The 576,716-nt window shown below is 40.4% G+C and overlaps 4 protein-coding genes across 12 annotated transcripts in view; 2 read left to right on the forward strand and 2 right to left on the reverse strand.

Moving 5' to 3' along the window:
* kcnh2b (potassium voltage-gated channel, subfamily H (eag-related), member 2b) overlaps positions 1 to 106,816 on the reverse strand; it is a 723,936-nt gene extending 617,120 nt beyond the window's left edge. Inside the window, exons 1-2 of the mRNA XM_061965721.2 lie at positions 106,239 to 106,816; positions 40,710 to 40,940 (exon numbers count right to left, since the gene is read on the reverse strand). Coding sequence (XP_061821705.1) covers positions 40,710 to 40,940; positions 106,239 to 106,314 — 307 coding nt within the window. The 5' untranslated portion in view covers positions 106,315 to 106,816. The remainder of the gene's footprint in view (positions 1 to 40,709; positions 40,941 to 106,238) is intronic.
* A 24,901-nt stretch (positions 106,817 to 131,717) lies between these two features.
* Positions 131,718 to 434,233, reverse strand: sspo (SCO-spondin). The gene is made up of 112 exons (XM_061964637.2): positions 434,143 to 434,233; positions 433,874 to 434,032; positions 433,710 to 433,795; positions 433,508 to 433,633; positions 428,238 to 428,394; positions 426,149 to 426,401; positions 425,938 to 426,079; positions 417,040 to 417,175; positions 415,857 to 416,029; positions 410,563 to 410,781; positions 410,338 to 410,503; positions 391,748 to 392,009; positions 386,802 to 387,006; positions 384,149 to 384,243; positions 383,812 to 384,068; positions 379,987 to 380,121; positions 379,711 to 379,913; positions 378,432 to 378,559; positions 375,960 to 376,069; positions 375,722 to 375,871; positions 372,686 to 372,779; positions 372,381 to 372,590; positions 361,308 to 361,513; positions 361,126 to 361,240; positions 357,772 to 357,893; positions 357,518 to 357,688; positions 350,023 to 350,256; positions 349,814 to 349,936; positions 349,630 to 349,727; positions 349,031 to 349,262; positions 347,841 to 347,993; positions 329,192 to 329,329; positions 328,822 to 329,004; positions 328,608 to 328,758; positions 327,986 to 328,145; positions 325,885 to 325,933; positions 325,511 to 325,615; positions 325,295 to 325,422; positions 324,837 to 324,957; positions 321,224 to 321,351; positions 320,999 to 321,140; positions 318,414 to 318,578; positions 317,185 to 317,365; positions 316,951 to 317,026; positions 311,243 to 311,264; positions 310,993 to 311,113; positions 310,664 to 310,877; positions 310,458 to 310,599; positions 310,235 to 310,387; positions 309,906 to 310,082; positions 301,674 to 301,751; positions 301,440 to 301,595; positions 293,509 to 293,664; positions 293,263 to 293,427; positions 292,998 to 293,189; positions 292,784 to 292,906; positions 282,869 to 282,998; positions 279,177 to 279,302; positions 278,936 to 279,027; positions 278,043 to 278,228; positions 277,791 to 277,961; positions 274,259 to 274,514; positions 274,130 to 274,176; positions 272,502 to 272,672; positions 272,290 to 272,424; positions 267,055 to 267,191; positions 266,859 to 266,953; positions 266,693 to 266,742; positions 266,439 to 266,609; positions 255,861 to 256,031; positions 255,687 to 255,766; positions 251,526 to 251,695; positions 251,405 to 251,451; positions 237,081 to 237,281; positions 236,798 to 236,968; positions 231,319 to 231,519; positions 231,154 to 231,238; positions 230,809 to 231,029; positions 228,829 to 228,981; positions 228,104 to 228,270; positions 227,876 to 228,021; positions 227,598 to 227,818; positions 227,494 to 227,526; positions 227,202 to 227,366; positions 224,371 to 224,583; positions 221,788 to 221,955; positions 221,522 to 221,656; positions 219,074 to 219,311; positions 217,528 to 217,680; positions 217,384 to 217,430; positions 217,071 to 217,241; positions 215,614 to 215,790; positions 213,384 to 213,542; positions 213,186 to 213,310; positions 209,899 to 210,038; positions 209,752 to 209,798; positions 202,648 to 202,893; positions 202,145 to 202,306; positions 197,179 to 197,295; positions 192,934 to 193,072; positions 192,572 to 192,768; positions 192,328 to 192,498; positions 191,963 to 192,090; positions 188,639 to 188,793; positions 187,375 to 187,421; positions 185,612 to 185,776; positions 182,048 to 182,259; positions 175,272 to 175,367; positions 148,446 to 148,506; positions 146,213 to 146,343; positions 140,905 to 141,055; positions 131,718 to 132,725 (listed from the first exon to the last, which is right to left on the reverse strand). Exons 1-112 carry the CDS (start codon positions 434,231 to 434,233, stop codon positions 132,703 to 132,705), a joined length of 16,410 nt encoding a protein of 5,469 aa, XP_061820621.2. The 3' UTR covers positions 131,718 to 132,702.
* A 25,691-nt stretch (positions 434,234 to 459,924) lies between these two features.
* aoc1 (amine oxidase copper containing 1) lies at positions 459,925 to 511,728 on the forward strand. 4 transcript variants are annotated; one of them, XM_061965720.1, is made up of 7 exons: positions 459,959 to 459,970; positions 460,248 to 460,306; positions 496,590 to 496,657; positions 498,048 to 499,583; positions 502,618 to 502,906; positions 502,986 to 503,118; positions 510,932 to 511,728. In XM_061965720.1, exons 4-7 carry the CDS (start codon positions 498,050 to 498,052, stop codon positions 511,199 to 511,201), a joined length of 2,226 nt encoding a protein of 741 aa, XP_061821704.1. In that variant the 5' UTR covers positions 459,959 to 459,970; positions 460,248 to 460,306; positions 496,590 to 496,657; positions 498,048 to 498,049; the 3' UTR covers positions 511,202 to 511,728. The 4 variants fall into 4 exon arrangements, with proteins under 4 accessions (XP_061821703.1, XP_061821704.1, XP_061821701.2 ...); XM_061965717.2 differs by lacking the exons at positions 459,959 to 459,970; positions 496,590 to 496,657 and adding exons at positions 460,095 to 460,169; positions 470,609 to 470,945; XM_061965719.1 differs by lacking the exon at positions 496,590 to 496,657 and having other exon boundaries at positions 459,925 to 459,970.
* Positions 511,729 to 543,898: 32,170 nt separating this feature from the next.
* slc12a7b (solute carrier family 12 member 7b) overlaps positions 543,899 to 576,716 on the forward strand; it is a 155,593-nt gene continuing 122,775 nt past the window's right edge. For 2 of the 6 annotated variants that reach the window (XM_061965711.2, XM_061965712.2), the window contains exon 1: positions 547,371 to 548,210. In XM_061965711.2, the coding sequence (XP_061821695.1) occupies positions 547,802 to 548,210 (409 nt within the window). In that variant the 5' untranslated portion in view covers positions 547,371 to 547,801. Of the gene's footprint in view, positions 544,223 to 547,367; positions 548,211 to 576,716 lie in introns of those variants that run through there. The other 4 variants (XM_061965710.2, XM_061965709.2, XM_072913471.1 and 1 more) reach the window with 4 other exon arrangements.

Genomic DNA, 576,716 nt, shown 5'->3' on the forward strand with positions numbered 1-576,716 from the left:
AGATATATATCGTGTATCGTGACATGGCCTAAAAATATTGCGATATTAAAAAAAGGCCATATCGCCCAGCCCTAGCTGGAATGGAAAGGGGCGCCGGAAGTTGGTAGACCCGTCAGCAATCCTGTTCTGCCTCCCTGTAATGTTTGTCTGCTCTTGAATGGGATTGTGCTGAAAATATTTCAAATTACTAAATAATTTCCCCTCGGGGATTATTAAAGTATTTCTGATTCTGATGTAAAAGTTGGATTTACAATATTTATGTAAAACATAAAGATTTACAATATTTATGTTTCAGTTTTTGTACGATTCAGTCTTGTGGCCTGACCTTTTGGAAATAATTGTTAATGGCAACGGAGGTACAACTGTATTATTTATGAAACTGTTGAAGGTCATCATGCGCCACCTCATCGCAGGGCCAACACAGATAGACAACATTCACAGTCTTACTAAACATTACAGGTTTTCCTGAGATACAAATGAAATTGTTATTTGGGATCAGTAGCTCAGCAGTAAAAATCTTCCTTTAAAATGTATAATCTTGTACGTTGTTTCCCCTGAGATGCAGTGTAGAGCAGACCTGGGCAAATTAAGGCCCGGGGGCCCGTTAAGCTTTTCAATCTGGCCCGCCGTACATTCCCAAATAATTTTTTTTAGATCATTAAGGTCGAAACTGTAACCACCATTATGATGTGCAGTGATGTTTTCAAATTACCGTAAGTCTTGAACTATACAAAGTATTTCAATGGTTGGAATCTGCGCTTTTGCATTATATATTAGTTACTACGGTTATCTAAGACAGTGGTTCTCAACCTTTTTTCAGTGATGTACCCCCTGTGAACATTTTTTTAATTCAAGTACCCCCTAATCAGAGCATAGCATTTTGGGTTGAAAAAAAGAGATAAAGAAGTAAAATGCAGTACTATGTCATCAGTTTCTGATTTATTAAATTGTATAACAGTGCAAAATATTGCTCATTTGTAGTGTTCTTTCTTGAACTATTTGGAAAAAAAGATATAAAAACAACTAATAACTTGTTGAAAAATAAACAATTGATTCAATTATAAACATGTCCACAAAAAATCTAGCTGTCAACACTGAATATTGCATTGTTGCATTGTAATGAATGGAATAGCCTTACTTGATTTGATGTTCAGGTTATCAACTTACATTCATATTTTGTTGAAGTATTATTAAATAAATATATTTATAAAGGATTTTTGAGTTGTTGCTATTTTTAGAATATTTTAAAAAAATCTCACGTACCCCTTGGCATACCTTCAAGTACCCCCAGGGGTACGCGAACCCCCATTTGAGAACCACTGATCTAAGCCACAGCAGCTCAGATGAGGCACCAAGTGGGTGGGGAGCGTTTCCACAGAGTGTTTCCAGAGTGGCCAGCCTGAAATGCGGGTGTCAGGGACAGACGCGGAAAGAGATTTTTACAACAAAGTTCTAAAGCTTAGTGATATATCAGATTGTAGGTGGGTTTTTTTACCCTTTGTGTTCGTATTTCACTGTTTGTTGCATTTTTGTTGCATTTTGCTTGATTGTAAAATATGTCAATCGAGAGGGGTGTGACATTCATACGGTATATTGTCAATATTCAGTGTTTTATCGTTCATAGTTAATATTGTAAATCCCACATCCTTTATTTTCATGTACATTCTGGGTGTCTCATTCAGCAAAAAATTAAAAATTCCATTCCGTTTTTTTCAGGCGGTCTGTCATAAAGTTTTTAGCATTCAATCAGACATTATTGTGAGGTTTTGGATTAATGTTCCTAAAAATAGATATACCGGCCCCCGGACACATTTTTCCTCTAAATTTGCCCCCATGAGTCAAAATAGTTGCCCAGGCCTGGTGTAGAGGGTCAAGATGGGATGACGTAACTGGACTCCACTGTTTGAAGCGGTGCTCTAAATCCCTCATTATTCACCATGGAACAAGGATGGAAATCTTTTGCGTACAACGGTGTGGTCAGATTTCCCTCGCCCGGACGCGGGTCACCGGGGCCCCCCTCCGGAGCCAGGCCCGGAGTTGGGGCACGATGGCGAGCGCCTGGTGGCCGGGCCTGTCCCCATGGGGCCCGGCCGGGCACAGCCCGAAGAGGCAACGTGGGTCCCCCCTCCAATGGGCTCACCACCCATAGCAGGGGCCATAGAGGTCGGGTGCAATGTGAGCTGGGCGGTAGCCGAAGGCAGGGCACTTGGCGGTCCGATCCTCAGCTACAGAAGCTAGCTCTTGGGACGTGGAACGTCACCTCGCTGGGTGGGAAGGAGCCTGAGCTAGTGCGCGAGGTAGAGAAGTTCCGGTTGGATATAGTCGGACTCACCTCGACGCACAGCAAGGGCTCTGGAACCAGTTCTCTCGAGAGGGGCTGGACTCTCTTCCACTCTGGCGTTGCCAGCAGTGAGAGGCGACGGGCTGGGGTGGCAATTCTTGTTGCCCCCCGGCTCAGAGCCTGCATGTTGGAGTTCAACCCGGTGGACGAGAGGGTAGCTTCCCTCCGCTTTCGGGTGGGGGGACGCTTACGCGCCAAACGGCAGCTCAGAGTACCCACCCTTTTTGGATTCACTCAAGGGAGTACTTGAGAGTGCTCCCCCGGGTGATTCCCTCGTTTTACTGGGGGACTTCAACGCTCATATTGGCAACGACAGTGAAACCTGGAGAGGCGTGATTGGGAAGAATGGCCGCCCGGATCTGAACCCAAGTGGTGTTTTGTTATTGGACTTTTGTGCCCGTCACGGATTGTCCATAACGAACACCATGTTCAAGCATAAGGGTGTCCATATGTGCACTTGGCACCAGGACACCCTAGGCCGCAGTTCTATGATCGACTTTGTAGTTGTGTCATCGGATTTGCGGCCTCATGTTTTGGACACTCGGGTGAAGAGAGGGGCGGAGCTTTCTACCGATCACCACCTGGTGGTGAGTTGGCTGCGATGGTGGGGGAAGATGCCGGACAGACTTGGCAGGCCCAAACGCATTGTGAGGGTTTGCTGGGAACGTCTGGCAGAGTCTCCTGTCAGAGAGAGTTTCAATTCCCACCTCCGGAAGAACTTTGAACATGTCACGAGGGAGGTGCTGGACATTGAGTCCGAGTGGACCATGTTCCGCACCTCTATTGTCGAGGCGGCTGATTGGAGCTGTGGCCGCAAGGTAGTTGGTGCCTGTCGTGGCGGTAATCCTAGAACCCGTTGGTGGACACCGGCGGTGAGGGATGCCGTCAAGCTGAAGAAGGAGTCCTATCGGGTTCTTTTGGCTCATGGGACTCCTGAGGCAGCGGACAGGTACCGACAGGCCAAGCGGTGTGCGGCTTCAGCAGTCGCGGAGGCAAAAACTCGGACATGGGAGGAGTTCGGGGAAGCCATGGAAAACGACTTCCGGACGGCTTCGAAGCGATTCTGGACCACCATCCGCCGCCTCAGGAAGGGGAAGCAGTGCACTACCAACACCGTGTATGGTGCGGATGGTGTTCTGCTGACCTCGACTGCGGAAGTTGTGGATCGGTGGAGGGAATACTTCGAAGACCTCCTCAATCCCACCAACACGTCTTCCTATGAGGAAGCAGTGCCTGGGGGGTCTGTGGTGGGCTCTCCTATTTCTGGGGCTGAGGTTGCTGAGGTAGTTAAAAAGCTCCTCGGTGGCAAGGCCCCGGGGGTGGATGAGATCCGCCCGGAGTTCCTTAAGGCTCTGGATGCTGTAGGGCTGTCTTGGTTGACAAGACTCTGCAGCATCGCGTGGACATCGGGGGCAGTACCTCTGGATTGGCAGACCGGGGTGGTGGTTCCTCTCTTTAAAAAGGGGAACCGGAGGGTGTGTTCTAACTATCGTGGGATCACACTCCTCAGCCTTCCCGGTAAGGTCTATTCAGGTGTACTGGAGAGGAGGCTACGCCGGATAGTCGAACCTCGGATTCAGGAGGAACAGTGTGGTTTTCGTCCTGGTCGTGGAACTGTGGACCAGCTCTATACTCTCGGCAGGGTCCTTGAGGGTGCATGGGAGTTTGCCCAACCAGTCTACATGTGCTTTGTGGACTTGGAGAAGGCATTCGACCGTGTCCCTCGGGAAGTCCTGTGGGGAGTGCTCAGAGAGTACGGGGTTTCGGACTGTCTGATTGTGGCGGTCCGCTCCCTGTATGATCAGTGTCAGAGCTTGGTTCGCATTGCCGGCAGTAAGTCGGACACGTTTCCGGTGAGGGTTGGACTCCGCCAAGGCTGCCCTTTGTCACCGATTCTGTTCATAACTTTTATGGACAGAATTTCTAGGCGCAGTCAAGGCGTTGAGGGGATCCGGTTTGGTGGCTGCAGGATTAGGTCTCTGCTTTTTGCAGATGATTTGGTCCTGATGGCTTCATCTGGCCAGGATCTTCAGCTCTCACTGGATCGGTTCGCAGCTGAGTGTGAAGCGACTGGGATGAGAATCAGCACCTCCAAGTCCGAGTCCATGGTTCTCGCCCGGAAAAGGGTGGAGTGCCATCTCCGGGTTGGGGAGGAGATCTTGCCCCAAGTGGAGGAGTTCAAGTACCTCGGAGTCTTGTTCACGAGTGAGGGAAGAGTGGATCGTGAGATCGACAGGCGGATCGGTGCGGCGTCTTCAGTAATGCGGACGCTGTATCGATCCGTTGTGGTGAAGAAGGAGCTGAGCCGGAAGGCAAAGCTCTCAATTTACCGGTCGATCTACGTTCCCATCCTCACCTATGGTCATGAGCTTTGGGTTATGACCGAAAGGACAAGATCACGGGTACAAGCGGCCGAAATGAGTTTCCTCCGCCGGGTGGCGGGGCTCTCCCTTAGAGATAGGGTGAGAAGCTCTGTCATCCGGGGGGAGCTCAAAGTAAAGCCGCTGCTCCTCCACATCGAGAGGAGCCAGATGAGGTGGTTCGGGCATCTGGTCAGGATGCCACCCGAACGCCTCCCTAAGGAGGTGTTTAGGGCATGTCCGACCGGTAGGAGGCCACGAGGAAGACCCAGGACACGTTGGGAAGACTATGTCTCCCGGCTGGCCTGGGAACGCCTCGGGATCCCCCGGGAGGAGCTGGACGAAGTGGCTGGGGAGAGGGAAGTCTGGGCTTCCCTGCTTAGGCTGCTGCCCCCGCGACCCGACCTCGGATAAGCGGAAGAAGATGGATGGATGGATGGATGGTGTGGTCTTTGTTATTTTCTTTACCTTTTCGGCTAAGGGTGGAATTTTTCAAATTGCTTCCTCGTTTGTTTGCTGATCGGAACTAGTAGCTCGCCGCTTCCACCGGGTATAATCTAGACAGAAGCCTTGTTGTCATGTCTGCTGTGTTGCTGAAATATTTTATCAACTTGCAAATACCGTGGCTCTTGTCTAGATCTTTTCCGCCATTGACGTAAAAGCTGAAGTGTTTCAACACACCAGCTTTTAGGGTGACAGAGAGAGCTGCGGGCAGTCATGTTTGTTTACGCTGTAAATATAGGGGACCGTGTACCGCACTTCTTTGTTCCGCATTTTAGAACTGTCTGCATTACTTATTTACAATGCTAAATCATTGATCTTTGGACGTTAACCAATCGATTTAACAAACGCCCAGGTCCAAATCGCGATGCATCTAAAAAATGATTATTTCCCCCACCTATATTACAAAGTCATTAGCACATACACTATACAGGTAAAAGCCAGTAAATTAGAATATTTTGAAAAACTTGATTTATTTCAGTAATTGCATTCAAAAGGTGTAACTAGTACATTATATTTATTCATTGCACACAGACTGATGCATTCAAATGTTTATTTCATTTAATTTTGATGATTTGAAGTGGCAACAAATGAAAATCCAAAATTCCGTGTGTCACAAAATTAGAATATTACTTAAGGCTAATACAAAAAAGGGATTTTTAGAAATGTTGGCCAACTGAAAAGTATGAAAATGAAAAATATGAGCATGTACAATACTCAATACTTGGTTGGAGCTCCTTTTGCCTCAATTACTGCGTTAATGCGGCGTGGCATGGAGTCGATGAGTTTCTGGCACTGCTCAGGTGTTATGAGAGCCCAGGTTGCTCTGATAGTGGCCTTCAACTCTTCTGCGTTTTTGGGTCTGGCATTCTGCATCTTCCTTTTCACAATACCCCACAGATTTTCTATGGGGCTAAGGTCAGGGGAGTTGGCGGGCCAATTTAGAACAGAAATACTATGGTCCGTAAACCAGGCACGGGTAGATTTTGCGCTGTGTGCAGGCGCCAAGTCCTGTTGGAACTTGAAATCTCCAGCTCCATAGAGCAGGTCAGCAGCAGGAAGCATGAAGTGCTCTAAAACTTGCTGGTAGACGGCTGCGTTGACCCTGGATCTCAGGAAACAGAGTGGACCGACACCAGCAGATGACATGGCACCCCAAACCATCACCCAACCATGCAAATTTTGCATTTCCTTTGGAAATCGAGGTCCCAGAGTCTGGAAGAAGACAGGAGAGGCACAGGATCCACGTTGCCTGAAGTCTAGTGTAAAGTTTCCACCATCAGTGATGGTTTGGGGTGCCATGTCATCTGCTGGTGTCGGTCCACTCTGTTTCCTGAGATCCAGGGTCAACGCAGCCGTCTACCAGCAAGTTTTAGAGCACTTCATGCTTCCTGCTGCTGACCTGCTCTATGGAGATGGAGATTTCAAGTTCCAACAGGACTTGGCGCCTGCACACAGCGCAAAATCTACCCGTGCCTGGTTTACGGACCATGGTATTTCTGTTCTAAATTGGCCCGCCAACTCCCCTGACCTTAGCCCCATAGAAAATCTGTGGGGTATTGTGAAAAGGAAGATGCAGAATGCCAGACCCAAAAACGCAGAAGAGTTGAAGGCCACTATCAGAGCAACCTGGGCTCTCATAACACCTGAGCAGTGCCAGAAACTCATCGACTCCATGCCACGCCGCATTAACGCAGTAATTGAGGCAAAAGGAGCTCCAACCAAGTATTGAGTATTGTACATGCTCATATTTTTCATTTTATACTTTTCAGTTGGCCAACATTTCTAAAAATCCCTTTTTTGTATTAGCCTTAAGTAATATTCTAATTTTGTGACACACGGAATTTTGGATTTTCATTTGTTGCCACTTCAAATCATCAAAATTAAATGAAATAAACATTTGAATGCATCAGTCTGTGTGCAATGAATAAATATAATGTACAAGTTACACCTTTTGAATGCAATTACTGAAATAAATCAAGTTTTTCAAAATATTCTAATTTACTGGCTTTTACTTGTATTGTAGGGGTGTAACGGTACATGTATTTGTATTGAACCGTTTCGGTACGGGTTTCGGTTCGGTTCGGAGGTGTACCAAACGAGTTTCCACACGAACATATTAAGTAGCCGCCTCCGCTTCCATCTGCCTCTGTCAGTACTCTACACAGCACCCAGCATTGTCCCACCCACACAACCATCTGATTGGTTACAAACAGAGCAGTAACAGCCAATCAGCAGTGCGTATTCAGAGCGCATGTAGTCAGTGCTTAGCGTTTAGCAGGTAAGCATCAGGCAGCGGACTCTCCCCAAATTATAATAAACACCTCCCAGTCAACTACTAGTAACATCACTATGAGCCCGTTGACCTTCTAGAAATATAAAAGGCAGCTCAGCTCGCTCGCAGTCCTGGCTTGAGGTGAAGGCTAATTCGCTTTTAGCGAAACGTTAGCTCATTTTGCGGTGTGTGTGTGTGTGTCTGTGTGTGTGTGTGTGTGTGTGTGTGTGTGTGTATGTGTGTGTGTGTGTGTGTGTGTGTGTGTGTGTGTGTTACAGACAACAAAGCCCTGTCTGTTATTTCACTTGACCTTTTTTTGTGTTGATTGAGCTGTGTTGAAGCAGCAAAAAAGGACATTATGTTAAATGAAGAGTTTCTGTCTCTGATAGTTGATATAATAATGTAACGGCATCATTACGCCTACATTAACTCCATGGTGTTCAGGGATGAATAGTCTCTCCTATTGCTATTGTACTATTTTTTCAGCTATAGTTACATTAATCATTCGTAATGCAGCAGCCTAGTTTTGAATGGCAGGGTCCCTGCTATCACATGTTGATAAAAAATATAACATTTACATAATAAAAATCAACTACAGGCTTCCCAAATGCCTGTAGTTGGGCAGAATTATTATAGTGTTCCCAATGTTAAAAGGATAAAGCCCTTGTTTAAAAATTTGGTAAATAAATAACCAAAAAATGTATATTTTGTTGTTTTCTTACTGTACCGAAAATGAACCGAACCGTGACCTCTAAACCGAGGTACGTACCGAACCGAAATTTTTGTGTACCGTTACACCACTACTATATTGCCAAAGGTATTTGCTCACCGATCCAAATGATCAGAATCAGGTGTCCCAATCACTTGACCACAGGTGTATGAAATCAAAATCAAACACTTTGGCATGGATACTGTTTCTACAAACATTTGTGAAAGAATGGGCCGCTCTCAGGAGCTCAGTGATTTCCAGCGTGGAACTGTCATAGGATGCCACCTGTGCAACAAATCCAGTCGTGAAATTTCCTCGTTCCTAAATATTCCAAAGTCTGTCGGCTTTATTATAAGAAAATGGAAGAGTTTGGGAACAACAGCAATTCAGCCACGCAGTGGTAGGCCACGTAAACTAACAGAGGGGTCAGCGAATGCTGAAGCGCATAGTGCAAAGAGGTCGTCGACTTTCTGCACAGTCAGTTGCTACAGAGCTCCAAACTTCATGTGACCTTCCAATTAGCCCACGTACAGTACGCAGAGAGCTTCATGGAATGGGTTTCCATGGCCGAGCAGCTGCATCTAAGTTTTACATCACCAAGTCCAATGCAAAGCGTTGGATGCAGTGGTGTAAAGCACGTCGCCACCGGACTCTAGGGCAGTGGAGACGCGTTCTCTGGAGTGATGAATCACGCTTTTCCTTGTGGCATTGTGCCGAGTGTGAAATTTGGTGGAAGAGGAATTATGGTGTGGGGTTGTTTTTCAGGAGTTGGGCTTGGCCCCTTCGTTCCAGTGAAAGGAACTTTGAATGCTCCAGGATACCAAAACATTTTGGACAATTCCATGCTCCCAACCTTGTGGGAACAGTTTGGAGCGGGCCTCTTCCTCTTCCAACATGACTGTGCACCAGTGCACAAAGCAAGGTCCACAAAGACATGGATGACAGAGTCTGGTGTGGATGAACTTGACTGGCCTGCACCGAGTCCTGACCTGAACCTGATAGAACACCTTTGGGATGAATTAAAACGGAGACTGAGAGCCAGGACTTCTCGACCAACATCAGTGTGTGACCTCACCAATGCGCTTTTGGAAGAATGGTCAACAATTCCTATGAACACACTCCGCAACCTTGTGGACAGCCTTCCCAGAAGAGTTGAAGCTGTAATAGCTGCAAAAGGTGGACTGACATCATATTGAACCCTCTGGGTTAGGAATGGGATGGCACTTCAAGTACATATGTGAGTCAAGGCAGGTGGCCAAATACTTTTGGCAATATAGTGTACAAACCCCATTTTCATATGAGTTGGGAAATTGTGTTAGATGTAAATATAAACGGAATACAATGATTTGCAAATCCTTTTCAACCCATATTCAATTGAATGCACTACAAAGACAAGATATTTGATGTTCAAACTCATAAACTTTTTTTGTTTTGCAAATAATAATTAACTTAGAATTTTATGGCTGCAACACGTGCCAAAGTAGTTGGGAAAGGGCATGTTCACCACTGTGTTACATCACCTTTTCTTTTAACAACACTCAATAAACGATTGGGCACTGAGGAAACAAATTGTTGAAGCTTTCAAAGTGGAATTCTTTCCCATTCTTGTTTTATGTAGAGCTTCAGTCGTTCAACAGTCCAGGGTCTCCGCTGTCGTATTTTACGCTTCATAATGCGCCACACATTTTCGATGGGAGACAGGTCTGGACTGCAGGCGGACCAGGAAAGTACCCGCACTCTTTTTTTACGAAGCCACGCTGTTGTAACACGTGCTGAATGTGGCTTGGCATTGTCTTGCTGGAATAAGCAGGGGCGTCCATGAAAAAGACGGCGCTTAGATGGCAGCATATGCCGTCTGAGGGATCGAAGGTCATGGTCATTCAATGTTGGTTTACGGCCATGCCGCTTACGTGGAGTGATTTCTCCAGATTCTCTGAAACTTTTGATGATATTATGGACCGTAGATGTTGAAATCCCTAAATTTCTTGCAATTGCACTTTGAGAAACGTTGTTCTTAAACTGTTTGACTATTTGCTCACACAGTTGTGGACAAAGGGGTGTACCTTGCCCCATCCTTTCTTGTGAAAGACTGAGCATTTTTTGGGAAGCTGTTTTTATACCCAATCATGGCACCCACCTGTTCCCAATTAGCCTGCACACCTGTGGGATGTTCCAAATAAGTATTTGATGAGCATTCCTCAACTTTATCAGTATGTATTGCCACCTTTCCCAACTTCTTTGTCACATGTTGCTGGCATCAAATTCTAAAGTTAATGAATATTTGCAAAAAAAAAATTATTTTTATCAGTTTGAACATCAAATATGTTGTCTTTTTAGCATATTCAACTGAATATGGGTTGAAACTGATTTGCAAGTCATTGTATTCCGTTTATATTTACATCTAACGCAATTTCCCAACTCATATGGAAACGGGGTTTGTATATTGGCATTCATCATCTACCTGTCAAATCTGCAGGTTTCAAAGTTTACAGAAGTTTTTACTTACCATGTGTGCATTAAATATAAGACATTGTGTGTCAATAACAAAATGTTGATTGTGAAATGTTGAATGCACTAAGTTTATAATGAAAACAAAGTCAAGACCATCAGGATTCCCATCAGGATTCTGTCTGGAAAACAAATACAATGGGACCTTGTGACCTGTGCCGGATTACGTCATTGATTGAAGAGTTTTAGCAACTAATGGAGTTAGAGGTTAAAACAACAGTCTAGTAAAAAAGTTTTAATTGGTGGTGTAGAACTGTAGTAAATAGAGACCCCAATCACATCTTATAAAAAGTTTGGGCTGACCTTTCATCAGAAAGTGTAATGCTGCTAATCATTTCAACTGGTTACACTGCATGTTATTATGTTCCCTTCTAGAGATGGGAACATAATAACCCGTCTGTGCTGCAACAACAAAATCTCTTAATGTTTGTTTTGAAAAGGGACCCAAACAATCTAATGGAAGTTGACGCGTGGGAGCTGGAAGCATTAGTGGTGATTGTGTGCTAGGAGCTCTTAGCTGGAGGTGGGATGATACATGACAGTCAAGGGACGAAACCTCCGGAGAGGCTACGGGTCTGAGTAAGTACTCTGCTTGGTTACCGCTGCTAGGAAAACAAGATCCGCCCATTCACACAATTTGTCAGGGCTTTATCGGTTCACACTCAAAGACTAGATGGGACAGCTCTAGTCTGAGGGGATGGTGTGGGACGACAGCAGATGGTCGGTGAACACAAACTGATGAAACCAAACTCTTCTAAAAACCTGAACAGGCCACTTGTGATGGATCCAATGATCTGATGAAGGAAAATCTTCATAGACTATTTGAACATTGACACCTGCTGGTCTTCATGTGGCACTTTGCCAGACGGTGTTTCAGCCCACATTTGTAAATATGCAAACTAACAATAAAGATGAACACTTTATACTGAAACCGTGCTGATCATTAGGCTGTTACAAAAATAATAAATATGGTCCTTTGTGTAACGTCCTGGTCGCATCGTGATGCGGATGTGGTTCTCCCTAGGATGCAGACGGCTTCGGACACAGCTTGCAGGTAGGAAAATGATTTATTTAATAAATAAATTATACTGGAACAAAGAAAAGGGTGCTCATAGCACATAAGGTAAAACTAAGGAAGACTAGCGTGGGAGCTAGCGAGTAACAGAACCTAGCGTGGAAGCTAACAGGTACAGAGCCAGAACAAAAGTCGTCAACTGTTGCAAAAAGCAAACTAGGAAGCCAGACCGAGTGAGGCCAGGACAAAGACTAAATAGCCCTCTGATTAGCGCCCGGGCAACAGGTGCGCGTCTCGGACACTAACCAGAGGCAGGTGTGTATAATCTGCCGTCATGGCAACAGAAACAAACGAAACTCAAGGTGCTGAAAACACATGTGACTCAAACATAAACAAACTATGATCCGGGCAGCGGATCGTAACACTTTGTCCATTTTAAAGCAAGGACGGGCAAAGTGCTGACAAAATAGAATAATGACGAAAAATAAAATTTTTTGTAAACGAAGGACAGTCAAAATGGCAATAACAACAAAACTGTCACGAGGAGAGTCTCAGCTCACCGCGGGGTCGTTCCTCCCAGATGCAGAACGGACAACTCCGGACGAAAGCGTGAAGGTAGGATATGATTTATTCCTCATAAATCATCCAACTTACAAAATAACAGGCAAACAACAAAAGGCAAGCATGCCTAACACACGGGAAGCTAAGGTAACCACTTAGCACTGGAATCATGAACCCGTAGCCAAGAAACAAGAAATCAACCTACGTGACTGTTGCATACAGCAAACAATGAAGCCAGACTGAGCGTGGGGAGAAAGGTGAATAAATAGCTCTCTGACTAGTGGTCGACTGCAGGTGAGCGTGCCGACCACTAACCTGAGGCAGGTGAACCCAATTAATACCCATAGAAACCAAAACAAACCCAGAGGTGCACAAAACAGGAACTCAGGGAGTCCAAAAATAACAGAACATAACTAAACAAAACATGATCCGGGCCACGGATCATGACAAAAACCACGTTATATCTTTGTAACTTCCTAAAAAAAATAGCATTTGGTGATAATGATGATGATGTTTCGTTTATGTGGTGGACTTAGGCTAAAATGATGCTTAAATCTATTGTTCACGTAACTTCAACACTCTGTCTTGAGTTAGCTAGCGAACAAACAAATTATCTTACCAGAGTCCCAATAGCCAAAATCACAGACATACTGCCATAAAAAGCATTGTCCGCTTTGCAAATTGAGAAAGTTATGTGTTTTTTTATATGTTTATGGTGAAATGTTCCATACTTTCTCTGTTTTCACCCGTAGTTTTATTACCAGTGGCCACCTTCCTATTACTGCTGGTCACCAGTCGCGATGACTCGCACGTTTATTTTTATCTGAAAAAACATGGGCAATAACGTCACCGACTATTTTCGCCCAATAACACGTTTATTAGAATGTGGACGAATCGTTGCACCCCGACTGTTCACAGAGATTGGTATTGTCAAGTATTAATATATTCTGGAAGTGTATGGAAATGAACATTAAACCCGCCTGAGAAGCATCGTGCACAGCAATCGCCATTAGTTTTTGTCGATTTCTTTTTTCAGAGTTACACATTTTGGGAAAAAAAATGTCTACTGCAGAGGACACAGACTCAGGAAAACATATATTTAAGCCTGTATGTATAATACGATGTACCCATATTGTGTTTTTCGAAAATCATTGAATATTTGTCATAATAGTTGTACTGAAATTAAGTGTCATATGGATTGATTAACTGGTCTTTATACATACGTTATACTCATTACACTCTAAACATTACATTTTTATGATGAATAAAAAGTAAAAGTATATTTATTAGCAACAGGGAGGTGCACAGGAAGCCGACTAACAAGTAGAATGATCCACCACAGAAGGAGGGACCCAGGTGGAACCGAATAGAACTAATCAATGAGAATCAGAATCAGAACAGTTGCGGGTGGCGACTGTGGCAGACCCACTGGAGTTGCGGGTAGCGACTGCGGCAGACCCACTGGATACAAGATTGCAGAGGTGGGACCAAGTCATTGTTTTGCAAGTCACAAGTAAGTCTCAAGTCTTTGCCCTCAAGTCCGAGTCAAGTCCCGAGTCAAGACAGGCAAGCCCCGAGTCAAGTCCAAAGTCAAGACTGGAAAGTCTCAAGTCAAGTCCTAAGTCCTGCATTTTGAGTTTCGAGTCCTTTCAAGTCCTTTTAACCACAGACTAATATATTAACACAGATTGTGTATGCTTTTCAAACGCTGTATTTATTTATTAAAACAAGTGCATTTTAAATTGCAGGAAAGAAAATTGTGCTGACATTGCACTTCATAATAGCACTATTAACCAGTCATTTTAAACATTAACTCATTCCTATACAGAACAAACACATTGAAAAATAAAGTGCAAATGTACTTATTTGTACAAAAGTGTTAACATTGAAAAAACATGACATATACGTGAACATAACAAAAAAGTTGTACTTTTTATATGTCAGGGCCCTATGCTGCATTGCATTTGCAAAAGACCAAATTAGCCAAGAGTCTGTCAGTCATTTGTGCACGATGGGGGCGTAGTATGATGCCACCATGGCTGAAAACTCGCTCCACTGGAGCACTGGAGGCAGGCACTGCCAAGACTCTCATGGCCACTCGGAACAGTGAAGGAAGAGTCTTCATGTTCAATGCCCAGAACAAAAGGGGGAGAGAGGTTTTTTGGGTTGGTGCATTACTTGTAAGTGTATCTTGTGTTTTTTATGTTGATTTAATTTAAAAAAATTTAAAAAATTAAAAAAATTATTTCTTGTGCGGCCCGATACCAATCGATCCACGGACCAGTACCGGGCCGCGGCCCGGTGGTTGGGGACCACTGAGGTAAACAACCAACAGTATGTCAGAAAGCTAGCTAAAACGGTACACATATTCATAATATAGTATACATTTTAACTGACCTTTATTTTACTATTTTTGTCTTTTTTAGGTGGCTAAAATACACGGTGCTGCTGACCGCCGTCTAACGTTACGTGTGATATATTGACTAACGTAACCCTGCTTAAAAAAAATCACTGAACAAAAAGTATGAATAAGGTAGTGAACTGCAACAGATTCCCGTGTTTGCAATAACGTTATAACGTTAGCAGTGAGTTTACAGCCTCACTGATTTAACTACACAGCAAATAAAAGTCACGTTACTTAGCCAATAAACGTTATCTTACATTCAAAACTTACCGTTCTTTGTGCAACTTCAAATGCCGGACGAAGTTGGAAGTTGTTGCCTCTCCATCAGTAATTTTCGAACCGTATGTGTTGCATACTGCAAACCGTTTTGTGTTGACCACCTCGTAATTTGTATACCCAAACGAAATTATTTTAGGTATCATTTTTTGTTCACTGGCGTGTGGTTTGGACATGTCTTCTTCGTTGGTTGTCCTGCAATTTGATTGGATGAATGCTGTGTGATGAAAACAAAGTAGATCTAATTTGATTGGCTGTTGTACTGAGACCACACCAGCTGACACACGCAACGCTGATAGACAAGTACACAATGAAAAATACGGAGCGCTCTCGAATAACTTTTTCATCTTTGGGTTTTGGGGAAAGTAGCAAGTCATGTCAAGTCATGTCAATTCAAAAGGCTCAAGTCCAAGTGAAGTCACAAGTCATTGATGTTAAAGTCTAAGTCGAGTTGCAAGTCTTTTTACATTTTGTCAAGTCGAGTCTAAAGTCATCAAATTCATGACTCGAGTCTGACTCGAGTCCAAGTCATGTGACTCGAGTCCACACCTCTGCAAGATTGGCAGCTGCGGCAGACCCACTGGAGACGAGGATGGCGGCGACTGTGGCATATCCACTGGAGAGGATGGCGGCGACTGCGGCAGACCCACTGGAGAGGATGGCGGCGACTGTGGCAGACCCACTGGAGAGATTGGCTGCGTCTGCAGACCCACTGGAGAGGGTGGTGGCGGTGGCGGTGGCGGTGAATTCACTGGAGCAGAAGGAAGTACTGGTAGAGACGTCGTTGAGGTCATCCCAGCAGAGACACATGGTAGCATCGTGGACGACCTTACTGAAGCAGGAAAGCTTGCTGGTAGTGACGTCGCTGAAGAGGTCATTCAAGCAGACGGGCATGGTAGAGACGGCGTGGCGAAGTTGGTAGAGTGGCTGTGCCAGCAATCGGAGGGTTGCTGGTTACTGGGGTTCAATCCCCACCTTCTACCATCCTAGTCACGTCCGTTGTGTCCTTGGGCAAGACACTTCACCCCTTGCTCCTGATGGCTGCTGGTTAGCGCCTTGCATGGCAGCTCCCGCCATCAGTGTGTGAATGTGTGTGTGAATGGGTGAATGTGGAAATACTGTCAAAGCGCTTTGAGTACCTTGAAGGTAGAAAAGCGCTATACAAGTATAACCCATTTATCATTTAATTTATTTAGAGGCTTTGTGGATAACCTCACTGGAACAAGAAGTTGCTGTGCCTCCTCAGATGCACAGATACTCACAACCCCCTCCTCAAGGGACGGATCCCAGACGTCCCCAGAGAGGCCAACAGACGACAGGGATGGGTGGGAGGGAGTTTGAGGAGAAGCTGAAGAACGGTTCAATGTGGCCATCAGTTACAAAATCCTGTCAATCCGCTAGGCCATAGAAATCTCTGGCTCACTGGCTTGATCATTTGTGTCATGGTTTGGTGAGCGATGCGTGTAGCGTGACCCCAAGAATGCAGAAATAGCAGACGGCGTGCAGGTAAAAGTACATTTATTGGCAACAAGGAGTTGCACAGGAAGCCGACTAACAAGTATAATGATCCAACACAGAAGGACAGACTCAGGTGGAACTAAATAGAACTAATTAATGAGAATCAGGTGCGCTGGCAGGACATGGAACAGAAAGTAAAGGTGCTTCAAAACAGAGAGACCAAACAGGTAATACTGACAAAACAAGAGGACCAGGACAGGAATTGATTCAAAAACACAGGAAATAGAAACTAGAAATAAGAGCACTGGACAGGAATTAAAACACCAAACACAGGAAAACACAAACATGACAAAACTGTCAGGCTGCTTTTAAATCAGAACACTATGGAAGTCAACCAGTAAACGTCCAGATTGTTTGCCTATCATGATGTTGATTTCTTGTCTGCGGTAATAAAAATGTCACACTTGGTTATACAGCCTCGCAAAAGCAATTTCCTGCTCAATTCGGCTTGAATGGAAACGCAATGTGCAGGAAATCCCCACCCTATGGAACACTCCAGACTAATTCCAATGTTGCCATATTATTACACAACATTTTTCACCACAATAACGACCCTTGTTCCAAAAGTACAGAAAGCAGTTCCATATGTTATAGTTTAGGATGGCAATTTACAACTGTTTTAATAGTCCACTAATCATCAATTATCCTAATGATTATTGGAATAATAATTACGATGCGTACACCAATCTAGTGGCTCTTAAACTTTTTAAATCCAGCTTGAGATAATAAAGGCAAAAAACTTCATTCAGAAATGTTTATTTATTAACTGTGCAGATCATTAGGCAGCTAAAAAATAAAGATTATTATAAAAGTGTGCCTATTCAAAAGCCAGGAGAAATTAGTAGCAATCATAACTAACAACATGTCATGTCTTTTGATCATGTTTTGTTTTAGTTATGTCCTGTTTGGGTTTTGGACACTTAGTTCCTGTTTTCACTCCATTGTTTTGTCACCATAGCAACCATTAGTTTCACCTGGTTCACATTTTCACTCACGCACCTGGTGCCAATCATGTCATTGTTATTTAAGCCTGTCAGTTTCTGTTGGTCGTCCTGGCGACATTACTTCTGTTCACTCTGCTCATGCCATTGTCATGCTGCCATAGTTTCATGCTGTTTGTTCTGGTCACAGTAAGTGTTATTTGTTCATGTCCATAGTTTTGCCTTTGTGCTAGTTTTTGTTTCAATAGCCAAGTTTGTACTTCCGCCTCGTGCGCGCTTTTTGTTCCTTTTTTATAGTAAAATTTAATCATGTCTCTACCTTCACGCCATGTCCACTCCAACTATTCTTGCATCTCGGGAAAACAAACACCCCATAGTCCACGTCGTGACACAACAAAAAACCAAAGCAAAAGAAAACTGCATTTTGTGACATTTTAAAAAGGTACACACAGTAAATAAACAAAGTTTAGCTGGCCGACTTTGGCTAAAATGATAGTTAAATGTATATTTCACAGAACTCCTAGTTAGCTAGCTAAGTTGTTAGTTAGCTAGCTAACAAGCTAATAACTATTTTACTAAAGAGAGTCAGAGACTGCATTGTTAAATTGCTTAAAATTCTGCCACATCACAGCCGCACTGCCATGAAAAACAATTTCCGCTTTGCAAATTAAGCAAATAATTCATTATTTTGACATTTTAGGGTGAAATGTTTTCATAATTTCCTTGACTCCACTTGTGGTGTTTTTGCAGTGGCAGCGGGCATTTTTTTTTTTTCTGGTTGAGCATGTTTGTTTCTGTCCAAAAAACACAAGCGATGACGTCACTGTTACCAACAAATTAGTTTGTTAATGACAATTTAGAGTTTAGATCTTTGCTGACAACGTCGATCAATGGTTAGATCCCTATTACAGCGAGGGACGTATGATAAATTTGGTCGACCGATAAAACACAAAATATGATAGTTTTTTTTCTGTGGACAATGCCGTCCATAAGATATTTTCCTGGATTCTGGCGTGCATGTGCGGAAAAGCAATCAGTACCTCATCAAAAATGTGGTTTTATCACAGGGTTGTATTGTATTTGTATATGTTTATCATGTTTGGCAACCTTACCTTTTTAGTTTGGTATTAAATGCTATGCCACTACTCTTCAGGGCGCAGCTTACGGTCTTCAGGCCAGGGTCTTCTAAAGATCCCAAAAACGTGTTTTAAATCCCGTGGATACCTGGCATTCTAGGCTATAGCTCCCAGACTCTGGAACAATTTGCACCAGTCCCTCCGTGATCTTGACTGTGTTGAAACTTTTAAAAAAAACATTTGAAAACATCTCTTTTTAGTAAAGCTTTTAGCTAATGCACCTTTTAACTCTCAATTTTAATCCATTTTGTATCCTTTTTATGATGTTGCCCCTGTTGTTTTAATCGAATTGTTGTCTTACTTCACCTATGTTTTGTACAGCGCTTTGTGATTTATCTGTGAAAAGCGCTTTATAAATAAAATGTAGTTACTTACTAAATTAATATGCAAACTTAAATCATTGCAATCGCAGATGACGTGTGAAAACAGATACAAGTCCTGGCCCTCGGTTAAATTTTTTTTTGCCCAATGTGGCCCTAGAGTCAATAACTTTGGACACCGCTATCATAGACAGCACAACTCGATGTTTGTTGTGTTTTTATTACTTTGTCGTTTTGAGGTGATGTTAGTATTAACTCACATTTCATTACTGTCACTGTACTGTTATTTATGTCCTGTCTTCAAGTGATAGAAAGGAATAGACAAGTTTAAGTCGCTCGTCACGACTTGTTGGCGACGTGTTTTGTAGATTACTGTTTGGTCGATGTCTGACTTTTTAAATCCAAACAAAAGAGTACAGCTTCCTCTTGTTGGCACTAATTCCTTTTCAGGATTTGTTGGTTTAGTTTCTATTGTGATTTCCGTCCCTGCGACAATTTTGACGTCCATGTTCCTGCCGGCTCTCACCTACTGTGCACGGATGTATCAGTGTTGTACACTTGTTTTAAGTGACGGAAAAATGCAACTGCAAAGTAGTCATGTTGCTGCACTTACATTAGTCGCAGTCCAGATGTTAAAAATACCATATAAACAACTGAAAATTATATTGTACGATGGGCATTTTCATACATCTACAGCGAGAGTATATACCAGCCTCTCTTTTATCAGCTTTGTTGATGCAGCTGTGTTTTGTCTCGTCTTTCACTTTCCCAGACTGTGCTTAGTCTTCAGTACTTATCTAAGTCATGACACTGCCTCCTCCATGAAAGCGCCTCTAACATTTGCTATGTTCAACATTGTGAACACACAGGAGCTTTGCATTAATGAGATATTCTGGAGGAAAAAATGTATATGCATTATATATTGTTATTCTAATACTGCATAATGAAATATCGTTAATCTAAGGCTGAGTTGACTTGAAACTGTTTAATGTTGCACTTTTTGTATGTAGAAAAAAAGTTTTGTCATTTTATTTAATCTGAGCAACAACTTGAGGCAGTTTAATGTTGATTAACGTGGGCCCCGACTTAAACAAGTTGAAAAACCTATTGGGGTGTTACCATTTAGTGGTCAATTGTACGGAATATGTACTGTACTGTGCAATCTACTAATAAAAGTCTCAATCAATCAATCAAAAAAGCACTTTATATGTAGAAAAGTTTAGTTAAAGGCCTACTGAAACCCACTACTACCGACCACGCAGTCTGGTAGTTTATATATCAATGATGAAATCTTAACATTGCAACACATGCCAATACGGCCGGGTGAGCTTACTAAAGTGCAATTTTAAATTTTGCGCGCAATATCCTGCTGAAAACTTCTCGGTATGATGACGTCAGCGCGTGACGTCACGGATTGTGGAGGACATTTTGGGACAGCATGGTGGCCAGCTATTAAGTCGTCTGTTTTCATCGCAAAATTCCACAGTATTCTGGACATCTGTGTTGGTGAATCTTTTGCAATTTGTTCAATGAACAATGGAGACAGCAAAGAAGAAAGCTGTAGGTGGGAAGCGGTGTATTGCGGCCGACTGCAGCAACACAAACACAGCCGGTGTTTCATTGTTTACATTCCCGGAAGATGACAGTCAAGCTTTACCATTGGCCTGTGGAGAACTGGGACAACAGAGACTCTTACCAGGAGGACTTTGAGTTGGATGCGCAGACGCGGTACCGTGAGTACGCATGCAGCTGCGGCTTCCAAACATTTAATCGCTTGCCCGTACGTGCGTGTCGCTATGTGCATGTCACGTACGTAACTTTGGGGACTTTGGGGAAATATATGTGCTGTATGAACTTTGGGGAGGTGAACGGTACTTTGGGCTGTGGGATTGAGTGTGTTGTGCAGGTGTTTGAGTTGTATTGGCGGGTTATATGGACGGGAGGGGGGAGGTGTTTGTTATGCGGTATTAATTTGTGGCATATTAAATATAAGCCTGGTTGTGTGGTGACTAATTGTGTTTATTTACTGTTTTAGTCATTCCCAGCTGAATATCAGGTCCCACCCGACTCTCACAGCATCTTCCCTATCTGAATCGCTCCCACTGCCCTCTAGTCCTTCACTCTCACTTTCCTCATCCACGAATCTTTCATCCTCGCTCAAATTAATGGGGAAATCGTCGCTTTCTCGGTCCGAATCGCTCTCGCTGCTGGTGGCCGTGATTGTAAACAATGTGCAGATGTGAGTAGCTCCACAACCTGTGACGTCACGCTACTCGTCTGCTACTACCGGTACAGGCAAGGCTTTTTTTATCAGCGATCAAAAGTTGCGAACTTTATCGTCGATGTTCTCTACTAAATCCTTTCAGCAAAAATATGGCAATATCGCGAAATGATCAAGTATGACACATAGAATGGACCTGCTATTCCCGTTTAAATAAGAAAATCGCATTTCAGTAGGCCTTTAAGAAACCATTCTGAGCCTTATCTTATTTAGTTTTTATTTTATATATGTTGACCACATTAACCCTGGCAATAGACCCTGTGTGTATATGTATGTTATGCCATTCTTTACAAATTTGGTAAATAAATATAAAAATTTATATTTTGTTGCTTTCTTACTGTGCCGAAAATGAACCGAACCGTGACCTCTAAACCGAGGTACGTACCGAATCGAAATTTTTGTGTACCGTTACTCCCCTATTCATTATAGTAGTTAATATTTATATTTTTCTTAAACAGTCTGTCTCTGTCTTACAGTAAACCTACCAAATGATATTGGACAGTGTGTAAAAAACTAAACTGTACAAAACTTCAGGTAATCCAGCAGATCGCCTTCAAACACGCAAAAAGATGCCTCATTCATAAAGCACAAATTGAGAACACAATGCCCCCATCCTTTTGTCCCATTTGACCCTGCACAACCTACCAAATAGACCATAGGAGCAGTGCCCTCAGATTCTTTTTAGTATGCGTTTTCACCTGGAGCAGAACAGAAGCATATGCAAACTTCCATAGAGGGAACATAAACCCACGGATGACCACATTGTTCACACACACACGCACACACACACACACGGATGCACTCGTCCGAGCTCATTCATCTCGTGCCAAGCTACAGCGCAAGCTTTCATGATGATGGATCTACCTTCTGGCTCTCACGCTCAATTGTCCGACTCCGATAGCTCACCAGCTTAATCAATCATGCTCTCCAGGAAACATACACACGCGCACACACACACACACACACACACACACACACACACACACACACACACACACACACACACACACACACACACACACACACACACACAGCATGTGAGGGCATGGTGGACAAAGGCATATGACCTATTTGTGTGTTACTGCACCTGTAGCTTTGCATCATCAGCCCTTTGTTTCACTGACTTTTGGTTTTAGTCAAAAGTATGAATAACGCTTGATTGACACACAGTATGTACAGTATTTATTAATGAAGAAGGCAGTTTACCAATAGCTAGAAAATTGCCAGGCTAACAGTTAGCATCCAATCAAAAGTACCAAAGTAAGTCCCAAGCCAGTTCTATAGTGTACCCACATCATGCCATGCCATATCATATATTTGCCTTTTGCGTAAAATAGAAAACATTTTACAATGCTTTTGTTATCTTACTTTTTTCTTACCAATACATTTATGAGTCTGTATGTTTCCAACTTAATGGATCTAAGAAAGCATCTCTGCTGTTATTGGACTATTTCGCAGTGCACAACGTCAAGTCCATAAACGCATTGATGCATTCGATGACCTCTGACCTCAGGTCACCAGGGGACAGGAATTATTGGTATCATCATTCTTTGAAGAGTTCTTCTCCCACACACAAGATCTTGTCAAGAGGCCATTACGAGCCGCCACGCTCAAACAGAAGCAAGTCCAAACCTTATTTCAAATCTGACAGCTCCCAAGTGACAGCTTTGCCTGTCACTGTTTTTCCTTGTGTGCCACTAATAATTTAAAAGTTGTTTTTTTCAGATTGTGCTTTGCAGGTCCACAAAGTCTCAATGTCAGTTTTTAACCATGTTAGAGTCCAGTGGAAATGAAACCTAATTCAAATAACCAGTAAGAGAAACATAAATTTCGAACACAACGTACTAATCTACTGTTTATTTCAACAGCCTGTTTCAGTCCACATAGACCTGGACAGTTCTCGGCTTTATGTGGCCTTAAGCAACATTATATTGACAAGGATTGTATTATGTAAGTTTCTAATCAAATTGAATAGAAAATAATGACAAAACCTACAAAAACAAGCTAACCAGCATTTTACGAGCACGTACGAAAGAATATTACAGTCAACTATTAGACAGGAACAGAAACAAAATAAAAAAAACACAGGGAATATTTTAATAGCATCATTAAAAATGGTGCAGAAACAGATTACCCTCAATACTTCTCAGACGGAAACGAAAAAAATTAACAAACACTACTTTGTAAATATTGGACCACATCTGGAAGAAAAGATCCCATGTCTGGAGCCGCAAAAAATGAAAAGCCGTATATAAGCCTTAAAATGAAGGCAACACATGACGTAAGTGTCTATATTAGCTATAATAGCCTACTATCAACATGACTGTGTCGCAGGCTGAAGCAAATCTTTGTTGACAGAAATGTTGAAATGTAATATTTATTCTACACATTTTTACAACATCAAAAAGGTATGTGTCCAAGTTAAAGGAAACTGCAGGCTGTCTTCTTTTAATAGATTTATTACAATCTTTGGAAAGCTTGGTAATGTTTGCTGTGGTCTGGAACAACATGGCACACAAACAACTATCTGAAATACAGCCAATATTACATGTAGATAATGTGTCATGAGACATGCAAAACTAAATTACAAACCCCGTTTCCATATGAGTTGGGAAATTGTGTTAGATGTAAATATAAACGGAATACAATGATTTGCAAATCATTTTCAACCCATATTCAATTGAATGCACTACAAAGACAAGACATTTGATGTTCAAACTCATACACTTTATTTTTTTTTTGCAAATAATAATTAACTTAGAATTTCATGCTGCAACACGTGCCAAAGTAGTTGGGAAAGGGCATGTTCACCACTGTGTTACATCACCTTTTCTTTTAACAACACTCAATAAACAATTGGGAACTGAGGAAACTAATTGTTGAAGCTTTGAAAGTGGAATTCTTTCCCATTCTTATTTTATGTAGAGCTTCAGTCGTTCAGTCCGGGGTCTCCGCTGTCGTATTTTACGCTTCATAATGCGCCACATATTTTCGATGGGAGACAGGTCTGGACTGCAGGCGAGCCAGGAAAGTACCCGCACTCTTTTTTTACAAAGCCACGCTGTTGTAACACGTGCTGAATGTGGATTGGCATTGTCTTGCTGAAATAAGCAGGGGTGTCCATGAAAAAGACGGCGCTTAGATGGCAGCATATGTTGTTCCAAAACCTGTATGTACCTTTCAGCATTAATGGTGCCTTCACAGATGTGTAAGTTACCCATGCTTTGGGCACTAATGCTCCCCCATACCATCACAGATGCTGGCTTTTGAACTTTACGTCGATAACAGTCTGGATGGTTCGCTTCCCCTTTGGCCTGGATGACACGATGTCGAATATTTCCAAAAACAATTTGAAATGTGGACTCGTCAGACCACAGAACACTTTTCCACTTTGCATGAGTCCATCTTAGATGATCTCGGGCCCAGAGAAGCCGGCGGCGTTTCCGGATGTTGTTGATAAATGGCTTTCTCTTTGCATAGTAGAGTTTTAACTTGCACTTACAGATGTAGCGACAAACTGTATTTAGTGACAGTGGTTTTCTGAAGTGTTCCTGAGCCCATGTGGTGATATCCTTTAGAGATTGATGTTGGTTTTTGATACAGTGCCGTCTGAGGGATCGAAGGTCACGGTCATTCAATGTTGGTTTCCGGCCATGCCGCTTACGTGGAGTGATTTCTCCAGATTCTCTGAACCTTTTGATGATATTATGGACCGTAGATGTTGAAATCCCTAAATTTCTTGCAATTGCACTTTGAGAAACGTTGTTCTTAAACTGTTTGACTATTTGCTCACACAGTTGTGGACAAAGGGGTGTACCTCGCCCCATCCTTTCTTGAAAGACTGAGCATTTTTTGGGAAGCTGTTTTTATACCCAATCATGGCACCCACCTGTTCCCAATTAGCCTGCACACCTGTGGGATGTTCCAAATAAGTGTTTGATGAGCATTCTTCAACTTTATCAGTATTTATTGCCACCTTTCCCAACTTCTTTGTCACGTGTTGCTGGCATCAAATTCCAAAGTTAATGATTATTTGCAAAAAAAAAAAAATGTTTATCAGTTTGAACATCAAATATGTTGTCTTTGTAGCATATTCAACTGAATATGGGTTGAAAATGATTTGCAAATCATTGTATTCCGTTTATATTTACATCTAACACAATTTCCCAACTCATATGGAAATGGGGTTTGTACATACAAAGGGGATAAAAGTAAAAGGAAATTAAATGAGCTCAAATATACCTACAAATGAGGCATAATGATGCAAAATGTAAATAGAGCTAGCCTAAATAGCCTGATTAGCACTCCAACAAAGTCAATAACATCAACAAAGCGCACCTTTTGTGCATTCACGCGCAGCATGAAAATTTTGGTGGACAAAATAAGACAAAGGAGTGGAAGATTTTACATGTAAACAAACTGTTGCGTCACAGTCCACACTATGGTGAGTTCAAGAACCGCAAAAATTAGTAGGCCCAAACGATGTTCACCAAATACTCATATTAAACACATTAAACAGTGGGCTTTCTAACAATTGGGAAGGTTTGTGTCATGTTTGTCCTCAAACAAAAACCATACTAAAACAAACAAACAAAATTTTCCCCCATCTTATTCCATTTTTAATCCTTTTTTAAAAAATGCTCCAGGAAGCCACTAGGGCGTTGCTAAAGAGCCGCATGCGGCTCGAGAGCCACGGGTTGCTGATCCCCGCCCTAAGTCAATAATAATCACCTTGATTACAGCAAATAACCTGCATTTATTGGCATCATTAATATCATTATCAAGTATTAGGACGGTGCTAAATATGTTACACACCAAGAGCAAGGCATGCTAGCTAAGCTATAGCTAACAGCTAAACTAGCTTGAAACAACAGAATAAGTGCATAGTAAAGTTTAAGAAGTGTAGCGCCTTACAGCAGAAAGTAAGCAGTTATTAACAAGAAATTAGCAAGTACATTAATAAGAGTTAGAGAGAAGATAATACAACAGTTGGTAGTTGTTGATGTGTTGAAATTGTCAGAAGTGACACATAAGGAGGATGGCTCAGTCCATTAATTGTTGGTCTATTTATTTAATAAGTCCACTTGTATGGACATCATACATCATTTTCTACCGCTTGTCCCTTTTTGGGGTCGCGGGGGGTCACTGGAGCCTATCTCAGCTACAGTCGGGCGGTAGGCGGGGTACAGTCTAGACCTTGTCTATAAAATACGCTACACCTCCCTGATACCGAAGTACATGTCAAACTACTTCCTTAACGTAAATGACCGCCATAACCACAACACCAGGGGGAGCTCCACTAACCACGTTAAACCCAGATTCCGATCTAACAAAGGTCTTAACTCATTCTCTTTCTATGCCACATCAATATGGAATGCGCTCCCAACAGGTGTAAAAGAAAGGGCATCTCTATCCTCCTTCAAAACCGCACTAAAAGAACACCTCCAGGCAACTACAACCCTAAACTAACACCCTCCCTTCCACATCATACCACTTCGGATTGTAAATAATCAAATGTAAATAATCAAATGTAGACACTTTTTCTTATAATTTCTGATCCCTCTCTCTGTGTCCACTACTTGCTGTACATATCCTACCAAGTCAGTACTACACTGTTCCAATGTCAGTTTCTCTGATGATACAATTGTTGATGACTGAAGTGTTGATACCAACCAAACCTTCAAGGTAACCATTTCTGCCCTGATATCCAAGCAATACCTACTTTCTTTAATCAATTTATTTGCTAACTTAAGTGGAGGTAAAAAAAAAATCCATAAAATGTACCTAAATCAAGCTTATTTGCAAATGCAGGTAGATAAGGAGTCACGTTAAATGCTCAACATTGATACTTTACTCACAGAGGAATGTTCAGGTACTGCAGATTACCTTTTGGCATCATTTCAGCACCAGCTTTGTTTCGGTTAACTATGGACCTAATTATCAGTGGCCTGGCAGAAGTGTACTATTACCTAGACCATTGGTCCCCAACCTTTTTGTAACTGCGGACCGGTCAACGCTTGGAAATTTGTCCCACGGACCGGGCTGGGGGTATTATTATTGTTTTGTTTTTTTTGTCATAAAAAAATACAATCATGTGTGCTTACGGACTGTATCTCTGCAGACTGTATTGATCTATACTGATATATAATGTAGGAACCAGAATATTAATAAAAGAAAGGAACAACCCTTTTGTGCGAATGAGTGTGAATGAGTGGAGGGAGGTTTTTTGGGTTGGTGCATTAATTGTAAGTGTATCTTGTGTTTTTATGTTGATTTAATAAAAATAAATAAATGAATAAAAAAAAAATAATTTCTTGTGAGGCCCGGTACCAATCGATCCACGGACCGGTACTGGGTTGGGGACCACTGACCGATACGATATCTTGTGTACGGGAGCAAATGATGAGGGGCATCTTCATAACTTGGATGCCTTACTTCAAAGACTGGAAGAGTATGGATCAAGAGTTCGAAGAGGTGGGAGTTTTTTTCAACCCTCGGTGGAGTTTCTGGGTCTTGTGATTGCTGTTGTGGGACTTCACACAGCACCGTCCAAAATGACTGCCATTGTGGAGGCACCTCCACCTCAGAATGTGAACCAACTGCGATCTTTTTTGGGCCTATTGAATAACTATGGCTGTTTTATTCCTAATCTGGTTGCAACCACCACATGAGTTACTGCGTAAAGATAGTCTGGAAGTGGACAAGCAGCTGCCAGGAGGCTTTTGACAAGGCCAAACGAGTGTTGACAGCATCAGAGGTCCTGACACATTTCAACCTGGCATTTCCACTGCCACTTGCTTGTGATGTGTCACCTTATAGGGTGGGAGCAGTACCTACTGTGTTTGCTTACTCTTACGACATCACGTATCGTAAATCCGACTTTCACTGCAATGCCGATGGCCTGTTGAGGCTGCCCCTCCCTGTCACAAAGAGTGATTCAAACTCAGATATTTTTTACTCTAGGGAGGTAGAAAAAGCGCCTGTTTCAGAAGTGAAAATACAAAAGAAGACTCGTTGTTAGAATAATTTTATCTAAGTTATCACAAAAACTTTGTGTTTCAATGAGTTCCCAGCGAGAAGCAAAAACATGTCTTTGAACCTACCAAGAAGAAGGCTTGTAAAACTCCACTGTGTAGGGGGGAAGCAACATGAAGGTGTTCTATTTTCTTTCATGTATTGTAATCAACAGAAAGATATTGTTTTAACCCAAGGACTACAAAGCGGAGAGAAGGCAGGATCTGCCTAAGTTCCAGACACTGCTTTTTTTAACTCTTTTACGAACCTTTCGTTGAACTGTTTTACGACATTTTCGGTGAAGTGTTTACGACCTTTTCTTTTGAACTGTTCTGTATGTAACCAAAGGCAACGCTGTTTACGACCCACGTCCCTTTGGAAGCAGCTGTTGCCATGTGGTCAGGGAAAGTCCAAATAAAGGAGGAGGCGTACAATCTTTCGCCAGAGCGTGCTGAGACACTGTACCCTTCAATGCGTCTCTCCTCAATTGAATTCTGTCTCTGTTTTATTCTTTGCTTCTTGTCTTGTTTAATAGATGTCATCAGTGTTTGAACCTGACACTCGTACTGGCCCAGACCTCTCAACCGTCATGGATGTCGTTGTAAAAAGTGAAACTGTTTGCGACACTGAAAAGCTGAAACCGTACACGAGACGCTGGTGGGAGCTCTCTGTCCAGTCAGGATGTTTGCTGTGGGGAAGGCGGGTAAGCATGTGAGGGTCACTTTGAACAAAAATGCTAAAACAACTGCACGCAGGACAAAGTGGAATCGTAAGAATAAAAGAGATAGCAAGGGGGTATTTTTGTTGGCCAGGATTGGATAAGCTAATCGAACAAGTAGCCTTGTCATCGCTTCATGCCACCAAACCGGAAATAATCCACCATTAGCTCCTCTCCACCCATGGGAAATTCCACAAGAGCCATTGCAGCGTGTCCACATTGACTTTGCAGGCCCAATGGAAGACAGGATGCACTTCGTGGTCATTGACGCAAAACAGAAAATGGCCTGAGGTAGCGATAATGAGATTGACCACAGCAGGGAAGACCATTGAAAAGCTAGTAGAGATGTTTGCTTGGTTTGGATCTACTGTCAAACTGGTGTCAAGTAATGGACCCCAGTTTGTGTTTCAGGTGATGGTTTATTTCCTGCATGCTAATGGAGTGCAACATATCACATCAACCCCTTATCACCCGGCCAAAAATGGTCTTGCCGAAAGATTTTTGCAGACCCTCAAGCGAGGTTTGAAAGCATCCAAAAGACAAGGGATTCTACATCAAAGACTGCATCATTTCTTGATGACCTACATCTTCTGCAAGACTTATGTTCCAATGAGAACTGTGCACAACCTTTGACCTGTTAAGGCCATCCAGCCTGCGAGATATTGTGCGGAGCCAACAAGTACAACGCAGAAAATGGCAAGCTGACCAAACAGGGGAAGTGACATGGCGCAGGCATGTGGATAAGCTCCTAATACGTGGAACGTCACATGGAACAGCTGTGGGGCCTCCCGAGGACTTGACCAATTAGGTGACTGTGGTCATTCCTTCACATAATAAGTCACCGCAGATAACCTGTGAAGGCAGCTGAAAATACCTGTGCCGTTGAGTCCCAAGGACATTTTCCCTTCAGAAAATGTAATGACTAAGTCGCCATCTCAGCGTATGTACCTACCAGGGAATGACGACATCCTCCGTGTCTAAAACTTAAGAATACTTTAGTGACTGTTACATTTTCGGGGAAAATAAACACCCTTGGAATCAATCAAGGGACTGAGGCAGTCTACATTCATCCTTAAAACATCTTGATGGGTGTGTTAAAAGTACACTTCCTTCATTAACCATGTTACAAAAATGGTCAGATAGAGTAATCTGTAGCGTTTGCTATAGAGAACATTCAAACACATTATTTAGCGAAACAAAAATAATGAAATCCAATGATTTGGTACATTTGTATACAGCTAAAATTATGCACAAAGCACACTATACGCTGCTACTCAAGAAATTACTGTACAACAATTCTTCTCAATAAAAGAGGAGAAATATAACCTTAGGGAAAAATGGAACTTAAAACATGTGTATGCATATACAACACTTAAAACATTTAGCATTTCAGTATGTGAAATTAAATTATGGTATGGAATAATTTAACAATGTACCAATATGATGCAATTTAACAAACTGTTCAAACTCAAAGTGTTTACAAAGTATAAGACAGAACAATACTATCCATCCATCCATTTCCTACCGCTTGTCCCTTTTGGGGTTGCGGGGGGTACTGGAGTCTATCTCAGCTGCATTCGGGCGGAAGGCAGTGTACACCCTGGACAAGTCGCCACCTCATCACAGGGCCAACACAGATAGACAGACAACATTCACACTCACATTCACACACTAGGGCCAATTTAGTGTTCCCAATCAACCTATCCCCAGGTGCATGTGCCTCACAATACGAAGGTCCTGAGTAGTCCTGAGTTCAATCCCAGGCTCGGGATCTTTCTGTGTGGAGTTTGCATGTTCTCCCCGTGACTGCGTGGGTTCCCTCCGGGTACTACAGCTTCCTCCCACCCCCAAAGACATGCAAAACTAATAAACATCAAAACATCAAAGCTTTGATAAAAAAAGCGCATTCCGAAGAGGCAGTCAGAAAGCAACTTGAAGATGGTCTGTTAAACACAAGCTACGCAAAATTTTGAGCAAAACACCACATTTATGTGTTTTATAGACCTCTAAGAAGTGTTTTAAATGTAGAAAAATAATATGATCCCTTGAACTATCTATTTATGAGAACTTTATCATACAGGTATTTATTTTGTTTGTGTTACAAATTGAGTACTGGAAGTGAACAAACAAATGTGTTAGAAATTGCTTTAAAACGGAAAAGGGGTACAGTTACCGGTAAATAACCTCTGCTTCTTCCTACTCTTTTTCAGACATATTGTAATGAGAAACTGCAAACTTGTTTATTAACCATATTGTAACTGTAGTTCAATGTTCTAAAAATAAACATATTTATAAACTATACAAGTCATATTCAAAGCAAAGTGCTGACAGTTGAAGATCTATGGTTGCAGTGAAGGCTTTGTAGCAGTGACGTGCGGTGAGGTTCATGGCTGGTGAGGCACTGACTTCATCACAGTCAGATTTACAAACATATGAACCCTAAAGAGTATCTTATTCACCATTTGATTGGCAGCAGTTAACGGGTTATGTTTAAAAGCTCATACCAGCATTCTTCCCTGCTTGGCACTCAGCATCAAGGGTTGGAATTGGGGGTTAAATCACCAAAAATGATTCCCGGGCGCGGCGCCGCTGCTGCCCACTGCTCCCCTCACCTCCCAGGGGGTGAGCAAGGGAATGGGTCAAATGTAGAGGACAAATTTCACCACACCTAGTGTGTGTGAAAATCATTGGTACTTTAACTTAACTTTAACTTTACACATACAAACTGTAGCACACAAAAAAAGCACATTTAATTAAAAAAAACGTTATTATGGTCTTACCTTTACTTATAAATGAAGTCCTTTTGAACAAAAGCATCGATAACTTGTTTATCGAAGTCTTCCTTATCTTTCTTCAGTTTTAAAAGTCTCGATGGAGATCTTCCTTTAAGTATTACCTCCTGCTTCGATTGAAAGTCCAGTTTAGAAAACTGTTTTATTTTAGATATGTAATCCTCCATGTTAAAAGTTCAGGCAAGAGGAAAAAATAAACGATCGCTGCTAATTGTTGCTTCTTGTTGTCACTTCTTCTGCAGCCGAGTAGTCGCATGAATGATCTCTGGGATCACTACCGCGCTCTACCACCAGGAGGCGGGATTACTGCGAGCCCCACACAGTGCGTCTTTTGCAGCCGTTTTATGATTGCTCAGCACAAGAAATACGTTACACACATACAGTTGTTGACAAAATACACTGTACATTATATACCTCAGCTAACTAAAATGTACAATATAATTCATATAGCAATACGGTCTCACTGCACAGCAGGCCAGCAGTTAGCCGAGTCATTGCGCAATCCATGGCGAGGCTCAACTCAGTGACGTGCCTTAACTGGCTGCTGACTCACCGCAAGTCTCTTCTCAGTATTTGTACGGCAAATGTGAAAATTCGATTTCGAATAAAAATAATCTAAAACTGGTGAAGTTAAATGGAAAATAACTTCATAGTATAATCACTGGATACATATAACAATTTAATTTTTTTTTTTTTCTTTTTCCATTTTTTTTTTCCCATGATGGCACATGAGGCCCCGCCTCACCTGCCTCCCCTGACTGCACGTCACTGCTTTGTAGAGCACATTGAGGTGCACTGTGTGAGGAACAATACTCTCATAGAAAGTTAGGGATGCACATTTTGGTATTTTGTAAAGTTAAGAAAATCTAGTTTGGAACCTCTCATTGAGAACACAGGATGGCCGTTTTCAGAGGACATTTTTTAATTACAGAGCATCCACTGCAGCACAAAGAGTAGAAGATAAAAAGTGCAGAGGAGAAGAGCCAGCTGGTGTCATGTCCCCTCCTTGTTCTTCTGACCACTATCGCTGCGCTCAGATGACGTGAGAAAGACACTTTCAGACTTGTTGCTGTTTCTCGGCTATTTCCTGCTATGTTGTCTTACTGTCTCCTCCGTCCTCTCTCCCCTGTTTCGCCTCCATTTCTTTGCTTTCATCTTCCCTCTCATTTCCCTCCATCTGTCTGTGCTCTCCTTATGCTGCTAGTGTGTGTGCATTTTCACAGGTGCAACATGTCCAGCAGATGCTTTGACTATCTGAGGGACAACATGATTACAATGGCAGCTGTTTATCGCCATGGAAGCTGCCTATTGATACCAATACCAGCATCCTGTTATCTGGTCCTGGTCCAGCAGGCATGAGTGCAAACATAATTACACCGTCACCATTGGCAACACCATGTGCACGTTTGTCACCCTCTGCCTTCTTCAAGTACATTTTATAGAAAGACTAATCCAGGTCATGTCAAAAAAAGTTATTTGATAAACACTCTCTCTCTCTCTCCAGTATTTGAAGAAAAGACTGATTTAATCCAATAAAAGATGCCAAATTAGCACATCAAAAACGAGTCGTCTAGTTGCTAATGCGCAAAAGCTCGCATATTAAATGAACACGCAGGCAGTATAAACAAGTACTGAGACAGAAATACAAACCCCGTTTCCATATGAGTTGGGAAATTGTGTTAGATGTAAATATAAACGGAATACAATTATTTGCAAATCCTTTTCAACCCATATTCAATTGAATGCAGTACAAAGACAAGATACCCTTTTTTTTTTTGCAAATAATAATTAACTTAGAATTTCATGGCTGCAACACGTGCCAAAGTAGTTGGGAAAGGGCATGTTCACCACTGTGTTGCATGGCCTTTTCTTTTAACAACACTCAATAAACGATTGGGAACAGAGGAAACTAATTGTTGAAGCTTTGAAAGTGGAATTCTTTCCCATTCTTGTTTTATGTAGAGCTTCAGTCGTTCAACAGTCCGGGGTCTCCACTGTCGTATTTTACGCTTCATAATGTGCCACACATTTTCGATGGGAGACAGGTCTGGACTGCAGGCGGGCCAGTAAAGTACCCGCACTCTTTTTTTTACAAAACCACGCTGTTGTAACACGTGCTGAATGTGGCTTGGCATTGTCTTGCTGAAATAAGCAGGGGCGTCCATGGAAAAAACGGCGCTTAGATGGCAGCATATGTTGTTCCAAAACCTGTATGTACCTTTCAGCATTAATGGTGACTTCACAGATGTGTAAGTTACCCATGCCTTGGGCACTAATGCACCCCCATACCATCACAGATGCTGGCATTTGAACTTTGCGTCGATAACAGTTTGGATGGTTCGCTTCCCCTTTGGTCCGGATGACACGATGTCGAATATTTCCAAAAACAATTTGAAATGTGGACTCGTCAGACCACAGAACACTTTTCCACATTACATGAGTCCATCTTAGATGATCTCAGGCCCAGAGAAGCCGGTGGCGTTTCTGGATGTTGTTGATAAATGGCTTTCGCTTTGCATAGTAGAGCTTTAACTTGCACTTACAGATGTAGCGATGAACTGTATTTAGTGACAGTGGTTTTCTGAAGTGTTCCTGAGCATGTGGTGATATCCTTTAGAGATTGATGTCGGTTTTTGATACAGTGATACGAAGGTCACGGTCATTCAATGTTGGTTTCCGGCCATGCCGCTTACGTGGAGTGATTTCTCCAGATTCTCTGAACCTTTTGATGATATTATGGACCGTAGATGTTGAAATCCCTAAATGTCTTGCAATTGCACTTTGAGAAACGTTGTTCTTAAACTGTTTGACTATTTGCTCACGCAGTTGTGGACAAAGGGGTGTACCTCGCCCCATCCTTTCTTGTGAAAGACTGAGCATTTTTTGTGGGTGCCATTTTTCATGGCACCTACCTGTTCCCAATTAGCCTGCACACCTGTGGGATGTTCCAAATAAGTGTTTGATGAGCATTCCTCAACTTTATCAGTATTTATTGCCACCTTTCCCAACTTCTTTGTCACGTGTTGCTGGCATCAAATTCTAAAGTTAATGATTATTTGCAAAAAAAAAAAAGTTTATCAGTTTGAACATCAAATATGTCGTTTTTGTAGCATATTCAACTGAATATGGGTTGAAAATGATTTGCAAATCATTGTATTACGTTTATATTTACATCTAACACAATTTCCCAACTCATATGGAAACGGGGTTTGTACATTGGTTAGAAAGAAATCTGTATCATCATAGGTTCTTTTCATACTGATACCAATAACTTTGTTAGTAAATAAACGCATGAGAAGAATATTTGAAAACCAGGCTAAACAAACAGAAATGCAGTCTGAGTCCAACTATTGTAGGGGTGTCCCGATCCGATATATATAGATATCAGTCCAATATTATCACTAAAACAAGTATAGGATGATATAGGCTAGCATGAAAACTTTCTGACACAAGCAGTCCTGCACCGTGTTTACTTGTGCAAAAATGGACAGCCAGTTAGCATCTAAATGTCCTCCGGTAAACACACACACGGTTGGTCTTTTCTTGTATTTTAGTCAAGTCCTCAAACCACCAAAGACATGCACCTGGGGATTAGCTGATTGGCAACACCAAATTGGGTGAATGTGAGTGTGAGAGCTTGTCAGTATACCTGTATTTGCCCTGCGATGAGGTGGCGTCTTGTCCAGGGTGCACCCTGCTTTCCACCCATGCGCAGCTGGGATAGGCTCCAGCCCCCCCGCAACCCCGAGACGGACAAGCGGTAGAATATGGATGGATGGCATTTACAAAGGGTAAATATGCTAGGCGATAGACTATTAGGACCTACCAGCTAAACAATAGCTTAGCACACAATCTAGTCATCATACTTGCCAACCCTCCCGATTTTACCGGGAGACTCCCGAATTTCAGTGCCCCTCCCGAATTCCTCCCGATATCCACCCGGACAACAATATTGGGGGCGTACCTTAAAGGCACTGCCTTTGCGTGCCGGCCCAGTCACATGATATCTACGGCTCTCCACACACGGAAATGAATGCAAGCATGCTTGATCAACAGCCATACAGGTCACACTGAGGGTGGCCGTATAAACAACTTTAACACTGTTACAAATACTGTATGCGCCACACTGTGAACCCACACCAAACAAGAATGACAAACACATTTCGGGAGAACATCCGCACCGTAACACACCATAAACACAACAGAACAAATACCCAGAACCCCTTGCAACACTAACTCTTCCGGGACGCTACAATATACACCCCCCGCTACCCCCCCCCCCCCCCCACCACCACCACCACCACCACACACACACCTCAACCCCGCCCACCTCAACCCCCCCCACCCACCCCATCTCCCAAATTCGGAGGTCTCAAGGTTGGTCATACACAAGTGTGGACATACATAAGCTGGACATCCATAAGTGTCCTTCATTGATCAATATTGCAGTATAAAACAGCACATTTGTCAATATACTGTAAAGAAGTATCAAACAATTATAGTTGTATACCTTTCATATTACTTACACATACAAAGTCTCCAAAGCAGAAGTCTATTAGAAAATATCCACTAACAATCGTGTGTGCATCAGTTAACTTACTGCGTCACGAGTTTAACTTTATTTATGAATTATTGTGGCCACTTAGGTGTCACCAAATAAACAATTACCACTCCACTTCAATTTAAAGCCAGCATAAGTTTATTTCAGACGTTTAATAATAAATAAATTGGTGTATTTCATTCCTACCATTGTTTTCTGTTTGACTAATATCTGATATTGCATCTGGTCAATATCGTATTGATGGGGCGGAATAGCTCGGTTGGTAGAGTGGCCGTGCCAGCAAATTGAGGGTTCCAGGTTTGATCCCCGTCTCCGCCATCCTAGTCACTGCCGTTGTGTCCTTGGGCAAGACACTTTACCCACCTGCTCCCGGTGCCACCCACACTGGTTTAAATGTAACTTAGATATTGGGTTTCACTATGTAAAGCGCTTTGAGTCACTAGAGAAAAAGTGCTATATAAATATAATTCACTTCACTATTGGCCAATATTTAAGGCTCCAATATCGGTATCGTAGTGAAAAGGTTTTATCGAGACACCCCAAGTCAAATGTATATGAGCATGAGAAAGCAGATAAACAAACTGATTTGATCTTCAGAAAAATGTAACACTGACACATTTTGTTACTTTTCAGTCCATTGCCTCAGACCTTCACGCAGAAAAACACGTTAAATTCAATGGAACCCGTTTACTGTTTAGACGACAACCCGTCCAAGGCGACCAAATCAAGTCCTGATTCACCTTATTCACGACGACCCATTATGTTAGGTAAAAACATCAGTAATTCCCACAGGTGGGCAAACTGCTTGCGGTGGTGGGGTCCTGAAGGTGGGGCGGGCCGTGTGAACGCGACATGCGATTTACAATGTAAGTCTAATAATAGTCTGGATCGGTTCGCAGCAGTGAAGCAACTGGGATGAGAATCAGCACCTCCAAGTCCGAGTCCATAATTGTCACCCGGAAAAGGGGGGATGGGTGCCATCCCCGGGTTAGAGAGGATCTTTCTCCAAGTGGAGGAATTCAAGTACCTCAGAGTCTTGGGGGAAAAGTGGATTTTGAGATCGACAGGCGGATTGGTGTGGCGACCCTGTATTGATCTGTCGTGGTGAAGAAGGAGCTGAGCAGGAAAGCTAAGCTCTCAATTTACTGGTCGATCTATGTTCCCAACCTCAACTGTGGTCATGAGCTTTGGGTTAGGACCGAAAAGACAAGATGACGGATACAAGCGGCCGAAATGAGTTCCCTCCGTTGGGTGGCGGGGCTCTCTATTAGATAGGGTGAGAAGCTCGAAGTGAAGCCGGTTCCTCCACATCGAGAGGAGCCAGATGAGGTGGTTCGGGCAGAATGCCCCCCGGACTCCTCCCTGGGGAGGTGTTAAGGGCACATCCGACTGGTAGGAGGCCACAGTAAGACCCAGGACACGTTGGGGAGACGATGTCTGGATGGATGGATAGTCTAATAAAACGGAGCAATAACCATTATACATCAAATTTAAAGACAGATCTTTTAGATTTTGTTCATTATTAATATTAACATGCCCTATTTTTCTGATTAAATTATGCCTTTAGCGCTATTTATCCATTTTTTATCATTTTTTTCAGGGCAATAAAAAAAAAACACTTTCCGCAGGTGGCTTACGTGTCACCCATGCATGACCTTATCATACACTTTGTGTTTGTAGTGTGAAACATGTATATAAAGCAGGGGTCACCAACCTTTTTGAAACCAAGAGCTACTTCTTTGGTACTAATTAATGCGAAGGGCTACCAGTTTGATACACACTTAAATAAATTGCCAGAAATAGCCAATTTGCTCAATTTACCTTTAACTCTATGTTATTATTAATAATTAATGATATTTATCTTTGTGGAAACACTGATCATCTTAATGATTTCTCACAATAAATATATATAGAAACAGATAAATATCAATATGCAACACTTTATTTTTATATTTTCGCTAAGTGCACATTTTTCAAATCGAACATTTTCAAATGATCACTTCTAAGACAGTCTTGTGAAATCACAATATCCCATTTTAACTAGCTCGCCACTAACATTTTTTTTAACAAATCATGAATTACTTTGCACCATGTTTGTACAAATAATAACTCATGTAAAATACAAAAGTCAACTCTCAAATTTTTAAATAAATCATGTCACACTTTGAACTGGACACCAAATCTGTTATCTGTTTCTTTGTCAGTTAGTGAAGACCAAGTTTTCAAAATATTTTCTTGGATTTTCAAATTCTATTTGAGTTTTGTCTCTCTTAGAATTAAAAATGTCAAGCAAAGCGAGACCAGCTTGCTAGTAAATAAATAAAATTTAAAAAAAATAGAGGCAGCTCACTGGTAAGTGCTGCTATTTGAGCTATTTTTAGAACAGGCCAGCGGGCTACTCATCTGGTCCTTACGGGCGACCTGGTGCCCGCGGGCACCGCATTGGTGACCCCTGATATAAAGTGTCAAAAAAATAAAACATATTGTTTTTTAGGCTAAGCGAATTTTTTGAACGACTCAATTTAAGGAACCGATTCTAGTGCTTCAGTACAGTCAAAAGAACTGCCGATCCCATCACTAACCTTAATATGAAAATTGAATGTTAGTGCGGCCCGCGAATTTTATATGAATGGCGCTTGACAGCGTCATACTTGTCAACCCTCCTGATTTTTCCGGCAGACTACGAATTTCTGGGCAATTATTCTCTCGAACGTGCCGTGATGGTACAGCATTTAGCGCCCACTACAACCAGCGTGCCGGCCCAGCCACACGTTGTTTGGGGCTTCTGCTTGCTCACGTAAGTGACAGCAAGGCATACTTGGTCAACAACCACACAGGTTACACTGACGGTGGCGGTATAAAAAACTTTAACACTCTTACTAATAATGCGCCACACTGTGAACCCACACCAAACAAGAATGACAAACACATTTCGGGAGAACATCTACACCGTAACACAACATAAACACAACAGAACAAATACCCAGAATCCCATGCAGCCCTGACTCTTCCGGGCTACATTATACACCCCCACTACCAAACCCCGCCCACCTCAACCGACGCACGGGTGGGGGCGGGGTTTGGTGGTAGCAGGCATGTAGAATGTAGCCCGGAAGAGTCAGGGCTGCATGGGATTCTGGGTATTTGTTCTGTTGTGTTGTGTTTATGCATTGCTGTCACTTACGTGTGCAAGCAGAAGATTCATACAACAAGAGGCTGGGCTGGCACGCTGTTTGTACAGATTGTAGAGGGCGCCAAATGCTGTACCACCATGGCACGCCCTCATTATTATTGTTAGGGTGAAAATCGGAGAATATTAATCCTGGGAGTTTTCTGCGAGAGGCACTGAAAACCGGAAGTCTCCCGGGAAAGCTGAGCCGCATCAGAGTGATCAAAGAGCCGCATGCGGCTCCAGAGCCGCGGGTTGCCGACCCCTGCCTTAGATTCATACACATGCGCAGAGGCAGGGGCTTCATGAATTCTAATAGGGAGCAGGTCTCGCTGGATTAGTGTCTTCAGACTATTTAGCACGATGGCTAGGGGTCAGTCCTACTAGCGCGACTCCGCTGTTTAATAACAACAGTGCTGTCTTTGATGCATGCCAAGTTAGAGACCACAGAAGTTGGGGCAGTGAAACGGCCAACTGGAGCAGCCCGGTAAAAGTTTAATAACACAGACTCACTGTGTTATTGAGTGATGGTGGTATGGTCATGGAGCTCTGTGCGCATACACAGTGACCTCTGGCGTGGTTGGCGGTCACTTTACAGAGCTTCAAGACAAGCCGCTGTCACTTTCCTGCCACTGTTGATATGCAACAAACCTACTTTGTTATTGTTAATATTACTTTATTTAATCGTGGTAGCCAAAATCGTAATCGTGATAAAAATTAAATACATTTTGCAGCCTAGTTCTACTTATTAACTAGCTACTGTGTAGAACAATTTCCCTTGTGGATCAATAAAGTTTGTCTAAGTCTAGGTCTAAGTCTATTACTAAAAAGTAAACACTTTGGTGAAATTCACAAAGGACGGAAAAACATGTCAACATACTGCTAGGTTGTGGTATTTCGGAATAAAAATTACATTGGAGGACCAATAACATGTTTGACTGTTTGACCTTCTCAGCGGTTACACAAAAATAAGTGAATATTAAAATTCCAAAATCAAGTTACTTCATAACCAATGATTCAACTGAACTTCAAGGCTGATCGAAGACACCTGACAGAATACAGGTAAATATCCTACCAACCAGCAACAGAAGCAACATCCAGGCTCTCACACAAATGATGATTCAACTGAACTTACACTCACTTTCAACTGAACTTACACTCTCACACAAATGATGATTCAACTGAACTTCAAGGCTGATCGAAGACACCTGACAGAATACAGGTAAATATCCTACCAACCAGCAACAGAAGCAACATCCAGGCTCTCACACAAACCTTATTCAAGAGTGTGTAAAAAGTGTTTTCCTACCATCTTTGCGGTAAAGGTCGATCTCCACTTTCCTCTCCTCTGACCCCAGCAGGGCCTGAGCCATCTGAGCGATGGCCAGACGTTTGGTGTCGGGTCCGTACAGGAAGTTGCACGTGCACGGCTTCTGCATGATCTCAGCTCGCGAGTAACCGCACATGTGACAGAAGCCATCGTTGCAGAAGATAATGGCGCAGTTCTCCACTCTTGCATTGGCAATGACGAACTTGCGGCCTGCAGAAAAAGAAACATTTATTATAGGACATGATGGGCTTTATTTATCCCACAATGGGGAAATTATGTGGTTGCAATGCAGTTACAAAAAAGTCCACAAAAATAAGATAACTACACATTAAAATACCACAGAGCTGATGCAACCAGCAGCCACTTAGTGGGCCCATTTCTACATACAGTTACTACAGTTAAACAACAAAAAAACAGAAAATAGTAATGTTATTACAAACCCTTTTCCATATAAGTTGGGAAATTGGGTTAGATGTAAATATAAACAGAATACAATGATTTGCAAATCATTTTCAACCCATATTCAGTTGAATATGCTACAAAGACAACATATTTGATGTTCAAACTGATAAACATTTTTTTTTTTGCAAATAATCATTAACTTAGAATTTGATGCCAGCAACACGTGACAAAGAAGTTGGGAAAGGTGGCAATAAATACTGATAAAGTTGAGGAATGCTCATCAAACACTTATTTGGAACATCCCACAGGTGAACAGGCAAATTGGGAACAGGTGGGTGCCATGATTGGGTATAAAAGTAGATTCCATGAAATGCTCAGTCATTCACAAACAAAGATGGGGCGAGAGTCACCACTTTGTCAACAAATGCGTGAGCAAATTGTTGAACAGTTTAAGAAAAACCTTTCTCAGCCAGCTATTGCAAGGAATTTAGGGATTTCACCATCTACGGTCCGTAATATCATCAAAGGGTTCGGAGAATCTGGAGAAATCACTGCACGTAAGCAGCTAAGCCCTTGACCTTCGATCCCTCAGGCTGTACTGCATCAACAAGCGACATCAGTGTGTAAAGGATATCACCACATGGGCTCAGGAACACTTCAGAAACCCACTGTCAGTAACTACAGTTGGTCGCTACATCTGTAAGTGCAAGTTAAAACTCTCCTATGCAAGGCGAAAACCGTTTATCAACAACACCCAGAAACGCCGTCGGCTTCGCTGGGCCTGAGCTCATCTAAGATGGACTCATACAAAGTGGAAAAGTGTTCTGTGGTCTGGCGAGTCCACATTTCAAATTGTTTTTGGAAACTGTGGACGTCGTGTCCTCCGGACCAAAGAGGAAAAGAACCATCCGGATTGTTATTGGCGCAAAGTTGAAAAGCCAGCATCTGTGATGGTATGGGGGTGTATTAGTGCCCAAGACATGGGTAAGTTACACATCTGTGAAGGCGCCATTAATGCTGAAAGGTACATACAGGTATTGGAGCAACATATGTTGCCATCCAAGCAACGTTACCATGGACGCCCCTGCTTATTTCAGCAAGACAATGCCAAGCCACGTGTTACATCAACGTGGCTTCATAGTAAAAGAGTGGGGGTACTAGACTGGCCTGCCTGTAGTCCAGACCTGTCTCCCATTGAAAATGTGTGGCGCATTATGAAGCCTAAAATACCACAACGGAGACCCCCGGACTGTTGAACAACTTAAGCTGTACATCAAGCAAGAATGGGAAAGAATTCCACCTGAGAAGCTTAAAAATGTGTCTCCTCAGTTCCCAAACGTTTACTGAGTGTTGTTAAAAGGAAAGGCCATGTAACACAGTGGTGAACATGCCCTTTCCCAACTACTTTGGCACGTGTTGCAGCCATGAAATTCTAAGTTAATTATCCATCCATCCATCCATTTTCTACCGCTTATTCCCTTTGGGGTCGCGGGGGTCGCTGGAGCCTATCTCAGCTACAATCGGGCGGAAGGCGGGGTACACCCTGGACAAGTCGCCACCTCATCGCAGGGCCAACACAGATAGACAGACAACATTCACACTCACATTCACACACTAGGGCCAATTTAGTGTTGCCAATCAACTTATCCCCAGGTGCATGTCTTTGGAAGTGGGAGGAAGCCGGAGTACCCGGAGGGAACCCACACAGAAAGATCCCGAGCCCGGGATTGAACCCAAGACTACTCAGGACCTTCGTATTGTGAGGCAGATGCACTAACCCCTCTGCCACCGTGAAGCCCTAAGTTAATTATTGTTTGTAAAAAAATAATAATAATAAATAAATAAATAAATAAATAAAGTTTATGAGTTTGAACATCAAATATCTTGTCTTTATAGTGCATTCAATTAAAAATATGGGTTGAAAGGGATTTGCAAATCATTGTATTCCGTTTATATTTACATCTAACACAATTTCCCAACTCATATGGAAACGGGGTTTGTAGTTAAAGAAAAATTTTTACTTGTACACAGGTCAATTCAAAAGAAAACCACGGCCAGTTTTTTTTTTTATCCAACATTCCTATGGTCAATAAACTCACCAGGAAGTACAACAAATGTAAACACTCAAGATCCACTTTGTGTCTTTTCTTCCTCCACCTGGCTGTCAACTCGACATAAGCAGCTGAGTCTTTCCAGAACAAAAAGTCCTTCCATTCATTTATTTTCTCCTGCTTATCCTGTTCTGGTGCTGCACTGAGCTGGAGCCTATCCCAGCTGACTACAGGCAAAAGGTGGATTACGCCCTAGACCACAGGTGTCAAACTCAAAGCCCGGGGGCCAGATCTGGCCCGCAACATCATTTATTCTGACCCACAAACACCTGGAAATGATGTGTGTCTCACTAAATGGAATTGATTTTTTTCATTTTGACAGAAAAAATATATGTCCATCCATCCATCCATCTTTTTACCGCTTGTCCCTTTCGGGGTAGCGGGGGTTGCTGGAGCCTATCTCAGCTGCATTCGGGCGGAAGGCGGTGTACACCCTGGACAAGTCGCCACCTCATCGCAGGGCCAACACAGATAGACAGACAACATTCACACTCACATTCACACACTAGGGCCAATTTAGTGTTGCCAATCAACCTATCCCCAGGTGCATGTCTTTGGAGGTGGGAGGAAGCCGGAGTACCTAAATGGAACCCACGTAGTCACGAGGAGAACATGCAAACTCCACACAGAAGGATCCCAAGCCCGGGATTGAACTCAGGACCTTCGTATTGTGAGGCACATGCACTAACCCCTTTACCACCGTGCTGCCCTAATAAAAATATATGTACTGCTTGAAATTGCATACCTTTTAAACTTTAATAGTATCCAATATTGCAACAAATATTGCAGTATATTATCATACTTTTCAAACATGTTTTTGTCTAAAAAAAATTAAAAAAATACTTAACTTTACAGCAAACTACCCATCAAATTAATAAAAATTACAATGAATTTTACGTTGTTCTTTACAGCGTACTGTAAATTGAAAAAAGCTACCAGTTTTTTGCGTTAAAATGATGTTGATTGAGCTCCCAGTTTTTGACCGTAAAATCTATGGTTGTTGTTTTTAACGGTGTATTACTGTAAATGGAAAGACGGTACATTTGTTATTACGGTAGAAAAACTGGCAGCTAAGTTGCCGGAATAAAAAAGAGAACTTGTACTGTTTTTCCAATGACAATATAATGTTGTCAAAACCAAAATTCTGGCAACTAAGCTGCCAGCTTTTTCCGTAACAGCTTTCCTCCCCCATTTACACTCATTCACACTCATTCACACAAAAGGGTTGTTTATTTCTGTTATTAATATTCTGGTTCCTACATTATATATCAATATATAACAATACAGTCTGCAAGGGATACAGTCCGTAAGCACACATGATTGTGCGTGCTGCTGGTCCACTAATAGTACTAACCTTTAACAGTTAATTTTACCAATTTTCATTAATTACTAGTTTCAATGTAACTGTTTTTATATTGTTTTACTTTCTTTTTTATTCAGGAAAATGTTTTTAATTTATTTATCTTATTTTATTTATTTATTTATTTTTTAAAGTACCTTATCTTCACCATACCTGGTTGTCCAAATTAGGCATAATAATGTGTTGTTAATTCCACGACTTTATATATCGGTTGATATCGGTATCGGTTGATATCGGTATCGGTTGATATCGGTATTGGTAATTAAAGAGTTGGACAATATAGGAATATCGGATATCGGCAAAAAGCCATTATCGGCCATCCTTAGAACCGATGCATACCTGGGAATTGATACTGGTACATGATACAGGTACACACCGTTAACAATTTGGTACTTTTTTGTGTGTTCATGTGTTAAAGAATATTAACGATTCAATTGTTAATATAACAGTGAGATAATACTAATAACTGTGTTTTCCTGTTGTTATATCTTCTTTTCTTACATTTCTGAGTATCATTTGCAAGTATGCATTCATTTCAGTTTATTCTAGGTGTGTTGCCGTAATCAGGAAGTCGTCTTTGCCATTCAGTTGAATGTGCCAGGTTTGTCTTTCGTTGAGTCCCACAAAGTGTTTATACTGTAAGTTGTCACCATGGTAAATGTGGCGGCTGTAACGTTTCTGCATGGTGATACCAATATTTTGGTATCGGTACCAAAATTATTTCGATACTTTTCGGTACTTTTCTAAATAAAGGGGACCACAAAAAAATTACATTATTGGCTTTATTTGAACAAAAAATTTACCATTCTATTATTTTGTCAACATTATTAAGGATAAGTGGCTCCAGCACCCACTGTGACCCCGAACGAGACAAGCGGTAAAAAATGGAAGTGGTAGAAAATGAATTATTAATCTACTTGTTCATTTACTGTTAATATCTGCTTACTTTCTCTTTTAACATGTTCTATCTACACTTCTGTTCAAATGTAATAATCACTTATTCTTCTGTTGTTTGATACTTTAAATTAGTTTTGGACCACAAATTTGGGTATCAATCCGATACCAAGTCGTTACAGGATCATACATTGGTCATTTTCAAAGTCCTCATGTGTCCAGGGACATATTTCCTGATATAAATGGCCAGTACTTTTCACAGGCGGTATAGTACCGTATATGATTCATTAGTATCGCGGTACTATACTAATACCGGTATATCGTACAACCCTAGTGTGGTGTGGCGTTTGCATTTCCAAGGATGCGTAACAGGCAGCTCACAGGTAAAATTATTATTTAATCCAATATAAGGCAAAAACCCAAGAGTGGCATGTCGCAGGAAGAGCGCAAGCAGAGCACAAGGCAAACATGGCATTTACTCAGGGAGCAGCATAATGTCGAACAAACAGAACAAGAATCCCGCAAGGACTGGCTGGTATACAGGGTGCAAGATTTGTAATGGCAGCAGGTGAAGACACTCATCAACAAAACAGAAACCGGTGTGAGCGCAAATGCTCCTAGCAACGGGAACGTAAACAAAGGAAGGAGCTCTGCAACAGAAATAGAATCAAAACCAAGGAGAACAGCAACAAAACGCATGACAATAAAGCACAGATTATGACAGCGGCAAGATGAGGTGGACCCAATTGCAGGAAACAAGGTAGAAGCAACAGTGAAGTGGTGCTCTAAACATGTTCATTTCAAAAGACAAAACGATGTTGAAATGTCAAGAACACAAAAACAGGCAAAAACTAGTAGTATGTAAAATAATTGCAGTTTATTTGTGTACTTATTACATGTAAAATTACTAGGGATGATACTCGAAACTGGTTTTCCCGGTTGTTCGATAAGAAAATAACCGAGTCCTCTGACCATACTTGCCAACCTTGAGACCTCCGATTTCGGGAGGTTGGGAGAGGGGGTGGGCGTGGGCGTGGTGGGGCGGGTTGCGTGTTTGGAGGCGTGGCTAAAAGGGGAGGAGTATATTTACAGCTAGAATTCACCAAGTCAAGTATTTCATATATATATAAGAAATACTTGACCTTCAGTGAATCCTAGATATATATATATATATATATATATATATATATATATATATATATATATATATATATATATATATATATATATATATATATATATATATATATAAAATAAATACTTGAATTTCAGTGTTCATTTATTTACACATATACACACACACATAACACTCATCTACTCATTGTTGAGTTAAGGGTTGAATTGTCCATCCTTGTTCTATTCTCTGTCACTATTTTTCGAACCATGCTGAACACCCTCTCTGATGATGCATTGATGTGTGACACGCACAAAAATGCTTTCATCAAATGCACTAGATGGCAGTATTGTCCTGTTTAAGAGTGTCACAACATTGCTGTTTACGGCAGACGAACTGCTTTACGGTATACAAAAAAGTGACTGCTGTTGTTGTGTGTTGTTGCCACGCTGGGAGGACGTTAATGAAACTGCCTAACAATAAACCCACATAAGAAACCAAGAACTCGCCCTCCATCATTCTATAGTTATAACGTGATTGGGCAGGTACGCTTTTTTATATTGTGGAGGACCTGAGTCCGCCTGAATTTCGGGAGATTTTCGGGAGAAAATTTGTCCCGGGAGGTTTTCGGGAGAGGCGCTGAATTTCGGGAGTCTCCCGGAAAATCCGGGAGGGTTGGCAAGTATGCCTCTGACTCAAATCCCTTTTTGGGAACCGGTATCCGTTATCAAGACCACTATAGTAAAGAAAAAGAGTTGGTTCTTTATTTGAATCCCTGGGAACGAATCCCGTCCCGACAAGAAATGCCCCGTGAGACATCACAAAAAATGATGTCACGTAGCTCAGTCATTAGGCGCAGATGGGAAAAGCAGGAAAAAAATGGACCGGAAAAAGCGCTCCAAGGCATGGCTTCATTTCACCAAAAAAAACGAGGAAGCGACAATATGCAATTATTGCCAGGCTTCGCTCTCGTGTAAGGGGCGGAGCACAACAAGCGTGTCGTGTCTTCGACACGTGTTGAAGCAGCGGCAGAGACGACGAAGAACGCCCCTCTTCTTCTGCCAGCTGCCCAAGTCCCAGCTACAGTGGCGGTGACGCCGGTGAGTAACTAACTCCGGTTAATTTCCATATCTGCTCACTTGTAGTAACGTTACCTCTTATGTCAACCAGGACTGCAGTAATGTTAGCTAGACTAACGTTACCTAAGCATAGTCAGTGACGGTAACGTTAACGTGAGCCTTTTTGTATGTGTCTGATAACGTTAACGTTATCTTGTAGCCTACACCACGACAGAGTTTGCAAATCTGTCTAATAAACTAGTGCTTTCTTTATTTCTTTAGTTTATTTGGAACATGAACACACTTACAGTATAATACATCACAGTTTCATATCATTTCACTTTACAGGAGTAGGATGAAGTAAAGCTTATTTAATCCTACCCCTTTCCCACTTCATAGCGTTTACAAATATATACATCATTTACTGACCTTTTTATAATAAAATATCTGTGAATTAGTATAGACAACAGTTTTGTAATATGTAATTAATTAATTCAGTCATTATTAATATACTGAGATGAAGAATATCTTATTTTCAATAAGGTTGAAAGTATTTCTCATAATTCTTCTTCTTTGTACTTTGTAAGCACTATTCATTTGAACAACCTCTTAAAGTGGATCATATCAGTACAATGTTTAACTTCTTTACTTAATCCATTCCATCATTTAATTCCACATCATTTTAGCTGTTTGCAATTTTACCAAATCATCGAACTTTAATATTTTTGACTTAATAAATAAAGTGTTTGTATGTTCTCTATATCCAACATTATGTATCAGTCTAATTGATCTTTTTTTGTAACACGGTTAACGAATGTAGCGCACATTTGTAGTTATTTCCCCACATTTCTGCACAATAACTCAGATATGGTAATACTATAGTAGCGAGCAGTAGAGAATGTGAAGTGATTTGTTAAACCAAATATTGTGTGTTTTTTTCCGTATACAACAACCTATCCGTGAGATACAGTCTGGTGTGCCGTGGGAGATTATCTAATTTCACCTATTTGGGTTAAAAATATTTTTTGCAAACCAGTAATTATAGTCTGCAAATGATGTGTTGTTGTTGAGTGTCGGTGCTGTCTAGAGCTCGGCAGAGTTACTGTGTAATACTCTTCCATATCAGTAGGTGGTAGCAAGTAGCTAATTGCTTTGTAGATGTCGGAAACAGCGGGAGGCAGCATGCAGGTAAAAAGGTGTCTAATGCTTGAACCAAAAATAAACAAAAGGTGAGTGCCCCTAAGAAAAGGCAATGAAGCTTAGGGAAGGCTATGCAGAACGAAACTAAAACTGAACTGGCTACAAAGTAAACAAAAACATAATGCTGGACGACAGCAAAGACTTACTGTGGAGCAAAGACGGCGTCCACAAAGTACATCCGAACATGACATGACTATCAACAATGTCCCCACAAAGGATAAAAACAACTAAAATCTTCTTGATTGCTAAAACAAAGTAGATGCGGAAAACTTCGCTCAAAGGAAGACATGAAACTGCTATAGGAAAATACCAAAAAAGAGAAAAAGCCATTAAAATAGGAGCGCAAAACAAGAACTGAAACACCACACACAGGAAAACAGCAAAAAACTCCAAATAAGTCAGGGTTTGATGTGACAGGTGGTGACAGTACACCTACTTTGAGACAAGATGCATATATTGATGCATGCTTGGTTATGCTTTAAACAACAATTGTGACAAAGACTTTTTACTGTCAACTGAGTTTCGTTTTTTAATGATGTCTGCTGGTGGTGTGCCTCTGCATTTTTTCAACGCAAAAAATGTGCCTTGGCTCAAAAAAGGTTGAAAAACACTGCTCTATTCGATAAGAGGATTCAATAATAGGCTCGAACTCGATCATTTCTTATCAAACATCATCTCTAAAAATTACTAATGCCAAACAGTAGCATGTAAATGGCATATGCAATGCAAATTAGCATCGAGCTAAACATAATTTTGAGTAATTTTTCCTTTGTTGACATGGAAAATGACAACACTACTTAGAAGCAGTCCACTCCAGAGTTCTACGGTATACCGGTATTAGTATAGTACCGCGATACAAATGAATCATATTCGGTTCTATACCGCCTCTGAAAAGTACCGGTACCCGACCCACACGACGTCACGTCGTGTCATTGCTGGTTTGCGAGCAGACGAGCATGTTCGGTAGCGCACAATCACAGAGTACTTACAAGCAGACACAGTGTGTAGACAGAAAAAGGAGAACGGACCCATTTTGGCTTAAAAACTAACGATAAAGGTGAAGTTGTAACACTGAAACGCCCACCGGAAGAAGTGCTTTAAGACATGGCTAGCTAGCTAGCGGCTATAGTCCATCCGCGGTCTGCAGTGTTTTAGCTACTTCTAAATCATTAATCCTCGCCTCCATGGCGACAAATAAAGTACGTTTCTTACAAGTAACATTCCTGTAGGACGAGGAATAGCTAAACATGCTTCACTACACACCGTAGCTTACCAGTGTCAAAATGTAAACAAACGCCATTGGTGGATCTCCACCTAACACTCACTGTAATGATACCAAGTACAGTAGCGTATCTAGTTGATACTACTATGATAACGTCGATATTTTTTGACATCACAACACCTTCTTTTGTTTAAAAAAAAATGATATTATGTAAATATGTCCCTGGACACATGAGGACTTTGAATATGACCAATGTATGATCTTGTAACTACTTGGTATCAAATTGATACCCAAATGTGTGGTAGCATCCAAAACTAATGTAAAGCATCCAAACAACAGAAGAATAAGTGATTTTTTAATTTTAACAGAAGTGTAGATAGATGTTGAAAGAGAAAGTAAGCATATATTAACAGTAAATGAACAAGTTGATTAATAATTAATTTTCTACCCCTTGTCCCTAATAATTTTGACAAAATAATAGAATGGAAAATGACACAATATGTTACTGCATATGTCAGCAGACTAATTAGGAGCCTTTGTTTGCTTACTTACTAATAAAAGACAAGTTGTCTTGTATGTTCACTATTTTATTTAAGGACAAACTTGCAAAAAGAAACACATGTTTATGTATCCTAAGATTTTTTGTTCAAATAAAGCCAACAATGCAATTATTTGTGGTCCGGTACCAAAATATTGGTATCGGGACAACACTAGCCCACTCAAATACGCTTGTTTGCCCGCCAAGTGTTTGAGTCTGCAATCGGACGTGATGTCACATGCAACAAAAGTAGCAAAATATGGTACAGTTTAATTTTACGTGAATTTGTTTGATACCTATAAACGTAGCAAGTCGTACAGAGAACAACCTGTAATCCTTTTCATTGCAAAATAAATTCAATAGTACAAAATAAATCAACAACTAATACTACTATATTAAATACTATCCAAACAGTCCAACTACAGTCGTGTATTCATCCTTTATTGCAAAAATTCACTGGACAAGAAGTCCAAACATGAGCATTTATGCTTATGACTATTGTCTTATCTTTGTTTTCTTCTCTTCATAACCTTGTTTCATATGTTTGAAGGTCCACTTTTTGTGTTAGTCCATTGTTGTTGTGAAATGATTTCTACTAATTTACCTTAATTTACCTTACATTTGTTTTCTGTCCTGGACTGTCTTAGTGAAGAGAGAGAGCTCAGCAAGAGTCAAAGCTCTTGATTTACAGGTTGATCTACGTTCCTCAACAAAGGTCACAAGATTTAAGTAGTGAAGAAAAGATCAAGATTGTGGATAAAAACGGCTAAAATTAATTTCCTTTTTTAAGGAAGCTGGACTCAACATCAAAAGCAGGGTGAGGAGCTCAATCATCCAGGGGGAAGTCAAAGTAGAACGACCGCTCTTTCTCATTAAGAACAGCCAGTTAGGGTGGCTCGGGTATCCTAATGCCTCCTGGACACCTCCCTGGTGAGATGTTCTGGGCATGCTCGGACGGAAAGAGACCCAGGACCCACTGGAGGGATTATGTCCCACAATTGGCCTGTTAAAACTTCAGTGTATCTCCTGTAGAACTGGAAGAAGTGGCCAGAAACCAAGAAGTCAGTGCTTCTCTCCTGAGGCTCTGTCTAAATCAAGACAGATAACTAAGCCTAAGTCCAGTTTCAGCCACACTAAACCATCGTTTAAGGTTTCCCTCCTTGGATAATTTTTTACACGGGTAAGTGCGCTGTGTATTTCTTGAATCTCCGGCTCTTAGCTTTGTATGGACTCATCGATCGTTTACAAACTAAGTTCGGAGAGGAAGTGACGCCAGAAAGACCGTGCCCCACACAGGAAGTGACGTCAGAAAGAACGCGCCACAGCCCGCTTCAAAACAACCTGTTTCCACTCGGAGGTAAACACTAGAAAGATGGAAGCGAGTCATCCAGACATGCCCGTGTTTCTCCTTCCTCTACATGTACAGACGCTTGTGGAAATCACACATGAATACCTTAACAGAAAGCGATTGCAGCTATTTGGGATACAACACTTCTCAGACGGCAAGAGAACTTTTGAATGTCCAGGTCAGCTGTGATTCTACTTACCGAAAAACTTTGTCCATTTGTCGAAGGAAAGATAAGGAGAATGCAAGCTACCGTGGATGTGATAAAAAAAAAAAGGTAGCGTGTGCTTTGGATTACCTGGCCGACGAGGGAAGACTACGGAAAACATCAAATGCATTTGGTCAGGCAAAACGCACTGTATCGGTTATTGTCCGCCATGTACAAACCCCGTTTTCATATGAGTTGGGAAATTGTGTTAGATGTAAATATAAACGGAATACAATGATTTGCAAATCCTTTTTAACCCATATTCAATTGAATGCACTACAAAGACAAGATATTTGATGATCAAACTCATAAACTTTATTTATTTTTTTACAAATGATAATTGACTTAGAATTTCATGGCTGCAACACGTGCCAAAGTAGTTGGGAAAGGGCATGTTCACCACTGTGTTACATGGCCTTTCCTTTTAACAACACTCAGTAAACGTTTGGGAACTGAGGAGACACATTTTTTAAGCTTCTCAGGTGGAATTCTTTCCCATTCTTGCTTGATGTACAGCTTAAGTTGTTCAACAGTCCGGGGGTCTCCGTTGTGCTATTTTAGGCTTCATAATGCGCCACACATTTTCAATGGGAGACAGGTCTGGACTACAGGCAGGCCAGTCTAGTACCCGCACTCTTTTACTATGAAGCCACGTTGATGTAACACGTGGCTTGGCATTGTCTTGCTGAAATAAGCAGGGGCGTCCATGGTAACGTTGCTTGGATGGCAACATATGTTGCTCCAAAACCTGTATGTACCTTTCAGCATTAATGGCGCCTTCACAGATGTGTAACTTACCCATGTCTTGGGCACTAATACACCCCCATACCATCACAGATGCTGGCTTTTCAACTTTGCGCCTATAACAATCCGCATGGTTCTTTTCCTCTTTGGTCCGGAGGACACGACGTCCACAGTTTCCAAAAACAATTGGAAATGTGGACTCGTCAGACCCCAGAACACTTTTTCACTTTGTATCAGTCCATCTTAGATGAGCTCAGGCCCAGCGAAGCCGACGGCGTTTCTGGGTGTTGTTGAGAAACGGTTTTCGCCTTGCATAGGAGAGTTTTAACTTGCACTTACAGATGTAGCGACAAACTGTAGTTACTGACAGTGGGTTTCTGAAGTGTTCCTGAGCCCATGTGGTGATATCCTTTACACACTGATGTCGCTTGTTGATGCAGTACGGCCTGAGGGATCGGAGGTCACGGGCTTAGCTGCTTATGTGCAGTGATTTCTCCAGATTCTCCGAACCCTTTGATGATATTACGGACCGTAGATGGTGAAATCCCTAAATTCCTTGCAATAGCTGGTTGAGAAAGGTTTTTCTTAAACTGTTCAACAATTTGCGCACGCATTTGATGACAAAGTAGTGACCCTCGCCCCATCCTTGTTTGTGAATGACTGAGCATTTCATGGAATCTACTTTTATACCCAATCATGGCACCCACCTGTTCCCAATTTGCCTGTTCACCTGTGGGATGTTCCAAATAAGTGATTGATGAGCATTCCTCAACTTTATCAGTATTTATTGCCACCTTTCCCAACTTCTTTGTCACGTGTTGCTGGCATCAAATTCTAAAGTTAATGATTATTTGCAAAAAAAAAAAAAATGTTTATCAGTTTGAACATCAAATATGTTGTCTTTGTAGCATATTCATTGAACTGAATATGGGTTGAAAATGATTTGCAAATCATTGTATTTCATTTATGTTTACATCTGACACAATTTCCCAACTCATATGGAAACAGGGTTTGTATGTTTGTTCTTTATTGCATTGTTTACTTTCACATATCCATTAAAGATTTGATTAATTTATGATGTCTCAGGTGTGATTCACTACAAAAGAGCCCTGCAGCGCACTGGATACCTGTGTGTGTGTGTGGACAAGGATAAGGTTGGATGGGATTTACCCTGGATAACCTTAGTGTAGAAGGGGCCTGAGACTGCATCCCCCATAAGTGGAAGAAGATGGATGGAACCATGTGAAGTCACACCAACCCAATGATATGGACCACAATGGAAACAAGCCTTTTGGCTTTTTGTGCCATCCATTTGCCTTTTTAAAGAATTACATGGATTAAATTCTTTAAGATGTCAATAAATTTCTCCATCAATCAATCAATCAATATGACATTTCCACATCACATAGAACAGAAGTACAAGATTTTAAACCTAAGTCTGTAAAGTTGCAAATGTAGTATTGGAGCTTTTAACAGTGTGAGAATAAATGGTAAGATTCTCACAAAGGAGACATTAGGGCACATATGGGAAGAAAATTGTTGTTTTTGGTTGACAAACAGTTACTCAGAGAGTCTCCAAACACATTAGAATTCCACTAACAAGGTCCGATTTCAAATGAAACATGTCTATTATAATGACAACAAAATCTTTAGGATGAAGATGAAAATATTTCTCAATGGCAGATCACAAACAGGGGAACTTGTTTAAGATCATAAATAACTATAATTGAGCGAGAGCATTATTAAGACAGCAAATATGAGGCCCGCGGGTCATTAAAAGCGCTGTGGTTGTCCTAAAAAAAATAACCTTTTGGCCATTTCCACTCCATTTTAGGACATGTTCAGAAAGGCTAAAAAAATTTCTCCAAGGAGCTTCATTGTGTTCCAGCAGTTATTCCCGCTTGGTATGGAACACTTCAAACCTTGACCACAGTGAAAGGACTGCAAGAAAGTTGGGCAAGCAGGATCTGCCAAACTCATGAAAAGGATCTTGATTCAATAGTTTATCTTTCATGATGTATCACCTGTGTCGCAAGCTCACATAAAATACCTGAAAAGTGTTTTTGTTGTAAGTATGTTTTGTTTTTATCAACAGACTTACACAATTATTTTCTATTAAAAAGATTACAATTTGAAAGTATTTCAGTTTAAAGGCCTACTGAAATGTGATTTTCTTATTTAAACGGGGATAGCATTCTATGTGTCATACTTGATCATTTCGATATTGCCATTTTTTTGCTAAAAGGATTTAGTAGAGAACATCGACGATAAAGTTCGCAACTTTTGGTCGCTGATAAAAAAGCCTTGCCTGTACCGGAAGTAGCAGACGATATGCGCGTGACGTCACAGGTTGTGGAGCTCCTCACATCTGCACATTGTTTACAATCATGGCCACCAGCAGCGAGAGCGATTCGGACCGAGAAAGCAACGATTTCCCCATTAATTTGAGCGAGGATGAAAGATTCGTGGATGAGGAAAGTGAGAGTGAAGGACTAGAGGGCAGTGGGAGCCATTCAGATAGGGAAGATGCTGTGAGAGGCGGGTGGGACCTGATATTCAGCTGGGAATGACTAAAACAGTAAATAAACACAAGACATATACGTATATACTCTATTAGCCACAACACAACCAGGCTTATATTTAATATGCCACAAATTAATCCCGCATAACAAACACCTCCCACCTCCCGTCCATATAACCCGCCAATACAACTCAAACACCTGCACAACTCACTCAATCCCACAGCCCAAAGTACCGTTCACCTCCCCAAAGTTCATACAGCACATATATTTCCCCAAAGTCCCCAAAGTTACGTACGTGAGACTTTTAGAGACTTTTATTAGCAGGTTGCACAGTGAAGTACATATTACGTACAATTGACCACTAAATGGTAACACCCGAATAAGTTTTTCAACTTGTATAAGTCGGGGTCCACTTTAATTGATTCATGATACAGATATATATTATCATATATACTAACATCATAATACAGTCATCACACAAGATAATCATCAGAGTGTATACATTGAATTATTTACGTAACATGCACATAGCGGCACGCACGTACGGGCAAGCGATCAAATGTTTGGAAGCGTACTCACGGTACCGCGTCTGCGTATCCAACTCAAAGTCCTCCTGGTAAGAGTCTCTGTTGTCGCAGTTCTCCACAAGCCAATAGTAAAGATTGACTGTCATCTTTCGGGAATGTAAACAATGAAACACCGGCCGTGTTTGTGTTGCTAAAGTCGGCAGCAATACACCGCTTCCCACCTACAGCTTTCTCCTTTGCTGTCTCCATTGTTCATTGAACAAATTGCAAAAGATTCACCAACACAGATGTCCAGAATACTGTGGAATTTTGCGATGAAACAGACAACTTAATAGCTGGCCACCATGCTGTCTCAAAATGTCCTCCACAATCCGCGACGTCACGCGCTGATGTCATCATACCGAGACGTTTTCAGCAGGATATGTCGCGCGAAATTTAAAATTGCACTTTAGTAAGTTAACCGTGGCCGTATTGGCATGTGTTGCAATGTTAAGATTTCATCATTGATATATAAACTATCAGACTGCGTGGTCGGGAGTAGTGGGTTTCAGTAGGCCTTTAAGGGTGGCAGCACTGTCATCAGTTATAATTGGTATTAACCTCTTATTCATTTTAGATGGACACTCATTTTAAAGACAGACATTTTGAATTAATTTTGGTACACACGTTTTATCTTTGGCAAATCAAATGGTAGCATTTACACTGATGGTCTGAACCAAGACAACAATATCAAAACAACAGAATATGAACATTTCATATCACAGATATTGTGACCACCTATTGTTATTTTTATTGTCACGGTATTGTTGAATGTGCTCAAAAAGTATTTATACACACTAAAATTAATTGATCAAATAAATAGACACACACACATAATCTATGTTAGCATTTAAGCTAATTTGTGATTAGCGTGCTTCTACAAGAAAGAGCATTATCATCAATGTTTCCTCTAATTGTTCATGTGTGTGAGCAAACGGAAAACTCTGAGCATTCAGTGGAGCACATGTGAGCAACATCAGACGTGCACACTGTGGCCACACTGGCATCACACCTGTCTCAAACCTAACATAACAATTTAAATGTTTTATTATAATAATCAAATGACAGCAGTCATTTCCATGAGCTTATTTTTTAATATAAGTGATAAAGGCCCACTTACAATGAAAATAACAAACAAATCTTGTTTTTCATGAGCTATGTACTAGTATTGTATGTCTCATATTTCATTTGAATTAGATTTTTATTAGGGATCCACATTAGCTGGTTGCCACAAGAATCCACTACTCTTCCTGGGGTCCACAAACTCTATACAATTACAAGTAAAAGGATATAATTATAACTACACAATACAGAAAAAAAACAAAGCATCAATAAGAAAACAAGCAAACAATTTACAGTCACAGAATAATAATGACCATATAAATATAACTACAGAATACAAAACCAAACAAAAATCATCAACAAGCAAACTAATTTACAGACTCAGATAAAATATTACTTTCCTTTTAAAAACCTGTTTAGTTATCAGTCTATTTAGTTCCCCTTAAAACATTCTCCTGTTGCACAATGAGATGTAAGTGTGGGATAAAGATAACATTTCTGTAACTTTCTGTCTGTAAAATATATATTTTTATTAGCATTTCAGGAATCTAGTAACAGAATTTCATGATTAATATCCAAACATTATTAATAAGGAGTCATATTGTAACGACCTGACATCTACCGTTTGTGTGGTGTTGGAGTTGTCTGACTTTTTGTGTGGCCATAGACACATCAGTGACTAAGTGCCATGAGTGTGTGTTGGTGCAGGTGAGAAAGAGCAAGCGGCTGCTGTTGATATGACAGGCGCCAAAGAGTTGGTTTAAGCCTGGTTTGTACGACAGACAATGACCAGCTTTGCTAAAAATACGTTTTTACTAATGTTTTTGGTGTGGTTAAAGCTGAATACAAACCGTTTTGTTCAATAAAGTGATCGATGGAATTCCTGTCCTTAAAACGTCTCGACAGACGTTACCATAATTTAACAGTGTTGACAATCATTGTTACCTGTTGTGGTCGTTTGTTGTCACCTGTCTCTTTCAGTTGCATTGCATAATCATACAGAATAAATTGTTGAGTTTATTTTGTTTACGGTTCAGATAGAATTGGATTTCGTGCACACCATTGATTTGCAAGTGAGCACTGCGCAATTGCGTGAGCAGTGCGCAATTAGAGGGAACGTTGATTATCACTGGTGCAGTTATCTATCACGGTTTTACGATCATTTTAATTTAAAACAGTTAAATTAATCTTCAGGAATTTTACTGCGGTTTATCATTAATACTGTTTATCATTACAGCTCTACAGCTGTGTGATGACTGACATGCCGAATAGCCAATGACCGTACAGAATAGGGCTGGGCCATTATGGCAAATATCAAAATCAAAACTAATTGAACCTTCTATCTGGATTTAAGTGACTGGACGATTGCCTTACTATCAACTACGACTCTACTTTCTGATCGACGTCATTCTTATATATTTAAAACATGTCCAAAGAATTCCTTAGGGGTACAAGCTGCTGTCATCTCTCTGTTAGATTATTCCTCCATGATGAATTTGAGTCGTGGACTGGATGGCACAGTGTAATGTGACTACTTCTTCTTTAAGCTACAGTGCATACGGAGAGTAAGTTTCACTTTTTCCACATCATTTTATGTTACGGCCTTATTCTAAAATGGAATACATACATAGTTCTCAAATCCCTTCACTGGCTTCCTGTTCCACTCAGGATTGAATACAAAATCTCCCTGCTAACCCACCAGTGCCTCCATGGAAATGCCCCCCTCTACCTCAAAGAACTACTCACCCCCAAATCCTCCACACGACACCTCCGCTCCGAACAGGCAAACCTCCTCCAACCTCCGAGGACAAAGCTACGAACAATGGGAGAACGGGCTTTCTGTTCCGCCGCTCCCAGTCTGTGGAACGCTCTCCCTGACCACCTGAGGGCACCACAGACTGTGGATGCTTTTGAAAAAAGGCTTAAAAACCCTTATTTTAAAAAAAACAACTTTTTTTTACATATATGCATACTAGTTCTAGCTATTAGGGTGTTCTAGTTTTTTTATTTTTTTTTATTATCTTTTAATTTTATTTTTGTAATACATTGTAGCACTTTGAGGTTGTTTGCTCAATGTAAAGTGCTTTTTACAAATAAAATCTATTATTATTATTATTATAGTGTTGTTGTTTTTTACTTAACAATTTTATTAAAAGTAAAAAAGTATTTACAGCATTTGCTCAATACTTCGTTGATGCACCTTTGGCAGAAATTACAGACTCAAGTCTTTTTGAATACGATGCTATAAGATTGGCGCGCCTATCTTTAGGCAGTTTGGGCCATTCCTCTTTGCAGCACCTCTCAAATTCCGTCAGATTGGATGGGAAGGTCTGGTTTTCATCCAGGATGTCTCCGTATATTGCTGCATTCATCTTTCCATCCATCCTGTCTAGTCTCCGAGTTCCTGCTGCTGAAAACCATCCCCAAAGCATGATAGTGCCACCACCATGCTTCACTGTTGGGATGGTATTGGCCTGGTGATGAGCGGTGCCTAGTTTCTTTCATAAATGACGCCAGGCATTCACGCCAAAGAAAACTTTTCAGAGGCGGTATAGTACCGAAAATGATTCATTAGTATCGCGGTATACCGTACAACTCTACGGCAGTGTGACATGTTGTAACTTAAAGCTGTGTCGCGTCATCGTCTGTGCTTTCTTGGATATATTTTGAGTACCAGAACTTTGGTAAATAAGGCCCTAAAGAACATGTTATGTTTATTGGAGACTTTTAAATTGTCCATACGTATGAATGTTTGTCTATATGCCATGTGACCAGTCCAGGGAGTACCCCACCTCTCGCTTGACGTCAGCTGGGATAGGCTCCTGCTTTTAATGATGTTATGCAGATACACCATATGGGTACTTCCTTTTGCCAAAACGCATAAAGTAGACATGTATTCCTGGTTGCTGCTCAAATCACTAAGCACACAATAATCACAGCTCCCTTTCTTCGTAAAAAAACACACATAGTTTTTCAAAGAAGCACACTCTAAATTCAACAGGCCACACTCACGAGAGACATCCGGTGATGGAAGGCCTGTTCACATATTCATGGAAACAGTAAAGATCCATTGCGAGGCTGTGCTTGATAGCGTACCTCCATGAATTAGTGGTAACAGGGGTCCTTAGACGCTCATAAAACTTGATAGCTTTGTCTGGCTGCAATGAGCACTGGGTAATCCAAAAGCAGAGATATGAGTGTGTGAGTGTGTGTGTGTGTGTGTGTGTGTGTGTGTGTGTGTATGTATGAGAATGTGTCGTATATTTCCTCCCTTATGTGATCTTCAGTCATTGATAATGGCCAGCAAGCGAGATGGCTTCTTTCCATGCTGTTTAGGTCCATTAGACAGCTAGATGCCCTTTTGGGTGGAGTATGAAGTTGCATGTGTGTGTGTGTGTGTGTGCGTGTGTGTGTGTGTAAACACATATAATAGGGTATGAAGATAGTATTGATACTGTATCTAAATTGTATCACTATCGGATCGACACTGGCGCCATAATACCGATGTTTGTCGTAGTGTTACATTGTTGATACTGTAGGGCTGGGTGATATGGCAAAAAAAAGTATCAGGATACAATTTTTTCATATCAGCCGATCATCATCATCATTTATTTTTATTCCTTTCATGAAAATGCATATATACAAGCCAAGTACAGTTGACACTTTCATTGTTTTTTGGTTTGTTATACATTTCCATGATCAGAAAGGAGCAGATGGAAGAATACTATTCCAATATATACTCCAACATACTTTTCATTTTCGTTTAAGCATTTTGACAATGACACGTTCAATCAAAAACCAAAAATTAGTTTGATATAATTCCAGTTGTCTCTTTTTGTAACTCTTTTTAAATTCAAAGATATTCTTGCAACTTTTTAAGTCTTTGTTTAGAGAATTCCATGCTTTCACACCAGCAACATACAAGCACATTTGTTTCAAATTTGTTCGCACTCTTGGATGTTTAATCTTAATTTAGCCGATCACTATTATATCACGATTTTTTGCAGAATTATACCAGGTACCGTTGAATCCCTACTACAAACCCCGTTTCCATATGAGTTGGGAAATTGTGTTAGATGTAAATATAAACGGAAAACCACTGTCACTAAATACAGTTTGTCGCTACATCTGTAAGTGCAAGTTAAAGCTCTACTATGCAAAGCGAAAGCCATTTATCAACAACATCCAGAAACGCCGCCGGCTTCTCTGGGCCCGAGATCATCTAAGATGGACTCATGCAAAGTGGAAAAGTGTTCTGTGGTCTGACGAGTCCACATTTCAAATTGTTTTTGGAAATATTCGACATCGTGTCATCCGGACCAAAGGGGAAGCAAACCATCCAGATTGTTATCGACGCTAGGTTCAAAACCCAGCATCTGTGATGGTATGGGGGTGCATTAGTGCCCAAGGCATGGGTAACTTACACATCTGTGAAGGCACCATTAATGCTGAAAGGTACATACAGGTTTTGGAACAACATATGCTGCCATCTAAGCGCCGTCTTTTTCATAGACGCCCCTGCTTATTTCAGCAAGACAATGCCAAGCCACATTCAGCACGTGTTACAACAGCTTGGCTTCGTAAAAAAAAGAGTGCGGGTACTTTCCTGGCCCGCCTGCAGTCCAGACCTGTCTCCCATCGAAAATGAGTGGCGCATTATGAAGCGTAAAATACGACAGCGGAGACCCCAGACTGTTGAACGACTGAAGTTCTACATAAAACAAGAATGGGAAAGAATTCCACTTTCAAAGCTTCAACAATTAGTTTTCTCAGTTCCCAATCGTTTATTGAGTGTTGTTAAAAGAAAAGGTGATGTAACACAGTGGTGAACATGCCCTTTCCCAACTACTTTGGCACGTGTTGCAGCCATGAAATACTAAGTTAATTATTATTTGCAAAAAAATAAATAAAGTTTATGAATTTGAACATCAAATATCTTGTCTTTGTAGTGCATTCAATTGAATATGGGTTGTAAAGGATTTGCAAATCATTGTATTCCGTTTATATTTACATCTAACACAATTTCCCAACTCATATGGAAACGGGGTTTGTATTTAATACTGCAGAGACTTTCGCCATGTTTGATCAAGGAAATATATGCTAACAGCTGACAACTATCATTTTGTTCATATCTATAATTGTGTTTACAAGATGTGCATCAGTACAGGTAACCCACGCCAGTGTACGTACCTGTTTTTAGGGCCACGGTTTTGCTTCTTTTTCGGTAAGTTTTGTGGGAGTAAAAAAACAACTTTTTTAACTCTCAAAAATCTTTTGTTATTTTGCTTGTTTGCTTCATTGTGTGGTAAACAAAGTGGTGTACTGACTATTATAAGACTTTGTTTCAAGTTAACATTTACTAAACAACAAAATCAAATGGTAAATCATTTTTTGAATTCTTTAATTACCGTATTTTTCAGACAATAAGGCGCACTTAAAATCCTTTCATTTTCTCATAACTCGACGGTGCGCCTTATAACCCGGTGCGCCTAATGTACGGAATAATGTTGGTTGTGCTTACCGACCTCAAAACTATTTTATTTGGTACATGGTGAAATGATAAGTGTGACCAGTATATTGAAGTCACACATAAGAGATACGTGTAGACTGCAAAATGATAGAAGTCACACATAAGAGATATGTGCAGACTGCAATATGACTCAAGTAAACAACACCAAAATTTTATATGTTCCATTGAAAGTATAGAACACTACACACAGCGCTCAAAATGTTTTAATACGACTTTGGTAAGCTATGAAGCCGCACCGCTTGATGGATTGTACTGTGCTTCAACATACGAGAATTATTATGGTGTGTGTATAAGGTAAAACATATTATCTGGCGTTTTGTTTCGCAATGTTATTTAAAAGCAACTTTTCTTACCTTCTGGTACCTGCTAAACTGTATTTGGGATCCGCATAAATCCTTAAAATGTGCGGAAGTCCGCCTTTGTAGTCCGTGCGGACATCGTAGTCGATAACTTAGACTTAGACAAACTTTATTGATCCACAAGGGAAATTGAAATTGATAAGCTTCTTCTTTTTATCTATCTTCTTGTTATGGGACATTCACCCTCCGCTGTTGCCATTTCTAATATAGTGTGATAGTGTAAAGTTCTTAGTTATATCTGCCAGTAAACTCGCCATGAAGGCGCTAAAACATACCGGTGTAGTGAGTTTGCGTTATTCACCCAAGAAACTTTAGTTTTTAGAGAGTTCCGGGACACATTTCCGGTGCCGTCGTTGCACTAGTGAGCCACAGATGAGGAGATGCTGCTCAGTTATTGATTTAAGTAAAGTATGAATGTCATTAAAACAGTTAACTCCATCTTTTGACACTTCTTCCACTCCCGTCCTTGCACGCTACACCGGTACATCAAAGATGACGAAGAAAAGACGCTGCCAAAGGTGAGCCACGTAAATAAGACCGCCCACAAAACAGCGCATCCTGAAGCGACTGTCAGAAAGCGGCATGAAGATGATCTGTAAAACATAATCTATGCAACATTTTGACCAAACAACCACCATCACATGTTATGTGTTTTCAATTGAGAAAAAAATAATAATAATATGACCCCTTTAATGCGCCCTATTATCCGCTGCGCCTTTTGTATGAAAATAGACCTGACTAGACCCGCTCATCGGCAGTGCGCCTTATAATACCGGAAAATACGGTACTTGTTTACATCAACGGCTAGCGGTGACCAAATTGGAGTTTTTTAAAACTCAAATACTATAGCTTATATTTAATGAAAGTACATCAAAGTTCAGTTTGAATTTGAGGTACTGTTAAGTAATGTGTACCAACACGTAAAACACGTTTAATGATTATTTCAGGAACTAAATGTTTTTTAATCCACAAACTCAAAAATGATTTGAACAAAAAGTGGCTGCAGCGTTTTTCAGTACATATACTGTCAGGGGAGTTGAATCTTCTGATATTGAGCGGCCGTGCCAGCAACTTGAGGATTCCAGGTTTAATCCCCGCTTCTGCCATCCTAGTCACTGCCATTGTGACCTTGGGCAAGACACTTTACCCTGCTACCAGTGCCACCCACATTGGTTTAAATGTAGCTTAAAGATGTAGATAATGGGTTTCAATATGTGAAGCGCTTTGAGTCTCAAGAGAAAAGAATAAAAGTATAATTCACTTCACTTAACATAAACTGAAAGTCTGATTAAAAAATATTTATATATATATATATATATATATATATATATATATATATATATATATATATATATATATATATTTTTATTTTTTTTTTTTTTTTTTTTTTTCTGATTAAATTAGTAGGTGTGTTTATTCACCCAGTCAGGACCAATACAATAGTTCAGTCACAAAGACATTCTGTGAATGACTGCGAGTCCGAATTCAGGGCAGGATTACCGCACGCACTACAAGCAAAAAATTACGAAACCATAAGATGCAAAGACTTATCTTTGTAGTTAGAGAACCGTACAATGCTTGCAGTTTGTTGACGGCACGATGTGCACTCTGAACTCCATTGTAAAAATTTGTGTTTCTACATTTGTTATATGTTCTATTTTTTTATGCTTAAAACTAGCATGTTCACATTTGTTAAGTTTGTAGTTATGTTTCCTTTCATTCGGCTATTATGGTGTCATTTTGACAATTGTTTTGTTTATATCATAATTGTAATATTTGAATGATGATAAACGAATGTTTTATGGCATTTCCAATGCGGCGGTTTGAGAAAACTCGTCTTTAATGGTGAACTGCCAACATGAGAATGCTAAAGATGAAGTGCTTAAAGTTGAATGGCTTTGTAAAAACACTGAGACAAAGTCCAAGTTCATTGTGTTCTTCATGGTGTTTTGAAACCGTCAATTTTTTTCCTGAGAATTTTCTATAAACTTGACTGTTCCATGCAAGATTATACCAAGTTTACTACTAAGGTATTTTTAACAGACATTTCCGCCATGTTTGATAGAGATAATATATGCTAACAGATGATCCCCGTGACCAAAATCAAATTAATCACCCTTTCATACTGTATTGTTAAATGTATATACACTTTATAAACTCAGGGAACAGGTTCTTGGACACCAGCCAAATAATTTTAATGTGAGGGAATTTTAATGTTTAGTTTTACTTATACGATGAAGTTAAATCAGTTACGAATACCTTTGTCTATAAAAATATATCTATATATTTATTGGGGACAATGTGGCTCGGATGCTAAAGCAGCTGTGTCAGCAACTTGAGGATTCCAGGTTCGATCCTAGCTTCCGCTTATACTTGTCACATCTGTTGTGTCCTTGGGCAAAACACTTCACCCTTGCTCCTGATGGGTTGTGATTAGAGCAGCTCCCACCCTCATTGTGTGAATTTGTGTGTGGATAGGTGAATGTGGAAATAGTGGTAAAGCGCTTTGAGTACCTATAAGTTACAAAAGCGCGATAAAAGTATAAACCATTTACCATTTGTTGTCTGTCCTAATTACTATCATGAACAACAAATTACAGGCAAATTCACAAAATAATTCCATGATCTTGAAAAATGTTAAGTACAGTTGACAGCATCAGTATTTTGAGGGGAAAATGGCAACATTGACCACCTTTAACAAATAAAACAAAAGGTTAACAGTATGTAATGCAATAATATTGTGAGTGATACGACTCAGCTAGTTCAACGAGAAAAGTAGTGAACTAAGTATTAAAGTATTCATCTTCTACCACTTATGCTATTCAGGGTCAAAAGTTGTAGGAGGCTATTGAGTCAGAATGGGCCCCATTTGTGCCTCCATGGCTGATCAGAGCTGTGGTCACAAGGTGGTCAGTACCAGTCGTGGCAGCCATTCCTGAAACCCATGGTGGACACCAGAGGTTATGAGGGTTTAGGAGAGCATGGATGGCTTGTGGGACTCTTGAATCAGCTGACAGGTACATACACGAAGGCCATGCAGCGCACAGCTTCCGCAGCGGTCAAAGTAAAAACTCAGGTGTGGGTTGGCTTTGAAGAGGTTCTGGAAAACCATCCGACACCTCAGAAAGGGAAAGCAGTGGCTTGTCCACCTGTTACTGCGCCCGGTCCTGAACTGAGGATATAATCGAGTGGGGGAAGGAATACCATTAGTCCTTCTCAACCCCCCAGACACAACTTCTGTAGAGGAAACAAAGACTTAGAACACAAACGCGGTCACTTAGGTTATTGAGGTAGCAAAGCTGTTGGAAAATAACAAGGCTTTAGGGGTGTCCTCTACAGTATCCTGTGGAGGGTGGTCCGTTAGTACAGGATTAGTGGCATGCTACAATGTGCTATTCGGTTTGTGGACACAATCTCTAGGCACAGCCAAGGTATTGAGGGGGTCCAGTTTCCTCATGAGTGCTATTTGCCCAATCAAGCTGTGACCTTCAGCGTTTGCTGGTGCGGTTTGCAGCTGAGCGTGAAGCTTCTGCGATGAGACTCAGCACCTCCAAATCTGGGCCAATGGTTTTCGGCCAAAATAGGTTGGATGGAAGCTATGTTTTGCCCTAGGTACAGCAGTTTAAATATACCAGGATCCTGTTCATGGGTAATGGATGGCGAGAGCGGGAGATAGACAGGCTAATTGTCTTGCTTTAACGAATCGTCATGGTGAAGAGAGAATTGAGCTGGAAGGCAATGCTCTTTATTTACTGGGAGGTCTATGTTCCTACCTTCACTTACTTCACTTATGGTCATGAGATTTACGTAGTGACCAAAAGGGAAGGATTGCGGATACAAGACGCTAAAATTAGTTTCCTCGTATGGATCACCCTTAGAGAGAGGATGAAGGGCTCGATCATCCAGGAGGTTCCAGTAGTACTGCCGCTACTTGAAGTTGAAGTGGTTTGGGCATCTAGTTCGGATACATCCTTGACACCTCCCTGGTGAGGTGTTCCGGACATTCCCAGAAGAAAGGAAGCCTTAGTGTAGACCTAGGGACACACTGGAGAGATTATGACTCGCAGCTCGCCTGGAAAACGTATCAGTGTTCCTGCGGTGAAATTGGAAGAGGTAGCTGGAGACCAGGAAATCGGGGTTTCCCTAAAGAGATTGCTGCCTCTGCGACCAACATTTGAATAAGCAGAAGTGCAGAGCTGGATAGACGGATGGATGAATAGATGAATGGTCCAAGGTAAGGGGGTGCACTTTGGACTGGTTTCCGAAAAGAAGTCAGAAGACAAAGAAGAAAGGATTTTTAATTCTATGGCGGAGCTTTGAAACTATGGGTCAGTTCCTTCCTTATTGCCCCAATTGTTTTTGTTTTGTTTTATAATACACTTTCATAAAAACAACACATCGACGTAAACGGGCCGATATTTTAAATAAACGACCCCGGCGTGGCTCGGTTGACGGAGCGGCCGTGCCAGCAACTTGAGGGTTCCAGGTTCGATCCCCGCTTCTACCGTCCTCGTCACTGCCATTGTGTTCTTGGGCAAGATACTTTACCCAGCTGCTTCCAGTGCCACCCACACTGGCTTAAATGTAACTTAGATAATGGGTTTCACTATGTACAGAGCTGTGAGTCACTAGATAAAAGTGCTATATAAATGTAATTCACTTTGCATCTCACGTGTCGACATGAGCATTGTTGACTGGGTGCCCCTCAATTGGCAAAATAGCTATGCTCCGGTAAAAGTAGTTTCAGTTACAATAGTTTGTCATGTCATGTTTATCAAAATCAATGGGCAACAATAAGCAGTAGTCGAAGCTGAAGAATTCAAAGAACGCTTTTCCTCTATGATCCTCCCTCTGAGCCATCAGGGCTTTTAGAGACATCCCTGACAGCTCCTTACTTTTGCTGCAATTTCTCTTTAATGAGCGTTTGAAGCCCAGAGAGGAGGGAGCTGATAGAGAGGCTGATTAAAGACTTTGCAGGAAAAGACCATTTGGTATTCACACACATTTAGTGCACAGACACACACATACATTATAAATCTACACCACTATATGCGCATGCACAAACACACACATATACACACGCACACACGAATACAAAGCAACTTAGGCGCACACACGTGTTTCCAAGCAGACCCACCAACGCAGACTGAATAATTCACTAAGAACCAGACCTCTGTAGTCTAGCAGTTTGTGTTTGTGTGTGTGTGTTTTTTTGTGTGCGTGTGTGGGTGAGTGTGTATCTGTGTGTGTGCTTGGAATCTCCCCGAGTACATTGCGTAGGCGGATGAGGAGGGAAGCCCATGTGCTGCAAGCACAAGTCAACACAGCGGCTGAGAGATGAAGGCAGAGACAAGGACAAAGTGGAGAGATGGATAAATGAGAGCGATAGACGCAGGAATATTAAAATAGGCACAGAGAGTTAGTACATATGTGTTACTGCTGCAGACAAACTCAATAACAGAGGCTTGTGGATTTATTTATTTCTTTAAAGGGGGCTATTGCCATGGAAACTGAGGATCTGACTGTGATACATTTACAGACACAAAGGTTCTATATTGATTAGTCACTTAAACGTGCTTACTATGCAAACACTGAATTATACTGCATTATGTTTATTAGGTAATTATGTATTATATCTTTAGCAAAAAAAAACCTTTGAAGGGGAACTGCACTTTTTGGGGAATTCTGCCTATCGTTCACAATCACTATGAGAGACAAGAACACACACGTCTTCTTTATAAGATCCTAAAACGCTTGCAAGATGCGGCTAATGGGAGTCACTATTGTAGCCTTCAAAACCCTCTAAGACGACTTCAAAATCTTCCATCAACATTTTATATATATATATATATATATATATATATATATATATATATATATATATATATATATATATATATATATATATATATATATATATATATATATATATATATAAAAAGCCGCTGCCTGACCAGGGCTCAGAAAATCTGCAAAGACTCCTCCCACCCCCACCAAGGACTGTTTTCACTGCTGGACTCTAGAAAGAGGTTCCGCAGCCTCCGAAGCAGAACCTCCAGGTTCTGTAACAGCTTCTTCCCTCAGGCCGTAAGACTCTTAAACGCATCATAAATAAATTATCCCCTCAACTCCCCCCAAAATGGATTAACTCGCTGGAATAAAAAAGACAATATAACATACATCCATAAACGTGGACGCATGTGAAAAAGTGCAATATATTTATCTGTACAGTAATCTATTTATTTATTTATATATATTTATATACATTTATTTATTTTATATATATATTTAATATTATTTATATTTATATACATTTATTTATTTATATATCAATCAATCAATCAATCAATCAATCTTTATTTATATAGCCCTAAATCACAAGTGTCTCAAAGGGCTGCACAAGCCACAACGACATCCTCGGTACAAAGCCCACATATATGCACCTTATTGCTTTTTTATCCTGCACTATCATGAGCTGATGTAACGAAATTTCGTTCTTATCAGTGCTGTAAAGTTCAAATTTGAATGACAATAAAAAGGAAGTCTGAGTCTAAGTTTAAGTATAAGTTATATACACACTGCAACAGACACGTTCATACACAATTTTAATATGTGCAATATTTATCGTATTTTGGTCATTTTAAGCACTACCGGAACTTATTTCCTAAGCGCATTTATTTCCATTTCCAAAGCAACGTACTTCTGACTTCCGGCAATAAACACTTGTGTGTCCTAATCATGGCAGACTTGGTAATACAAGACGAAGTTGGCTATTTTTGGACAAAAGTGGATTAACAAGTTTATCTTTTTGAACCTGAATATACAGAGGATGAACTGCTGTTTATATAAGCCAGCAAGAAAAAAGGTTGAAACGTTGGGGTAGACGTACAGTGTAAATGTGGAACTTGGAGCCAAGGTATGCCGGCAGAAATGGCGTGCTTACCCAAAATAAAGTTGAAAAACTTCCCCCGCCAGCTGGGCCAAACAGACAACTGTCTATCAAGTAAGGCACTACACTATTGATCATGAGAAATGCAGCACACCGTGCTTGTTATTACAACTACGTACACCATCCTGCTAGCTGTGTAAAAAAAATAAAAATAAATGTGGGCTTTTTATTGTCATTCAAATTGGAACTTTACAGCACAGATAAGAACGAAATTTCGTTACATAAGCTCATGGTAGTGCAGGATAAAAAAGCAATAAGGTGCATGTATAAATAAATAAATATATATAAATAATATATAAATATGTATATAAAATAAATAATTAGATTACTGTACAGATAAATATATTGCACTTTTTCACATGCGTCCACATTTATGGATGTTTGTTATATTGTCTTTTTTATTCCAGCGAGTTAATCCATTTTGGGGGGAGTTGAGGGGATAATTTAATTATGATGCGTTCAAGAGTCTTACGGCCTGAGGGAAGAAGCTGTTACAGAACCTGGAGGTTCTGCTTCGGAGGCTGCGGAACCTCTTTCTAGAGCCCAGCAGTGAAAACAGTGATAAGTCAATTAAGCGACGATAAATGAAAGTTAAAGTCAGTAAGTTTTCTAGCGTTGATAAATCGCCATGTGCATGCTTCAAAAGCATTCACGCTTTTCGTCGCTTTTAGCCGCCTTGTGCGTTTGTGTCATGATCCGTTGCCCGGATCATGTTTTGTTTAGTTTTTGGCTCCCTCAGTTCCTGTTTTGAGCACCCCTGGGTTTGTGTTTTGGTTGCCATGGGTGCAGATTGGTTTCACCTGCGTCTGACTAGTGTTCGGCACGCTCACCTGCTGCCGGGCACTAATCAGAGAGCTACTTATTCCTGTTTTTCGCCACACACTGTCTGGCTTTCTTATTTGCTTCCACGCAACAGTTACGACGGCTACTAACTTGATTCCTGAGCTAAGCTTCGCCTGTTGTTTGCCTGTTTACACGCTAACCTTTTCTTGTTCGCTATTCCGTTAGCTTCCCATGCTACCGGCACGCTGGTGCTCTTTTGTTTGTATCCCGCATGATTTATGGACAATAAATAATTTCTAGTATGTCCAATAATGGCTTTTTGCCGATATCCGATATTCCGATATTGTCCAACTCTTTAATTACCGATACCGATATCAACCGATATATATATAGTCATGGAATTAACACATTATTATGCCTAATTTGGACAACCAGGTATGGTGAAGATAGGGTACTTTTAAAAAAAATTTATAAAATAAAATAAGATAATTAAATTAAAAACATTTTCTTGAATAAAAAAGAAAGTAAAACAATATAAAAACAGTTACATAGAAACTAGTAATTAATGAAAATGAGTAAAATTTACTGTTAAAGGTTAGTACTATTAGTGGACCAGCAGCACGCACAATCATGTGTGCTTACGGACTGTATCCCTTGCAGACTGTATTGATATATATTGATATATAATGTAGGAACCAGAATATTATTAACAGAAAGAAACAACCCTTTTGTGTGAATGAGTGTAAATGGGGGAGGGAGGTTTTTTGGGTTGGTGCACTATTTGTAAGTGTATCTTGCGTTTTTTGTGTTGATTTGATAAAAAAATAAAAATAAAAAAACGATACCGATAATTTAAAAAAAGCGATACCGATAATAAAAAAAAACGATACCGATAATTTCCGATATTACATTTTGACGCATTTATTGGCCGATAATATCGACAGGCTGGTATTATCGGACATCTATAATAATTTCCTTACCTGCACCTTGCCTCCGGAGTTCCATCTGCAATTTGTTAGAACGATCTCCGCAGTAAAATGCGGCCCCGCTGTGGCAGTTTGTACCATAGCGGAATGAAAAGAAGGGGGTGAATTAGCTTGTCCTCATTAAGCGTCTTTGTCTCTTTATGCGGCTAGCATCACACAGTGCAACTAGTTAGCATGTAGCAGCTAACATGGACAAGATGATCACAAAACCAAATGTTCAGCCGCATGCTTTAAGGCGTAGGACAAAAGTAGTGGCTTATAGTCCGGAATTTATGGTGACTTAAAGGCCTACTGAAACCCACTACTACCGACCACGCAGTCTGATAATTTATACATCAATGATGAAATCTTGATAGTTTATACATCAATGATGAAATCTTAACATTGCAACACATGCCAATACGGCCGGGTTAGCTGACTAAAGTGCAATTTTAAATTTCGCGCGAAATATCCGGCTGAAAACGTCTCGGTATGATGACGTCAGCGCGGGACGTCACGGATTGTGGAGGACATTTTGGGACAGCATGGTGGCCAGCTATTAAGTTGTCTGTTTTCATCGCAAAATTCCACAGTATTCTGGACATCTGTGTTGGTGAATCTTTTGCAATGTGTTCAATGAACATGGGAGACAGCAAAGAAGAAAGCTGTAGGTGGGAAGCGGTGTATTGCGTCCGACTTCAGCAACACAAACACAGCCGGTGTTTCATTGTTTACATTCCCGGAAGATGACAGTCAAGCTTTACCATTGGCCTGTGGAGAACTGGGACAACAGAGACTCTTACCAGGAGGACTTTGAGTTGGATATGCAGACACGATACCGTGAGTACGCATGCAGCTGCGGCTTCCAAACATTTGATCGCTTGCCCGTACGTGCGTGCTGATGTGTGCATGTCACGTACGTAACTTTGGGGACTTTGGGGAAATATATGTGCTATATGAACTTTGGGGAGGTGAACGGTACTTTGGGCTGTGGGATTGAGTGTGTTGTGCAGGTGTTTGAGTTGTACTGGCGGGTTATATGGACGGGAGGGGGGAGGTGTTTGTTATGCGGGATTAATTTGTGGCATATTAAATATAAGCCTGGTTGTGTTGTGGCTAATAGAGTATATACAGGTAAAAGCCAGTAAATTAGAATATTTTGAAAAACTTGATTTATTTCAGTAATTGCATTCAAAAGGTGTAACTTGTACATTATATTTATTCATTGCACACAGACTGATGCATTCAAATGTTTATTTCATTTAATTTTGATGATTTGAAGTGGCAACAAATGAAAATCCAAAATTCCGTGTGTCACAAAATTAGAATATTACTTAAGGCTAATACAAAAAAGGGATTTTTAGAAATGTTGGCCAACTGAAAAGTATGAAAATGAAAAATATGAGCATGTACAATACTCAATACTTGGTTGGAGCTCCTTTTGCCTCAATTACTGCGTTAATGCGGCGTGCCATGTCATCTGCTGGTGTCGGTCCACTCTGTTTCCTGAGATCCAGGGTCAACGCAGCCGTTTACCAGCAAGTTTTAGAGCACTTCATGCTTCCTGCTGCTGACCTGCTCTATGGAGATGGAGATTTCAAGTTCCAACAGGACTTGGCGCCTGCACACAGCGCAAAATCTACCCGTGCCTGGTTTACGGACCATGGTATTTCTGTTCTAAATTGGCCCGCCAACTCCCCTGACCTTAGCCCCATAGAAAATCTGTGGGGTATTGTGAAAAGGAAGATGCAGAATGCCAGACCCAAAAACGCAGAAGAGTTGAAGGCCACTATCAGAGCAACCTGGGCTCTCATAACACCTGAGCAGTGCCAGAAACTCATCGACTCCATGCCACGCCGCATTAACGCAGTAATTGAGGCAAAAGGAGCTCCAACCAAGTATTGAGTATTGTACATGCTCATATTTTTCATTTTCATACTTTTCAGTTGGCCAACATTTCTAAAAATCCCTTTTTTGTATTAGCCTTAAGTAATATTCTAATTTTGTGACACACGGAATTTTGGATTTTCATTTGTTGCCACTTCAAATCATCAAAATTAAATGAAATAAACATTTGAATGCATCAGTCTGTGTGCAATGAATAAATATAATGTACAAGTTACACCTTTTGAATGCAATTACTGAAATAAATCAAGTTTTTCAAAATATTCTAATTTACTGGCTTTTACCTGTATATGTCTTGTGTTTATTTACTGTTTTAGTCATTCCCAGCTGAATATCAGGTCCCACCCGCCTCTCACAGCATCTTCCCTATCTGAATCGCTCCCACTGCCCTCTGGTCCTTCACTCTCACTTTCCTAATCCACGAATCTTTCATACTCGCTCAAATTAATGGGGAAATTGTCGCTTTCTCGGTCCGACTCGCGCTCGCTGCTGGTGGCCATGATTGTAAACAATGTGCAGATGTGAGGAGCTCCACAACCTGTGACGTCACGCTACTCGTCTGCTACTTCCGGTACAGGCAAGGCTTTTTTTATCAGCGACCAAAAGTTGCGAACTTTATCGTCGATGTTCTCTACTAAATCCTTACAGCAAAAATATGGCAATATCGCGAAATGATCAAGTATGACACATAGAATGGACCTGCTATCCCCGTTTAAATAAGAAAATCGCATTTCAGTAGGCCTTTAATTGATAACTCATGAATTGTCTGTTATACTGCTTTCATGATGGGAACAGTTAGGCCCTGCAATGGTTTATTTTTTTAATGAAAACAAACCAGAGGTCAACAGATGTTGCGTTGACATTGTTCAAGCTTAGAGGATCCACTGTGTTTAGTTGGGGTAAAGAATGTATGCCAACAATAGGTGACATTGCTCAAAGGCTCGATTCTTCCATACACAACACGGCACAGCAGCTCCCCAGCTGTCATTGACAGCATTAATCTCATAATCACAGCAATCGTTAATTGGCTTGTTCGCTGGAAGAGTCTCAGTCTACTGTGTGTACAGCATCTCTCTCGTCTTAATGAGGTTTTGAAGAGTTATGCAAATGAGCACTAATCCTTAGGACGCTGTGGAGTCTTTATTTGACCTTTTCTGTGCCCCTTTCAAGCAACATGAAAGAAGGATTCTGAGCGACAGAAAGACGTTTGAGGTGAATTAATAAATGTCACAACATGAGGGAAAAAAAGGTGTTGGGACACCAGGGACGTAAAATATCCCACATTTACATTAATATGCAGTTTATAATTACTCATATTGATATGTAGCATCTCCATTCAACCTAAATTGCTTGATGTTGGACCGTGGAAGGAAGTTAAGTATGATAAGTAAATTAGGGTCGAAAAAATTAAACCCACATAACTAGGACACATTTCAGACGCACAACTCAACTAAAATTTTCATTTGAGGTATAGATTTATATCAAATATATCCAGTGAAATAATACAAAGTTCTGTGGTGGTGGATTTTTTTAATTCACTGAAATTATGCAAACAAGTGAATTACCGTATTTTTCCGGACTATAAGGCGCACTTAAAATCCTTTTTTTTCCTCAAAACTCGACAGTGCGCCTTATAACCCGGTGCGCCTAATGTACGGAATAATTTTGGTTTTGCTTACCGACCTCAAAGCTATTTTATTTGGTACATGGTGTTATGATAAGTGTGAACAGTAGATGGCAGTCAAACATAAGAGATACGTGTAGACTGCACTATGATGGCAATATGACTCAAGTAAACAACACCAACATTTTATATGTTCATCCATTTACTACCGCTTGACCCTTTCGGAGTTGCGGGGGATGCTGGAGCCTATCTCATTGAAAGTATATAACATTACACACGGCGCTCAAAAATCTATCAAAAGGTTTTAGTACGACTTTGGTAAGCTATGAAGCTGCACCGCTTGATGGATTGTACTGTGCTTCAACATACGAGTATTATTATAGTGTGTATAAGGTAAGACATATTGTCTGGCGTTTTGTTTCACAATATTATGCAAACGCAACGTTTTTTACCTTCTGGTACCTGCTGATCTGTATTTGGGATCTGCATGAATCCTGAAAATTTGCGCACATTCACCTTTGTAGTCCGTGCCGACGCCGTAGTCGATAAGCTTCTTCTTTTTCTCTATCTTCTTGTCCCATAGGACATTCATCCTCCGCTGTTGCCATTTCTAATATAAAGTAGTGTAAAGTTCTTACTTATATCTGTCAGTAAACTCGCCATGAAAGCGCTAAAACATACCGGTGTAGTGAGTTTACATTTTTCACCCAAGGAACTTTAGTTATTATCAGAGATTTTCGGTCGGATGGTTTTACACGGGACACATTTCCGGCGGATGAGAAGATGCTGCTCCGTTATGGATTTAAGTAAAGTCTGAATGCCATTAAAACAGTTAGCTCCATCTTTTGACACTTCTTCCACTCCCATCCTTGCACGCTACACCGCTACAAAAAAGATGACGAGGAAAAGACGCTGTCGAAGGTGAGCCACGTAAATAAGACCCACAAAACGGCGCATCCTGAAGCAACTGTCAGAAAGCTCTAAAACATAATCCATGCAACATTTTGACCAAAGAACCACCATTACATGTTATGTAGATCACAAGATAGTGTTTTACATTTAGAAAAAAAATAAAAAAAAGACTCCTTTAATGCGCCCTATAATCTGGCGCACCTTATATATGAAAAAAGATTTAAAAAAGACCATAAATCGTCAGTGCGCCTTATAATCCAGTGCGCCCTATGGTCCGGAAGATATGGTAATTGACTTATTGAATATCTGCCTAGGCCTCGTTGTCATCACTCTCCATCACATGAACAGGACAGATTTCCATAGCAAGGCAGCAATACGGGACAGGAAGTGAGCGAGGATGAAGAGCAGGAGGAAGAAAGAAGACGTTGAGTGAGGTCAGCAGTCGGTGTTTACGTGACTCCAAGTTTACAAGCGTGTGTGTTCTCTGCAACACGTGAGTTTGTGGAAGGGGGACAGCAGCAGAGCGCCAGTCTCTATCCAAACTCTTCTCACTTGGCCAAATTAAACAGATGGAGCACAGGAATGAAGCAAACCACCTGGGAAGACCCTCGCTTCTCTCTGTATTGTTTATTGGTGCAATAAAGCAACTGTGAGGCCACATTTTACTCTTTTTTTTCATGGACGATAGAGCTGCAGAGGAGACCATAGTGCAGGTTTGCATACTGCAGAAAGAAGCCTCACAGCCCAGATTTGAGTGTGTGTGCGTGAGTGTGTGCGCGTGCATGTGTGTCTGTGTCATATGGTCGCACTTCCATGTCTTCTCACAGGGCCACAGAAGGCCCTCTTCCTCCCCCACTGGGAACAAGAAGGTTTATGCAGCTCAGAGCTGAGTTCTTCAAAGTGAGAAAACTCAAGACGTTCAGGTCGACGACCTGCTGTTGTCGACAAACTGCTTCAATAATATGAAAGGGACGTCATGGCGAAGTACAACAGCGATCTGCAAAACATGTCGCCAACAAATAGTTACTCGCGACTGGAAGACGTCTATTCTTTTCCATGAGTGAAGACACGACATGAAGGACAGTACAGACGCCGTGTTAATGTGATGGAAATAGAAACATACCAAACGAGCCTAACAGAGTTGTCCAAAGTCAACCTCTGCAGTCCCGCAGACACCCAGTAGACCAGGGGTGGGCAATTAATTTTTACCGGGGGCCACATGAGCAACCTGAGCACAGCTGAAGGGCCACACCAACAATATTTCAATTAAATTTTTATCAAATTATTTTTGATATACTGTAAGATAAATAATAATAATAATAATAATAATTTAATTTAACCTAACTTAACTTTATGCAAAAGCAGATTGCTTTTGATGGTTTTATTTTTAACACTGTCTTACACAACACTTCCTGATGTATAATACAATGCAAAAATGTCAATTTCTGTCATTTTATCCTGCATCCTCTTTAAAAGTTCAATATTTTTCCCCGTCAGATTTGGACAACCATCTGTTGTCACACCTGCCAGCTTGTCCCATTTCAGTCCTAACATGTCCAAACACGCATTTACCTATGTGAACAAGTCATTACCTGTGGTTGTCTCTTTAATTGACTGCATGGCTGCCAGCTCCTCCGTGATGTGAAAGTCTGCAGTTATCCCACGTAAGAAGATGAGCAGCTGGGCGGTGTTACGTACATCGCAGCTCTCATCCAAAGCCAGTGAAAAACAGTCAAAGTCGGCCGTTCTGTTCTTCAGCTGAAGCTCCAAGCTTCCAGCGATGGTCTCAACTCGCCTCGTTACAGTGCGTCGGGAGAGTGACACGTTCTCAAATGCGCCCCTCTTCTCCGGGCATATCAGTGCAACAGAGTTCAATAAGCACATAATAAACTCTCCGTCAGAAAACGCCTTACTTTTTCCGGCATTTTTTTGTGAGAAATGACGAAACTTGTCCTGATGGCTGCATCTCTGGGGGTGTGAGATTTGGCAAAAAGCCCTTGTTGGGTTTGCAGTTTTACCATCAGCACATCAGCCTCCCTTGCGCACGCTTCATCAGACAGATTCCGGTATTTTTCCTCGTGCTTCGTCGTGTAGTGGCGATTCAAATTATATTCTTTAAACACAGCAACCTGTGTACCACAAATTTAGCACACGGCTTTACCTTTCATTTCTGTAAAGAAATACTTGGCAGTCCATGTCTTGTTGAAAACACGGCATTCGTCATCAACTTTTCTCTTTTTAGCGTCTCGGGGATAACCGGGCATCACTTGTCGCTGTGCACCTTCACTCACAGGTTACACACAGACATATGCCCAAAAATAACACTTTTCAAAATAAAAGCAGCACAGTTGTATTGCACGCACGACATAGATGTTTTTTTAAATTTATTTTGTAATTTGTGATTGCCGCTGTTCACATTCACTCACAATCGCGCACGCGCATTCGTCCACACGGAAGTAATACAAATAACGCTTTACAAAACAAAAGCAGCACCGTTGTATTGCACACTCGACATAGATACTTTTTTAAATTTATTTTGTCATTTATGATTGGCCTCACGCGGGCCGGACAGGGACGCACAAAGGGCCGGATGTGGCCCGCGGGCCGCCGAACAAGGTCTGCAGTAGACAATAACTCAACAAAAATGAAAACTACTATCTACTACCCTTCTAAATAATTATTTTTTGTCCTAAAAGTCCTACTTAGTGCAGGGACTTATTGAACTCGTAAACATGTATAAAAAACATGAGAATAAAAATATAAATCTAATCTGGTATCGATCATATACTTGATCGACACCGCCGATTTCTGGATCGTTCTGCCCTCCTCTTACATATCGTGTACTGACTGCGATAATGCCGACACACCAACAGTTGTTATGTTATCCTCTCTCTAACTCTTCTTAAGCTACTTGTTCATTTCCTATTAATAACTGCTTACTTTCTTCTGTATCTACACATCTTAAATGTTACTAAGTACTTATTTCTTCTGTTGTTTCAAGCTACACTATGGAAGGAATTAATACGGCCCCATTCCTGGAGGGATCTTGCGTGAAAGGAGAAATGGAATAAATAATTTTACAATGCAGTCTGCTGAAAACGATGGAAAGTGCCACTTTCCATAGCAACGCTGTGGTCTCAGTTGGAATTGCCACAAAACACATTTTTAAGTATATACACTCTACTTCCATCTGGCGGCTAAAGTGGATAGTGCACCCCCTAATGCGTTATGTTTTATGTCTCAGGTAAACTGTGATGAATGGACCCACATGAATACCCTTTATACTGTACCTGAGTGATGACCATAGCTGCTCTTGACTTGTTCTTACAAACCCCGTTTCCATATGAGTTGGGAAATTGTGTTAGATGTAAATATAAACGGAATACAATGATTTGCAAATCCTTTTCAACCCATATTCAATTGAATGCACTACAAAGACAATATATTTGATGTTCAAACTCATAAACTTTATTTTTTTGTTGCAAATAATAATTAACTTAGAATTTCATGGCTGCAACACGTGCCAAAGTAGTTGGGAAAGGCATGTTCACCACTGTGTTACATTGTAACACAGTGGTAGATGGTGAAATCCCTAAATTCCTTGCTATAGAAAGGTTTTTCTTAAACTGTTCAACAATTTGCTCACGCATTTGTTGACAAAGTGGTGACCCTCGCCCCATCCTTGTTTGTGAATGACTGAGCATTTCATGGAATCTACTTTTATACCCAATCATGGCACCCACCTGTTCCCAATTTGCCTGTTCACCTGTGGGATGTTCCAAATAAGTGTTTGACGAGCATTCCGCAACTTTATCAGTATTTATTGCCACCTTTCCCAACTTCTTTGTCACGTGTTGCTGGCATCAAATTTTAAAGTTAATGATTATTTGCAACAACAAAAAATGTTTATCAGTTTGAACATCAAAGATGTTGTCTTTGTAGCATATTCAACTGAATATGGGTTGAAAATGATTTGCAAATCTTTGTATTCCGTTTATATTTACATCTAACACAATTTCCCAACTCATATGGAAACGGGGTTTGTAATTGGAGTGTAACATGTTTAGCCTTGTTCCCCAGTGATAATAATACATGATAAAAATACTTAACATACTATAAAAAATGCAGTAAATTTGTGACAATGGAGGTGGTTATGATTAACTTACAGGAGTGGCTCCAAACTGTGTATGAACATACACGGTTAGCTGCTCGCCACCAGAAAGGGATCAGCTTTGGGCATTGATAGCATTAACTGGCATTGGCCGATCGCATAGTTTTTCACACAAATCAGCCGATACCGATGGGTGGCCAATCGATCGATGCATCCCTACTTTTTACACCTGGTGCACTTTTTAACTTCCATTTAACTGGGAATGAGACCAGCACAAAAATTTAATTATATATGAATATCTGGTAGGGCTGGGCGATATGGCCGAAAACTATGGTCATGTCCACACAAACATGGCTACTTAATAAACGCATACTTATCTCTGCGTTTAGTGTAACGGTACAGCGGAGAAGGAGACGGCACTGAGGTAGGGACGTCTTTTAGCTTTCAGCGTTTTATTAAGCACAAGTAGGTGACGTGTGTAATTAACCCAAATACAGTCGTGGTCAAAAGTTTACATACACTTGTGAAGGACATCATGTCATGGCTGTCTTGAGTTTCCAATAATTTCTACAACTCTTATTTTTTTGTGATAGAGTGATTGGAGCACATACTTGTTTGTCACAAAAACCACCATGCTTGATGGTAGGAAAGGTGTTCCTGGGATTAAAGGCTTCACCTTTTCACATTCATAAAAGAACCAAACATGAAGTTTGGTTCTTTTATGAATGTTTTATGGGTCTACTGAAAATGTGACCAAATGTGATGGGTCAAAAATATACATACAGCAACATACATTATCATTTTGGTGATGTAGAAAAGTTACAATCAAATCAAATTAGCTTTATGGCATGGCCTCTTAACTTCATGTGAGTGATTATGATTGACGACACCTGTTGACTCCTCTGAGCCCATTTAAATAGGGCTCATGTGATGCAGTCATTAGACTCGGTTACAAATGTGGCAATGGGAAAGTCAAAGGAACTCAGCATAGATCTGAAAAAACTAATTATTGACTTGAACAAGTCAGGAACGTCACTTGGAGCCATTTCAAAGCAGCTTGAGGTCCCAAGAGCAACTGTGCAGACAATTGTTCGTAAGTATAAAGTGCATGGAACAGTTTTGTCACTTCCACGATCAGGAAGAAAACGCAAGCTATCCCCTGCTGCTGAGAGAAAATTGGTCAGGATGATCAAGAGTCAACCGAGAACAACCAAAAAGCAGGTCTGCAATGAATTGGAAGCTGCTGGAACACAGGTGTCAGTGTCCATAGTCGAGCGTTTTTTGCATCGCCATGGACTGAGAGGCTACCATGCAACCCGGAAGCCCTTGCTCGTCTAAGGTTTGCTGCTGATCAAATGGACAAAGATAAGACCTTCTGGAGGAAAGTTCTGTTGTCAGATGAAACAAAAATTGAGCTGTTTGGCCACAATACCCAGCAATATGTTTGGAGGAGAAAAGGTGAGGCCTTTAATCCCAGGAACACCATGCCTACCGCCAAGCACGGTGGTGGTAGTATTATGCTCTGGGCCTGTTTTGCTGCCAATAGAACTGGTGCTTACAGAGAGTAAATGGGACAATGAAAAAGGAGGAGTACCTCCAAATTCTTCAGGACAACCTAAAATCATCAGCTTGGAGGTTGGGTCTTGGGCGCAGTTGGGTGTTCCAACAGGACAATGACCCCAAACAAAAGTGGTGAAGGAATGGCTAAATCAGGCTACAATTAAGGTTTTAGAATGGCCTTCCCAAAGTCCTGACTTAAACGTGTGGACAATGCTGAAGAAACAAGTCCATGTCAGAGAACCAACACATTTAGCTGAACTGCACCAATTTTGTCAAGAGGAGTGGTCAAAAATTAAACCAGAAGCTTGCCAGAAGCTTGTGGATGGCTACCAAAAGCGCTTTATTGCAGTGAAACTTGCCAAGGGACATGTAACCAAATATTAACATTGTTGTATGTATACTTTTGCCCCAGCAGATTTGCTCACATTTTCAGTAGACTTATAATAAATTCATAAAAGAACCAAATTTCATGAATGTTTGTGTGTATGTGTATGTGCTCCAATCACTCTATCACAAAAAAACAAGAGTTGTAGAAATTATTGGAAACTCAAGACAGCTTTGACATTATGTTCTTTACAAGTGTATGTAAACTTTTGATCATGACTGTATGTATTGAATATTGTATCCAACGCATTTTATATTGATACCGATTAAATGTCTATCGCGATATATATTGATGTTGTATTATCATCCCAGCCCTAATATCTGGCAACTAAAGAATACCCATTCTAGCTATCTAGGACCGACCAGATCCATGTTTTTTTGTTTTTTTAAATACAGGGTTATATATTTGATAACAAAAATAGCACTAGAGTGAGGGGAGGTGTGAGTGACAGTTTGACAGGCAACCAGTAAACATGGCGCTTTTCCTTTTCCTAGTGTTTGCCATACATTCGTTTACTTGTAGCAGTCCACAACAATTAATTTTAAGGTAGAATTAATTGTACAATTTTTGTAAAAATAAAATACAAAAAATAATCTTTTTTATTATTTTTTTAGGATAATAGTGAAAATTTGCCTAATATTTCAGTATTTTTGCTTTGTTAGTGTGTTACATGCTGTACATGTGTCTACCCTACCTCCTGACTCAGTGAATATCAGAAAAGTCAGTAGATTTTGCAAAGTGAATGGTTTGTTTTTGGGTTTTGATAGTCAACTATATTTACTTTGAGTCCAGCAAATAAATAAACAGCTGTACTAAATCTTCCTTTTATGTTAAATAAATTACAGTGCTGTGTCATGAAAAATAATTAATGCATTCTTGATCTGTTAAAATTGTAACGTTTGCCATGTTCATTGTAAAAGTTGTGTGCAAGTACCTGCTTATTGTGCACACCGAGTGTAGCGCAGAGCGAGAGAGACAGTGGGAGGATGTGTGGGTGGGGGTGTCGAGGGGGGAGTTGCCATGGCGATGTAAGTGTGTGTACTTTAAGCTGTCGAACGGTAACATCCTCCAGGGAGGACAATGGATTCAAGCATTGTAATTGGCCAACGTCCTTCTCTAAGGACCGCGGCAAAGAGCACAAAGCCCCAAAAGGTTGCTGTGGCCTCACACTGAGGTCAGAAGCGCTGTTTGTTGTCTGCAGCTCTGCTCCAAAATATGTAGGCAAGCATGAAAATCATACATGGACGCTCAGACTAAGAGAGGAAGGTGTGACATCATCATTGCACTACAGTCAACTTTTGGATGATCACATTAGATTATACACATCATTATACCAATCCAAAATGTGCAGAAAACAGTCAACAACAGCAGGAATTATGTAACTTCTGCCAATGCTTACTAAGAACACCACAGCTAAAACAACACGCAAGAAAGTCAAAAACAGCAAATAAACAATAAATATTTTTTCAAACAATAGAATTGATACAGTACCAATTCCCGATACCTGAGAATCTGTACCCCTACTCAACAGTACCAACTGTCAGTACTTTAGTGTGTGTTCAATATATATATATATATATATATATATATATATATATATATATATATATATATACATATATATATATATATATATATATATACATATATATATATATATATATATATATATATATATATATAGTAGACTACTGATAGCAGCTTGATACGGCCATGCTTTTATTTTGAAGCTTACATTGCACTTAACAAAAAATGAGTGTGTATATTTAAACGTTATGTAATTTGACAGTAGTTGTGTTGCTACTTAGTGATATTGATCGAGTTAACTGAAAACATGTTTTATATTCTAGTTTCTTCAAAATAGCCACCCTTAGCTCTGATTACTGCTTTGCACAATCTTGGTATTCTCTCGATGAGCTTCAAGCACACCTGTGAAGTGAAAACCATTTCAGGTGACAACCTCTTGAAGCTCATTGAGAGAATGCCAAGAGTGTGCGAAAAAGTAATCAGAGCAAAGGGTGGCTATTTTGAAGAAACTAGAATATAAAACATGTTTTCAGTTATTTCAACTTGTTTTGTTAAGTACATAACTCCACGTGTTCATTCAGAGTTTTGATGCCTTCAGTGACAATCTACAATGTGATAGTCATGAAAATAAAGAAAAAACATTAAATGAGAAAGTGTGTCCAAACTTTTAGGTTGTACTGTACAGTATATAAATTCCTTCCTTACTGTAAGTTAGTTCAGTGAGAAACGATCATTTGTTTACTTTTGGTCATTACAGTCCACTTGCATTGGGTAGTTGCAGAGATTGACAGTTTTGTATTGCACTGTACAATCATTATCCATCCGTCCATTTTCTACCGCTTGTCCCTTTTGGGGTCGCGGGGGGTGCTGGAGCCTATCTCAGCTGCATACGATGAATAATATATACTTATTTGGCCTGCGATAGAGATTTTAATTAGCTGCAACAAGCTGTGACGTGTACTCAATACAATGTAACATCCAAACAGAAAAGGCTAGCTAGCGCAGCTAAAGTATGTCATTCCACAGAGCTGAGCCACTCCCCTAAGTGAATAACCCTCGCTTTCATGGCGGGATATAAAAAAATGTCTTTTTACAAGTTGCATTATCACTGGAGGACTGGAGGATAACTAAACATGCAACACACAGAGCGCAGAGAAAATCGTAAATGATGCATACATCAAGAACCAAAGAGCCTTGTAACAAATCTGTAAATCTGTTTTAATAAATAGTACTGTTATCTATGTTAATATATTACCGTATGTTCTGGACTATAAGGCGCACTTAAAATCATTTTTTTCCCTCAAAACTCAACAGTGCGCCTTATAACCCGGTGCGCCTAATGTATGGAATAATTCTGGTTTTGCTTACCAACCTCGAAGCAATTTTATTTGGTACATGGTATAATGATAAGTGTGACCAGTAGATGGCAGTCAAACATAAGAGGTACGTCTGGACTGCACTATGATGGCAATATGACTCAAGTAAAAAACACCAACATTTTATATGTTCCATTGAAAATATAGAACATTACACACGGCGCTCAAAAATCTATCAAAATGTTTTAGTATGACTTTGGTAAGCTATGAAGCCGCACCGCTTGATGTGCTTCAACATACGAGTATTATTATCGTGTGTGTATAAGGTAAGACATATTATCTGGCGTTTTGTTTCGCAATATTATGCAAACGCAACTTTTCTTGCCTTCTGGTACTTGCTGATCTGTATTTGGGATCTGCATAAATTCCGACACCGTAGTCGATATGCATCTTCTTTTTCTCTATCTTCTTGTTATGGGATATTAATTCTCCGCTGTTGCCATTTCCAATATAAAGTAGTCTACAGTTCTTACTTATATCTGTCAGTAAACTCGCCATGAAAGCGCTAAAACATACCGTTGTAGTGAGTTTACATTATTCACCCAATGAACTTTAGTTATTAGAGAGTTCCGGTCGGACGGTTTTTCACGGGATGTTGTTTCCGGATGAGGAGATGCTGCTCTGTTATTGATTTAAGTCAAGTCTGAATGTCATTAAAACAGTTCACTCCATCTTTTGAGACTTCTTCCACTCCCGTCCTTGCACGCTACACCGCTACAACAAAGATGACGAGGAGAAGACGCTGGTCGAAGTTGAGCCACGTAAATAAGACCGCCCACAAAACGGCGCATCCTGAATCGACTGTCAGAAAGCGGCTTGAAGATGATCTGTAACACATAATCTTTGCAACATTTTGACCAAAGAACCACTATTACATGTTATGTAGACCACACGGAAGTGTTTTCCATTTAGAAAAAAATTATAATAATATGACTCCTTTAAAAAAGATCAAAAATAGAACATTCATCGGCAGTGTGCCTTATAATTCGGTGTATGGTCCGGAAAATACAGTCCAACTTTTAACTGCATATGCCCAATAATATATTGTATTTTAGAGTATATTTTTATGGTAAGAGGCTGCAATAAATATCACAACAATGTCCCAGTCTGAGTGGTACTTTGGAGGGAATAACCTTTCAAAACGTTATACTACGCTTCAGCATCCCCTGGCATAACATAATTGGGGGCTCGTCCGGCAATGACTGCAATACTGCATAAAAAGAGAACGGCAAAAATTGTAGCGGACAATATCTTGCGGGGTTTTGTACGGAGTATTGGTAATTGACCATCTTTAGGAGAGAAGATGCTTTTCTTTGGGAAGGTTGTGTTAGGCTTGCAAGTATTTTCTTTGTGTTTTCATTTCGTTTTGTGTTCTGTGTGGTTTTTTTTTTTGCTACTTGATTAGTTGCAGGTGTGCTGGCTGTTGCCAAATGTCCCTAGGTGTGTCCCATCGAGCTGGTTTGGGCTGATTGGCTGCAGAGGAGGGCCAGCCTCTATAAACGACAGGAGCAGGAGGAGAGAAGGACAGCACTTGCCTCATCTCCTTCCTGCTGGCACCAACACGATCTTATGGAAGCATTATTGTTGATGATTTTTGTCTTTTTCATTTGGAGATTCTTTTTCTGCAAATTGGTGTATTTTATGTCACAAAATACTTTTTTTTTTTTTAAACTGTCCTGGTGTCAGTGGTGCTTTGGAGGGAGAGGGAAGAACGTCATAATGCTACATTTCAGCATACCATTGCCAACACATAACATCATTGGGGGCTTGTCCGGCAATGATTGAAATCCTGCACATAAAAGGGAACTGAAAACATTGTAGCAGACACCCTATCATTTACTGTAAGAGGAAATACAGTAGTCAATTGTATTTGTTTTGGTAGGGGGGTGTTGTTGTGTTTTCATTTGGTTTTAACAAAATCTAACCTTTAACCTTATTGTTACCGTTTTATACTATAGTATAAGCCGCACCCCCTAAATCATAGAAAAAAAGACGTTTTCATATATTAGCCGCAGAGACTATAAGCTGCAGATATATACGTTGTGAAATGACGTATTTACATAGAAAGATTTTGTAAATGCTTTACATACCTTAATTACAAAGGGTGCCTGTAACAAGGCAGTAAAACGGCTGATCAAACAAAACAAAAAAGTCATTATTAGTCTTTATTCATCCTTTATAAGACGGATATTATTTTTTAATAAGGTTCAAGATGTCTATCCGGATTGTTCTTCTTTGTACTTTGTAAACACTTTGAACAGTTTCTCAAAGTGGATCATTTCTTTATTTAACTGTAATTTAGCATTAGCAAAGAAAAATTCATAGATTAGTCGCACATTTGTATAAGCCGCAGGTCCAAAGCTTGGGGAAAAAAAGTAGCGGCCTATGGTTCAGAAAAAAACTCATTGATTTTGCTTTTGCCCTTTAGATATAATTTTTCTGCAAATTGCTGTCTTTTTGTGATGAAAATCTATTTATTTTTTAATTCTAAACTGTTCTTGTGTCAGTGTTGCTTTTGAGGGGAAGGAGAACCTCTCAAAACTCAATGCTACGCTTTCGATTTATCCCTAGTTATTCGTTACTGATAAACTTATTTGTGATTTTTGAGGCAAACAACCTTTGACTAGAGATGTCCGATAATGGCTTTTTTGCCGATATCCGATATTCCGATATTGTCCAACTCTTAATTACCGATTCTGATATCAACCGATACCGATATATACAGTTGTGGAATTAACACATTATTAAACCTAATTCTGTTGTGATGCCCCGCTGGATGCATTAAACAATGTAACAAGGTTTTCCAAAATAAATCAACTCAAGTTATGGAAAAAAAATGCCAACATGGCACTGCCATATTTATTATTGAAGTCACAAAGTGCATTATTTTTTTTAACATGCCTCAAAACAGCAGCTTGGAATTTGGGACATGCTCTCATGAGGAGGTTGAGGTGGGCGGGGTAGCGGGGGTGTATATTGTAGCGTCCCGGAAGAGTTAGTGCTGCAAGAGGTTCTGGGTATTTGTCCTGTTGCGTTTATGTTGTGTTACGGTGCGGATGTTCTCCCAAAATGTGTTTGTCATTCTTGTTTGGTGTGGGTTCACAGTGTGGCGCATATTTGTAACAGTGTTGAAGTTGTTTATACGGCCACCCTCAGTGTGACCTGTATGGCTGTTGACCAATTATGCCTTGCATTCACTTGTGTGTGTGAAAACCCGTAGATATGCCTTAAAGGCAGTGCCTTTAAGGTTTATTGGCGCTCTGTACTTCCCCCTTTGTCCGTGTACACAGCGGCGTTTTAAAAAGTCATAAATTGTACTTTTTGAAACCGATACCGATGAATTTGAAACCGATACCGATAATTTCCGATATTACATTTTAAAGCATTTATCGTCCGATAACATCGTTAGTCCGATATTATCGGACATCCCTACTTTTGACAGATGTGTTTGGGATTGTTCATGTCTGAGTGTTATTCTATTAAATTTTTTTTTACAATATCTTTGACATCCGAGTAGGTATGTTCGTTACTTTAGCTGCAAACTGTACTCCAACAAGCATAAAACTTTGTGTAGAGTTGACATGTACCAAGCAAGAATGTCAATGATAAAGATCTGCGGAGAAGAATATAGTTCTACATGTGTCTGTTAAAGTCCACTTGCATTAGGGTCAGGTAAGGCATTACTGAGAGGCCTTTTTGATAGTTTTCCAATCTCTTTTAGCTAAATAAAATTAGCCAAATATGAAATTGAGTAAGTAGTTAGTCGTCCTGTTAGAGCATAAATAGTAATTTTCTCATACATTATTTGTCTTTGTGTCTGTTATGCCGTCCTAAACTTATCATGGAAGCATCACTCTGCTTATTGATTTCCCTCCAGCAAACACATCAATAATCTCAATGCAAAAGCACTTTGACCTCATGTCTGTCTAATAATCCAATAGACATCTAGATCCTGACAGGCCATATTTAACAGTACCCTTGACCTGCTTGATTTATACGTGTTTCCTGCTGGGATCAGCATACTTGATTCTTTTGAGCGCCTTTTCACACATTGCTTCAGATCAGAGGCCACATTTAACCCCAAATAAACGTATTCACAATATTGTCTCGAAATGAACAATAGAGAACACAATTTGCACTTATTACAACAAACCTGACTGGTTGTTCGTCAAGAACATGTGAGTAGGGATGATGTTTGATAAGAAATTATCGAGTTCGAGCCCATTATCGAATCCTCTTATCGAACCGATCCCTTATCGATTCTCTTATCGAATCCAGATAGGTTGTTGTATATGGAAAAAAACACAATATTTGGTTTAACAAAAGCTCACTTTTATTTTATAAAATAAATAAATAAATAAATATAGACTGTTACCCCCCTAAAAAAATAAAATAAATAAATATTGACTGTTGTTACCCAAAGTATATTAAGTGGGATTTTTCAGAAAAACAAATATATACAGTAACACAAACACAACCTGTCTCTGTGATCACTATAGGTGAATAGACATGCCTTGAGGCTTTTTTTCCGGTCCATTATTTTTGCTGATTGTGTGACATCACAGGAAATGACGTAGCTCAGTCTAAAGACTGAGCTACGTCATTTCCTGTGATGTCCCAATGGGCATTTCTTGTGGGACGGGATTCGTTCGCAGGGAGTCGAATAAAGAACCAACTCTTTTTCTTTACTATAGTGGCCTTGATAACGGGAACCGGTTCTCAAAAAGGGATTCGAGTCCATGGAATCGGTTCTTTTCTTATCGAACAACTGGGAGAACCGGTTTCGAACATCATTCCTACATGTGAGTAAATATGAAAACGCTGCTTTGGATGATGTTATATATAGAATACCACTCTAACTAGGCTTGTCAAAGTGTTGATACTTAAATGCCAACACGCAAAAAATACATCAATACCGCCTTTTTGTAAGTATTGTTGTCAATACCGAAAACTGTTTCTTCAGTGAGTCGCTTCAATTCTAAAACAAAAGATGAACACCTATATCTTTACTTATTTGTGGAAGTCTGTCACAAATATGGATTTGGCGCTTCCAATTCACCAGCACTCATAAAGAAATAATCATTAAAGTGTGTCAGTGCTAGCTTTGTTTTTCCAGACATGGGAAGCAAGAACGTAGGTGTAACGCACAGTGCTGAGAAGAAGAAGTGACATTCATTGAAGTGAAGAAAGAAATCATCAAAAACATGACTAGCTACCTTGGCGACGCAGTTGGAGCGTAGCACTCTTAGTCTGCATGATGCTGAAGCTATACTGATAACGCCAGCCAAGGACGTTAAAAATAATATCTGAATGACGGGCATATCCATGAAAATATGGAGAAGCTGCTGATGGTGTGTTTGACGGAGAAATAACAGGAAAGTGATACCGTAGAAGTTTACTCTCCAAGGCAATGTTAATTTTTGGCCTGATAATTTTCGTCTTAGTTATCTTCAACAAGCTATAAATAAGACGATAACAAATCAAAACAAAATGTACGTTGAGTTAGACAATAACAAAATGAACTGACATTTTCATCGACTAATAAAAACTAATATTGACAGAAACAAAATCAAATCATCTTTCATTTCATATTGAGGATGGGTGGGACAACTTCAGAATAAATCTAATGACAGCTCTTTAACAGCGTAGGTATGAAACAGGGGCCGGCAGTTAGTTACGAAGGAGAGCCAAGGAGAGGTAGTTGAAATTCTAACCGTGAAAACAATAATGTACAAATAAATTACTACAGGTAAAAGCCAGTAAATTAGAATATTTTGAAAAACTTGATTTATTTCAGTAATTGCATTCAAAAGGTGTAACTTGTACATTATATTTATTCATTGCACACAGACTGATGCATTCAAATGTTTATTTCATTTAATTTTGATGATTTGAAGTGGCAACAAATGAAAATCCAAAATTCCGTGTGTCACAAAATTAGAATATTACTTAAGGCTAATACAAAAAAGGGATTTTTAGAAATGTTGGCCAACTGAAAAGTATGAAAATGAAAAATATGAGCATGTACAATACTCAATACTTGGTTGGAGCTCCTTTTGCCTCAATTACTGCGTTAATGCGGCGTGGCATGGAGTCGATGAGTTTCTGGCACTGCTCAGGTGTTATGAGAGCCCAGGTTGCTCTGATAGTGGCCTTCAACTCTTCTGCGTTTTTGGGTCTGGCATTCTGCATCTTCCTTTTCACAATACCCCACAGATTTTCTATGGGGCTAAGGTCAGGGGAGTTGGCGGGCCAATTTAGAACAGAAATACCATGGTCCGTAAACCAGGCACGGGTAGATTTTGCGCTATGTGCAGGCGCCAAGTCCTGTTGGAACTTGAAATCTCCATCTCCATAGAGCAGGTCAGCAGCAGGAAGCATGAAGTGCTCTAAAACTTGCTGGTAGACGGCTGCGTTGACCCTGGATCTCAGGAAACAGAGTGGACCGACACCAGCAGATGACATGGCACCCCAAACCATCACTGATGGTGGAAACTTTACACTAGACTTCAGGCAACGTGGATCCTGTGCCTCTCCTGTCTTCCTCCAGACTCTGAGACCTCGATTTCCAAAGGAAATGCAAAATTTGCATGGTTGGGTGATGGTTTGGGGTGCCATGTCATCTGCTGGTGTCGGTCCACTCTGTTTCCTGAGATCCAGGGTCAACGCAGCCATCTACCAGCAAGTTTTAGAGCACTTCATGCTTCCTGCTGCTGACCTGCTCTATGGAGATGGAGATTTCAAGTTCCAACAGGACTTGGCGCCTGCACACAGCGCAAAATCTACCCGTGCCTGGTTTACGGACCATGGTATTTCTGTTCTAAATTGGCCCGCCAACTCCCCTGACCTTAGCCCCATAGAAAATCTGTGGGGTATTGTGAAAAGGAAGATGCAGAATGCCAGACCCAAAAATGCAGAAGAGTTGAAGGCCACTATCAGAGCAACCTGGGCTCTCATAACACCTGAGCAGTGCCAGAAACTCATCGACTCCATGCCACGCCGCATTAACGCAGTAATTGAGGCAAAAGGAGCTCCAACCAAGTATTGAGTATTGTACATGCTCATATTTTTTATTTTCATAGTTTTCAGTTGGCCAACATTTCTAAAAATCCCTTTTTTGTATTAGCCTTAAGTAATATTCTAATTTTGTGACACACGGAATTTTGGATTTTCATTTGTTGCCACTTCAAATCATCAAAATTAAATGAAATAAACATTTGAATGCATCAGTCTGTGTGCAATGAATAAATATAATGTACAAGTTACACCTTTTGAATGCAATTACTGAAATAAATCAAGTTTTTCAAAATATTCTAATTTACTGGCTTTTACCTGTATATTGTGTGGATTTAACATGTGCCACATCGTAATAAGTGTACACCAGGGAGAAAGTAAAGACGACATATTTTATTTTTGACGCTATATGATGCCATCAGCAGACATGTCATTGTAAGTTAAAGCTACGTTTATTTGCTGCTTCGGCTTTTGCTGCGTTCATAAACAAATTATAATGAAGGCATGCATCACAACTCAGTTTCAGAACACACATACATATTTGCTTTGACAGAGACGTAACATAAAAAAATAGAAAAGGTGCCTGAAATATACTTATTTATTGTATTCATCATATATCATTCCTGACCATAAGATCATGCTACTTGTGTGTTAAACAAATGATTTGCAGGTAGTCTAAATAAAGGTGCTTTCAAATAAACTTTAAATAGGCCTGATCTTTTATACTTTTTTTAGTCGATTACAGTTACTGTAATTTTAACTGACTAAAATGTTGTGTAAATTTGTTGACTAAAACCAAATCAATTTTGATGACTCAAATTCGGCTAAAACTAAAATACAAACCCCGTTTCCATATGAGTTGGGAAATTGTGTTGGATGTAAATATAAACGGAATACAATGATTTGCAAATCATTTTCAACCCATATTCAGTTGAATATGCTATAAAAACAACATATTTGATGTTCAAAATGATAAACATTTTTTTTTTTTTGCAAATAATCATTAACTTTAGAATTTGATGCCAGCAACACGTGACAAAGAAGTTGGGAAAGGTGGCAATAAATACTGATAAAGTTGAGGAAGGCTCATCAAACACTTATTTGGAACATCCCACAGGTGAACAGGCAAATTGGGAACAGGTGGGTGCCATGATTGGGTATAAAAGTAGATTCCATGAAATGCTCAGTCATTCACAAACAAGGATGGGGCGAGGGTCACCACTTTGTCAACAAATGTGTGAACAAATTGTTGAACAGTTTAACAAAAACCTTTCTCAACCAGCTATTGCAAGGAATTTAGGGATTTCACCATCTACGGTCCGTAATATCATCAAGGGGTTCAGAGAATCTGGAGAAATCACTGCACGTAAGCAGCAAAGCCAGTGACCTTCGATCCCTCAGGCTGTTCTGCATCAACAAGCGACATCAGTGTGTAAAGGATATCACCACATGGGCTCAGGAACACTTCAGAAACCCACTGTCAGTAACTACAGTTGGTCGCTACATCTGTAAGTGCAAGTTAAAACTCTCCTATGCAAGGCGAAAACCGTTTATCAACAACACCCAGAAACGCACTGGCTTCGCTGGGCCTGAGCTCATCTAAGATGGCCTGATACAAAGTGGAAAATTTTTCTGTGGTCTGACGAGTCCACATTTAAAATTGTTTTTGGAAACTGTGGACGTCGTGTCCTCCGGACCAAAGAGGAAAAGAACCATCCGGATTGTTATAGGCGCAAAGTTGAAAAGCCAGCATCTTTGATGGTATGGGGGTGTATTAGTGCTCAAGACATGGGTAATTTACACATATGTGAAGGCGCCATTAATGCTGAAAGGTACATACAGGTTTTGGAGCAACCTATATTGCCATCCAAGCAACGTTACCATGGACGCCCCTGCTTATTTCAGCAAGACAATGCCAAGCCACGTGTTACATCAACTTGGCTTCATAGTAAAAGAGTGCGGGTACTAGACTGGCCTGCCTGTAGTTCAGACCTGTCTCCCATTGAAAATGTGTGGCGCATTATGAAGCCTAAAATACCACAACGGAGACCCCCGGACTGTTGAACAACTTAAGCTGTACATCAAGCAAGAATGGGAAAGAATTCCACCTGAAAAGCTTAAAAAATGTGTTAAAAGGAAAGGCCATGTAACACAGTGGTGAACATGCCCTTTCCCAACTACTTTGGCACGTGTTGCAGCTGTGAAATTCTAAGTTAATCATTATTTGCAAAAAATAAATAAAGTTTATGAGTTTGAACATCAAATATCTTGTCTTTGTAGTGCATTCAATTGAATATGGGTTGAAAAGGATTTGCAAATCATTGTATTCCGTTTATATTTACATCTAACACAATTTCCCAACTCATATGGAAACGGGGTTTGTACATTTTCGTCAAAATACTAAGACTAAAACTAAATTCAAACCTGCGGTCAAAATAACACTGCTCTTATTATTACATTACCGGTACTTCTGTGAGGAACTCGCATGGCTGCCGTTTGTGTGACCCCAAGATGCAAGAACCAGGATGAGGATGAGCAGGTAAGATGATTTTAATAATAAAACAACAGAGAAATGTAGCAGTCTTGCATACAACAGTTCCAAACATAGTCTATCGTCGAGCACTGAGGAGTGCTCGAGTGAAAACATAAATAGGCATCTGCTGATTGGCAGCCGGTGTGGACCGGCTGCCAATCACCGGCAGGTGAGGCGAAAACAGTGCTCAGCGGAACCAACAGGAAATATAACAAAATAAGAGCACTGACAGGAAGTAAATACAAAAACATGGAAACAAACCGAAATGAAGTGACAGATCGTCACAGGACCCCCCCCTCAAGGAACAGATTCCAGATGTTCCCTGGAAACAAGAACGGAAATAAGTCCAAAAATTACGGGAGGGAGGAGGGAGGACATGGCGGAGGGTCGCCAGGCCAAGTGTCCCCGCAGCCAGCGAGGGAAAGTCAGGTGGCGGCGACGCGTTGACCGCCGCTGGAACTGGCGAGGCGGGCGACCACGGAACAGCCACATTAGTGGCCGACAAGGAGGCGGAAGCGCGTGGTACCTGAGCACCAACAGCTGCGAAGGTCCACACGCAGGTTCTGCAGATCGCTGCCGACAGCGCGGATGAAGTCCATAACACCGCCACATATTTGGCGGATGAGGAGGTCGCGCAGCCGGTGACGATGATGATGACCATGAAGATGGCGGCGCCCTGCGAAAGCCCGCCAGAGACGATGTGGTTGTGGGTGGATCCGCTGCCGACCAGGAAGATGGCAGTGTCATGCGGAGTCCCACCGGTGACGCGGAAGATGTCCGCGCAGTGCGAAGGCGCGCCAGAAAAGATGAAGGTGGCGGCGCCGTGGAAAGAGACGATGATGTCTCCGTGGGTGGAGACGATGGCGGGGATGACAGCGGCGTGTGCTTGGCTGCACTGCTGCTGGTAGTAGCCCCCCCTCCACTAGGCGGATGCCAGACGCCGTCCACCACTGGGAGAAGGAGTTCTAGGTTTTTTATGTCCCCCGGTGCGAAAACCAGGGACGGGCGGAAGGGGGCCAGGAGGAGGGAAAACGACACGTCCCTCGCCGAGTCCCAGCAGGAGGCCAGGAAGGACATCACGGTGGGCTCCACTGGAGCCTTCGCCGGACTGGCAGGATGAGCGGGTGCTGGAAGGGATAGCAGCCGTGGTGCAGCTGCTGGAAGCTGCCTTGGAGCAGGAACGGGTGCTGGGCACTCAGCCGGTGTTGGCCGTCGTGGCGCCGCGACCGGCGTAAGACGCGGGGCTGCGACTGGCGTGCGACGCGGTGTGGGAACCGGTGGTCGACGCGCTGGCACAGGCGATTGCCGTGGAGCCGGGACAGGATGCACAGCAGGCGACGGGGAAGATGGCGGCAGTGGCCGCGCCGGTCGGAGATCCGGAACCGGCGGCCGAGCCGGGAAGAGCGAAGGCGGCAGTGGCCTAGCCGGTCGGAGAGCCGGAACCGGCGGCCGAGCCGGGAGGAGCGAAGGGGGCGGTGGCCTCGCCGGTCGGAGAGCCGGAACCGGCGGTTGAGGCGGAGAGGGAAGGTCCGAGCCTGCTGTGGGCTGGGACCGCACAAACCTGGCTTTTAAGTCCTCCAAAAATTGTGCGGTCCAGAAGGTCGGCTGTGCATCGCCGACAGGGGTTCTCGCGAGGACACAATCTTCTGGCTCGACGATACTGTGAGGAACTCGCATGGCTGCCGTTTGTGTGACCCCAAGATGCAAGAACCAGGATGAGGATGAGCAGGTAAGATGATTTTAATAATAAAACAACTGAGAAATGTAGCAGTCTTGCATACAACAGTTCCAAACATAGTCTATCGTCGAGCACTGAGGAGTGCTCGAGTGAAAACATAAATAGGCATCTGCTGATTGGCAGCAGGTGTGGACCGGCCGCCAATCACCGGCAGGTGAGGCGAAAACAGTGCTCAGCGGAACCAACAGGAAATATAACAAAATAAGAGCACTGACAGGAAGTAAATACAAAAACATGGAAACAAACCGAAATGAAGTGACAGATCGTCACAACTTCATAAAACTCCTGTACTTGTTTGTACAACATTCCATTGTCCTGTTTTTATACACTATGTAATATCTACAAGTTTGTTTTTATTTTCAAAAGGTCTATTAAAATGTTATAATTGTGCTGTTTTGGGGGCAATGTATCGATTAAATTGATTTTAGTTCATTTCAACGCACGTCAGTGTTTCAAAATACAGGTTTTTCAAAGAAACCAATTAAACTATAATAAAACTTTTTTTTTTTACTTTTTAAACAAATATGTGCAAATGAGTCAGTGCCAGTTATTATGTAACGCTGTATGGCACAGCCAAGTGTCCCAATACTTATGTGTCATCAGGAGTTGACACCAATAAAGACGCTTTTCCGGCCCCTCCAAGGTTGACTATTAGACATTACAGTGTGTGATCTGAGGACATCATTTCAAAAGCACTACACCACATTGGAAATAAATTAGTCTGCCATGTTCGCCCAAGCGTGGAGATTGTTTTTTTTCTCCCTCCTGAATCATTCCCCACCTGTAATGGCTTCCATCACAAATAAAAAAAAAATCCCCCTGCTTGTGACTGTCGCCTGGATGAAGTTCACTCAGCCAGCGAGTTGATAAGAAGACATCAACAAGCAAAAAGCTACCACAGTTCATTTTGAAACATCTCAGCTGCTGCTAAGCCATGAATAAAAGTCTCACACACAGTAGAAAACTACAGTGCTCTCTCTAATATGTGTTTTACTTCTATTTGACCTCAAAATAATTTATTAAGTATTATTGAGGATAACTATAAAACCCATCACAACAAATATACATTTTACAAGATGGCAACAGCAAAATTCCTTGGATTCTTTTTTAGGTCATATTTGCATTGTTGTTGCTAGGCAAGATTTATTGGGCACAGCCATAGCTGACATAAAAATACTTTTTATGAATGCATTGTACAAACAAGTACTTTTTATGGATGTATTGTGTGTTAATGAAAAATAAAACATGTTTTCATTCATAAAAGGTACATGTGCTTGTTGTAAATGTATTGTATATTATTGTTAAATAAAACAGGTACTTTTTATGGATGTATTGTGTATTAATGAAAAATAAAACATGTTTTATAATACACTAATGCATTCATAAGAATAAAATGTGCGTGTTGTAAATGTATTGTATATTATTGTTAAATAAAACAGGTACTTTTTATGGATGTATTGTGTATTAATGAAAAATAAAACATGTTTTATAATACACTAATGCATTCATAAGAATAGCATGTGCTTGTTGTAAATGTGTTGTATATTAATGTTAAATAAAAAAGGTACTATTTATGGATGTATTATATTATAAAAAACATTTTCGCCAGTAGAATTTTGTCTTTGAGCACCGCTCAAACGTGCACGTCTAATCAACTGTCTAATCAAAACTTATGTTTGTTTTTTTGTGTAGAAGAAGCAGAAACAACATGTAACAATATATCATATATATACTACTTACTGCTCAAACAACACAAATGTCATCATCCTACTTCCCGTTCCTGTCTGCAGCGCTAAGCCTACTGGGTAAAGTAGTATATAAACATTTACTTCCTAGTTGACATGTATTCATATTATTTATTGAACATTTATTTATCTAGGGCAGGGGTCGGCAACCCAAAATGTTGAAAGAGCCATATTGGACCAGAAATACAAAACAAAAATCTGTCTGGAGCTGCAAAAAATCAAAAGCCATATATAAGTGTTATAATGAAGGCAACACATGATGTAAGTGTCTATATTAGCTATATTAGCCTACTATCAAAGGCTGACGCAAATCTTCGTTGACAGAAATGTTATATTTTAATTTTTTTTCTACACATTTTTGCAACGTTGGAAATCATTATTAAAAATGGAGGCTTCTCACAGGATGATATAACTTCTGGAAATTACTGGCTCAGAATGGCCAAAGGTATAGATGTGTGTGTCCAAGTTTAAGTAAATGGCGGGCTGTTTTCTTCTAATGGATGTATTACAATCTTTGCAAGCTCGGTAACGTTTGCTGTGGTCTGGAACAACTATGAGAAATGCAAACAATATTACATACAGATAATGTGTCATGAGACATGCAAATAAAAATTAAATACACAGAGGACATAAGTAAAGGAAATTAAATGAGCTCAAATATACCGACAAACGAGGCATAATGATGCAATATGTATATACAGCCAGCCTAAATAGCATGTTAGCCTCGATTAGCTTGCAGTCATGGATTGACCAAATATGCCTGATAAGCACTCCAACAAATCAACAAAGCTCACCTTTGTGCATTAATGCACAGCATAAAAAGTATGGTGGACAAAATGAGACAAAGAAGGAGTGGCATAAAACACTGTGGCGGCATCCGAGAAATTTGTACATGTAAACAAACTACGATGAGTTCAAGGATCGCTGAAATTAGTAGGACAAAACGGTGCTTGCCAAATCCTCTCATCTGTGAAGCATTTATAATATAAACAGTGGGATTTCTAACAATTAGGAAGGTTTGTGTCATGTTTGTCCTCCTACAGAAAATATATTAAAACAAAAATATATATTTTTTGTCATCTTTTTCCATTTTCATACATCTCTGAAATAGGTCCAGGGAGCCACTAGGGCGGCGCTAAAGAGCCGAATGCGGCTCTAGCGCCGTGTGTTGCTGACCCCCGATCTAGGGTAAAACAAGAACAGATGTTCATTTCCACTGCTGACCAAGCAAAGAAGCAGCATTTACATGTTAGAGATATTGAAGTGCTAGTAACTGAAATTAATCTGTTGTAGATCGCTCTCAAGAGCTCACAAATGTTCTTAACGATTTGGGGTAAATGTGTTGGAACATAAATAAATGTTTATGATGGACAAACACTTTTAAAGTTCAAAACATACAAGGAAAATGTCTGCAACTTTTGAATGACAGCACGGACAATAAGGAAGCATGTGGTGGTGTTTCTTTCTGTAATTATATTTAATTATTACTATGAGTTATAATGAATTAAAACAATACAGTCATTTGACAATGAGCTCTAAGTTTGTGTTTTTACTGCCATCTAGTGTGTATGTGTGATATAAAACAAGTAAAACGTCAATACAGTTTGTTACATTTGTTGAAATCCTGTGCTTTTTGAGTGAAGGTGACAACGAACACTTGACACATTAATAACAAATATCACAAGCTGATTGAATGTTATTAGTTATAACATTGCAACTTTTTTCACAACTTTCTGAAAAAGCTGTATCTGTGAAATCCTGGTGGGACTGATGTAGGAGTCAACCAGATCACTGTTGTCAAAGCTGCAGTATAATTCTGAGACAAGGTGCTGACAGTAAAAAGTCTTCATCTCCCACCCTTCATCAACCACTCGACCTTTAAAAAGGCTCCTCCATCGCCGTTAGCATGCTTAGTTAGCTAAACTAAAAGATGCAGTCTTGGGAAAGAAATGAGCCACTGAGACATTTGGAGAAGCACTGATGTGTGCTTATCAACCTCTCAGCTGCAGGTCCTCATAAATAATCAGCTCTGTCGGACATAAAGGGGCAACCTGCCACTCGTTGGAAATCTGCTCGTTTTAGAAATGCACACGGCGGAATGACATGTACCGTAAAGCAGTAGAATATGTTCACCTTTGTGGAGTCACCAGAGGTTATTCAAGATTTATCTTCAACCTTTATTCACCTTTCTGCTCATCGGACACCTCGTTAGGCACACCTGCCAACACAGCAGGTGGCCAATGTTGGCCAAAGATTGCACGTAACAACGTCCCTTTTTTGTCTAAACCAAGAATCAAAATTCAGTCTCTGTACTTTTTCTATTGAATATAACAATCATTTGACCAAAAAAAGTTGTGAGTTGCAGCACTTTTGCATTGTTTTCTGCATGTATAACTATCATTATGTGTTTTGTGTGGGACTAATTCATTGGAATGTTATTATTCTTATGGGAAAAATGTATTCAGTTTCAGTACGATTCATGTCTTGGTCTGACATTTTGGACCTACGTGTACTAATGACTGGTTATTATTACAGCTGCACTTCCACATACAGAAAAGTAGGAGTGTGCCGGTATAACATGTTTACTTCCAATTTGATACTGACATTGGCGCCTTAAGTATTGGTCGATACCGACATTGATCCGATCCAATACAATATCAGCAGGAATCATAAATTTTATTTTGTAGTGTAGAATGTTGGAAAATGTTTGACCAAGTGAAATTAGTTTACCAGGGAACAATGCTAGGTATAAAATCTGAAATAGACTTATGCTGTCTTTGAGTTGAAGTGGAGTGGTGATTGTTCTTTGGCGACACCTATTGGTCACAATAATTCATGAAGTTGAGCTCAATAAATTGAATGATGCGGACACGTTTGTTACTGCATACTTTCTAATACACTACAATTATATGATACTTGTTTTTCTTGACACACAGCGTTTTTCCATGAAGGACACTTATTACGTATGTCGAGCTTGTGTAATATTGTGTGCGTTGCTGTTGTGTAGCTGCAAGCTCCAAGTAGCCTATAGCCTACCACGTTTACCTTCACTTGACTAAAATACAAGAAAAGACCAACCATGCTTATTGGAGGAAATTTCGATGTTAACTGGATGTCCAGCTTTGCACAAGTAAACACGCTGCAGGACTGCTAATACACATGCAAGCATACATCACATGCATGTTTTTGCTGATATTGGACCGATATCAATGTTGGATAAGAACACCGCAGTTGAAAAGTGTGCCATACCCACAAAATGCCGAAGCAATCATTTCCAGATTAACACCATATGAAAAAATGAGTCAACAACAGAATTTAATAACGTCCGCAGGAACCTACCACATAGCGAAGGACATACACTATTTGATTTCCTATTATGCACCTAATTTTTATTTGACAGTTATTGAAATATCTTGTGTGACATCATGCACAAAAGTGCACTTTATTTGTTTCAAACTATTGTAGTTGCATTCTGTACAAAAAGTGCACTTTAATTTAGTGTTGTTTTGATATATCATCTTAGTGACATCATGCTCAAAAGTGCACTAGTAGCTTGTTTTATAATGTCTCTGACAATCTTGCACTTTCTGTTTTGAAATGACATGAATGTTTGTGCCACTGCTTAATAACTGTTTAATAAATACAGTTTTGCTAAATTGACTTAATTGTGGTTTACCTCTCTGCATGACCGTTTAAAATGAGCATATATTAGTGCAGTATGAACAATAATGTTTTAATATAGACACATATAATCATCATACTGCTGTGATTATATGCATCAAGTGTTAATTCAAGGCTAAGGCAAAATATTGAGATATATATCATGTATCGTGACATGGCTTAAAAATATTGAGATATTAATAAAAGGCCATATCGCCCAGCCCTAGTTTGGTGTCTCTCATGAAGCTCAGTTAGAGCTCCAAAATATTAAAAAACCCTCTGATAGTGTCAAATATGTGTTGGATCTCACTATATATATTCTCAACATATTTTCCACCATAACCACTAACTTTACTAAACCTGATTGACGGCAGTGATCCATGCAAGCAAAACCTGGCAACCTGAGCTGCTACAACACCACTATCACCCCATCATCATCTGCGTCACACCCTGGGGTGTATTTCCAGAGGAAAGGTGTTGTTGACCACCAAGGCTCGTTTGAAGTCAGCTCACACATTCACATGTGGAAAAAAGCATGAATGATTTGCATCAAAGATAACACCTGCAGGGTGAAATGAGCATGGAGTTCAACCTGGTCACATTTTGCAATAAAGAAACCCTACAATTCCATGCCCAAGGGCACCATTAAACATTTAGAAGCATAGATATATAGTATACGTCAATTTTCATTAAAAAGCATTTGATCACCTTTGCCGATTTATGCCAATCACAAGCACCGAGCCCCTCAGGCTGATATTGTAGTTATTTTTAGCCCACAGGCTGATAACACTGTTCCCAATAATTAATAAGGAATAGCAAATACATTACGTAGACTTAGTAAAAACATTTTTTTAAATGTTTATGTATGACATTCTGACCAAAAAAATTGCATTTGTGTCCAAATAGCATTTTAAGTGAATTTTAGTTATTAAAGCGAGTTATTCACTTTGAATAATCATGCTTTATCACTATACAAAAGTCTGATGTATTAATTAATTAACAAAATGTTTAATTGACAGCCCCAATCTTACGTATCATAATTAAGTTAAAGTTAAAGTACCACTGACACACTAGGTGTGGTGAAATTATCCTCCGCATTTGACCCATCCCCTTGCTCCACCCCCTGGGAGGTGAGGGGAGCAGTGAGCAGCAGCGGTGGCCGCGCTCGAGAATCATTTTGGTGATTTAACCCCCAATTCCAACCCTTGATGCTGAGTGCCAAGCAGGGAGGTAATGGGTCCCATTTTTATAGTCTTTGGTATGATCATTGGAGGACAAGGCTACAGTAAACATGTAAAAAACACCAAGAGAAAGCCAGGAGCAGGCATGCTAATAAGTAAGTGCATAGTGAAGGTTAAGAAGTGCACTGTAGATGGAAACACGTTAGAGCAGAAAGTAAGCAGTTATGAAGAGGAAATTAACAAGTAGAATAATAAGATAGGATAATATAACAACAATTCTTGGTGTGTCAGCATTGTCACAGTCACGACTCATAAGAGGAAGGCGGATCGATCCAGAAATCAGTAGTGTCAATGGTATCAGTATATTATCGATACTCGAGTGATTCGATCATTATATTTATATTATTTTTGTTAATGTTTACAAATTCAGGGAATTATTCCCTGGACACAGGAGGACTCAAGGGGCAAAAAACAAAGGATTTAAAAGAGCAGTAGACAGTAGTTTTTGTTGAGTTATTGTGTATGCAATAAAAGAGAATAAGGAACTAGTTTAAATATCATATTGATACTGTTAAACTGTCAATACCACTCACCATAAATACATTGAAAAAATTACAGTTGATGCATGTGATCAGTACTGTATCGGCTGATCTCACTCTTGGATGATCGGAATAGGCAACATAAAACCCTGATGGGAACATTACTAAGTTTAATACAATTGTTCACCACTTGTGGCAGTAGTGCCTCGATCAGGCAACTGGGTGACTCAATATAAATTCAAAAATTCAGAAAGCCAGGACTAAAAGTTACAGAGAAATTTCTTAAGCACAACAAGGATGATTATTAATTGTATGTAAATGTATTTTTCATCAGTTTTTTTACGAGTCTCTTCTTGCAGTGTATTTACATATTATTTAGTTTTGCCTTCTTGGGAATGACGTTATATGTTCTGGTTTATGTGTTGAATAAAGTATAAAGTTGTTATATAATTTGACAAGGTTTACACCTGTTAAACAGTAAGTAGGTTAGATATAATCATTGAATAAGATTCAAATCAAGAGGAAGATTAATAAATCAGTGTTAATATTTGAGTGGGCCCTAAAGTCAGAAATGTCAAGAACCCCTGCGATAGAATTATACGATCGTCTGCATAATTGGCTGTGCAAAAAATGAACAAAAATATGAAAAGCAACAACAAAAATTTTTAGAAATAGAAACGGGAAATTAACTTTATTTTGTTGCTTTTATTCAGTCACAATGGTGCCTCAGCATTTGTTAAAGTAATGCATGATTTAATTTTAGAGTCTTTAAAAAGTAATTGGACACTCCAAAAGTGTCCAATTAAAGCCAGAAAAAAATCTTGCTAAGTTAGCAACACTGATCCCAGCTGCTAGAGTACGTTTTGTGCATTCTCTCTACATAACATGTAATTGTGGTTCTTTGGTCAAAATGTTGCATAGATTATGTTTTACAGACCGTCTTCAAGCCACTTTCTGACTTCAGGATGTGTCGTTTTGTGAGCGGTCCTATTTACGTGCTTCCACTTCGACTGCATCTTCTCTCCGCCATCTTTGTTGTACCGGTAGTTTTTAAGCGCTTCCATAGCGAGTCTACTGACAGATATAAGTTCGAACTGTCCGCTACTTTGTATTAGAAATGGAAACAGCGGAGGATGAATGTCTCATGTTAAAAGGAATGTATGTGAAAATACTTCCTGTTACATTCTTCATTAACGTTAAGCAGCTTTCAAAATAAAAACATGGCAGAAAAACTAACAAAATACACATGTCACCTAAGTGTGTGTGAAATGAAATAAGTGTTGTCATTGTAGTCAAAAGAATAGAAGCGAATGATCACTGCAGCTCTGTTAAATAAGAATATAGAATATATGAAAACTAAGGATGTCCCAAAAATACTTTAATTGGAGCCTTGAGTATTGTCTGATACAAACACTGATCCAATACAAGATCTGTATAAATTGTACGTACTTTATTTTGTAGTGTGGAATGTTAGAAAAGCTTTGATCAAGTGAAATGAGTCAAACAGAGAACTGTAGATATATAAAAAACAAAACACTAACCTATTTATTATCAGCCGTCTGTAGTGGACTTATGCTATCTTTAAGTTGAAATGGAGTGGTAGTTGTTTATAAACAGTAATTTAATTCATGAAGTTAAGATCATGACGCAGCAAGTTGAATGATGCGGACACATTTGTTACTGGACACTTTGTAAAACGCTTCTGCCTTAGAGACTTTGTATGAGTAAGTAATATGCAAATATAATTACTTGATGCTTGTTTATATTGACAAATGTGCTGTTTTAGACTGCAATATTGTTCAATTATTATTACTTCAATCTAGTTTGTGTGCTATCGTTTGCTTAGCTGTTGTGTAGCTGCTAGCTCTTAGTAGCCTATGTTGACCTTTTGTAAATGACTTGACTAAAATGCAAGAAAAGACCAAACATTTAGATGTTTTACTGGCTGTCCAGATTTACACAACCGTGTTGGACGTTTTACAAGCAAGCCGATATCATCCGATTCTTGTTTTTATTTTACTGACATCGCACTTATATCCGATATCAGAGCAGATCAGAATTGGTGTTTTCAATATGAAGAGAACAGTACAACAACATTGTGTGCATTCCTGTTCAGTACATTATAAAAAAAATGAAAGGAAAAACAAATAAAAATCACTTTTAAAAAATTACACTTAACTGCACTTAACATTTAGATAAAATAATTTCGGATCGGAACAAGACTGAAAAAACAAGAATATTAATAAAAGATGCTCAATTGGAGGAAAAACATGTCAAGAAACTTTTAATATTTTAACGTCTCTGGTGAAAATGTCTAAGCGATGGCTATTTTGAGTTATGTCAACAATTGTTTATGTTGATGCCAGGTCTGAGGGGGACACTTAAGGGGCTCCATGTCTGCATTATCTTTTTTATAATGAATTATTAGGGTTTATTGTTTTAGAATAATACAAAAATAAGCTAAAAAGATGTGCACTTTGGACAAATTTGTGAAAAAGAGAAGCTCTTTTACCAGTATGGTAGTTTGTTATGATTGATATTGACAGTGAAATATGATTGGATGGATGATATTTCACTGTCAATATCGATCATGACAAACAACCATACTGATAAAAGCCCTTCTCTTTTTCAGTAATTTGTCCAATTTGTCCATTTTTAATCATGTAAAACAGAAATAAAGCCAGTGGATAATACCAAAGCAACACTGGGGTGATTTATGTACATCCATTGTTAATAAAGTGAAGACAATTGAAGATAATTACTTACTTTGACTGTCAAATTTCCTGATGATGGTGTCCAGGAAGGTGTTCTGTGGAGCAACATGGCCTCTACGGACCGGCATCTTCACGGCGGTGGACTTTATCTGGACTTTTTCCAGTCACCCGAGCGAACTAAGAGAGCTGACGGTTCGCTCCAATCAAGCTCGGCGGTGAGAGTTGTTGAGATGAAGGAGAAAGCAAAAAAAAAAGTTGCGCCCTTCCTTGAACGCACCGCGGTGTGTGAGGCGTTCACTGCCTCTCGTTGACAAGATGAAAGGGAGCGACGGTGTCCGCTTCTGTCCGGTGTTGGGTGGCGGGAGGAGGGGGCCGTCAGGTGATATGTCCGCCTCTCAGTGCTCCTCCAAACGGCTCTCATGCTGCACACACCCCGCTCCTGTGAGGCGGACCCTGAACGCGCCACGCTTGTTGTCTCCATCCATTAAAGCTGCGACTGACGGAACCGTTTTCATTCTTCCTAATTCGGATAAATTAATCCCAAATCGCGCCAAAAAGAAGCCTCGATCCACCTTGATGGCAATGAGGTGTTGGATCTCATCCTCCTCTTCCTCATTGGCTGCGTGCACTTATTCGTTAACCCTTCACGAGCTCCCACTCCACCTGCTTTTTAAGGACCAAAAAAAACAGCACCTTGTTAGAAAAAAGTGCCGATCGATACAAATATCGACAACTCCGACACGATGGTGGTATCATTATTGAGTCGATAAAAACACAGTGAAGTAGACATTTTTAAGTTCTATTCACAGCTATGTATTTTGTTGTTGTTCTGTTTGCTCATATTGTAATAATATCATCATTATTTTATTATTGTTCAATATGAAAACATAATTGTGTGAATGCTTAAATTTTTCGTCAGACTTCTCTCACGTTTTTCATCCGATTTTAAATATTCCCCTTTCAAATGTTCAACTCAATTATGACTAGAGATGTCCGATAAATACTTTAAAAATGTAATATCGGAAATTATCGGTACCGTTTTTTTTAATTATCGGTATGTTTATTTTTTTAATGTATTTATTTTTTTTTTTTTTTTTTATTAAATCAACATAAAAAAACACAAGATACACTTACAATTAGTGCACCAACCCAAAAAACCTCCCTCATTCACACAAAAGGGTTGTTTCTTTCTGTTATTAATATTCTGGTTCCTACATTATATATCAATACAGTCTGCAAGGGATACAGTCCGTAAGCACACATGATTGTGCGTGCTGCTGGTCCACTAATAGTACTAACCTTTAACAGTTAATTTTAATAATTGTCATTAATTACTAGTTTCTATGTCACTGTTTTTATATTGTTTTACTTTCTTTTTTATTCAAGAAAATGTTTTTAATTTATTTATCTTATTTTATTTTATTAATATTTTAAAAATGGACCTTATCTTCAGCATACCTGGTTGTCCAAATTAAGCATAATAATGTGTTAATTCCACGACTGTATATATCAGTATCGGTTGATATCGGTATTGGTAATTAAAGAGTTGGACAAATTTGGAATATCGGATATCGGCAAAAAGCCATTATCGGACATCCCTAATTATGACACATGCTACCATTTTTCTCTTATTATTCTGACATTTCTGTGGACATTTTCTAAGGTCCGCATTTGTCAAACCTTTCCATGCTAGTGGGGTAGCATGCTATCTTTTTTGCAAAGTTTTCCAGGTGTACGCCCTGAAGTGTACAATAAAGTCATATATTTTGGTACTTGCTTACTGTTAGCCTGCAAATGTTAGCAATTTAGCTTATTAAGCTAATTTTGCAGGCATTACCCTTAGAGCAGGGGTCTCAGACACGCGGCCCGCGGGCCAATTGCGGCCCGTGAGACATTATTTTGCGGCCCGCACCTTAATATGAAAATGTAATGTTAGTACGGCCCACGAGTTTTATATGAATGGCGCTTGACAGCGTCATACTTGCCAATCCTTCCGATTTTTCCGGGAGACTCCCGAATTTCAGGGCAACCATTCTCTCGAATGTCTGCCGATTTTCACCCAAACAACAATATTAAGAGTGTGCCGTGATGTCACTGCCTTTAGCGCCATATACAACCTGTACAAACAGCGTGCCAGCCCAGTCACATGTTGTATTTGGCTTCTGTACACACACGTAAGTGACTGCAAGACATACTTGATCAACAGCCACACAGGTCACACTGAGGGTGGCCGTATAAACAAGTTTAACACTGTTACAAATATGCGCCACACTGTGAACCCACACCAAACAAGAATGACAAACACATTTCGGGGGAATATCCGCACCGTAACACAACATAAACACAACAGAACAAATACCCAGAATCCCATGGAGCCCTAACTCTTCCGGGCTACAATATACACACCCCTGCTACCACCAAACGCCGCCCCCCCCCCCCCCCTCCGTGCGTGGGTTGAGGTGGGGGGGCGGGGTTTGGTGGTAGCAGGGGTGTATATTGTAGCCAAGTAACGTTAACAATATAACATTTTGAGCTAATTTTGATGGTATAAACCTCAGTCGTATTTTAGTGCTTGACACATGCTGTTAGCCTGCTAATGTTAGCGATTTAGCTTTTTAAGCTAATTTTGCAGGCATACACCTCAGTCATATATTTTAGTGCTTGTCGCAAGCTAACTGTTAGCCTCGTAACGTTAACAATATAACTTTTTGAGCTAATTTTGATGGTATAAACCTCAGTCGTATTTTAGTGCTTGACACATGCTGTTAGCCTATTAACGTTAGCAATTGAGCTTTTTAAGCTAATTTTGCAGGCATACACCTCAGTCATATATTTTAGTGCTTGACACATGCTAACTGTTAGCTTATTAACATTAGCAATTTAACTTTATAAGGCTAATTTTGAAGGGATACACCTCAGTCATATATTTTAGTGCCTGACGCTTGCTAACTGTAAGCCTATTAATGGCAATTTAGCATTTTAAGCTAATTTTGCAGGTATGCACCTGAGTCATATATTTTAGTGCTATGAGCATGCTAACTATTTGCCTATTAACATTAACAATTTAACTTTATAAGGCTAATTTTGAAGGCATACACCTCAGTCATATATTTTAGTGCTTGATCCATTTTAACTGTTAGCAATTTAGCTTTTTAAGTTAATTTTGCAGGCATACACCTGAGTCATATATATATTTTAGTGCTTGTCGAATGCCAACTGTTAGCTTGTTAATGTTAATAACATCATTTTTTTAGCTAATTTTGAAGGCATACACCTTAGTCATATGTTTTAGTGCTTGAGACATGCTGTTAGCCTATTACTGTTAGCAATTTAACTTTTTAAGCTAATTTTGCAGGCATACACCTCAGTCATATACAGGTAAAAGCCAGTAAATTAGAATATTTTGAAAAACTTGATTTATTTCAGTAATTGCATTCAAAAGGTGTAACTTGTACATTATATTTATTCATTGCACACAGACTGATGCATTCAAATGTTTATTTCATTTAATTTTGATGATTTGAAGTGGCAACAAATGAAAATCCAAAATTCCGTGTGTCACAAAATTAGAATATTACTTAAGGCTAATACAAAAAAGGGATTTTTAGAAATGTTGGCCAACTGAAAAGTATGAAAATGAAAAATATGAGCATGTACAATACTCAATACTTGGTTGGAGCTCCTTTTGCCTCAATTACTGCGTTAATGCGGCGTGGCATGGAGTCGATGAGTTTCTGGCACTGCTCAGGTGTTATGAGAGCCCAGGTTGCTCTGATAGTGGCCTTCAACTCTTCTGCATTTTTGGGTCTGGCATTCTGCATCTTCCTTTTCACAATACCCCACAGATTTTCTATGGGGCTAAGGTCAGGGGAGTTGGCGGGCCAATTTAGAACAGAAATACCATGGTCCGTAAACCAGGCACGGGTAGATTTTGCGCTGTGTGCAGGCGCCAAGTCCTGTTGGAACTTGAAATCTCCATCTCCATAGAGCAGGTCAGCAGCAGGAAGCATGAAGTGCTCTAAAACTTGCTGGTGGACGGCTCGTTGACCCTGGATCTCAGGAAACAGAGTGGACCGACACCAGCAGATGACATGGCACCCCAAACCATCTCTGATGGTGGAAACTTTACACTAGACTTCAGGCAACGTGGATCCTGCGCCTCTCCTGTCTTCCTCCAGACTCTGGGACCTCGATTTCCAAAGGAAATGCAAAATTTGCTTTCGTCAGAAAACATGACTTTGGACCACTCAGCAGCAGTCCAGCTCTTTTTTTCCTTAGCCCAGGTGAGACGCTTTTCGCGCTGTTTCTTGGTCAACAGTGGCTTGACACAAGGTATGCGGCAGTTGAAACCCATGTCTTTCAAGCGTCTCTTGGTGGTGGATCTTGAAGCACTGACTCCAGCAGCTGTCCACTCCTTCTGAATCTCCCCCACATTTTTGAATGGTTTTTTTTTCACAATCTTGACCAGGGCGCGGTGATCCCTATCGCTTGTACACTTTTTCTGGCCACAGTTTTTCCTTCCCTTTGCCTCTCCATTAATGTGTTTGGACACAGAGCTCTGAGAACAGCCAGCCTCTTCAGCAATAACCTTTTGTGTCTTTCCCTCCTTGTGCAATGTGTCGATGGTTGCCTTTTGGACAGCTGTCAAATCTGAAGTCTTCCCCATGTTTGTGTAGGCTTCAGAACTGGACTGGGAGACCATTTAAAGCCCTTTGCAGGTGTTTTGAGTTAATCAGCTGATTAGTTTGTGGCACCAGGTGTCTTCAAAATTTAACCCTTACACAATATTCTAATTTTGTGACACACGGAATTTTGGATTTTCATTTGTTGCCACTTCAAATCATCAAAATTAAATGAAATAAACATTTGAATGCATCAGTCTGTGTGCAATGAATAAATATAATGTACAAGTTACACCTTTTGAATGCAATTACTGAAATAAATCAAGTTTTTCAAAATATTCTAATTTACTGGCTTTTACCTGTATGTCAGTGCTTGTTGCATGCTAACTGTTAGCCCATTAACATTTAGCAGTTTAACTTTATAAGGCTATTTTTGAAGGCATTCACCTCAAAGTCATATATTTCAGTGCTTGATACATGCTAACTGTTTGCCTTTTAACATTAGGAATTTAGCGTTTGAAGCTAATTTTGCAGGCATACACCTCAGTCATATATTTTAGTTCTTGACACATGTTAACTGTTAGCCTATAATGTTAGCAATTTAATTTTATAAGGCTAATTTTCAAAGACACAAACCTCATTCATAAATTTTAGTGCTTGACGCATGGTAACTGTTAGCATGCTAATGTTAGCTTTCGGGCTGGGTAAAATAATTGATTTGTTCGATTATGAATTCATATCTTTACATTTTTATATCGATTCACAATACATATAATCGATTGCTCTCCTTATTAGTACTGTTATTATTTTGCACTTGAAGAAACTATACCGTTACTAACTATACCAATTTGCAGGAGTGAAATGTTGCAATACAAGAGCACTTCCACTTGCAGTTCTTTGTTTTCAAAATTACACTTTTGAGACTTGGCAGGAATTTTAAGCTGGTCAAAGTTTTTTTTACGAAGGAAGAAAACACAAATCACATTTGTATTTTTCAACAGACCTGAAACTTTGAATCGTTATTAAATCGATTTAGGACAGAATAGAAATCTTATTATTTTGGAAATTGGCCAAGACAGCCCTACTTAGCACGCATGCTAACATTATCATTCTAGCTTTTTGGCCAATTTTGCAGGCATACGCCTCAAAGTTATATATTTTGGCCATTGATGCATGCTTACTGTTAGCCTGCTAACATTAGCAAGTTAACCTTTTTCGCTATTTTTTATGGACATAAAACTCAGTCATTCCTTTAATTTCCTGGTAGCTTGGACAACTTCCTTGCAGCTGGAAGAACTTCCTCTTAACTGCTAACTTCTTAGTAGCACAGCTAACTTCCTGATAACCTAGCTAACTTACTGATAAGCTAACTTCCTGGTACCCAGAATAACGTCCTCTTAACCTAGCTAACTTCTTAGTAGCCAGGCTGACTTCCTGATAACCTAGCTAACTTACTGATAAGCTAACTTCCTGGTACCCAGAATAACGTCCTCTTAACCTAGCTAACTTCTTAGTAGCCAGGCTGACTTCCTGGTACCCAGAATAATGTCCTGTTAACCTAGCTAATTTCTAGCAGCCAGGCTAACTTCCTAGTAGCTGGGCTAACTTCCATTTTGTTCTGTAAACTTGCAGCAATTCTACTGTAGCATTCATGTTTTGGATTTTGCTTGGGATCTTGCAGCGTTTATACGATTGCACCCAATTTCAAAATCCGATGCATTTGTTTCATTTTATTTAGTTTTAGTTTTGGATGGTGGTTGGACGTTGCTGCATGTTTGCCCGTCAGCCACTGTATATGGCAGGGATTCGTACGCCTACCGCTATTTGTATACATACATCTAGTGGTGCGCCAAAGAATCACTTGATTAAAGTACAGTGTTTTATTTTCTATATTCAAACATTGTGGTACTGTAAAAAACGGTATGTATTGTTACAGTGACCAACAATATTAACTATAATAAACAAAACCTCTGCCTTGTTTTTAATAAATACTTAGGCCTACTACGCTACTGTACTTTAATGTTGGCCATTATGGCGGTACTGGGAGAGCCAAGGGTTTTCTGAGGTGATACTTGGTGAAAAAAGTTTGCGAACCACTGCTTTAAGGGTTTCATTTTATTTATTTGAACTGTTGTAATAAATACATTTTCAAAGATATTTTAATTTTTTTAGGTGCACTTGTGAATATTGTTTCCAAATTCAGGGAAGACATTTTTGTATTTTTCTTTTGAATGAGAGTGTAAATCAATTTTTTCTTTTGTTTAATATTTCATTAAAAAAATTATCATGAAAGGGTATGATTGTATTAGTTAACATTGTCTTATATTGTTGTATTTATTTAGTGTTTATTTGTCCTATATGTTTTATTGTGATTATGATTATAAATAAAAAACATGCATAAATTATTCAAAATCTGAAACATTTTAATGAAAAGTTTTGGTATTGCGATTCTGGGCCCGTATGGTATCAGATTGATGCCAAAATGTGCAGTATCACCCACTCCTAAGTTATCTTCACCAAGGGTGTCAAAACTTTTTCCACCAAGAGTGGCAGCATACTGAAAAATAGCAGGATGCCAGAGGGCCACTTTGATATTTTATTAAACGTTAAAATAAAGGTTAGATATATTTAAAGATGAAATGTGAAGTAATTTTTTAAGCTTTTCCTCTTTCGCGCGATTGTTTCCATTTTTTCGTGTGTGTTTAATTTAATTTCTACAATAGTGAAGTGAATTATATTTATATAGCACTTTTCTCTAGTGACTCAAAGCGCTTTACATAGTGAAACCCAATATCTAAGTTACATTTAAACCAGTGTGGGTGGCACTGGGAAGAGGTGGGTAAAGTGTCTTGCCCAAGGACACAACAGCAGTGACTAGAATGGCGGAAGCGGGGATCGAACCTGCAACCCTCAAGTTGCTGGCACGGCCGCTCTACCAACCGAGCTATACCGCCCCAGATCTAAACCTGACTCCTAAAATTACCAACACGGACCCATTTGTGCTTAATGTAATTATTATTTATGTCTAATATAGATGTTGTAATGTTTTTTGAAAATAATTTAACTTGATACATTTTGTATTTAACACGACACACATACTTTGGATTAAACAAATTAGTCATTCAAAAATAATGTCGTTGTCTTATTAGCATTTTTTCTATTGTGTCAAACTTTCCATACCAATTTTAAGGTTCATTATAGCGATATTTTCCTAGCTTATTTTGTATAAATTAATTAAAGAAATAAAGTAAGAACAGTTGAATTGTACAAAACCCGAAACCAGTGAAGTTGGCACGTTGTGTGATTCGTAAATAAAAACAGAATACAATGATTTGTAAATCCCTTTCAACTTATATTCAATTGAATAGACTGCAATGACAAGATATTTAATGTTCGAACTGAGAAACTTAATTTTTTTTTTGCAAATAATCATTAACTTAGAATTTAATGGCAGCAACACATTGCAAAAAAGTTGACACAGGGGCATTTTTACCACTGTGTTACATGGCCTTTCCTTTTAACAACACTCAGTAAACATTTGGGAACTGAGGAGACCAATTTTTTAAGCTTCTCAGGTGGAATTATTTCCCATTCTTGCTTGATGTACAGCTTAAGTTGTTCAACAGTTCGGGGTCTCCGTTGTGGTATTTTAGGCTTCATAATGCGCCACACATTTTTTGGACAACAGGCAGGCCAGTCTAGTATCAGCAGTCTTTTACTATGAAGCCACGCTGTTGCAACACGTGGCTTGGCATTGTCTTGCTGAAATAAGCAGGGGCGTCCATGATAACGTTGCTTGGATGGAAACATATGTTGCTCCAATACCTGTATGTACCTTTCAGCATTAATGGCGCCTTCACAGATGTGTAAGTTACCCATGCCTTGGGCACTAATACACCCCCATACCATCACAGATCCTGGCTTTTGAACTTTGCGCCTACAACAATCCGAATGGTTCTTTTCCTTTTTGTGCCGGAGGACACAACGTCCACAGTTTCCAAAAACTATTTGAAAAGTGAACTCGTCAGACCACAGAACACTTTTCCACTTTGCATCAGTCCATCTTAGATGAGCTTGGGCCCAGCGAAGCCGGCAGCGTTTCTGGGTGTTGTTGATAAATGACTTTCGCTTTGCATAGTAGAGTTTTAACTTCCACTTACAGATGTAGCGACCAACTGTAGTTACTGACAGGGGTTTTCTGAAGTGTTCCTGAGGCCATGTGGTGATATCCTTTATACACTGATGTCGCTTTTTGATGCAGTACCGCCTGAAGGATCGAAGGTCCGTAATATCATCGCTTTCGTGCAGTGATTTTTTCAGATTCTCTGAACCTTTTGATGATATTACAGACCGTAGATGGTGAAATCCCAAAATTCCTTGCAATAGCTGGTTGAGAAATGTTGTTCTTAAACTGTTCGACAATTTGCTCACGCATTTGTTCACAAAGTGGTGACCCTCGTCCCATCCTTGTTTGTGAATGACTGAGCATTTCATGGAAGCTGCTTTTCATACCCAATCATGGCACCCACCTGTTCCCAATTAGCCTGTTCACCTGTGGGATGTTCCAAATAAGTGTTTTGATGAGCATTCCTCAACTTTCTCAGTCTCTTTTTTGCCACTTGTGCCAGCTTTTTTGAAACATGTTGCAGGCATCAAATTCCCAATATAAAAAATCAAGTTTTTCAGTTCTAACTGGTTTTGTGTTTTGTAATATTTGACAACCTTTTAAAGCATTTAGTTTATTAAATGGCTTTAAAGTGAGCTGCAATGGTTAAAAAAACAACTTTTAGACAAGAGCTAGCTTACCAGAATCATCGCCATTTTGGTGAAGTTATATATAGCCTCCTATAGTCACGTGACAACCCTTCCCAATTGTTTAATATAAGTCACTTGGACTTTACGACTTTAAGTGGAGCATAAAGATAAATAAAACACATTTAACACGTTTAAAGTTCTATATTTTCATGTGTTAATCACTCACGAAGCGGCTGTTATGAAATGAGGAGCTTCCATTTTGACGTGACTGCATGTTTCTCATCCACAACGTCTGCTACTTGTGTCGTCTTTAAAACATTTTCATCTCTGCTCATGGAAGGAGTATTTATCGAATAATGCCTGGGAGAAGTCTGTCGTTTTAGGAGGACTAGTGAAAGAAAAGCAGAAATATAAAATAAATATGGCGCGTTTGTCAAGTGTCGCCTCACCAGCGCTGCATGTACGTGACGTCACCGCACGGGGTTCCCTTCTTTTCGGGCTGGTGATGGTGCCTTCATGGACTGTCGGATATAACAAACCACAACATTCGTCACCAAATGCACTTCACCACAGACAGTTATTAGCTTAAATATAAAATGTGGTGATGAATATTAATACTGGAACTAATTCTAGTTGTGATTCCTTTATGTCAATTGCAGTAAAAATCATTATCTGAACCAATTTGCATTCAATGTATTGGATTTTGTTTCTCTTCTAAGGCGGTGATTTTTCAGATTTTTTTTTCACTGAACAACTCAACCAACAAACTGGAATCTGATTGGAATAAAATGCCAAATTTAAATACAAAACACTATAAAAACAACAATTGATACTGTAGTGTATATGACTGACTCACTGCCTGGCAACAGCAGAATGGTTGCCTAAAGCGTGACCCCAAGATGCAGAGAACAACAGGCAGAATGCAGGTAAGGATGACGCCGCTTTTGTGGCTGCTGGTTGCAGGAGTTCTTATTTCCTCCTTTGCATTCTTGACGTTTCCCTCTGCTTTTCATGTTTTTTCTGCCCCTTTGGGATTGTGCAACGGGGGATGGCACTTGCGATACTTCTGCGTTGCTTTTTGGTGCTTTTTTTTGTGAACCTTTGGATTTACCTCGGGGGAGCCTTGGCCATGTTTGCGCCGGAGAGCAGCTGCTAGCTCTCTGCCACACCAGAGTCCACGTGGAGAGACTAGAGGAGATGCGAAGAAGGAGACGGGACTGTGGAGCATTGAGCATCCGGATGGACGAGCTTCCTGTAAGTGCAAGTTAAAACTCTACTATGCAAAGCCAAAGCCATTTATCAACAACACCCAGAAACGCCGCCGGCTTCGCTGGGCCCGAGCTCATCTAAGATGGACTGTCGCAAAGTGGAAAAGTGTTCTGACGAGTCCACATTTCAAATTCAAAGATTGGTTAGGGTTAGGTTTGAATATCAATTTTAACGGGTGGCCATCTTCTGAGCAGACCGGAGGCACAGGATTAGGGTTTAGGGCAGAGGTGTGAAACTAATTTAAGCTTTGGGGCCACATGGAGGAAAATCTATTCCCACGTGGGCCGAACTGGTAAAATCGTGGCATAATAACTTAAAAATAAAAACAACTTCAGATTGTTTTCTTTGTTTTACTTTGGCCAAAAATAGAACTAGCTGAAAATGTACAAATCACACCTAATCCTCTTAACTTCAAGTTAGTTGAACATTTTGAGGAAAAAATTGATGCCCTTTCAAAAACACCATGAAGAACACAATACATTTAGACATTGTCTCAATGTTTTTACAAAACCATCAAACTATGAGAACTTCCTGTTTAGTATTCTGATGTTGGCAGTTCACCATTAAAGACTTGTTTGGAAAACCGCCACATTGGTGACATCTGCAACTGCCACAGCACATTAGTATCATCATTCAAATTTTGCACTTTTGATGTAACCATAACCGAAATGAAGGTAACATAACTACAAACAATGTGAACATAGTAGATTTAAGCAAAAAATTAAATAGAACAAACAACAAATGTAGAAACACAATTGTTTACAATGGAGTTCAGGGTGCGCATCTTGCCATCAACAAATTGAGCATTGCATGGAACTCTAACTACAAAGATGACGGTCTTGTTGACTAAACCGTCCGGTTCACTGTGCGTGACTGCTCGCTGACTGCTCGCTGTTTCGAAAAAGCTAAGTATCGTTCTATTTGTGTGCTTTTAAATTGTTCTGCAGCTTTCTTTATTACTTTCTCAACATATTTAGTAGTACTATTTAACTTGCAAATCACCCGATCTCTGTCTCTCCACCCCTCCCGCAGCTAGCTAGCAGCTAGCTGCTAAGCTAACGAAGCTAGCGCGGAGAAAGGCGTCGCCGGGCGCCGGTCAGAAGGAGTCTACTCCTGCACACCGTGACCAGGACTTCTCGGAAGACAGCAGGAACTTCACTCGGTGACAGAAAACACCGTGAGTATGGCTTCCTGCGCGTCTTGCACCTTACTCACGGAGAGGCTGGCTCTGCTAGAGGGCCGTGTCCGCCAGTTAGAGCAGAGTAATCTCGTAACTTTAGATGTTGCGGACACATCTGCTAGCGTTAGCTGTAGCGAGCTAACTAGCCCAGCCTGTAGCAGTCCTAAGCGGCCTACAAGCTACGGTGTACCGGTTGAGACGCATAATAGATTTAGCTCTTTAGCTAGTCCTACACCCCAGTCTACCGGGCACCACACCTTAGTCATAGGGGACTCCATCACCCGAAACATAAAGCTTAGCAAACCAGCCACAATTAAGTGCATCCCGGGGGCCCGAGCACCTGACATAGAGGCTAATCTTAGGGAGCTAACTCGCAACAGGCCTAGTAAACACGTACGACAGGCTAATCGCACCACTAGTTATGCGAATATAGTTGTACACGTTGGCTCCAATGACACTAGAATGAGACAGTCAGAGATTACAAAGAGAAACATAGCCAGGACTTGTGATCTCGCTAGAAAGATGTCCAGGCATCGAGTAATTGTCTCTGGCCCCCTGCCTGCGAGAGGCAATGATGAGAGATATAGCAGATTAGTCTCGCTTAACAAGTGGCTGGCTAGCTTCTGTAGACAACAGGGACTAACGTTTATTGATAATTGGCCCTCTTTCTGGGGCAAACCAGGCTTGCTGATGAGGGACGGCCTTCACCCTAACCAGGAAGGCGCCATCATCCTGTCTAAGAATATAGACTACTGTTTAAGTCACATTTGACTAACTACACTAGAGCAAGCCCGGTCACAGGCAATTACAGAGCCTGCTAGTCCGGGTGAGGAGTCAGTTAAGCTAGAACTAGCCAGCGCCAGGCTGGATAATTCCTGTACGCATAGCAATTTTCTTAGAATAACACACAACTCACATAATGTGTTTTCTGTTGTGAATGTGTCCGGGGTAGATATGCATTCTACTGAGGTGGCAAATCATGATGCGTTCAGTCGATCGCAGCATCAAGCAAACAATCTGAAAATTCCCGTCGTATCAATTCCTAGATATGGTCGAAACTATTTAAAGTGCACTACGTATAATAAACGCAACATTATTAATATTTCTACTACGGATAATTTAAACAAAAACTCGTCAAAACAGCCCAATACTTATAATATGGGCTTTTTAAACATAAGATCATTGTCTCCCAAAACGTTATTAGTTAATGAGGTCATTAGAGACAACAATCTTAACGTCATTGGTCTTAGCGAAACCTGGCTCAAACCAGACGAATTTTTTGCGCTAAATGAGGCATCTCCTCCTAACTATACGAATGCGCATATTGCCCGTCCCCTTAAAAGGGGTGGGGGGGTCGCACTAATATACAATGAAAACTTTAACCTTACCCCTAACCTAAATAATAAATACAAATCGTTTGAGGTGCTTACTATGAGGTCTGTCGCACCGCTGCCTCTCGATATGGCTGTTATCTACCGCCCCCCAGGGCCCTACTCGGACTTTATTAATGAATTCTCAGAGTTCGTTGCTGATCTAGTGACGCACGCAGACAATATAATCATAATGGGGGACTTTAATATCCATATGAATACCCCATCGGACCCTCAGTGCGTGGCGCTCCAGACTATAATTGATAGCTGTGGTCTTACACAAATAATAAATGAACCTACGCATCGCAACGGCAATACGATAGATCTAGTGCTGGTCAGGGGTGTCACCACCTCCAAAGTTATGGTACTCCCGTATACTAAAGTAATGTCCGATCATTACCTTATAAAATTCGAAGTTCTGACTCATTGTCAACAAACTAATAATAATAATAACTGCTATAGCAGCCGCAACATTAATGCCGCCACAACGATGACTCTTGCTGACCTACTGCCTTCGGTAATGGCACCATTCCCAAATTATGTCGGCTCTATTGATAACCTCACTAACAACTTTGACAATGCCCTGCGCAAAACCATTGATAGTATAGCACCGCTAAAACAAAAAAGGGCCCCTAAAAGGCGCACCCCATGGTTTACAGAGGAAACCAGAGCTCATAAATTATCATGTAGAAAGTTGGAACGCAAATGGCGCACGACCAAGCTTGAGGTTTTCCATCAAGCATGGAGTGATAGTTTAATATCGTATAAACGCATGCTTACCTTAGCTAAAGCTAAATATTACTCAAATCTCATCCGCCTCAACAAAAACGACCCTAAATTTTTGTTTAGTACAGTAGCATCGCTAACCCAACAAGGGACTCCTCCCAATAGCTCCACCCACTCGGCAGATGACTTTATGAATTTCTTTAATAAGAAAATTGAACTCATTAGAAAGGAGATTAAAGACAACGCATCCCAGCTACAACTGGGTTCTATGAACACAGATACAACTGTATCTACGACGGATACTGCAATACAAAATAGTCTCTCTCTTTTTGATGAAATAACATTAGAGGAACTATTACAGCGTGTAAGTGGGATAAAACAAACAACATGTTTACTTGACCCACTTCCTGGGAAACTTATCAAGGAGCTTTTTGTATTATTAGGTCCATCAGTGCTAAATATTATAAACTTATCACTTTCCTCTGGCACTGTTCCCCTAGCATTCAAGAAAGCGGTTATTCATCCTCTGCTCAAAAGACCTAACCTTGATCCTGACCTCATGGTAAACTACCGACCGGTGTCCCACCTTCCCTTTATTTCGAAAATCCTCGAAAAAATTGTCGCACAGCAGCTAAATGAACACTTAGTGTCTAACAATCTCTGTGAACCTTTTCAATCCGGTTTCAGGGCAAATCACTCTACGGAGACAGCCCTCGCAAAAATGACTAATGATCTACTGCTAACGATGGATTCTGATGCGTCATCTATGTTGCTGCTTCTTGATCTTAGCGCTGCTTTCGATACCGTCGATCATAATATTTTATTAGAGCGTATCAAAACACGTATTGGTATGTCAGACTTAGCTTTGTCGTGGTTTAACTCTTATCTTACTGACAGGATGCAATGCGTCTCCCATAATAATGTGACCTCGGACTATGTTAAGGTAACGTGCGGAGTTCCTCAGGGTTCGGTTCTTGGCCCTGCACTCTTTAGTATTTACATGCTGCCGCTAGGCGACATCATACGCAAATACGGTGTTAGCTTTCATTGTTATGCTGATGACACCCAACTCTACATGCCCCTAAAGCTGACCAACACGCCGGATTGTAGTCAGCTGGAGGCGTGTCTTAATGAAATTAAACAATGGATGTCCGCTAACTTCTTGCAACTCAACGCCAAGAAAACGGAAATGCTGATTATCGGTCCTGCTAAACACCGACATTTATTTAATAATACCACCTTAACATTTGACAACCAAACAATTACACAAGGCGAATCAGTAAAGAATCTGGGTATTATCTTCGACCCAACTCTCTCGTTTGAATCACACATTAAGAGTGTTACTAAAACGGCCTTCTTTCATCTCCGTAATATCGCTAAAATTCGTTCTATTTTATCCACTAGCGACGCTGAGATCATTATTCATGCGTTCGTTACGTCTCGTCTCGACTACTGTAACGTATTATTTTCGGGTCTCCCTATGTCTAGCATTAAAAAATTACAGTTGGTACAAAATGCGGCTGCTAGACTTTTGACAAGAACAAGAAAGTTTGATCATATTACGCCTATACTGGCTCACCTGCACTGGCTTCCTGTGCACTTAAGATGCGACTTTAAGGTTTTACTACTTACGTATAAAATACTACACGGTCTAGCTCCGTCCTATCTTGTCGATTGCATTGTACCATATGTCCCGGCAAGAAATCTGCGTTCAAAGAACTCCGGCTTATTAGTGATTCCCAGAGCCCAAAAAAAGTCTGCGGGCTATAGAGCGTTTTCTATTCGGGCTCCAGTACTATGGAATGCCCTCCCGGTAACAATTAGAGATGCTACCTCAGTAGAAGCATTTAAGTCCCATCTTAAAACTCATTTGTATACTCTAGCCTTTAAATAGCCCCCCTGTTAGACCAGTTGATCTGCCGTTTCTTTTCTTTTCTCCTCTGCTCCCCTTTTCCTTGAGGGGGGGGGGCACAGGTCCGGTGGCCATGGATGAAGTGCTGGCTGTCCAGAGTCGGGACCCGGGGTGGACCGCTCGCCTGTGCATCGGCTGGGAACATCTCTGCGCTGCTGACCCGTCTCCGCTCGGGATGGTGTCCTGCTGGCCCCACTATGGACTGGACTCTTACTATTATGTTGGATCCACTATGGACTGGACTCTCACAATATTATGTCAGACCCACTCGACATCCATTGCTTTCGGTCTCCCCTAGAGGGGGGGGGTTACCCACATATGCGGTCCTCTCCAAGGTTTCTCATAGTCATTCACATCGACGTCCCACTGGGGTGAGTTTTTCCTTGCCCGTATGTGGGCTTTGTACCGAGGATGTCGTTGTGGCTTGTGCAGCCCTTTGAGACACTTGTGATTTAGGGCTATATAAATAAAGATTGATTGATTGAATGATAAACTCTTTGCATCTTACCGTTTCGTTATTTTACCCATTGAGTGGGTAATTTACAATAAAAGAGGGTATTGTGTGTCGCAACAGCATAAGTCTGACGCCATCTGCTGCCAGCCACAACAGGAGCAGCTGATTGCTTGCAACTGCACTGACTGGAGTAGGGATAGCCAAGCCATAGGGCGGTTAAAGTCATATGACATGTCATCTTTAAACACTTGGTTTGCTATTGCGACATCCAGTGGACACATTTAGAAAATCAATTTGTTTTATTAAAAAAATTGCAGTTCATTTGTATCAGAAATCAGAAATCAGAATCTTTTTATTGCCATTGTTTGAGAACGGGTTCACAAACTAGGAATTTTTCTTGGTGCAATCGTGCAACATAAAACACATATAACACAGATTTGGTAATAAAAAGAGCTGTAACTGAGCTATCAGATCTTGTTATTGTTCATGGTTCATTGTCCTGATGGCCGAGGGGAAAAACCTGTTCAGGTGGCGGGGGGTGTGGGTCTGGCTGGACCGTAGTCTCCTGCCTGAGGGGGGAGGGGAGAATAGTGTGTGTCCAGGGTGAGAAGAGTCAGCTGTGATCCGACCCACACGCCTCCTGGTACTGGTGGAGAACAAGTCCTGGAGGGATGGGAGCTTGCAGCCAATCACCTTCTCAGCAGCACGTACGATGCGCTGCAGTCGATGCTTATCCTGGACTGTGGCGCCGGGGAACCACATGGTGATGGAGGAGGTCAGGATGGACTCGGTGATGGCTGAGTAAAACTGCACCAGCATCTCGGTCGGCACCTTAAGTTTCCTCAGCTGCCGCAGGAAATACATCCTCTGCTGGGCCTTCTTGATGAGGGAGCTGATGGTTGACTCCCACTTGAGGTCTTGGGTGATGGTGGTGCCCAAAAAACGGAAGGAGTCCACAATGGAGACGGGGGTGGGAGAGTCAATCAGGGTGAGGGGAGATGGTCGGGCTGTGACTTTCCTGAAGTTCATGATCATCTCCACTGTTTTCTGGGCGTTCAGCTCCAGGTTGTTGTGGCTGCACCAGGACGCCAGCCGGTCCACCTCTCTCCTGTAGGCGGACTCTTCGCCATCCGAGATGAGCCCGATGAGGATAGTGTCATCCGCAAACTTGAGCAGTTTTACGGACTGGTTACTGGAGGTGCAGCAGTTTGTATACAGGGTGAAGAGCCAGGGGGAGAGTACACAGCCCTGAGGAGTACCAGTGTTCGTGGTTCGACTGTCCGAGACAATCTTACCCAGCCGCACGTGCTGTCTTCGGTCTGTCAGGAAGTCATTGATCCAACTGTAGAGGGAGTCGGGCACGCTGAGCTGGTAGAGCTTGTCTCGCAGCAGTCCAGGGAGGATGGTGTTGAAGGCAGAGCTGAAGTCCACAAACAGGATCCTAGCGTAGGTACCTGGGGAGTCCAGATGCTCCAGGATGAAGTGGAGGGCCAGGTTCACTGCATCATCCACAGACCTGTTGGCTCTGTAGGCGAACTGTAGTGGGTCCAGGAGGAGGGCGGTGATGTCCTTGAGGTGGGACAGGACCAAGCACTCAAAGGACTTCATGACCACAGACGTCAGTGCAATCGGCCTGTAGTCATTAAGTCCTGTGATCCGTGCTTTCTTGGGGACAGGGACAATGGTGGAGGTCTTAAAGCAGGACGGCACGCGGCATAGCTCCAGAGAGGTGTTAAAAATGTCAGTGAAGACAGGAGCCAGCTGGTCCGCACTGTGTCTGAGAGTGGAGGGGGAGACACCATCCGGCTCGGGGGCCTTCCGCGTATTCAGCTTCAAGAACTGCCAGCGTACATCCTCCTCTTGGATGGAGAGGGCCTTTACAGTCCTATGCTTAGCAACCTCATGTTGCGGGCCGCGGGCCGGTTTAAACCTGTTCACAGGCCGTACGTTTGTCACCCCTGGTTTAGGGTTAATGTTGCATATAATCAGCCAAAAAAGCAATACATTCAACCACCCAAATAATAACAACAATGGTGCATTGCATTAGCCATCTTGGATCACGTTACAAACCAAGTGTCCACTCTCGCGTTGTCGGCCCCACTGTGGGCATGTCTTTAAGACACGGTTCGCTTTTGTTGTCATAGCGTGACTAACAGTGTCTAAATGTACCTGGCCAGAGTTCCAATGAGAGGAAATTAAAGCACACAGGAAGTAGAACCAACAAAAACACTTCTCGCAGAAAAAACAACACAAGTCCGAAACTTGTCATGCGGAGCGTCATGACACTGGTTGTGTTTAGCCTGCTTGATCACCCCCTAAAGGTGGGGAACAAACACCCCAAAGTTGAGCTGTGTGAGAAATGGTGGTATATCTGTCAGAAGAATAATAGGACAAGTAACACTGGAAGCGTTTTGCCAAATGTTCACCCTTTCGTGTGCAGCGCCTTAGGAGTAGAAGAGTTACAATATGGTTATTTTTAGCATGACTGTGTATTCTGCTAGCAGTGATAGGCAAGCTACTTGGAAAATGTAGTAAGCTAAGCTACAAGTTACTCTCGATTAATTGTCCCTAAGCTACATGGGAAGCAATCTCCAGAGAATTGTAGCGAGCTACACAACAAGCTACACGGCAAAAGTAGCTTGCTACATCGAACCTACATTTAACGGCAGTTCTATCTATGGGACCACATGTATAATATCAATGTTAATGTAACTGAGAATGTACAAATGGAACTAATAAGGGTCCATTACTATAAACCATCTGTCATTTAATTGGGGGCACCATATAACTACCTCTGGAGGTCCCCGCACCCCACTGTTTGTATTTATTTAGTTTGCCTTTTCTTTGGCCCACCCCTATAATGTTATTCATTTTCTCTGCCTACAGTATAAAAACAACATCTATCTATATCTCGACAAAAAAAACAACAATGACTTGTGTGTTGTTTGGGAACAGTAAAACTTTTAATTAACTCAACTCACCTTAATGTGTGTTCTTAAGTTTGTGTTGGACATCTTAGATGAAAAGAGCAGTTATGATTTTGATTTACAGAGTAAACAATTAAAACCTAAGGGTTTGGGCATTGTTTTCTCTAAACTCATACATTTGTCTAAATATGGCCAAGGACACGCATTATTGTGGGTTTCCTGGACGTCGTTTTTATCACCAAAGGAAAAATCTTTTTCAAAAAACTTTTTTTTTTGAGTAGTCAGCTTGAAGCGTCCCTCTGTCTCCGACTCCCTCATCGTCATGTGACATGAGTGCCTGACTGCTATGATTTTGCTAACTAGTTTCAATGACCAGCCTTATCTTGCCTCTGATTGGCCAGTTTATAATGTTTCGCCCTAACCTTAGCCAATTGTGACTCATCATACAAACACCAAGCAATCATAGATTTTCTCCGTATGTATGGATGTTCTCATTAACCGAGGTCATTGTATTCTCTACATATTTGGATTCGCAGTCCATTGACTCTCTTTGTAGCTTGTAGCTTTGATGTAAGCTACCTAGCTACAGTACATGGATCTAAAAGTAGCTAGGCTACAGGAAAAGCTACTCGTTAAAAAAGTAGCTAAGCTACCGCCAAGCTACTGTAAAATGTAGTGAAGCTACATAGCTTAGCGACATGTAGCTTGTAACTGCCCGTCACTGTCTGCTAGTACTACTTACCGATGATACTGGAAAAGGATGAGCATTTCTTGCGTGTCAGCGGGTTAATTACATTTTCCGTCTTTCTCTCGAATGCAACATTAGAAACCGCTCTTTTCTAGTTCAATCATTGCTGCCGCCTGGATTGACTGAAAGTGTCTTGTTTTCTGTCCTGTCAGCCACGGGCCAAAAAGTGCGCAGCATTGATCAAAATGAGCTGCATGGCAACACCAACATTCTTTTTCTTCCACTGATCACACGCTTTTAATGATTGCAAAGAGCTGATGGATGGCAGCCTTGCAGTTAGGCGAAGCCTGTGGAGCCATTTGTCAAAACCCGACATTTTAGTATGAATTAAAAATGCATCGGTTCCTGCTCTTATTACACACGTGAGTATTGGCCGTATTAGCTGAAAGCCATAAGAAGGATGTTTCCTCTTCAAACGCCTTATTCAGTCTGGAAGGACAGCGAGGGAGACGACAGAGGGGGAGGATAAAAGGGGAGGTAGCATACAGAGGGGAAATAGAGGGGGACGATAGATGAAGAGAATAGAGGGAGTAGGATAGAGGGGAAACAATAGTGGGGAAGCATAGAGGAAGAGGATAGAGGGGGTAGGATAGAGGAAGTAGGATAGAGGGGGAGGATAGAGGAAGAGGACAGAGGGGGAGGATAGAGGAAGAGGATAGAGGGGATAGCAGGGGTAGAATAGAGGGGGACAATAGAGGAAGAGGCTAGAGGGAGTAGGATAGTGGAAGTAGTATAGAGGAAGAGGATAGAGGAAAGGGATAGAGGAAGAGGATAGAGGAAGTAGGATATAGGAAAGGGATAGAGGAAGAGGATAGAGGAAGTAGGATAGAGGAAAGGGATAAAGGAAGAGGATAGAGGAAAGGGATAAAGGAAGAGGATAGAGGAAAGGGATAGAGGAAGTAGGATAGAGGAAAGGGATAGAGGAAGAGGATAGAGGAAAGGGATAGAGGAAGAGGATAGAGGAAGTAGGATAGAGGAAAGGGATAGAGGAAGAGGATAGAGGAAAGGGATAGAGGAAGAGGATAGAGGAAGTAGGATAGAGGTAGAGGATAGAGGGTGTAGAAGGGGGAGAATAGAGGGGGACGATAGAGGAAGAGGATAGAGGAAGTAGGATAGAGGAAAGGGATAGAGGAAGAGGATAGAGGGGGACAATAAAAGAAAAGGATAGAGGGGGAGGATAGAGCAGGACGATAGAGGGGGATGATAAAGGAAGAGGATAGAGGGGGAGAATAGAGAAAGAGGATAGAGGAGGAGGATAGAGGAAGAGGAGAGAGGGGGAGGATAGAGGAGAAGGATAGAAGAAGAGGAGAGAGGGGTAGGATAGAGGAAGAGGATAGAGGGGGACCATAGAGGGGGACCATAGAGGGGGACGATAAAGGAGGGGGATAGACGAATAAGATAGCGGAAGAGGATAGAGGAGGGGGATAGAGGAAGAGGCTAACGGAAGAGGATAGAGGAGGAGGATAGAGGAAGAGGAGAGAGGGGGAGGATAGAGGAAGAGAATACGGGGGAGGATAGAGGAAGAGGATAGAGGGGGACGAGAGGAGGGGGATAGAGGAAGAGGATAGCGGAAAAGGATAGAGGAGGAGGATAGAGGAAGAGGATAGGGGGAAGATAGAGGAAGAGGATAGAGGAGGAGGATAGAGGAAGAGGAGAGAGGGGGAGGATAGAGGAAGAGGATAGAGGAGGAGGATAGATGAAGAGGAGAGAGGGGGAGGATAGAGGAAGAGGATAGAGGAGGAGGATAGAGGAGGGTGATATAGGAAGAGGATAGCGGAAGAGGATAGAGGAGGAGGATAGCGGGGGACGATAGTAGGCGGTAAGATACAGAAGGAAAGAATAGAGGGGGAAGATAGAGAAGGAGGATAGAGGAAAAGGAGAGAGAGGGAAGATAGAGGAGGAGGATGATAGAGGGGGACAATAAAAGAAGAGGATAGAGTGGGACGATAGAGGATAGAGGAAGAGGATAGCGGAAAAGGATAGAGGAGGAGGATAGAGGAAGAGGATAGGGGGAAGATAGAGGAAGAGGATAGAGGAGGAGGATAGAGGAAGAGGAGAGAGGGGGAGGATAGAGGAAGAGGATAGAGGAGGAGGATAGATGAAGAGGAGAGAGGGGGAGGATAGAGGAAGAGGATAGAGGAGGAGGATAGAGGAGGGTGATATAGGAAGAGGATAGCGGAAGAGGATAGAGGAGGAGGATAGCGGGGGACGATAGTAGGCGGTAAGATACAGAAGGAAAGAATAGAGGGGGAAGATAGAGAAGGAGGATAGAGGAAAAGGAGAGAGAGGGAAGATAGAGGAGGAGGATGATAGAGGGGGACAATAAAAGAAGAGGATAGAGTGGGACGATAGAGGATAGAGGAAGAGGATAGAAGGGGACTACGTTGATGCTTGAGCATCCATCCAGCGCTTGGTGTCCTCCTCCTCGTCAGCTGCGGTGGTGATCCACTTTCCCTGACCACCTGACTCTTACCTGCTGGCTTCAGGTACTCATGGCTGCGATCCAGTCTTTCATGGCGGGGCTACAGTCTTTCATGGCGGGGGTACAGTCTTTCATGGCGGGGCTACAGCCTTTCATGGCGGGGCTACAGTCTTTCATGGCGGGGCTACAGTCTTTCATGGCGGGGGTACAGTCTTTCATGGCGGGGGTACAGTCTTTCATGGCGGGGCTACAGTCTTTCATGGCGGGGGTACAGTCTTTCATGGCGGGGGTGCAGTCTTTCATGGCGGGCGTACAGTCTTTCATGGCGGGGCTACAGTTTGGCAGATTTGGTAACTCTTTAGATTTTTGTGTTAGGTCTGGCACTGCCTTAGAACTTCTGGTATCCGTAATGTGAGGGGGGCGTCCTGTCATGATCCATCATAACACTTTTGTGTTTGTTCCTGTTTTAACGCTCCTTTACTCCCTTGCTTTTCACTTCTTGTTGGAGCGCTGATTGTGCACACCTGTCACTGTTAGTTTGTTTTACAACAATGGTCGGCCTCCACTCAAATGCTGTTTTTTTTTAATTTTATGTGCCAAAGTGTAATATTAAATAGCTGTTACATCCTGCATCCATATCCTGTGCTGTCTTGGACTATGGCCTGGTACCTAATAAAAGAACCTTCTACATGCTAATGGTCTACCTTCTAGGCATGGTGGGATCAAGCCAACAACCGCAATTGTGCGGATTTGTGACAGAGAGGTTAGAACTAAACACAGTACACCTTTTCTTCTTCGTCGCTACGACACAGAGGTGCAGCTTTGACTAGTTTGCACGGGCAGGAAGTCTCCCTTAGTGCTCCCCTCTGGCAAATGTAATGATCTTTCTGTAATTTCGCACATGGAAACTTTGTTACAACTTTCACTTTCTCGAGATAGTCACGTTTGATTATCTACTCAGCGCTACGCCATAGCCAACCTCAATAAACTATCGAATCTCTACTGTGTTTGTTTATCTAGGTGTTTGAAACTTTTTTTAAATTGGAAAAAGTCAAGAGTTAAATCTGTTTTTTTAACCACTGGACTTCATAGGATATATTGTTTATGTACTTGTCTTTATATATACAATAAACCAGTGGTTCTCAAAACTTTTTTCACCAAGTACCACCTCGGAAAACACCTGGCTTTCTAAGTATCACCATAGTGACCAGCGTTAAAATACAGTAGCGTAGTAAGCCTCAATTTTCATTAAAAACAAGTCAGAAGTTTTATTTAAAAAGTATTTATAATTAGGGATGATGTTCGAAATCGGTTCTCCCGGTTGTTCGATAAGAAAAGAACCGATTATATGGACTTGAATCCCTTTTTGAGAACCGGTTCCCGTTATCGAGGCCACTATAGTAAAGAAAAAGAGTTGGTTCTTTATTCGAATCCCTTCCCACGTACAGGAAATGCCCTGTGGGACCTGCAATGTTATGCCCATTTGATTGTAGACTCTTACTGACACCTTGTGGCGATGTGAAAATACTATGCGTCATTAGTTTGGGCACTTCCGGGTTGAGACAATTGAGAAGTAGACAAGTTGTGTTAGCTCTTACAAGCCTTGGAAAAGATACGTCTGTAAGTAAACTGTTTAACTTGTTTATATAACTCAATATTAAGGTGGAAAGTGTTTAAGTTTGATACTAAAATGTTTATTGAAAAACGATTTTTGTGCACTGTTTCAATGGATGTTTTGAGGACTTAAAATGGCTGCCAGTCGTGTATTTCCACCATCGAAATAGTTTCAACACTCAGAAGTATTTGTTTGATGATAGTACTGTATATTTGTGTGAAGCTAATATTTACATGTTATTTATTACATTACAGTATGTTAATTGAATCACATAGCTTATACATTTGTCATTGTGTGTATTTCAGTTTAAAAAAATACAAACAACAGTCCATTGCAAGACAAAAGTAAAGATAGGAAAAGACAAAGCAAGATCAACAACAATAAAGAGCCTAAATGGATTAATCTGCTTTGGATTGTTTGTTAGCTGTCTGCCAAGCTGTATAACCTCAACACGTATAGTGAGGGCAGAACAGGCAATATGCAATTATTGCCAGGCTTCGCTCTCATGTAAGGGGGGAAGAATTGTTGATTGATGACTGTGGTGTTCTTAGTGTCATAGTGTGTGTAGTTAGTATGTTCCAATAGCAGCAGAAGTGCAGTTTTTGGAGAGCTGTATTATTTTCAGTTTTGTGCCCAAGGGACTGATTTTATTTAACACTATATTATTATTTATACACCTATAGTGATCACAGAGACAGGTTGTTTTTGTGTTACTGCATATATTTGTTTTTCTGAAAAATCCCACTTAATATACTTTGGGTAACAACAGTCAATACTGTATATATATTTTTTAGGGGGGTAACAGTCAATATATATTTATTTATTTTATTTTATTTTTTTCTTATAAAATAAAAGTGAGCTTTTGTTAAACCAAATATTGTGTGTTTTTTTTTCCATATACAACAACCTATCTGGATTCGATAAGAGAATCGATAAGGAATCGGTTCGATAAGAGGATTCGATAATGGGCTTGAACTCGATAATTTCTTATCAAACATCATCCCTATATATAATACTTTTGGTCACTGTAGCATTACTCACAGTTTACAGTGGCGGTATAGCTCGGTTGGTAGAGTGGCCGTGCCAGCAACTTGAGGGTTCCTGGTTCGATCCCTGCTTCTGCCAACCTAGTCACTGCTGTTGTGTCCTTGGGCAAGACACGTTACCCACCTGCTCCCAGTGCCACCCACACTCGTTTAAAAATGTAACTTAGATATTGGGTTCCACAATGTAAAGTGCTTTGAGTCACTAGAGAAAAGCGCTATATAAATATAATTCAATTCAATAAAAAAAAAAGTTTGAACAGTAACACTTTTTCAATATTTAATTAGGTGATTCTTTGGCATACCACTAGTTGTACATGCACAACAATGTCGTTTACCTCGAAACTTCATAAGATATGTTTATGTACTTTATATGTACATACGTATATACAATATACAGTATGCAATATTGTTTATATACTTCTCTTCTGTGAAACTCTTTCAGACAGGAAAATACACACAAAATAAGTAGATTTTGCATACCAGGGTTTATTTTTGTCTTTACGAGTAATCACACAGTTATTTGCACATGATTTGTGTTGAACAAGTTTGAATCGTCATTTAATGCAGAAAAGTCATATTGAGAACAGATCAAAAGGTCTTCCATACAAAAAAATAGAGTGGGAAAAGTCTGCACAGGACAAACAAGAAGAAGACGTACAGTGGAAGCCGTTTATGTCGACGCTTCTCAGACTGGATTTAAGCGGCTGTCGACATAACCACAAACTGAACTGAAACTAGTCATTTCTGCACATTAACTTACAGTATGATATATTGAGATTGTAGAAGTATTTTTGTGTGTTGACATGATTTTCCTCCGTGTGTGCATATTTGTCTTAATATTCTTGGGTTTTCATATATTTTATATTAACCAACAGACACAGTGATGATTTGTGTATGTTTTGATTACAGTGACAATAAAATTTTCATATATGCACGAGTATTTCCATCTGAAATACAATAAATAAAAGTGTACATTTTGTAAGTCACGGGAGAAGCCAAAATAATATTGCAATGCTTTATGCATGTTTTAATGTTGTGTAATTAGACCGTATTTGTGTTGCTGCTTAGTGAAAATGACTAGGTTAACAATACTAGAGCACATAAGCGGAAGATTTCTTTGTAGAAATTACTTTGTTGACTCAGTTTTTTAATATGACATCAACTTTTAGTAAAAAAATACAAAACTCTGGACCATGACTTGACATAAATGGGTTGTAGATATATAAACGTGCTGTCGACATAAGCGGGTTCTAGTGTATGTAGATCAGGGATGAAAGGTCCTTTAATGTGATATAAAAGAAAAGAAGAAAAGGTTGAAAAATTGTGAATGGATTTACATGATAACAAAAACGTTTGGTTTGAAGTGTGCTTTTGAACAAGTGATGAGCCATCAATCTGACTGTTGTCTTATTGTTTTTTTTATCAATACATCTATGTGAATGAATAACATAATAAAAATATTACTTATGCTCATCGCCTGGACAGGTCGCCTCCTGTGAGTGAGAAGGAGGAAAACAAAGCATGAGTTTTAATTGGCACACTTAAACTTCACATTTGAAGTACACACGAGTGTAGAAGTGGCACAAATGCAGTAGACCATGGGTGTCAAACTCTGGCCCGCGGGCCAAATTTGGCACTTGGCCCGTGAGGCGATATCAAATTAACACTAGAGCTGGCCCGCCGATTATATACAGCGGCGGTGCCGTGGTACAACGCTAATTCTTATACTTGCCAAACCTCCCAGGAGACTCCCAAATTTCAGTGCCCCTCCCGAGAATTGTAACGTCCCCTTTTCGTCCAGTCCAACGAGTGCTGGCTCAGTTACATAATATGTGCGGCTTTGGCACGCACACAGAAGTGAATGCAACGCATACTTGATCTTCAGCGATACAGGTTACACTGAGGGTGCCAGTATAAAAACCGTTAACATTGTTAGAAATATACGCCACACTGTAAATCCACACCAAACAAGAATGACAAACACATTTCGGGAGAACATCCGCACAGTAACACAACATAAACACAACAGAACAAATACCCAGAACCCTTTGCAGCACTAACTCATCTGGGTATGTGTGTGTGTGTGTGTGTGTGTGTGTGGGGGGGGGGGGGGGGGGGGGGGGGGGGGGTATATTGTAGCGTCCCGGAAGAGTTAGTGCTGCAAAGGGTTCTGGGTATTTGTTCTGTTGTGTTTATGTTGTGTTACTGTGCGGATGTTCTCCCAAAATGTGTTTGTCATTCTTGTTTGGTGTGGGTTCACAGTGTGGCGTATATTTCTAACAATGTCAAAGTTGCTTATACGGCCACTCTCAGTGTAAACTGTATCGCTGTTGATGAAGTATGCTTTGCATTTACATGTGCGTGCGTACAGGAGCCTCTCATATCTTGTGACTGGGCGGGCACGTTGTTAGAAGGGATGAAAAGCGGACGTGACGTCAACTCGTAGAGGACGTTAAAAGCAGTGCCTGTAAGGCACGCCCCCAAGACTGTGGAATACGAGATATAATGACTGATGAACACCTTCGTTCGATAATGAAGGTTGCCTCAGCTCAAAGCCTGAGCCCCGACATTAATGAACTAGCATCCAAGAAAAGATGGCAAGTATCTGGCTTGGGCACATCAGATTAGATCAGTGTGTTGCAAACTGAGCAGTTTAAAGTCCTGAATGGTTGGTTTATTCATTATTTGATTTTCAAATTTATTAGCCTGTGGAAAAAGTTAATGTTGATATTTACCTCAGAAGGCTGCAATTAGAAAAGAGGCATTCAAATTTTATTTAAATTGTATTTGATATGCCATTGATATTTTTAAATTATTATTATTATTATTATTATTTTAAACTCGATTTTGCATGTCACTATAAAGTTATATAAGCCGTGCTTGTTCAATATTTAATGCAAAACTTGTTTGGGTCCCTAACAAAAAGCTTAATTTGTTCAACCTTGGCCCGCGGCTTTGTTCAGTTTTAAAATTTGGCCCACTCTGTATTTGAGTTTGACACCCCTGCAGTAGACTGTCAAATATTACATAAAAAAATGCATAGTACACAGTGATGGTCACCATCTTGGATGCGTGTTGTATGTACAGTAAGTGAGGAGTTTTTCATAGAACATTCCACAGAATCACAGCCATTTGTGTCCCCAGGAATTAAAATGTAGAACACAAACTACATGTTGAACACGACATATATTTCTATTTGATGCCACTTGTCTTTTTTGTTGTGTGTCTATGCAATATGCAATATGCAATATGTACCGTATTTTCCGGACTAAAGAGCGCACCCAGTACATTTTTAAAGGAAAAATAGTTTCCATATATTTGCAGCACCAGACAATAACCCGCAGACATATACAGTGCAAAATGAGTTGTTTACACAGAAATATTTTTTAAATGTTTATTTACATACCTTAATTGTTTCCAAACCGTGTTTGTAACACAGGAGTAAAACAGCTGATGGTACAAAACAGAAGTCATAGCGGAACCTCCAGGTTTTATAACAGCTTCTTCCCTCGGGCCATAAGAATCTTGAAAGCATCAACATAATCCCCTCAATTCCCCCAAAAAACATTAACTCGCTAGTGTGTGAATGTGAGTGTGAATGTTGTCTGTCTATCTGTGTTGGCCCTGTGATGAGGTGGCGACTTGTCCAGGGTGTACACCGCCTTCCGCCCGAATGCAGCTGAGATAGGCTCCAGCACCCCCCGCAACCCCGAAAGGGACAAGCGGTAGAAAATGGATGGATGGAATATAAAGACAAAATAACATACAGTACAGGCCAAAAGTTTGGACACACATTTTCTTAATTTTCATGACTATTTTCATTGTCGATTGTCACTGAAGGCATCAAAACTATGAATGAACACGTGGAGTAAAAGAAACCTTGAATACAAATAAACCTTGAATACAAATAAAATAATGTTTGCTTTAGATGCATATTTTAAGTAGTCAACATGTGTTTTTTAGTAAAAAATATATTTATTTTGGAGAGTAAATGACAATGATTCAGTGGAATGACCCCCAAAAAATAAAGACATACATACTTATACACTATATTGCCAAAAGTATTTGGCCACCCATCCAAATGATGAGAATCAGGTGCCCTAATCACTTGGCCCGGTGTATCAAATCAAGCACTTAGGCATGGAGACTGTTTCTACAAACATTTGTGAAAGAATGGGCCGCTCTCAGTGATTTCCAGCGTGGAACTGTCATAGGATGCCACCGGTGCAAAAAATCCAGTCGTGAAATTTCCTCGCTCCTTAATATTCTAAAGTCAACTTTATTATAAGAAAAGTGAAGAGTTTGGGAACAACAGCAAGTCAGCCACCAAGTGGTAGGCCACGTAAACTGACAGAGAGGGGTCAGCGGATGCTGAAGCGCATAGTGCAAAGACTTTCTGCACAGTCAGTTGCTACAGAGCTCCAAACTTCAAGTGACCTTCCAATTAGCCCACGTACAGTATACAGAGAGCTTCATGGAATTGGTTTTCATGACCGAGCAGCTGCATCTAAGCCATACATCACCAAGTCCAATGCGAAGCGTGGGATGCAGTGGTGTAAAGCACGTCGCCACTGGACTCTAGAGCTGTGGAGATGCGTTCTCTGGACTGATGAATCACGCTTTTCCATCTGGCAATCTGATGGACCAGTCTGGGTTTGAAGGTTGCCAGGAGAACGGTACATTTCGGACTGCATTGTGCCGAGTGTGAAATTTGGTGGAGGAGGAATTATGGTGTGGGGTTGTTTTTCAGGAGTTGGGCTTGGCCCTTTAGTTCCAGTGAAAGGAACTTTGAATGCTCCAGGATACCAAAACATTTTGGACAATTCCATTGGATGGCACTTCAAGTTCATATGTGAGTAAAGGCAGGTGGCCAAATACTTTTGGCAATATAGTGTATATATTGTAGATTGTCACTGAAGGCATCACAACTATGAATGAACACATGTGGAGTTATGTACTTAACAAAAAAAGTTGAAATAACTGAAAACCTGTTTTATATTCTAGTTTCTTCAAAATAGCTACACTTTGCTCTGATTACTGTTTTGCACACTCTTGGCATTCTCTCGATGAGCTTCAAGGGTTTTCACTTCACAGGTGTCAGAGTGTTGATGCCTTCAGTGACAATATACAATGTAAACAGTCATGAAAATAAAGAAAACGCATTGAAATGAAAAGGTGTGTCCAAACTTTTGGCCTGTATGATATATATATATATATATATATATATATATATATATATATATATATATATATATATATATGGAATGTTTCCATAAATGCATGTGAAATATGGACCTGAAAAAAAGATCAGTGTGAGTAATCTGCATGGGGAGCACTCACACATATCAAGCATGGCAGCTGGTGTGTGTGTGTGTGTCAATGACTGATCGCCATAGTGACCAAATCCGTCAGACATGGTGTCCATGGGATTGTAGCGCTGAGAAGGGAATTTGAGCCGAGGGATACTGGGCGTCGTCCTACGGCGGCTACATCCAATTAGCTAACGCCATCAGAGGCGGAATCTGTGATTGAATTATTGATGGCGGCTCAGGAAACACGTTTCAGTGAGGCTGCATGTCGTTTTGGTAGAAGAGTGTGAATGGAAGAGTGCCAGTCATCAACAGTGTCAAGTAGAACAGCTCTGGTTATCATATACTGTATGGAAGTATTTGGAACTATCTACTCATTATATTCATTAATCTAGGGTTGGACTAAATATTTCATCTTTAACCTTATTACATAATGTGGGACAAATAACAGTGGACAAAACCTTTCAGCTAATCAAAATCTTACTGGCATAAACACAAGCAGGGATAAATTGGGACCCAAAGCAGAATTTAATTTTTTATTATTATTTTTTTTAATTTGTATTTTTTCCCCACAGTTTTTTATTTATGTGAAATATTTTTTATACTTTTGTTAAAATCAAAATTGAATGTACAAATCCCAAAACCAGTGACGTTGGCATGTTGTGTAATTTGTAAATAAAAACAGAATACAATGATTTGCACATCTTTTTCAACTTATATTCAATTGAATGAACTGCAAAGACAAGATATTTAATGTCTGAAATGAGAAAACATATTTTTTTGCAAATTATCATTAACTTAGAATTTAATGGCAGCAACACATTGCGAAAAATTGACACAGGGGCATTTTTACCACTGTGTTACATGGCCTTTCCTTTTAACAACACTCAGTGAACGTTTGGGAACTGAGGAGACCAATTTTTGAAGCTTTTCAGGTGGAATTATTTCCCATTCTTGCTTGATGTACAGCTTAAGTTGTTCAACAGTCCGGGGTCTCCGTTGGGGTTTTTGACGCTTCATAATGCGCCACACATTTTCAATGGGAGACAGGTCTGGATTACAGGCAGGCCAGTCTAGTACCCGCACTCTTTTACTATGAAGCCACGCTGTTGTAACACGTGGCTTGGCATTGTCTTGCTGAAATAAGCAGGGGCGCCCATGATAACGTTGCTTGGATGGTAACATACGTTGCTCCAAAACCTGTATGTACCTTTCAGTATTAATGGTGACTTCACAGATGTGTAAGATACCCATGTCTTGGGCACCAGTGTTGGGTTAGTTACTGAAACCCAGTAACTAGTTACAGTTACTTTATTTCAAAAGTAACTCAGTTACTTACACCAAAAAGTAATGCGTTACTGTGAAAAGTAACTATTAAGTTACTTATTTTTTTATTCTTTTTTTTCTAAAGCTCCCATTAATGCCCTTTTAGCCTTCATTTCAGTACTGTTATTGCACTAGAGAATAATACAATCTGTTGATCAACTTGACATGCATTTTTTTCTTCCTTTTAACATAATTAATGAAAAACAGTGCAACATAAAAAGGCATTCTCCTTTCTTTAAACTTGGACCAATGACCATTAATAAAAAAACAACTTAAAGTGCAACATAAGAAGGCACATCATCTTCCTTGAAACATAGGTAGTGAAATAAAGCCTGACATCTGGAGTGATGCTGCTGTTTTCCACACTTGGAGCCATGGATTGTAGAGTCCTTGTTTTCAGTGGCAGGATCATTGACTCAGATGGTGAAGTTTCAGTGTTCAGTAGAGATGTAACAGTTTTGAGGGGTTTAAGCACCTGGAGGACCTCCTCTGCCGCTCTCACATCATCATCAGACAGGGTGATGATGTCTTTGACATTTGTCTTCAGGGTCTTGTGGGTCAATGCAGAGTATATAGCTGCCTGCTGCTCCAACATATCAAAAGTGGAGTTCCACCTTGTTGGGACATCATGTATGAGCTTATGAGTAGGCAGCTTTAGCATTTCTTGCTTTGTCTTAAGCACATGAGCAACTGTTGTGCTTGGGTGGAAGTAGGAAACCTCCTTCCTGATCCTCCCAAGGAGGCGCTCCATCCTATTGACTGAGATTCCCTTCTGTGATGCCAAATCTGCTGTCCCAGTCCTGTCTCATTCACTGCAATTATTTGATTTTTGGCATTATCACGTGTGACTGGGATATCTTTATCTTCCATTCCTCCACTGCTTGTGTCAGTACCTGCGCAAGGTGACTCTCGTAGAGGGGGCGTGTCTTCTCATCTGCCATTTTGCTGTGATGAAGTGAGCGCTTATCGTCACATAGCTCCCCTGGACGTCCACCCGTCTGTCGTGAGCGCAACAGATGATGCTCGGGATAGTTCATCCATAACTTTTTTCTTCTCCTGCTCATAAAGATCTGGCACAATCTTATCGCTGAAGTGGGTGCGCGACGGGATGTCGTAACGTGGCTCAAGCACGTTCAGCATGTGTTTAAAACCCTCGTTTTGCACAAGGGACTCTGCACCTATAAACACACCGATTAATAGGCGCAGCATTGAAGCTCTTCCGTTACTCCGCTCGCCATGATCACGCCGTGTGTGGACTGAACGTGCGAACAATATATATTTTTTTCATATATCAAACCGCGTATCACGTGTGTCCCTCCCCTCCCCACACCCAGACACACACACACAGAGCGCGCATCTTTTCTTCTCCCGCTTGTGACAGAGGAAGAATCAGAAGGACGACACTGCAACTCTCCAATAAAACACACTCAGATCTTCTGTTTCTAGCCGATACTACATAAAAAATAACGTAAAATAACACAGTAACGCATCATGTAGTAACAGTAACTGAGTTACTGAATATAAAAAATAACGCGTTAGATTACTAGTTACCGCCGAAACTAACGGCGTTACAGTAACGCGCTACAAAGTAATGCGTTAGTCCCAACACTGTTGGGCACTAATACACCCCCATACCATCACAGATGCTGGCTTTTGAACTTTGCGCCTATAACAATCTGGATGGTTATTATCCTCTTTCGTCCGGAGGACACAAAGTCCACAATTTCGAAAAACAATTTGAAATGTGGACTCGTCAGACTAAAGAACACTTTTCCACTTTGCATCAGTCCATCTTAGATGAGCTCGGGCCCAGCGAAGCCGGCGGCATTTCTGGGTGTTGTTGATAAATGGCTTTCGCTTTGCATAGTAGAGTTTCAACTTGCACTTACAGATATAGCTACAAACTGTAAATACTGACAGTGGTTTTCTGAAGTGTTCCTGAGCCCATGTGGTGATATCCGTTACACACTGATGTCGCTTTTTGATGCAATACCGTCTGAGAGATTGAAGGTCACAGGCATTCAAAGTTGGTTTTCAGCTTTGCTGCTTACGTGCAGTGATTTCTCCAGATTCTCTGAACCTTTTGATGACATTACACACCTTAGATGGTGAAATCCCTAAATTCCTTGCAATAGCTTGTTGAGAAATGTTGTTCTTAAACTGTTCGACAATTTGCTCACACATTTGTTGACATCCTTGTTTGTGAATGACTGAGCATTTCATGGAAGCTGCTTTTATACCCAATCATGGCACCCACCTGTTCCCAACAAGCCTGTTCACCTGTGGGATGTTCCAAATACGTGTTTGATGAGCATTCCTCAACTTTCTCAAGTTTTTTTTGCCACTTGTGCCAGCTTTTTTGAAACATGTTGCAGGTATCCAATTCCAAATGAGCTAATATTTGCAAAAAATAAAGTTTTCCAGTACGAACGTTAAGTATCTTGTCTTTGCAGTCTATTCAATTGAATATAGGTTGAAAAGGATTAGCAAATCATTGTATGCTGTTTTTATTTACCAACGTGCCAACTTCTCTGGTTTTGGGGTTTGTAATTTAATGTATGTTTTTCACTAAAACAAATTCATGGGAAATCAATTGTTGAAAAAATAATAATTTTTTTGTGTGCAAAAAACAAACTTAACATGACTGTAACATACATTTGCATATGTTCCTGACATGTATTATATTTAGTTTAATTAATTTAGTTTAGAAGCCCAATGCTAGGACATCGCGCCACAGAGGGTTTCATCAATGTCAAGTCTCATCAGTCACGGCGCCGAAAGGGCCTAGGAATAACCTTGTGATAAAATTTCAAATTTTAAAAGAAAATACTGTACACATGCAAAGTTGTACAGTAAAAAAAAGAAACCATCCAAGGCAAGATGAAGAGTTTTGATGGTGAAATACAAATATGTCATTCGCATGTGTTGCTTGGAGGTTTCCATGCAAGTGTTGTTTCCACAAGCTGTTATTTTAAATCTGTGCTCCTACTGCAGCAATGTAATGTGATATTTGGATATTCAAATGACTTCTCCTCACCTTGGCAGCTGGTGCACTCACAGCTGTGTATGACGGGAAGGACCACCGGCTCGCTGTCACCGCTGTCACACTGCAGGTTGAGGAAGCGAACAGGTGTGTCGGGGTCTAAACGGTAACTGCAACAGTCACACACGGACCTCAGGTAGGGCTCCTTGAACAAGAACAGAAGTGCGCATGACAAAAACTTCAGGAATCCATGCAGTTCAGCAAAATGCTTCTAGCTGAGAGGAAACAGTTCTGTTTTAATATTAATCATTTTAATAGTTTTTTAGGACATACTCATATGAAAACAATCATACTGTGCCTAAAACCACTCAATACCTAAAGCAAGATAACTTTGGCTCATTTGAGCGCACTGATTCACACACAGGTATGAGCCAGCCGGGCCAGCTTCTGGCATAAACAGCCCATAGAGATAATTGCTAAATTGCTGTATTTCTAAAATGACCATAATAATTATGTTTATATTATAGTCAAACATTTTCCTCAAAAATAGAGTCTAAACATTTGTTTTTTCATAGGTTTTGCCCATATATTGTTTTTTTTTCTTCACTTTTTCAATTAATGTGAAAGCATTTGTAAACAAAAAATGATTTGCAATAATAAAAAATAAAAAAAGATTTGGAACCAAAAAAACTATTTTCAATTAAAAAAAAACGACTTGTAACAAAAAAGGATTTACAAAAAAAAAATGTTCAACCAACAAAACAATTTGCAAACGAAAAACATTTAGTTTTGTAACCAAAAAAACAATTTGTAACAAAACAAAAACAAGTTTTTTAACAAAAAAACAACAATTTGTCACCAAAAAAAGGATTTATTTTTTAACCAAAAAACACCATTTGGAACTAATGAAAAGAATTGTGACAAAAAAAAAAAATTTTAACCAAAAAAATAATAATTGGCCACCAAAAAAACCCTAATTGTGATTAAAAAAGAGCCTTCTCCTGAATAAATCTGATTTGTAACAACAACAAAAATCAATGTACAACAAAATACAAAGATTTGGAATAGAAAAAAGATTTTGAACCCCCAAAAAAAGATTTGCAACCATAAAACTGATTTGTAATTAAACAAAAGATCTTTAACCCCACAAAAAGATTTGCAACCGCGAAGGGTTTTTTTTGTCAACAAAAACACCATTTGTAAAAAAAAAAAAGATTTGTAACCAGAAAAAGGACTTTTGTAGCAAAAAACAACAACAACAGTTTGGGACCAAAAAATGATTTGCAACCAAAAAACCTATTTGTTACCAACAAGTGTAACCAAAACAATCTGATTTGTATCAACAAAAAAAGATTTGCAACTAACATGATATCAATCCATCCATCCATTTTCTACCGCTTGTCCCTTTTATATATAATATAATAATATAATGATAATATAAAAAAACTATTTTCAACCCCCCCAAAAACGATTTGCTACCAAAAAACCTTTTGTACTATAAAAATGTTTTTAACCCCCCAACCTCCCAAAAAAGATTTGCAACCCCCATGTTTTTGTAACCAATTGCTAACGCTGCCGAAAAGCAAATGACAACACAAGCTCAAATAATGGTGGTAAATAAAAAGCTAACTTTGCCAGCACGCTGCTTGTTACATGCATACTCTGTTGCCACGGTAACAGTAGCCAATGACACATTTGGCTCCACTGATGTTTATTTTGACTAATCTCCCAGCATGGCTGACTCTATTTTTACAGTGTTGATGTATGGATGCCAACAGAGAAGAAAGTCGCAATGGTGATGCACTTCCGTCTTTGCGGTCTTGCAAGAAAAAAATTAAATAAAAACAAGAACAATTTAATACAACCACAAGAAAAAGTGAAGAGGAGAACTCAACACGTGAGGTGGCAGTGTTCTGCTTCACGTGCTCAAATCAACACATCTATTTTTAGACCAGGAGTGGTTCAACACCTAAATCAAGTATCTGCATTGTTAGCAGTCATGTTAACAGAAGCTTTGCAGAGATTATCATATGTACACTGTGGGCCTAAGATTCAAACACCACACGGTAAACAGTATGTGCAATCTATAAAATAGCACATACTATTAGTGGGCGTGTTGCATGTGATTTACTAACACTTAGTGTGCAATTGAAAAGTAGCACAGATGCAAAGAATTTGTACTTAAAGAAGTTTTTTTTCATACAAGAAATATTTTAATATATATTCTATATGAAAAAAACCAAACATCATTCAAAAAACACTAAAGGACACCAAAACACATTAATTGAATTAAGTATTTTTAATAGTATATAGTATATGTTTATAATATGTATGCATTTAATGAGTAAATATTCTTATAAATACAGTATATATTTCTTGAGTGTATTTACACATATTGTATGCATATTTGCTTTATTTATTATGTAAAAAAAAAAAATAGTACAATATCACAGCAGCTGTGATCCAACTATAAGCAGGAGCATTTTAATATATATAAAAAAAGTAGCAATACAGTAGGTAAGGGAATCAATACAAATATTGTTAATATAGATTTTAATACTAATATCAGTATCGCACTGATATAAGAGTAATAAATAAATATATACGTTTTAGTTATCTTCTGTTTATTTTGATTAATATCTGCATTAATAATGGTATCGTGTTGATATTGTTTTATGTATATATTATTATATGTATATATTGTTGTATTTATTTACTGTATTATTATATCATTTATAAACTGAGGGAACTTTTGGACTTTCGTAGATTGTATGTAATAAAAGTGATTAATTGTATTTTTTTGTTGTTGATATTGTTACATTGTGTTATAATGTTGTATTATATATTACATTTTTTTCACAAATAAGTTGGTTGATTAAAAAAATATTTTTGTCTTGTGTTTTATTCTAAAAACGATCATGTTTAAAAAAAATTAAAAGCAAACCTTTTGGTGATCTCAAAGAATGTCCAGTAAAAAGTATCATTATTGGTATTCAGAATTCAAAACGATGACTGTTTATTCTTAGCAGTAAAGTCCACACCTAAACAATATTTTCACAGGCTTGCAAAGGAGTTTGGCATTCAGCAAAACAATTGTTGATTATCAGTAACAGTAAACACGTTTATGTTGACACCCTTAGGATTGGCTGATTCACGTTGACATAAGTGGTTGTTGACATAAGCGAAACGATTTACTTGTGACTCTGCCCAAAAACATAAAACAATTGTATGATTTCTTATAACAGGTGACATGTTTATGGTTTAAGTTCATTTCGAACATGCCTCCATTTGTGTACATTTTTATCACACAAATATATTTTTTTATATTATTATTCTGTGTTTAAATGCTTGTTCTATATTTAACAGACCTGTTTTTTGTTTGATTATTTTTTTCCAGTATATCTTCCTGCTGCTGACAATCTAAACATGTAAAACGAGATAGTCCTGCTTTTATTTTGAAGCTTACTTTGCACTGAACAGCAAGTGAGTGTGTGCATGTTTTAATGTTGTGTAATTAGACAGTAGTTATGTTGCTGCTTAGTGATAATGATTAAGTTAGCACTTTTTAACATAACCCGAACATTTTTCACAGAAATTATCTCTTTGGGTCTCACATTTTATGTCGACCATGTATGTTGACGTCAATTTAAGCGAACATTTTGTAGTAAAAAATAAACAGGATGGAAGAGGACTTGATGAGATGTTGACATAAACAGGGCTGACCAGTGTTCTGAAAATTACTTTTAAAAAGTAATTAATTATAGTCACTCGTTACTTTACCAAAAAAGTAATTGAATTACTTACGGAATTACTCTTAAATAAATGTAATTTCATTACTAGGGAAAGTAATGAATAAATTACTTAAAAAAAATGAATTCAAATATCTGACATTTGCAGTTGAAAGACCTTATATCAGGGGTGTCAAACTCATTTTAGCTCAGGGGCCGCATGGAGGAAAATCTGTGCACACGTGGGCAGGACTATTAACATCATGGCATTAAAACAACAAAATAAAGACAACTTCAGATTGTTTTCTTTGTATTACTTTGGCCAAAAATAGAACAAACACATTCTGAAAATATTACAATAAAAATATAGAAAAAAATACCGGCAGCGGTAAAGTTTAGATCCATGAAGGAAAGAAGAAAGTGAATTAATGTTTATAACTGAATAAATGTACATATGCATAAAAAATTGTTTTCTTTTGTATAATTTTTTTTTAATGAATTAATTAACGTTTATGACAACCTTTTTCCAAAACACAATATAGAATGTGAGATATAACAGGATAATGCATACATTTATCATTTGTTTTCAAAACGGTGGGACCCCATTTTTATTATTCCTAGCGCCAATACTGATGGAGTATTGGTGTGTGCAAAACAGCAGCAGGCGGCTGTGGCCTGCGGGCCGGTTCTAATACTAATCAAATATCATCCCGGGGGCCATAGATAATTCCCGCGGGCCTTGACTTCGACACCCCTGCCTTAGAGCAAAGTGTGCGTGTGTCTGTGCTTTTAAAAACGGGGCCTGTTGCCAAGTGACGTGTCACGTGGATGGAGCGGTGTTTGTTAGCTTTAGCCGTTAGCAGCGGCAGTTTGTCGGCTCTGACGCCAGCTCTTTTGAATCTTTTCACTCGATTGTGTTACCTCACCTTAATAAATACTGTAGATTGAATGTGCCTTGATGGATGTCATACCTGTCAACAAACGATGTCTTGCATGGATGGCAAGTTTGTCACTTCAATCATTGATTTGTTGTTCATTATTCCCATCATGTACGTGTGCTTATGTTGTAGTCTGCTGTGTCACAGTCTGTGATATTGCCTCTTTGATATCAAGTTCATTTCAGTGCGGTGCTGCTTGTTGCTTTCACTAGTAAGAAGATGCTTCCTGTATTTAACTTGCTGCACTTATTATGCTGTCTTGTTGCTGACATAAATAAAACCACATCCAAAGTAGCTTTACATCAAGCTATAGCTAACGACGTTGTAACGGACCTAAAATTAATTAATTAAATTACTCTTTACTATTAAAAGTAACGGCGTTAAATAAACGCTGTTATTACGAACACTGGAACCAACAAACACGTTGTCAACATAAACGGGTTCCACTGTACTTGAAATGGTATAAAGGTATTTTAATGTGATAAAAATAGAGTTGCAAAGGACAAAGAAGACGTTTGAAGGTATGGAATTCAGTCCCTTGGCTCTGACTTTATACAGTGTCTTAAGCGGGCAAAGTGCACCAGAACTTGATGAGTTTGTCAACATTGACGGGTTGTCAACATAAGCAGGACCGACTTAAGTGTGTTCCATTGTACTGTAAGCGTGTGTGTGTGTTTGTGTTTATCTCATCCACACCTCCAAGATGACATCAGTCCTGGACAGACATCGTCCCCTGCAGAAGCTAACCTCCACGTTGTCAAGGCGACAGTCTCCCTTCGTGATGTTCTTGACTTGTACGTAACGACGACACTCGGGCACAGGTTCACCTAACAATTTCATACAGAAGTAAAGACGTGGGGAGGGGGGAAGGGTGTAAACAGAGAAATATGGTGAAGTTGAACGAGCAATAGAGAAATACATATATTTTTGGTTTGAGGAAGACAAAGTCATAGAGGCTAGTGCCATCACTGTAGCCTCTTTATACAGTATGTGAGCCAAATATAGGTTATATATAACTAGCAAAGAACCACCAAGTATAGACTGGATCTTCTCTACAGTAGGGTTGACCCAAACCGATATTTATTAGTATCTGATAATATGTGCTTGCATGTAAAATGTGTCATAAAATATCTGATACAAGCAGTCCTGCAGCGTTACTTGTGACATCTAAATGTCCTCCAATAAACACACAAGGTTGGTCTTGTCTTGTATGTTAGTCAAGTCATTTACAAAAGGTAAACATGGCAGGCTATAGGGTCACGGAACTAGCAGCTACACCACGGCTAAGCACACAATAGCACACAACCTAGACATACTGTATGTAATAAGTGTCCCTAATTGAACCATATTACGGTCTAAAACAGCACATTTGTGAATAAAAACAAGTATCAAATCAATATAGTTGCATATTAATTACGCATACAAAGTCTCCAAGGCAGAAATGTATTGGAAAGTATCAGTAACAAACCTGTCCACTTTATTCAACTGAATAAACTGAACAAACAACAGTAAACAAATCAACTGAATAAACTGACTGAATTTAATGATGCGTTGTGGCTACTAAAAGAAAACAATTACCACTCCACTTAAGACAGAATAATCAATTAATCAATCAATCAATCAATCAATCAATCAATCAGGTTTATTTGTACAGCACCTTACAACATCACAATGGTGCACAAAGTGTTTTACAAGAAAAATACATTAAAAGCAACTAAAACCGCTCATATTAAAACATATTAACAAATAATAACAAATACTTATGGCAGTTGTTTGTTAAATGCCAGTTTAAACAAATATGTTTTTAGTTGAGATTTAGCTTCGTGATGGCTCGCAACTCAATTCCAGACTGTTATATGTATGTTTTGTATATTTAGTTCATTTTAAATAGTCACAATGCAGTTAATATGATAATTGCTATGTGGATTTATTGCCTAGAGTAACGTGTAGTGAGATATTTAGACCACAGGTGTCACTAATTCAGACTGGACAAGAGAGCGAAGGAGAAGACGTTTCTACAAGTATCCAGAGTTAGACACTTTTAATGAACACATTAATTGAGTGTGTATGTTGTGTAGTCACAAAAGTAAAAAGGAGAAAAAGAAACAACGCCTCGTTCTTCCTTTATTTTAAGAAGTTACGGCCTCACACAGGTTTTCTCACACAGACGATTAATGATAAATAGGTTAGTGTTTTTCATACCGACCATTGTTCACTAATTTCACTTGATCAAACCATTTCCTACATTCCACAGTACAAAATAATACAAGTATTAATGTTTCCTACTGATATAATATTGGTATCGTATCAGAAGTGAAAAACTTGTGTCACGACACTCCTACTATATACCGTATTTTTCGGACTATAAGTCGCAGTTTTTTTCATAATATGGCCGGGGGTGCGACTTATACTCAGGAGCGACTTATGTGTGAAATAATTAACACATTACCGTAAAATATCAAATAATATTATTTAGCTCATTCACGTAAGAGACTAGACGTATAAGATTTCATGGGATTTATCGATTAGGAGTGACAGATTGTTTGGTAAACGTATAGCATGTTCTATATGTTATAGTTATTTGAATGACTCTTACCATAATATGTTACGTTAACATACCAGGCACGTTCTCAGTTGGTCATTTATGCGTCATATAACGTACACTTATTCAGCCTGTTGTTCACTATTCTTTATTTTAAATTGCCTTTGAAATGTCTATTCTTGGTGTTGGGTTTTATCAACTAAATTTCCCCCAAAAATGCGACTTATACTCCAGTGCGACTTATACATGTTTTTTTCCTTCTTTATTATGCATTTTCGGCCGGTGCGACTTATACTCCGGAGCGACTTATACTCAGAAAAATACGGTATATGCCGTATTTACCTTCTATATTGTATACTTTGCATATAGTGTATGTGCATGGGTTACCTGGAAAATGTTTCCTGCAGACGGGGCAGCAGCTTCCTGGTTCCTCAACTTTAATTTCTCCCTGAAAAAGAATAATGAATTTACATTTGTTATTATCAATGTCATAAAATAAGTCATTAGGTGGGTATGATCCACGTATGCCCCCTTCAGGTGCAGTAGAGTCGTCTGCCTCGCTTTATGAACGAACACTGCAGTTTATTGTCTGCTCAGCAAGATGCCACACGCTAACATTACATATACATTACAAACAGGCTGTAAAGTTATGGTATTATGGTAAAGTTATGGTGTATCATAAATCCTTGTATTAGCAACATGATTACAAGCGGACACGTGACACATGATTAGATGTGCCTGCTTCACACTATCCGGCGATTGAACAAGAGTCCACTGATTGAGAGACGAAAGCGCTGGTCAACGAGCCAAAGGTTCAAGCTGTCTGCTTGTTGTCCAGTATGACATGGAAGGCGTCAGGGAGTGAAGATTGCACACATAGGGTGTGATCAACTAAGACTGTATTTACAATTGTAAAGTGGTGTAGACCGCCTTATTTAAATGAGGATGTTGCACGTACTCAGGCATGTGATTTGAACTTAATGAAAAAGATTGAAAATAAGCCGGGTGTCTGGGGGCCGCAGTATGACAGGTGGGGGGAGGGGGGAGGGGGGGGGGGGGGGCAAACACCCCGCCCCCACACATGCAAAAATTAGCACAAAAAAAAGCACCATTTAAAGATGTTTTAGTGTTTAAAGAAGATAAAAATTATCAACAGAGTTTACATAAATACATACCCCATTCATCCAAATAAATCACTATGTCTGTTTCAGTCGCTATGTTATTTTGTCACTACAGTAATTACAACTTGTGTTCACCTCCACAGGAACCACATGGGTTAGCCTTCTCTCTACAGTACTTATTAGTATTCACTTCACAGCCACAGATGGTGCATCTAGTTATTTACATTATTTACACATTACTTTGGCATATTTGCTTTGATGGCTCTGACATGAACCTTCCTGGCAAATTTCTGAGCAACTTGCATTTTCCTTTTTGTTTCTGCTTTAGTGGATTTTGCCTTGGATTGTATAGCCAATTTCTGTCTCTTTGACTCCCTCTCCACTTCTAACTGCCCCAAATGCAAAAATCATAAAGAGTACAAATTTGTTTTATTCTATTAGCTAACTTCCTTTATCTGAATAGCCATTTGTGAATTATAGCATCACATAACAAATATATTGCAGTCATGTGGTTTATGTTTCTAAATGATTCAACTGACATTTTGTTCATTATTTCTACTGTTTATATTTTGACATTGATTAGAATAAAGCTGATTCTAATCAATGTCAAAATATAAACAGTAGAAATAATGAACAAAATGTCAGCTATTGTCTTGTTCTAAAACACTAATTAAAATGAAATTTAGCATTTAGACAGGCTATACAAAGCAAAAGTCATCACATGTCTGCCAAAATCATGTGTATTCTTAAATGTGTATTCCACGTCTACCATGTCGAGAGCAGTTTTGATTTGAGCTTACACGGTAAACAACTAAAATGAATGTGTTGGGCATTGTTTTATTTAGACGCATTCATTTGTCCAAATGTGGCCAAGTAGACGCATTGTGTGTTTCCTGGACGTTGTCTACATCGCTAAAAGAAAATCTAAGGAAGAGAATCCCTCTGCCATCTTCCACTAGTTGTTTTTAATACATAAATCGCCCGCTTGAATATTCCCTCTTCTCTACTCTCTCGTCATCATTTGTGATTTCCTTTCCTGGTTCGATGACCCGTTCTATCTTGCCTCTGATTGGCCTGTCCGTAATGTTTTGCCCCAATCTTACCCAATCGTGACTCATCATAGTAAACCAACCAACCAATCGTGGATTTTCTTATACGTAAACCAATCAACGAGGTTTCCCGTATATTTTGTCCCCTGCCCTTGGAGTTGCTTCGCTACGTAGCTTCGATTTTTAAGTTAATCATTTTTAATGGAAAACTGTAGTTTTTACCATTGGATTATCAAAAACCGTACTCATTACGGGAAAACCGTACTTGTTGGCAGGTATGGCAAGGAGACGGATCAAGATTTTAACACACTGTGGAGGGGGCGTGGCCCGCGCATCTCCTGCGGGCAGGGCGTGTGCAGGCTATGAAGCAGCTGACAGGTGAGTGGATTTCCCAGCTGGAACGGGTTATCTAATCACCTGTCTCCTTTATTAGCAGCGTCCGAGGCCATGAGGGGAAAGCGAGCGAGAGACAGAGCAAGAAGAGACGCAGAGTGAAAGAGGAGAGCGACGAGCACCAGCCAGTGGACAGAGCAGTGCCAGCGGGTGTTCGAAAAGGTAAAAACAGCCCTCTGCGAGGAGCCGGTACTGCACATGCCTAACTTTGCCATCCCCTTCTGTCTGCAGGCGGACGCGTCGGGCAGGGGACTGGGAGCGGTGATGTCCCAGCGGGTGGAGGGCGTCGACCGCCCTATACTATACATCAGCCTGAAGCTCTCGGACCAGGAGGCGAGGTACAGCACGGTGGAGAGGGAGTGCCTTGCCATCCAGTGGGCGGTCGGGGCCCTCCGGTACTACCTGTTGGGACGCTCCTTCAGCCTCTGCTCGGACCATAAACCACTCCAGTGGCTCCACCGCATGAAGGATGCAAACGCGCGGATCACCCGGTGGTATCTCGCGTTACAACCCTACAACTTCCGGGTGGTCCACAGACCGGCTACGCAGATGGCCGTGGCCGACTTACTCTCGCGCTACCCTACGGAGGGGCGGGGGGGGGGGGGAGTAGACTCGGCCGGACGGCTGCCCGGCCTGAGTCTGGCGGTGGAGGTATGTGGAGGGGGCGTGGCCCGCGCTTTGGGGAGAGCGAGCAAGAGAGAGAGAGAGCAAGGAGAGACGCAGAGTGAAAGAGGAGAGCAAAGAGCGGCGAGCACCAGCCAGAGACAACCAAAACCAAAAAAAATAAAAATAAAAAGAATCATTGACTCTGACCCTGAGGCCTGATCCTTCCCGTCCACCGAGGAACCCCGGACACGAAGCGTGTTACACACACATTGTAGGTCGGAAAAAAAAAAGAAAAAAAAAACGGAAAATATTTTTTTATATTTTTACAGAGATAAAAGAGACGGATTTCCGACTATAGACAGAAAAATCACATGCCTGTGATACAGGGCATCACCATGGAAACACTGGATCGTTTACTGTATATTCATGTTATCATGCTCCTACCTGTGGCGTTTGCTATGTTTTCAAACATGCAGGAGACACTTTTTATGGGCATGACACTGTCCAAAGCGCATTGACAACGGAACCCTTTGTCCCTTTTTTTTTCCAGCGCTGAAGGAGACAGGCTGCACTCACTGTGCTCAAGACGTAAAAAAAGCATACTTCAAAAAGTTGTTTTTCATTTGGGGGAAATGTTAATATACATGTATATTGTAAATGAAAAAACGAATGGCATTAAAAAATGCCAGCAGACACCAAAACGCATCAGTTGTATTAGTTTCAATTGGCCCCTTAAGTCGCCAAGGATGCAGCTATAAAATGATAAAAGGATGTTGCTTCATAGACGATAAGTCTAATATTTTTTTATTTCTGACAGACCATGCAAATATGTTGACACACATGTCTGAGGGAGTGTCAATTGTCTGTCTACTCCATTTGCACATACTTTTTCAGACATGCTAAATAAAACAATGGGTGATGAGTGTTGATAAATCATATTGCGCGTATAACATATTTGCATCTTCTCCTCCCAGTATTGTGGCCGTTTTGATGATCAGCATATATTCTGTTTATTAATGAAGAATGGAAAAGTATTGCACTCCTTAATCTGCTCACTTAACAGAAGCAATCCACTTTGCACATGTTTAGTAGCTGCGCTTTGCGTGAGGTATCAGGTTTTCACGTGTTTTAGTACACATTAGGCTTAAATAAATCAGCCAATACTACCAATTGAAATGTACAAATTCAGTGATATTTACTTCAGCAAGAGTGAACATCTTTTTTAGATACATTTGTCGCACAAGTCCTTGGACAAATATTGATATTTAACCTCTGCCAGGAGGTTATGTAATCATGTTTGTCAGTTATTTAGTTAGTTCTGACAAATATAAGTTTATATGAGCAGAAACTGATGAAGTCTCCTCGGATGAGAGACGGAACCTCTTTTTTAGACAAACTGAACAGCCCAGTTGTGATGGATTGAATGCCCTGAGGATTCAATAACCTGATAAATAAGAACATCCACAGACGGTAAAGATAGATGATATCAGCATGATTACTAGAGTTGTGAATCTTTGGGCACTACACAATTCGATTCGATTCGATTCTTGGGGGTAATGATTCGATTCAGAATCAAATTTTGAGTCAAAATTAGAGATGTCTGATAATATCGGCCTGCCGATATTATCGGCCGATAAATGCGTTAAAATGTAATATCGGAAATTATCGGTATCGTTTTTTTTTTTTATTATCGGTACCGTTTTTTTGTTTTTGTTTTATTAAATCAACATAAAAAACACAAGATAAACTTACAATTAGTGCACCAACCCAAAAAACCTCCCTCCCTCATTTACACTCATTCACACTCAAGGGTTGTTTCTTTCTGTTATTAAAATTCTGGTTCCTACATTATATGTCAATATATATCAATACAGTCTGCAAGGGATACAGACCGTAAGCACACATGATTGTGCGTGCTGCTGGTCCACTAATAGTACTAACCTTTAACAGTTAATTTTACTCATTTTAATTTATTACTAGTTTATATGTAACTGTTTTTATATTGTTTTACTTTCTTTTTTATTCAAGAAAATGTTTTTAATTTATTTATCTTATTTTAAATTTTTTTAAGTACCTTATCTTCACCATACCTGGTTGTCCAAATTAGGCATAATAATGTGTTAATTCCACGACTGAATATAACGGTTGATATCGGTATCGGTTGATATCGGTATCGGTAATTAAAGAGTTGGACAATATCGGAATATCGGATATCGGCAAAAAGCCATTATCGGACATCCCTAGTCAAAATCAATTGTTACAAATAAGAAAAGCGATGTATTTTTTTACATCCCTAATTATTTCTGATTCTGAGTATTCCAACATGACTACCAGCCAAACACCTCCACTACCCTTTTGCTCCAGAAGCTGACAAACAAGGTAATGGGCTGGACAAGCATGAGACCAGACCTTCTATACAGGACATCCTTTCAACAACGTCAACCAACTCCTACATATGTGTCATGTAGGAGTGGAAGAGAATTCCAGTAACACACTTTCAAGTTCTAGTAAACTTAGGCAGTGCTGGAAAACAATGTTACACACTAAACATGACACTTTTGTTCCAGTGGTTTAGACATTCATGAATGTGTGTTGATTGATTTGGAGTGGGCAGCAAATGTACCGTTGTACATTTGCACTGTACACTGATGTACACTGACTACTTTATAATTTATTTGGTGTGCTCCTATGGACAGACATTCATTTTAGGGGTGCACTCACTTTTGTGAGTACTGTAAATAGAGGAATGGAGGAGAGCTTAAGACTCGCGTTCCCTTGATGTTCCCGTCTGAGAATAGCTGCGAGACTGAAAGTCTGACAGCAAGCGACCAAATTCAGCCACAGTTCATGCCTCAAACTTCCCCCAGCTGCAGCATGAGTCTATCAAACATCAACACACCTGACTTTTCGCCCTCGGGACTTCTCCGCCCACTCGCCAACGCCTGCAGCCTCCCCCCAAGGGCAGAAGGAACCGACTCACTAAGAGGGTAGGAGTGTACAACATAATCTTTGAAAGCACTTTGAGCAGAGTGTAGTGGTAAGGGTGCAATGTTGAGTACATGTGACATTTAGAATAAAAAGCATCATGCTCGAAAATATGTCCATAATGATGAAAGTAAATGAGTGTGCATATTTGCCATGTGACTGACGAGGAGTCAGCTCAGGGCGAACATTGCCTCGAAGTCCAAAGTCAGCTGAGATAGTCTCCAGCTCAACTATGATCCTCAACAGGATAAACAGAAATAATAACAAATAGGAATGCATGAGAAATTAAAGAATAAAATGTGAGGAACTTAGAGTAGAACTGAGAAGCCAGTTGAGGGTGGTTCATGTATTTAGTCCTGATGCCTCCTATACGCCTTCCTGGTGAGATGTTCTATGCATGCCCAGATGAAACATGGCACCGGGTTAGACCCAGGAGGGTTCATGTCGCACAGCTGGCCTGGGTACGCTTTGGTGTCCCTCCGGTGGACTTGAATGGAGTGTCTGCAGACCAGTGCCTCGTGTACAAGAAAGTTTGATCATATTACGCCTATACTGGCTCACCTGCACTGGCGTCTTGTGCACTTAAGATGCGATTTTAAGGTTTTACTACTTACGTATAAAATACTAAACGGTCTAGCTCCATCCTATCTTGTTGTTTGTATTGTACCATATTTCCCGGCAAGAACCGTCTCTTTTCTGCTCTGCCCTCCTCTCATTCGTGGAGAACTTATTAGGTGACCACACATATGCGGTCCTCTCCAAGGTTTCTCATAGTCATTCACATCGACGTCCCACTGGGGTGAGTTTTTCCTTGCCCTTATGTGGGCTATACCGAGGATGTCGTTGTGGCTTGTGCAGCCCTTTGAGACACTTGTGATTTAGGGCTATATAAATAAACATTGATTGATTGATTGATTGATGACGCGCTAGCTGTTCAAAGTCGGGACCCGGGGTGGACCACTCATCTGTGCATCAGTTGGGGACGTTTCTGCGCTGCTGACTTGTCTCTACTCAAGATGATCCCCTGCTGGCCCCACTATGGACTGGACTCTCACTATTAACTAGATCCACTCGACGTCCATTGCACCGGTCGCCCGGAGGGTTCCCACATCTGCGGTCCCATCCAAGGTTTCTTATTGTATCCCATTGGGTTGAGTTTTTTCTTGCCCTAATGTGGGATCTGAGCCGAGGATGTCGTTGTGGCTTGTGCAGCCCTTTGAGACACTTGTGATTTAGGGCTATATAAATAAACTTTGGTTGACTGATTGATTGATGTAACAACAGTTGCGTGACTTTCCTACTAAAATAGACGTAAGTTAAAATCCACAATACAGCATACGCCAGTAAAAATTCAGACATATTAAAGTGTTCGCACGCACAAATCGGAGCACATTTCTTTGTTACATCGCAATCTAATGACGTGTGCGTGGCTTGGCAAGAAAGTAGCCACGCATTGAGCTTGGTACAGTCTGAACAATCACAAGTCAGGAAGAGGAGCTTCTTTCTCGCGTTTCGAGCAAAGACAGAGCGATTGTCAGCCTCACATTGCCGTGTCTCCGAGAACTGAACACAGGCTGAAATAAAAAAAGAAATAAGAAGATAGATGTGCGTGGGCAAAACTGACTTGGGGAAATTAGTGCTGTCGGGGCGTGGCGGGTAGGGGTGGGAGGTGGTAATTGTTCATATGTCCCTGACGGGCACATCAATCGGTCTGAGGAGTTTTTTTATCCTGCACTACAATGAGCTAATGCAACAAAATGTCGTTCTTATCTGTACTGTAATGTTCAAATTTGAATGACAATAAAAGGAAGTCTAGTATAGTCTAAAAGTTGGCACTTTTTTATGTGAATTATTACCCAGCATCCCCTCTTTGTGTCGCCTAAGTATCTACAGCCTGTAAAAATATGCGTACGGCAGCTATGGAGTTGGCGTGAGGCAGCGCACATTTCCAGTATCGGGAACAGGCCACAACTGATGGGGTTGGTTTTGCCAGGTCTTTTGGACTGCATCGTGGGGAAGCGTCAGTCTTGACATATTCTCATCTTTGCCGTGAAAAAGGGTGAACAGCAAGTTTTTGTGTGTACACAAGCTTGTTACATAAGGCTCTAGGAAGTCTGCGCTGCCCGACTCAGACTGCTGCACCCACCACACAGAGAAGTTAAATAAAATACATGGATGGACAAACAGACTAACGCGTGGGAAAATGGACAAATAGATGGATGTACGAATGAATGGATGGAAGAATATATTGACAGACTGATGGATGGACGGACAGATAAATGGGTGGTCCTGATTATGTCAACAACAAGCTAATATCAAGTGAAATAATTCCAATTGTATCTGCTGAGAGTGCATTTTATTGCTTTTTTGCAAATATACACATTTTTAAGAATCCGTTTTTTGGATTAAAAACATTAAACAACTATTTTTTCCTATTATTATTATTATTGTGAATATTTTTTAAATTTTTGGTTTTCCTTTTGTAGCATTGTATTTAATAAGCATTGTATGTCTTCTCAGTTACTTTGTAAATGTATATCCTAAATATTGTAAAGCTGGGATTGGGTTGTAGTTGGGGTTGCTCTGTTTTGTTTTATTAGATTGATTAACATTCTGTGATTTTTGTAAATATATATATTTTTTTTTTAAAGGGACAAGCGGTAGAAAATGAATGAATGAATAAATACTTCTTTTTTTTAATACATTTTTTCACCAACCCATTGATCACAAACGAACAGACAATCTTTGGGACTTTAATGGTAGATCCCAGAAATATTAAAAATAACTAGAAAGTACTTGGAGGGCATAGATCGTGCCAGATCGAAAAATAACAAATCTTTTAAATAACCCTGATTCCAGATGGTGATCCGGATCAGCTTAAAAATCTAATCACTTGTTTCTTATCCAAACTAACTATAAGCCCAATTATGACATAATTTCCTGGTAATTATGTAATGTAAATGTAAAGTTAACAAGTACAATCATGTTAATCATGGCTCTATGATTGCACATGTCTGAAAAGGAGTAGGAAGAAGCAGAATTTATTTAATGATAACTTTCCTTAATGTCTCAGCAGCTACTGATAGATTTACGTCTTGTGTTTACCAGGTTACCAACTGTCTCGTACAGTGGTTCTCAAATGTTTTTCACCAAGTACCACCCCAGAAATAACTTGGCTCTCCAAGAACCACCATAATGACTAATTTTCAAATACAGTAGTGTAATAGGCCCGAGTATTCATAAAAACGAGGCAGAGGTTTTATCTAAAAAGTGTATTTAAAATTTTTGGCCACTGTAACATTACACACAGTTTGACCAGGAATATAGGAACACAAAACACTGTACTTTAATCAAGTGATTTTTTTGGAGTACCACTAATGGAGCCGTCTACCACTCATGATACACGTACCACAGTTTGAGAATCACTGGTGTAATAGAAAAGAAGAAGATAGAATATGTAAGAGAGCTGAAGCCGTTAACTTCAACAGCTATTGGACGTCGACATAACCATGTTGATTTTGGCATCCCTACAAATCTGCTTTTACTGTACCAAAACACTCAATGATGAAATTAATAACACGTTGACATAAACTGAGTGATTTTTGAAAGAAATTACTCTTTTGTATCTCACAATTCTATACTGACAAAAGCGGGCATGTACCGTATTTTTCTGACCATAGGGGCGCTCCGGATTATAAGGCGCACTGGCGATGAATGGTCTATTTTTGATCTTTTTTAAAGGAGTCATATTATCTTTTTTTTTTTCTAAATGTAAAACACTTCCTTGTGGTCTACATAACATGTGATGGTGGTTCTTTGGTCAAAATGTTGCATCTATTATGTTTTACAGATCATCTTCAAGCCGTTTTCTGACAGTTGCTTCCGGATGCGCCGTTTTGTGGGCGGTCTTATTTACGTGGCTCACCTTTGGCAGTGTCTTCTCCCCGTCATCTTTGTTGTAGCGGTGTAGCGTGCAAGGACGGGAATGGAAGAAGTGTCAAAAGATGTAGCTAACTGTTTTAATGACATTCAGACTTGACTTAAATCAATAACGGAGCAGCATCTCCTCATTCGGAAACAACAACACCGGAAATGTGTCCTGTGAAAAAACGTCCGACCGGAACTCTAATAACTAAAGTTCCTTGGGTGAATAATGTAAACTCACTACACTTGTATGTTTTAGGGCTTTCATGGCGAGTTTACGGACAGATATAAGTAAGAACTTTACACTACCTTATATTAGAAATGGCAACAGCGGAGGATGAATGTCCCATAACAAGAAGATAGAGAAAAAGAAGAAGCTTATCGACTACGGCGTCGGCACAGACTACAAAGGCGGATTTTTTAGGATTTATGCAGATCCCAAATACAGATCAGCAAGTACCAGAAGGTAAGAAAGGTTGATTTTGCATAATATTGCAAAACAAAACGGCAGATAATATGTCTTACCTTATACACACAGACACCATAATACTTGCATGTTGAAGCACATCAAACGGTGCAGCCTACACGTATCTCTTATGTTTGACTGCCATCTACTGGTCCCAATTATCATTACACCATGTACCAAATAAAACTGCTTTGAGGTGGGTAAGCTTAACCAAACTTATTCCTTACATTAGGCGCACCAGGTTATAAGGCGCACTGTTGAGTTTTGAGAAGAAAAAAAAAGATTTTAAGTGCGCTTTATAGTCCGTAAAATACGGTATGTTTACGTCAAATTAAGTAGCACCTTTTAGTAATTAAAATAGGGGTGTACCAATTTAACTTTGTCAGTCCTGATAAGATGTCACTATTGAAGCCCTGAGTAATGGCCGATAACAACATTGATCTGATATCAACAGGAATCATACATACTTGTATTATTTTGTAGTGTGGAATGTTAGAACATTTTCAATCAAGTGAAATTAGTCGAACAGGGAACAATGATAGGCATGAAAAACATTAACCTATTTCTTATTAACCGTCTGGAATGAAGTCATAAATAACAAGTTATAATAATCTAAAATAACAAAGACAAGATGCATAAAATGAAATGGAGTAACAATGTTTTCACTGAACCACAACTTTGTGTGTCTGATAAGTGAAGGATTATAGAATGCCAACTGTAGTAAAAATAAGAGTGTGCATCATACAGCAGGTGAGATGTCACCGTGTGATACTCTCACCTTGCAAGTTGTGCATGTCAGCACATTTTATTTTTACCACGTCCTTTTATATTACAGCACCTCTGAAATAGACATACATTTATCATATTTGGGTAAAGAAGATCATTGGCTTGTTATTACCCTTCATCTTCTTTCTGTTTCTAAATTACAGCGCCGTATTAGTGCAATATTAATGCTCCATTGTGCAGGATTTGGGAAGTAGTACTTGTAAGCGAAAGATAATGATTCATACCTTAAACACATTTTAAGGAGATGCACAATCAAGATATTAAAGTAGTAGTACTTTTACTTAATAGTACAGCAGTTGTAATACGTATGGTATTGTACCTAGTTTCTAGTAGATGTTGTACTTCTAGAAGTGTACTTGTGGTTTCTTGTAGTTGTAGTAGGGAACTTGTAGTAGTGTACATGTAGTTTCTCATAGGTGTAGTATTTGTAGTAGTGTACTTGTAGTTTCTTGTAGTTGTAGTACTTGCAGTAGTGTAATATTTTGTAGCAGGTGTAGTTTCTTGTAGTCATAGTATTAGTAGTTGTGTACTTAGTTTCTATTAGTTGTAGTACTTGTAGTAGTGTACTTAGTTTCTAGTAGCTGTAGTACTTGAAGTAGTGTCCTTGTAGTTTCTTGTTGTAGTGTACATGTAGTTTCTCGTAGATGTAATACTTGTAGTAGTGTACTTGTAGTTTCTTGTAGTTGTAGTACTTGAAGTAGTGTAATATTTTCTATTAGTTGTAGTTTCTTGTAGTCGTAGTATTTGTAGTAGTGTACTTAGTTTCTATTAGTTGTAATACATGTAGTAATATACTTAGTTTCTAAAAGTTGTAGTACTTGCAGTAGTGTACTTAGTTTCTAGTCGCTGTAGTACGTGAAGTAGCGTACTTGTATATTCTTGTATTTGTAGTACCTTTAATAGTGTACTTAGTTTCTAGTAGTTATAATACTTCTACTAGTGTACTTGTAGTTGCATTCATTGTAGTAGTGTACTTACTTTCTAGTAGCTGTAGTACTGGAAGTAGTGTATTTGTAGTTCCTTGTAGCTGTAGTACTTTTAATAGTGTACTTAGTTTCTAGTAGTTATAATACTTGTAGTGGTGTAGTTGTAGTACTTGTAGCAGTGTACTTAGTTTCTAGTCGTCGTAATACTTGTAGTAATGTACTTATCTTCTAGTAGTCTACTTGTAGTTTCTTGTAGTTGTAGTACTTGTAATAGTGTACTTAGTTTCTACTAGTTTTAGTACTTGTAGTAGTGTACTTAGTTTCTAGTAGCTGTAGTACTTGAAGTAGTGTACATGTAGTTTCTTGTAGTTGTAGTACTTTTAATAGTGTACTTAGTTTCTAGTAGTTGTAGTACATGTAGTAGTATACTTAGTTTCTAATAGTTGTAGTAGTTGTAGTAATGTACTTAATTTGTAGTAGCTGTATTTGAAGTAGCGTACTTGTATATTCTTGTAGTTGTACTAACTTTTACAGTGTACTTAGTTTCTAGTAGTTATAATACTTGTAGTAATGTACTTGTAGTTGTAGTCCTTGTAGTAGTGTACTTAGTTTCTAGTAGTTGTAGTACTTGAAGTAGTGTATTTTTAGTTTCTTGTAGCTGTAGTACTTTTAATAGTGTACTTAGTTTCTAGTAGTTATAATACTTGTAGCAGTGTACTTAGTTTCTAGTCGTTGTAGTACTTGTGTTAATGTACTTATCTTCTAGTAGTCTACTTGTAGTTCATTGTAGTTTTAGTACTTGTAGTAGTGTACTTAGATTCTACTAGTTTTAGTACTTAGTTTTTAGTAGCTGGAGTACTTGAAGTAGTGTACATGTAGTTTCTTGTAGATGTAGTACTTTTAATCGTGTACTTAGTTTCTAGTAGTTGTAGTACTTGTAGTAGTGTACTTGTAGCGTACTTGTAGTTATCGTACTTGTAGGGTGGTACTTAGTTTCTAGTAGTTGTAGAACTTGTAGTAGTGTATCTACTTTCTAGTCGTCGTAGTACATGTAGTAGTGTACTTTAGTTGTAGTACTTGTAGTCATGCACTTGTTGTTTTTGTAGTTGCAGTACTACAAGTGTTAAATAAGCTAGTAGTGTACCTATCGTTTCTACACTACTACACAAGTAAGAAAAGGTACTAGAGTACTTGTATATTCTTGTAGTACTAGTACAAGTACAAATTTAGGACTTACATTACAAGTGTATATCATACACATAATAAGTTTGGATTAATAGCACTCTTAAAAGCTGGTTGGTAGGATAGCAAGACTGTTATTAAAATATTCAGCAAGTACAAATTAATTTATAACTTTTGAGGGTTTTATGTGATTTTTTTTTCTCCACAAAAGTTACAAAAAATCTGCCATAAAAGGTGTTTACTGCTCATATCGTTGTAAGGATGTAAACTTACAAAATCACTATAACAAATACATATTTATCTACTGTATTTGCATTTTGTCTGCCACATACAACTCAAATTCGACAAAACATTTCGTCTCCAAACACTTCGGGCTGCCATTTTAGGCACAAAACCCATCCATCCATCCATTTTTTACCGCTTGTCCCTTTTGGGATCGAGGGGGATGCTGGAAACTATCTCAGCTGCATTCGGGCGGAAGGCGGGGTACACCCTGGACAAGTCGCCACCTCATCGCAGGGCCAACACAGATTGACAGACAACATTCACACTCACATTCACACACTAGGGCCAATTTAGTGTTGCCAATCAACCTATCCCCAGGTGCATATCTTTGGAGGTGGGAGGAAGCCGGAGTACCCGGAGGGAACCCACGCAGTCACGGGGAGAACATGCAAACTCCACACAGAAAGATCCCGAGCCCGGGATTGAACTCAGGAGTACTCAGGACCTTTGTATTGTGAGGCACATGCACTAACCCCTGTCCCACCGTGCTGCCCAAAGTAGACGTCGTAACTGTTGCATGAAGCAAATAAGAAAGCCAGACTGAGTGTGGCAAAAAACGGGAATAAGTAGCTCTCTGATTAGTGCCCGGCAGCAGGTAAGTGTCCCGAACACTAATCAGAGGCAGGTGAAACTAGTCAGCACCCATGGTAACCAAAACACACAACTCAAGGGTGCTGAAAACACAAATAATTTTTAAAAGTTAAAGTTAAAGTTAAAGTACCAATGATTGTCACACACACACACTAGGTGTGGCGAAATTATTCTCTGCATTTGATCACCTTTGATCACCCCCTGGAAGGTGAGGGGAGCAGTGGGCAGCAGCGGTGGCCGTGCCCGGGAATCATTTCTGGTGATTTAACCCCCAATTCCAACCCTTGATACTGAGTGCCAAGCAGGGAGATAATGGGTCCCATTTTTATAATTTTTGGTATGACTCGGCCGGGGTTTGAACTCACAACCTACCGATCTCAGGGCGGACACTCTAACCACTAGGCCACTGAGTAGGTAGTCAAAACTGCACTTATGACAACAATTCCAGAAGTTAACTGGTGTTATTAGAATAACATTTAGGACGTGTGCATGAGAGAAAGGTCAATGATTACAGGAAGAAGTAGTAAATGTCTGTGGGAGGATCAGACAGTCACTTATTGATTTAGTTAATTCATGACTTTTAGAAATCATCCCACACATTCTTTTGGGAATGTACACTCAAAGTAAATGAGATGTTTGTTTTGTGACTACCTGATTATTGTCTGTACAAAATCACATTACCTACTGGTGTTGTCCCGACACCAATATTTTGGTACCGGTACCAAAATGTATTTCGAAACTTTTCGGTACTTTTAGATACTTTTCTAAATAAAGGGGACCACAAAAATGTGCATAATTGGCTTTAATTTAACAAAAAATCTTAGGGTACATTAAACATATGTTTCTTATTGCAACTTTGTCCTTAAATAAAATAGTGAACATAAAAGACCATTTTTATTTTAGAAGTAAGTAAGCAAACAAAGGCTCCTAATTAGTCTGCTGGCGTATGCAGTAACATATTGTGTCATTTTCCATTCTATTATTTTGTCAACATTATAAAGGACAAGCTGTAAAAATTAATCCACTTGTTCATTTACAGTTAATATCTGGTTATTTTCTATTTTAACATGTTCTATCTACACTTCTGTTAAAATGTAATAATCACGTATTCTTCTGTTGTTTGGAATATTTACATTAGTTTTGGATGATTCCACAAATTTGGGTATCAATCCAATACCAAGTAGTTACAGGATCATACATTGGTCATATTCAAAGTCCTCATGTGTCCAGGGACATATTTCCTGAGTTTATGAACATAACATAAATTAAAAAAAAAAAGAAAAAAGATTTTGTGATGCTAGAACATATCGATGTAATCATAGTAGTATCTGCTAGATACTTGGTATCATTACAGTGGATGTTAGGTGTAGATCCACCCATGGCGTTTGTTTACATTCAGGTACGGAGTCATTAGCGGTGGCGCCGGTGAGCTATGGTGTGTAGTGAAGCATGTTTAGCTATTCCTCGTCCTGCAGGGATGATACTTGTAAGAAACTTAATGTGTTTGTCACCATGGAGACGAGGATTAGTGATTTAGAAGTAGCTACATCACTGCAGACTGCGGATGGACTTTAGCCGCTAGCTAGCTAGCCATGTCTTAAAGCACCTCTTCCTGAGGGAGTTTCAGTGTTATAACTTCACCTTTATCGTTAGTTTTTAAGCCAAAATGCGTCCGTTCTTCCTTTTCTCTCTACACACTATGTCTGCTTGTAAGCACTCTCTATATATATATATATATATATATATATATATATATATATATATAAGAAATATTTGACTTTCAGTGAATTCTAGCTATAAATGTATATTTATTTTATTATATATATATATATATATATATATATATATAGATATATATATAAGAAATACTTGACTTTCAGTGAATTCTAGCTATAAATGTATATTTATTTTATTATATATATTTATATATATATATACATATATATACATACATACATATATATATATATATATATATATGTCTTAATAAGGTTATCCAAAAAATAGTGCTCGATACCGTAGTAGAGCGCAATATATGTATGTGTGGGGAAAAAAATCACAAGACTACTTCATCTCTACAGGCCTGTTTCATGAGGGGTTCCCTCAATTATCAGGAGATTTTCAGAAAATCTCCTGATGATTGAGGGAACCCCTCATGAAACAGGCCTGTAGAGATGAAGTAGTCTTGTGATTTTTTTCCCACACATACATATATATATATATATATATATATATATATATATATATATATATATATATATATATATATATATATAAAATAAATACTTGAATTTCAGTGTTCATTTATTTACACATATATACACACATAACACTCATCTACTCATTGTTGAGTTAAGGGTTGAATTGTCCATCCTTGTTCTATTCTCTGTCACTATTTTTCGAACCATGCTGAACACCCTCTCTGATGATGCATTGCTGTGTGGCACGCACAAAAGTGCTGTCATCAAATGCACTAGATGGCAGTATTGTCCTGTTTAAGAGTGTCACAACATTGCTGTTTACGGCAGACGAACTGCTTTACGGTAGACAAAAACGTGACTGCTGTTGTTGTGTGTTGTTGCCGCGCTGGGAGGACGTTAATGAAACTGCCCAACAATAACCCCACATAAGAAACCAAGAACTCGTCCTCCATCATTCTACAGTTATAACGTGATTGGGCAGGTACGCTGTTTATATTGTGGGTTAGCGGACTGAATTTCGGTAGATTTTCGGGAGAAAATTTGTCCCGGGAGGTTTTCGGGAGAGGCTCTGAATTTCGGGAGTCTCCCGGAAAATCCGGGAGGGTTGGCAAGTATGTCTTACAGAAGCCTTTCACACTGTGGACCAAGTGGTTCTCATTTCCAGCCTGGAACACTGCTTTGTGACTTTGTGCTTGAATGGTTTACTTCATATCGCTCTAACAGGACATTTTCAGTAATGATTAACCATGTTTCCTCCACAGTTGCTCCCCTTTCTTCTGGCGTACTATGCGATTTTGACTCTACATGCTCAGTTCAATCATCTCCAACCACAATGTTCACTTTCACATCTATGCTGATGATGTACAGCTCAATTTGTTGGTCATGCTCAGTGACAGAAATGCACTAGATTCCCGTCATCGCTGTCTTTATGACATTAAAACAATGGCTGTTGTAAAACTTCCTTCATTTAAATGAGAATACAAACGTTTTTAGCCCTGATTTACTTCACAGTGCAACCCTAGCCCCAATAATCTGGGTGTGATATTTGACTGCAGCCTTAAATTTGATAAACAAATTAACTCAGAGGTCTGAGTAGGTTTGGTCCAGCTCAGGCTCCTGGCGAAGGTGAAGCCATTTATGCTGAGGGCGAACCTTGAAAAAAACATTCATGCTTTTATTAGCTCAAGACTCCCAATACCCCTAAACTACTGCGATGATCTCTATACTGGAATAAATCAATCCCCCCTCCACAAGCTCCAGTTAGTTCAAAATGCTCGGCTTCTCACCAACACTACGTCACATAAACTGATTCTCTTTTTGCTCTACTGGCTCCCAGTATATTTGAGAATATAATTTAATGTTCTTGTTTTTGTGTTTAGAGCTATTAATGGTCTGGCCCCAGCATACTTGGCTGATATTTTAACTGTTCGCCAGCCATCCAAAACTCTGTGCTCATCCTTGCACACATCTTTGAACTCCAAGGACAAGATGTATAAAATGGGTTGATGTGTTTTTTGTTGCCAAGTTGTGAAACTCATTGCCTCCCGAGTTGCAATTCATGAGGAAGTCTTTAAAGCGCAACTAAAATATATTTATACTAGCTTTTAAAATGCAATTACTATAGGTGTCTGTTTGTTTTAGAAAAGTCAAATTTAAGACAGTATAAGACCTTTTTGAAACCATAAATAATAAAATTTGAGACCACTTCTCATCAATACTGACAAAAAATTACAAAGATATGAAAAAAAATCATAGGCCCAAAATTAATTTGATTACTGTACCGTATTTTTCGGAGTATAAGTCGCACCTGCCGAAAATGCATAATAAAGAAGGAAAAAAACATATATAAGTCGCACTGGAGTATAAGTCGCATTTTTTGGGGAAATTTATTTGATAAAACCTAACACCAAGAATAGACATTTGAAAGGCAATTTAAAATAAATAAAGAATAGTGAACAACAGGCTGAATAAGTGTACGTTATATGAGGCATAAATAACCAACTGAGAACGTGCCTGGTATGTTAACGTAACATATTATGGTAAGAGTCATTCAAATAACTATAACATATAGAACATGCTATATGTTTACCAAACAATCTGTCACTCCTAATCGCTAAATCCCATGAAATCTTATACGTCTAGTCTCTTACGTGAATGAGCTAAATAATATCATTTGATATTTTACGTTAATGTGTTAATAATTTCACACATAAGTCGCTCATGAGTATAAGTCGCACCCCCGGCCAAACTATAAAAAAAACTGCGACTAATAGTCCGAAAAATACGGTATATGAATGACTCCACTACTCTTTCACATTGGAAAACAAAATACTTAACCTATATAAAATCACCAAACATTGGCAAATATTGCAAATCCTATTTTTCTGATCCCATTTAATTCCAATGCCTTGATGGCCAATGTTCTAAAGTGCAGAAGGTGCTGTGCGCTTCATATCAAGGGTTTTCATGTACAGTATCAACATCAACTGGAAAATTGCCATGTTGGAGGAAAGCACAACCACACATTGTCTCAGAAAGGGACTGTTCGCACTTCTGCTAAAGCTAAATGGTTCACTTTTCTCAAAATTGAGCAAACAGAAAAAAACATCTACAATACTACTGTCTGCTTATGTTGTAAAAACAGGGAGTGTACACAGACAATTGTCTAAATAGAAAGGTACTATTTGATAAGTTCCTTTTGTAGATGGTATGTCACATTGAATACATTGTCAACTGCTTTTGGGGATTTTTTTGCAGATATGTTGCTGAAAATCAAGAACTTGTCGGGACTTTTAGCATGACAAGATGACAGAACAGTTGTGCAGGTGTTTGTGGCATAACATCATTTTGCACGGACTTGTCCAGGATTTTAGACTTTTTTAATCATTTCACTATTTACTTTCACAGCAATGTTCATCTTTTTTTTTTTATTTAAAAATGCCTGTCACATATATAAATGTCTGCATGATTAGCTACGCCCCTACTAAATGACAGCATTGAATACAGAACAAGTAGAACATCTACATCTCCTATCACAAGGGCCATAACCAGGAGTGACTGTGAGATGCCTGTAAGAAAAATCTCTTTTAGCCAAAATGTTTTTTTTCTCACAAGGAATGATTACCGTTGACAGTCCACCAACTGCATTCAAAAGTCAATTAAAGGCCTAGTTCAAAAGTAAACAGATCTGTGTACACACAAATAAACACAATTATGAAACGTAATTTAATCAATGTCATAATATGAGCACTTAAGACATAATTTACACATATATACTTTTACATTTGGCACTTTATTCGGGCTGTGTGCAATATACCTTTGCACTTTATTCAGGCGATGTGCAATGCAATACATACACATTCCTCCTTTTTATTTAATCTTTGTATTTAATTGTTTTCTTATTTTTAAAGTAATTACCTGTTTTTTTTAACTTTCCTTTAAATTACCTAAATGTTACTAAGTCTGTGGTGGTGATTCTTTGTTTTGTTGTGAATGTTATTGTCGTTTGATTGTATGTGTACACCAAACTGTCTGGGATTACAGGCGGAAATTAGCTTTTGGCTAAAACCTGACATATTTGCATATTACATATATGTTAATTAATATAACCTGTCCCTATTTAAAAAAAAATGAATACATTGAAAATTTAATTTAATGTAAATGTTGCCCTCCACAAAATGGCTTCACAACCACATCCAAACTATAATTATGACTAGTGTTGTCCCAATACCAATATTGTGGTACCGGTACCGGTACCAAAATGTATTTCGATACTTTTCGGTACTTCGATACTTTTATAAATAAAGGGGACCACAAAAAATTGCATGATACGTTACGGTACATTAACATATGTTTCTTATCGCAAGTTTGTCCTTAAATAAAATAGTGAACATACAAGACAACTTGTCTTTTTGTAGTAAGTAAGCAAACAAAGACTCCTAATTTAACTGCTGACGTATGCAGTAACATATTGTGTTATTTATCATTCTAATATTTTGTCAAAATCATTAAGGACAAGTGGTAGAAAATGAATTATTAATCTATTATTAATCTTGTTCATTTACTGTTAATATCTGCTTACTTTCTCTTTTAACATGTTCTATCTATACTTCTGTTAAAATGTAATAATCACTTATTCTTCTGTTGTTTGGATGCTTTCCATTAGTTTTGGATGATACCACAAATTTGGGTTTCATTCTGATACCAAGTCGTTACAGGATCATACATTGGTCATATTCAAAGTTCTCATGAGTCCAGGGTACTTTTTAGAGGCGGTATAGTACCGAATATGATTAATTAGTATCGCGGTACTACACGAATACCGGTATACCGTACAACCCTAGTTATGACATTGGTGAAAACAATTGTATATGTTTTCATCGCCCGGCTTCAACCATGCATGAACCTGTTTGTTCTCCAGCCACAAATCGTTGAACTTGCACTAACCTATCTTACACAAATAACTCAGCCTTGTTGTGGGCTTTCGTGATCCCACCTACTAGCTAAACTATGCTGTAACATACTGCTGCGTCCACACATCTCATTATGCTTATGTTTGATAGATTCTGACCGGGCTGTACAGCAAATAATTGGTTCTGTTTTGTGGTTATGAATATCCACAAAAATCTAAACAATTAAAAGCAAGACTGAATTGTATGAATTTGTTCTCATAACGTTAATATATTTTTAAGCCCTGTCATTGTCGCCTTCAAGACTTTTTAAGATATTTAAAATGCAAGTATACTCATTTATAATGAGAAAGTAGTGAAGAAGGTTGGTATCAGTAACGAATAACTATATGCGATGCTGCAACATCAGTATAGGACACGACAACGTCAGACAGGCTATTCTCAATTGTTACATTAAATCATTTCAATAATTTTATTTTTGCCGTCTTCAATGCCGCCTACTATAACACACACATACACAATATTTATTTAATATGATCATAATTTAATTGACAAACTTGAGTAATCTATATCCTCACAAAAATCTCACAATCTGGGAGATTTTTAGTAGGTTGTATTCAGTCACGTGACTTTTTCTTACCTGTTTACTTCCGGTGAACGAAGTGGTGGTCAACCAAACCAATATGGCTACGGTGCAGCAAACAATGTGCGAACTATCTAAATATGGAGGGTGTCTAGATATTACCGCTAAAAGCAGATACAAGCAGAAAAAATCTACCTATGTACCGAAATAGATCCTTATATGTTATCAAAAAAAGATTTGTCGAGAACTATCTGGTGCGCCAGATGTCATTCTACACGACAAAACAGATGGAAACTTGGAAAAGCATGGAGACCTACAACTTCTTTGTGTGTGGCTGGGTCAAGGAAATTGGTATCAAGACTCTTCCGGATAAATAATGCATAGTTTTTGGCTCGGGAAAGGTTGAATTTTTATGATTTAACTTTCCGTCTTGCGAGGATGCATCCTTGTAAACAAATTGCAAGTAGTACTCAATAGCCTTGATTCACTGTTTAATTATTTGATGTCAATGGTGTGTATGTGTTGAAAGCTTCATTTATGATTGCTGCCTTTGGTAAAAGCGGAACTCTTTTGCTCACATTTGCTTTCTTTTATTTAGGCTCGCCGAGTTGGTGGTTTACGAAACACTGTTTTAAGAAGTCTGATACCAGATCAAATACAAATAATATCAAAATAATACTTAAATGGGAAATACTAGACGTTAAAGGTATATCAAACAAACCTTTAACAAAGTGATCACTGCAAAACTGTGTTAGTCGTAGTCGTTTTGCAAAATCTTGCACTCTTTCCCCTTCTTGATTACCTCTCGAGGAACTCTAAAGAAACAATATTTTTTTTGCGATTTGAGCGATTCCAACAGCCTAAAACAACGCAAGCATTGGACATTATTCTTCGGGAAAGGCAAAATGACGCCCAGAACACTTTCACAACAGACGGTCGCTTGACTACCACTTCCAGCCTTGCATGTTTGATGAGCCACACATGACGTCAGGTGAGTATAACCTTTTGAGTCGGGATTTCAGAAGACAAGATATCCAGAAGTTGGCACATTTTACTTCCATATTGCGTGCATAGAAAAAAACATATTCCATAAAACTTTTTTTTTTTTTCATATTCCATAAAACTGCTTGTCCAGGGTGTACCCCGCCTTCCGCCCGATTGTAGCTGAGATAGGCTCCAGCGCCCCCCGCGACCCCAAAGGGAATAAGCGGTAGAAAATGGATGGATGGATGCTTGAATGACAGGATGTACATGTTTACAAAAACAAAAGAAAGAGAACAAGGTGCTAAGCTATGGTTATTCATGGCTACAATAAAAGAGTATTTTTGTGTATGCAACAGTGAAAAATGAACGTTGCTAGTCAAACAACGACATTACGACTTGTCCTCCAGGTGTGAACCTTGCATAAAGCAGCCCATTTGTCCACTTCATGGCAGATAAATGCACTACAAAAAGTACATCATAGAAAGTGGAGAAAAGTTTTGTTTTTAACAAAGGAAAAAAAAAATCAATAGTTGGCTGCTACCCTCACTGGAACACAAACACAATTGTGGCTTTGTTTTGGGGTTTTTAATCTACTAAAAAAACTCACAGTTGTGCTTTTGTTTTAACTTTTTTTTAAACTATTGGGGCCTTGCTAAAAAGAAAAAGAGCTAAATTACGATAAATGTCGTCTATAGGAAGATTGAACAATTTTGGTCTCAGTATTTATCCCTGAGGTATGCCACATTATATTTTCAGTTCTGTAGACGTGTGTGTGCCTAACTTCATGTATTGCTTCCTGTTGGTTAAGGAGCTCCTTACCCAGTTCAAGACCAAACCTCTGTTTCCATACCTTTCTAATGTGTTTATTAAGATGCTATGAATAATTGTGTCAAATGCTTTTGTAAAATCCATAAACACTGCAGCAGCATATTTTTTGCTATCTGTTGAACTGGTGATCTCTTCCGTTATTTTGATTAATGCCATTGATGTTGAAATGTTGGCCCTGTATCCTTATTGGTTGTCTGTGAGTGTTTCATTTTCATTTGTGAATTCATCCAATCTGTTGTTAAACAATGTTTCAATATTTTTAGAAAATTCTGGAAGTAGAGAAACAGGTCTGTAATTTGTAAACTGGCGTTTGTCTCGAGTCTTATAAATTGGTACGACTTTTGCTATTTTCATTATATCTGGGAATTCGCCTGTTTGAAATGACAGGTTGCTGATATATGTTATAGGTTCTGAAATCTCTTCAATAACCTTATTTAATCGTTTCCTTATCAATTCCGTTACAATCAGTTGAGGTCTTAGTTTTATATTTTTTTCAGTTCCTCTTTTGTCACACCTTCAAGGCACATCGAGTGGGGATTTTCATCTATAGTGTCATTTAAGTCCTCAACTGACTCAGGATCTGGATTATTTTCCTCCAGATTTCGTCCAATGTTTCCAAAGTACGTATTGAAGCTTTCAACTACTCTTTCACATTTTCATTTTTTACATTTCCGTCTGAGAAGTATTTAGCATAATCCTTCTTAGCACCATTTTAATTAATACTATTTAGGATGCACCTTATTTCACTCATATTGTGTTTGTTCCGGTAATATTCTTTCCTATGTGTTCATAGTATGCCAGTTAGCTTGTTCTTATATATTTTGTACTTGTTTTTTCACCCTGTAGATCTTTGTGTTATACATGTTCTATACAGTGTATTCTTCTTGTTGCAAGCATTTTTCAGTCCTTTTGTCATCCATGGTTGATTGTTTTTTTTTTGCTTCTTACTAAGTTGTTTCAATGGACAATGTTTGTAATAAAGCATCTCAAAAGTATTAAAAAAATTACCATTTGCATCATCTACATCATTTCCATTGTATACATTGTCCCAACTTTGATCTCTCAGATTATTCTTGAAAGCTGTCATACTTTGTTCTGTGCATATTCTTCGAAATGTCTTTTTGTCATCAATGTTCCTCTTCTTGTAGTTTCCATCATAGATTATGAAAACTGTCGGATAATCACTGATGTCGGATATTAGCAGACCACTTGTGGTATTATCAAAATCCTTGGTAAAAATATTATCAATAAGTGTGGTGCTGTGTCCTGAGATTCTCACTGGCCTTGTGATATTAGGATATAAACTCAGGCTATACATTGTGTCTATAAAGTCATCTATGGACTTTTGTTTGTTATAGTTCAAGAGATCAATGTTAAAGTCTCCACATACAAAAGTTTTTTTTTTGACTGATTTCAGTAAAAATTGCCTTAATCCTGTTCTCATACATATCAATGTTTGACTTAGGTGATCTATATATACAACTGATCAGTAGGTTTTTTTCATGACATATTTCAATGGTTATACATTCTAAGATATTATCAATAGCTAATGACATATTTTTTACCACTTTGCAATTTAAGTTCTTCATCACATACACAGCTACTCCCCCTCCGTTCTTGTTGATTTTGTTAATATGGCAAAAAAAAAGATCACAATCATTTTTTCCATATCATCTGATCTTGATTAATGTCACAATGTTTTTATATTGTATTTATTCTGCCAGTTTTAAAGAATTTGTACTAAAAACTGAAGAAAACTAAGAAAAATCTTATTAACAAACTGAGTAAAGAATAAAGCAAATTAGATGTGAAAAAACACACAATGTACAAATATTTGCTTTAAGTTTGCATGTTTTAAAGTTAAATACAATCACACACAAGGACTGATCAGTTATTTCAAGACTGGGGTTTAAAATATAATAGAAGTTGTCAAGTTATTTTTAAATGAAGATGTTTAAAACGCTACAATGAATCCCTGTAATCGGTGATCACATCCACAACAACAGGCTAGCATTAGCAATTGCACTGTGTTTTGGCCATGGTAACAGAGAGTAAATGTTATGTATACATGAGTATTAGCATCCTGACAAAAACAAACATAAAAACAAAGCACTTCATATTTGATCATATTTTCTTAGTTATGACAGTTTAATGTATTTGATAAGTATAAATTTCAGTAAGGATCAAGTTATCAATTATATGGGTTTAAGGTATATGACACAATATGCATGTCTCATCCCCACTCCACTTTTCTTTGGGCAATTTATAAAAAGATAATGCAGCTCCCCATCACATATGTCAAGTATGTCATCAATAATACAAATATTTTCATCATCACGGTCTCTATTAGTGTGAAGAGTGTCAGGGCCATGAGCATAACGTTACTCTTATTAGTTTTCAATCTCCACAAATGATACGTTTGCTAACTTTGGAATGTTGTTTTGTTGTCACCAACTACAAGATCAAATTAGTTGATGGTAACAATCAATATTATATAATAATATTGTAATATCGCCATGGTGATAATGTCAGCATGATGTAAAATGTTTGTGAAAATTCACTACAGAAATTAATCTGTGATGTAACTTTATCCATGATTTGACTCTTTGTACCCACCTTTAAATTCAACATGCTTTACTGCACCTTCTTTTATCTAAAATGTTACATACAAATAGTTTTTAGACATAAAAATTAAAATGTGTACTTTGATATATCAGCACATTTTTAGGTTCTGTACAGTGCACCAACATGCCACCCCTCCAAACGTTGTCTCTGTGAAATACTGCATTCATGAAAACACTTTGCAAGCCCTTATATGGTGATGCGGAGGTGTGGCCAAGGTCTGTGTCATATGTAAGCACAACTTTACTCAAAATTGTGCGAACAATTTTTTTCAACCAGGTGATACAAATCTGAATTTATTTTTACCATTTTTAGATTTCTGGTGACTTATAGTCAGCCTTGCATTCAGTTTTTTACATGAGGGTCCTCAACACATGTCTATATATTTAACAGCTAAATTTGATCATTGAATATTGACATGATTAGTCCCTTCCGCTCATGTTTTGTGTTGGTTTAGTGTGTATTTATGTTGCCAGTATTCCTAGTCCTCTTTTGTTTATGTTCTTGTTGCTAGTAGCGCCTGAGCTCACGTACCTGTTTCTGTTCTGTTGTATCGTGTCTCTACCTGCCGCCGCCACTAATCACTCCCCTTTATCCGTCCATCTCACCCTGCCAGTCCTTGCGGGATTTTTGTTCACTACAAGCGACAGTTGCGTGTACCTTTTCTGCCACGCTTAAGACTTTCTTGCTGTTCAATCCATGCGACTGTTATGTTTCATGTTAAGCTTACTCCTACATCCTACAAGCTTCCCTTTTTTTTCCCTTGAGCGTCACGAGTGTTTCCCAGCGGCACAACCTTTTGTCTTTTTTGCTTTGCTTCTGGGTATTAAAAGACTCTTATCTGCACGCTGTTGCTGCTGCTACCTGTCCATCCGCATCGTGAGAACCATCGCTACTTGGTGACCCGATCGTAATAGCTTGGGAACTCAATTTAGTCAGGTGTTAAGGGTCAACAACTAACCTCATGAAATTGGATTGCTGCTACTGAGCTCATTCTAAACACTTTTTATGAAAAATGATATAAAAAACTTCAAAAAGTTACAGCCCGATAATGTACATTTTCGTCACTTTTGGGGGTGGTGATTGAACAAACTTCTCCAAAGGACTCAAAAGGACACGTTCATTTGTGTATCAACATTCACAAACTATTTATGTCATTTATTATTTTCATGTTGCTGTCGGATTTTGTGTTGTGGCAATGAATCTGAACGACAATTGTGAGATATTCATAACCACGTGTGTATTCATTAGTGATGCTACGGAGTGTTTTACCTCATCACAGTGAATTTCAGGACACCTTGGCAGACAAAGTTTGTTCCCGTTCACACAACGACATGACAGGCAGCCATCTTCCCACTCTGATCCTGCCTGGATGCACACACACACGCACACACAGAGAAACAAATATGCAGCATTAATATTTCCACTAAGTTCTATTTCAATTAATTTTTAAAGTAGAGCACAACTTCTGGTATAGTTTGGGATCATTGAGTTCACTGACTTTGTTCCATTTACTGTAACTCACTGTTATAAAAGAAGGCATAATGAACTGTCGTTATGACTCTAACATGTGTGTGTTATTAATACTGAAGTAATAGATAATTTAGCAGATTTAAACACTTTTTACAGCGTGATTTCATGTTTCACAAGAAGGTGTTTAGTATGATGGCCCACCATGCATGAGGGAGGAAACCTAAAAGGAGGAAAACAAGAAGCAAAGAAAAATAAATCAACAGGAATAAAGTACACAGATGAGCTGGAACCTGCTTATGGTGAACCCGCTTATGCCAACAACACGATTATACCAACATACTGTGCCCGCTTTGGTTGACGTCAACATACATGTTCAACCACTTATGTCAACATAAAGTATGAGAGTCAAAGGGGTCATTTCTGTGAAAAATGTTACGTTTATGTTGGTATGTGTTGAAGTATTGTTACCTTTATTATTTTAAGTAAGCAGCAACATAACTACTGTCTAATTACTCAATGTTAAATGGTGCACACACACTCACTCACTTTGAAGTAAGCTTCAAAATAAAAGCATGGCAGTAATAATCTGGATTCTGCAACTGCAACCAATAAGGGAGTGCCGATCGGTCTGATAACAATATCAGCCTACTCTCTTGGAGTTCATAAACCAGAAGATAACCACAAGGTATATACTGTATCTACGCTATAATAGGGGTGTCCCAATCAAATATTGATATTGGATATCAAAATCATCAAAAAAGTGTTTAGAGGTCGGACAAAAGTGCACACCTGCAGTTGGTTGATCTTAAATTAATTGGCTGCAGCCAATGTTCCCTCTAATTTTTCATGTGTGTGAGCAAACGCTCAAACTCCCTGAGCATTCAGTGGAGCACATGTGAGCAACATCAGACGTGCACACTGTGGCCACACCAGCGTCACACCTGTCCCAAACCTGACTAAATAACAATTTAAATGTTTTATTAAAATAATTTTCTGATATAAGTGATTTTGCCCCCTTACAATGACAATAACAAAAAAACATGTTTTTCATGACCTATGTGCTAGTATTGTATGTCTGGCTGCGGGTCCTGCCTTTAAAATAAATGTTACCCCTTTCAGAGATTACATTTAGTTCCTGTAACTTTCTGTCTGTAAAATGCATCTTTTTATTAGCATTTATGAAATCTAGTGACAATATTTCATGAATAATATCCTTAGATTAACATTCTTAATAAATGGCAGTAAAATAAGCACACATCTGATTGAGGAGTCAGAGTGTTACAACCTGGTATTTACACATTGTGTGGCGTTGGGGTTGTCCGACTTTTTGTGTGGCCATAAACGCAGCACTGGCTAAGTGCCATGAGTGCTTGTGTTGGTGCAGGTGCGAGAGCGAGCGGCTTCTGTTGAAATGACGGATGATAACGTTGGTTTAAGCCTGGTTTGTATGGCAGAAAATTACCAGTTTTTATAGATAAAAGTTTTTTTTACTCATGTTTTTGGTGTGGTTACAAACAGTTTTGCTAAATAAAGTGATTGATGGAATTCTTTTCCGTAAAGTGTCTTGACAGACGATAATTGAACTGTGTTGACAAAGATTGTTTTATTCATTGGGGCCACTCTTGTCACCTGTCACTCACAGAGTTGCATTGCAAAATCATACAAAATAAATTGTAGTGTGTTTATTTTGTTTAAAGTTCAGATGGGATTTTTGATTTTCTGTGCGGCATTAATTTGCTGTGCGCAGAGGACGCGTGAGCGGTGCGCAATTGCGCAGGCGTGCACCTTAGAGGGAACGTTGGCTGCAGCTAAGAGACGCTGAATCTTTTCTTTAATTGATGGATAGATGGATCTTTATTGTCATTGCACAAGTACAATGAATTTTCATTTTCAGTACAAACCTGTTCAATATTAGACGTACATTGTACGGAATTAGAGAACAGGAACGCTGATGGATCGCCACTGTAAAAGGTGGGAAAAAGTTAGACGCTGGGGGAGGATGAGTAAAAAAAAAAGTCCATCTCAGACTGGGCTCCTATTGGGGGGGCCAGCCTGGAGTGAGAAAAAAAACCCATAGCAAAGCACATGTACATATTACAACATACAACTCGAGACTTTCAACGAGGGGTTAGGGGGCGGGCATCGAGGCCAAAGCTGCCAGCCATTAGGGGCGCTGCTCCGATTCCGTCATACCAACAAAGGCGTGGGATGGAGTATGTGTGTGTGTGTGTGGGGGGGGGGGGCGTGTGTTTTTCGTGGATGCATATGTGTGTAAGCCTGCAGCGTATCTCTGTTCCGTGACCTTGGTGCACTTGCAATTGCGATAGCACAGCTATGCAGTCCAAAAAAAGTCAACAACAACAGGTATATGTCTATGAGACACATGGAAGGAGTTATTTGCGTCTTCACTGCATTGTCCTCTGGGAAAGTCTCGAAGTAACAACCTTGCCACGTCGCATGCAGCCAGAAAAAAACAATCCAGATTAGAATGTTTGAGTTTGAGCAAGCAAAAATAAAATTTAAACTTTTCACTCTTAATTGTCATTTTCTGGTCCTTTAATTCCTCATATTTTACCATCAGGGCAGGCGTCGTCTCTAAAATTTCGTCAAATTTGCAATATAGTTCAAAAGTTCTGAGTGCCCACAGTTCCTCCAATCTTTTGTGGCAGCTTTAGCTTTACCTTGGACGGCTGCCATCATCTTCCAATGTTTCGATTCACCAGAGCAACGCTTACTTCAATCAGCAGATGTCCTGTTATCATGATTTCGAATAGGTAGATATCTTCAACGTCCTCGACTGAAAGGGTCGCCAGGCACGCAGTATTCCTCTTCTTCCAAGAGTCCGTCGTGTGTCCAGCAACAACCGTTCCATCAAGACAGGCAGGTTGCCCCAAACCCGAAATCTTGTCAATTTCGTTGAGTGGGGAGTTGATCAATTCCATTGTTTAGATTTTAGAGAGCAGTACAAAACAAAGCTACAAGAAAGTTAAGACAAGATAAATCAAAGAAGCAAGCTGGAGAGATAAAAGATGGGGAGAGGGAGCATTCGCCTTTAACGAGCGCCAATGAGAAAATACTTTTCTCCTGTGAGTCTGAGCACACTTTCTGTGTTGGACTTCTTTCACTGTTTGGATCGTCTTTACTAATCCCTTTGTCCTGTTTTTTCTAGAACACGTTTCCAACCATTGGTTTCAAGCAGCGTCATAAAATGGAAATTTTGGAACTTAATTGATCGCTGCCTCATTTTTGTGTAGTTATTGTCATGGAATATTCAATAACCACACTTAGACACAGCTGATGACGAGAGAAGAAGCGACTCCTTGTTTATTAAATATGTTACAATCAGATAACAATTGACCTGTATTAGCTTTGTGGAAATGTTTGCTACACTTCTATGTACAGTAGTAATGTGACCTTATTAAGTCATGCTAACATACAATACCTAGTCATGTAATAACTATAACTTTTTGCTGTATAGTGTTTTCCTTACTTGCTACTTTTTAATTATCAAGACTTGCCCCTGGTTTGCATTTTCTGTGATGTAAATTTCTGTGTGTTTTCCTCTGTGCTGGATTCTCATCAAAACCCTAGTGCAGTGGGGACTGTCTCTGCAGCTCAGTCTACACAAACTTAACAAAAAAAAAAACGTTTCTTTGAGGGTTTTAAAAAGCACTTTATGAATAAAAATGTAACATACAGTAATCCCTCCTTTATCACTGTTAATTGGTTCCGGGCCTGGTCGTGGTAAACTAATTTCCACAAAGTAGGAACTATTAATTATAAATCTAACATTTTCATAGCATAGCGTAGACAAAAATGTTCATGAGCTTTTGAAAAATACTCCCTGTGCGTGCATAATAAACACTGTGTGTGACTGAAGAACACTGTAAGCGCAAAAGAACCCTCTCATAAACAATCTGCATTTGCAAAAAAAATAAACACTCTACGTGCAAAATAAAAACACTGTCTGTGCGCACAAAAAAAAACTCTGCACGTACAAAAAACACTGAATGCAGATAAAAACACTGCACGGCCATAACAAACACACATCAAAAACACTCTGCATTTGTGTAAAAGACACTCTGCGTGCAAATTAAAAACACTCTCTGCACGTGCATGAAGAACACTCTCTGCGCGCACATAAACACTGCGTGCGCTTGAAAGACATTTTGCATGTGCGTTAAAAACACTGTGTGCAAGTTAAAAACAATCTTTGCACAAGCATAAAGAACACTCTGCGCGCAAATAAAAAACACTGCATGCCCATAAAAGCCACTTAGTACGCACGCTTAAAAAACACTGCAGGCGCATAAAAACTACACTCTGTGCACACATAAAGACTGTCTAAGCACATTAAACCACACTTTGCGCGCACAGCGTCTGTTTGCCCTGGCACTGTGTTTCTGTTTCTCTACGCTTGTGGCGTTTCTCCTTTTTGGCACTTATGGGCAGGCATTGAATACATGGCCCAGTAACGCCCTTCTTTTCTGATTGGTCACTTTAAGCCCCTACAGTCTCCAGGTCAGACCCAATCGAACAGTGTGTTCTTCTGAATTAGAATATTTAGACAAAATGTAGCCAATATTAGTGTACTTTTTAAAACTTTTAATATTTATTTTTACACTCCAACCTATTGAACATGTCAAAAATCCTCTTTTAACACCCTGACCAAAATGTTTTTTAGAGATATATGCTATAGATATATACTGAAAGGTAGATCATTTATCAATGCTTTGATGTCATAGTGCCAGAGTTGCGAGGGTGATGCCCTCACAATGTCATCAAATCTTTGTTGGACTGTTTTTATTTTAGCACTTTGATTCACACAGTAAGGAATGTAATGAGTTATTTTGTCTCAAAACAAAGTAGATTTTAACATTTACGGTAGACAAGCCGTAGAAAATGGATGGTAGTTTTTACAGCGAGTTACTGTTTATGGAAAACTTATTTTATGGTAAAATGATTGCGACTTTTCTATGGCCGTTTTTAAAGTGTAATACTGTAAGTGTGAAAACTACTGTTATTTGCAAGATAAAATTCTGGCAACTGAGCTGCCAGCTTTTACCGTAAAATCTGCAGTTGTTTTTACATTGCATTATTGTAAGTGGAAAAATGCTACCACTGTTTTCAACAATAACATTCTGGCAACTGAGCTGCATGTATTTAACCATTAAGTCTAAGGTCATCGTTTTCACAGCGAATTATTGTAAATGGAAGAACACTGGGAATGATCTTCCAGTTTTTACTGTAAAATCTACAGATTTGTTCATAGTGTATCACTCTGTAGCAGGGGTGTCAAAATCATTTTAGCTCAGGGGCCGCATGGAAGAAAATATGTGCACATGCGGGCCGGACTATTAAAATTATGGCATTAAAACAAAAAAATAAAGACAACTTCAGATTGTTTTTTTGTCTTACTTTGGCCAAAAATAGAACAAACATTCTGAAAATATTACAATAAAAATATAGAAAAAAATACCAGCAGCAGTAAAGTTTAGATCCATGAAGGAAAGAAGAAAGTGAATGAATGTTTATAACTTTCTATTGTATTATTTTTTTAAATGAATTAAGTAAAGTTTATGACAACCTTTTTCCAAAACACAATATAGAATGTGAGATATAACAGGATAATGCATACATTTATCATTTGTTTTCAAAACTGTTACAAAAAAGTGGAAACCCAAAAATTTACTGCGGGACCCCATTTTTATGACTTGATGGGGTCCCTGGGATCCCATTTTGAAGATTCCTTGCGCCAACACTGATGGAGTATTGGTGCGTGCAAAACAGCAGCAGGTGGCTGTAGCCCGTGGGCCGGTTGTAATACTAATCAAATATCATCTCGGGGGCCATAGATAATTCATGCCAGATCCGGCCCGCGGGCCTTGACTTTGACACCCCTGCTCTAGAGAAAAAATTCAGTACCACTCTATTTTTCCTGTAAAATTCTGGCAAATGAACTGCTACTTTTAATGTAAAATTTACAGCCTTTTTTTTTTTTTTTTTACAATTTTTACAATGTTTTTTTAAGACACAAACAGACCATAACAACCTCAGATTGTCTCTTACCTGAAGGCAGTAGGAATGCATTCAATAACTGCCACTAAGTTCCAAAAGGGAAGGAACACCATACATGTTTATAAACAGAGTCCGAGCAGAAAGTTCTTATGCATGCCTATTAGGCAGCCTGTCAGAATGGCGTCGACATAAACAGGTTCCACTGATAAGGTGAGAAAAGAAGTGTAAGTAAAAATGAGAGGTTTGAAAAGAGTGATCAAGAAAAGGGGATGTGACCTCTTGTCAGAGTATGATTAATACTTAGAATCTTATAATATCCTTTTCTTCATCAATTATTCCTGGCAGGCTTGCCCGGGTGCGGTCAGAGTGCTGGCTTTCAACTCATGAATCATTCATTGATGGCTGAGGGCATGTCATGTGATATCACTCATTGTCTTATGCCTTCTTTACCAGTTAATGATAATAGAAGGGAGCATCAACACTGATGTATGATGAGCTTCACTGATACACCACAATAGTTACATGCTTTGTGTGAGTGTGTGTGTGTGTGTATGTACCTCCCGCACGATGCCCTGGTCATGGCAGGGGCAGAGAGCAGGGATGACACAAAGCCCCTCCTTGTTACGATAAAGCCCCTCCTGACACACACAGCCCTCCCAGGAGTTGCTGCAGTTGACAGGAGTTGGAGAGTAAACGTCCTCACAGCTTCGCTCACACAACGGCCAATTCTCCGACAAGCTCCTCTTCCATCGCTCCCCATCAGGACACGCTGCGAAATACGAGGAGTGATGATGACGGTGTCAGGGAGCAACATTAGAAAGCACGAATCAGACAGGAAGAGGACATCCTGGATAGAGTTGTGTACTCAAACTCTGGTGCTTCATGGTGTCAACATAAAGAAGTAGCTATCTGTGCAAACCCAGTCAATGGGGTACTCCAAATAACAAAAACATGGTCACATCTGTTGTTAGAAACTACCAGCAAGCTGCACAATGACTATAACTGACACTATCCCTTTTACTGTAATTGATTGGAACTTTAATCAACTTTTAATCAAGTGGAGTCCATTTTTTGTTAACAGAGTTGGACCAGTGACGCGTAGCATTATTATTGTGAAGGCCGAAACTAGCGTGACTGGTGGGAAAAAGAGAGCTCTTGACGGCTGCTGTGTTGGAACGAGAGACAAGAATGTTGACAATAAAGAAGTGCCTCTTGAGTTTATTGGTGGTTGGCAATCAACTTATTGATGTGCAATCAACATTTTGGTGTGTATTACTGCCACCTCCAAAAGTTCTGTTTTGGAATGTCTTCTTGAATCAAGTCTGCACATATGCAGTAACATGGAATAATAATTTATTATGTGAGTAGGGAGATGGCAAAATAATCATAATTTATATTTATGTATTTTCAGCACACACTATAAGATTAGATTTAAGCATAACATTTTTTTAGGACATTCTAAATATATTTTTTAACATTAAGAGAACCCTCTTAACATGAGATACCACCCAATCCTTTTATCTAATATAGTAATGCTGCCTGCATGAGGGAGAGCCAGTCAGTACCTCTGACACTGGGCAGCATGCTCTGATTGGTTTGATCTCATCTTGTATACAATATTACTGTATTTACTGTATCAATCCATTTTTATGTTTGAAAATGCTTACTTTAGGCCAAACATACATAGAACATGCTCAATATGATTTAGTGCATTTTCAAACAGCTAAAATTATGTACAAAGCAAACTATAACCTGCTACCCAAGAATGTACAACAATCTTTCTCAATAAAAGAGGAGAAATATAACCGTATAGAAAAATCAAATTTAAAATGCCTGTATGCACATATAACACCTAAATGTAGTATATCAGTATGTTAAGCTGAGTTGAGTTGAGTTGAGTTGGAGTTTATTTTGAACATGCAAGCATACAACATGATACATCACAATCTCCAGTTTCTCTTTTCAACAAGTTTGTGGAATTAAATTATGGAATGGATTAAGCAAGGAAGTCAAACAATGTACTAATATGATGTACTGAAACAGTTGAAACTCTGTAGAAAGAAGAAGAATCTTGATAAAAATCTTGAACATTATTTAGAAAAGTACATAATCGTATTCATCTCAGAGGTGAACCATAAATGACTAAACTATTAATTTATGAAAACTTTAATTATTGTTTATGTACTTAATTATTTACTTACTCATTGTATATTCATTCACTGTTGTTACAAATAGAAAACAAACAAGTTAAATACAAATTTATAGAAAATTAAAACTGCTATGATACGGAAAGGGGTAGTATTAAATGATATAGGGTGTACCCCGCCTTCCGCCCGAATGCAGCTGAGATAGGCTCCAGCACCCCCTGTGACCCCGAAAGGGACAAGCGGTAGAAAATGGATGGATATATATATATATATATATATATATATATATATATATATATATATATATATATACATACACACACATACATACACACATATACATACATATATACACACATATATGTTCACATATATATATACACATATACATGTACACATAAACAGTATATATACAAATACACATATATATGTACATATATATATATATATATGTACATATATATATATATATATATATATATATATATATATATATATATATATATATATATATATATATGTAAACATATATAAATATACACATATGTACTACACATGTATATGTACATATATACATACATGCATATATACATATATATTTGTATATATCCATCCATCCATCTTCTTCCGCTTATCCGAGGTCGGGTCGCGGGGGCAGCAGCCTAAGCAGGGAAGCCCAGACTTCCCTCTCCCCAGCAGCTTTGTCCAGCTCTTCCTGTGGGACCCCGAGGCGTTCCCAGGCCAGCCGGGAGACATAGTCTTCCCAACGTGTCCTGGGTCTTCCCCGCGGCCTCCTACCGGTCGGACGTGCCCCAAACACCTCCCTAGGGAGGCGTTCGGGTGGCATCCTGACCAGATGCCCAAACCACCTCATCTGGCTCCTCTCGATGTGGAGGAGCAGCGGCTTTACTTTGAGGTCCCCCCGGATGACAGAGCTTCTCACCCTATCTCTAAGGGAGAGCCCCGCCACCCGGCGGAGGAAACTCATTTTGGCCGCTTGTACCCGTGATCTTGTCCTTTCGGTCATAACCCAAAGCTCATGACCATAGGTGAGGATGGGAACGTAGATCGACCGGTAAATTGAGAGCTTTGCCTTCCGGCTCAGCTCCTTCTTCACCACAACGGATCGATACAGCGTCCGCATTACTGAAGACGCCGCACCGATCCGCCTGTCGATCTCACGATCCACTCTTCCCTCACTCGTGAACAAGACTCCGAGGTACTTGAACTCCTCCACTTGGGGCAAGATCTCCTCCCCAACCCGGAGATGGCACTTGATTGTATATATGTATGTATATATATATATTATATCCCGTTTATGTTGATAATTATATACCAACTCAAGTCCTGGTCCCGAGTAATATATATATATATATATATATATTATTATATATGCATATATATATTACTCGGGACTAGAAAAAAAAAAAAAAAAAAAAAAAAAAAAATATATATATATATATATAGTAAATATATATTAATTACTTGGGACCAGGACTTGAGTTGGTACAAAATTATCAACATAAACGGGATCCACTGTACTTTATTAACAGTAGATATGTTAGGTTAGAACTTATCATAGAAAATATCCATTTTCTACACCGTTTGTCCTCATTCAGGTCACAGTTGAACTGGAGCCTATCCCAGCTGATGACACAAATAAAGATTCACAGCTATGGACATTTTACAGTCAAATTACATCATGAGCATGTTTTGGGAAGATAAGGAGATGAAACCCACACAAGCACAGGGAGACTCCAAATGCCGCAGAGAGATGTACCAACAAGATTCAAACCCTCGGTCTACTGACTGTGAGGCCAAATGTTAACTACCAGTCCACACTGCAGCACTAGAAAACTTTTGTTTTTACGTACGTGTTACATCCTGGAAGTTTCCTGACTGGCCTGGACAGTTCCATGTTTAACCGAACATAAAATGCTCTTTTTGAAGGCTGGGGTTCCCGTGTTTGCTCACCACAATCAGGGGCCATGCAGGCAGCAGTACGGTGGTCCGGGCCCTCGCACGGGGTTCCTCCATACAGACGTGGCTGCAACACAGTTCTTGCAGCTCTCTGCTGTCCTGCACCACAGCTGGCTGAGCATGAAGTCCAATGGGACCAACTGGACCACTCACAGTCCACTGAGTAAAAACAAGATGTGAACATTCATAGATCATACAGTATGTGGCTTTTTAAAAGTAGTTTATAAAACCGTACTGAACAAAAAAATTAAAATACACGAAAAAAAAGAAGAAATAGATGAGTCTCGAAGTTGCTTTGTGTGTGTGCGTTCTAAATAGTGAAAAAAAATGTGAGCAAGAGGCTGCTAACAAAGTCTGTAATGGTGATTAATCTATTTCACCAATAAAGCACTCTAAAAATATATTTTAATAAAAAACCTCCAACAATACCTCATTTACATGCCGTGACCTGCATATTAACCAAGATATAACGACATTGTTATTGCAGGAGCTAAAACGGAGGAAATTATGTTTTAGTGTATTGACACAGTGACACCGTCCCTCAGTTTACTTTCAAGAACTAAGAAGTATGCTCGCTACTGGAGTTTCAGCTGCTGAATCTCCTTCAAGTTTGAAAAAGTTTGAAAATTAGAAATTCCAAACGAAAATTCAGGACCAACTGAATCAGTGAATATACTGACTCTCAACTTGACGAAATCACTAGGAAGACACCTCAAGATGCTCATTTTCTCCCAGCATGTTTTATCTGAGGAGTGAGGATTATGTTGAATGTATCACCTAAACAGTGAGCACAAAACTGTGCTGAAAGATACAACCATCTTATCAGTGAGAGCGGACATTGTAAGTGACTCTCTTATTATGTTCTAATTAGACTTAAACTTCCTTTTATTGTCATTCAAATTTGAACTTTACAGTATTTTGTTGATGAAACATTTAGCACTTAACTTTAATATTACATGATAATTTAATGTATTACTATAACTGGATCTGCTTAGCACCAAGCTTCTAAAACTTTGACCTCATTTTCCGTATATTCAAGATCAAAAAGAGAAGGTTCTGGATCATCATTTGTGCCAAAGTAGTCGTCGTTGGCTCTCACCAAGTCTGCTCTGATTAGTGGTAGTCGTTGACGAAAGCAGGGTTCGTTGTTATACGCGCTGTGGAATCAATACGCCCAGGAAATACATTACTGTAATACTGTAAATATTACCTGCTATCATGAATTTGCCTTCTATTACATTACATATATAATTACAGCATGTGTATGAAACACTGTTGGAGGTTTTTTTTAGAGGGCTAGAGGGTTCACCTTTAAGACTTGTGTCTTTTTATAGGCACAAGATCTGTGCCAAATAAAAAGTCTGCTGCCCTGAAAGGAATGTTATTCTGTCCTGTTTTGTCTTCAGTTGTGTCTGCAGCAAATACTCACTAAGTGCAGCATGGTCTCAGTGGTGTGGTGCATTCAGGAGCGCTCTTAAAACAGGGCTCATTGAATAAAACAAGGATTTACTAATCCTACCTTGCTTTCAGACAAATGTGAGAGATATTAGATAGCTTGTTAGTGTGTTTACTTTTTCCTTGAACTGTATTTTTTTTTTGAGTGTTAAGTTGCATTTTACCTTTGCTGCTCTTGTATTTTCTTTTTTATTACCTTATTTTGTAGAATTCCTTTGAGTATCGTTAGCCATCACGCCTATCTATTTTATATTGGACAATTTCCACTTTGGCAATAAAAGCAGAGGCAGGTCAACACTCACCATCACAGAGCTCTGAGGTGCAGTTAAACGCTCCTCCTTGACACACACTGTGAAGAAAACATAACATTAGATGATAGTGATCTTGATAATAACGCACTAATATCATCACACGTCTTTTTTTGAATAAATATCGGGAAATGGTGGAATATGGAATGACTTATGTTCGTCAGACTCTTACATTTAATATGATCAAATCAAAGACGATCGTTTGACAATGAAACTAAACTCATACAATCTTAGCAAGCACTTTAAATGAGTATTTTGAGGAGAGTCCACTAACAAATACTAATTTTATCATACTAATTGCACAAATAAAACACCAATGTTCCCTAAAAAAGCATAATGATGATCATTTTATTTACAAGTTTGGTTTGGATCCGACTAAAATTTAATAAATGTTGTTCTGTTAAGTTAGTCATCAAATAAAAAATGAAATAAAAGATTTTAGGGTTTCGGCAAACATTGCCTTCTCCCTACAGTACAGTAAGATTATGCATGATGAAACGTATTAATACTTTTAAAAATACAATTTCAAAATGTTACATTTGTGGAAAAACACGAAACATCTAAATGAAATTACAAAGTTACTCACCAGTTACTCAGTATTTGAGTTTTTTTTTCTTCCAATAAATACTAACCTAATCTTACTTTGGAGGAATATGTTTTACTTTGACTTGAGTCATATTCCTCTAAAATACCCCTACCATGCTTAAGTACAATTTTAGCAAATCTACCCAACTATCCAAGACTTCAAAGTCTTTGAAGTTGGGTATTTTACCTACCTCTAATTGTATGTATGTGTTATGTATGTATATTGTCTGATCATTAAGGGTCTGCTCAACTAAGATTCAAATAAAAAGTACTAAAGGGTGTGTAAAAGTATAAAATAGTGTGTACTGTTAGTGGGTGTGTTGCAGGTGATCTACTAAGACTCTGTGTACAATTAATACGAAAGTGGTGTAGACTACCATATTTAAATGGAAACACTCATTTACTGCACATTCATGTTATCATGCTCCAACATGTGTGATTTTGTTATGTTGTGAAACATGCAGCACACAAATATAACATGAACCACTTATTCTGTGATGCAGAATGTAGACAACAGAAGTTAAGAAAATGCATGTTGCAATATGTTTTTTTCATAAAGGATGCTTATTAATAATATATGTGTGTATATATGAGTGTCTAAAAATACTAAGTTCTAATAAGAATACAGTTGGGTGTGTAAAACAACAACACAAGACAATATGAGGTTTTGCACCAGGTGTTACAGATGTGCTGGAAGGATGTTCCAGGTGGCACCAAGACTTCTGTCTTCTCTTCCATGCTTATATTTAAGTTTTGGTAGACAGTCGGCAGAGACAGCAGTGAGCAGGGACAGTCTTTGAGTGACACACACACTCCCCCATGAAGCAGCTGCAAAACACACAAGTGTAAAAAAATAAGTGGGTGAAAACAGAACTAGTGCAGTGAAGTTGCTCAACCTTGGAAGAAAGAAAGAAACAACTCTAGTGCAAAATAGGAGATACCATTTTATTTTGGCTCATGAGAAATCTGAAGTACTGTATACTGATACAAAAGATGCATGTGTTCTTTCATGGTTTATTAATTTACATAGCACAATTTTAAAACAGCCACTAAAGTAATCCCTTGTTTATTGCTGTTAAATGGTTTCAGTCCTGACCGTGGGAAACACATGCAAAGTAGGAATTACTAATCATGAATTTAATATTTTGAAAGTTAATGCATAAAAAAATCTGCTTAGACCTTCTAAATACAGTTTTTAACATTGTTACAGCCATGCAGATATACAAAACCCAAAACCAGTGAAGTTGGCATGTTGTGTAAATCGTAAATAAAAACAGAATACAATGATTTTCAAATCCTTTTCAACCTATATTCAATTGAATAGACTGCAAAGACCAGATACTTAATATTCGAACTGGAAAATTTTATATTTTGCAAATATTAGCTCATTTGGAATTTGATGCCTGCAACATGTTTCAAAAAAGCTGGCACAAGTGGCAAAAAAGACTGAGAAAGTTGAGGAATGCTAATCAATTATTTAGAAAATCTCACAGGTGAACAGGCTAATTGGGAACAGGTGGGTGCCATGATTGGGTATAAAAGCAGCTTCCATGAAATGCTCAGTCATTCACAAACAAGGATGGGGCGAGGGTCACCACTTTGTGAACAAATGCATGAGCAAATTGTCGAACAGTTTAAGAACAACATTTCTCAACGAGCTATTGCAAGGAATTTAGGGATGTCACCATCTACGGTCCGTAATATCATCAAAAGGTTCAGAGAATCTAGAGAAATCATTGCACACAAGCGGCGATGCCCGTGACCTTCGATCCCTCAGGCTGTACTGCATTAAAAACCAACATCAGTGTGTAAAGGATATCACCACATGGGCTCAAAAGTTAATGATTATTTGCAAAAAAAAAAAAAGTTTCTCAGTTCGAATTAGGGATGTCCCGATCCGATATTTGGATCGGATCGGCCGCCGATATTTGCCAAAAAATGCGTATCGGCAAGGCATGGGAAAATGCCGATCCAGATCCAGTTTAAAAAAAAACTCCGGTCCGTGTTTTCCAACGCACCGATTTAAATAATACATTCCTCTTTTCTGCTGCTCCCTAATTTCCGTTCCGCATTTTCCAGCACACATTCAACACATCCACAGGTCTGTGGATTCTCACGCAGTTGCTTTTAGCTGCTGGCATTACACGACTCACTTTTTCCTGTGTCTCCCTCTCACAAACAGCAAGCGCACCTTCTTACACACGTCACATACTGTCACGACATACGTCACATACGTATACGCCCTCGCGCAGCAGAGAAGTAGCAGCATGGCTAACGTTAGCTGTGATGCTAGCGCAGCCGTGCGAGAAACGTTCCCTCTAAGGTGCGCGCCTGTGCAATTGCGCACTGCTCAAGCGTCCTCTGCGCACGGCAAATATATGCCACGCACAAAATCAAATAAAAAAATAAGCGCATAACAATTTTCGACACACGGACACGACAGAGAAAACAGTTTTCGTCATCATTGTTCAAATATTGTAACATCTGTCGAGACGCTTATCTCCATTCGGTGCCACACGACCACACCATCAAAATGCCGAGGCAAACATTTCCAGATCAACACCGTATGAAAAAAATAGTGATTTTTTTAGTTGTGATTTCCTTCTCTGCATGAAAGTTTAAAAGTAGCATATATTAATGCATTATGAAGAAGAATGTTTTAATGTAGACACATAGAATCATCATACTGCTGTAATTATATGCATCAAGTGTTCATTGAAGGCTAAGGCAAAATATCGAGATATATATCGTGTATCGCAATATGGCCTTAAAATATTGCGATATTAAAAAAAGGCCATATCGCCCAGCCCTAGTTCAATGATGCCATTTCTGTTTGTCATGTATAATTTTGTCTATTTTGTGTTTATCCTTGAATAAACAGGTCAGTTTCTTGTTACCAACCGTTGTGTATTATTCAAACTCCCCTAATTCAACTGGCTAGTTGTTATCAAGAGTACTAAAACCCTTTTCAACATGCTCGGATAGGTCAGTATCGGTATCGGATCGGAAGTGCAAAAACAACATCGGTATCGGATTGGAAGTGCAAAAACCTGGATCGGGACATCTCTAGTTCGAACATTAAGTATCTTGTCTTTGCAGTCTATTCAATTGAATATAAGTTGAAAAGGATTTGCAAATCATTGTATTCTATCTTTATTTACGAATTACACAACATGCCAACTTCACTGGTTTCGAGTTTTGTAAAATAACGCTCAAATAGTCACCTTTACACTTCTTTAATCAAATATAGTAATGCTACAGCGAGCTTTGAATGGTTTGGACTCATCTGGAGGCAAATACTAAAGTACTATTGACATTTTCACTTAATTTAGTAATTTTTATACTTAAAAATGCTTAATTTAGGCCAAACGTATGTAGAATAAGCTAAAGAAATCTGCGATAAAGTGAAGCCATAAACTTCAAAGCGGAATGTGGCGAGGAACAACCAAACTGCCACAAAGGGCAGTACAAATTACTATAGAAAGGTAAAAAAGGAAATGAAAGTATGCACAACACTGTAAATAAACAGCTAAAAACTAACCTAACAATAACCACGCTGCGACGGGGTGTAGTAAATGTCAAACCCTCCAATCTCCTTGCTAGCATTAGCTTATAGCTGCAGAGCACCATATCTTTGTTCTCCAACCATGGCAACTGAGTAGGTGAGTGTGAATGACAGGGCTGAGAAAAAGAAGCAGATTATATTTTTTTGAACTAAAGAAATAATTACTAGCAGGACCGACGGGCAGCCGACTTTGCGAGGGGTTGGGTGAGCTGGGGGGGCTTAACCATTTTCTGCATAGCAACTGACACTGTGGTAAAAGTTGGGATTGCCACAAAGCCCATTTTAAAACATTCAACACTGTACTGCCATCTGGCGGCTAAAGTGGATAGTGAAACCCCCCAGTTCATCACTTTTCATGTGTCAGGTGAATCGCAACGAATGGAGCCATATGAATCCCCTTCCTACTGTTCATAGCCAAAGAAGTACACGCACCTGTCCAGGGGGGCAGGAGCATCCTGGACTGCAAGGTCCTGGTAGACACTGGGTGTGAGGCCACATGTCCTCACACGTGTATGGACAGGAAGTGGAACATTCACTGAACACCTGACCATTGGGACACACTGGGAACCACATGCACACATGAATGTGCACATCTACGATACCTCATGTCATAATCAATAACTGGTCACTACTTTAGGTACACTATGTTTTGATTACCACATCATTGTAACAACATATTACTGTAGTTTGAAGACATGTCCTGATGCTGCTGAATGAAAAGGTGTCTCCAAATGTTTGCCTGCTACTGTAAACACATTATACATATATACACAATATTATTATTTAAAATATTTTACCGGCTGTGCAGTTGTGGCTGTTACAGACAGTATGTTGTTCAAGAGGTCTCTCACAGACAGTTCCACCAGGCTCTGAGTCCTGAAGGATGGTCTTGTTGCGCATGGACAAGCCACCGCCACACGAGACACTGCACTCACTCCAAGATGACCATTGGCTTAACAAACATCCCGCTGGATTAAACAGGAAAAATAATCACATCCTCTCAACGTTTCATACATTTTCAAACATTGAAAGATTTCACACCTGGACATGCGCCCTGGTCACAACTTCCTGTCTGCATGGTGTCAGAACAAGAAGGGCCGCCCTCTGTGTCTTGGCAAAGGCGTGTTCTTGTGCGCTGGCCACGCCCACAAGTCACTGAACAGATGGTCCATTCACTCCAAGGCTCATAGACAGGACAGGTAAGATTGGTGCAAACCAAAGTAGCATTCTGACACACACTGCACATGAAGAGGTGGAAGTGGTTGGTTTAGGATTTTTGATGCAGGCATTGCACATGATGATGATGAAGGTGGACTTAAACACTTTTGATTTGCTGTACAAATCCATTAAAAGCAATGATATCCATATTTCAGTCAGTCATAAAGTTGCAATATTTGACTAACCAGGTGTTGCAGTCTACAACAAGCTCTTCATTTGGGACGTACTGCAATGTTCCATTTCCTGACGGAACACCACAACGGCATTCTGTCACAGGAACGCAACGACTGTCCTGCAATAACTGTCCCTCTGGACAGCGACAACCTGGGAGGACAGCATGGAACAGGAGGTCAGAAAAAGAATACTGAAAGTAAAAACAAATCTGTAGAAATTGTAAATGTTGAAGAGCTGAGATGCTCTATGTAATTTTGGAATTGTGAACAATTGCTTGTCTGGATATTTTGATGATGGAATGTTAGGAAATATAACAATCACACTTTATGTTGGTGTATTTGTATGTGGAATTAAACTATAGATCAAATAAAGTAAGGAACTTTAAAAAAAGTAGAACTAGAAAGTCACTCAGAGCGCAGACTTCCAAAAAGTAAAAATGTCCTAAATCCCTAGGAAGTGTAATAAAAAAAAACAATAACTTTTTTTGTTATCTAAAGCAGAATGAAAAAAGAAGAGTGAACCCTATTGTCAGTTATACACTATATTTGTCTGTGTGTGGAGGCGAGGAAACTACCACCCCAACAGACACAGGACATTGAAACATTGTTTAAACTTGTTAAACTAGGTCCTGATGTCAATGTCGGCTTCTGACATTGATTTGACCATTACATTTTGGTCATTTCCGAAACAACACAAAACAACGTTGAAAGAACATGCTTTTTGAGGATAATTATTCAATGTCAGGTTTTGACGTTGATTTGACCATTGAAACTTGGTAATTTTCCAACCAACAATGTGGATCATCAACAACCTTGTCTCAATTTACAAATACAACTATTTTCCCACATTGTTTTCGAAGTCAGTTTTAAAGGACGTGTATGTATAATCAACGTTGTATCAATGTCTTGGGCCTGCTGGGATCATCATGGGGTATCAGGCCTGTTTGCAGGCATCGATGATCAGTGCTCTCCAGTCTTCTCTGTCGTCCGCTCTATGTATGAGTTCTATATTATTGATATTTCCGATAAAATTTCTTAGGCTGTTGATATATGTTGTTCGTTGTCGAACTGGAGATTTATTTCCTACTAGTTTTTCTGTTAACATCAGTTTTTCTAAGCTGTCTTTTCTAATTATATGTCCGAGGAATTTCAGCTGGCTATTTCGAATCGTTGCAATTACAGATTTTCTTGTTTTTGCCCTTGCCTATACCTCTTCATTACTTTTCTTTTCAGTCCATGATATGCAGAGTATTTTTCTGAAGAACCACATTTCAGATGCCTCTAATTTTCTCAGTTGTTGATTGTTTAAAGTCCAGCATTCACAGCCCTAAAGTAGGACAGACCATACGTACGTTTTGAGGAATCCGAGTTTGGTGTCAATAGAGATGTTTCTATTTTTAAATTTAATTTGTTGAAGATGTCTTTTCACATGGCAATCCGTTTGTTTATCTTTTTTTCACACCAACCATCAGATGTTACTGTGACAATGAGGTATTTGAATTGATCCACTTGTTTTATTTTGTTGTTATTGCATGTTATGTTGCATGCAGGTGGATGTGGTTTCCTGGAAACTGTTATGCATTCGGTTTTGTTGAGCTTTAGAGCCAGTCCGTTTGCTTCACTGTGGGCTACTACTCTGTTCAAGATGTTCTGTAGTTTTTCTTCAGAGTCTGCCACCAGCACAGTGTCATCTGCATATCTGAGGTTGTTAACATTAATTACTCCAATTGTTATACCATCTTGATGATTGATGTTACATAGGATCATTTCACTGTAGATGTTAAACAGATCAGGAGATTGTACACAACCTTGTCGAACACCCCTTTGAACGGCTTTGAATTGACTGCATTCACCATCTATTCGGACTGCTGCTTCTTGTTCCCAGTACAGATTTTTTTATAATCCTCAGGTCTTTCCCATCAATATCTAGCTCATTCAAGAGTTGGAAAAGGTTTTCATGTTTCACTTTATCGAATGCTTTGGAATAGTCTATAAAACACAGGTATAAATCCGTTTGCACTTCTATTGATCTCCCCATTACCATACGGATTGTGAATATAGCATATAGCGAAATGTGTGGCTGAAAGCTCTGGATGTATCTTATTCTTTGCTCTTGCCATCAGTACTCTGAGAAGAATGTTGGTGGTATGACTCATAAGGCTTATCAATCTATGTTGATCACAGTCTGTGGCTCCTGGTTTCTTTGGCAAAGTAATAAAAATAGATTTTTTCATACCTGATGGAATTTGCCTGTCTTCATAAATGATGTTAAACAGTTTTGTCAGCTTTGATGTTCCAATTTCTTCGAGTGCTTCAATTGGTATTTTATCTGCTCCAACTGCTTTATCATGTTTCATTTTGGACATGGCATTTTTCACTTCATCTTCTGTTTTGGGTGGGCCTTTCATTTTTTTTTTCTTATAGTTGGAGGTGGCTTTCGGTCATCATGGCATACATCTTCAATAGAATCTGACCATCTTGGCAGAATGTCTTCCTTATCCATTAGTATGTTGCCTTCCTTTGATTTGATGCATCCTGACTTTGAGGGGCCCTGCGTCCCGTTGACTTCTTTGATCTTTTACTGCATGTACTTGCTATCAGTGTCCTTGTGTTGTTCTATTTCTTCGCATTGTGAGTTTATCCAGACTTCTTTAGCTATGTTGCATTTCTTCTTTATAAGCCTATCCAGTTTGTTGTACTCACTTTTGTTTTGATTTGATACTCTCCGTGTGTCCAATAAATCAAGAATTTCTTGAGTCATGTGGTTTAAATTTAGTAACAGGAAAACGTTTTTCAGTGGTTTGGATTATATATTCTTGCATCTTTTTCCATCTGTCTTCTGCATTTGTAAATGTGTTTAACATTTCAAATTTGTTTGACACTGATGTGGCAAAATTATTTCAAAGATCTTGGTCCTGTTTAAAAATTTGGTACTGCAATTTTGGAGTTCTTTTATATTTTTGGATGTTTTTGAGTCTCACTTTCATGACTGCTCTAACTGAGACATGATCACTACCACAGTCCGCCCCTGGCATGGATTTTGAGTATAGAATTGAATTTTTAAACCGCTCTTCAATTAATATAAAATTTATTAGGTTTCTAGCTCTATCACCAGGGCTTTTCCATGTCCTGCTGGGATACACACACAGAAGTTGAAGCTTGTAACATAAACTTAAGGTAACATAGTAAAAATTATCCGGATCAGCCCCAAAATCCCATAACTTTTTTCCTATCACATTTCTTACATTTTCTGAAAGTTTCATCAAAATCCTCCAATTACTTTTTCAGTTATTATCATAACTAACTAACTGACTAACTAACTAATGCACATACGATTATGGATATCATATTCTTCCTCTGGCACAGTAGTGGGAGCAGACGAGCTGTTTTATTTCCCACTCCTTGTACCATTAAACCAGTTGAGCAAAAAGTTGGTTGTTGTTTGTGCATCGACATTTTTTAATATGTTCCAAATAAAATTGATTGATTGATCATTTCATTGGGAATTTTCTGGGCCTGGAAAATGTGGAATTCCAGGAAGAACAGAATTTCTAGAATTTGGAAACGAGATAGCCTGATTGTTTTGATGCTGGAATGAAATCCAAAAATAAAACTGAAACTATGCATTGCTTGCACATTTACTTGTGACTTTGTCCAGAGACATAAGGAGATATAAAGGATAATGCATGCAATGATAAAGGATTTTTAAACCTATGTTTTGTTGACAATGTTTTCCTCCATTTGTCGATATTTTTAGCAATGTTTTAGTTTTTTAAGATATTTCATATTCATATCCAACAAATGTTGTGATAATGTTTGATAATGATATGTTTCAACCTCAATGGCAATACACTTCCTTCTGGTGAGTATTGTATCAAAGTGTGTTTTGTATTAGTTGTTGTGTGAATTAGACAGTACTTATGTTGCTGTTTAGTGATAATGATGAAGTTAACAATTCCACAACACGTCAACATTAACTGAACATTTTTTGCTAGAAATAACTTCTTTGACATTTAAAGTGTTCGACCATGTATAGTGCCGTCAAAGTAAACAGGTTGTTAAAATATGCAGGAGCACTTCCATAGTGTTCCACCAAATCCACAACATGGTAAAAAAGTAAGAAAAGCACGTGGTTACAAAGTTCTATCATGTATCTTAATTATGGAAAAATGCTTAAGTTATTTTGCTAAAAGTTGCCAAGATGCTGCATGAGTTTGATAATGGCAGTCATAATTCATAAAGAATTGAAGCCCATACCAGGATAACAAGCTCCCTGCAGACACTGGACATGCTCCCATAAGTCTGTGCAGCTACGAGGACACTGATTGGCACATGTCTCCTGGTAGGTCCGCCCCCGATCTTCACAGCGTTCACCTTGGATACAAAATGGTCAAACGCCTGCTAGTCAATATTGTCATAAATCTGGTCATTGTATTGTCAGGAGAATCAATGCACCATAGTCGGACTGTTTTATATAAAAAAACTATATGCATCACATACTTTTGTACATGCATCATCGCAAATAATGCAAATTATGTGATGCTGTCATATATGCCACGGCCCTCGCCAAGCCCCCAGCCCCACAAGTATTGCTGGGTTGAATATATGTTAGCTTGAGCCTAGTTATATATAAAGTGCAAGACGCGTTACTAAGTAAAGCGTTTCATCTGGAAATGGCGCTTTGCTGTGCTGTTCCAACCGTTCTACTCGAGTGAGATAGAAAAGAGCTTTTATAGAGTCCCGAAAGAAGTGGTTCTAAAATTGAATAAAGTCAGGTAAATTACAAAAGTGTGCCGAGGGAAATGGCTCTCAAACATGTAGCTTTCATCTTGTGGAGTGCAGTCAGACCATGCCCGTGTCTGCAGCGATCACTTCGTAGAAGGTTTGTTTGAACATTTGTTTTGCAGAGATGTGAGCACCTTTTTGAGAAAAAAAGAGGAACATTGAGAAAAAAAGAAGAACATTTTTATCAGCACAAAGTATTGCCACGCAAACCCCAAAATACATTTTTAAAAATCAAGACAACATTTTCCGCAATTGGGTGGATTTCTACACTATAACTATATATACTTCTGGCTTTGTGACCTCTGTTTACATTCATCATGTCAAAGATCATGATGGACTTCTCGGTGGCTACTAAAACTACAACTAACCATGTTCGGATTGTATTCATCCGATTTTGATTAGCAGCCAAGTAGACAGCCGTCAACGTTCTAGCTTGGAAAGCGAACGGAGGGGACAACAAGTGAGCTAGCTAGATGGTTAAGCTAACGAGCTAGCTTGTTTTGATGCGCTTGATCATCTAGGACTCCAAGGACATCAAAGGACTCCAAGAACATCACAAGACTTCATCAAAGGCCCTCTCCATCCGAGAGGAGGATGTACGCCGGCAGTTCTTGAAGCTGAACACGCGGAAGGCCCCCGGGCCGGATTGGTGTCTCCCCCTCCACCCTCAGACACGGCGCGGATTAGCTGACATTTTTAACACCTCTCTGGACAAGCTCTACCAGCTCAGTGTGCCCGACTCCCTCTGCAGTTGGATCAATGACTTCCTGACGGACCGAAGACAGCACGTCCGGCTGGGGAAGTTTAACTAGGACAGTCGAACCACGAACACTGGTACTCCTCAGGGCTGTGTACTTTCCCCCTGGCTCTTCTCCCTGTATACAAACTGCTGCTCCTCCAGTCACCAGTCCGTAAAGCTGCTCAAGTTTGCGGACAACACTACCCTCATCGGGCTCATCTCGGATGGCAACGAGTCCGCCTACAGGAGAGAGGTGGACCGGCTGGCGTCCTGGTGCAGCCTCAACAACCTGGAGCTGAATGCCCAGAAAACAGTGGAGATGATCATGGACTTCAGGAAAGTCACAGCCCCACCTTCCCCCCTCACCCTGATTGACTCTCCCACCCCGGTCTCCATTGTGGACTCCTTCCGTTTCTTGGGCACCACCATCACCCAGGACCTCAAGTGGGAGCCGACCATCAGCTCCCTCATCAAGAAGGCCCAGCAGAGGATGTACTTCCTGCGGCAGCTGAGGACACTTAAGGTGCCGACCGAGATGCTGGTGCAGTTTTACTCAGCCATCATGGAGTCCATCCTCACCTCCTCCATCACCGTGTGGTTCCCCGGCGCCACAGTACGGGTTAAGCATCGACTGCAGCGCATCGTACGTGCTGCTGAGAAGGTTATTGGCTGCAAGCTCCCATCCCTCCAGGACCTGTTCTCCTCCAGGACCAGGAGGCGTGTGGGTCGGATCACCGCTGACTCTTCTCACCCTGGACCCAAACTATTCTCCCCTCTCCCCTCAGGCAGGAGACTACGGTCCATCCAGACCCACACCTCCCACCACCTGAACAATTTTTTCCCCTCGGCCTTCAGGCACATGAACAATAACAAGATCTGATAGCTCAGTTACAGCTCATTTTATTACCTATTCTGTGTTATATATATATATGTGTGTTTTATGTTGCACGATTGCACCAAGAAAAATTCCTAGTTTGTGAACCCGTTCTCAAACAATGGCAATAAAAACTATTCTGATTCTGATTCTCCCCATCCTGAAGTCAGTATGGAGTTTATGCAAGAGGAACAGTATCTGCAGCGAGGCGAGAGTTCAACAAATTTTGTTTAGATCTTATTTTAACAATACTTGATTAAAAAATGCGGAAGTTTTATTCGGACACAAAAATGTTTGTTTAAAAACGCAGATTTCTGCGTTTTCACAGACATTCCATATGCCTGAAATGGTTTGAGAAACTTTCTGTGATGCAATCGGGTTTATTCTTCACTATATATGCAGTTTTTGAGAGCAGAACTAAGCCTAAATTAAGGACAAGAGATTACATTAGTTTGTCTGTGTTTTTTTAAGTTATGTTATGGTTGCTATGCCTAAATACAACTACGAAGACCTCTGATTGTAGAAATAAACTAATATCATGTTCAGTCCTATTAATAAATATTGTAATTTTTGGTCCAATCTACCGTATTCTTGTTGTCAATTTTCATAGCACAAACTAAAAGCTTTTTTGTTGTTGTTGTGCTGGAAAGCCAAGGGCTTCATTCGACACGAATGACCTCGCTGTAGCGTCTTAGAAGCTATTAGTTAGCATCAACAACATAGCCTTAATAGTATTAACAAACTACATTAATAAATATCTTGTAGCCTCATCAGCATACTAAATCATGATATCGCTAAATAATGTTGGAAACCAAACATTGCTAAACAACAGGGAAATCTAGCTAAACAAAACTTTCTGGGATGCAATCGAGTTAATTCCCTACTCATTAATAATGTTTGAGAGCAGAACTAAACGTAAATAAAGGACAATAGATCAGTTTGTGTTCTTTTGTGATTGCTATGCCTAAATATAACTATGATGACCTGGTTATGCAAATAAACTAATGTCATATTAAGTCCTCGTAATAAATATTGTCATTGTTGGTCCAATCCATTGTATTTTCTTGGTCGATTTTCATAACAGAAACTAAAAGCTTAGTTTTTGTTGTGCAGGAAAGTCAAGTGCTTTATTCAAAACGGATGACGACATTATAGCGTCTTTGATGCTATTGGTTAGCCTCAAGAAAATATCCTTAATAGTATTAATAAACTCGTAAGCTCAACAGCATATACTGAATCTTGATATTGCTATCAAAAATTGCTGAACAACAAGGACATCTATAGCTAAATAATTAAACAAATTATGAACTTCACACCATTAAAACAGCTGCAGACATTAATTGTAGATGGCAGAAAAATATTTGTACTATGAAAAAGAAATCTGGAAACCCAGCAAAAACTAAACTTATCCTTTTTCTCATTAGCATCACGACCACAGCAATACGACACTCGTTATGTCAATCAAATACGGTACTTACCAATGCACGAATAAGTCCAACATTGTCTTTCACGGATTAATGCTTAATTCGTGGACCCCTTCAGCTGTAAAGACATGATGTGCCTCCAATCTTTTCTACTTTTAAGACTTGTGAGTGTAAAAGGAAGTGTGTTTGAGCAGTACCTTGAACAGTCGACTTCGGTGACGTCGAATGATTTAAATCTTTAGAATATATTTTTTCTGAAAAGTGTATAAATCCACACCATCCTATTTCAATATTTTTTCATGATAGTGTGTATACTTGCCTCTAAACCTTTTATAATATGCTCAATGTTGCACTGATGCAGGAAAATAAAGTAATCCTCTAATGCAGGGGTGTCAAACTCATTTTAGATCAGGGGCCGCATGGAGGAAAATCTGTGCACACGCGGGCCGGACTATTAAAATCATGGCATCAAAACAAAAAAATAAAGACAACTTCAGATTGTTTTCTTTGTCTTACTTTGGCCAAAAATAGAACTAACATTCTGAAAATATTACAAAAAAAATATAGAAAAAACTACCGGCATCGGTAAAGTTTAGATCCATTAAGGAAAGAAGAAAGTGAATGAATGTTTCTAACTGAATACATTTACATATGCATTAAAATTTGTTTTCTTTTTTATAATTTTTTAAAATGAATTAAGTAACGTTTATGACAACCTTTTTCCAAAACACAATATATAATGTGAGATATAACAGGATAATGCATACATTTATCATTTGTTTTCAAAACGGTTACAAAAAAGCGGGACCCCAAAAACTTACTTTAAAAAACTTTAAAAATTCCTAGCGCCTACACTGATGGAGTATTGGTGCGTGTAAAACAGCAGCAGGCGGCTGTGGCCTGCGGGCCAGTTCTAATACCGGGGCCATAGATAATTTAGATACGGTTCGCGGGCCTTGACTTTGACACCCCTACTCTAATGGGACTCTTGCCCTCCACCTGAAACCCGGAAGTACCTCTATGTCACGTGATTGCAACCCAGCAATATTGGCAATCTGGGGGAAACCCTGTTTTTGCTATGTTTCAAGTTTTATTTATGCTTACATTTTAACTGTTTGATTGCCTGCATTGAGGTGGCGACTTGTCCGGGGTGTTCCCCGCCTTCCGCCCGAATGCAGCTGAGATAGGCTCCAGCACACACCTCCCCGAAGGGGAAAAGCGGTAGAAAATGGATGGCTGGATTGCAATTTTTAACTGCTTTTAAGTGCTGTATGGCCACCTTGAGTGCCTTGAAAGGCACCTTATAAAATAAATGTATTATTATTTGTATTACTATTATTGAAAAACCTGACTTTTTAAACAGTAGACTGGATTGGTAAATATTATTCTTTGTTGGTGTACCTGGACAAAGTCCTGTGTTGCAGCTCTGGCTTTGTGTCTGCTGGCTGCCACATCGTGGTCCTGGAGGTGAGGCCAGAGGCCGCCTGTAGCGCTGCCTGACTCCCCCACTGCATGGCTCGGCACACACTGTCCATGTACTCCATGCACTCCACTGACACACATCTGAAACAATATTACAACCAATTTACATGTTGTTTATATACTTAAAAACAACAGATATCCTGATAAATACTTGATATTTAAAGGATTCACTTCCCTAAGCTGTTCAATGAGATATTTTGGTCATTTCCACCCAGGTTTGTGGTAGATAGAAATGAAATTTCACACAATGAAAATAAAACTGTACAAAAAACTAAATGTGCATGTGGTGTTCCCCAAGGTTCTATTCTCAAAGTCCTTCAATTCAGCATCTTTGTTATCAAAACAAAAAAAATTCACACGATATAGACAAAACACTCATGGAATAAAAACAAAATAAAGAATGTGCTTTTTCGCAAACATACCCTGGCAAATGCGAGCATCGTAGCACAGCCTGTCCTCTTCCTGTAGTTGTGGACATCGGCTTTTGGCTTGCTCTTCAGACACTGGAAAACCAGAATCAAAGTCCAAACAAGCCCGGAAGCGCCTCTGGACTGAGATCATTTTACTGCCATTCACGGCCCATTCAAGTAGGGAGCTGGTCGGGGGCAGGGAGGAGGAGGGCATGCAGGGCGAGCAGGGGGTCCACTCTGACCACTCACTGAGAACAACTGATAAAAATATGCATAAAACGTCATAAAATGTAAAGTCTTGTTCCAACGGGAAATGTGTATACAGTAAAACACGCTCATGTCGACACCCCATCGATGTGGACCCACTCATCAAGTCCTGGTCCATCATCTTCCTATTAGTAAAAAAGTGCCTGCTAAAGTTGACATCGACATACATGGAATGCTTGTGTTGACATTAAATGTGCATAGCATTGTTAATGTCATCATTAGCGCTAAGCAGCAACATAACAACTGTCTAGGTACACACCATTAAAACATGCACACACTCACGTCCAGCTTCAAAATAAAAGCAAGGTTGTATTAACCTAAATTCATTTATTGCTGGGTTGCAATCACATGACCTAGAGGCACTCCTGGGTTTCAGGCGATGGTCAAGACTAGAATCCCATTAGGCTACTGTGTTTTTTACCTGCATCAGAGCAGATTTGGGCGTATTTTGAAAGATTTAGAGGCAAATATACAAGCGATCATGAAAAAATATTTAAAATAAGATGGAGTTGATTTTTACACTCTTAAAAAATATATATTTTTTAAAGATTTAAAACATTTATCATCACCAAGATGTTAGTGCTCACTACTACCTCACTTCATATGACAGTCACACGGATTTAGAGAAGAAAAGATTGGAGGCACATCATGTCTTTACATCTGAGGGGTCCACAAATTACGCCGTATTCCATGAAAGCCAACGTTGGATTTATTCGTGCATTGCTCAGTAACGTATTTGATTGACATAACGAGTACCGTGCTGCTGTGATCGTGGCGCTAATGAGAACAAGGATAAGTTTGTTTGCAGTTCATTTCCTGCTACAAATATTAGTTTCATCTACAATTCATGTCTGCAGTTGTTTTTATGATGTGAAGTTCATATTTTGTCTCATTACTTAGCTATAGATGCCCTTGTTGTTCAGCAATGTTTGCTTGCGATATCAAGATTCAGTATATGTTGTTGAGCCTACGAGAGATTTATTCATCTCGTTAATTAATACTACTAAGGATATTTTCTTGAGTCTAACGAATATCACCAAAGACGCTATAATGTGGCCATCCGTGTTGAATAAAGCACTTAGCTGTTCTGCACAACAACAACTAAGCTTTTAGTTTCTGTTATGAAAATCGACAATGAAAATACGGTGAATTGGACCAACAATCACAATATTTATTACGAGGACTTAACGTGACTTTAGTTTAGTTGCACAAGCAGGTCTTCGTAGTTATATTTAGGCATAGCAACCACAAAAGAACACAAACTAATGCGATTGCTTGTCCTTTCTTTACATTTAATTCTGATCTCAAAAACTACTAATATAGTAGATGTCAAGACGTGGACTATGGTGTGTTTGTTTTCCCGAGATGCAAGTAAAGCTGGACTGGTCATGGCGTGAAGGTAAATACATATTTATTTATATTTATTTATAACACTCAAAGGAACAAAAAGCGCGCTCAAGGCGGATGTACAAACTTGACTAACGAAACAAAAAGACTTGCACGAGGGCAAAAAACTGAACAATTAAACAAAAACACTTTAATAAACAAAAAACTTACTTGGCATGGACTATGAAGTGCGCAGAGGTAAAAGTGTGACAGGGGTATGAATCCGGGATTTCGCCAGAACGACGAACTGAAAACAATGAACTTAAATACTACCGACATGATTAACGAAAACAGGTGCGTGACTCAAAACGTGAAACAGGTGCGTGACGTGACAGGTGAAAACTAATGGGTAATCATGGAAACAAGACAAGGGAGTGAAAAGCCAGAAACTAAAGAGTCCAATAACTAAACAAAACAAAACATGACTAAAACAAAACATGATTACACAGACATGACAGAATCCCCCCTTACGGACAGATCCCAGATGTCCAAAAGAAATAAAATTAACAAGAGTCATGGGAGGGCGGGACGGGGACATGGCGGTGGGTCGCCAGACCAAGTGGCCCCGAATCCACCGAGGCATAGTCATGTGGCGGCGGCGAGTGGAACGCCGCTGCAGCAGGCGAGGTGGGCGACCCGGGATGGGCCACATTCGTGGCCGACGAGCAGGTGGGCGCACTTGGCGTGGCGGACGACCAGGTAGCGGCCATATCCGTGGCTGACGAGAAGGCAGGCGCGTCATCATCGTGGCAGGCGCGGAAGCTCGGCGGGTCTTGGTCTTGGCGTGGGTCTTGGTCTTGGTCTTGGCGTGGGTCTTGGTCTAGGCGTGGGTCTTGATCTTGGTCTAGGCGTGGGTCTTGGTCTTGGTCTTGGCATGGCGGGTCTTGGTCTTGGCATGGCGGGTCTTGGCATCGTGGAGCTGCGACTGGCGGCACTTGACGTGGAGCTGCGACTGGCAGCACTTGACGTGGAGCTGCGACTGACGGCACTTGACGTGGAGCTGCGACTGGCGGCACTTGACGTGGAGCTACGACTGGCGACACTTGACGTGGAGCTGCGACTGGCGGCACTTGACGTGGAGCTGCGACTGGCGGCACTTGGCGTCGTGGAGCTGGTACCGGAGCTTGGCGTGGTGGGTCTTGGCGTGGTGAAGCTACTGGCAGCAGTGGAGCTTGGCGTGGTGAAGCTACTGGCAGCACTGGAGCTTGGCGTGGAGCTGCTACTGGCAGCACTGGAGCTTGGCGTGGAGCTGCTACTGGTGCTAGCTTTGGTGCAGGTGGAGGTGGCCTAGCTGGGGGTTGCGGCTTGGCATGCCGAAAGACCGGTGGTGGTGGCCGTGCTGGAGGCTGTGGCTTGGCAGGTCGAAAGACTGGTGGTGGCGGCCGTGCTGGAGGCTGTGGCTTGGCATGGTGATGCTGAGCCACCCCACCTGAACAATTCCCAGGGGCGGATACCAGACGCGCTCCCTGCGGTCTGGAACTCTCTCTAGGGGTGGGCGGAGGGAGGACAGGAGGGGGGCAGAAACTTCCCCTTTAAATTGTCCAAAATGTCTTTTTTGTACCTGGGATTGAGTGGGTGAAAAAAAATTTTTTTGTGACTTGGGCGTGGCTTGAGTCCTGGGGGGCGGGGCATGAAATTTGGGTGGATTGGCTTGACAGGATCTAATGTTCAAAATCATATTTTGGTAGTGTTGAATCATGGTCTTTGAGTCTTTTGTTGGAGGCGGGTGATCAAAAGTTAAAGAGTTGAAAAAAAAATCCTGGTCTGTGATGTCATCCTGGGGAAGCCGGGCAGACTGCTGCTTGCTTCCGCCCGGAGGGGGCGGGGCTGGTGGGAGCGGCGTGTCCTGCCGGCTCGCGGAAGTTCTTCCTGACGTCCCTCTCCTTTGGCGGTGCTTCCGTGGCTGGGGTGACGCGTTAGCGTTGCCATGGCACACGGAGCTCATCAGCACCAGTTTGCCGCCAGGACCCCAAATGAGATCCTTGCGCTCCATGGGGGAATAGCGAAGCGTCTCGGCTTCCATGGCGCGGAGGTCCTCCCACGTTGCCTCGTCCAAACTGTCCAACTTTCTCGCGGAAAAACTATCTTGCTGGCGAAATCTGTCAAGACGTGGACTATGGTGTGTTTGTTTTCCCGAGATGCAAGTAAAGCTGGACTGGTCATGGCGTGAAGGTAAATACATATTTATTTATATTTATTTATAACACTCAAAGGAACAAAAAGCGCGCTCAAGGCGGATGTACAAACTTGACTAACGAAACAAAAAGACTTGCACGAGGGCAAAAAACTGAACAATTAAACAAAAACACTAACTGTGGCATTAATAAACAAAAAAACTTACTTGGCATGGACTATGAAGTGCGCAGAGGTAAAAGTGTGACAGGGGTATGAATCCGGGATTTCGCCAGAACGACGAACTGAAAACAATGAACTTAAATACTACCGACATGATTAACGAAAACAGGTGCGTGACTCAAAACGTGAAACAGGTGCGTGACGTGACAGGTGAAAACTAATGGGTAATCATAGAAACAAGACAAGGGAGTGAAAAGCCAGAAACTAAAGAGTTCAATAACTAAACAAAACAAAACATGACTAAAACAAAACATGATTACACAGACATGACAGTAGAGAATGAACTCGATTGCATCACAGAAAGTTTCTTAAACAAATCAAATGTTCAAACAAACATTTTACAAAGTGATCGCTGCAGACACGAGCTTGGTCCGATTGGGTTGAAAGTGATCCTTTGACACACTTTTGTATTTTCTCCGACTTTTTTACCTCTATGAACCACTTCTTTTGGAACCCAATGAAAGCTTTTTCCCATCCCTCTATTAGAACGACTGGAACACCCAAGAACAGTACAGCAATACAACCTTTTCAGCTCAAACTCTACACTCACTCTCACATGCTACGCTCTAACTCCATCATGTCAATTAAGCCGCAAAGAAGAAAAACGGATGTGACGTCATGTGCAACCCAGCAATTGTTATTAATTTGGGGGGCCACGTTTTGCATGAATAAGTGCATTTAAATGAGCGTATTCCTAACCCCTTCCTACTCTGTCAATGATAAGAATATTATGGCAAATTTCCCTTGACATTATCACTGTCCCTCAGTGTTAGTGTTGGAATTGTAAGCACTTTTAAGACTTTTAAGTATCAATTATTTGTTATTACAGGGTTCCTGCAGGTAACAGCAGGTCTAATTGAATGATTTTAAATGTATTTTTAATGCTGCTTAAAATACATTTAATGCCCATGTCTTAGTAAAGATAATTACTATATACTGTAGAGTCAAAAGCTTACAATTGTCTGTATATATAATTGTAAGCACTTGACAATGATATTCTTGAATTGTTTAAAAGTATGCATTAACTGTAACTCTCTAGCGAATTAGAATTGGCTAACAAGACTGTTTAAGGTGAGAATTTATTTCTATTTTCATTTATTTTATACAGCAGAAGTTGCTTTGTTGGTGACGCCAAAGATATTTGACATCGTTTACTACTGCCTGCCTTTAATCGCCGACTTATGATTAGCTAATAGAATTTGTGATTTCACCACGTTGCTGCCCATTTAGCCAGGTTTGGCAGTCTTTCAGCATACACTGCAAAACTCCTCTCTGGGTTTACCATCGACGTACGGGCTTTAAACAGCATTCACTTATGGTAACGAAGAAAACAAAAAGGTCATGAAAACTTTCCACACTAAAAGACAATATTAAGACAATTTCCATCAAAGACAAAATAAAACAATTTAAAAATGATGGATTTATTTTTTTTGTTCTATTGTCATTTGTTATCTCTTGCACATGTTTCATCTTTCTTTTGTTTACTATTTCCTTATGGTAGTTTTGTTGCAGTTTCTTAATTACTGTTTGAAAATTATAGAGAAAAATAATTTCTATGTACACATTTTGAAAAAGTGTTTTGAAACATTTTTTTTTACTTGTTGTGATTGTTTAAAGTTTGTGTGTCATTGGCGACACTAAATTGGCCCGAGTGTGTGCAAGTTAGTGTGAATGGTTGTCTATCTGTGTTGGCCCTGTGATGAGCTGGCAACTTGTCCAGGGTATACCCTGACTTCCAGCCCCCCCGCGACCCTGAAAGGGACCGTCCGTAGAAAATGGATGGATTGGCTATTGTTGTTGAAATAAATTTAGGGGGAAAAAGAACCGTGATTGGTCAGCTTGTTACGACATCATTTCCGGGTTCATACAGCCCACTTTCGCGAACGTCTTCTCCTACAGTTGTGAAGCAATGTGCATATTAAAAGTGACAGTTGTATTAAAAAGATTAGTTCCAACTCTAACATCAAAGGACAGGAAAATGTGTGAAAGAGAATTGCAAGTAGGTCTCGCCTGCTCAAACCGAAACAAAGATTGTGGATGACTGACAAGAGGCTTACTCCGTTCATGTAATTTTAGTATCAAATAAATGTGTTTAGGTGCTGAGAGCCATGCACAGAGTGAGGCCTCTTGTCTCCAGTTTGAAAAGCCAGACAAAAAAAGAAACACTGACGTAGCAATTTATCAATGACAGCAAAGTTGAGTTCATTTTCACTTATCATTATATAAATTCGATCATGGCTTACAATTGTAATAATTTTTTTAATGCCTCTGGACATGGAACTTAATGTTTTTTAATGTAATTTCCGTACCCTCCATTCCTCCTTTCTTTTGTAATTCAAGTATTCATTACATTTATGTATTGTTGCATTTGAAACAATTGTAGTGTTATTTGTATTGGTATTTTTATCATTCTATTTGTAAAATAACAATATAATTTGTATATAATGTTCATTGCCATTTCTGTGTTATTAATAGTTACTCCACTAACTGCTTATTTGCTTGAATTTTTCGTACCATATTTTTACATATCGTATTTGCTGATGTTGTTCTGTTGTTGTTGTTGTTGTCCCTCTGTCTTATTCCCGTAATTTCCCACTAGGTCTTCTTTTTTCCCTCTTTATATCACCTCCTGCTCCGGTCCGTTTCACAACAAAGTCAAATACAAAAAAGAAGTATCCCACACATCTCTTTTGTTAGGTAAATCTGTACAGCAGATATGGCCATCTACATCTATATGATTTGCCTGACAGGACATGTTTAAAAAAAAAAAGCAATTTTTAAGGCTGTTATTTTCATAAAATCCCTTTAATTACTTTTAGTGCTTTTTAATGACCCACGGGAACACTGTATTCTGCACTAAAAAGTAGTTATTATACAATTTATTTCCCATGAATCTGTTTTAGTACAAAACATTAATCAAATTAAATGTTTTGGATGAATAAAATGATCAACAATCGTTCCAAACAATTTGTGAAAAACAATTGGAATGGGTGGGGCCTCAAAAAAATAGGAATTTAGCCAAGGGCTTGCCTTACAGGTAATAATGACTAGTTTTGGTTTATAAAGTGGGAGGCCTCAACATAAACATGTTCCAGTGTATGATCTTACCTTCACACTCTCTCATGTCACACTCTAAAGTCCCATCATAGCAAAGGCTATAAAAGATATAGGCACAGATCAATAAATAAACTCCATTATTTCAGATACAAACAACATGTATAAGATTGCATATGTACAATTGACATAGGAACTGACCAGGTACTACATCCGAGGGTGATGGTGGCCCCCTGAGGAACAGTGACAGGTGTGAGTGGTTGTCCTGCAGCTTGGTGCTGCAAGTAGATGCAACCACACAGCTCTGAAGGTACACAACTACCATTCTGCTGCAGCAAACCCTGTAGGGACAACAACACACTTTCATGAAATCAATTGTGTCCTTAACACACTTAAGTGTGAAACAATCAGTATCATTGACAATACAATTGTATGCATTTCATAATATTCAATGATTTATGTCTTGCATAAATGGTAAGCCATGACTGTAAAGTTATTACAGTCACTAGTGCTGTCACATCTTATAGCTGCAAGGATCAGCTTAATGCTCCATATTTCATTACCTGTGTGTGTGTGATCAGTCTACCTCCAAGCTTTTTGCAATAAATCAAAGCTGAGAGCTCACTAACAGAGCCAAATAACACGACAAAATTGTCAGCACATATTTGAGCTGATATATTAGCAACACATGCCATATGTCAATTCTTAAATTGATGTTGCTTCAATATATGTGTGCTTTCACACAGTACAGCCATCTGAATAAAAATAAGTTGGAAGCATAAAAAACATTATATGGAAGAAACTGTATTTAAAATGTTCGTACAGTCCAATCGGTCCCACATTGTTCTTGAAACAATTATTTTCATAATTCACTGGGTCGAAAAGGCTGTATATTATTAGATATGGATCACAGGGTTGGTTCTTCTTCAAGGCTGCTGGTGATGGTTCAATTTGTTATAATTGGCGACAAGGAAGTCAGTCAGTGTATGATATGATTTATGTTGAAATCTGCATGCTGTGCTGCCATCACATGCTCACAGTGCGGAAAGTATTTCTTAAATATATAAAATGACTTCATATTAACAATTTTACATGATAAACATACCATTTTTAAGATCACTTACAGTATAAAGTGGTCGCTATCAGGTTATGGATGTGAATCATATAGCTGTATAATCCAATCTTGATGTTATTGTTAGTAATTGACCTTGCATTTGATTTTAAATATTTTTTATACCAATGTGTAATATTGTGTTGCATCAACTAAAGTGAAAGTAAACTACAGAAAAAGTAAACAAACACATTCACGACACCATTTGCTTGGCACAATATAATGCATTACATGTAATTATTTTCTACTTCGTGTATTGACATGGTCGTAGGCTATATGATTTATGTGTGTGTTAAAAGAAAAAACACTTTCTTTTTTTTTTTAAATGTTGCTTATCATTCACAATCCTGATGTGCATTATACTTTTTTGGCGTAGTGACACAGCGCCACCGGCAACGGTTGAAAGGAAGTGTAATGCTAGCTACGAAAGCTGCTGCTGCTGCATCAGCTTTGAGTTAGGGAAAGGTAATGTTGGATTGTAAATGATGCTTTGCAGAAGATGGAGCGAGATAATATCTCATGTGTGGGTAAACATATTTGAACTGTCAAATATAAAGATAGTAGAAACGTATTTTCAATCCAGCAATTCCATTTCTTGAGCTGCTGGATTAGTTAAGGCTGATTTTCACACCTGTGACTTAAAGGTCCCATATGTAAGAATTTCATGTCAAGTCATCACTAAATGGCTCTGATATGTCAAAAAGCATTAATAAATCATGTTCTTTTCGAAAACCTCTATAACTTATAACGGTAGTTCAGCCGGGATATGCTCATTTCAAAATTTGATTCACAGCCCCAAAATCGTATTGTTTTCATTTCGATGCCCCGCCCTCCAACGTTTGACCAATTAAAAAGTCTGTGAGTGTGTCACATCCAGGTTGCCAGTTACGCATCTCCCTCTTCGTCCGGCTACTGCCACTGGTAAAGTTACTAAACATGTCAGACCTTAGTAAATCTAAAAGGCGTCGTTACGATTCTCAACTTATTCAGGACAAAGCCAGGAACAAAACAAGGATTTGAAAGATGGAGACGATTGAAGGCGGAGAGGATTTTTTCATCTGACGCTAAACTTGGTAGTTTCGTCCTTGATAGGTAAGTCAGGCATTTATGTTTTCTTACTACTTGTGATAAATGGAAATGGACATTTTCTATGTAAATTATATTGTCCAATACAGTCTATGATCTTGTCTAACAAAGCTAGTATGTTCGTGCAATGAATGCTTAGGAGCGAAGCATCATTACACTAGTGTAATGCTAAGCATGCTAGCCCGGTCAATGACATATCGACATATAGGCTAACAGGGGAAATATATGCCCGTTAGCCTGTATGTTGATGTGTCATCCAACTGACAGGGCAAAATATAATTTCAACAAATAAAACCTATGTGGATATGGGTAGTGTCAGTGCCTAGTTAGTTCTCAATATACTGATACGCTGAGGAAATGCGTTCCAACATTAGCACGGCTAATTGCGGTTTCTGGTACTGTATGTTCATCAGGCACATATGGGGTGGTATTTGCTTGGGACAATATAATGCATTACATGTAACGATTTTCTACTTTGTGTATTTACATGGTAGTAGGCTATATGATATATGCGTAACGTGGTATTTGCGTAACGTGGGTTGACTCACAGAATCGCCCTCTGCACTGAAAGATGGTGATGTGTGTACATGGAAGAGAATGCAGTGTGTCATGTTTGATGCAACATGGAGTTATGCTGAACGAAACGTGGCGGTAATTTTACTGTTGGCCTTGGCTTGCCATCAAAGTAGGCCTATGCGATATGTAATATTATATATTATTATATAGAATTATTTTGATGGTGGTCCGTGCGGTCAAACTAGTCATTTTAGCAGGGTAAAGCCAACAATCTGTCCCGACTCCCTACAAAAATATTGCTGCATAACTTTACAAATACATTTGGCTAATCGGCATCAGTAAAATGTGGCATAATTACTTAGTAAACCATCTTGCAAGAAGCATAAACAAGAGAAACCTACTGCGTAGGACTCGTCGATTTCCATTTGAAGTTACTTGGAGTAGGATTCGGATTCGGCTGCGTATCTGGCAACCTCAGTCATGAAGAGTGGGAGGGGACTACAGAATTTTGACCGTGGTTGCAGTACCGTTTTTGGCCACATTACTACATATGGTACCTTTAAAGGATGATGGTTTAGGGAAGCTAGCATCATTGCACAGAAAAGTATGTTAATTGACAGGATGCTCTTCACAAACAGAAGGAATACTTCTTTGTTCCTTGTGCCGTTAAATTATATGACTCCTCACAAGCACAGTAAGGTCTCTCAAGTTAGAGATGTCCACTCTGTGATGTGAAGCTCTTCCCGATACATAATGAATTCAGCTGTGAGATTACCGTAGGGCAGTAGCAGCCGGGTGTACACTCCCTGACACCCGAGCACAGATCTGTACGTCCATGAAGTTCACAAAGCTTGTCACAAGGGGAGCCACATGAGGAGAACTCAAATGGGGCTTCACATTCTGACAAAGGGTTAAAAAGAGTAGTTAGATAAGCAAGATCATCACAAGTACTCTCTTCTTACTGAGCACTCACCTTCATCACAGTGACTGAGGCTGCACGGCCTGCTCTCTGTTTCTACAGGAGAGCACTGCTGTCCCCTAGTGGCTGGTGTGACAGCTACACGGTATCGCTGCTGCCTTTGAGACTCGCATGAGCATGGAGACCAAACACTCCATCCTGTCATGGGACATTCTGCAGATAAACAGATCAAAATAATTAATATACGTAACAAACCTACATTAAGAAGATTTTCCAAGGCATGTAAAGATCCAAATATGTGTTACATAGATTAATTGAGGAACTTAAAAGCTCCCTTATAAATATGCTGTGTCTTTTTAAAAACAAAATAAATTACACAAACTAAATCTGCTTTAACACCTATGCACAACTTTTGTTACAAATTATGTATAGTGATAGTGATGAGTAAATTACGCCTCAGTGAGTGTATGAGCCACTCACTACCTGTATTGACACTGCACTGATAGCGTGTTAAGTGTTTCATAATGGTCATCTTCTATCTGCTGGATTAAAAAAGTAATTACATTTGACCTGCAAATGAAAATAATAGTTAGCAATTATTATTGTTGTTATTGTTTTTTACGAATAGCTGTGCAGAAAGGAATATGAATCGTGCAACTCTGGTCAAGGAAGTAAGGAAGGACAGAAGTAATATTTTATGGGTCCACCATAAGAAAAGGGTCATCGTTTCTGGTGAAAATCATTTCAGTGTAACACCAAACCAGGAGACTAACATAAGAAGCGAAGATTGATTTACATGAAACCAAGTCATGAATACATCGCAGTCAAACATATTTCATCATTTTAGCACAGTTTTTCTTCATGATCAATGAGTTTTAGCAGTAGAGTAATAAAATTTGCACCGTTTGGAAGATAGGCAAAGTTCTTCTGGAAGAAAGCTCATGATTATTTTAAAATTATTAATGACATATGTGGCAGTGCAGTGTTTGCCCATTTAAGTGCTAAAGGTTTAAGTTGTCCTAAAATTGGTTTTACTGAGCTTTTAGCTGACGTTGGTTGCGTTATGTGGATGCATGGCATGGTTATACAACATGTATATACAATTACAATGAATTATTATAAATATAGCCAGAGCCTCATTGCACCAGGTAATTTGGGAACAACATATATCTGAAAGCCTCAAATCAATTTAGAAAAATAATTAGTAGTTTACTCAGTGAAACCCGAGAAATCCAGTGTGGTACAGTAGATGACCACAACGTAAGCCATTGGGCAACTTACATGTGTTTTTAGGATACTGTACATTCAAAACTACACTGTCAAATTAAAAAAAACAAGTCAGCTCAAATGAAACTGGTTTTAAAGTTTTTGTTAGTGATGTGATAAGAGAGAGAGCGACATCATTTGGGCCAGGTTGAGGGTTAAAGTCCAGTGTTAAAAATGCACTAAAGCAGGCCTGGGCAATTATTTTGATTCAAGGGCCAAATTTAGAGAAAAGAATGTGTCAGGGTCCGGTATATCTGATTTTTAGGAACACTAATACAAAACCGCACAATAATGTCTGATTGAAAGCTAAAAATGTTATTACAAACCGCCTTAAAAAACAGAATGAAATTTTACTTTTTTTTTTTTACTGAATAAGACACCCAGAATGTACATGAAAATAAAGAATGTGGGATTTACAATATTAACTATGAACGATAAAACACTGAATATTGACAAAATATGAATGTCACACCCCCTCTCGATCGACATATTTTACAATCAAGCCAAACGCAACAAACACAGCAAAATATGAAATTGAAGGGTAAAAAAACCCACCTACAATCTGATATATCTGATCACTAAGCTTTAGAACTTTGATGTAAAAATATTCTTCACACATTCTTCCTGACAACCACCCGCATTTCAGGCTGGCCGCTCTGGAAATACACTGGAAACGCTCCCCACCCACCCTGCTTGTTGCGTCGTTTGAGCTGCTGTGACTTAGATCACCATAGTAACTAATTATATTACCATAGTAACTAATTAGATTACCACAGTAACTAGTATATCATGCAAAAGCGGAGATTCCAGCCATTGAAATACTTTGTATAGTTCAAGACTTACGGTCATTAGAAAACATCACTACACATCATAATGGCAGGTACAGTTTCCATCTTAAAGATCTAAAAAAATTATTTGGGAATGCCCGGCTGGCCAGATTGAAAAGCTTAACGGGCCGCATGTGGCCCCCGGGCCTTAATTTGCCCAGGTCTGGTCTAGAGGTTAGTTTCAAACACACCTGAACAAGGCTGTTTAAAACACAGCTGGTTCTCTTCCTGGCTCATCTGAGCCTCAATTTCAGCAGGACAGGCTGCACTTCCTCCCTTCCCGCACAGACACACTCGACGCCGCACAACAGACCCCGCGCCACACGTCCGGGAACATGGCGACCATGGCGACCAGGGGCAGAGGTCATCTGAAAAAGTCAGCCGACTAATTAGAACCTCCAAGCACATTTATCTTTATAAAGATAATAGTACAACACAGTGGAACACGTTTAAGCCTGAGTCATGTTGATATAAGCAGTTGTCAACATAAACAAAATTAGCCATTGCTTGCACACATTTATGTCATGACAGTTTTGGACTAATGTTTGTTATGTTTTTGTTTTGTATCACTTCTTGACCCATTTGCTTCCATTTGCCTCCACTGGTTCCCTCACCTGTTTCTGATTGTCAACCAGGAGAGACACCTGTCTCTGTTTTTCCATGTTTGTCAATCAGAAGGTTTCTTATGCCCAGCGTCGTCAGATGGATAGCTGCATGTTTCTATGTGTATGAATGCATGCTATTGTGCCAAGTTATACTGTATGTGATAGCATCCTGCTTTTGCAAGGCCCATGGTCCGTTGCTTCAACCATACTGGTGCTCCCTGGGTTGTCCCTTAATAAAGGACCTGCACGTCATCTGCTGTCTCTGCATCTTGGGGTCACGCCACCACCACCCTAATTCTTAAACTTAACCGGTTAAACATAAAACTTAAATGTTGTTAGTTGCTATGGTAGAAACCAGTTTAAAAATGCCATGCTTTTATTTAGAAGCTTACTTTGCACTGAACAGGAAGTTGCTGTGTGTATGTTTTAATGCTGTGTATATAGTTATATTGTTGCTATTAAAAACTGACAATAATGATGAATGTAATATTACCATAATACATTTCAACATAAACAGAATTTTTTCTTAATGTATATGAACCCTTTGGCAAATTAAAAGAGTTCCACAGTACAGTGCTACCTCGAGATATGAGTGCCCCAGCTTACAAGTTTTTTGAGGATAGAAGCTGTCTCTTTGCTTAGTGTTATGTTTTAGGTTGCGAGCAAAAATGGGGGTAACGAGCCACCCCACCACTAGACTTGATAACTCCAGCCAAAGTTGTTAAAATGATATGAAAAGAGTGGACATTTATCCATGAAAATATGGAGAAGCTGCTGATATTGTTTTTGACAGAGAAACAGCTGGAAGGTAAATACTGTACATTATATGTTACTTTATAAAATTACTGTACTTGTTTGTGCTACATTCTATTGTATTTATTAACAATATATTTATTATCCTAAAGTTTGTTTTTATTTTAAAAAGCAATTTACACATTAAAATGTATGAGCTGTGCCACACAACCAATTAAACTCGTATCCTGAGGTACAACTGTGTAAATATTTTGGTTGTACAAGCAATGGCTTTTATCGGGGCTACAGACCCAGACAAGGAGGAGCATGGCAATCCTGTGTCTGCTTCTCTGAACCGTCACACTGAGAACCGTTGTTACGAGGTGGAGGGTTGATGCAAGCACGTGTTTGAACTTGGGTTCCTTGTCCACAAGTCACTGAGCAGTCAGACCACACAGACCATGGAGTCCAAGCGCCGTCCACTAGAAACATCATAGACTTAAATCATTAGGTTTTATAGAACGAAGCATCCGGTTTATTTCGATGTACTGATGGTAAATTATTATATAGTTTATTTATGTTCAATTCAACAAGATGATCATGTGAAAAATAAATGTTTCGCACCTCTGCAATCGATATCTTGGCAATAATCTCCCTCTGGAGTACAAGTGCTTGGAAACAAAACAAATTAAAAAGTTATACAGTCAAACAGTCCAACATTTCTTGTTCATTTTCAAGATATTTCTCAGGCAAGCATCTTTTTTTCACCATTGTTGACATTCTCCCTGCAGCCAGGTGTCTCCGACGTGGAGCTCCTGGTCGTCATGGAGACAAAGAGGAGGGCAGGGTCCTGGCTCACAAGACTTATGCTGGACTTCCTCAAACTGACAGTCTGATCCTTCGGTTTCTGCGATTAGAGATCTGACACCGTCTCACACTGTTAGACAGTACCTATATACTTATGTAAATACAATAAAAACACATAAAAAAAATGCTTGGCACAGTACTTGCGTGCTTACAAAAATAGAGATAAAATAAAAGCTAGGTACCTATATACTTACCGAAATACAAATAAAATAAAATATAAATACTTGGTACTTGCATAATTATGTACACATAAATACCAAAAAAACCAACTGCTTGCTAGAGTACTTGCTTACTTTCATATTCACGTAAATAGAAATAACATTTAAAAAACATGCTTTGTACTTTGAACTCAAATAGCAAAATAACAATTTGTCTATACCAAATGGGAATAGAAGTAAAAATACAGACTTGGTACCTCAACTTACATGAGATACAAGCTGTCTCTCGACTTTTTGTTATGCTTTAAGTTTTAGTATCAACTTAGGTTTTACTCTGTTTATTTTATTACACTAAACATTCAGATAGTTCAAAAAGTTCAAGTCCGAAACGCCGTCATTTTTTACTATTGTATTAAAAGGTAAGCTCCAAGTGCTTTTCTTTTTTTCATCTTTTTTTATTTTTTATTATTTGAATGTATTGTCTAAAAATTATCATTTTCATTTATATAAAGGGACAAGCGGTAAAAATGGATGGATGGGATGGATTCTGTAAAATTTTAAAAATGTTCCTTCATTATTGCACATGCCTGATCCTGCTGTTTTTCCTCCTATTTGCGTATTTCTTCATTTATTTGATACAGTATATCTTGTCTTCTTAAATTAAATTAAATTAATTTATTCCTGCATTTTGAACTAGACATATATATATATATTACTTATTTTCTGTAACATCTTTTTTATGGCCACATCAACTACACACTACACTAATCTATTATTTTCTCTACTGGTTAGAAAATAATGACAACGAAACACATGAAGTCAACAAACTTACAGTATATGGAAAATATGTCAACACATGAATCATTGTCAGCGTTAAACAGACAAAGTGAACAAATGATTAGTAATAATTGATATAGAGAAGAGGTAAGAATAAATAAACTTGGCTTCTTCCTACATTATACGTTATATTGTAATTAAAGTGTAACCATGTAATGTTCCTTATGTGTAATGTATAATTGTTAAACATGTCTAAAAAAAATTATATCATGATCATATAGACATTATCAATCAATCAATCAAAGTGTATTTATACAGCCCTAAATCACAAGTGTCTCAAACGGTTGCACAAGCCACAACGACTTCTTCGGTTTAGATCCCACATCAGGTAACAAGGTAACAAAGTAAATAACATACTTTTGGAAAATATGTAATTGTTAGTTATTGATACAGTTAGTATATCTAATTAAGTATAGTTAACAATGTAACAATGCTGATTCATCTTACTGTACCTGTATCGAGTTCTCCGGCCCTGCCCACAGGAAACGCTGCATGATGCCCAACTGGACCAGGAGCTCCACGTGCATGTAGGCTGACAGGTGTGATTGGTGCAGGTGAACTGTCCACTGGAGCAGCTGCAGTTGTTGCAATCTACTTGGTGCCAACTGCCAGCGGCCCATACCTGACCCTGCGAGTCCACACAGTCGCACTGCCAAAGGTGCACACACACGCCGTCCTGCTGCAGCTGACCTGCATGCACAAAGGTAGATGACTCACCTTAAACTACAACAGAAGATCCCTTTCAGACAAGGGAACTAAAAAGTATTATCGTCTTCATATCAGATTGTATTAGAACGTAGCACGTGAAGAATATTCGCAGTATTTTCTACTGTATGTCAAATGTAAATATTTGTTTGAAATTCCTCTTCAAGTACAGTACACAATGACAAATACTGTATGAAAATTTTTTACGAAAAACATGCATTGTCTTGAATCTGGATGATTCCAGCGTACAATTGCAGTTAATGTCGGTGTTTGTGGCACATAACCTAGAGCAGGGGTGGCAAACTCATTTTAGCTCAGAGGCCGCATGGAGGGAAATCTGTGCACATGCGGGGGCGTACTATTAAAATCATGGCATTAAAACTAAAAAATAAAGACAACTTCAGATTGTTTTCTTTGTCTTACTTTGGCCAAAAATAGAACAAACACATTCTAAAAATATTACAATTTTTTTTGTTGACATGGTTTTCCTGTATGTGTGCATATTTTATTCAGATTATTGTGTTTATGCAATATTTTGTATTCTGATTTAACAAAGTTGCTGTGCTAATTAACCTGTATGTTATGACTACAATGACAATAAATCTTTCATACATATGACTAATCTTTCTTCCGGTAGCTACAATAATACAAAAAAAATAATGGCTACATTTTATTTTGAAGCTGAAGAGGAAGTGAGCGTGTGCATGTTTTAATGTTCAATCAATCAATCAAAGTTTATTTATATAGCCATTAATCACAAGTGTCTCAAAGGGCTGCACAAGCCACAATGTTGTGTAATTAGACAGTAGTTATGTTGCTGCTTAGCGATAATGTTTATGCTAAAAATACAACAACACATGTCAACATAAGCAGAAAAAAAATTCATAAAAATGACTCCGATGGCACTCGCATTTTATTTCAACACAAGCGAATGATCTTGTATGTCGACGTTGAATTAAGTGTGTAATTGGGACGGCGTGGCGAAGTTGGTAGAGTGGCTGTGCCAGCAATCGGAGTGTTGCTGGTTACTGGGTTTCAATCCCCACCTTCTACCATCCTAGTCATGTCCGTTGTGTCCTTGGGCAAGACACTTCACCCCTTGCTCCTGATGGCTGCTGGTTAGCGCCTTGCATGGCAGCTCCCGCCATCAGTGTGTGAATGTGTGTGTGAATGGGTGAATGTGGTAATACTGTCAAAGCGCTTTGAGTACCTTGAAGGTAGAAAAGCGCTATACAAGTATAACCCATTTATTATCATTACTGAACCAGGATTTGAGCAAGCTGTCAACATAGGCAGTATCTACTTAATAGATAGATAGATAGATAGTACTTTATTGATTCCTCCAGGAGAGTTCCCTCAGGAAAAGTGGGTTTTGACAATATTTAAAAAGAAGTACCGTATTTTTCGGACTTTAAGTCGCAGTTTTTTTTCATAGTTTGGCCGGGGGTGCGACTTATACTCAGGAGCGACTTATGTGTAAAATTATTAACACACATTATGTGAATATGATGTAATGGATAGGAATATCTGATGCTGGATGTCAATAAAAATAAAATGAAAAAAAGAAAAAGAAATTATTAACACATTACCGTAAAATATCAAATAATGTTATTTATCTCATTCACGTAAGAGACTAGATGTATAAGATTTCATCGGATTTAGCGATTAGGAGTGACATTGTTTGGTAAACGTATAGCATGTTCTATATGTTATAGTTATTTGAATGACTCTTACCAAAATATGTTACGTTAACATACCAGGCATGTTCTCAGTTGGTTATTTATGCGTCATATAGCGTACACTTATTCAGCCTGTCGTTCACTATTCTTTATCTATTTTAAATTGCCTTTCAAATGTGTATTCTTGGTGTTGGGTTTTATCAAATAAATTTCCCCAAAAAATGCGACTTATACTCCAGTGCGACTTATTAATGTTTTTTTCCTTCTTTATTATGCATTTTCGGCAGGTGAGACTTATACTTCGGTGCGACTTATACTCCGAAAAATACGGTATTCCTTCATGGTGCAAATATAATTTACATAAAATACATGCCTAAATACAAAATGGTGTAGACTATGAGAGATAAGTACATTTTATTTTGGTGTCTACAATTCTACAACAACTAAAAAACTAGAATAATAATACATGGCATCTTATGTATGAAAAGAATGATGGATATTTATATATTTTAGTACCTTTGGGGCAACGGCAACCAGGCTGACATTCAGTGTTGGTCTGGCACTCGATGCCCTGCTGCAGGTCAGAGCAGCGCTGTGGACACTCGTTGGCACAGGAAACTACTTCCTGTCCTGGTGGGCATCCTTGTTCATCTGCCAAGACACACACAAAAGGTCATGAATTTACTCAACATTATTATTTTAAGATGCTGCAGTCTTAAAAAAGTATCTTGATCAGAGACCAACAACTTTCATGAGCAGTAAAATATGGAAACAAGTCTCACCACAAGGTTTAGTGTTGCAGGGTTTGACTTGATTCTTCTCTCCTTTACAGTTCTTTCCTCCATTCTTGTGAGGAGGACTGGAACAAGAACGTGTGCGAATAGAACGACCTCCGCCACAAAGTTTATCACAGAGTGACCACGGACTCCATCTGGACCATCCTCCATCCACTAAAAACACATCATACATACTCTGTACTGCATCAAGCAAAGTAATTTAAATACAAAATATATTTTTTATTATTCGACAGGGCAAGAAATGAACACTATGGCAGCTGTAGTACTATTACAATAACAGTACTATTATTACAACAACTCTATTTATTAAAATAACAGTAGTACTATTACTATAACAGCACTGTTACTACATTATTATATATAACTATTAGAGTTACAATACCAGTAGCACTATTACAATAACGGTGGTTCCATATTTTTGAAATCAGATTAATCACTCTTTTAAAAAGTGAATAATTACGATTAATTACGGCAATTTACACACTTGCTTGAATTCAATCATCTTTAACAAAAAAGACCAATATTTGGACAAAAATGCAATTTTAAATGTTCAAAACAGTGGCAAAATCTCTAAGCATAAAAACACTCTGCGCAAACAGAATCTGCGTATAGAGTCGCTAGTTGAATGCCAACCAGCTCATATAATATGTGATTTATTAACCACCATTAAAGGCAAACATCAACCTTTATGATAAATGACAGCATCTACACAGAGATCATTACAAAATCAACTTTTTTGCTTTAGAAGTCAAATTATGTAAAAAACAATACAGTATATCCTTCTTTTGACGGTCATCTGAATAACCATAGACATAAAAAATAACACTTGAGGATGATTTTTTTTTTTCTGTACAACAGTAGACCTAAACAAATACTGTGACAGATCACAAGTGGGATGAAATGATTTGATTGATTTGATTCACTTTAGCTTAATAAAAATAGGTCCTTTCAATCTAGCTAATGATCATTTGCCACAAAAGTTGCTTCTACTCCTTAGTAGGGATGATGTTTGATAAGAAATTATCGAGTTCGAGCCTATTATCGAATCCTCTTATCGAACCGATTCCTTATCGATTCTCTTATACTGTATGTATATGGAAAAAAACACAATATTTGGTTTAACAAATCACTTCACATTCTCTACTGCTCGCTACTATAGTATTACCATATCTGAGTTATTGTGCAGAAATGTGGGGAAATAACTACAAATGTGCGCTACATTCGTTAACCGTGTTACAAAAAAGATCAATTAGACTGATACATAATGTTGGATATAGAGAACATACAAACACTTTATTTATTGAGTCAAAAATATTAAAGTTCGATGATTTAGTAAAATTGCAAACAGCTAAAATGATGTGGAATTAAATGATGGAATGGATTAAGTAAATAAGTTAAACATTGTACTGATATGATCCAGTTTAAGAGGTTGTTCAAATGAATAGTGCTTACAAAGTACAAAGAAGAAGAATTATGAGAAATACTTTCAACCTTATTGAAAATAAGATATTCTTCATCTCAGTATATTAATAATGACTGAATTACTTAATTACATATTACAAAACTGTTGTATATACTAATTCACAGATATTTTTTTATAAAAAAGTCAGTAAATTATGTATATATTTGTAAACGCTATGAAGTGGGAAAGGGGTAGGATTAAAAAAGCTTTACTTCTTCCTACTCCTGTAAAGTGAAATGATATGAAACTGTGATGTATTATACTGTAAGTGTGTTCATGTTCCAAATAAACTAAAGAAATAAAGAAAGCACTAGTGATGCCTAATGATGTCATGATCCGTGGTCGGATCATGTTTTGTTTAGTTATGTTCTGTTAGTTTTGGACTTCCATAGTTATTTTGTGCACTTCGGGGGTTTGTTTTAGTCACCATGGTTACTTATGATTTTCACCTGCCTTGTACGCGCACCTGTTGCTCATCAGAGACTCTATTTAAGCCTGCCTTTTCCGGTCACTCGTCGTGGCTTCATTGTTTGCATTTACAACAGTTACGTTGGCATCCTGGTTTTCGAGCTCATGATTCCTGTGCTAAAGTTACCTTAGCTTCTAGTATTCCTGTGCTAAGTAAGTTTTGCTTTAGCTTCTCGTGCGAACGGCACACTTTCCTTTTGTTTCGTTCCTATCTGTTGTAATGTCTATGATTTATGAGAAATAAATCATCTCCTACCTGCACGCTTTCATCCGGAGCCGTCAGTTTTGAGGCCCGGGAGAACGAACCGCAGCACGCTGCACCCCACCGTGACAAATGACTGAGCTACGTGACGTAATTTCTTGTGATGTCCTACGAGGCATTTCTTGTCGGGACGGGATTTGTTCCCAGGGATTCGAATAAAGAACCAACTCTTTTTCTTTACTATAGTGGTCTCGATAACGGGTACCGGTTCTCAAAAAGGGATTAGAGTCCGAGGACTCGGTTCTTTTCTTATCGAACAACCGGGAAAACCGGGTTCGAGCATCATCCCTACTCCTTAGTGAAATCATTTCTATGTTAAAAACAGGATTCAGTTGCACATTGGAACCTAAAAAGGATTGTTTTCTGAAAAGTTCACCTCTGCAGGGTTTGATGTTACAGAAGCGCTGCTCCAAGTTTCCTCCTAAGATGTCGTCACACCACGAGCCGTTGGTACCAGGACTGATGAAGGTTCTGATCCTATGCTGCTGGCCGACTCCGCAGGAACGTGAACAGGATCCCCACTGCCCCCACTCTTTCCAGGCACAGTCCCTTTTTTCACAATCCTCACCTACGCAGGCTTTATCATCATCTGGGGATATGCATGTACATAAACATGATAAATATGTTTATTTACATATACATGCACATAAACACGTACATATACATGTACATAACCACGTACATAAAGATATATTGTAAATATACACACATGTACTGTACATATAGTATATATATATGTGTACTATATGTTCTGTACTTTTAAATTTTCCTGAGGGAACTCTCCTGACGGAATCAATAAAGTACTATCTATCAATCTATAGGTGTACATAATCACATACATATACAGTACAGGCCAAAAGTTTGGACACACCTTCTCATTTCAATGTGTTTTCTTTATTTTCATGACTATTTACATTGTAGATTGTCACTGAAGCCATCAAAACTATGACACCTGTAAAGTGAAAACCATTTCAGGTGACTACCTCTTGGAGCTCATCGAGAGAATTCCAAGAGTGTGCAAAGCAGTAATCAGAACAAAGGGTGGCTATTTTGAAGAAACTAGAATATAAACATGTTTTCAATTATTTCACCTTTTTTTGTTAAGTGCATAACTCCACATGTGTTCATTTCTAGTTTTGATTCCTTCAGTGACAATCTACAATGTAAATAGTCATGAAAATAAAGAAAACCTATTGACTGAGAAGGTGTGGCCAAACTTTTTGCCTGTATTGTACATGTACTGTACATATACATAAACACGTACATACACATGTACACAAACACATGCATAAAGATGTACACATAAATGTAAATAAACAAACATGTACTGTACTGTAAGCGGGTTCCACTGAATTAATACTGAATAAGACAACGCTACAATAATAATTTTGTAAAGTTTAGGTCAGACGTCAAACAAGCAGATGTTCATTATTATAGGTTACAATTAAGGCTGTCAAATCGATAAAAATATTTAAATGTCATTATTCGCATTTAGTCCAAAGTGTCACAATTGCGCATTGTAGTGGTAGTTGGGACACAAAGATGCGGAGAAAGGAGACGGCGCACAGGTAAAAAATGTATTTGTGAAAGGAGATGTGGCCGGCGCTGCCTGCAGGAGCAAAGGTCACCGCCTCTGTCCATGGTGCTGAGGACAGAGCACCATCAGACGGGGGCGTTGCAGTGCTGACGGCGAGAAACAGCTGGCAGGTGATTAGATTTCACAGGTGGTACGTGTTAATCTAATCATCTGTTGTCTTTAACAGTAAGCGGCCGGGAGCAGGAGGGGAGAGAGGATACGAACGTGACTGAAAAGTCACGTTCTGCTGGAGAAAGAGTTCGACTCAAATCTATGCACATTAAAAACTTTGTTAAAACTTATGCCGTGTCTACAGTGGAGCTGCTAGGAGGCAACTTCCACAGTATTTAATAAAAAAGAAACAAAAACTAGTGCGTCTGAGAGGGCACACAAAACCAACGAACTAGTACAACTTGGAAGTGCACCGGAAGTGCATGGTTACGCTAGGCAAAGCATGAGCAAGCAATCACAGGCAAACAAGAAACAATGTTCCGGCAGCAAGAAGCAGGTGACGCTAGCATTTAAACCCCCTTGATTAGCAATCAGGGACAGGTGAGTCCACTGATCGCCAACCAAGAACAGGTGAGGTAAACAGCGCTTAAAGACAGGGAATAAAGTCACTGCAAAGCAGCACACACAAAACAGGAAGTCAAAACTAGAATAAGAGCGCTACACAGGAACTAAAACACCAAACATAATCAAATACAAAACAAACCCAAAACAAGGTATGACCTGAACTGACAGGTCATGACACATAGATAACTCGTTATAAATCGCAATATTCAGATAGATAAAAAAAAATGTAATCTTTAAAAAGTCTACCTTAAACAATAATTGTATGTGTTTTAATACTATCAACATGGGATTAGACAATGTGTTTGCTTTATGTAAAAGTTTATTTATCAAACCTTTTTAACAGCTCAACCGATAATGGACATGAACACTCTCTTGCAGACAAACAAAATTAACTGATGTCACGCCAGTTTTGTATCCACATTTTGTGCCATTGATACGCTAAACTGCTATCTAAACACGGGAGTGAAACCCCACCCCTCTGAATGTAAGCGCACCAGCAGCAGCGGGCAGCTGGCATTTGTTCCGGCGATGAATTAGCTCACAGCGACAGTGACTGAAAATAACTTTGGTCTTGTCGGGAGAGCAACCTCCTGGGTCTTTGAAGCAGTTTTTTTAGAATCAGAATCAGAATCAGAAGGATCAGAATCAGAAGAGTTTTTATTGCCATTGTTTGAGAACGGGTTCACAAACTAGGAATTTTACTTGGCGCAATCGTGCAACATAAAACACATATAACACAGAATAGAATAACAATAACAGACTAGAATAACTAGTAATTATTCAATGTACTTTTTTTTTTATCCATTCCTGCTCACTATTTCTCTCCGCTAGTGGCGCAACATCAACTGGAATGCAGCTGCATTTTTCCACACTGCTGGATGGGCCGAGGGTCACAGAGCGATTCGCTCGTCAAAAAAATGATGCCACAAAAGGACATTTTTGTTGACTCATCGTGTTAACTTTGACTGCCCGATTTACAACACTAAACTCTTGTTTCCACTTTTCCACAAGAACAGTGCGGATTTGGACTATTTGTGACTAAAAAAAATCCTTACCTGAACACTGAGGAAGGTTGCAGGCTTTGTCTTGGTGAATGTCCCCAAGGCACGGGGGTCTGACGCATTGACGATGACGTGACTTCATGGCCGGTGAGCGAGCATCGCTGCACGTTTTAGTGCACGGACTCCATGTTGACCAGCCAGTGAAGCCAGCATCCTCATCTGAACGTGATGAAGACGCATGTATGACATGTTCATCAATATGTATGTATGTATGTTTATATATGTTGAACTGTGTTACACTCTTTCGGCAGAATCAGATCTTCAGAGTAGTGTATTGTATGTTTACCTGGTAAGGTTGGTTCTTCAGTTGGACCAACAACTGCCAATAACAGAAGTCAACATTTCAAGATTAACATATTGTGTTTTTTTCCCTGCATCTTCTCAACTTACCTGGGCAGTCAGGAGCCTGACAGTACGTGCTTTCAAGGTATGGTCCATGGCAGTTTCTCCCTCCATGAGCGGGAGCAGGCTGGGTGCAGCCTCGAGAGCGGCTCTTCAGCCCAAGGCCTCCACAAGACAGCGAGCAGGGGCTCCAGGGGCCCCAGGATGACAGACCGCCGTCCACTGGACAGTACTCTAAGGAACAGTTCCACCTGCCGTGCTCACAGACACTGCAAAAGAAGACGTTTGCTTGCTGGTGTAACTTCTATTTATTTATATTTGCTCACCATGAGCTGCAGTCGTGGACCACCGTGTCTCCAGGCTGCAGCTCTACACCCTCAGAGATATTCTGGAGAAGTGGAGTTGAGTTGGGCATGATGGAGACGCTTGCAAGGGAGGACAGAAATTCCTTATCGACCAGGCAGGGACATTCCTGAGACGAACAAATCACACCAACAGTAGGCACACCTGATTGAAATATTCAGTCGTGTTTGTAGAATATGAAAGTAACCCACATTCAGGCAGAGTCCGTCATGTTGGAAAGTGTTTAAGGGGCAGTGGCAGCCTTCCTCGCAGCCATCAGAATAGCAGCCCTCCCTGCCGCTTATCTGGGCACAGCTGAAGGGACATCCCTCCCCTCGCTCACACTCTCTATAAAGTCTGCCTGGGGGACATCCCACCTCTGCGCAAGAAAAACATGACCGCACATAAACACAGATTTAATTAAACTGAAGCTCTTCTGAAACAATAAACACGTTTATGTCAACAACCCGTGTAAGTTGACAAACTCATCAAGACCTGTTCCACGGTGTCTTCTTCTTACTAAAAAGTGTCTAGTTAATTCATTGTGGATCGCTTTTGTTAAGATATGTGAGATCAAAGAGGTCATTCCTATGACAAATGGTCTGTTTACATCTACATGGGTTGTAGTTGGTACTGCTATAAAGTTTGTTGTCAATACTTGAGTTACGTTCCAAATTCCTAACTTTCCTGCTGTCTTAAACGCTGCATAATAAAATTAGAAACAAAGCGTTAAATAATAAAACAATACAAGGTAAAGAGGCTTTTTCATAAAGCTGACAATGATAAAAACATTGTTTAACTCTTTTTTTTACTTTATTAGCAACATGACAGTGGCAAAAAAAAACGAAATATGATTATAATATTATTTCCCGATTGTTGTTGTAAGATTGCTGTGCAGGTGTGCCTAATAAAGTATCCAGCGAAGTAGCACACTCACCAAGACAAACTTCAGTGTTGCAAGTCTTGCTCTGGCGACTGATTCCACTGCAGGATAATGAGCTGCACGTCCGATACCTGGACTGTTGGCCTCCACCACAACTGACTGAACACAGCGACCACTGTGACCATGGCAGCCAAGGGCCCACAGAGTCTGGTGAAAAATGTAACATACATTGTTACACACTGAAATACTACATGTACTTTAGCAGTGTCTCCAAATTACAGTATACAGTCATAATGTTTAAAACATTTTTATCATTGTTGTTTTTTTTACAGTTATACATCTATAGTAACACAACTGGTTTAAACTCTACATTTATGCATGTACACACTAATACTACTTGTATAAACTGTACGTTTGTACATCGATAATAACACCACTTGTATAAACTCTACATTTATAAATGTATACACTAGGGTTGCACCGATAACAATATTTTAGTACCGGTACCAAAATGTATTTCGATACTTTGATACTTTTGTAAAAAAAAGGGGACCACAAAAAATTATATTATTGGCTTTATTTAAACAAAAAATCTTAAGGTACATTAAACATATGTTTCTTACTGCAATCGAAGAACAATTTTGGCCTTAAATAAAATAGTGAACATACTAGACAACTTGTCTTTTAGTAGTAAGTAAGCAATAAAAGCTCCTAAATTGTCTGCTGACGTATGCAGTAACATATTGTGTAATTTCTCATTGTATGTACTGAGTTTATAAACATAATATGAATTTTAAAAAAAGGAAAAAAGATTTTCTGACGAAAAAAAAAAAAAAATCAATGTAATTATAGTAGTATCAACTAGATATGCTATTGTACTTGGTATCATTACAATGGATGTCAGGTGTAAATCCACCCATGGCATTTGTTTACATTCAGGCACGCTAGCTTTTGTTAGCGGTGACGTCGGTGAGCTGTGGTATCCTCCTACGGTGTGTAGTGAAGCATGTTTAGCTATTCCTCGTCCTGCAGGGTTAATACTTGTATGAAACTCACTTTATTCGTCGCCATGGAGGCGAGGATTAGTGATTTAGAAGTAGCTTAAACACTGCCGACTGCGGATGGATGTTCGCTGTTAGCTAGCTAGCTATGTCTTAAAGCACCTCTTCCTGAGGGCGTTACAGTGTTATAGCTTCACCTTTATCGTTAGTTTTTAAGCCAAAATGCGTCCGTTCTCCCTTTTCAGTCTACACACCGTGTCTGCATAAGTACTCCGTGATAGTGCGCTGCCGAATACGCTACTCTGCTCGTAAAACCGTCATGATGTGTGACGACACGTCGTCATGCCCGTTAAAAAAAATTAAAATATGAAACAGGTACTTTTCAAACAGAGTATAGTACCGTTTTTGATTCATTAGTACCGTGATACTATACTAGTACCGGTATACCGTACAACGCTAGTACACACTAATTATACTTGTATAAACTGTACATTTATACATGTATACACTAATACTACTTGTATAAACTGTACATGTATACATGTATACACTAATACTAATTTTATAAACTGTACATGTATACATGTATACACTAATACTCATTTTATAAACTGTACATTTATACATGTACACACTAATATTACTTGTATAAACTGTACATTTATACATGCATACACCAATACTACTCGTATAAACTGTAAATTTCTTCATGTATACACCAATACTACTCATATAAATGGTACATTTGTACATGTACACACTGATACTACTCGTGTTAGATTTCATCATGGCAAGTAAGGTTGTGCCTCACCTGCCTTTGCTTACAGCCAGTACCACCATATAAATAGTGAATACTGTACATAATCTAAATACTGAATACTTAAAACATAAAATACCTTCAAATAAATGAAAAAAAATCATCAGCCTAATTACTAGTCAGTCACGGAATGAAGTGGGCAAATATATCTGTACCTTGGAAGATCAAATAATTAAAATGTGAGTGTAGTACTTGAACTGGTACAAAAGCTCATACCTGTGCACAGGTGTGTGTTGCATTCCCTCTGCTGATCAGTAATTCCCTGACAACCTCTGCCACCACTCTGAGGAAAAGGATTATCACACTGGCGTCTCCTGGAGTGAACTCCTCCTCCACAGGTAAGTGAGCACGGTGACCACGCCCCCCACTGACTCCAGCCACCGTCTACGTAGCAGCCAGGAAGTGGATCACAGAGCAACACTCCAGCTTGGCAGGAACTGACGTGCAGTAGAAAACAATATTACAACTATATTGAACATTAATAAGTGCTTCTAAAGAGGGTTTGGTGTTTTAAGCGCACAAAAACAGTGAAAAAGATTACGAATGTAAAATATGTCACACCAGTTTTTGCAGTCCATGATGATTTCTTCTCCATGACTTGCAAACTGCCAATCAGCTTGGTTTGGCCATGACGCATTTCTGAAATCTACACCATTTCAGATGAGACAAAAGACACAGACAACATTAACAACAAAGACATGTAACGGACACATTTGTGTTACTAACCAGCAGAGGAGCTGTTGTCGTATTTGCAGCGACACTCTTCCCTGGATACACACACCCCATCCTGCAGGACCATGTCACCCGGGCAACCACAAGTCCTGCTGCACTCTGGAAAGTCCTGGCATTCGGTGTCGCCATGGAGATCAGAACAGGAGCGAGGACAAGGTTTGCCACAGGGCCAGTCTACCTGGCCTCCATCACAGTCTGCAGTAAGAAACATAGTGCAGGGTGAACTTCAACTATTAAATTACTCATCAAGTCCAAGGAATACAAAACCTCATTTATTAATACTACAACTTCAAATCGAGCAGCTTTTTCTTTATGTAATCATTTTCACAAACAGTTTGCATCATCATCATTATTATTATCATTATTCTTATATTTTTAAGCAAAGCTCAGTTTTGGCCAGACTGTAAAAAGGCAAAAAGTATTAAAGGGGTATTATGCAAAATCAACCTTTCTTACTCTTTGCTAGATGTTTTTGTGTATTTGCAGTCTGCATTAGTCCAGAAAATTTGAAATTTAACAATGGAGGCATTGCGGAGATATTTAGAGTATAAAACAATGTTGCCTTCCTTCGTGCTTTATCCCAATGAACCGTTTGGAATTTGCCTAATTTGTGACGTTTTTTCCCCATGTGAAGTCAGCAGATATCTCCATGTATGGAAGAAATTTACCCTAAGAACTGAGCGGGAGTCCGCTGTTGTAGTCCGACACTGTAGTCAATATTCTCTTCTTGTGTGCACTAAAAGCAGGGATTTTTTCCCTTGGAAAGCTAAAAAGAACACTACCAGCGGAATCCAGTGGTAAGAAGTCATCATTTACCTTCATATTAAAGGGAGAAAAAACTGGTACACACAGCCTTAAACTAAATGATACTGTGTATTTTCCAAGACTGCGTAAAGACTAGGGGTGTAACTGTACACAAAAATTTCGGTTCGGTACGTACCTCGGTTTAGAGGTCACGGTTCGGTTAATTTTCGGTGCAGTAAGAAAACAACAAAATATAAATTTTTGGGTAATTTATTTACCAAATTTGCAAAATCTTCCACCAAAAATATTTTTCTTAGTGCAATATTTGATGTGAAGTAATCGGAACCTTGGATAGGTCAATAATTCATAATAACATTGATTTTGATTCAATATTATGTTTTGAGCAATGACAGTTTAAAAAAAAAAATAACAGGTTTGTTTTATTAGTCAACATTGCAACTTTTTCTAAATTACATTTAACCTTTAAGCTTTATTTCACTTTTGTTATGTTTTTGTTCATTTTAATAGTATTTTTAGAATGTGCCGTGGGCCTTTAAAACATTAGCTGTGGGCTGCAAATGGCCTCCGGGGCACACTTTTGACACCCCTGCTATAGATAATAAAAAATAAAATCTGATAAATCTATGGATAAAAAGCAGAGCCTGGCGACGCATGCGCGTTTATCATAACTCTCTCGCTCTCTCTGTCTCTGCCCCTACCTCACGAATGCTGCTGCACGCACAATTTGTTTTGTTTTTAACCCCTTCTTAACCCTGAACGTACATTGAAAATACACGCAACCCTAACTCAAAATATCACACATTTGAGGCATTTAAGAAAGAGGACATGTCCGGTGAAAAGAGGACGTATGGTCAGTCTATCGTAGCCCGTTAGCTGCTAGCATGCCGTGTGTTGTGCCTCGGTGTGCATTGTTTACACAACGTGCGTTACGCTACTTAATATGTCCGTGTGGAAACTCGTTCGGTACACCTCCGAACCGAACCGGAACCCCCGTACCGGAACGGTTCAATACAAATACACGTACCGTTACACCCCTAGTAAAGACACCTGCAATGGACTTAGTGCTAAACTGAAAGCAAGTCAGAACAGAAACAAAACCAACAGCTGAGTGACTTTTTCCTGCATAACAATGTGTTTGATACTTTTTAATCAGGTTTTAAGCCCAACCAAAGCACTGAAGATGCTCTGAACAAGGTGACAAATGATATCCATCTGAACACAAACACAAGAAAAGTCTCAGTCTTGGTTCTGCCGGACACGAGCACTGTCTTTGGCACAGTTGACCATACTATCTTATTACAGCGGTTAGAAAACTGGATGGGAATATGCAGTTCCGCTCTTGACTGGTTCAAGTCATATCTCGATCACAGGACATACTAGAATATTAGAATTGGTAACTGTCTCCGACTAAATGGCTATGACCTGTGGGGTTCATCGGGGCTCGATTCTGGGACCCCTATGGTTTTTAATTCGTACATGCTGCCACGAGGTCAGCTAATCCGCAGCTTTAAGGTGTCCTACCACAACTATGCAGATGACACTCAGATCTACGAGTACATGTCACTGGCGGCCTGTTGATTTACTGTGTTGTTGGATCGAACACATCAGCGTGTGAAGCAAAAAGAAACATTTCAGCAAAAAAAATTTCAGCTAAACAAAAAAGAAATCATTGTCTTTGGCCGACAGAAGCAAAGAGAAACTCTTATTAGTCACCTTGAGAACCTGAAACCTAATAATCAGGTTAGAAATATTGAGGTAATAATGAACTCCAACTTTAACTTTAACAGCCACATTAAGTCAATAACAACAGCAGCTTTTACCGCCTAAAATATTGCCAAGGAATAATGTCTAAAACAGACTTAAAAAGACTAATCCATGCCTTTGTCTCTAGCAGGTTAGACTACTGTAATGACCTTCAAACTAGCCTCTCTAAATGAGCTGTAAAGCAGCTGCAGTATGAAGTGAATTAATTAACTCATATTATGTTTTGCATATGGTGAATGTTTATATTCATCTTAGAGAAAGCAAACCACCAAGTTTAATTAAATAGTAGTATTTCAGTTTGAGCACATAATAAGATAGGGCCCCTTAGTTTGATATTCGCAAGTGGATTGGATCACTTCTTGTAGGAAAGAGGCCCTAATTGGAACTTTGGAATGCAAAAGTGGTAGCCCTATCTTTGAGAAGAGATTACATGTTCAGCTCAACTCCAACATTTAAGTTATGACTTAGAGCAGTTGCTTTTCAGACCCTTACACACAAACTTCTTTTTTTATGGTCAGGATGCGTGACTTAGCTAACACACAGAGACAGGAAGGAGGAATATAAAACTGATGGTTTGGCTTCTCCAAGTTAGGACTGATTCATTTTCTTGACCTGACCTCCTCCAGGAACTGCAGTCCTGCATAATGACGCTCGCTTGTAATAAAGCAACTTTTGGTTCAGTAAAGCGTCTCCAACGTCTCTTGATCCAGCCGCACTGCCGTGTCACCCTTCTGAAACATGGTGAGGCTGCGTTTCAGTTTTATGCTCCTAAAATCTGGAAAAGTCTTCCTGAAGATCTGAGACAGGCCTCAACGTTGGCAATGTTCAAATCCATGCTGAAAGCACTTTTGGTTAATTGTTCATATGACAACTGAAATTATTTTATTCACACTCTTTGATTTTGATTTTAATTATAATGGTTTTTATGATGATTTTATTTGTTTTTTTATTTTAATTATGATTATTTTATTTTTAATTTTGTGAAAGAATTGTGCTCTATAAATAAACTGCATATTCATGGAGGCAAACACACTAAAGGCCTGATTTACTAAACGCTTGTGTGTATTAAAAAACGTGCAAAATTGATAGCACACACTAAACGTGTGCAAAGTGGATTGCGTCTGTTAAGTGAGAGAATAAGACGTGCAATCTATTTTGCGTCTCTGTCTTCATTAATATGCAAAATATATGCTGATCATCAAAACAGCCACAATACTAGGAGGAGAAGACGCAAATATAATTATTAAACATGCGCAATATGATTTATCAACACTGATCACCGTTTTGCACGCACTATTTTGCCTTTTATTTAGCACGTGTGGGAAGGACGTGCAAACTGACAGTTCCACACACAGCTGCAGAATCAGTGCTCGCGTTGCAAAGACAGACGATGCAAAGAGGAGAATCCTCCGTCCTGCAAGTGTGTGTCAACATTTTAGACGGTCAGAAAAAAAATAAAAAAATTAGACATATTGTCTATTCCGCAACATTATATTATAATTGTATAGCTGCTAGAGGACTTATGGGGTTGATTAAAACTAATTTAATTGCTGTGTTTTGGTGTCCTTTAGTATTTTTTCAATATTTGTTTTTCCACAAAGAATATGTATTATTAAAATATTTCTTATAGGAGAAAAACTTCTTTAATTATGTTTTTTTTTTTTTTGCGTCTTGAGCGGAGAATGCGGCCTCTCTCCAATGAGCAATCCTTCTGCGGTAAAAAAAAATAAATTTCAATGTCGGTGCACTGCAGGACTGCTTCTAAAATGCCCATAAAAAGTAGTACATATTTCCTGCATGTTTAAAAACAAAGCAAACGTGCATGATCACATAAAGGTGCAGTAAATGAGAGTGTCTCCGTGGTGATGCTCTGTTTAGTTCAAGCAAAATCATCATTTCAATAAGGCGGTCTGCACCACATTACAATTACACAGTTTTAGTAATTCGCACGCAACACGCCCACGAATAGTACGTGCCATTTCATAGATTGTGCACGCTGTTTAGCATGTGGTATTTGGATCTTAGTAAATACAGCCCTAAATGTATTGTGCAAACAATTTTATTCATTCAAGAGACACAATCCTCTGCACACGATGTGTGTGATCAACTTTGCGTGCTATCAAGTTTATATGTTTTAATGCACACAAACCTTTAGTAAATCAGACCCTCAAAGTATGATCATTTTGCTTGCAAACATGACTTTCAACATCAAGTACTAAGCTAAATCCTTGTAGGAGATCAAGTACCGTATTTTTCGGACTATAAGTCGCAGTTTTTTTCATAGTTTGGACGGGGGTGCGACTTATACTCAGGAGCGACTTATGTGTGAAATTATTAACACATTACCGTAAAATATCAAATAATATTATTTAGCTCATTCACATAAGAGACTAGACGTATAAGATTTCATGGGATTTAGCGATTAGGAGTGACAGATTGTTTGGTAAACGTATAGGATGTTCTATATGTTATAGTTATTTGAATGACTCTTACCATAATATGTCACGTTAACATACCAGGCACGTTCTCAGTTGGTTATTTATGCTTCATATAACGTACACTTATTCAGCCTGTTGTTCACTATTCTTTATTTATTTCAAATTGCCTTTCAAATGTCTATTCTTGGTGTTGGGTTTTATCAAATAAATTTCCCCCAAAAATGCGACTTATATTCCAGTGCGACTTATATGTTTTTGTCCTTCTTTATTATGCATTTTCGGCCGGTGTGACTTATACTCCGAAAAATACGGTACTTGTTTCTATCAATCCAATAAAAATTAGTTATTAAACTTTATTTAATCTTATTTTTTATGTATTTTGTATTACATTCTGTTCAAATGAATATGGCGTACAAAGGTCTGGTCTGCTGATAACTTTGTAAGTAGTTTTTTTTTTACAACATCAGCATCTTTTCACCAGTATTGATGCTTCTGAATGTGCTTACCTGAGCACACAGTGTCATTGTCATGGCAACCACGGCTCTGCATTCTCGCTCCAATACAAGGCAGCCCGCCAAAGCGGGCAGGAGGTCTGTCACAGTCCCTTGTGCGAGTGGACAACCCGGCACATCCATCACACGCTGACCATGTTGACCAGGGACTCCAAAAACCGTGGACTGAACACAAGGAAGACGAGGAAGCGTGTTAAAAACAATAAAGAAGCACAAATGTGTGTTGTTTTTTTTTTTTTAAATGTGTTGTGTCTTTAAAAAGACGGTCATTTCCTGCCTGGACAAAAGGTGACGACAGGACAAGGTTGTGTCTGGATTTGAACACCAACTCCATTGTGAACTTCCTGGCCTCCAGAGCAAGACACCCCGCCAGCTTTAGGTTCAGGACAGGAACAACTTCTGTAACGAGACACCGATTCTGCCCCGCAGGTCTTGGAACATGGAGTCCAATCAGACCACTCACACCAGTCACCTGGTACTAGAAACACATGAACGATGACCAATTATAGGCCAGATCAAATTGATTTTGAACAAAATTATTTTTTATGTTTCACTTGTATATATAGTGTTTGTATCTGCAACTATGAATCCAGCGGAAGGCCCTGACCACACATTAATTCACTCAACATTTTCCAGCAGAAATATGCTTAAAAATGAAATACTATAACATAAATAAAAAATGGTATCAGGGAGACTTTCTATTTTGCCACAAATGACACAAATATAAAGACTGCAATGTTGATCATTAGACGGAAGGTATCCTTCCCTTACATTGACTTACTGTACATCAATCTCAAGGTTTGACTGATTGACTCCGGTGACTGTTAAGCATTCCGTTGTGTAGCTAAACATGGATATGTTTTTTTACTAGGCCTGTCAATGTTAACGCATGTGATTGATAAAAAAAAAAATTGCGTTACCATAAATATATGATAATTAATCAAAATGTATGTTTTGACCGGAGCCTGAAAGCAGTGCGCATTGCACACGCAGTGATTACATTACACACAAGTGATAGTTAACAGCAATGTGCTATGCGCCCACTTTCGCTTCAAAATAAACCTCGATGGAACTTTAGATAAAACTGAGGTAATTAGCTGGTATTGCAGCGACAAACTTTTTTATCATCGGCATACATCGAATTTAAAGTAGCATCTTAAAGCTAAACATTAATGTGAGGATGGCGCCGCGAGCATGGATGCTACTTAAATAAGGTTGCTAAACATCCCATGAAAAAAAAATCGTCCCGTATTTAGAAACAAAGTACCGTATTTTCCGGACCACAGGGCGCACCAGATTATAAGGTGAACTGCCGATGAGCGGGTCTACTCAGGTCTATTTTCATTAAAGAAGTCATATTTTTATACATTTTTTCTAAATGTAAAACACTTCCTTGTGGTCTACATAACATGTAATGGTGGTTCTTTGGTCAAAATGTTGCATTTTTATGTTTTAAAGACCATCTTCAAGCCGCTTTCTGACAGTCGGTTCAGGTGGACGGTCTTATTTACGTGGCTCACCGTCTTCTCCCCGTCATCTTTGTTGTAGCGGTGTAGCGTGCAAGGACGGGGGTGGAAGAAGTGTCAAAAAATGGAGCTAACTGTTCTAATGACATTCAGACTTTACTTAAATCAATAACAGAGCGGCATCTTCTCATCCGTGGCTCACTTGTGCAATAACAATGCCAGAAATATGTCCCATGAAAAACCCTCTGACCGGAACTCTCTGATAACAACAGTTCCTTAGGTGAAAATGTAAACTCACTACACTGGTAGGTTTTAGCGCTTTCATGGCGAGTTTACTGACAGATATAAATAGGAACTTTACACTACTTTATATTACAAATGGCAACAGCGGAGGATGAATGTCCCATAACAAGAAGATAGAGAAAAAGAAGAAGCTTATTGACTACGGTTTAGGCAGGGACTACAAAGGCAGACGTGCGCAAATTTTTAGGACTTATGCAGATCCCAAATACAGATCAGCAGGTACCAGAAGGCAAGAAAATGTACTTTTGAATAATATTGCGAAACAAAATGCCAGATAATATGTCTTACCTTATACATACACCATAATAATACTTGTATGTTAAAGCAGAGTACAATCCATCAAGCGGTGCAGCTTTATAGCTTACCAAAGTCATATTAAAACATTTTGATGGATTTTTTAGCGCCGTGTGTAATGTTCTATATTTTCAATGGAACATATACAATTTTGGTGTTGTTTACTTGAGTCATATTGCAGTCTACACGTATCTCTTATGTGTGACTGCCATCTACTGGTCACACTTATCATTTCACCATGTACCAAATAAAATAGCTTCGAGGTTGGTGAGCACAACCAAAATTATTCCGTAAATCGGCTACAGTTGGCTACAGAGACGATTTACGGAATAATTTTGAAGAATTATTTTGTTAGTGCTCCCCGTAAAAGAAAAAGGTAAATTGTGACGTCATCGTTTTGACTCGGCAGTTTCGCCACAGTCGCTAAAACACTCCGAGCAGGCATCTTGTCAGTGCAGCAGATAACTAAAGTAAGTGTATAAAAGTTAAAATAGAAGTGTTCTGCTGTCTACAACAAGCGCAATATTTATGTGAGCGTGTTTGTTTGTCACTGATTGCAGTTGGTCGGAGGTCCAGAACACGTCATTCGATGAAGATATTATACATCCTGTTTGCACCCTTCGGTAAGAGAGTATGTGGCTTAAAACTATTATTGTCGTGTCATTTATTCCACTTTAAGGAGCTATGAGTGTGTGTCTCTACAGAATCTCCTCTCTGGTCAACAAAAGCACCATGAAGATTCTCGCGGGAACTCTCGTTCAACCCTTTTTCGATCACGCATGCACCTCCTGGTGCCCTAGCACCTCCAAAACCCTCAAATCTAGACTCCAAACATCCCAGAACAAGTAGTAAATAAGGCGGTCTGCACCACCACTAGTCAGATTACACCACCACTAGTCAGATTACTTCTAGACCTCCACCCCAGATCACACCTCACTCCTACCCACTTCTCCAAAGTGCGCTGGCTCAGGGTGGAGGACAGAGTAAAACAACTTGCACTGAGCCTAGTCTATAAAATCCGCTACACCTCCCTGATACCGAAGTACATGTCAAACTACTTCCTTAACGTAAATGACCGCCATAACCACAACACCAGGGGGAGCTCCACTAACCACGTTAAACCCAGATTCCGAACTAACAAAGGTCTTAACTCATTCTCTTTCTATGCCACATCAATATGGAATGCACTCCCAACAGGTGTAAAAGAAAGGGCATCTCTATCCTCCTTCAAAACCGCACTAAAAGAACACCTCCAGGCAACTACAACCCTAAACTAACACCCTCCCTTCCACATAATACCTCTTCGGATTGTAAATAATCAAGTGTAAACAATCAAACAATCAAATGTAGACACTTTTTCTTATACTTTCTGATCTCTCTCTCTATGTCCACTACTTGCTGTACTTATCCTACCAAGTCAGTCCTACAATGTTTCAATATCCATTTCTCTGATGATGCAATTGTTGATGCTGATTGTTGATGACTGAAGTGTTGATACCAACCAAACCTAACCCCCCCCCCCCCCCCCCCTTCATATCCCACACCCCGGATTGTAAATAATGTAAATAATTCAATGTATATACTCTGATGATTATCTTGTGTGATGACTGTATTATGATGTTAGTATATACTTAATAGTATATATCTGTATCATGAATACGACCCCGACTTAAACAAGTTGAAAAACTTATTCGGGTGTTAACATTTAGTGGTCAATTGTACGGAATATGTACTTCACTGTGCAATCTACTAATAAAAGTTTCAAGCAATCAATCAATGCCTTTATTTATTGATAAATTACACAACATAGAATTAAGACAATAATCCCACTGAGAGGAGCGCTCCTTCATAAAAAAAACACAATTGAAATGTTGCCAGTCATATTAGTTAAACACATATCTCACTTCTCTTTTTGTCACAGTAGTTTTCATAGGGATGTAAGTTGGAGACCTGCTCTATCATAAAGCTGTACACTGAATGCATTTTAAGTTCTTCTTCTGTCGTGTGTCTTTAGACTTTCAGCTCTGTTGAGGCAAGCCAGGTCAACGTGTCATCGTCCAGGTCAATCAGACCTTGTTCGCCATTCAGTGGCCGGTGTTTAGGGCAACGAGTGACTATGTGCTCTACTGTCTGGACTGGGTCCCCACACTCGCAGGAGGCACTATCCACTATTTTAAGTTAAGCGGGACATACCCCTGTCAAAGGAATATGTTAATTTTATTAGGTTAAAGGCCGACTGAAACCCACTACTACCGACCACGCAGTCTGATAGTTTATATATCAATGATGAAATCTTAACATTGCAACACATGCCAATACGGCTAGGTTAGCTTATTAAAGTGCAATTTTAAATTCCGCGCGAAATATCCTGCTGAAAACGTCTCGGTATGATGACGTCTGCGCGTGACGTCACGGATTGTAGAGGACATTTTGGGACAGCATGGTGGTCAGCTATTAAGTCGTCTGTTTTCATCGCAAAATTCCACAGTATTCTGGACATCTGTGTTGGTGAATCTTTTGCAATTTGTTCAATGAACAAAAGAGACAGCAAAGAAGATAGCTGTAGTGGGAAGCGGTGTATTGCGGCAGGTGTTGTGCTGGATAACGCACCCCCGCCGTAGAATGCACCCCTTGACTTGGGACGGTATAGCTCGGTTGGTAGAGCGGCCGTGCCAGCAACTTGAGGGTTGCAGGTTCGATCCCCGCCTCCGCCATCCTAGTCACTGCCGTTGTGTCCTTGGGCAAGACACTTTACCCACCTGCTCCCAGTGCCACCCACACTGGTTTAAATGTAACTTAGATATTGGGTTTCACTATGTAAAGCGCTTTGAGTCACTTGAGAAAAAGCACTATATAAATGTAATTCACTTCACTAATTCACTTCACTTGACTGGTGTGCCGGATAACACAGCCGGTGTTTCATTGTTTACATTCCCGAAAGATGACAGTCAAGCTTTACCATTGGCCTGTGGAGAACTGGGACAACAGAGACTCTTACCAGGAGGACTTTGAGTTGGATACGCAAACACGGTACCGTGTGTACGCATGCAGCTGCGGCTTCCAAACATTTGATCGCTTGCCCGTACGTGCGTGCCGCTATGTGCATGTCACGTACGTAACTTTGGGAACTTTGGGGAAATATTTGTGCTGTATGAACTTTGGGGAGGTGAACGGTACTTTGGGCTGTGGGATTGAGTGTGTTGTGCAGGTGTTTGAGTTCTATTGGCGGGTTATATGGACGGGAGGGGGGAGGTGTTTGTTATGCAGGATTCATTTGTGGCATATTAAATATAAGCCTGGTTGTGTTGTGGCTAATAGAGTATATATATGTCTTGTGTTTATTTACTGTTTTAGGTCATTCCGAGCTGAATATCAGGTCCCACCCGCCTCTCACAGCATCTTCCCTATCTGAATCGCTCCCACTGCCCTCTCGTCCTTCACTCTCACTTTCCTCATCCACGAATCTTTCATCCTCGCTCAAATTAATGGGGAAATCGTCGCTTTCTCGGTCCGAATCACTCTCGCTGCTGATGGCCATGATTGTAAACAATGTGCAGATGTGAGGAGCTCCACAACCTGTGACGTCACGCTACTCGTCTGCTACTTCCGGTACAGGCAAGGCTTTTTTATCAGCGACCAAAAGTTGCAAACTTTATCGTCAATGTTCTCTACTAAATCCTTTCAGCAAAAATATGGCAATATCGCGAAATGATCAAGTATGACACATAGAATGGATCTGCTATCCCCGTTTAAATAAGAAAATCGCATTTCAGTAGGCCTTTAAGCAGGAAATATTTATATTTAAGACAAAACAATAAAAATGTGCACTTTATTCTTACTGTACTTACTGTCACCAGGTTTTGAGCAAATCAATGACTTGCAGTTCAGTAAAACATTTAGAAAATATTCCCGTATGACATTCTGACTCAAAATTGCATTTGTATCCACATTTCCTTTTTAAAGCGAATTTTATTAGAGCAGCCAAATAATAATCTGTGATTAATCATGATTAATCACAGAATTAGAGTGTGATTAATCTGATTAAAAAACTTTAATCACTTGACAGCCCTAGTTTTTATACTAAAGCATTTACAGTATGTTATTTGTGTAAAAGTTCTGTCACACAACTCAGTGAAACCTTCACTGCTGAGTAGATATTTATAAACTAGTGACGCTCATTTGAAATATAAACTACAATATTTGTTTAAGCAACAATTAAGCGCAGACTATAATGTTTGTCTTTCAGCAATAACACGATGAGGACGTTTAAAACAATACTAAAGCACACATCTGATGAATTTTAACATATGGGTGTGTGTACATTTATGAAAAATCAATTAAGAAGGACATTCCTCTGTAAACATTTCCTTTTACAAAAAAGTCCAACATCTGACGAGGTACATGACTGAAAAGTTTGGAAGCTACTGCTCTATCCCGTATCACTGTATTTAGGGATGAGAATCGATAAACCGGTTCTTATTCAGAACCGGTTCCCAGTGTATCAGTTCCTTGGAATTGCTTGCCATTTGTTCCACACGTTTCCCCTAACGGTTCCTGCAGTTGAGGATGACGTCATTACACAACGTGCATAGTGACGTCAGACAGCAACAGGGTGCTCGGGTGGAAGAAGCGCACCAAAGTGTGCCGACAATTTACTAGAAAAGATTGCAACAGCGCTACTTGTAATAATTCCAAGATTGCCATTTCATCAAGAGGACATACCAGCAATATACTGAAACATTTGAACATACAGAATACAATAACTATAAATTAATGTCACGTTTTTTGAACCGCGCTAAGGCAGCAGCAGTCATCTGATGTAAATACAACAGATACTAATACCGCCTTTAATGTTAGAGCTATTACTTGTTAAATTGAAATTAATGCCTTATCATTCAGATGAGCATGAGGAGACATATTCCGACTGGTTTCAAGGCGGGCAGTAATAGTTTCAGTTCATGTCTGCCGCTAGCGTTCAGGGAAGAGTACCACTCGGCCAGGAACGACGAATGTCACCAAGCAGTGACTAAGATTGTTGTTAAAAGCTTGCAACAATTTGCTACAGTAAATGCTCCTTCGGTGGGTGAATATAACATTTTAGTCAGAGAAAAGTTGCATGTTTTCTTCCAACTACATTTTTACTCATTCATTATATTATACAGGTGGAACTTGTAAAATTTTAATATCGTGTAAAAGTCAAATTATGTCTGCACTTCAAATGTGAAACTAATATGTGATATATGTTGTTGGCCTGATTTTCTGTGTTGTGTCTGATCTTTCCCTCTCTTCCTGCAGTGAGTGCCGAGGAGCGGGGCGATCTCTGGGAGCACAGAACTCCACACACACCTGCAGCTCCATCCATCCATCCATTTCTACCGCTTATTCCCTTTAGGGTCGAGGGGGGGCGCTGGAGCCTATCTCAGCTACAATCAGACGGAGGGCGGTCAGCAGGCTTCTTAAGCCACCCTCTTTTTGTCTCCAGTGTTGGATTACTGTCTTTGACTCTAGTGTCTCACCAGTGCTCTCTGAGATCTCCTGCCTTTCGCCACATGTTCACGCACCTGTGTTGGAACCCCGCTTTTGTGAGTTTGGTGCCTTGTCACCTTTTTTGTTGTACTTTTTGCTCACGCCTTTTTCCCATATTAATGGTGATTTTCTGTTCAGCCATTTTCTGTTGTCACTTTTCCCTAGGATAGTTTTCAGTTGGTACTTTGTTGCTATATTTCTCGATGGACTGTATTTTTGTTGTTACTTTGTAAATAAACCCTTTTTTAGAATTATACTCTGCGACTGGGTCCTGGCCTCCTTGTCTCAATCCTGACATAATAATCCAGCCAACATGGACCCAGCAGAGTCGGACGATTTCAAACGTCGGCTCTCATCCCAAGCTACCATGGTCAATCAACATGAGTTATCCCTAAAGCAGGTAATGAAACACCTGCAGCAGCTCACCACCAGCGTCTCTCAACTGGGCGGTCAGATGGCAGCACTTAAGGACCAACTCGCTCCCTCACCTGATTCCGCCGCTTACCACCCCACTGACAACCAGCCGACTGGCCCAGTACCTCAATCCCGCGAGCCATATATCCCCATACCAGCCTGGTACTCCGGAGATTTAGGGCCATGCTCACAATTTCTACATCAGTGTACTTTAGTCTTTAGTCAACAACCCCACACTTATGCCACTCCCCAAGCTAAAGTAGCTTTTGTTATGAGCTTGCTCACCGGACAGGCAGCAGCTTGGTCCCTAGCTATCTCCTCTCAACAGCACGAACTAATCAACAATTACCACCTGTTCACAGAGGAGATGAGACAAGTTTCCGATCACCCTGTAAAGGGCAGGCAGGCCGTCAGCCAATTACTTGATCTCAAACAGAGTCGCCTTTCAGTGGCAGAATATGCTGTAAATTTCCGTGTTTTAGCGGCGGAAAGTGGGTGGGGAGATTCGGTCCTTCGGGCCATTTTTCTTAAGGGGTTGCCAGGGGAATTAAAGGACGAGCTGGCGGTCCGGGACGAGTGTAATTCGCTTAACTCCCTGATTGATCTAACTATCCGCCTTGATAATAGGATAAGGGAAAGGGCTAGGGAACGTAAGGGAATGAAGAGGCGGTTTCCCTCCGGCGACCAACCCAGCACACCAGACTCCACTCCGGGACATTCTGACGCCACCCACTACGCTCACGAGCCACGACCGCCACCTGCTGACGAGCCCATGCAACTGGGACGGGCTCGCCTTACCCCGACCGAGAGACAACGCAGGATGCAAGACAAGCTGTGTCTCTACTGCGGCCAATGGGGCCACTTCGTCTCCCGCTGCCCAGAGGCGACAAAAAGACAAGGCTCACCAGCAGAAGGGGGGAACTCTGGGGAACCGCATCTCTTCCTCCTCAGCTTCAAGAATATAAGTACCAGGTACGATTCACGGACTCAGACACTCGGTTCTGGTCCAGGTGCTGGTGGACTCCGGGGCTAATGGTAGTTTTATAGACTAACTTTGTGAAGGCCCATGACATCCCCGTATATGAACTGTCCTCCCCTAAGGAGGTGCACGCCGTAGACGGCCAGCTATTAGAGCTAGCGACACATAAAACTGAACCACTGAAACTCTCCAGCAACCATCATGAACACATAGAACTTTACGTTATTTCATCACCTCTGAACTCTGTCATTTTGGGAATTCCTTGGCTCAAGCTCTACAATCCACACGTCGATTGGTCCACTGCCACCAGCCGTAACTGGAGTCTCCACTGCCACGCCCACTGCCTCCACTCCGCCCTGCCTGCCAGACCGACAAACCCACCCCCAGCACTTGAGGTAATTGATTTAAATAATGTACCCCCTGACTACCATGACCTGCAACAAGTGTTGAGGTAAATTTCCCCCTCCTCACTGCCCCCCCATAGACCTTACGACTGCGCCATAGATTTTCTCCCGGGTGCTCCTCTCCCCACCAAAATACTTTTTCATTTGCCCAAACCAGAGCGGGAAGTCATGGAAAAATACATTACAGAGTCTGTAGCACCCGGCCTCATTCGCCCCTCCTCCTCTCCCGTGAGGGTGGGGTTTTTCTTAGTAGAAAAGGACAAATCCCTGCGTCCATGCATAGACTACACTGGTTTAATGAAATTATAATCAAAATCAAGTACCCACTCCCCCCTGATTGACTCTGCACCCACTTAGGGCACTTCAAGTATTTAGTCATGCCCTTCGGACTCACAAACGCGCCAGCAGTTTTCCAAAGCCTGGTTAACTATGTGCTACGGGATTTGCTCAACAAAACTGTTTTTGTGTACTTAGATGACATCCTGATTTTCTCAAGTTGTATTGAAGATCACGTGTCCCATGAACGAGATGTTTTGAAACGGTTGTTAGAAAACAAGTTGTATGTCAAAGCAGAAAAGTGTGAATTTCATTTACTATCTGAAAAATATCTGGGTTTTGAGGTCGAGAAGGGGCAGCTGCGGGCGGATCCCTCCAAGGTGGAGGCTGTGAAGGACTGGCCGGCTCCCACCACCCGCAAGCAGCTGCAGCGCTTCCTCGGATTTGCACATTTCTACCGCAGATTTGTAAGAAACTATAGCCGCCTGGCGGCCCCACTCACTCAACTCACATCGTCCAAACACAGTTTTGCCTGGTCTCCTGTTGCCTGCTTTTGAAAAACTTAAATACGTGTTTGTTAATGCCCCTGTTCTCGTGCACCCAAATCCTGAGCAGCAGTTCGTGGTCGAGGTTGATGCTTCGGATTCCGGGGATTCGGCGATTTCCCCACCAGGTTCCCAGGTAAGCCAGGTAGGACACCAGGTGGCATCCATTGAGGGGGGTACTGTTGTGGGCCTGATTTTCTGTGTTGTCTAATCCTTCACTCTCTTCCTGCAGTTAGTGCTGAGGGGCGGGGCGATCTCTGGGAGCACAGAACTCCACACACACCTGCAGCTTGTTTGGGCTAATCAGCCGGCTTCTTAAGCCACCCTCTCTTTGTCTCCAGTGTCTCACCAGTGTTCAGCCATTTTCTGTTGTCACTTTTCCCTAGGATAGTTTTCAGTTGGTACTTTAGTGCTATGTTTCCCGATGGACTGTTTTTCTTGTTACTTTGTAAATAAACCCTTTTTTGGATTTATACTCTGCGACTGGGTCCTGGCCTCCTTGTCTGAACCCTGACAATATAAGGTAATTACAAGCAAAGTGACATGTCCAGCCTTTATTTATTATAATTTTGATGATCATGGCGTACAGTACAAAAAACACATTTTCTGAGATTTTCATAAATATCAAAATAAGGCTTGAAATATCTTATGTTGCATTTTATGAGCCTGTTATTATACTAATTTCCATCCATCCATCTTCTTCCGCTTATCCAAGGTTGGGTCGCGGGGGCACCAGCCTAAGCAGGGAAGCCCAGACTTCCCTCTCCCCAGCCACTTCGTCCAGCTCCTCCCGGGGGATCCCGAGGCGTTCCCAGGCCAGCCGGGAGACATAGTCTTCCCAACGTGTCCTGAGTCTTCCCCGCTTGTAAATCTAAATAAACTTTTGCACGGTATATTGAGCTGTATATTTTCTAGGCCGATGACAAAGTTTCTTAAAGGTTTTACAATCTTATGAAATGTTACCTTCTTGCAGAGGTGGGACCAAGTCATTGCTTTGCAAGTCACAAGTAAGTCTCAAGTCTTTACCCTCAAGTCTCGAGTCAAGTCCCGAGTCAAGACAGGGCAAGTCCGAGTCAAGTCCAAAGTCAAGACTGGAAAGTCTCAAGTCAAGTCCCAAGTCCTGCATTTTGAGTTTCGAGTCCTTTCAAGTCATTTAACCACAGACTAATATATTTACACAGATTGTGTATGCTTTTAAAACGCTGTATTTATTTATTAAAACAAGTGCATTTGAAATTGCAGGGAAAAAGATAGTGCTGACATTGCACTTCAAAATAGCACTATTAACCAGTCATTTTAAACATGTAACTCATTCCTTTACAGAATAAACACATTTGAAAAAAAACAAGTGCAACTGTACTTATTTGCACAAAAGTGTTAACATTGTATTTCCATGGCATATTGCATTGTAACTAGTTCCACAGCAGTTTCTATCCTGTTCTTACCTTATCTCATTGATCTCATCTCATACTGTATGTGTGTTGATGTGTGCGTACACATGAAAAACATAACAAATATATGAACATAACAATGAACAGAGTTGTACTTTTTAGATGTCAGGACCCTATGCAATATGTACACATATTCTTAATATAGTATACATTTTAACTGACCTTTATTTGACTATGTTTGTCTTTTTGTAGGTGGCTAAAATACGCGGTGCTGCTGACTGCCGTCTAACGTTACGTTACTGTGTGTGATACATTGACTAACGTAATGTTACTGTGTGTGATACATTGACTAACGTAATGTTACTGTGTGTGATACATTGACTAACGTTACGTTACTGTGTGTGATACATTGACTAACGTAACGTTATGTATAGGTACCTCATGAAACCCTGCTTAAAAAAAAATCACTTGACAAAAAGTATGAATAAGGTAGCAAACTGCAGTGGACGCAACATATTGCCGTGTTTGCAATGACGTTATAACCATAGACATCTTATAAGTAGACGCAGCATTGGTTGCTGTGACGTGAGCAATTTGGCCGCCATCTTGAAGTGCTGATGAGGAGCCGGCGAACAGCCGAAACTGACAGATGACAGGTAGAAAACAAAGATGGTGGGGTTCAGCGTTTTCCTGCTCAAATGAGCGGACTGTTGAAAATAGGAATCGGGGGATTACTTTTCACAAGTGAGATTTAACATTAACGTACTATTGGTTGTATTTTATGAAAATAATATTACCACAGAGTTGAGAAGGATCAAAGATCTTCAATATTTGTATGTGAAAATCACAAAGAAATATTCTGGGGGAGGATGACGCCCCTACAGGGGTTTGGTTTACAAACTTTCAGCCCCACCTAAAACAAAATTCACCAGCCACTACTGATTATGATGCATTCTCATTTTAGGCAAAGTATAAGACAATACTTTCTTAACAGTATAATTGTAACCAGGAATCAGTCTTCAAGTAACAATATTCAAATACTAACATTGTTGGGTTAAACAGAATTTGGTTTTATTCTGAATCCAGTGAAACAGATTGGTGGTTTTAGCTGATATGAAGACTTTCAGGTGTTTATATATGTTTAAGTATTTGGCAGACGCTTTTATCCAAAGCGACTTACATAAAATAATACATATAAAACAATCACTGCAAACATTATCATTTAAGGGAAGAATGTAATAGAAAATATCAATACAGAGTGTCAAGACAGAATAAACTCTCTGCTGCTGAAGCAACAGAGATACAGTCTATAGGTCCCTAAGATATATAGATATCTAATGTATTCATACATTGTTTATGTAGGATACACGCATATGTATATATAACCTAATCATATTGTTTCTTCAATTTAAAAATATTTTACCGTTTTTTTCCCCCTTCTCTGGGATTATATTCCCAGTTTTGATCTCGGACGTCTGGTCACTTATAGCGTATAAGAATATTACATTACTGTTAAGCAAACTATGAATAATAAAACACGCCAAAACATGTGTCTGTTATCATAGCTACACGTATGACAAAAAAGGGGGTGAAAATCAGTGGTATTCAGTGAGGTAAGATGAATTAAATGCGCTGACAGTTTATTGCTCCTGCCAAATTAATTGCACTGAGTGGAGCGGATCACCACTCCAAGATGGCGGCCACGCGCCTCGTCTGCGCCAGTAGGCAGTAGCGCTCTATGCTGCGTCTACTTATAAGATGTCTATGGTTATAACGTTAGCAGTGAGTTTGCAGCCTCACTGATTTAACTACACAGCAAATAAAAGTCACGTTACTTAGCCAATAAACGTTATCTTACATTCAAAACTTACCCTTCTTTGTGCAACTTCAAATGTCGAACGAAGTTGGAAGTTGTTGCGTCTCCGTCTGTAATATTCGAACTGCGTGATTTGCATACGGCAATTTGTTTTTTGTTGACCAAGTCGTAGTTTTTATACCCGAACGAAACCAACTTTAACATAATTGTTTATCACTGGCACGTTGTTGGACAACTCTTGTTCATTGGTTGTCCTGCAATTTGATTGGATGAATGCTGCGTGATGAAAACAACGTAAATCTAATTTGATTGGCTGTTGTACTGACAGCACACCAGCTGACAGGAATAACACGCTGATAGACAGACGAAGAAAATGAAAAATACGGAGTGCTCCCAAATAACTTTTTAAGCTTTGGATTTTGGGGAAAGTGGCAAGTCATGTCAAGTCATGTCAAGTCAAAAGGCTCAAGTCCAAGTGAAGTCACAAGTCATTGATGTTAAAGTCTAAGTCGAGTTGCAAGTCTCTTTACATTTTGTCAAGTCGAGTCTAAAGTCATCAAATTCATGACTCGAGTCTGACTCGAGTCCAAGTCATGTGACTCGAGTCCACACCTCTGCCTTCTTGTGTAATTTCCACATGTTTTATTTTGTTACAATCTACAGATTTTTTTTTATTTACGAGTTGGTGCTAAACTAAACTAAATTGATGCCAATCCATATTTTTATCTTTTTTTCCAAATAAGAATCGATAGGAGAACCGATAAAGAACTAAGTAGTTAAGAAGAATCGAAAGTGAAATCGTATCCATAAAAATCTTATTTCCCATCCCCAACTGTAACTGTGTAATTAGATAGTTTACAACATAACCCTGTAAATAGCTGGAATCATCTCTATATTTGAGATTTTTGGTCCATTCTTCCAGACCAGTTTTTGTGAGGTCAAAGGTCATGAGACACCTAGATCACAATCGTCATCCTAGTTCAAACCAAAAATGCTTGACCGGCTTTGGGCCACCAAGTTCTTCCATCTCACACTTATCAAACCATGCCTTTTTATGTACCTTGCTTTCTGTATTGTGTTACTGTCCAAACATTTCACAAATTGCACCATACACATATCTTTGAGATAAGTGATTGAAAACGTTCACTTATTTAGAGTCACTGTAGGTTTTGCAGCTGCTCACTCACCTGGACAAGGTTTTTGGGTGCAGTTCAGCTTCCCCTCCTCACAGGTGCTGAAATCAACAAGAAATCCATGAGTTGTGACATCATGTGTGTTCATATTTCTACATGTGTGCATGTGTCTGACCAGTTATTACAGCCATCCGCGGCCAAAGTGACGTCTCCAGGCTCCAGCCGACGTCCAGTTGTAAGATCAAGGCAGGGACATTTGTCTCTCTCTAAACAAACTGTACCATTAGCTGACAGGACCATTCCTCCTGTACAGTAGCACCCGGGCTCACAAAGCCACTCGCAGTACTGTGCAACAGAAAATTACACAAACATTAGTCATACACTAGAACAGGGGTCTTTATCGTTTTCCAGGCCAATGACCCCCAAACTGAACAAGAGATACAGTGGGGACCCTTATATATCCTGTACAAAATTGTGTTTTAATTTAAACAGGTCCTAAAAGGTACCTTGATATATTGTGCACTACTAAGATTTTCAAAGAATACAGTATAGCGCCACTATTAGCTAGCTAGCAACTAGTGTGCTTGACCCCCAAAACTGATCCAGTTTTTTATAGCACTACTGATATAAGCTGTATAAATTTGGGTTTTAAATCAAACTGGTCTTAAAAGTACTTTGTTATTGTGAAATACTATTATTACAGTATAGTGCCGCTATTAGCTCACTGGCAGCTGGCAGGTTAGTCGCTAACTGGCAAATAGATTGCTAATCGTTATTTAGCTTAAATGCTAATATGTATATAATAACACAGTATAATAATTTATTAATGTTTTTACTTTTAAAAAGTCTAATCAGCCAAAAATTATGTTGAAGATTTCTGCACTACAGTATGTGTGCAGTAAATGTTTACAAAAATTAGTCATAGAGTACAGTATGTGTGCAGTGAATTTTACCACAATCGGTCATAGATGATTTAATAACTGGGCAAAGGGTAGTTTAAATATGTGCATCCGTTGGTCCACTAGGTGATCACAATGCTCTGTTGTTAGGGTTGAGCAATATATAGACGAACCAGAAGAAGAAATCTACACAGTTAGGTTGTACAGCACACTGTATTGAAGAGATCGAAATAAAATTCCTTAAATGTGAAATCAGACTTCCGTAGGTTACTACATAAAGGCGAGGAGTATAAACGAAAGCGGATGCAAGCAAGACAGTTAGAAGCTAGAGAAACAAACTGATTTTTTCCCCCCCGAATTAACATGGTGACCGCCTTGATGGTTAGCACCGCTACATTCGACAGCAAGATGCAGACGTGGGAAGAATATTGGGAGGTTCTCCAACTATTTTTTTAAGCGACTGACATCACAGAAGCGATATCAGTTCAGTGAGAAGTCGTTTAGCCCTGTGAAGGAACCTCGTCAGTCCCGCCAAGCCAGGAGACATGACATTTGACGAACTGGTCAGGATTTTAAGGGACCATTTCAACCCCAAAACCAGCGAAATTATGCAACGATTCACGATTAATTCCAGGAATAAGGGAAGCCTGAAGAAACGGTAATGGAATACATAGCTGTGCCAAGGAAATTAGCGCTGGATTGCAACTATGGAGATAAATTGTCAGAGATGCTGCGTGACAGACTGGTTTGTGGGAACGGGGATGATCGCATTCAACAACGACTGTTGTCAGAACCGGATTTGACCTTGGAGGGAGGGCTGAAGTTGGCATAAGTTGTTGGAGTCTACACCGCCCCACATGAGGGCGCCTCAACCACTGCACAAATTGTCTACAAAGCAGTTTCCTACAAAGCAGCAGCACTCATATAACGCTTGTTACAGGTGTGGAAGTGAGCAGCACAGGGCTGGGGACTGTACGTTTATTGAAGTGACTCGTGTGGTAAAATGGGCCACATTCAAAAAGTGTGTTGGTCAAATGTCTCAGCTAGCACTTCACAGGCTGGAAGAGTGGAAAAGGAAAACAAAGGAAAGCTCAGGGAACACACTATGTCAAGCAGGGGAAGGAAAAAAAGATGACATAGATGAAGATGGGGGCATGTTCACGCTGTACAAATTAGAGGAACTAGACATACCAGCTGGGGAGTCGTTCATACAAACATTAACTGTTAATGGGGATAAGCAGAAATTTACAATGGATTTAGGTTGAGGGGTAACATTAGTGAACTACGCAGTACACAAAACCTTATGGGGTAAGGGAGTGCCAGAGCTACGCCGATATAAAATCAGGTCGAAGACATACACAGGACTTAAGTTGAGGTGTTGGGAGCAGCAGTGGTAAAAGTACAGCATAAACAGCTGGAGGAAAACGTACCGTCGGTAGTGGTGGCAGGTGCAGGCCCTAGTCGGGTAGGCAGGTACTGGATTAGGAGGCTAGGTTTACAGAGGAGACTAGAAACCCAGATCCACTAGGTTCAGAGAAAGACTCCATATAATCCACATATACCCCAGGGTAAGGAATAGACTTTGGGGGAGGTACTGCAGAAGTTTAGGGAGGTTTTCAAAGACAAACTAGGGAGATTCAGAGGCTCCCCAGCAAAAATATATGTGGACAAGGATTTTTAAGGCCAGACCCGTTCCGTATGCAATGAGAGGAAGAGTTGAAGCTGAACTAGATAATTGAAATATGCTGAGTGAGCAGCACCGGTGGTCCCTTTGTTGAAGCCAGATGGCACAGCAAGGCTATTCGGAGACTACAAACTGACCGTGAACCAAATCTCAAAACTGAAGCAGTACCCAATTCCCAGAATTGAGGACATGTTTGCCGTTCTTTCAGGGGCACAGACATTTACAAAGTTATATCTCAGTCACGCCTACGACCAGATCCCATTGGATGAGGAAGAAAAAAGTATGTGACTATAAATACACACAAGGGGTTGTTCACATACAGAGTGCTACCCTTTGGTGTTTCATCATGTCTGGCTTTTTTCCAACGGACCATGGAGGGACTACTGCAAGGCATCCCTCATGTGGCCATATTCTTGGATGACATCCTGCTGACAGGAAAAGATGACAAAGAGCATCTGCAGACTCTGACCCTGGTGCTGAAACGGCTGCAGGAGGCTGGTCTAAGACTCAAGAAAACCAAGTGTGTTTCATTAGTGAGGAAGTGATATTTTTGGGTCACAAAGTGGACGCAACAGGATTGCACCCAGTGCATGAGAAGGTGGAAGCGATCAAAGAGGCACCCCCACCTACAAATGTGACAAAGTTGAAGAGTGCAGAAAAAACAAGAAAGACAAATAAAAGATCGAGACAAGAGGGCAAAAGAACGCTGGTTTGAAAGCAGAGATTCAGTGCTAACCCAGAACTTAAGTTTTGGACCCAAGTGGATTCCAGGAAATATTGAGTCGGTGACAGGATCAGTGTTATACAAGGTGATGCTGGGTGATGGAAGATTAGAAAGGAGACATATGGATCAGATTCATGTTCACCAGCATGGGCGAGAAAGTGTACATGAACTGCAGACTGCTTTGACTCGGCCCAAAACAAAAGATAAAGCCTGGCTGGATGCTGAGGAGGTTGTGCTCAGTGATGAACAGTTTGAAGAGCCAGGAGCTGCAGAAGCTGTTAGAAGTTCAGATGCTGGGAACAGAACTGTGGCAACCCAAGTTACCTGGTTATCTTAAAGACTTCCAAAAAAAAAATGTTTTCTTTTTTTTTTATTCTTTTTTTTTTTAAATTTGTCCTTTCTAATCCATTTTCTACCGTTAATATCGGTGTCTCCTAGCCGCTCAGGCAAATCATATTGTCTAAAAATGCATTTTACCTTCGATAACGTGACATATATATATATATAGTCGAGATACATATATAGTCAAGGTTTCTGTGGTTTATCCGTTATACAGTGCTCAATACCGGGGTAGAGCGGAATATAGGGGTACCGGGGTAGAGGTTTGAAGGGATGAAATAGCATCTGTGTTTTTTCCTGACCTAACGCATATATATATATATATATATATATATATATATATATATATATATATATATATATATATATATATATATATATATATATATTTATATATATATATATATATATACATATATACATACATACAGTCAAAAAGTTTGGGGACCCCTGATGTAGATGAACCAGAAGACGAAATGAGTTAGGCTGTACTTCACACTGCATTGAAGAGATCGAAATAAAACTCCTTAAATGTGAAATCAGACCTCCGTAGGTTAGTACAGGTATGTTTGCATTAAATGTTTAACACCATGATTTATACACCACATTATTTTGTGCAGTACAGTTACAACAATCAGTATGTGTGCGGTATTTTTTTGTGTAAAGTAATTGAACTTGAGTGCTACATACTGCCAGGTCATCACAGGAGCGTGGACAAGAAGGACCACAGCTACTAAACACTGTACCAGGCACCTTGGAGCACGGCGCCACTGAAATCACAGCAATGTTGTTGGTTAAAGTTCTGCACATGAGGGATGTTGTGATAAAATGCTCATGAATGTAAATAAACACACACAAACGTACCTGGGCAGTGGTTGGTGTTACAGGCTTTGATATCTGTTCCAAGACCCTCACAGTAATTTCCATCTGCTTCTGGACTTGGACTGTCACATTCTCTCCTGCGGCTATGAACACCTCCACCACAAGACTTGGTACACTCTGTCCAGTCCCTCCATGGACCCCAACTACCATCACCTTCAACATGCCAACAATGCACATTCTATCAGTTTATTATATTTTACATTCTATTATTATCATCAGAGGTGTGGACTCGAGTCATGAATTTGATGACTTTAGACTCGACTTAACAAAATGTAAAGAGACTTGCAACTCGACTTAGACTTTAACATCAATGACTTGTGACTTCACTTGGACTTGAGCCTTTTGACTTGACATGACTTGCTATTTTCCCCAAAACCCAAAGATTAAAAAGTTATTCAGGAGCGCTCCGTATCTTTCATTTTGTACGTGTCTGTCTATCTATCAGCATGTGTGCTGCGTGTCGGCGTGTGTGCTGTCGGTACAATAGCCAATCAAATTAGATCTACGTTGTTTTCATCCCACAGCATTAATTGAATCAAATTGCAGGACAACCACCGAACAAGAGTTGTCAAACAACGTGCCAGTGAGAAAAAATTATACCAAAGTTGGTTTCATTCGGGTTTAAAAACTACGACTTGGTCAACAAAAAACGAATTGCAGTATGCTAAACATGCAGTTCGAATATTACAGACGGAGACGCAACAACTTCCAACTTCGTTCGACATTTGAATATTCACAAAGAAGGGTAAGTTATGAATGTAAGCTAACGTTTATTGGCTAAGTAACGTAACTTTTATTTGCTGTGTAGTTAAATCAGTGAGGCTGTAAACTCACTGCTAACGTTATAACCATAGACATCTAAAAGAAGACGCAGCATCAAGCGCTACTGCTTACTGGCGCTGACGAGACGCGGGGCCACCATCTTGGAGTGGTGATCCGCTCCACTCAGTGCAATTCATTTGGCAGGAGCAATGAACTGTCAGCGCATTTAATTCATTTTACCAGACTGAATACCACTGATTTTCATGTGGTTTTTTTGTCATACGTGTAGCTATGATAAAGGACACATGTTTTGGTGTGTTTTATTATTCATAGTTTGCTTAACAGTAATAGAATATTCTTATATGCTATAAGTGATCAGACGTTCGAGATCAAAACTGGGAATATAATCCCAGAGAAGGGAGAAAAAAACGGTCAGCTATTTTTAAATTAGAGAAACAATATGATTAGGTTATATATACATGCATATATCCTACATAAACAATGTATGAATACATTAGGTATCTATATATCTTATAGACTGTATCTCTGTTACTGCAGCAGCAGAGAGTTTATTCTGTCTTGACACTTTGTATTGATATTTTGTATTACATTCTTCCATCCATCCATCCATCTTCTTCCGCTTATCCGAGGTCGGGTCGCGGGGGCAGCAGCCTAAGCAGGGAAGCCCAGACTTCCCTCTCCCCAGCCACTTCGTCCAGCTCCTCCCAGGGGATCCCGAGGCGTTCCCAGGCCAGCCGGGAGACATAGTCTTCCCAACGTGTCCTGGGTCTTCCTCGTGGTCTCCTACCGGTCGGACATGACCTAAACACCTCCTTAGGGAGGCGCTCGGGTGGCATCCTGACCAGATGCCCGAACCACCTCATCTGGCTCCTCTCGATGTGGAGGAGCAGCGGCTTTACTTTGAGCTCCCCCCGGATGACAGAGCTTCTCACCCTATCTCTAAGGGAGAGCCCCGCCACCCGGCGGAGGAAACTCATTTCGGCCGCTTGTACCCGTGATCTTGTCCTTTCGGTCATAACCCAAAGCTCATGACCATAGGTGAGGATGGGAACGTAGATCGACCGGTAAATGGAGAGCTTTGCCTTCCGGCTCAGCTCCTTCTTCACCACAACGGATCGATACAGCGTCCGCATTACTGAAGACGCCGCACCGATCCGCCTGTCGATCTCACGATCCACTCTTCCCTCACTCGTGAACAAGACTCCGAGGTACTTGAACTCCTCCACTTGGGGCAAGATCTCCTCCCCAACCCGGAGATGGCACTCCACCCTTTTCCGGGCGAGAACCATGGACTCGGACTTGGAGGTGCTGATTCTCATCCCAGTCGCTTCACACTCAGCTGCGAACCGATCCAGTGAGAGCTGAAGATCCTGGCCAGATGAAGCCATCAGGACCAAATCATCTGCAAAAAGCAGAGACCTAATCCTGCAGCCACCAAACCGGATCCCCTCAACACCTTGACTGCGCCTAGAAATTCTGTCCATAAAGGTTATGAACAGAATCGGTGACAAAGGGCAGCCTTGGCGGAGTCCAACCCTCACCGGAAACGTGTCCGACTTACTGCCGGCAATGCGAACCAAGCTCTGACACTGATCATACAGGGAGCGGACCGCCACAATCAGACAGTCCGAAACCCCCGTACTCTCTGAGCACTCCCCACAGGACTTCCCGAGGGACACGGTCGAATGCCTTCTCCAAGTCCACAAAGCACATGTAGACTGGTTGGGCAAACTCCCATGCACCCTCAAGGACCCTGCCGAGAGTATAGAGCTGGTCCACAGTTCCACGACCAGGACGAAAACCACACTGTTCCTCCTGAATCCGAGGTTCGACTATCCGGCGTAGCCTCCTCTCCAGTACACCTGAATAGACCTTACCGGGAAGGCTGAGGAGTGTGATCCCACGATAGTTAGAACACACCCTCCGGTTCCCCTTTTTAAAGAGAGGAACCACCACCCCGGTCTGCCAATCCAGAGGTACTGCCCCCGATGTCCATGCGATGCTGCAGAGTCTTGTCAACCAAGACAGCCCTACAGCATCCAGAGGCTGAAGGAACTCCGGGCGGATCTCATCCACCCCCGGGGCCTTGCCACCGAGGAGCTTTTTAACTACCTCAGCAACCTCAGCCCCAGAAATAGGAGAGCCCACCACAGATTCCCCAGGAACTGCTTCCTCGTAGGAAGACGTGTTGGTGGGATTGAGGAGGTCTTCGAAGTATTCCCTCCACCGATCCACAACTTCCGCAGTCGAGGTCAGCAGAACACCATCCGCACCATACACGGTGTTGGTAGTGCACTGCTTCCCCTTCCTGAGGCGGCGGATGGTGGTCCAGAATCGCTTCGAAGCCGTCCGGAAGTCGTTTTCCATGGCTTCCCCGAACTCCTCCCATGTCCGAGTTTTTGCCTCCGCGACCGCTGAAGCCGCACACCGCTTGGCCTGTCGGTACCTGTCCGCTGCCTCAGGAGTCCCATGAGCCAAAAGAACCCGATAGGACTCCTTCTTCAGCTTGACGGCATCCCTCACCGCCGGTGTCCACCAACGGGTTCTAGGATTAACGCCACGACAGGCACCAACTACCTTGCGGCCACAGCTCCAATCAGCCGCCTCGACAATAGAGGTGCGGAACATGGTCCACTCGGACTCAATGTCCAGCACCTCCCTCGTGACATGTTCAAAGTTCTTCCGGAGGTGGGAATTGAAACTCTCTCTGACAGGAGACTCTGCCAGACGTTCCCAGCAAACCCTCACAATGCGTTTGGGCCTGCCAGGTCTGTCCGGCATCCTCCCCCACCATCGCAGCCAACTCACCACCAGGTGGTGATCGGTAGAAAGCTCCGCCCCTCTCTTCACCCGAGTGTCCAAAACATGAGGCCGCAAATCCGATGACACAACTACAAAGTCGATCATAGAACTGCGGCCTAGGGTGTCCTGGTGCCAAGTGCACATATGGACACCCTTATGCTTGAACATGGTGTTCGTTATTGACAATCCGTGACGGGCACAAAAGTCCAATAACAAAACACCACTCGGGTTCAGATCCGGGCGGCCATTCTTCCCAATCACGCCTCTCCAGGTTTCACTGTCGCTGCCAACATGAGCATTGAGGTCCCCCAGTAGAACGAGGGAATCACCCGGGGGAACACTCTCAAGTACTCCCTCGAGTGAATCCAAAAAGGGTGGGTACTCTGAGCTGCTGTTTGGCGCGTAAGCGCAAACAACAGTCAGGACCCGTCCCCCCACCCGAAGGCGGAGGGAAGCTACCCTCTCGTCCACGGGGTTGAACTCCAACATGCAGGCTCTGAGCCGGGGGGCAACAAGAATTGCCACCCCAGCCCGTCGCCTCTCACTGCTGGCAACGCCAAAGTGGAAGAGAGTCCAGCCCCTCTCGAGAACTGGTTCCAGAGCCCTTGCTGTGCGTCGAGGTGAGTCCGACTATATCCAACCGGAACTTCTCTACCTCGCGCACTAGCTCAGGCTCCTTCCCCCCCAGCGAGGTGACGTTCCACGTCCCAAGAGCTAGCTTCTGTAGCCGAGGATCGGACCGCCAAGTGCCCTGCCTTCGGCTACCGCCCAGCTCACATTGCACCCGACCTCTATGGCCCCTGCTATGGGTGGTGAGCCCATTGGAGGGGGGACCCACGTTGCCTCTTCGGCCCTAAAATGATAATGTTTACAGGGATTGTTTTATATGTATTTTTTATGTATGTCGCTTTGGATAAAAGCGTCTGCCAAATACTTAAACATATATAAACACCTGAAAGTCTTTATATCAGCTAAAACCACCAATCTGTTTCACTGGATTCAGAATAAAACCAAATTCTGTCTTATCCAACAATGTTAGTATTTGAATATTGTTACTTGAAGACTTATTCCTGGTTACAATTCAACTGTTAAAAAAGTATTGTCTTATATTTTGCCTAAAATGAGAATGCATCATAATCAGTGGCAGCTGGTGAATTTTGTTTTAGGTGGGGCTGAAAGTTTGTAAACCAAACCCCTGTAGGGGCGTCCTCCTCCCCCAAAAGATTAATTTGTGATTTTCACATACAAATATTGAAGATCTTTGCTCCTTCTCAACTCTGTGGTAATATTATTTTCACAAAATACAACCAATAGTATGTTAATGTTAAATCTTACATGTGAAAAGTAGTCCCCCGATTCCTATTTTCAACAGTCCGCTCATTTGAGCAGGAAAACGCTGAACACCATCTTTGTTTTCTACCTGTCAACTGTCAGTTTAGGCTGCTCGCCGGCTCCTCATCACCACTTCAAGATGGCGGCCAAACTGCTCGCGTCACAGCAGCCAATGCTGCGTCTACTTATAAGATGTCTATGGCTATAACGTCATCACAAACACGGCAATCTGTTGCATCCACTGCAGTTCGCTACCTTATTCATACTTTTTGTCAAGTGATTTTTTTTAAGCAGGGTTGCATGAGTTAACCTACACATAACGATATGTTAGTCAATGTATCACACACAGTAACGTAACGTTAGACAGCGGTCAGCAGCACCGCGTATTTTAGCCACCTACAAAAAGACAAACCGTCAAATAAAGGTCAGTTAAAATGTATACTATATTAACAATATGTGTACATATTGCATAGGGCCCTGACATATAAAAAGTACAACTCTGTTCATTGTTATGTTCATGTATTTGTTATGTTTTTTATGTGTACGCACACATAAACACACATACAGTATGTAACCCATATTTAAAATACCCATTGAAAATGTGCATACGGCGTGGCGCAGTGGAAGAGTGGCCGTGCGCAACCCGAGGGTCCCTGGTTCAATCCCCACCTAGTACCAACCTCGTCATGTCCGTTGTGTCCTGAGCAAGACACTTCACCCTTGCTCCTGATGGGTGCTGGTTAGCGCCTTGCATGGCAGCTCCCTCCATCAGTGTGTGAATGTGTGTGTGAATGGGTAAATGTGGAAGTAGTGTCAAAGCGCTTTGAGTACCTTGAAGGTAGAAAAGCGTTATACAAGTACAACCCATTTATCATTTATTTATCATTTATACAGTGCAAATACTTTTATTGTGGAGGGTTACTTCCTGCCACTCACTTCCTTTTTAAGGAAGTGCTGCTCACTTTACCACCCCCTCCCGTCTGCTGTGGCTGCGGTGCTGTGAGACGTGCTTGAGAAGAAACTTGCAAAATCTTCTCATTCTCACACTTTGCAAACTTCATAATTAGAGCCGGCATGTTCGATTAACTATCGGGGCGTGCATGGTATGTTGTTTTGCCCTCGATTACTCAGGTCAGGTTTTTTTTTACGGGAAGGAATACCCGTTGACCCAAACAACCTGAGCTCCCTATCCACCTTCAAACTCAACTCAACAAATGGCGAGCTAAACACCTACGCGGTAGGACAAGCATTTTTTTCCTCCTCCGCCGCAAACCTTTTGGATTACTTTTGTTTTTGAACTGAACTTTTGGACTGACGCAAAAGCGTTTGCGTAACTTTTGAACTGAACTGTGAACTGGTTCCGAGAAGGCAGAAGGACTGCATCTTGTATTTTTTTGGGGGAATTATTATTATTTTTTTTTTTATTGTGTCATCTGTATCATTTACATTTGTGTGTTAATACATTTAATGCAGTCAAAAGCAAGATAACTAGTTGTCGTCATCTTTCATACCTCAGGCTCCTAGACGAACCATCTTCTGTTACACGGTTTATACTTTTAACCCGCCTAGCCCATGTAAGCGTTACAATGAGATGAGATCAATGAGATAAGGTAAGAACAGAATAGAAACTGCTGTGGAACTAGTTACAATGCAATATGCCATGGAAATACAATGTTAACACTTTTGTGCAAATAAGTACAGTTGCACTTGTTTTTGAAAATGTGTTTATTCTGTAAAGGAATGAGTTAAATGTTTAAAATGACTGGTTAATAATGCTATTATGAAGTGCAATGTCAGCACAATTTTTTTTTCCTGCAATTTCAAATGCACGTGTTTTAATAAATAAATACAGCGTTTTAAAAGCATACACAATCTGTGTAAAAATATTAGTCTGTGGTTAAAAGGACTTGAAAGGACTCGAAACTCAAAATGCAGGACTTGGGACTTGACTTGAGACTTTCCAGTCTTGACTTTGGACTTGACTCGGGACTTGCCTGTCTTGACTCGGGACTTGACTCGAGACTTGAGGGCAAAGACTTGAGACTTACTTGTGACTTGCAAAACAATGACTTGGTCCCACCTCTGATTATCATCCTATTTGACTACAATTAGGAAACAAGCAATATATCATCTGCTAATTATGTCACTCTACCACCTTACAAAATGTATGAACAATAATACTTTTCATTGTAGATTAACTGTAACACAGTCCAGAAAGTTGTTGTTCTAACACTACAACACTAGTAATGTATTGCACTTTCTTGTAGCTGTTGTAGTGTATTGTAGTTGTGTTACTTGTAGCAGTGTATTGTATTTTCTTTTAGTTGTAGGAGCGTATTGTAGTTTGTTGTGGTTGTAGTTTTTCTAGTAGTGTATTATACTTTCTTGTAGTTTTAGTACCGTATTGTAGATTTTAGTAGTTTTAGTTATTTCAGTAGTGTATTCTATTTTCTTGTAGTAGCAATAGCGTATTATACTTTTTTGTAGTTGTGTATTATACTTTCTTGTAGTTGTAGTAGCGTATTGTAGTTGTAGTGCTTGTCGTAGTATATTATACTTTCTTGTAGTTGTATTAGTGTATTGTATTTGTAACACATGTAATAAAGTATGGTACTTTCTTGTAGTTGTAGTAGAGTTTTGTAGTATCTTGCAGTTGTAACACATGTAGTAATGTATTGTACTTTATTGTAGTTGTGTTAGTGTATTATATTTTCTTGTAGTTGTAGTACTTGTTGTAGTGTATTGTAGTTTCTTGAGGTTGTACTAGCTTATTGTAGTTTATTGCATTTGTAGTACTTTAAGTTGTAGTAGTGTATTGTACTTTCTTGTAGTTGTAATTATTGTAGTTGTGTATTGTTTTTTCTTGTAGTTGTAGTAGTTTGTAGTAGTTTCTTGTAGCTGTCGTACTTGTAGTAGTGAATTGTAATTTCAAACACACCACCGCCCAAGCAACCGAGCCACGGCAAACAAAAAGGCTGCGTTGCCCCCGCACCAAGCCATTGTTACAAACCCCGCAGCGCAAAACCAAAACATACACGGACCCCGCCAAATAGGAAGCGGACTTGACCACCCAATCCATATCCATCAAAAAAAAAAAAAACACTGCAAAGCGTCAAAAACCAAAACCGAAGAAGAAAACACATCCAAACACACAAATAAAAACATCACGGCCCCCATGAAGCTAGAACAACACCCAATTACCTCTCGGCCAAGAAAGCCTGCTGCGCAGCAACTCAACCCAGTCATGCCAAAAAAAACAACCAAAAAAAAACACACAGCCCGACTTAAAGACCCCAACTCGTGCACAACCACTCCCTAAGTACATCACACAATAATGACAACCGAGACCACCCCATCCACAACAACTCCATTTAGCCATTCCACCCATCGCCCTGTACACCTGAGGGTTCCCCAATATCTCCCCAACAAAGACAGAACCTACTCCACTGCCCCCAGTCATGATCTCACCCAGGTGCAAAACTCTGCCCATAAACATAGCACGCCCTACCCGCACACCCTCAGCGAGGTCCCGGCACGGGACTGGCAGGCCAACAAACCGCAGCCCATGGAGCTTCCGCCGGTCGACGAGGGGCGCGCCGCACCCACAACCCCATTCTACCTGAGCATGTGATGCAGGAGTATGTAGGGCCCCCTGAGTGTCTACTCTGTAGTTACAATTAGGAGGTCAGCCATCACAGCCAACCTCCAGTCCCTATTGATGTGGGGTGTAGTGAGGGAGATATGTATGCAGCTGCAGACCAATGATGCGATTGAAATTGGGGGATAACAAGGGCATGGTGGGTCCCCAAACCCTAAGTGTCCAACATGCAGTTAAAATTGAGGGAAGGACAAGCAGGGGACAAGTCAGGAGGACTGGAGCCCCATGGAGGCGTCCTCATCCCCCCATCACGCCTCCCAGCAGGCCAGTTCCTCAAAGTCCTCTAGATGTGTGTGCTGTAAGTAGGAGGAGGGTGAGCCGACACACAGCCCCCAAAGCACATGCAGGAGGCAACCGAGACGTACGGCGAAGAGGCCAACCCCCCAAATCCAGACACCTCTTGGCGTACCGATTTGAGCAGAATCCCGCATCCAAAGGAAAACCATAACCAAAAGCAACTAAACAGACCCCGCCCCTGGCAGGGGATCCCAAATACACACAACCAAAACAAAAAACAAAACGGCCTAACAAAGTCACGGTGACCTAAAATAATCACGGCCATCACCATCATTGCGACATCGCTCAATGCGCAAATTAAGTACCCATACAGGCGCCAAAGTCCCCCAACCAAGTTGCACTTCTAACACCCCAAAGAAATGGCCACACAACGCACTGTCACGGCAGAGGAAACACCAAACACCATCCCTGTCCCACAAGAACCACACCATCCCCATCCGCGCGTTTGAACAGGTCTATCCTTCCCCACTTCAATCCGCAAACGCTTTATGGCAGATTTATTGTAACACAGTCCTGAAAATTTTTGCTAAATTTCTTGTAGTTGTAACACTTGTAGTAGTGTAGTGTACTTTCTTGTAGCTGTAGCAGAGTCTTGAAGTTTCTTGTAGTTGTAGTAGTGTTTTGTAGGTTCTTGTAGTTGTAGTACTTGTAGTATTGTATAGTAGTTTCTTGTAGTTGAAGTAATATATTGTAGTTGTTGTACTTGTAGTAGTGTATTTTAGTTTCTTGGAGTAGTAGTAACTTGTAATAGCATATTGGTGTTTATGGTCAGCATTTTCATTTTCAAACTATAATAATAACCATAATGCCTCTTCGCAAAGTTGCTAATTTGACGGTAACGATGACCAATGATGAACATCTACAAAATATGATAAATAAAATACGAATAATTAATTTTGTTTTAAGAAACATTTTACTTAAAAAATATTGTCTCAACAGGTCTAATTCACATCATTATGTTATTGGTTTGCTAGCATTTAAAAGAGTACTGGTATCAATTTGTATCAGACAAATGTATTAATTTAACTGTTGCAAGATACTTACATGTGGTGGAAGCTCATCTTCAGAAATGTTTGGGGCGGAGCCGCCAGGTATTTCCTGGTTTTGTGAGGTTGATGATGTCATCACAGACAACATCAGATCATACCAACTCACAGGGGGTAGTTTGTTTTCTATTTAGATTGATCTTAGGTTTGGTTTAGAGAGATATGAGAGTTAGATAGCAATAGTATCTTTGGGTTCCTTTATTTTAACACTATGACGACAAGCTATTGTAGGCTAACTGTTTGACGTGTAGAAATGTTTGATTATTTTGGTAAGCAAACCTGTGGGTAACAGTGACGCATGCCAGGTAGTATGGGAAGTCATATAAAAGAGCAGAAATGTTATTTTGTTGTGAACAATTCAGACATACTGATGCCAAAACACATGGTTTCCTTCCTTGATTGGAGTGAGTAGATTCTTTGCTTTGTACTTTTGATTGTTTAAGTTGCTACTTAGATTTTTTTTATCTGTTTTACAAGTGTTTAAGACATGCTTTGTCAATAAACACACCACACTTCCAACAAATTGAAAGTCTGTCTTCCTATCATTTTGCTCTCGGACATTACATTACAACAAAGAGTGGTGGTCTTAAAGTACATTTGTCTTATATCTGGGTCAATACGGTGTGAAGGTGACAAACTTACGGTCACACAAAGTGTTGACACAGACTCTGTCCTCACGATTGGGTCCCAGACATGACAAGCCGCTGCCAGAGCGCTGAGGGCTGGAACAAAAGCGATATCTGGACTGCAGACCTGCTCCACATGACACTGAGCAGTGACCCCACGGAGTCCACAAGGACCACTGCCCATCAACTGTTAAAAATATTACACCAGTACTTCAAATCAAAGCTAATAGCTTACTTAAGCAACAATAATAATCGTCATCATCATTTTACCGTTACAGATGGCTTGAGAACAGTTTACTAGTCTCCCCGCTTCACATGTACTGTAATATAAGCACAGACTTTTTTTAATGTTTGACGAATGTTGAGCGACTAAACTAAAACTAAAAATGTTTGATTAAATTAAACAGTAACATATAAAAAAATGTGTTTTACTTGCCAATTTTTGCAGTCTGAGGGAACAATTCCTCCTGGTTTATATTTCTCTCCATCAACATCACAGCGACACTCAGATTCATGGACACACGTTCCATCCTAGGGCCAGATAAAGAAAAGTAACAACAGTCTATGTGTGTGTGTGTGTGGTGGTGGGGGGAGAGAGAGTCTTTTTATTGTGGTTGAACCTCAACACCGACCTGTTGGAAAGTCCCAGGTGGACACTGGCAGCCTGGTGTACAATTACGACTGAGGCCCATTGTGACATCTGAACACGACACTGCTCCCCTCACACATTGCTCCCACTGCTGACCTGCCGGACACACTCTGCCAGCATCTGAAAAAATTATTCATCATTACAAATAGATCAACAAATCACACCATTTCCATGAATTACCACAAATACCAGGACGATATTGTGATATTGTGAATGCTATGAGTTTAGTTATTATATCTCAGCAATCCCCAGGCAGACACATAGACACTGCCTCCTACAGACAGGGAGTAGCAATAAAGTAGGGTTGTCACAATAACAGAATTTGGGGGTTGGGGTCCCAGAGGTCCCACATCTGCGGTCCCTTCCAAGGTTTCTCATTGTTCCCCTCGTCTGTTTCTGACGATTTACGACGCTATGGGAAATGTGGTCTTCCTTCAGGCAAAACACTACCGCTTTGGCCCACTGCGGCCACCAAAATCAACAAAAACTGAAAGTTCTTAATGGGGGCTTTAAAACACTTCCTTGTGGTCTACATAACATGTAATGGTAGTTCTTTGGTCAACATTTTGCATACATGATGTTTTACAGACCATCTTCAAGCTGCTTTCTGATTATCTCTTCAGGATGCGCCATTTTGTGGGTGGTCTTATTTACGTGCTTCCACTTTGACTGCATCTTCTCCCCGTCAGCCATGTTGTAGTTTTTAATGCTTCCATACTGACAGATATAAATTCAAACTATACGCTACTTTGTATTAGAAATGGCAACAGTGGAGGAAGCATGTCCATGTACGAGCTCGTCTGCCCATTAACAAGATGATAGAGCAGTGGTTTTTAACCTGGGTTCGATCGAACCATAGGGGTTCGGTGAGTCGGCCTCAGGGGTTCGGCGGAGGTCAAGACACACCCGTGTAGATAAAAACTTCTCCCTATCGCATACTTGCCAACCCTCCCGGATTTTCCGGGAGACTCCCGAAATTCAGCGCCTCTCCCGAAAAACTCCCGGGACAAATTTTCTCCCTAAAATCTCACGAAATTCAGGCATAGCTGGAGGCCTGAGTCCGCTTTCCCACAATATAAACAACGTGCCTGCCCAATCATTTTAACTGTAGAATGATCGAGGGCGAGTTCTTCGTTTCTTATGTGGGTTTATAGTTGGGCAGTTTCATTAACGTCCTCCCAGCGCGGTAACAACACACAACAACAGCAGTCACGTTTTCGTCTACCGTAAAGCAGTTCGTCTGCCGTAAACAGCAATGTTGTGACACTCTTAAACAGGACAATACTGCCATCTAGTGCATTTGATGAAAGCACTTTTGTGCGTGCCACACAGCAATGCATCATCAGAGAGGGTGTTCAGCATGGTTAGAAAAATAGTGACAGAGAATAGAAGAAGGATGGACAATTCAACCCTTAACTCAACAATGAGTAGATGAGTGTTATGTGTGTGTATATGTGTAAATAAATGAACACTGAAATTCAAGTATTTATTTTATTTATATATATATATATATATATATATATATATATACATACATGTCTATATATATATATATATATATATATATAGACATGTGTATATATATATATATATATATATATATATATATATATATATGAAATACTTGACTTGGTGAATTCTAGCTGTAAATATACTCCTCCCCTCTTAACCACACTACAATGACTACAATGTCAGACTACTATAGTGGACTCGGGCAAAGCTCTGTGAGTAAAATGTTACTATATATGAAGATATCTGCTAACGTTAGCAATGGGAAACACGTCAAAAATTGGGCAAATTCCAAACGGCTCATTTGGAAGAAGTATGAATGAAGGCAATATTGTTTTAGTAATATCTCCACGATGCCTCCATGGTTTGAGTACACAAAAACAGGTACGAAGAAGTAAGACAAGTTGTTTTTGCATAATAGGTACCCTTTAAGTTTACGACTTTATTGCAAAGTGTTTCAAAGTATCAAATATTTAAGATCACTGCGCTTTGACAACTTTTTGCACAGAATTTAAATTGCGGTATCAGCTGCCAAGAGGTAATTATACATTCAAAAAATAACAGCAGTGTTTTATTTCCTCCCCATATATAAAAACAAACACTACTGTACTTATAAATATGATCATAAATAACAAAAGTTAACTATTTTACATTTTAAAAAGAACAGCATTGGCGCAGAGCATTCAAGTATACAAAAAAAGAATATTGTTATAAATATTATTTCAATATGTTGGTAGTGTGACGTCATTATGTCACTTGGAATGAAATAAGCTAGTAAAAAGACAAAAACATTTATTTAAAGACAAAACTTTGTGTTTTTATTTATTATTAGTAACATATGTCTCATTATGTTTGTCTTTTTCCTCTATTTTTACATTTATTTGTGTTTATTTACATTTGTTTATTTATATATCTACAACATGCCAAAAACAAGAGGTGCGTTCAGCAGATGGCCCCCAGGCCACACCTTGCCTTCCTGGTGAAATAAGTAAAACAAGTAGTGTTGGCAAACGACAATAGAGTATATATAAGTTGTGTTATCTTAGCACTTATGGAAGTGATTGGCCTGCACGCTTCTGGAGGTTTTCTGCACGCTGTGATAATGCACACTCCCTGGGCTTGTTGAGGCGGATCTTCACTCTTACTCGCACGGCGAATATTTTACCTTTCATGACTGCTTGTATTTGATTCAAATACATGTATGACGCAAAAATCAAATAGCCTCTGACAACCAAGTCCAACTCCTGGCCTGCTCATGTGGCTAGCTTCTAGCCCGGCGGAATTGCTGTTACTGACAGGAAAAGGGGCGAAGGCGAACGAATCACTGCCGCCGTAAAACCAGTTGTTTTGAGCGGACAGTGCTCGTCAGCCTGGGATGGCAATCTGTCTTGGAGAATGAAAACTCCGATTCCAAACTTCCGCTGCCTTGCGGCTATATCCAGACATGGAAAAGGCTTCAGGAGTAAAACTCGAGGAAAAAATCCGCAGTCAGAGCCCCTAAGGCGGTCCGTTGTTGCTTGCAACCTCGTCCCGGCAGCTCCTGCAACATCGCTGATGCCAAATTGTAATAGCCTGACTGTTCCTTTGCATCCACTAGCGACATGGAGAGGTGGGACAAACTGCATTGGCAACAGCCTGTCCTCCACATCAAATCGCCCTGGCTAGAGTCCGACCATCAAAACCTGGAGAGAACACTCCAGCTTCGCCTACGGCATAGACAATACGGGGAGCAACAAATACCGGTGATACGCCGCGCTCAGTTGGCGTAGAGCGTGGTGCTAGGGGTTTCTCTCGACAGTGGGAGGGATCCTTGTATCCCACTGGACAGCTACCGCCCGCTTCAAGCTGGGCAGCCCCCAGTCAGCAAGGTGCTGTCCCGCCACGGTCTACCCTCCCCATTGGGTTCATGGGGATAGGGAACCACCTGAATGGTAGACTGAATCCTCCGCACCAGCCAAAAACCGACCAAGCAAAAGAGACCATCTCTCAACCTGGCCTGCTGGAATGTCCAGACTATGATGACCGGCCTTTCTACGAACTTCACAGACATCAGTGATCTCAGGAAAACTGCGGTCATCAAGGACAAACTCCACAGACTGAATGTAGACATTGCCACCCTCCAAGAAACACGGCTGGCAGATTCGGGTACGATGAAAGAGAATGATTACACCTTCCTCCGGCAAGGAAAGAGCTCAGAAGAGCCGAGGTAACATGGCGTAGGCTTTGCCGTGAAGAACAGCCTGCTGAATACGGTGGAGCAAGGCAGCAACGGCTCAGGACGACTCCTCACTCTTCGCCTCAATACCACCGAAGGCCCCGTGACCCTCGTGAGCGTGTACGTCCCACACTGTCCTCCACCCCAGACACCAAGGACTCCATCATCAGCAGCGTCCCCAGTAAGGAACAACTTGTTCTATTGGGCGACTTCAATGCCAGAGTGGGGGCGGATCACGACTCGTGGCCCTCATGCCTCGGCAAATTTGGGATGGGAAAGATGAACGAGGACGGGCAGCGCCTGCTCGAACTGTGCCCTTTCCACAAGCTATGCGTCACAAACTCGTACTTCCAGTCCAAGCCCCAACACAAGGTTTCCTGCAGACACCCTCGCTCCAAACACTGGCACCAGCTGGACCTCATCCTAGTCAGGCGCACCGCCATGAAATGTGTCCTTCACACACGCTCTTTTCACAGCGCAGACTGCGATACGGACCACTCTCTGCTACGCTGCGAGATGAGGCTGCAACCAAGGAGGATTCATTGATCCAGGAATCAGGGCAACCGCTGCATCGGCGTCAGTAAGATGTCCCAGCCAACCACCAGTAACTGGTGTACTGACCATGGCATTACTGTCCTCGATTGGCCTGCCAACTCCCCTGACCTGAACCCCATAGAGAATTTGTGGGGTATTGTGAAGAAGAAGCTGAAAGACACCAGACCCAATAATGCAAATGAGCTACAGGCTGCTATTGAAGCATCCTGGGCATCCATAACACCTCAGCAATGCCACAGGCTGATTGCCTCCATGCCACGCCGCATTGATGCAGTAGTCCGTGCAAAGGATTCCCAACCAAGTACTGAGTGCATTAATTGACATTTTCAAATGTTTGATTTTGTTTTGGTGTTATAAATCTTTATTTTTTACTTGGTCTGAGGAAATATTCTAATTTTTTGAGATGGGATTTTTGAGTTTTCTTTAACTGTATGCCATAATCAGCAATATTAAAATAATAAAACACTTGCAATATTTCAGTTGACGTGTAATGAATCCAGAATGTATGACATTTTCATGTTTTTAGTTGCATTACAGAAAATAAAGGACTTTATCACAATATTCTAATTTTCTGAGACAGTCCTGTATAACACCCAAAACCAGAACAGCAATATGGCATTTTCTGTTTAAACTCTGCACTCACTCTCACTTGTTTTAATTCTAAGCTCTCGCTGCTTGCCTATTGTGTGAATTAAGCTGCGAAGAAGAAAAAAGGATGTGATGTCATATGCAACCCTCCTTTACACTTTAGACAAAAAACATTGTCTTGTATGTGCTTGCATAAAATGCCCAAAGTTTATTCTGATAGTAGTTCGAGGAATAAAAAAATAATGGATGGATAAATAAAAAAAAGTACAATAAATAATCAGAGGTCAATAAACCGCAGTAAAATTTGTGTCATCATGCTTTGCAAATGAAGGAGCACATTTTTTGTTGTACCGCATGGCTGCAGGTTACAGGCATTGAACTGTTGTGAAGTGCCATGAACTCTGATGGGTCCCCGGGTTCTGGTCCTGTAACCTCCTCCACACGTCACTGAGCACTCGGACCACAAACTCCATGGTTCTTTGACACCTGACATACATCACACCCAAATTAGCTTACTCTGTAAGGAGGGATGAAGCAACATTTACAGGGTGGAAGGATTTTACCAAAACAAGGTTCAACGCTGCAGGTGTCCATGCCAACCCTGACGCCTTCGCAGGGACGACCTCCAGACTCTGGTGGGGGATTGGTTCCTGAACGGTACCGCCTCCTCACACCAACATCACATGTTCGACTACAGGCGCTCCACTGGGTCCAGCTGCTCCAGCCGCAGTCCACTAAATCATATTGGAGAATCATGGAAAAAAAGCATGAAAAGGCAAAGGGCAAAAACAGTTGATGTTGTTCGGTATTAATAATGTTGATGCAGGTTACACAATTGTATTTTGTTCACAATGGTGTGAACGTGCAGGTATAATGAATGCCGGCCGCTGCAGCTGTGTGTGGATATATTGATAAACTTGGTACTTGAGGGGTCAGGTAGAGACCTGACCCCTCAAGAGTCACATTGGACAATAAACTTTGACTTTTAACTCTGTGGCTTAGTATCTAGTACTCTCTGTTCGCAATGTTTGGACCCCGTTTTGATCCCCTGACAATGTAAAGGAAGTGGGACACAGATGCTAAGGTGTTTCCCCCTAGGCAAACACACGGCCATTAGAGGGCCCAAAATACTGACATCAATCGATAACTAGCCATGGACCTCCTGGTCTAATCCTTCCTAGGGTCCCCATATGTCCAGATCCGCAACAGTACAGTATGTTACAGCGTGTTTTATTTAACTTTGAATCCCTGTTCTGTAGACAATATTAAATAAGCAGAATTATTTATTATTATTTGTAATTATGTACATATACTGTATATTTATAAATATATATACATATACATATATACACATACATATTATATATACTACATAAACGTTAGATAGCAACTTAATGGGAAGATTTTAATGAAACTTTTAGGAAACTGGATAAGAAACAAGGGATTTCATTTTTAAGGGTGAACGAGATCATCATCTACTAATGAGGGCTTGGGCCTGACTAAGGTTTGGGCTCTCCGAATGCGTTTTTAGTTATAATAATAACAATAATAATTATAATTTATAATAATAATTAAATGGATAAACATCAATATATAATGATAATAATAACTATTATATAATAATAACTTAAAATAATATTATTGACATAGAATAAATAACGTATACGGTAGTATTATTATAAATAATAAATGTAAAATAAATAGCAATACATCTTTATTATTGAAAATAATGAATTTAGATTAAATAAATAATATACAGTATATCTTTAATGTATTATTATTTATATTAATGTATGTATAGTTAATATACTTTTATTATAAATAATATTACATATGAGATACATTCTAATTATTGCATATGTGTAATTCTTTATATTTGTATATAATATTTCATTTTTAATATTTAATCTATTATTAGTAATATTATAGTAATTTTATATGGCCGGTGCAGCTGATGTCACAATGTCACTGATAGGGCAGCTCAGTGGTGTTTGTGATCAAAACACCAAAATAAACTAATCAGGTTTATATCAGTGTTTACTGACAAAGAATTATGAAGACACTCAAGACAAATGAGTAATTGAGTTCCTCTAACTCTAAATATTACTATAACCTTTATGCATAATGCTGAGGCACCCTCTACAGTGCATATTGTGCCTTCAAAAAGACACATCATAATAAACACACTAACCAGGACAAGGCTTTGTTCCACATTCCATTTTTCCATTGATGCATGTGCTGTTGGAAAAAATCCGAAACAATCAATTAACTTTGACTTTCAGTTTCTCTTCTAACGTCTGTGTTTCTGTCAGGACAGTACCAGTTGTTGCAGGCATCTACAGACAGAGAGACCCCAGCTGGGTAGAGGTCCCCCTGGTGGTAACAAGGACACTGGGACAAAGTCACACAGCTGCCGTTGAGCAGGTAGAAGCCGAGCTCACAGTAGCAGCCGTCGTAACAGGCGGTGGCACACTGCACTTCAGTGGAGGTCATGTCCAAACACACACGAGGACATGCACCTCCTTGCTGCTCACACTCTGCTGCTGTCAAGTAAGTCATGCCTTCTGGGCACACACCTGCATGCAAATTCAGGAAATACTGTTAGAAACTGCATTATGTTGACAATGAAATAATAAGTATACAGTTGATGGTACTATAAAGTTGATGGTATATACAGTATTTGATGGTACATGTCTGATGGTATACATTTGATTGTACATATTTGATGGTACATAGTTGATGGTATATATTTGTTGGTATATATTTTATGGTACGTATTTGTTGGTGTGTATATATATATTTCATGGTCCACTGTATGTTTGAATGTATATACGTGTTGGTACATATTTCATGGTATATGTTTGATGGTATATCGTTGATTTTATATTGATGATGGTATATATTTCAAGGTATATATTTAATGCAACATTTTTCATGGCACATAGTTGATGCATATATTTCATGGTACTGGGCATATTTGATGGTATAAATGTGATAGTTTCTATTTTCTGGTGCAGCCCTTTGAGACGTTTGTGATTAAGGGCTATATAAATGATCTTTGATTGAATGATTGACATAGTTGATGGTACATAGTTGATGGTGTATATTTCATGGTTTATATTTGACGGTACGTATTTGATGGTACATACTTGATGGTGTATATTTCACGGTTTATATTTGTTGGTATTTATTTGATGGTATATGTTTAATGGTACATAGGCAAGGTAAGGCAAGGCAAGTTTATTTATAAAACATAATTTGTACACAAGGCAATTTGAAGTGCTTTACAGAAATTTAAAAGAAGGCAAAAATATTTTATATTAAACTCAATACAATAAAATGAATCAAATATTGTTGATAAAATACTTTAAAGTTAAAGTGTTTATAGGCTGGATTTGAACATTGCCAATGTTGAGGCCCGTCTTACAGCTTCAGGGAAGACTATTGCAGATTTAAGGAGCATCAAACTGAAATGCAGTTTCACCATATTTGGTCCTGACACTAGGCACCAGTAGGAGACCACTCCCTGAGGTTCTCAGAGCTTGAGATGGTTCATATGGCTCTAACATATCAGAGATGTACTCTGGTACAAGACCATGACAAGACTTGTATACAAGGAGAGCTGTTTTAAACACTATTCTCTGAGCAACAGGAAGCCAGTGCAGTGACCTTATCACTGGACTAATATGGTCGTATTTCCTGGTTGTCAACAAAACTCGCGCAGCAGCATTTTGGATGTACTGTAGCTGCTTTACAGCCTGTTTAGAGAGCCCAGTGAGAAGGTCATTACAGCAGTCTAACCTGCTGTAGACAAAGTCTGATTTAGACATTATTCCTCAGATTTTAAAAATGTTATTCAGGTGGTAAAAAGTTGCTGATGTTACTGACCTCATGTGGCTGTTAAAGTTAAAATCTGAGCCCATTATTATCCCTAGATTTCTAACCTGATTGCTAGGTTTCAGGAAGAGGGTCTCAAGGTGATTAATAACAGTTTATCTTTGCTTCTGTCGGCCAAAGACAATGATTTCAGTATTGCATGAGTTTAGCTGAAGAAAATTGTTTTGCATCCACACACTAATCTGTTCGATGCAGCGACTAAGTGAATCAACAGGCCGACGTTCACCTGCCATCAGTGACACGGAGATCTGAGTGTCATCTGCGTAGTTAGATAGGACATATTGAAGCTGTGTATTCGCTGTCCTAATGGCAGCATGTAAAAGTTGAACAATAGGGGTCCCAAAATCTAGCCCTGAGGAACCCCACAGGTCAAAAAAATACAACATGATACATCACAATTTCCAGTTTCTCTTTTCAACATGTTCGAAAAGAAGTAGGAAGAAGCAGTGCTTATTTAATCCTACCCCTTTTCTTTTACATAACAGTTGCTAAAACTTTTTGTTCACTTCCTGTTCACAATTTATTCACAATATACTCCATAAGTAATCACAATAAAAATAAATAAATAATAATAATTTAATAATAAATGGTCAAATATGTACTTTTGTACATACATTTCTTGGACTAGCATTTTTATATCTTGTATCTGTTACTGGAGCCTGTATTTTTGTATAGAGAGTACAGTCGCTGAAAATGACCTCCCCCTACGTGAAAGACCAGCAGCCGCCACTGTGTTTCATCATACAATGAGCAGCAGCAATTGCAAAATACAGCAAAATGATATGAGAAAAAATACTAATAACAAAGATTTGTTTTTAAATGTATGCACAACATTTTTGTTAGCCTTTTTAAAGAAAATATGTAAATTATATAATGACATCGTATTGACAACGCCCCTAGCCATGCTCCCACTGTCACAATCTGAGGGAAACCCTGAGCTTACAGTGCAGTTGATATATATTTGATATTATATAGTTGGTATATGATTGATGGTGTATATTTGACGGTATACATTGATGGTACATAGTTGATGGTATATCGTTGTTTGTGTGTAGTTGATGGTATTTACCAGGGGTGTCAAACTCATTTTAGCTCAGGGGCCGCATGGAGGAAAATCTATTCCCAAGTGGGCCGGAATGGTAGAATCATGGCATGATAACCTACAAATAAAGACAACTCCAGGTTTTTTTTTTGTTGTACTTTTGCACAAAATAGAAAAAGCACATTCTGATAACATACAAATCACAAATAATACTCTGGACAACACACTTCGAGTTTGTTGAAAATTCTGAGGAAATTGGTGCATTTTAAAAAACACAATGTGCTTAGACTTTTTCTCAGTGTATCTACAAAGCCAGGATTAAACTTTAAGTCACAGTCTTTCTGAGATCGAACAAAAAACACAACATGTAAACTCTTCTAGGTATCAAATACCTCCTTTGTCATGTCCACGTATCAATCCAGTTCTAACTCGACAAACCGTAAGAAACGGAGGTAAAAACTATTCAAAAGGGTCAAGTTTTCATTATGGGGGATTAAGGGGGCCAAGTAACGATGTGTTCGAAGCAGAAGACATACAACGTCAGGTTTTAAGTTTCATTTGTGTCGAGGGAGAGGAGCCGCAGCCACGCTTTACTTTGTACCTCTTGCTAGTCCTAATAGAATTGCTATTGTGACATCCAGTGGACACATTTAGAACAGCAGTTGCTTTCATTAAAAAAAATGCAGCTCATTTTAATACTTGGCAAACTCATCACGCGGGCCGGATAAAATCTGGGCCGTAGGTTTGACACCTCTGGTATATACAGTATTTGTTGGACTACAGTTGAGAGTATATGTTTAATGGTATCCAAATTATATATATTTGATAGTATATAGTTGGTATATGTTTGATGGTATATGTTTGATGGTATATAGTTGATGGTATTTAGTTGATACATATTATTCGATGGTACCTGTACAGGGGTGAGCATTGCAGTCTCTCGTCTGAACGTGTGGACCAGGACAGCTGCTGCCTCCATGTTGTGGTGGAGGTGAAGTGCAGAACCGCTCTCGAGTTTGAACACCAGAGTCACAATCAGAGGAACAGAGAGACCACATGGACCATGCAGACCAGCTGCCGTCCACTAGAAGCAGAAGGCAATTAACTTTTAGTCTGCTGATGTTTGCATTCTGAATAAAAAAAAGAGAACATATATCACTCGTACCTGCACAGTGCACCGTGTTGCAAGGCTCCTGCTCTATGTTGTCTCCATCACAGGAAGGCGTGTGAGTATGATTGTGGTTGCAGCTGCGGAATCGTTGCCGGATTCCCACATCGTCAACATGATGGAAACACGTCTTACTGCACTCTGACCAGCTGGTCCATTTACTCCAAACCCCATCCGGTTGGTCTGTGTGAACATTTGAGATTTGCCCTGTCATCTTAATAGTAAATTAACATATATGCTAAATGATACTAAGTTATATATGAATTTAGAAGCTAGGATGTACATAAGTCACATGTTGCAGTTTAACCCTTTCATGCACGCTGCTTACTACAGTGGACAGATATCTTAAATTGCTTTTTCTCTTATATGTGTCAGTCCTGATGTCAAAGTTGTGCATCAGTCACCTCAGTGGACAATAGTGTTAAAATTGTGGTGTGCAGTGTGGCCAACACCTTTCAATGGGTGACTCTGATTTGAGATACATGGGTTCTAAGTTACAAGGTCAATGGGTAAAACCAATTACTGTAAAATGGTAAGTTAAGGTACTATACTTTATTTGGCAAGGTGTGCTCCATTCCCTAGTTGGTGTGTAAATTGATTACGTAGACCCCGACTTAAACAAGTTGAAAAACTTATTCGGGTGTTACCATTTAGTGGTCAATTGTACGGAATATGTACTAAACTGTGCAATCTACTAATAAACGTTTCAATCAATCAATCAATCAATCAAAGAAGACATGATCAAAACGTATGGACATAAGAGAAACTGACGATGAGTGATAATGATCCTTTTGTCTGATTAGCTTTAGCTCCTAAGACGATGCCAGATGATGAGACTGAAAACCAACAAGTATTGTCCCTGTTCTTGGTCAGTGAATGCACGTGTTTACCAGTGATGCAAGGGATGGAGCAGCGGCGGACTTCTGATAAGTCTCCTGGGCACAGGAGTCCTCTGATGGCTCCTGTCTGGTTTATTGGAGACCTAAGAAGACACATCTGTTCAGTCACAACTTGTCTCAAGTAAGAAAGGGAGAAGTAAACTGATGCAAGTTGGTCTTAAAGCAAGAAAATAGGATTGGATTAGGAGTTAAAATGTAAGCAGACATCAAAAAGTCTGCAACAGCTGTTCACCTGTATCGTTGTTGGAGCCCAAGCCCGCAGGTGACGTCACATGGTGACCATGACGACCAGGCTGACCACTGACAGCTAAGCATGCAGTCGGAAGAGTCGCAGGTGACGTGTCCATCCTTGCATACACTTGTAGGGACAAACATGTTTTTATTTAAAATCTACCAGTGTCAAAATAATATACAGAAGTAAAAAGACACATTAATAAAATGATGGTGGATATACCACAAACCAAGTGAAATAAAAATACAGTAATTCATGGCAAAGATCTGTCAAGTTACATATACAGTACAATCCGCTTAAGTTGATGCCCTTCGGACTGGCTGACTGATGTAAATGATATATGCTGTTGTCGACATAACCAAAACTAGCCATTGCTTGCAGATTTACTTGTGACTTTGTTCAGAACCATAAGGACAATGTATGATAATAAAGTACTTTGTTTGGTAACATTTTTTTTTTCCATTTGTGCATATTTGATTTAGATTACTGTGTTTTCATATGACATCGTAGCAACAGGAGAATATTTTGTAAGGTTCTGAGCTATGATTCAGGGGCTGAGCTATAAGGGGCAGTGGCGTTTATTCAGTAGCAAAATCCTAATTAAAGAGAGAATGGCCAACTCGGTTTCCGACCACCTCCTAAATGATTGGTCAAAAAGCACTCACGTGACTACAGGGCGCTATGCTTGCTTCCAACTTTGAGCTGGCCACAGTTGGAGCTATGTGTACACTGCACTTCCTCACCTCCTCATCTCTTTTAATTTATTTTATTTTTTTGCCGTGTAAACAAGCATATCCATACACAGTTGACATACTGTTTTTTGTCTTTTTCTTATTAATATGTTTTATTGATTTTTATGAATACAAACAAATCAACAGTCGATGAATAATGGATTGTACATGGCAAAAATCAAGTAAAAAATACATAAATTATATATATTTATACACATATATATTTATACATATATAAACACACATATATATGTATATACACACACACATACATATATACATACATAAATATACATATGTACATATACAGTACATACATACATTATGTATATATATATATACGTACATTAGGGCTGTCAATGTTAATGTGTTAACGCGTTACCATAAATTAATGATGCTTAATCAAAGTCTAAGTTTTGACCGGCGCCTGAAGGCAACGAGCATTGAACAGGGAGTGATAACGTCACACACCTGTTCACCTGTGGGATGTGTATGATGAGCATTCCTCGACTTTCTCAGTCTTTTTTGCCACTTGTGCCAGCTTTGTTGAAACATGTTGCAGGCATCAAATTCCAAACGAGCTAATATTTGCAAAAAATAACAAAGTTTACCAGTTCGAACTTTAAGTGTCTTGTATTTGCAGTGTATTCAATTGAATATAGGTTGAAAATGATTTGCAAATCATTGTATTCTGTTTTTATTTACGATTTACTCAACGTGCTAACTTCACTGGTTTTGGGTTTTGTACAACACATGTCAACATAAAAAGTACATATTTAATAAAAAAATCGCACATTTTATGTCAACAAAAGCAAACAACCATGTATGTCAAAGTCAACTTAAGCGGGCACTTTTTATTAATAATAAGAACCCAAACGACACGGTAGACCAGAACTTGATGAGCTGTCGACATAAATGGGGTTGACTTAAACGGGTTACAACGTATGTTACATTGTTCATGGTAAATGTTTTCTACATATAAAAATAACTGTATTCATGTTGTTAATTAATTTTAACAAATGTACTTTGAATTGAACAAAAATAATAACTATTAATTTATTACAAATGAAACAGCAGCACGGTGACGCTTGTGCCTCACAGCGAAAAGACATGCATCTGGAGATAGGCTGATTGGCAACACTAAATGAGCCCTAGCGTGTGAATGTGAGTGTGAATGTTGTCTGTCCTTCTGTGTTGGCCCTGCAATGAGGTGATAACTTGTCCAGGGTGTGCCCCGCCTTCCACCCGAGTGTAGCTGGGATAGGCTCCAGCTACACTTCAGCAACCCCAAGAGGGACACGTGACATGGATGGATGAATGGATAAATGAAACACTTACATTTATTGAGTGTTGTATTAGCATATTTGCTATTGTAACAAATTAGTCACGTCAGACTTTTCATAACAACTTCAATGTTAAAAGCTGATAGTGATATTTTGCTAGCTTGTTTTGTGTACTTTCATAAAATAAATGTAGTAAGTAAGTAAATAAGACCTGTTGAATTGTAATGTTTTGACTCCCCATTTTAGCATTACAATTGTTAAATATATTTAAAATTAGCTTTAATGGTAATAAAAAGGCTTTTGAAAAAATTACCTGGCTCACCTGACACACTATTTTATGGAATGTACTGGAATAGTCACATAATGACTGTCAGAAGACAACCACTCCTAAATGTTGACTTTACTTCACTTAGGACTAAATGAGTTCTAGTCAAGCGCAAAGTTGTACAGAAACACATTTTAATACAGTGCATTTAAAACTGTTTAATGGGTTTGAGCATATATTAGCAAATTTCATCACAAGTGAATGAATGGGTAAACATGTCAAATGCATTCTAATGCCCATAATGAGAATGAATAAAATAGCTGATTAAATGCCACAGGTGCCACAATGTTCAATCTGAGCATGTAATCATTTAGTGTGTACATCAATTACCTACTCTCTATTATACTTCGTCAGATGTACACAGAGTCGCAGACTATGCTGTTCTGTACGTCCATGCTATAATAAGCAGCCACACTGCAGCTATCAGCTGCTATGTTGCTCCCATTTACACCTTAATGAATTTAGGGTAGTCCAATATTTTACATTGTGCTGGATTCACAGTTATTCTTTAAGAAGCAGGTTAAAAAACTGAATAAAATCAAATTTAACATACAATTTTAGCTGCATTGACATTTTTAAACAACAAACATAGCTAAATTTAACTTTACTTCATTGACTTCATTGAAAAAGTGTGTTTTCTCATCCAGCGTGTCAAACATGAAAAACAATTCTTGTAAAATATGAGGAACTAGAAACACAGATATCTTTTAATAAGACCTTGAAAAATGGTTGCTGGAGAGTCATAATCAGTTATAATCATAATTTATAGACAGTTTTATGTATTTGCGTAATTTACAAGGTACATTTCTGTCAGTAAGTGTTTTACAACACTTAAACCTTATAATTTACATGTTATTGTTAATCTATGTTTTATGCTGTGAACGTGTTTGTCTTCCTTTTAACATCAATTTGCTGAGGTATTGAAGATGGAAATTAGCTATAGCTATAATCTCAAACATTTATACTGCAATAATATACATTGTCTTTGATGTTTGCAAGGTATCATCCATGGTAGGTGCACAATATTAGAAACAGCACTTGCTGCATGATGCAGTGCAGTATTACATTATTGCAATAACAGAGATCTTTAATACTAATAGTGAAGTAAAACCTTATAAACATAATCAAAGCCAAGCATTATTTTTTTCTATGCAACCATTTTTGTCACATCCTTTTAAAGGATCTAATTTGATGGTGCAGGTGTACCTAATGATGTTAACTCATACACAAATAAAATATATTTTGAAGTGATTATCCATCCATCCATCCATCCATTTTAATTTTTGTAAAAGCCTATAGCTATGCGAAGCAATAATACATCCAAAGTAGAAGATATGAAGTAAATAATCTCACCATGTCGTACAATTGTCCCTGCTGATGGTCTGTCCAGGCTGCAATATTTGGCCGTTCCATTGACAGACACATTGGCTGGCTTCCACACACTGTCCTCCCTGTAAGTACATGCCATTTGGACAGCGGCACCCTAGGGAAGAAAAAAAAATAACATCTAAATAATATTTGTTTTACGAGTAAATGAACAGATAAATACTGACGTTGACGAGGATATTGTTTTTCACTTAGATGTGAAAGTAGATAATTGTTGCTAATTGTGGATTCAATCAGCCAGACTGCAACATCCAGTCTTCTCATGTATGTTTATTTTAATTACACCTTCGTTTGATATAATTTTGATGATTATGGCTTACAGTTTATGAAAACCTCAAATGGAACATTTCTGAAAATGTAAGGTTTTCAAAACTGTAAGCCACAATCATCAAAATTATAACAAGTACAGACTTGACATATGTCACTTTTCAGTTTATTTAACATTAGTTTCACATTTTAAGTTAAATTCCTGACATTAAATCACTTTTGCACGACGATCTAATTTTTGGAGTTTCACTCTATGTTGCATCCACATAAACGGGTTGTCAACTGACTTAAACAGGTTCCAGTATATTAAAGTATTAAGTATTAAAATGTAGTGTAGCTAAATTATTCTTGATAAAAGTCTGCTACTAGTGTTGCTGTACAGTATATATGCATGTTTATTTATCCGTCACATATTTGTATGACATATTGTACATCACTGTATATGGTTCAGTCCCAACAGTATTTAGTCACTAATATTTACATCTTGTGTTCATTTCACATCCACAGGTGTCATATTGATCAGTGTTATTATCTACAGTTTATTTACAGTATTAACACATTACTTCAGTTCACTTCACACATTAGCTTTCTCGGAGAGCCCTAACATGAGCGTTCCTTGCAAATTTCTGAGCAGCCTGCATTTTCCTTTTGGTCTCTGCTTTTGTAGCTTTTTACACAATATGGGTCATTCTCAAAATTTGCCTAGGTTTTGGTAATAAGCAGATTGCTCTAAAATAAAATTTCCTTTCATATTTGAAATCATTCTATCATTACTATTAGTCAGATATTGTATATATATGGGGTAAAAAAAATTTATTAGTGGTGTAACAGGTTTGCCAAGATTTATTATTATACAAAATATATTTTAAAGTTACGACTATTACATGATATATGCTATCAGAAAGTAGCATTAATTGTAAAATACATAACCACTAATAACAATTCACAGTTTTAATGTATATGCCTAATTGCCTACAAGTTTAGTTATAAATATAACAAAATACCAAATGTAAACATTTCATTATTTTCGCCAAAATAGGATATAAATTTATGAAAATAATTAAACATGTTTAGTATTGTTTACTCATATTTGAAAATAGGAAATAATAATAATGTGAGGACACTGACATATTGCATGAAACAAGTGTGAAAATATTGTAATATTCCCAGGAACGTAGGCTCATAGACTTATTCGTTTGTCTCGTATTTATTGTAATAAGATGCAATGTAACCACACAACAGCTCCAATGTGCGTCTCCCCTCTTTCCCGGCAAAACTCGAACTAACACTTCCTGTCAACAACGTCACTTCCCTAACTTCCCCGGAAGTCCCGCCCCCCAGCCAAAGCCATTGGCTAACACCCCGTAGCTAGCCGCTACATCACCCCCCCCTTACAAAAAGTCCTCGCCCTCGAGGACTGACCCGTAAGGCAACATTTGGCAACACCATAGCAGCATGTAAATCAGAGCAACCCATTAGTGCAAACACAACAGTGTAAACAAACATAACCCTTACATCACACAAAAGCAGGTTCACAAACCCCCCCACCCCCTTCCCTTATTGTCCTTCAGTCTAAGGACACCACAAAGTCTTGCAAGCGGTCCGGAGGCCTCTTCTTCCGCCTCGGCCGCTCTCTTCCATCCCCCAGCAGTGGAACAGCTGGGTCGGGTGTGCCAGTCCTCGGGCGGCAGCTGGAGGGGGCGGGGGATGAGGGGAGTGGGGAAATTGGTTCCCCCTGGGGCGTAAGCGGGGTATTGGTAAAGGGCTGTGCGGGCAAGGGAGAGGTCACCTGTGTATCCGAAGCAGGGGAAGGGGGACCCCCCCGGTAGGGGGCGAGTCTGTCTCTGTGGAGGGCCACCTTCCTTCCCCGGGGGGGGGAGCTGGACACGATACACAACCTCTCCCAGCTTCTGGAGTATCTTACAGGGTCCTGTCCATTTGCTGTCCAGCTTGGGACTGCGGCCCTTCTTCCGAATCGGGTTGTAGACCCAGACCAACTCGCCTGGCGCGAAGTCCCTCCCTCGGGTCGTCACGTCATAGTAGCGTTTTTGTTTTACACCAGCTTCCTGCAGCTGCTCCCGAGCGAAACTGTGGGCTGAGTCCAGCCGGTCTTGTAGTTTCCTGGCGTACTCTGGCCCTGCAGCAAAGGCTGGGGCATCCGGTGGGCGGCCAAAGGCCAGTTCTGCTGGTGTGCGCATCTCTCTCCCTAGCATGAGAAGTGCCGGTGTGCACCCCGTGGATTCCTGGACAGCAGAGCGACACGCCATCAGCACCAGTGGTAGGTGTTGGTCCCAGTCACGCTGGTGGCGGGAGGTGACAATGGCGAGCTGGTCTCCCAGGTTGCGGTGGAACCGCTCCACTAACCCATCACTCTGAGGGTGCAATGGGGTAGTGCGGGTTTTGTGAATGCCCAGGCGCTCGCACAAGGCCGCGAACACCCGGGACTCAAAGTTTGTGCCTCGGTCACTGTGCAAAGACGCCATGACGCCAAACCGACCTATCATGCCCTCCACCAGGGCATCGGCAATGGTCTCTGCCTCCTGGTTGGGAATGGCGTATGCCTCAGGCCACTTGGTGAAATAGTCTATGGCGGAAAGGACGTAGCGGTTCCCCTTGTTAGACCGTGGGTACGGCCCTGTAATGTCAATCCCCACCCTGTCCATGGGGCACCCCACTGGGAACTGTTGGAGCGGTGCCTGTGAGCGCCCAGTGGGGCCTTTGCGGGCAACGCAGGGGTCACAGCGGCGGCAGAAGTCTTCTACATCTCTCTTCTGCCGACCCCAATAGAACCCTTGTCGCAGCCGCTTAAGTGTTTTGGCGACCCCGAAATGTCCAGACCCACCTTCCCCATGCACTGCCTTAAGAACCTCCCCTTGCAGTCCCTTTGGCACCACCACCTGCCATTGTTCTTCCCCCGTGGCCGCGGCCTTAAATGCCCGCTGCAGCACACCTTGGGACACCCGCAGTGAGTCAAACATGGCCCACAGGCCCTTGGTAGCCTTGGAGAACGGTACCACCGCCTCCCAAGGTGGGCGCTGCCGAGCCTCCACCCACTGCAAGACAGGCTGAAGGTCTGTGTCCTCCTCCTGCGCGTGCCTCCAATCAGCATTCGTTACAGTCTGTAGTTCCCTGCAGTCAACGTTATCAGCCTGACTGACGGCCGCACACTCGGCGCCCTCTGCCCGCCGCTCTTGTTCCCGAGCTTCCCTGCGCTCGCAGTAACGACATCCGTCTGCTGCACACGGCCGGCGAGAGAGCGCGTCCGCGTTAGAGTGGCGAGTACCTGGCCGATGTTCTATTTCAAAGTGGTATCCTTGTAGCTCTTCCAACCACCTGGCGACCTGCCCCTCCGGCTCCCGGAAAGTCATTAGCCACTGGAGGGCAGAGTGGTCAGTCCTAATCACAAAGGGGAGGCCACACAGGTAATATTTAAAGTGTCTGATAGAGAGCACCACTGCCAGGAGTTCTCGGCGGTTGACACAGTAATTCCGTTCCGACTTTGTGAGTTTCTGGCTGAAGTAGGCCACCACCCTCTCCCCTTCCTGCCACGGCTGTGCAAGTACCTCCCCAACCCCCACTCCGCTGGCATCAGTGTCCAGTAAGAAGGGCAGGGTGAGGTCAGGTGGGGCAAGTACCGGGGCCTCACACAGGGCCTGTTTCAGCCCCCAGAATGCCTCCTGGCACCCTTCGGACCACACAAAGTCTTTGCTTTTTTCCAGCAATCGATATAGGGGCGCGGCGATTGTAGCAAAACCCCGCACGTGCCTCTGATAGTAAGAGGCAAGCCCGATGAAGCTCTTCAGCTGTCCTTGGTCCCGAGGGACAGGCCAGTCTCTCACAGCCCGCACCTTCTCGCCCATGGCGCCGATGCCATCGGCACCCAGCTCATGTCCCAAGGTTACCTCTCGCCGCATGAAACTGCATTTGTCAGGGTGCAGTTTAAGGCCCGCTGCTCGAATCCTCTCCAGGACTCGACTCAGGGACCCGAGGGCTGCTTCAAAAGAACGCCCATGTACCAGGATGTCGTCCAGGTATACCAAGCACTCTTGGCGGGGTATACCAGCCAGCACTTTGTCCATAAGCCGGGCAAAAGTGGCGGGGGCATTGCAGAGTCCAAAACTAAGGACTTTGAATTGCCACAAGCCCCAGCCGGTACAGAAGGCGGATTTAGGGCGAGATTCAGGAGAAAGGGGTACTTGATAATATCCGCTTTTAAGGTCCAGAGTGGTGAACCACGAAGAGCCGGAAACTAGGTCCAGGGACTCATCAATACGGGGAAGGGGGTAAGAGTCCTTTGTGGTCACTTCGTTCAGCCGTCTGTAATCCACACAGAATCGCCAATCACCAGCCTTCTTTTTCGCGACCATGACCACAGGTGCGGCCCAGGGGCTCTCAGACGGCTCAATAAAGTCGGCCCGCAGCAGGTCATCTACGGCCTTGTCACATACCTGCTGTCGAGCGAGGGGAATGCGGCGCGCGTGGCACTTGATGGGCCGCGCCAATCCAGTGTCTATGACATGCTCTGCCAAGTGGGTTCTTCCCACTTCACTCTCATTCATTGCAAAGCTGCCCTGGAATTCCATCAGCAGCTGTTTCAGCTGCTCCTGTTGCTGTTTCTCCAAGTCCCCATACTCCTCCCTCCACACCCCTCCCCCCATGACCGGGGGTGATGGCTGCGGGTGGGGGGCCGTGGGTAGGGATGCCCAGGGCTGGCATCCCCGGGTAATACACAGCTCTGTCTCCCCCCTCATTGGCTGAAGGGAGACAGGGAGAGGGCAGGGGTAGTAACTAGGTGTGGTGTGAGGCAACAAGACTGTAGAGGCATGCGGTGAAACGGGCAGGGTCCCGGAAACTAGGGTACCCATGGCAACTGTAGGGCCCCCCGGGAAGTTAAGTGTACCCCTCCCCATGTCTAGCAGGCACCCAGTGACTTGGAGGAAGTCCAGCCCTAAGATGCAGCAGTCTTGCACGTCTGCCACCCAAACTAGATGGCGAACTCGTTTTCCCCCCACGCACAACCACAGGAACCCCTTCCCCACCATAGGAGCGTAGCTGTACTGCTGTGGGCTCAAGTGGTGTACTGCTGGGCAGAACGTCCGGTCTTACCAGCGTTACCGATGACCCCGTGTCTACCAGGCCCACCGTAGGCACCCCCTGGACAGATACAGCGACATGGCAGGAGCCCCCACCTTTGGGCCCCCCCGTGTCCAGCCCACCGCCATAGGTGGCACACTGCTGTCATCTACTTCTGGGGGGGATGGAGCCCCTCCCCCCTGGCTGTGTCGCTGGGCTCCTCCGGGTGCCCGAAAGCGAGAAGAAGGAGCAGAAGGCGAGTCGTCGTCTGCTTCTGGGGGGGATGGAGCCCCTCCCCCCTGGCTGTGCTGTTGGGCTCCCTCCCCCGCTTGACGAGCCTGGGCTGGCGAGTCAGGGTCCGCGGTGGACGTAGGGGCCCGCATACCCCTGACTATGCGGGCCCGGCGCCGTTTCCCGGCTCACAACGAGTGGCAGGGCACTCCCTGCGAAAGTGTCCAGGTTGGCCACATCCCCAGCAGACCTGCATGGGGCGCGGGCCACGTTGACTTTGCAGAGTCACCGACCTCAGTAGTTCGGTAATTTCTGTCGCCCAAGCCGGAGCCCCGTCACTAGACGTGTGTGACGATGCCGCCTTCACTGGATGGGGTTTCATTTCCAGTTCCCCGGCTGCAGCTGCACTCCCCAGCATCTCCCTCTCAACAGCAGCTTCCAGTGCCTCCTGCAGGGACCTCGGGTGCTGAAGCTGCACCTGCACGCGCAGGTCAGGAGGAGTAATGGCTCCAACAAACAGGTCAGTTGCGAGCTCATTCCGTGCATCAGCAGGCAGGTGACCATATGCACGGCGCACCTGGCCCTCAATGTCATTAGCGAGCCCCCGGAGAGGCTCGCCAGGCTTCCTGCACCTCCCTCTCAGTTCAGTTTTTAAAAGCGCTGGCTGAGACCATCTCCCAAACCTCCTCTTGAGCGCCCCCACCAGGGCTGCGTAGCACCGCTATTGTTCAGAATCCAGCAGCAGGAGGCACGAAAGAGCCTCTCCCTCCAGACACAAAGCCAATTGTAACGCTTTGTCCCTTGCTTCCCACCTTCTAGCGTCCGCCAAAAGTTCAAATTGAGCGTGGAACGCCTCCCAATCTGATCCACCGGCAAATTTTGGCGTCTTCACTGAGGCAGCAGACGGTGGGGGGGGCGCGCCGTGCGGGGAAGCTGTGGGCGGCGGCGGCAGCGGCGACATCTTTACATCTCCACGGGACGACGAGCCGCTCGTGTGCGAGCAGGAGGGCGGCTGTTCGACGGTCACCCGCTCCAAAACAGCGTCATCCCGCTCCACTTTAAACTTAAGCTCACCGTAGCTAAACATGCTAAACGCTTGCGGTCCTAGCTAACTCACAGACTGCAGCTAACTGGCTAATGCGCGGTACGCAGCGTGTCCTTACCGCGACAAAGTCTCTTTCGAAAAACGCCGGTTTTACTTCTGACACCAGTGTAATATTCCCAGGAACGTAGGCTCATAGACTTATTCGTTTGTCTCGTATTTATTGTAATAAGATGCAATGTAACCACACAACAGCTCCAATGTGCGTCTCCCCTCTTTCCCGGCAAAACTCGAACTAACACTTCCTGTCAACAACGTCACTTCCCTAACTTCCCCGGAAGTCCCGCCCCCCAGCCAAAGCCATTGGCTAACACCCCGTAGCTAGCCGCTACAATATTTACCTTCAAGATTGTTACACCACTGACAATATTGTTTCAAGAGACTACATAAGAACTTAATATTACAAAATAGTATTATATGCAAAATTATTTCAAATAAATTGTTAACTGGAATCAATAATGCGACTCCTTGAATTTCTGTAATTTCATCATATATTTTCACGTGGCTTTTTATTTTTAGAAAAACCCATTTATATTTCGCAAAGCAATAATTGGTTAATATTTAAAATAAACATGCGTATTTCGCAAGCAAATATTTTTTAGCTTACCTCATTATTAACAACCCTGTCTGCAACTGAAGTGGGTTGTTTGAGTGGATCTTTCCTCTCGATGTCTACGGCAGTTGTCGATGTAAACAAAGGATGAAGTGCGTAAGGTTTGCTCACTTTCGGTTGACATCCAAAAGTACCAGCTAGTGAAAAGTTTGTTTTCCTTGCTTCAAGTTGTTACATATGTTTTTGGCGTTTCGCATGTACTTCTAAAGCCTTGAAACCTCGTGATCCATAGTCAATATTATCATGACACCACGTGCACAAAACCTTTCCGGGACGATCGATTTTCCGAATAAAATCACCGAACAAAGTCGTAACTTCCTTCTTCCCAACAGTATCAGTGATTCCCCTTTACATCCAGTCCCATCGAAACTTATTTTTGAGATGTTTATCTATCAATTTCTTTTACTCGTAAAGCGTCCTTTCTCTCGAGAACCGACATCGTTTACATATGGAAAATGGCGGTAATAACCATTATGAATGATGACGTTATTAACGTCATCATTCATAACAGATGTCCTGATTGGTCACAAGGAACATATCGACCAATCAACTACGGCGTAATATAAACTACGTCTCGAATCTTGATTTAGGGTCGCAAAAAAAACCAGAAAAACGGGAGATTTTTTTTTTTTTTCTCCCGAGATTAAAAAAGATGGAATTCCGACTTTAGACGGAAAAATCACATGCCTGATATAGATATATATATATATATATATATATATATATATATATATATATATACATACACATATACATATATACACATATATATATTGTCCCCAGACCGGCTAACTGGCAACCACAGGCTTAAATAATACCCTCCTGATTAAAGCAGGTGCGTGTCCCGAACAATATATATAGATATATATACATATATATATTTGCATTTTTCATAAAATTTTACATGTATATTAACTTAATGCCTACCAGAGCTGAGGGTCACTATACCCTCTGGTAGAAGTAGTTAACTAACTTAACTTAACTATAAGCCGTTACTTTGTTCCTTTGTATGCTGCGGCCTTATAAATCGGCACGGCTATAATAATGGTCATAATGCAAAAAGTTTTCATAAAACACAAGCAGCTCCTCAGCAAGGAAAGTAGCTATTGGCGGTCCTAAACATCGCTAGAAGTTGCTAAATTGCATCATCGCCTCATTTGCATAATTTATTGCAATGGATGCTGTCGGAGAGATACAGAAGTGATTTAAAAAAAATTATAAGTATGATTAAAACTGCAATTTAACCTTCTTATTTTGATTATTTGTTGTTGTTTTTTTAAATCAATTGTGTTCTACATTGTTAAATGTATCACATTTTATCAAAAGAATGGAGGGTTGCAATATTCGCTAACGAACCAAATGTAATGGCTCATTAAAATAAATGATGGAATTAGCACATTGCAATGATTTATTTTAGCTTTGAAATGACATTGAAGAAATATTCACATCTCGCTCTGTAAACCTAGGCGGAAACAGTGGCAGCTTTGCACATGCACATTTCATTTGCAGTCTGTAGGCGTGTGGGTCTCCTCTCTGCACTGACTGACATGATGAGCGAGCTAGCTAAATGTTCAACTTCTGTCACAGAGAGACACACACAGAGACAAGGTGAGTAAGTCACTGAGGATGGCTACAGTAGGCAAATCAAATTCAATAATTTATTCAAGTGTTACAGTAAAGAAACATCCATCCATCCATCCATTTTCTACCACTTGTCCCTTTTTGGGGCAGCGGGGGGTGCTGGAGCCTATCACAGCTGCATTCGGGTGGAAGGCGGGGTACACCCTGGACAGTTTGCCACCTCATTGCAGGGCCAACACAGATAGACAGACAACATTCACACTCACATTCACACACGAGGGCCAATTTAGTGTTGCCAATCAACCTATCCCCAGGTGCATGTCTTTGGAGGTGGGAGGAAGCCGGAGTACCCGGAGGGAACCCACGCAGTCACGGGGAGAACATGCAAACTCCACACTTACACTCGGAAATTTCGACATCCCAGTACAATTGGAACACCCCATGAAAGTCCAGACTGTAAATATTTTGCACAGGCGCAAACTGCTGCACTTCCCGCCCTGTGAGGTTCTCCACTCCGCTCTGCTCGTGCAGCAGCAATACCAGTTAACCGGCAGCGCCCGTCAATGCTCGTTGAGGACAGTGATTGATGCATGCTTTCACCTCAGAGTCTCTAAGACACAAAAGAGTCTCCAAAAACACTGGAAAAAGTCGCTAGATTCATCGCTAGTAGCTGTTTACAAAAAAGCCACCAAGAGGATTGGAAAGTCATTAGATTTAGCGACAAAGTCGCAAAGTTGGCAACACTGGTTTACGAGTGTCAATGTTAGTACTATTAACCTACAATAGCATTATTTTTGTATTGTTTCAGTTTCACAAATACCTCTGTAAATTCACCAAAACATCACAGTGTAGTTATTCAATCTAAAATTTAGTGGGTGTGGCTTATATACCGGTGCGCTTTATAGTCCGAAAAATATGGTAATTTAGTTGTGGTTCAAATGTGTACGTTTAACCGACTGTACCTTGGTGTGCTTACTGTATGTTTACCAACTGTACCTGGTGTATGTTGACCTACCTGTTGTACATTCTTCAGTACAGTTGTTGGTGAAACTAAGATGTGAGCATGTCGGAGGACAAGACTGGACTCTCCCGGCCAGGCAGTCTTCCTCAGACACAAGCACCATGCCACTGACACAACCTATAAAAGAAAGTTTGAAGACTTTATTAGTCAGCAATGTGTTTCTGTAATTGAACCACAAAACAGATTGTTTTTAAAAAAATGTAGTTACCGGTCTGCGTTCCCGTGTCTTTGGTGCATGGCTGGCTGTTGCAGCTCTGACTCTGCTGGGTCATGCCTTCACAATCCCTCCCATCATTTTTGGGAGGAGGTGAGGAACAGGTTCTGCTCCTCTCCCTGACACCGCCACCACACTGAGCATCACATTCTGACCACTCAGTCCACCCTGACCAATGACCATCAACTGCAGGAGACAGATTAAATGACCTTCTACACGCAGAAAAGGATTTTGGGGAAGAGAAACACTGAAAAGAAACCTGAACATGGTCTTGGGAAGCAGGCGCGGCTGTCAAACTGGGCACCACCACAGGATCCTCCTGGTAGGGCTTCCCTAATAATGTCTCTTTGTCGAAATAACGAGCCCAAGCCACAGGTAACACTGCACATACTCCATGATGTCCATGGAGACATGATGCAGTCAACTGCAAAAAAGAAGGAGAATGTACTTTGTTAGACTCCAGTTAAGGTTCTATTCGTCACTGTCGTTTGCTCATTTCTTTTACCGCAGTCTTTCTCATCAGAACCATCTGTACAGTCCCTCTGCAGGTCACATCTGCGGTCCAGGTGTACACACTCGCCACTACTACAAAGGAACTGCTTGGGAGAGCAGGGGCTCGGCACTAGGGGGCGCTGTGTAGTGGCCGGACTCACTGAGGAACCTTATTCAACATTGGGGTAATAATATTTAAAACTTGTTTACTTGGTTTTTGTGCCTCGTACAAGTAAAATGGTGCCATCTAACATTGAAAGAAGATATATCCCCTGTGTTAGGCAATAAAACTAAATACTTTCAAAAATACAAGGACTTTTTGATTTGCAGTCATTTTAGTCATTAGAACATACATTTTTTCTAAAAAAAAACTATTAATTGACATCTGCAAATACTTTCTGCAAAACAGCTGTTTGCAACACAATAACACTATGCCCTTCTTGTGTGGGCAGGACCCCTCTGTAGAGGATAAATACTTAGGGTCCTGTGAGCATGAACTGATGAAGTCTGCTCGAATGAGATGCAAAATATGTTTTAAAGCAAGGTAACACAAAGATTTGTTTTTTTAGATCTGAAGAGATTTGTTTTGTTACAAGTCTCACATATGGAGATAAAAAATAGTTACTGAAGTTGGATGGTTATGTGTGTGGTGGGCTATGATAATAACACAAAACACAATAACCATCCAGACTTTGTTCAAGACTGAACAAATCTCACAAAATAGAAGAAGCAGCAATCACCAAAGCAACAACTGGGAAAAACAGGCAACATAAAAAAGAGGGAGAAGAGAGAATGACAACGGTCTTAGGACAATTTTTGACAGAAATATCTCAAAAGTAAACAATTGTGGAAAAAACATGTAGACGACATGAACACAGACTTAACAATCTAGTGAGCAATCTAGTGAGTTAGTGAGTTTTACTCAGCCTTGACCCGTTTTGGAGCCAATCATTGGGACAACTTCACTCCTAATAATTATTTATTATTATGTATATTCAAAATAGCCACCCTTTGCTCTGATTACTTTTTTGCACACTCTTGGCATTCTTTCGATGAGCTTCAAGCACACCTGTGAAGTGAAAACCATTTCAGGCATACTTGCCAACCTTGAGACCTCCAAATTCGGGAGATTTGGGGTGGGGGGAGGGGGGGCGGTGCAAGGGGGCGGGGTTAAGGGCGAGGAGTATATTTGTAGCTAAAATTCACTTAAATTCAAGTATTTCTTATAGTATATATATATATATATATATATATATATATATATATATATATATATATATAGTATTTCTATATATATATATATACACATATATATATATATATATATATATATATAAATAAAATAAATACTTGACTTTCAGTGAATTCTAGCTATATATAAATATGTATTTTATTATATATATATATATATATATATATACATATAAATAAAATAAATACTTGAATTTCAGTGTTCATTTATTTAATATATAACATAACACTCCTCTCTACTCATTGTTGTATTTGAAAGTGCAATGCTTTGCAGCTAGTAGCATAGCCTTTGAAGGAGCGTAGGTATGGGCAGTGTAATATTCTGGGTTGGAGTCAATAACTAGGCGAGGTGACGAAGTTACGTCTCTTTACTTCATACTTCAGAACCGAATCCCACACTTGCCGTCAGGGTGCGCAATACAACGTAAACTATTGGCCAACCAAAAAGTAACCACAGAACACTATAGTGTTCTGTGGTTACTTTTAAAACCGTTGGCCAACCAAAAAGTAACTTTTTGGTTGGCCAACGGTTTACGTTGTATTGTGCACCCTGACGGCAAGTGTGGGTGTCGGTTCTGAAGTATGAAGTAAAGAGCGGACGTGACGACAGGCTGTCCTCACTCAGGTCCGCACGGACCTGTAGGGGGCGTGCCTTAAGTCCGGCTGAAAATCGGGAGAAATTCGGGAGAATGGTTGTCCCAGGAGATTTTCGGGAGAGGCACTGAAATTCGGGAGTCTCCCGGAAAATTCGGGAGGGTTGGCAAGTATGATTTCAGGTGACTACCTCCTGAAGCTCATCGAGAGAATGCCAAGAGTGTGCAAAAAAGTAATCAGAGCAAAGGGTGGCTATTTTGAAGCCACCCTTTGCTCTGATTACTGAAGAATGTTTTATATTCTTTAACTTTGATTATAGTTAAAGAATATAAAACATGTTTTCAGTTATTTCACCTTTTTTGTTAAGTACATAACTCCACGTGTTCATTCATAGTTTTGATGCCTACATGTGACAATTTACAATGTAAATAGTCATGAAAATAAAGAAAACACATTGAATGAGAAGGTGTGTCCAAACTTTTGGCCTGTACTGTATATATATATATATATATATATATATATATATATATATATATATATATATATATATATATATATATATCGGTTCGCAGCCGAGTGTGAAGCGACTGGGATGGGAATCAGCACCTCCAAGTCCGAGTCCATGGTTCTCTCCCGGAAAAGGGTGGAGTGCCATCTCCGGGTTGGGGAGGAGATCTTGCCCCAAGTGGAGGAGTTCAAGTACCTCGGAGTCTTGTTCACGAGTGGGGGAAGAGTGGATCGTGAGATCGACAGGCGGATCGGTGCGGCGTCTTCAGTAATGCGGACGCTGTATCGATCCGTTGTGGTGAAGAAGGAGCTGAGCCGGAAGGCAAAGCTCTCGATTTACCGGTCGATCTACGTTCCCATCCTCACCTATGGTCATGAGCTTTGGGTCATGACCGAAAGGACAAGATCACGGGTACAAGCGGCCGAAATGAGTTTCCTCCGCCGAGTGGCGGGGCTCTCCCTTAGAGATAGGGTGAGAAGCTCTGTCATTCGGGGGGAGCTCAAAGTAAAGCCGCTGCTCCTCCACATCGAGAGGAGCCAGATGAGGTGGTTCGGGCATCTGGTCAGGATGCCACCCGAACGCCTCCCTAGGAAGGTGTTTCGGGCACGTCCGACCGGTAGGAGGCCACGGGGAAGACCCAGGACACGCTGGGAAGACTATCTCTCCCGGCTGGCCTGGGAACGCCTCGGGATCCCCCGGGAGGAGCTGGACGAAGTGGCTGGGGAGAGGGAAGTCTGGGCTTCCCTGCTTAAGCTGCTGCCCCCGCGACCCGACCTCGGATAAGCGGAAGAAGATGGATGGATGGATGGATATATATATATATATATATATATATATATCTATATATAAATATATATACAGTATATACACTCCTGCATGCAGGAGTGTCTTGAATGCTGGGAAATGGCCAAGGTTTTTCTGAGAGAGCTGGGCTTTCCCTAACACAAGTTTTGTGGCGAATGCTATCACGTTGTCATAGGCAGCACTGACGAGTTACCCCTAGCCTTGTAACTTCTTGTACAGTACATTAAGCTCATGTATGATATCAGCTAGAAAAGCTAAGTCATTGAGCGATTTGGGATAACTTGGCACAGCAACAGCCACCTTCTCCTTCTCCATGAAGGCTTTCACTTCTGTGCTCAACTCCAAAAATTTCTTCAAGGTGTTTCCCCTGCTGAGCTGAACGACATATATCACACTGTCAAACTTCAGGCATTTACTGCAAAGGGCCTGGTGATGAATAATTCCCCCACAATGGCCTCCTCCACATCCACCTTTTCTAGTTTTTATTTGAACAAGTGCCACCAGTCCATCTTTCCTCCCTGTCATTGTTAAGTACATAACTCCACATTGGTTGTTATTCCAACAAACGTCTTCCATGGCAAACTGCCATTCTCAATGACATCCCACAGCTGGTGAAATATCTTCTGAGCAATTGTCTGGCCATGCATTGAAAGGACTGTGAGCAACTCCTCTTCAAAATTGTCATCAACACCACGGGCATGCATTGCAAGCTGGGCATTGACTACAATGTCTGGTGGCCTGATCAAGAGCGACTGAGTATACACTGAAATATTTGGCTTTCTCTCACAGTTGATCGTAAATGTTTCTTCACAGGTCAGAAATGCTCTTTGCCACAGTGTTAGCAGAAAGGCTGGCGTTGCTAAACTGACCTTTCTTTTCCAGAGAGACTATAGTTGCAGCCTGTAATATGCACTTTTTGACGAATTCACTTTCTGTGAATGGCTCTTCTCCCTTAGCAATTGTTTTACTAACCATATGGCTAGCTTCAACTGCTGCATTATTGACTTTGGTTGCTTTCTTGAAGAAATCTTGTTCCCATAGTAGACATGTTTTAAATTTGCAACCCAGTTGGCTCTCTCATCTCCCTGGTATTTTGCATATTTCTCAGCACGTTTAGTTGTGTAATGATGCAACTTTATCCGTGCAAATAATCCACAGGTGCCCCAACAAAGCAATGTTGCATCTCCCACCTGAAATTGTATGTGCTCCTCACCAGTCATTTCCGCTTCTTTTTACTGTAACGGAAGCACGGCAGTCAGCGAATAATAGCCCTGTAGCAGTCTCCTTTGTTTTCGCGCTCGCTGTTCATGTCTTTCACAATGACCTGAACACCATGGTATTTGTAGGTAGAAAGTACTGGGATAGCGGCGCAAAAAGGCAACTGTTTCCAGAGTGTTATCCGCCGTGAAATGACACCGCGTGGTTGTGGCTGTTGTAAACAAAGTAATTGAAACAAAAACCAAATGACATCATATATAAATATATGTAGTGTTCATTGTGTGAGGCAATGCAAATAGCGAGATGCAAACATTTTTTTAAATACCCAGAAATAACGGTGACACCCTATAATTGGTCCCGGTTATAGGGTTTTGCTATGTGACTGCAGACTACATGAGGCTACATTGAGTTTCTTACTTTATTTTATTCCGCTGCGTACACATCACTTGATTTATTTTGTCAGAGAGACATAAACGCATCATTTTTTTTTTGGAAGTCCTTGTGTGTCCAATAGAAACGAGGCAGCCAACCAGGCACAGAAGAAAACTCTCCATAGCAACGCTGCTGTAACTTTCACTCATTGAGAAATGTTTCTCTGCTTGCATCAAGCCCGGTGGATGTCCCGCCCCCGAGAGCCATATACCCCAGTCGTTATATCTCATGAAGTCTGCCATGATTAGTAGTAGTTGGTATTGTTGAAAGAAATAGCGAACGATTTGATGTGCCTAAAAGTGAATGTTTCGGCAATGCTTAAAATAACCAATATACTTAAATATTAGATGTTCTTACATGACTAGTACTACCTAAATTCTACCTAAATTCTGGACTATAAGCCGCTACTGTACCCTGCAGGGGCTTATAAGACTGAGCAGCTAATTTAGGGATTTTTTTTGTTGGCGGCTATGGTAAAAATGTTTCTTTATAAACATCAAGCAAAATAATTTGAGAAGGGGTTTTATTGTTTGTGCTATGGGGCTATCTTTTGGATGAATTTGCTCACTGCAGGTGCAGTAGTGTCCTTTCATTTACTGGCAGTGCTTTTTTTTTCTAACCGAAGTGTCGTTCAGTCTTCTAGCCGTCCATAACGGTTCTACTCGTATGGATTCTTCATTCATCATTCCTAGCGACACTTGCAAGTTTTACAGTATAACTAATACTGTTTATACTTAGTAAACCGTCCCATGTGTAATGTCTGTAGGAGTGTTTTCATGAATATTTGTACGTGCTATCATAATGTAATGACGCTAGAGCGGTTAGCATTAGCTAATATGCCAACACGTTTACGAGTGTCTGTGTTAGTAATATTAACTTACAAGGGCATTCTTTTTGTATTGTTTCAGTTTCACAAATTCCTCAGTAAATTCTCCAAAACGTCACCGTGGAGTTATTGAGTCTGTTTAACTGATTGGAGAGCGAACTTCCGCAGCTAGTGGGTCCATGACGATGACTTCTGTTTTGTTTGATCAGCCATTTTACTGCTGTGTTACAGGCACCGTTAAATAGACATTTACAGAATATTTCTGTGTAAATAACTAATTTTGCAACGTATATATCTGCGGCTTATAGTCCGGTACGGCTAATATATGGACAATATTTTTTTCCCCAAAGATTTAATGGGTACGTCTTTTATCCCAGTGCTCTCTATCGTCCGGAAAATACGGTATACTTACAGCATGTATATAAAGGACGCTAAAAAAAATATTGTAGCTACCGTATTTTCCGCACTATAAGGCGCACCGGATTATTAGCCGCACCTTCTATGAATTACATATTTCATAATTTTGTCCACCAATAAGCCGCCCCGGACTAAAAGCCGCGCCTACGCTGCGCTAAAGTGAATGTCAAAAAAACGCTGCGCTAAAGTGAATGTCAAAAAAACAGTCAGATAGTTCAGTCAAACTTTAATAATATATTGAAAACCAGCGTTCTAACAACTCTGTCCCAAAATGTACGCAAATGTGCAATCACAAACATAGTAAAATTCAAAATGGTGTAGAGCAATAAATAGCAACATAATGTTGCTCGAACGTTAATGTCACAACACACAAAATAAACATAGCGCTCACCTTCTGAAGTTATTCTTCATTCGTAAATCCTTCGAATTCTTCGTCTTCGGTGTCCGAATTGAAAAGTTGCGCAAGCGTGGGATCCAAAAATGGCCGGCTCCGCCTCGTCGAAGTCATCGGATTCAGTGTCGCTGTTGTTGTGCAGCAGTTCTGTGAATCCTGCCTTCCGGAAAGCTCGGACCACAGTTGTGACCGAAACTATCTGCCCAGGCATTTACGATCCACTGGCAGATGTTGGCGTATGTCGACCGGCGCTATCTGCCCGTCTTAGTGAAGGTGTGTTCGCCTTCGGAGCTGTGTGAAAAAAGCCACCCGGCCTCTTCGCGTAAACTTCCCTTAACCACTCGCTCATCTTTTCTTCATCCATCCATCCCTTCGAGTTAGCTTTTATGATGACGCCGGCTGGAAAGGTCTCTTTTGGATGGGTGGAAGTTAGCATGGCAAGCTAGAACCACAGTGAAGGATGACTTCTCATTCTCTGTGGTGCGAATATTCACCGTACGTGCTCCCGTTCCACAGTGCAGTTCACAGGAATATCAGTTGCTGTGAAATACGGTAGTAATCCGTGTGCGGATGGAGAGATTGCGTCTTTTTATGAACCGGATCCTTGTCCTTTGTAGGAGCCATTTTGTGGTCTTTACAGATGTAAACAGGAAATGAAACGTACGGTGATATCCGCACGTTTTTTCTTCTTCTTCCGGGGGCGGGTGAAGCGCTTCCTGTTCTATGGGGGCGGGTGAAGCGCTTCCTGTTCTATGGGGGCGGGTGCTTTCCTTGGCGGTTGCTTGCGTAGAAGAAGAAGCGCTTCCTGTTCTACCGGGAAAAAAGATGGCGGCTGTTTACCGAAGTTGCGAGACCGAAACTTTATGAAAATGAATCGTAATAAAGCACACCGGGTTATAAGGCGCACTGTCAGCTTTTGAGAAAAATTGTGGTTTTTAGGTGCGCCTTATAGTGCGGAAAATACGGTAATTTGTTGACAGCATACTCACCTCACTAGGTTATAAAGTCCATGTTAAAACGTCAAAAACATTGTTTTTGTTATTTCTTTTTTAGTTTATGATTTTTATTTGAAAAATGGTCCTAAAAATCATCATCATTCTCTCCTCTCTTATGTCCTCTCCGACATTGCCTGTTTTTCTGATGGTTGCTGTTTCTTCTTAGATTTTGTTAGATCACGTTTGTTCATGCGAGATTTCTGGCTGTGCAATTGGACAGAATGATATTGAGTGTGCTGTTTGGCATAATGGGACTATTCTGAAATATTTAACTCTGACAAAAGAAATAGACCAAATGTCCACTGCAGAGCACACTGCTTCTTAGGAAGCTATACATTCAAAATAATTAAAACAGTAAAATGTATTGAGTATCTCATTAGCATTTAGCCTCACATCAGGCTTTTTGTAGCAATTTTAAGCTAAACGCCTTCTCTATAGGAACAAGATACAGTTGACTGAAGAAATTTCATAGTAAATATTTCCCTGACAGGTTGTTCATGCGTACCACAGCGCTCTTCATCGGACCCGTCCAAACAGTCCTGCCTGCCGTCGCACACCTGAGCCGAGTCCACACAGCCAAATGAGCGGCATGCAAATTGTCCTGCTACACAAAACACTCTGGGCAAGCCTCCATCCTGAGCGCTTGTGATGATCCACTGGGCTGGAAATTAGAGATGTCTCTCGTCACAAAGAAGAATGATGGCTTGTGAATCCAAAATTAGCAAAATTGTTTGCTTACCCCTTGATGTTTGTAAGCCAGGACCTCCAGGCTGGAAGGACGGCGTGACGTGCAGTGCAGGCTGGCCAGTAGTCCATCCTGAAGGAAAATTCTATGTTTTTTTTATCAGAAGTCTTCATCTGGCCATGAAAAACAAGAAAACCTAAACCTGTGCTGCTTTCCAAATAATCAGGTTTTTAAGCCCGGAGGCCGCAGCAGGAAGGCGCCTTTGTATTCGATACAATTTGTAAAAGCCAAGAAGTGTGATCACTGTGTTCTTTCCTTGTCCTCCTTCAGTTATTATTTCCACAGTCTAGTACACAAGGTCTTCACCTATTCGAGGTTCTGTATATGCCCCCATGCACATTTACGGATTTCTTTTCTTTGGTTTAACTTGTGAAATATTTGTTTTCTTTCAGGGTAATTTCATGGCACTATCTGCAAGGACAAAATCAGCAGGGGGGGCACCGTCTCACAAGTTAATTCACTCATCATTCTCCAGCAGGAGGATGCTTTGGCAAGACATGATGTTGTGTAAGTACACGGTTAGTAAGTACAATACTACTACTAATAATGATACTGTGTACTGTATGCCTCTCATTGTTTCTTAATGTATACAAATTGAATTCAAAATGTCTTTAATAACCTAAATAGGTATATGAGCATTATCAAAATCAAGCACCTTAATGCTTGTTATTGGTGTTTATGTGTCATAATCTCTTATGACAGATGAGGATTATGTTTACTATTTTCCTGTATTTTGTATTATTTCTGTCACAGTGCTCTTATTTCCTTGTTTCCTCTTCTTGTGTGGGTCAATTTCCGGCCACTTCAACTCAAGTTACAGCAGAAGACATGGGCAATTATATTGACTCGGGGGCCACATAAAGAGAGAAAATGTGTCTGTGGCCCGGTGTGTGTGTGTTAGAGATGCGCGGTTTGCGGGCACAACCGCGGAGTCCGCGGATTATCCGCGGATCGGGCGGATGAAATAAAAAAAAATTAGATTTTATCCGCGGGTCGGGTCGGGTCGGGTGGTTGAAATTGAAAAAAATTAGATTTTAAATAGATTCAGGCGGGTGGCAGTTAAACCAATTCGGAAATATATATACATAGTTAAATGTTGTTACCCACATACGAAAAACGAGCAGGCACCTGCAGCATATGCCACAACAGAAGAAAAAAAAAAAAAGAGATGGACACTTTTACGGAGCGGAGAAGGGACGCCTCGCCGGGGTCCGGGACCGAGGCCCCTTCCCCCGAGAGGGCCCCACCGGGAGCCGTAGCTGAGGCGATCCGCGAGAAGGGCCCGACGAAAGTCCAGGGTCACCACCGCGCCCACCGCACCGACACCCCGCCTCGTCCGCCTTCGCCGCGGCCGGCGTCACGCGCAGCAGGTAAGCAGCTTACCTGCCCGCCACCTAGGGTGACCAGGTGTCCGGATTTAGGCCGGACAGTCCGGATTTTTAATGCCCTGTCCGGCGTCCGGCGCAGCTTCAAGCCGGACACGTATTTGTCCTCCTTTTTGAGGCACTAGGCTTGAAGAGCGGAGTTTTTTCATCTTTGCTGGGCTGCAGCGCGATAGCCAATCAAAGACCGTAAAAAATGCCCCCAACGCAGTAACGTATCAAATGATTGGCTAAGAGCTGTGTCGGATACAAATCTGCTTATCATTGGTTAAAAAAGTAAACAAGGGTCCATGTGCTGCTGCGGCATAACATTGACAGAAAGTTAGCATCATGCCAAAACGCAAGACCTCGTTTAATTCTGAATGGATAAAAGAGCACGAATTTATAACGAAAAGCAGTCGAGACTCATTCCATGGCTTCTGCACACTTTGTCGATGTGATGTCGACGTAAGTAGTCAGGGGAAAGCTGCAATTGAACAGCATGCGGGTACGGATAAACATAAAAGTAATAAACATGCGGCAGGTACCTCTTCAATGAGGACATTTTTTCATGAAGTTTCGTCGCCCCTGGATGACAAGATAACTGCTGCAGAGCTGTGCAAGGTGTACCATGCTGTAAAGCAGTGGTTCTCAAATGGTACCCTGGGGGTATGTAATGTAATGTAAGTTCATAAACTGAACATCAAATTAAGTAGGCTATTCCATTCATTACCATAAACCCAGAGTTTCCCCCATGCCATGATGGTTTGACCCTCACTAAAATGTCTGTCAAAAAGAACTGTGAAAAGAAATGCAACAATGCAATATTCAGTGTTGACAGCTAGATTTTTTGTAGACATGTTCCATAAATATTGATGTTAAAGATTTCTTTTTTTGTGAAGAAATGTTTAGAATTAAGTTCCTGAATCCAGGTGGATCTCTATTACAATCCCCAAAGAGGGCACTTTAAGTTGATGATTACTTCTATGTGTAGAAATCTTTATTTATAATTGAATCACTTGTTTATTTTTCAACAAGTTTTTAGTTATTTTACATATTTTTTTCCAAATAGTTTAAGAAAGACCACTACAAATTAGCAATATTTTGCACTGTTATACAATTTAATAAATCAGAAACTGATGACATAGTGCTGTATTTTACTTCTTTATCTCTTTTTTTCAACCAAAAATGCTTTGCTCTGATTAGGGGGCACTTGAATTAAAAAAATGTTCACAGGGGGTACATCACTGAAAAAAGGTTGAGAACCACTGCTGTAAAGCATCACCAGTCCTACAGAAGTTTAGACTGCGGCATGAAAGTGGACCGGGAGATTTTCAGTGACTATCCCACAGCTAAAGGGATGGCCTGTGGCCGAACAAAAGCCAAGGCATTGTGCGAGAACGTCATCGCTCACTATTCGGTACAGGAACATACCGACTACATAAAAGAAAACAACCTACCCTTTTCTGTAGCAACCGACGCCTCAAATAAAGGAAGAAACAAGTGTTTTCCCATTGTGGTAAGGTATTTTCACTTTGATGAAGGCATCCAACATGTCCTGTTGGATTTTTATAGTGACAGCAACGAAACGTCAGAAGCCATAACAAACCAGCTGCTGGCAAAACTTGAGATGTCTGGCTTAGAGGTGAAAAACATGTCTGCATATGCAGCAGACAATGCCAGTGTCAATTGTGGCAAACATAACAGTGTAAAATTGTACTATAAATAAGAGTATACCAGAGTCCTATGTACACCATAGTAATTTATTGATATGCCGCATAATGTCCTCCTTTTTGGTATCATGGAAATGGTCACCCTACCGCCACCCCCGTGGCCGGGGGCGCGTAACAGGGGTCACTCCGTGCGCAGTGCGCTCACGAAAGGGGTGGGGCTCACCCTGGTTGATATAGACAGCAGCTAGGACGGTGGCCATGGAAGTTGGAACCCGCTAAGGAGTGTGTAACAACCCACCTGCCGAATCAACTAGCCCTGAAAATGGATGGCGCTGGAGCGTCGGGACCATACCCGGCCGTCGCCGGCAGCGAGACGCGCTTGGAGGTGCGCTCAGCGCGGCTCCCATATGATTGCGCACTGGTGTGCGTCTGGGTCGTGACAGCGTGGCACGCGAATGTCTGTGCTGCATTGGATCAGTCTCCTTTCTTTAACAGGCAAAAGCTTTATAACCTCACTAATGCCTTGCATCGTCTATATTAGATATATAACAACGGGCGGGTGCGGGCGGATGCGGTTCTGATCAAATGTTAGATCGGGTGGCTTGCGGATGGTTGACGACTTTCTGATGCGGTTGCGGATGAAATAATTGCCTATCCGCGCATCTCTAGTGTGTGTGCATACATATATATATATATATATACATATATATATATATATATATATATATATATATACACACACATATATATATATATATATATATATATATATATATATATATACACACACACATATATATATCCATCCATCCATTTTCTACCGCTTATTCCCTTTTGGGGTCGCGGGGGGCGCTGGAGCCTATCTCAGCTACAATCGGGCGGAAGGCGGGGTACACCCTGGACAAGTCGCCACCTCATCGCAGGGCCAACACAGATAGACAGACAACATTCACACTCACATCCACACACTAGGGCCAATTTAGTGTTGCCAATCAACCTATCCCCAGGTGCATGTCTTATATATATATATATATACACACATTTAGCTGTACAAATCTGCTGTACAGTATGTGTGATTGGGTCCCTTTTTTCAGGAACACTAAACTCAAAATAATGTCTGATAGAATGCTAAAATGTCACTTAGACTACCTCAAAAAACAGAAATGGAATTTTTATTTTTTTTTACTGAATGAGACACTCAGAATTTACTTGAAATAACAAATGTGGGATTTGCAATATTAACAATGAACGATAAAACACTGAATATTAACAACACATGAACGTCGCTCCTCTTTTACTTCCAGGAACACCTGGAAGTAATACAAGCAAAATGCAACACAAATGCAACAAACAGCGAAATATGACCACAAAGGGTAAAAAAAACACCTACAATCAGCTTCTTGGCCTAGAGCAGGGGTCGGCAACCTTTACCAGTCAAAGAGCCATTTTGACCAGTTTCACAAATTACAGAAAACATTGGGAGCCGCAAAATCTTTTTGAAATTTTTAATGAATTAACACTACCGGTACATACAAAGTTTTTTCTTTGCTTCGTACTATGTATAAACCAAGGATCTCAGATATGCTGCCCACACCTTTATTTGGACCTTGACAGCTGGTGCGGCACGCGGATTTAAATGGATGGCGCTTGTCAGCGTCATGCGTGCCGTGATGGTACAGAATATAGCACCCACCACAACCAGCGTGCCTGATCAGCCACACAGTGTATGGGGCTTCCGCTTGCTCACGTAGGTGACAGCAACGCATACTTGTTCAACAACCACACAGTTTACACTGACGGTGGCGATATAAATAAAACTTTAACACGCCACACTGTGAACCCACACCAAACAAGAATGACAAACACATTTTGGGAGAACATCTGCGCCGTAACACAACATAAACACAACAGGACAAATACCCAGAATCCCATGCAGCCCTAACTCTTCCGGGATACATTATACACCCCCGCTACCAAACCCCGTCCACCTCAACCGACGCACAGAGAGAGAGGGGCTGGGGGGGGGGGTTGATGTGTGAGGGAGCAGGGTTGGGGTGGGGGCGGGGTTTGGTGGTCGCAGGGGTGTATAATGTAGCCCGGAAGAGTCAGGGCTGCATGGGATTCTGGATATTTATTCTGTTGTGTTTATGTTGTGTTAAGGTGCAGATGTTCTCCCGAAATGTGTTTGTCATTCTTGTTTGGTTTTGGTTCAAAGTGTGGCGCATTATTAGTAAGAGTGTTAAAATTGTTTTATATGGTCACCGTCAGTGTAACCTGTGTGCTTGTTGACCAAGTATGCCTTGCTGTCACGTACGTGTTCAAGCAGAAGATGTATATTGTATAACAATGTTGGGCTGGCACGCTGTTAATGCAGGTTGTAGAGGGCGCCAAATGTTGTACCATCATGGCAGGCCCTTATTATAGCTGTAAGGGTGAAAATCGGTGAATATTAATCCCGGGAGTTTTCTGCGAGAGGCACTGAAATCCGGAAGTCTCACGGGAAAATTGGGGAGTTCAGCAAGTAAGCTGCCGAGCCGCATCATAGTGATCAAAGAGCCGTATGCGGCTCCGGAGCCGCGGGTTGCCGACCCCTGGCCTAGAGTGTCCGCCCTGAGATCAGTAGGTTGTGAGTTCAAACCCCGGCCAAGTCATACCAAAGACTATACTAATGGGACACATTACCTCCCTGCTTGGCACTCAGCATCAAGGGTTGGAATTGGGGTTAAATCACCAAAAATGATTCCCGGGCGCAGCCACCGTTGCTGCCCACTGCTCCCCTCACCTCCCAGGGGGTGATCAAGGGTGATGGGTCACATGCAGAGAATAATTTCACCACACCTAGTGTGTGTGTGACAATCATTGGTACTTAACTTATGCTTCGTGACAGCGTTGGTTCTTTCCTACATTACCTACGTTACAGTTAGCCATATTTCTGACTTGTTTTTTCACCACACTGTTGTTCCCTAATTTGTCGCTAATAAAAGTACCCTTTACCTGCACATTGCACGCTGTCTCTGCATCTTGGGGTCACACTGACAGGCAACATGTGGTAACATAACAATTCGCACTATTTTTGCTATTCGATGAGGGTCCTTGACCGCAACCCCCGCAAATAGCAACTGCATGAGCTACCAGTAGCTCTCCACCTGATTTCGACTACAATGTCTGAGAGGAGATCTTCTGTGTAAATAAAGAACAATTTTTATTTTGCCCGTCATATACAAATCAAATAAGTGACCTATTTTCTTTTTTGTCAAAGTAGCTCTATTGTATTGCGCTTATCGTATTCATTATTGCTGCCTCGGAGACCTTGTATTCCTGCTGTTCTTGTTGCTCAGCTCCAGCCACACCTTTTTGTCTTGCATTTCCTTTCCATTTTTAGGTACTTTTTAGGTCCATGTTGCCAGTTCATACCTGTTTTGTATTTTTAACGATCAAATATGCTATTTGAATATACTATGTTTTAAATCTAGATATCTTTTTTTTGCCAACTCTGCCTCTGTCATCCCATACAATACTTAACCATTTTCAATCAATTATCAGAATCAGAATTATACTTACAACTATATTGCCAAAAGTATTTGGCCACCCATCCAAATAATCAGAATCAGGTGTCCTAATCACTTGGCCCGTAAAAAATCAAGCGCTTAGGCATGGAGACTCATTCTACAAACATTTGTGAAAGAATGGGCCGCTCTCAGGAGCTCAGTGATTTCCAGCGTAGAACTGTCGTAGGATGCCACCTGTGCAACGAATCCAGTCGTGAAATTTCCTCTCTCCTAAATCTTCCAAAGTCAACTGTCGGCATTATTATAAGAAAATTGAAGAGTTTGGGAACAACAGCAACTCAGCCACCAAGTGGTAGGCCACGTAAACTGACAGAGAGGGGTCAGCGGATGCTGAAGCGCATAGTGCAAAGAGGTCGCCGACTTTCTGCACAGTCAGTTGCTACAGAGCTCCAAACTTCATGCGACCTTCCAATTAGATCACGTACAGTACGCTTCATGGAATGGGTATTCATGGCCGAGCAGCTGCATCCAAGCCATACATCACCAAGTCCAATGCAAATTAATTATGGTGTGGGTTGTTTTTCAGGAGTTGGGCTTGGCCCCTTAGTTCCAGTGAAAGGAACTTTGAATGATCCAGGATACCAACAATTCCAAACTCCCAACATTGTGGGAACAGTTTGGAGTGGGCCCCTTCCTCTTCCAACATGACTGTGCACCAGTGCACAAAGCAAGATCCATAAAGACATGGATGACAGAGTCTGGTGTGGATGAACATGACTGGCCTGCACAGAGTCCTGACCTGAACCCGATAGAACACCTTTGGGATAAATTAGAATGGAGACTGAGAGCCAGGCCTTCTCGACAAACATCAGTGTGTGACCTCACCAATGCGCTTTTGGAAGAATGGTCGAAAATTCCTATAAACACACTCCGCAACCTTGTGGACAGCCTTCCCAGAAGAGTTGAAGCTGTAATAGCTGCAAAAGGTGGTCCGACATCATATTGAACCCTATGGGTTAGGAATGGGATGGCACTTCAAGTTCATATGTGAGTCAAGGGAGGTGACCAAATACTTTTGGCAATATAGTGTATATAGTCCCAATTTATATATAAAAAAACGTTATTACTTTTCTGTATTTTGTACTATTTCCTGTCCAGCGTTCTTATTTTTTATTTCACTTCCTGTTTGCCACCACTCCTCTGGTCTGAGCGCTGACTTCCTCATCTGTTCCTGGTTGCCAATCAGGATGCTTCTTATGGCAGCCCTGTCTTCTGGACCTTTGCTTTGCTTTGCTTTATGTTTCCTAAGCCTGTTTGGCCATCTTTGTTTTTGTTCTTCCTGCACTGTTCCTAATAAAGAGGCCTTTTACTTGCACTTTGACCGCTGTCTCTGCATCCTGGGGTCCAGACAAAAAACAAACCATCCCAGATTTCACAAAAACAAATGGGTTTTGTTCCTTTCGGTCTTGCAATTGTTAATTGTCAGTCACATTCAAGAGTAACTAACAATTCTTTACTCTCAGACAATTCTTGATGTGAAGAATTTAAACGTCATTTGGCTGTGGAATGACAATTTGAAAATGTGTTTTCTGTTGGTGAAGATGTGGTTTTTGAAATGTCTTGTGGACATGAGCTTAGTATAGGTAAAATGTTTACAAGGGAGCAAACAGACTTATTTTTTACCGGTGTTTGAAGCGCTGGTTTTCCATAGTCCAGGCTGCCGTGTGACCCCAGATGTGGCCACACCTGGCAAACCACCTAGTGACTTGGTGGTATAGACACCTGGAGCACCTGTTGGACTGTCACTGTGGAAACCTGGTCTCCCTGGGAAACTGGTCTGATTCTGTAAGCCTGGAGATCCTGCATGGAATGAAGAGGATGAAGAGGAAGGGACTATGAATTCTCACCAACTTGTATCGTCCATTTTTATATATGCTGCTTATCTTATCAGTTATATCCGGAAACACTACAGTTAAGACTGACAATACTTAAACATATGCAACAGTTCTCACCACAATTCATCTCATCAGAGTGATCTTTGCAATCCAGTCTTCCGTCACACAGTACAGAAATAGGAACACATTGTTCACTCTGCTGGCAGGCAAACTGCCCGGGCTTACAGTGTTGCCGTGTCAGCGTAAAGCTGCTGGGGGTCACCAGCTCATCTACGTCATAAAAGTTGTGTCAGAAAAGATGAAGGAAGAAAATGAAAAATAAGCAACAACTTTCTTTCACCTCCTCTGCATCCGAGGATCTCAGCACGCAGGTAAAAGGTGTGTCTGAACTCCACTGGTATGATTCGTAGGTAGCGGGCCCTGACCAGCCTGCTGAGCCAACGAGTCACCGGTTTCCTACCTACCATGCGCACCTCAAACACCTGAACAAATAGTTGAATAAAAATGTGACCAAATAAATGTTGTGTACATTTTGTATTGAAATACCTTAGCAGGACCAGTAGGTTTGCCATCCTGAGTGTAGTTGCTAAAGAGGCTGCTGTGCAAGGCAAAGGCGAGTCTGTACTTGGTGAGGTAACCCCACATGCGCTCGCTACCTTGGGTCACGACCCCTGACACCCACGTGGGCTCCTGGAAATCAACCTGAAAGTACGGTTGGGGGTCTGTTGGTAAGGGGCTCCATCCAGGCTCCATAACCTGACTGCAAACACCAAATATGATTTATTACCTTTCATTTTTTGCCTTTCAATCAAGTGCAGCACATGTATGAAGCATGCTGACAATACTCAATTTTAATATAGATACATAGCACTCACATATTGGGAATGATATTCAAGCGACCCGCGTCAGCAGGATTGTTCTCACGATGTGAGGACGAGCTTAGCTGGCCATAACGAATGCTTCCATCCTCCAGTCCGAGTGCAGAGGAGCAGATTCCTGTGCAAGAATGTCACTAATATGACATACTTGATACTGTATATACTGTACAATACAACAAGCTTAAACACTGGAGGTTGAAACACATAACTAATATCTAATCATAACAACAAATTTAAAAAAACTTACCACGGTATCCTGGCCCACCATCCTGTAAATGCATTGGAAAATATTAAGTGTAATCCTCAAGTCTAGATAAACAGATGCATACATTAAAATTAAAATACAGATAAATACTCATTTATACAGTATATTACACCTATACTGGCTCACCTGCACTGGCTTCCTGTGCACTTAAGATGAGACTTTAAGGTTTTACTACTTACGTAAAAAATACTGAATGGTCTAGCTCTATCCTATTTTACGGATTGTATTGTACCATATGTACCGGCAAGAAAATCTGCATTCTAAGAACTCCGGCTTATTAGTGATTCCCAGAGCCCAAAAAAAGCCTGTGGGCTATAGAGCTTTTTCTATTCGAGCTACAGTACTCTAGAATGCCCTCCCGGTAACAGTTAGAGATGCTACCTCAGTAGAAGCATTTAAGTCCCATCTTTAAACTCATTTGTATACGATAGCTTTTAAATAGACCCTCCTTTTAGACCAGTTGATCTGCCGTCTCTTTTTTGATCTGCCCCTCTCCTACGTGGAGAGGTTATTAGGTGACCACAGATGACGCGCTAGCTGTTCAAAGCGGGACCCGGAGTGGACCACTCATCTGTGCATCAGTTGGGGACGTCTCTGCGCTGCTGACTAGTGTCCACTCAAGATGATCCCCTGCTGGCCCCACTATAGACTGGACTCTCACACTATTAACTAGATCCATTCGACATCCATTGCACTGGTCGCCCGAGGGGCGGGGGCATCCCCACATATGCGATCCCCTCCAAGGTTTTATTATTTTATCCCATTGGGTTGAGTTTTTTCTTGCCCCGATGTGGGATCTGAGCCAAGGATGTCGTGGTGGCTTGTGCAGCCCTTTGAGACACTTAAGTTAAAGTACCCATGATTGTCACACACACACTAGGTGTATTCTCTGTATTTGACCCATCACCCTTGATCACCCCCTGGGAGGTGAGGGGAGCAGTGAGCAGCAGCGGTGGCCGTGCCCGGGAATCAATTTTGGTGATTTAACCCCCAATTCCAACGCTTGATGCTGAGTGTCAAGCAGGGAGGTAATGGGTCCCATTTTTATAGTCTTTGGTATGACTCGGCCGGGGTTTGAGCTCACAACCTACCGATCTCAGGGCGGACACTCTAACCACAACTTGTGATTAAGGGCCATATAATTAAACTTTGATTAATTCATATATGTTTTATAGTATCAAAACATTATTTTTTTTTGTTTTTAATTAAAGTTGTACTATAGCTCGGTTGGTAGAGTGGCCGTGCCAGCAACTTGAGGGTTGCAGGTTCGATTCCCGCTTGCGCCATCCTAGTCACTGCCATTGTGTCCTTGGGCAAGACACTTTACCCACCTGCTCCCAGTACCACCCACACTGGTTTAAATGTAACTTAGATATTGGGTTTCACTATGTAAAGCGCTTTGAGTCACTAGAGAAAAGCGCTATATAAATATAATTCACTTCACTACTATATAATTTATAGCTATATGTATATCAGATCCATGTTTTGTTGTAATAATTTGTTAAAATCAATTACATTTATTGATTTGTTATTAATAAACTATTAAACAAATTATTTAATGAAACTTTTGTGACGACCGGGGCGCATTGTGATGCGGGGTTCGTTCTCTCAGGATGCAACGGACTTCGGACACAGCGTGAAGGTAAAATAAATGATTTATTTACCGGAATAAATTATACTGGAACAAAGAAAAGGGTGCTCATAGCACATAAGGCAAAAACTAAAAGAGCTAGCATGGGAGCTAGAAGGTAAAAACTAACAAAGATAAGCGTGGAAGCTAACAGGTACCGAGCCAGAACAAAAGTCGTCAACTGTTGCATGAAAACAAACTACGAAGCCAGAACGAATGACAGGGAGGACAGACTTAAATAATAATGTCAGTGATGACAAACAAGTGCGTGTCGGGAACAAACGCGGCAGGTGAAAATAATAAGTAGCCATGGCAACAAACTCAAGTGTACAAAACAGGTACTCAAGGAGTCCAAAACTAACCAAAAACACAAGTATCTTGAAAACGTAAATAAAAAATATGATCCGGGCAGCGGATCACAACAGTACCCCCCCCTTAAGGGACAGATTCCAGATGTCCCCTTGAAAAACTAAAACCCCCCCCAACTATAACAAAGTTCAAGAGTCCAGGGAGGGTGGAGGGAGGATTTGGCGGAGGGTCGCCAGGTCACATGTCCCCGAATCCACCGGGGACGAGTCAGGTGGCGGCGGCGAATGGAACGCCGCTGCCGGAGGCGAGGCGGGCGACCACGGAAAGGCCACATTTGTGGCTGCCGAGAAGGTGGGCGTGAGTGGCGCCAGAAGTTCAGCAGCCAGAGAGTTCTGCGACTACGTCTCGGGTGTCGCTGCTGTTTGCGCCACTGGCGTCCATACTCTAACCTCCGAGAGCGCCGCTTGCGCCGCCAGAACACCAGAGGTCGCTGAGACGACGAGGAGAGAGCAGACCTCGCCGTGGAAGCAGGAGGAAGCGTCGTCGTCGCCGTGGAAGCAGGAGGGAGCGTCGTCGTCGCCGTGGAAACAGGAGGAAGCGTCGTCGTCGCCGTGGAAACAGGAAGCGTCGTCGTCGCCGTGGAAACAGGAAGCGTCGTCGTCGCCGTGGAAACAGGAAGCGTCATCGTCGCCGTGGAAACAGGAAGCGTCGTCGTCGCCGTGGAAACGGGAAGCGTCGTCGTCGCCGTGGAAGCAGGAAGCGTCGTCGTCGCCGTGGAAGCAGGAAGCGTCGTCGTCGCCGTGGAAACAGGAAGCGTCGTCGTCGCCGTGGAAGCAGGAAGCGTAGTCGTCGCCGTGGAAACAGGAAGCGTCGTCGTCGCCGTGGAAACAGGAAGCGTCGTCGCCGTGGAAACAGAAGACGTCGTCGCCGTGGAAACAGAAGGCGTCGTCGCCGTGGAAACAGAAGGCGTCGTCGCCGTGGAAACAGAAGGCGTCGTCGCCGTGGAAACAGAAGGCGTCGTGTCTGTCGGCGTGGGCGGAGCCTGAGGCGGAGCAGGCGGCTCGTCTGTCGGCGTGGGCGGAGCCAGAGGCGGAGCAGGCGGCTCGTCTGTCGGCGTGGGCGGAGCCAGAGGCGGAGCAGGCGGCTCGTCTGTCGGCGTGGGCGGAGCCAGAGGCGGAGCAGGCGGCTCGTCTGTCGGCGTGGGCGGAGCCAGAGGCGGAGCAGGCGGCTCGTCTGTCGGCGTGGGCGGAGCCAGAGGCGGAGCAGGCGGCTCGTCTGTCGGCGTGGGCGGAGCCAGAGGCGGAGCAGGCGGCTCGTCTGTCGGCGTGGGCGGAGCCAGAGGCGGAGCAGGCAACGGAGTATCTGCGGGTGGTGGATGTCTCAGCTGGACTGCTGGGTTGGCCGTAGGGGGAATCATCACCTGCAGCGCGGAGAGTATACTGCCCAGCTGTCTCTCCAAAACATCAAGGCGGGCGTCTTGGCGTTCCGCCATGGCATTGACGCAAGCCCCAAGAACGCCAAACTGTTCCTCCTGTTGTCCAAGTTGTTTGGCCTGTTGGTGCAATGCCCTTTTTACTTGGTCGGTCTCTGCGGGGTCTCGTGTGCTTTGCAGCGATGAAGCAGGAGGTGGAGAGGATGGTGTTTGCAGAACCACCAGGGTTGATGGTGGCGTCAGAGTGGCAGGCGTCCGGGCTGTCGTTGTCGTGGAAACAGGTGCTGGTGCGGAAACCAGACTTGGAGTCGGTGCTGGTGTGGGAACCAGACTTGGAGCAGGTGCTGGGCGTGACTTTGGCGGAGGTGGCCTGGCCGGGGGTTGCGGCTTAGCATGCCGAATGTCTGGTGGCGGAGGCCGGCATGGAGTTTTGGGCTTGGCTGGGCGCAGCTGTGCCCGCCCACTAGCAAAGCACCCAGTACTAGCCCCCCCCTCAAGAAGCGGATCCCAGACGCGTTTTGTGCAGTCTGGAACAGTCTTTAGGGGTGGGAGGGAGGAGGTGAGGAGGTGGGTAGGCTCCTCCCCTTTTGATTGTCCAAATTGTCTATTCTGCTCTTCAATAGTGGACTGTAGGGACGACCAAGAGGGAGAAAACAGAGGAGTGGGCGGAGCTTGAGCCATAGGGGGTGGGGCCAAAGTAATTGGGGGCTGAGCTTGAAAGTCAGAATGTGACTGGGACTGACTAGACTTATATTTAAAAAAAATGTCCTGATAATGCTTAATCTTAGAATTAAAGTCATTTGTAAATGGCTGACAGAAAGAATGAACCGAATGTAAAAAAATGTCTTTGTCTATGACGTCATCAGAAATAGACGAGAGCGCGTCATCAGGGGGCGTGTCGTTACGGGGCGCCAATGGGATGACGTCATAGCTGCAGTCCCAGTGATTGACAGGCCAGTTGGATAACTCTTTGGAAAAGTGATCAGAATAATTACCGAATATTTGAGGAGGGGAATCCTGGGCTGCTTGTTGGTGGCTGTGTTCCGGAGGGAAGAATTGCGGGGGTGGCGCGTCTCTGTCGCGAGCTGAAGCCGTTTTGTGCGACTTCCGCCTTCGCTGACGCGTGCGAGCGGGCTGAGAGCGGACCTCCCCGGGCCAGATGGAGTCGATCGGGACCAGAACACCTCCAGGTCCCCAAATCATCTCGTCATCTGGATTGCAGCGGAGCGTCTCTGCCTCCATCGCTCGGAGGACCATCCACGCACCTTCTTCTACCTCCGTCAAGCTCGTCGCGAGAGAACCTTTTCTGGCTGGCTTCGTACTGTGTCGACCGGGGCGCATTGTGATGCGGGGTTCGTTCTCTCAGGATGCAACGGACTTCGGACACAGCGTGAAGGTAAAATAAATGATTTATTTACCGGAATAAATTATACTGGAACAAAGAAAAGGGTGCTCATAGCACATAAGGCAAAAACTAAAAGAGCTAGCATGGGAGCTAGAAGGTAAAAACTAACAAAGATAAGCGTGGAAGCTAACAGGTACCGAGCCAGAACAAAAGTCGTCAACTGTTGCATGAAAACAAACTACGAAGCCAGAACGAATGACAGGGAGGACAGACTTAAATAATAATGTCAGTGATGACAAACAGGTGCGTGTCGGGAACAAACGCGGCAGGTGAAAATAATAAGTAGCCATGGCAACAAACTCAAGTGTACAAAACAGGTACTCAAGGAGTCCAAAACTAACCAAAAACACAAGTATCTTGAAAACGTAAATAAAAAATATGATCCGGGCAGCGGATCACAACAACTTTGTTGTATATTTTTTCATTTTTTCCATTTATTCATTTATGAATTGAATTGACATACATCAACAGTAGAGAGACAGATGGACTTAAATGCAGGAAATGTTTTGTTTATGCAAACATCCGTCATTGTCCATTTGAGTCTATATTGAATACGTTCAATAATTCAAACATAACTCTTGTACATATTAAGTGTTTGTAAAAGTTAAATAAATACATACATATTCGAAACAAGTGTTTTGCTAAACAGTATATATTTACATAAATACATGCAAATTCAAATTGATTGCTTTACTAAAGGAATTATTTTTCTACCAAATTGATGGGTATTTATTATGAAATAAATTGTTACACACACTTTATCTGAGATTAAAGCAGTTCACAACCCTTTAAATATTACATTAATACCCTACTACGTTTTTTTCAGGAATATGACACACATATGATGCAATATACATACTGTATGTATTGTGAGCAGGCAACACAAAATATTACATTTTGGTAAGAATACTTACTGTAGGTGTTAATGGAGAACGTGTAACAGTAGGTCTGGAAGGAGTCCTAATGGGGGCTGGAGTGGGTGTGTGTGGTCTGAACATATAGCATATATATAGATGAATGTATGAATACACTTTATAATGTACAGTACATGTATTAATACTCTTATATTGTATATGTATGAATATACTTGTACAGTACATCAGCAAACTTTCATACTGAAGGTGAATTTACTTTAGTGATGCCCTCACCTGTCAGACTGGGTGGTGATGTTTTCATGCACATGACAGCCAGTTTCGTCATCTCCTTGGGGACAGTGGGGAGTGCCATCACAAAGTTTTCCTGGGTCAATGCAGCCCCCTGGTGGGAGGCATGTGTACTGACTGCTGGGGCATCTGTAAGGACTGCTGGGAGTTGGGTAAGGTTGTGTGCCTGCAATCAGGTCAAATGCATGCTGAATAAAAGTCATCCACTGTGGAACCACTCTTTGTCCACATGCCTCCTGTAAGTGGGGGTCGATATAACCAAATCAAAACGCAAATAATTCATCGCTTGGACATTTGGATTTTTCGTCAGAGAGATGAGGAGAATGGATTACGATAAAGCATTTTTGTTTGTTGACATATTTTTTTTTTTTTTACCATTTATGCATATCTTTATTTACATTCTTCATGTGTTTTCATATTCCATTGTATATGCTTATCTAATTATGCTGCTCTGCTAGTTGTATGTTTTGGCTACAATGACAAAGTTCTCATACAGTGTGGGACGGAGATTCATATGGCCCCATTCGTCGCAGTTTACCTGACACATGAAACGTGACAAATTAGGGGATGCACTACCCACTTTAGTTGCCTGACGGCAGTAGAGAGTTTGCTGTATTAAAATGTGTTTTGTGGCAATTCCAACTTTGACCACAGTGTCAGATGGTATGTAGTGAGGCAATTTTTATCATTTTCAGCAGACTGCATTATAAGATGATTAACCCCCCACCTTATTCGCATGCAAGTTCCGAATGGAGCCATATGAATCCCTTCCCTACAGCACACATTTGTCTTCTTCCGGTGTTATATTAAAAACATAAATAAATAGATGCATTCTGTTATGCTGTGGGAGAATCCGCTGCCAGACTTTTATTTTGAAGGTTACTTTCCACTGAGCAGGGTTTTGATGTTGTGTAATGAGACAGTAGTTATGTTGCTGCTAAACGATAAGGATGAAGTTAACAATGTCAACGTGAACTGAACATTTTTCATAGAAATTACCTCCTTGAGCCTCACTATTTATGTCAATATAAGTGGTTGACCATGAATGTTGACATCGACTTAAGCGAGTACTTTTTGGCAATAGGAAAAAAACTAAACTTAATGAGTTGGTTAACATAATGGGGTGGTGTGTATACGATCATGTTTGTGCATACATTGCTAAACGCATAAGATTCACAGTCGCATTAAGCGAGGTAAAGAGTAGAAAATCTCACCACAGTACATCTCATCTGATCCGTCACCACAATCGTCGACGCCGTCACAGATGACTCCTGAAGGGCCTGCTGGCACACAGCCACCATTTTTACACTGGAGCTCTTTTTCTCCGCAGCTACCTGCTGGCAAGACACTTGGTGAAGGTAAGGTTGCCCAGTAGTGACCTAAAAGAGAAAGGAACACAGTCAGTGTAGACTTAAGTATTTAGGTAGTCCAAGTAGGGCAGGGCGATATATCAATATACTCGATATATCGCGGGTTTGTCTCTGTGGGATATAGAAAATGACTATATCGTGATATTCGAGTATACGTTCTCACGCAGTTGCTTTTAGCTGCGGGCATTACACTACAGGCGTTTCTCACTCTTTCTTATCTCTCCTTCTCAATAAACAAGCGCACCTTCTTACATACGTCACATACGTATGCGTCCTCGCGGAGCAGAGAGGTAGCGGCATGGGTAACGTTAGCTGTGGTGCGAGTGGTAATACGAGAGAAAGAAGGTGCGAATCTGGTAACAAATGAAGGAAGAATTCATTCCCAAGAAAAACATCGTCTGGCGATGGTTTGGCTTCAAGCGGGAATATGTCGAACAGACAACCGTAATTTGTCAAGTGTGGGGCAAAAGCGTTGCTACAAAAAGTAGCATTACTGCTAATATATAGCATCATTTGAAAAGTCACCCGCTAGAGAATGAAGAGTGCTTGAAACTCTGCATGTCAACATCTCCGTTCGGTGCCACACCAACAAAATGCCGAGCAACCATTTCCACATCAACACCGTATGAAAAAAATAGTCAACAACAGAAGGAGATAACGTCCGCAGGAACCTACCACATAGCGAAGGACATACACTATTTGATTTCCTATTATGCAGCTCATTTTTATTTGACAGTTATTGAAATTGCTTGTGTGACATCATGCACAAAAAAGCACTTTATTTGTTTTAAACTATTGTAATGGTGTTCTGTACAAAAAGTGCACTTTAATTTAGTGTTGTTTTGATATGTCATCTTAGTGACATCATGCACAAAAGTGCACTCATAGCTTGTTTTAAAATGTCTCTGACAATCTTGCACTTTCTGTTTTGAAATGACATGAATGTTTGTGCCACTGCTTAATAACTGTTTAATAAATACAGTTTTGGTAAATTGACTTAGTTGTGATTTCCCTCTCTGCATGAAAGTTTCAAATTAGCATATATTAATGCAGTATGAACAAGAATGTTTTATTGTAGACACATAGAATCATCATACTGGTGTGATTATATGCCTCAAGGCTAAGGCAAAATATCGAGATATATATTGTGTATCGTGACATGGCCTAAAAATATCGAGATATTAAAAAAAGGCCATATCGCCCAGCCCTAAGTCCAAGGCAAAGTCCTTCTTTTCCTACTGTCTCTTACTTCTACGGGGGTTCCTACTGGATATGCGGACAAACGCATCTGCTAATTGTCCCATGGCCACTAAAAGGCCCCACCAAACATTGACATCATAACTTGTTAACTATCCAGGGGGCCCAGGACATATACTGCTTCATGATGTCCAGAACTGTTCTTACTTGCTCGCTTCAGCACACTCAAAAACATACATCTTGCAAAAAAAGTGTACACATTTTCATCATGACCGGACATACTAAAATGATCAAAGACCAAATCTAGTATGATGCACAGGCCATTTTGGTTTTCAGGACCCATTTTTTTGTTTTTTTACATGTTATGTTCTAACTTATGTGTTTATTTTGTCTGTAGAATATGTCGTGGGCAATAACAGTAATATGACCTAATATGACCACTTTCTTTTGTTAACAAATAATCTTTTAGTTGCTTACCCAAGTCACTCTGTGTTACTATTTTTGTCATTTTCTTTAGCAAAAACATGTATTGCACCTACGATGTAAAACATATTAAGAAGAAAGCAACACAGCCTAAACAAACTATGAAGGAAAGAGAGAGATGGGCATAGCTCACTAAAAATATAATCATTATTTTGAAATGTAACAATATCAAGGTTTGTTGTACACTGTGCTGGTGACAAAATGTAACTAATAAAGCAATGTGTAATCTAACCTAGTTACTTTTAGTATTAGGTAATCAGCAAAGTATGGTTTTAAAGGAGTAATCAGTATTCAGATTACTTTTTTAAAGTAACTCATGTAAAAAAAAAAAAATAAAAAATAATAATAATAGATACGTAAAAATAATAATAGAGTGCTTTTCTAGACTCTTTAAAAGATTGTCAAAAAGTGAGCTAAGCTATCTGAAAAAAACATCAAAATCTTAACCTTTGTGGTATAGGTGAACAACAATTGCTGTTAGTGTAATATCTTATCATATGTCTTGTTAAAAATTACTAATTACAATTCCAAAATATGCCAAGCGTAAGAAATGGCCACAATTAGCACACCCCTGGCTTAGCACATCTTGATCTACACTAGAGTAGTTTTAAGTGATTAATATTAAAAAAAAATTACAATAAAACATATTGACATTCTTGGACACCCCTGCATTATTATGTATTTATATGCCATATATCTATGTATATTTTCGCATAAAAACAGGAAAAAAGCCCCCCTAAGATACTAACCATCTTCACATCCCATAATCTCAAGACGAAGATAAATTCCATTATTGAAGTCGTGTGGCAGCAGGCGGACAAACTGAGCCGACACCATCCTGTCCAGTCTGATCTCAGCAACGCCTCCGTCGTTGTAGTTACCATGAAAGACCTGCGGGGACAACAGCAGGGACGCTGGCAACATACTGTGATTTTAAATAAAAAAATCGTACTCGTTAAACACGAGTGTCAAACCTTCGCTCTGGGCCATGCGTCCGTGACAAGCTCTTTGTAAGTGTACCACTGTCTTCCGTCTTGGCTGAACTGGAGGTAGAAACTAGACACGTATGTTCCAAACACTCCACCGCCCTGCGTTAGGACACCTGCAGAAAAAAACAGAAGGCGATTTAACTATCATAGATGTGGTTAGTAAAATGTAAAAATGCATGTGCAATGTATCATATGCAAGTGAAGTACAGCAGATCACATATATATATATATATATATATATATTAAGGCTGAAACGACGCGTCGACGTAGTCGACGTCATCGGTTACGTAAATACGTCGACGCCGTTTTAGTGCGTCGATGCGTCGCATATTTACGTCACACTACCGTCATGGCTGAGCGCAAAGCAGACGATGCGAGCGGTGCGAGCGAGGGGAAAAAAGCACGCCAAAAGTCGTCAAAAGTGTGGGAGTATTTCAATAAACGGCCTAATAATGTTGTAGCGGCGAACAGCTGTCTCGTCAGCTGAAGCGCGAGCTCGCAACCGTGGCTGCTGAGCAACCAGCAAAACCCCACTTAATAAAATTATATTTTATCTTAGAGCACATCCGCATCCCTATTCACCTAGGCAACCCCAGGAAATGTATATAATTGGGCATTATTTCGGCCAGTCGGCTTATATGATCAGAACCGATCAGTTTACGTTCACGCGCAGGTATAACGCGGCGCGCTCCCGTCTCATCTGCTGGTGCGCGAGCCCGGTAATTAGACCGCTGTGTCAAATCAAGGAGTACAAAAGACGCCAGCGCAGAGTGGAAAAAGGTTTAGTTCGTTACAGAAAACCCAGAGTTGTGCCAAAAGTGCACAAAAACCAATAGCTGAACGGACAGCCGGTAAGATTGCACTTTAGTTGTCTGTTGCGCTGGTGAGATGGGGGGTGCAGGGGGGGGGGGGTGGGGGGGGTTGAGTGCATGTAGCGTGCTTAGTCTGGAGGCTAAATACACACGGTGTTTTGTGTAACTGTTGTTTAGTAAGGAAGTGTTGATATTCTTTGCTTAGATTGATAAATGTTGGAGCAGTTTGCTTCATCAGGAGGGTGAAGTCGCTCAACTTAAAGTGTTGGATTTAACTGTGTTGGATCATTGGCTGCTGGTGAGGGCATAGAAAAAGGGGCATTTTTCTACCAGTAGACAGCGTTTAAGATTGAGTGTTTCACTGCTAATTTAATAATATATTTATATTGAATATGGATTTTAAATATGTATCTAAATAGGTGGTTAATTGGTTAGGTATTTATGTATTTGCATATTTTGTTTTCTGCTGCATTTATCTATTGTGTTTCTGGGTTTAAATGTATTTTATATGTATCTTGGTGCATTTATGTTGACACAATTTATTTAAAATCTGTTTTAACTTAAAGGGAAAAGATGTGTCCATTTTCTTGCACTTGTTTAATGGTTAAGAGTTTGATTGCCTAATTAATAATTGTAAATTATGGGATTGATAATTGATGGATTTTTTACAGCATGTTAATCTTGTGGTGTTTTGTCCTTAAAGGTTTTTCACCTACTAAAGAAGCTAAAGGCTACTAAAGAAGCTAAAGGCTACTAAAGGCTACTAAAGACAGCTAATGACAGCTAAAGAAACTAAAGTCTACTAAAGTCTACTAACACTGCTAAAGACTGCTAAAATGACTAAAGAAGAAAAAAGAAGGTGAGGTGGCGACTTGTCCAGGGTGTACCCCGCCTTCCGCCCGATTGTAGCTGAGATAGGCTCCAGCGCCCCCCGCGACCCCAAAAGGGAATAAGCGGTAGAAAATGGATGGATGGAAGAAAAAAGAAGCTGTTTCTTCGTTGGAAAAACTGTTGCAAACTAAAGGAAAATAATAGGAAAAAGTAACTACGGTCTGGTCTTTTGAGTGAAATCCAGAAGCCACATTTAGCATTGGTACATCCCTTCAAGTGTGGGATAAGCACAGCGAAAAAAGCAAAACACTTGACAGTTGTTGTATGCACACTGTGTCGAGCGGAAATGGCCTATCATAGCAGCACAACGGCTATGAACGAACATTTGAAAAGAAAACACCCGACAGCGTTCTTGCCATCACCATCAACTAGTCAATCGTCCGCGTGAGTATACGTTGTCATCATTACACAAAAACATGAATGTGTCATTTGTATCTGCGTTGTAAATTCATAAACTAAAACACCGTTTCGCTCTGAGAGGCGCGTTTGGCGTGCCTGTTCAGTGTTTACAAAGACGCTAACGTTAATTAGTTGTGCAAATACCTTTTACAACATTAACCGTTACATATACTATGTACAAACGAACAATTAACTTTCACTTTAATCATACTATCATTGTTGTGTTATTAAGCAAAATAAGCAATACTTTTACTTTTGTTGAAATGTTTACACTGTTACAGAATATTTCGTTTTGCACTTTTTTGTATTGGATGTTTATCTTTATTTTTGTACATTTTAAAGCAAAATAAGCAATACTTTTACTTTTGAAATGCTTATACTATTGCAGAATATTAAGATTTGCACTGGATGTTTACTTTTATATTTGCACATTAAAAAGCAAATAAGCTACTTTTAATTTTGTTAAATGTTAAAAGTTTTAAATGTTTACATTGTTACAGAATATTTTGTCATGTTGTTGTCAATGTTGACTGAGTGGCCATACTTTTTTTTTTGTAAATAAGTCATGCCTTTTGAAAAAACTGGCCTAAATTTATTTTTTCATCTTCATTTTAAATAAAAGGAAAAATAATCTATAGATTAATCGAAAAAATAATCTATAGATTAACCGATTAATCGAAAAAAATAATCTATAGATTAATCGATAGAAAAATAATCGTTAGCTGCAGCCTTAATATATATATATATATATATATATATATATATATATATATATATATATATATATATATATATATATATATATATATATATATATATATATATATATACAGTTTTGATGTTAAAGGTCTATAAAAAATTATGTAGAACGTCCGGCGGGCCAGATTGAAAATCTTAATGGGCAGCGTATTTTGCCCAGGTCTGAATTAGGAGATAGTCTGAAACCGAGTCGGCCATACTTGTTTTGTACGCGATTCTGGAAAAACTGACCCAACAATGGCATCAAGTAGCTAACTGATGCCTAGATGCAAATCCTGTCTTTGAACGACCAATAATCTGACTTTTCATTCTGGTTGGAAGAAAAGATGGTGAGATATATTGTAGGTGTTAGAACAAGTGACCCAGAGGCCATTTGCGGCTCACAGCTAATTTTTTTAACGGCCTATGGCACATTCTTGAAATACTACTAAGAAAACATGAAAAGTGGAATAAAAGAGCAAAAAAGTGTAATGTAACTAGAAAAACGTGGACACAAATAACAAAAAAGCTTTTTCTTTTAAAAAATCTATATAGGCCTATTGTATCTATTAAAATCAAAATGACTGCTGTATCCTTTGTTTCTTCAGTATGTGGCCCTCAATTGAAAAGGTTTGGACACCCTGGATTAGAATATCAAACAGGCTTTTTATAAGAAGGTGCACCCATTATTTGCCATTTGGGGGTATTATATTATTGTATGAATGTTATATATATACATGCACTATATAAATGTGTACCAGTGATGTTGTATTGTTTCAGCAAGTCAATGTGGATATAAGGACTTTGCCTGCTGCCACTGTGACCCTCAGGGCTCCTCTGAGGTAGATCTTTGTACTCTTCTGGTTCTGGACTCCAGCCCTGCAAATGAACCACATAAACAATACCCATAAATCATCTAATATCAAAGGTTTGTGACAAAAAAAAATCAATGACAAGGTAATTCAAAGAGAACATGATTTCATATTTGCGCCAGCGAGTATTTTTGTGCGGTATGATCAGATAGATATTTGAGTACTGTTGAGCAACACATGTGATATTTAAAGAATTACTTGAACTTTATTTCTAGCCACACCTACATTCATCAAATAAACAATGTGTGAAAAGACCATCAGTTTTTATGATTCTTGCTCAAGTTTTATTAAATGTATATGAGAGGTGTTTTCATCTTTTCAGTTACTATTATACAGTAGAGTACCTGGAGGTCACTGTGAGGGTCCCAGCCGTGGAGGCGAGCTGCCTCAGGGGGGTGACCAGGTTGCTGAGAGGAAGCCTGGAAGCTGGAGGGCGGCAGAAACTGAACACCCAAAGGAGACCAGCACTCATCTGGAAAATAATATGAAAAGGGAATTATTGGAAATTCACCCAAGTACAATATTCTGCAAAAACTACATGGTGTGAAGAAGTTACTGACCACCAGAAGGCAGTGGGTAGGTGGGAATGAGAGGGGTGACGCCTTCTCCTGGCTTGAAGGTTGTTGTGTATGGAATTATTGTCACTGCAGAAGTTTCATTGTTTTCTGTGGTTTATAATTGAAGATTAATGAAGAAAATACTGTGTTCAGCAATATATACTATATATAGTATGCATATTTATTTTTTCAATGTACAGTGGAGTAGTACTCCCGTTTTTGTACGCCATACTTTCAAAATATTAAAATGTTCAATTAAATTGTTCCCCATGTTTTTGTATACCATCTCAGTTTTTGTCCGAAGAGATTACTAATGAAAACGGAGGTACCACTATGTTAGCAACAAATACTAGGAGAAGCCGAAATACCAACTTTACCTTGACAGTAGCAACATGTGTCTTCCTCTCCAGGCACTAGAATGTGGCCCTACACAAACACACATTAGTGCAATTAAGGATGCTATTGTTAGCAGACAAAGGAATAATCAAGATAAAAAAAACACATGTATATGGTTTATATGTTGTTGTATCTGTATTTGAAAGTACATTAGAATTGAGACCCATTTGTGTTTAATGTAGAGCTGTCAAAGGATTAAAATATTTAATCTTGATTAATCACATTTTGTCTGGAGTTAACTCATAATTAATTGCAATAATCTGAAATAGATTATATAGATCATAAGTGTTCTTTGAACAGATCATTTTAAATATTGTGCAAATGTTTGTTGTATAAACATTATTCTTTGTTAAACAACTTAACACAAAATGGACACAAACACTCTTTAAAAGACACACACACTATTTTAGACACAAACAAACATACTCTCTCACACATGGTATCCATTTCTGCCACAGGCTTACTTTAAAAACTACAATGACAGTAAAAAAAAATCAGAATTAGGTGTATTGACACCCATTTGGCAATTGGGCCACCTGCGAGCTTTGTTGCTAGCCTTGCATTCACTGTGCACTTATTTTTGTCCATTCCTGCTCGGTGTTTGCTCCCACTTGTGCCGCAGCCTTTTCCCACACGGCCAAAGCGCCCATATTGACCGCACATAATTTTGAAAAATCACATTTGGTGTTAACTTGTTATTATCCCGTTACTTTGACAGCCTTAATTTAAAGTAAAATAATCATGATGGTTTTTATTATACTACTAATTACAGTCAAATATGTGTGATTATGTTACAAATACAGTACAATGTATTGTTCATGCTACATGTATTACTTATTTGAAAATAATGAATACCACAAATGTACTTAGAATTGATCAAAGAACATATATTTATTCAAAATAATTCCAATGTAGTGTCTAATTTGTATATTTGCAATTGTAAAAGACTGTCCATAGTAATGTTAGGTGAAAAGATGATATTGATATTTTTCTATAGTCATTGGATAAATACAGTCAAAATAGTTGCAAAATGCAAATAATTTAAAATGAACTTTAATGGTAAAAAAAGAAGAAAAAATTATATAAGCGAGCTCTCACATGTTTAATAGAGGTTGAATGTGAGTGTGAATGTTGTCTGTCTATCTGTGTTGGCCCTGCGATGAGGTGGCGACTGGGGTGTACCCCGCCTTCCGCCCGAATGCAGCTGAGATAGACTCCAGCACCCGCCGCGACCCCGAAAGGGACAAACGGTAGAAAATGGATGGATGGATGGGCAGATCTATTCCAATATCGATGGTAGTGAAGTGTGAAGTGAATTATATTTATATAGCGCTTTTCTCTAGTGACTCAAAGCGCTTTACATAGTGAAACCCAATATCTGATGGTACTGATAACAAGTATTGGAGTGATTCTATCGTGATGCAATTAATATTTTCAGTTCTATTCTATGCTTATTTATCTAATATTTATGTTTGTTGTGCTATTTATAGTGATGTAACGGTATGAAAATTGAATATCATGGTTAGTACGACCAAAATGATCTCGGTTATCATTTTCGCGGGATTATTGAATGTACTCAAAAAGTACTTATACAAACACTGAAATATTTTAACTAAGTTTTAGTTTGAAAAGTATATTTAATGAATAGACACACAATACAAAGACGTTAGTGTGTCTTGTATTATTATTGGAATTTAAGCTAGAAAGCAAGCTATAGCACCAACCGGGTTGGAAATGATCATAGTTGTCAAGCATGTTTTTTTTGTTTTTAGTATTTTAATATAAAACGGCCGGTACTGATAACCATATGTAGTTTTACCGCAATTTATGATTCATACCGTTAATCCTTACATCCCTCTAGTTGCTTATACTGTTACATTGTTGATACGTCTATCGATATTTTGATATTTCTATATTGTTGTCCATGTGTACACCGCCTTCCGCCCGAATGCAGCTGTGATAGGCTCCAGCACCTCCCGCGACCCCGAGAGGGACAAGCGGTAGAAAATGGATGGATGGATGTTTACAAGCAGACGGTTCTTGGACACAGGAGGACTTTCAGATTAACAAGCCTTTTCCAACCTGTGGGCATCCAGTGTCAGCATATGGGCAGTAGGGGGAGCACTGCACCGTGAGGTTCGGCAGGCAATGACACAGGTGGCAATAATCGGACCTCCACCTGTCTCCTACAGCATGGGACTGACCCTGGTACTCGCACTCATCACAGGGCTCAGTCTGGCATCTGAGGGCACACAAATACGGAAGAAAAACGCATGCGAGAGTGACAAGATCGTATGTTTGCCAAAAATGCAAAATCGATTTCTGATAAGAACTGTAACTTTGTACATAACAGCCTTGTCAAAGGTAAGATGATCAAGGACTCATAGTAAATACAATAAACACTTGAACATTGTATGAAAGCTTTGATTTAAATTGGGTGTAATCAATAATGGATTAAAAACAAATCTTAATTTTGTATGACTAGTACTATTATGATTTGAAGGAACATCAGTACAATATACTCTCCAGTGGCTCCCACAGGACTTAAATTCCTCAAAAATAGGTTGCCCACCTCTGCTTTGCGGGTTATGAATTATGGAGCCATGAGAATTTACTGTAATCTAAGCCTGACAGAAAAAGCGTCTCTACTGCAAGCATCAAAAGAGACGTCAAAATAGATTCAATATAAAATAAGGCTACATACCGACGTGCTTTCCGGTAGATTCCTCTACATGTTTTCCCATCTCCATTGTTGGTGGGGTTGTTTGGACTCCGGAACGACCACTGGACACTTTGAACCCCACAGGGTCCCAAACATTCCCCCCACTCAGACCATGAAGACCATCCACAGTGCACTAAGGTGCAGGCATGATGTTAAATTCAGACATCCATGTTGATCTTGACATTGTAGAACTCACCAGAGCAGTCTGGGTTGGGCTTGCATCTTTGAGGTCTTCCTTTTTCACAAACACAAATCTCACAGTCCACCTTCATCTGCTGGCCTGGTCTGTAGCGCACACCTGCCACTTCACACACACACTCCTCTGGTATCACACACTTTTGTGTGTGGCTCATTACCTGGCCTTCTGGGCACCAGCAACCTACAGAAATACAGGTACACATATAAGTCTATTAGAATCAAAGTGGATAAGTACATTAATTCCATTTGTTTAGTTTGTGTCTGCATACTATTTATTGAGTTGCACTTGCACATTACAGTAGATTGTGTTAAATGAAATGAAATTTGTCATCAAATAAGTTATCTCCCGAATGCCTTTTTGGAGTGACCTGAGAAGCACGGTGCTTTGGAATCACAGGTCGTCCCGCTGCTGATGTGTGCACAGGACAGTGGGCAGGGAGCACACTTGTGCCTCACCAGGCCAGCTGGACAGCTAGTGTTGGAACATCCGTCCACAGGACAAGGCTCTGGAATGGAAGCAAGCAGGTGATAAATGTGGGGAAGTCTTATAGTTACAAAATTGATATTAAAACCAACCTGTTCATTCTGAAACAATGACCAAGTTGATGCAGTTAAGTGGGGGGAAAATGGAAGTCATGCCCCCATTTTGGTGTGGGTCTTTTATGTGCTCAATATTCAGTATTTCTGCAAACGCTTAGCAACGTCCAAAGACAGAAATGATTCAAAACCAAATAAACACAACATAATGCAAATGCAAAAGGGAGCTGTGTTTCCCCAGTCACAGCCAGTAGTAGTTTGTGTTCAAACCCCAGACAGTGTCTCCTCCTCAGCTGGTTGATGGTCATCCTGCTTTCCTGGTCAGTAGTAAACTGGACGTTAAGAGAAGGGGCAGTGAATTCCAGTACATGGTATTGGTACGTTCTTGAGTTTGTCAAGCTTTGCTTCTCAATCCCTCTCTTCTGTCTAACTTTTAACGTATGTTTCCCGAAAAGTCAGGTAAGCCGCTCGATGGCGTTTCTTGAAGACAGGGTGATACTGCCACTCTATACATGCCATCAGATCGTTTGTTGCTTGTTTTCTGCTGCTTCTGATCTTTTTTTGTGTATTATATTTCTCAGCGATGGGCGGACCTACGAATCACACCTGCTGATCTCCAATCAACACCCTGCTTAACCTGGAAGTTGGCTCATCATCTTCCTGCCAGTAAGTTTTTTATTGAATTTTGGTTAATAGCTTCTGTCTTAATTCTGGCCTCGTGACTATGCTATGGGGGGACGGCGTAGCGAAGTTGGGAGAGTGGCCATGCCAACAATCTGAGGGTTACTGGTTCAATCCCCAACTTCTACCATCCTAGTCACGTCCGTTGTGTTCTTGAGCAAGACACTTCCCCCTTGCTCCTGATGGGTCCTGCTCCCGCCATCAGTGTGTGAATGTGTGTGTGAATGGGTGAAAGTGGAAATAGTGTCAAAGCGCTTTGAGTTCCTTAAAAAAAAGGTAGAAATGTGCTACACAAGTATAACCATCCATCCATCCATCCATCCATCTTCTTCCGCTTATCCGAGGTCGGGTCGCGGGGGCAGCAGCCTAAGCAGGGAAGCCCAGACTTCCCTCTCCCCAGCCACTTCGTCCAGCTCCTCCCGGGGGATCCCGAGGCGTTCCCAGGCCAGCCGGGAGACATAGTCTTCCCAACGTATCCTGGGTCTTCCCCGTGGCCTCCTACCGGTCGGATGTGCCCGAAACACCTCCCGAGGGAGGCGTTCGGGTGGCATCCTGACCAGATGCCCGAACCACCTCATCTGGCTCCTCTCGATATGGAGGAGCAGCGGCTTTACTTTGAGCTCCCCCCGGATGACAGAGCTTCTCACCCTATCTCTAAGGGAGAGCCCCGCCACCCGGCGGAGGAAACTCATTTCGGCCGCTTGTCCTTTCGGTCATGACCCAAAGCTCATGACCATAGGTGAGGATGGGAACGTAGATCGACCGGTAAATCGAGAGCTTTGCCTTCTGGCTCAGCTCCTTCTTCACCACAACGGATCGATACAGCGTCCGCATTACTGAAGATGCCGCACCGATCCGCCTGTCGATCTCACGATCCACTCTTCACACTCGGCTGCGAACCGATCCAGTGAGAGCTGAAGATCTTGGCCAGATGAAGCCATCAGGACCACATCATCTGCAAAAAGCAGAGACCTAATCCTGCAGCCACCAAACCAGATACCCTCAACGCCCTGACTGCGCCTAGACATTCTGTCCATAAAGGTTATGAACAGAATCGGTGACAAAGGGCAGCCCTGGCGGAGTCCAACCCTCACTGGAAACGTGTCCGACTTACTGCCGGCAATGCGGACCAAGCTCTGACACCGATTATACAGGGAGCGAACTGCCACAATAAGACAGTCCGTTACCCCATACTCTCTGAGCACTCCCCACAGTACACGGTCGAATGCCTTCTCCAAGTCCACAAAGCACATGTAGACTGGTTGGGCAAACTCCCATGCACCCTCAAGGACCCTGCCGAGAGTATAGAGCTGGTCCACAGTTCCACGACCAGGACGAAAACCACACTGTTCCTCCTGAATCCGAGGTTCAACTATCCGGCGTAGCCTCCTCTCCAGTACACCTGAATAGACCTTACCGGGAAGGCTGAGGAGTGTGATCCCACAATAGTTGGAACACACCCTCCGGTTCCCCTTCTTAAAGAGAGGAACCACCACCCCGGTCTGCCAATCCAGAGGTACCGCCCCCGATGTCCACGCGATGTTGCAGAGTCTTGTCAACCAAGACAGCCCCACAACATCCAGAGCCTTAAGGAACTCCGGGCGGATCTCATCCACCCCCGGGGCCTTGCCACCGAGGAGCTTTTTAACTACCTCGGCAACCTCAGCCCCAGAAATAGGAGAGCCCACCACAGATTCCCCAGGCCCTGCTTCCTCATAGGAAGACGTGCTGGTAGGATTGAGGAGGTCTTCGAAGTATTCTCTCCACCGATCCACAACATCCGCAGTCGAGGTCAACAGAGCACCATCCCCACCATACACGGTGTTGACACTGCACTGCTTCCCCTTCCTGAGGCGGCGGATGGTGGTCCAGAATTGCTTCGAAGCCGTCCGGAAGTCTTTTTCCATGGCCTCACCGAACTCCTCCAATGTCCGAGTTTTTGCCTCCGCGACCGCTGAAGCCGCACACCGCTTGGCCTGTCGGTACCTGTCTGCTGCGTCAGGAGTCCCATGTGCCAAAAGAACCCGATAGGACTCCTTCTTCAGCTTGACGGCATCCCTCACCGCCGGTGTCCACCAACGGGTTCTAGGATTACCGCCACGACAGGCACCAACTACCTTGCGGCCACAGCTCCAATCGGCCGCCTCGAAAACAGAGGTACGGAACATCGTCCACTCGGACTCAATGTCCAGCGCCTCCCTCGGGACATGTTCAAAGTTCTTCCGGAGGTGGGAATTGAAACTCTCTCTGACAGGAGACTCTGCCAGGCGTTCCCAGCAAACCCTCACAATGCGTTTGGGCCTGCCAGGTCTGTCCGGCATCTTCCCCCACCATCGCAGCCAACTCACCACCAGGTGGTGATCGGTAGAAAGCTCCGCCCCTCTCTTCACCCGAGTGTCCAAAACATGAGACCGCAAATCCGATGACACAACTACAAAGTCGATCATGGAACTGCGGCCTAGGGTGTCCTGGTGCCAAGTGCACATATGGACACCTTTATGTTTGAACATGGTGTTTGTTATTGACAATCCGTGACGAGCACAAAAGTCCAATAACAAAACACCACTCGGGTTCAGATCCGGGCGGCCATTCTTCCCAATCACGCCTCTCCAGGTTTCACTGTCGTTGCCAACAAGTATAACCATTTATCATATATGCCAGTTTGTTTCCCTGTTTTTTTGCTCCAGGTGGAGTCCCAGCCATTAGGTATTTGCCCGTGCCCTTTATTTTTCCTTTTCTCCTTTAGGACCGACTCATTGGCTGCTCCTCCCTGCCATACTGGGAATGTATTTAAAGACAGTGTTTTCTGTGCTTTTTCACATTTAGTAAATACATTCGCTGAATCTTGGGGTCCAAACTAGAAATAAACCCAACATATCCCTCAGATTGGCACCCTGTTAGCTTGACTAACTTCTGTCATGCATTTGTTTGACGTTTCTGTGTTTTTGATTTTGGGTCGTATCTGTGTTTGGAGCGTTTGTTTGTTGCTGCGCGTTTGCACATGTCAGTCACCGTGAAAAAATACTATAAATGGTAAAGAGATGGATAAAACAAGATATAGACCAATAAAGCAAGCAAGCAAGACTGAAGAGCTGTTAAAGGACCTCAGGGACAAGATTGCAGACTGAAACAATTTAGTTGGTAAAACGCCAATTGCAGTAGTACAGATATAATTAATAGGAAAATATTTAAAGGGGACCCATGATGAATTTCCTCTTTTCTAACTTTTAAATGTTGTTACAATGTTGGATACTCGTGTTAAACAATACCGACAATCAAATCATAAATTCATGCAATTGAGTGCGAGCTTGCACGCAAATTTGGATGCATCTGAACGTTGTGTTTTTTACTGGTGGGAGCACATTGACCTCAATGTGTGCCGGACGTACGTATATGGGCAACTAACTCTCGGCCAGCCCTCTACTTCTTTCTCTCTGCTTTAAGCTTTGTGCTGCTCAGCAGTCTCCGACATTAGCGCTAGAACGTTAAGCAACGGCTTCTACAAAATGTTTGTTCGGCTTTGTTTAGCTTTTCTAAAAATGCAAGAACCAGGCAGAAATGAATAGAGTTGCTTTTCCCCGATCAAAATGATGCAAATTTGGATTAGTCGCTAACGCTGCTGAAAGATAATGCTATCCCTACATTAATACTTGCCGTTATTGAACCACAAATGAAATCTGTAAGTAATGGTCTGAACCCCTAACAACTGGATGCTGGACTTTTTACATCAATACCGGTGACTCTCAGGGCTGTGTGCTCAGTCCTTTTCTCCTCCCACTATGGATACATGACTATACTGTTTCCTCCTAGCTAACCACATAATCACATTTGGAAATGTCCGTGCTTGACCTCATAAACAGCAGTGAAAAGAGCAGAGAAATGTTTAACTGCTGGCAGAGTGGTGTGAAGACCACAACCTGGCTCTTAATATAAAAAAAAGATATCATTGTGGACTTTCACAACTCAATTCATCCTGACCATCTACCTCTCACCATATATGGAGAGGTGGTGGAGAGGGTGAATAATTGACAATGTTGAGGAATCTTTCTTCGAACAGGAACACCACTAGGGTTTTAGGAAATGCCCAGAAGCTGAAAAGAGTCAAACTCTCAAATATATATTTTTTTACAACTGTGCAATACAGAGTGTGCTGACATATGGTCTGTTGGTGTATAGAAGAAAGCTGTGTATAGAGAGAGTAATTCCCAACTTGGTTTCAAAGTTGGTCGCAAACATGGCGCCCTGTGGTCATGTGAGGGGCTTTTGATCAATCATTTAAGAGATCCTGTTATTTCTCTCCGATTGGTCAAAAGCCCCTCACGTGACTACAGGACGCCAAGTTTTCTACCAACTTTGAAACAGAGTTGGGCATACTCTTTATGTACACTGCAGAGGTGAGGTTCTCGAACTGCACCTAATCTAAACAGTAGGTGATTTACATGGTGGTGAAAACAGCTGAAAAAAAAATTGGGACTGATCTCCCAGATGGTGCCACCAAACACTGCCTGCGCAAAACACAAAGCATCTTATAAGACTGCCCGCATCCAGCATATGGACAGTTATACCTGCTGCCCTCTGAGCAGAGGTACAGGTAAATCCAGGCCAGAAACTCCAGAATGACAAAAAGCTTTTATCCTCAGGAGGTCAGACTGACCAACAAGGTCTGCTCACATCTCCTTGCTAAACCCACCTGATTTATCAGGTTCCATCTCGCACAAATACAGCAAGTGTGAACAGGACTTTGCTGCGAAACAAAACACATATTTTAAACCGTTTTCACTATCTCAAATATGGTAGTTCTGTTAATATGCCATGTTGTTTCCTACGGCTGCTACTGACGATGTGCATTTTTATTCACTGCCCTATATATATAATTACACTTGGAGTTGCACTACATCTGCAAATGTCTATTGGTAAGGTAATGTGATCTCATTGCTATTTATGACAATAACAAAAATATTGAATCTTGAAAGAAAACTGTAAGTCACATACTGTCAGTGGCCTATTTTGTATAAAAGTGGTTATCTGTGTAACGTTAGCGTATTTACAGAGAAATATTGTAAACTTCTCATTCAAACGGTGTTCGGCATACCACATGAATATAGATGTGGAAAAAGTATTATTTTCATTTAACCGTGGCATGAGCACAATGCACCGATTAGGTGAGATATGCTATGAAGTTTGTTTTTGACCATGTCAGGGAAAAAAAATAATGGTGATGTCTTTAAGATGTATATCTAAAGAGTATACAATTTCAAAAGAGAAATCCTGATACTTTAGAAAAAATGTTGCCGTTTACTCGTAACTTACGCACCAGCAAATTGGCTTGCAGGTTAAAGAACCAAGGTCAGTAAGCCTGAGAGGGCTGAGCGTGAAGAAGTTAATTTGCATCTAGAAAGACAGCCGCCCAAAACAAAATGTTTCCAGGCGTACCAATAAAGGGAGTCAAAAATGTGAATGTGGCGCAAAATTCACACCAAAGCACATTCGATTTATTATCTAAACCAGGGTTCTTCAACGTTTTCCAGGCCAAGGTCGCTCTACTTATATATCGTATAAAATTGTGTTTAAATGAAACTGGTCCTAATGGAACCTTGTTATCTTGTGGTTTTTGAGATGGAAGATAGGGTTATTTATCTTCTGGTTGTGTTTTTTTGGCATGTTACAAAACCATCCATTTATGCGGTAATGTTATGATTTAAAGCATTTAAAGCACTTCTTTGTGGTCTACATCAGTGGTCCCCAACCACCGGGCCGCGGCCCGGTACCGGTCCGTGGACCGATTGGTACCGGGCCGCACAAGAAATAAAAAAATTAAAATACACACACATATATATATATATATATATATATAAATATATATATATATTTTTTATTTTTTATTTTTTTAAATTTTATTAAATCAACATAAAAAACACAATATATACATTATATATCAATATAGATCAATACAGTCTGCAGGGATATAGTCCGTAAGCACACGATTGTATTTCGTTATGACAAAAATTTTTTTTTAAAAAGAACCATCCCAGATGCGGCTACCCACCGAGCCGACAGAACCGCAAACTCCGGTAAGAAGATCGGCGGAGGATTGTGTGTCTATATAAACATCAACTGGTGCACACAGACTGTGAGGGTGGACGAACTGTGCAACACAGATAAAGAGTTTATGTTGCTAATATGCAGACCATTCTATCTCCCGAGGGAGTTTGCCGCTGTTTACATCTGTGCGGTGTATATTCCCCCAGATGCTAATGCGAAGCTTGCGCTAACACACATACATGACAGCATTAACAATTGCCTTATCACACACCCCGACAGCGCTCTCATTGCTGGGGAGATTTCAATCATGCAGACTTAAAAAGTGTCTTTCATGAATACCATCGGAATGTTATATGTGTAACCAGGGGAGAGAAAACGCTGGATCAAGTGTATACAAACATCGCAAATGCATACAGAGCCCATGCATATCCTCATCTAGACATGTCAGACTACCTTTCTCTTCTGTTGCACCCACGTTACACACCCAAAATCAGAACTGCTGGAATTACCAATAAAACTATAAGAACATGGCCAGAAGATGCTATCCATCAGCACCAAGATTGTTTTCATCACACTCTCTGGGACATATTTAGAGACGAGCGTGCGATTTTGCCTGAGTCTCTGGACGAATACACCTCAACTGTGCTGAACTATATTACCTTCTGCGTAGATTGTGTTACGTCATTTAAAACAATCCGTGTGTTACCAAATAAAAAACCCTGGATGACACACAAAGTGACACAGTTACTCAGAGAGAGGGACATGGCATTTAGATCAGGCGATACAAATGCCTACCGTTCAGCCAGGACTGCATTAAAGAAGGGGATCAATGCTGCCAAATCGGACCATTATAATAAACTCCAGGATTGCTTAAATAACTCAGACCCTAGGCAGGTGTGGGAAGGTGTCAAAGCAATTACAAACTTTAAAAAAACAACTTCTTCCTCAGTGAAAGGCAGCGCCATCTTAGCTGAGGAATTGAATAATTTTTATGTACGCTTTGACAAGGAAAACACAGACTCAGCACTGCCCCCCCTCTCCTCCGACGCCACGGCCACAGTCCTCAGCTCGCATGAAGTAAGACTCACCTTGCGTAACATCAACCCAAGAAAAGCAGCTGGACCCGATGGCGTTCTGGGCCGTGTGCTTAAGCACTGCGCGGACGAACTGACGGATGTATTTGTTTCCATTTTTAATCTGTCACTGTCTACATCCTGGGTCCCTGCCTGTTTTAAAACTGCTACAATAATTCCCATCCCCAAACAGGCCATCATCTCATGCCTAAATGACTACAGACCTGTAGCACTCACCTCCATACCTGCCAAATGCATGGATTAAAAAGGCAATACCACCATCCCTTGACCCATATCAGTTCGCGTACCCGGAGAACCGATCAACCGAAGACACCATCGCTATTCTAATCCATAGACTCTTGGAACATCTTGAGCTTAAGGACACTTATGCAAGACTGCTCTTTGTCGACTTCAGCTCAGCATTTAACACAATAAGGCCAAACAGACTCAGATCTAAGCTTCACAACCTTGGTCTGATCACCTTCCTCTGCAACTGGATTTTTGACTTTTTAACGAATCGCACACAGTATGTGAAAATAGGCGAGCACATTTCTGCCACGCTCACCATCAACACCGGTGCCCCACAGGGTTGTGTGCTAAGCCCTGTGCTCTTTACCCTCTTCACACATGACAGCATAGCCTCTTCAACATCCAATCTCCCTGTCAAATATGCCGACGACACCACGGTACTTGGGCTCATCAGTAACAATGATGAGACAGCATACAGTGCAGAGGTCCAACAGCTGGCTTCATGGTGTGCTAACAACAACTTGGTTCTTAACACTAATAAAACCAAAGAACTAATTGTAGACTTCCGCAGGAAAGGGCAGAACAAACACCCTCCACTTTTAATTAATAACAATCTCGTAGAAAGGGTCAAGCATTTCACATTTGTAGGGGTGAACATAACAGAAGATCTATGCTTTGATGTTAGCAGGGGTGTATATTGTAGCCCGGAAGAGTTAGGGCTGCAAGGTGTTCTGGGTATTTGTTCTGTTGTGTTTATGTTGTGTTACGTGGCGGATGTTCTCCCGAAATGTGTTTGTCATTCTTGTTTGGTGTGGGTTCACAGTGTGGGGCATATTTGTAACAGTGTTAAACTTGTTTATACGGCCACCCTCAGTGTGACCTGCGTGGCTATTGATCAAGTATGTCTTGCAGTCACTTACCTGTGTGTACAGAAGCCAAATACAACATGGGACTGGGCTGGCACGCTGTTTGTACAGGTTGTAGAGGGCGCTAAAGGCAGTGCCATCACGGCACGCCCTTAATATTGTTGTTTGGGTGAAAATCGGCAGACATTCGAGAGAATGGTTGACCCGGAAAAATCGGGAGGGCTGGCAAGTATGACGCTGTCAAGCGCCATTCATATAAAACTCGCGTGCCGCACTAACATTAAATTTTTATATTAAGGTGCGGGCCGCAAAATAACGTCTAGTGTCTGAGACCTCTGCTTTAGACATAAATATTTAGCTGAAAATGGGCGCTTGGCCAATCATGGGGAACCTGACCTGCATTTGTAGAAACATTTGGGGAAATACAAAACAAATATTGAAAAAAGTAATCAAAAAAAATTTCATTGTGAACTTCCTGTTGAAGACCTCTCATCTAGACCACAAGGAAGTGTGTTAAATGTAGATTAGAATCATCATAGGTACCCTTTAGGCTATAGTACTTCTACAAGCCTAACAGAAAGTACACAATTTTTTGTTTTATTTCAAAGGAATCAAACTTCAACCACACAGGTTCCAGAATCATTTGTGAAGCAAAACAGTAAAATGACAGCTTTTAGCTTATTTTTTTGTTTTCACAAAATGTTGATGAACTTGTGTGTGATTTGATGGATGATGGGTGAATGGCTTTGTCATTAGGTTAGGGTTATTGTAAAATGTTGGTATGGGTTAGTTGATGGATTGATTGACTGATTGAATTACTGATTTATTGGTTGATTGGGACACTTTAACTAAAGCAAGACCCATTGTTCATTCCCACTGAAGTTACCAAACATGGTTCCATGCCCAAAACAGGGATACAAAATTTTCAGCACTTTCAACACCTCAGCAACTGTAGAAAACAGAGGGACTCATTTTGTTCATTTCAAAAAAATAAATTGTAAAAAAGCATTTTGGGTTATTACCGGCACATTACAATTAATGTTACGAGAAATTGGAGTTGAAGGACAAAATTACCAAACCTGAAACATAAACATGGACACACTCAACGATGTGGCGCGATCACGTAAGCTCAGCAGTTATCTCAAATGTGTATGAACAATAGTATCAGAGGGGAAATTGATTTAATTACAATAATTACAGTAATTAGTATTTATTTAAAGACAGCGGTGTCAAACTTATTTTCATCGCAGGCCACGCCAGAGTAAAGGTGTCCCACAGGGTTAATAATAACCAATAAAGGTGTGTAAACATCTCATCATATTATTACATACATGCCCCTGCATTAAGTTCATACAATCGAACTTGATTAAGTCGGTCTTGTTTATGTAAACAACACATCTTAGTGTACCAACCCATCAAGTCCTGGTCCACCGTGTTCTTCTTATTACTAAAAAGTGCCTGCTTAAGTCGACACCGACAAAGGTTGTGAACCACTTTTGTCGACATAAAAAGTGAGAGTCAAAGAAAATAGTTTTGAAATGTGTTGTAGTATTGTTAATTTCATAATTTTCACCTATCAGCAAAATAACTACTGACTATTTGCTAGGGGTGTGCATTTATACCTTACATGGTGATCTGATATGCATCTAGATACATGGGTTACGATACGATTCACTAACAATACTTTTTAAAAGATTACAATTTGATGCGATTGAATGCATGGTGAAAAATTCAAATTAAATGGATTAGGTATAATGTCAGAGTAATGTCATGTGTTTATTATGAGAAAATAGTAGAACTATCAACTTCAAGGCATTGCAATCCATAAACTTTGGGAAAAGAAGATGTCAACGAAACAGTTTTGGAAAATCTACCATGTCCTTACTGATGTTTGCTCAGGTAGCAACAATAAATTACATAGAAAAGCAAGATGTGTATCAAGTAGAGGTGTTATAATACCACAGGAACACAAGTGCCACCAAATATACTAAACAGCAGCTTTAGTGTAGAAGCTCAAATACTTTTCATAGTGTCATTATTCTGGTTACTCTGCACTTACGACTTTATCTTTAGCACAATGAACAGTGTAGTAGATGCTCGCAAAGGTGTGGCTAAGTTGAGGCAAAAAGTTTTTCAAATCAGTGTCTTTGTCTTGCCAGATGGTAGCTATGCTAGCATTAGCATCCCTAGCTCCCACATCGCCCGCTTGAGGGTCTTAATGCCATCACAACACGTGAGTGCTCAAATTAGTCATGCTGCCGCTAGTTTATCGCTGCTTTCCAAACATTACAAATGACTATACTTTTATCTAATTGACCATTCTTTTTAAAAAAACAATCCGAATGTTTACCACACTTTAGATTTAATATTCAGGGGTGCAATGCTTGTCAACTATTTTGGTGCTGTCTGCCATGTTTCTCTGTTGCTGTCAGTTGCAAATGAGAACGTTACTCTTTGTATTACGCCATCACAAAAGTCTCGCAAGATTTGAAGGGCCATATTTTGTATCAGATCCACAATCAACCGATTAATGATTTTTTCAACCGGACATCGACCGATCCATACTAGATATAGATCGATCCATAGGCTTGCCAAGCGATGTATTCCTAACTCCAAAGTTTAAAGCGGTTTTTGGTTTGTACCAATTAATTTATATCCATCCATCCATTTTTTACCGCTTATTTCCTTCGGGGTCGCGGGGGGCGCTGGAGCCTATCTCAGCTACAATCGGGCGGAAGGCGGCGTACACCCTGGACAAGTCGCCACCTCATCGCAGGGCCAACACAGATAGACAGACAACATTCACACTCACATTCACACACTAGGGCCAATTCAGTGTTGGCAATCAATTTATATATAAAACGTATATAAAAAATTATACCCCTACTATTTACACTACATTAAAACATGCACACACTCACTTCCTGTTCAATGCAAAGTAAGTGCAAACAAATGGAGGAAAACCAGCTCAAAGTGCTGTAGTTTTAAAAATTATTTTATTATTACCCATTCTCCTTAAATCTTTGATGAGAGTCACAAGTCGATGTTTAAACAATGACCACCGGTAGTTCCCTGGTTGGTAATGTTAAAACCTGCTTATGATGACATTTGTCAGCCAGTCTCTTGACACGCACACGTGCACACACATAATGTCACAAACCGGCAGAGGTGGGACCAAGTCATTGTTTTGCAAGTCATAAGTAAGTCTCAAGTCTTTGCTCTCAAGTATCGAGTCAAGTCCCGAGTCAAGACAGGCAAGTCCCGGGTCAAGTCCAAAGTCAAGACTGGAAAGTCTCAAGTCAAGTCCCAAGTCCTGCATTTTGAGTTTCGAGTCCTTTCAAGTCATTTTAACCACAGACTAATATATTTACACAGATTGTGTATGCTTTTAAAACGCTGTATTTATTTATCAAAACAAGTGCATTTGAAATTGCAGGAAAAAAAATAATGCTGACATTGCACTTCATAATAGCACTATTAACCAGTCATTTTAAACATTTAACTCATTCCTTTACAGAATAAATACATTTGAAAAAACAAGTGCAACTGTACTTATTTGTACAAAAGTGTTAACATTGTATTTCCATGGCATATTGCATTTTAACTAGTTCCACAGCAGTTTCTATCCTGATCTTACCTTATCTCATTGATCTCATCTCATACTGCATGTGTGTTTATGTGTGCGTACACATGAAAAACATAACAAATACATGAACATAACAATGAACAGAGTTGTACTTTTTAGATGTCAGGGCCCTATGCAATATGTACACATATTCTTAATATAGTATACATTTTAACTGACCTTTATTTGACTGTTTGTCTTTTTGTCGGTGGCTAAAATACGCGGTGCTACTGACCGCCGTCTAACGTTACGTTACTGTGTGTGATACATGGACTATCGTAACGTTATGTATAGGTACCTCATCAAACCCTGCTTAAAAAAATCACTTAACAAAATGTATAAATGGACGCAACAGATTGCTGTGTTTGCTATAACGTTAGCAGTGAGTTTACAGCCTCACTGATTTAACTACACAGCAAATAAAAGTTTTGTTGCTCAGCCAATAAACGTTAGTTTACATTCAAAACTTACCGGTCTTTGTGCAACTTCAAATGTCGAACTAAGTTGGAAGTTGTTGCATTTCCGTCTGTAATCTTCGAACCGCATGTTTTGCAGACTGCAGTTCGTTTTTTGTTGACCACTTCGTAGTTTTTATACCCGAACGAAACTATCTTTGGTATAATTTTCCTTCACTGCCGCATTGTTTGACAGCTCTTCTTCGTTGGTTGTCCTGCAATTTGATTGGATGAATGCTGTCGGATGAAAACAACGTGGATCTAATTTGATTGGATGTTGTACCAACAGCACACACGCTGACAGACACACACGTACACAATGAAAGATACAGAGCGCTCCTGAATACATTTTTAATCTTTGGGTTTTGGGGAAAGTAGCAAGTCTTGTCAAGTCAAAAGGCTCAAGTCCAAGTGAAGTCACAAGTCATTGATGTTAAAGTCTAAGTCGAGTTGCAAGTCTCTTTACATTTTGTCAAGTCGAGTCTAAAGTCATCAAATTCATTACTCGAGTCTGACTCGAGTCCAAGTCATGTGACTCGAGTCCACACCTCTGCAAACCAGTATTGCTGCGGTAGTTGTGACCCCAAGATGCGGTGACAGGAGACAACGTGCAGGTTAGAAGAGTCCTTAATTATAGAGAGTAGTGCAACAGGAAGTACACAAAAGCATAGGGAAGCTTGACAAGCAAAGCAAGCAGCAAATACAACGGCATACAAGAATGATTCAGCCCTGTCTGCACGGTAGGCTGGCATATAAAGAAGCCTGATTGGCAACCTTGAACCGGTGTGCCCAGATTGCCAATCAGGAACAGGTAAGGGCTCAGGCCAAAAGAGTGGTGGAGGCCGGCAGGAATAAATAAGATCGCTGAACAGGAACCCAATACAGAAATGAAGAAAAAACATGAATAAGTCAGACCTGTGTCAACAGGTCGTGACAGGAGCTCCACCCTAATAAAATCGATTCCAGATGTTTAAGTCCCCAAAAGAAAAAAAAGTGCAAAAACAAGGGAGGGTGGAGGGAGGACTTGGAGGAGGTCCTTGAAGCCAACGGGGGAGTGTTAGGTGGCAGTGGTGGGTGCAACGCTGCCGCAGCTGGCAAGGAGGAGGACAAGGAGAAGAAATTCTCGCCCAGATGCAGGGTGCCGCTGGTGAGGCGCGCATCCACGAATTGGCCACATTGGTGGCCGACAAGAAAGTAGATGTGAGCTGGTACAAAACTTTAGCAGCCGAGGAGTTTGAGTCAGCTGCATGTCGTGACGGCGTATCGCCTAAACCAGCCTCGACTGACGTGCAGAATTGTTGTCACATGGCCACAAAGAATCTATCGAGACCAGATGGCCCTTTGATCCATATCTGTCTCAGCCCCACGCCTTAAAAAAAATTGTCTCTTAAAATCTGTCATCTTCGTAATGCTGTAGCCTTCCCCAAGATCACTTGTTGGCAGGTACATTCTGTCTTGTCTCGGCAGAGTTTGGTCAACTTGTGATCCCAAGATGCAAAAGACTGCAAACGCTGTGCAGGTAAAAGTATATTTAATGTCAAAAGAAGGCAAGTGCAGCTATGGAGTGCACAAGACTCAAAACTTCATCAGGTAACAAACAAGCTTGTCAGCGTAATGACAGCACATGAAACAAACCAAAGATAAACATTAACAATGAACCAGCCCTGTTCAACGGCCAGGGCTGGCATATATAATGGTACCTGGAACTACCAATCAAGGACGGATGCGGGAGCCAGCGCTCAGAAGCAGAAATAAAGTCATTGCTTGCAACACATAAAACAGGAAGTAAAAACAAGAGCGCTGGACAGGAACTAAACCAAACACAAGAAAACACAAACCTATGACCAAAACAGGGTATGACTTGGCATATAGCAGGTCATGAGTATACAGGTATACTTCCACTGTGTATAATTCCAATTTCAAACAAATTTACTAAATTAACTAGTTTTGAAATAATTAATGAGAAGTAGTCATGCATACAATTATTGTACATATTGTAATTTTTTTTTTCAAAAGAAACAAATATTTGCTTGTAAATTGCGTTTAAATTATGTGTAAGAAGTAAGAAGATATATATTTTTTTAAATCGGATAAATCACACTTGAATTGTGATTAATCTTGATTAATTCTCGTAAATTACTTTCTTGCATCATTTAAAAATATGTTAAAAAATCAAATAAATGTACTTTTATCATCAGAACGTCATACATGATTTTTTTTTTTTAATGTTTTACTTGCATAATGTATTTGCTAACGAGGGATGCAACAGTATCAAAATCTTAGTACAAACATGTATCGTTAAGTGAAAATCATTGTGCAGGAACAGCCACCGTTTCATGCAGATATTTTTTTTTAAACTCACAGTTGAGTTTGTTTTAAGTGACAAGACCCGGGCAACGCAAAAGCGCCAAAAAAATTTACACTCACTAAATTTATGTTTGAAATCGTCACACGTCACGGCAGTATTGTGAAGACTTTGAAACCGCAATACCGCAGTATCTACTGTATCGTCATATCCCTAGTGCTCACAGCTTTATTTAAAGTACCTTCTGGGTTAATTTTGACCTGATCACTGACCTTTCAGGTCATTTCAGGTCCACGGTCACGGTAAAAGAACATGTGTGCTCAAAATAAATTGCATGATTAATCCGCCCTTATTACATGATTAAAGACATTTTTTTGTAATTAATTAACACGTTATGTTAACTTTGAAAGCTCTTGTAAGAAGTACCGTATTTTCTGGACCATAGGGCGCACCGGATAATAAGGGGCACTGCCGATGAGCGGGTCTATTCAGGTCTTTTTTCACACAAAAGGCGCACCGGATTATAAGGCGCATTAAAGGGGTCATGTTATGATTTTTTTCTTAATTTAAACCATTTCCTTGTGGTCTACATAAAATGTAATGGTGGTTCTTTAGTCAAAATGTTGCATAGATTATGTTTTACAGACCATCTTCAAGTCGCTTTCTGAGAGTCGCTTCAGGATGCGCCGTTTTGTGGGCAGTTTTATTTACGTGGCTCACCTTCGACAGAGTCTTCTACTCCGTCATCTTTGTTGTAGCGGTGTAGCGTGCAAGGACGGGAGTGTCAAAAGATGGAGCTAACTATTTTAATGACATTCAGACTTTACTTCAATCAACAACGGAGCAGCATCTTCTCATACGTGGCTCACTAGTGCAACAACGCCGGACATGTGTCCCGTGAAAAACCGTCCGACCGGAACTCTCTAATAACTAGGTAGGTAAGTAGGTACCTCAGCAGGTATCAGAAGGTAAGAAAAGTTGGTTTTCCATAATATTGTGAAACAAAACACCAGATAATATGTCTGCTAATGGGTGGCATTTTGCGGTCCTTATACACACACCATAGTAATACTTGTTATGCTAAATCCACTCTGGACTGGACTCTCACACTATTATGCTAAATCCACTCGACGTCCATTGCACCGGTCGCCCAGGGCGGGGGTCCCCACATCTGCGGTCCCCTCCAAGGTTTCTCATTGTAATCCCATTGGGTTTGAGTTTTTTTTGCCCTGATGTGGGATCTGAGCCGAGGATGTCGTTGTGGCTTGTGCAGCCCTTTGAGACATTTGTGATTTAGGGCTATATAAATAAACCTTGATTGATTGATTGATTGATTGTATCTCTCACTACGGTAGCTGTAATGGGCCAACAATCCATCAAGCGGTGCGGCTTCAAAGTCCTACTAAAACATTTTGACAGATTTTTGAGTGCCGTGTGTTTTGTTCTTTATTTTCAATTGTACATTTAAAGTTTTGGTGTCGTTTACTGGCGTCATATTGCAGTCTACACATATCTCTTATGTATGACTACCATCTACTGGTCACACTAATCATTACACCATGTATCAAATAAAATTGCTTTGAGGTTGGTAAGCACAATCAGAATTATCCCGTACATTAGGCGCACCGGGTTATAAGGCATACTGCAAATTTTTGAGAAAAGGGAATAATTTGAAGTGCACCTTATAGTCCGAAAAATACGGTAATTAAAAGTAATTGTGGCACAAATATTCTGCCAAAATTGTACTTATGTCTCTGTGGACAATGGAACTTCGATTTACAAACCACTCTATTTAGAACTTTTCAATTTATAAACTTAGATCGAGCCGAGTTTGCCTCCATGTACGAACCATGTCTTTGTGTACGAACGATTTATTCAGTCATGCCTGCCAGGCAAAACACAGGGCTTGTCATTGCAGCGAGGTGGGGCCCTGCTGGTAACTGACTTCCGAGTCATGTCCCAGCGCTTCATTCAGTATGTGTGCCTTTTGTTTGATTTTTCCCCTTTTGACAAGTTTTGTCCATTTTGCGAACTCAATATGAGTCCCAAAAAGCCAACAGACCAGTGTGGAAAAAAGGAATACCTGTGGAGTTAAAAAAAAAAAACTATTTGCAAGGAGTACATTATAGCGCTTGTAAGGAGGAAGCAGGATTGACAAAAAGGCTTTGTACTACAGAAAGGTTTAATTGTGAAGAGGACTGACTTTTCTGAAAAACCATGACAGGGCAGGCTTGTTTTACAGGGAGGAAAAGACGTGACGGGTACTGTTTCTCTCTCATAGAAGCACAAGAGCAGACACACACACACGGAAGGCGGTGGGGTGAGAGAAGCCCCGTGTCTTTTGCTCACTCTGTTTGCTTCTTTTTTGTCTGCTCTTTGTGGGTGGATTTTACTTTCTTAAATGTTTATTATTGTGTTAATATTGTTTTTAAAGTTAAGGAGTTTTGTGATTTTGAAAAGTTGTGAGGGCACCATGGTGGCTTCTGTGTGTGTACGCTTGTTGGCATAACAGCGTATCCAGAACAGTTCAGCTTGTTGTTTTGGCTTGTTATTAAATAGAAAGTTGATCCATTACTCCTTTTTATGTTTGTTTGATATACAGTACTGTATAGCACTTATATTGTGTTTAAAGTGTAACAACTTTACTAAAATATGAACTTTTGTCAAGGCTGGAATCCATTACTCGTGTTTGCATTGTTTTTTTATGGGGAACTCAGCTTCACTATATGAACCTTTGGATTCAGGAACCCTGTTAATGAACCAATTAAGTTCATAAATCGAGGCTCCACTGTATTTCATATTTTCATTTTGAGATTTTGCAGACCCAATAACATGTTGTGAAAGAAAATCTTCCGTCTCCAGGCCTTGAGTTTGACACCACTGCCTTATGGACTGTGCATGTTGCAAAACGAGTACAGCGTCAATACGGGGGACAACCTCTACTTGAGGATATACCGCAGTCCAATATACAAATCTATTATAATCATGCCTTACATAGAGACCTTAACTGATGCTTTCAAAATATATATATGTGTCTCCATATGTTTTATATGACAACACAATAAAGACAAAACTCTATCACAACAGACAACATATCAAATGATAATGATGAAAGATATGCTTTCACCCTATAAGTCATTTTACCATTTTTTAAACTGTATTATTTATACCAGGCAGCTCTTACTGATTTCCATGTTGAGATTGGATGATCCTGGGAGCTGGGAGCAGTCTCGGCCTCCATTTCGAGGGGGGATACAGCCTCTGTGTCGGACCTGGATTCCTCCACAACCACTGGAACAGTTTGACCAAGTCACCCATGGCAGCCACTGACCATCAACTGGTGAAGAGGAAGACACATGTTATTTCACAGATCTAAAATCCCTCTTTCTGTGTCCAGATATGATAGTTAATGTTTCATATTCCTCAGACGTCATTGTTTTCCATACATTAATTTACTTGTGGCAGCTAACCACAAATACTTTTGGTGCTACCTGCTGGCCCTCATTCGTTAACAAATGATTGGACTGTGTGAATCTAGTCTGTCGTAACAACTCCCTACCGTAGGTGGCAGTATGCATCCAGAGCACCAAAAACGCGGCAAAAACTCAAAACAGCAGAAAGAAGCAACTCCTACTGACTAGTGATTGGTCAAACCGTGCCGAGCTGGCTACTTTCACTATGATTTGCGCATCTGTAGGGGGCGTGGCCTGTGTGTGGTCTGGGTGTGCCAAGCCACGCCTACATCTGGGACCAATTTCAAGTTGATTGCGATGTTAAAAAAAATGTGCTTGGCTTTGTGCTTGTACTTTAATACATCTAATTGTTTACTAGCGTATGTAGTTTTCTGAACATACATTGGTTTTAGTAGGAACGCCACGCAACTAGTTACTTGAGGCTCCTGGTCTGCCAGAGAATAAGAAGATGGAGCAAGATGGATCTGTGTTGCCAATTCAGCAACATTACTATTACATTTAGCACATATTCAGACCTCTCTCTGTGATCTGAAAAGAAAAGACTATTGACAATACGTATTTTCTCTCATCTCATTAGACATTTGTATTGACTGAAATGAAAACATGTATAACTTGTCAATGAACAGCAGGTGCTGCTGATCCTCTAAAAGCACTCACAGGTGGCTCAGTATTTTTTGGTTGTGACGTTACAAAACTTTAAAAGAAGCAAAAGAACAACAATCATTTGTATTTCTAAACGTGTTTTGCATTTTGTGTTTTTTGGTTACTTTCTGACTCTCCCACAGTGACCATAAACATGATATGCACATGTGTCATGGCCAATCACTGTTGTAGTTAGATGCCGGCTTCACACCATCACCTCAAACACATAGCAAACAGTGAACATATTCCTCATCCATACCAGGACAGGTGGTGTTGAAGCATTGCTGCCTCTGGACATCCTGACCCCGACAGTGGTGCAAAAGATCTCCTGAAGAACACGATCTGTGCCTGCTCATGGAGCCTGTACCACAGGAGGTGCTGCAGGGACTCCATGGACCCCAGGAGCTCCAGCTTCTACATCCCTGCTCGTCTGTAGGGCCTCCAAATGGTGCCAATGAGGAGTCCGGGCAGTCTCCAACACCATTACACACCTGGGTAACAACATGGGGAGCTTGATGATTGCATTTCAAGATACTTTAGAGTTACCGTAACTCCAGTGAGATTTTGATTGAAATAAGAGTTTTCATGATAGTGATTGAGATTGATGATCAAACTATTACACACAATCCATTTAGTGTTTGTCTTCATAAATATGCATAGACATGTATATGCTGATTAGTAAAACACACAATACTGGAGTAGGAAAAGTGATTAAAAAGGGACACAGCATGGAAATAGCAGTGTTTTGTTTTGGTGTGCATCACTACATTAAATATGTTTGTAATTGTTAGATGAGGACGTTGTAAAATGTCTCATTTCATTTTCTCAATAGAAAACAGACAGAAAAATAACACCTACCATGTTGAAATGGATACAGGAGCCATCAAGACAGGTGAATTCTGGACAGGCAACGGTAGTATTCTTACCACCAGGAGGTGCTGGTGACACATTTTTTCCTGAACCACCACAAGCATGTTATTTAAGCTTGGTCACTTTCATCTGTACAATTCTCAGACTGTCTCAGAACCTTGAGAGAACTCACCACAAACCAACTCGTCGTCGCCCTTGGGACAATCTGGAAATCCGTTGCACACTTTAGTCATGTTGACACAGGTTCGATTATCACACGAGAAGCTGTCTGGGCAGGGAGGTATCCGGGCAGAGCCTATAACGGTAAATAACCATAAAACAATGCTTGCTTTGGTCTTTGCAGCAACTGGGCATAAACTAAGAGATTCATTAGCGACTCACCACAATTGTCTACACTTTCATCCGAGGCATCTCTGCAGTCTCTGTGGCCGTCGCAAAGCTGCTGGTAACGCACACACTGGTCCCCACTCAGGCAGGACACCTGACCAGGACCACACAGTGATGGGCACGGCTGCTCATCACTACCATCCAAACAGTCCGTCTCACCGTCACAGTGCCAAGCCTGAGGCACACACTGCCCTCCTGTGGCGCATTCAAACTCATAGGACCAACAAGCTGCAGAGACAGTGGAAGGTCAGAGTAAACACTGAATATTCAAAACTTGTCCTTTCTGTAGATTCTATTTTTCTACCACTTGTCCCTCGCCTGGATACACCCTGGACAAGTCACCACCTCATCGCAGGGCCAACACAGATAGACAGACAACATTCACACTCACAGTCACACACTAGGGTCAATTTAGTGTTGCCAATCCCCAGGTGCATGTATTTGGAGGTGGAAGAAAGACCAAGTAAACCCACAGGGAACCCACTCAGTTACGGGGACAACATGCAAACTCCACACATCTTTGAAAGACGTTGAGCCCAGGAATAGATTTTTTAAACAAAGTATCACAACAACAGCAGCTTTGATGAAACGTGTGATGATTCAAGATTGGTAAATATTATTTGAAAAGTAAAATAGCAAAAACAGAAAAAATCATTGCATTAATAATGAATAAATGCAGATTAATTACACAATTTATATTGAGTGCACATGCTCCTTTACCTTAAGTGTGGATGGTTACCTGAAAAGTATTTTGTTATACAGTTAATAATACGTCAGCTGTCAAAATAAAGGTGAGTGAGGTGACTCTGACTGATAAACTCACTGGTAAATTCCACCTCAAAATAAACCTTGACTGTTCCTTAGATAAAACTGTTGGCAACGAATAAATGACGTGCATTTAAAAACCGTTCCGGTATGAGATTATGAGTATTAAATTTAAAAGTATCGGGCTGTTTTTTAAAAAGAAATAAAATTATGCAAACAAGAAATTTACTGAAATTAATCGTGACTAATCACAATTCAAAAGTGTAATTAATCTGATTTAAAGAGTTAATTGTTTTAATGACTAACACAAAATTAGAATAACTAGCGTTGTAATAATTAGGCAATCCAGAAGAACTTAAAAGAAAGTAGGGTTGTACGGTATACCGGTATTAGTATAGTACCGCGATACTAATGAATCATATTCGGTACTATACCGCCTCTAAAAAGTACCGGTGCCCCACACCCCCGTCGTCGTCACGTCGTGACATTGCTGGTTTACGAGCAGACAAGCATGTTAGGTAGCGCACAATCACAGAGTACTTACAAGCAGACTGTTACGTTCCACGTAGTGGTGGTTTGTTTGTTTTGTGTTTCTTCATCTATTTGTTTGTACAGGTCACACTCATTCACTGCCTCTGCTGCCAATCAACCGGTTCCTGTTCCCAGCTGCACCTCGTTTCACCTGTTAATCAGCTAGCCAATCCCGGACCACCATTCATCCTCCCAGCCTGTTTAAAATCACCTGCTCACCACTGGATCAAGGGGGATTCTTTTTCTGACATGCTGTGTGGAACTTTGAGAGACGCTACTTTGTCTTTGGCGCTATTTTGTTTTGTAATCATTTTTGTTAGGCTTTTTGCTACACTTGTGCCACTAGTTTTTTTTTTGTCTTCATTTTTCTTGACCTTTCAACTTTAGTAAGTATCTGCAGCCTAGTCTTGTAGGATTTGTTTGTGTATAGAGACACCAGGCTTAGTGGTGGCTGTCACCCTTGTATGTTTTGGACCCCCTCTTTGGCTAGAGTAGATAGGTAGGTTTTGGTTTGTGCTAATTAAATAGCTTCAGTTAGTCAGCTTACCTTTTCTTTTCTAGAGGTGTATTTTGGTATGTTTTGTTCATTTCTTTGACAGCACCTGTATTCCCAAGCTAGACTAGTGTTGTCTTGTTGTAACCCCCCCTTGGTTACTTTTCAATAACACTAGTTTTTGTTTTCAATTCTTGGCTTCGGTGTCTTTAATTTACAACTCATTTGGTTTATACACTTTTATGTTGCGTTCCCCTATAATCCCTAGACGCTGAGCCATCAGGGAACGTAACATAATTTGGGGGCTCGTCCGGGATTTTAATTTCCTTGAATGTGAATTGTCTATAGTTGTTTGGTGTACTTGTGTGTGCGGTAGACCACAATGGCACGTGTATTTGACTTAGATGAGTTTATTTGTAAACCGTCAGAAATGGCTGGCTACTACCGTAGTTTCTGTAAGAATTTCTCCACTGTTGTGGCCCCTTTAACAAACTTGTTAAGTTCCTCCCGTGTGTTTAACTGGTCCTTGGAGTGTCAGAAGGCTTTTGACAGCTGTAAAGCTTTGCTCTGCAGTGCTCCAGTTTTGGCTGCTCCCAACTTTGCCCAGCCTTTCAAAATAGAGGTTGACGCGAGTGCGTTAGGGGCCGGTGCGGTGTTGCTGCAGGAAAGTGCGGATGGGATTGATCACCCCGTGTTTCTTTTCAAGGAAGTTCACTAAACCCCAAATAAACTACTCCACCATCGAAAAGGAAGCATTAGCATTATTACTAGCCTTGCAATACTTTGAAGTATATGTAGGATGTAATTCTGTTCCTGTGATCGTTTATACAGATCACAACCCGTTAACATTTCTGCACCGAATGCATAATCAAAACCAAAGGCTGATGCGCTGGGCACTCATTGTGCAAAACTTTAATTTAGAAATTCAACACAAAAAAGGGTCAGAAAATGTAATGGCTGACACCTTGTCCCGAGTGTGGGTGAATGTGTAAGTATGTGTATATGTATGTATGTGTATATATATATATATATATATATATGTGTTGTTTTTTTTCAATGTAACCTTGGATATAACGACCTGTTTGAATGAACAATTATGTTCATTTAAGTTGGTGGGCGTGTTACGTTCCACGTAGAGGTGGTTTGTTTGTTTTGTGTTTCTTCTATTTGTTTGTACAGGTCACACTCATTCACTGCCTCTGCTGCCAATCAACCGGTTCCTGTTCCCAGCTGCTCCTCGTTTCACCTGTAAATCAGCCAGCCAATCCCGGACCACCATTCATCCTCCCAGCCTGTTTAAAATCACCTGCTCACCACTGGATCAAGGGGGATTCTTTTTCTGACATGCTGTGTGGAACTTTGAGAGACGCTACTTTGTCTTTGGCGCAATTTTGTTTTGTAATCATTTTTGTTAGGCTGTTTGCTACACTTGTGCCACTTTTTTTTTTGTCTTAATTTTTCTTGACCTTTCAACTTTAGTAAGTATCTGCAGCCTAGTCTTGGGAAAGGTTAGACAGAGGCCTCTACACACTACACACGTAGGATTTGTTTGTGTATAAAGACACCAGGCTTAGTGGTGGCTGTCACCCTTGTATGTTTTGGACCCCTCTTTGGCTAGAGTAGATAAGTAGGTTTTTGGTTTGTGCTAATTAAATAGCTTCAGTTAGTCAGCTTACCTTTTCTTTTCTAGAGGTGTATTTTGGTATGTTTTGTTCATTTCTTTGACAGCACCTGTATTCCCAAGCGAGGCTAGTGTTGTGTCTTGTTGTAAACCCCCCCTTGGTTACTTTTCAATAACACTAGTTTTTGTTTTCAATTCTTGGCTTCGGTGTCTTTAATTTACAACTCATTTGGTTTATACACTTTTATGTTGCGTTCCCCTATAATCCCTAGACGCTGAGCCATCAGGGAACGTAACACAGACACTGTGTGTAGACAGAAAAGGGAGAACGAACGCATTTTGGCTTAAAAACTAACGATAAAGGTGATGTTATAACACTGAAGCGCCCTCATGAAGAGGTGCTTTAAGATATGGCTAACTCGCAAGCGGCTAAAGTCCAGCCGCAGTCTGCAGTGTTGTAGCTACTTCTAAATCACTAATCCTCGCCTCCATGGCGACAAAGTACGTTTCTTACAAGTATCATCCCTGCAGGACGAGGAATAGCTAAATATGCTTCACTACACAACGTAGCTCACTGGCGTCACAATGTAAACAAACACCATTGGTGGATCTACACCTGACATCCACTGTAATGATACCAAGTACAGGAGCATATCTCGTCGATACTACTGAGTACGTCGATATTTTTTGGCATCACATCTTTCGTTTTTAAAAAATGCTTATGTTTGTGTGTGTGCTTCACGGTGGCAGAGGGGTTAGTACATCTGCCTCACAATATGAAGGTCCTGAGTAGTCTTGTGTTCAATCCCGGGCTCGGGATCTTTCTGTGTGGAGTTTGCATGTCCTCCCCGTGACTGCGTGGGTTCCCTCCGGGTACTCCGGCTTCCTCCCACCTCCAAAGACATGCACCTGGGGATAAGTTGATTGGCAACACTAAATTGGCCCTAGTGTGTGAATGTTGTCTGTCTATCTGTGTTGGCCCTGCGATGAGGTGGCGACTTGTCCAGGGTGAACCTCGCCTTCCGCCCGATTGTAGCTGAGATAGGCTCCAGCGACCCCAAAGGGAATAAGCGGTAGAAAATGGATGGATGGATGGCTTATGTTTGTAAACTCAGGAAATAGGTCCCTGGACACATGAAGACTTTGAATATGACCAATGTATGACCCTGTAACGACTTGGTATTGGATTGATACCCAAATGTGTGGTATCATCCAAAACTAATGTAAAGTATCCAAACAACAGAAGAATGTGATTATTACATTTTAACAGAAGTGTAGATGGAACATGTTAAAAGAGAAAGTAAGCAGATATTAACAATAAATAAACAAGTAGATTAATAATTCATTTTCTACTACTTGGCCTTAATAATTTTGACAAAATAATAGAATGGAAAATGACAATATGTTACTGCATATGTCAGCAGACTAATTAGGAGCCTTTGTTTGCTTACTTACTACTGAAAGAGAAGTTGTCTTGTATGTTCACTATTTTATATAAGGACAAACTTGCAATAAGAATCATATGTTCAATGTACCGTAAGATTTTTTGTTAAAATAAAGCCAATAATGCCATTTTTGTGGTCCCCTTTATTTAGAAAAGTATCGAAAAGTATCGATATACATTTTTGTACTGTTACCAAAATATTAGTATCGGGACAACACTAAAAGAAAGACTCTTCAGTAGAATATTGCACTTACAAAATGTGCATTTATACGCAGGGCCGTAACTAGAATTTGAGAAATACTGAGGTCAAAATTTGGTCCAAGAGAAGCTTTGAAGGCTGAAATCATGGGTTTCCTAGCACCATATGAATAATATTATCTTGAGCAACACAATGAACAACCAATCCACTTGTTTTAATACTATGCCAAAGTTTAGCGAATTCAACTGTTAAAATAATTAAAACATAAGTTTTAAATTTTTACTTCAATTTCAAAGCCAGCATGGATTTCATTCCACAACCTTTCTGCTTTGCATTGCAAGTGCTAGTGATGCACGCCACGAGAGACACGTAGATTGGGGGAGAAAATCTGTCTTCATATTCTAATCAGATACAGAGCATGACGTGGCCAGGAATATATTTGGGGTAAAATTATATATGAAGCACCTTGTAATACAAAAATTTACATTCGACATGCGGTTCTTCACGAATCGCAAAGCTCTACGCACATGGCATGTTCTGCGTTTGGAACTGCGCGGCACCTGACTGACATGACAACAGTATTATACCGTCACACCAATTTCATTAAGGTGAAACGAACATAAATTACGTTGGTATAATCTAATGTTAATGTTATGTTGACAACACATTTCGGATCGGATAATGTTTAAAGTACATGTGGACTTCATTGTGTTACGTTGTTGTCTGGCGGTTTAGGCGCTGTGCATGACCAAAGATCGTATAGTGACAGGATGATCTACCGTATGGTCATGTACAGCGCCACGCTGTCCTACACAAAGTCCGTTTGCAGTCAGTCATATCATCGTCTTTTTGTCACTTAAAAAAATACAGAGGACGTGACCTCGGTGTCCTCAATGGAAATTATGGGCATGTTTATACAATATTACAACTTGACTGAAAAATGTTAAGTAAATTGATTTGGTAGACAGCTCCCTCTGCAGGTAGCACCATCAAACCACTTTCTACTTAGGTTACCATAAAAATACTGAAAAGGTGGTATAGATTAGTGTTGTCCTGATCATAGGTGCCGATCTACATTTCTGCCAGTAGGTGCTCGGATGGGCGGTAAATCTGACGCTACTTTTCTGAGCATGCGCGGTTTTTGCTTGGTGGTGAAGCAGTAACGTACGGTGAACTAAACACCAGGTGAGGCATAGATACTTTTGGAGGTTTTTTTCTTTTTTTTTTACTTAAATTCATATGTGCAGCTCTAATCATTGTTGATTTAGGTTGCACATTAGAGTAACAGGAAAAAGAAGGGAGTTATTCGCTTTCATAAAAACATTATCATAATGATATTATGATATGATAAATGGGTCCAAAAAGTATTTGATAAAGTTGTTATTAAATACTTTTTGGTCCCATTTGCTTTTGACAAAATAAATCAAGTATTGTGAGTGTCTTACCTTTCTCTATTTGTATCTGAAGCAGCAATAGCTATCCTCCATGAAAACGTAGTATTCAAGTATTCAATCTTGGATACAGTATATAATCCTTCATATTGGCAAACACATTCATTTAATTCAATTTCATTCCAAGCAATAAAACAATATTTTTGCATCTGACAAAAAACACCCACAAACGCTGGCTTACTCTAATAAAAATGCCATGTTTGTTATAAATACAGTAAAAAAAAAAAAAAAAAAGGCTGGCTTCTGCTGGAGAGACATGTGTCTGCTAACTTGAGAGCCTCCACTTCTCCCAGTGTGGCAAGTCAGAGTACTGCTGAGGCATTGAACTGCAAGTTCACAATATATCGCTCCATACCTTGAGGCAGAGGTATTTGCTGCCTCATGGCCTGCCTTTTCCCCGTGGCAACAAGCACGCACCCCCTCGCTTAATACACTTTGTGTATAGCCGTGGAGGCACTACCTATGTCTGCCTCACTTCTCGTCTGCTGCGTTATTTTGATCAGGAAACACGGAATCTCTTCCATTTTGACCATGAAAATTATCAAAATATACAGGAACCACACCAAAATCACATACAAAGCATAGACCAAAAGAGAAATATTAAAACTTGCATCCATCCCTTTTCTACTGCTTGTCCCTTTCGGGGGGTGCTGGAGCCTATCTCAAACCTATTTTATTTTATTACCTCGTTTTTGAACATCTCATGGTTAAGCCACCTGGTGGCAAGGTGAGGCACTGCCTCACTTGCCTCCCCTGACAGCATGTCACTGGTGGATACCAAAATGTATTTCGATACTTTTCTAAATAAAGGGCCCACAAAAAAATCGCGGACCGGTACTTTTTAGAGGCAATATAGTACCGAATATCATTCATTAGTATCACAGTACTATACCAATGCTGGTATACCGTACAACCCTAGTATAGATTAAATGAAAATAAAACTTTTCATACATAAACCATTTGCTAGACACTGTCATATCCTTACCCGGACTCAGCAAAGTAGGGGTCATAGGTGAAGGAGGCGGGGTTATGAAAGAGTAGCAGTTGGATCTGTTCTCATCCTCTCCAGCCGGGCAGTCTTGTGTTCCGTCACAAAGCATAGACATGGCAACACATGTGCCATCACTGCAGGCAAATTGGTTGGGTCCACATGTTACTGTAAAAGTTTCAGGACCTTTTAGACATACAATACTGTTGAGCAAGTTGAATATGAAGTAGCTATTGGTCTTATTATTACACCTTTTCTTGGACAGACCGCTTCGTCTGTTCCAGATGGACAGTCTGGATGTCCGTCACACACTTTCTTTGCAGAGACACACTGGTCACCCGGACACTGAAATTCAGTTTGTGCGCACACACACCTAAGAAGCAAGCAAGCAGGAGATGACGAAAGACAATTGTTTTGCTTGGGAACAAAACAACAAAATGAGACCAGCCAAGTTTGACTTGCGAGGTTTTAGTTTGGCCCACTAAAAAAAGGCGACCCGAATCTAATACATATTGATACTGACCTCTCTCAAGCTCAAACAGCCAATAATGGCATGTCCGCAATGTTAACTAGTTGCCATTTAGCCATATAAATTGCACTAATTTAAGAACTGTATTACTGTATTTACATATCGACTATTTGTGTTTCACGCTTAAAATCGTTGTGTTTAGCCTGTAGTCCATGGTACATTTTCACTTTGGCCCTGAAGTCAAAAAGTTTGGGCATCCCTGGTCTTAATTTTTTAGTAAGCCTCTTGCACAAACTAAATGGATTAAAAATTGTCAAATGTTTGAATACTCTCCACTAATGAATGATCATGAAAGATAATGACATTTGATGTGCCTTATGATTTTGGCAATGGTTATAAATATGCCACAAGCATCGGCAACCAATCAGCAGGAGGTACAGGTCAAAATGAAAGTGCTCAATCACTGGCTCCATTCAACCCTCACACTACCATTTAATTAAATCCACAAATTATACATAAAAGTTTAACTTTACACAGTTGTCTTCTTCCTCTGTGCTTCAGTTTACAGATATCTGCTAATCTGCTATATTGCTGCCTACTGGTCACGCTTTAGTCAGCACTTATCATAACAAACATATACTGTATGCTATATGTGCTTAATCATTATTACCAACTTTTTTTCTGAAAACAAAAAAGGAAAAAGAATGTTAAATAAAGATACAAAAATCTAACAAATCTTAAGCCGGAACATGAAACAAAAACAGGCACGTGCCAACCCAGTTTGTGTGAGTTTGCACGCTCAGGTTTCTCTACTTAGCAACTGACGCTGTGGTCAAAGTTAGAATTGCCGAAAAACACATTTTAGGATAATCAACACTCTACTGCCGTCTGGCGGCTAAAGTGGATAGCGCAACCCCAGAATACTTCACGTTTCACGTGTCAGGGCTAGAGATGTCCGATAATGGCTTTTTTGCCGATATCCGATATTCCGATACTGTCCAACTCTTAATTACCGATTCCGATATCAACCGATACCGAAATATACAGTCGTGGAATTAACACATTATTATGCCTAATTCTGTTGTGATGTATTAAACAATGTAACAAGGTTTTCCAAAAATAAATAAACTCAAGTTATGGAAAAAAGTGCCAACATGGCACTGCCATATTTATTATTGAAGTCACTAAGTGCATTATTTTTTTTTAACATGCCTCAAAACAGCAGCTTGGAATTTGGGACATGCTCTCCCTGAGATAATCCTGATACCCACTACAACTATGGGAAATACTATACTTTGACTTTCACAAAGTGCATTATTTTTTTTATTTTGTTTTAAACATGCCTCAAAACAACAGCTACAAAAACAATGAAGGCACACAGCTTCAGTCCAGAGTATACTAAGAGTAATAAAGTAAACAATAACATAGTCCTCCTTTAGTGCAAGACTGCCTGGCATACTGTATAACAGGAAATTATAAACTGGGCTCAATCTGCCCTGCTCTAACGTATTTGTATGAGTAACACAAATGTGCTGCAAGCTAGTGGCGAGTGCTTGAAGTGGCCTAGCAGTCAGCCAGAGGTTCTGAAATGCAGGGTTGAGACAGGGCACCTCCGTGCAAGCTGCAAAGTATGCGCCTTGCAGGGCAGACTAGCCACACCAAACTCCACCGTAGCTTTTGACATACTGCGTGCGTTGTCCCTGACCACAATGTGGGCTTTTGCCTTGTGGTGTTACGGCACACGCGCGCTCCTTGCTTCCCTCTTCTGCTGGAGCGCTCAGAGGCTCCGCTGTGAGCACCAGACACGCCCCCCCGCTCGTCACGCAGACCGCGCCCACACTCCGCCGCAGCTGGAGGCAATCTACAACCAACGCACCTGGCTTTGATGAGGGACGACAGTATAAAGTGCCCCGACGCTGACTCCTCGTCGTCGGAACGTCGCTCTGCTCGCAGTAAGCTTCACGTCTCTGACTTCCCTCCAGCTCTCGCTCGTTTTTGCCTATTTCCTTGTGCCTCTTTTCCTGATCCCAGTGTTGTCTTTCGTTTCACAGTGCCCGTGTCTCAGCCTCGCTGTATACCACCGCTGCCATATTTCCCTCCTGGACTCTGCTTGCTCTCCCCGATCATTGACCCAGTTTTGGACTTCCGGATTTCGCCCTCCTGCCCTCGACCCCGCTTGAACCTTGGACCCCCTCTTGGATCATCCCCTTTGGACTTGGACGCTTTTCATTCAACACGCACCTCAACAAGCCTTACGGTATTCATATGGTTAAATTCACACACAGTTTCTCATGCAAACACATAGTAGCATACACACCCCTTCACTCATCAAGCACACAATAAACCTGTTGAGCTTGATATCTTGTTGTCGTGCCGTCTCCTTCTCCAGTTCGACATAACATGGGGTGGTTTTTGTTTTTTCTCGGCGGAGTCTTTAAGCGACAACTGTGTGGTACTACTTTTTTTCGGTGTTTCTTTTTCATCCATCTTCCGCTTGTATTCATCGTGTATCTCTTTATGATTCTTGAAGAGGTGGGAGATCAAATTGCACGTATTAAAGGAAGACGTCTTGGTTCCTCCTGCATAACCAACTTTTTGCAGTCATTGCAAATTGCCAGTTTTTTATCCGTCAGAGTAATAATCCCAAACCATAGACATGGTGTCGTTAGTCAGTCACCGAGCTCGCTGGCTTGTTAGCCACGGCTACAGCACCGGCAACAACACATTCTTGTTGTTGTTATGCTCCGCTCGCGGCGGTTTGATGAGGTCATCAAGCGTCGCCAGTAAACCTCTCATGCTGCAGTCGTGCTGCAACTCTTGTGTTGTGTGTGGGAGAGGGGAGAGGGGAGAGGAGAGGGGCTTCTAACTGGGAGACGCAACTGCTCTGTACTTCTCCCTATGTCCGTGTACCGCTCCGTACAGCGGAAACCGATACCGATAATTTACGATACTACATTTTAAAGCATTTATCGGCCGATAATATCGGTAGGCCAATATTATTGGACATCTCTAGTCAGGGCCATATGAATACCCTTCCTACTGTATATTTTATGTTATTAGTTTTCCTGTGCTCCACTCTCCTCCCCTGACCGCATAAAATAGATTTGATGGATTTGGTTAAAAAAACAAAACATACCCCCTTTCATCGCTGAGGTCTCCGCAGTCATCGTGGCCATCACATCGATGGAGGTAGAGAATACAGCGTCCTCCAGCACACAGGAACTCCCCTTTATCACACACCACTCCACAGTCTGCAGCAAGAAATTAATAAATACAACACAGTTTGCTTCATTTGAAGTCAACTTAGGCTTCGGTTACCTCGTTCATCAGAACCGTCAGCGAAGCCACAGTCCAGACGTCCATCACACACACGACTGGAAGACAGACATTTTCCGTTCTCACATTGAAATTCCCCCACTGGGCAAAGGGGAACTGGAGTGGGGGGTCCACAGAAGTCCTCATCTGATTGGTCAGTACAGTCTGGGTGGCCGTCGCAACGCAAAGCCAAGTTCAGACATGGTCCACTGTAAGATGATAGTTGGTTCACTTTAAAAGTCGAGGTCTAAAAAAAAGAATGGCTAACAGGGACAAATATTTTTCAACAAAATATAGATAAAATCATTGCTAATGTCATTATATAGAGAATGGAGAGGTTGTTGTGTTCTTGCTTTCAAGGAAACTTAGCTCCATGACAACATCTCAGACGCAGCCATTCTGCTGGAAAGGGATGTTAACATTACGAGTGGACAGAGATACGGCGAGCTCTGGTAAAATGTAAAATGTCTCATCTGTTTTAAGGGGAGCTATTGGCACATTTTTAACTTTAATTTTTAATTTCTTTATGTTTGACTTTTAACCAATGTCTTTGTATCGTAAGGAAGCCATTCTATCATATGAGCTGCTACAGATGCTTGTCAGTCATGTAAATTGCAGTTTCTGCTGCTGTTTCTTGAACTGTTTGTGTGTATTACCTCTTATTTACATTATGCTCTTTTACATTATGCCTCTTCTCAATCCCTAAGGAAACACCTTCTCATTTTTTGTAACTACCAGCTAAATGACAATGGAGCTTTACTTGACTTGACTCACATCTGCTAACTACTAAGCTCCACTGAGCAGAAGGAGAAACGTCTCATACGTTCTGTTAAAAGTACTGTTGAAGAAAAACACACGTTTGATACTTCACTTTGAAGTGAATTAATTACCGGTAACTCATGTTATGTTTTGCATATGGTGAATGTTTATATTAATCTAGGACAGGGGTCGGCAACCTTTACCAGTCAAAGAGCCATTTTGACCAGTTTCACAAATTAAAGATAACAATGGGAGCCACAAAATTTTTTGGAAATTTAAAATGAAATAACACTGCATAATAAGTTTTAGTTTTTTTTGCTTTGTGCTATGTATAAACCAGGGGTCTCAGACACGCTGCCCATACCTTAATATGGAATTTGAATGCTGGTGCGGCACGCGGGTTTTGTTTGAATGGCGCTTGTCAGCGTCATGCGTGCCATGATGGTACAGCATATAGCACCCACTACAACCAGCGTGCCTGATCAGCCACACCTTGTCTACGGCTTCCGCTTGCTCACATAGGTGATAATGTTGTGTCGTTCGCGAACGATTCGTTCGAACGAACGAATCTTTTGAGTGAACGTACTGAACCGAATCACTTCATGAACTGATTCGTTCCTTTCTCAGTTCAGTTGAGCTCCGCCGCGACCATGCCGGTATGAGTGGAACTGGCGCATTCTGTGACTCACTGAACCCTCGACGTCGGCGAACGACGCAGCCAGCTACTCATCATGGGGGCGGGGGGAGGGACTGAGCGAACGATTCGTTCACCGCGGATTAACGACATGAATCATTCAGTGAACGACAACGCTCTCGCTCTCTGCTTGCCCCAATGCCGCGAGTGATTCTCCTCCCGTCGCGGGGATATGTTTCATGCCATTGGCATCCGCTCTCCATTCATTCTCCAAGCTAACGGCTAATGTTGACTCAAGCCACATGAAAACAAACACACACACGCGCCCCGTCCCCATTATCTCAACACATAAAGTTTTGAGAGTAGAGGAGACAGAAAGAAAGTCAGTGCAGGGCAAGGCTGAGCAGCAGCGACGCGGGGGGAGGGGCGGGGGGTGAAGTGTAAGGCAGGCTGTTTGAGAAGATTTAAAATAAAAATAATAACTAATGTATGTACACATACAAAGGCTATAATTTGCACAGTTATTGTAACAAAAATAATCGGCTCAGCTCATCCAAAGTCAGCCAGTTTGTATTTTTAAATGCAAATCTGGAGTAGGGGCAAGATCTTTGGACGAAAATACCTTGAAAGAGAACATAATGTGCAAGAACAATCTTTCTTTTGTTTGACACTTTTGGTGTGTGTGTGTGTGTTTAGTTTCTTGATTTTTATATTATTTAAGCTATTTACTTTCTTTTTTATTGCATATTTAAGTTGATATTTCCATTTTTATATTTTTAAATGTAAACTACAGAAATTTTAGTTTTAATGTTGGCATTTCTGGCACCTGGTTTAATATTTGTTTTGTTTTATTTAAGGTAGCCTATTTATTTTCTTTGTGTTTGCACATTTAAGTTGATATTTTCTTTGTTATATTTTTAAACGTAGGCTACAGAACATTTAGTTTTTATGTTGGCATTTCTGGCTCTTAATTTATTTGTTTTATTTTGAAGGTATTTATTTTCTTTTTGTTTGTACATTTAAGTTTACATTTTCTTTGCTACAGAACATTTAGTTTTTATGTTGGCATTTGTTAAGGGTTTCTTAATTTAATATTTGTTTTTGCACTAAACAAACGAGGCCTATTTATTTAACTGTTGATTGCAAGCATTTTAGTAGGCTATTACTATTTTTTTTAATTTCCCACTTTTATTTATTTCTTATTTTCATTTCAGTGCAATAAAACATATTTAACAACCAAGACATTTAGTCACACTTTGTCTATTGGACAGGCCGGAAACGCACACACAGTGTTTTTAAAAGTAACAGAATCTCTACTACAGCTGCAATGTCTGTTTGCGAACGTCAAGGGGAGTCTGTCAGGGCAGAGAGCGATTCACGTCTGTCGCCCTCTGGCCCACAGAACTGTAGCTGAGTGATTCAGGTTCGCTTCATGAACCTACAAAAACTGACTGGTTGTCGCTGAGGACGTGATTCAGGTTCGCGCTGCACTCAGTCACTCATTCAGAATCAGGATTCGCGAACCTACTGACACAGAGAACTGACTGTGTCGCGGAGGATGACGTCACATTGAGGCTCTCGTTCAGTCACTGTGCGTGTCGTTCATTGGGTGCTGAGGGCTTGTGTCGTTCGCGAACTGACACACACCGAGATCTGCCGCTGGGGAATCTGTTACTGACTGACTCGTGATTCGCCGACCTGCACACAGAACTGCTGCTGCAGAAGTGATTCGTGACTCGTGATTCGCCGACCTGCACACAGAACTGCTGTTGCAGAAGTGATTCGTGACTCGTGATTCGCCGACCTGCACACAGAACTGCTGCTGCAGAAGTGATTCGTGACTCGTGATTCGCCGACCTGCACACTGAACTGCTGCTGCAGAAGTGATTTGTGATTCGCCGACCTGCACACAGAACTGCTGCTGCAGAAGTGATTCGTGATTCACCGACCTGCACACAGAACTGCTGCTGCAGAAGTGATTCAGGTTCACGTACTGAACTGTGCTGACTGTGGCGCTGTGTCAGTCACTCACTGCCTAGTGTACTGCATGCACAGAGCTGTGTAGGGACTCGCGTTCACCCTACTAGCTGCTTCTCCCACGAATGTCTGCACTGTACTGTACTACGCACGCCCCCCCCTCCTCCTTTTTTTGGGGGGGTGGGGGGTGATTCGGTGAACGAATTTTTTGAACGAATCAATTTAAGGAACTGATTCTAGTGATTCAGTACAGTCAAAAGAACTGCCGATCCCATCACTAGTAGGTGACAGCAAGGCATTCTTGGTCAACAACCACACAGGTTACACTGACGGTGTCGGTATAAAAAAAACAAAAAAAACTTTAACACTCTTACTAATAATGCGCCACACTGTGAACCCACACTAAACAAGAATGACAAACACATTTCGGGAGAACATCTGCACCGTAATACAACATAAACACAACAGGACAAATACCCAGAATCCCATGCAACCCTAACTCTTCCGGGCTACATTATACACCCCCGCTACCAAACCCCGCCGACCTCAACAGACGCACAGAGGGGGGGGGTTGATGTGTGAGGGAGCAGGGTTGGGGTGGGGGCGGGGTTTGGTGGTAGCAGGGGTGTATAATGTAGCCAGGAAGAGTCAGGGCTGCATGGGATTCTGGGTATTTATTCTGTTGTGTTTATGTTGTGTTAAGGTGTAGATGTTCTCTCGAAATGTGTTTGTCATTCTTGTTTGGTTTTGGTTCAAAGCGTGGTGCATTATTAGTAAGAGTGTTAAAGTTGTTTTATATGGTCACCGTCAGTGTAACCTGTGTGGCTTTTGACCAAGTATGCCTTGCTGTCACTTGCGTGTGCAAGCAGAAGATGCATATATCAAGAGGCTGGGCTGGCACGCTGTTAATACAGATTGTAGAGGGTGCTAAATACTGTACCATCATGGTACGCCCTTATTATTATTGTAAGGGTGAAAATCGGAGAATATTAATCCCGAGAGTTTTCTGCAAGAGGCACTGAAATCCGGAAGTCCATCCATCCATCCATCTTCTTCCGCTTATCCGAGGTCGGGTCGCGGGGGCAGCAGCCTCAGCAGGTAAGCCCAGACTTCCCTCTCCCCAGCCACTTCGTCCAGCTCTTCCTGTGGACCCCGAGGCGTTCCCAGGCCAGCCGGGAGACATAGTCTTCCCAACGTGTCCTGGGTCTTCCCCGCGGCCTCCTACCGGTCGGACGTGCCCTAAATACCTCCCTAGGGAGGCGTTCGGGTGGCATCCTGACCAGATGCCCGAACCACCTCATCTGGTTCCTCTCGATGTGGAGGAGCAGCGGCTTTACTTTGAGCCCCTCCCGGATGGCAGAGCTTCTCACCCTATCTCTAAGGGAGAGCCCCGCCACCCGGTGGAGGAAACTCATTTCGGCCGCTTGTACTCGTGATCTTGTCTGGTCATAAGCCAAAGCTCATGACCATAGGTGAGGATGGGAATGTAGATCGACCGGTAAATTGAGAGCTTTGCCTTGCGGCTCAGCTCCTTCTTCACCACAACGGATCGATACAGCGTCCGCATTACTAAAGACGCCGCACCGATCCGCCTGTCGATCTCACGATCCACTCTTCCCTCACTCGTGAACAAGACTCCGAGGTACTTGAACTCCTCCACTTGGGGCAAGATCTCCTCCCCAACCCGGATATGGCACTCCACCCTTTTCCGGGCGAGAACCATGGACTCGGACTTGGAGGTGCTGATTCTCATCCCAGTCGCTTCACACTCAGCTGCGAACCGATCCAGTGAGAGCTGAAGATCCTGGCCAGATGAAGCCATCAGGACCACATCGTCTGCAAAAAGCAGAGACCTAATCCTGCAGCCACCAAACCAGATCCCCCTCAACGCCTTGACTGCGCCTAGAAATTCTGTCCATAAAAGTTATGAACAGAATCGGTGACAAAGGGCAGCCTTGGCGGAGTCCAACCCTCACTGGAAACGTGTCCGACTTACTACCGGCAATGCGGACCAAGCTCTGGCACTGATCATACAGGGAGCGGACTGCCACAATCAGACAGTCCGATACCCCGTACTCTCTGAGCACTCCCCACAGGACTTCCCGAGGGACACGGTCGAATGCCTTCTCCAAGTCCACAAAACACATGTAGACTGGTTGGGCAAACTCCCATGCACTCTCAAGGACCCTGCCGAGAGTGTAGAGCTGGTCCACAGTTCCACGACCAGGACGAAAACCACACTGTTCCTCCTGAATCCGAGGTTCGACTATCCGGCGTAGCCTCCTCTCCAGTACACCTGAATAGGCCTTACTGGGAAGGCTGAGGAGTGTGATCCCACGATAGTTAGAACACACCCTCCGGTTCCCCTTCTTAAAGAGAGGAACCACCACCCCGGTCTGCCAATCCAGTGGTACCGCCCCCGATGTCCACGCGATGCTGCAGAGTCTTGTCAACCAAGACAGCCCCACAGCATCCAGAGCCTTAAGGAACTCCGGGCGGATCTCATCCACCCCCGGGGCCTTGCCACCGAGGAGCTTTTTAACTACCTCAGCAACCTCAGTCCCAGAAATAGGAGAGCCCACCACAGCCTCCCCAGGCACTGCTTCCTCATAGGAAGACGTGTTGGTGGGATTGAGGAGGTCTTCAAAGTATTCCCTCCACCGATCCACAACATCCGCAGTCGAGGTCAGCAGAACACCATCCTCGCCATACACGGTGTTGATAGTGCACTGCTTCCCCTTCCTGAGGCGGCGGATGGTGGTCCAGAATTGCTTCGAAGCCGTCCGGAAGTCGTTTTCTATGGCCTCACCGAACTCCTCCCATGTCCGAGTTTTTGCCTCTGCGACCGCTGAAGCCGCACACCGCTTGGCCTGTCGGTACTTGTCCGCTGCCTCAGGAGTCCTATGAGCCAAAAGAACCCGATAGGACTCCTTCTTCAGCTTGACGGCATCCCTCACCGCCGGTGTCCACCAACGGGTTCTAGGATTACCGCCACGACAAGCACCAACTACCTTGCGGCCACAGCTCCAATCAGCCGCCTTGACAATAGAGGCGCGGAACATGGTCCATTCGGACTCAATGTCCAGCACCTCCCTCGTGACATGTTCAAAGTTCTTCCGGAGGTGGGAATTGAAACTCTCTCTGACAGGAGACTCTGCCAGACGTTCCCAGCAAACCCTCACAATGCGTTTGGGCCTGCCAGGTCTGTCCGGCATCCTCCCCCACCATCGCAGCCAACTCACCACCAGGTGGTGATCGGTAGAAAGCTCCGCCCCTCTCTTCACCCGAGTGTCCAAAACATGAGGCCGCAAATCCGATGACACAACTACAAAGTCGATCATGGAACTGCGGCCTAGGGTGTCCTGGTGCCAAGTGCACATATGGACACCCTTTTGTTTGAACATGGTGTTCGTTATGGACAATCTGTGACGGGCACAAAAGTCCAATAACAAAACACCGCTCGGGTTCAGATCCGGGCAGCCATTCTTCCCAATCACGCCTCTCCAGGTTTCACTGTCGCTGCCAACATGAGCATTGAAGTCCCCCAGTAGAACGAGGGAATCACCCGGGGGAGCACTCTCAAGTACTCCCTCGAGTGAATCCAAAAAGGGTGGGTACTTTGAGCTGCGGTTTGGCGCGTAAGCGCAAACCACAGTCAGGACCCGTTCCCCCACCCGAAGGCGGAGGGAAGCTACCCTCTCGTCCACCGGGTTGAACTCCAACGTACAGGCTCTGAGCCGGGGGGCAACAAGAATTTCCACCCCAGCCCGTCGCCTCTCACTGCCGGCAACGCCAGAGTGGAAGAGAGTCCAGCCCCTCTCGAGAGAACTGGTTCCAGAGCCCTTGCTGTGCGTCGAAGTGAGTCAGACTATATCTAGCCGGAACTTCTCCACCTCGCGCACTAGCTCAGGCTCCTTCCCCCCCCCAGCGAGGTGACGTTCCACGTCCCAAGAGCTAGCTTCTGTAGCCGAGGATCGGACCGAAATCCGGAAGTCTCCCGGGAAAATTGGGGGGGTCGGCAAGTAAGCTGCTGAGCCGCATCAGAGTGATCAAAGAGCCGCATTCGGCTCCGGAGCCGCGGGTTGCCGACCCCTGATCTAGGAGAAAGCAAACCACCAGTTTAACTAGTATGTAATTCAGTTTGGGCACTTAATAACATAGGGCCCTTTAGCACTGACATTTGTGTGTGGATTGGATTAGTTCTCGCGGAAGAAAAGGCAATGAAATTGGACCTTGGTATGCAAAGGTGATGGCCCTATCCGTGAGAAGAGACTACATGTTTAGCTTGATGTCAACATCTAAGTTACGGCTGGCATCTTTTCTCTTTTCAGTCACTTACACACAAACATCCCCTTTATGGTCAGGATGCACTCTCCTGACCCAGCAGACACACACAGACAGGATGTAGAAATATAAAACTGATGGTTTGGCTTCTCCAAGTGAGGAGTGCCTCATTTTTGACTTGACCTCCTCCAGGAACTGCAGTCCTGTATAATGACGCTTGCTTGTAATAAAGCAACTTTTGGTTCAGTAAAGCGTCTCCGACCTCTCTTTTGATCCACCCGCACTGCCATGTCACCCTTCTGTCCGGACGAGAATGAGAAGACCAGTTCAAGTAGGAAAAAAACATAAGCCACATATAAAGTTGTGGCCAAAAGTTTACGGACACTAATGAAGGGTACCAATGTACGATTAGTTTGGGGTTGAAGCAGTGGCGATTCCTCTAAGAGTGCAAGGGAAGCTCAGCTTCCCCTAAGATGTCAAAAGAAAAGAAAAAAAAGGTCAAATATGTACTTTTGTGTTTACATTTCATTGACTAAATATGCACAAGAATGCATTCAGCATTTGTTTGCAATCAGCTACTTTGGCGACAGCTAACGTGACTTTCTGTCATTTATTGTGGAAGCTTCACTGTGTTGAAGCTGAGCGTCCACTGACTTCATTGGGGGCGCATAGGGTGGGTTGTTCCACTGCAACCAAACTAGACAATCATTGGATAAAAGCTCGGCTTTGTCCAGCCCATCTGACGCTCAACGTCTCTTGAAGTGTATGGAAAGTGGGCTTGTCCTCCGCTGGTTTGGACACTGAGCGTCATGCATGATGATTGAATAATCTGTCTCAGGCTGAATCCCTTTTTGATTGACAGCCAAATGAGCAAATCATTAATCTCTAAATATAAACCACTGCCAGAGCATTTTTCAATTTTCATTCTGTTGTTCCATGTTGCTATGGAGAATTTTAAAATCCTTTAAGTGACACTTTCTTTGTAAAATCTAGCTTCTTTATATCCTTTATCTTTTAATATTTATTATATTATCATTGAATTATTCAAATATCTTCACAAAAAATTTGGCAAGGGTGGGTAGATCAATTCAAGATTTGATAGCATTGATACCGATGGTGGAAACCGATCGATACTAACGTGACAACATCAATATTTTCAATTCTTTTCTACTGTATTTTGATTTGCACACATATCTATGTTATTTGTCATGTTGTTCAAACGTGTTCATTTAAAACTCCCATAAGCTCATTGATAGGCATTTTGGGGGCTACCTTTTTTGCTAACATGAAAACAACTGACAGCGCACAGCAGCTGACAAATCAGCGGTCACATGTGAGATAAGAGAGTTGACCTCTACACGACAGTTTGAACCATAAACAAGTAAGAGAAAGAAAAACATTCAAACAAGAGGAGGCTTGTGCTCCACTCAAAGATGGTTATGTTGTGGACATAAAATGCACAAGAGCGGACATGGTTCGATTTCCAGCCATGCAGGACAAACGAGACAAATAAACTAAATCATAACGCCGTCTTGAAAAAACAAAAAGTATAGTTATTTATTTAATTCTGTTAATTTTGTTATTTTGTACAAAAAATAAATTATTGAACAAGTTGTGTTCAAACAAACATGTGTTCATATTCCTCCAAAACATGAATTATCCAATCCCTCCAAACTACCCCCCCTTTAAGCCGCGCCCCTGTACTGAAGCAAAATGTATCCCCCCCACGTCTGAAATTCCAATTCTGTCCCTGTGTCAGTGAATATCCCAGATCATAATACACTGGATCAACCGTAACTGGACTGTTCATTTTGTTCAAATATTTTGCTAATATTTAAATACTCTTATATTGATTCCAAACGAGCAACACGTTTTTGGATATTGGAGGGCTTTAGTTAACCTGACTCTCGCCAGATCCTTGTAGTTCGCTGAGCTCCACACAAGGATCTGGGCTCGAGGGCATTGCAAAGTCCTTCAAGATAGCAAAAAATAATGAACAAATCAGGCTCGCCGGGCGGGATTTCATAGATGTGACGTAGCGCCGAAGCGACTGTTTGATTCAAACAACAATGGCGGCACGCAGCGAGGAGTCGTGTGCTGACATTGATTCTGCTATTGCAACTGTTTTGTCGAATCTACCGAATATTAATTCTTTAAAAGATCAACAGAGAACTTTTCGCACTGTCGTTATCCAATATGTCGGCTGTTCTGTTTTGAATTTCCCAGCGTCGCTCTCATCAGCGTCATGGGTTGATTTCGATGTGAGTGGTTGAAGTAGCACGTCATTCAAGATAACGGACAAGTGGTTCATCCAATCACATACAATGATTTTTTTACAAGGCCCCGCCTTCTGAAATACATCTCCTATTGAGAAGTCCCAGATCCTTGTGTGGAGCTCAGCGAACTACAAGGATCTGGCGAGAGTCAGGTTAGGCTTTAGCGGGCAAAAAGCCAATACTACTTTTTGCTTTTGTTAACCTATTTTTGCATTTTTGACTACAATTGTATGTGATAAAAGGAAAAATGGGTATTATGTTATTGATAATGTTACATTGTCTTGGATTGTTGTATTTGTATCTTGTTAAATTGTTCACAAATAGGTTTGGTAATAAAAAACAATATTTACCAAAAATATTTGATTTGATTTTAATCATGATCAACAAATTAGAGACAATATCACAAAACCATTCAATGGTCTTGATCATGACTTGCTTAATTTAGAAAGTCCTGCTCTGACAATGGCAATGTAAATCATTTTAATTCTGATCCTCAAAATATTCAAGGACAAAGTACTAGTATCAGCATCAACAGTACTGGCCCTCAATTTACAGCAATGCATTGGTTTTCTAATCCGTTCCAAAAAGTCAGACGAAAACCAAATTGTATGAAACTGTAGCAATTTCTCTCATAAGAAATAAAGTCAATCCAACTATCGCATTCCAGACACCCAAAACACATTTTACAAAAAAATACAAGGAAAGCACCTTTGTACTTTGCTAAAAGTTTGAATTCGACATTGTTGCTTACCTTCTTTATCAAAGTGCTCGTACTCGCAACTTTCTTTGGTCTCGTGGTAGAATATTTTGCAATCATACGCAGTATACTTAAGTACTGTACAGAGACTGAATCACTAGCACGTGGATTCTTTGTTTGGACACTCAGTTGGGCAGAATAATAAGTGGGCATATGGACCAGTTTGTTACAACCAACATTAAGCTGAAGGAAGACTCAGACTGGTAACTGTTAACTGAGGCAAACTGTTGGCAAAAAAGTGAATCTTATGAAAAGTGAGATGTATGAAAACCACTGTACTTGGCATTGGATCAATATCAACTTTTCCAGTATCTGTAGTACCTGTAGTATTTGGCGGAATTTCTTTAAATACTAATCTGTCATTATTTGTGATGTGAGTGTGGTCTTACCCGGGTGTACTGGCACAGCGGAATTGTTCTGGAGAGCACGTGAATGGACAAATTTCATCAGAGCCATCGCTGCAGTCATCTTCATTGTCACACACCCACTGAGAGGGGATGCAGCGTCCACTTGCACAGGAAAACTCTGATTCCAAACACGATGGGGCAGGAGGAGGGCAAGCCACGCCATCACACTGCCACTCACCATCCTCACAAGAACTAAATGATTACAAGCAGAAAGTCAGCTGGTTCATCTCAACAACAACAAAAAAACAAGACACATAATTTAGTTTTAACTAAGGGTGTGGACTGACCAGTTCTGGCAGTGTTGAGTGATTGTAGTTCCAGGTGGAAACATGGAGTCCTCCCATTCACATGGACACTGATTAGGAACAACACAGCTGTCACCTGCAGGTTAAAAACAACAAAAGCCATTTTTAAAATGGTACAGCACCTCAAAAAAGAGAAGCAGTGCCCTTTCCACACTTTTCAAAAGTGGCCATGGAGGCCTGCTGACCTCAACTGAGGATATAATCGGGCGGTGAAAGGAATAAAGCTAAGCCCTTCTCATCCCCACTGACACAACTTCCATGGAAAAAGCAGAGTCTTAGGACAAAAACGCAGACACGTCCATCATTGTCGCTGAGGTAGTCAAAAAAAGGTTCTGAATGTGCCTTGGTTGACACGTCTCTTCAACATTGCGTGGAATTCGGAACCAGTACCTCTGTGTTGGAAAACCAGGGTGGTGGTCCCCCATTTTTAGGAAAGATGACCAGAGAGTGTCTAACAACTATAGAGCAGTCTATACCAGAGTGCTATAGAGTTAAAGTTAAAGTACCAATGATTGTCACACACACACTAGGTGTGGTGAAATTTGTCCTCTGCATTTGACCCATCCCCTTGATCACCCCCTGGGAGGTGAGGGGAGCAGTGGGCAGCAGCGGTGCCGCGCCCGGGAATCATTTTGGTGATTTAACCCCCAATTCCAACCCTTGATGCTGAGTGCCAAACAGGGAGGTAATGGGTCCCATTTTTATAGTCTTTGGTATGACTCGGCCGGGGTTTGAACTCACAACCTACCGATCTCAGAGCGGACACTCTAACCACTAGGCCACTGAGTAGGTAGAGAAGAGCACAACTTCAGCTACAGGAGGTTATGGTTTTCATTCTGGTCATGGAACACTGGACCAGCTCCATAACCATGCAAGGGTACTGGAGGGTGCATGGGAATTTCCTTAACCTGCCCACATGTTGTTTGTGGACTCGGAAAAGGCAACTGACCGTGTCTCTGAGGGTACAGGACTCGTCACAAACTACTATGTGCCATTCGGTTTTTGTACAACTAGAGCAGGAGTATGGTTCACATTGTCAGTAGTAAGTCGAGCTTGTTCATTGTAAACGTTGGCCACCATAGCTGTCCTGTGTCACCGGTTCTGTTCTTAATTTTCATGGACATATATTCTAGGCGCAGCCAAAGTGTTGAGGGATCTCGTCTCTGCGATTTCGGATACAAATAACATAGTTAATTTCTATCGTAGGGCAGCTCAACTCACTGTAAGAGACAGCGTGAAGAGTTTAGTCACCTCAAAAGAGTTCAGAGTAAAAATGCTGCTTCTTCCCATTAACCACCAGTTGAGGTGGTTGGGGCATGTAGTACAGATTCCTTCTGAAAGGAGGTCCTGGGTTAGACTTTGAACACGATACTTCGACAGGTGTGAATGTCAGGAACAGTACAACTGGATTAGCAGACCAAGGTTATGGCGCCTCTTTTCAAAAATGGTGCTATGAGGTTGTTTCCCAACTACATGGGGATCACACTCCTCACCCTCGCTGGGAAAGTCTATTCCAGAATGTTGGAGAGACAAGTACGACCATTAGCAGAACCTCAGCTATAGCAGGTGCAATGTGATTTTTGTTCTCGTTATAGGACAGTGGAACAGCAAGGCAAGGCTACTGGAGGGTGCATGGGAGTTTGACCAATCGGTCAAATGTGCTTTATGGAATTGAAAAAGGCATTTGACCTTATCCTTACACCTCCTACTTATCTGTCGGGGGTTCTTCCGGTCATTCTTCTACATGCCATTCTGGACCAGTTTGGTTCACTGTAAACATTGCCAAGGCTGCCCTTTGTTCTGTTTCTAATGTTAACGAACAGAATTTATACAGTCAAGGCATTGAGGGTGTCTAGTTTGAGGCTCTTAGTATCACATCTCTGCTATTTGAAGATGATTACTGATGGCGTCATCAAGCTGTGATCTCCAACATTTACTGGGGTGGTTTGCGTACTGATTGTAAAGCTTCTGGGATGAGACTCGCACATCTAAAAATGAGGCAACGGATCTCAGCCAGGAAAAGAGTGGATTGCAGTTTTCAGGTTGGGAGTGAGGTCTTGCACCAGGTGAAGGAGTTCAAGTATCTCGAGATTCTGTTTACAAGCGCATGATAGACAGGCGAATTGGCACAGTCTCAGCAGTAAAGTGGTTGTTGTGACAAAGGGCCAATATCAATATAAGAAAAAACTGGGAAAGTAAGTGTCATTAAGATTTACGTAAAAGAAAGCACCTCACCTCCAAAGTATTCTTGTCACTGTGACCATTATTCATCAAGTTAAGAGTTGGTATATGTTTACTATTACACATTAGCTTTGTGTGTTGTCAGCTAATGATATAAATGATGCATTTTGAATAAATGCGAGCTATCATTGAATGTATATTCTATCATACCAACCACATGACTGAAAAGTGTTAGTTTCTTCTCTTGGGTTGCTTTATAGAATGTGCCCGCACGCGTACATACACTGTGTGTATGTGCGTATAAGACAGTGGTGAGTGACAAGCTGAATGTCAAACTAATTCTTAATTTTTATTCAATATAATTAGTAATTTTAGATGTAAAATGTGCAACACAGCGATATTTTTCTATAGCTTGTTTCTGATTAATTAATTGAAGAAATGTACGAAAGAAAGATTGAAATCCCACTTTCGAAACGCTATTAAAAAGTTGCAATTGTTACATTGATTTAAAATGAACTTAAATAGCAAATAATGAGCTTTTGGAGATTAACTATAGCTTTACCATAAACTGACATTTTGGTATGTATTCTGGAATAGTCACATGATTATCACATGGCAACCAAACCTAAATGATTCCTATATGTCTCTTATGAAGTAAATGTAAACACAAAGAACACATTTTTTTTTACACATTAAAAACATGCATGACAATGGTTTCTTATTGTTTAAGAGGAAAAAAGTAACAATATTATTCAAAGAAAGTAATCATTCTAGTTTGAAAATCGTGTCTCGATCTATATACATAGAAGTGGTGCTTTTTGTAACATCTTGTCTTACCATGTCGGACAGTACCAGCAGGGCAAAAACATCCCTCCACACAGGAGAAGACGTCACACTGAGAGTGTGGACTCGGCTGTACACTCGGACACGAATGTGAGCAAGCTGGACCGCACGGATCGTACTCTAGTCCATTTTCACACTGCAGGGCTGCGGAAGAATGAAGTGCAGTTAGAGAGTGAAGCGACTAAAGTAGCAACCGATAGGTAAGTTTGAAAGAGGTCAAAGGTTGACGTACGACAGAGCTCCTGGGACCTCCAGCGGATGTAGACTCCTCTGCGGTTACACTCCTCAGCGTAGGTGGCGATGGCCGTGCACAGACACTCACAGTCACCTCCAGAGTCACAGCTACAAGTTAGGAGTGAGAAATCCAAGCACATGTTTTCTTTTTACATTGTATTACTGCCTGTTTTCCTGTGTGTACTTTGCTTTGCAGGCTGCTTTGTTTAGCAGTGGCTGTGGGCACAGCAACAAGGCAGGTGAGTTTCATCGGCAATTCTTGTGATTCATAAACTCTGCATCCACACCAGGAGGAAGCCATGGTTTTCCTCTGAGCTCTCTATTCTGTGCTCTTTCTTGGAGTGCGTATCCTGTATTAAAAACTGGTTGTCCTCAAATTTCCTCCAGATAAATTCTAACAAAACGGAAACTCTGATAATTGCTTCTGATAAAAAGATCCCCCTTGATCAAGAACTCCCTTGGTGATCTGGGTGCATCTGTTAAAAACAGCCTCGGAAACCTTGGGGTTGTGTTTGATCAGTCAATGTCTTTAGAGGGTCACTGACATCAACTGACCAAAAACTGTTTTTATCATCTTAGAAATATTTCTAAAGTGAGAAATATGTTGTCACAATTGGATCTCGAAATGGTCATTCACGCGTTCATTTCGTCTCGTATTGACTATTGCAATTCTCTTTTCACTTTTTTCAACAAGTCAACGCTAAAGAGACTTTAGACTGTACAAAATGAAGCTGCCAGACTTTTTACCGGTGCACCCAGAACAGTCCATATTACCCCACTTTATCCAGTCTTCATTGGCTTCCAGTTAAATTCCGCATTGAGTTTAAAATTTTAGTTCAGACATTCTGTGCATTGCATGGTGGGGCCCCTCAGTACATCACTGACTTGTTATGCCCCTACTCTTCAGGGCGCAGCCTGCGGTCTTCAGGCCAGGGTCTTATAAACATCCCCAAAACTTGTTTTAAAACCCGTGGAGACCTGGCATTCCAGGCTATAGCTCCCAGACTCTGGAACAACTTGCACCAGTCCCCCCGTGATCTTGACTGTGTTGAAACTTTTAAGAAACATTTGAAAACTTCTCTTTTTAGTACAGCTTTTAGTTAATGCACCTTTTAACTATCAATTTTAATCCACTTTGTATCCTTTTTATGATGTTGCCCATGTTGTTTTAATTGAATTGTTGTTTTACTTCACCTATGTTTTGTATAGCGCTTCGTGATTTTATCTGTGAAAAGCGCTTTATAAATAAAATGTACTTACTTAGTTACTTACTTTCTCTAATTTCTTTGGCATATTCCCAGACTGCTTTGTTACTGTGTTTTCGTGCGGTCATTGTTTTCCTGGCTTTTCGCCAAAGTTATTTTTATTCATCCATCCATCTATCCATTTCTATCGCTTATTCCCTTTGGGGTTGTGGGGGCTGCTGGAGCCTATCTCAGCTACAATCGGGCGGAAGGCGGGGTACACCCTGGACAAGTCGCCACCTCATCGCAGGGCCAACACAGATAGACAGACAACATTCACACTCACATTCACACACTAGGGCCAATTTTTAGTGTTGCCGATCAACCTATCCTCAGGTGCATGTCTTTGGAAGTGGGAGAAAGCCGGAGTACCCGGAGGGAACCCACGCAGTCACGGGGAGGACATGCAAACTCTACACAGAAAGATCCCGAGCCCGGGATTGAACCCAGGACGACTCAGGACCTTCGTATTGTGAGGCAGACGCACTAACCCCTCTTCCACCGTGCTGCCCTATTTTATTCATAAGTTATTTATTTATTTGTTGAAGATGAGTGAGGACACTCCACTGGAAAATTTCACATCAAACTACACCCTGACAAGACTTTACAGTAGATGTAACAAAGGTAATTTGCATGTATTGCAGCAATGAATTATCTTATCATAGAAGCACAACAAGTTTAAAATACCATCCAGAAGCAAAACACCTTTTTGAGGAAGCCATTAGCAAGAACGCTACAAGTACATTGTTGGACAACAGGGAAGTAACTTAAACATCTAACAAAACATTAAAACATGAACTTCACATTATTAGCTGGCGAAGTATACCCGTAAACTGTAATTAATCGTGATTAGTCACAATTCAGAAGTGTGATTAATCTGATTCGCAATATTAATCGTTTACAGAAACAGCACTAGTAACAAGACTATTTATCGATGCTAAACATTGCAGCAGGCACATTACAGCAACAACACACAAATCATTCCAGGTGAAAGTTTCCTAAAGAAAAGTGTTCCTATGTAAGAATACATGTAAAAACAGTGCATGCACAATAGTTGACATTTTCACAAAGCTTTACTTGACTTCCTGCTATAAATGATACGATTATATGCCCACCATGCGTTTGAGTCTGAGGAAACAGCAACTGGACATGACATCATGTGTCACTCAGAAATACACATACATGTACTGTAGTAATACTCCCTATGTAAGAATGTTGTTACTCACCCACAAGCATCAAAGACACACCAGTCATAATACTGCTGGAAGGGCACCTCAGGGTGGCAAGGAGAGAAGAGCTCCTGTGTCAAGATGCCACACTTTTTCCTGGCCCAGGGTGTTCTGTGGGCATTTATCTAAGCAAGACAATAAATACTTTTATACATTTTCAGTGTTAAAATAGTGCTAACGTGGGAACGTTTACTAAATGTGTAAAATACTATTAATGGTCTGATACTCGAAAGAAAAATTCATATCTGATCCAAAGCCCAATTGATCACATTAACGCTCAAGTTAATTTTGTTAATTTCGTAAACAGAAACAGGGATGTAATTTTGAGGAAGACATGTAGGACAAGTTAGTGCCCTGCACTTTTTATTATACAAAAATAATGTAATATATTAAATGGAGACGAGTCAAGCACTGGCAACAAATGAAAAACGGTTTGGGGTGCCGAATGTGAAAGTTCAGTCACACTTTTCTAGCAGATATATTTCTCAGATTTAACTCACTTTTCTCAGATTTAACTCACTTTTCTCAGATCTAGCTAATTTTCATCACATTTAAATGTTGACTCTAAATGTTATATCTAAATGTTAAATCTGAACTTAAATCTTAAATCTAAACCTATATGTTAAATCTAAACCTAAAAGTTAAATCTAAATCTAAATCTAAATGTGAGCGCCAAATGTTAAATGTGAGCACTAAATGTTAAATCTAAACCTAAATCTTAAATCTACATCTAAATCTTAAATCAATATCTAAATGTGAGTGCTAAATCTTACATTTAAATCTATATCTAAATGAATGAAATAAGCTAAATCTGAGAAATGTGAGTTCAATCTGAGAAATATATCTGCTAGCAAAGTGTGACTGAACTTTTACATTAGGCACCCCATAAAACGGCTGCTTAAGTTGAAGCCTGTTTCACTTTAGACAGCCTCAAAGTTCATTAAAGTGGCTCAGTCACACTGCAGTTTCTTGCTAATGTGACAATAATTGACCGCATGCAGCAGCTTACCAATCAGCAGTCAGATGTGAGTCTTAAATGTGAGTCAACTAGCTTAGTGTGTGTTTCTTCAATGTCATTCTACAGAAGAGAGGAATCATTAGTTTTTTTGTAGCCAATAACAAGCAAAAGTATGTGCATAAAAACAGCTTTTTTATAACAAGGAAGAAGTAAAGAAAGTATCGAAATTGGATACAACGCTGCACTATCGGATATCATAAATCTCATAGAGTATGTAGCTGTATGATGTATGTGAAGATATGCTTGACTCTAACTCACTGTGCAGGGGTCTCGCAGCTCCTGGTCTGCTACATCAGGGCAGGAGGGGCTGACCTTCCAAGAATTCCCGAAAAGCTCAGCCGTGGATTCCACAATTCCCTGTCGTGTGGTGAAGTCGTTCTCTGTGTCTCCATCAAAGTTACCGCACAGGCCTCCGACCTTCCCCCGCAAGTGTGCCGCCAGGCGTACATAAAGGCGCATACCTGTAAGCAACATTAATTTACACACTGTCTGTGTCTAGATTTTTATATCTATATGATGATTGGTGAGTCCTACCTCCATCCCACAGCAGAGTGACGCCAAGTCTGGAAGAGAGCGATACGAACATGCCCATCATTTCCAAAGTCAGACCACTCCCACTGTAGGTCTTTGGTAGAATAACTGGCATTCCGTTAACTGTCACTGCTTTACCTAAATGACACAGAGCAGAAAGTGACTTGAAGTAATACAGACGATACTACTACTACACGGGGACGGCATGGCTCAAATGGTAGAGCGGCCATGCCAGCAACTTGAGAGTTCCTGGTTCGGTCCCAGCTTCCGCCATCCAAGTCATGTCTGTTGTGTCCTTGAGCAAGACACTTCACCCTTGCACCTGCAGGGTCAGGTTAGCACCTTGCATGGAAACCTCTGCCATCAATGTGTGAATGTGTGTATAAATGGGTGAATGTAAAAAAAGTGTCAAAGCGCTTTGAGTACCTTGAAGGTAGAAAAGCGCCAAACTTTTGGAGATTAACTATAGCTTTAAGAAAATCCATTTACCATGTATTTACAAGACCCTTCAGAATTTTGCTGTCTTATTTTGTGATTGTTGCGGCCTACAATGCATGAATTTGCGGCAACACACACAGACTTAAAAGTAGACACTAGTAACTATGTGTCTGGCTGAATTATCTATGGCCCCCGGGATGATATTTGATTAGCACTTTGGCTACCCCTGTGGTAAATTTTAAATGTGCTTTATAAATAAAGTTGATTTGATTTGATTTGATAGTATTAGAACCGGCCCTGCTGTTTTGCACGCACCAATATTCCATCAGTGTTGGCGCTAAGAATTTTCAAAATAGGGTCCCAGCGATCCCGTCAAGTCATAAAAATGGGGTCCCGCTTTTTTGTAACCGTTATGAAAACAAATGTTAAATCAGAAGAATCAGAATCAGAATCAGAATCAGAATCAGCTTTATTGTCATTACGCAAGGTAACGAGATTGAGGCCATTCCATACAGTGCGATGTGTGCATGCTAGAAAAACAATGTGCAAATATATAGAAATATAAAAAATGTAGAAGTGCAATGAATATGGTGTGAAATGAATATATACATGAAAAAACAAAACAATAACAGGGTGGTTGGTGGAATGGGTTATTGCACCGAAGAGAAGGCAGTTATGAGGGACAATGGGGCAGTCCGTTCAGGATGGTTATGGCCCTGGGGAAGAAGCTGTTCTTTAGCCTGTTTGTTTTGGTTTTAATGCACCTGTAGCGCTTCCCAGAGGGCAGCAGGTGGAACAGGTCAGAGCCAGGGTGGGTGCTGTCCTTGATGATGGCACTGGCTCTGTTGAGGCAGCGGGAGGTGTAGATGTCCGTCAGAGAGGGGAGAGGGCGGCCGATGATCTTCTGAGCCATCTTGACCACTCTTTGCAGCCTCTCCCTGTCTGCTGCAGTGCAGCTGCCGTACCATACCGTAATACAGTAGGTCAGCAGGCTCTCGATGGACGAGCGGTAGAAGGTCAGCAGCAGGTCAGGCTTCAGGTTGTACTTCCCGAGGACTCTAAGGAAGTGTAGCCGCTGCTGAGCCTTCTTGATGATTGATGTGGTGTTGACTGTCCAGGAGAAGTCATTAGAGATGTGGACTCCAAGGTACCTGAAGGTGTGGACCCTCTCTACACGCTCGCCGTTGATGTAGAGGGGGGCAGGGTCGGTGCTGCTCCTCCTGAAGTCGACGATGATCTCTCTGGTCTTGCTGGTGTTGAGAGCGAGGTTGTTCTCCGAAGACCAGGCCGTCAGCTTCAGGACCTCCTCTCTGTAGGCAGCCTCGTCACCCCTGGAGATGAGCCCGACCACTGTGGTATCGTCGGCGAACTTGACAGTAAGGTTGTCACTGTGGGCCGGACTGCAGTCATGGGTGCAAAGGCAGTAGAGGAGGGGGCTCAGCACACAGCCCTGTGGGGAGCCGATGCTCAGCGTGCGGGAGGATGAGAGGTGCGGGCCAAGTCTCACATTCTGGGGTCGGTCCGTTAGGAAGTCCCTTATCCAGGCGTTTGTGAGAGGGGGGAGGCCAAGAGTGTCCAGTTTATTGCAGAGTCTGTCCGGGATTATTGTATTGAAGGCAGAGCTATAGTCCACAGAGAGCATCCGGACGTAGCTCTGCTGCTGCTCCAGGTGGTTCAGAGCAGAGTGGAGAGCAACAGCGATGGCGTCCTCTGTGGACCTGTTCGCCCGGTATGCGAACTGGTGGGGGTCGAAGTCTGGAGGGATATGGTCCTTGATGTGCTGGAGAACAAGTCGCTCGAAGCACTTCATGATTACCGGAGTGAAGGCCACTGGTCGGTAATCATTCAGGCTGGTGATGGGAGACTTCTTCGGCACCGGGATTATTGTAGATGACTTCAGGCAGGATGGGATGGCTGCCTGAGCCAGGGAGAGGTTGAAGATCCTGGTGAGGGGGGGGAGCGAGCTGGTGGGCGCACGTCCTGAGCACCTTTCCAGGTACTCCGTCTGGTCCGGTAGCCTTCCTGGGGTTCACAGCCAGGAGCACTCGTCTGACACTGTGCTCCTGTACAGTGAGTGGAGTGGCGCCGGAGCCCGGTGGGGGCGGGGGCAGGGCTGGAGCAGATGAGTGTCACTGGGGGGTTTCGAAACGGGCAAAGAAACAGTTAAGCTCCTCTGCCAGTGTCGCACTCTGATCCGCAGTTGTCATATTGCAGCCTCTGAAGTTCGTAATGTATGCATTATCCTGTTATATCTCACATGCTACATTGGGTTTTGGAAAAAAGTTGTCATAAATGTTACTTAATTTATTACAAAAATTATACAAAAGAAAACAAATGTTTATGCATATGTAAATGTATTCAGTTATAAACATTCATTCACTTTCTCCTTTCCTTCATGGATCTAAACTTTACTGCCAGTATTTTTTTCTTTATTTTTTTTAGTAATATTTTCAGAATGTATTTGTTGTATTTTTGGCCAAAGCAATCTGAAGTTGTCTTTATTTTCTAGTTTTAATGCCATGATTTTAATAGTCCGGCCCGCGTGTGTACAGATTTTACTCCATGCGGCCACTGAGCTAAAATTAGTTTGACACCCCTGCACTAGTAAAAGCACACACTCAGAGCTCCTTGTGAAAGTATTGTACTGTTTTATTTCTTTAGCAGTAATAATAGTAATAATAATAATGAAAGAGAGAAACTCCCCCAAAGGCTTCCTTATTGTCCGTTGTCTGCTCTGTTGTCCACAAGTTGCAGACATTCTTTATGTATGTTTTACGCTTGAAATGTGTTCGTCCATCTTAAACATTCATTTAAGTTCCAACACATTTACTCCCACACGTTAAGAGCATTTGTGAAATGTTGAGATAAATCTACAGCACAAATGTTTGTTGCTTCATGAGAGATAATAAGATATCATCATCACACTTCAACATCTCTTACATGTAAATGCTGCCTCTTTGCTAGTTCAGCATTGCAAATAAAATTATGTTCTTAATTGTCTTAGCATGGTTGAATAAATGTATAAATATGTGTAAACTAGGAAGTAAATGTTTATATACTACATTACCCAGATGGCTTAATGCCAAAAACAGGAACAGGAAGTAGGTCTGAGCTACGCAGGAGGCAGACATTTGTGCCGTTTGATCAATGAATAGTTGATATTGTTACACGTTGTTTCTGCACCGTATACATAAAAAAAAAACGAGTTTTGATCAGACAAATTTAAATAGTGAAAATAACGCTGATTGGCAAAAATGTGCAAGGAAGTTGCAGGATTTGGACATACTGTAGTTGCGAGGTGCATAATTTGCAGGGATTGGTTGAATTATTGCAAAACAGCGACATCCTGGAGGGACTGATAAATGTACAGTATATTGGAGTGTCTCCTACCTCTCAGCAGGTGTATGATGGTGTTCCCCAGGCTGAGGGTAACAGACTTTGTACACGTGACCCCGGTGCTCCCACAGGGCACATTCTCTGCTGTGACGCTGAACAAACCACCGGTTTCCCGCGCCAGCACGTACTGGCAGTCGCCCAAGAAAGAGAAGTAGCGGCCATCAAAGGTCACATAATGAGGGTCTCCTGTAGCCACGCACATGCCAGCGCAGGCAGACTGGCTGCAGTGCCAATGGCGCTCCTTACACACACTGCCAGAGTCAATCAAATACAAGAACAGTGGAGATAAGAATGTGTGTAGGTGAGGATGGAATGGCGAGTGTGAGACTACCAGGTGTTGCAATCTTTAATGATGGTATCGTTGCTGTAGTAGAGGCGGCCATTATGGCGACATGGACACTCTGCTGGGAGGACACACTGATCACCCTGGATGAAAAACACAATGCACAAAACGTTGTTTTGATTTGGAAAGCAATATGTAAGAATTATTTAATGTACAGGGTTGAACCGACATCATTTTATGTATTTAAAATATGAAACATCACTTGGGGTAGGCGTATCGATCTGAATATTTATAGTATTGATACCAAGCTGAGTATTGGTATTGGATCGATACCAGCATTATGTGTGATGATCGGTTTCAAGATTTTTATGTGTGTTATATTATTATTCCTTCATTATTTTTGTTGTATTGTTGCTTTTTTGTTATTTTGCAATAGTGATTTTTTCTCAAACAAGTGAGTGAAGTAGAAAGGAATTATTTTCCTATATATTTGCTATTACAGAACATTGTTTTAGATCGTATTTAGTTCTAAAAAATATTTTTATTTGCATAACATATTTTCCTGTGTTCTCAAAATCAACTAACTACAGGCAAATTTCCAAAATGATCCAACGATCATGACGTCTCAAGTCAAAAGTATCTGTATCAGTATCGGCGAGACTAGCCCTGTATTTACTTGGTATTGGATTGCTACTGTATTCCTAGTATTGCCCTCTGCAATTTCAATCTCTTGGAGCAATACTCTCACAAAAAGAAAACATGCTGGGTAAATAACAGAGAATGTATGTTGCCATTAAAACAACACAGTTGTACCTCACTTTTCATATGTCCCACTCTTAATAGGAATCGGTTTTGAAAATAATTTCTCGGCAAAAGCTTCTCCCGGTATTTTTATAGCATCTTAATATTTGTATGGCCAAACATAAATGTAACAAAGTCGACCATGCCGTTTTGTGGAATGTAGTGTCAAACAAAGATTCTCACATGTTTAGTCTTCGTACTTTTTTGTTGAGTACAACTGCAGATTAATTCACAATAAAACAAAAGAAAGTTGCTAACACCAGCACTTTGATAAAGAAGGTAAGAAACACCATTGAATTCAAGAAAAAAAAACAAAAAAAATGGGGTAGGTCTTTAGTGCTCCAAAAATAAAATAATAAAATTTTCACAATGCTGCCCTTTACTTGTTTTTATGGGAAGAACGTGGGAAGATATACAACTCTGCAAAAACACTTACTGGTGGCCATTTCCGAGAAAAAAAATTGTATTTCAAGAAAAACATTTTCATGAAAAAACCCTGAAATAAAACTACTCACATGGCAAGCAGAGATGAGTACTAAGGTGTACATTTACTCTGTTACTTAATTACCTGAGTGACTTTTTGGATAAATTGCACTTGTCAGAGCAATTTTAATTTTTAATTTGTAATTTTATTTAAATACTTTTCATATATTTGTATACTATTTTTCTATTTTTATTTTGTTACATTGCGTTTAATTTTGATTGCTACATTTATTTATATCATCATATGTATTCATAATCTATTGATTACTGCTTGCAAAGATTGCAAATATTCTTTTAGGAGGAGTATGAAGAGGAAACAGGTGTAAGTTGATTTCCATGTCTTGTAGACCAAGAGTACAGCATTTTAAACATAAGTCTGGAAAGTTAAGAATGCAGGATAGGACCCCTTGATAAGAGAATGATCAATGCGACTCAGGACCAGATTTACTAAGATTCAAATATCTCACACTGTGTGCAATCTATAAACTAGGGTGTACTATTAGTGGGAGTGTTGCGTGTGATCTACTATGATTGCGTGTGCAATGAAAAGTGGCGCAGACCGCCATATTTAAATTAGGTTTTTGCAGTTACAATACAATACAACACCACAGAGACACTCATTTACTGCACGTCTATGTTATCATGCGCCCACCTGTGGCATTGTGCTATGTTTTCTAACATGCAGGAGACATCTACCACTTTTTATGGGCATTTTAGAAGCAGTTCTGCAGTTCATTTACATTGACAGTTTTATTCTTTTTTCTTTTACGGTGCATGGTAGGGAGGCTGCACTACTGTGCTCAAGATGCAAAAAATGCAAACTTCAACAAGTTTTTATCATATAGGATTTATGATACTAATATATATTCTATGTGAAAAAACAAATGTCATTCAAATATGTTAAATGACACCAAAATGCATCAATTGAATTTGTTTTAATCAGCTCCTTAAGTCATCCAGCAGCTATGAAATTATAAAAGGATGTTGCTGAATAGACAATGTGTCTAATATTTTCTTTATTTCTGACCATCCAAATATGTTGAAACGCACAGGTATGACGAAAGATTCTCTGTCCAACGTGTGTGTAACTGAGGCAGTTTGCGCGTCCTTTTGAAACGTGCTAAATAAAACGAAAAATAGAGCTCCCAAAACGATGGTGAGCGTTGATAAATCACATTGCTCGTGCTTCTAATATATTTACATCTTCACCTCGCAGTGTTTTGATGATCAGCATATATTTTGCATATTAATAAAGACAGACACAAAACGGATTGCACGCCTCATTCTGCTCACGAAACAGATGCAATCTACTTTGCACACATTCAGTAGATCGGGTTTGCATGTGCTATCAAGTTTGCAGATGTTGTAGTAAACGCAAACCTTTAGTAGATCAGGCCCTAAAAGTACGTCCACCTACCAGGAGCACACTTCCTTGAGGGCACACACAGCCAGACAGCGGCTCTCTGCAGCTCAGGAGGCCCGAGCCTTGCTGCTGACTGGGAGGGTCCAGACTGGAGCAGGTGAGAAGGCAGGAACGTGGAGAGTAGATCAGAGATCCAGGACACGTGTTGACTTCTTCACAGTGGCCCATTGTGCAGTTCATCATTCCCTTTTCACACACACTGTCAATGACACATGAGGAACCATCAAAACTGTTAATCAATACACTTTGCTTCCAAATATTACTTTTTTTTTATTGCTTTCTGAGTGATGATCGCAGCTGCTGTGTGGTGAAGAGAAGCAATGAAATCAACCTATCCTGTAGAAAAAGTGCAGGATCATAGGGAGATTTCATCAGAGCTCTCACACCACCTGAGACGATTAGTTGAGACAATCGTAGAATCATCAACTCTGGTCCTCAGGTGAAAGTAACATACAGTACTGTACTATACTATAGTGTACATCGCTATGTTAAACAGTGTTGTACAATGATTATTGTGTTTGTAAGATAGGTTTTTACGAGGGCTGTGAATCTTTGGGTGTCCCACGATTCGATTCAATATCGATTCTTGGGGTCACGACTCGATTCAAAATCTTTTTTTTTTTTCCAATTCAACACGATTCTCGATTCAAAAACGATTTTTTTTCCCGTTTTCAAAACGATTCTCTATTCATTCAATACATAGGATTTCAGCAGGATCTACCCCAGTCTGCTGACATGCAAGCAGAGTAGTAGATTTTTGTAAAAAGCTTTTATAATTGTAAAGGTCAATGTTTTATCGACTGATTGCAATAATGTAAATGTGTTTTAACTATTAAATGAACCAAAAATATGACTTATTTTATCTTTGTGAAAATATTGTCAAGCTTATGAGATGCGATGCCACTGTGACACTATTTTATTTTTTTATTTTTATAAATGTCTAATGATAATGTCAATGAGGGATTTTTAATCACTGCTATGTTGAAATTGTAACTAATATTGATACTGCTGTTGATAATATTCATTTTTGTTTCACTACTTTTGGTTTGTTCTGTGTCGTGTTTGTCTCCTCTCAATTGCTCTGTTTATTGCAGTTCTGAGTGTTGCTGGGTTTGGTTTTGGAATTGGATTGCATTGTTATGGTATTGCTGTGTATTGTTAAAAAATTAAAAAAATCGTTTAAAAAAAAAAAGAATCGATTCTGAATCGCACAACGTGAGAATCGCGATTCGAATTCGAATCGATTTTTTCCCACACCCCTAGTGTTTACCCTCTGTACGATCAATAACTCCATAAAGTAGTATTGATTACTCCAATAGTAAGCACAAACATGATACATCCTGTACAGTGCCTGATGTTGTGCATTGTCTCACATGACTCTTTACAGCCAGGTGGGGCTGCTGAATCCCTACAGGTCTCTTTTTTTCAACAGTGTTTTTAACAGTATTTTATTTTAAAGGTAAAACTACAATACCAGATATGCTATTTACATGTTCTGTGGTTTTACTGTAGTAGATGGATGGGAGTGACATATATATTTTCCTCAAAATACGCTCATTTCAATATTTTATCATTTTTCATTTTGTATCTGTTACATATTGTTCATGCTAAATGTATTCCTTATTTTAAAACAACTCAATGTGACACTTTTTTGTGTATGTATTCTGAATTTATACATCAGACTGTCCATTGCACTTTTAAGGCTAAAAACCAAACGTGACCTTTTACTAGCTTGTGTTCTGTGAATTAAACGAATAAATATAGTGAGTTTAATTGTTATATTTGAGACATTTTTAAAGGATTATAATTGTTAAATGGTTTTAAAATGACTTTCAATGGTAAAAATAAATAAATAAACATGATTCAGGAAATGAGCTCGTTTACCAGACACTCAGCCATTTTGGGAAATATCCTGGTAGAGTGACTTCCACTAAATGTTTACTAGCTTGTTTTATATGACTGAATTCTGGAATTATAATGTTTGACATCATTTCAAAGTATTCAAATTGTTAAATGGATATCGAATTACCTTAAATGGTTAACAAATAAACATTTGGAAATGAGCTAGCTTACCTGAAACTCTGCCATGTTGGGGAATATACTGAGATAGTCACATGACTATCACATGACAAGCACTGTAGTTTGATTTTTTTTAACTATAATATTTGGCAATGTATTAAAGCATTAATATTGTTAAGTAGGTTTTGTAATATTCTTGCATTTTGGTGACTGCAGAAATAATGAGAGTTGGTTCCTTGAATTCGTATAACTTTAATAACAACGCATCGGCGGCATCTCATAACTGGCATACATCCCTAGTCAAGTAGCAACTCGACTCCGCGTACTTCCTGTCTAGCAACGGGACTTCAAAATAAAATACCTTACGTTCTGGTGAACATCACAGGTTTAAAATGACTTTCAATTAAAAAACAATATACATCTGGAAATAAACTAGTTTACCTGAAAGGCAGCCATCTTGGGAGAGTCCTATTCTGGGATAGTCACATGACTATCACATGACATGAAACGTAGTTAGACGATTTCAATTATAATATCTGCCAATGTATTAAAGCATTAATATTGTTCAATAGGTTTAAATTGAGTTTCAATTAAAAAAACTAAATACATCTGGAAATAAATTAGTTTAGCTGCAAGGCAGCCATCTTGGAAAAGTCCTATTCTGGGATAGTCACATGACAGTCACATGACAACCACTACTAAATGCTTCTTTGCTTGCTTTATATAAAGTCACTGAAAAAATATGGATAGAAATTTTTAATTAAAATATTTTACAAAGCTTTAGAATTATTTTTAATGGCAATTAAATCAGCTTTGGGAAATGAGCTGGTTTACCTCACACATCAGTATCAGGATCAAACATATTTTAGGACATTTAAAGTGTTGGATTGGCTTGATTTTGTCTGCTTAGGACATGTTCTTTAGGCATTCATATTTCAATTTATAGCATTTTTGTTCAGCCATTCTGGTGTATAAAATATTTCCAAAAATTGAATCACTGCTAATTACTTTATTACGAGTTAACCTTGATAGCATACTGAAGTAGGACACAAATCTTTAATATTTGACAGACGATACCAGGCATGATCATTATGTTTACTGTAGTGTTATTGAGTAAGGTGTTATGAAATAGAAATATGGCTTTAATAGTCTTCTGAATTGAATAGCCATTGTATTTTTGTTTTGAAAGAGGGCATTTATTCTACGTTTATACTTATTTCTGCTCCTTTTCATTCATAATGTACAAACCCCATTTCCATATGAGTTGGGAAATTGTGTTAGATGTAAATATAAACAGAATACAATGATTTGCAAATCATTTTCAACCCATATTCAATTGAATATGCTACAAAGACAACATTATTAGTATTATTATTATATTTGATGTTCAAACTGATAAACCTTTTTTTTTTTTGTGCAAATAATCATTAATTTTAGAATTTGATGCCAGCAACACGTGACAAAGAAGTTGGGAAAGGTGGCAATAAATACTGATAAAGTTGAGGAATGCTCATTAAACACATATTTGGAACATCCCACAGGTGAACAGGCAAATTGGGAACAGGTGGGTGCCATGATTGGGTATAAAAGTAGATTCCATGAAATGCTCAGTCATTCACAAACAAGGATGGGGCGAGGGTCACCACTTTGTCAACAAATGCGTGAGCAAATTGTTGAACAGTTTAAGAAAAACCTTTCTCAACCAGCTATTGCAAGGAATTTAGGGATTTCACCATCTACGGTCCGTAATATCATCAAAGGGTTCAGAGAATCTGGAGAAATCACTGCACGTAAGCAGCTAAGCCCGTGACCTTCCATCCCTCAGGCTGTACTGCATCAACAAGCAACATCAGTGTGTAAAGGATATCACCACATGGGCTCAGGAACACTTCAGAAACCCACTGTCAGTAACTACAATTGATCGCTACATCTGTAAGTGCAAGTAAAACTCTCCTATGCAAGGTGAAAACCGTTTATCAACAACACACAGAACGCAGTCGGCTTCGCTGGGCCTAAGCTTATCTAAGATGGACTGATACAAAGTGGAAAAGTGTTCTGTGGTCTGACGAGTCCACATTTCAAATTGTTTTTGGAAACTGTGGACGTCGTGTCCTCCGGACCAAAGAGGAAAAGAACCATCCGGATTGTTATAGGCGCAAAGTTGAAAAGCCAGCATCTGTGATGGTATGGGGGTGTATTAGTGCCCGAGACATGGGTAACTTACACATCTGTGAAGGCGCCATTAATGCTGAAAGGTACATACAGGTTTTGGAGCAACATATGTTGCCATCCAAGCAACATTACCATGGACGCCCCTGCTTATTTCAGCAAGACAATGCCAAGCCACGTGTTACATCAACATGGCTTCATAGTAAAAGAGTGTGGGTACTAGACTGGCCTGCCTGTAGTCCAGACCTGTCTCCCATTGAAAATGCATGGCGCATTATGAAGCTTAAAATACCACAATGGAGACCCCCCGGACTGTTGAACAACAGAATGGGAAAGAATTCCACCTGAGAAGCTTAAAAAATGTGTCTCCTCAGTTCCCAATCGTTTACTGAGTGTTGTTAAAAGGAAAGGCCATGTAACACAGTGGTGAACATGCCCTTTCCCAGCTACTTTGGCACGTGTTGCAGCCATGAAATTCTAAGTTAATTATTATTTGCAAAAAAAAAAATTAAGTTTATGAGTTTGAACATCAAATATCTTGTCTTTGTAGTGCATTTAATTGAATATGGGTTGAAAAGGATTTGCAAGTCATTGTATTCCGTTTATATTTACATCTAACACAATTTCCCAACTCATATGGAAACGGGGTTTGTATTTGAATGTTGTATCAATTATTTTTGACTTACAATTGGTTCTTTCGAAATTGAAAAAAAAACAGTAAGTAGTGTGTATATGGTTATTTTGGAACATACCAGGTGTTACAGTTGTTCACCATAACATCTCCAGGTAGATAAGTCTGGTCTCCTTGCACACAGGGGCACATGCTTGTGGGCACACACTGGCCTTGGTCGTCCTGCACAAGCCCTGCAGAGCATTGGCAACCAGGGATGCACAGACCACCTGCAGCATCGTCATCATCATCATCACAGCCCCAGCCCTGTTGCAGGTCGGAACAGGTGCGACCGCATGCTCGACCACACTCCTGATGCACCTGACCGCCAGAACACTGGACGACTAAAAGGACGAAGAAAGTGGATTGTTATTCATGCAGGGTCAGAAATTGACAAACTATGAAAAATTGAAGATTGAACATTAAACTCACACTTGTGATTTTTAATTCATCGTTTGTTTGTTTTTAAGTAATTTATTTGCTTGTGAAGTGAATTAATTAACTCATATTATGTTGTACATATGGTGAATGTTTATATTCACCTTGGAGAAAGAAAACCACTAAGTGTAATTAAATAGTGGTATTTCAGTTTGAGCACATAAATAGATAAGGCCCTTTAGTTTGATATTCGCAGGTGGATTGGATCATTTCTCGTAGGAAAAGAGGCTTTAATTGGGACTTCGGGATGCAAAAGTGATAAACCATATCCGTGAGAAAAGACTACCTGTTTAGCTTAACGCCAACATTTGAGTTATGACTTAAAGCAGTTGTTTTCCAGACACTTACACACGAACATCTCCTTTTATGGTCAGGATGCGCTCTCCTGACTTAGCACACACACCCAGAGACAGAAAGGAGTAATATAAAAACTGATGGTTTGGCTTCTCCACTTAGGAGAGCCTAATTTTTCTTGACCTGGCCTCCTTCAGGGAACTGCAGTCCTGTATTATTACGCTCGCTTGTAATAAAGCAACTTTTGTTTCAGTAAAGCGTCTCCGACGTCTCTTTTGATCCAGCCACAATGCCGTGTCACCCTTCTGTCCGGACGAGGATGACGAGACCAGAAATACAATTCACTTGCATGATGAATACACTTTTTTAAAAAAGACCCCGATATTTTATTGCCCAAATGTCGTAATAATTTTTTTATGTTTTACTTGAATGCACATCATTTATTTGCTCAAAATCTGGTGAGAAATTATTTATATAAAATATTTTAATATTAAAAAAAACTATCCGTGTTTAAGGAAAAAAGCATGTGTGCTTATGTTGTGTAATGAATCTGTTTATATTTTTTGTGATTAATCGCATGAGCAAATGTGTTAACTTTGACAGTCCTCGTTATTGTTGGTAATTACAGTAATAACAAAATTGCCTGTTTTTTCTTGTAACATTTTTCATATTTCCATTTTTCTCATTTTTGCAGTTTCGTGTATCGTGTTTCAAAAATGTGCCTAAAATGAGCCCAGGTCGTCTTTTATAGCTCTTTCTCAGGGTGGCGCGTGTGAAGTCAACTCAGTGAGCGACCACAACTCTGGTCTACTATTTAGCTTGCAGGCTTACTTTCTCTGCTGGTGAACAAGGGTTATTAAAGAGACAGGGGGAGTGTTATTGCAGCTGGATCTAATCGATGAGTTACAACAGTTATTGTAAAGGTTGATCAGAAATCTGATAGGTCATTCACATAGGTGGATTTAGCTTTACTGGTGTCCCGATCCGATATCGATACCAATGTTGACCTGCATCAGAAATATCGGATACAATAACTCGGATATGAGCAGTTCGTTCTAACCTAACGTCTCTTCTTGCTTGCTTAGCAGACATATAACAGGTTGTCTCTGTTTGAGAACCCTTTACTTCAAAACACTGTAAAAGTGAACACAAACAAATAAAGTATAACCCAGCAGGCACAAGACATTAAAACAACATTGAGAACTTGTTGAATTAGGTCCTGACAATGTGCAACTCAATCATAACGTTAGAACAACATGCTTTTTGACAACGTTTAATCATTGTTGGGTTTTGACATTGATTTCACCATTGAATTATGGTCATTTCCCAACCAACAACGTGGATCTAACATTGGACTTCTCCGCTGTCTCAATTTAAAAATACAACTATTTTGCAAATTTGTTTCAAAGTCAGTTTTGAAAAACATGTGCCTGCTGGGAACTTACATGGGATACAGAATAACTTCTGTGACATTCCAACATACAGTAAAATAAATGCATTAAAACAAATTTGCTAGCTCCATGCTCATTTACAGTGGATATGCCATATACATACTACAAAACCCAAAACCAGTGAAGTTGGCACGTTGTGTAATTTCTAAATTGCAAATCCTTTTTAACCTATATTCAATTGAATAGACTGCAAAGACAAGATACTTAACGTTCAAACTGGAAAACGTTGTTATTTTTTGCAAATATTAGCTCATTTGGAATTGGTTGCTTGCAACATGTTTCAAAAAAAGCTGGCAGAAGTGGCAAAAAAGACTGAGAAAGTTGAGGAATGCTCATCAAACACTTATTTGGAACATCCCAAAAGTGAACAGGCTAATTGGGAACAGGTGGGTGCCATGATTGGGTATAAAAGCAGCTTCCATGAAATGCTCAGTCATTCACAAACAAGGGCAGGGCGAGGGTCACCACTTTGTGAACAAATGCGTGAGCAAATTATCCAACAGTTTAAGAACAACATTTCTCAACAAGCTATTGCAAGGAATTTAGGGATTTCACCATCTACCGTTCGTAATATAATCAAAAGGTTCAGAGCATCTGGAAAAATCACTGCACGTAAGCGATGATATTACGGATCCTTGATCCCTCAGGCGGTACTGCATCAAAAAGCGATATCTGTGTCTAAAGGATATCACCACACTTAAGAAAACCACTGTCAGTAACTACAGTTCGTCGCTACATCTGTAAGTGCAAGTTAAAACTCTTCTATGCAAGGTAAAAGCCATTTATCAACACACCCAGAAACGCTTCGCTGGGCCCGAAAAATTTAGTTTCTCAGTTCGAACATTAAATATTTTGTTTTTGCAGTCTATTCAATTGAATATAAGTTGAAAAGGATTTACAAATTATTGTATTACGTTTTTACTTACAAAATTACACAACGTGCCAACTTCACTGGTTTTGGGTTTTGTACTGATTAGCATGAGTTATTTTACATTGCGATTTCAACACCTTCAAATTTGGTAATGAAAACTACCGGTACAACTAAGATGCACGTTACAATCAATCAGCTGATGTGTAATAATTAAAATAATAACAGTACAAAACCTTTGTAGGACAAAAGACAAGACTGACCCTATCAAATTAATGGCAAAGACTGCTTCCCTACTACACCACACCAAGGACAAACTGAAATGAATGCATATTAAATAAGTAAATAGCAAACAGTCCATTCCAGACTTTACTAAGCACTTTTAATCAACATGCACATGGTCACAACAACATCTCACTTGATCAGCACTTTTCTACGTTTGTAAAATTGCACTCTACAAAATATTAAAAGTATGATTCGTCATGCTGATATTGTATCAGCTCGATATTGGTATCGTATCAGAGGTGAAGACGTTGTATCAAGACACCACTACTCAGCTATATGCCCTCTGCCAGAGCTGAGTACACAAAGGAAGTAATGTTTAATAAACCAATTGCAGCTTTTATGGTCTGTGAGGTGAAAAGCCTGATAGTATGAAAAATGTGTCAAAACATAAAAAGAGCCATTTTTTAATGAAATGACCGCAGGGCCGTCCCTCCTTATATGCAGATCACACGTTGAGGGCCCGGTGAAATGTCAATTTATGAATGTACGGATGCTTTTTTTAAATTATTTCTATTTAAATATTTCTTTATTTGTATTCTTTTTAATTAAGTCTTACTTTTTTACTCTATGTAAAAGCTACACTGCAACCACATAATTAAAACAAATATCTGCTGCCACAGATAAAAGAATAGTGTGGAAAATTTAGCTAAAGAGTCTTATTTTTAACTTTAACTTTAACTTAACTTATTGTCCCCAGTGACGGGCAGAATTAATGCGGGACTGGCAACCGACAGCGCTTTGATGGAATCCCAGTCAGTGATGGGTCAGGAAGATGTGCAAATGTATGTCTTTACTAAAATACCGTATTTTCCGCACTATAAGGCGCACCTAAAAACCACAATTTTTCTCAAAAGCTGACAGTGCGCCTAATAACCCGGTGCGCTTTATTACGATTCATTTTCATAAAGTTTCGGTCTCGCAACTTCGGTAAACAGCCGCCATCTTTTTTCCCGGTAGAACAGGAAGCGCTTCTTCTTCTACGCAAGCAACCGCCAAGGAAAGCACCCGCCCCCATAGAACAGGAAGCGCTTCACCCGCCCCCATAGAAAAGGAAGCGCTTCACCCGCCCCCGGAAGAAGAAGAAAAAACGCGCGGATATCACCGTACGTTTCATTTCCTGTTTACATCTGTAAAGACCACAAAATGGCTCCTAATAAGCGATCCGGTTCATAAAAAGACGCAATCTCTCCATCCGCACACGGATTACTACCGTATTTCACAGCAACTGATATTCCTGTGAACCGCACTGTGGAACGGGAGCACGTACGGTGAATATTCGCACCACAGGGAATGAAGTCATCCTTCACTGTGGTTCTAGCTTGCCATGCTAACTTCCACTCATGGTGATATTCAAAAGGAAGACCTTGCCAAAAGAGACCTTTCCAGCCGGCGTCATCATAAAAGCTAACTCGAAGGGATGGATGGATGAAGAAAAGATGAGCGAGTGGTTAAGGGAAGTTTACGCGAAGAGGCCGGGTGGCTTTTTTCACACAGCTCCGAAGGCGAACACACCTTCACTAAGACGGGCAGACAGCCTCGGACGACATACGCCAACATTTGCCAGTGGATCATAAATGCTTGGGCAGATATTTCGGTCACAACTGTGGTCCGAGCTTTCCGGAAGGCAGGATTCACAGAACAACAGCGACACTGACTCCCGATGACTTCTACGAGACGGAACCGGCCATTTTGGATCCCGTATTCGCCCAACTTTTCAATTCGGACACCGAAGACGAAGAATTCGAAGGATTTACGAATGAAGAATAACTTCAGAAGGTGAGCGCTATGTTTATTTTGTGTGTTGTGACATTAACGTTAAAGCAACATTATGTTGCTATTGTTCTACACCATTTTGAATTTTACTATGTTTGTGATTGCACATTTGCGTACATTTTGGGACAGAGTTGTTAGAACGCTGGTTTTCAATATATTATTAAAGTTTGACTGAACTATCTGACTGTTTTTTTGACATTCACTTTAGCGCAGCGTTTTTTTGACATTCACTTTAGCGCAGCGTAGGCGCGGCTTTTAGTCCGGGGCGGCTTATTGGTGGACAAAATTATGAAATATGTAATTCATAGAAGGTGCGGCTAATAATCCGGTGCGCCTTATAGTGCGGAAAATACGGTAGGCAATTTTGTAAGAAATTGTGTGACCCACCCATAATGTGTCACATTTTTGTGTTGATATATTTATTTTATTTTATGGTTTGAATTCGTTTTTGGAGCTGTCATTCCACATTTACAATATTCACATTGGTCAGTAGGGGGCAGCAGGGCGTTTCTTCCCAATTGAATGCGATCACCTACAGACCGGAAGTGTCTTGTCATTCTGACGAGATCGACTAGTCTGTGACCAACTGAAACGTTCTGTGTGCTTATTTCCTCCTGTATAACAGGTTAGTTTTGGTAAAACAACTCACTGAATAATATCCATGTTTTTTTCTAAGTTTAAGTACACATTCTGATGGTGGAGCCTAACTCTAAAGTGTTTGTGAGTTGTAGTTTGTATTTGTGAATGAATCCGGTGCACAGCTGTATTAATCAATACAAAATGGCGACGTGAGTGCGCAATGTTTATATAGGAACTTCTGATCCTAATTCAGACTCCCAAATTAGAGCTCCCGTTTTCTTATTGATTTCATATGTATATTTGTATAATGTGTGTGTTCTGAAATAGGTTTTACATGCTATTTTGTTATGTTTAGACATGGTTATATAAGTTAAGCTCTCAGGAATGGTCAATGAACATTTCAAGTACAGTAACTTAAAGCTGCTATATAAGAAGAAGAATATGAAGAAAAGTAAAGTATTTAAATGAATGTTGCTAAATTGTGCATTAAGTTGAAGGTGAATATTCCTGAGAAAGACAAGACAGTGAAATAATGTCTAATTGAGCACTATATTGTATGTTTTGGAGTGATGATGTGGATATGTGAAAATATATGGCAAAGGCATACAGTATTGTTATGGTAATTATAACTCCAGTGATACAGTAACAGTTTAATGATAGTTTATTGAGTGTTTTGATGAAAATAGAGGTGAAGATAAAGTAAAAGACATTGACATGATAATACAAAGTGACAAAATATATGGGAAATTAAGTGAATTGTGGATTTGTAAATTCTGTTAATAAATTCTGACGAGAGCGACCAGTCTGTGACCAACTGAAACGTTCTGTGTGCTTTTTTCCTCCTGTATAACAGGACAATATTATCTGACTGCTTGTCCTGGCTACCTGGGACCTGCAACAGATATTTGGGGGCTCGTCCGGGATCGGCAACGCCATTGATGGTTTGACGGTTGCTGATCCAGTGATATATATATGAACCCGTAAGGCCAGAGTGACTGCACGTTACTGAAGTGAGGTGGCGTGTCTGCGGTGCAGCGACAGAGCAGAGGTGGTGTGTCTACAGTACGACTTCAGTACAGAGGTGACGTGCGACCATAGAGCCAAAGCGACTACAGAGACTGCAGTGCGACTACAGTGACTTAGTGCGACTACAGAGACGAGGTGAAGTGGCCGCAGAGCGACGACAGAAGCAAGGTGTCATCACTGCAGCTAAGGCCATGTCTGAAGGACGAAAATAACTCTTATGGAGCATCAAAAAGCAACTATACCATCTCTCAGGCACCGAAGCCTATGAGGTTGCGATGTCCATCGGAATTGATCATCCAGGCACAGATGAGCTGAGCTTAACCGATGAAGAAAGCTGCATTGACCATATCCTTTCCTTTATACAATCTGATGATCTGTTTAATTCTAATGATGAGGGTATTGGTCGTTTGATGATATTGAATGATGTAATATTGAAGGTTATCAAAAAACGTGATTGTTTTGAATTGCCTGTTTTTGTTTCAAATGATGAGCCATCTTGTTCAAATGCACCACCCACACGCTCAGGTGATACTACATATCCACACACTAACCCCAGTACACACACCCACACAACCACACCAGATATGAAGCAGCTACAAGCCATGTATGAAGAACTAGGCAGGAAGTTACAGGAATGTGTGACTCCCATCACATCTTCTGGCCTGACAACCACAACTGACCCACACCTGAACAACCATGATGCAAATGACCCCCTAATGACTCAAAGAACCCCAGCACAAGTTGGCAGCCAGCCACGTCACCATAGTGATATTCAACCCACACAACGCCAAACCTCAGAGAGGTTGGTCTCCCTACAAGATCTTGCTTATCTCCAGCGAAAAGAGTACAGGATACATGGGGGCCAAATAAGTGACCTTATTTGACCTGACCTCAGCTACAACAGCTTATGCAAACAAATAGATGAAGGTCTCAGAGAGAAACACACTGAGGGTGAGGTCATTAGGGGGGTGCTCCGTACAATCAAACCTGGCAACTTCAGAGATATGTTGACAAACAAAGACGACCTGACTGTCACAGAACTCAAAAGCTTCCTCCAGTCACACCTAGGTGAGAAGGGATGCACAGAGCTCTTTCAGGACTTGATGTGTGCCAAGCAATATGAAAATGAGACACCACAGCAATTCTTGTATAGAATGATTGGCCTCAAACAAAAGATTATGTTCACTACTAAACAAACAAGCTCAGTAGTTAAGTATGATACCTCCACAATACAGTGCATATTCTTGAACACATTATGTCAGGGAATAGGAGAGAAGTATGATGATGTCAGGCGTGAGCTCAAGCCTCTCCTTGCTGACCCAACAGTATCTGATGAAGCTTTGCTGCGACAGGTGATAAAGACCACCACAGAGGAAAGTGAGAGAAAGCGCAGATTTGGTCGCAGCTCTGCCCGCAAAGTAAGTCAGGCCCATAGCACCCAGGCTGAACCTGAGGAGAAAGTTAAGAGTGAGGTAAAAGTCAACACTGTTAATAAAGATGACACAATACAGAGACTTAGCTCCCAAGTTGAAGCATTGACCCAGGCAATGGAGACCCTGAAACAGCTGGTCACACAGGCTCATGCACCAGATCAGCGCTGTACACCAACCTCTTACTGTGACCCTGAAAAACCCAGAACTGAGAGAAAGACACAGAGACCCTATGGCTGCACACAATGTGTCGCCCAGTCCAATCCAAATTGCAACCACTGCTTCGCATGCGGAGAAGAAGGCCATCGTGCAGTTGGGTGCTTGAAGAAACAGAAACCGTCGGGAAACGGGGTGCGGTCAAGACAGAGGGACAACCTTTGACCGCTCCTGCACCCATGTCCCAACCCCAAACAGGCCTAAAACAAAAGCCAGTTAAAATCAGTGATGCCAACACAATACAATCTCAAAATACCTCACAGCCATGCAAGCTAGTAGCCCCACTCATTGGCCGCAAATCCCTGCTGAAATGTAGTATGGGTGGCTACGCTGTCACTGTCCTGCTGGACACAGGAGCCAATGTGAGCCTAATTGACCGCACGTGGAAGAACAAGTATCTACCTAGCCAAGATATTCGACCTCTCTGTGAGCTACTGGACAATGAGCTGAATGTTTCGGCAGTCACGGGTGATGAAGTGCCTTACGACGGATGGGTTGAAGTGGTGGTAAACCTGCAAGGCAATGATGATCCAGACTTATCCATCCGTGTACCCTTCCTAGTGAGTTGCCTGAAACTAGACAGACCATTAGTTGGTTTTAATGTAATCCAAGAACTCATTAAGAGTAATGAAGGCCGGCCTAAACTCATGTCCATTCTGTCTAACCTCCTTGCAGGTGCCATGGAGATTGATGATGTTAGTGCTGGGGCCATAGTGAGTTTTATTCGGACTCAGAACTCCCCAAAAGAGGTAAATGCTGCTGTAAAAGTGGGTTTCAAAGAGGTCACAATTTGTTCAGGTCAGGTAGTTCACATTAAGTGCAGGGTTCCAGCCAATATCAACCCCTCAGAGTCATTTGTGTTGTTTGAACCCAACCTTGACAGAGGAGTCATTGAGCATTGGAGCAGGCTTAATGGAGATTCACCAGACAGACAGGTGTTTCATTAAAGTTCCAGTGTCAAACCACTCCCAACATGATGTGACCTTGCCAAGCTTCACAGTCCTAGGCATCATTGAGCCCATTGACAAAGTCATAGAGACAGACAGTCCCCACAGTGACCATAAGAGTATTCATGTTAACACTGTTGACTCCTCACCTCCCCCCAATTCTAATCAGGTCCCACCCACTGCAGACCTGTGGCACCCACCAGTGGATGTCAGTCATCTGACAGATGATCAACAAGAGGAGGTGAAACAAATGTTGATGGAGGAATCAGGAGCTTTTGCTCGCAATGATGGTGACATTGGGAACATCCCAACCCTCCATATGACCATCAGTCTGAAAGATGACATTCCAGTCCAAAAAACATATTCATCCATTCCCAAACCACTCTATCAAGAGGTCAAACAGTACATCCAAGAGCTGCTTGCAAAGGGCTGGATCGTCAAGTCAAAATCACCCTTTGCAGCACCTGTTGTCTGTGTCAGAAAACGTGATGGATCTCTAAAACTGTGTATTGATTACAGACAGTTGAACCAGAAAACAGTGCCAGATCGCCACCCACTGCCTCGCATCCAGGATCTCTTGGACACCCTGGGCGGCCACAGCTGGTTCACCATTCTTGACCAAGGCAAAGCCTATCATCAGGGCTACATAGCTGAAGGATCCCGCCACATGACAGCCTTCATATCGCCTTGGGGTCTATATGAGTGGGTGAGAATACCGTTTGGTCTCAGCAATGCCCCTGCTGCTTTCCAACGCAGCATGGAGGAGATGCTTGTCACCTTGCGTGACGACTGCTGTATTCCTTACCTTGACGACATCCTCTGCTACTCCAAGACCTTTGCTGATCATGTCGATGCAGTGCGTCGTGTCCTGAGAGCCCTGCAACGTTATGGAGTCAAGCTGCGACCCACAAAATGTGAGTTGTTCAAACCAGAGGTCAGGTATGTGGGGAGGTTAGTGTCAGCTAATGGGGTGAGAATAGACCCAAAAGACATTGAGGCTGTAATGTCACTGAGGGAGAAAAGACCCACTACAGTGGGGGATGTCCGTAAACTGTTAGGTTTTCTGAGTTACTATAGGATGTACATTCAAGATTTCTCCCGCATCGCTAAGCCAATATATGGGCTGCTACAAGTGAAAGGAAATCCTGATGCAACACAGGGGAAGATAAAGAAAGGTAAAGGAGCACAGTTGCCTTCAAAGACCCCCATACAGTGGACTGATTGTCACCAGACCATCCTCGAGCAGCTCATTAACATCCTGTCACACCCACCTACACTAGCATACCCTGACTTTGAACTTCCCTTTACACTACGCACAGACGCCTGTCAGCAGGGACTCGGTGCAGTCTTGTACCAGCGACAGAGTGGAAAGCTGAAAGTCATTGCATATGGTTCAAGGACATTGACCCCCGCTGAAAAGAACTATAACTTTCACTCTGGAAAGCTGGAGTTCTTAGCCTTAAAGTGGGCGGTATGTGAAAAATTCAGGGATTATCTGTTTTACGCCCCATCCTTCACAGTGTATACAGACAATAATCCACTAACATACGTGATGAGTACTGCAAAGCTGAACGCCACAGGCTACAGATGGGTTGGAGAGCTTGCTGACTTCAGATTCAACCTAAAGTATAGGCCAGGAAAAGTCAATGTGGATGCTGACACACTGTCTCGTCTCCCACTGGACATAAACCGTTATGTTGAGGAGTGTACTGAAGAGCTCGACAGAGATGCAATACATGCTACTTGGGAAGGAAGTGAGGCTGCAAAAAGGTATGACATTGCCTATGTTGCTTCTCTTAACCTGGCCCAAAGTTCAGAGTCTCAAGTTAAGTCCCCAGTACCGACCATCAGCCAAAGTGAACTAATCAGATCTCAGAGGCAGGATGCAGCCATCAGTGAGATAATCAAGCTGAAACAGACAAAAACAGCACTGACAAATGAGGACAGGAAGAAAGCAGGTGGCCCTGTGAAAAGACTCATGCATTAGTGGGGTAAACTGTATATGGAATGTGGCCTACTGTACAGGAGTGCAGGGGGTCGACAGCAGCTTGTCCTACCTTCTGAATATCGGCCCCTTGTAATGAAGCATCTCCATGATGACATGGCTCATCTAGGATCAGAGCGAGTCATTGGGCTGGCAAGAGATCGTTTCTATTGGCCCTTCATGAAAAAGGACATTGAGGTTTATGTCACAAAACAGTGCCCCTGTATCAAGAAAAAGAAACCTGTGGTCCATGATAGAGCACCAATGGGCAGTATCATGACCAGTGCACCTCTTGAGCTTGTGTCTATCGATTACATGCACTTGGAGCAAAGCAAGGGTGGATACGAATACATCTTAGTAGTCATAGACCACTTCACCAGATTTGCCCAAGCATATCCAACACGAAACAAGTCAGGCAGAACAGCTGCAGAGAAAATATTTAATGACTTCATCCCTCGGTTTGGTTTTTTATCCAAATTGCACCATGATCAAGGCAGAGAGTTCGAGAACTCCCTGTTTAAGACCCTTCAGCAACTGTCTGGGGTGGGACACTCCAGGACAACCCCGTACCATCCACAGGGAAACCCTGCCGAGAGATTCAATCGGACGTTGCTTCAGATGTTGAGAACACTGCAAGAGGAGAAAAAGAGCAACTGGAAGGATCATTTACCACAGGTGGTGCACGCATACAACTGCACTAGACACGAGGCCACAGGTTTCTCACCTCACTACCTCATGTTTGGGCGCCACCCCCGCCTCCCTGTTGATCTGCTCTTTGGTCTGTCCTCTGAAGAGGAGGGTGAAACACCCCAAGGGTATGCCGACAAATGGGCTGTGAGAATGAAAGAGGCCTACCGCATTGCATCTGAGAACAGTCAGCAGTCCAGTGCACGAGGCAAGAGACGATATGACCTTCATGTGAAGGGGATTGTTCTACAGCCTGGTGACAGGGTTTTAGTTCGCAACATGAGTGAGAGAGGAGGCCCAGGAAAGCTCAGGTCCTACTGGGAACAAACGGTAAACATTGTTAAGGAACAAATAAATGACAGCCCTGTTTACAAAGTGTCTCCAGAGACATGTGGTGGCAAAGTCCGTACTCTACATAGGAATCTCCTCCACCTTGTAAACGACTTACCTGTGAGTGTGGCTGAACAGTCAAAGAACCAAGCACCGACTAAAGAGAGACAAAGGAATAGGAGTCAGGTTGAAAGGAATGCAGAGAGAGAGACATTCCAAGGCAGTGCTTCATCTGACTCTGATGAAGATGGCCCAAGACCACAGTACTGGCTCAGAGTATCAAGGCCAGCCGAGTCACAAAGGTCAAATATAACAACCACCCATGTGCCTAATAGAAACCATGTTACTTCTCCATTCTTACATGAACAAGCAAGGATGACCACACAAGCAGGAGAGCACAGACAGCCTCCCAGCTTCACAGCAGAGGAACCTGAACTGATGGAGCAAGAACAATCCAGTGAACACGAATATGAACAGAATGCTGAAAATGAACATTGCCAACCCAGATATGACACTAACCAGGACAGTCCTACTTCCTCTCAGTGTGGTTCAGTCAGGAGACCAGTGCGAGTCAGGAGACCACCCAGGACACTGACTTAAGAGTCTCTTGGTCAGCCATCCTACCAGTCAATTGGGTCAGTCAACAATATTGGACTTTGTGGGCCGCAGACATTGCCAGCATGGGGAATACAGTCAGGCCCAACACCACATTACCCACCCTATCCCACACTATACCCAACACTGCCATACACCGTCATGATGCCATACATTGTACCTTCCTTTGCATACTAACATACAAGTTTTGATTTGAAAAAAAAAAAGTGTATTGAAAAGAGTATTTTGTTTTGAATGCCGGGAGTCATTTTCTTTGTCGGGGAGCGTGTGACCCACCCATAATGTGTCACATTTTTGTGTTGATATATTTATTTTATTTTATGGTTTGAATTCGTTTTTGGAGCTGTCATTCCACATTTATCAATATTCACATTGGTCAGTAGGGGGCAGCAGGGCGTTTCTTCCCAATTGAATGCGATCACCTACAGACCGGAAGTGTCTTGACATTCTGACAAGAGCGACCAGTCTGTGACCAACTGAAACGTTCTGTGTGCTTATTTCCTCCTGTATAACAGGTTAGTTTTGGTAAAACAACTCACTGAATAATATCCATGTTTTTTCTAAGTTTAAGTACACATTCTGATGGTGGAGCCTAACTCTAAAGTGTTTGTGAGTTGTAGTTTGTATTTGTGAATGAATCCGGTGCACAGCTGTATTAATCAATACAAAATGGCGACGTGAGTGCGCAATGTTTATATAGGAACTTCTGATCCTAATTCAGACTCCCAAATTAGAGCTCCCGTTTTCTTATTGATTTCATATGTATATTTGTATAATGTGTGTGTTCTGAAATAGGTTTTACATGCTATTTTGTTATGTTTAGACATGGTTATATAAGTTAAGCTCTCAGGAATGGTCAATGAACATTTCAAGTACAGTAACTTAAAGCTGCTATATAAGAAGAAGAAAAGTAAAGTATTTAAATGAATGTTGCTAAATTGTGCATTAAGTTAAAGGTGAATATTCCTGAGAAAGACAAGACAGTGAAATAATGTCTAATTGAGCACTATATTGTATGTTTTGGAGTGAGGATGTGGATATGTGAAAATATATGGCAAAGGCATACAGTATTGTTATGGTAATTATAACTCCAGTGATACAGTAACAGTTTAATGATAGTTTATTGAGTGTTTTGATGAAAATAGAGGTGAAGATAAAGTAAAAGACATTGACATGATAATACAAAGTGACAAAATATATGGGAAATTAAGTGAATTGTGGATTTGTAAATTCTGTTAATAAATTCTGACGAGAGCGACCAGTCTGTGACCAACTGAAACGTTCTGTGTGCTTTTTTCCTCCTGTATAACAGGACAATATTATCTGACTGCTTGTCCTGGCTACCTGGAGGAAAAAAGCACACAGAACGTTTCAGTTGGTCACAGACTGGTCGCTCTCGTCAGAATTTATTAACAGAATTTACAAATCCACAATTCACTTAATTTCCCATATATTTTGTCACTTTGTATGTCAATGTCTTTTACTTTATCTTCACCTCTATTTTCATCAAAACACTCAATAAACTATCATTAAACTGTTACTGTATCACTGGAGTTATAATTACCATAACAATACTGTATGCCTTTGCCATATATTTTCACATATCCACATCATCACTCCAAAACATACAATATAGTGCTCAATTAGACATTATTTCACTGTCTTGTCTTTCTCAGGAATATTCACCTTTAACTTAATGCACAATTTAGCAACATTCATTTAAATACTTTACTTTTCTTCATATTCTTCTTCTTATATAGCAGCTTTAAGTTACTGTACTTGAAATGTTCATTGACCATTCCTGAGAGCTTAACTTATATAACCATGTCTAAACATAACAAAATAGCATGTAAAACCTATTTCAGAACACACACATTATACAAATATACATATGAAATCAATAAGAAAACGGGAGCTCTAATTTGGGAGTCTGAATTAGGATCAGAAGTTCCTATATGAACATTGCGCACTCACGTCGCCATTTTGTATTGATTAATACAGCTGTGCACCGGATTCATTCACAAATACAAACTACAACTCACAAACACTTTAGAGTTAGGCTCCACCATTAGAATGTGTACTTAAACTTAGAAAAAAACATGGATATTATTCAGTGAGTTGTTTTACCAAAACTAACCTGTTATACAGGAGGAAATAAGCACACAGAACGTTTCAGTTGGTCACAGACTGGTCGCTCTCGTCAGAATGACAAGACACTTCCGGTCTGTAGGTGATCGCATTCAATTGGGAAGAAACGCCCTGCTGCCCCCTACTGACCAATGTGAATATTGATAAATGTGGAATGACAGCTCCAAAAACGAATTCAAACCATAAAATAAAATAAATATATCAACACAAAAATGTGACACATTATGGGTGGGTCACAATTGCGTGTGAATGCTGATGTGCGGAAGCAACGGAAACGCGCATCCGCCGAAAAGCACAAGCCGAACTGAGATCCTAACGTTAGCGTGCTAACAGTTGACATGTATCAAGTACCAAGTTATACTGTATGACTCTAAGGTGTATGGCTGAAAGATTGTCTATAAAAGTTAGCATGCTAATGTTAGCACGTGTCAAGTACCAAGTTATATACGTCATAATTAAGGTGTAGGGCTGAAAATTTGGTTATAAAAGTGAGCATGCTAACATAGCGTGCTAGCATGCTAATATCATTAGCTAACAGTTAACATGTGAATGCTTGTCAAATGTGTTATATTGCACCAAAAAAAAAAAAATTAACAATTAATTTCCCACAAGTACAAAAAATGCAAAAAATTATATTTAATTTTTGTAAAAAATACATTCTGTTTCGGGTCCCAATTTTGAACCTTCAGTTCCTCTGAATTACCTCTTTGGGGCTCTAATTGTATGTCGACAAAAGTGGTCGACCATTTATGTTGACATCTACTTAAGAGCACTTTTTATACATAAGCAGAACATAATGGACAAGGACTTGATGAGTTGCTCGACAAAAACAGGTCGTCAACATAAGCAGGTCCCACCGTATCATGACCAGTGTTAGGAAAAACTTTGTTACAAAAATAACGGCGGTAGTATTACTTGTAGCGAGTAATCTAATTAATTACTTTTACGTACGTTACAACGCTGTTACCGATACATTTGATTTGGTTGAAAGTCAAGACAGCGTCAGAAGTACATTAAGTTCAATGGAGGAGGTAGATTTTTACTATTGAAAGCAACAACCAGAGAGCACACTAAAATTAATTTTATATTAAATAGGAAAAGACAACATCACAAACATCACACAGCAAACATGTAGACTAAGTGCACACACACACACACACACACACACACACACACACACACACGCACGCACACACACGCGCACGCGCACACATACTCCTATCACTACTATGAGGGAATAATGAAGAACAAATCAGTGACTGAAGTGACAAGTTTGCACTCCTACAATAACCCTTTTATGGACAAGGAGACTACAGCTATGGAAGCACATTAAATCTCTTTATTAACTATATCTTTATTAACACAATCCAGTGAAAAAATTCAACAGAGCTGCCATCATTACTGGTAAACTACTAAGCTTACCTAGCTACCACCACCAGGTGTGAATGAATACCACCACCAGGTGTGAATGAATGATAGGTTCTCACTTCTCTGTGAAGCGCTTTGAGTGTCTAGAAAAGCACTATATAAATCTAATCCATTATTATTAATATTATTATTAAGCTAACCAACACAGCTGAGCTAAAATACTGCTCTCAGCGCACTTTCAAAGCAATCACACGACACTTGGCAACAGTCACCGTCTTTTACAGGCACACACACACATACACACACACACACACACTCTGCTCTCATGAAATGTCTCTCAACTATACCGGTATTAGTATAGTACCGCGATACTGATTAATTATATTCGGTGCTATACCGCCTCTAAAAAGTACCGGTCCCCCAAACCCCTGCCCCCTGTCGTCGTCATGTCGTGTCATTGCTTTTTTATGTTCGGTAGCGCACAATCACAGAGTACTTACAAGCAGACACAGTGTGTAGACAGAAAAGGGAGAACGGACGCATTTTGGCTTAAAAACTAACGATAAAGGTGAAGTTATAACACTGAAAGGCCCTCAGGAAGAGGTGCTTTAAGACATGGCTAGCTCGCTAGCAGCTAAAGTCCATCCATTCAGTGTTGTAGCTACTTCTAAATCACTAATCCTCGCCTCCATGGCGACAAATAAAGTAAGTTTCTTACAAGTGTCATCCCTGCAGGACGAGGAATAGCAAACATGCTTCACTACACACCGTAGCTCACCGGCGCCAAAATGTAAACAAACGCCATTGGTGGATCTACACCTGACATCCATGTAATGACACCAAGTACAGGAGCGTATCTCGTCGATAGTACTATGATTACGTCGATATTTTTTGGCATCACATCTTCTTTCGTTTTTTTTTTATTTATATAATGTTTATAAACTCAGGAAATATGTCCCTTGACACATGAGGACTTTGGAATATGACCAATGTATGATCCTGTAATGACTTGGTATCAGATTGATACCCAAATGTGTGGTATCATCCAAAACTAATGTAAAGTATCTAAACAACAGAAAAATAAGTGATTATTACATTTGAACAAAAGTGTAGATAGAATATGTTAAAAGAGAAAGCAAGCAGATATTAACAGAAAATGAACAAGTAGATTAATAATTAATTTTTTACCACTTGTCCTTAATAATTTTGACAAAATAATAGAATGGAAAATGACACAATATGTTACTGCATATGTCAGCAGACTAATTAGGAGCCTTTGTTTGCTTACTTACTACTAAAAGACAATTACCGGTCTTGTATGTTCACTATTTTATTTAAGGACAAACTTGCAATAAGAAACATATGTTTAATGTACCCTAAGATTTTTTTGTTAAAATAATGCCAACAATGGAATTTTTCGTGGTCCCCTTTGTTTAGAAAAGTATCAAAAAGTACTGAAAAGTATCGAAACACACTTTGGTATCGGGACAACACTACTCACAATTGTGTATGGCATGTCTCAACGCATTAAATTACTTCCTCTAGTAATTAATTACCATATTTTTCGGAGTATAAGTCGCTCCGGAGTATAAGTCGGACCGGCCGAAAATGCATAATAAAGAAGGTAAAAAACATATATAAGTCGCACTGGAGTATAAGTCACATTTTTTGGGGAAATGTATTTGATAAAACCCAACACCAAGAATAGACATTTGAAAGGCAATTTAAAATAAATAAAGAATAGTGAACAACAGGCTGAATAAGTGTACGTTATATGACGCATAAATAACCAACTGAGAACGTGCCTGGTATGTTAACGTTACATATTATGGTAAGAGTCATTCAAATAACTATAACATGCTATACGTTTACCAAATAATCTGTCACTCCTAATCGCTAAATCCGATGAATCTTATACGTCGAGTCTCTTACATGAATGAGCTAAATAATATTGTTTGATATTTTACGGTAATGTGTTAATAATTTCACACATAAATCGCTCCTGAGTATAATTTGCACCCCCGGCCAAACTATGAAAAAAACTGCGACTTATAGTCCGAAAAATGCGGTACATTATTTAAATTTAATTAATTAATACAAAAATTTAAAGAGTGATTACATTAGTAATTCAATTACTTTTTTGGTAACTATAATAATCACTTTTTATAAGTAATTGTCCGAACACTGATCATGACAGCAAATTCCGTCAGCTCTAGAAGTTAGAATGACTTACAGCAGAAGGTTTGGTTGCGCCACTGGACGGCGATGCCCTCCTGGGCACAGTGTCGGGCGTAGGCAGTGAGCACGGTGCAGTGACAGGACTCCTGGGTCACACAGTTGCACACCTCTGACAGACACAGGCGCAAGTAAGGCTCCCTGTCCACGACATCGTGACATGCCTAAAAGAGCGGTAGAGCATAAGAAGCTGCTAGTTACAGCACACAAAGTGCAAACAGACCTGGAAGACTGAGCTGTGAATGATGGAGCACACAGAGTCAGCATAGTTCCTCCTCTGGGTATAAGCAGTGCAGGCGTCCTGAGGTGCTACTCCGGATAGGCTGCAGTGCTCCGTGGTGAATTTACTAATAAAAGATGAGACGCTGCTCTCTACATCTCCTTCTGGGGTCATGAAGTCATCATGCTGGTTCCAGGTCATTGTTCCACATAGACCGCGCACCTTCAATATAAAACACACAATTTACTTCTTTTAACGGTCCTGAAATATCGGACACCACTTCTGAGGCACTCTTTTAATACGCTTTTATCAGTTGGACGGACAGTCAGTGTATTTTTCGTCATTTGAATTTTCGTTTTAAATTCACATAAATAAAATTAAAAAACAAAGAGATATTTTTCCGTGTTAAAAAGCAATAATTACATTTTAAAAAATGCACGGTTTAAATTTTATGTTATATTTAATATGACTAAAAATGAACAGTAACGCAACAGAAAATATTTGTGAAGCATTAGAGTAGACAAACAACCCGCCATGGATTTTAGGTTAAAAAAAAACCCAACAACAATCGAGCATAGTTTTTACCCTAATTGCCATGGTTATTTTGTTCAAAGACAGTTTTAGCATTGTTGCGCATGAGTGCACAAGGTCAGCAACGTTGGTCAGCAAATTTTTATGGGTCGCAATTTTTTACAGAACATCGGCATTAACTGGGATGGTGCTGAAATGACTCAGGGGGTGAAAAAAGGCATGCTGGAAAACGTTTTTTCGTAAGTAAGCCATATGTCTGCTGGCTCCAAATCAACCCTTGAAGCTGGGGTACCTGAGTTATATTCTTTAACTAAAAAAATAAATACTGTATACCATATTTTTCGGGGTATAAGTCGCTCTGGAGTATAAGTCGCACCGGCCGAAAATGCATAATAAAGAAGGAAAAAAAACATATATAAGTCGCACTGGAGTATAAGTCGCATTTTTTGGGGAAATTTATTTGATAAAACCCAACACCAAGAATAGACATTTAAAAGGCGATTTAAAATAAATAAAGAATAGTGAACAACAGGCTTAATAAATGTACGTTATATGAGGCATAAATAACCAACTGAGAACGTGCCTGGTATGTTAACGTAACATATTATGGTAAGAGTCATTCAAATAACTATAACATATAGAACATGCTATATGTTTACCAAACAATCTGTCACTCCTAATCGCTAAATCCGATGAAATCTTATACGTCTAGTCTGTTACGTGAATGAGCTGAATAATATCATTTGATATTTTACGGTAATGTGTTAATAATTTCACACATAAGTTGCTCCTGAGTATAAGTCGCACCCCCGGCCAAACTATGAAAAAAATTGCGACTTATTGTCTGAAAAATACGGTATATCATATTAGCGTCATACAGTATAACATAAAAGTAATAATTTCTGAAAAAAATTATATGTCTGTGTGATGTCTGTGCCTTATAATTAAGTGTTTTAGTAAATAAAACCCCGGAAGACAAAATCTTCCTGGCGGTCAACCCCTCCAGATCCAATCACAGGATTTAGAGAAAGGAGGGGTGATCAGAGTCCACAAAAGATCCGCCTCATTGGCGATATATAGTGAAGTGCGTGCACCGGGCGAACTTGTTTGCAGTAAAGCATGGCTGCCGAACACCCACCTGGAAAGATCGCAATACCTGCGCTTGCTGTTACAGAATATAATGCAAAAAAAAAAAAAAAAAAGAGGAAATCAGAGGAAGAAAAGAAAGACGTTGTCTAAAAAAACAAATAAGAGCAAAAGCTCAAATAAATTTTGGTCCGGCATATTCAAGATGGAGGACACTTCAGGCCAGTCTTGGACTAACTTTGCACGTGCAAGTGGCTGTTTTCCTTCTCGAGAGTTAATCTAATGTTCCATTTTAATTTATTTTATGTTTATACTTTTGCGTGGCGACGTGTTTTCAACAAAATACAAAATAAAAAATAGCGGATCCTTCGATGCAATTCAACAACCTCTGCGTGTGTGCACATAGCTCTCGTGCACGATTTCGTGCACTTCCAGAGATGGAGACTGGGAGGGACTATCAGCGTGGTGCGCAGAGTGGGCGGGTCGGCATTTACAGTTTGAAATCTTCCTAGTGACACAAGATTCAAGCACCCCAGCGTCAAGTCATCCAGCAGTTCAAAAATGTAATTGCTGGGTAGAAGATACAGGTGCAACTTCAAATATTTGAATATCGTGAAAATGTTTGTGTATTGCAGCTATTAAATGTACATGGTGAAACTAAAATATGACATAGGCTCATCATGCAACACAAAATAGTTTACCTTTTTTTCCGGACCATAGGGCGCACCGGATTATAAGGCGCACTGCCAATGAGCGAGTCTAGTCAGGTTTATTTTCATACAAAAGGCACACCGGATAATAGGTCGCATTAAAAGAGTCATATTATTATTATTATTTTTTTTCTAAATTGAGAACACTTCCTTGTGGTCTACATAACATGTAATGGTGGTTCTTTGGTCAAAATGTTCCATAGATTATGTTTTATAGATCATCCTCAAGCCGCTTTCTAACAGTCGCTTCAGGATGCGCCGTTTTGTGGGCGGTCTTATTTATGTGGCTCACCTTCGGCAGCGTCTTCTCCCCATCATCTTTGTTGTAGCGGTGTAGCGTGCAAGGACGGGAGTGGAAGAAGTGTCAAGAGATGGAGATAATTGTTTTAATGACATTCAGACTTTACTTAAATCAATAACAGAGCAGCATCTTCTCATCCGTGGCTCACTCGTGCAATAACAACGCTGGAAATGTGTCCCGTGAAAAACAGTCCGACCGGAACTCTCTAAGAACTAAAGTTCCTTGGGTGAATAATGTAAACTCACTACACCGGTATGTTTTATGGCGAGTTTACTGACGGATATAAGCAGAGGTGGGTTGTAACGCGCTACATTTACTCCGTTACATCTACTTGAGTAACTTTTGGGATAAATTGTACTTCTAAGAGTAGTTTTAATGCAACATACTTTTACATTTACTTGAGTATATTTATAGAGAAGAAACGCTACTTTTACTCCGCTACTTTTATCTACATTCAGCTCGCTACTAATTTTTATCGATCTGTTAATGCACGCTTTGTTTGTTTTGGTCTGTCAGACAGACCTTCATAGTGCCTGCGTTTCAACAAATGCAGTCACTGGTGACGTTCACTCCGTTCCACCAATCAGATGCAGTCACTGGTGACGTTGGACCAATCAAACAGAGCCGGGGGTCACATGACCTGACTTAAACAAGTTGAAAAACTTATTGGGGTGTTACCATTTAGTGGTCAATTGTACGGAATATGTACTGTACTGTGCAATCTACTAATACAAGTTCGAATCAATCAATCAAAAGTGTGAAGGAAAAAAGAAAAATTTTTATTTCAACCGTACACCCCGTCAAAAGCCTAAAGACTGACTGCACAGTTCCTGTCTTCACAATAAAAGTGCCGCTCCATCGCGCCTGCGCTTTCAAAATAAGAGTCTCCGAAAGCCTGCGCAAACAAGCTAGCAAGCTACGGAGTTTGCCGCCAATGTATTTCTTGTAAAGTGTATAAAAACGAATATGGAAGCTGGACATATAAGATGCCAAAAACCAACCACTTTCATGTGGTATTGGACAGAAAGGAGGAACTTTTTTTCTCCTCCATTTGAAAATGTGGACGTTTGTCATCACTACTGTCTGATTCCAATCAATGCAAGTCATCAGAATCAGGTAATACACCAACTTATATTCTTGTCTTCATGAAAGAAAGGAATCTATATGTGTTAAACATGCATGTATATTCATTAAAACACTATTAGCATGTAAACAAAAACGGCAAAAAAAATAAAATAAATTATATACTGTATATATCAATGTATGTATATATATATATATATATATATATATATATGTGTGTATATATATGTATATATGTGTGTGTGTGTGTGTGTGTATATATATATATATATATATATATATATATGATATGTGTGTGTATGTTACTCATCAGTTACTCAGTACTTGAGTATTTTTTTTACAACATACTTTTTACTTTTACTCAAGTAAATATTTGGGTGACTACTCCTTACTTTTACTTGAGTAATAAATCTCTAAAGTAACAGTACTCTTACTTGAGTACAATTTCTGGCTACTCTACCCACCTCTGGATATAAGTAAGTAACTTGACACTACTTTATATTAGAAATAGCAATTTAAATTTCCCTGAGGGAACTCTCCTTAAGGAATCAATAAAATACTAGCTATCCATCTAACAGCGGAGGGTGAATGTCTCATAACAAGAAGATAGAGAAAAAGAAGAAGCTTATCGACTACGGTGTCGTCACGGACTACAAAGGCGGAAGCACGCACATTTTCAGGACTTATGCAGATCCCAAATACAGTTTAGCAGGTACCAGAAGGTAAGAAAAGTTGCTTTTGAATAATATTGTGAAACAAAACACCAGATAATATGTCTTACCTTATACACACGCCATAATAATACTCGTAAGTTGTAGCACAGTACAATCCATCAAGTGGTGTGGCTACATAGTTTACCAGACTCGTATTAAAACATTTTGATAGATTTTTGAGCGCCGTGTGTAATGTTCTATATTTTCAATGGAACATATAACATTTTGGTGTTGTTTACTTGAGTCATATTGCAGTCTACACGTATCTCGTATGTGTGACTGCCATCTTCTGGTCACACTTATCATTTCACCATGTACCAAATAAAATAGCTTTGAGGTCGGTAAGCACAACCAAAATGATTCCGTACATTAGGCGCACCGGGTTATAAGGCGAGTTTTGAGAAAATGAAAGGATTTTAAGTGCGCCTTATAGTCCGAAAAAGACGGTCAGCCTTTTTTTGATACAATTTTGATGATTATGGCTTACAGCTTATGAAAACCTGCAAGTAAGCCATGATCGTCAAAATTATAACAAAGACCTGACATATCTCACTTTGTGTGTAATGAGTTTATATCGCATATTAGTTTCACATTTAAAGTTGAATTGCTGACATGAATGAACTTTTGCACAATATTCAAATGTTTTTAAGTTTCACCTGTACGTCTAATAATTTTAGTTCTGACAGTTCCAATATGCTAAAATGCAATCTTTCTCTTCACCGTCTGTCTTTGCACTGATCGCCTTCTTTTTGCCAAAACGATTGCGACCATTCAGGCGTAGCTGTTCTAGTTTGCACAAAACGTACAAAATATCGACACAAAAACACCTTTTTTAGATCACACCCTAAATGTACAGTATAGTCTGAAGACCACCTTGTTGGTGAAGTGAGGCTGCAGGGTGATGATGATGAGAGGTCCATCTAAGTGCCAGAGGAGCTGAGCTCCAAAGGTCTGGATTAGGAGAAAAGAAGAAGACGCCCTCCGCACTACCAGGTCTCCTGTAACCACGGGCAACAGCTCCCTTTGCCCATTTAGGGTCACGCCCCCTGGAATTATCAAAGTACACGTTAGAGCAGGGGTGTCGAACACGGTTACACTGAGGGCCACATCGCAGTATAGGCTGCCCTAAGAGGGCCGCTTGTAACCGTATATAATTTATAAATAGAAAATAATTCACCTTATGATATTATAAAATGAATTGCTGTGCATTTGATTATTATATGTGTCTTACATAAACTGTAAAACATTTTTTATTTTTCAATCAAAAATAAAAAACTGGCAGCTGAGTCGCCACAACTTCACCATAAAATTTACGATGGTTTTTACAGCATATTACTGTAAATGGAACACGGTGCTATAGTTTTTTTTACTGTAAAATTCTGGCAACTGAGCTGCCAGTTTTTTTACTGTAAAATCTATTGTCATTTCTACAGTGTACAATTTGAGGAATAACTGTTTTAATTTGTTTTAATTTTTAAAAGTTTGAAATTAATAATAGTATTATATTTATTGCATTATTAGATAATAAAGTTTAAAATATACTCAATAGCATGCAATAAATGTATTTATGTCTGTCACAATGAAAAGATTACATTTAGTAAATTATAAAATGCTTTATTGACTCATATTATTTCAGGGCTTTCGCGGGCCGCTTTAATGATGTGGCGGGCTAAATCTGGCCCCCGGGCCTAGAGTTTGACACCTGTGCGTTAGAGAGACATTCACATGTTTGAGTACAAAACTGTTTGTTTTAAAGATACGACTCACTAATCATTGGTGTGATAAATTTATAAATATTTCACTAAATAACTTTGTCAGTTGTAACAGAAAGCTACAATGTTTTGTACAGATAGTTTATAATATAAAAAACAAACTAAAAAAAAACATGGGATTAATTAAAGTACCGGTTATGTCAATATTTCATTTTGGCAATTGATTCGAACACAGAACACATAAAAGATGCTATAAACACATAAAGAATGAAAACATTACTTCTGTTGCTGGTTTGAACTAAGTCAGTAAGGTTTGATTAATGGGTGGGATTGAACAAATTTACCAGTGTCTGTGATGGTGACTGTGGTGCGAAGGGCAGTGATTGACATTTCTCTCAGACAGCCTGTCGCTCTTCCTCCTCCTCCAGATGTGCACTCGCCACAGCGCACACTTACCACAAGCTTTCTGTCAACATAATCCTAACAGAGTGCAAAACATAGAATGTGCAAAGAAGATCAAATACAAGGTTATCCAGATCATCATAGCAATACATGATTTTTGTTATTGTGAAAGTAGTTCCCAATGGTGCTGATTAGAGATGTCCGATAATATCGGCCTGCCGATATTATCGGCCGATAAATGCGTTAAACTGTAATATCGGAAATTATCAGTATCGTTTTTTTTATTATCGGCATCGGGTTTTTTTTTTTTTTTTTTTTTTTAATTAAATCGACATAAAAAATACAAGATACACTTACAATTAGTGCACCAACCCAAAAAACCTCCCTCCTCCATTCACACAAAAGGGTTGTTTCTTTCTGTTATTAATATTACTGGTTCCTACATTATATATCAATATATATCAATACAGTCTGCAAGGGATACAGTCCGTAAGCACACATGATTGTGCGTGCTGCTGGTCCACTAATAGTACTAACCTTTAACAGTTAATTTTACTCATTTTCATTAATTACTAGTTTCTATCTAACTGTTTTTATATTGTTTTACTTTCTTTTTTGTTCAAGAAAATGTTTTAAATGTATTTATCTTATTTAATTGTATTAATTTTTTTTAAAAGTACCTTATCTTCACCATACCTAGTTGTCCAAATTAGGCATAATAATGTGTTAATTCCACGACTGTATATATTGGTTGATATCGGTATCGGTTGATATCGGTATCGGTATCGGTATTTAAAGAGTTGGACAATATCGGCAAAAAGCCATTATCGGACATCCCTAGTGCTGATGTTTGTAAAACAGTAATGCAGTGGTTCTCAAACATTTTTTCACCATGTACCACCTCAGAAGAAAACGTAGCTCTCCAAGGCGGATGTTTTATTTAACAAGTATATTCAATATTTTTGGCCACTGTAACATTACACACAGTTTGAACAGTAACACTGTTTGAATATTGGAAAATAAAGTTTTTGTTTGTTTGTTTGTTTTCTTTCATTTATTTAAGGTCAAACAAAAAACAATCAACATAACTGTCACACCGCGGGGAGGGATTTCTTGTCTTGGTTTTTTCTGTCTCGTGAATTGCATGTTTTAGTTTGAAAAGTAACTATTTTCTCGTTTCAGGTCACTTGCCCTTCCTTTTGTGTCATCAGTCTGACGTCATCCCTGATCCCTGATTGTTTCCACCTGTTCCCCATTACCCTCATGGATGGGTCTTATAAGCCCACGCCTCGCTTTGTTCTGTGCTAGATTGTCTCGTTTGTTCGTGCCTCTCTAGCTCCTGTCCAAGCCTTGCGTCGTCTCTTGTTTGAATATCTTGATCCTGAATTCGCTCGTTGATATTTTGAGTTTTCTTTTTCTCCTCCTCAGCAGAGTGATTTTGGTTATTTAGCTTTGCAGCCGAAGTGGTGAGTTTTCAGATTTTTCTTACAGTTCTTCCTTTTCCTAAATTTTTTGAGTGACACCTTTTGTTTACTTTTTTTAGATAAGATACAGTGTAGAAGTTTTATGGCCATTGTTTCCCCCTCCTTTTGGAGCGTTTTTTGGTTATGATAAATTTCATAGATTATATCCTGCGCCAAGTATAGTTCGTAATTGTTTTTGTGTTTCCTCCTTTCGGTTGTTCCTTTTTGTGGAACCTTTTTTTGCCGACTAGTCAGATTATAGCCTATGTTGATTTGCCTGACGGATTGTTCCCCACTCTGCATCTGAGTCCCATTTTTGACCGAACCTGACAATAACATTGAAAATAAATAATGAAATGAAAAGCAGCAGAAAGAAGTAAAACTTATAATATATGCCCCTTATTCATACATTTACAACATTTGTTGTTCAACTCAGAAGATTAGCCATATTTATTTTATAACATGTCGATTGTAAATAGTTTATAACATACAACAAAATAACTAAACATGGAAACAATAATTTATTCCAAGTCATATTTTTTCGTCATGATTTTTTTTTTTGATAGTAAGAGATTTAGATTGTTTTATTTCACGGTCAAGATTGTTCCATAAACTAACACCTTTGATTGAAATATGTATTTCCCTCACTCCTGTTCTAAATCTTGATTTAGTAAAGAGCTCACTTCCTTTTAGAATATTTTAGTAGAAGCATTTAAGTCCCATCTTAAAACTAATTTGTATACGCTAGCCTTTAAATAGACCCCCCTTTTAGACCAGTTGATCTGCCATCTCTTTTCTGCTCTGCCCCCCTCTCCTGACCACAGATGACTGTTCAAATTCAGGACCGGGGGGGACCACTCATTTGTGCATCAGTTGGGGGTGTCTCTGCGCTGCTGACTTGTCTCCACTCAAGATGATCCCCTGCTGGCCCCATTATGAACTGGACTCTCACACTATTAGCTAGATCCACTCGACATCCATTGCACCTGTCGCCCGGGGGAGGCTCCCCACATCTGCGGTCCTCTTCAAGGTTTCTAATTGTATCCCATTGGGTTGAGTTTTTTCTTACCCTCATGTGGGATCTGAGCCGAGGATATCGTTGTGGCTTGTGCAGCCCTTTAAGACACTTGTGATTATCAATCAATCAAAGTTTACTTATATAGCCCTAAATCACAAGTGTCTCAAAGGGTGCACAAGGGCTATATAAATTAACTTTGATTGATTGATTGATTGATTGATTGATTTTTGATTTCTCTTTTAACAAATCTATTTTGAATATTGATTGGAAGAATTTGTGTATATGTTGGGAACATCTCTGCGCTGCTGACCCGTCTCCGCTCGGGATGGTTCCCTGCTGGCCCCACTATGGACTGGACTCTCACTATTATGTTGGATCCACAATGGACTGAACTCTCACAATATTATGTCAGACCCACTTGACATCCATTGCATTCGGTCTCCCCTAGAGGGGGGGGGTTTACCCACATATGCGGTCCTCTCCAAGGTTTCTCATAGTCATTCACATCGACGTCACACTAGGGCAGCGTTTCTCAAAGTGTGGGGCGCGCCCCACTGGTGGGGAATAGAGACATGACAGGTGGGGCGCGAGGAACGGGAGGAAATTTCACTTTACATTTTTTTTTTAAATTATTATATTCTTAGATACATTTTTTTACTATGCTTTCATTTTCTATACACACTGTAAATCACTTTGTGATTCTGTCTGTGAAATCCGCTATATAAATAAATGGAAATTACCGGTACTTATTTTTACTGTAGGCTTTATATTTCTCGGTACGAGCGAAAGTTTGACAGACATAGCAACAGTAACTAATGGGGGCGGGGCTAAGCGGAACAAACTTTCGCGCGGATGGGTAGCAGGCTAATGTGTGGATCACAATTACACAAATATATACATTTGTGACTCGCACCTCAAAGGTCGTCGAGCCAGAGCCAGCGCCTGCAGAGAAACAAAATTCTGACGGGCACACACTGTGTCATTCACTGGGAAGCACTCGCGTCAAGGCAGCTCAGCCCCGAACTCAATGAGGTTTTAACAGATGTTGTGAGCGCGGTAAATTTGATCAAAACACGACCACTGAAAGTGCGACTGTTCTCTGCACTGTGTGAGGAAATGGGAGCTGATCATACAACCGTGCTGTTTCACAGTGAAGCAAGGTGGCTCTCCTGGGGCAAAGTGCTGTCACTTGCCCTGTCTTGCCAAATGCATAGCTCCTCCTTTTTTTTTGCAAAGATTGCAAAGTGGCACTTTTATTGTATTTATTATTGAACTTGATGCAAGTTATTTGATTTATTATTGAACTTGATGCAAGTTATAACACTTTTTTTTATTTATTATTGAACTTGATGCAAGTTATAACACTTTTGTTTTATTTATTATTGAATTTGATGCAAGTTATAACACTTTTTTTGATTTATTATTGAACTTGATGCAAGTTATAACACTTTTTTTTATTTATTATTGAACTTGATGCAAGTTATAACACTTTTGTTTTATTTATTATTGAACTTGATGCAAGTTATAACACTTTTTTTGATTTATTATTGAACTTGATGCAAGTTATTTGATTTATTATTGAACTTGATGCAAGTTATAACACTTTTGTTTTATTTATTATTGAACTTGATGCAAGTTATAACACTTTTTTTGATTTATTATTGAACTTGATGCAAGTTATTTGATGTATTATTGAACTTGATGCAAGTTATAACACTTTTTTTGATTTATTATTGAACGTGATGCAAGTTATAACACTTTTTGATTTATTATTGAACTTGATGCAAGTTATAACACTTTTTTGATTTATTATTGAACTTGATGCAAGTTATAACACTTTTATTTGATTTATTATTGAACTTGATGCAAGTTATAACACTTTTTTTGATTTATTATTGAACGTGATGCAAGTTATAACACTTTTTTTTATTTATTATTGAACTTGATGCAAGTTATAACACTTTTGTTTTATTTATTATTGAACTTGATGGAAGTTATTTTATTTATTATTGAACTTGATGCAAGTTATACCACAGCTGCACAGATATTTTATTTATTATTGAACTTAATGTTATTTTATGTTATTGAGTTCGAATGTATACAACTTGATGTTCAATAAATTTGAAAATGTTAAAGCTTGGCATTAGCGCTCTGTTGGGGCGATGGGGGCAGGTGGGGCTTGAAAACTCCCCCTTGTCCAAAGTGGGGGATGACAAAAAAAGTTTGAGAACCACTGCACTAGGGTGAGTTTTTCCTTGCCCTTATGCAGCCCTTTGAGACACTTGTGATTTAGGGCTATATAAATAAACATTGATTGATTGATTGATATGTTTTGTTCAAGATTTTCAGGATATTGTACTCGACCAATACATGAAATTTCAATATGTTTACCTGTTTGAATATTGATCGGTTGTCTGTCTATCTGTGTTGGCCCTGCGGTGAGGTGGCGACTTGTCCAGGGTGTACACTACTGCTGGGATAGGATAGGCTCCAGCCAACACCGCGCCCCCAAAAGGGACACGCAGTACAAAATGGATGGATGGATGGATATTGGATTTGTACTTTAATCAAGGGATTCTTTGTCGCACTACCAGATAGAGCCTGTGTACCACTAGTAGCAGAGTCATGTATAAAGAGAGTATGACCAACATGGTTTCAGTCGATCCCCTTAATGATTGGTCAAAAGGCACGTGACCTCAGGGTCTACTACTATCTTTGAGCTGATGCTATGCGTTTGTGTTTCCTTGTTAGTTTTTCGACGCGTAAAAATGCCCTGTGGTGCAGGATGGGTCTGCTCCACCCGCGAGAATTGTGGAAAGCTTTTAAATTGCTTTTTTTACCCAGAAATAATACAAGTATGGGAAGTGAAGGTTCACGAACAACATTGGAGAACCACCGATTACAGCGTATTGTGCCAGGTAAACACACAGCATCTGCGTTTTGTTCAGGAAGGAACACACAGAAGCTAATACAAATAATAACATAATGAAATTAATAAATATAAAAGATGGTTTGACCAAAACAGACTATCTTTGAATCTCAGTAAAACTAAAATAATGCAGTTCGGTAGCAGCAGAAGAGAAAGTCAAATACAAATACAAATAGACAGACAATGAATGAGTAAAAAAAAACATTTTGACTGTAATAATAGGTCAGAAAATTAACTGGAAATCTAATATAAAAATATACAACAAAGTGGCAAGAAATACGTAAATAATGAATAAAGCAAAATATGTTCTGGACCAAAAATCAGTCCATATTCTCTACTGCTTGCCAGTGTTACCATATCTGAGTATACAAGGAAATAACTACAAAAGTACACTAATTAATTTACCAAAGAAAGCCTTGGCACTCGGCGGAGGCGGTCGCATTTTTTCCCTTCCCTTCCTGTCTCTCCCTGCTTGCTCTTTTTGTCTTGTCTTGTACCGTATTTTCGGTGTATAAGTCGCACCGGCAGGAAATGCATAATAAAGAAGGAAAAAAACATATATATGTCGCATTGGAGTATAAGTCGCATTTTTGGGGGGAAATTTATTTGATAAAACCCAACACCAAGAATAGACATTTGAAAGGCAATTTAAAATAAATAAAGAATAGTGAACGACAGGCTGAATAAGTGTACGTTATGTGATGCATAAATAACCAACTGAGAACATGCCTGGTATGTTAACGTAACATATTATGGTAAGAGTCATTCAAATAACTATAACATATAGAACATGCTATACGTTTACCAAACAATCTGTCATTCCTAATCGCTAAATCCAATGAAATCTTATACGTCTAGTCTCTTACGTGAATGAGCTAAATAATATTATTTGATGTTTTACGGTAATGTGTTAGTAATTTCACACATAAGTCGCTCCTGAGTATATGTCGCACCCCCGGCCAAACTATGAAAACAACTCCGACGTAGCTCCCACTCCCCTTTTTTGCAAGTTTTGTGGATTTTATGTAACATGTTTATGTGTGCTATGTCAATGAGGTTTTTTTCCTTGGCCTCAGTCTGGACCCGCTCCCTGGAGTCCAGCTATTGACTGAATATTTACCTGTTTATTACCTTTTTTTGTAAGGGGCGCCGGAAGTTGGCAGACCCGTCAGCAATCCTATTTCTGTCTCCCTGTAATGTTTGTCTGATCTTGAATGGGATTGTGCTGAAAATCTCAATGTCCCCTCGGGGATTAATAAAGTACTTCTGATTCTGATTCTGAGTTATAATAACACATAATGAGTCATAAATACATTGCAGGCTGCTACCACAGTTGACCTTCACACAAAAGTCACAATTTCTCCACGATTGTTGGTTTAAAGCTAATGTAGATTTTGGCAAAATGAGGGTAATACGTTTCATTTTTGGTCGTTCTGTGTATTTTTTTTTACTTTTATTGTGTCGTTGAGTGCTTTTTAGAGTGCCTGCTGGTCACTAAACACTGCAGGAATGTAGCAGCAAAGTCCACCAAATAAGTAAAAGCATGATTTATTGTAGGTTTATGAGCTGTAGTATGTTTAGAACTATATTTAGACATATTATTTTTGTTTATTTCAGAAAAACTGACGTCAAAACGACAACAATTGCGTGCATCCGGGCACAGCCGCAAACATCCTTGGTTTTAGGAGTGCCTTTATACTTTTGGGGTGCCATGCAGCGTATTAGGCATGCTTAAAACACTAGAGTGCTCCTGTTGTATTGGTAGTGTACAGGTATGTTCCTCAAAGTTCCACTTTGGGTTCTGCCTTTGTCATCTATTGAAGTGTTGGCTCATGTGTTCAGTTCAAAAAAATTGTAAGACACTCAAATTTTTTGCCGCAGATTCTTAAAAACACTACGGTACTGTCATAGAGATTATCTTTGATTCGCTTTTTTCGCAGAAAGTCCCTAAAAACAGCAGAGCGCTCCTGTAACTCTGACAAAATAAATAGATCAAAATCAAATGTCTTCTGTAGAGGACACTAATTCTCAGAAATATACAAAATAAGACTTATAGTGAAAGGAGAAGTCCGGCCCACCGTTCTTTAGCTTTCTGGAAATGTGGCCCCTAAAACAATTTACAAAACCCAAAACCAGTGAAGTTGGCACGTGTAAATCGTAAATAAAGACAGAATACAATGATTTGCAAATCCTTTTCAACCCATATTCAATTGAATACACTAATATATACGCCTTCCGCCCGATTGTAGCTGAGATAGGCTCCAGCGCCCCCGCGACCCCAAAGGGAATAAGCGGTAGAAAATAAATGAATGAATGAATATTATACCGTAATATCATCAAAAGGTTCATAGAATCTGTAGAAATCACTGCATGTAAGCGGGAAGCCCGTGACTTTCGAGCCCTAAGGCGGTATTGCATCATAAAGTGAGATCAGTGTGTAAAGGATATCACCACATGGGCTCAGGAACACTTCAGAAAACCACTGTCAGTAACTACAGTCCGTCGCTATATCTGTAAGTGCAAGTTAAAACTCTACTATGCAAAGCGAAAGTCATTTATCAACAACACCCAGAAACGCCGCCGGCTTTGCTGGGGGCGAGCTCATCTAAGATGGACTGATGCAATGTGGAAAAGTGTTCTGTGGTCTGACGAGTCCACATTTCAAATTGTTTTTGGAAACTGTGGACTTTGTGCCCTCCGGATCAAATATGAAAAGAACCATCCGGACTGTTATAGGCGCAAAGTTCAAAAGCCAGCATCTGTGATGGTATGGAGGTGTATTAGTGCCCAAGGTAACTTACACATCTGTGAAGCCACTATTAATACTGAAAGGTACATACAGGTTTTGGAGCAACATATATTGCCATCCAAGCAAGGTCTTTTTCATGGACGCCCCTGCTTATTTCAGCAAGACAATGCCAAGCCACATTCTGCACGTGTTACAACAGCGTGGCTTCGTAGTCCAGACTTGTCTCCCATTGAAAATGTGTGGCGCATTATGAAGCGTAAAATACCACAACGGAGACCCCGGACTGTTGAACAACTTAAGCTGTACATCAAGCAAGAATGGGAAAGAATTCCACCGGAAAAGCTTCAAAAATTGGTCTCCTCAGTTCCCAAACGTTTTAGTGAGTGTTGTTAACAGGAAAGGCCATGTAACACAGTGGTAAAAATGCCCCTGTGCCAACTTTTTTGCAATGTGTTGCTGCCATTAAATTCGAAGTTAATGATTATTTGCAAAAATAATCTTGTCTTTGCAGTGTATTCAATTGAATATAAGTTGAAAAGGATTTGCAAATCATTGTATTCTGTTTTATTTACGATTTACACAACGTGCCAACTTCACTGGTTTTGGGTTTTGTAGTTGAATATCCCTGTTCTGGTTTGTGCAGGTCTATTTAATCCAATCAGTGTCAGTGTCAGGTCTCACCTCCACGGTTGTGAATGGACAATCTCCTCCTTGGAGTGAGTATCTCTTTTTGTCAAAGGTGGTGACATGTAGAGCCCCCATCAGGCTGCACTGAGCTGCACATTTCTCCTCGCTACATTGCCACTGACCTGCACTGCAGACGCTGCATCCGGAACATAAAGTCAGTGTGAAGCGTGAACGTTTCGAGAAGGACAAGATCAAAAACACTCACCAGGTGTTACATCTCTGCTGGATTTTGTCTCCTGACTGATATGAACGTCGGCGATGGAAACAAGGACAGTCATCTCTTTTGAGACAGTGTCCCTGGTGGAGGTACAGACCTGGAAGACACTCGCAACCCCCAACACACTCCTCACGGCACTGGACCGTGGATACGGCTGGTCCGGGAAGTTGGGGGGACGTACAGCTGGGGGGGCAAGAGGACACACAGTCTGAAAAGACCTGACCTCTGGGACAAACACGAGCTGTGGAGAAACACATGGAGAAAAAGGGCTTAACAAAAAGTTATTTTCATCGTCATTTGTAGTGCCGGTAGGTTTGTTTTTAAAGGGAGTGTTGCGTCAGAAGTGCTAAGCATGTGTGAGAGATTGTTTGAGTGAGAGATAATATGTGCATCCCTGCACGTGTAAAAGAGTGTTTCTGTCAATTTTGTGTTAAGCATAATGTTTGATACACAAACATTTACATAATACAAACAAATCGTTCAGTCACATGTTGATAGTATTACAAACTTGAAAATGATCTCTTTACAGTACACTTACTAGGGATTAAAAAAAACTTCTATTTACTTAATACTACAAATAATATTATTTATCATTATTTATATATTTACAAGTTAACTACAAACAAATGCGATTAATCGCGATAAATATTCCAATCGTTTGATTGTATTTGTAAGAATAATTTTAATACACCATACTTTTTACTTTTGCTTGAATATTTTTGTTTAGAAGAAACATTCCTTTTACTTTGTTGCATTGAGTTTCATTTGGATCAATACATTTATTTACAAACCCCAAAACCAGTGAAGTTGGCACGTTGTGTAAATCGTAAATAAAAACAAAATACAATTATTTGCAAATCCTTTTCAACCTATATTCAATTGAATAGACTGCAAAGACAAGATACTTAAAAGTTCAAAATGGAAAACGTTGTTATTTTTTGCAAAAATTAGCTCATTTGGAATTTGATGTCTGCAACATGTTTCAAAAAAGCTGGCACATATGTTGCCATCCAAGCAACGTTATCATGGACGCCCCTGCTTATTTCAGCAAGACAATGCCAAGCCACGTGTTACAACAGCGTGGCTTCATAGTAAAAGATTGCGGGTACTAGACGGACCTGCCTGTAGTCCAGACCTGTCTCCCATTGAAAATGTGTGGCGCAATATGAAGCCTTAAATACCACAACGGAGACCCCGGACTGTTGAACAACTTAAGCTGTACATCAAGCAAGAATGGGAAAGAATTCCACCTGAAAAGCTTAAAAAATTAGTCTCCTCAGTTCCCAAACGTTTACTGAGTGTAGATAAAAGGAAAGGCCATGGAACACAGTGGTAAAAATACCCCTGTACCAACTTTTTTTGCAATGTGTTGCTGCCATTAAATTCTACGTTAATGATTATTTGCAAATAAAAATTAAGTTTCTCAGTTCGAACATTAAATATCTTGTCTTTGCTGTCTATTCAATTGAATATAAGTTAAAAAAGATTTGCAAATCATTGTAATCTGTTTTTATTTACGAATTACACAACATGTCAACTTCACTGGTTTTGGGTTTTGTATATCATCATATTCATTGATAAACTATTGATTACTGCTTGCAAAGACATATTTATTTGGTTTGTTGTTGTTAGAGAGACATTCCAACGTAAGCACTAGTGACATTTGACTCCATTTTACCAATCAAACAAAAGCCTGTCAGTCACATGACCACACTCAACCTACACACTGTAAAAAGTGACATCACGTTGCAACTTTTCAATTATTACATAAAACTATGAAAAATAACATTTATATAATAAATAACTTTTCACATTTCATCCTACAAGAATTCCACTTCCAATAAGAGAAAACATGTTGCGGTGTGTTTTAGATGTTACGTTTTAGCTGTACATGTGCTAACATTAGCCCTGTTATAGTGACTGTAAAAAGTGCATCATTCATAGCTGTAGTAGTGTATCTCTGTCAAATTTCACTCAGAATAGAAAAAAACTGGTTTGAAAAACGGAGGATGTTTTATAGTCTTAACACGATACAACATCAATAAATGATCCAAAAAGCTGCAAATATTTACATTACCACATAACGTGTCTCTCCTCCACAACAGGATAACATGTTGCTGGGCACACTCCCGAGCATAGCTGGCCAGCGTGTCACAAACTGCTGCCTCCCGCTCCTTAGGTGGCAGGCTACAGAAAAGGTACAAGCATGTATCGATGTACGCTGCTGGGTCCAACTGAAAAACACACAATGAACACATCACATTTTATTAATTTTTTTCAATGTTTCAAGTGTTCCTTGTAACATTAATACCAAAAAGCACATAATTTCAACAAAAATTGTAAAAAAAACAAAATTGCTGTTTTACTCATTTTTTACCACACAGGCTTAAAAGTAAACACGAGATGGCAGTTGTAATGTTGTGAAAATGGGCACGGCCCCTTTAAGGGATTGAGGTCTCGAGTCTCTCACGTGTTCCCGGAAGTTAGATGTTGATAGCACAGAGAGCGGTAGTGGTGCCAGTAAAGAGTACAACGGAGTAGGATTGATATACTAAGGTGTTTATTAAACACAGTTATATAAAGCAAGAGTGGACCTCACGTTTCTACATTGGAGACGAGCTGTGAAAGAACCAATCGATATTCCCCTCCAGGACCGGCCGCCTCATTCACTGCACAGAGCAGTATCATGACACGCTACGAAGCTGATCGGCCTTGTAAGTGAAAATCATTTAATCATACATGCTACCCCACTGCTAACCAGCACTACAGACAGAACGAAAGAGAAATTCAATTAGAGAAAAAAACCCGAAAACAAGCTGAAGTGAAGTGAAGTGAAGTGAAGTGACGTGAATTACATTTATATGGCGCTTTTTCTCAAGTGACTCAAAGCGCTTTACATAGTGAAACCCAATATCTAAGTTACATTTAAACCACTGTGGGTGGCACTGGGAGCAGGTGGGTAAAGTGTCTTGCCCAAGGACACAACGGCAGTGACTAGGATGGCGGAAGCAGGGATGGCGGCATTAGCTGAGCCCCCGCAATTTCCACAATTTGACAGTACCGAGAACAGAACACCAGCCACTACAAATGCCTGAACTCCCAACTGGACCCTGGAAAAATGTCTCTGTGGACTTTTGCTGTCCCCTACCCTCCGGTGATTACCTGTTTGTTATGCTGGACGAATACTCGAGATTCCCCTTCGTCGAGATCACATTCTCAACCTCAACACACACACTAATCCCTGTCATGGATAAAATATTTTCCTTGGTGGGCACGCCAGAAGTCGTCAAGAATGACAACGGGCCCCCATCCTGAGGCAATATATTCTGTGACTTTGCTCACTACCTCGGTTTCGACCAGAGGAAAATCACACCATAGTGGCCGCAGGCCAATGCAGAAGTTGAAAGATTCAACAGACCTTTGATCAAGGCTGAGACAGTCAGAGATTACAAAGAGAAACATAGCCAGGACTTGTGATCTCGCTGGAAAGATGTCCAGGCATCGAGTAATTGTCTCTGGCACCCTGCCTGCAAGAGGCAATGATGAGAGATATAGCAGATTAGTCTCGCTTAACAAGTGGCTGGCTAGCTTCTGTAGACAACAGGGACTAACGTTTATTGATAATTGGCCCTCTTTCTGGGGCAAACCAGGCTTGCTGATGAGAGACGGCCTTCACCCTAACCAGGAAGGCGCCATCATCCTTTCTAAAAACATAGACTACTGTTTAAGTCACACTTGACTAACTACACTAGAGCAAGCCCGGTCACAGGCAATTACAGAGCCTGCTAGATACCCTGTCAGAGCAGATGACTCCCAAGGAAGAAGACTCTTGGACTGAATTAACCTTTGAATTTCTATTTGCTCCTGTATACCAATGTCAGGAGGCGTTTGTTAACCATTTCAAATATTTGTATTGTATTATCATTGTGAAGGTTTGAGATGGCAAAATCTTTAGATTGATTTAAATTAAGTGTCATCATACAGTCCAATTTTTCACCAGAAACAAGGACATTTCATTTGAAAGAAAAGGAGGGATGTAATGTTGTGAAAATGGGCACGGCCCCATTAAGAGACTGAGGTCTCGAGTCTCTCACGTGTTCCCGGAAGTTAGATGTTGATAGTACAGAGAGCGGTAGTGGTGCCGGTAAAGAGTACAATGGAGTAGGTTTGATGTACTAAGGTGTTCATTAAATAGCTATATAAAGCAAGAGTGGACCTCACGTTTCTACAGGAGTAGAAATAATACATATATGATAATATATAATAATAATAGTAATAAATAAATATAATTACAAAGCCTTTCATTTTGTCCGCTGTCTGCCCTGTCGTCCACAAATTGCAAAACACTTGTCGTGTATGTTTTACACATGAAAAGTGTGTCTATCTTAAACATTTACACATTCAAACATTAGCACATTAAGAGCATTTGTTGAGTCACTGTTGAGAGTGACCTATGGCGCTAATATTAGTTGGTAAATGATAGACTATGAGAAATTATTGTCACACTTCAACTAGGCTCCAGCACCCCCGCGATCCCAAAGGGAATAAGCGGTAGAAAATGGATGGATGGAACTTCTCTAACATGTAAACGCTTCCTTCTTGCTCGGTCAGCATTGACAATGAAAATATTGCATTAATTGTCTTACTAAATGTTAAATACATATATAAATACTCGATCGCTCAACAGCTCACAAATGCTCTTAACATGCAGGATGTTTGAGATGGACAAACACTTTTCAAGTTTAAAACATAAAGGGAAAATGTCTGCAACTTGTGGATGACAAAACAGACAGCGGACAATAAGAAAGCTTAGTGGTGTTTTTTTAAATTAATTATAAATAATAATTACTATTATTAGTTATAATGACCTAAATCAGTACAGTAATTTGACCACAAGCTCTGAGCATGCACTTTTACTGCCATTTAGTGTCTACTTCTAAGTCTGTGTGGTATAAAACGAGTAAAACACCAATACATCATTTATTTTTAAAAACCTGTGATTTTTTTTAAAATTTACAAGGACTACTTAAAACCAGTGGCGGGCTTGTGCGTTTCTCACCTAGGCCTTTAGTGATGTACTTAGCCCGACTTCACCTCTCAAAATACCGTAATTTATGTCACCACATCCATCCATCTATCCAGTTGACATGTGCTTTGCGGATTTGGAGAAGGCGTATGACTGGGTCCCACGGGAGATCCTGTGGGAGGTGCTGAGGGAGTACGGGGTGAAGGGGACCCTGCTTAGGGCCATCCAATCTCTGGACAACCAAAGCGAGAGTTGTATCCAGGTGCTTGGATGTAGGTCAGACCGAAAGAATAAGATCGCGGATACAAGCGGCCGAAATTAGTTTCCTCAGAAGGGTGGCTGGCATCTCCCTTGGAGATAGGGTGAGAAGTTCAGTCACCCGAGAGAGACTCGGTGTACAGCCGCTGCTTGGAAAGGAGCCAGTTTAGGTGGTTCGGGCATCTCGTGCGGATGCCTCACGAGCGTCTCCCTAGGGAGGTCCTCGTTGCTCGTCCCACTGGGAGGAGACCCCGGGGCATGCCAAGGACCAGATGGGGGGATTACATCTCCTCTCTGGCCTGGGAACGCTTCAGGATCCCCCAATAGGAAGTTGCTAATGTTGCTATGGAGAGGGAAGTCTGGGGGTCTCTGCTGGAGCTGTTGTCCTGCAACCCGATTCCGGATAAGCGGTTGAAAATGGATGGATGGATGGATGTCACCACATGGACACGGCTGGAGATACTATACAGAAACCCACTTGCATACGACTGGGCATTGATCCCCTCAACAGTGTACAAAAGGGTCTATTTTTCGGCGCATTTAACATTCAATAAACCCGCTTCAGCAATTAAAACATATCTTACGTGGTACTGTCAAAATTAAAATAATTGTATAAAACAAATAAAACATTAAAAAATAAAGAAATAAAATATTTGAATTCACAATTTGTAGCACCCATCCGACGTCGTATAAGCCAGTGGTACCGTCGTAGTCGGTTGATTCGTGTGAAAGTGGCGAGCAAATCATTTCGGCGCAGGTGTTGTGCCAAAATGTGATTGCCTGCCAAAAATAAAAAAAATTCGCGGGAGCGTGCACCGCTCGCTAAACCTACATTGCTTGGCTTTGTCTGTCCACAGCGGATTACTAGGTGTAAGACAAACACTTATCTTCGTGGTTATTGTACCGGTGAGTTTTCTGTGGCTTTCTATGGCTCGTATGGTTCCGGTGCCACTTCCTGTTTTCGCAACTTGTGATTGGATACTCACTTGGGACTGCCAAGTGAGTATCCAATCACAGCGTTAGGCCAGCTAGAAGGTCAACAACTCGTGATCTGACTGGCTATCCCAATTGTCTATCGCCTCTGTGTCTGTTCACTTACAGTGCAAAGATGCCCGCATTGTTGATTCTGAAGGCCCCGGGCAGATTTCATACATCATGGCAACATAGGCTAGCTGAATTCTGATTGGATACAAACTCTAACCTAAAAACAACAGCATCCTACACAACATCCTGAAGGACAGATAACACCCAGCACATGGCCTCTTCAACCTGCTACCCTCTGGAAGGAGGTATAGATCGATTCGCGCCAGGACCACCAGAATGTCACAGTCTGTATCCCCAGGCTGTGAGACTGCTAAATGAACAGCCTGCCCCTTTGCTGCCCCGGACCATCTTATTACCTCACTCTTCACCACCTCAATAATTGTGCTCTGGACATTGCATTGCTGCAACATCAACGTAACACCCATCAGACATCCGACTGTTCCCACCCCCACGTCCCTCTATTCGCCATCTTCCTAACAATGCTAAACTGTAAACTATGGTCAACCTGCACTTCAATGCAGTTTCTATGCCGCTGGACAAAGCTCAAACAAAATCTCGTTGACATGTATGACGTAAGTGTTATTATGACAATGACAATAAAGGAATTGCTTGCTTGATTGATTGATTGATTGATTGATTGGAAGGAGCATAATATGACATGAATACTTTTAGATATTTAGGAAAAGTAAATAAAAAATTACTTTTATCTTTAATTATGATCATGATTTCTGGTTATGTTAGGCCAGAAGAGAAGGCCCTGCTGGCCCTGACGGCCCACCACTGCTTAAAACAGTGATAACAAATTAATTCAATCACAAGTTGATTCGATGAAATTGAAACATTGCAATTTTTGCTGCAACTTTCTGAAAAGAAATTTGGGATTTTAGGCCGCAGCAATCGCTGGAGGGACTGATTTAGAGAAGCAGAATACATCTCGCTAAGTAAAAATATAATTTGAAAAAGAAAGTGTTAAAAACCCAGGTATTATTAATAAGTGTGTGTAATAAGTGTACACTTACACGGGTGTGGCATTGTGTGAAGGGTATTTCTAGCAGCTGATGACACATAGACTGAGCTTGTCTGCGTAGGGACATGTCTCCTGAGATGTCACAACTGTGTCCCAGCTCAGCAGCATCACTACAGCCCTAACAAAAACATGGAGAATCATTGGAAAAACCCAAATATACTACTGCAATACTACATAAATGTATACTGTAGTACTTCATTCTGCTGGTCAGGAACTTTCCACGAGTTTCCGAAGCTTGCAGCGTACTGAGACACAGTGCCATGTATGGTGGTGAAATCATCTGTGGTATAGAAAATAAACTGTTAACACTATAAATAAAACACTTTTTATATTCATAAATAGTTTGTCCATCCATCACCGTTTGGGTCATTGTTGTAGCTTCCACACAGCCCCCTAGTGGCTGCCAGGTGTTCAGCAGTGACGGTCAGATGGATGGTGTTGACCATATCGAACTTCACCCTCACCCCTAGGCCACTCTCCACAAAGACAAAATCTCCCAGCCAATGAACGCTCACTCCTGCAGGAAGAAACAAGCGTTGCTTTTGGAAGATAGCGCATTGGAAATAATATCCTCATCACGCACACAAAAATGCTGTTAGAAGTGGCGAAGAGTGAAAACTTGCATACCGTTTTGGAAAAGGGGTTCTCCATTGGGGACATGAAGGTTGTTCAGGGTTAAATTCCTCTGCTGAATTGTAACCAAATCAAGGCCCATCATCATTCTCAAAGCCTGAAAAGGAAGCCAAATACACATTTTAGGTAGGAACAGCGCCAACTACTGTCAATTGACTTCACAGTGCTGTTTCTTTGTAGCGGTAACTCAACTTTCTTACATCCCACTTTTCTTATGATTCGGTGTTCGCCAAAATATTATCCCGATTCTTAAGTGCTGTCTGGGTTATCGTACGGCCAAACATTGCACGTAACAAACTAGTCTGTTTACATTCCATTGAATCAAGTGTCCTAATTGACTATATATATATATATATATATATATATATATATATACAAATATATGTATATATATACAAATATATGTATATATATACATACATATACACATATATACATACATACATATATACATACATACATATATATGTATATATACATACATATACATATATATATGTATGTATATATACATACATATACACATGCATGTACATATATATACATACATGTATATATATATAAATATACATACATACATATATATGTATATATACATACATATACATATATATATATACATACATATACACATACATGTACATATATATACATACATGTATATATATATATACATACATATATATGTATATATATATACATACATATATATGTATATATATACATACATATATATGTATATATACATACATACATATATATGTATATATACATACATATACATATATATATAGACATACATATACATGTATATACATACATATACATATATATATAGACATACATATATATATATATATGTCTTAATAAGGTTATCCAAAAAATAGTGCTCGATACCGTAGTAGAGCGCAATATATGTATGTGTGGGAAAAAAAATCACAAGACTATTTCATCTCTACAGGCCTGTTTCATGAGGGGGTTCCCTCAATCATCAGGAGATTTTAATGGGAGCATTCACATACCATGGTTTATATAGGGAAACCTATAACCTGAGAAATAACAGCTACCAACCATTCACGAAACCCAACACAACACTCCAATACGTGCACCATGACAGCAACCACCCACCCACCACCACGAAAAGAATACCTACCGGAATTAATAAAAGGCTATCGATGCTGTCATCTAGCAAAGCTGAATTTGACCAAGCAACCCCCCCGTACCAAAAAGCCCTTGATGAAAGCGGATACAATTTCACCCTCACCTATGAACCCACGCCAGGAAACCAACCAAAAAAGAACAGAAAACGAAACGACATCATCTGGTACAACCCCCCATACAGCAAAACCGTCTCAACTAACATTGGACACAAATTCCTCAATCTGATTGACAAACACTTTCCCAAAGACAACACCCTAAGAAAAGTATTCAACAAAAACAACATTAAATTGAGCTACAGCTGTATGAACAATATACGACAAATTATCTCAAACCACAACAAAACAATTGCAAATGAGCCGTCGGCCCCCGGACAGAGCGACTCCAAAACCAACAAAGGCTGCAACTGCCGAAAGAAACCTGATTGCCCTCTCAACGGGGGGTGCTTACAAACATCAGTTGTCTACCAATCTAAGGTAACACGCAAGGACATTAACACATCCGACACATATGTAGGATTAACCGAGGGAGAGTTCAAAACCAGATGGAACAATCACAAGGCTTCTTTCAGGAACCAAAACCTGAGGAATACCACAGAACTCAGCAAACACATTTGGGACCTCAAAGACAATAATGTTGAATATTCAATAACATGGCAAATTCTTGCATCCAGCACACCTTACAATAGTGGTAATAAAAGATGCAACCTATGCTTGAAAGAGAAACTGTTTATTATTTACCGTCCAGACCTGTCATCCCTCAACAAGCGCAGCGAAATTGTAACAGCATGCCGCCACAGACGGAAACACCTCCTAGATAACACATGAGCCAATCACCACGCCCCTACGCCAGCCTGTACCCACCCACTCTGTGCCCTATATAAACCATGGTATGTGAATGCTCCCATTAAAATCTCCTGATGATTGAGGGAACCCCCTCATGAAACAGGCCTGTAGAGATGAAATAGTCTTGTGATTTTTTTCCCCCCCACACATACATATATATATATATATATATATATATATATATATATATATATATATGTATATATATATATATATATATATATATATATATATATATATATATATATATATATATATATATATATATATATATATATATATATATATATATATATATATATATATATATATATATAACACAGGCCAAAAGTTTGGACACACCTTTTCATTCAATGCGTTTTCTTTATTGTCATGACTATTTTCATTGTAGATTGTCACTGAAGGCATCAAAACTATGAATGAACACATGTGGAGTTATGTACTTAACAAAAAAAGGTGAAATAACTGAAAACATGTTTTGGATTCTAGTTTCTTCAAAATAGCAACCATTTGCTCTGATTACTGCTTTGCACACTCTTGGCATTCTCTCGATGAGCTGATATGGTTTTCACTTCACAGGTGTGCTTTATCAGGGTTGAGTAGAGGAATTTCTTGCTTTATCAATGGGGTTGGGAACATCTGTTATATATATATATATATATATATATATATATATATATATATATATATATATATATATATATATATATATATATATATATATATATATATTCCTCACGCACTAATTGACTGAAAGAGCGCGCACTTGCCGATGAGGTCACATTATCGATGGGAAAAAGCATTTTTAGACAATATGATACACCGAGAGTAACAAGCGGTGGAAAATGGATTACAAAAGGACAGATTTAAAAAAATAATTGTAATAAAAAAACATTTTTATAAAAAAAAAATGTTAAAACATATTTTTACTTGGGACTTCTGTAGTTTGGGGACCCCTGTTCTATACCTTTTACTATTTATTATTTGCCAAAATAATCCATTATGGTGTCAAGGGAAGTGATGAGTACCAGCATTATGATAAAGAAGGTAGAGAACTATTATAAAAACGGAATCATGTTATGCATGGCGACATGACAACAAGATACAAAGAAAGGCAGGCGACCTGCAGGTAGAAGTTTATTTTATTAGGAACAAACTTGCACCTGCCTGGTCCAGGCAATGGACCATAGGTGAGTCGTAATGAGAAGGCTTGCTTGGCAAAAGCGAACATAGCACACAATGCAAGATGTATGCACAACCCAGACAAAACCATGGACCGGCGTCATTGTTGGCACAATGCTGACAAATAAACCATCCCGATAAGTCAGGGATGCCCATTAAGTCGATCGCGAGCTACTGGTCGATCATGAAGGGTGTGTCAGTCGATCGCCAGCCAGGCATTAAAAAATAGACCTAAAAATTAGCGATCATCAATCTTCACCAAGACATCACTTTCGTCACTTGATTGACATTCACTGCACCTGAGGGTCTTGTGCAGGGGTCGGCAACTGTTATAGGGTTTGTGTTGTCATAACACCCCTTGTGAAATGGTATGCCCCAGCAGCAGGAAGTGGGCGTGTGTGATGTTCTGAAGCCAGTTGAATAGAGTCGGACTAGAATATACACTTGTCTCAGGTCTCATTATTAATACACACACAAACATGGTGTCAGAAGTGACTAGAACCACACATAGTCAGGTGGAAGAGTACTGTGCTTCACGGAGGGACCCGTGAAGACAAGAAAGAAAAAAAAAAGGAAAGAAAAGAGTGGAACAGCGTTAGCAACAAGCTAGGCTAACAACATCATCATGGCTACAAACATCCCGCCACCGGAGGAGATGAAGATCAGCGGCAATCTTGCAAGTAACTGGGAAAACTTCAGAGCAGAATTCGAAGACTTTGTACTTGCTACAGGATTACAAAACAAAGCAAAAGAGGTACAAGCAGCAACTTTACGAAGAGTGATGGGCGGGGAATGTCGTCACATATACAAACACAACTTGGGACTCACACCGGAGCAAGGAAAGGACGTGACAGTTATTCTCGATGCCTTGGAGGGATATTTCAAGCCAGCTAGAAACGTCATATTTGAGAGATACGTTTTTGGCATCTGCAAGCAAGATGAGGGGGAGCCCATTGATGCATTTGTAACAAAGTTAAGGGAGAAGGCTGCTTCCTGTGAGTATGGACAACTCAGAGAGGATCTGATAAGAGACAGACTGGTGCTGGGTGTGAGTGATGAAAGCGTGCGCCGTCGTCTACTCAGACAGAAGGATCTCACACTAGCATCAGCCATAGAAATATGCAGAGCTGCTGAGATGACAGACAAGAGGATAAAAACGATCACACAGGACAGGGCACTAGAGACAGTGCATGCAACAGATGGCCGGCGGCCGCGAGTCCCACCCAGGCTGGAACGCTCGGACAGGTTCCAGTATCAGACTCCAGGCACGAGTGAAAACAGCACGTGCAAATTCTGCGGGAACATGCACAGGCGCGGACGCGACCTGTGTCCTGCATTTGGAAAAAACTGTCGCCACTGTGGAACAGCAAATCATTTTGCCAAGGTGTGTATGAAGAGGGGCCAAGCTACACGACAGTTACATGCAGCTGACATGGAGGTACATGAGGACATGGACAGGTCTGACACAGAGGCCCACATATACACAGCAGAGTGCATAGGGGCAATTCAGGGTCGGGGGAAGAAATGGTTTGCCAACATAAAAATGAATGGAGGGTCTCAGAGGTGTCAGTTAGATTCAGGGGCAACCTGTGATGTTATGAGCATAAAAGACATGAGGAGACTTGCTCCAGAGGCTAAATTACTACCAAGCCAGACCAGATTAGTACTGTATTCGGGTCAATCAATGCACTCCATAGGCATATTCCGAACAGAGTGTCTAGTGAGGGGAAAAGCACACAAGCTACAATTTGAGATAGTAAGAAGCGGGCAAAGACCCCTGTTGTCAGGTGAAACGAGTGAGCGTTTAGGTTTAATGCACTTTACCATTCCAGAGGAGCTGCTTATGGTAGGGCATAGTAGCTCAGAGCCACTAACCAGGCAGCACCTTGTGCAGACTTATCATGATGTTTTTAACGAGCCAGTTGAGTCACTCCCAGGGGATGTGCATTTTGAGTTACATACTGACGTAGCCCCAGTGCAGGCCTCTCCACGTAATGTCCCAGTGGCTCTCAGAGATGCAGTCAAGGCTCAGCTAGACAAATATGAAAAAGAGGGCCATTTAATCTCAGTGACAGAGCCTACTGAATGGATTAGCAACATGGTGATTATCAAACAGCCAGAGAAGTTAAGGATCTGCATAGACCCTAAGTCATTGAATCAGGCCCTAAGGAGGTCTCACTACATAATGCCGACACTTGAAGATGTGTTACACAAGCTGCCCAGGGCTCGCATATTCACACTTGTAGATGCACGAGATGCTTTTTTGCAGTGTAAGCTAGACGAGGAGAACAGTTACACCACCACGTTCTGGACGCCATGGAGCAGGAAGCGCTGGTTAAAGCTGCCATTTGGGGTGTCTGTGGCCCCAGAAATATATCAGCGAAAGCAGCACGAGCTACTGGCAGGTTTAAGCGGGGTAGAGCCAATAGCAGATGACATACTGGTGGTTGGGTGTGGGGAGGCAGATGAGGAGGCCATACATGACCATGACACAAAACTGACGGCACTCATGCAGAGGTGCAGGGAGGTTAAGCTGAGGTTGAGTTTAAAGAAACTGCAATTCAGGGTCAGAGAGGTCAAGTTTCACGGACACATTCTCTCGGCAGCGGGGCTCAGAGTGGACCCTGACAAAAGTAGGGCGGTCCGGGACATGCCATACCCCGAAGACGCCAAGGCCGTACAGCGGTTCATCGGATTTGTGACATACCTCGCAAGGTTCATGCCACGCCTCTCTGAGGTATGCGAGCCACTACGGAGGCTGTTGGACAAAGATGTCCCATGGCACTGGCTGCCCAAACACGACGCTGCAGTCGAGGAGATCAAGCGACTGGTCACAACTGCCCCAATCCTGAGATACTACGATGTGACAAAGCCAGTCGTCATCCAAAGCGATGCGAGTCAGAAAGGACTGGGCTGCTGCCTGATGCAGGAGGGTCAGCCTGTGGGGTACGCGTCACGGGCGCTAACCCAGACTGAACAGAATTATGCACAAATAGAAAAAGAGTGTTTGAGTATTGTCTTTTCGTGCCAGCGTTTTCATTACTATTTGTATGGACGAGCGGAGATAATAGCAGAAACGGACCACAAGCCGCTCATTTCAATCTTCACAAAGCCCCTCCTCACAGCACCCAAACGACTTCAGAGCATGCTGCTCACTCTCCAGGCCTACAATCTCAAGGTAGTGTACAAGCCAGGTCCTGATATGCATATTAGTGATACACTGAGCAGGGTCACTGCTCCAACACAGGGGACTGACACTAAATATACAAAGCAGTCCATCTGCTGCCTGCAGAGGGAGCAAGAGGCCACTGAGTTAATAAACCAGGCTGAATACCTGAACGTCACCAGCCAGCGGCTAAACCAGATAAGACTGCACACGGAGGGCGATGGGAGCCTTCAGTTATTGAAAGAAGTGGTGATCCAGGGATGGCCAGATTGCCGAGAGGATGCTCCTCTGGCGATAAGAGAATACTGGTCAATCAGGGACGAGATCAGTGCACAGGATGGAGTACTATTCAGAAGCCAGAGAGTCATAGTACCAAAATCGTTGCGTGCAGAGATGTTGAAACGCATCCATACCAGCCATGTAGGAGGAGATGCCTGCTACAGACAAGCCAGAGACACGCTGTTCTGGCCCAACATGCACAGCGAGATCAAGGACTATGTGAGCCAGTGCTCAACGTGCAATGAATACTCACATGAGCAGCAGCGGGAGACAATGATGTCCCATGCACTTCCTACACGACCTTGGCAGATCCTCAGCATGGATCTGTTCAAACAAGCGGGCAAAGACTTTCTGATTATTGTTGACCATTATTCTGATTTCTGGGAAATAGAGCTGCTTCCAGAACTTTCAGCGGAGACCACAGTGCTAAGGTGCAAGGCCCAGTTTTCACGTCATGGACAACCGGATCGCGTGATAACAGATTGTGGGTCTCAGTTTGACTGTGAGACCTTCAGGAGATTCGCAAAGGAGTGGGACTTTGACCATGTCAAGTCCTCCCCCAGGCACCCAAAATCGAACGGGAAGGCCGAATCGGCCGTGAAGATAGTGAAGGCTCTGTGCAAGAAGGCAGCCAGCGCGGGTAATGACCCATGGCTGGCCATTTTGCAGTGGAGGAACACGCCCACGGAGGGCATGCTCAGCAGCCCCGCACAGAGGCTGATGTCTCGTAGGCTTAGGACTCCGCTCCCAGTCGCTGACACGCTTTTGGAGCCGAGTGTGGTCACTGGGGTCCCAGACAAGCTGCGGATAAAACACCAGACAGCCAAACTCTGGTACGACAGATCGGCCAGGGACCTGCCTGAGCTGTGTATTGGACAGGACATAAGGATGAAGCCCCTGCCTGGGGACAGGACAGGCAGGTGGCGAAGAGGAGTTTGTCTACAACAGGTGGGCCCCAGATCGTACCTAGTGGATGTTGAGGGGACATTCTATCGCCGTAACCGGGTGGATTTGAGACCAGCGGAGAGGCACGCGGCCGAGCGCCACCCTGAGCAAAACTGTGTACAGCACAGCTGCCCACCTGATGGGCAACCCAGCGGTCCACCCAGCAAAGTAATGGACACTGACACAGGTGTCCAGGCCATCAGGCCACTCAGGCAGAGTGACCAGCACCAGCCTATGGCTGGACCACCTCCATCCCCATCATCATCACCACCACCACTATTTGCGCCAGCCGGGCACAGGACGGCCAGTGGTAGGGTGGTGAAAGCGCCGGACAGACTTAATCTTTAGGCACGTCCGAACTCTTGGGTTTTGTGGTTAAAGTATACCTGGGACTGATTTGCTAAGGTTGTTGACACACACACACACACACACACACACACACACACACACACACACACACAAAAAAAAAGTGAAAAAAGAAAAAAGATTGTTGTAATGCTGAAATGACATTGACTTGCACTAAGTATTATTTGCACTAAAAGATTGGTTCTCACTGTGCTTGTACTAAGGTTTTCAGCAATGTAAAAGTTGGCATCTATAAAAGGGGAGATGTTATAGGGTTTGTGTTGTCATAACACCCCTTGTGAAATGGTATGCCCCAGCAGCAAGAAGTGGGCGTGTGTGATGTTCTGAAGCCAGTTGAATAGAGTCGGACTAGAATATACACTTGTCTCAGGTCTCATTATTAATACACACACAAACAGCAACCCACAATGTTGAAAGAGCCATATTGGACCAAAAATACAAAAACAAATCTTAAAAGCCATATTACATACAGATAGTGTGTCATGAGATATAAATTGAATTAAGAGGACTTAAAGGAAACTAAATGACCTCAAATATACCTACAAATGAGGCATAATGATACAATAAGACTAGCAGTCGCCTTGGCGTCAGCTAATGGGGATCCATTCAATAAACAATAAACAATATGTACATATAGCTAGCCTAAATAGCATGTTAGCATCGATTAGCTTGCAGTCATGCAGTGACCAAATATGTTTGATTAGCACTCCACACAAGTCAATAACATCAACACAACTCACCTTTGTGCATTCACGCACAACATTAAAAATTTGGTGGACAAAAGAAGTGGCATAAAACATGTCCTAGAAAGTCGGAGAAAGTTATACATGTAAACAAGCTACGGAGAGTTCAAGGACCGCCAAAATTAGTAGGACAAAACGGCGCTCGCCAAATAGTCGAATCAGTGAAGCACATTTAATACAAACAGTGTGCTTTATAACAATTAGGGAGGTTTGTGTCATATTTGTCCTCCTACAGAAACCATATTAAAGCAAAAAAATTTTTTTTTCCCCCTTATCTTTTTCCATTTTTCATACATTTTTTAAAAAGCTCCAGAGAGCCACTAGGGCGGCGCTAAAGAGCCGCATGCGGCTCGAGAGCCGCGGGTTGCCGACCCCTGGTCTTGTGAGATGACACTGGCTGCTGCAAGAGCATTATTAAGAAAAAATGGCCAACAGGAAGGCGAGAAACAGTTTTTATTTCAATAGACTCTCGCGTGTCAAAACTCTAAAGACCAACCACACAGTTTTTGTCTTCACAATAAAAGCCCCGCTTCAACCTGCCTTCGCTAACAAAATAAGAGTCTCAGAAAGCTAGCATGCACAAGCTAGCAAGCTAGGGAGTTTGCCGCCTTGTAAAATTGTATAAAAACGAGTATGGAAGCTAGACAAATAAGATGCCAAAAACCAACCACTTTCATGTGGTATTGGACAGAAAGGTGGACTGATTCCAATCAATGCAATTCATCAGAATCAGGTAATACACCAACTTATATTCTTGTCTTCATGAAAGAAAGGAACATATATGTGTTAAACATGCTTGTATTATCATTAAACACCTTTAACTTGTTAACAAAAGCGGCCCTTTCATAAATAGATAAATATGAATTATATATATGAATGATGTAGATGCCCTCGACTTGGTCAATTGAAAAGTAGCTCGCCTGCAGAAAAAGTGTGGGCACCGCTGCGATAAGTGGTCAGATGCAGGTGAGTCTCCTGATCACTAATCAGGAGAAGATCAGAACCAGAGGTGACGCGACACACAGGAAGTCGAAATAATAACAAGAGCACTGAAACTGAAAATTCAATACAAAATACAGGGGAAAAAAACAAAAGTCTAACCTGTCATGAGTGATCATGACAAGAAAAAATATTTGCGTTTGATCCACTATACTGACATTCTAAATAGATTCATAATTTAAAAAAATCAATAAAAAAAAAAAGATCAATAGATTATTAGAATTTTTTTAAGAATACATTTTTTAAAATAAGTTTTTAGGCCATCTTCATGCCTACGCGCTGCATGTATATGTCATACGTCGTCAACCAAAAAGAGGTTTTGTAACCTGTAACCTGTTTTGAAAACGTTTTAATATAAGTATTACTGTATACCAGAGGTGTGGACTCGAGTCACATGACTTGGACTCGAGTCAGACTCGAGTCATGAATTTGATGACTTTAGACTCGACTGGACAAAATGTAAAAAGACTTGCAACTCGACTTAGACTTTAACATCAATGACTTGTGACTTCACTTGGACTTGAGCCTTTTGAATTGACATGACTTGACATGACTTGCTACTTTCCCCAAAACCCAAAGATGAAAAAGTTATTCGGGAGCGCTCCGTATTTTTCATTGTGTACTTGTCTATCAGCGTTGCGTGTGTCAGCTGGTGTGCTCTCAGTACAACAGCCAATCAAATTAGATCTACTTTGTTTTCATCACACAGCATTCATCCAATCAAATTGCAGGACAACCAACGAAGAAGACATGTCCAAACCACACGCCAGTGAACAAAAAATTATACCTAAAATAATTTTGTTTGGGTATAAAAATTACGAGGTGGTCAACACAAAACGGTTTGCAGTATGCAACACATGCGGTTCGAAAATTACTGATGGAGAGGCAACAACTTCCAACTTCGTCCGGCATTTGAAGTTGCACAAAGAACGGTAAGTTTTGAATGTAAGATAACGTTTATTGGCTAAGTAACGTGACTTTTATTTGCTGTGTAGTTAAATCAGTGAGGCTGTAAACTCACTGCTAACGTTATAACGTTATAGCAAACACGGGAATCTGTTGCAGTTCACTACCTTATTCATACTTTTTGTTCAATGATTTTTTTTAAGCAGGGTTACGTTAGTCAACATATCACATGTAACGTTAGACGGCGGTCAGCAGCACCTAAAAAAAGACAAAAATAGTAAAATAAAGGTCAGTTAAAATGTATACTATATTATGAATATGTGTACCGTTTTAGCTAGCTTTCTGACATACTGTTGGTTGTTTACCTCAGTGGTCTCCAACCACCGGGCCGCGGTCCGTGGATCGATTGGTATCGGGCCGCACAAGAAATAATTTTTTTTTTTTCTTTTTTTAATTAAATCAACATAAAAAACACAAGATACACTTACAAGTAGTGCACCAACCCAAAACAACTCTCTCCCCCCTTTTGTTCTGGGCATTGAACATGAAGACTCTTCCTTCACTGTTCCGAGTGGCCATGAGAGTCTTGGCAGTGCCTGCCTCCAGTGCTCCAGTGGAGCGAGTTTTCAGCCATGGTGGCATCATACTACGCCCCCATCGTGCACAAATGACTGACAGACTCTTGGCTAATTTGGTCTTTTGCAAATGCAATGCAGCATAGGGCCCTGACATATAAAAAGTACAACTTTTTTGTTATGTTCACGTATATGTCATGTTTTTTCAATGTTAACACTTTTGTACAAATAAGTACATTTGCACTTTATTTTTCAATGTGTTTGTTCTGTAAAGGAATGAGTTATTGTTTAAAATGACTGGTTAATAGTGCTATTATAAAGTGCAATGTCAGCACAATTTTCTTTCCTGCAATTTAAAATGCATTTGTTTTAATAAATAAATACAGCGTTTGAAAAGCATACACAATCTGTGTTAATATATTAGTCTGTGGTTAAAAGGACTTGAAAGGACTCGAAACTCAAAATGCAGGACTTAGGACTTGACTTGAGACTTTCCAGTCTTGACTTTGGACTTGACTCGGGGCTTGCCTGTCTTGACTCGGGACTTGACTCGGACTTGAGGGCAAAGACTTGAGACTTACTTGTGACTTGCAAAACAATGACTTGGTCCCACCTCTGCTGTATACCATATAATACATCACTAGAATAGGTATGGATCAAGAATCGTGTGGAATTGAGAGTCAATTCTGAATTGGAATTGTCACCTCAAGAATCGGAATTGGATCAAATCGTGAGGTGCCCAAAGATTCCCACCTCTACTAATTAATGTATACAAAGTATACAATTGTGTGTACTATTACAGCAGTGTGTGTGTTGCAGTTAATCTCCTAAGATACATTTAATAAGAAGTACAAAAGCATTTCAATGAGTATTGTTGTGTACTACCTGCTGTCACCATGAAGACAATCATTTACTGCACATCCATGACATCAAGCTTCCACCTGTTTTTTGTTATGTTTTTGACAAGCAGCACACTAATATAGTCTGCATCTGGGCTTTATACTGTAGTGGAGCAGGTATGCCAAGGGGCAGTGTGACTCAGATGGTAGAGCGGTCGAGAAATTTGAGGGTTCCTGGTACAAGTCCAGCTTCCACCATCCAAGCCTCTGCCGTTGTGTCCTTGGGAAAGACACTTCACCACCTTTTCCCAGTGCCACCCGCACTGGTGTATGAATGAGTGTGGCAGGACTCCCTTCCAAAAGAGATTTTTAATCTCAATAAGACTTTCCTGGGTAAATATAGGTTTAAAAAAAGGATATAGCTATAGGACTCTTTCTTCTATTGTTAATGGAATAGGTAGATAGACAACATGTCTGATGTGGGACGGAGTGGCTCAGCTGGTACAGCGTCCGTTCAGAAACTTGAAGGTTCCTGGTTCGATTTCAGCATTTGCCATCCTAGTCGCTGCCGTTGTGTTCTTGGGCAAGACACTTCACCCACCTTTCTCCCAGTACAACGTACACAGCAAGAGCAGCCACAGCCCCATTATTGCTGGTGTGACGAGTCTTACCTCCAGCTCAACTTATCAAAAACAAAAGACAAACTGATCGACTTCAGGAAGAGACCCCATGTGAACCAGCCAACTGTGATTAAAAACCAGGGGCCGTATTTATCAAGCGTCTTAGAGTGCCATTTTACACTTAAGTCCTGAGAATTTGCAAAATTTAGTCCTACTCTCAAACTTAAGAATAAACGCTATTTATCAACTTTCTTAAGTCTAAGAATCACTCCTACTCTCCACGATATTTAAGAGACCTTCAGAGGTGTCCTAAGTGGTTAGGAGTTGCCAGCGGGGGATGGCACTGAGGCGAGAGAGACGTGCGCAAACGTTCAGGGAGCGGAAGGATGTCCTGGCTTTGTTTGATGACGAGCAGCTGATCAAACGGTATCGTTTAGACAGAGCGGGTATTATTTTTGTCACAGATTTAATAATGGGTGTCATCTCATCAGCAACATCATGCAGCAGAGCTTTCACAGGAGAACTAAAGGTCATCACAATGCTTCGATATCTCGCCACTGGGAAAATTAATTGGAAAGAAAAAGAAACATTTATTTTTGATTCATTGCCAATATTGTTTTTTTGTTTTGTATTATTTTGTTTATTGTCAAAGTATACACTCCTATTTTCCACTTAAATATTTCTAAGATATTTCTACATTCTTAGACAAGGGATTCCCTTTCGTGATTGATAATTTCTATGGACACAGAAATTACGTCACCTAAAATTCCGTTTACGGCACATAGTAATGTCGTAATTCAGCTCTGAGTGTGACACTTAAAATTCAGTCCTACACTTCGCTGAAAGTGTGAGTAAGACGCTTGATAACTAACTTTTAAGTGCAGCTTTCAGCGAAGAATTTCTTTACTCATAAGTCAACTAGAAGAAGACTTAGCAGACTTCTTAAGAGTAATTCTAAGACGCTTGATAAATACGGCCCCAGGTCATTGAATATGTGCACAAGTATAAATACCTTGGGACTATAATTGATCAACAACTGAAATTTGAAGCTAACTGTGATGCGGTGTGTAAAAAGACTCACCAATGTTTGTACTTTCTGTGAACAGTACAGGTCTTGTCTCATCTGAATGTTGACAAGACCATAATGATCATGTTTTACCGTGCCTTTAAAGGATATGTTTTGTCCTTCTCCCTGGTTTCAGTCACCTATCACTAAAGGACAAGAATTCCTAAAATCAAATTGTTAAAGTGTCAGGTAAATTTTGTAATTGGTGAGTCTCAGTTGTCTCCAACCGCCCTCTAGAACAACCAGGTAGTGAGGATAGCTTCCTCCATATTAACTGATGTATGTCATTACACACAGGGTCTCTGCGGGTTTCAACATGTCAAATTTAAGACTTTTTTAGACTTTTTAAAGACCCCGCGGATACCATGTACACAGCCATTTTCAGCTTCTCCCACCTGGACGGAGGTTTTTAGCCCCAAGAGGCAAAACAAAAAGGTACAGATGTAGTTTTGTCCCAGCTGCCATCACAGAACTAAATAAGCTGCTGTGCCTATTTTTGCCTATATTTATTTTAGTGCAATTTATTCTTGTATTTATTCTTTTTTATTTATTATTTTATAATTCTTTTATTATAGTGTTTTATTCTGGTTTGTCCCAAATCTTATCTGATTGGGATTTTATATGTGTTATACTTTTTATGGGGAACTTGGGAGTACATGTACTATTTTGTGATTTTGGCAATGTTTGTGATGCTTGTTATGTGGTAGGTCTTTGTATTGCATCTCTAAGATGTTCCTTTCTCTGTATGTTTAAATGGATGTCCTGATCTTTCTGGCTGCAAAACAAGTTTTCCTTCAGGTACTAATAAAGTAACCTAACCTAACAGGCACAAGCTTACCACCAAGCTTCAATGTATGGGTTTCCCATTGTGAAACACTCTGAGACAATTGTGAAAAAGTGCTATATTGATATTTTTATTTTTGACAATACAAATATATTGACACGAGTACAAAGGATTCTCTCTCTCGCGCGTCTGTCATTGGACCGATTTGATTTGTGCGTAACTGTACCTTCCAAACGTGCAAAATATACTTTGTAGATGCAAAAACAGCAACTGCAAACACTGTCAGGTTTGATAAATCACATTGCGAGCGCTCAATGATTATATTTGCGTCTCCTCCTCCCAGCATTGTGTGTGCTAATAATCAGCATATATTCTGCATATATTGAGAAGACTAAATGGATTGTGTGAATCATTTTGATAATTTAACACAGTCCTCGGTGCATGAGCTAAACAGTAATTGTGCGTGCAATCAAATTTCCATGTGTTGTAATTCACACTAACCGTTAGCAGATCAGAGCCTAAATGTTTTGTTTTAATGTTTTTGGGTGTCGGAAACCTTTGATTGGATTTACATGATTTGGTTCAGTGATTTGGTACTTTTTGAAACGGATTACAAAGGAAAAGAAAGGAACTGCTGTACGTGCAAATGTTCTGAAATAAAGGCATCACTGGTGCAGGGACTTCATGACATACCTTGCTGCAGTCTCCTGGACTCGCACAGACCGCACTGATGTAGACCGTCCAGGTGCCATCAGTCGATGAGGCCAGCAGGTAGGTGCAGGTACCCTGGAAGTGGAAGTGCTTCTTGTCAAAAGTGCGATAGTGGGATCCACCCCAGGACATGCAGGTAGCTGAGCCTTGAGGTGCTCTGATGCTACCTAGAAGTCCACCACGCACAAGTGGGGAAAACTGGGCATCTGGAAGAAGTGTGAAGGAAAACAACTAAAGTTACACACTAAACTAGACAAAATAAACAATTGTGGAGTCTGCATGTGAGGTGATCATGTTTGGACCTGGAAGGAGAGTGTAAGTGCAGGACAAGCAAGTCTGGTCAGAAGCATTTCTCCAACTGAGTCCCCATTGGCTGCTGCAGCACTGCTCCATCACCATCAGCGAAGAGTTGTGGACGCCAGGGAACTCCACGCAGCTCCAAGTGGAGTAACACTGGCCACGCACTCCCACACCTACATTACATTATATTACATTATATTGGATTGGATTAGATCAGAATAAATTACAGTAGATTAAACAAACGTGCGCTGCAAAGAATGTTAAATTGTGACAAAGTTACTGTAGAGCAGGGCTGTCAAACTAATTTCAGCTCAGGGGCCTCATGGGGGAACATCTGTGCACACACGGGCCGGACTATTAATATCATGGCAATGAAACTAAAAAATATAAAGACAACTTCAGATTGTTTTCTTTGTCCTACTTTGGCCAAAAATAGAACAAACGCATTCTGAAATAAATACGATAAAAATATAGAAAAAAATACCGACAGCAGTAAAGTTTAGATCCATGTAGGAAAGAAGAAAGTGAATGAATGTTTACAACTGAATACATTTATTATACATGCATAAAAATGTGTTTTCTTTTGTATTATTTTTTTAATGAATTAAGTAACGTTTATGACAACCTTTTTCCAAAACACAATAAAGAATGTGAGATATAACAGGATAATGCATACATTTATCATTTGTTTTCAAAACGGTTACAAAAAAGTGGGACCCCAAAAACTTACTGTGGGACCACATTTTTATGACTTGATGGGGTCCCCATTTTGAAAATTCCTAGCGCCAACACTGATGGTTTGATTGGTGCGTGCAAAACAGCAGCAAGCAATTGTGGCCTGCGGTCTGGTTCTAATGCTAATTAAATATCATCCTGAGGGCCATAGATCTGGCTCCCGGGCCTTGATTTTGACACCCCTGCTGTAGAGACAGGATGTATAACTTTGAGAGGAGACGGATCTTGAAAAGACATTCTTTTCAAAGAGATGCTCAAGAGATGGATTTGTTATATATTATTTTTTTTAGAAGTCAGCTAACAACTAGGCAGGCTACAAATTAGGGCTGGGCGATATGGCCTTTTTTTAATTTCTCGATATTTTTAGGCCATATCGCGATACACGATATATCTCTCGATATTTTGCCTTAGCCTTGAATGAACACTTGATGCATATAATCACACCAGTATGATGATTCTATGTGTCTACATTAATCATACTGCATTAATATATGCTCATTTTAAACTTTCATGCAGAGAGGGAAATCACAACTAAGTCAATTGACCAACACTGTATTTATTAAACAGTTATTAAGCAGTGGCACAAACATTCATGTCATTTCAAAACAGAACGTGCAAGATTGTCAGAGACATTTTAAAACAAGCTATTAGTGCATCTTTGTGCATGATGTCCTCAAGATGACATATCAAAACAACACTAAATTAAAGTGCACTTTTTGTACAGAACACCACTACAATAGTTTAAAACAAATAAAGTGCACTTTTGTGTATGATGTCACACAAGATATTGCAATAACTGTCAAATAAAAATGAGCTGCATAATAGGAAATCAAATAGTGTACGTCTTTCGCTATGTGGTAGGTTCCGGCGGACGTTATCTCCGTATGTCGTGGGCTATTTTTTTCATATGGTGTTGATGTGGAAATGGTTGCCTTGGCATTTTGTTGGTGTGGCACCGAGCGGAGATGTTGACATGCAGAGTTTCAAGCACTCTTCATTCTCTAGCGGGTGACTTTTCAAATGATGCTACAAATTAGCAGTAATGCTCCTTTTCGTAGCAACGCTTTTGCCCCACACTTGACAAATTATGGTTGTCTGTTCGACATATTCCCACTTGAAGCCAAACCACCGCCAGACGATGGACCCCCTGCTGTTTTTCTTAGGAATTAATTCTTTTTTCATTTGTTACCAGATTCTTCTTTCTCTCGTATTACCACCACACCACAGCTAACTTTAGCCATGCTGCTACCTCTCTGCTCAGCGAGGGCGTATACGTATGTGACGTATGTAAGAAGGTGCGCTTGTTTTATTGAGAAGGAGAGACTAGAAAGAGTGAGAAGAGCCTGTAGTGTAATGCCTGCAGCTAAAAGCAACTGTGTGAGAACGTATACTCGAATATCACGATATAGTCATTTTTCTATATTGCACAGAGACAAACCCGCGATATATCGAGTTTATCGATATATCGCCCAGCCCTACTACAAATAATAACATGAATAATAATAAAACAGTTGCATCCATTGTAGGTTCTACTTTCTTAGTTGTTTTCCTCCATGAAAAAGTCCATATGAAGCTGTGTTCATGTAAAAATAGCGTGCCGTGGACGTAGCGTTGTCAAAAAGGTTTCACAACTGAAAAGGTGCTAATTTTTCATTGAGGAAAAGCCGTTCAAAGTACTCGACTCATTCACAAACGTAACATCTCTGATTCACAATGGGGAAGTGATTTATATAGCCCCATTCCTGGGTGGATCTCGCGTGATAGAAGAGGGGGGGTTAATAATTTTGCAATATAGTCTGATGAAAATGATGGAAAGCGGCACTCTCCACAGCAACGGACGCTGTGGTCTAAGTTGGAATTGCCAAAAAAACTAATTTTAAGACATTCAACACTCTACTGCCATTTGGAGGCTAAAGTGGATAGTGCACCCCCAAATCGTCACGTTTCAAGTGTCAGTTAAATTCCATCTGTGCCATCAAGATTGTCGTGGACCAGACCCTTTAAAAAACTATGAAGGACAGCCAGTAAGCACAGTTTTGCTCTCTTATTGAAGTATCACAAAAAAGAACACCAGAACAAGAGGCATTAATGCTGGCGTTCATCTGCGCACGCTACAATAAGGACTGACATTCTGTTAGAGGTCTTAACAACCACGGAGAGTGCTGTAGGTTTGCCTTGGGCCCGCAAATAACTAAGTACAACCCTGATCCAGGGCATAACTCTACGATATTTTAGGACCACTGGACGTCTACTATCACCAAAGTACCACAGTTCCAGGACATGCACCAGACAATATCAACACAAGGCCACATTGGCAGAAAAAATCGTAAGTGAGTTGGTATGTCCATGTGTTTGTCACTGGTTCAAACTATGGTAAACAGGCGTTGTGAACCATGATGTCAGAACAAACTAGGAGAAGGGAACATTTTACCGTATTCCTAAAGATCTGAGACTGCTATTTTGCAGGAATATCAAGCGAAACACAGAAGTTAAAACTACTTGTTGTTCACTCAGCCACCAGCATTTCATGTTGTAATATGTAATGTTACACCAAACTGTCCATGAAATACCGTAGATAGAAATATTTCAGATAAACAGGGGTCTTACCATCCAAGCAGCGTGGTCCAGTCCAGCCTTCACAGCAAGTTCTTATTGTCTTGTTCAACATTCCACTTTCAGTCACTGGAGGTCTGAGGTGCACACAAATATAATGTAGCTGTAGATTAATTGTGTTCATCATTTCTTCTTGATAAACAGGTTTAATATTCTTGTGTGCAGATAAGCATCGTGTACCCATCATGTATTTGTAATACTGCTTCATATAAATGGGATGACTTCAAATACAAATAGCTTGATTTGCGGGATTTTCTCAGTATTTTTTTAGTTGAGATTAAAAGAAGAGATTTATTCGATGAGTTTATTGAGTATGTCGGGGGCCTTGCCAATCCAGAGGCAAGGCCACGGATGTCCACGCAATGCTGCAGAGTCTTGTCAACCAAGACAGCCCCACAGCATCCAGAGCCCTAAGGAGCTCCGGACGGTTTTTCATTCACCTGCGGAGCCCTGCCACCGAGGAGTTTTTTAACTACCTCGGCAACCTTAGAGCAACCTAGGAGAGCTCACCACAGATTTCCCAGGCGCTGCTTCCTCATAGGAAGACATGTAGGTGGGATTGAGGAGGTCTTCAAAGTATTCCCTCCACTGATCCACAACATCCTGAGTCGAGGTCAGCAGCACACCATCCCCACCATATACAATGTTGACAGTGCACTGCTTCCTCCACCGGAGGCGGCAGATGGTGGTCCAGAATCGCATCAAAGACGTCTGGAAGTCGTTTTCTATGGCTTCGCCGAATACCTCCCATGTCTGAGTTTTTGCCTCTGCGACCGCCGAAGCCGTACGCCACTTGGACTGTCTGTACCTGTCTGCTTCGTCCGGGGTCCCATGAGCCAAAATGAAGATGATGTTCGCTATGGACAATCTGTGACGAGCACAAAAGTCCAATAACAAAGCACCACTCCGGTTCAAATCGGCCGTTCTTCCCAATCACTACTCTCCAGGTTTCACTGTCGTTACCAATGTGAGCGTTGAAGTCACCCAGCAGAACAAGGGAATCACCTCAGGGAGCACTCTCCAGTACTCCCTTGAAGGAATCCAAATGGTTGGTGCGCAAGCACAAACAATAGTCAGGAGCCTTCCCCCCACCCGTAGGCGAAGGGAAGCTACCCTCTTGTCTACCGGATTTATCTCCAACGTACAGGCTCTGAGCCTAGGGGCAACAAAAATTGCCACCCCACCCCGTCACCTTTCACTGCTTACAAGTGAGTGGAAGAAAGTCGAGCCCCTCTCAAGAGCCCTTGCTGTGCGTTGTAGTGAGTCCGACTAGATCTAGCCGGACCTTTTCCATCTCAGACACCAGCTCAGGCTTACCCCCATGCAAGGTGATGCTCCACGTCCCAAGAGTTAGTTTCTGTAGCCGAGGATCGGGCTGCCAAGGACCCTGCCTTCGGCTGCCGCCTAGCTCACAATGCACCCAACCTCTATAACCGCTCCTATGAGTGGTGAGTCCATTGGAGGGGGGAACCACGTTACCTATTTGGCCTGTCCCATGGGGCCACCAGGCCACCATCGAGCCCCACTTCTGGGCCTGGCTCAAAATGGAGGCCCCAGTGACCAACGTCCGGGCGAGGGAAAACTGCGTCCTTTAATTTGACTTTCCATAGAGGTCTCCAAGCTGCTCTTTGTCTGGTCCCTCACCTAGGACCTGTTTGTCCTGGGAGACCCTACCAGGGGGCATAAAAGCCCCCGGACAACATAGCTCCTAGGATCATTGGGACACGCAAACTCCTCTACCACGATAAGGTGAAAATTATATTAATTCACAAAAAAAAAGAAAATTAAGAAAATAAAATTTAATTAGGAAAATTTAATTAAATCAAACATATCTCAAAAGTGCAAAGGGAAAATGTATAAACTCTTTGAATCCCACCTCTTTTCCATAGTTAAATTTTAACAAATAACATCCGGTTTCCCCTGAACCACATTTTATCACAATTATCTGGATTTACCTAACTCGATTAGCTCAGATGAATGTTATTACAACAACTCAATATATCATAAAGTACATTCATACTTACATTCAATACAAGCCTAGAACTCACTATATACCAGATTTGTAGAATTTCTTAATATCAACGTTTTAACAGTGTTTGAGCTCGTCACTGAGGCTGTTGCATAAAAACATAAAAACGTTTCCTTGTGGTAAGTGCTCAAGCATGTTCTTTCGAAGAATAAACTTTGAATATTTGCAGGCAATTGATAACTTTGTGCTTTAAACATGATAAGCTCTGTCAAATAGTCTACCAAATCAGGAAATATCAACAGTGTTTACCTTAAAAATAAGCTATTTGTGTGGTCCTTGAACCCCACACTATGAATGAGTCAACTGCCTGTTTTTGTAAGATTGTTAAGAGAGGTACAGTATGTTGGTTGTATAATAATTTCCCCAAACTTTTGCACAGTAACTTAACTAAGGATAAATGAGTGAATATTGTAGTTACTGGAGGGATTTTCCATCTAGCTCTTGTCGTGCTTTTGCCAGCACTCACACGCTTCTTGATCATTCAAAATGAATGTATTTAATATGTGCTTTCCAATTTAATTTTTCATCAATTATTACTCGGAGGAATTTAATGTGCTCAACTCACTCAATGTTAATCTCTTCAGTCATGATTTTTTGTGTGTGTATTTATCTTCTTATTTCCAAATACAATTATATTTGTTTTACCTAAATTTAGAGACAACTTGTTCCTTTTGAACCATGATTTTTCATTTCTAAAGGGATTGTATCAATAAGTCTATTCAAGTTACTATCAGAAACAAAATATATTTGTATCATCTGCAAATAAGCTTGAGATAAAGCTGTATTTGCTTGAGAAGAGATAAAGCTTTATTTGCTTGAAATAAAGCAAATAAAGCTTTTAACATTTTGAGACATGTTATGATAAGTAGTCAAATGTTTTTTTAAATTCGATGAATACTCTTATTGCAAATTTGATTTGGTCTGAAGAATTGATAATTTTCCTCAATTGTGTCAATGAATGCTAGTGAATGGTCTTTGACATTTCCACTTTTGTTTGGAATGTACAAGTTTGGAATGATACATTGAATATGTAAGTTAGTGATATTGAAATGTCTTATCTAAAAACATAACATCATGTCTTTTCAAAGCATCTTCCTGCTGAAAAATGTTGAGTGGATTAACTGGAGAGACAGCGCCCTCTGCTGGATTTATAGATGCTGCACTTTTTTCTCGCTGATAGCGCCAGCAAATCACTTTCTATTGAGGTTACCATAAAAAAATGTATCACAAAAATATGTCTAATATATATAATCTGGGAATATGCAGAGGAACATATACCAAGCCATGAATAGACTCTACTGTACTTCCATCAGCACACTTACAGTTAGTTGCTAAAATGTGTACATTGTTATGATGGGGCATGGGTGTTTGTGGTCTGGACCCAAGGATGCAGAGATAGCAGGCAAAGGACAGGTAAAATGTACAGGTGAAACTAAAACATATAGAATATTGTGCTAAAGTCCATTCAATACAGCTTCAAATGTGAAACTAATATGTGATATAAATACATTACATGCAAAGTGAGATATGTCAAGCCTGTAATTGTTAAATTTTGATGATCATGGCAGACAATTTTTGAAAACCTAAAATTTCAACTTTCATAAACCATAAGCAATAATCATCAAAAATATATATGTATATAAAAAAAAGGCTTGAAATATTCCGAGTTGCATGTTATGAACCATTGGCGTTGTTAGGCCTATTTTAGGAGGGCTCAAGCCCCTTCTAAAATATTCTTAAGCCCCCCTAAATAATTTGGTGTTATATTTATTTATTTATTTATTTACAAATACATGCCGACATATTCATTATAAAGTGGCCCGAATATGAGTTTAAATAAATAATCATATAACCTGTCATTATTCACCCAGTTTCCCCTCACTTCAAAGCGTAAGGTAAAGAGCCCCTTTCGTGTGTCGGTATCCAATCCATTCCACTTGTTCATATAGAAAATGCCCACATCGCTCAAAATCCAGTCCGCATTTTCTCTGCGACCTTGCTTGCTGTCCTTGGACTTGTTCATATAGAAAATGCCCACATCACTCTTGTAGAATCTATATAAAGTAATATACATTAGCCTATTATTAAAATAATGAAAAAAACATCATTAAATATTTTTGTTTTATTCTATTGTTACATTAAAAGCTGTTGTATTATTATAGGATGGCTTGTTAAACATTTCATAGGATTTTCAGAGGGAGGGAAAACCAAGACATTTAATATAAAATGTAAAATGAATAAATACATAAAAAGAAAAAGAAAAAAAAAAGTTAAAAGCCATCGTCCCGGGGAGCATTTCATTTCGTCCCGTGCATTTTTTTAAATAATAATAATAACAATGAATAATTTCTAAGTCTTTGTTAGCCGTTTGTGAAGTTTTTTGTTCTCGTTCGCTCGCGTCCTGTGCATCTCCTGGGGGCTAAGTCCCCCCTGTCCTTAAAAGCTACTGACGCCCCTGTTATGAGCCTATGTCGTATATTAATTCCACCTTGTATATCTAATTGCTGGAATAAACACACATTTGCACTATATTCAAATGTTTTTAGTCGCACCTGTTGTCAATACCAAAAAAAAAAGAAATAGTGCAGCATTGGAAAGCTATGCAGCACACAAAGCAATGATCCAGCCCAGTCCATAAAAAGCATCTCGATTGGCAACCAGGGGCAGGTGTGTACTGATTGCCAATCAGCCAGCGCTCAGACAAGATAAGTGGTGGAAGGCAAACAAGAAGTAGAAAACAAAAGTAAGAGCGCTGAACAGGAAATAAATACAAAAACTAATAATAATGTGCAAACTTTCATGACATACACTTGTCTCCGAATGCATATGTTCTTTTTCACTACTTCTCACTGCTAGTAGTTTGTCCTCAGCTGCCAAGTAAAAATGGCGACATGTGCCATTTTTGGTGTTCTAAGTGCAACATCTGGTACTTAGTGTACTGCGTTTAGCTGTACTTCCAGTGTACTCTACAGACATGTGTTTAAGAATTATTTCCAATATATCTAATGGGAAAATAACCACTGGTTAAAAAACACAGCGACTTACTTATACAGCAAGCAGGATGCTGTGGCACCCTGACGTTTGTAGTAGAGTGCGATGCCATCATCTCCGCCATGTTTGTCCCGCATAGAGTCCACGTCCAGTCTCCAGCCTTGGGTGTTGTACTGGTACACCTCAGAGCAGCTCACCTCCACCTGCAGACGTGGGCTCAGCACACGTTCTACCTTCTGCTCCACAGTGTGTTCACACCAGTGTCTGTAGCAAGAAAAGTCATCAAATTCATATTTGTGTAACACAGTCATTCTTGAACTCTGTATGTGTGTGTGTGTGTGTGTGTGTGTGTGTGTGTGTGTGTGTGTGTGTGTGTGTGTGTGTGTGTGTGTGTGTGCACTTGTCTCACCATCCTTGTGTGGACATACACTTGACAAACCACTCTTTCTGTGAAGACATTTGCCAGGTCCTCACAACTACAGAAGTAAAATATTTGTTTTACTTTGTGTGTTTTGCATTCTGAAGTGAGGTTGCAACTCTCTACTCCCATCTAGTGCTTGATATTTTTTTTTTCCATCATTCTAGCTATAGTGGAAAGGGGGGCTTTCACAACCTACTAACCAAATGTGGGTCCACACAAAGTAGGCAAGACGTGTGTGAGTGTGTGCGTGTGTGTGTGTGTGTGTGTGTGTGTGTGTGTGTGTGTGTGTGTGTGTGTGTGTGTGTGTGTGTGTGTGTAAATATAATTATTTAAATTAAATACAATTTTATTTTTCAGTATCACATGGTTCAAGTAAATCAAAAAATGTTTACAATTTAAATAGGGATTTCTTTTTTTTTTTTTTTCAGGCAAATTGATGCACTTTAAATATTTTCTGTTACAGAAAAAAAACGGTGTTAATAAAGTAACAGTATTCTTTGTTGTAAGTTGATCTATATTTCTTTATTTTTAAGTTGTCTTTAACTTATACCAATTTCATAGACAAATGATACTAGGGATGTCTAGTAAATGCGTTAAAATGTGATATTGTAAATTATCGGTATCGTTTTTTTTTATTATTGGTATCGGGTTTTTTGTATTTTATTTTTTTTATTTTTTATTAAATCAACATAAAAAACACAAGATACACTTAAAATTAGTGCACCAACCCAAAAAACCTCCCTCCCCCATTTACACTCATTCACACTCATTCACACAAAAGGGTTGTTTCTTTCTGTTATCAATATTCTGGTTCCTACATTATATATCAATATATATCAATACAGTCTGCAAGGGATATATTCCGTAAGCACACATGATTGTGCGTGCTGCTGGTCCACTAATAGTACTAACATTTAACAGTTAATTTGACTAATTTTCATTAATTACTAGTTTCTATGTAACTGTTTTTATATTGTTTTACTTTCTTTTTTATTCAAGAAAATGTTTTTAATTTATTTATCTTATTTTATAAAAAAATTTAAAAAGTACCTTATCTTCACCATACCTGGTTGTCCAAATTAGGCATAATAATGTGTTAATTCCACGACAGTATATATCGGTTGATATCGGTATCGGTAATTAAAGAGTTGGACAATATCAGAATATCGGATATCGGCAAAAAGCCATTATCAGACATCCCTAAATGATACTATTTGTAGAGAGTGGGGATAGGGGGACGCAAAATGTTTATTTTGTTCCTTGCGGGGGCGTGACAGAAAATATTTGAGAATCACTGAGAAAATGCATGGATGAATGAGTGTAACTCATGAGTAGTAAAACATGTTTAATGTTTTTTAAATGTATTTATTTCGCCAAACTCCCTATCCTGCATCTTGATTTCATTTCCCTTCGTATTTATTGGAGATGATGATGTGGTTTTATTTTGTTAATTCCTTTATTTTCGTCACATTACTGAGCTCTTATTTTGAAGGTCAAAGGATATTGCGTCTCCACCAGTCAGTCAGTCCGCTGTCCACCTGCCAGAGAGGTACGTGTGTGGGAGCAACGGAAGTTGCAAAGTTATTTTTCGGGGTTAAAATGACCGTTTTATACAAATAATGCTGACGTGGTGATGATAAGAATGTTTAGTTGTCTTGTTTCATGTTATGTAGTGTAGTCAAGGGGACGTTTTGGGTGAGGGAAAAGCAAGCCAACTATCAAGCTAGCCTCAACGTTTCCCTTTCCCTGTGAGTGTGCGCGTGCGTGCGTGCGCGCCAATCCATCATTCTGTCCTGTGTACTAAAAGTGCATTGTTTTCATGACAGGTTTATTTGGCTGGAAGGAGCACACGCACGTCTTCACTTGCGATCATACCACACTGCAGGTATGTGTCTAGTTGTTTTACTCTCTAAGATGTTTTATTTCATTAAATTAAGGACGTTTTGGTTATTTAATATTATATTGTATTTTAGTTCATTTTGTTTTGTATTGTATTCTACTTGAAGAGTGTAAGTCACATTTGCTGTTATTTTTTTTTTTTATATTTGTTAAATTTCAACATATCCAGTCAGTCTGTTTTCCACCTGACTTACCGGGTAGTGTAAACGGCTGCTGAACGAAACCGCCACGGAAAAGCACCGCCATCAATCCCCACCGCCGTCCTGTGTCCGTCGTGCAGAAAAATAGCACGGACTTTTACGAGATCTTGCAAATCCACGCACAATCACGTGATGAGGGAAGTTGTACCAAAGCGAACCACAAATCGTTTATTCTGTCCTTCCAGAGGAGCAGAAGCTAAAAAAACTTGGTCCTGACATTAAAAAAAAACTGCTGGTGCTGAATGGCAGTTTTGCCTTGATAATAGGGCTGTGCGATATAGACGAAAAAGCATATCTCTATATATTTTTACTTAAACTCGATATATATCTCGATATAATTTCCGGTGAAAATATACATATAAAGATATTCTTTTTTGAGCGATATTCAGTGAAATTGAAGTGAATGACAACTGTACTGTAAACAGTCAGTGGCACTTTCATTAACCCAGTTAGTCAAGATGGGTATTAACAGCACAGAAAATAAACTGTTTAAGTAGCACAGAATTACATAACATAAATTAAATGATCTATCTATGATCTTTCTCACTTCAGCATACATTTTTGGCAGCATTTCTCGTGCGAAATATGCCCGGCTTGACAACTCGAGAACAGTTTTGATTTGGGATTACATGGTAAACAACGCAAATGAATGTTTTATCCAGACGCATACATTTGTCCAAATCTCCCGTCCAAAGGCAAAACCCAGTAACTCAATTTTGGTCAAAACTGAGCTGATAATAATTTTGGAGTTACTAGGACATTCTGAACGAAAATTGCAGGCTGGAATTGCGGATACCAATTAACATCAACAAAGCAGAAATCAAATCTCTGTGAATGGATGGGACTTTAATATAAAATAGATTGGTTTTCGTTTGTTTTATCAAAATCAGCTAGAAGTGAGTTACTAGGTTCTGCTTTTGGACGGGAGAAATGTAGGCAAGTATAGACGCATTGTGGGTTTCCTGGACGTTGTCTACATCACCAAAAGAAAAATTTAAGAAAGAGAATCCCTCTGCCATCTTCAACTAGTTTTTTTAATATATAAATCGCCCGCTTGAAAATTCCCTCTTCTCTTCTACGACTCTCTCATTGTCATTTGGGATGTCTGTTGTGATGTATGTTGTGATTTCCCTTCCTGGTTCCATGACCCGCACTATCTTGCCTCTGATTGGCCTAATCTCAACCAATTGTAACTCATCATAGTAAACAACTAACCAATCATGGATTTTCTTATACGTGCAAGCACGTCTTGGAAGGAGGAAGGGGAGGGGTTTAGTAGCCCATGAGAGGGAGTGAGGAGTGGGGGAGAACAAGGAACACAACAGATAAGCGATGTTTGGTCATTTTAATGTGAAATAAATTATATCGATATTACGATATTTTCTTAGTTCATATCTTGTTTAAAAATATATCGATATATCTTACAAACTCGATATATCGCCCAGCCCTACTTCATGTACGCCGCCGCCCATTAGGACCGTTCAAAGTAAAATAAGATCCACTTTTAAAATGTAGTATTTTATTTTGAAACTAAACCAGATCGTTTATTTTGTGTTTGTGCAAGACTTACTGTCCAACACAAGCGGATTTTAGCTAAATTGAACGGATTTGTTGCGGTGTCCGACAAATATAGAAGCTCTGCGTATATTTAGCGCTGGAAAGTGTGGTAAAACTGACATATTGACCTGAATAAAAAGGGAAAGAGTCCGCTACCGTGCGGGTGCCATTTCAAAGCCATTTCGTATCCAGTGGAAATTTTGTAGTGAGAGGTTGCATGGCTGTGATGGAGCTCACTCACGACTTCACTTGTGATCATACCGCACTGCAGGAATAAACCTGTGTTCCAAAATCTGATCTGTGTACCTCGTCACTATCACCGCGCACAACAGAACACACCGCCGTGTAGTCGGGACGAGCAGACGCCCCGGCTACATCTGCACCCAGCAGTTATACATGAAATATTAGTCTGTTCTAGTGTTGTCCAAAATACCATTGTATTTCGGTACTTTTCTATACTTTTCTAAATAAGGGGGACCACAAAAATTTGCATTATTGGCTTTATTTTAACAAAAAATCTTACGGTTCATTAAATATATGTTTATTATTGCAAGTTTGTCCTTAAATAAAATAGTGAACATACAAGACAACTTGTCTTTTTGTAGTAAGTAAGCAAACAAAGGCTCCTAATTTAGCTGCTGACGTATGCAGTAACATACTGTGTCATTTTCCATTCTATTATTTTGTCAAACTTATTAAGGACAAGTGGTATGAAATGAATTATTTATCTACTTGTTCATTTACTGTTAATATCTGCTTACTTTTTCTTTTAACATGTTCTATCTACACTTCTGTTAAAATGTAACAATCACTTATTCATCTGTTCTTTGATACTCTACATTAGTTTTGGATGATACCACAAATTTGGATATCAATCCGATACCAAGGCGATACAGGATCATACATTGGTCATATTCAAAGTCCTCATGTGTCTAGGGATGTATTTCCTGAGTTTATAAACATAACATGAACTTGAAAAAAGCGAAAAAAGATTTTGTGATGCTAAAACGGTACTTTTTAGAGGCAATTTAGTAGTGAATATCATTCATTAGCAGTGTTGGGTTAGTTACTGAAAAGCAGTAACTAGTTACAGTTACTAGTTACTTCATTTCAAAAGTAACTCAGTTACTAACTCAGTTACTTACACCAAAAAGTAATGCATTACTGTGAAAAGTAACTATTTAGTTACTTCTTTTTTCTTTTCTTTTTTAAAGCTCCAATTAATGCCCTTTTAGCCTTCATTTCAGTACTGTTATTGCATGTTATAATACAATCTGTTGATCAACTTGACATGCATTTGCATCACTCAACTCTGCTAAGCCATGTGGTCTACATACAACACACAAAGACAAAGATATGTTACAAAGGCCAATTTGTTTCTGGCCAGAACAAATTGACAAAACTATTTTAAATAGCTGCAACATAACATACATAAGTAACAAACAGCATAATAACAGCATAGATGTAAACCAAGAAAGGCACACACTACATACACAAAGTCTAACCAGGCATTTTCTTCCTCTAGTAATTCTTATACAAAATCATGTCTGAAACCCAGAACACTACACATTTCTCCAGTTTTAGTTTAGAGATAAGGAAAGATTGGCCTGGCCCACTAGGATCCCTCTTTATGTTTGTGAACTTTATAGTCTATACATTTAGAGTGATGTGATAATCAAACACTCTAGAAGTCTAGAATGAAAGAGTATATAAGAGAATTGACAGCAACGTTCCCTCTCAGGAGCGCGCATGTGCAATTGCGCACTGCTCAAGCGTCCTCTGCGCACGTCAAATCTATGCCATGCACAAAATCAAATAAAAAAATAAGCGCATAACAATTTTCGACACGACACGGACACGACAGAGAAAACCGTTTTCGTCATCATTGTTCAAATATTGTAACGTCTGTCGAGACGCTTTGAGGACATGAATTCCATCCATCACTTTACTGAGCAAAACTCTTTACTGTCGGCCATAAACACATCACCAAAACATTAGTAGAAAAAATGATATCTAGCAAAACTGGTCATTTTCTGCAGTACAAACCAGACCAAAAGCAACTTTGTTATATCAACAGCAGCCGCTCGCTCTCTCACGTGCGCCAACACTTGCACATATGGCACTTAGCCAGTGATGCGTTTACAGCCACACAAAAAGTCGGACAACTCCAACACCACACAAAGTGTCATTCCAGGTCGTTACACTATGATTTACCAATCAAATGTGTGCTTATTCTAGTGTCATTTATTAGGAATCTTAATTTATAAATATTAATCATTAAATGCTGTTAGTATATTAAATAAATACTAATAAAAATATATTTTTTACAAACAGGAAGTTGCAGGAATGTACACATGATACCCTGCTTACATCTCATTGTGCAACATGTGAATGTTTTAATGGGAACTAAATGCAATGTCTGAAAGGGGTACAAATTATTTCCAAAGCAGGACCTCCACCCAGACAAACAATACAAGTACACAGTTCATGAAAAACAATATTTGTTGTTATTGTCATTATAAGTGGGCCTAAACACTTATATTAGAAATGGAAATGACTGCTGTCATTTGATTCTAATAATAAGAGAATGTTGTCTGTCTATCTGTGTTGGCCCTGTGATGAGGTGGGGACTTGTCCAGGGTGTACTCTGCCTTCCGCCCGAATGCAGCTGAGATAGGCTCCAGCGACCCCGAAAGGGACAAGCGGTAGAAAATGGATGGATGGATGGAGATGTAAGTTGTTATTTAGTGAGGTTTGGGACAGGTGTGCTGCTGGTGTAGCCACAGTGTGCACGTCTAAAGTTGCTCACATGGACTCCACCCAATGCTCAGGGACTTTTTGCATTTGCTCACACATGAACAATTAGAGGGAACATTGATTGACAGAGTGTGTGTACCTTCAGCGGTGAATGGTGGTGGTGGTGGAGGTGAAGTGGCATCAGAGTCTCTGTCTCTCTTTACTAGCTTCGTCGAAGCATGTTGCTATGTAGCTTGTTTCAGCAGATTTGAATTGCTGTTTTGGTCAGTAGATGGCATCTTTGATCCAAAGCACAATTTACATTTAACTAAAATGTTATTTTCTTTGTGCTCGACAAAAGAAAAGTAGTGAAAATATCTCCATGTTAGCAAACTCGACTTCTGGCTCCGCCATGATCAGACACGCCCCCCCTCGCTCCCCACACTCACACTCAGACACACCCACACAGAGCGCATGTCTCTCTCTCTTCTCCGGCTTGTGACACAAGAAGAATCAGAACGATGACAAAGCAGCGCTCCGATAAAACACACTTTATACTACATAAAAAGTAACGTAAAATAACGTAGTAACGCATCATGTAGTAACGGTAACGGAGTTACTGAATATAAAAAAATAACGCGTTAGATTACTAGTTACTTTGTAACGCGTTAGTCCCAACACTGTTCATTAGTATTGCGTTACTATACTAATACCAGTATACTGTACAACCCTAGTCTGTTCATGAGATATTCATCAAACCCTCCAAGATTCACGCAAATGCATCCATTTCCCAAAAATTATACGCAGCCTTGCAACTTTGTTAAATCCCTGCAACTTCCTGTCATATTCAAAAATCAGCGTTGACTGTATTGCCAATAAAATGACTCCCTACGACATCCGTCTACTTACTCGTGACAATTGTCGCAATGGTGTGATTGCGCCAATTCTCGCAAATTCAACCTGGCAACATTGTCCAATCTCATAATTTCCTCACATATTTTGGCCAATCATCGATATTGTGCATCTCACAAAAGTGAGTACACTCTTCAACCATCTTTTCTACTTGTAGAATATACTGTAGTAAAGACCAGGGACCTTCTATGTTGTTCAGGCCAAGAACTCCCAAACTAATGGAGCTGGGATCCCCTATTTATCCATCCATCCATCCATTTTCTACTGCTTGTCCTTTTTGGGGTCGCAGGGGGTGCTGGAGCTTATCTCAGCTGCATTTGGGCGGAAGGCGGGGTACACCCTGGACAAGTCGCCACCTCATCACAGTGCCCTATTTATATAACTTGTAAAAAAAATAGTTTTATTTTAAAACTAGTCATTGAGGTACCTTGTTATTGTACAAAACTAAGATATTCAGATAATAACAGTAAAGCCGCTAATAATTAGTTAGCAACTTGTACTCACATTGCTGTCTAACAACTAGACGACTAATCGCTAGCATCAACTAGCCCGCTAATCCTTAGCTGACAGCTAGTGTGCAAACCTGGGGCTGGGCGATATATCGAGTTTGTAAGATATATCGCTATATTTTTAAACAAGATATGAATTAAGAAAATATTGTAATATCGATATCGATATAATTTATTTCACGTTAAAATGACCAAACACCGCTTATTTGTTGTGTTCCTCTTTCTTTCCGCTTCCCACTCCCTCTCAACACTCCATGGGATACTGAACCCCTCCCCTTCCTCCTTCCAAGACGTGCTTGCACTCTCACACTCACTGCACTGACCCTCAACAACAACACACAAGCAAATATCCGCTACGTAGCTTAACTACCGTATTTTTCGGACTATAAATCGCAGTTTTTTTCATAGTTTGGCCGGGCTCCAGTGCAACTTATATATGTTTTTTCCATCTTTATTATGCATTTTCAGCAGGTGCGACTTATACTCCGGTGCGACTTATACTCCGAAAAATACGGTACATTTCCCATTAGCTTAGCAGTAGCTTCGCTACTTTTGAATAAGTAGCTATTTCCATAGCTTAGCTATATTTAAACCCTAGTAGCGGTTAGCTAAGCTACATGCTACAAAAGAAGAAAGAGGGAGAAGACAAAGAGAGAAGGAACTAGTGCAATTCCACAAGCTGGGGAAAAACTATACGGGAAACATCATTGTTGGTTGACTTATAAGAACAACCATGATTGGTTGGTTGTTTACTATGATGAGTCACGATTGGTTGAGATTAAGGCAAAACATTAGGGACAGGCCAATAAGAGACAAGATAGGGCGGGTCATGGAACCAGGAAGGGAAATTACAACAGACATCCCAAATGACTACGAGACAGTCGTAGAAGAGAAGTTGGATTATTCAAGCGGGCGATTTATATATTAAAAAAACTAGTGGAAAATGGCAGAGGGATTCTCTTCCTTAGATTTTTCTTTTCGCGATGTAGACGACGTCCAGGAAACCCACAATGCGTGTTCTTGGCCACATTTGGACAAATGTATGCGTCTGGATAAAACATTAATTTGAGTAGTTTACCATGTGAGCCCAAATCAAAACTGTTCTCGAGTTGCCAATATTTCGCACGAGAAATGCTGCCAAAAATGTATGCTGAAGTGAGGAAGATCATACCCGCGCAATTAAGTCAAGTCACTTACTTGGCACTGACCAGAATCGTACGTGTGTGACAGTCCATTACATTGTCGACTGGGAATTAAAAAGTGCCTGCCTGCAAATGTATTTTTTATCTGAGTTTGATACATTTTGTATTATTTGTACAGCTATGTTATTTATTTTATGTAGAAAGAATATTTTTCCATTTTATTTATGTTATGTAATTCTGTGCTACTTAAACAGTTTATTTTCTGTGCTGTTAATACCCATCTTGACTAACTGGGTTAATGAAAGTGCCACTGACTGTTTACAGTGCAATTGTCATTCACTTCAATTTCACTGAATATCGCTTAAAAATGAATATCTTTATATGTATACTTTCACTGGAAAATATATCGAGATATATATCGAATATCGAGTTTAAGTAAAAATATATCGAGATATACTTTTTTGTCCATATCGCCCAGCCCTATGCAAACCACTAGCTGGGAACTAGAGTGCTAATTGCTAGCAGGCAACTGGGGTACTAATCGTTAGGTGGCACGCCAATCGCTACCTGAGAACTACTCCACAAATTGCTAACTGGCAACTAGAGCCTAAATCGTTAGTTGGCAACTAGTGGGCTAATTGGTCGCTATCTTAAATGCTAACATGAATAAATTAGTCTAATTGTTTTTTGTTTTTATTTTAAAACTGCAAGGTACAGTGAGGCAGGTGTCAATGCCATGTTGGCTCAATGTCATCGTGTATTTAGAAATATTTAAATTTGTGGAAAAATAATATATAAAAAAAGTCCAATAAACTAAATATTTTACAGAGTCCCTGTTGAAGACCATTGCTTTAAATAGTCAGTGTACAGCTGGTGTCCAGTGTAATTTATATAGTAAAGTCCTTTAAAAAAAATTTCATTGTTTAATCATCTTCAACATAAATAATTTTTCACTGTAAAAGTTATTTTTTCCCTCATGTGAAGGTGAATATATTTTTGTATTTTCCTTGCAGTAATACACGTGTACTTTGTTGTGGCTGACTAAAGCATCGTTTGCACATTTTTGTGTGCCATGGTAAAAGTCAGATGCTTTTCACAATCTTTGTTTTTTATTTGTTCATTAATTACTTTTTCCTAATTAAATGTCTCTGTTATAATGACTGAGTTAAAATCACAATTCATTAATTGCTATTTTTGGGGAAGAACTTCTGCAAATTCAGACATCTCAAAAAAGGCCTGCAAGATTCTGGGGGGACTGATAAATGTTAAGTTAAAGTACCAATGATTGTCACACACACACTCGGTGTGGTGAAATTTGTCCTCTGCATTTGACCCATCCCCTTGTTCACCCCTTGGGAGGTGAGGGGAGCAGTGGGCAGCAGCAGTGGCCACGCCCGGGAATAATTATTGGTGATTTAACCCCCAATTCCAACCCTTGATGCTGAGTGCCAAGCAGGGAGGTAATGGGGGGTCTTTGGTATGACTCGGCCGGGGTTTGAACTCACAACCTACCGAATTCAGGGCGGACACTCTAACCACGAATGTCTGTCAATGTTCAAACAGGTATTTTTTTTTAAAGTAACGCATTAATTACTTTCCCTAGTTATTATTTACATTTATTAAAGGGTAATTCCGTTAGTAATTAAATTACTTTTTATATATAAAATATATAAAAAGAATATATATATAATTTTATATATATTCATATACATGTATATGAATATACGGCACCCCTAAAATACATAAAGATGACGTTCCACACCGCCCGATTGTTGACAGTATAGGCTCCGTCACATACAACCTTTCGAAAGCCCAGTCGAGATAATAAAACCTCTCCTAGGCCAGACAAAGCAACACTGCAAAAACTCAAAGCAGCTGGCACAATAATTAAGCACTGTAAAAGTAGAATCAGGCGAGATACTCATATCCCACGACGTAGTCTCCCTATTCACAAAAATACCAGTGGACGTCACAATAAACATAGTAGAGAACCGCCTGCAAGCAGACTCAACACTCCGCAAACGAACAAACCGAGCAGTTGAAGACACAGACCAGTTGTTATCCTTCGTAGCCCTCCATCCATCCATTCATTTTCTACCGATGGATGGATGGATGGATCCTTCGTAGCCAAGTCTACATATTTCCTGTTCAGAGGGACCATATCAGTGATGTGCAGTCAGGGGAGGCAGGTGAGGCGGGGCCTCACGTGCCATCATGGAAAGAAAAAAAAATTTAATTGTTATATGTATCCAGTGATTATACTATAAAGTTATTTTCCATTTAACTTCACCAGTTTTAGATTATTTGTATTCAAAATCGCTGAATTTTCACATTTGCCGTTCAAATACTGAGAAGAGACTTGCGGTGATCAGCAGCCAGTTGAGCCTCACCATGGATTGCGCAATGACTCGGCTAACTGCTGGCCTGCTGTGCAGTGAAACCGTATTGCTATAGGAATTATATTATACATTTCCATTGTTTAGTTAACTGAGGTATATAATGTACAGTGTATTTTGTCAACAACTGTATGTGTGTAACGTATTTCTTGTGCTGAGCAATCATAAAACTGCTGCAAAGACGCACTGGCTGAGGCTCGCAGTAATCCCGCCTCATGGTGGTAGAGGGCGCTAGTGATCCCGGATAATTTTTGCCACTACTCGGCTGCAGTATAAGTGACAACAAGCAGCAACAGTTAGCGATCGTTTATTTTTCTCTCGCCTGGACTTTTAACATGGAGGATTACATATCTAAAATAAAACAGTTTTTGTGATGCCCGTTTGATTTTGGACTATTACTGACACCTTGTGGCGAAGGGAAAATGCTGCGCGTCATCAATTTGGGCACTTCCGGTTTACGATGTTAGTTCAGTTCATGAGACAATAAGAAGTAGACAAGTTGTGTTACCTCTTACAAGCCTTGGAAAAGATAAGTCTGTAAGTAAACTGTTTTAACTTGTTTATGTGGCTCAATATGAAGGTGGAAAGTGTCTAAATTTGATAGTAAGATGTGTATTGAAAAACAATTTTTGTGCACTAATTTAATGGATGTTTGAGGACTTAAAATGGCTGCCGGTCGTGTATTTACACCATATAAATAGTTTCAACACTCAGCAGTGTTTGTTTGATGGTGGTGCTGTGTATTTGTGTGGAGCTAATGTTTACATATTGTGTATTGCATTTCAGTGTGTTGATTGAATCATATAGCTTATACATTGTCATTGTGTGTATTTCAGTTTTACAAAAAAATAAATAAAAGTCCAGTGCAAGACAAAGCAAGATCAACAACAATAAAGAGCCTCAATGGATTCATCTGCTTTGGAACTTTATTAGAACGTCCTGGATTGGTTGTTAGCTGTCTGCCAAGCTGTATAACCTCAACACATATAGTGAGGGCAGAACAGTTTTCTAAACTGGACTTTCAATCAAAGCAGGAGGTAATAATTAAAGGAAGATCTCCATCGAGACAGAGAGACTTTTAAAACTGAAGAAAGATAAGGAAGACTTCTATAAACAAATTATCGATGCTTTTGTTCAGAAGGAGAGGCGCATGGACTTCATTTATAAGTAAAGGTAAGACCATAATAACATTTTTTTTATTAAATGTGCTTTTTTGTGTGCTACAGTTTGTATGTGTAAAGTTAAAGTTAAGTTAAAGTACCAATGATTGTCACACACACTAGGTGTGGTGAAATTTGTCCTCTGCATTTGACCCATCCCCTTGATCACCCCCTGGGAGGTGAGGGGAGCAGTGGGCAGCAGCGGCGCCGTGCCCGGGAATCATTTTTGGTGATTTAACCCCCAATTCCAACCCTTGATGCTGAGTGCCAAGCAGGGAAGAATGCTGGTATGAGCTTTTAAACATAACCCGTTAACTGCTGCCAATCAAATGGTGAATAAGATACTCTTTCGGGTTCATATGTTTGTAAATCTGACTGTGATGAAGTCAGTGCATCACCAGCCATGAACCTCACTGCACGTCACTGGATCATATACAGACAGAAGGAGGGTTTTGCCATGTGGGACCCCCTCTCAGCCATCATGAGTGGTTTCTTTATGGAGGACTTGGAGGCCCAAGCCATAGCCACCGCCCCCGAAGGATGTAGGCTGTCCCTCTGGAGGCGCTATGTGGACGACATCCTGGAGAAGATTAAGATCGGCCACACACAAAGACTCACAAACCACTTAAAACACCATAGACGAGACGGGAAACATAAAGTTCACTCCTGAGGAGGAAAAGCACAGATCCATCGCATTCCTGGACATGAAAATCCACCACATTTACGATGGAAGCATCAAGATAACAACATACAGAAAACCCACACACACGGATCAATACTTACTATGGACATCAACCTGCAACAACCCCAAACTTTGCCATAAACAAAGGCAAACGAGAGGTCCACAGGAACAACAAGGAGGAAAAAAAGAAGAAAGGTTTTAGGAGAACCTGGGCATGGTCACCCTCCCATACGTCAGGGGCGTCACAACGCATACAGCGAGCGATGAGGAAACACCGCATCAGCACACCAGTGAAGCCGCACATCGAGCTTCGCCAAATCCTAGTACACCCTAAGGATCAGATCCCCCCTGAGAAAAAGTGTGATGTGAATATGAGATCCCTTGCCTAACATGCAATAAAACATACATAGTAGAGATGTCCGATAATATCGGACTGCCGATATTTTCGGCCGATAAATGCCTTAAAATGTAATATCGGAAATTATCGGTATCGGTTTCAAAATTATCGGTATCTGTTTCAAAAAGTAAAATGTGTGACTTTTTAAAACGCCGCTGTGTACACGGACGTAGGGAGAAGTAAAACCTTTGCGTGCCGGCCCAGTCACGTAATATCTACAGCTTTTCACACACACAAGTGGATGCAATTCATACTTGTTCAACAGCCATACAGGTCACACTGAGGGTGGCTGTATAAACAACTTTAACACTGTTACAAATATGCGCCACACTGTGAACCCACACCAAACAAGAATGACAAACACATTTCGGGAGAAGATCTGCACCGTAGCACAACATAAACACAACAGAAAAAAAATACCCATAACCCCTTACAGCACTAACTCTTCCGGGACGCTACAATATACACCCCCCCCTACCCCTTACCCCCCTCCCCCTCCCCGCCCACCTCAACCTCCTCATGCTCTCTCAGGGAGGTCATGTCCCAAATTCTAAGCTGCTGTTTAGAGGCATGTTAAAAAAAAAAAATGCAATTTGTGACTTCAATAATAAATATGCCAGTGCCATGTTGGCCATAACTTGAGTTGATTTATTTTGGAAAACCTTGTTACATTGTTTAATCCATCCAGCGGGGCATCACAACAAAATTAGGCATAATAATGTGTTAATTCTACGACTGTATATATCGGTATCGGTTGATATCGGAATCGGTAATTAAGAGTTGGACAATATCGGAATATCGGGTATCGGCAAAAAAGCCATTATCGGACATCTCTAATACATAGGAGAGACAGGTCGACAGCGCAGCACAAAAAAAGGAACACCGGAAAGAATGTGAAAAGGAAACATCTGGAACGCTCACCCATGCAACGAGAATGAAAGCAACGCAGGCAAATCTAAAATCAGCCATTTCAGACCACTGCAAGAGGGAAAACCATCTAATGAACTGGGAGGCAGCCAATGTCATTAGAATGGAAAGCAGCAACTTCCATCGGTGGATCAAAGAGGCGGTTCAAATCAGGAAGCGGGCCCCAAAGACTGTCAACAGGGACGAAGGAGCCTACCAACTATCCCACACCTGGGACAAGGTATCCGAAACTTGTCAGGTAAAAAACTTTACCTTACTAGCCTATATAAATCAACCATTTATAAATTACTTTTTGGTGAAGTAACAAGTAACCATAATTAATGATTTATTAAAAGTAATCTTCAGAACACAGCCTGTCACACAGCATCATGAAGCAGTTGGCAGTTTGGTGTTCCTGGTTAAAATCTTTGTATGTATGTCCTATAATAATGTTAACCTATAAAAACACCATTGTTAAAGGTTAATTATGTTTATGTTGCTGCTGATGTTTAAACTTGTCCTCTGAAACCAGGGCACTTTATTTCACATTGTGTTCTCCTGTGTTTTTGTTAGCTGAAGAATTGAGCATAGCTAAATGTTTTTTAAAGAAGATTAGAGATTACATTTGACTTTTGTTACATTATTTTGAAGGTGTTTTCTTTTTTTTATTATCTCAAAACACCTCTTTAATTGTGATCCTAAAATGCAAAACATACTTTTCTTACTTGTTGGTACCTGTGTCTGTGTATTTGGGATCCCTATCTGTCCCGAAAATGTTAAACCAAGGATTGGTGGAGATACTGTATATACAAAACCCAAAACCAGTGAATTTGGCATGTTGTTTTAATTCGTAAATAAAAACAGAATACAAGGATTTGCAAATTTATATTCAATTGAATATACTGCAAAGAAAATATATTTAATGTTCGAACTGAGAAACTTAATATTTTTTTGCATTAACTTACAATTTAATGGCATCAACACATTGCAAAAAAGTTGGCGAAGGGACATTTTTACCACTGTTACATGGCCTTTCCTTTTAACAACACTCAGTAAACGTTTGGTAAGGAGACCAAAATTTTGAAGCTTTTCAGGTGGAATTATTTCCCATTCTTGCTTGATGTACAGCTTAAGTTGTTCAACAGTCCGGGGTTCTCTATTGTGGTATTTTACGCTTCATAATGCGCCACACATTTTCAATGGGAGACAGGTCTGGACTACAGGCAGGCCATTCTAGTACCCGCACTCTTTTACTATGAAACCGCACTGTTGTAACACGTGTCTTGGCATTGTCTTGCTGAAATAAGCAGGGGCGTCCATGATAACGTTGCTTGGATGGCAACACAGGTTGCTCTAAAACCTGTATGTACCTTTCAGCATTATTGGTGCCTTCACAGATGTGTAAGTTACCCATGTCTTGGGCACTAATACACTCCCATACCATCACAGATGCTGGCTTTTGAACTTTGCGCCTATAACAATCCGAATGGTTCTTTTCCTCTTTGTTCCGGAGGACACAACGTCCACAGTTTCCAAAAACAATTTGAAATGTGGACTCGTCAGACCACAGAACACTTTTCCACTCTGCATCAGTCCATCTTAGATGAGCGTGGGCCCTGCGAAACCAGCAGCGTTTCTGGGTGTTATTGATAAATGGCTTTCGTTTTGCATAGTAGAGTTTTACCTTGCACTTACAGATGTAGCAACGAACTGTAGTTACTGACAGTGGTTTTCTGAAGTGTTCCTGAGCCCATGTGGTGTTATCCTTTACACATTGATGTCGGTTTTTGATTCAGTACCGCCTGAGGGATCCAAGGTCACGGGCATTCAATGTTACGTGCAGTGATTTCTCCAGATTCTCTAAACCTTTTGATGATATCACGGACCGTAGATGGGGAAATTCCTAAATTCCTTGCAATAGCTCGTTGAGAAATGTTGTTCTTAAACTTTTTCCTACAATTTGCTCACGCATTTGTTCACAAAGAGGTGACCCTCGCCCAATCTTTGTTTGTGAATGACTGAGCATTTCATGGAAGCTGCTTTTATACCCAATCATGGCACTCACCTGTTCCCACTTAGCCTGTTCACCTGTGGGATGTTCCAAATAAGTGTTTGATGAGCATTCCTCAACTTTCTCAGTCTTTTTTGCAACTTGTGCCAGATTTTTTTAAACATGTTGCTGGCATCAGATTCCAAATGAGCTAATATTTGCAAAAAATAACATTTTCCATTGTGAACGTTAAGCATATTGTTTTTGCAGTCTATTCAATTGAATACAGGTTGAAAAGGATTTGCAAATCATTGTATTTTGTTTTTATTTACGATTTACACAACGTGCCAACTTCACTGGTTTTGGGGTTTGTAGTTTTGTCAACGGATATTTCTATTTATGGGTTAGTTTATGGGTCAAAATATATCAGTATATGAGTTTGGATCCATATGCCCCAGCTCTACACTCGTGTTCGCGATACAAAGAGCGCAGTTTAGTGATGTTCTGTGTTTAATTGAGCGTTACAGTAGGCCTTATGATGGCATTGTGTTTATATGCATGAGTGCACATGTGTACATTGTTTGAGTGTCAATAATAAAATTGTGATATTGAAGACATTTCTTATTGCTCTTAAATTGTTTCTGTGCTAAAAAAAATGTTCTGTACTACTTATTTTTTTTATTTAGTATTACAGGTGCTACAAGTGAAAAAGCTTGTAGCACTGTACAGCACTGATTTAAGATAAAAAATAAATCATACAGAAGGTAAGGTTCTATTTTTGCTTCATACCGGTGAGAATCCTGCATGTGACTGAAACATTAGGGAGTCGGATTATCCAGCACTAGCTGCAGTGTGCATAAACAACCACCAGGTAACATCTGTGAGCAGATCTTAGATCGTAGATCTCAGATCTGTATCGTCTTTTTCTCTTTCGGTCTTATCAGGTTGGTAGCATATTCTTCACGCAAGCTTTGAGTGAGGGATGAGGCCAGACGCACTGTATTTTATTAGTTTTGTGGAAATCTCATGCTTTGTGGGGTTAGGGTTACAAAAACACTTGAAATACTGATTACAAACTCATCGAATCATAAGCTGATGTGATGTTCATGAAAAAAATAAGCCCTAAAAACAGCGCAACTTTTGAAAATGCGACCGCAAAATGAGGAAATTTAGGCCGCGACAATCACAAAAGCTGGTGGAACCTGGAGGGACTGAGAATGTCTGCTTTACCAAATGACTCACTATGCCCTGATGATAAAATGGAGGAACAACTCCCAACGTGAATGTATGATAAATAAAATGTAAAGGTTGTGAAATACAACTACTGTACATGACTTATGTGACCACATGTTACAAAGTGTCGTAATTTCAAGCACTGAATCCGTGAAATCACAAACTGTTGTCTTGTTATTGAAAATAAAACACCCTCACAACGTTGCAACTTTGTGGAAAAAGCTCCCGCAGAGTCAAGAATATTAGGATGCAACAATTACCAAAATAAATCTTAACCAAAAATCCTAATTTAATTTATTGACTCTAGAGCAACCAATTTTAGCACTTCCATTGTACAGTACAGTACAATACAAACACAACACAACATACTCATTTGTGATGGTGCTGAAATGCAGAGCAAAGTATTTTTTGTAGGGCCTTACAGTGGCCTTGAAAATAATAATTCATAAAATAATAAAACAGTCATCCATCGTCACATCGCGCTTTGGAATCACTCTCTCTAAGATTTTTGGTTGACATTTTTAAACATGTTTTGTTGACAAACTTAAGCATTTTTAAGTATAAAAAATGATAAATTAACTAGAAATATCAATAATCAGAGCTCTGTTCAGTATTGTGGGCACTGTTTGGTTACCATAGTGCAGTGGTTCTCAAATGGGGGTACTTGAAGCTATGCCAAGGGGTACGTGAGATTTTTTTTTTAATATTCTAAAAATAGCAACAAAAATCCTTTATAAATATATTTATTGAATAATACTTCAACAAAATATGAATGTAAGTTCATAAACTGAACATCGAATCAAGTAGGCTATTCCATTCATTACCATAAACCCAGAGTTCCCCCATGCCATGATGGTTTGACCCTCACTAAAATGTCTGTCAAAAAGAACTGTGAAAAGAAATGCAACAATGCAATATTCAGTGTTGACAGCTAGATTTTTTGTGGGCATGTTCCATAAATATTGATGTAAAGATTTCTTTTTTTGTGAAGAAATGTTTAGAATTAAGTTCATGAATCCAGATGGATCTCTTATTACAATCCCCAAAGAGGGCACTTTAAGTTGATGATTACTTCTATGTGTAGAAATCTTTATTTATAATTGAATCACTTGTTTATTTTTCAACAAGTTTTTAGTTATTTTTATATCTTTTTTCCAAATAGTTCAAGAAAGTCCACTACAAATGAGCAATATTTTGCACTGTTATACAATTTAATAAATCAGAAACTGATGACATAGTGCTGTATTTTACTTCTTTATCTTTTTTTTCAACCAAAAATGCTTTGCTCTGATTAGGGGGCACTAGAATTAAAAAAAATGTTCACAGGGGGTACATCACTGAAAAAAGGTTGAGAACCACTGCCATAGTGGATTGAAGGAGTGTAAAGGTGGGTGTTCTCACATGTCAACTCTCATAATTTAAAAAAAAAACCTTTAGAAGGTTATAAACAAGTTGTACTGCCCCAACTATGAAAATTTCCATCCATCCATTTTCTACCACTTATCCCTTTCGAAGTTGCGGGGAGTGCTGGAGCCTATCTCAGCTGCAATCGGGTGGAAGGAGGGGTACACCCTGGACAAGTCGCGACCTCACCGCATGGCCAACACAGATAGACCGACAACATTCACACTATCTGAATTATAATTCCTCCTGCAAACATTTTTTACCACGGTCATGTCTGGAACTAATTAACACCAATAAACGAGGGTTTCCTGTTCTACGAATATGGAGCTCAAACCCCTGGCAACAGGTTGTTTTGATGTTGTATTAGTTTATAGACGGTGTGCATTAGTTTACCACATTATACAGGACATATTTACTAAAAATAAGTGGTAAACTAGCATGGGAATAAACATCCATCCATTTTCTACCGCTTGTCCCGTTCGGGGGTGCTGGAGCCTATCTCAGCTGCATCCAGGCGGAAGGCGGGGTACACCCTGAACAAGTCGCCACCTCATCACAGGGCCAACACAGATAGACAGACAACACTCACATTCACACACTAGGGCCAATTTAGTGTTGCCAATCAACCTATGCCCAGGTGCATGTCTTTGGAGGTGGGAGCAAGCCGGAGTACCCGTAGGGAACCCACGCAGTCACGGGGAGAACATGCAAACTCCACACAGAAAGATCCCGAGCCCGGGATTGAACCCAGGTCTACACAGGACCTTTGTATTGTGAGGCACATGCACTAACCCCTGATCCACCGTACTGCTGGGAATAAACTAATGATCAATAATTGTTGAGACACGGAAAAAGGGATATTAAATGTATTAAATCATATTAATTATTTAATTTTAATCATATAGTTTATATAATAGCAACACTATTAGCATTATACACATGAAAGCTGTATACATTATTTTAATTAGGAATTACATAAATTATCCATTTCAACATTTTAATTTCATCTATTTAATCAATTTGTTTTCATAAACTCTGCTTCTTCCTACTCCTTTTCTGACATATGTGCACGTAAACATGTAAAGTACTTTAGTGTGTGTTGTAAAGAAACCAAACCAAATTTACAATTCACATCAAGTCAATTATGTCGTCCTAAACTGGAGTGAAATAAACATTTGCATGTAATTTGATAATTTTTTGTTTGTTTGTTTACCAGTTCTGGTATTTTTCCTTTCAGCTTGTTCTTGGAAAAAAAGTAAATACGAATTCCGCTCACCCTTTTCCCATCACTTCTTGCAGTCCAAGCAGGGTCAGCAGCAGAGCCTCCATCATCCAGCTCTGCATGTTTGGGCTCAGATGACTTGTGGGGGAGGAAAAACAATAATCCATAAATACCAGCTAATTACCAATGCAAAAATGGGGTAACAAAAAACTATACAATGTATCACAACATTTTTTTATACAAACTGGAAAAGCACTTGGAAAGCGCTGACTTCTGCTTGGTCCTATTTCTCAGTAGTAAATAATCCTTAAAAAAAAACAAAAAAACTGAATCCACACGATCATGCGGATCATCCACAAAATCGAATTACTTGTTCCTGATCCACTTTTTGACATTTCCAGAAATAGTAATTTTGATCCAGCAATTTTTTTGGGGAGTTATGTTGCTAGCTAACTAACTGACAGACAAACCATCGGGACCACATAATCCTAGCTGATGTAGTAATAATAATAATAGAAATAATACACTTTGGGCCTGATTTACCAAGATCCAAATGACTATGTGGTAAACAGCATGTGCAATCTAAAAAATTGCGTGTACTATCAGTGAGCGTGTTGTTTGCAATCTACTAACTCTGTGCGTACAATTTTAAAGTGGCGCATACTGCCTTATTTAAGTGAGGATAATGTGTGTACTATACGAGACATCACCACGGAGATACTCTCATTTACTGCACATCCATGTTATCATGCCCCGTCCCTGTGGTGTTTTGCTATGTTTTCATACATGCAGGAGATACTACCACGTTTTATGGGCATTTTAGAAGCAATCGTACAATGCATCTACGTTAAAACCATTTTTTTCTACCGCTGAAGTTGCGCTCATTGGAGAGAGGCTGCACTTACTCTGCTTAAGATGCAAAAAATGCATACTTTACAGATTTATTTTTTTTTCCCATAAGAAATATTCTAATAATATATATTATATGTGAAATAAACAAACACTAAAATAATATTAAATGGTACCAAAACGCATAAATTTAAATCATTTTAATAAGTCCTTAAATCATCTCGCAGCTATACAATTATACAATAACGTTGCTGAATCGACGATATGTTTTCTTTATTTCTGACCGTCCAAAATGTTTACACACCAAGATAGGATGGAGGATTCTCGTCTGTCCATTGTCTGTCTATGCAGCGCGAGCACTGATCCTGCAGCCGTGTTTGGAACTCTCACTTTGCACGTCCTTCTGAAACATGCTAAATGAAATGCAAAATAGAGCTCGCAAAACTGTGATGAATGTTGATAAATCACATTGCGCGTGTTAAATAATTATATTTGCATCTTTTTCAGATTTCTCAGTATTGTGGCCGATTTGATGATCAGCATAGATTTTGCACATTAATGAAGAAGAGACGCAAAATGGATTACACGCCTTAATCTACTTTGCACATGTTTAGTAGATCAGCTTTGTGTGTGCTGTTAGGTGTGTGCGTGTTTTAGTACACGCAAACTTTTTGTAAATCCGGCCCTTTGTCACATACGCTACAGTATAAGAAAGGTTATTTTTTCTAAATTAAATAATATATATTGGTAGATCATTTGAATTGTTTCCATTTGTTGTTGGAACTCTCAAAATAAATGTGCATTAATGTCTTTTTTCCATAAAAAAAATCTGATAATACTCATATTAAACTACTTAAAATGTGTTTTCATCCATTTTTATTCCAATGTATTTCATTTTTGTTCAAGGCTCCTAAGCTTAAGATGACTGAGTTGAGTAATAGTACTGAAAGTAATAGGAATGAGTTTATTTTAAGCATATAATTAAATATAACCCCATGATATTGAGTGTGAATGTTGCTGTCTATCTGTGTTGGCCCTGTGATGAGGTGGCGACATGTCCAGGGTGTACCCCGCCTTCCGCCCGCATGCAGCTGGGATGGGCTCCAGCACCCCCACATGATCCCGAACGGGACAAGCGGTAGAAAATGGATGGATGGATGTTTATGGTAATAGCATGTTGACACTAAGCACATTTCAGTACAGCAACATAACTATTTATTTTAAAAATCAATATATAACTTAGAAAATAATGTACATAAAAAGAATGTGTTGAGATTTGAACCCCCAGTAATAGCCGCAATATGATGGATTATACTGTACATGGAAGTACTTTTGTTCTTTCCATGTCCAGCAGAGGACATCAATGATGCAACTTCCTGTGGATCATGTGACTTGAGTATTACACATTTTTCACATGTGTTGGATCAGTGGTACGCAGGTTCCATCTCGTCGTACGCCAAAGAATACCTTAATTAAATATTCAAACACAGTGTTACTGTTCAAACTGTGCATAATGTTACAGTGGCCAAAAATATCAAATGTACTTGTTAATAAAAACCTCTGCCTTGTTTTTCATGAATACTTAGAACTACTACAGTATTTGAATGTTGGTCGTTCTGGTGGTACGAGGAGAGTCAAGTGTTTTCTGAGGTGGTACATGATCAAAAAAGTTTGGTGAATCACCGTGTTAGTAGTGTAACAGGACTTTGTGACAACACCACTTTAGTGTACATTTTATTTGAATTTTTAAGAAAATAAAGTTAAAGTGGAGTTGGGATAACACAAATCTGTAAAAAAATATAACATTTCTGGACAATTTAAAGTTATATTTTCTTGTAAAATTTAAATTTTTGGAAGCGGGGGATGAACAACAAATGTTATTTATGCAGTATTTTCTGTATTTATTTATTTTTTTACATTGTATGAAATATGTAAGCAGATCAATGTGCAGGTCACTTTGTTAAACAACTATTTTACGACAGTATTTATTATCAATGTGTTTTATAGGAATTCATTTGTTTCTCTTTTTTTGTTTTTTACAAATAAAAATATCAAAATGGTTGATTTTAAAATTGTCATTGGATAAAGTTTGGGCACCCCTGTATTAGATATTAACTGTTCAGTAATATCATCATAAATTATTTTTCATACTGTAGCCGCTAAAAGTTTAATAATCTCACTTTAATGAAACTTCTTGCTGTTGTAATGAAAAAAAAGAGTGCTTACCTTCACAATGCTTGAAAGAATTGTGTTCCCATAAAAAGTATTTCAGTAAGTCACAGTTATGAATATTTTCTTCTCCAAATTATGGTTATGCAACCTGCAGTAAAAAGATGCTTGAACTATTTATTGAGGGAGTAAAACCTGTCTTTTAAATGGGGGTTGACTTAGGAAGTACAGAAGCATCTGAGACAGCGCCTATTGGGTCGCAATCGAACGTCCCAGCTGGACGGCAAGGAATTGGTTGTCGACTCTTTGATGGACGTGTCCTGTGACGTCCCAGAATCCAACAGTGCAGGAGGTGGTGGTCGGGGGGAGGTCAGAATAAAGAGATGTTTGTCTAAGACTAATCCTGTAAAGAGGAGCATTTCGGGAAGGGTGAGGGGGCGTTTTATTGAATGGAGCTTGCTCAGCAGGCATGGGGAACCAAGGCTTCTCCAATTTTCTGCGTGACTTCTTGACCTAGGCCCAAACACAGCTGTCACCATGCTACACCTTATTTTGGAGGACCAGAGCAAAAAAGATACTGTTGTCACAGTGATGAACTTGAAGGATGGAAGAAAGATAGAATTGACTGCTGGGTCACTAAAGTCATGGTCACTTTGTTTGGAGCCCTCGTTTATCCATCATAAACCATATTATTAACAATTATAAACAATACATACCGGCAATGTTGTTGGAAGATGATACTCTTCCACTCGATGGCACTGTTTTATACTGTTTATAATGTACTAAATGCTCTCTATACTGTACTGTACTGCCATTTAACCAATAGGAGATTTGGTGACCAACAAGCTAGCTTATTTCCAAAAGTTATACATTTTTTACCTTTAATGTTTTTGTTTTGTTTTTTTAAATCCAATTAACTATTGTAATTCTTTGTGTCAAATAATTCAAATCCCTCCATCCATCATCTTCTGCTTGTCCGGGGTCGGGTCGCGGGGGGAGCAGCCTAAGTAGAAAAACTCAGACTTCTACCTCCAGCTCCTCTCAAGACGTTTCCAGGGCAGATGGTAGACATAAGCTGTGTCCCAATTCAGGGTCTGCATCCTTCGAAGGGCGAATTTGAAGGCCGCTTACGTCACAACGCTGCGCAAAGGCTGTCCCGATTCATTCAAATTCGAAGGCTCCTCCAAATGCAGCCGACGAAGGCGCCCTTTTTTTCCCTGTATTCGGAGGATGCACCGCAACTATCCTTCGTGGCCTCCCATATCCCAAGATGCTGTGATCTTTTTGATGATGGCGGCAAATACAAGCAGCGGCAGCGAATACACTTTCAAATGTAAGTATCCTCTGCAGGTAACTGTCCCATTTAACAACGGGTGACGCATCCTTTGGAGGTGCCTCCGAAGGTCCAGCCTTCTGAGGCTGCGTGGGCCGGGTCTTCCGAAGGATGCAGACCCTGAATTGGGATACCGTTATTGTCTCCATAATGTGTCCTAGGTCTTCCCATTGGCCTCCTACCAGTCGGATGTGCCCTGAATCCCTCCCCAAGGCAACGTCCAGGGTCATCCTGACTAGATGCCAGAGCCTCCTCATTTGGCTCCTCAATGTGGATCAACCTCCACTTTACTCCCAAGCTTTTTCCGAATGACCGAGCTTCTCACCCTATATCTAATGGAGAGCCCCGCCACCCTACACTGGAAACTAATTTCGGCAACTTGGAACTGTGATCTTGATCAACCACAAAAAGCTTTTACTTCTGGCTCAGCTCTCTCTTGACCATGATTGACCTCTGCAGAGTCCACATCACTCAAGACTCCGCACCGGCTTGTCGATCTCACGATCCATTCTTTCCCCACTTCGAAACTCCTCCACTTGGGACAAGATCTTGTCCCCAACCCGGAAATGACACTAATAATAATAATAATAATAATGGATTAGATTTATATAGCGCTTTTCTAGGCACTCAAAGCGCTTCACAGAGAAGTGAGAACCCATCATTCATTTTTACAACTCATTCATTCATTCACCGGTGTGAGCGGCACCGGGGGAAAGGGTGAAGTGTCCTGCCCAAGGACACAACGGCAGCGATTTGGATGGTAAGAGGCGGGGAGTGAACCTGCAACCCTCAGGTTTCTGGCACGGCCGCTCTACCCACTACGCCATGCCGCCCCACACTCCACCTTTCTCTGGGCAAGTACCACCGACTTGGATTTAGAGCTGCTGGTTCTCATCCCAGCCACTTCACTGATCCAATGAGAGCTGAAGATCATGGCCAGATGAAACCAGAAGGGCCACATCATCTGTACAAAGCAACAACTTAATCCTGCAGCCACTATAATACAGCCTCTCAAAGGTCTTACTGCGCCGACAAATTCTGTACATAAAAGTTATGAACAGAATCGGTGACAGAGGGCATCCCCGGCGGAGTACAACCCTAAGTGGCAACAGGTCCAACTTGCTGCCGACAATGCAGACAAAGCTCTGACACCGATCATACAGGGAGCGTGCCATTTTGGTGGTCCGATATGTCACATTACTGGAGCACTCCCCACAGGAATTCACTCGAGACACGGTCGAATGGTTTCTCCAAGTCCACAAAACACATGTTGGGAAAATTCCCAAGCACCCTCAAGGACCCTCCTGAGAGTATAGAGCTGGTCCATAGTTCCATGATCAGGATGAAAACCGCACTGATTCTCCTAAATTTGAGGTTCGACTATCTAGTAGACCCTTCTTTCAGTACACCTAACCAGACCTTACAAGGAAGTTTGAGGAATGCGATCCCAAAAAAAATGGGGACCAGCACCTTGTTGCGCCATTCCAGAGGCACAGTGTACTCACTATCTGTGCCAATGTGAGCATTGAGTTACCCCAGCAGAACAAGGAATTACTCGAAGGAGCACTCATTATTATTCTCTCTAGGGAATTTTAAAAAGAAGAGATTCTCTGAAATGCTTTTTGGCGCACAGGCTCTAACAACAGTCAGGTCCTGTCCCCTCACTTGGAGGCTGTATTTAACTACCCTCTCAGCTACTGGGTTGAACTCCAAGGTACAGACTGTGCTGTAGGGCAACAAGTATTGCTAACCATGCCCGCCACATCTCACTGCTTGTAACACAAGTGTGCAAGAGAGTTCAACCTCTCTCCTGGTTCCAGGGCCCTTGCTGGCATCAAGGTGAGTCTAACTATGTCTAGCTGGAACTTCTCCACCTCGGACACCAGCTTGGACTTAATCTTATAGAGGTGACATTCCGCATCCCAAGAGTTAACTTCTCCAGCCATGCATTTAACAGCTAAAGTCCCTGCTTCAGTTGACATCCAACTCCCGTTTGGCCCCTCCAATGAGTGGTGAGCCCATTTGAGGGCGACATATGTTGCCTCAATACTATGCCCACCCCATGGGTGCCAGCCCGGCCACTCGGCGTTCACCATTAAGCCCTACTGTACCTCCAGGCCTGGCTCCAGAGGGTGGCCCCAGTGGACATATTTGTGTCTCTTCAAGACTTTAAGATGGGATCTTTTAAGCTCCTCTTTGTTTGGTACTTCACCTAGGACCTGTTTGTCCTGGCAGACCCTACCAGGGGCATTGAAGCCCCCGACAACTTGGATCCTAGGATTCAAACTCCTGTACCACGATAAGCTGATAGCTTAGAGAGGAGATATATATTATTCAACTCTTCAATATACAGCAGGGGTGTCAAAGTAATTTTAGCTCAGGGGCCACATGGAGGAAAATCTATTCCCACGCGGGGCGGACTAATAAAATTAAGACATAATAATTTAAAAATAACTTCAAAATTGTTTTTTTGTTTTACTTTGGCCAAAAATAGAACAAGCACCTTCTTAAAATGTACATATTACAACTAATCCTCTTGGCAAAACACTTAGTTAGTTGAAAATTCTGAGAAAAAAATTGGTGCCATTGAGAACACAATGAACTTAGACTTTGTCCCATTAAACATTAAGCACTTCCTGTTCAGCATTTTAATGTTGGCAGTTCACTATTAAAGATGTGTTTGGAAATCCACAACACCATCGTCATTCAAATATTACTATTATAATCAAAACAATTGTCAATATGACACCATTACAGCCGAATTAAAGGTAACATAACTACAAACTTAACCAATGTGAACATGCTAGATTTAAGCATAAAATACAATGGAACAAACAACAAATGTAGAAATAAATGTTTACAATGGACTTCAGTGTGCACATTGTGCCTTCAACCAATTAGTCATGTTGACATAAGTCTTTGCATCTTACCGTTTTGTTAGTTTATCCGTTAAGTGGGCAATTTACAATTAAAGAAGGTATTGTGTGTCGCAATAGCATTAGTCTGCCGCCAGCTGCCACAGGAGCAGTTAATTGTTTGCACCTGCGCTGAGTGGAGTAGCAGCTGCCAATCCACAGAGAGCTTAAAGTCAGCTGACATGTCATCTTAAACAGAGTGATGAGTGACGTGAGTTACACTTGAATTGCTATTGTGACATCCAGTGGACCGATTTAGAACAGCAGTTTCTTTCATTAAAAAATTGCAGCTCATTTTTATACTTAGTAAACTCATTTTGCGGGCCGGACTAAACCTGTTCGCCGTTTGACACACCTGATATACAGTTACTATATACTGTTACTATGTTACTTCTCTGAAAATCATTGAAAATAATTTGGCAAATTATCACTATCAACTTTTAGCCTTAAAATGATCTGAAGTGAAATAGTTGTCACAATTGCAAAAATGCTTATCAGATACTCATAATTTTCAATTATTTAGAGTTACAGTAATGTATGTTCTTTATCCAATTCAAAGTACACTTGTGGTATAAAACAAACATTGTTTTCAAATGAGAAATAAATTTACTACAAACAACGTTATATGACACATATTTGACATGAATTAGTATTTAAGGTGAGGGATCAGACAAAGAGCAGCTCGAAGACCTCTATGAAGAAAACGAACAAGGAACCCAGATTTCCCTTGCCCGGACACGGGTCACCGGGGCCCCCCTCTGGAGCCAGGCCCGGCCACCAGGCGAGCGCCTGGTGGCCGGGCCTGTCCCCATGGGGCCCGGCCGGGCACAGCCCGAAGAGGCAACGTGGGTCCCCCCTCCAATGGGCTCACCACCCATAGCAGGGGTCATAGAGGTCGCGTGCGATGTGAGCTGGGCGGAAGCCGAGGGCAGGGCACTTGGCGGTCCGATCCTCGGCTACAGAAGCTAGCTCTTGGGACGTGGAACGTCACCTCGCTGGGGGGGAAGGAGCCTGAGCTAGTGCACGAGGTGGAGAAGTTCCGGCTAGATATAGTCGGACTCGCTTCGACGCACAGCAAGTGCTCTGGAACCAGTTCTCTCGAGAGGGGCTGGACTCTCTTCCACTCTGGCGTTGCCGGCTCAGAGCCTGCACGTTGGAGTTCAACCTGGTGGACGAGAGGGTAGCTTCCCTCCGCCTTCGGGTGGGGGAACGGGTCCTGACTGTGGTTTGCGCTTACGCGCCAAACCGCAGCTCAGAGTACCCACCCTTTTTGGATTCACTCGAGGGAGTACTTGAGAGTGCTCCCCTGGGTGATTCCCTCGTTCTAAATAAATAAATGATAAATGGGTTGTACTTGTATAGTGCTTTTCTACCTTCAAGGTACTCAAAGCGCTTTGACACTACTTCCACATTTACCCATTCACACACACATTCACACACTGATGGAGGGAGCTGCCATGCAAGGCGCTAACCAGCACCCATCAGGAGCAAGGGTGAAGTGTCTTGCTCAGGACACAACGGACATGACGAGGTTGGCATTGAACCAGGGACCCTCGGGTTGCGCACGGCCACTCCTCTACTGCGCCACGCCGTCCCTTCTACTGGGGGACTTCAATGCTCATGTTGGCAGCGACAGTGAAACCTGGAGAGGCGTGATTGGGAAGAATGGCTGCCCGGATCTGAACCCGAGCGGTGTTTTGTTATTGGACTTTTGTGCCCGTCACAGATTGTCCATAACGAACACCATGTTCAAACATAAGGGTGTCCATATGTGCACTTGGCACCAGGACACCCTAGGCCGCAGTTCCATGATCGACTTTGTAGTTGTGTCATCGGATTTGCGGCCTCATGTTTTGGACACTCGGGTGAAGAGAGGGGCGGAGCTTTCTACCGATCACCACCTGGTGGTGAGTTGGCTGCGATGGTGGGGGAGGATGCCGGACAGACCTGGCAGGCCCAAACGCATTGTGAGGGTTTGCTGGGAACGTCTGGCAGAGTCTCCTGTCAGAGAGAGTTTCAATTCCCACCTCCGGAAGAACTTTGAACATGTCACGAGGGAGGTGCTGGACATTGAGTCCGATTGGACCATGTTCCGCGCCTCTATTGTCGAGGCGGCTGATTGGAGCTGTGGCCGCAAGGTAGTTGGTGCTTGTCGTGGCGGTAATCCTAAAACCCGTTGGTGGACACCGGTGGTGAGGGATGCCGTCAAGCTGAAGAAGGAGTCCTATCGGGTTCTTTTGGCTCATAGGACTCCTGAGGCAGCGGACAGGTACCGACAGGCCAAGCGGTGTGCGGCTTCAGCGGTCGCATAGGCAAAAACTCGGACATGGGAGGAGTTCGGTGAGGCCATGGAAAACGACTTCCGGACGGCTTCGAAGCAATTCTGGACCACCATCCGCCGCCTCAGGAAGGGGAAGCAGTGCACTATCAACACCGTGTATGGCGAGGATGGTGTTCTGCTGACCTCGACTGCGGATGTTGTGGTTCGGTGGAGGGAATACTTCGAAGACCTCCTCAATCCCACCAACACGTCTTCCTATGAGGAAGCAGTGCCTGGGGAGTCTGTGGTGGGCTCTCCTATTTCTGGGGCTGAGGTTGCTGAGGTAGTTAAAAAGCTCATCGATGGCAAGGCCCCGGGGGTGGATGAGATCCGCCCGGAGTTCCTTAAGGCTCTGGATGCTGTGGGGCTGTCTTGGTTGACAAGACTCTGCAGCATCGCGTGGACATCGGGGGCGGTTCCACTGGATTGGCAGACCGGGGTGGTGGTTCCTCTCTTTAAGAAGGGGAACCGGAGGGTGTGTTCTAACTATCGTGGGATCACACTCCTCAGCCTTCCCGGTAAGGTCTATTCAGATGTACTGGAGAGGAGGCTACGCCGGATAGTCGAACTTCGGATTCAGGAGGAACAGTGTGGTTTTCGTCCTGGTCGTGGAACTGTGGACCAGCTCTATACTCTCGGCAGGGTCCTTGAGGGTGCATGGGAGTTTCCTAAGGCTGCAGCTAACGATTATTTTTCTATCGATTAATCTATAGATTATTTTTTCGATTAATCGGTTAATCTATAGATTATTTTTTTCGATTAATCTATAGATTATTTTTCCTTTTACCGATTATTTTTTTTATTTAAAATGAAGATGAAAAAATAAATTTAGGCCAATTTTTTCAAAAGGCATGACTTATTTACAAAAAAAAAGTATGGCCACTCAGTCAACATTGACAACAACATGACAAAATATTCTGTAACAATGTAAACATTTAAAACTTTTAACATTTAACAAAATTAAAAGTAGCTTATTTGCTTTTTAATGTGCAAATATAAAAGTAAACATCCAGTGCAAATCTTAATATTCTGCAATAGTATAAGCATTTCAAAAGTAAAAGTATTGCTTATTTTGCTTTAAAATGTACAAAAATAAAGATAAACATCCAATACAAAAAAGTGCAAAACGAAATATTCTGTAACAGTGTAAACATTTCAACAAAAGTAAAAGTATTGCTTATTTTGCTTAATAACACAACAATGATAGTATGATTAAAGTGAAAGTTAATTGTTCGTTTGTACATAGTATATGTAACGGTTAATGTTGTAAAAGGTATTTGCACAACTAATTAACGTTAGCGTCTTTGTAAACACTGAACAGGCACGCCAAACGCGCCTCTCAGAGCGAAATGGTGTTTTAGTTTATGAATTTACAACGCAGATACAAATGACACATTCATGTTTTTCTGTAATGATGACAACGTATACTCACGCGGACGATTGACTAGTTGATGGTGATGGCAAGAACGCTGTCGGGTGTTTTCTTTTCAAATGTTCGTTCATAGCCGTTGTGCTGCTATGATAGGCCATTTCCGCTCGACACAGTGTGCATACAACAACTGTCAAGTGTTTTGCTTTTTTCGCTGTGCTTATCCCACACTTGAAGGGATGTACCAATGCTAAATGTGGCTTCTGGATTTCACTCAAAAGACCAGACCGTAGTTACTTTTTCCTTTTATTTTCCTTTAGTTTGCAACAGTTTTTCCAACGAAGAAACAGCTTCTTTTTTCTTCTTTAGTCATTTTAGCAGTCTTTAGCAGTGTTAGTAGACTTTAGTAGACTTTAGTTTCTTTAGCTGTCATTAGCTGTCTTTAGTAGCCTTTAGTAGCCTTTAGCTTCTTTAGTAGCCTTTAGCTTCTTTAGTAGGTGAAAAACCTTTAAGGACAAAACACCACAAGATTAACATGCTGTAAAAAATCAATCAATTATCAATCCCATAATTTACAATGATTAATTAGGCAATCAAACTCTTAACCATTAAACAAGTGCAAGAAAATGGACACATCTTTTCCCTTTAAGTTAAAACAGATTTTAAATAAATTGTGTCAACATAAATGCACCAAGATACATATAAAATACATTTAAACCCAGAAACACAATAGATAAATGCAGCAGAAAACCCAATATGCAAATACATAAATACCTAACCAATTAACCACCTATTTAGATACATATTTAAAATCCATATTCAATATAAATATATTATTAAATTAGCAGTGAAACACTCAATCTTAAACGCCGTCTACTGGTAGAAAAATGCCCCTTTTTCTATGCCCTCACCAGCAGCCAATGATCCAACACAGTTAAATCCAACACTAAGTTGAGCGACTTCACCCTCCTGATGAAGCAAACTGCTCCAACATTTATCAATCCAAGCAAAGAATATCAACACTTCCTTACTAAACAACAGTTACACAAAACACCATGTGTATTTAGCCTCCAGACTAAGCACGCTACATGCACTCAACCCCCCCCCCCCCCTCCCCGCACCCCCCATCTCACCAGCGCAACAGGTGCGCCACACCCACAAAGACAACTAAAGTGCAATCTTACCGGCTGTCCGTTCAGCTATTGGTTTTGGTACACTTTTGGCACAACTCTGGGTTTTACGTCTCGTCTCGACTACTGTAACGTATTATTTTCGGGTCTCCCTATGTCTAGCATTAAAAAATTACAGTTGGTACAAAATGCGGCTGCTAGACTTTTGACAAGAACAAGAAAGTTTGATCATATTACGCCTATACTGGCTCACCTGCACTGGCTTCCTGTGCACTTAAGAAGTGACTTTAAGGTTTTACTACTTACGTATAAAATACTACACGGTCTAGCTCCGTCCTATCTTGTCGATTGCATTGTACCATATGTCCCGGCAAGAAATCTGCGTTCAAAGAACTCCGGCTTATTAGTGATTCCCAGAGCCCAAAAAAAGTCTGCGGGCTATAGAGCGTTTTCTATTCGGGCTCCAGTACTATGGAATGCCCTCCCGGTAACAATTAGAGATGCTACCTCAGTAGAAGCATTTAAGTCCCATCTTAAAACTCATTTGTATACTCTAGCCTTTAAATAGCCCCCCTGTTAGACCAGTTGATCTGCCGTTTCTTTTCTTTTCTCCTCTGCTCCCCTTTTCCTTGAGGGGGGGGGGGGGGGGGGGGGGGGGCACAGGTCCGGTGGCCATGGATGAAGTGCTGGCTGTCCAGAGTCGGGACCCGGGGTGGACCGCTCGCCTGTGCATCGGCTGGGAACATCTCTACGCTGCTGACCCGTCTCCGCTCGGGATGGTGTCCTGCTGGCCCCACTATGGACTGGACTCTTACTATTATGTTGGATCCACTATGGACTGGACTCTCACAATATTATGTCAGACCCACTCGACATCCATTGCTTTCGGTCTCCCCTAGAGGGGGGGGGGGTTACCCACATATGCGGTCCTCTCCAAGGTTTCTCATAGTCATTCACATCGACGTCCCACTGGGGTGAGTTTTTCCTTGCCCGTATGTGGGCTTTGTACCGAGGATGTCGTTGTGGCTTGTGCAGCCCTTTGAGACACTTGTGATTTAGGGCTATATAAATAAAGATTGATTGATTGATTGGTTCTGTAACGAACTAAACCTTTTTCCACTCTGCGCTGGCGTCTTTTGTACTCCTTGATTTGACACAGCGGTCTAATTACCGGGCTCGCGCACCAGCAGATGAGACGGGAGTGAACGTAAACTGATCGGTTCTGATCATATAAGCCGACTGGCCGAAATAATGCCCAATTATATACATTTCCTGGGGTTGCCTAGGTGAATAGGGATGCGGATGTGCTCTAAGATAAAATATAATTTTATTAAGTGGGGTTTGGCTGGTTGCTCAGCAGCAGAGGTGGGTAGTAACGCGCTACATTTACTCCGTTACATCTACTTGAGTAACTTTTGGGATAAATTGTACTTCTAAGAGTAGTTTTAATGCAACATACTTTTACTTTTACTTGAGTATATTTATAGAGAAGAAACGCTACTTTTACTCCGCTACTTTTATCTACATTCAGCTCGCTACTCGCTACTAATTTTTATCGATCTGTTAATGCACGCTTTGTTTGTTTTGGTCTGTCAGACAGACCTTCATAGTGCCTGCGTTTCAACAAATACAGTCACTGGTGACGTTCACTCCGTTCCACCAATCAGATGCAGTCACTGGTGACGTTGGACCAATCAAACAGAGCCAGGTGGTCACATGACCTGACTTAAACAAGTTGAAAAACTTATTGGGGGTGTTACCATTTAGTGATCAATTGTACGGAATATATACTGTACTGTGCAATCTACTAATAAAAGTTTCAATCAATCAATCAAAAGTGTGAAGGAAAAAAGACCCTTTTTTATTTCAACCGTACATCCCGTCAAAAGCCTAAAGACTGACTGCACAGTTCCTGTCTTCACAATAAAAGTGCCGCTCCATCGCGCCTGCGCTTTCAAAACAAGAGTCTCCGAAAGCCAGCGCAAACAAGCTAGCAAGCTACGGAGTTTGCCGCCAATGTATTTCTTGTGAAGTGTATAAAAACGAATATGGAAGCTGGACAAATAAGATGCCAAAAACCAACAACTTTCATGTGGTATTAGACAGAAAGGAGGAACTTTTTTTCTCCTCCATTTGAAAACGTGGATGCTATATCAGCACTACTGTCTGATTACAATCAGTGCAAGTCATCAGAATCAGGTAATACACCAACTTATATTCTTGTCTTCATGAAAGAAAGGAATCTATATGTGTTAAACATGCATGTATATTCATTAAAACACCTTCAACATGTAAACAAAAACGGCAAAATAAATATAAATTACATACTGTATATATATATATATGTGTATATATATATATATAAATGTGTGTATATATATATATATATATATACATATATGTGTGTATGTATATATATATATATGTGTGTGTGTATATATATATGATATGTGTGTGTATGTTACTCATCAGTTACTCAGTACTTGAGTAGTTTTTTCACAACATACTTTTTACTTTTACTCAAGTAAATATTTGGGTGACTACTCCTTACTTTTACTTGAGTAATAAATCTCTAAAGTAACAGTACTCTTACTTGAGTACAATTTCTGGCTACTCTACCCACCTCTGCTCAGCAGCCACGGTTGCGAGCTCGCGCTTCAGCTGACGAGACAACTGTTCGCCGCTACAACATTATTAGGCCGTTTATTGAAATACTCCCACACTTTTGACGACTTTTGGCGTGCTTTTTTCCCCTCGCTCGCACCGCTCGCATCGTCTGCTTTGCGCTCAGCCATGACGGTAGTGTGACGTAAATATGCGACGCATCGACGCACTAAAACGGCGTCAACGTATTTACGTAACCGATGACGTCGACTACGTCGACGCGTCATTTCAGCCTTAGAGTTTGCCCAACCAGTCTACATGTGTTTTGTGGACTTGGAGAAGGCATTCGACCGTGTCCCTCGGGAAGTCCTGTGGGGTGTGCTCAGAGAGTATGGGGTATCGGACTGTCTGATTGTGGCAGTCCGCTCCCTGTATGATCAGTGCCAGAGCTTAGTCCGCATTGCCGGCAGTAAGTCGGACACGTTTCCAGTGAGGGTTGGACTCCGCCAAGGCTGCCCTTTGTCACCAATTCTGTTCATAACTTTTATGGACAGAATTTCTAGGCGCAGTCAAGGCGTTGAGGGGATCTGGTTTGGTGGCTGCAGGATTAGGTCTCTGCTTTTTGCAGATGATGTGGTCCTGATGGCTTCATCTGGCCAGGATCTTCAGCTCTCACTGGATCGGTTCGCAGCTGAGTGTGAAGCGACTGGGATGAGAATCAGCACCTCCAAGTCCGAGTCCATGGTTCTCACCCGGAAAAGGGTGGAGTGCAATCTCCGGGTTGGGGAGGAGATCTTGCCCCAAGTGGAGGAGTTCAAGTACCGCGGAGTCTTGTTCACGAGTGAGGGAAGAGTGGATCGTGAGATCGACAGGCGGATCGGTGCGGCGTCTTCAGTAATGCGGACGCTGTATCGATCCGTTGTGGTGAAGAAGGAGCTGAGCCGGAAGGCAAAGCTCTCAATTTACCGGTCGATCTACGTTCCCATCCTCACCTATGGTCATGAGCTTTGGGTTATGACCGAAAGGACAAGATCACGGGTACAAGCGGCCGAAATGAGTTTCCTCCGCCGGGTGGCGGGGCTCCCCCTTAGAGATAGGGTAAGAAGCTCTGCCATCCGGGAGGAGCTCAATGTAAAGCCGCTGCTCCTCCACATCGAGAGGAGCCAGATGAGGTGGTTCGGGCATCTGGTCAGGATGCCACCCGAACGCCTCCCTAGGGAGGTGTTTAGGGCACGTCCGACCGGTAGGAGGCCGCGGGGAAAACCCAGGACACGTTGGGAAGACTATGTCTCCCGGCTGGCCTGGGAACGCCTCGGGGTACCACAGGAAGAGCTGGACGAAGTGGCTGGGGAGAGGGAAGTCTGGGCTTCCCTGCTTAGGCTGCTGCCCCCGCGACCTGACCTCGGATAAGCGGAAGAAGATGGATGGATGGATGGATAGTATTTAAGAAAAGAAACATTAGAAATGTGTTTTATTGGTCTGTAAGATATCAACCATCATTTTACTTTTAATTACAAGAAGTTCTGGGTGTTAAATGTAAAACATTATTTTGCAGTTTGTCAACTACTTAATACATTTAATACACAGAGTGTTTATAAATGATTAAGCAGCTTATAGAGATGTTGATAAGAGTATTTTATTACTGTTGGTTTTTGATGGATCTATTTAGGGGAAAGATCAGGTCAGCCTCTAGTTTAACATTTATACAAATTTCAAATTTTGTACTCACAATAATGAAGTATAAATTATAACTTTGCCACACAATAGATGTGAGTACTGCAGTTTTCCTAGTATGTCTGACTAGTTGTATTAAGTATTCTGTATTGAGGAACTTTTTAAGTCCAAACAAGATACTTTGACGTCTAATTTGTTCATTGAAAACTATTTTCCACACTAAGTAATGGAAACTGAAGGAAATTGTTGTTGAGACGTTGTTAAACCTTCACCTAATTAAATGCACATGCAATATAAGTAACCTTTAAACAATAACTGTTAAACAAGTTAACCATTAACTGAGTGTATATCAAGAAAATTGTATATTTCACCCAATCACAGCCTGGAAATGCAATTTCTAAATGCAGGATAAAATAAAAATTGTACTCAGTAAAGTGTCTTGTACATTGATCTGATTGCATATTTCTTAATGTAAAAGATTAATTCAAATGATCTTGAACACTGAAAAAATGACAGTTGTTACCTTAGCCTTCTTCCTAAAATTAAACTTTATTATGAAATATAATAATTTAAATTCTTTACCAATTTTGTTTTTTTAACATGTTAACGTTGTGCCTTGTCACACCTATACTTTAATTGCATTTTATAAAAAAACAACAACATACATTTAGTTTAAATGTACACTCTACGGGTGTTGTCAGTCACTCTGTCCTGTTACCTTAATACCTTTTTAACCCTTCTAAAACATGGGCCACAGGAAGTTGCAAAGTTTGAAGTATATTTAATCATATTTACACTATGATTGGAGGTTCAAATCTACTCTACTGTACTCGTTATTGTTGTTTTTTTAATATACTTTTTTGGAGAAATCACTAATGTATTTAGTATCAACATGTCATTAGCATAACTGTAATGTGGTTATATTTGATATATTTTGCCACTTATATACTAAAAACTTACTCCTGTTACTTTCAGTCCTGTACTACAATGACTGAAAAAATTTTTTTGCTCTTCTGTCTGCACGAGTCCACTTTTAGTGATTTTAGTTGTTCCATTCTTCACACAGACAACAGAAATGCTGGACATGTTTGAAACAATGTTTATTATATAAACGTCATTGAGCTGTCAGACATTCAAAGCACTTAATGAAACATGTTTAAATGTAGTGCATGTAAATACATTTTTCATGAGTTTTTGAATACCTTTACAACAAACAAAACATTGTTTTTATTACCAAGCAGGCTCCTGTAAGTTTCTATCAATTTGCATGAATTATGACTTTATCAGCCCTGATAACTTTTAACAACGAACCCGTTCTGTGTGTTGAATGATCAGTCAATGCTAATGGTTATCTCTTGATCGTTTACAACACGCTCTTAACCAATCAGACACATTCTCTAAAAGAGGGGGGGGGGGGAAAGGTTTACCGATAATGAATATTGAATTGTTTGTTTTCAAAGAACACTTTTTGCTGCTGTTGACTGAAGACAATGCAGCAACGTGCTTGAAACACGACAACAAACTGCAGGTAAAATACATTCTAATATTTTTATAGTAGTAATTGACATTTACCTTTAATTGCTGCATGCTGTACGGTTTTTTTTTTTTAAATGTGTATAGTTCTTTCCACATCCATTATAAATGTCTTGATTCATTTTTTAATTACAAATCAGCACATTCTAAATTTACAATTAAGACAAAATAACAACAAAAGAAAAAAAAAAAAAAGGCCTCACATAACTTAAAAACACATGTTGATACTAAGTAGGGGTTCTAATAATAGTCGACTACAGTAATCTCTTGTTTATCGCTGTTAATTGGTTTATTTATTAATTCTATTTATGGAGTATAACGGGAATAATTGAGAATAGGAAGTGAACAAAAGTGTTAGCAATTGCTATGTAATCGAAAAAGGGTAGGACTAAAGAAGCTCAGCTTCTTCCTACTGCTTTTAGAACATGTTGTAATTGTATGCATGTTCAAAATAAAGTCAAACCATAACCACAGCCATATGCTTATTATGATAAAATATTTAAATGCTTGACAACCCTACTTTAAATGCCATCCATACATCCATCTTCTTCCGCTTATCCGAGGTCGGGTCGCGGGGGCAGCAGCCTAAGCAGGGAAGCCCAGACTTCCCTCTCCCCAGCCACTTCGTCCAGCTCCTCCTGGGAGGCGTTCCCAGGCCAGCCGGGAGACATAGTCTTCCCAACGTGTCCTGGGTCTTCCCCGTGGCGTCCTACCGGTCGGACGTGCCCTAATCACCTCCCTAGGGAGGCGTTCGGGTGGCATCCTGACCAGATGCCCGAACCACCTCATCTGGCTCCTCTCGATGTGGAGGAGCATCGGCTTTACTTTGAGCTCCTCCCGGATGGCAGAGCTTCTCACCCTATCTCTAAGGGAGAGCCCCGCCACCCGGCGGGGGAAACTCATTTTGGTCGCTTGTACCTGTGATCTTGTCCTTTCGGTCATAACCCAAAGCTCATGACCATAGGTGAGGATGGGAACGTAGATCGACCGGTAAATTGAGAGCTTTGCCTTCTGGCTCAGCTCCTTCTTCACCACAACAGATCGATATAGCGTCCACATTACTGAAGACACCGCACCGATCCGCCTGTCGATCTCACGATTCACTCTTCCCCCAGACTCAGAGGTTCTTGAACTACTTTAAATGGGTGATATAAAATTAAAAATATCAATATGGCTGCCAAATGATTGATTTTTGTCGTTGATTCTCATGCAAAAACTTTGGATGCCCCTGATGTGTTGTGCAGTTGTAGTTTCCTTGAGATTCCAGAAAAATAACAGCACTGGAGTTATTTTTCTTTGTGGTAAAAGTCTTGGTTGATATACAGTATATGTTTTTTGTATTTTTTTGTTCAAGTAATGTTTTTGTCTCTATAATTGCCTTCTAGCAATGAGGCTTCTGTGTCTGCTGCTTGTGGCGAGCTTGGCTGGCAGTAAAGCTTCCAGAACCAGAGAGTGGGCTCATCACGGCGCTCCCATGTTTGCTGACCTGACAGTCCGTGAGATGAAGGCCGTGCGAGAGTACCTGCATGCCATTCCACACCTGGGACTCACCGATGTGGACAACATGTCTCTAAAGAAGAACAGTATTCTCATGATGGAGCTTCATGTTCCTAAGAAGCATGAAGCCTTGAGAGCTTTAGATCGCGGTCATGCCAAACCTCCACGACAAGCTCGTGTCATTGTCCAGTTTGGGAACCAAACCAGACCGAACATCACAGAGTTTATCGTGAGTCCTCTGCCGTCTCCTAAATCTCACGAGGTCAAGAGGTTCAAAGGTGATCGACCAATCAGGTTTGAGTCCAGGCCAGTGACGGCTGTAGAAAGTCACCACCTTGGAGTCATGGTTGAGAAGATCGCAATTAAAGCCCACAAGATATTATTTGAGACCACAGGAGGGTTCATGTTCAAAATCAACTGTTCTGAACACTGCTTGATGTTTGTGGACATCGCCCCTAGAGGACTGTCTTCAGGTGAGAGAAGAAGCTGGATCATGATGGTCAAGTACATAGAAGGACATTACATCCACCCCATCGGTTTTGAGTTCCTGGTCAACCATAAAGACCTGGATCCAAACCTTTGGATGGTGGAGAAGGTTTGGTACAACAGCAAGTACTTTGACAGTGTGGAAGAGTTGGTTGAGAAGTACGAATCAGGAGCTGTGGAGAAGGTGACGCTTCCTCCTCATGATGATGAAGACCTCTACTCCACCTTCACTCCACGTAGTCCAAGCAGCACCAACACCCAAGGACCAAAAGTGGTGGAGCCTCAGGGGCACCGCTATCACATCGATGGTAACTTTGTTGAATACGCCGGCTGGTCGTTTGCTTACGGTGTTCGTTCCTCAGCAGGACTTCAGGTGTTCGATCTCCGTTTCAATGGAGAAAGGATCGCCTACGAGGTCAGCCTGCAAGAAGCTATTGCTTTCTATTCTGGTCACACTCCAGCTGCAATGCAAACTAAGTACATAGATGCCGGTTGGGCGATGGGAACCTTAGCTTTTGAACTGGCGCCTGGAATTGACTGTCCAGCAATATCAACCTTTGTCGACCTTCATCACTTCTACGACTCCAACAAACCAGTGCTATACAAAAATGCTCTTTGTGTCTTTGAGACCACCACAGCTTTGCCTTTGAGAAGACACTTTGACGACAACTTTAGGGGAGGTTATACGTTCTACGGAGGGCTGGACAGCACAGTGTTAGTCTTACGGACAACGTCCACAGTTTACAACTACGATTACATCTGGGACTTCATCTTCTACCAAAATGGGGTCATGGAGGTCAAGGTCAGCGCTACAGGTTATATCCACGCCACCTTCTTCACCCCAGAAGGACTTCAGTACGGCAACAAAGTGTACGACTACGTCTTGGGGAACCTGCACACGCACCTCATCCACTACAAAGTGGACCTGGATGTTGCTGGTAAGAAGAAGCAATCTTACCAGATATTGTTCACATTTCATTCAGCTTGGAAGCAAAATCACATCAGCAGAGCAAGAATGTGCAAACGTTGATATTCTACTATATACATGATGTTTATGTTGTAAAACAAGGTATAAATAGTGTTATTTTAAATGAACACATTTGACTTTCAAAACATGGCAAATGTTCAATGTTCAATATACTTTTCATTTTGCAAACAAAAAAGAACACAAGCTAAGAAAATTGCATATTTATTCAACAAAAGAAAATAGCCTTCTTTTCAGCTTTGTGTTGTAGTTTATAAATGTATTAATATTATCGTTATTAGTATTTAATATTTCAACTATCTTTCTATTTTTACAATATGGATGACAACTTTGAAAACATCTGCAATAATTGGTTATTCTCTGATTTATTCAGGTTATTTTTTATTCTCACAGGAAAAAACAGAAATAGAAATAACTATCGTAATAATTTTATGAATGAGTTTTCAAATACATTTTGAAATACTTTTGGAAATAGGTTTTGCGACAATTAAAAAAAAAAAGTTTAGTAATACTGTAATTTAACTATTTTTTTAAATGCCATATGTAATAATTTCTTGTGAGTCATCATTAAATGGCCCTGATATGTCAAAAGGGCAATAATAAATCATGTTCTTTTCCAATGCCTCTATAAATGATAACTGTAGCTCAGCCAGGATATGCTCATTTCAAAATTAGATTTACAGCCCCAAATCTTGTTATTGTTTTCATTTTGATGCCCCGCCCTCTGCGTTTGACCAATTAGAAAGTCCGTGAGCGTGTCACATCCAGGTTGCCAGTTACGCACTGCCCTCTTCGTCCGGCTACTGCCACTGGTAAAGTTATTAAACATGTCAGACCTTAGTAAATCTAAAAGGCGTCGTTAAAAATTCTCAACTTATTCATGACAAAGTCAGGAACAAAACATGGATTTGTATCGCGGATGCCTTTGAAAGATGGTGACGATTGAAGGCAGAGAAGAGTTTTTCATCTGACGCCAAACTTGCTAATTTTAATATGGGTAGTGTCAGTGCCTATTTCGTTCTCAATATGCTGATATACTGAGGAAATGCATTCCAACATTAGCACGGCTAATTGCGGTTTCTGGTACTGTATGTGCATCAGGCACATATGGGGTGGTATTTGCTTTGCACAATATAATGCATTACATGTAATGACTTTCTACTTTGTGTATTGACATGGTAATAGGCTATATGATCTATGCGTAACGTGGGTTGACTCATAGACTCGCACTCTGCACTGAAAGATGGTGCCATGAGTACATGGAAGAAAATGCAGTGTGTCATGTTTGATGCAACATGGAGTAATGCTGAACGAAATGTGGCGGTAATTTTAATGTTGGCCTTGGCTTGCCATCAAACTAGGCCTATGCGATATATAATATATGTTATTATATATAATTATTTTGATGGTGGTCCGTGCGGTCAAACTAGACATTTTAGCAGGTTAAAGCCAACAATCTGTCCCGACTCCCGACGAAAATATTGCAGCGTAACTTTACTAATACATTTGGCTAATCGACATCTGTAAAATGTGGCATAATTACTTAGTAAACCATCTTGCAAGAAGCATACACAAGAGAAACCTACAACGTAGGACTCGTCAATTGCCATTCAAAGTTACTTCGAGTAGGATTCGGATTCGGCTGCGTATCTGGCAACCTCAGTCATGGAGAGTGGGAGGGGACTACAGAATTTTGACCGTGATTGCAGTACCATTTCTAGCCACATTACTACATATCCATCCATCCATTTTCCCACCGCCTATCACCCCCGGGGCCGCGGGGGGTGCCAGAGTCCATCTTAGCTACAATCGGGCGGAAGGCGGTGTACACCCTGGACAAGTCGCCACCTCATCGCAGGGCCAGCACAGATAGACAATATTCACACTCACATTCACACACGAGGGCCAATTTAGTGTTGCCAATCAACCTATCCCCTGGTGCATGTCTTTGGAGGTGGGACCCGGAGGGAACTCACGCAGTCACGGGGAGAAAGATCCCGAGCACAGCATCGACCCATGGCACCTTTAAAATCAATTAAAAAACATTTCAGAAATAATTTCTAAAAAAATGTTGTAGTTTGAAAAAATAATTACAACTATTTTTGAAATAATTTTGCAATACTTTTTCAAATAAATTTAGAAATTATTTTTGAAATACATTAAAATGTTTAAATCTTTTTTTTATTTTTTTATTCTGGAGACGTTTAGAAATAATTGTATTAATAATTTTTAAAATTGTTTTTATTTTATTTTTTTAAATAGTTTTAAAAAATCATTTAAATGCTTTTTGAAATAAAATTAAAATTAAAATACTGGTCAAATAATTTTTGTAATAATTTTTTTTTTAAATTCAATAATTTTCAAATACTTTTTGGGGGCAAAAGTACAAACCCTTTTAGAAATAATTTCAGAAATATTTTCAAAAATAATTTTTTTTAAAACTTGTTAGATATAATTTCTCACAGACTCAAAACTCTTGTCAACATGAAAAATAATTGCATATTAATACCAGACATGCGTAAAAAGAAGTTAATATGAAGTGTAAAAATGTGCACAATGTATGATGAATTGTCTTATATGCTCCTAAAAAGCAGTGTCCTTTGCAGTGGACATTAGTGTTTGTCATAACAGGACAGAGAAATGTGTAAAAGAAAAAAACAAATGTCCACTGCTGAGGACGCTGATAACAAAATATTTTTTTAAATGAAATTGTCTTTTGTGGATGTTGGTATTTTTAAACTTCAGAGGAATATATGTAGTAGAAAATATGTGTGCTTTCAATCTCAGACGTTTATTGATGCTTGTCAATCAACATGGACTTTAGCCATCATAAACCTGAAAGCGTTAGCATGTACCATAAACTTCTAATCAATTATTTTTCAAAGGTAGCGATTCTGCTATCGATAATGTCAATACTGATATTAACAATGTTGTTGATACTGCTATCGATACTCGGGTGATGGAGTCATTTCTTTGCTTTGTCACAGGTCGCGAGAACAGTTTTCAGTCGATGGGTTTGAAATTTGTCAACTTCACAAATCCTTGGAGTCCAAAGGACACTATTGTCCAATCCAAACTCCACTGGACGGAACACAAGACGGAACGTTCTGCTGCCTTCCGCTTTGGCAAAAAGTTCCCTCGCTACGTGCTCTTCTCTAACCCAAAGCAGAAAAACAAGTGGGGTCATGAGAAAGGTTATCGTATTCAGATGAATTCACATGCTGACAGCGTGCTGCCAAGAGGCTGGCGAGAAGAAAATGGCATCACGTGGTCCAGGTGATATTGACATATTTTTCAAAAAAGATACGTAACTTATTGTATGTTGTACGATAAAGACACGTTTTCCTGTCTGCAGATATCCTCTGGCTGTGACGCGTCATAAAGATAACGAGCCTACCAGCAGCAGTATTTATAACCAGAATGATCCTTGGAAACCTGTGGTCAACTTTGAAGACTTCATTCGCAACAATGAAAATATCGTAAACCAGGTGACGCTAATACCTCCGCAAGGAAGCCATGTTAGTCTGTCAGTCTGTAGGTAGTTAGTTAGCAAGGCTTTTTGTGGCCCTAAACAAAACTGTGTGGCCCAATTTCAGTCTTTAATATGACTTATTTATAATCACTATTAGACTCCTGAAGTGCTCCAACCCCAACCTAAACCTAACACCACCACCCCACATTAACGCACTCACTACATGCACTAAAAACAAATTATTGGTTGAAGTAGCTTTTTAAAAAAACATGTAAAAATCTTATTTATGTTTTTGACTTTTTAAAGATGGGATTATCCTATCTAGATGATGATTGGAAACCGGTTCTATCTTGAATGTATAAACTTCAAATCATCCATCTTCATATTCAATGTTCTACGCAGCTGGCAGTTTTCCCCAACGTGATAACCAGTAAGCACAGTAGATGATGCACTCCATGATCATAAACAACAATGTGTACATGTTAATGTCTTTGTTTCATTTTGTTTTGTTTTTGTTTCATCAAAAATAATTTCTATTAACCACCTTTTTAGAGAGACTAAAGAGTAAATAATAGTCAGAAAAATATTTTTAAAATACATTTTGAAATAGTTTTTTAATAAGATTAGAAATTGTTTTTGAATGCTTGTAATAATATTTTTTCCAATTAATTTAAAAAAAAATTTCAATTAATTTTAAAATAATTTAAATTATGAATTTTTTAGAAATTAAATAAAATAAATATAAATATTTTAAAATAAGTTTAAAAATTGTTTTCGACATATTTTTTTAAAATACTTTAAAAAAATAGTACAAATACTTTTAGAAAGTATTTATGAAATATTTTTTAAATAATTTTAGAAAACATTTTTGAAATTTTTTTTGATATAATTTATGGCAGAGGGGCTAAAGAATACCAAAAATATTCTTAAACCCCCATAAATTTAAATTTTGTATTGTTGTATTAAAAATAAATTTTGTTTTTTGCTTTTACAAAAAGGTGATGCCAAATTTAATATAAAGTTAAAATTGAGTTTTAATTAATATACATACATGTTCCCTTAGATAGGGTTTTTAAATTGTATTTATGCTTTTTTTTTTATTTGGTCTTCCACTTGGGGTTAAGCCTCCCCTGTTATTAAAAATATATTGATGCCTATGTTTTGAACTTTATTCAAGGGTACTTGAATGCACCACGGTTATGTAATATGTGATGCAAAAGTGAAACTTAAAGGGGAACTGCACTTTTTTGGTAATTTTGCCCATTATTCACAATCATTATGTAAGAGAAGAACACATGTTTTTCTTTTTTAATGCATTCAGAATAATAAATAAATGCAATCAAAAGTCTGCTTACGTTGGAGCTTATGAGAGTTGCTCTATTCTGCCTATTGAGAATAGCCCTTGAAAAAACACCCAAACACTTCCATAAAGGTTTTATAACAAAACTAAGTATGTGTGTAACGTAAAAACAGGCACATTTATAACAACATTAAATATTCCGGGTCTAAATTGGCTGTCACAGTATAGCAAGTTGTCTGATTACATCCTCGTCCTTTTACTATCCAGGTGAAAGGCATGATTTAAGATCTAGAATCTACTTCCACGAGCACTGAGGCAAGGAAGCTGATTACCAGTCGATCATGTCGACATTGGCACACAAGCTCGTGATCACGGCGCCGCTATTGTTTGTCTGCGTTAGCGCTTATAATAACAATATCACTATTACTTGGTTAATATTCAAGACCCAATTTGTAAATGGAATATTGTTGGCGCTTTTTGGATGTTTATTTATTCGGTTTTGTAGGCGGTTCAGGGAACCTTCCATTGGTTCCAGTATAAGCTGACTTTTATTTACATTCATTTATGAGTTAGAAAGCATTTAAAGATGTATACATCTCCGTCGTCATGTTTTTTATAATGATTGTGAAAGATTGGCAAAATTCCCAAAACAGTGCAGTTCCCCTTTAAACTAACCCTAACCCTAATTTAAACATAAATTGGTCCGTCGTTGCCATAAATAGATTTATTCTCTGTTTGGTATGTTTTAGAAGACCTTTCACCTCTCATCCAAATAGGCTTAATCAGTTCATGCTCATAGAGTTAGATTGGTCAGATCTAGTCTTAGGCTTGGGTTGGTCAAATTTAGTGTTAGACGTAGATTGGTCAGATCTACTCTTAAAGTTAAAGTTAAAGTTAAAGTACCAATGATTGTCACATACACACTAGGTGTGGCGAGATTATTCTCTGCATTTGACCTATCACCCTTGATCACCCCCTGGGAGGTGAGGGGAGCAGTGGGCAGCAGCGGTGGCCGCGCCCGGGAATCATTTTGGTGATTTAACCCCCAATTCCAACCCTTGAATTAGGTTAGTGAGCTCTAGTCTTAGACTTAGGTAGGCCTGGGCCGATATTCGACGATAATTAAAAATTAAGTCGATAAGTGTTGTCGATAAATCGCCATGTGCATACTTCAAGCGCATTTACGCCTTTGGTCGCTTTTAGTGTCTACACGCGTTTGTACCTTACCAGACATTTGTTATGTTGTCATGTCATATGTTCCTCACTCCGAATTTGCCAGACAAAAGTTTTTTTTGCATATAAACTGTTAATACTTATGTTTAAACTGCAGTATTTATATTGTTACTCTGCACTTTTGTTAAAGAAGGTCCTAACCTGATTATCAGTTAACTAATGTACAACTCTACCTCTGCCGACATGTTCAATATTGAAGTGCAACTTTGTTTGTCAATACTTTATTTAACCATTAAAGTTAATATTTTAAAATTAATTGGAACCAATACGCTCCTTAAGATTGGTTGTGATTTTTATTCGGGTGCAAAATGTTAATAACTGACAATGATATTTTATTGTTAATATTTCTTTGTTTTATTTAACTTGGAGATTTAAACGTTTTCATTTTAATTACAATGTTTAAAATATACAAGTTTATTGCATTTGAATTTATATGCATGCATTATTATTATTATTAGAGATGTCCGATAATATCGGCCGATAAATGCGTTAAAATGTAATATCGGAAATTATCGGTATAGTTTTGTTTTTTTTTGTTGTTTTTTTGTTTTTTATTAAATCAACATAAAAAACACAAGATACACTTACAATTAGTGCACCAACCCAAAAAACCTCCCTCCCTCATTCACACTCATTCACACAAAAGGGTTGTTTCTTTCTGTTATTAATATTCTGGTTCCTACATTATATATCAATATATATCAATACAGTCTGCAAGGGATACAGTCCGTAAGCACACATGGTTGTGCGTGCTGCTGGTCCACTAATAGTAAATTATAAATGATAAATGGGTTATACTTGTATAGCGCTTTTCTACCTTCAAGGTACTCAAAGCGCTTTGACACTATTTCCACATTTACCCATTCACACAGACATTCACACACTGATGGCGGGAGCTGCCATACAAGGCGCTAACCAGCAGCCATCAGGATCAAGGGGTGAAGTGTCTTGCCCAAGGACACAACGGACGTGACAAGGATGGTAGAAGGTGGGGATTGAACCCCAGTAACCAGCAACCCTCCGATTGCTGGCACGGCCACTCTACCAACTTCGCCACGCCATCCCCACTAACCTTTAACAGTTAATTTTACTGATTTTCATTAATTACTAGTTTCTATGTAACTGTTTTTATATTGTTTTACTTTCTTTTTTATTCAAGAAAATGTTTTTAATGTATTTATCTTATTTTATTTCATAATTTTTTTTAAAAAGGACCTTATCTTCACCATACCTGGTTGTCCAAATTAGGCATAATAATGTGTTAATTCCACGACTGTATATATCGGTATCGGTTGATATCGGTATCGGTAATTAAGAGTTGGACAATATCGGATATCGGCAAAAAAGCCATTATCGGACATCCCTAATTATTATGTATTATCATTACATAAACAATGGCAATAATTTGTAGGTCATTATATCCTCAAGCAAAATTTGTTATCAGGCCAGGCCGAGGCTTAGGTTGGTCAGATCTAGTTTTAGACTTGTATTGGTCAAATCTAGTCTAGATGCTTCTTTCAAAACACCACCTATTTATACTCTACACAAGTACGGCGTTCCCGAACAAAGATGGTCCTGCCCTATTGTAGGGGAAAAAACAACTGTTGAGATACAAAAGAGCCACCCTTCGTTAAAATGTAAATCCCCCTTGTTAGCATTGAGGTATTGTGTAATGACCGCTTTGGGCCGACCACTGCCATCTTAAAATCAGTTGTTAATCATTCTGTGAACAGAAATTTCCTAACTCTTGTTATATGTTGGGGTATAAACTGTAGAGTCAGGTGGTGTCGCAAACCTCCTCCTCCGTTCAGGATTGGTTTTTCAACCGTGACATAGCTTCCCTCATTCCTCTTTTTCACCAACCGTCCTCCCTGTCCAGAATTTGTAAATTTTTGTTCTCAAAGGAGTGCTGTTTCTCTTTGAAGTGCAGGTAAACGTCCGTATGCTGTGCCATGTGTCGGCCTAGTGGTTGTTTTGTTTCCCAAATATATGAATCAGTGCATTCATCAGTACACTGTATAGCATACACCAGATTGTTTTTGTGGGTGTGAGGTGTCCGGTCTTTAGGATGCACTAGTCTCTGTCTCAGGGTGTTGCCTGGTTTGAAGTGTACTGTGATGTTGTGTTGGTAAAAAAAAAATATTCTGAGTTTCTCAGATAGACCTGATACACATGGAATGACAATATTTTCCCGTATGTCACCTTTTTCCTCCTCATCCTCTCTGTTCTTGTTCTTTCAAGAACTAAATGCACTTTTCGCAAACAACCAGCTGGATTTTGAAAGGCTTTCCTCAAATGCTCTTTGGCCTGTGGGCTGGAGGGAACTTTATCAACTCTGTGTTGTGGCATTCTGATAACGTAGAGGGTGTTAATCGTTTTGCAATGCACTCTGCTGAAAATAATGGAAAGTGTCAGTCTAAACAGGAACTGACGCTGTGGTCAAAGTTTGCATTACCACAAAACACATTTTAAGATATTCAACACTCTACTGCCATCCCGCGGCCAGTGTGGATCGTGCAACCCCTCAATTTGTCACATTTCATGTGTCAGGCAAACGATGAATTGGGCCATATGAATCCCCTTCCTACTGTAGGTAGCGTTACACATTCCTAATTTGACTCAAACAACCTTATTGTTGAACTTATTTTAACTTTGGCGGCCAGTGTGCATATCTCAAAAATGAAACTTTAATGTGGAATTTAAGTGATGCTACATAAAATCCAAGCATATAGAAATCTAATAAATTAGGTGACAACGCCACATTGGGAATTGCACCCAAGGTAATGGTTGTTAATGTGAACAAAAGATTGTTTTCAAAGGTATAAAAAATACAAATCCCGTTTCCATATGAGTTGGGAAATTGTGTTAGATGTAAATATAAATGGAATACAATGATTTGCAAATCCTTTTCAACCGATATTCAATTGAATGCACTACAAAGACAAGATATTTGATGTTCAAACTCCATCCATCCATCCATCCATCTTCTTCCGCTTATCTGAGGTCGGGTCGCGGGGGCAGCAGCCTAAGCAGGGAAGCCCAGACTTCCCTCTCCCCAGCCACTTCGTCCAGCTCCTCCCGGGGGATCCCGTGGCGTTCCCAGGCCAGCCGGGAGACATAGTCTTCCCAACGTGTCCTGGGTCTTCCCCGTGGCCTCCTACCGGTCGGACGTGCCCTAAACACCTCCCTAGGGAGGCGTTCGGGTGGCATCCTGACCAGATGCCCGAACCACCTCATCTGGCTCCTCTCGATGTGGAGGAGCAGCGGCTTTACTTTGAGCTCCCCCCGGATGACAGAGCTTCTCACCCTATCTCTAAGGGAGAGCCCCGCCACCCGGCGGAGGAAACTCATTTCGGCCGCTTGTACTCGTGATCTTGTCCTTTCGGTCATAACCCAAAGCTCATGACCATAGGTGTGGATGGAACATAGATCGACCGGTAAATCGAGAGCTTTGCCTTCCGGCTCAGCTCCTTCTTCACCACAACGGATCGATACAGCGTCCGCATAACTGAAGACGCCGCACCGATCCGCCTGTCGATCTCACGATCCACTCTTCCCAAACTCATAAACTTTTTTTTTTTTTTTTTGCAAATAATAATTAAATTAGAATTTCATGGCTGCAACACGTGCCAAAGTAGTTGGGAAAGGGCATGTTCACCACTGTGTTGCATGGCCTTTCCTTTTAACAACACTCAGCAAATGTTTGGGAACTGAGGAGACACATTTTTTAAGCTTCTCAGGTGGAATTCTTTCCCATTCTTGCTTGATGTACAGCTTAAGTTGTTCAACAGTCCGGGGTCTCCGTTGTGGTATTTTAGGCTTCATAATGTGCCACACATTTTCAATGGGAGACAGGTCTGGACTACAGGCAGGCCAGTCTCGTACCCGCACTCTTTTACTATGAAGCCACGTTGATGTAACACGTGGCTTGGCATTGTCTTGCTGAAATAAGCAGGGGCGTCCATGGTAACGTTGCTTGGATGGCAACATATGTTGCTCCAAAACCTGTATGTAGTTTTCAGCATTAATGGCGCCTTCACAGATGTGTAAGTTACCCATGTCTTGGGCACTAATACACCACCATACCATCACAGATGCTGGCTTTTCAACTTTGCGTCTATAACAATCCGGATGGTTCTTTTCCTTTTTGGTCCGGAGGACACGCCATCCACAGTTTCCAAAAACAATTTGAAATGTGGACTCGTCAGACCACAGAACACTTTTCCACTTTGTATCAGTCCATCTTAGATGAGCTCAGGCCCAGCGAAGCCGACGGCGTTTCTGGGTGTTGTTGATAAACGGTTTTCGCCTTGCATAGGAGAGTTTTAACTTGCACTTACAGATGTAGCGACCAACTGTAGTTACTAACAGTGGGTTTCTGAAGTGTTCCTGAGCCCATGTGGTGATATCCTTTACACACTGATGTCGCTTGTTGATGCAGTACAGCCTGAGGGATCGAAGGTCACGGGCTTAGCTGCTTACGTGCAGTGATTTCTCCAGATTCTCTGAACCCTTTGATGATATTACGGACCGTAGATGGTGAAATCACTAAATTCCTTGCAATAGCTGGTTGAGAAAGGTTTTTCTTAAACTGTTCAACAATTTGCTCACGCATTTGTTGACAAAGTGGTGACCCTCGCCCCATCCTTGTTTGTGAATGACTGAGCATTTCATGGAATCTACTTTTATACCCAATCATGGCACCCACCTGTTCCCAATATGCCTGTTCACCTGTGGGATGTTCCAAATAAGTGTTTGATGAGCATTCCTCAACTTTATCAGTATTTATTGCCACCTTTCCCAACTTCTTTGTCACGTGTTGCTGGCATCAAATTCTAAAGTTAATGATTATTTGCAAAAAAACTAATGTTTATCAGTTTGAACATCAAATATGTTGTCTTTGTAGCATATTTAACTGAATATGGGTTGAAAATGATTTGCAAATCATTGTATTCCGTTTATATTTACATCTAACACAATTTCCCAACTCATATGGAAACGGGGTTTGTACTTGGACTCTATTAAATGTTTCCTATATGTCACTTATGGACCTAAAGAGCTCAAGTCCAGCACAAAGTTGTATAGAATACACATTCAAAATGTTGTTAGCCTTGGTTGCTGTGGTTAAAAAGTATATTCGGTCATGTGACTAAAGGACTAAACTATGATGTCCCCTGAGAAGAATTCATGGTCTTTAAAGTCAATGCTGACATGTTTGCACTTTTAAGGAGACAAATAAAGATGTTTTGTGTGCTGATGACAAATCAATAAGTAAACTTTACTCTCCTGTGACTAGGATCTGGTTGCCTGGGTAACGGTGGGCTTCCTGCATGTGCCTCATTCAGAGGACGTCCCCAACACGGCAACGCCTGGCAACGCCGTAGGGTTCTTCCTTCGACCCTTCAACTTCTTTGACGAAGACCCCTCAGTAGCATCCAGAAGCACAGTCATCGTCAGACCAGGAAAGGACGGAAGACCCGATGTCCAACGGTGGACACCAGAGGTCAAAGATCTTTGTGTGACCGACCAGGCATTCTTTTTCAACGGCTCTCATACAGAAGTCTAGGAGTATTTTTATGATTTCAACTTTGGAAGTGGCAAACTGCTCGGATTCAAACATTTGTTTTCCTAAGATCGTCTTCCTTATATTCTTCTTTTTTTAACTCCGATAAAAGAAATAGAACACAAATGTCCACTGCGGAGGACATTGATCTCAGGAGGATATTAAATACTTGTTTAATATGGCTATTTTAAATCAATGAAATGTGTCAATGCCTGCACAAATCCCATATTGAAGCTTTATAATCAAACAAGCAGGCATGTTGCAAAATACAACCAATAATAACATGTGGACTTTGTACTGTTGAAATTAATACACAAATTAGTGTGTACATTACAATAAAGACAAACTGGCGCTTTTAAATTAACATTTTAATGTAATTCATTATCACATAACTTTATTAACATAAGTATGAATATCAAATAAATATATTAAGTCAGGGGCCTGCCAATTTTTTTACACCAAGGGTGGTTCAATAAAAAGTCAAAGCATGCAGGAACCGTTTTGATATTTTTTTTGAAAATAAATAAATAAATGGAAATATATATTTAAAGACAAAACTTGTTGCAATTTCCGCTTTTTTGCTGTGTTTTCCTATGTTGTTACTGGAGTTTCTTTCTTTGTACGATATACTTTGTAAACCTAAAACAGACGTCTTCAACAGAGGGTGTCTGCAGCCGTGAAATTTATGATAGGTTTTTTTAAATATATTTTTTAATATTCCCCCCGCAATTTTTCCACAAATGTAAATGTATTTAAATACACATGAACATTGAGCCAACATACTGTCATTCATGTACAGTAGTTAAGTTGGAAAAAATAGCAAAACATTAATAATTATATTATATTCATGTTGTCAGCTGGCGATTAGTGCTCTAGTTGTCAGTCAGTTTGCGATTAACGCCCTAGTTCTCAGCTAGTGGTTTGGCATGTTAGTTGCCGGCTAGCAATTAGCGTGTTAGTTGTGAGCTAATGATTAGCCCTCTAGTTGCCAGCTAGCGATCAGCTCACTAGTTGTCAGCTAGTGATTAGCGTTTTAGCTGTCAAGTAGCAATTAGTGCTCTAGTTATCAGCTAGCTATTAGCGCTCCAGTTGTCAGCCTCCAATCAGCGTGCTAGTTATCAGCTAGCGACTAGCGCTCTAGTTGCCAGCTAACGATTTGCACTCAAGTTGTCAGCTAACAAATAGCGCTTAAGTTATCAGCTCGCGAGCAGTGCACAAGTTGTCAACTAGTGATTAGCGTGTTAGCTCTCAGATAGCAATTAGTGCTCTAGTTACTAGCTAACTATTAGCGCTCTAGTTGTCAGCGATCAGCCTTCTAGTTGTTAGCAATTAGTGCTTAAGTTGTCAGCTAGCGATTAGCGCACTATTTTCCAGGTAGTGAATCGTGCCTGAGTTGTCAGGTAGCGATTAACGCCATAGTTGTCCGCTAGCGATTTGGCGCCTTGCCAGCTAGAGATTAGAGGTTGCCAGCTAACGATCAGCGCTCTAGTTGTCAACCAGCCATTAGTGCTCTAGTTACCAGCTATTAGCGCTCTTTGTCAGCTACCAATCAGCGTGCTAGCTGTCAGCTAGTGATTAGTGCTCTATTTGCCAGCTACCAATCAGCGCGCAAGTTGTCAGCTAGCGATTAGGGCTCTAGTTGTCGCCTAGTGATAAACGCCCTACTTATCAGCTAGCAAATTGACGTGTTAATTGCCAGTTAGTAATAAGCGTGCTCGTTGTCAGCTAGTGATTAGTGCTCTAGTGATCAGCACACCAGTTGTCAGGTAGCGATTAGCGCTCGAGTTGCCATAATTTCATACAAAATGTATACGTAGAGGGTTCCCTCTCCCTCTCTCCATCAGTTTGGGGGTATTACTCAGTGGCTTAGTGGTTAGAGTGTCCACCCTGAGATCAGTAGGTCGTGAGTTCAAACCCCGGCCGAGTCATACCAAAGACTATAAAAATGGGACTCATTACCTCCACTCAGCATCAAGGGTTGGAATTGGGGGTTAAATCACCAAAATGATTCCCGGGCGCGGCCACCGCTGCTGCCCACTGCTCCCCTCACCTCCCAGGAGGTGAACAAGGGGATGGGTCAAATGTAGAGAACAAATTTCACCACACCGCGTGTGTGTGTGTGACAATCATTGGTACTTTAACTTTAACTTTAACTTGGCCTGGAAAACATTGAAGACCCCTGATATAGACACTTTAGGTCCTAAAGTGTCTATATCAGTGGTTCTTAACCTTATTGGAGATACTGAACCCCACCAGTTTCATATGCGCAATCACCGAACCCTTCTTTAGTGAAAAATAATAATAATATTTTTTTTTTTTCAAATTCAAGACAAAGTTATGTTTTTGGTAACACTTTAGTATGGGGAACATATTATAAGTAACAAAGACTTAATTTAGAGTTTTTTGTTTAGGGTTGGGGTTAGAGGGTTAGGGCCAGGGTTTGAGGGTTAGGGTTATAAAAAGACCATGCCGAATAAGGCATTAATAAGTACTTAATAATGACTAGTTAAGAGCCAATATGTTACTAATTTGCATGTTAATAAGCAACTAATTAATGGTGAATATGTTCCCCATACTAAAGTGTTACCATGTTTTTTTTACTGGTGCACAAAATGAACCGTGCATGAACATCACCTTGTTCAAAGAACAAAACTAACAGTGTATAAACTCACAACAAATTACACACCTGCAAATCAGTGTGACTTCTGCTGTTGCCGTATCTGTAATACGCCGATAGGGAGAAGTTTTTATTTACACGATGAGTCGGGTGTGTCTTGACCTCCGCCGAACCCCTGAGCCAGACTCACCGAACCCCTAGGGTTCGATCGAAACACGGTCCATATAGTCACTTCTTTCTTCATTCTTCGATCAAACATTATAAGAAAACATGATATAGATCAGTGGTCCCCAACCGGTACCGGTCCGTGGATCAATTGGTACTGGGCCGCACAAGAAATTAAAAAAATAAAAAAATCTTTATTTTTTCAATTTTTTTATTAAATCAACATAAAAAGCACAAGATACACTTACAATTAGTGCACCAACCCAAAAAACCTCCCTCCCCCATAAGGATACAGTTCGTAAGCACACATGATTGTATTTTCTTATGACAAAAAAAAAAATAACCCCTGCCCCCCGGTCCATGGGACAAATTTTCAAGCGTTGAGCGGTCCGCACTTACAAAAAGGTTGGGGACCACTGATATAGATTACACATGAACATTTCATTGTGCGAGGTGTGATTAATCAGATTTATATGTTGAACATTAAACTAAATAAATATGTAAACATAAGACGCTATAATAATAATAATAATAATAACTGGGATTTATATAGCGCTTTTCTAAGTACCCAAAGTCGCTTTACATGTAGAACCCATCAATCATTCACACTTGGTGGTGGTAAGCTACTTTCATAGCCACAGCTGCCCTGGGGTAGACTGACGGAAGCGTGGCTGCAATTTTGCGCCAAAGGCCCCTCCGACCACCACCTAACATTCATCATTCAATTCACCGGTGTGAGTGGCACCGGGGGTAAAGGGTGAAGTGTCCCGCCCAAGGACACAACGGCAGCGATTTTTGGATGGTAAGAGGCGGGGAGCGAACCTGCAACCCTCAGGTTTCTGGCACGGTTGCTCTACCCACCACGCCATGCTATGATAGCATCCATCAGTAGTCTGCCTTAAAGGGGAACATCATCACAATTTCAGAATTGTTAAAACCATTAAAAATCAGTTCCCAGTGGCTTATTATATTTTTCGAAGTTTTTTTCAAGATTTTACCCATCACCCAATATCCCTAAAAAAAGCATCAAAGTGCCTGATTTTAACCACCCGTCCATTTTCCTGTGACGTCACATAGTGAAGCCAACACAAACAAACATGGCGGAAAGAACAGCAAGCTATAGCGACATTAGCTCGGATTCAGATTCGGATTTCAGCGGCTTAAGCGATTCAACAGATTACGAATGTATTGAAACGGATGGTTGTAGTGTGGCGGCAGGTAGCGAAAACGAAATTGAAGAAGAAACTGAAGCTATTGAGCCATATCGGTTTGAACCGTATGCAAGCGAAACCGACGAAAACGACACGACAGCCAGCGACACGGGAGAAAGCGAGGACGAATTCGGCGATCGCCTTCTAACCAACGATTGGTATGTGTTTGTTTGGCATTAAAGGAAACTAACAACTATGAACTAGGTTTACAGCATATGAAATACATTTGGCAACAACATGCACTTTGAGAGTGCAGACAGCCCAATTTTCATCAATTAATATATTCTGAAGACATACCCTCATGTCAGCAGGCCAGGGAAGCTAGGGTCGATATTCTTCTCCTGATATTCTTCTCCTGATCATCTTGGGACGGTGTGAGCCAAGACATCCAGGGGGGTTTAGCTCGCTCGTCTGCGGGAACAAACTGCCGCCATTTCTTGCCGTGCTACCGAGGTCCTTTGTCCCTGAATTGCTCACACACTCCGGCAGATTCAATGGGGGTTTGGCGGCAGATTTCTTTGACTTTATCGTTGGAAATGCATCTGCTTTGAGTGTCGCAGGATATCCACACATTCTTGCCATCTCTGTCGTAGCATAGCTTTCGTCGGTAAAGTGTGCGGAACAAACGTCCAATTTCTTGCCACTTTCGCATCTTTGGGCCACTAGTGCAACTTGAATCCGTCCCTGTTCGTGTTGTTACACCCTCCGACAACACACCGACGAGGCATGATGTCTCCAAGGTACGGAAAACAGTCGAAAAAAACGGAAAATAACAGAGCTGTTTTGACCCGGTGTTTGAGAAAATGGCAGATTGCTTCCCGATGCGACGTTGTGACGTCATCGCTCCGAGAGCGAATATTTAATTCGCCAAAATTCACCCATTTAGAGTTCGGAAATCGGTTAAAAAAATATACAGTCTTTTTTCTGCAACATCAAGGTATATATTGACGCTTACATAGGTCTGGTGATAATGTTCCCCTTTAAAGCCTGCAGGTTTACTCGTGTAGGCTCACTCCAGCTTCAATAACATCCTAAAGCGTCCATAGGTGTGACTTTTTGTTTCCTGTCACTAATTTGCTGCCTTTAACCCCGTGAAGCATCACCATGGATGAGGTTTAGTGATGAGAGGCATGCAGGATGCAGGATGCTGCGTATCCGCTCGCTCGCTGTTGAGAACACAGCGTGCTGCGCCCGACTTCTTGGCGGGAAGGGTTCTCCTCCAAAAGGCAGGAGTGCGTGCAAACAGTTTGAAACCGGATCCTTTCTGCAAACAATCCAGGATGCCAGTCGCCACCGTGGCAACCGAACGATACACTTTCCTGCCCACATTCCGAACATCATAGTGAAATAATGCGAGCTGCTGTCGGTAAACAGACAGTGTTTACATTCCTTTTGTTGAATATGCTTATTAATGTTTTACACGTGTGTGCACGTCCAGCAGAGGGAGAGAAACAAACCAAAGTAACAAGAATTCCTGGATTGGTTGTCATGGCAACTCTAGCAAATGACTCCTAAGTCTCACTAGCTGTATCGACACTGCACTGATACTGTGTCGCTGTTTCATGATGGCGCCATCTGCTGGATTAAAAGACATTTCATTTAAATTAATAGTTTGCAAATTAAATTGTTGTTTTAAGTGACTATGAAATGCACAACTCTGGGCCAAATAGTAAAGACGAAAATTAAGTTTACCTTATTTTGCGATACTAAATCGAAATGATCCACAATTTCGAATTTTTCCTTTGACATAGTTCCATTTAGGTGGATGACGGAGAAAGAAGCTTCCTGATTAAATCAGTTTGATGCTTCACAGTCGAACAACGCAGCACACAGGCATCAATAGTATCACTTGTGTTTCATCCATGCTTCAGTATCGTTTGAACCACGGGTGTCCAAACTTTTTCCACCAGTGTCCGCACATTGAAAAATCAGAGCATGCAGGGGCCATTTTGATATTTTTCATTTTCAAAACCAATACAATATATTCATTTATTTTAGTCTTTAGGGCTCCCCTCAACTTTGGTCCCGGGGACCCAGAAGGACCTCAGTCATAAAAAAATAAAAAATAAGTCACACATTAAGAGTGTTACTAAAACGGCCTTCTTTCATCTCCGTAATATCGCTAAAATTTGTTCTATTTTATCCACTAGCGACGCTGAGATCATTATTCATGCGTTCGTTACGTCTCGTCTCGATTACTGTAACGTATTATTTTCGGGTCTCCCTATGTCTAGCATTAAAAGACTACAATTGGTACAAAATGCGGCTGCTAGAGTTTTGACAAGATCAAGAAAGTTTGATCATATTACGCCTATACTGGCTCACCTGCACTGGCTTCCTGTGCACTTAAGACAGCGTTTCTCAAAGTGTGGGGCGCGCCCCACTGGTGGGGAATAGGGACATGACAGGTGGGGCGCGAGGAACGGGAGGGAATTTCACTTTAATTTTTTTTTTTTTTTTTTTTTTTTTTTTTAGATTTTTTTTTTTTTTTACTATGCTTTCATTTTCTATACACACTGTAAATCACTTTGTGATTCTGTCTGTGAAATCCGCTATAAAAATAAATGTAAATTACTTATTTTTCCTGTAGGCTTTACATTTCTAGGTAGGAGCAAAAGTTTGACAGACATAGCAACAGTAACTAATGGGGGCGGGGCTAAGCGGAACAAACTTGACGAGACAAGCGCAGCAAAATGAAAAGCTGTCCCACTGTCAAACGACATAGTTGCGAGACGTATATGCGACATTGCAAGTGATCTTGAGGAACAACTCGGAGACAAATGAAAAGAAAGTCGTTTTGCTTTACAAGTGGACGAAGCTACTGACAGCAATAAAGACTGCCTGTTCATCGCATACGTCCGCTTTGTGAATGCGGAGGATTTGCTGTTTTGCAACTACATCAAAAATAGAGCCTCTGCTGATGAGCTGTTCAAGATAATGGACAGTTTCCTCAAAGAACACGACCTTAAATGGGAAAACTGTGTGGGCTTTTGCTCTGATGGCGCAATGACCATGGCAGGGTCAAGAAACAAGCTGCAGCTGGCTCTAATAAAGAGGGTTGCGCCAAATGCGCATTGGACACACTGTGTCATTCACCGGGAAGCACTCGCGTCAAGGCAGCTCAGCCCCGAACTCAATGAGGTTTTAACAGATGTGAGCCGGTAAATTTGATCAAAACACGACCACTGAAAACGCGACTGTTCTCTGCACTGTGTGAGGAAATGGGAGCTGATCATACAGCCGTGCTGTTTCACCATACTTGCCAACCTTGAGACCTCCGATTTCGGGAGGTGGGGGTGGGGAGCGTGGTTGGGGGTGGGGGCGTGGTTAAGAGGGGAGGAGTATATTTACAGCTAGAATTCACCAAGTCAAGTATTTCACATATATATATATATATATATATATATATATATATATATATATATATATATATATATATATATATATATATATATATATATATATATGTGGCTTGTGCAGCCCTTTGAGACACTTGTGATTTAGGGCTATATAAATAAACATTGATTGATTGATTGATTGATATATATATATATATATATATATATATATATATATATATATATATATATATATATATATATATATATATATATATATAAGAAATACTTGACTTTCAGTGAATTCTAGCTTTATATATATATATATATATATATATATATATATATATATATATATATATATATATATATATATATATAAATAAGAGAAATACTTGAATTTCAGTGTTCATTTATTTACACATATACACACACATAACACTCATCTACTCATTGTTGAGTTAAGGGTTGAATTGTCCATCCTTGTTCTATTCTCTGTCATTATTTTTCTAACCATGCTGAACACCCTCTCTGATGATGCATTCTGCTTTGTCTCCTTGTTGTGTGCGCAGTTGTGCACTGCACTCTCTAAAAGCCCGAGATGTTAATGTCACATATGCATGTACATTAGATGGCAGTATTGCCCTGTTTAAGAGTGTCACAACATTGCTGTTTACGGCAGACGAACTGCTTTACGGTAGACGAAAACATGACTGCTGTTGTTGTGTGTTGTTGCCGTGCTGGGAGGACGTTAATGAAACTGCCTAACAATAAACCCACATAAGAAACAAAGAACTCTCCCTCCATCATTCTACAGTTATAACGTGATTGGGCAGGCACGCTGTTTATATTGTGGGAAAGCGGACGTGAAAACATGCTGGCGACACGTCATTCAGGTACGCCTGAATTTCGGAAGATTTTTGGGAGAAAATTTGTCCTGGGAGGTTTTCGGGAGAAGCGCTGAATTTCGGGAGTCTCCCGGAAAATCCGGGAGGGTTGGCAAGTATGTGTTTCACAGTGAAGCAAGGTGGCTCTCCCGGGAAAAAAAGTGCTGTCACTTGTCTTGCCAAATGCATAGCTCCTCCTTTTTTTTTGCAAAGATTGCAAAGTGGCACTTTTATTTTATTTATTTTGAACTTGATGCAAGTTATTTGATTTATTATTGAACTTGATGCAAGTTATAACACTTTTATTTGATTTATTATTGAACTTGATGCAAGTTATAACACTTTTTTTGATTTATTATTGAACTTGATGCAAGTTATAACACTTTTTGATTTATTATTGAACTTGATGCAAGTTATAACACTTTTGTTTTATTTATTATTGAACTTGATGCAAGTTATTTTATTTATTATTGAACTTGATGCAAGTTATACCAGGCAGCACGGTGGAAGAGGGGTTAGTGCATCTGCCTCACAATACGAAGGTCCTGAGTAGTCTTGGTTTCAATCCCGGGCTCGGGATCTTTCTGTGTGGAGTTTGCATGTCCTCCCCGTGACTGCGTGGGTTCCCTCCGGGTACTCCGGCTTCCTCCCACCTCCAAAGACATGCACCTGGGGATAGGTTGATTGGCAACACTAAATTGGCCCTAGTGTGTCAATGTGAGTGTGAATGTTGTCTGTCTATCTGTGTTGGCCCTGCGATGAGGTGGCGACTTGTCCAGGGTGTACCCCGCCTTCCGCCCGATTGTAGCTGAGATAGGCTCCAGCGCCCCCCGCGACCCCAAAGGGAATAAGCGGTAGAAAATGGATGGATGGATGGGCAAGTTATACCACAGCTGCACAGTTATTTTATTTATTATTGAACTTGATGTTATTTTATGTTATTGAGTTTGAATGTATACAACTTGATGTTACTTGATGTTCAATAAATTTGAAAATGTTAAGCCTGGCATTAGCGTTCTGTTGGGGCGATGGGGGCAGGTGGGGCTTGAAAACTCGCCCTTGTCCAAAGTGGGGGATGACAAAAAAAGTTTAAGAACCACTGACTTAAGATGTGACTTTAAGATTTTACTACTTACGTATAAAATACTACACGGTCTAGCTCCGTCCTATCTTGTCGATTGCATTGTACCATATGTCCCGGCAAGAAATCTGCGTTCAAAGAACTCCGGCTTATTAGTGATTCCCAGAGCCCAAAAAAAGTCTGCGGGCTATAGAGCGTTTTCTATTCGGGCTCCAGTACTATGGAATGCCCTCCCGGTAACAATTAGAGATGCTACCTCAGTAGAAGCATTTAAGTCCCATCTTAAAACTCATTTGTATACTCTAGCCTTTAAATAGCCCCCCTGTTAGACCAGTTGATCTGCCGTTTCTTTTCTTTTCTCCTCTGCTCCCCTTTTCCTTGTGGAGGGGGGGGGGCACAGGTCCGGTGGCCATGGATGAAGTGCTGGCTGTCCAGAGTCGGGACCCGGGGTGGACCGCTCGCCTGTGCATCGGCTGGGAACATCTCTGCGCTGCTGACCCGTCTCCGCTCGGCATGGTGTCCTGCTGGCCCCAGTATGGACTGGACTCTTACTATTATGTTGGATCCACTATGGACTGGACTCTCACAATATTATGTCAGACCCACTCGACATCCATTGCTTTCGGTCTCCCCTAGAGGGGGGGGGGGGGTTACCCACATATCCGGTCCTCTCCAAGGTTTCTCATAGTCATTCACATCGACGTCCCACTGGGGTGAGTTTTTCCTTGCCCTTATGTGGGCTTTGTACCGAGGATGTCGTTGTGGCTTGTGCAGCCCTTTGAGACACTTGTGATTTAGGGCTATATAAATAAACATTGATTGATTGATTGATTGATATTAATTTATATTTCCAATGCTTAAATTTGCAGATCAACTTCAGATCCATCTGTCGGTATAAAATTGTATTTTTTGCCAGGAAAACCTTTTTATACGGCAAAAAAAGAAAATATGCAACATTTCCCCCAAACCGTGTTCAAAGTTTGATGTGAAGTAATTGGAGCCTTAAATAGGTAAATAACTCATTAAAATATTAATTATTATTATTTGAGCAATGACTGTTCTTTAAAAAAAATCCCACAAAAATATTCTTAGCGATCTAAAACGGCCCACATATATATATATATATGTCTTAATAAGGTTATCCAAAAAATAGTGCTCGATACCGTAGTAGAGCGCAATATATGTATGTGTGGGAAAAAAATCACAAGACTATTTCATCTCTACAGGCCTGTTTCATGAGGGGGGGTACCCTCAATCATCAGGAGATTTTTATATTTTTATATATATATATATATATATATATATACATATATATACAGTACAGGCCAAAGGTTTGGACACACCTTCTAATTTCAATGCGTTTTCTTTATTTTCAAGACTATTTACATTGTAGATTGTCCCTGAAGGCATCAAAACTATTGACACCTGTGAAGTGAAAACCATTTCAGGTGACTACCTCTTGAAGCTCATGAAGAGAATGCCAAGAGTGTGCTAAACAGCAATCAGAGCAAAGGGTGGCTATTTTGAAGAAACTAGAATATAAAACATGTTTTCAGTTATTTCACCTTTTTTTGTTAAGTACATAACTCCACGTGTGTTCATTCATAGTTTTGATGCCTTCAGTGACAATCTACAATGTAAATAGTCATGAAAATAAAGAAAAAACATTGAATGAAGAGAAGGTGAGTCCAAACTATATATATATATATATATATATATATATATATATATATATATATATATATATATACAGGTAAAAGCCAGTAAATTAGAATATTTTGAAAAACTTGATTTATTTCAGTAATTGCATTCAAAAGGTGTAACTTGTACATTATATTTATTCATTGCACACAGACTGATGCATTCAAATGTTTATTTCATTTAATTTTGATGATTTGAAGTGGCAACAAATGAAAATCCAAAATTCCGTGTGTCACAAAATTAGAATATTACTTAAGGCTAATACAAAAAAGGGATTTTTAGAAATGTTGGCCAACTGAAAAGTATGAAAATGAAAAATATGAGCATGTACAATACTCAATACTTGGTTGGAGCTCTTTTGCCTCAATTACTGCGTTAATGCGGCGTGGCATGGAGTCGATGAGTTTCTGGCACTGCTCAGGTGTTATGAGAGCTTGGGCCGGCACTGCACTAACCCCTGTACCACCGTGCTGCCCATTATATGACTTATTTTTATAATTTTTATGACATAGACCGTTCCGGGTTGCTGGGACCAAACTATACTATAACTATTTATATATATATATATATATATATATATATATATATATATATATATATATATATATATATATATATATATATATATATATTGAGAGGAGCCCTAAAGGTTAAATATCTATATATATGTATTTACATACATATATGTGTATATATGTCTATATATATATATATATATATATATATATATATATATATATATATATATATATATATATATATATATATATATATATATAATTATATATATATATTTATATATATATATATATATATATATATATATATATATAAATATATAGATATTTAACCTTTAGGGCTCCTCTCAATATATATATATGTACATATATATACACATATATGCATGTAAATACATATATATAGATATTTAACCTTTAGGGCTCCTCTCAATAAATATATATATATATATATATATATATATATATATATATATATATATATATATATATATATATATATATATATATATATATATATATACAGTTATAAACATTCATTAGCTTCCTTCTTTCCTTCATGGATCTAAACCTTACTGCTGCCGGTATTTTTTTCTATATTTTTATTGTAATATTTTCAGAATGTGTTTGTTCTATTTTTGGCCAAATTAAGACAAAGAAAACAATCTGAAGTTGTCTTTATTTTTTTAGTTTTAATACCATGATTTTAATAGTCCGGCCCACTTGTGCACAGATTTTCCTCCATGCGGCCCCTGAGTTAAAATGAGTTTGACATCACTGCGCTAGTATCTAATAAAATACATAATTAATATTGTATTCCTACAAAATGCTGCGGGTCAACAAAAAACAAGCCATGGACTGAAAATGGCCTCCAAACCGCATTTTGAATTGTGATGAGAAGAACGAGCTAAGTGCATTTTACAGCCATTTGTTAATGTTAAATATCATAAAAGCCTCCTGAAAATATTAATCATATCTTCTTGAAGAGCAGCGTCCTTTGCAGTGGACATTTATTTATTTTATTTTTTATTTTTTTATTTTTAGACTTCGACTTCGACTTCCTTTTTATTGTCATTCAAATTTGAACTTTACAGTACAGATAAGAACGACATTTCGTTACATAAGCTCATGGTGGTGCAGGATAAAAAAGAAATAAGGTGCATATATAAATAAATACATATATATATAAATAATATATAAATATATATATACAATAAATAAATATATATAAATAAATAAATAGATTACTGTACAGATAAATATATTGCACTTTTTCACATGCGTCCACATTTATGGATGTATGCTATATTGTCTTTTTTATTCCAGCGAGTTAATCCATTTTGGGGGGAGTTGAGGGGATAATTTAATTATGATGCGTTCAAGAGTCTTACGGCCTGAGGGAAGAAGCTGTTACAGAACCTGGAGGTTCTGCTTCGGAGGCTGCAGAACCTCTTTCTAGAGTCCAGCAGTGAAAACAGTCCTTGGTGGGGGTGGGAGGAGTCTTTGCAGATTTTCTGAGCCCTGGTCAGGCAGCGGCTTTTTGCGATCTCCTGGATAGGCGGAAGAGGAGTCCTGATTATCTTATTTATTATTTATTATTTATATGATCTTATGATCATTTGTTATTTTTCCCTCAAGAAGTTATACTGTATATGAGATGATATAAATCATGGTTATCATGCCGGCCTCACAGTCTGGAGATTGCAGATTCAAATATTTGTGTGTCATTAAGTTTGCATGTTTGTTTGTTTTTTTGTTGCAAGTACTGTGTTAATGTTTATGATTATACACATGTGTTCACTGATTGGCTGCTGACAGTCAGGTGATTATTTTTGTTACCTTTTTTAATTCTTGTTTTTAACAGTTTGCTTATCAACTACTTGCTCAAAGAACACAACTCAGTTGTGTGTTTCATGCAACAAAAACGCAATTCTTCCTGGTTAAATAATATTTCACTTATAACATCTTTGATGTTATTTTTATGGCGAACTATCTTGAACATTACATCATTATAGGAGAAAACTATTATTTATGACTCTGAATTAATTAATTAGAAATGGTTCACATGTTTTAATAATTAATTTAAGACTGTTCTACATTTCTGTATCAGATAATTTAATGATGATGATGATGATGGGGGATTATTTTGTTATATGATTTCCTATGATAAAAGTAGAAAATAAACATATAGCAATTCTGTTTAAAATAAGTTTACTGGATACAGATGATATGACAAGCCACAGTATGAAGTGAGTCAAATTGTTTAAGTGAGCTATTACAAATTGTAGCTTTGTTACTAGAATGAGGTCCGTTTTGTAATTGTTGTCTTATTGAAAATTATACTACAGTAGATGTTTTAAAATAATAATCACTGCGGCTGTCTGCCACTAGAGGGCAGTATTTACCCATATTTCAAGGAAACCCGACATAAATCGATCAAAATCCATCCATCCATCAAAAATAATCATTAGATGTGGTCCAGCAATAATATCATAACAATTTGTCTTTTTGTTATATTAGTATTTTTATATTTTTTTACTTTTTTAGTTGTCCATTTTTGCCATCCTTTTTTTTATTTTTTTATTTATTTATTATTTTATTTTTTTCATCCTGTTCCTTTAACTGCGCCTTCATGTCCTAAATATCTAAACATCCATCCATTTCCTACCGCTTGTCCCTCTTGGGTTTTCTTTCCATGAAAAACACATGAAACAAATGCAACATAGAAATGGGGCAAAGTGGCAAAAATCACACACACAAAAGTCCCCGAAACAACAACATGATAGAAATGTTGCACGTTGACAGAACAAAACCGGAAGTTAGACAGGAAATCGGGTCACATGACCAAAACTACTTAGGTTTGCATTTCGAGCAAAGTAAAACTCAAATTCTCACATTGGTTCAATGATTTCAAATTATTAATACAAATTTAGAAAATTGTCAAAAGTAGAAAAGCTCTTCAATTATTAATTTCATTTAGACTTAACTTAGACTTGGACAAAGTTAATTGATCCACAAGGGAAATTGTTCCACACAGTAGCTCAGTTTTTGTAAGGATGGAAAGGATAATGCAGGTATTAAGTAGACTAAAAATGTACCATAGTAGCAATATAAAATATAACATATATGTAATATTTACACATTATATATACAGTATATAATATATACTGATATATTATTATATTATATTATATGATATTATATTTTTATATAATATTATCAATATAATATTTGGAGGAATTTAGGTTGTTTTAGATGAGCCCAATTTTTTTTGTATATAGATTTTATTTTAATCTCATTTGTATTGTCTCAATTTGATGTATTATCTAAATTACTCAATCTGTCGTAATATATTGAAACAAAAATATTGAATCCTATTGCTTGTATTCCGTCACGTGACTTCTTCCGGGAAGTGAAAACCCGTGGTAGTCAACCAAGCTAGATGGCTGTTGTCCAGTGAGCAGCGCGCAAACTATTTGAGTACAGAAGTGACTGCAAAAATAGATAGGAGCGAAAAAATCTAACTGTGCAATGGAATAGATCCCATGTAGTTGGTTTATTCACACACGGAACTTGAGTTATGGTTATAGAGTTTGGGTCGGACGGGTTTGAAGGGAACGCATTTCCGTTGTTGTGCACATACAAGAGAAAGGCACGGCTGTAGAGTACTGCTCCATCGTTATTGTAAGTTGCTGGATGTCATTACAACAGCTTGCTCCCTCTTTTGACACTCCTCCTTTGACTCCCTTCCTTACGCGCTACATTAGTGATCAGTCCTGCTAAAGTTTCCGGGACTGAACCGAACATCGAATAACGCGACACGGCCAATTCCGGAATTCTCAAATTGCTGGAGTTTTGGTAGTCCACAGGCTGAGGCCCAGTTCGCCCTCCGTGGCTACAATGCCCCAGCTACAAAATACAGCCCCCTACCACCAAACCTCCCACACACACACACACACACCTTGTAGCGTCCTGGAAGAGTTAGTGCTGCAAAGGATTCTGGGTATTTGTTCTGTTGTGTTTATGTTGTGTTACGGTGCGGATGTTCTCCCGAAATGTGTTTGTCATTCTTGTTTGGTGTGGATTCACAGTGTGGCGTATATTTCTAACAGTGTTAGCGGTTTTTTATTCGGCTACCCTCAGTGTAACCTGTATCGCTGTTGATGAAGTATGCGTTGCATTCACTTGTGTGTGCGTGCAGAAGCCGCACATGTTATGTGACCAAATTTGGCCTGCTGGCCAGAGTTTGACACCCATGATATAAAGGGATCAGGCAGATCAGGTAATAACAGAGCCAGAAGCGAGAGATACATTCAAAGACATGAGAAAAATTGGCGGATTTGAAAGATGCATTTGTACTTATTTATTTTTCATGTCACTTGAGTGTAATATTTTATGATATTATAAAGCAACCAATTCACGTTGTTCATGTTAGCATCGCGCAGGTGCCCTGATGCATTCTCGATAACTCGGATCACTTCTTGGTAGCTTAGCTAACTTGATGTTTGTGATTTAAAAATGCTATTTTGTACCATGGTTTTGGTTCAAGTTTATTAAAATAAGCCACATTCACAACTGTATTGTTGATAATAAAGGTAAAGTATTGGTATTGTTCATTATCAATAGCGCTATTTCTATTGGTATTTGAATTTGTAGTGTAATAATGCTCATTGTCATTTCTGTATTATTTTTTATTTTCGCTAACTGCTTATTTGCTTTTACTTTTACCATCATATTTGTACATGTCATATTTGCTGATGTTGCTCTATTGTTGTTGTTGTTGTTGTTTGCTGTTGTTGTTTTTGTCTCTCTGTCTAATCCCCCTCTTGTCCCCACAATTTCCACCTCTGTCTTCTTCTTTTTTTCTCTTTCTATCCCCTCCTGCTCCGGCCCGGCTGCACTAAATGATAATATAAATACATTTAATAAAGTCAAATACAAATAAGGCAACAAGAGAAGTATCCTACACTTCTCTTTTGTAAAGTAAATCTGAACAGCCGACATGGGCATCTACATCAACTATATGATTTGCCTGAGAAGCTGGACAGGACAAAAAAATAAACAAAAATAAATAAAAATTAAAAAAAATAAATAAGCCACATTCAACCAACAGCTTGTTCGAGTTTTGTTCAAGTTTTTCCAAATAAAAAAATAACTATCTCATTGATACTTTTGATATAACAGCTTAGCACTAACTGGATTCCTCATAGAATGTAGTGTTTGTAATGTAAAACAGACTACTAACATATTTTTTTATATTTATATAACTACTGTTTGTTTGGTATTTCTTTTTTTCATTTTTCAATGTACATATATGTATTTTTGTGTTAAATGTCAGGTCTTCAATTCTATGCCAGATGTGATCATACTTACTTATGCGTATTTCCCACATGGCATGAAAGTGTACTCGTGTATTTAATGTCTGTGTCCCGAGGGAACTCTGCTGCCCAAGAGACGTTACAAACATCATCTGCAGGAGAACAAAAACAAGTCGACTCAGTTTAGTCCTCCATTTTTTCCCCCTGTGGACAAACTTTCATGCTTGACATCTTTTTAATACTTTGCAGTTTTACTAAGTAATAATAATATGTACCTGTGGTGATACTGTACATTTCATTGTCATTTTAACATACTTTTATCACACTGAAGTACTGAAAGAATGCTTGTAAACGTGAAGACAACATCATGTTCTACTCTGACATTTATCTCACAAAACTACAAAATTAACCAGTCACCACATTTACAGTACATGCATTACATACAATCCACTCTTCAAGCATGAAATTAATGTTCTACACTTATATGCTGCATTCTTAACATTACAAGAGAAAAGTGCAAAACAAAAAACAATTTACAGTAAAACTTAATTTTTTGTTAGTAATCTATCAATCAATCAATCAATCAGAGTTTACTTACAAACCCCAAAACCAGTGAAGTTGGCACGTTGTGTAAATCGTAAATAAAAACACAATACAATGATTTGCAAATCCTTTTCAACCTATATTCAATTGAATAGACTGCAAAGACAAGATACTTAACGTTTGAACTGGAAAACCTTTTAGCTTTTTGCAATTAGCAGCTCATTTGGAATTTGATGCCTGCAACATGTTTGAAAAAAGCTGAAACAAGTGGCAAAAAAGACTGTGAAAGTTGAGGAATGCTCATCAAACACTTATTTGGAACATCCCACAGGTGAAGAGGCTAGTTGGGAACAGGTGGGTGCCATGATTGGGTATCAAAAGCAGCTTCCATGAAATGCTCAGTCATTCACAAACAAGGATGGGGCGAGGGTCACCACTTTGTGAACAAATGTGTGAGCAAATTGTCGAACAGTTTAAAAGAAACATTTCTCAACAAGCTATTGCAAGGAATTTAGGGATTTCACCATCTACGGTCCGTAATATCAAAAGGTTCAGAGAATCTGGAAAAATCACTGCACGTAAGCGATGATATTACAGACCTTCGACCCCTCAGGCGGTACTGCATCAAAAAGCGACATCAGTGTGTAAAGGATATCACCACATGGGCTCAGGACCACTTCAGAAAACCAATGTCAGTAACTACAGTTTGTTCGCTACATTTGTAAGTGCAAATTAAAACTCTACTGTGCAAAACAAAAGCCATTTATCAACAACACCCAGAAACGCCGCCTGCTTTGCTGGGCCCGAGCTCATCTCAGATGGACTGATGCAAATTGTAAAAGTGTTCTGTGGTCTGACGAGTCCACATTTCAAATTGTTTTTGAAAACTGTGGACGCCGTGTTCTCTGGAGCAAAGAGGAAAAGAACCATCCAGATTGTTATAGGCGCAAAGTTCAAAAGCCAGCATCTGTGATGGTATGGGGGTGTATTAGTTCCCAAGGCATGGGTAACTTGCACATCTGTGAAGACACCATTAATGCTGAACGGTACATACAGGTTTTGGAGCAGTATATGTTGACATCCAAGCAACGTTATCATGGACGCCCCTGCTTATTGCAGCAAGACAATGCCAAGCCACGTGTTACAACAGCAGTGCGGGTACTAGACTGGCCTGCCTGTAGTCCAGACCTGTCTCCTATTGGAAAATGTGTGGCGCAATATGAAGCCTAAAATACCACAATGGAGACCCCGCACTGTTGAACAACTTAAGCTGTACATCAAGCAAGAATTGGAAATAATTCCACCTGAAAAGCTTAAAAAATTGGTCTCCTCGGTTGCCAAACGTTTACTGAGTGTTGTTAAAAGGAAAGGCCATGTAACACAGTGGTAAAAATGCCCCTGTGCCAACTTTTTTGAAATGTGTTGCTGCCATTAAATTGTAAGTTGATGATTATTTGCCAAAAAATTAAGTTTCTCAGTTCTAACATTAAATATCTTGTCTTTGCAGTCTATTCAATTGAATATAAGTTGAAAAGGATTTGCAAATCAATGTATTCTGTTTTTATTTACGAATTACAACTTACAACTTGCCAACTTCACTGGTTTTGTAGAATTTAATAGTCCTGCTCACCTTTATACAATTGCTGACACCTACACGTTTCTTTGGCTCTGTGGTGGATTATTTTGCCACCAACGCATGGCTTTCTTTGTTGGGATTTGATTTCACAGGTTAGTATGCAGACAACAAACCAGTTTGTTACACGCTATGTTTGGTTTTATGATAACAAACATGATATACAAAAATCAGGGCAAAATTTGGCTGGAATTATTTAGTCAAAAGTAGGGCGTACAAAAACCGACATACCATTGTATAGCTCAAACATAAATCATATACATCAACATTTCTTTCTTTTTTCATAGATTTTATTTACATTATTTATACATTTTGAAAGTATAAATGTTTTACATGATCACGTTACTGATCTAGTTAAGCAATAAATTGTTAAATAGATTTTCTATTTACAAATTCATTATTAACTTGGCAATGCTCGGTAGGAATTGCACATGAATACTGAAAAGCCAAAGCCGAACTGAAACGCTAACAGCTAGCAGACTGGCTCGATAAGATGACAGATCAAATGATTAAACTTGGTATATATGTACAATAGTGTTGTCCCGATACCAATATATTGGTACCAGTAGCAAAATGATTTTGATGCTTTTCGGTACTTTTTTTAAATAAAGGGGACCACAAAAAATGGCATTATTGGCTTTATTTTAACAAAAAATCTTAGGGTACATTAAACATATGTTTCTTATTGCAAGTTTGTCCTTAAATAAAATAGTGAACATACAAGGCAACTTGTCTTTTAGTAGTAAGTAAGCAAACAAAGACTCCTAATTTAGCTGCTGACGAATCATTAACATAATGTGTCATTTTCCATTCTATTGTTTTGTCAACATTATTAAGGACAAGTGGTAGAAAATGAATTATTAATCTACTTGTTCATTTACTGTTAATATCTGCTTACTTTCTCTTTTAACATGTTCTATCTACAATTCTGTTAAAATGTAATAATCACTTATTCTTCTGTTGTTTGATACTTTACATTAGTTTTGAATGACACCACAAATTTGGGTATCAATCCGATACCAAGACGTTACAGGATCATACATCGGTCATATTCAAAGTCCTCATGTGTCCAGGGACATATTTCCTGGGTTTATAAACATAATACAAATACAAACAAAACGAAATTAGAGGTTGTGATGCCAAAAAAATCAATGGAATCATAGTAGTATCGACAAGATACGCTACTGTACTTGGTATCATTACAGTGGATGTCAGGTGTAGATCCACCAATGGCGTTTGTTTACATTTTGATGCCAGTGAGCTATGGTGTGTAGTAAAGCATGTTTAGCTATTCCTCGTCCTGCAGGGATGATACTTGTAAGAAACGTACTGTATTTGTCGCCATGGAGTCGAGGATTAGTGATTTAGAAGTAGCTACAACACTGCAGACTGGGGCTCGACTTTAGCCGCTAGCTAGCTAGCCATGTCTTAAAGCACCTCTTCCGGTGGGCGTTTCAGTGTTATAAATTCACCTTTATCGTTATTCATTTTTAAGCCAAAATGCGTCCGTTCTCCCTTTTCTGTCTACACACTGTGTCTGTTTGTAAGTACTCTGTGATTGTGCACTGCGGAACATGCTCCTCTGCTCATAAACCAGCAATGTGGTGGACCGGTACTTTTCAGAGGCGGTATAGTACCGAATATGATTAATTAGTATCGCGGTACTATACTAATACCGGTATACCGTACAACCCTAATATATATATATATATATATATATATATATATATATATATATATATATATATATTGTGGTACCGGATTCTCACCAAGACACAGGATTGGGTTTGTAGCAAGCCGAAAAGGGCATTTATTGTACAAGTCTTTTTAGGAAGGGCGGGGTGTGGAAGTAGCAAACTTAAAGTGTCCATTAATAAACATAAATATCTCCCATCTGGGGCTCTCAGTCCTTCACACAACACACTTCTCTAAAGGTCAAAGGTTATTGCCTATAAAACAAGAGAAACACAATATAAGTACAACATTTCACCAGTAATGTCTTTAGTGGGGAAATAGTGGATGTCTCACTTACCGCCTGATGCACCTGCCTTGACACAGAGGAGAGCCAGACCTGAATGAGGCAGAGTTAAGTAGGGTTTGTAGCTGGGCCCCACCTGGCCGCACAGCTAGTGTCACTTCAGGCTGATTGAGCAGGTACAGGGGAATGTACCGCCCCTCGATGATGCGGCCAAGGCTGGGGCGTTGTCTTCCGTGTTCCACTCTGCCTCCATTCCCTGGCTCCTCCCCTGTGAGGTGCCTACCTGTCAGGCGGTGCTTGAGTGAGACTCCACATATCCCCCCTAAGCTCGCCGGTCGGTCCGGGAGCTTCTTTGTCCTCTTCATAGAGGCGGGACATGGCGTCTGCATGTGGGATCGCCTTCCCAGGCCGATATTCCACGGTGAAGTGGTAATTTTGGAGTTCCAGGAACCAGCGTGTGACGCGATCGTTTCGGTCCTTATTTGTGGACATCCACTTCAAGAGGGCGTGGTCTGTCACCAAGGTGAAGGTCCTACCCCATAGGTAGTAGCGGAGGTGGTGTATGGCCCACTTGACTGCCAAGGACTCCTTTTCTACTGTGGCATAATTTCGCTCATGGCTCTGGAGCTTCCTACTAATAAATGTCACTGGGTGCTCTTCTCCGTCCACGAGCTGGGCGAGCACGGCTCCAATGCCCGTGCCTGAGGCGTCAGTGTGGAGTATGAACGGCTGGCTGAAGTCGGGGGCTTTCAACACCGATTCTTCACACAGGGCTTTCTTCAACATCTGGAAGGCAGTCTCGGTCTCAGCCGTCCAGGTGACATGATGGGGCAGTTTGTTCCTTGTCAATTCATACAGTGGCGTTGCAATCGTGGAGACATTTTTAATAAACTTTTGATAATATGATACCAGGCCAATAAAGGATTTTACTTGCTTTTTCGTCAAGGGGCGGGGCCATTCCTTGACGCGCTCCACTTTGCGGGCCTGGGGTTTCACGCAGCCTCTTCCTATAGTATAACCGAGATAATCCGTCTCAGTCAGATCCACTCGGCACTTTTTAGCGTTGACAGTCAGTCCTGCACGTCTAAGGGCTCCCAGGACCGCGTCGAGATGCTGGAGATGGAGAGACCAGCTGGTGCTATGAATCACAATGTCGTCCAAGTAGGCGGCTGCATATTCTTGGTGGGGCCGTAGAATTCTTTCCATCATCCTCTGGAATGTGGCCGGGGCCCCGTGGATCCCGAAAGGCAAGACGGTATATTGGAACAGCCCCTCTGGTGTGGAGAAGGCCGTTTTAGGTTTCGCCCTTTCCGTCAATGGCACCTGCCAGTAGCCCTTGGTCAGGTCCAGGGTGCTGACGAAGCGAGCAGGGCCAAGCCGCTCTATCAGCTCGTCTACTCTGGGCATGGGATAAGCGTCACAGTGATATCTCATTCAATTTACGAAAGTCATTACAGAATCTTAGGGACCCGTCGGGTTTAGGAACAATGACAATTGGGCTTGACCATGGACTATGGGATTCCTCTATTACTCCAAGGTCCAACATTTTCTTTACCTCCTCTTTTATAGCCGCCCGCCTGGCTTTGGGAATTCGGTAGGGCCTTTGTCGTATCACCTTTCCTGGTTTGGTCTCAATGTCATGGTTGATCATCTTGGTCCTTCCTGGCAGTTCAGAGAGGCGGTCCTGGTTCCGTCCCAGAAGTTCCTTCACATCCTGCTTTTGTGACGGGGAGAGGTCCTCTCCTATAGGTACCGGGGTAGTGGTCTGGGGAGAGGGTGCAGTTAAAAAAGCAGCAGATGGCAGCGGCTCGGCCGCGTGCCATTTTTTCAAAATATTCACATGGTAAACTTGGTGACCTTTCCGCCGGCCTGGCTGGTTTAACTTGTAGTTGACGGGGCCCATTCTCTCAATTATCTCGTATGGCCCCTGCCATCTGGCCAAAAACTTGCATTCGCTGGACGGTACTAATACCAGCACTTTTTCCCCCACCTGGAACTCTCGGAGTGTGGTACCTCGGTTGTATGTTCTTGCCTGTTCTCTTTGGGCTTTTTCCATATGTTCTCTTACCATGGGTCAGATTTTGCGAGCACGGGCTTGCAGTTGGGCGATATGGTCAATCACACTGCGGTGTGGCGAGGGTTGGTTCTCCCAGGTTTCTTTTGCAATGTCCAGCACGCCTCGAGGACGTCGGCCATAAACTAGCTCAAATGGAGAGAAGCCAGTGGACGCCTGGGGCACCTCTCTGATGGCAAAGAGGACATATGGAATAAGATGATCCCAGTCTTTCCCGTCTTTGTCGGCTACTTTTTTTAGCATCTTTTTCAACGTATAGTTGAAACGTTCCACCAGGCCATCTGTCTGAGGATGATAAACAGAGGTTCGTATGCGTTTTACTTTTAACCATTTGTAGAGCATGGTTAGCACTTGTGACATGAAACATGTGCCCTGGTCCGTTAAAATCTCATCTGCAATTCCCACTCGGCTAAACATCATAAATAGTTCATGTGCTATAGCTTTGGCTGAGGCTGTGCGTAATGGTACAGCCTCAGGATATCGGGTGGCATAGTCCTGTATTACCAGTATGTAGCGATGTCCTCTGGCTGACTTTGGGAGTGGTCCAACGATGTCCATTGCCAGACGTGAGACTGGGGTGCTGATGATGGGGAGCGGTACCAAGGGGTTTCGATAGGTGGGTCTCGGTGCATTCTTTTGGCATTCGGGACAGCCCTTGCAAAAGTCTTCTATGGCTCGTTTCACACCGGGCCAATAGAAGCGGGTTATTATGCGGTCATGCGTCTTTTGTACACCTAGGTGCGCTCCCAGCTGATGAGTGTGGGCAAGATAGAGCACTCGGGAGATATGAGACTTAGGCACCAGCAGTTGCTCAATTATGTCCCCGCTCTTAGTTAGCACCCCTCTATACAACAGGCCATTTTTAATCAGAAAATACGGTGAATTAAGTGCACTCACCCCTTCACATTTCTGTCCGTCAGTTTCCACGACTTGCTGTCGGGCCCAGCTGAGGTTCTGATCATTCCACTGGGCAGTGGCAAACTCGCCTGTTTTTGGGTTGACGCTCTCTTCTGGTACGGGGAACTCCACAAAGGGGTCCCCTTCCTCTTCTGCCTTCTCCTCCTTCCTACTCTCCCGTCGCTCCTCTTCAGCCGAACTGTCACTCTGTGGGGCCCCTGACGAGGGCCTAAACACGGGGCAGGCTGCAAGCGGTCTCATACTTTTGAGTCCATTGTTGCAGCGGCGACGCTGCCGTGGAACGGCACCTGGGATGAATCCCGGGGTCCAGTAACGGCCAAAGAGTACGCAGTCGGACCCGATGAGTAGTGGGACAGGCAGGTTTGGTACCACTCCAGCTGGTACCAGTGCATCACCTCAGGGTGTCTGAATGTGTATGTTGCTCACCGGATACTGGCGGACATCTCCATGTACACACGTCACTGGGACGGTGTCCTTGCTGAGGGGTCCGGCAAAGTCAGCGTGTACCAAGGTCACAGCGCTCCCACTGTCCAGCAATGCATGGGCATCGGTCCCTCCGATCTTTACTGGAAGGCTGGCATGTTGTCGTCGTCCACTCCCCGTGTGGAGGCATGGTTTGCCTGCATCTGAGCTGGGGGCCGTGGCCATGGATACATCCCGGTCGCGTTCCGGGCACGCCCAAGACATGTGGTCCACACACGTAACATTTCGGCTGTGGGGGTCGACTGGGCCTCTCAGGGGCCGCGCCCCATGGTCGGGGTAAGGACGGCGCTGGCGGTGGCGCTCTTCTGCGGTCGCGGCCTACCCTCTCTTCCCCGGTGGGTCTGGCCGTTTCCATCCGGGTGGCTCTCAGCATTTCCATGCTCACTTGGTGGTTCTCTAATAAGGCCACCAACTGCTCGACAATTGGAGGGCTTACTTGGGCGGCATATTTTCGTGCATCAGGCGGCAAGGCTCGGATACAGCGGTCTATCACCAGACGGTCTATGGAGGGGGGGTTGCCTTCGCTCGTTAGCCAGCTGTGCGTTATGCGGAGCAGTGCGGCTACCTGCGGTCTCGGCGGCTGGGTGGGCTGGAAAGTCCAGTTGTGATAACGTTGGGCCCTGGCAGGCAGACTGCACCCTTGGCTGGCAAGAATGGCTTTCTTTAGTCTCTTGAAGTCTCGAGCATCTGCCAATGTCAGGTCGCTACACACACGTTGGGCTTCTCCAGTGAGGAAAGGTGCCAGTATGGATCCCCATTCCCCTACTGGCCACTTCTCCCGGGCCGCAGTGCGCTCGAACAACTCTAAATAGGCTTCCACATCATCCTCACCCGATAATTTAGTTAGGACTTCAACGGGTGCCCGTGTAATAGCCACATCTTTAGCAATTTTTGTTACTAACTCTTGTACTGCATTTTGAAGTTCAGCTTGGCTTTCTAACAAAGCACTCAATGCTTCTGCGTGTGACATCATGAAAGGTTGGCGTGAATCAGAGTGCCCGCATTCTCCACCATATGTGGTACCTGATTCTCACCAAGACACAGGATTGGGTTTGTAGCAAGCCGAAAAGGGCATTTATTGTACAAGTCTTTTTAGGAAGGGCGGGGTGTGGAAGTAGCAAACTTAAAGTGTCCATTAATAAACATAAATATCTCCCATCTGGGGCTCTCAGTCCTTCACACAACACACTTCTCTAAAGGTCAAAGGTTATTGCCTATAAAACAAGAGAAACACAATATAAGTAAAACATTTCACCAGTAATGTCTTTAGTGGGGAAATAGTGGATGTCTCACTTACCGCCTGATGCACCTGCCTTGACACAGAGGAGAGCCAGACCTGAATGAGGCAGAGTTAAGTAGGGTTTGTAGCTGGGCCCCACCTGGCCGCACAGCTGGTGTCACTTCAGGCTGATTGAGCAGGTACAGGGGAATGTACCGCCCCTCGATGATGCGGCCAAGGCTGGGGCGTTGTCTTCCGTGTTCCACTCTGCCTCCATTCCCTGGCTCCTCCCCTGTGAGGTGCCTACCTGTCAGGCGGTGCTTGAGTGAGACTCCACAATATATATATAATACCTGGGATTTATATAGCGCTTTTCTAAGTACCCAAAGTCGCTTTACATGTAGAACCCATCAATCGTTCACATCTGGTGGTGGTAAGCTACTTTCATAGCCACAGCTGCCCTGGGGTAGACTGACGGAAGCGTGGCTGCAATTTGCGCCAACGGCCCCTCCGACCAGGCCCGGCCCTAACCAATCTGGCGCCCTAGGCAAGATTTTAGGTGGCGCCCCCCCACATCGGCAGTGAAGTGTATATACTCACAAGAACCCAAATAGCTTTGTCTTTGACCTTTTTTTTTTACTTACAACTATACCTAATATATAAAGGGGTGGAAAAGTGACTATTACCTGCAGGGCAAACATTAGCTAACCAGAAGGCAATAATGTAAACAAAAAACACCTGCTTAAAAGATCTAATACAAATGTCCCTGAGGAATGTAAGGTGGGAGTACTGTAATTACCTAACGTTACATTATTATTTTCCATAACAATTTAGCCCCCTCCACAATATTAACCCGACGTTAAAACAGAACTAGCTATTTATTGATTAGCAATTGCTGAATCATGTAACATTAGCTTAATGCTAAAAAGCCAGGTTACTATCACATTCTGTAACAGACAAATAATTTCATGTAGGCTAACGTTACCTACCTGCTACCTCTGTCTTTTCTCGTTTCTCCTCTTCTTTTCTCTTTTTTCTTCCCTGGGCACCTGACAGTTTTGGCCGTTTTGACATCTTGTGTTGATTTTTTGATGTGGTGACGTCCAAAAAGAGTCATGATACGGGAAGGGAGGGGGCGCACCGTGCGGGGGAGAGGGGGGGGCGTAATGTTGTAACAAATAATATTTCTATTAAATAGGCTTTACTTTGCATTTTAATTAACGTGGGATTATTTTTTGTATTTAGAAATAAGAGTAACAACTTTTTTCTCCAACATTTGTGGCACTGGCATGGCGCCCCCTGATGGACGGCGCCCTTAGCATTTGCCTATACGGCCTATGCCACGGGCCGGCCCTGCCTCCGACCACCACCTATCATTCATCAATCAATTCACCAGTGTGAGCGGCACCGGGGGCAAAGGGTGAAGTGTGAAGTGTCCCGCCCAAGGACACAACGGCAGCGATTTTTGGATGGTAAGAGGCGGGGAGCGAACCTGCAACCCTCAGGTTTCTGGCACGGTTGCTCTACCCACTACGCCATGCCGCCCCCAAATATATATATATATAAATAAATAAATATATATATATATATATATATATATATATATATATATATATATATATACAGTATATATACACAGTATATATATATATATATATATATATATATATATATATATATATATATATATATATATATATATATATATATATATATATATATCAGTGACGTGCAGTCAGGGGAGGCAGGTGAGGCGGGGCCTCACGTGCCATCATGGAAAAAAGAATTATTAAAAAGAAAAAAAAAAAATTAAATTGTTATATGTATCCAGTGATTATACTGTAAAGTTATTTTCCATTTAACTTCACCAGTTTTAGATTATTTTTTATTCAAAATCGCTGAATTTTCACATTTGCCGTTCAAATACTGAGAAGAGACTTGCGGTGAGTCAGCAGCCAGTTGAGGCACGTCACTGAGTTGAGCCTCACCATGGATTGCGCAATGACTCGGCTAACTGCTGGCCTGCTGTGCAGTGAGACCGTGTTGCTATATGAATTATATTATACATTTCCATAGTTTAGTTAGCTGAGGTATATAATGTACAGTGTATTTTGTCAACAACTGTATGTGTGTAACGTATTTCTTGTGCTGAGCAATCATAAAACTGCTGCGAAGACGCACTGTGTGAGGCTCGCAGTAATCTCGCCTCCTGGTGGTAGAGGGTGGTAGTGATCCCAGGGAGCATTTCTGTGACTACTCGGCTGCAGAAGAAGTGACAACAGGCAGCAACAGTTAGCAGCGATCGTTTATTTTTTCCTCTTGCCTGGACTATTAACATGGAGGATTACATATCTAAAATAAAACAGTTTTCTAAACTGGACTTTCAATCGAAGCAGGAGGTAATACTTAAAGGAAGATCTCCATCGAGACAGAGAGACTTTTAAAACTGAAGAAAGATAAGGAAGACTTCTATAAACAAGTTATCGATGCTACAAGGTGTGTGTGTGTGTGGGGGGGGGGGTGGGTGGGGGGGGGGGGTTTGGTGGTAGTGGGGGTGTATTTTGTATCGTCCCGGAAGAGTTAGTGCTGCAAAGGATTCTGGGTATTTGTTCTGTTGTGTTTATGTTGTGTTACGGTGCGGATGTTCTCCCGATATGTGTTTGTCATTCTTGTTTGGTGTGGATTCACAGTGTGGCGTATATTTCTAACAGTGTTAAAGTTTTTTATACTGGCACCCTCAGTGTAACCTGTATCGCTGTTGATGAAGTATGCGTTGCATTCACTCGTGTGTGCGTACAGAAGCCGCACATATCTTGTGACTGGGTCTGAACGATGTTAGAATGGATGAAAAGCGGACGTGACGATAGCTCGTAGAGTACGTTAAAGGCAGTGCATTTAAGGCACTCCCCCAAGACTGTGGTCCGGGTGGATGAGATATAATGACTGTTGAACACCTTCGTTCGATAATGAAGGTTGTCTCAGCTCAAAGCCTGAGCCCCGACATTAATGAACTAGCATCCAAGAAAAGATGCCAGGTATCTGGCTTGGGCACATCAGATTAGATCAGTGTGTTGCAAACTGAGCAGTTTAAAGTCCTGAATGGTTGTTTTATTCATTGTTATTTTATTTTCAAATGTATTAGCCTGTGGAAAAAGTTAATGTTGATATTTACCTCAGAAGGCTGCAAATAGAAAAGAGGCATTACATTTTTATTTAAATTGTATCTGATATGCCATTGATATTTTTTAATTATTATTATTATTATTTGAAACTCGATTTTGCATGTCACTATAAAGTTATAAAAGCCTTGCTTGTTCAATATTCAATGCAAAACTTGTTTGGGTCCCTATTAAAAGTTTCATTTGTTCAACCTTGGCCCGCGGCTTTGTTCAGTTTTAAGTTTTGGCCCACTCTGTATTTGAGTTTGACACCCCTGCGCTAAATGGATTGCGCTCCTTGTTCTGCTCAATTAAGAGGCGCAATCCTCTGTGCATAAGTTTTGTAGATCAGCTTTACTTGACGTCATCTGGTTAGCATGCTAACTGTTATCATTTTAGTTCACCTTTGGTTTTTCAACATTCACACACAGTTTTTTTTTCTTGAAATGTGCTATTTCGAGTTTATTTTGTTGTTTGATGATATAGTTGGGACACCAATACCATAGAACATGTGTACATGCTCCTGATAAGAGACTTGATGATTAAGTTTTTGTTTGGGACAATTATAGTTTGCAATGAAGCTAAAATATTGTTTATGAAGCACATAAACATAATCCACAATAGAACCGCAGAGCAGAGTGGTACAAATATCAATCACACTGCCATCGTGTGCCCAGCAGTTACAATTTACGTTATGATTTCCAAAAATGAATATGAATGAATGAATAAACTATTAATATTTTTATATATTTGCTTGCATTTTTGGAAGGCCGTTGGGTATCACGTTTTTTAAAAATGTATTTACAAGCATGAAACAAGCTTGAGGCTGCAAAGTGTTTGCATGTGTTCAATTCAAACATGTCATATCAATATTAATCATCATTTCATTCTGAGAGGAGAAATAAAATAAAACTAGATGATACACATGATAACACATCACCACACCTTTAATACACTGTCCAACGTGATGTTTATTATACAGTATGTTGTAACAATACAATTACAATGTGTTTGCATATATATATATACTGTATATATATATATATATATATATATATATCCATCCATCCATCCATCCATTTTCTACCGCTTATTCCCTTTGGGGTCGCGGGGGGCGCTGGAGCCTATCTCAGCTACAATCGGGCGGAAGGCGGGGTACACCCTGGACAAGTCGCCACCTCATCGCAGGGCCAACACAGATAGACGGACAACATTCACACTCACATACTAGGGCCAATTTAGTGTTGCCAATCAACCTATCCCCAGGTGCATGTCTTTGGAGGTGGGAGGAAGCCGGAGTACCCGGAGGGAACCCACGCAGTCACGGGGAGAACATACAAACTCCACACAGAAAGATCCCGAGCCCGGGATTGAACCCAAGACTACTCAGGACCTTCGTATTGTGAGGCAGATGCACTAACCCCTCTTCCACCGTGCTGCCATATATATATATATATATATATATATATATATATATATATATATATATATATATATATATATATATATATATATATATTCATTTATTTATTCATTCAATACATCATATAAATAAATAATTATATTTATATATGTGTATATATATATAAATATATATATATATATATAATATGAATAAATAATTTAATGAATATATGTAAATATATGTGTATTTATATACTGTACTATGTATAATATATTTCATGTTATATTATTTATTAGTGTATTATTGTAATTTCTTACTAATTCTTGATTGAAACTTTTATTAGTAGATTGCACAATACAGTACATATTCCGTACAATTGACCACTAAATGGTAACATCCAAATACGTTTTTCAACTTGTTTAAGTCGGGGTCCACGTAAATCAATTCTTACATTCTATTTTTGTAATTCTTTATTGTAGACTACACGTGCAGACTTTAGTATTATGTATTTATGAGCGATGAACATTATCCTGTATTTTCATGATAAAGTTGTATGATATAACATACGATTATATAAAAAAGATAACATTTTATTTTAGTATGTTTAATGTATACAAATAATATGATAGAAATGTTTATTTTATTTTCAATTCAATGTATTGTTTTAATTAATTTTATTTACGATAAACTATTATATGTAATTAACTGTATTTGCATTTTTAATAACCAAATGTTTTAATAACTAACTTCAGTAATTCATTATATGTTTTTAAATTATGTATTAGTTGTTATTTTTATTCTTAATTATTCAGAACATATGTATTACATTGCATACGATATAACTAATTTGAAAACAATATTATATTAATACATTTGTTCTTACGTTTAACTACATTTATTATTTTATAATAGTACACTTACTGTATATTAACATAATCTTATTTATTACATGTTTTAAATTACATGTATTCTGTAATATATTGTACAAATATAATATATGTATACATATATACATATATATTAAGTAGTTTGCATTATATATATATATATAATAAATGGGTTGTACTTGTATAGCGCTTTTCTACCTTCAAGGTACTCAAAGCGCTTTGACACTACTTCCACATTTACCCATTCACACACACATTCACACACTGATGGAGGGAGCTGCCATGCAAGGCGCTACCAGCACCCATCAGGAGCAAGGGTGAAGTGTCTTGCTCAGGACACAACGGACATGACGAGGTTGGTACTAGGTGGGGATTGAACCAGGGACCCACGGGTCGCGCACGGCCACTCTTCCACTGCACCACGCCGTCCCAAATATACATTACCGGTATATATATATATATATATATATATATATATATATATATATATATATATATATATATATATATATATATATATATATATATATATATATATATATATATATATATATATATATATATATATATATATATATATATATATATATATGTATATATATATATACATGCATATTTCTCTAATTATGCAAACTACATGTGTGTATTAAACGTCCAGAATTTAGGAGCGCAATCTATTTATGGAGAGATGACTGCAATGACAGAATTATGAACAACTGAATATTCATCAAACCAAAATTTTCACGCCCACTACTGGTCATGCAACACTTCTGCTAGCTGTAGATTATTTTATGCAGCTGCTTTCAACTGATAAGATTTCTATGAGTGCTCTCTTCCTTCAACAAAATACATGTCACCGGTGATCTGGCCAGAATACCTTCACTGTATACTGAAAATTTTATAACACAGTTTAACAAGAATTTTGGCAACTTTTGATTCAATCATCGGTTACACTTTTATATATATATATATATATATATATATAACTTTTGTCTCGTTATTATGCACTATTGACTTCATTGTGCTCAAACAATGTATGCAAGACAAGGAAATCATTCCATCTGATTGATGTATAAATTAATTTTATTTATTTATTTAACAGTTTTGTCACAAATAAGCCTGTTGGTTTATTTGTTCAGCCTAAAAATGTTGTCTTGTTTTTTTTCTGCTTACAAACTCAAAGCAAACACGCAAAAACATTCAACAATCTTGAAATAGTTCAAGAAAAAATGGCTGGAAATACTTTCCCTGTATTTACCTAATATTGATGAGGGATTTTAATTTCATTTTTTCACACTTTTGTTTGTGAAACGATTTTTACACATCTTTAATCAAACTTGAATTTAAATTGATGCACATTTTGTACTAATATAAATTAATGGGAAATAAATAATTGTTTTAAATGTATTTGAATAAGGAGGTAGATTACTAAATTAGAGTATCATGTAAACTTAATCGGGGCGGATGATAAAATTTAGTGTATGATTGACAGGGCTTCTCGGTTCTCTTGTCCAATGAGCGTTGCTGGAGGGCGGGCACATGCGTGCTGTAATCAATGGTGGGATGACCCAGAGAGTAATATTAAGTTGTCCGGTGTGTTCGCCTGTTGCCACCGACGAACACACTCGTTAGCGAGACGGGCTCCATTGCCCCCATTTCGGGTCCAAAACAAGGCGGCAAGACAGGGGACACACATGGGTGACAGGTTTGTGGTAGTCCCGGTTGACGGGGGAGGAAGGGTCGCCGACGAAGGGGCTCACCCAGACTCGGTTTTGGATCCACGGACACAACTCACCGGCAACCAGCTGGAGGAGGACCCGGTGTTCCAGCCGCAGAACCCCAACCCCGCGGTGCCCATCCTGGATTACAACAGGGAGCCCAACAAGTACGGTAAATCAGCCGCTACTTCTTATCTCTCCTAAACACCCGAGGATTACTCGTCACTTGCTCTGTTTATCTTTTAGTTTTGGCGCAATTCCGAATTTACACCTAACATTTTCAGTGAAGTAGGGGCGAAAATGCAGTACCCTTATGTTAGCACTCAAAACGGCCAAAGTGATGGACGCTACTGTCACTGCCCGATTGACCGAGCTGCCCGATTCGTTTGCGCATGCGCTGCTTTTGCAAAACGTATGCGCACATTTGTACTACTTGTTGCTGTGACGTGCTGTGAGGGGAGGCAAGTGAGGCAGTGCCTCACCTTGCCATTGATTGATTGATTGATTGATTGATTGAAGCTTTTATTAGTAGATTGCACAGTACAGTACATATTCCGTACAATTGACCACTAAATAGTAACACCCGAATAAGTTCTTCAATTTATTTAAGTCGGGGTCCACGTAAATCTATTCAGGTGGCTTAATCATCAGATTTTCAAAAACGAAGTAATAAAAGAAAATACGTTTGAATATTTATCTTTTAGTCTATGCTTTCTATGTGATTTTGGTGTGGGTCCTGTATATATTTTGATCATTTTCATGGTCAAAATCGCGGAAATTCCGTGTTTCCCGATCAAAATAACGCGGCAGACGAGAAGTGGGCAGCCACAGGTGGTGCTTCCACGGCTACACACAAAGCGTTATGAGCGTGAGAGGGGAGAGGCAGACCATGAGGCAGCAAGTACCTCTGCCTCAAGGTAGGGGGCGATATGTTGTCAACTTGCACTTCAATGCCTCAGCAGTACTCTTGACTCGCCACACTGGGAGAAATGGGAGCGCTCAAGCTAGCAGACACATTACATAAGTACTCTGTGATTGTGCACTGCGGAACATGCTCCTCTGCTCATAAACCAGCAATGTGGCGGACCGGTACTTTTCAGAGGCGGTATAGTACCGAATATGATTAATTAGTATCGCGGTACTATACTAATACCGGTATACCGTACAACCCTAATATATATATACGCATATATATATGTGTGTATATATATATATATATATATATATATCAGTGTTTCCCACAGGACAGGCGGTGTGGTCGGGGGGGGGGGGGGGGGGGTTGGCGGCAGTGGCGATGACCAAGAAGAACGCGGAGTTGGAATATAATTACAACATTCTATGTACATACTTATATACAGATTTGAACAATTAGTGATTCACTGAAATATATTTATTAATTGTGGTTCTTACAAAAAATATATCTTATAAAATATAAAAGCTAAAATGTCTCTTAAAGCTCTGCCCCTTTAATTAGTGAATACTAAATAATTTAACTTTAGCCTACTACTACAACCATATTATTTACCAGCAACATGAAGTGAAACAGAGGCAGAGGTGTCCTGCCACAGTCAGTCAACCTCCTCCTACTCCTCCTGCTGCTGAACAGGTCGCACCTGTAGTCCGGACTGTAGGCCTACCTCCTCTCCAAGTCGAGCCCTTTTCTGCCGTTGAAAATATTTTTCTATACTCATCTGTGTGAAGGAGTGAACATCCAACATTAGAATTTATTACTAACGTGCAGAACCGCTCTATGTACAGTGCCGTCGGACCTAAAGCGGCAGCAGCTCAACACATGCAGGGTTCAACGTTAAGGTTTTTTTCTACTTGCCTGACTTCTCAAATCTACTTGCCCCAATATTTTTACTTGTCCTGCCTAGGTTTTTTTCTGGCTGTGTAGTGCTCATGGCTTATATCTTACTAAAATTCTTCCCGTTGACTATTTACAACACTACACAGTATTTATTATTATTATTATTATTATTATTATTATCTATAATTACATTTAAATGGCATTGCATACATGTAAAATTAAATGCTATTTCACATTATTTGACCAGTAGCAGTTACACCCATCTGAACAGGTCAGCCACCTGTTTAAAGCCCGATCACAGTTGAAATCTTGAAATGAAGGGCCTTTAATGGCCAAAACATTAACCTGGACAACATTTTAACAGCAGGTTGGCTCAGATTTTATTCTTTTCATTGCATTCACATGCTGCAGTGGACAGTGGACAATTTAGCTTCAGTCCATGTGTGTTTATTGACAACAGGGTTATAACCTGGACACGTTAGCTCGTCGGTATTGTAACACGTGACTGTTGCTACGTGCGTCTGCCCCGGGCCACGAGTCAAACAGCGGCGGTGTTAATGAAGCAGCGTCAGGCAGTTTCACCGTCAGTGAAACGCTCGGTGAAATCACGGATTAACGTTAAATATATGACGAGCCGCGAGCGATGCAGCTATAACCTATCTACCTATAACACCTGTAAAAATGAAACAATGCTACCACGCTAGCAAGCGTTAGCTAGCCGGCTATGAGCCACCAAGCTGCTAACTGTCGCCAAAAGGCACCATTTAAGTTTTTTTCCCCATGGCATCCTGGATCAAGGCTTTCAGCAGCTTTTGGACGTTTGAGGTAGAAACGTAGGAAGCGCCATCATTATGAAAAGTAGCCGGCGAGTATTTTGATTCCGTCCGTCCCTCTTCTTCTTCTTCTTCTTCTTCTTCTTCTTCTGGCCCACCAGGTGAATTAAGTGCTATTGGCGGAGTTACAATGCATAGTAGGCTACCGCCACCTACTGCACCGGAGTTGTAACTACAAGCAACATTCACAGACAGTCCCATTGCTTTTATGAGCGGTCGAACGAGTCAAAAGCCGAAAAATCCATTTGTGGCGGACGTAATTCTTTTGTGGCGGGCCGCCACAAATAAATGAATGTGTGGGAAACACTGTATATATATATATATATATATATATATATATATATATATATATCAATGACGTGGCCTCACGTGCCATCATGGAAAGAAAAAATTATTAAAAAGAAAAAAAAAAAATTAAATTGTTATATGTATCCAGTGATTACACTATAAAGTTATTTTCCATTTAACTTCACCAGTTTTAGATACTTTTTTATTCAAAATCGCTGAATTTTCACATTTGCCGTTCAAATACTGAGAAGAGACTTGCGGTGAGTCACCAGCCAGTTGAGGCACGTCACTGAGTTGAGCCTCACCATGGATTGCGCAATGAATCGGCTAACTGCTGGCCTGCTGTGCAGTGAGACCGTATTGCTATATGAATTATATTATACATTTCCATAGTTTAGTTAGTTGAGGTATATAATGTACAGTGTATTTTGTCAACAACTGTATGTGTGTAACGTATTTCTTGTGCTGAGCAATCATAAAACTGCTGCGAAGACGCACTGTGTGAGGCTTGCAGTAATCCCGCCTCCTGGTGGTAGAGGGCGGTAGTGATCCCAGGGAGCATTTCTGCGACTACTCGGCTGCAGAAGAAGTGACAACAAGCAGCAACAGTTAGCAGCGATCGTTTATTTTTTCCTCTTGCCTGGACTTTTAACATGGAGGATTACATATCTAAAATAAAACAGTTTTCTAAACTGGACTTTCAATCGAAGCAGGGTTAGGGTTAAGATCTCCATCGAGACAGAGAGACATTTAAAACTTTTAGATTACTTAATTAGAGTTTCATGTAAACTTAATCGGGGCGGATGATAAAGTTTAGTGTATGATTGACAGTGCTTCTCGGTTCTCTTGTCCAATGAGCGTTGCTGGAGGGCGGGCACATGCGTGCTGTAATCAATGGTGGGATGACCCAGAGAGTAATATTAAGTTGTCCGGTGTGTTCGCCTGTTGCCACCGACGAACACACTCGTTAGCGAGACGGGCTCCATTGCCCCCATTTCGGGTCCAAAACAAGGCGGCAAGACAGGGGACACACATGGGTGACAGGTTTGTGGTAGTCCCGGTTGACGGGGGAGGAAGGGTCAACGACGAAGGGGCTCACCCAGACTCGGTTTTGGATCCACGGACACAACTCACCGGCGACCAGCTGGAGGAGGACCCGGTGTCCCAGCCGCAGGACCCCAACCCCGCGGTGCCCATCCTGGATTACAACAGGGAGCCCAACAAGTACGGTAAATCAGCCGCTACTTCTTATCTCTCCTAAACACCCGAGGATTACTCGTCACTTGCTCTGTTTATCTTTTAGTTTTGGCGCAATTCCGCACTTACATCTAACATTTTCAGTGAAGTAGGGGCGAAAATGCAGTACCCTTATGTTAGCACTCAAAACGGCCAAAGTGATGGACGCTACTGTCACTGCCCGATTTGTTTGCGCATGCGCTGTTTTTGCAAAACTTATGCGCACATTTGTACTACTTGTTGCAGTGACGTGCTGTGAGGGGAGGCAAGTGAGGCAGTGCCTCACCTTGCCATTGATTGATTGATTGATTGATTGATTGAAGCTTTTATTAGTAGATTGCACAGTACAGTACATATTCCGTACAATTGACCACTAAATGGTAACACCCAAATAAGTTCTTCAACTTATTTGGGACACATGTCTCTCCAGCGGAAGCCAGACTTTTTTTTTAATTTTTTTAAACTATTTATAACAAACATGGCATTTTTATTAGAGTAAGCCAGCGTTTGTGGGTGTTTTTTGTCAGATGCAAAGATATTGTTTTATTGCTTTGAATGAAATTGAATTAAATGAATGTGTCTGCCAATATGGAGGATTATATACTGTATCCAAGATTAAATACTTCTCTAAACTGGATTTTTAGACAAAATGAATGTGATCATACAAAGTACGTTTTCATGGAGGATAGCTATTGCTGCTTCACATTAGGGCTGCAACTAACAACTAATTTGATAATCAATTCATCTGTCGATTGTTGCTTCGATTAATCGATTAATAATCGGATAAAAGAGACAAACTACATTTCTATCCTTTCCAGTATTTTATTGACAAAAAAACAGCATACTGGCACCATACTGGCACCATACTTATTTTGATTATTGTTTCTCAGCTGTTTGTAAATGTTGCAGTTTATAAATAAAGGTTTATTAAAAAAAAAAAAAAAGTAGCCTCTGCGCATGCGCATTGCATAGATTCAATGAATCGATGACTAAATTAATCGCTAATTATTTTTATAATCGATTTTAATCGATTTAATCGATTAGTTGTTGCAGCCCTACTTCAGATACAAATACAGAAGAGTAAGATACACTCACAATACTTGATTTATTTTGTTAAAAGCAAATGGGACCAAAAAGTATTTAATAACAACCATATCAAATACTTTTTGGACCCATTTATCATATAATAGTATCATTATGATAAAGTTTGTATGAAAGCAAATAACTCCCTTCTTTTTCCTGTTACTCTAATGTGCAACCTAAATCAACAATGACTAGAGCTGCACATATGAATCTAAGTTAAAAAAAAAAAAAAAAATCCAAAAGTATCTATGCCTCACCTGGTGTTTAGTTCGACTTGTTGCTACTACAGTTTATGATTTTGAGTCGCAAAAAAAACAACTTATTTGCAGGATTTTGAGAAAAAATTAATAAAAAATTGCTATTTTTCTCTCCAAAATTGCAATTGCAATTCAATTAGCGATTTTTGTATTTTATACACCCCGCGACCCCAAAAGGGACAAGCGGTAGAAAATGGATGGATATTCTATACATGAAAAGGCTTAAAACGAGTGAAGGAACACCTGTTACTTTTAGACTGTCAATCAACATATTCTTGTCTCAAGGTGCCACACATTAGAACGATATACAATAATTTACTTTCAAAAATTGTTTGCTTAATGCAAACAGACTTAAGCTTCTGTCTACATCGTGCTCTTAAACTAAAGAAATAACCGATAAAACTACACAGTGTTTATAATGTAATGTGCTCATTATATATGATAATGCAAGTAACCATTTAAAATGATGTAAACTTGTATTTCTCATTAATGTAAAATTGTTAACTATTGTACTGTAATTGGAAGGCAAATGACTTATCCTAAACAAAAAAACACAAAAAATAAAACTGACTAATTTCTTTAAGCAAAAAATGTATTTAAATAAATATTGAATATTTTAAAGCCCCACTTAAGAACTTTCAGTTTTGGTTGATTTAGGCGGCCGATGTTAAATAGGAGACACCATTAGGAAATGATCTTGGACTGCGCTACAAACATGACACTACTACCAATAATGATGCTGGTCTGAAGCAAAGAAAGACTGGCGGGAGAGTTTTTCTGAAGGAAGTAGTGTGGAACTATCATGCTGGTGGCTATTTATTGCTACCATGCAAAGCGATACAGACCCCCTCAGACCATGACAAAGGTGTCATTCAACTAGTTGATCGTCCATGTATCATCCCAAAAGTTATGAAAATATTTTATGAAGGTTGAAAAGTTACTTAGTGCTCAGTTAAAGTGCATTTTTTCCCAGTTTGAAGGAAAGATTAGGTCGGACATTGTCTTTTTTGTCTATCGCCATCACAAGATCACAGCATTCTCGCTCGTTCGTACGTGTTGATGGGCAAATATTGCCCATCCCATTTGAAGCTGAAATATTACCGCAACGGGACATTTGGCTTTGTCATCATATTTTTTTCTCCTAATTTTTGTTACTTTGCTGCACTTCTAACTGGCAGGTCACGAGTTGGGAGGCTGTCTGAACATGCTTCTCGTGTGTTTAAACCTGGCACCCTCGGACAATTATGGAGAATGACTGAATAGAGGGCTCACAGTATTCAGTTAATTTTACTGTGAAATAAACGTGCTGAGAGCGATGCACCGAGTGAGACATCTTTTTCCCTGTTTGAAGCGAGAGACAAAAATATGCTTGGCTCAACAATTCTGATTGGCGAACATGTGTGTAACTCAAATGCTGGTGACGGCGGAGAAAAAACCCCAAAAACCTCAGCCTCTTGCGGTTATTTATCACACTAATTAAAACATCTATGTCAATTTGATGTCGATTAATGTAAAACAGAGTACTTCAATTATGTTAAATTAGGTTTACGGCAAAGTAACCACCAATATGTCACTAGAAGTCGTGTGTGTGTGTGTGTGTGTGTGTGTGTGTGTGTGTGTGTGTGTGTGTGTGTGTGTGTGTGTGTGTGTGTGTGTGTGTGTGTGTGTGTGTGTGTGTGTGTGTGTGTGTGTGTGTGTGTGTGTGTGTGTGTGTGTGTGTGTGTGTGTGTGTGTGTGTGTGACTCGGCCTGTCGCCATCACGTCCCCACCTCATTTCTGTCACCACAGCCTAGGGGGGCAATAGACTACAGACTCTGATTACATTGAACATATATTTATTAAAACATAACCAAATAACAATATCTTATAAGAAATACAAATATTTAGCATTTCAAAATAACATGCATTTGCTGTATGGCGATATACATCTCAATATTTTTTCCGTAAAGTAAAAACAAAACACAAAACAGTCTTAGTTACCTGAGATACTAAGTATGTCATTATTATGAATTAGTAAGTCAATATTTTGACTTAGCAATTTACCAAATCAGAATTATGACAAAATAATGACTTACTAAGTCAAAATAATGACTTACTAAGTCAAATTAATAATGCCTTACTGTAAGTAAGCGTTTGCAATAAGCGTTTGAAAACAAGAGTTAAAAGTGGGGCCACATGCTGACATATGCTCAACTCATCATGCTTAATATATTACAGCATTTGGGAAGCCTGTAGTTGATATTTATTATGTAAATGTTATATTTTTATCAACATGTGATAGCAGGGACCCTGCCATTCAAAACTAGGCTGCTACGTTACTAATGATTAATGTAACTATAGCTGAAAAAATAGTACAATAGCAATAAGAGAGACTATTCATCCCTGAACACCATGGAGTTCATGTAGCCTTTATGATGCAGTTACATTATTATATAAACTATCAGAGACAGCTTCAGGAAACTCTTCATTTAACATAATGTTGTTTTTTGCTGCTTCAACACAGCTCAATCAACACAGAAAAAGGAGAGAAAGACAAGCATTATTGACCTACAGTTAACAACTAACAGACAGGGCTTTGCTGTCCGTTTCATGTGGGGCACACACACACACACACACATGCGCACACGCGCACCGCACAGTGAGCTAACATTATGCTAAAAGCTAATTAGCCTTCACCTCAAGGACTGCGAGCGAGCTGAGCTGTCGCTTATGTTTCTAGAACGTCAACGGGCTCATAGTGATGTTACTAGTAGTTGAGTTGTAGAGGACTGGGAGGTGTTTATTATAATTTGGGGAGAGTCCGCTGCCTTATGCTTGCCTGTGCCGTGAGCACTGACTCCATGCGCTCTGAATACGCACTGCTGATTGGCTGTTACCGCTCTACGTGTAACCAATCAGATGGTTCTGTGGGACAATGCTGCGGGACAGCAGCACAGCAGAGAGACGTACTGACAGGGAAGGCAGAACCAAGCGGAGCAGCTTGTTAAGACGTTAGTTTAGGCGGTGGCTCTTTGTTGTTAAGTCTTAACAACAAAGGGCTGCGGGAAACCCTGTATGTGTATGGATGTATGTATGATTCACAGAACACATTTATGTTAAAACGGTCTATATTTTTCACAATTACTAAGTTTTTGTAGTAAAATTTGTTACTGGCTGGAGTAAAATGGTTGGTGTTTACGGTGGCCATTCACACTGTCTCGTCAACACGTACGCGCATGCAGCTCATTTAAATGTAATACATTTATAATATATAATAATATACGGTATATTAACAATATAATAAAAATATGCAATGTAATAATTAGGTATGTATAAATGATCGTTTTATAATTGAATCGTATAGCCCCTAAATCATGAGGTGCCCAAAGATTCCCATCTCCAATAGACATGTTGTGCTATATATATATATATATCGTAATGTCACACAGCACTAACTGATAGTGGTAATTTATTTGAGACATTGCTGTAGGTTACCTCGTGTTGTGTAGTAACCTTGCAAAGCATATTAATTTGGTAACACCGCTTATGAAATGTATATTATTATTACCAAAAGGCAACTTTTTGCAGCAAACATCAATCAAAGCAGCTAGTAATAGATCAAATGAACTGCTAGCATGTTAGTTATGTGTTGCTATGCTACGTCCATCTGTGTGTGTGTTTTCAAAGGGATTCTCCCTTGGTTTAAATCGAAGGGTGTGGCTGCTCTGCTTCTGTTCATCCTGCATACCAAGATCTCCATAGCAACAGGTTGTGCTGCAACTGCCTGTATGATAAATGAAAGTGTATTTATGATAATACAGATAAGTGTGTATTCATTCATGGTCGTACTTTAGTGTTAACTGCTGTGTTCACAACGTGGATGTAATATCGGCCCCAACTTGTTATGACTTTTTGTGATTTCCTCGCGGAGTTAGGATCTAACTGCACTTGAATTGTTTTATATTTAATAAAAACCCTTCATAAAATAATACAACACAATGCATGGAACGATTGTAAGGACAGCAGGAAAAATGAAGTATGAACGATGACTCTAATTCTCTATTATTGTTCTGTTATAATTGAGGTTCAGAATGTATCACGATTTTATGGTCACGGTTCATTTTGGATACATTAAGGCAGGGGTCGGCAACCCGCGGCTGTTTAGCGCCGCCCTAGTGGCTCTCTGGAGCTTTTTCAAAAATGTATGAAAAATGGAAAAAGTTGAGGGGAAAAAAATATATTTTTTGTTTTAATATGGGTTCTGTAGGAGGACAAACATGACACAAACCTCCCTAATTGTTATAAAGCACACTGTTTATATTAAACATGCTTCACTGATTCGAGTATTTGGCGAGCGCCGTTTTGTCCTACTAATTTTGGCAGTCCTTGAACTCACCTTAGTTTGTTTACATGTATATCTTTCTGCAACTTTCTAGGACGTGTTTTATGCCACTTCTTTTTCTGTCTCATGTTGTCCACCAAACTTTTAACGTTGTGCATGAATCCACAAAGGTGAGTTTTGTTGATGTTATTGACTTGTGTGGAGTGCTAATCAGACATATTTGGTCACTGCATGACTGCGAGCTAATCGATGCTAACATGCTATTTAGGCTAGCTATATGTACATATTGCATAATTATGCCTCATTTGTAGCTATAGTTGAGGTCATTTAGTTTCATTTAAGTCATATTAATTCAATTTATATCTCATGACACACTATCTGTATGTAATATGGCTTTTAATTTTTTGCGGCTCCAGACAGATTTGTTTTTGTATTTTTGGTCCAATAAGGCTCTTTCAACATTTTGGGTTGCCGACCCCTGCATTAAGGGAAAAAATGCAAACAGGAACACTGCTAAATATTGTACATTAATTTATGCTCATATGATGACATTAGTGCCATAAAAATCAAACCAACTATCGTCAATTCAAATGATATGCCAGCATATGTAATGTGCTGCTTAACCTTTGTGTTAGCATTAATTGCAAAATGAAATATAGAAAACTACAAAATGCTTTCAGTCAATTCTCTAATAAATACAATTTTCAAATAATTAATTAATTATATAGAATCTATAGATGTAGATTGAGATATTTTAGAACAATTAAGTATAACAGGATTCAGACAAGTACAACAGTAGGAGTTTAAAACCTATAACAGAGCATTTTTGTTCTTTGGGTTTCATCTTGGGCATGTTGTCGTGCTGTTACGTACATTTTGGTGCATTTATACTATGGGTGTCAAAAAAAAAAATGTTTTAGATTAATCGCGATTCTTTTTTGTAACGATTCTACATCGATGTAAAAAATCTAAAATCTATTAAAAAAAAAAAAAGTTTTGTATTTTTTTTAAACTTTTTTTTCCAATCTGTCCTGTCTTGCCATTCAGGCAAATCATATTGTTGATGTAGATGCCCATATTTGCTGTACAGACTTACTGGTTACTTCTTTTCTTGCCTTATTTGTATTTGACATTATTAAATGTTCGGGAAACATTTCATTAAATTATTTAACCATTTCTTTTAAGAATGCAGCTGAGATAGGCTCCAGCACCCTTGTGACCTCGAACGGGACAAGCGGTAGAAAATGGATGGATGGAATATAGAAATATATCAGAAATGTTTATTTATTTTATGGAGGAATCTAGTTAATCATACAACTGGCACCCAATGTTATTAAAAAAGTATAGATTTTGATTCGAGAATCGTTTTGAATAGAGAATCGATTCTGAATCAAATCGTTACCCCCAAGAATTCAATCGAATCGTGTGGTGCCCAAAGTTTCACAGCCCGAATGTATACCATGTATGGATAATCCGCTGGATTGTGTCCCCATTTTGTGACAATACCAATTGTGCGCATTCCAAACAGCTTGTTTGGCAGAAGTAGGAAGAAAGGCAAGATTGTTTTATAAATATCTCCGCAATGCCTCCACGCTTTGATTTCAAATTTTCAGGACTTATGCAGGTCCTAAATGCACAACAGTAGGTACCAATAGGTAAGAAAATATATGACATGATAGGGCCCCTTTAATCCATCCATCCATCCATCCATTTTCTACCGCTTGTCCCTTTTGGGGTTGTTACCTCATCTGTCAGCAGCCAATAGAGGAGCTTTTGTAACCTGTAGCCTGTTTTGAAATGATTATATTGTAATTGTTTATATCTAAAAATATGCAAGTGTTAACAAAGCTGCGTGCCTGTCTGCTTTTGGTTTAATGTTTTATTAGAGTAAACAAAATAATAGACTTTTTAAAATTAGTCATTTGGATTAGTTTACTATTCAAGCAATTCCTTAAAAGATTAGTCCTTAGTGGCAGCATTATTGGCATATGGCGATGGTGAGTGTTATGGGGGCTGGAACTGATCAGTGTGTTACAAAAGTCACTTGTAATGCAAAACCAGAGAATGTGTATGCAAAGCTATGGTGGTGGTATTCACACAGGAAATAACCAATCATGCACATTAAACCATGGCATCATTTAGCAACTTCTCGCGACTTTTTGGACAGCAACGAGCTGCTTTCCTTACTGAGCAACAATGATCAGGTTGATGCTGACAAGTGACACATCTTGGACAAAACCAAGTTGCATCATCTAACAACCACATGAAAATTTGTCTTTCCTAAATAAAATCAAGTCACTTTGAATGTTGTTTTCATCCCTCTAAACACTATGGTCATATGTAGTGTTTCTACCTGGGTTGCTGAGAGCCATAGTAAACAAGATTGCGTGACTAATGTCAGTTAATTAACAGTGGAAAATTGTTTGTCCTCATGATGAGCGTTGCAAAAGAAGGTCTGTTGGGACATTAGCTAACAAGTGTTGTAAAGAGGATGCAGAGGTTTAGAGGAAATGGCAAGAATTGAATATAGTGGTGAGCGTTTTCAACAGTCTTAACTTCTTGAAGGTTTTGGAACTATACCATTTTCTTGATGGTTGGTTCTGTTTTGACTAAAAAATGTATTGTTTAAAAATGCTTTTGAACAAAACAATCTACAAACATACAAAACATTGCAAGTGTTGTCCCCATCATTTCAGTTGCATCACATGTTGCACAGACTCATGTCAGCTTTTACCAAGATAGAGTTATAGTAGCAAAAAGAACAAGCTGCAGTCTATTTTGAAATTAAGTACATTAAGGATGTGCCATATGGCGGCCTTAATTCTATATTGCTATATATATGGCAGCCTCCTGCAATAAGGATGTACATTATATCATCATGAGGGACGGCGTGGCGCAGTGGCAGAGTGGCCGTGCGCAACCCGAGGGTCCCTGGTTCAATCCCCACCTAGTACCAAACTCGTCATGTCCGTTGTGTCCTGAGCAAGACACTTCACCCTTGCTCCTGATGGGTGTTGGTTAGCGCCTTGCATGGCAGCTCCCTCCATCAGTGTGTGAATGTGTGTGTGAATGGGTAAATGTGGAAGTAGTGTCAAAGCGCTTTGAGTACCTTGAAGGTAGAAAAGCGCTATACAAGTACAACCCATTTATTTATTTATTTATGTATTATTTGGTATATAAATGATAATAGAACCATTTCAAAATGGCTTCTAATTTAGTTGCTGGCATATGCCGTCATTGTGGTTATTGTAGCGGTTGCTTTAAGGTAGGTCTGGGCGAAATATCGATATACGCGATATATCGCGGGGTTGTCTCTGTGCGATATAGAAAATGACTATATCGTGATATCGAGTATACGTTCTCACGCAGTTGCTTTTAGCTGCGGGCATTAAACTGCATGCTCTACTCACTCTTTCCTGTCTCTCCTTCTCACAGACAGCAAGCGCACCTTCTTACATACGTCACATACTGTCACGTCATACGTCACATACGTATACGCCCTCCCCTAGCAGAGAGGTAGCAGCATGGCTAACGTTAGCTGTGATGCTAGCGGTAATACGAGAGAAAGAAGGTGCGAATCTGGTAACAAATGAAGGAATAATTAATTCCCAAGAAAAACAGCAGGGGGTCCATCGTCTGGCGGTGGTTTGGCTTCAAGTGGGAAGATGTCGAACAGACAACCGTAATTTGTCAAGTGTGGGGCAAAAGCGTTGCTATAAAAAGTAGCATTACTGCTGTAACAAACAGTTCAGGGTGTCCCAAGTTACCGGAGTGTTTTAGGTAAGGAGTAGGAGTTTTGTCCCTCCAGAGTTGTTGCCGTAGGGCTGTGACGTAGGATGTGTGTGGTTGTGGAAGGAGGTGTGTGATGTTGACATTAAAGAAGCGGTGGCTACCGAACCTGCTCTAATGTCTCCCGTTTATTATTTTATTAGATAAGTACACTGTATAGGCGAACCCACGGCACTCGGCTACACTGCTAATATGTAGCATCATTTGAAAAGTCACCCGCTAGACAATGAACAGTGCTTACTGCGCACGTCAACATCGTTCGGTGCCACACGTCCACACCATCAAAATGCCGAGGCAAACATTTCCAGATCAACACCGTATGAAAAAAATAGTGATTTTTTTAGCTGTGATTTCCTTCTCTGCATGAAAGTTTAAAAGTAGCATATATTAATGCAGTATGAAGAAGAATGTTTTAATGTAGACACATAGAATCATCATACTGCTGTGATTATATGCATCAAGTGTTCATTCAAGGCTAAGGCAAAATATCGAGATATATATCGTGTATCGCGATATGGCCTTAAAATATCGCGATATTAAAAAAAGGCGATATCGCCCAGCCCTACTTTAAGGACAAAATTCACCACATCTGTTTACTTGACTTTGTCATCATTATTTACTGTCATTGTTCGATTGTGCACATAACAATGTTGTTCTTGTTTAGCATTCATATATGCAGTTAAGAGTGAGTAATTCGGAGTGGCCCCTTTAAGTGACCGTCAGGAGACATTTTGAGTCGCTCGATGTTAGGAGTCATTCATTCTCGTCTTTGATGATTAAACGACGCACACATTTTTGTGCCTGAGAGGTGCTCGCTACCAAGTAGACAAACAGAAACAGCAATTCACATAAAACAGAGTCCATCAGCCGCTGGAAAGTCTGTGCGGCGCTCTTAAGATAGATAGATAGATAGATAGTACTTTACTGATTTTTTTCAGGAGAGTTCCCTCAGGAAAATTAAAATCCCAGCAGCAGTGTACAAAATTGAGATCGAATTTAAAAAATAAAACGTAAAAAGTAAATAATGGGGGTATAAATGGAAACAAAATAGAAAAATATTACAATAGAATAAAAATAAAAAGCAACAATGAAAATAAAAATATAACAGTAAAATAAGAATATAACAAAGAAACTAGGCCAGTGGTTCTTAACCTGGGTTCGATCGAACCCTAGGGGTTTGGTGAGTCGGCCTCAGGGGTTCGGCGGAGCCTCCGCCACGGAGGTAAAGACACATCCGACTTATCGTGTAAATAAAAACTTCTCCCTATCAGCGTATTATGGATACCCCCAAACAATGTTCCCTCTAATTTTCCATCTGATTTGCAGGTTGTTTGATTGATCGATTTAAACTTTTACTAGCAGATTGCAAAGGAAGAGAATACATTATATGAAACAATACAGTTTACACAGTACAGTACATATTCTGTACCATTGACCACTAAATGTTAGCACCCCAATAAGTTTTTCAACTTGTTTAAGTCGGGGTCCACATTAATCAATTCATGGTAATGTGTGTAAGATGTGTAATTTGTTTTGAGTTCATGCACTGTGTTGGTTTTGTTCTTTGAACAAGGTGATGTTCATGCACGGTTCATTTTGTGCACCAATAAAAAAACATAACTTTTTCTTCAATTTGAAAAAAATAATAGTATTTTTCACTAAAGAAGGGTTCGGTGAATGCGCATATGAAACTGGTGGGGTTCGGTACCTCCAACAAGGTTAAGAACCACTGAACTAGGCAGTAGTGACCATGTTATGAAAAAGTATTGCACTGTTATTGTTTTGCATCCCCTGTCATCCTAGTACCCTCCCTCCCCCCTAGAGAGGAGTTGTACAGTCTAATGGCGTGTAGGAGAAAGGAGTTTTTTAGTCTATTAGTCCTGCACTTGGGATGAAGCAGTCCAACATTGAACAGGCTCCTCTGGCTACTGATAACGGTATGCAGAGGGTGACTGGCATCATCCAGGATGCTCACTAGTTTTTCCACAGTCCTCTTCTCTGCCACCGTCACCAGTGAGTCCAGTTTTTTTCCGATCGTAGAACCGGCCCGCCTGATCAGTTTCTCCAGTCTGGAGCTGTCCTTCTTAGATATACTGCCCCCCCAGCAAAAGCCAAAAGGCATCCGTAAAAATTCGAACAGTCCAAATGGGGTGATGACCACTGTCTTTGGGATATCAGAGGGGTTGACCAGCACCTGATGATAGCCCCGGAGGAGATCTACCTTAGAAAACACAGTTTTCCCAGCCAGGTTGGCGGAAAAATCTCATCTCCAGGTTTCTCCACCATGTGGAGGGGCGAGCTGTCTGTGCGGCGAATGATCCCGAGGCGTTCCATGGTCTGGAATTCAGCTCTAGCGATGGGGAGCTTTGCAGGGTCCAGATGCCGGGCTTGTTGCGTGCACAGGGGGGCCCGTGGTGGCAATGTGGTGTTCCACACCATGCTTGGCGGTAGATGACGAAAATGTGGGCTGCGCCAGGGTGGGGAACTCAGCAAGGATGCGGAAAAAAGACGTCCGCGGTGGGTAGCATGCTGGAAAGCCTGATGGAGTCTGTCGTGCTGAGACTGCACTTGTACGAGCAGAACGTAATCGCATCCACCAAGCGCCTGTTTTTTTATATCCACAAGAAGGCCGAAAGCACAGAGAAAATCTACACTGATGAGCGGCACCGTCACTTTACAGTCACAAAGTTCCAACTGAAACGCTGTCCACCGAAACACAGTTCCACGTACCGTATACCGTAAGTGCGGATAGGGCTGCCATTGGCCGCTTCCATGGGGAGGCCAAGGGACTCAGACAGCATGTCCAACCTTGATCCTGGCAGGACGCTCCTCTGCGCGCCCGTGTCACACAGGAACCAGAGAGGGAGTCCTGGATAAAGAGCAGCCTGCCAGTACTGCTGACGCTCATGGCCACAGCTGAGCGCCGGCCCTGGCATTTCCCGGCGGCGGTCCACTGACACTGCACAAAGGACGGCACCGCCTGGCTTTGGTCCTGAACTTTGCATGGAAAAAGCATAGTCCAGAATCCGGTTGCCGCCTGGGGGCTGCAGCAGCAGCGACAGTGGAAGAATCTGCCATGGGTCTTTCTGCCCCAGCCGGAAAGAATGCAGCCACATAGGTCGGTTGGGAGGCTAAAAAGAACTTGTCTGCTTCAGAAGCAAGTTCGCAGCAGTCCAAAATGGCCGTTTTGGCTAAAGCAGCCCGCACCTGAGAAGGCAGGAGTCTCAGGAAAAGCTGCACGAAGAGGAATCCAGGCCTGTGCTCACCCGTAAGAGGTCTAGCATTTTTTCCATTAGTTCAGAGGGCTTGCAATCGCCAAGCCCCTGCCACGAAAAAAAGCGGCTAGCTCTCTCCGCGTCGGAAAGTTCAAATGTCTTTAAGAGGTGAGCCTAAACGTAAGATACTTGTTTCTCTCAGGTGGGTGCGTGAGGACGCTAACCACTCTGGTCGCCGTAGCACTCCCGAGGGAGGTACGACATAATAAAACTTTGTGTCGCCCTCGGTGATACCACGCAGGGCGAACTGTGCCTCGGCCTGGGCAAACCATGCAGTCGCGGAAGATTCCCAGAACTCGGGCAGCTTCAGAGAAACCGCATTCGCCGTCATGGTCGATAATATTCACTGAATCTGTTCAGTGAAGCGTCGGGGTCACCAGTGTTGCGCTTGTAGTGTGAAAGCAAGACAACTTGAAGTATCGTTTGACACACAAAATTGTTTGCGTCGTTTAATCATTAAAGACGAGAATTAATGACTCCTAACATCGAGCAACTCAAAATGGCGGTCACAACAAACCCCCACCTTTGGGAGAATCTCCTGACGGTCACTTAAAGGGGCCGCTCCGAATTACTCACTCTTAACTGCATATATGAATGCTAAAAAAGAACAACATTGTTATGTGCACAATCGAACAATGACAGTAAATAATGATGACAAAGTCAAGTAAAAAGGTGTGGTGAATTATGTCCTTAAAACACTGTATTATTCTCTCAAAAATATTATCATACTGATTGCTTTCTGGTGTAACATGTTTCTATCTACAATTCTGTTAAAACGTAATAAGCACTTATTCTTCCTTTTGTTTGGATACTTTACATTACTTTTGGGTGATACTACAAATTTGGGTATCGATCCAATACCAAGTAGTTACAGGGGCAGTATTGGTAACACCGATACTGATACTACTGATACTGATACTTTAAATTTTCAACACCATAGAATGATTCAATTATAATAAGTCAAAAACATAGGAATGCGGTGTAACAATATCAGTTACATATTTAGATTATTTCCTACTACTGTTACTGATTTAAATCTTTCGGTTTTTGCCAAACTGCTGCATGTGTCCAGGGAGTTTTTTTTTTCCTGAGTTTGTAAACCATACAAAAAACGACAAACATATTGATTCTATCATTGTGGTATCTGATAACTTACAACATGGTATCATTATTGTCGGTATTTGTATCAATCAGCCCAATTTGGTTTACATTTTAGAGCTCTAAAATGCAATAGCATATTCTTCTACAGTGTGTAGTGTAGCATGTTTAGCTATTCCCCTACTTGTAAGAAACTTCCTTTATCTGCTGCCAAGGAGGCGAGGATTGCCGACTTAAAAGGGGCTTTTCACTGTGGAGGGACATTAGCCGCTAGCAAGAATGTTACATTGCGTTGAGGATGTGTTTGTTCACCTGTTGCTGCCAAATTTGCGGGACACAGCAAAATGTATGTATGTACCTCAAGTAGAAAGTTGAATGTGCATATGAAAGCAACACAATTATAGAGAAAGTAATATGGCAGAAACAACATAATAATATAAATAAATAAAAATAAATGTGAAAATTTCGCAAGATGGCACCTTATGGACATGAGACGTAACTGCACTTTTTGTCCATATAGATAAAAACAGTGTTCATATATGAGGTCGAGTCTTACACATATGACTGCACGATTATGGGCAAACTAATAATTAAGATTATTTTTGATCAATATTGATATCACAATTATTAATCAGGATTATCCATCATGTTAGTTAAAACAGTGTTGGGGTGTGAACGTCATCATGTAATTTGTAATATCTGATAAAAATGCTCAACATAAACGTTATTTATATATTTAAAAACAAAATTTGTGTTTTTGTTTATTAATAGTATCAGTGTGTCAGCTTTTTTTTTTTTGAGCAGAAATTCTTCATATAGGAATTAATTATACATCATAAAACATTAACAAAATGCTATGTCGCATGAATGGTTATTAAAGTAACTACTTTGTGGAATGAAAAAAACACACATAATATAACAAACATGGTGTTTACATTTTAGCTAATATTGATGTTATTGGAACACTGACAAAATGAGCAGTTAAAGGACAAGTGACCTAGTAAACTAACTTAAGACTTTATAAACAGGTTGTGGCAACATTCCCGACACATCGCCTGCTGCATGGTAACTCTCAGTCCCAGCAGCTGACGGACGGATGCTAGTTGCACGTTCAAAATGAAAACGCAACATCAAATATTTTTCTCTTCCAACGGAAGTACCGTATTTTTCGGAGTATAAGTCGCACCGGAGTATAAGTCGCACCTGCCGAAAATGCATAATAAAAAAGGAAAAAAACATATATAAGTTGCACTGGAGCCCGGCCAAACTATGAAAAAAAACTGCGACTTATAGTCCGAAAAATACGGTAGAAGCGATTGAAATGAAGTGAAAAGAAGCGATTGCGTCCGTTTACTCGGATGGAACATTTTCAAAGCAAAGTTTGTGTAGTCGCCGCCATTTTTTCTCGAGCCGAACGGCTCTAGTGTGCATGCGCAGGGACTGCGACGCTTCAATTTTCAGGAAATACGCCGAGTTGCCTAAAATGCATTAATAAATGACGTTTTTTCGGTAATTAAAAATTTAAACGCTATTACTAAGCGTCTGGAATTTGATCGCGGTTTATCATTATACCGTTTACCGTTACATCCCTAGATATAACAATAGTATTAAAAGCTCTGTCCGCCAAATTAATATAATTTCTATCGTATATTGTCTGTCACACATACCTAAAGAATATTTCTTGCTGCCCTTGAGGCACAACATGATCGACATCATGCAGGACCGTAGTAGAATGTTTTTTTCTCTCAAACTGTTTACATTATGTTTACTTTACATTACAGTGTTTCCACGAGATTGCCACTATATATGTGTCAGTCGGGGCCTGGCTAGGGGCGTGGTCAATATGACATCATCATATATATGACGTCATGATAATTTTTATTATTTTCCCTAAAAAAAACTAAACAAATGTATATTTAATTAGTTTTTTAAATGTATATTTAAAAAACAAATATGTGTTGTTAGCTATTAAAAATAACTAGGGCTGTTAACGCTGGGGTTGACATTTGATTAATACAAATCAATTATCGCGTTACCAAATATGAATGAAGATTAATCACTTCCGTGTTAAAGCTTAACCCGGAAGGCACGCGCATTTGTCACACGGTCTGTGATTGCGAGGAGGGGCGGCCCATTTTGCTTTAGAACAGAACTTTGGATAAAACTAAGGTAACTTGTCTGTATTGCAGCGGCAAACGTTTTTATAATCAGCACACATCATGTTTAAAATACCATCTTAAAGCTAAACACATACTCGAGGATGGCGCAGACGAGAGGTGGGAATCTTTGGGCACGTCACGATTTAATTACGATTACGATTCAGGAGCTACAATTCGATTGACATATTATGTATGTTGATGCAGTCAAATTACTTCCCATCACATTTATTAAATTAACGGAAATGTGTGCAGCTGAGATAGGCTCTAGCACCCCCCGCAACCCCGAAAGGGACAAGCGGTAGAAAATGGATGGATGGGTGTGCAAAACTGGAACATAAGTGCCCTAAAATATGGAAGCTAGTCGGATCTCTCGGTGAAGTGACTGGATGCAGTCAGACAAATTTTAGAACTGACTGTATGACTTTAATTAGAATAAATAAATCGATTATCGAATATTTACGGTTACTAATCGATTTTATAATCGTCAATGTCCGAATTGAGATGCAATCAAAAAACTATTATTTCCCCCACCTCTAGCGCTGACAGTGTTACTCTTGCTGACTTTTTTTGTAAACCGCTACTAGCGACAAATCTAGTGACTTGGAGACTTTTTTATGTGTCTTGGAGACTCTGAGGTGAAAGTAAGCAGCAGTGAAGTCCATCCATCCATCCATCCATCCATCTTCTTCCGCTTATCCGAGGTCGGGTCGCGAGGGCAGCAGCCTAAGCAGGGAAGCCCAGACTTCCCTCTCCCCAGCCACTTCGTCCAGCTATTCCCAGGGGGATCCCGAGGCGTTCCCAGGCTAGCCGGGAGACATAGTCTTCCCAACGTGTCCTGGGTCTTCTCCGTAAAGAAGAGTAAATGGTGCACTATGTTAAGTTGTTTACTACATTATCGATTAGTAACTGTACCTTGTTTGAAAGATTATTTCAAACTGCAAACTTTCAAAATGTGCACTTAATTTTGACTATACTCCTTTTCACCAAGTTTTGAGCAAATCAATGACTTGCAGACTTGCAGTTCAGTAAAACATTAAAAAAAACATTTCTGTATGACATTCTGACTACCAAACTGTTCATTTTGGCAGTAGTTTTTAATTAGGTTTTAGTCAGTCTTTTGACAAAAACATATTTTTTAGTCATATTTTAGTAATCTAAATTGATTTAGTTTTAGTCTAGTTTTAGTCAACTAAATATCCCAAAATTTTAGTCGACTAAAATTACAGTACATTTTGTAGACTAAAATATAAAGTATAATGGTTAACGCATCTTTGAAGTTGTCTTGATACCACTTATATTAAGGTTATTATAAATACTGTACAGGGTTATAAATCAACTCTGCATAACTTGGAATATACAGATGCATTTATACTGAATATGGTGCATCACATTATTTGAATCAATTCAAACTAAGAGACTAATTAAAGCCTCCTAATTTTTTTTAGTTAACTTCCGAACGTGAATTCAAAAGAGTGTATTATGAAAATTGTCGAGCAGATCATCCGCCATTTTATTAAGTGAACGAACTGGGTAGAGCAAGTTGCGTGGCAGGTTATGCTCTGAGCGCAGTGTAAAATTAAATTATGCGCAGTGCATGCACTTAAATTATCATTAAACTAATAGTATTTATTAAACAGGAAATAATGGAAATGGAACATAAACATTTATTTGACACTCAAACCCTAATATTAAGAATGTATTGAGAACTGCTGTGTATCAGTGTTAAATTATTTACATACACAAATATGTATACATGAATTGTTGGCAATTTTGGAGTGCATAAGTTAGAGAAATCATATATTTAGTATTATATTCAATAACATTGTAACTATTTTTCTGTTCCATCATTAAAATGTAATGTGTACATTTTATCATGTAGGTTGTACCATTTATTTAGACAATTATAACAACAAAAAAATATCACTAATCATTAGTTTGTTAAAAAAAAAAAGAACACTCAACGCCAGTGTACAGTACATGAAAATATGTGTCCATGTTTATGGTCATATGAAGAAATAAACTAGATTCATTCTATATTGTGTATAACTACACTCAGTGTGCATAATAATTGCCGTCTTCTTGGCCACTGTCCGGTGTAAATACAGCAAACAGTGTTATAAACTAATGTATATACAGTATGTCTCACATAGCTGTCTTTCTTTGTGTGCTAGCTTGAAAAATGAAAAATATGCTCTTTTTGGTTGTCAATTGTGCAATTAACAGCTGAACAGTGTGGCGAGAACATCATTCAAGTGCACTGTTCAGGTATGTTGCTTATTATATTTGCGGGTAAAATCGCGGCATCCTGGTTTACTACAAAAGTAGTTTGTTTTTAAGTACCGGTAAGTATTTTTCGAACATGTGGACATGATGTAAGCGACATTGCTCATGCTCGTCTATAATAGTAACCATATTTTTTTATCGGATAAAATGGCAAAACTCAACAGCCACAAGCACGACAGACTAAAATGAAAACTTTCAATCGAGACAAAGTTGCTGAATGCAGTAGAAGAAGACGTCCAGATAAAGAAGAGACTTCTGGACATGATGGAAACATCAGAGAAGCGATCGTCTGACAATTTAGACAAACTAACATCAAATTACTAAGTCAAAATATTGACTTACTAATAATGACATACTTAGTATCTCAGGTAACTAGGACTGTTTTGTGTTTTGTTTATACTTTAAGGAAAAAATATCGAGATATATTTCGTATATCGCCATTCTGCAAATGGAGCGGAAAACACAACCAAAATTGTAGGCTTCTTTATTTCTCTAATATTTTTTATTTATTATAAAATATTGTTATTTGGTTATTTTTTAATAAACAATGTGTTCAATGTAATCAGAGTCTGTAGTCTATTGCCCTCCCCCAGGTTGTGGTGGCAGTGATGAGGTGGAGACGTGATGGCGACAGGCCGAGTTACACTGTTCTTCCACCCACCCACCCCCTTCCCCGTACTGCCGCCTATCCCGGGCGACGCCCTCTCCCACCACCTTAACTAACACATTTTCTGGGGGAAACACTGATATGTATGTGTGTGTGTGTGTGTATGTATATATGTATATATATACAGTATATATATATATATATATATATATATATATGTATATATATTTATATATCATAGTCATACCAAAGACTATAAAAATGGGACCCATTGCCTCCCTGCTTGGCACTCAGCATCAAGGGTTGGAATTGGGGGTTAAATCACCAAAATGATTCCCGGGCGCGGCCACTGCTGCTGCCCACTGCTCCCCTCACCTCCCAGGGGGTGATCAAGGGTGATGGGTCAAATGCAGAGAATAATTTCGCCACACCTAGTGTGTGTGTGACAATCATTGGTACTTTAACTTTAACTTTTTTAACTTTATATATATATATATTCCGCATTTTTAGACAATATTATTTGCCTGAGAGGCTAGGAGATACCGAGAGTAAAAAGTGGTAGAAAATGGATTAGAAAAGACAGATTTAAAAAGAAAATAATAATAAAAATTAAAAACATTTCTAATTAATTTTATTCATTTATTGTTTTAACTTGGAACTTCCTACGGGCCGGATTTTGGACGCTTGTGGTAGTAATGTCAAAAGAAGGGTAGTTTTCACAGGCTTGACCAAGATGAATTAACTTTGAAATACCTTTCTCTCCTTACTTTTGCTTACTTTTGTAAGTTAGGCTAAATTGTTTATAAAGGCGGGCTCATTACTAATGATGTTCACTATACCGTGACACCTTTTTATTCTTGTAGTGTGATAATTATAGAACATTAAGTTTTACTAACACTTGTGAATGTCATTGAAATAAATGAAAAATACAACACTTTGAATTTGAAAAGGTTGTACCAACCCAGGCAATGTTTGTCACATGAACGTGTTGTCATGGTGATGTAGTGTGTGTATGCATGCTACAACAGCATGCACGTGTGTGGATTTGTGCTTGCGAGGGGGAGCAAGACAGTTTGATATTAACTGTCAAAAAATCAATGGAATCCATTGATAGACTCTACATTATATATGTATTTTCTATATATATATATATATGTATGTATATATATATATATATATATATATATATATATATATATATGTATTGTCCCTTTCCACTGTTGTCACACTCACGAGACAAAGATTTGCATTTTGATTTTTGATAGTTAATACACAGTGACATTAAGGTCCTTTCACCCACTTCTCTGAAGTTTCTTTTATCGCTTTTTTATGTCTGGTCCAAACTTCAAGTGCAATATAATGTTTCACCTTCCAGGGGCACTAGACTTATTCCAGCCTCATAGGCGCGTAAGAACAAAAATACAAGTCGATGGGAGAATACGTGAAAGGCCAGATTTGACCGAGAACACCCACTTTTAGGTGTTTTTGTACCCAAAGAGCACATCTTTGATTGTGACAGACTTAAGTCGACTGGGAGAATGCTGCACAGCCACAATCCGTGCCGTTGAGCAAGCTTTTTTCACTTAAGCACATACGAGAATAGGACCCTATGTTTGTAATCACTCTGTGTATTGGTAATTCTGCATCGTTGACAATTATTCCATCTGTCATGCCCCAGATTGGCGTAAAGTGTACTGAATGTACTGCACCCCTAAGAGATATGGAGACATTACGTTATCGGGGTGCTCTGGGGAAAAATGGTAAATCCAGAAGACATTAAGCTCTTAGCATAGAAGCGTGGTTATGTGATGTGATCACGAAATGCAATTAAAGCTGCGTCTTAAATGAAGTCTTAACTGCACATTATGTCTGCGTGTGTGCATGCAAATCCCCTTTTAAAAAGGCATGCACCTTGGATATCATATACTGACCTCTGCTTTATTTGGACCTGTCAGTCAGCTCATGGAGCACCAACTGGGCCCTGGCATCCACTTTATCTGCTTCTGCTGTTGTGTGGCCTCACTACTCCCAGATAGCATGTTTATTTCATCTTTGATACTGTCCGAAGAAGAGCAACTTGTAGAAACATCTGCTGCTGGCGTGCTTAACCATTATTATTCTAAATCCTGTAAATATTAAAGACATGGCTGAGTATGTGATTATAAAATGGGAGTTAATAATACACAGTGATTGTTTGACATTACAATGTGTTGAGAAATTAATAAATGTTGCTGATCCTTGAAAAAAGGTGTCAACACCCACTCTCACGTAATACTTGCGGATGGAATATCTTATTATAGCACCATCAAGCTGGAATGTACTAAGAGGACTGGATCTAGAGTACATCCCATAATAGCTGCAAGCGTAATAGTGGGATGAGTTGTTGTGTCGGCTCATGTAGAAACTAACAATTGTAAAGCAAACAGGCCGGTAAGCGTTACTAGGCTATGCCCTCAGTGGGTATCAGATGTCAGAAATGTGTAGAGAGACGTATCGTGTTCTGCTGGTGTCTTAGTGAAAACGCTGAGGAGGGTAAGTTGCCCAAACCCCCTCAACACAACACTCTGTTCTCAAGTCAGGCTGAAATGGTGAAACGCCAGAGGTGAAACTCAAGCTTAGTTCATTTCCATTCCATCGTGTCTTGTGAGTCGTCTGCCTAATAAGAATCAGAGCTGACAAAATCCTTGAGTCTGCTTCTGTTTTTGAACAGCGTCTGAATAAAGTGGAGTTGAAATAATGGCAACTTAATAAGAACCTGCAACAATGCATGTTGTCACATTTTCTGTGCAGCAAACTATCTTACCCACAACACTCATTTGTGTTATTCTTTAAACAGGTTTCCATTATTTTGTGTTGTGTTTATTGCTGTTGTATTCAGACATGGAGGAATAAACAATCAAAAGGCAAGACTGCAGATGATACAGTACTTGATAGGGCATCATTGCCACATGCTGGGCAAAAAGAAAACTGACAAAAATGAAAAGTTGTAATCCCCTTACGGTATTTTCCCCTGAAGAGTATAAAGGAATTTAAAAAAATAAGCTATTATTATGAACAACTGTGAGGCGATTCTTTGACATCATAAAACATTGTAAATCTGTATGCTGCTTGGGTGCTAAAAATAGTCAAAAATTATCTTCCTCTCAACTTTTTAGTCTTTTGTTGAATGAAATTGTGTATATTTGTGTTAAATACAAAGTGTCAGGAATGACTGGCAGGCGCGTGTGTTGTTAACGCAAGAAGGCTGAGTTGTACTAATTTGTGGATTTACGTTAACACCTTAAGAGTTAATACCAAATATTGCCTCTTGTCATGAGCATATCATTTACTTGTTGAGCTCTTATGTCATTAACTTCACCTGACTTTGAACTTCCACCATTCCCATCATTCCATACTGAGGGCTTTAATAATAGCCTTGGAAAATTATGTGACAAAATTACTTTTACAATCCTTGTGGTAGACCTGGGCGATATCTTAATTTTATCGATATATTGTGGTGTTTTTTTTTCAGACAATTTGACAAATAAAATATAATTGTTTTTTTTCTTTCCCTTTTGCTGCGGCATACTTTTTGCCCCTCAGGAGCTGCCGTGGCACACCTGGCAAAGCATGGTTAGCTAACTCTAACAAAAGCTAAAGTTTGTTCCAAAGAAAAGAAAAGTGTTGTCAGCACTTTGGTTTTGCGGCAACAGACATGTAGCAACTGACTGTAAGGTGCAACATTTGTTTATAAAAAGCAACTGAACATCAAACTTATTCCTGCATCTTAAAACCAAAGCCTCCAGTCGAGTGCAGGAAATACAATTGTTTACCAGGCGAACAAGACACGTGCTTAAAATCAGCTTACTGTCATTTACACCAGGTATGAATCAGAATCAGAATCAGCTTTATTGTCATTACGCAAGGTAACGAGATTGAGGCCATTCCATACAGTGCGATGTGTGCATGCTAGAAAAACAATGTGCAAATATATAAAAATATAAAAAATGTAGAAGTGCAATGAATATGGTGTGAAATGAATATATACATGAAAAAAAAAATGAAAAAAAACAACAAAAAAACCAAAACAAAAACAGGGTGATTGGTGGAATGGGTTATTGCACCGAAGAGAAGGCAGTTATGAGGGACAATGGGGCAGTCCGTTCAGGATGGTTATGGCCCTGGGGAAGAAGCTGTTCTTTAGCCTGTTTGTTTTGGTTTTAATGCACCTGCATGTTGATACCATGTATGGTGAGAAAGCAGGACAGAGTGATCACTAAAGTAGTCGCTCTGCACATCGCCAAGATGTGTGAATTAAAAAAAATTAAATTACTAAAACAAACTATAGTGCTCCATGTGTTACTTGAATATGTATTTGCATTCAGTGCATAATACTACATTGTTATTTACAGAAGTATGTTATTCAAGACATACGTTTTTTTAAGTTTGCACTCGGGTTGTACGGTATACCGGTATTAGTATAGTATCACGATATTAATTAATCATATTCGGTAGTATACCGCCTCTAAAAAGTGAAGCTATAACACTGAAACACCCTCAGGAAGAGGTGCTTTAAGATATGGCTAGCTAGCTAGCGGCTAAAATCTATCTGCAGTCTGCAGTGTTGTAGCTACTTCTAAATCACTAATCCTCGCTTCCATGGCTACAAATAAAGTAAGTTTCTTACAAGTATCATCCCTGCAGGACGAGGAATAGCTAAACATGCTTCAGTACACACTGCTCACAGGTGTCACCGCTAATGACACCATACCTGAATGTAAACAAATGCCTTTGTTGGATCTACACCTAACATCCACTGTAATGATACCAATTACAAGAGCGTATCTAGTCGATACTACTATGATTACATCGATATTTTTTAGCATCACAAAATCTTCTTTCATTTTTTTTAAACCTATAGTATGTTTATAAACTCAGGAAATATGTTCCTGGAAACATGAAGACTTTGAAAATGACCAATGTATGATCCTGTAACTACTTGGTTTCGGATTGATACCCAAATTTGTGGTGTCATTCAAAACTAATGTAAAGTATCAAACAACAGAAGAATAAGTGATTATTATATTTTAACAGAAGTGTAGATAGAACATGTTGAAAGAGAAAGTAAACAGATATTAACAGTAAATGAACAAGTAGATTAATAATACATTGTATACTACTTGTCCTTAATAATGTTGACAAAATAATAGAATGGAAAATTATACAATATGTTACTGCATATTGTATGTCAGCAGCTAAATTAGGAGCCTTTGTTTGCATACTTACCACTGTCTAGTATGTTCACTATTTTATTTAAGGACAAACTTGCAATAAGAAACATATATTTAATGTACCCTAAGATTTGTTGTTAAAATAAAGCCATTAATGCCATTTTTTGTGGTCCCCTTTATTTTATTTAGAAAATTACCAAAAAGTATCGAAATACATTTTGGTACCATCACCGGTACCAAAATATTGGTATCGGGACAACATTAGTTTGCACTTTATCGATCTCAATGTTGGAGATTGTTTATTTGCATGCAGTGTACAATGCTACATTTTTGTTAACAGAAAGTAGTTTATTTAGGACGGAAGTATTGTTTAGCTCTTAATTTAGTTCTTTGAAAATTATTCCATAAAAAGTACAATTATTCAAATTAGAATTTTGCTAAGCGTAAGATGCAGTGTAATTTCAAACTACTAGTTTATAATCAATCTAACTATCGTGGGATCACACTCCTCAGCCTTCCCGGTAAGGTCTATTCAGGTGTACTGGAGAGGAGGCTACGCCGGATAGTCGAACCTCGGATTCTGGAGGAACAGTGTGGTTTTCGTCCTGGTCGTGGAACTGTGGACCAGCTCTATACTCTCGGCAGGGTCCTTGAGGGTGCATGGGAGTTTGCCCAACCAGTCTACATGTGTTTTGTGGACTTGGAGAAGGCATTCGACCGTGTCCCTCGGGAAGTCCTGTGGGGAGTGCTCAGAGAGTATGGGGTATCGGACTGTCTGATTGTGGCAGTCCGCTCCCTGTATGCTCAGTGCCAGAGCTTGGTCCGCATTGCCGGCAGTAAGTCGGACACGTTTCCAGTGAGGGTTGGACTCCGCCAAGGCTGCCCTTTGTCACCGATTCTGTTCATAACTTTTATGGACAGAATTTCTAGGCGCAGTCAAGGCGTTGAGGGGATCTGGTTTGGTGGCTGCAGGATTAGGTCTCTGCTTTTTGCAGATGATGTGGTCCTGATGGCTTCATCTGGCCAGGATCTTCAGCTCTCACTGGATCGGTTCGCAGCCGAGTGTGAAGCAACTGGGATGAGAATCAGCACCTCCAAGTCCGAGTCCATGGTTCTCGCCCGGAAAAGGGTGGAGTGCCATCTTCGGGTTGGGGAGGAGATCTTGCCCCAAGTGGAGGAGTTCAAGTACCTCGAAGTCTTGTTCACGAGTGAGGGAAGAGTGGATCGTGAGATCGACAGGCGGATCGGTGCGGCGTCTTCAGTAATGCGGACGCTGTATCGATCCGTTGTGGTGAAGAAGGAGCTGAGCCGGAAGGCAAAGCTCTCAATTTACCGGTCAATCTACGTTCCCATCCTCACCTATGGTCATGAGCTTTGGGTTATGACCGAAAGGACAAGATCACGGGTACAAGCGGCCGAAATGAGTTTCCTCCCCCGGGTGGCGGGGCTCTCCCTTAGAGATAGGGTGAGAAGCTCTGCCATCCGGGGGGAGCTCAAAGTAAAGCCGCTGCTCCTCCACATCGAGAGGAGCCAGATGAGGTGGTTCGGGCATCTGGTCAGGATGCCACCCGAACGCCTCCCTAGGGAGGTGTTTAGGGCACGTCCAACCGGTAGGAGGCCACGGGGAAGACCCAGGACACGTTGGGAAGACTATGTCTCCCGGCTGGCCTGGGAACGCCTCGGGGTCCCACAGGAAGAGCTGGACGAAGTGGCTAGGGAGAGGGAAGTCTGGGCTTCCCTGCTTAGGCTGCTGCCCCCGCGACCCGACCTCGGATAAGCGGAAGAAGATGGATGGATGGATGGATAGTTTATAATAAAATAAAAGAAAACCTTGTTTTGAATCATCTCTGTCATTTGTCTTCAATGGCTCCTTTAAATATTAAGGGACAAATCGTGAAGGACCTGAGAGTATTTGTAATCGGCATAACAGGCTGCCATTAATCATATTAATTGAATCATACTCAAGAAGTTTACTTTTTGGCACCTTATTATAAATGGTTTACCTTAATTTGTCCAAGTGGTGTCTGTAAATAATATGTAATTGTTGGATGATGTAATTTTGATGCTCTGTGCATTTAATCGTGCTGTTTTTGCTTAGATTCTAGGTCTGCTATGTGAACTGCATGTTCTGAGACACAGTAAAGACGAAAACTCGAATCCAGTTAAGACTACACTGCTTTGTAACTTGACCCACCCACAGTCACTCCTCATGACAAGAACACTTTATGCAGCTGTTTAGGAGAGCAACCACTAGAGGGCGCACAAGATCAGAATATTATTAGTAAGGCGTGGTGGCATTTGAAAGTGTTCATAAAGTCAATATAGTGGGACTTTTGCTTCCATGGCAAACTGCAAATTAGATGTGGTTTATTCTTTTTTTAGTGTTACATATTACTTACGATATTTTTTTTTATACAGTTGATAAAAATCTTGTTTATTTTTATTATGCAGGGGATGTGTATTAGCAGTATGTATTCTTTGGTAGAAACAACACTGCTCCCATTTCACCAGTTTTGTTAAGCATACTCATTTAGGTGTAACTATGCCACCCTTAATGTGTTGCAAACAGATTGATGTCTGTGCTAGATTTGTTTAAGAGTTTACAGAACTGAAATAAAATTGTATAATAACTATTAACTGCTACTAAAAACAGTGATATTTTTAGGAAATGCTTTCATTTCCGCTGCTGTCCTCCAGAGAGCACTGTCTGTTACCAATAGAGAGCATTGCCTTCAAGAAGGTAGTCCTGGAATACTTCATAAGCCATACTTGCCAACCTTGAGACCTCAGATTTCGGGAGGTGGGGAGAGGGGGATGGGGTGGGCGTGGTTGGGGGTGGGAGAAAATTTGTCCCGGGAGGTTTTCGGGAGAGGCGCTGAATTTCGGGAGTCTTCCGGAAAATCCGGGAGGGTTGGCAAGTATGTCATAAGCTATATTAAATTGTAATATACAGTATTGTTATCCTGTACAGGCTAGCATGGAGCTGAAATTCCCGATGACCTGCTAGTTAGTCACAGTTTTTGTTGTGCAACTAGTGTCCACTTCATGACAAAGAAATATCTCAGCTGTTTTGGCAGATGATGACCGTATCAAAGATGATAGTATATACATTTGAGTTTGATTAAAGCTTAATGAATCAGTAACATGTTTACAGCTATGATTGTTCTGTGCCGGTGAGATGCCAGTCCCTGCTTTCCTGTCCCCCGCCCCCCCAAAAAACTCTAACCTGGGTCCTCCGCATGAACGAGAGCGTGCTAGCTAATGCGCTGAGGGCTATCCATTTGATAACCAGCACTGCTCTTGAGGTCGTCAGGTAGTTAGGTTTACCAAGGTACACATGGCCCAGCCATACTGGCTGTCCTCCGTTACACCAATGTCATATGTAGAAGAATAGGAGGTGTGACATTTAACACCCAATATTTAGAGCAGGGGTGTCAAACTCATTTTAGATCAGGGATCACATGGATAAAAATCTACTCTCAAGTGGGTCAAAATGGTAAAATCACGGCACGATAACTTAAATATAAAGACAACTTCAGATTGTTTTACTTTGTTTAAAAATAGAACAAGCACAATCTGAAAATGTACAAATCATAATGTTGTTGGGATTTTTTTTTTACACTTACATGTTGCGGTTAATAGTATTCTATCTTTATTTGTCGTTATTTATACTTTCTGAGTAAATTATGTGATAATGTTCCTCAGTCAACTCATTTGTGTTCATCAAGATAAAAAAATAATTTATCAAAATCAAATTACAGGATGTTATTTATGTAGTTTGCTCATTTTTCTCGACTGGTGCACTAACACGTGTTTTTTTTTTTTTTACATATGTAGTATAATCTACAAAGATACAAATAATTGCTATTGCGACATCTAGTGGACACATTTAGAACAGCGGTTTCTTTCATTCAAAAATTCCGGCTCATTTTTATACTTGGCAAACTCATCCCGCGGGCCGTATAAAACCTTTTCGACACCCCTGATTTAGAGCTTTTAACTGATGGAAAAGCGCTCCGTGTCATGTCTGTATTATCATGTTTTGTTTTAAGTCATGTTTTGTTTAGTTTCTGTCTTTTCACTCCCTTGTCTGGTCACCATAGCAACCATTAGTTTTCACCTGTCACGTCACGCACCTGTTTCACGTTTTGAGTCACGCACCTGCTTTCACTAATCATGTCCATAGTATTTAAGTTACCGTAATTCATTTTCTGTTGTTCGGCCTGACGACCTCGCACCCCATATATGCTTCTGCACACCCTTATGATCCTTGCTGCTCCTTTTTCATGCCGGTTCCATGCCAAGTAAGTTTTTGTTTATCAAGCCACAGTTAATGTTTTGTTTTTTCATAGTTTATTCTCCGTCACTGTGCGCGCTTTCATTTATAAATAAAGTTGATTTGATTTGATTTGATTTC

This window comes from Nerophis lumbriciformis, linkage group LG07 (genome assembly GCF_033978685.3).
Source record: "Nerophis lumbriciformis linkage group LG07, RoL_Nlum_v2.1, whole genome shotgun sequence".
NCBI lineage: Eukaryota > Metazoa > Chordata > Actinopteri > Syngnathiformes > Syngnathidae > Nerophis > Nerophis lumbriciformis.

What these genes read in the sequence shown, in the direction of transcription:
- aoc1 (XM_061965717.2), top strand. Translation starts at nt 470,897, where the DNA reads ATGCTTTTGTTCAGAAGGAGAGGCGCATGGACTTCATTTATAAGTAAA. An exon ending in GACTTCATTTATAAGTAAAG is followed by an intron (nt 470,946 to 498,047) that starts GTAAGACCATAA and finishes ATTGCCTTCTAG; the next exon opens with CAATGAGGCTTCTGTGTCTG. An exon ending in AGTGGACCTGGATGTTGCTG is followed by an intron (nt 499,584 to 502,617) that starts GTAAGAAGAAGC and finishes GCTTTGTCACAG; the next exon opens with GTCGCGAGAACAGTTTTCAG.
- sspo (XM_061964637.2), bottom strand. Translation starts at nt 434,233, where the DNA reads ATGATGGGCCTTGATTTGGTTACAATTCAGCAGAGGAATTTAACCCTG. An exon ending in TTGAATATCATTCCCAATAT is followed by an intron (nt 310,878 to 310,992) that starts GTGAGTGCTATG and finishes TGGTGTTTGCAG; the next exon opens with TCAGGTTATGGAGCCTGGAT. An exon ending in CTCTGATGAGATGAATTGTG is followed by an intron (nt 310,083 to 310,234) that starts GTGAGAACTGTT and finishes CATTCCATGCAG; the next exon opens with GATCTCCAGGCTTACAGAAT.